At 40.0% G+C, this 576,716-nt stretch overlaps 3 protein-coding genes across 3 annotated transcripts; 1 reads left to right on the top strand and 2 right to left on the bottom strand.

Moving 5' to 3' along the window:
* The first annotated feature begins 17,753 nt into the window (after window positions 1–17,753).
* Window positions 17,754–18,476, top strand: LOC136861588 (uncharacterized). The gene has a single exon (XM_067138832.2). It carries the CDS (start codon window positions 17,754–17,756, stop codon window positions 18,474–18,476), a length of 723 nt encoding a protein of 240 aa, XP_066994933.2.
* An 85,590-nt stretch (window positions 18,477–104,066) lies between these two features.
* LOC136879804 (uncharacterized) lies at window positions 104,067–215,460 on the bottom strand. Its single transcript, XM_067153258.2, has 5 exons — window positions 215,166–215,460; window positions 172,961–173,060; window positions 154,468–154,546; window positions 147,883–148,069; window positions 104,067–105,473 (listed from the first exon to the last, which is right to left on the bottom strand). Exons 1-5 carry the CDS (start codon window positions 215,193–215,195, stop codon window positions 104,817–104,819), a joined length of 1,053 nt encoding a protein of 350 aa, XP_067009359.2. The 5' UTR covers window positions 215,196–215,460; the 3' UTR covers window positions 104,067–104,816.
* A 34,363-nt stretch (window positions 215,461–249,823) lies between these two features.
* Window positions 249,824–523,148, bottom strand: Cad89D (cadherin-89D). Its single transcript, XM_068226160.1, has 24 exons — window positions 523,137–523,148; window positions 515,494–515,588; window positions 504,311–504,423; window positions 384,436–384,566; window positions 370,878–371,033; window positions 365,784–365,892; window positions 362,884–363,086; window positions 355,516–355,644; window positions 332,223–332,615; window positions 329,072–329,401; window positions 322,157–322,418; window positions 320,689–320,847; window positions 305,856–306,033; window positions 303,923–304,199; window positions 292,114–292,417; window positions 285,187–286,785; window positions 277,603–277,739; window positions 271,447–271,665; window positions 268,234–268,322; window positions 262,721–262,804; window positions 262,552–262,620; window positions 261,252–261,467; window positions 260,580–260,582; window positions 249,824–250,265 (listed from the first exon to the last, which is right to left on the bottom strand). Exons 1-24 carry the CDS (start codon window positions 523,146–523,148, stop codon window positions 249,824–249,826), a joined length of 5,709 nt encoding a protein of 1,902 aa, XP_068082261.1.
* Between the last annotated feature and the right edge of the window lie 53,568 nt (window positions 523,149–576,716).

Raw genomic sequence — 576,716 nt, 5'->3', positions numbered from 1 at the left:
TAAAAAAATATTTAAAATCCCAAAGACAGGTGTTATACAAAAAGTGAAGGTACATACTGTATCTCCCCTAGAGTTCTGTCACTGTCAATGCATGTGCTTCAAATGAGGCTTGCAGCGGTGCTTGAATTGTGCACTAGCCACCAGCATCGTAGAGAAGTGTGGAAAACCAAATTATAAGCCCAGTGCCACACTGGAGCGAAAAGCACGTAATTTCGCGGTTTCAAGAAAGCTAAACAGCTTGAATACTAATATAATAAAAATGTTAGCACATTGATACAAGTACGAGTATATTGGAAAGAAATGGCATATGAATTATATATGAATTATTCTTCTTTTCCTACCGCATTTTCCCACACCTGTGGGGTCGCGGGTGCGAACTGCGTCGCACATGGGAATTTGGCCCTGTTTTACGACCGGATGGCCTTCCTGACGCCAACCCTACGTGGAGGGTTATAATCACTATTGCGTGTTTCTGTGGTGGTTGGTAGTGTGGTGTGTTGTATGAAAAAGAAGAGGAGAGCGTTGGAACGGACAAATACACCCAGTCCCCGAGCCAGAATAGTTAATGAGAAGCGATTAAAATCCCCGACCCGGCCAGAAATTGAACCCGGAACCCTCTGAACCGAAAGCCAATGCGCTGAACATTCAGCCAACGAGACAGACATGGATGATATATGCATTCTTTCATGTAAAGAATGAAATAATAATTTAAAGAACAATTATTGATTATTAACAATCGAAAAACCGACCATGATTGGAACTGAATATTCATAATTTATAAGTAGAACAGGGTTTTTATGCAATAATAGGTTACATACCTTGCTGGCAGGACCTAGTGTTTGCAGTGCACTATGTCTTCTGGTATAGGCTAGAGCAATTTTGTTACTTTCATTGATCTGTCTCTGTCTCGTCCTTGGCTTTGACAATATGAAAGTGACTGAGGTATGAGCGATGCTAGTAATGCCATTCCTCACGCAGCCAGTCCCTGCCATGAATGGTGTGAAAATGTTGCTCATAGGGTCAGACGGTGCATGCATTTCAGTGGGCTTGGCAGACTGATCTGTAATAGCAACTCTGGCTCGGTGAGGAAAGCAACGGGAATTTACCTCACTCCTCATTTCCCTAGTACGCCTCTTCAGTGATGCCTAGGCCATATATGACAGCTGATGGCAGAGCTGTTGAGGATCCAACCAGCCTTAGGGCTGAGGACTCAACATACATACATACCTTTCTTTCTTTCTTTCTTTCTTTCTTTCTTTCTTTCTTTCTTTTATAATCTGCTTATTCCCCAAGGTTGGTTTTTCCCTCGGAGTCAGTGACGGATCCCAACTCTTCCGCTTCAAGGGCAGTGTCCTGGGGCGTGAGACATTGGGTCGCGGGATACAACTGGGGAGGATGAACAGTACCTCGCCCAGGAAGCCTCACCTGCTATGCTGAACAGAGCCTAGGTGGGGGATGGGAAGATTGGAAGCGATAGACAAGGAATAGTGAATGAAACGGCTGTGGCCTTAAGTTAGGAACCATCCCGGAATTATTTGCCTGGAGGAGAAGTGGGAAACCACGGAAAACCACTTCCAGGATGGCTGAGGTGTGAATCGAATCCACCTCTACTTAGATGACCTCCCGAGGCTGAGTTGACCCCGTTCCAGCCCTCGTACCACTTTTTAAATGTCGTATCAGAGCCGGAAATCGAACCCGGGCACCCGGGTGTGGCAGCTAATCACATTAACCACTACATCACAGAGGCGGACTACATACCTTATTTATCTAATTTTAAGTATTCTCTTTCGCATACAATAACGAGAGTCGCATACATAGTAGGACTTCTCGAATTCCATATTTACGATAGTTAAGGTGATTTATTCACACAGGCTAGAGGATATTTAGGCCTCGATTAACAAGATTGTAATACAACCTACCAATGAATATAAATAAGAGCTTTATGCACACAATGAGACACAAACCAGTTCCACTCCGAGAAGCTACTCATCTTTGGCATAGACAGAGTGAATGTCAGGGTCATGAACCCTTCTAGAAGTGGACTTCTGGATTCTGAATATTTCGCCTTCCTGAATTTCCGGTTAACCGAACACACCTTTGCCATACATTTAGGTAGCGACTGACAAACAAAATGAGCAGTAAGTAACCATTACTTCTACATTTCTACCGATTCTTCTGACTATAATATATTGTATCAGTACTACCAGTACAACATTTATTTTGCATTAAATATATTGAAGTATTTCTACAGCTTGAGGATACATCGTCTTCTTAACGTCCAACGTACAACTAACGAAGTATGTCACTTTACTTCCGGCCGCAGCAAGTTACACGTCATGCAGGTCCAGGTAATATTGCGATTCATTTAATATCTCCACTAGTTATTACGATACAGAAGAACGGACAACGGCAAAGTGTGTGTCTTAAAAATGCCTAAAGAAGCTCACTAGAATTTACGGATTTCGTAACAATACTGTGGAATTCATTAAAGATTTAAGAAATCTTATGCAATAAGTAACTTAAGTTTTGGTTCTCCGATCCCGCTTCTCTACTATATAAGCTCAGCGATAACTACATCAGATCGTCGGTGGTTGCAGACGGGTCTCGGCCCACAAGTGACCACGGCTGATCCGTGCTCCGACAGCTCTGCACTCCGACCGGCCAACGGAGCAGAGAAGGCGTGGCCACGGCTCTACCGTGGCCCTACGCCTCTGTATTCAGCAGACGTAGTGGGGATGGTCCTCACCGTCGGCTATCCTGAGAATGGTTTTCCGTGGCTTTTCCATTCTCCTGTCTCCTGCCGGGACAGTTGCCAGTATAGGCTACGGCCGCGAATCCCACCTTCTCCGCACATCTCCTTCTTCGATTCAAATCTCCTGGTCTGAGAGACGGCGTCACCGTCAAGGAGGCCCGCTTCCGACTCAGGGGAGGAATGAAAACATTTAGTAGTAGTGCACCAGATATTCAGTCAACGATTCACAGCCATGCTTATCTAATAAGCACCCTGTTGGACTAGGTCAGGCATACATTGCTAAGTCGCGTCAAGTATTGTGCGCAGACTTAAAATTCCTACAGTTGCAAATTACGAATCAACACTTGTGATATTTCACTTCGTGAATACTTCATGTCAAGAACTTAATTAATTTCTACACTCAGCTTATAATTGTTTTGGAAATGTTTAAATTAAAGTAGTCACTTCGTGTGTAAAATCAAACCAAGTAGTGAAATCTTAGGATAAATCTTTTCTTCGTTATTCCGGACAGAATTTGTAATTTTTAGTGATAATTATTTCTTCGACTTGGTGTTAGGGTGAGTGTTAAATATTTCTTCGTATTTCGAGACAGCGCTCGAGAACTTTATGAATATACTTCAGTATTAGTCAATCCTTCGTGCTTCGAGATAGTGATCGAGAACTTAGGTATTTAAACGGTGTAAATAATTTTCAAGTGTCTTCTTTTCTTTTTTTCATTGTACAGATTACGTTTAGGAACTAGTGAACATTTTCTCTTCGTACGACTTCTACCAACATATTTATTTATTCATTTAATGTATTTATTTATTTATTTATTTATTTATTTATTTATTTATTTATTTATTTATTTATTTATTTATTTATTTATTTATTTATTTTAACTTTTTGCTTGAACGGTGTTTCTAACGACGAATGGTCTTCGAGTTATTCCAATATAATATTGAAATATCATTTATTTCCACGTCTCATATAAAAAGACTTGTATTTGTTTTCAACGTCCACGAACGTGTAGTTTCTTCCTCTGAGATCTTAGCACCGGGCGAGTTGGCCGTGCGGTTAGAGCCACGCAGCTGTGAGCTTGCATCCGGGAGATAGTGGGTTCGAACCCTACTATCGGCAACCCTGAACATGGTATTCCATCGTTTCCCATTTTCACACCAGGCAAATGCTGGGGCTGTACCTTAATTAAGGCCACGACCGCTTCCTCCCCACTCCTAGGCCTTTCCTCTCCCATCGTACCATAAGACCTGTCTGTGTCGGTGCGACGTAAAGCAAATTGTAAAAAAGAAAAAGAAAAAATTAGCTCTTAGTAATGAATTACAGTAACTTTGAAATTCGCCAAGTTTAAATAAAACTCATCATAACTTGTGTTTATTTCGAGACGTACTCTGCGTAACTTCTACATAACCTTCACACTTGTAAACCCTGACTATGAGATGTGTCATAAGTCTTTGAGAACGTCCGGCGAGGGACCCTCATCACTGGATACCTGCTTCTATGGTGATGGAATTTGGATACGTGGTAGCACGGTTTACGAAGGCATCACAAACGGATTCTAGGCGTAAGCATCATTGCAGGAAACTACAAGTCTATTGTAAAGGTGATGTGAACACTGTTGAAATTAACTAGAACTTAACAAGATTTATACACATTTTTGGGGAGAAACCTCTCTCTGTACCCACTCCAATTGTGTACCACCCACGCTCTGAAACTAACTACTCATCCTCCTAAAGCTATCCTAGTATGTTATAAACAGATATAAGATGTACAAGGGATTGAAAACTGATTGTGTCAATATAAAGTAAAATAAGTTTTAGTCGAATTAACAGAAAATGATATAGTACCAAAATAAAACCTAAACTAAGGAATGAAAAGCGAAATTGGCCATTAGAACTCTGCATCGGTCATAAATTAGTCTTCGTTTACATTAAGATAAGGACATATATGAGATAACTTACTCGTATATTTAAAAATGATCAGCCAGCATTTGGATTAAACATCTGCCCAGGAGGAGGCGTGGCCTGTGATCACATCTAGGTGGACATGAAATGCAGAGTAAATTATGAGTAAAAAGTGGAAAATAATGAGATGGCTTGTGACTAAAACGCAAGAAAATTATTAGGGATAAATTTCAGGAAATTTGTTGCACAACTCTTAACTGGAGAGAGCTGAAAGGACACAATGGATGTAGAGTGGACAATGCTAAGGAATGAAATTTGTGGAGAAATGGATGAAAATACAGGGAGAAAGGCAACCCGAAGTAGAAATCAATGGATAATTCGTAAGATACTAGAGTTTGAATGATGACCGACGAAAATAAAATAACACGAGAAATATAAAGATCAAGAATGAGTACATATGAGTAAAGTGTTTATACATAAATAATAAGAGTAATAGCTGACAGATTTATGTTACAATGTATAAGATTGCACGGTTGAAAGAAAGGTGTACGTATTATGGTAAAATACTTATGGCAAAAAGAAAGATAAATGCATGAATATTAGAAAACTAGGTAGTAAAACTGTGCAAGAAAAAGAAGACCAGGAAGAAAGATGGCAGAAACACACTGAGTAATTGCATCAAGGAAAGCGTGAGAAATTGAAATAATTCGGATGCTTAATTAATTAAAATACTATTTGTTCGGGACGTCGACCTATAAAGATCTTTTGCCCCTACTTGCACCATGTGATATGAACCTGTGTGTAATTGGAATGGAGGAAGTATAGAGTGTTAAATGTGAGGAACGAATGTTAAGGACGACACAAACACCCAGTCCCCAGGCCAGGGATATTAATCATTTACAATCAAAAATCTCTAATCCAGCCGGGAATCGAACCGGAGGCCGTCGGTTGCCAGGCGGACACGTCACTCCCTACGCCGCGGATGCTATTGAGATGATACGTAATTTCTAGGGTGGAATTTGAGAGAGAATCGAGAGATCTCAGTAGGAAAGAAAGTAGAAAAATTGATTATATACTGGCTTTCTACATGGAAAGCATCTACAAAGTTCCTTCATATGATGTATGATATACGAAGCAACAGATGTGACATTCGGTTTTAGAAAGATTTGCGACCAGAGCTCCAAAGTCCTTACGATTTTTTATACTATCGTCAGTAGGGTTTATTTCTTGTAAATCCTTCTTAATTTCTTCCAACCAGTTCTCTGAATTTCTCTTTCCTTCTTAATCTGTTTACCCTCCAGGTTTGGTTTTTCCCTCGGACTCAGCGAGGGATCCCACCTCTACCACCTCAAGGGCAGTGTCCTGGAGCGTGAGACGTTGGGTCGGGGATACCACTGGAGAGAATGACCAGTACCACGCCCAGGCGGCCTCACCTGCTATGCTTGGTGGGGGATGGGAAGATTGGAACGGATAGACAAGGAAGAGGGAAGGAAGTGGCCGTGGCCTTAAGTTAGGAACCATCCCAGCATTTGCCTGGAGGAGAAGTGAGAAACCACGGTAAACCACTTCCAGGATGGCTGAGGTGTGAATCGAATCTACCTCTACTCAGTTGACCTCCCGACGCTGAGTGGACCCCATTCCAGCCCTCGTACCACTTTTCAAATTCCGTGGCAGAGCCGGGAATCAAACCCGGACCTCCGGGGGTGGCAGCTAATCACACTAATCACTACACCACAGAGGCAGACTTCTCGGAATTTATTATAGTAAATCGTTTTTAGAAAATCCTACAGACGTGAACATTGAATTTTAAACGTCTCCTAGGTATGGTATCAGTAAACTTATCTGTTGCTGTGTACAGGTCTGCAGTTTTTCTTTTCTTTTAACCCACATCCCATTTACATTTTCCAAAGAAGTGTACGTTCTTGCCTTCCGATTTATTATTATTATTAATTTAAAAGTATGACTTGTAAACTCACTATCTAACACCTTCCTCCACTATTTATCACAGCACATGACTTTTCACACACATTTTGCTACTATTCATAAAACATGTTTGCTCACACAACATTCAACATATGTTAAACATTTCTTCCTTGAGTATTTAAGAAATAATAACTGGATTTATTACTTTAGCGCATTAGTGGGATATATGACAGCCTTAGCGAAAGCGGCATATTATAAGGAATTGCTCCAGGGGTCATATATCTGCTTGTAATCCCGGAGCAGAAACGAGGTGCTCGGGCCAGCGGAAAGGACGGAAGCAAGGTGACATCTGGCGGTGAGATATGGCAGCTGGCGGGCACACAGGAGTTCAGGTGTGTCACCTACCGTCCTCAAACCCAACTAACGAACGAATGTTGATTATTAGTGTAATGGGATCACACCCAATCGCTGAGTGGATTACCTAATTGGAAATCAACTTCATAGCAACTAAATCCATCAGCTCCGTATAACAATTTTGTACTAAAGAGGGGATAAAGCGAGATGTCAATTTTACAGTCAATTATTAGTCTACAGACATTCCACATAAATTATTTCTATTAAGGTTATCTGCCAGTAACACCACCAAAGGTTGTACGGTTATAAGGAAGCTGCAAAACCGATGACGGGGTCAAAATAAGGCGTACTAGGCAAGGTGTGGAATGAGGTAGTTTGCCATTGCTTTCCTCACTGGATCAGAAAGTGCTATTGCAGCACGACTGACCCTATGAGCAAAACCTTTCATAACACTCAGACGCACTGATCGTGCTCCGAATGTCACTACTCAGCACTTCCCATACTTCAACAGCTTCCGTATTGTTATAGCCATGGATGAAGCTGGGACTACGGTGGAAGCTACATTTTGCTCTGGCCTGTGCCAAGAAACACATGCAAAATTAATCAAGAAACGGCTGTAGACACCAAGGTTACCTACATTTTTTTTTTTTTTTTCAATTTCATCACACCGACACAGATAAGTCTTACGGCGACGATTGGAGAGGAAAGAACTAAGAGTGAGAAGGAAGCGCTCGTAGCCCTAATTAGGGCCCAGCATTTGCCTTCTGTGAAAATGGGAAACTACGGAAAACCATTTTCTGGGCTGCCGACAGTGGGGTTCGAATCCACCATCTCCTGAATGCAAGCTGATAGCTACTTGGCCTAAACCATGCGGCTTGGTACACGTTATTATTATTATTATTATTATTATTATTATTATTATTATTATTATTATTATTATTATTATTATTATTATTATTATTATTATTATTACAGGCTTGCCCCACGGTGTAGAGGTAACGTGCCTGCCTCTTACCCTGAGGCCCCGGGCTCGATTCCCGGCCAGGTCAGCGATTTTTACCTGCATCTGAGGGCTAGTTCGAGGTCCACTCAGCCTACGTGATTACAATTGAGGAGCTATCTGACAGTGAGATGGCGGCCCCGGTCTAGAAAGCCAAGAATAACGGTCGAGGGGATCCGTCGTGCTGACCACACGACATCTCGTATTCTCCAGGCCTTCGGGCTGAGCAGCGGTCGCTTGGTAGGCCATGGCCCTTCGGCGGCTGTTGCAACATTTATTTATTTATTTATTGACTTGTTTTATATGGCGTGGCTCAGGCTATGAAGCCTGCTATTATGCCAAACCATCTCATATGTACTACATTGTAAAACTACAGAGTATTAAGATTTCTAATTACATATAATTAATTATAAAATTAAACTTAAATAATAGTTAGAAACAAAAGGTAAATTTCTGAGAGTCACCATTTAAAAAAAACATTAAATACTAATTTCTTTTTTTTTTTTTTTTTGCTAGGGGCTTTACGTCGCACCGACACAGATAGGTCTTATGGCGACGATGGGATAGGAAAGGCCTAGGAGTTGGAAGGAAGCGGCCGTGGCCTTAATTAAGGTACAGCCCCAGCATTTGCCTGGTGTGAAAATGGGAAACCACGGAAAACCATCTTCAGGGCTGCCGATAGTGGGATACGAACCTACTATCTCCCGGATGCAAGCTCACAGTCGCGCGCCTCTACACGCACGGCCAACTCGCCCGGTACTAATTTCTTAAGTCTATGTACCATTTATAACATATTTTTTTAAATACATTTCTACTATGTATGTCTCTAATTACAGCCGGAAGGGAATTCCAAGAGCGTATGGTTGCAGGTATGAAACGGGTTTCTATCCCGACGCCCAGTCCACCTCATTTCTCATCCTATTTTGGGCACGACCATATTTTACATCAACGGTGTCTGGGACAGAGGTCTTTAAAATAAGCCACCGCCACCGTTGTCCAACTGAAGAAGTTTTGCAAAGAAGTGGTCTTTGTAACCTGCACAATATCCTTGCTGAAAGAAGACTGCGATTTAAGGGAGCAAGTTTTGCGGATCGGTGATGAAAAATTTCTGAAGTCGACCATGGTGTGGCTATCACAGGACGGATGTAGAGGAGAACGGCGACTCGATACTTGGCACCGAACTTTCCAAAAGATAATGAATTAATTAGTGAATTTGACTGGAGCTGAGTCGCAGGTCTGGCAGAGGAGAGGACTCACAGGACAACCTCACTGCCCGATATGCTCCTAGGTATGGGGCGGAACTCATTATTATTATTATTATTATTATTATTATTATTATTATTATTATTATTATTATTATTATTATTATTATTATTATTATTATTAATATTATTATTAGTATTATTATAATTATTAATGAACTATTCAAAAATTGTAAGAATAATTATTTGCTGTGCAGAAGTTTTATATATTGCAATTTTAGTTCATTTAAAATGTAATAATTATGTAGTTATCTGATCTCGGAACGAAACATCTATTCATCTTTTTGTGTCCAATTTATATAATTATAAAATAGTCTTTCTATCTGTATTCAGGTAGATGGCCAGGATCTCAGTAAAGTGTTTTGGTCAATGCCAAATGTGCCACTGTTACAGACTCCCGAGCATGAGTAAATAAAGCCTCAATGAAGTGGCGGTAAACTAGAGGGCTTCTCTGCGATCGTCGGATACCAATCCATCTGAAGTCCAAGGTTTACAGGACTGTTGCTCGCCCGGTTGCTCAGTATGGCTCTGACTGCTGGCCAACAACTGTCAAGCATGAGCAAAGCACTTCATGTCATGGAGATGCGCATGCTTCGCTGATCACTTGGCCTGACTCAGCTACATCATGTCACCAACATAGACATCCGGAAAAATATGGGAGTTGCCACGCTTGTGGACAAGATGCGTGAGACCCGACTTCGATGGCACGATCACGTAATGTGAAGAGAAAGTGCATCAATTCTAAAGACAGCATTTCACAACGCACCACCTGGAAATCGGCCTAAAAAACACAGGCTCGATCTCCTTCAAGAAGACATGCCACTGATCTCTATACATGGATGGCTGGTGGCTTGGGTAGCAGTTAGCCGAATAGAAGATGACTGGCGTAGTAAGATGGCAGCAAGCGCACCGTGCAGTAGACCCATTGCATAGACCACGAGGAGCGCGCTTGCTTTGTTTATGCTTAGTTCAGTGACGCCATCCCCCTTGATTGTAGTTCCACGGGTGTTCTGTGCTGTGTTATTTCAAAAGAAATAGTAGTGTATTTTATGAATTTAGGTTTGTTGCCTTGTAGTATGCTTGTAAATTCGTTCGTTCCTAATCTGTTTATCCTCCAGGGTTGGTTTTCCCCTCGGACTCAGCGAGGGATCCCACCTCTACCGCCTCAAGGGCAGTGTCCCGGAGATTCAGACTTTCGGTCGGGGATACAACTGGGGAGTATGGCCAGTACCTCGCACAGGCGGCTTCACCTGCTATGCTGAACAGGGGCTTTGTTGGGGGATGGGAAGTTTGGAAGGGATAGAGACAAGGAAGAGGGAAGGAAGCGGCCTTGGCCTTAAGTTAGGTACCATCCCGTCATTTGCCTGGAGGAGAAGTGCGAAACCACGGAAAACCACTTCCAGGATGGCTGAGGAGGTAATCGAACCCCCCTCTACTCCGTTGACCTCCCGAGGCTGAGCGGACCCCGTTCTAGCCCTCATACCACTTTTCAAATTTCGTGGCAGAGCCAGGAATCGAACCCGGGCCTCTGGGGTTGGCAGCTAATCACACTAACCACTACACCACAGAGGCGGACACTGCTTGTAAATTACAAAATTAAATTTAAATATGCATGTATTTATGTGAAATCCGAATGAAGAAGCACCCTACCGGGTATTAACATACCGCAGTATTCAGCTTATGGATGTACAAACAGAAACGATCAGCAGAAGGAGAAATCATTTCATCGGTGAGTTTTATACCGTACATAATAATCTTCCTAGGGTAGTGTTTTGAGTTTTAGGTTTATTGTATCTTATTTCGTATATTCTGGGAGCAAAATGGCAATTTTTCTAGGTTTCCTTTCTCGAAACCCGAACATCTAAGATCATGGATTAGGAGTATCAGATGGGAGACTTGGGAGCCTTCTTAAACAGCTGTTCTCTGCTCCCATCACGTTGAGGAAGACTATTTAGATAAAAATGGACAAACTGCACGCCTTAGAAGTGATGTATAGCCAACTGTATTCAATTTTACTGAACATTAACTGCAAGTAAAGATTTACTTATATTTTTATTTATTGTCATAATTAAACTGACGGTTTTGATGAAATAATTGACGTGACCTTATAACAATCTTAGAAAATGAAGTCTGGAGGAATTCTAGACCTTATTTACATCAGTAATAATTATGGGTTTCCGACACTGGAGTGGTGGGAGAAGGCAAAGTGTGGTGGGTGTTTTAGGTTATCCCATTATACTAGTGGTATTTGGGTCTCATTTAACGGGTGTTACATATTTCTGATGATGACCATCAATATTGCTTTGGTAGCTGAATTTAATTAAAGAAGTCTGTAATAGTAAATTAAGCTGCAGGTAATGTGATATATTGACAAGTTTTGAATATTTGCTAGTTTTATGAATGTGTACATTTGCTTCAATGATATTTTAATTTGATAAACTGCGCGTTACTTCATAGAAACAGGAAACAGGAATTCATTATGAAGCACCGATTATGGTATGTCGAATCTAGGCCTGTATAGTGAGCTACGTTTATAGGTATATCATTTTAAGAATGCATAATTTCGTGACATACATGTACACAATTTACAGAAATGTTTCCAGAAACTGATTTTCACTCGTATTGTGTTACCGATCGCTAATTGCATGTATTCAGCACCTAAGTTAATATTAGTCGGCCGTTATTATACACTCATTTTTATTGCTATCCCGGAGATTTACTGACCTCGGAACGACGTGTCAGTGATCCCAATGTCCTTATCCTTTGAGTGAACATGTCCCTATATTTTTAATTATTCCAACGCGCCATTAATTGCGATTTAAAATTGACTATATTATCATAGCTTCCCCATAAAGGAGAGCTCTAGGTTGGGTACGCCAACATGGCGAACCGCGCGCTCAACTTGGCGTACTTTCTCCTGCAGCGGAGAGCTGCCATCAGCGATCCATGTATAGAGATCAGTGAGACATGCGCTACGCTCATCATGTTTCATGACGAACCGCGCGCTCAACTTGGCGTACTTTCTCCTGCAGCGGAGAGCTGCCATCAGCGATCCATGTATAGAGATCAGTGAGACATGCGCTACGCTCATCATGTTTCAAACGATGCACGTAAGAGAACGAAGTGGAGATTGGCTTGCAAAACAGCGGACCCAGCTGCATTGTGGGACAAACGCTAAGAAGGTGATGAGTCTTTCTATTCCTACATTTGGACTTGTCAGATAATACTTCGTTTTTACCTTGGATGAGGCCAAACCTGTAGTCCATTTCATTTTTGTCTCTTCGTTTATGCAAGTATGACACCAAATCTATTGGGATGCACGTATTTTCGCAACACATAATTTTCCGGAAAATGTGCCCATGACAAATTCATTTTGAACATTTCTTTCGGCTAATTTTCTGGTAGGACAAGTCATCATTGACGTGTCTGCATAAAACTCCCTCCTATTTTTTACATTGATTATATTATAGATGAGAGCCTCCGTGGCTCAGACGGCAGCGCGTCGGCCTCTCACCGCTGGATACCGTGGTTCAAATCCCGATCACTCCCTGTGAGATTTGTGCTGGACAAAGCGGAGACGGGACAGGTTTTTCTCCGGGTACTCCGGTTTTCCCTGTCATCTTTCATTCCAGCAACACTCTCCATTCTCATTTCATTGCATCTATCAGTCATTAATAAATCACTTTGGGAGTGGCGACCCCATCGTACTAACAGCCTATATCTGCTTCATTCATTACATCCCTGACCTGGTCAATGACTGGAAAACAGGTTGTAGGTTTTCATATTATAGATGATAATAGTGTTGTTATAGGGGATGTGGTTTCCTTCGAACATATTCCACTCTCTTCCTGAAAATAATGGGACAGTAGCATTCTTCAAGTACAGCTGTCACAATATAATCGGTTATCAGACACGTTTCGAAACAACGAAATACATGAAGGCCATAACTTACTATGCTAGGCCCCCGAAACTAATCAACAAATGCATTAAACAGACTGACAAGTGTTATTTGAGACAACAAAGGAAATGTACCACTACAATTTCTAACATAGTTGAAAATAAATAAACCGAATATATGAATATGAAAATCGTTGTTGTTGTTGTTGTTGTTGTTGTTGTTGTTGTTGTTGTTGTTGTTGTTGTTGTTGTTGTTGTTGTTGTTGTTGTTGTTGTTGTTGTTGTTGTTGTTGTTGTTGTTGTTGTTGTTGTTGTTGTTGTTGTGTGTGGGTCATCAATCCATAGACTGGTCTAAAGCAGTTCTCCATGCCACTCCACCACATGTTACTCTTTCCATTTATACGTAACTACCAGGGCCGGATTAACGGGGGGGTTAAAGGGGCTGCAGCCCCGGGCCCCGCGTGCCAAGGAGCCCCGGCCCTTGGTCGAACCTGAAATTGTATAAAAAGGCCTGCTGCTCCACCTCCGTGGATGTATATGAATATTTACGCTCGCAAAATATCGAACACGCACTCTTCCTTCCTTCTTATCAGCTGTCGGCGTTAATATTTCATCACTGCTAGAATCAGTTACCGTCCGGAGACATGAATCCTCGCTACTTACGCACTGTAATTATTGTAAAGGTTATTGTTGACGAAAAATTACATCTGGCAACTTGCGAGTACGGGCAGAGGGGGAATGAGGAAGACGTCAAGGAAGTGAGCGGGAGGGAACAGGGGAAGCACGGTGGAATGCGCATGCTATACTATATCTTTGCATCAGGAAGAGAACTTCCACTTCATCTCTGATTATTGAACCATTCGTAAGTTACAACTGTAATGTTCTTGTAAAATGGATAGAAAATATCCTAGTGGTGCCAAAAACGTAAGTTCTGTTTTGTAGGTCGATTTGATAGTGATGATGAGACAAATGTAAAATATGTTTTGGCATTATGAAATATTAACATGAAAAATAGAGAAAAATTGTAGTCTATTTCAACACTTCCCTATTCATCAATTTAAGTGGAAGTAGTTCTATAACGACTTCAGTATGCTAGTCTTACGTGATGTTACGAAGAAGGTGCCCCACATTTTTAAATAGCCCAGGGCCCCCAAACACCTTAATCCGGCACTGGTAACTACTACACCAACTATAATCTGTTTGTCATATTCATGCCTTAGTCTACCCCCACCGTTCTTACCACCTACACTTCCATAAAAAACGAACTGAATCACTCCTGGATGTATTAAGGTGTGTCCCATCGTTTTCTCTCTCCTTCTGGTCGAATTTAGTGAAATCGTTCTCATCTTATCAATTCAGCTCAGTATCATTTCATTCGTGACACGATCTATCCACCTCACCATCAGCATTCTATTGTAACACCACATTTCAAAAGCTTCTATTCTCTTTCTTTATGAGCTATTTATTGTCAATGTTTCACTTCCCTACAATGCCACGCTCTAAACGAAAGTCTTCAATAACATATTTCTAATTCCTATGTCAATATTCGAACTGAGCAAATTTATTTTCTTAAGAAAGGCCTCCCTTGTTTGCGCTAGTCTACATTTTATATCCTGCTAACTTCTGCCATACTTAGTCATTCCACTATCATTTATTTCCTTTAAGACTTCATTTGCTAATCTAACATTTGCTGCAGAGCTTGACTTCATTCATCTGCACTCCTTTACTTTTGTTTTTTTATTTTTTTTATTTTCATCTTGTATTCCTTCTCCAAGAATGCGTCCATGCCATTCAGCAAGATCTCTAAATCTTCCACAGACTAGGATAAAATAACAATATCATCGCCAGATCTCATAGTATTGATTTCCTCCCCTTGGATTGAGATTCCGTTTCCAAATTCCTCTTTGATTTCTTTAATCGCTTGTTCTATATAAATATTGAAAAGCAGAGAGGACAAATTGCAGCATTGCCTCACTCTTTTATGCTTCTATTTCAAAGCCGTCGATTCTTAACACTGCTGACTGATTTTCGTACAGATTGCAATGAATCCTTCTTTCTCGGTAATTGGTCCCGATCACATTCAGAATCTTAATCAGAATGCCATGCACGTTCGCTTGTTCTTCTTAATTTTATCCTCTAAGACGTAAAGTCAGGATTGCTTCATGTGTTCCAGCATTTCTTCTGAAGCCAACCTGATCTTCTCCCAACTCAACTTCAACTGGAATTCGTCAAAATAATGAACAGCATTTTGCACTAGCACACATTGTTTCATGTTACTACCCGCCGTCTCATTGAATTCCTGGTGCGCTGATGTATCCCTGCGATGTATTAATGCTAACAAAGGGTATTCTGAACATTTCATGTCAGGAAGAGTTTCGGGTGGTATGTCCTATTCCTTTTGTGTGTTCCCCATTATTCATGTACTATGTAGAGTTGTAGAAAATGAGTTATGAAATGGAAAAACAAGCGTTTAAATGCACATGTCCGTTTAACATATCGTCGCTGAGCCTAGAAGAACCGCTATGCGATCATCTTTCAGCTCAGAACTCTGACCAGAAAGTCTCTGTCACCTTCTTCTACATGTTTTCTGAAAATTTGGCTGTACCCTATTAACACACCCTGTATTTACTTGACTAACGGTACGATATACCTAACTTTCAATAATCATTCTCAAATACAATTAATTAGTTGAAGAAAATAGGCGAGGCCTCTATCGAACAAGTCCCCAAGTACGAAGAAGTTTGGATAAATATTTAGAAGAACATTGAATGTATCACATACTGTCCTTCCATATAAATATTAGAAATTCTGGTTGAACTACGTGTAATGACAAATTACTGTCATAAACATCACTCATAACTGTCCTATATGAATGTGAAGTTAATGGGTCAAAGTTTTATGGTACAACTTTCTTTGTTTTGATGTAAATGTTTGGTTCATTCTAATTAAATAGTCATCAGAGAAGAAACAATGTAACTTACGTTCGTTTAGGCTTTGTATCTGCACGTGTAATACATACGGTACGTAATTATACACCTTCTACCGCGTACTTCAACAAACGAGTTTCGTATCATACCGTGAACACAATAATCAAACAATTTATTTCAACGCTCGTCTCACTGTACTCCGAAAAGTTTTATATAGAATATGCGTCACATAACTTTTCATGAGATACGTACTTAGCCAGAGGATTAAACTAGAAATTCTTATACGGTAGACTAATGTGTAGAGAGTATTCACCAGCATACTGTTCCGTACAGTAAATTAAGAGGTTAAACAGCCAGTACCAGCTAGTGTTTCGAAATAATCCAAGTGCACTAAATATGAAAATCATCTGTATGGTATTCTTCAGTATTTTAAACTATGGCGGATGTGTATCGTTAGCAGGTATTTTGAAGTGTATTGAAACAATAATACAGGTATACTTCAAGCGTTTGCTAGTCGTTTCGCTCGTAGTAAACAATACTATATCGAAGACTGATACGTGTCTGGATGGGATCAAAGGCAGGATTCTGTTGCCAGCAATCGAATCAATATCCTGCCAGAGTGCAGAAATACTCTTTACTCCTCTCCTAACTAACTTGCACTCCCTCAAGAGGTTGGCTTTACTGAGTGATCAGTATGGCCAAAATAATATAACTCAAAGTACACCATTGAGAACTGAATATGACTTCATCATCATTACTGAAAACATTGGCGAAGGAGATTTTCTAATTGATAGATTTAGATTTATGAAAACTCAGCCTTATTGGGATTCAAGAGCTCGTTTCCTTGTCGTCATCGTTGGTTCGTACACTGAATTACGAGCAAATAAGTCAGTGAAACGTGTTTTGGAACATTTGGCACAGTTCATGGTTTTAAATTCCATAGTTCTCACCATCGTGAGAGAAGATACATTGAAAATATTCTCATGGTTTCCATACAGTTATAGTGAGTGCTGTGGATCGAAATTAACAAAACCTACACTTATAGACTCTTGGATAGGAGGTGAAGAAGGTAAATTCGAATCTCAACAAAATTTGTTTCCGGAGAAAGTCCCCCGAGATGTTCATCAATGTCCAATTTTTGCCTCTACATTTAGCATTGAACCCTTTATTCTTCCAGATGAAAGCAATCATGATATTAATAAACCTAGGTACAAGGATGGAATTGAAATTGAAATGGTCTCCACAATTGCAGAGCACATGAACCTGAATCTGAAATATTTGCCCGAGCCTGTTAGCTTCAACCGATGGGGAGTTAAAAGGAACGGGAAGTGGGATGGAGTCCTCGGAAATGTCGCTCATAATAACGCAGATATTGCATTTGGAGCAATTCCAATGTCTCCAGAGAAATTAGAATACTTTGATACTACTACGGTATACTTACTAGAAGGGACTGGGTGGATTGCACCAAAGGCCAAACCTTTACCTCAATGGAAGGCTCTCTTCCTCATCTTCAGTTTTTTAATTTGGATTTGTTTACTCGCACTGTTTCTTATAGTTTCCATTTTGTTTACTGCGATATCTAATCGTAACGATAATACAAGGCTTATGGAGTCTAGGTTTTATGGAGACATCACGATTAACTTTCTGAATAACCTATCCATTATCCTCGGACTATCATTATGTAGTCAACCGAAAACTTGGTTTTTAAGAACATTCTTCTTTATATGGGTGTTCACTATGTTTGAAATAAATGTGGCATATCAATCCCTACTCACTAGTTTTCTCGCCACACCAGGATACGAACATCAGATCGCAAATGAGGATGACATTTTAAATTCTGGTATTCCATATGGACTCCTTCCTAATATACGAGAATATTTCGATCGAAATGACGAAAGAGACGCACGAATTATCGACGGATGTACAATAGTGAGAAATGTAACAACTGGGATCCGACGAGTCGTCTATAAGCAAGACTTTGTGTTCTTAGCTGGGAAGTTAGCAATGACATATGCACTATCTAAATGGTATCATGACGAAAACGGCGATCCTCTAATTGTTCCATTCAAAGATAATATCGCAACTCACAACGTTGGAATATTTCTGAAAAAGGGGCATCCTTTTCTGACCATAATTAGTTCACTGATAGAAAGAATAGTTCAGGGAGGTCTGATACCAAAGTGGTTGAAGGATATTCTCTACATTACAAAGTTGAAGTCCAGTAAATTTATCAAATTTGAAGCAAACGCAAAGGGACAGCCATACGTCATGACTGTAGGGCATTTACAAGGGGCATTCATCGTCCTTTTGGTAGGTCTAGCAATATCTATCTTCGTAATCCTAGCTGAGTTTATACATAGAACTTTGAGGACTACACCAGATATTACAATGAAGCAGAAGAAAATAGCACTTGGCATTAGGTTCAACCATAGAGTTCGAATGCGAAGCGTTAGGAAATAGATCACCATTGAATATGTGAAGAAAACTTTTAAATGTTAGTCAGTCTCAAACTATACATATTGAAAAATGAACAAATGTTAATATACGTTAGTAGTAACATTCATCATCAAACATCGTATATATTATTTCAGTAGTATAGATTCCTTTTTGTGGCGCTCACAAGTAACCGATTGTAAGAAATGAGCATTCAAAAGAAAGAGAATAGAAATTAGCAGTGACGAATTGCACCCTCATTTCATAAATGTCAGTTTCTTTAAAATTAGTTTAGAAAAATTGTACGAAGTGTGCGATTTGCAAATACTATTGCTGTAGGAAAATATGCGCCATCATTGCTGCTCACATCACATTTTGGCCGCTGGGACGCCCATTTTATGTCATTATAATATGCTGTAATTATCAGTAGAAGTCCGGCTCCATAGCTAAATGGTTAGCGTGCTGTCCTTTGGTCCCAGGGTTCGATTCCCGGCAGGGTTGGGAATTTTAACCATCATTGCTTAATTTTGCTGGCACGGAGGCTGGGTGTATGTATTGTCTTCATCATCATTTCATCCTAATCACGATGCGCAGGTCGCCTACGGGAGTCAAATCAAAAGACCTATACCTGGTGAGCCGAACATGTCCTCGGACACTCCCGGCACTAAAAGCCATACGCCATCAGGTAAGGAAAGAATGTTAGTTAAACCAAAAATTACTTCCGGAACATTCGTCAGTATAATAATGCACTTGCGTTTAATCCGTTCAAGTGGATACCATAAATGTTAAAAAATCAATACATTAAATGGCAATTAAGACTGTAAATATATCAAATTTAAAGTGAAGATCATAATTCTTAAAATATTAAAACAATTTCTTCAGACTTTTTATCAAAATACAATGACCGTAATATTTTAATAAAACTTCATGAGTTATAATTTTATGTAGATTATCAATTGTTGGAAAGGTGTTTATATATACTCCCTTCTATCATGTTTTAAATGGTCAGGATTTTCTCCATTAATATCTGTTAATTTTTGGGTCCATCCACTTGCCTTTATGGCCTCTTGACTTAGCCCAATAATATCCTTTCTACCTTGCCTCTAGTCTATTGCCATCCCTCTTTTTTTAATTTTCAGATCTGGTCAACCACACTTCTCGGATTTTTGCTAAAAGGCCTGCTCATCTCAGCCAAGATGTTTTCTTCTTCTCATTTACAGTATTATTTTCAATATGGAACCATTATATCATATCCTGAAGTTTTATTCTGTCTGTCTTCTTCTTCCAGAATGTGCTTTTAAGTATGTTATTTCCTGCCACTAATATTTCCATTTTCTCGGCTTCTGACACGCCTATATTTTTTCCAGTTCATGTACTGGACTAGCTGTAACATACGTGAGTTTCATAAATAGACCTTTGGCGTAACAGCATACCGGAGATTCATTTAGCAGCCATGTGCTGCTTATTACCCTCCTTATCCCCTTCGTCCTTAGTTCCGCCAGTACTAGGTTCTCTTCCAGAACTAAAATTGTTAACTTATTTGAGATAGGTTTCCCTTTCTTGTAACCACACATTCTGTCTTAACAGCCAGTTGCTTAACTGTTTCTCTAAAACTCGTGGACTTAATTATGTTACAGTCTCAGCGTTTTCCTGGTGTGAAAGTAGGAAATCACGGACAACTATATTAATGGCTGCTGACAGTAGAGTTCGAATCCACTATCTGCCGAATGCAAATTAACAGCTAAACACCGAAACAGCGTCTTAAAGACTAGTGGACGTGTTTCAAGTTTCAATCATCCTGGGCATTATAGTATAAATACTCTTGTTTTCACTTTTTACATCAAATGATTAAGTAGGCTACATGAGCAACATACAAGAAAACATATTCACTAATGGCACTGAAATTCAATAGAAGTGTATCATGTAGAAGTGTTACAACTAGAATTTATCACATTTATAACTCATTGTCAGGTATATTTAAAAAAATGTGTCACTAATGTTGTTAGAGTGAAAAATAAATCTGTGTAACTTTATCTACGTCAAATAAGTAACGTTCTCGTAAAGTTGTGTGAGATAATCAAATACAGGTTGACCCAAAAGTCTGTTAACATTATTTTGTACAATTGGCTTTACGTCGCACCGACACAGGTAGGTCTTATGGTGACGATGGGATAGGAAAGGCCTAGAAAAGGGAAGGAAGCGGTCGTGGCCTTAATTAAGGTACAGCCCCAGCATTTGCCTGGTGTGAAAATGAGAAACTACTGAAAACCACCTTCAGGGCTGCCAACAGTGAGGCTTGGACCCACTATCTCCCGGATACAAGCTCACAGCTGAGCGCCGCTAAGCGCACGGCCAACTCGCCCGATCTGTTAACATTTGATGAGGCAATACTTCGCGGAATATTGGAGGTAGAGAGGTAATAATTGACACACATGATTGGCATGAGATGACGTTTAATTGACACCAAAATAAAGTACTAAAGCTTCACTAATAATGCCTTTTCTGGTGACGTCAACATGCCGCAATTGCAGCCGCATCTGACGCCCTCACTACAGATTCTTTTATGCCGTACACGGGTCTCGTGCGGCTTCACTGACGTGTTGCCATCCAACGCCATCTTTTGGCCTGTTTGTGCATTCGTTGTTGGTGTCAATAAAACCTCGTGCCGTGTCTCGAATGAATGGCCATTTGTACCTGATGTATTACTGTGCAGCACCATCTGTTGGTCACTTTATTTTGGTTTCAATAAAACCTCATGTCATGTCAGTCCAATATTGTCTGAAGTATTGCCTCCTCAAATGTTAACAGAGTTTTGGGCCAACCTGTACGTTATACACGGTCCTTGGTGGAGCTCATGGTCTTTGAGTTAAGTGAAATAATTAAATAAATAATACATGAATGTGAGTTAAGCCTAATTTTACGGTCAAATACCCTTCCTAACGCCACTCCAACACAGAGGTATGCTCAACTAGTTCTACCATTTTCAGGTACGTTGTAACTTAATTTAAATTTAATCTTGATGGAATTTAATTCCGAAAACTGGTTATAAGAAAGAAACATGATTTGTGCTGATACATACTATATTTATACTCTTTTACTGTATTAGATTAAGTAAAATAAAAATGTAAGGACTGATTAAGTGTAAGAGAGGGAATATATCTCTACCTTTGCCAGGATGAACAAAACATATCACCTTATCTTATCTTAAATAGATCCCTTTTATCAATAATGGTGTTACCCGGAGCTCAAAGCAAACCCTATCAGTCAGTCAAACTTTGTGACAGGGCTGGTGATCTAACCCAGGACCACCAAGAAATCTATTCTGAGATGATAATATTAGGTTACGGAGACAGATTTTTTGATTGGTGATCGGATACAAGGTCTCAGCGAGCTTCCGCGAAAATCTCCAAAATATATTATCAATATCTGTTAGCCATTCATTTGCATAATAATGTAATCCTAATAAATTATGAGTACAATATTCACGACACAAGGGAATGAAGACCTGGTATGAAAAGCTATTACAGTTTGGAGTATCAACGAAGCTTATCTCTAACGTCGTTAACAATTACATTAAGTAACATACAGTCGCATTACAAATTCTATGATCCTTCTAAATCCCCACAAAATTGTTTCCAGACCCAAGGAAAATTGAATGCATAGCCAAAGCACACTCTCTACTGAGCGCCTGGGAAACGATTTGCTCATAGAATCTGATAACACATATCCATATAGACAATTTATATCGCTACGTTTTACGTTCGAGTCGCAGCGTGTGAAGTTTTGGGTACTGGTCTTGATATTGAACGGTCTAGAAGAGGTCTGGTTGGCCAGATTATTTTATTCATCAAAAATCTATATAAAAAATTAGTCAAAAAATCATTAACACGGGTTTTATCTGAGCCTTTGTTGACTGATATTAATTACATCAATAAGATGGTCTGTTCAATGTCGCTATGAAAGATTTCGATCCCAAAATATCACAACCATTATGATACGACCGTAACGTATCATAGTGAAATCTTAGGCAGTCTCAATTGATATAATATAACTAGCAATTGTACCCGTGCTTCTCTACGGTATTCCAGATTGTATACGGATATCGAAGTAAATTACTGTACATGAAGTTAATAATAATTTTTAAATTGCATGCAAATTGGCGTTATCCGAGAAAAAGCATAGGGAGGTCCGCAGACGATGTTTCGAATGTAAAGTGCGAGTTGTGGAGTTGTGATGATAACGACAGGTGCACTTGTCCACCACAATTCATTATGTTTTAGAAACGTTGAATAGGGTGACATTTGTGTAAGGTTTTCACACAGTGCATTACTTTTCAGATATGCGACAGCTTCAAACATAGAATTTGGCTCTCATATGGCTAGTGGGTGGGCCAATATTCGTGTAGAATTTGGTGATCCAATCTTTCCTATAAGTGAATCAAACCATCAATTGTACGTGTACAAAGTGCAAAATTTAGGTAAATCCAGAAATAGAGAAAAAGTTAATGTATAAGGGATAGAGATACGACAAAAGGTCATAGGACCGAAGAGGTAGATCACTCCAAATCGAACGGATATTTTGCCATCCGTTTTGTGATACGACTTACCGTTTAGCCACGAAATACATTGAAAGGAAGGACTGCACCGTCATTAAAATTGCCTCCATATTTCGATATTTTTCGGGGGTACAAAATAAAAATTTTAAACATCTCGTAAATTTTCGTCGGTTACATGCTGAAAGCTATAATTTTGTAAAATTTCAATTTTCTAACTTGTCTGGGAGATTGTGCTGCGATCTTGATATGGGGGAGTGGGTTAAAAATCAGGACTTTAAGGAAACTTTTAAGGCCATAAAACCTGTAGGTTCTGGATAAATATCACCGATTGTGTTCTTATGCAGGTATGAAACTCCCAGCATGTACCCCTCAGAGAATTATGAGAATTTGAGATTTTTCTAGGGATCTTGAAGTCATCAGGTTGTCTGGTACCAAGTTTTAAATTTCTAAGATGCCTTTCTAGAATGGTCTCACTGATTTACGTCTGTTTTCATTTTTATGCCTTAATTTATACATGTATATAGTACAGTATATATAGATCGCGCCAAACAGACTTCCATTTATTAGTGTGGATAGTATTTTACCCGTTTCCGTAGTGGTTCTAGGGGCGTCTTACTCCCACAGTACGTTTTTCAGGTAGTAAGTCATACTTGAAAGTCATACTGGAACATACACACGTCCATTATCTCGGTCATTTCTGACAATTTATTTTTCCACCCTTTCTCAACCCCTATGCCAATGGGGGATGAAGTTAGACTTTAAACATCCGGAATGTTACTATTCACCTCAGCGACCCGGAAAACTATGGATTCGGCAGTATATTCGATTACTATTATATCTCACTCCCCCTTCCCCCACCCTAAACGGGGCTAAACTTCGAGTTTAAAAAAATCGGAATGTTACTATTCATCTCAGCGACCCCGAAAAGTATGGATTCGACACTATTTTCGATGATTTGTATATCTCAGTCCCCTTGCCCCTCCCCCCCCGCTGCCGCTAAGGGTTCCTGGGGTGTTTTACCCCCATGTGGTTTGTCTGGTGATACTAAAAATTCGGAGTGTCACTATTCACATCAGCGACTATGTATTCGACACTATTATTTCTATATATCATTATTGTTTCTATATATCACTCTCCCATCGCCCCCCGCCACGAAGGGGACTGAACTTGGACTTTAAAAAATTCCGGAGTGTCACTGCTCATTTCAGCGACCCCGAAAAGTATGGATTCGACACAATTTTCGATGATTTTTATATCTCAGCCCCCTCGCCCCCCCCTGCCCCTAAGGGTTCCTGGGCTGTCTTACCCCCACGTGATTTGTCTCCTGATACTAAAAATCCGGAGTGTACGATTCACCTCGGCGACCCCGAAGACTATGTATTCGATACTAATTTCGTATAATTTTATATATCACTCCCCCTCGCCCCCACCCCAATGGGGGTTGAACTTGAACTTTTAAAAAATCCGGAGTGTCACTATTCATCTCAGCGACCCCAAAAAGTATGGATTAGACAGTATTTTCGTTAATTTGTTTATCTGACCCCCTCGCCCCCCCCCCGCCCTTAAGGGTTCCTGGGCTGTCTTACCCCCACTTTTTTTGTCTCCTGATACTAAAAATCCAGACTATACAATTCACTTCGGCGACCCCCGAAAACTATGTATTCGACATTATTTTCGATTATTTTTATACCTTGCCTCCCTGACCCCCGCCCCTAAGGGAGCTACGGATGGCTTACCCCCACAGTGCTCGTCTCCAGATAATAAGTCATAAGTGTACCAAGTTTGGATGAAATTGATCCAGTGGTTTAGGAGGAGATGTGTCATTTACACACACACATACATGCATACATCCATTTTTATATATAGTAAGATGAAGAAGATTATGCTTGCTTTATTATTACATAGAGAAATTTTATTTTGAACACTGCAGAGATCTAAACTTAAACTGTATATCCGAAGAAATTATTCGAATCCGAGGAATGAATATTACTTCGCTCGCGGCATGTCCAATCATGAGAATGGCTTCAATAATATTAGTCATCAGTTTCAGAGTCGTGTTCATTGCAGAGGGCAGGATTCTTATTCTTAAGAAGGATAATTGGTGCCACAATCGTCCGCTCTAAGATGTTCGAGGGTACTCCAGGTGACTCCAAGTCTTTCGAAGCTCTGCCGTGTAGTCGATAGACTTGTAACTGTGCAGAACATCGGGTAATTCTTGTAAAAGTTGCTTGTTGAAAGAAATGAATGACATGATATATGATTACAAGAATGAAGAGGATGAAACCCGGCGCCGGCACATATGTCACTCCTCTCGAATAGCTCAAGACTTAACGTCCCGATCCGACGGACGAATCATCATCAACACCATCATATGCCCTCACACCATATAAGACCAAAAACAGCTTCCTACGTCCTGGACGTAAAATGGCTCCTTGAATATTGTGTTCTCTACCTATCTTATGTACGTTCTCTCTGAGTCCATTTGGCCAGGAGATCAACGTCTGCTGATAGTTTGGCTGCCGATTTGTTGTTGCTCGCTTAGCAACACCCGGGGAACACGTGCAGGGCAATGTGGAGGCAAATCCTGCGGAGTGGCCAAGCCTCTTTAATCCAAACCACGCCCCAGCTGGTTTCAGTTTGCCAAGAAGAACGTGGGCATCACTAAACAGGTTTCGCACTAATTGTGGAAGATCTGCATTCTCCCTTTACCAGTGGGGCTTCGGGGACTCTCCAGCGTGTGAATGTGGTGCTTTAGTCCAGACCATGCATCATATAATGGACGAATACCCTCTGTGTGCTTATGGTGGAGACCGGAAAGACTTTGCTGATGTCTCAGAATCCCTAGTGCAGTGGATAAACAATTTAGATATCCATGTGTAATTGTTCCCTACTTACCATGTATTCTTTGCAGGTTTTTCTTATGTATAATATTTTATATACTTGTCCATTCTGTAAATTCCATACGCTTAATATTGTATTGTATTTATTAGTGAACAAAACAGGCGTTCAGCCCCGAATACATGTTCACAATAATAATAATAAATAACAAATAAGATTAATAAGAATAGTCCAACCTGAGCCACCCCTCTCCACTATATACTAAATAACATAAAATGAAATAAACAATACCGTCCCGGTTTTATACCAGAACCAACTCCATCTACATCAATTCACAACAGCCTGGTCAATGTTTACATTCTACTGCTGGTGTTACAACTCCATGCTTGTTATCACTCTCACGTACGCAACCTTCTTACTTCAGCATTTTCATCACCTCTATTGTTCCCTGACCTACTCCAGCATAAGCTGCAACCGCAGCATTACCAGGTTGCATTCCAAACCAGCCATTACATGATTGCATACCAAACCGGCCATCTTATTCCGTCATTACGTTCCAATCAACCATACCGCAACTTTTACCAATCTGCGTTAACATTGCTTCATTTCATTTCATTCCGTCATAACACTCCATAATAAAATTACCTCTCATCTCCAGAAATTTCGGCAATGAATAACAAATACCAATCACGCCTCCAAAAATTTTGGCCAGCAATACTCCAACACCACATTCCAGCAATACCACACCAACCCTACCTCATATACCACCTCTACTTCTACTACAAATACACTCACCTTCTGCCATCCACCATCTTATACCACCACTTCTCCAACACCACATTTCAACCCTATAACATATCATAATTTAATACTTCCAACACCACCCTTCAGCATACCCGCTCTACTCCTTCCACAAATACACTCACCTTCTGCCATCCACCATCTTATACCACCACTTCTCCCACACCACATTTCCACCCTATATCATATCATAACTTGCATTTACCATACACTCATACTCATCCTACCCGTCATAATTACCTACTGAAGACTCCATCTTCTACCAAACCAAAATTTACAAATAGCCGAGTTACATTACTACATTTCCATACCTTTCCAACACCACATTTCAACATATACCACCTCTACTTCCAACACCACATTTCAGCCCTAACACGCACTCGTCTGCCATCACTCAGCATTTATACCAGTCACCAATACAATACAAAATGATAATAAACTCACCTGTTTCCAGCTCCAAAAATTAAATAGCCATCAACACCACATTTCAACCCTATAACATATCATAACTTGAATACTAAGCCTTCAATACTTCCAACACCACACTTCAGCATACCAGCTCTACTCCTTCCACAAATACACTTACCTTCTGCCATCCACCATCTTATACCACCACTTCTCCCACACCACATTTCAACCCTATAACATATCATAACTACATCTCCATACCTTTCCAACACCACATTTCAACATATACCACCTCTACTTCCAACACCACAATTCAGCCCTAACACACCCTCATCTGCCATCACTCAGCATTTATACCAGACACCAATACAATCTCAGTACCACCACCTCTACTTCTTCTACAAATACACTCACCTTCTGCCCTCCACCATCTTATACCACCACTTCTCCAACACCACATTTCAACCCTATAACATATCATAATTTGCTCAATTTGCCATACACTCATACTCATCCTAATACCCATCATAATTACCTACCGAAAACTCCAACTTCCCCCAAACCAAAATTTACAAATAGTCAAATTACAACACTTATCCAACACCACATTTACCATCACTCCTCCAGCTCCAAATATCAACAAACTGCCATCCACCATCTTATACCACCACTTCTCCAACACCACATTTCAACCCTATAACATATCATAACTTATATACCACTTCTCCTTCACAACATTTCAGCCTCCACGCCCTTAATTACTTACTTACTCGCTATATTATTGTTTTTTACTTCTTGTAACAAAACCCTCACTACTTTTCATTGCTCTCATCATGTCCGTATATCTTCTATCTCTCCCTGCGCTCAAACTCAAATTCTGTGCGAGGTACTCACGGGTTAACACTGGCCTTACTTTTATACCCTGATCTTGTCTAACTACACCACTACACTCAGCTCTCTCAGCTTCTTGTTGCTCACTCTCCTTTCCCCCATCACCCCTTTGATCTTCAGCCTCTCTCCTGCATTGCCCGTCCACTGCTCTTTCCTTTCCGTTGTTCATACTTCCACTTAGCACCTCGCTCTGTCTCTCTTGACACTTTTCAGTACTACTTCCTATAATTACACTTCTACCCTCGTTATCTTTCACTTGCCTATTATCTTCCACTCGTTTGTCATCCCCGTTATTCACTACACTTCTCTTAGCCTCCTCATCTTGTTTCATCCTCCGTTCTAGGTCCATCAGTCTATTCACCGACCATACTCTCCTTCATCTGTTGCCTGTCACCACTAATTCCTGCCCTCTGATGACTGCATTCAACCCTTGCTGCCTAGCTCGTATCATGTGTTTTTTAAGAGTTTTTTCATTCCTCCACTCTTCAGCTCCTATGTCCCTCCTTATCCATATTTTTTCTCCTTGCACGTTACCTGCATTACGCACCACTGTATCAGCCATCAGTGTAGAAAATAATTGCACTTTGATAGGCCTATTACCTCTAAATCTTCCCACTCTTGTCACATCATCAATGTCCACTTCACTGAAATTTATTTTCATTTTACCCTGAATTATGTCCACTACTTTATAAACTATACTCGTCTTATCTTCCTTCTTACCCTCTTGCACTCCATATATAAATAAGCATTTATTTCTGCGACTTCGGGTGTTAACAACTACGTCGGCTTTCAGTTTCGATATCTCCTCTTCCAATCTCCCTATCTCCTCTCTTAATGCTGAAACTTCTTCACCATTTCTTCTCACCTGTGAAGCTGTGTCTTCTATCTTTTCCTGAAACCACCCCTTCATTTTTTCAAACTCCCTCGTTTGTTCCTTGATCATGTTCTTGATTTGTTCGAAGGGACATGTCTCTGATACCACCTCTTTTACGATTTTTCTGATTGTTTCCATGTCCTCCCAGCTCATATTTCCTCTGGAAGTCGGACCTGGGAGTAGTATAATTGGATGGTTCGGCCGCCTCCTCCTCCTCCGGCTCTCGGAAGGGGCCTCCTCCTCAGCCAGTGGCCTCCTCCTCCTCAGCCAGTGGCCTCCCAGTGGCCACCTCCTCCTCCTCCTCAGCCAGTGGCCTCCCAGTGGCCTCCTCCACCTCAGCCAGAGGCCTCTTCCAGTGCTGCCAACTTAACCTAACTAGCGCGAGATAAACAAAGCCACGTGCTTTTTGACAGACAACAACGCACCGCTAACCTCAGTACTGCCATCTTGACGGGCCTAAACCTCAGTAGTGCCAACTTAACCTCACAAGCGCGAGGTAAACAAAGCCACGTGCTTTTTGACAGCCACGTGCTTTTTGACAGATTTGTAAACAAAGCCACGTGCTTTTTGACAGCTGTCATCGACAACAACGCATCGCAAACCTCAGTACTACCATCTTGACGGGCCTAAACCCCAGTAGTGCTAACTTAACCTAACTAGCATGAGGTAAACAAAGCCACGTGTTTTTTGACAGCCACGTGCTTTTTGACCGATTTGTAAACAAAGCCACGTGCTTTTTGACAGACAACAACGCATCGCAAACCTCAGTACTGCCATCTTGACGGGAATAAACCTTAGTGGTACCAACTTAACCTAACTAGCGAGAGGTAAACAAAGCCACGTGCTTTTTGGACAGCTGTCATCCGCCATCTTTAAACCACAAAGCACTGTGCTGCCCTCTTTATCGCAGTAGCTGCAAAATTCGTCACCTGTCATCCGCAGTGCTGCCATCTTGACGGGTCTAAACCTTAGTGCTACCAACTTAACCTAACTAGCGTGAGGTAAACAAAGCCACGTGTATTTTGACAGCTGTCATCCGCCATCTTTAATCTATAGAGCACAGTGCTGCCCTCTTTAGCTACTTACCTTTGAAATGTGGTGGCGGATAATTTGAAAAATGCTTTTTGACAGCAGCCATATTTGTACACCGTGCTGCCCTCTTTAGCTAGATACCTGTGGTGGCAGACAATTTCACGTGACAGCAGCCATCTTTAATCAAGAGAGCACCGTGCTGCCCTCTATGTGGTGGCGGCAATTTGAAAAATTCTACATTCTCTTGTTTGGAAACAAACCCATGCGCTTTTTTTTTGACAGCTGTCATCCGCCATCTTTAATCCAGAGAGCACCGTGCTGCCCTCTTTAGATACTTACCTTTGAAATGTGGTGGCGGCAAATTCTACGTGCTCTTGTTTGGAAACAAAGCCATGTGCTTTCTTGACAGCTGACATCCGCCATCTTTAATCTATAGAGCACAGTGCTGCCCTCTTTATCGTAGTAGATGTAAATTCGTCACAGCTGTCATCCGCAGTGCTGCCATCTTAACGGGCCTAAACCTTAGTGCTACCAACTTAACCTCACTAGCGTGAGATAAACAAATCTACGTGCTTTTTTTGACAGCTGTCATCCACCATCTTTAATCTATAGAGCACAGTGCTGCCCTCTTTAGCTACTTACCTTTGAAATGTGGTGACGGATAATTTGGAAAATGCTTTTTGATAGCAGCCATCTTTGAGCACCGTGCTGCCATCTTTAGCTAGATACCTGTGGTGGCAGGCAATTCCACGTGACAGCAGCCATCTTTAATCATGAGAGCACCGTGCTGCCCTCTACGTAGTGGCGGCAATTTGAAAAATTCTACATGCTCTTGTTTGGAAACAAACTCACGTGCTTTTTTCTGACAGCTGTCATCCGCCATCTTGCATCACAAACCTCTGTGCTGCGCTCTTTAGCTAGATACCTTTGAAATGTGGTGGCGGCAATTTGAAAAAATCTATGTGCTCTTGTTTAGTAAACAAAGCCACGTGCTTTTTTTTGACAGCTGTCATCCACCATCTTTAATCAATAGAGCACTGTGCTGCTATCATGCGGGTAATTTCATCACCTGTCATCCACCATCTTTAATCTACAGAGCACCGTGCTGCTCTCTGTAGTAGCGGGCAATTTGAAAAGTTCTGTTAGCTGTCATCCGCCATCTTTGAGCACCGTGCTGCCATCTATGTGGTGGCGGTAAATTCCACGTGCTCTTGTTTAGTAAACAAACTCACGCGCTTTTTTGTCAGCTGTCATCCGCCATCTTACATCGCAAACCTCAGTGCTACACTCTTTAGTTGAAATATGGTGGCGGATAATTTAAAAAGAAAAATTCTACAGCAGCCATTTCTCGGCGCTAATTGCACAAGATGGTGGCTATACATGACTCCTTAAAGGTGCTTATGCAAGATGGCCGCTATACATAGACTCCCTTGGGATGCTTGCGCAAGATGGCGGTTATACATGGCTCCTTTTGAAATATGGTGGCGGATAATTTAAAAAGAAAAATTCTACATCAGCTATCTCTCGACGCTAATTGCACAAGATGGTGGCTATACATGACTCCTTAAAGGTGCTTATGCAAGATAACCGCTATACATAGACTCCCTTGGGATGCTTGCGCAAGATGGCGGTTATACATGGCTCCTTATGAGACGCCCTAGAGATGCTTGCGCAAGATGGCGGTTGCTCTTATGAGGTGGCTTAAGGGTCCTTGCACAAGATGACTAGAGACGCCCTAAGGATGCTTGCGCAAGATGGCGGACGCAAGATGGCGGCTATACACAACTCCTTATGAGACACTTTAAGGGTGCTTGCGCAAGATGGCTGCTGCTCTTAGCTTAGAGGCTAACGTGTCGTGCTAGTTCGATTCATTAAATTTGGAGGCTTAAATGCAAAATGTTAAAATTCTCGAAAACGATGCATCGTAGAGCAAAACGGACAAAATTTTTCTGACCAATGATTTAACAGCTGCTGTTATGCATGCGGTGGAGGGCAATTTGAAATTCTATGTGCTTAATCAACAGAGCGCCCTGCTGCCCTCTTTAGCTGAAATGTGGTGGTGGATAATTTGAAAAATTCTTTTGACAGCTATCATCCTTAAACAATGGCGACTATACATAGGCTGTTAAGGCCTTATCATGCTCCTCCTCCTCCTCCTCCCCCTCCTCCTCCTCCTTCTCTACCTCCTCCTCCGCCTCTTATGTCAAGGCATAGCTTTATATCGAACAAGTTTAAACCTGCATCGCGAAGGCAAGCGCGTGCAGCGATAACATTATTGTGCATGTTTAGACTTTCGAAACATAAGAAGAGTAGAATCAAACGCTGTACTCGATACGACATGTGATCAGAACATTGATTGATGCGTTCAGAAAACAAAATAAGTGATCAAGACTAGAATCGAACACTGTACTCAATACATCATGTGTTTAGAATATGTCAGGGGATACGCTTGTTCTAAGAAGATCAGATTGAAACATAACAAGACTAGAACAGAACACTGTAATCGATGTTGTTAACTTCAACATGTGATCAGAACATTGATTGATGTGTTCAGAACACAAAATAAGTGATCATGACTAGAATCGAACACTGTACTCGATACAACATGTGATCAGAACATTGATCGATGTGTTCAGAACACGAAATAAGTGATCAAGACTAGAATCGAACACTGTACTCAATACAACATGTATTTAGAACATGTTAGGGGGGTACCCTTGTTCTAAGAAGATCAGAATGAAACATAACAAGACTAGAATCGAACACTGTAATCGATGTTGTTAACCTCAAGATATGATCAGAACATTGTTTGATGTGTTCAGAGCAAAAGTACAATTTTGATGATTTGCGCAGCTAACTCGCTCGGTAAACGATGTGGCCAAAGTATAACTTCAAATTATTTACCTTCCATCATTCGTCTTGTGTGTAAAAATCAGTCGAACAAGTTATCGCATAAACATAGCTGAAAAAAAATCGTGATAGGGTATGGAACCCAGGGGTTACATCTTGTCAGAAGAGCAAAAAGGATGAAAGGACTCTTCCTCCTCCTTACCGCACATTCCTTGGCTAAAGGGCTAATGGGCTAAAGGGCTAATGGGCTAAAGGGCTAAAGGTGCAACAACCTCATCGATCGCTATCAGCAAGAACGCTTGTACTTTGTAGAAAATTAATCTTTATTTGTAAATGGTTTTATGTTCAGAACAAGGAATGGAACCTAGGGGTTACGTCTTACGTAATAAAATCCCCGAGGTGCGATGAGTTACGTTTTTCGAACTAGTGTTTGGAACACTGAACTTTTCAAGATGATAGCAGAGAGTTTAGCAATGTTCTGTTGTTGGATTTTAAATTCCGCGCTACAACATGCATAAGGTGGCAGCCTTGAGGTTTACCGCCGTAAAGATGGCAAGAGTGAGGTTAACAATGTTCTGTTGTTGAATTTTAAATTCCGCGCTATAACATGCATAAGGTGGCAGCCTTGAGGTTTACCGCCGTAAAGATGGCAGCAGTGAGGTTAGCGACGCTCTATTGTCCTTCAAAGTGAGGTTAGGGTTCGTCAAGAAGACAGCTGTCAAAAAAGCACGTGGCTATGTTTACCAAACAAGAGCACGTGGCTGTGACGTCACGGTCACGTAGTATGCCGCCTCAGCATGCAAAGTTTAATGTCTACAACTACGTAGTAAACATTCTGCTATGTTCACAAGATTTTTTACACATAACTATTCTTTATGCTTTAAGTTCATTCACATAGGCTATGCTAAGATAGCAGCACAAACACATGCGAACTTTGTACATTCTAATGGAATAAGTTTAGTACTATGTGCATCATGGATACATGATGTGTGCACGCATTTAAACTTGACTATACGTAATGCTGCTGCTTTGTTTACAAGATTTTTATACATTGCTATTCTTTATGCTTTAAGTTCGTGCACACACAAGCGATAGTCGTACGCTCTGGCAGGAGAAGTTTAGTACGACAGTCGATGCATACATTATCGGTAGGTGATGTGTACACGCTTTAGAACATAGCTCATCTTTATGCTTTAAGTTCGTGCACATGGGTTTGGGATACACAAAAGCGATTGCTACATGCTCTAGCGGAAGAAGTCTAGTACGATAGTCGATGCATGTAAAATCGATAGGTTATGCTAAGATAGCAGCACACTTACATGATTTTAGCACAATCTAGTGGAAAAAGTTTAGTATGATAGTCGTTTCGTGCAAAATCATTAGGTAATGTGTAAACGCTTTGAAACAAGGCTATTCTTTGTACTTTAAGTTCATGCGTACAGGTTATGCTAAGATAGCAGCACAATCTAGCGCAAGAAGTTTAGTACGAGACATGCAAAATCGATAGGTGACGTGTACACGCTTTGAAGCATGGCTATTCTTCGTACTTTAAGTTCATGGGTATAAGTTATGCTAAAATACCAGCACAATCTAGCGGAAGAAGTTTAGTACGAGATTCGATGCATGCAAAATCGATAGGTGATGTGTACACACTTTGAAACATAGCTATTCTTTGTACTTTAAGTTCATGTGTATGAGTTATGCTAAGATAGCAGCACAACCTAGCGGAAGAAGTTTTGTACGAGAGTCGATACATGTAAAGTCGATAGGTAATGTGTACACGCTTTGAAACATGGCTATTCTTTGTACCTTAAAGTCATGCGTATAGGTTATGCTAAGATAGCAGCACAATCTAGCGGAAGAAGTTTAGTATGATATTCGATACATACATTATCGATAGGTAATGTGTACACGCTTTGAAACAAGGCTATTCTTTGTACTTTAAGTTCATGCGTCTTAGTTATGCTCGCGATAGTCGATGCATGTAAAATCGATAGGTTATGCTAAGATAGCAGCACACTTACACGATTTTAGCACAATCTCGTGGAAGAAGTTTAGTACGAGAGTCGATGCTTGCAAAATCATTAGGTAATGTGTACACGCTTTGAAACAAGGCTATTCTTTGTACTTTAAGTTCATGCGTCTTAGTTATGCTAAGATGGCAGCACAATCTATCTGAAGAAGTTTTGCACGAGAGTCGATACATGCAAAATCGATAGTTGATGATTACACGCTTTGAAACATGACTATTCATTGTACTTTAAGTTCATGGGTATAGGTTATGCTAAGATAGTAGCACAATCTTGCGGAAGAAATTTAGTACAAGATTCGATGAATGCAAAATCAATAAGTAATGTGTACACGCTTTGAAACATGGCTATTCTTTATACTTTAAGTTCATGTGTATAAGTTATGCTAAGATAGCGGCACAACCTAGCGGAAGAAGTTTAGTACGATATTTGTTGCATGCAAAGTCGATAGGTAATGTGTACACGCTTTGAAACATGGCTATTCTTTGTACCTTAAGGTCATGCGTATAGGTTACGCTAAGATAGCAGCACAATCTAGCGGAAGAAGTTTAGTACGAGAGTCGATGCTTGCAAAATCGATAGGTAATGTGTACGCGTTTTGAGACATAGCTATTCTTTGTTCTTTAAGTTCATGCGTCTTAGTTATGCTGAGATAGCAGCACAATCTACCTGCAGAAGTTTAGTACGAGAGTCGATACATGCAAATTCGATAGTTGATGTGTACACGCTTTGAAACATGACTATTCATTGTACTTTAAGTTCATGGGTATAGGTTATGCTAAGATAGCAGCACAATCTAGCGGAAGAAATTTAGTACGATATTTGATGCATGCAAAATCAATAAGTAATGTGTACCCGCTTTGAAACATGGCTATTCTTTGTACTTTAAGTTCATGTGTATAAGTTACGCTAAGATAGCAGCACAACCTAGCGGAAGAAGTTTAGTACGATATTTGTTGCATGCAAAGTCGATAGGTAATGTGTACACGCTTTGAAACATGGCTATTCTTTGTACCTTAAGGTCACGCGTATAGGTTATGCTAAGATAGCAGCACAATCTAGCGGAAGAAGTTTAGTACAAGAGTCAATGTGTGCAAAATCGATAGGTGATGTGTACACGCTTTGAAACATGGCTATTCATTGTACTTTAATTTTATGGGTATAGGTTATGCTAAGATAGCAGCACGATCTAGCGGGTGAAGTTTAGTTCGATGGTCGATGCATGTAAAATCGATAGGTCATGTGTACACGCTTTGAAACATAGCAATTCATACTGCTGCTCTGTTCCCAAGACTTTTAAGCATAGCTAACCCTAATACTGCTCTTAACGACGTCGAGCTAAGGATTGATTACGTGACCGTGACGTCACGACCACGTGCTCTTGTTTGGTAAACATAGCCACGTGCTTTTTTGACAGCTGTCTTCTTGACGAACCCTAACCTCACTTTGAAGGACAATAGAGCGTCGCTAACCTCACTGCTGCCATCTTTACGGCGGTAAACCTCAAGGCTGCCACCTTATGCATGTTATAGCGCGGAATTTAAAATTCAACAACAGAACATTGTTAACCTCACTCTTGCCATCTTTACGGCGGTAAACCTCAAGGCTGCCACCTTATGCATGTTGTAGCGCGGAATTTAAAATCCAACAACAGAACATTGCTAAACTCTCTGCTATCATCTTGAAAAGTTCAGTGTTCCAAACACTAGTTCGAAAAACGTAACTCATCGCACCTCGGGGATTTTATTACGTAAGACGTAACCCCTAGGTTCCATTCCTTGTTCTGAACATAAAACCATTTACAAATAAAGATTAATTTTCTACAAAGTACAAGCGTTCTTGCTGATAGCGATCGATGAGGTTGTTGCACCTTTAGCCCTTTAGCCCATTAGCCCTTTAGCCCATTAGCCCTTTAGCCAAGGAATGTGCGGTAAGGAGGAGGAAGAGTCCTTTCATCCTTTTTGCTCTTCTGACAAGATGTAACCCCTGGGTTCCATACCCTATCACGATTTTTTTTCAGCTATGTTTATGCGATAACTTGTTCGACTGATTTTTACACACAAGACGAATGATGGAAGGTAAATAATTTGAAGTTATACTTTGGCCACATCGTTTACCGAGCGAGTTAGCTGCGCAAATCATCAAAATTGTACTTTTGCTCTGAACACATCAAACAATGTTCTGATCATATCTTGAGGTTAACAACATCGATTACAGTGTTCGATTCTAGTCTTGTTATGTTTCATTCTGATCTTCTTAGAACAAGGGTACCCCCCTAACATGTTCTAAATACATGTTGTATTGAGTACAGTGTTCGATTCTAGTCTTGATCACTTATTTCGTGTTCTGAACACATCGATCAATGTTCTGATCACATGTTGTATCGAGTACAGTGTTCGATTCTAGTCATGATCACTTATTTTGTGTTCTGAACACATCAATCAATGTTCTGATCACATGTTGAAGTTAACAACATCGATTACAGTGTTCTGTTCTAGTCTTGTTATGTTTCAATCTGATCTTCTTAGAACAAGCGTATCCCCTGACATATTCTAAACACATGATGTATTGAGTACAGTGTTCGATTCTAGTCTTGATCACTTATTTTGTTTTCTGAACGCATCAATCAATGTTCTGATCACATGTCGTATCGAGTACAGCGTTTGATTCTACTCTTCTTATGTTTCGAAAGTCTAAACATGCACAATAATGTTATCGCTGCACGCGCTTGCCTTCGCGATGCAGGTTTAAACTTGTTCGATATAAAGCTATGCCTTGACATAAGAGGCGGAGGAGGAGGTAGAGAAGGAGGAGGAGGAGGGGGAGGAGGAGGAGGAGGAGCATGATAAGGCCTTAACAGCCTATGTATAGTCGCCATTGTTTAAGGATGATAGCTGTCAAAAGAATTTTTCAAATTATCCACCACCACATTTCAGCTAAAGAGGGCAGCAGGGCGCTCTGTTGATTAAGCACATAGAATTTCAAATTGCCCTCCACCGCATGCATAACAGCAGCTGTTAAATCATTGGTCAGAAAAATTTTGTCCGTTTTGCTCTACGATGCATCGTTTTCGAGAATTTTAACATTTTGCATTTAAGCCTATAAATTTAATGAATCGAACTAGCACGACACGTTAGCCTCTAAGCTAAGAGCAGCAGCCATCTTGCGCAAGCACCCTTAAAGTGTCTCATAAGGAGTTGTGTATAGCCGCCATCTTGCGTCCGCCATCTTGCGCAAGCATCCTTAGGGCGTCTCTAGTCATCTTGTGCAAGGACCCTTAAGCCACCTCATAAGAGCAACCGCCATCTTGCGCAAGCATCTCTAGGGCGTCTCATAAGGAGCCATGTATAACCGCCATCTTGCGCAAGCATCCCAAGGGAGTCTATGTATAGCGGTTATCTTGCATAAGCACCTTTAAGGAGTCATGTATAGCCACCATCTTGTGCAATTAGCGTCGAGAGATAGCTGATGTAGAATTTTTCTTTTTAAATTATCCGCCACCATATTTCAAAAGGAGCCATGTATAACCGCCATCTTGCGCAAGCATCCCAAGGGAGTCTATGTATAGCGGCCATCTTGCATAAGCACCTTTAAGGAGTCATGTATAGCCACCATCTTGTGCAATTAGCGCCGAGAAATGGCTGCTGTAGAATTTTTCTTTTTAAATTATCCGCCACCATATTTCAACTAAAGAGTGTAGCACTGAGGTTTGCGATGTAAGATGGCGGATGACAGCTGACAAAAAAGCGCGTGAGTTTGTTTACTAAACAAGAGCACGTGGAATTTACCGCCACCACATAGATGGCAGCACGGTGCTCAAAGATGGCGGATGACAGCTAACAGAACTTTTCAAATTGCCCGCTACTACAGAGAGCAGCACGGTGCTCTGTAGATTAAAGATGGTGGATGACAGGTGATGAAATTACCCGCATGATAGCAGCACAGTGCTCTATTGATTAAAGATGGTGGATGACAGCTGTCAAAAAAAAGCACGTGGCTTTGTTTACTAAACAAGAGCACATAGATTTTTTCAAATTGCCGCCACCACATTTCAAAGGTATCTAGCTAAAGAGCGCAGCACAGAGGTTTGTGATGCAAGATGGCGGATGACAGCTGTCAGAAAAAAGCACGTGAGTTTGTTTCCAAACAAGAGCATGTAGAATTTTTCAAATTGCCGCCACTACGTAGAGAGCAGCACGGTGCTCTCATGATTAAAGATGGCTGCTGTCACGTGGAATTGCCTGCCACCACAGGTATCTAGCTAAGGCAGCACGGTGCTCAAAGATGGCGGATGACAGCTAACAGAACTTTTCAAATTGCCCGCTACTACAGAGAGCAGCACGGTGCTCTGTAGATTAAAGATGGTGGATGACAGGTGATGAAATTACCCGCATGATAGCAGCACAGTGCTCTATTGATTAAAGATGGTGGATGACAGCTGTCAAAAAAAAGCACGTGGCTTTGTTTACTAAACAAGAGCACATAGATTTTTTCAAATTGCCGCCACCACATTTCAAAGGTATCTAGCTAAAGAGCGCAGCACAGAGGTTTGTGATGCAAGATGGCGGATGACAGCTGTCAGAAAAAAGCACGTGAGTTTGTTTCCAAACAAGAGCATGTAGAATTTTTCAAATTGCCGCCACTACGTAGAGGGCAGCACGGTGCTCTCATGATTAAAGATATCCGCTGTCACGTGGAATTGCCTGCCACCACAGGTATCTAGCTAAAGAGGGCAGCACGGTGCTCAAAGATGGCTGCTATCAAAAAGCATTTTCCAAATTATCCGTCACCACATTTCAAAGGTAAGTAGCTAAAGAGGGCAGCACTGTGCTCTATAGATTAAAGATGGTGGATGACAGCTGTCAAAAAAAGCACGTAGATTTGTTTATCTCACGCTAGTGAGGTTAAGTTGGTAGCACTAAGGTTTAGGCCCGTTAAGATGGCAGCACTGCGGATGACAGCTGTGACGAATTTACATCTACTACGATAAAGAGGGCAGCACTGTGCTCTATAGATTAAAGATGGCGGATGTCAGCTGTCAAGAAAGCACATGGCTTTGTTTCCAAACAAGAGCACGTAGAATTTGCCGCCACCACATTTCAAAGGTAAGTATCTAAAGAGGGCAGCACGGTGCTCTCTGGATTAAAGATGGCGGATGACAGCTGTCAAAAAAAAAAGCGCATGGGTTTGTTTCCAAACAAGAGAATGTAGAATTTTTCAAATTGCCGCCACCACATAGAGGGCAGCACGGTGCTCTCTTGATTAAAGATGGCTGCTGTCACGTGAAATTGTCTGCCACCACAGGTATCTAGCTAAAGAGGGCAGCACGGTGTACAAATATGGCTGCTGTCAAAAAGCATTTTTCAAATTATCCGCCACCACATTTCAAAGGTAAGTAGCTAAAGAGGGCAGCACTGTGCTCTATAGATTAAAGATGGCGGATGACAGCTGTCAAAATACACGTGGCTTTGTTTACCTCACGCTAGTTAGGTTAAGTTGGTAGCACTAAGGTTTAGACCCGTCAAGATGGCAGCACTGCGGATGACAGGTGACGAATTTTGCAGCTACTGCGATAAAGAGGGCAGCACAGTGCTTTGTGGTTTAAAGATGGCGGATGACAGCTGTCCAAAAAGCACGTGGCTTTGTTTACCTCTCGCTAGTTAGGTTAAGTTGGTACCACTAAGGTTTATTCCCGTCAAGATGGCAGTACTGAGGTTTGCGATGCGTTGTTGTCTGTCAAAAAGCACGTGGCTTTGTTTACAAATCGGTCAAAAAGCACGTGGCTGTCAAAAAACACGTGGCTTTGTTTACCTCATGCTAGTTAGGTTAAGTTAGCACTACTGGGGTTTAGGCCCGTCAAGATGGTAGTACTGAGGTTTGCGATGCGTTGTTGTCGATGACAGCTGTCAAAAAGCACGTGGCTTTGTTTACAAATCTGTCAAAAAGCACGTGGCTGTCAAAAAGCACGTGGCTTTGTTTACCTCGCGCTTGTGAGGTTAAGTTGGCACTACTGAGGTTTAGGCCCGTCAAGATGGCAGTACTGAGGTTAGCGGTGCGTTGTTGTCTGTCAAAAAGCACGTGGCTTTGTTTATCTCGCGCTAGTTAGGTTAAGTTGGCAGCACTGGAAGAGGCCTCTGGCTGAGGTGGAGGAGGCCACTGGGAGGCCACTGGCTGAGGAGGAGGAGGAGGTGGCCACTGGGAGGCCACTGGCTGAGGAGGAGGAGGCCACTGGCTGAGGAGGAGGCCTCTTCCGAGAGCCGGAGGAGGAGGAGGCGGCCGAACCATCCAATTATACTACTCCTGGGTTCAGTTCTACTCCCCCAATCCAAAGCAATATCAAAATCACCGCTGCAGAAAGTATAAAGTATCCTATTTTATCCAGTTCTATTCTGCATCTTCTTGTCTTCACTTCTTCCTTCTTCTTCCTTCCCTCCCAACCATCTATGCTCGCCCTGTACTGCTCTGTACCAATCATTGCCTGTAAGCACCTCGCTGACTTCCAACACTCCGCACTTACACTACCTTCTCCCACTCCAGGGACCCTCCACTCCGTACGTCTGCACTCGCCGGTGGCTCTAGGTGAACTGTGCCATACGCTTAATAATTATGTACGTTGCCTAGCGACAGCGACTCTATGCATTTAATCTTGGTGACAGCACGTTGGATTGTCATATCCCAATGCACGTTTTCCGATGGTTTTTCGTTCATAACTCACCAACGAAAGCGAAAATGAAAATTCTGGCGTCGAGGTGCATTCGGACCCCTTTCTATCTACCTATGTTCAAAATTTCAGAACTCTACGTGCCGTAGATTTTGCTGGGCATCGCGCACAGACACACAGACACATAGACAGACAGACAAACACTTCCTTTTATAATATTATAGATTCTGTCTTCTCATCATGCGCCTTAGAAGAAGAAAGGTAAGATATTTGTCACTATTTAGGTTGCCTCTGCGTCAACTTTGCCGTTCCGTTTTACTCTACCAGTTACCCGTTGGTGATCTACGGCTGAGTTTTATTCATTTTATTGGGAAAGCATCAAATGTGTCACCAGAGAATTTTTATATGCCAACATCCTACAGCATGGAGTAGAGAATGGCCTTTTTATCTGATCTTCAAAAATACGACGTCTTGCGATCAGGGGATCCGGATGCCGACACTCGTAATACTATCCAAAGAGGGACCTAAATGGGAAATGAAATTAGCAGGCTGCACAGTGTGAAAGGTACTCACTCAGCCGCGAAAAGTGCATGTAGAAGCATCTTGAGTACGACGCTGGAGTATACTGTATCATTGTTTCTTGGACTTGGAGTAAAATTCCAGGCTTATGCTGTGCGATCATCCTTGGTTCAAACAGTAGAACGTGGCTTCGGTTCACTGTCAGGACATCGAGGAATGTAGAGATTAGAATACAATTTCATTAACAGCATATGTCCCTGGGTATTCACTCACCCTATCACAAAAGTGAATACCGGATTTTTTTCAAGTACGAGCTGAGGAAAGGTTGATCATAGTGCTATACATTCCATCCCTATGACGACAAGTTTACGAACACTGAGTGTTTACCTAGAGTTTTACGAGAAGGTTGTCACTATCATTGCATTTTTGTGTACAGTCCCTAAAATGTGTAAGCGTATTTAGCTGCTGCATTTACTGCGTTACGATTGTTAAGGGTTATTATTCGAGCCAGGGTGAGTAAAATACTACGGTATGTAACTATAACTGTACCTTGAAATAGAGAGTGGAGAAATTCAGATAAACTCAGGATGACTGACACTAGTGGTAAGATTCAAACTTCAGATCCAATCCTACAAGAGGATGTGGCAATGCATAAATAGTAATAACTTAACAATAATAAATAGTGTGACGATGATGGCCGGGTACGAGGCGGCCAGCAATAATTGCAACGAGAGGTGATAATCGCGGCGCAGCGCAGCGGCGACAGTGTGGAAGGGGGCTAGCATCGAACAAAACAATAGCGCCTGTGAACTGTTCAGGCTCGCGATAAGGAAGCCCCTACAATCATCTGGAATTTGATTAATATTGGACTAGATGTCAGAAATAATCTGGAAGTGGAAACTACTGCAATCTTCTGTGGGTGTAACTAAAGAACACGACTGGTACAGGCCAGTCAGTCTCGAGCGAGTCAGTCTTGAGTGCGTCAGTCACGAGTGAAGGTAACGTACGGTCGCAGGTCCGTGACGAGTCATTCATTGGGAGTGAGTCTGTCAGTCGGCTACACGGATTTCTACGAACCTTGATAGATATGATCTGTCCTGAAAGAGTACTGCACCCTGCTAGTGTTGCTGTATGTGTTCAAGTGTTTGCTGGTGTGTTCTACGACTGTGAATGAAAACTATGTTGAGTGCCCTCCAACACTTGAACTTGTGATCAACTGTAAACAGTAGTTCAATAAATGTAATGTGTAGCAAAACACGCCACCTCTCTCTGAAGTAATTTTAGTTTTAAGGACCTGACAACCACAGTAAGAAGAAGAATAAGAATGGTACGTGGTGCTTGTTACTACAGTCAGGTCCTAGTTCGTTAACTATGGAGTAGGCTGAGTGGCCTCGCAATTGGTCCTGAGAGTCGGGATACATGGTATACGAGTAGGTATCTCAGCCATATTCGGAGTCGTGGTCCTACTTGTACTTTGGCGGCTAGGAATACAAATTCGCCGTAGGTCTGTTAATCGTTAGAGGAAAATTCTCACTGTGTTAATAGGATAGCATTCCACATTACAGAAATTCACCGAGTTCAGTATGATCTAAGCTAGCCTCGAACTTATGGCAGTGAAGGAGTCCCACTTCCATTTGACAGATGAACCTTGGAAACCTGACGAACGAAATGGAATTCAATGGGAGCTATCAATATCTTCACGAGGTTTAAGGAAGGAAGAAAGTAGAACTGACTGAGTTAGCAAAGAGGATGTGTCTGCACGTGTCAGAAGTTAATAAAACGCGTATTTGGGTAAGGGGAGATAACGTCGAAGGAGATTTTAAGTTGTGCTTAACGGGTGTGAAAAGAGGAAGGGCAGAATGTGGGGTAGAGCTGTTCATCAGAATAACCATAGCACTCAACAAAATTCCTCCTAAGCACGTAAATCAGTGAATGGTGTGGGTATATTTAGTGGTTAGAGGAATCAGGACGAGACTTGCCTCAGTGCTTTCACAATGTAAGGATACAGATGAAGATGAAGTTTACCAAATTTTATGAGGCACTGAGTAACGAATAGTGCAATGTGAGAACTGGAACAAGGAATGTGGAACCCGTAGCAGGGAAAGTGAACCAAGGACGATAGTAGTACATCATGACCTTGTTCTTAACGAGATCCACTGAAGGAAATCCATGAGACTAAATCATTTGGTCTTTCTGGTTAACAGTTACTAGGATAATTGGCAATAAAATTTAAATACAACGAATAACTTATTTTCAATATTAACATGCGGTTGTCTTGATGTTATTATTATTATTATTATTATTAGTAGTAGTAGTAGTAGTAGTGTGTCATTTCATTAGAAATATTATTCAAAATCAATGAGTTATATTCTTTTATAGCAGTCTAATCAATCAATCCTATCAACTTCCCATCGGGCAAAAAACCAGATTTGCAACACATGTACGCGACCTGAGATAAAAGTTTACTACCTATTTTATTATTAATATAATTATTTTTAAAAGGTTATGGAATATTTAGTGACATCTGGTCCCATTTACTTGCATTATGAATCTTCATGTGTAGTACATAAAGTAGAACCTAATTTTAAAATTCAATGCCTAACTGATGGGCTAACGCAATAATATAATTGAATGAACATACATTTGATCTGTTATGAATTAATACTAGGCCCAGGATAGATAAAGTGTACTCTGTTTGCAGGGAAATAAGGGTATAAAATCTTCAGGACGAGAAAATCAGACAGAAGTAAATAGATAAGATTAGTGAAAAGTTCCAAAGTTAGCCTACGTAGCACCGACACAGGTCTTATGGCGACTATAGAATAGGAAAGGGCAAGGAGTAGGAAATAAGCAGCCGTGACATTAATTAAGGTTACAACCCCAGCATTTTCCTGATGTGAAAATGGGAAACCACGGAAAACCATCTTCAGAGCTGCAGACAGTGGGGTTCGAAAGCACTATACCCTGAATGAAAGCTCACAGCTGCGCACGGCCAATTCTCTCACTAAAAGGAAATAAGATAAAGTACCAACGTGACGCTTTCTCATAATTATATTAATTTTTACTTCATACTATGAAGAATTGCACTTTGTTCCACGGAAAATGATTTTTCGCTTCAGAAGCTTCAAGTTACCTGCAGAGTATTGCTCCATGTTTACTGTTTGGCCACTTCACGTTTATCATTTCATCCATTGCGTGGTCTCGGCTGCCTAAATCATTATGCCTTGGGTGACGACGTGTCCAAATTATTTATAATAAAATATTTAGTTTAAAATACGAGGGCCGTAAATAAAGTAGTAGCAATATTTATGGAACGCAATATTAATGAACTAAAAAGTACAATTGCATCACATTCCTTCAATACAGTCACCTGGGGGACCGTTAGCAAGGTGTTCTCAGTTGACGACAGCGACGGAGTACCCTACTGCGCGGAATACAGATGCCATTTCTGGAAGTCGGCGGCTTCAGAGGGGTTCCTTCAACTTCAGAAAGAGGTCGAAGTCACACGCCATTCATTCGATTGACGCTTTCATTCAGGCTCGTAGACTCGTGCCCACGTCTCATCAATGGTGACAATACGCTGCAGAATTGTGTTTCCATCGTTGTGGTATCTGTCCAGGTGGATGCAAGCCAGTGCCATTCCTGTACGCCGGTGAGCTGATGTGGAACCCAGTGGTACGCAATTTTCCTCATGTTTAGACATTTCGTCAGTACGTGCCACACCGTTTGATGACTGAAACCAAACTCTACGGATAATTCGTGGACAGTACATCGATGGTCTACGAAAGTGAGACCACTCACGATGCCAATCTGATCTTGAGGAATGGACGGCTGACATGTGCGGTGCAAATCCGCAGGTCATTCCGACCCACACAAAACGCCTTGACCCATCGTTCAACCGTCCTCTACGGTAATGTATTCTCGCCACAGCCTTCACGTAATCCTCGATAACACTCTGATACAATTTTTCCAATGGCAACCTCGATTTTATTCCACGAACGCTGATCACCTTTTGAAAACATGATTTAGAGCGGTGAAATTGACACTCTTCACTCCAACGCTACACACCAACAACACTCCGAACAGGATGCCCGTCAAATGCACACTAAACATGGACGCCAGCACCACTTTACCGCTCCCGTACGCTGCTTGAGCATGCCCGATCTCCTGCGAGTGCCTGAACTTCCTTGCCACTACTCCATCTACAGCCCGCGTAAGTAAATTCGCCATAGTACAGCATGAAATACTGTAATTAATAGCCAAGAAAAGTGTTGAGTTACTTTGCAAGTGGGAACTTTCAGAATTTCGAAACGAGTACAGTAAACTCATCACTTTAGTGGCTACGCCGTAAATTACTAATTATTTTAAACGTTAACTGGACGATGTAAATTTGTACGCAAATCTAGAGTAGACATGTAGTAAAACGTAGCCATCGTTTTAGCTTCTCTACACATGACAACTCAAGAAATCTCACGCAGATTGCTAAAGAACTCAGTTCATTATATCTTACACTGACAAATGTAGCGAAAAGAAGAAGACGACTTCAGTGTTGTATGGCAGTCATAAATCGTGGAATGGGTTAACTGGCATTGAACCTCGATCCACAGATGCAGTCTTTATATGAATCTATTTTGTTTTTCTTGTGATCGAAGTAGAACTCGGAAAACAGCAGATGTGCTGGGGTTGTGATGTACAGTCCATACCAAAAGTCCCTCACCTCACTTCATAATATTATGCAACATCTTTGAACTCACCTGCTCAGATATTTTACCTCCAACTACCACAGTTAGGAAGGTTAGTGCAGCATATCGGAAGAATTTGAACGCTTACAATGGCAAATGTGAACGTGATATTGTGATATTATTTTTTTCGCTTAACTGCACTAACCAAAAATCTAGACTTTTAACCTAACCAAATTATTTCCGCTTCTGTTCTCAAAATTTCACTCGCCTTCTGCTCGTTAATGATTTAGTCGTCAGTCCTGTATCATTCCATTATACACTAACCTGTGTTAACTTCTTCATATTTATGATTAGAAAATCCTGTATCTAATCCCTCTCTTTGTCATATCCCTGCTATCGACCACCCACAACCATTCCTATCCTTTGTACTTCCTTAAGAAACCTACTGAAATAGTCTTGGATGTTCGAAGAAAATTTCTATCAATATAGCTCTTCTTCTGGTCAAGTTTGGCCAAATATTCTACTCTCACTAATTTGACTCGGTATCTCTTCCTTCCATCACGTCATTAACATTCTTCTGTAACACCACATTTCAGCCATGTACATTCTTCCTCCCTCTCTCTCTCTCTCTTTCTTTCTTGCCCGCCTGTTGGCCATGATTGTTAAGGCGTCAAGTCTATGTCTGCCACCGTGGTTAGTTGGTTTGAGTTCCGCTGGTGGAAAAAAATATTTCACCATCAGACTGTTGGCTGGTACGGTAGGATTTGAAGCGGTTTACAAGTTTAGTCACTATGTTTCGTACCAAAAGCCTGGATTCAGTTCAAAATTTCTCCACAATTTTCAAATGGAGTGAGGGTATATGATGCTGTTGATGATGATTCGTCTGTAGGATGGCGATCTTAAGCCTCGCGCAGAACCCTTAGTGCTATTCGACAGGAGGAGGCTATGTACCGGCCCCGAGACTTCGTCCTACTATCGTATATTACGTTATTCCTTTATAACCCTAGCTCAACTGATGAGGTGATATCAGAAAGGGCATCGAGTCATAAAAACTCTCTACGAAGATTCATCTCACTTCATACCCGGTCCCGCAGAGAAACGGGGCGAGGGTTGGACATACATACATATTCTCTCTCCCTTTATCTTTCTCTCTCTCTATCTGTGCTAGGCATTTGTCCATGTTTCATTTCTATACTATGTTCGGCTTCATACAAATGTATTCATGAACACACTTGAAGTTTACATGACAATGTTTCAGGTTTCCTTAAAATTAATTTTCCTTGCTTAGCGTTATCTGTATTTTATGTCCGACATTTCCCTACCCACATGTTTATCATATTACTTTAATATTTAATTTCATAATCTAATACTTCTCAAGTAATTTTACTTCATTCCACTGTGTTCTGTTATTTTACACTTAGATTTACCGTAAAGTTATCCGTAATATTGAGCACTTTCTTCATATCACCTGAAGACAAAGATAAGATAAATATCAGATTTCTGATTTCCCCTCATTAATGTACGATTTGTCTTCCAAATTTATCTCTTTATTTCTCTTTACTACCTGTTCAGGGTGCCTATATGTAAAAACGGAGAGGGGAAAACGGAAATCCTGCTTCATGCCTGATTATTTTCTCCCCTTTCCTATCCTTCGATTATTTCCTACATTCGTAATTGAACACATCTTCACTATGGGCTCTATTTCCTGATGCAAGCCTTCGTATAGTGTTTATGCACCTCTATTCAAATTCCCTATTGTCAACTACTGTAGCAAAGTGGCCACTTTCCTTTGGGTGCCTTACCTCGATATCATAAAAATCATAAACACCGTTTAAGAACGTCACCTTCTGACTTTCTGTTTTGCCACCTTGAAGCTTACAAATAAAGTGTTTTAAGTCATGTTTCACTACTTAATATCAGAATCAGCCTAAACAAATGTAGTCTACAGTCCCCAATCCTTCTCAGAAAAATATCGTTAATCCCTGCTATGAACAGGTGGTATTATCTATGCTACACCTGCATCCAAATTCTCTGATTGTACAACCATTCTGGGAGGATAGTCGCAACAATCCCTATCTCGATATAAGTACTCGTACTATTGCATGTAAAAATAGGATCTATATATAGTATATTTTGAAAACAATTGCGTATCTATTAGACCAACAATTATGTCACCACTCACTGCCTGGCGATGGAGCAGAAACTCTGAAACGTGGTTTGGAGTAAATAATTTAATTAAACTTGCCACTGGTAACAATCTTTACTATTTAATTAAGAATTAATTGCATTAAAACCTGGTTAACTTACGTTTTTATCACTACAATTGCTCAGTGTTTTCTACACCTAGATGCAGGGCACCGATACCTACATTTCACACATCATGGGCCAAGTTGGAATGTATATTTACAGTCTTCACGATGTTTTCTAGGATATAGGCCCATCGTTGTTTGGGTCGTCAATTTGGGTCTCTATCAGACGGCTTCCAGATTGTAGTCAATCTGAGCAGGTCGTATTGTTTTCTGCTCGTAGTTCATGTCCACGATCTGTTGTACTGAATATGCACTCTTCCTGCAGTGGTTTTATCTATTAAACATTTTCAAATTTAGCACAATTTTTCATATTTCAAGTGAACTGGTCACTAAGTTAAATAACTTATGGTTACCAATGGTAGCTGGCGTGATTTATTTCTACAAGACAAAAGTAAGGATGACACATGCAACACTCCAGAACCAAGGAGTCGTGAGATACGCCTATACTGATTTTTCTACATTCCGGCAATCTCGATTTTTCACAAAAACAAAACACAAAATGTGACGTCTCCATCACTCCCTATGACATCGCCGATCATTGAAACTAATTTCAAAATATATTCATCGTTCATCTTTTTAAACGAAGACATATATTTGCCATTTAATCATCATATATGTGGACACTCCCAGGCTTCGAACCAACGATCCTACTATTCAAAATGCCCCACGTTGGGGGCTAACTTTATATGTACCATACCCTGTCCCAATTTAGGCCTAGCTGAGGGCTAAAAGCGCGTGGTAAGTCAGGGTAGGGTCAATAATGAATGTATAACACCAAAGTATATGGGCAGGATATACGCACATATAAATATTGTGAATGAGAACTCGGGTAATCGGGTAAAAATGTATTTCTAAAACAAAAAATTAAAAATAAAATCATTCTAAATTAAATCAAATTAATAACCGACCACTGGTTGTGTCAATCATTAAAATTAATTACATTAATTATCATTGTTAAACAAAACGTTTACAAACAAAGCGGGTAACGAACCCAATATATCAAAAAGAGTTTCTTGTTGCTCGGAATATTTTGAGTTTATATTTTACTTAGCTGCTTGCTTTGTCAAATCCCTAGTTCTTCGCCCGAGGGTTCTACTTCTAAACCGTTCATAATATGCGATAGTAATATCCAATCCACTAGTAATGGCCTAAATTACGTATATATTCCAATCATACGGATAAAAAGATATAACACACTTTTTCGGGACTGCATCTGAATTCACCCTTCCAAAATGGTCACAATGATCCTTCCCAAAGATATCCCTCGTACTATGTCTCCCCATTATCAAACAAATGACATCACAACAAAGAAATAATACACTGGACTCAACAATGCAAATCACAGAATGAAATAATAAAAAACTGTAAACAAAGCACACAAAATATACACACTGAAGTTGATAGTACTTTCGGGTCAAGAACTCAACATATCAGGGCACTGGACATAACATATCTCATGTAGATACAGCATAGCAGAAGCATTTTTCACGGCAGGGAAATCAGCTGGCTGGCAATATAAACATCAACTGACTAGGCAATTCATGAGCATAACGGGACTATTTGTACAAACTTCCACTATTCTGTTCTGCCCAAGCGTACTGCTGAGTCAAGTGGCGACTACCTGCGGCAAGAACAATTCGCACAGCGTCCCTCGACAACATTCCCAGTGCTGCAGATAAACTCGCAATTCTGACCGGCCAAAATATGTCTCACGGCATAATATAATCTCATACATAACAGGCCGGCTCATTAACTCAGCATCATCGTAGTTCCAAATATAACATCATTGTTTTCATATTCTATCTCTTGTCATCTCAGCATCGTAAATATCCACAGCCAATTCTCTAGCCTCACATATAAATAATCCTCGGTTCCACGACCAGTACATGTTCATGAATTTGCCTGTCACCACACATAAAAAAGGTATTCTACTTTCGACGTTGAAAGATATCCCATTGCGTCTTCTCACAGTTGAAATTCATGCTTCATGCAATAAAACATCCTAGGATATCCTGTTTCTAGTCTGATCCTCTTTAACGGTTCAACACTATTGGCGTACAGACCATTAGATTTTCACGAAGACTCTACCTGTACAACACTATCTTAACTCAATACAAACTGGAATAAAATGCAAATAGTAATAACACACACCTGTATCTAACCTACTATTGCCCATCTAAAAATTTACAACACATAGCTCGGGGACTTGAATGCATCCAGCCCTGGACGTATTTAAATTTACTGAAATGAGCAATACAACTGCCAATCTGGATTACATTCAAAGTTTAATTTACTTATTTAAAATGGCCCTAAATTTGTGCATCTAGCTATCACTTCACATGCTTATAGAACAAAAGGTCTTACTTTGGGGCAGCCTCTCTATCAGCCGCGAATCACATTCCGCCGTGTCATGCGTGCTTAGCCCTTGACTACGATACACAGCACAGGGATGAAGGACCTCTTGTCGACTCCTTGATAGTTCATGGTTGCTGTCTCCTTGATTTCGGCTGTATCTGGAACTGTTGAATTAAATTAGAACCATCTACTTCTCCACTTAGTGTGCTCGATTGTACGATCGCGACCTTCGTACTGGCTAATAATTGACTATAGCCTCCACTTAGATTTTAGTCCGATCTACGCGGCACTAAATTAAGGGAACTAGGCTCGGTTGCAATCTGTCCTTGTCAGCGGTTGTATGGATATTAACGACTCTCACACGTTAATTCACACTTCACGTACGCGCCGGATATTACTTATAAGTGCAGACCGTTATCAGCTCTTGTGAGCTAAATCACAACGATTCTATTTCAAGTCTAACAGAAATTTCACAAAGTTATTGTCTTGTCGGCTCGCGATTACCGCACATCACACTCGGCGTTCAAAAAGCAATAGGAGGAGTCTTCCCTTCTCTGCTCGGCCTTTATAGTCTCACAAGGTCTCTGGCTCCAAGGGGAAGTACTAGCAAAAAGACCCTCTTGCTTTGTGACAGCTTGCCAGATGCTAACAGCTGCTCACGTTAATACGCATATATCTCAGTTTAGCACAAATAAATAGTTTTATAAGCTCCAGTTACTCTATAATTATCATCTTAATTATAAGTGGTTTAAGGTCTGTAGAATTTAGCTTAGTATCGGATTAATTGATTAAAATTCAGGTGATTCCAGCCGCGGAAAAGAGAATTTTGTCAACCTGTGACAAATATTCGGTGCATCCCCTCGTTCAAATCTCACCCCCTCCAGAGTTTGCTGTTCGCGTGGATACGCGCCTATTCGGACCTACATAATCGAGATCACGGCTTGCAGCTCAGGTCTTACTGGAGAAATTCGTACCTACCGGAGCGCTACGGAGTTCTCACAGCCTATGGTACGGCCATACGGGGTTCCTTCTTTCATTCCTTCCTCAATTCATTGAACGCTTGAAATACATTATGCCACAGTGTTGTAATAAATAAATTGAAGCATATATTATATGATTCAGTATGGCACGGTGCCGACAGAAAAGACGTTAGCCGTACTGAGGGATATGGTGTTAAAGGGCAGATTATTAAAAGCAACGAAACGCGTTTATATTAGCAACTGGGATACAGGGAGAATTAGTGCTAGAAAAGTTCTTGGTTCAAGGTAATAACAGGGATTTGACAAGGCTGTAATCTTCCGCCTTCATTCTTCATCGATCTCGTCTCGAAAGGTACAAAATAGCAGGGAGGGATTCAATTAGGTGGATATGTGGTAAGCAATCTGGCCTATGCTAATGACTTGATCTTAATAGCAGTCTGTATTGAAAGCCTTCAGTCTAGTATCTTGGAAAATGATAATAGGTGTAATGAGCATGATATGAAAAATAACATTTCGAAGACTAAAGTGATGTCAAGAGGGAAGAAACCTAAGTGAAGTGAATGTTCGGTTAGGAATACAAAACTGGAACAGGTAGATCATTTCAAGTATTTAGGATGTGTATTCTCCCCGGATGGTAGTATAGTAAACGATATTGAACTAAGATGTAGCAAAGCTATTGCAGGCAGCTCGCAGTTGCGATCAACAGTATTCTGTAAGAAAGAAATCGGGTCCCGGACGAAACTATCTTTACTCCATTCTGTTTTCACACCAGGTTTTCAGTATGGGAGTTAAAGTTGTATGGACTCAGGAAATCATATTCGTAAGTTACAAGCAACAGTCCCTAAAGTAACGAGAATGATCGCGTGTACAAACAGGTGGGGAAAATAACAAAAGTGTGCTCGGAATGAGGAGATAAAGGCAAAGTTAGGAATGAACTCGAGGGATGAACCGGTACGCGTAAAGAGGATACGATGGTGGGATCATGTGAGACGAATGGAGGGGGATAGGAAGCCTGGGGGATAATGGACTCGGTCATGGAGGGTAAGATAAGTAGAGGGAGACCAAAATGACCATTGTTAAACTCAGTGTTTATTAAAGATAAGAGATATAGAACTAAACGAGGCCTCAGAGCTAGTTATAAATAGAGGATTGTGGAGTTTAGTTTATTCACAGAGGCTTGCAGACTGAATGCTGAAAGGCATAACACCTCATAGTGAAGATGTATGTATGTATGTATGTATGTATGTATGTATGTATGTATGTATGTATGTAAAATGTAGATTATGTAAAAAAATTCAAAATTCATATTTTTGTTACGCTCACCACCCTGGTACACCTCCAAAAATACAGACGTCAAAAATGAAAGACTCCCTACATCTAGGAAATCCTACTATTGTCGACGTCGGAGGATAACAGCTGTTGGTCAAGGGAGTCACAAAAGTAAAATGAAAGAGAAGATCGTAGCACAGCTCAGAAGTTGCAATGTCAGACTCAGCTGAGACGCATGGTGTCCCACCGTGTCTCAATAGTTGTGAACTCCTTGGGCATTAATAAACAATTGGTCATCGACCCCGTTTATTGAAATATAGAGAAATTATCTGGTAACTTGTGTGATTGTGTATTTTTAGCAGCCTTATACAGTACTAGCAAGATACCCGTGCTTCGCTACGGTATTTTACTGAAATTTATAATTGAATGCTTATCGTTTTATATATAGGGTGTTAGGTGTATACCTGCAGATATTTCTCCTAGCAATAGAGAACGATGTGAGGAACCACTATATATCAAACTTTTAGTAATCCCCGACAGTTATTTTCGAGAGCAAACAGATACGATGTTTTTAGAATAGGTAGTATTCCTTGTTCTTGTGAATGAATAGCTTACCTTTGAGAACAAGCGAGTCACGCGCCATTCGTGCCAAACTGGTTTCTGTTTATGTTTACGTGCAAATGTACTACTGTAACAGCAGAACGCTACCTATGCAATGCACGTTACGTATGTTACGTAACATACTTGTCAAACTGGTTTTATGTTTAAGAGCAACTGAGTTACGATAACAGCTGAGGTGGATACTACAGTGGTGTATGCCATATTACGTTACATTCTCGCCAGACTGGTTTCGTTGTTGTCAGTATTTAGTTTCCGTCCTAGGGGCTTCAGACAACCCTGGTCATCGGTTTCGGACATTGTAGATGTACCGAATTCTCAGCGTTAATACTGGTTCATTTGCTGTTATGTACTTTAGGGGATTGGGACATCTGTGGCCATCAGCCCCGTGGTCTAGTGAGTATGGAAATGACCTGAAAACCTGTATCGGTGCGGAACCTGTACGAGCGTGTGATATAATTATTGGTTGGGATAGGCGCGCCGGGACGTGAAATTCGGTACGATCCCCGTTGTGCATATCGTAAAGGTAGAAGAAAGATGGCAGTTCCTTACGCCAAAGAAAGCAGTCATGGGATGCCCAAATGAGTAGCATCGGAATTGAATTATCGAAACATATCGAACGTTTATTTTCGAAGGAAAAATGGACATGTTATACAACTAAATAAATTCAACGTACCTACATTTCATGCCTCTTTCCGGGCTGAGTGGCTCAGAGGGTTGAGGTGCAGGCCTTTTGGCTCCAACTTCAGCAGTTCGAACCTGCCCCAGTCCGGTGGTATTTGAAGGTGCTCAAATACTGTACGTCAGCCTCGTGTCGGCAGATTTGCTGGTACATAAAAAGAACTCGTGCGGGACAAAATTCTGGCATCTTAGCGTCTCAGAAAACCGTAGAAGAAGTTAGTGGGACGTAAAGCACTTAACGTTATTATTATTATAATTATTATTATTATCAGGTCATTAAAAGCTGAAATACGTGAAAGAAAATAGTAAAATATGCGTGGTTTAAGAGGAAAAAAGATTAAATATATGTCACGTGAGTTAGCATCGGTCGCAGTAGTTACCGACAGAGTACTATGAGTACTATGAGTTAGTATCGGTCGCAGTAGTTACCTACAGAGTACTATGCGTAAGGCTAGAACCAGGTCAAGCTCGTGGGGATGAGTCAGCTGTAATCTCGTATTGTGTATGAACATCAAACATACACATCAACAAATCTTCTGCTAGTTGCTTTACGTCGCACCGACACAGATAGGTCTTATGACGACGATGGGACAGGGAAGGGCTAGGAGTGAGAAGGAAGCGGCCGTGGCCTTAATTAAGGTACAGCCCCAGCATTTGCCTGGTGTGAAAATGGGAAACCACGGAAAACCATTTTCAGGGCTGCCGACAGTGGGGTTCGAACCTACTATCTCCCGAATCAACAAATCTAAGAAACATAAACAAGGTTACACGTTAGAGACATGTAGCTATTAAGCTGAACGCCAGGCCGACGGTCGCTTTCATGAGTATAGATGAGTTACCAAATTATACACAATACACATATATCGAACGTATCCAAGAACATTCCGCCACAACTACATTACATTTTACTATAATGGTGCTAATAACAAATCGCAGCAGCTATTGGCTTTACGTCGCACCTACACAGATAGGCCTTATGGCGACGATGGGACTGGAAAGGGATGGGACAGTGAAGGAAGCGGCCGTGGCCTTAATTAAGGTACAGCCCCAGCATTTTCCTGGTGTGAAAATGGGAAACCACGGAAAACCATCTTCTGGGCTGCCGAGAGTGGGGTTCGAACCCACTATCTCCCGAATAATGGATACTGGCTACACTGAAATGAAATGTCGTATGGCTTTTAGTGCCGGGAGTGTCCGAGGAGAAGTTCGTAGGCGACCTGCGTGTCGTAATGAGGATGAAATGATGATGAAGACAACACACACAACCAGCCCCCGTGCCGGCAAAATTAATCTATGGTGGTTAAAATTCGCGACCCTGCTGTGTATCGAACCCGGGACCCCTGTTATCAAGGACCAGCACGTTAACCATTTAGCTATGGAGCCGGCCTGAAAGCCGGTGATGTTGTGGTACATAAGCACCTGTATCCACGACCTGCGCGTCGTGATGGGGATGAAATAATGATTAAGATGGCACATAACACCCAGTTCCCGTGCCAGCAAAATTAACCAATTAAGGTTAAATTCCCGACCCCGCCGGAAATCGAACCCGGGACCCCTGTGACCAAAGGCCAGCATGCTAACCATTTAGCCATGGAGCCGGACTTCAGTGACTGCAGCTATCGAGCTCGGTAAATCGCAGCAGATTACGCTACTGCGTGTAAAGGTGTTGTCGGTAGAATACAGTATACCTGTTAAGACATAAGGCTGCAGTAGAGGAAGAGGAAGAAGAAGGTAACGAGAGCCACGTAGTTAAGCAGTACAGAGCCGAACAAAGCGCACATTAGTGACACAGGCATAAGAGTGGCGTGGTCGTAGAAACTACAGTCTCATTAGTAACACTCTGTTGTAGAAAAATAATTAACTAACCTACAGTACGGGCTCCGTAATTCCAGGTGGACGGTAACAAGACTATCTCGAATAGAAAAGTACGGATTTACGAACGTACACGAAAACGCCTGTGAACAAAAAATGTACCTATGTTAAACATTACAATACAACAGTTTAGAAAACAAAAACATACAGATTGCCTTACACTAAAAGAAATTTTAAACTTTCTTTTGTAAATTAACAAAACACTCTAGGCAACCTTTGTGACTTCCCCTCTCGGAGAACAATCATCGAACGAGAAATGCAACCATGCAAGCTAAGGGCGCCAATCTTTAAGTTGAGGACTTAAAGATAAAAATTTATAATCAAGCTTGGACGGACTCTTATCACAGGGGTGGGGTGATAGTGCACTAATCATTAAGCAGGAGAATTAGAAATCAAAAGGCTAATTAAGGCAGATTGATTAAAGTGAACTAGAAAAATACTATTTATTATATTTAATATAAATGACGACGGTTTAACGAGAACTGAATTTAAAATAGAAAATGAATTTAACAAAAAATTGAATGACTCTACTTCGCGAAAACTTGCAATATCTTTAACTCGCTTGCTCACCATTTAGTCTTGTTCTGCTGGTCCTTGGAAAGCTTCCATCCTTGTAGCTGGAACATCACCGGTCGTCTTTGAGATCTCTTCATCTGCAGCTAAGTACCATTCCTGCCTTGCAAATTGCACCTCCCACTAATTGGAAGATGGCTTCAAAACTAACACTCCCTATTATGCTCTATCCCATATATTGGAGATAAGCCCTAAGTCATAGTTAGAAGAACCACCTTGGGTTTTATGGAGAGGATACTCAATTAAGAATCCTTCCAACTTTACTGAAAATGTGCTCTGAAGTTTCATTTCTATCTAGATTAATACTACCTATTGACTTAGACTGGTTCAAACCGGTCTTGTAGCCAAGCTGTACGTACTTCCTGATGAGAGTGGCTATACACCCCTCATTCAGAAATTCCTAAGTATCGAGACGAAGAATCAAGTAGAGAATCAGGTAGAAGATCACGTAGAAGATCCAGTAGAAGATTGTAGAGTAATATCGATCAGAATGACGCCAAGAGCTCCAACACGCCCTTTTATAACCTTCTCTTGCACTCTAATTACAGGTCGCTACACGTGGTCCAATCAGATGACACGTCTCTCCCCACTCCAGATATTAGAGTTGACGGGTCTTAACCATGATATTAACTGTTCTTCTATTAGTCCTTTCACTCAGTATCCATGGCAACATGACGCTCCTTTGAAAATATAGGCGGTGATCAGTTTGAATAATTCTGGTCGAAATACGGTAGCTTACGTTACAACGCTTGAACACGTGCTCGCTTTTCCCAGAACTTGATGTCTAAATTTGTCCTTCCTTCTTCCTCGGTGATGTGGCAAGATAGAGGAAATCTACTGCAAGTTAATTTTAAACGAATGTCGCAAGAATCTAAGTGAATATTAGGATATTCAGCCCTCGTTTACAAGTCGTAGTTACAAAGTAATGAAATGATAGTGAGCAAATGATTAAACATGAATTATAATACAATTACATACCAAAATAAATATCATGACGTTAAATTCCTGAATTAATTACACATAATAAAATTAACATAATTACACTGTAACGTCTGGAACGTTACATACGCCCCCATGAGTTCTTAACAAATATCACATGAGTTGAGAACTCACACACTTACTCCCACATTAACTTGAAATACCTCTATTACCTGTCCATAACGAGCGACATTATTTTCATACAATTAATTATATCTCACTGTTTCCATATCTCTCTTAGACTGCTTACCATTGCGAATGTCTGTTATTTCAGTTCATCTTGAGGTTTAGATACTAAATTATGCCCAACACAAGCAACTTTCCATTTTTGTAAAAAACAAGATTATCCTAGAGAATATAACATAATATATATACAATTCAGATTACAGACTCTGCCGAGTGTCTATTTGTCCTTTTACTCCCCATCTCTCCGACATTCTTTGCTAGATAGCAGTAACACGTTCTCTTCCAATCTTTTACATTAGAACCATGGAAAACAAATGATACAAACAATTTACACTTTTATCACTCTTTCGAATGTTTCAACCTTATCTTGAAGCAGGATGCAATACATTTCACACGAATACACACGTGATTTAAGCTCACGGTAAAATTATTGCAAGTTAGAAATGCACATACGGGAAAATTAATTATTTGCCGTCGTCAGCTTTAATTAGCCTTCGGTAACATCTCAGAAAACAAATAATATATAAAATTTCATGGCCTCACAAACAGAAAACAGATGATCTATTGTCAATGAACGAGCGTAACTCTACCGCCACACAAACACCTCCCTTGTTTACAAACACAACTAGGAAATACCACCACAATTGAGACGTAAACTCATTCCGCTCGTAGTCTGACATAACAAGTAGCAACTTCCCCGAGTTACTGACCTATATCTCACAATCCGGTTCAGCCTCCTCACACGACAGGTATCTCCTTAAACTACTAATGTTATATGAACCATTCATTATGCTCTCGCCATCCGCTAACTTGTAAGCACAGGGTCCTAGTTTTCTATGTACTTTATAAGGGCCTTGATATAAAAGAAAAAAGTTCTTTGTTACCTTATCCTCACTATTTGACAACATGGGAACTCTCACCAAAACCATATCACCTACCTCAAAGTTATCCAGTACCTTACGTTTCTGCTGCCTTTTACGTTTATCTCCAGATTTAATCAGGTTCTCCCGTGCCAGTCGGACGTAAAATTCAGCATTACGAGGTGGTTCCTCAGGCAAACCTAACACTCTCACTAGTTCATTCTGAGGCTTACAACCAAAATGAACTTGTGACGGCGTCAATCTAGTGCTTTCATGTTGAACTGCATTGATCCATGTCTCTATGCGGGATAAATGAGCCACCCAGGCTGTATGCTTATCGAACACTAAGCATCTAAACATGCGAGATAACTCTTTCATAACGCGCTCACACATATTGCCCTGAGGGTATCTAATGGATAAATGAACCTGTGTAATACCTAGCTCTCTAATTATGGACTTCCATTTTCTCGAAATAAACTGCGGTCCACTGTCTGATAATATTCTAAGAGGAGTACCTAATTCAGGGATATACTTCTCTTGGATTATACGACTACAAGATTTTCCAGTGGCTTTTCTCATACCGTATAATCTGACCAATTTCGAGAAGGCATCAATAATGACTAAAATATATTGGAAGCCGAACTGTCCCTTTACCACAGGTCCAAATAAATCAGTACACACCAAGTCACCAGGTCTTTATGAGATTACTGCCTGACGAGGTCCTTCTAAATAGCGGTTAGGAACTTTGCTACGCTGACACAGATCGCAAGTGGAAAGAATTTTTCTTATATCTCTTCCCATCTTGTCCCATATAAAATTCTGTCGGATCTCATACAGAACTTTATTAGCTCCATAATGTCCTAATTCCTTGTGGATAAACCAAATCAATTCCACACGTAGCGCTTTGGGTACACAAATCCCCCAGAGATCCTCGCCACATTTCCTGGCTAGAAACCCGTTAACCAGTTTGTACGTGTGCCTACCATGCGACACAGTGAGCTGCTCTCCTCCCTGAAGTACAGACAAAGGTTCCCGACATTCTTCGTCTACCGACTGTTCAACCAATAGGTTACGTAGTCTATTTAGAGCAGTTTCATTTTCCTTAGACAGACATGTACATATAATAATGCCCTCACGTGGCTCTAGAAGGCTACCTTCTTCGCACAACTTCGGATCACGTGACAATACATCAGCAAGGACATTATTCTTTCCCTTAATGTGAGTTACCTTAAAATCATACTCTTGTAGGGCGAGTATCCATCTACTAACTCTGTTAGATGATAATTTACACTTGGATACAAAAGAAAGAGCATTATGATCCGTCCTAATTTCAAATTCGGTACCTAAAACATACATCCTAAATTTACTGAGGGAGTATACGATAGCTAGGAATTCAAGTTCCGTTATAGTATAACGCTTTTCAGCAGCACTTAAACCTCTGGAAGCTAAAGACACAATCCCTAAATTACCATCATCATCTACTTGACATAGTGCACCAGCGATACCACAGTGAGATGCGTCCGTCAGCAACACATACTTCCTATCGGGCATGGGGTATCTCAAAACAACCGCCTGCCTGAATCCTTCTTTTAATTTTAGGAAAGCTCTATCATGATCTTGTGTCCATTCCCACTTACTGCCAGCTTTCAATAGTTCTCTAAATGGCTCTAGTAAGTTACCAAATCTCACTACAAATCGTCTGAAAAAATTACATACACCTATATACGATCTGAGCTCCTTAATATTTCTAGGTGTCGTAGTATTCAATATTTTTTCAATTCTTGTGCTCTCAGGCGTCACTCCCATTGCCGATACACGGTGCCCCAAAAAAGTCACCTCTCGTCTACTGAAAACACATTTGTCAAGTTTCAGAGTAAAACCAGCATACTCTAATTTAGAAAAAACCCTCTCCAAGTGGTCCAAGTGCTCTTCAAAGGTACTAGATCCTATAACCAAATCATCGATATAAATAGTAGCATAATCTCCAGTATCATCTCCCAAGGCAATACTTAGTGCGCGAATTAGAGCTGCCGAACTCGTACGGGTCCCAAAAGGAACACGCCTAAATTGGTACAAACTATGCTTATAGCTGAAAGCAGTAAAAGGCCTGTCTTCTGATCTCAAAGGTATCTGCCAAAAACTACTCCTAAGATCTAACGTAGAAAACCAACTCTTACCCTGAAAATTCTGTATCAACTCTTCAATGGTTTGTGATCTCAACTGATCAGCACCAATATGTCTGTTCATCTCCCTGCCATCAATACACAAACGTATTGATCCATCAGACTTAGGCACGACAATTAAGGGATTAACGTATTGACTGTTTGATAATTCAATCACATCGTCTGCTAACATAGCTTGAATTTGATCCTCTACGTCTTTGGCATATTTGTGTGGTATCGGATACCGCGGTCCGCTGAATGGAGTCTTATCCAGCACAGAAAAAGAATGTTCATACAGATGGGTAACACCAGGTTTCTCGGAGAAAATCTCCACGTGTTCACATAACACTTCATATAACTTGTCCTTCTGGATTTCATTCAACTGATTTCTACTTACGGCTTCTTTCAAGCCACAGATTTTATCCTCATTAATCCACAACTGGCACAACTTCAGGCCCTCACTAGCCTCTTCATTAACTTTAGAAACCTCTCTCATTCTCCACACTGTACTAACTTCCGTTTTCCTCTGAATTTCCTCCTCAAACTTGACCTTGATATCCTCATTATTCCACCTCAAATTTAGCACTAGATCATTGTAATTTAACTGAGCCAATTTTAACGTTAACCAGTCAGATCCCAAGATAAGATCAAATATCAAATGCGGAATTACCAAACATATCTGAACGCTAAGAAAATTATTAATACAGATCGGGACAGCTACTTGTTTACAAATTTGCTTAGACCTCTTTCCAACAGCCGTAATGATGAAAGTAGACTTAACAGGCATTTCCTCCAACTGAATACCCTGTTTCACTAATGACTCATACCACTGAGAACTAATACATGATATTTGGCTACCAGAATCAATCAAAACTTTAACCCACGCCCCCCAGACTTTCAATTTAACAACGGGATTGACTACTTTATTACTTGAATCTCCATTATCCTGCTCGGGTTCATACAACAAATCGTCTCTAACATCTAGGTCATATGGTAACACTTTCATGACAAGACACTTCGCTACCTTCGTACTAGGCTGTAATTCTGACCTAACATTACAGCCTCTAGTTAGTTTAAAGGTTCCCTTTGTGTATTGACGTTGGACTCATTAGTACATTGCTCTGGCCTCCGTTGGGAATTTCCTGTCCTATATTCAGGTGCTCCGCTCCTGCTGTTCTGCTGAGGTCTGAACTGATTGCGAGCTTCGTGATTCTGTATTCTACCGTTATGTCTCATTCCGTTGTGATGACTAAAGTTCTGAATATTCTCCGTTCTACTCCTAAGGTTACCTAAAGCATCAAAACTGCCTAGTAGGTTCTCCATCTCCTGAATAGTACCAACTTTTTGCATGCAGGCCGCTTCTCTCACCCTGTCCGGAAAATGTCTCAAAAGTAGTCTTACTACATCAGACCCCTCGGTTATACCATCTAAGTTCTGACAAATCATGACATGTGCCAGGAAGTACTCGGTCATAGTAACTCCTTCATGCTGTTTGTACCTCCCAAATACCACCCTTTCTCTCTCCCGAGCTTGTTGCTTCATTCCAGAATTTCTCTCTAAACTTATTTCTGAATTCTTTCAGGTTCGTCATCGTTTGCCTATATACCATGAACCAAGACCGAGTTTCTCCTACAAAAGCATGGTCAATATTTTCCATAACGTCTTCCCAGTCCATAGACCCTTCCTCTAGACGCTTTTCAAACCGTTTTTCTATCATCTTAAGGAAATCTAGCGGGTTCGTTTGTTTCCCATTAAATTTAGGTAGTTCAATTTCCCTAATGTAGCTATTTCCTAGACATTGCCTTCCCGTGAAAACCTGTTTATCCTTTGCCACCTGTTTTAACTGATTTTCTGCTTTCTCTATCCGGCATTCTACCTCTTTGTCTCTCCTATCAGTTTCGCTCTCCAAATTAACCTGCTTCTCTTTCAATGTCCTAATTTCAATCTTATTCTCTTCAGCTATCGCAAACCTTTCTTCACTTGCCCGGGTCTCATCTTCTATTCTAAGCTTTACTGTGTCAATTTCTTGTTGGACGTGGTCTTTAAATATCCGTATTTCCCCTCTTTGAGTCTCAACTCTCTTATCAATACTAGTGACCTGCCTCATTACTTCCTCCCTAGTAGAGTTGTTTTCCTTCCCCATTAATTCCAGGAATTCACTTCTCTGCTCCGCAAACTTTTCTTCTACCTCTTTCCCTTGCCGTACATATTCCCTTTCCTGGTCCTCTAATCGCTTATTAAAATGTTCATTTTTTATCACCAGATCGCGTAACTGCCTACGGTGTTCGTCCATTCTCCGATTCGCTTCCTCCTTATTTTCCCTCATCTCCCTACTTAATTCAGCTTTAGTTTGCTCTAACTGTTCTTTAAGTTCATATTTAATACTCTCAATTTTAGTGTTATTTTGTTCTACATCTGTTTTAATTTGTTCCAATTCACTTTTAAGCTCAGATTTAGTTTGTTCTACATCTGTTTTAATTTGTTCCAATTCATTTTTTATTTCAGCTTTACTGTCCTCTATCTTACTTAACATTAACTGCATCATTCCCATTAACTGATCATTACTATTACTTTCATTGTTAGTGTTTACTTCCGCTTCGCCCCCCATCCTACTATCATCTGACTCCATACTGACTTCTTTCTGCTTGCCTTCACTCTCCATACTACTTACACTTCTATCTTCAATTTCCTCTACTAGACTACACAACTCTTCCTCTGAACTCAATACGTTATTGCCTTTTATCGCCCGTCCACTGCGCAACATCCTCTCCTCTTTCGTTTGATCAGCCATGACCCTTCCCACAATCAAACACTCCTAATGAAACGTGGATATCCAAATTTTGCCCATAATACTAATTCTGATATCGTTACTGTCATTAACTACTCCGTACTTAATGATTTTCTCGCCACACGTTGGAGCGGCATTTATGTGGTTTCCCCTCTCGGAGAACAATCATCGAACGAGAAATGCAACCATGCAAGCTAAGGGCGCCAATCTTTAAGTTGAGGACTTAAAGATAAAAATTTATAATCAAGCTTGGACGGACTCTTATCACAGGGGTGGGGTGATAGTGCACTAATCATTAAGCAGGAGAATTAGAAATCAAAAGGCTAATTAAGGCAGATTGATTAAAGTGAACTAGAAAAATACTATTTATTATATTTAATATAAATGACGACGGTTTAACGAGAACTGAATTTAAAATAGAAAATGAATTTAACAAAAAATTGAATGACTCTACTTCGCGAAAACTTGCAATATCTTTAACTCGCTTGCTCACCATTTAGTCTTGTTCTGCTGGTCCTTGGAAAGCTTCCATCCTTGTAGCTGGAACATCACCGGTCGTCTTTGAGATCTCTTCATCTGCAGCTAAGTACCATTCCTGCCTTGCAAATTGCACCTCCCACTAATTGGAAGATGGCTTCAAAACTAACACTCCCTATTATGCTCTATCCCATATATTGGAGATAAGCCCTAAGTCATAGTTAGAAGAACCACCTTGGGTTTTATGGAGAGGATACTCAATTAAGAATCCTTCCAACTTTACTGAAAATGTGCTCTGAAGTTTCATTTCTATCTAGATTAATACTACCTATTGACTTAGACTGGTTCAAACCGGTCTTGTAGCCAAGCTGTACGTACTTCCTGATGAGAGTGGCTATACACCCCTCATTCAGAAATTCCTAAGTATCGAGACGAAGAATCAAGTAGAGAATCAGGTAGAAGATCACGTAGAAGATCCAGTAGAAGATTGTAGAGTAATATCGATCAGAATGACGCCAAGAGCTCCAACACGCCCTTTTATAACCTTCTCTTGCACTCTAATTACAGGTCGCTACACGTGGTCCAATCAGATGACACGTCTCTCCCCACTCCAGATATTAGAGTTGACGGGTCTTAACCATGATATTAACTGTTCTTCTATTAGTTCTTTCACTCAGTATCCATGGCAACATAACGCTCCTTTGAAAATATAGGCGGTGATCAGTTTGAATAATTCTGGTCGAAATACGGTAGCTTACGTTACAACGCTTGAACACGTGCTCGCTTTTCCCAGAACTTGATGTCTAAATTTGTCCTTCCTTCTTCCTCGGTGATGTGGCAAGATAGAGGAAATCTACTGCAAGTTAATTTTAAACGAATGTCGCAAGAATCTAAGTGAATATTAGGATATTCAGCCCTCGTTTACAGGTCGTAGTTACAAAGTAATGAAATGATAGTGAGCAAATGATTAAACATGAATTATAATACAATTACATACCAAAATAAATATCATGACGTTAAATTCCTGAATTAATTACACATAATAAAATTAACATAATTACACTGTAACGTCTGGAACGTTACACCTTCTTAAGTTAAATGTTAACTTATAGTTCCTATTTCAATAAAATGAATATAAAATAATTATTTTATTGAATATTTATACGTTATGATGATGATGATGATGATGATGATGATGATGATGATGATGATTGCTGTCTTAATGTCATCGGCCCAAACGCAAAGTGTCATCTGTTTTAACTCGTAGTGAATAAGAAACAAAATATAAATTGCTCGAAGCCTTTCCCGAGAGATTCATGAAGGGCGACCCGTGTTCTGTTCTGCCACACGATACACTAGCTGCATATCATGGTATTCGTGGTATTCATACACTGGCATTATTCAAATACTACCACTGATGCTACTACTACAAAGTAACTCGCGTACTAGTACGGACGATAATTCGCACCTCTGACAGCTGTTATTCAGGTCAAGGTCAGACAGACCGGTTTCATGTAGGGGCGGGGAACCCGTCCAGCCACATCCCCGTCGCTAGGTACAGCAGACAGCCGAACCAGCACGTGGCAAATCTAGTGCTTTTGTCGAGCTGCTTACGTGGAATTTTCTCCCACAGTGCGATTTCAATATCATGGTCTTTTGGGAGTCCAACTCGCCGTATGCAGAAACATCCCGTGTTGACGTGTACGTAAACAAAGTTTATTACGTCAACGAAAGAATGCATGGGATAGGTTTTCCAAGTGAGTAGTATCGGAATTGAAATGTCAAAACACATCGAACGTTTTACTTCATACTAGTAAGGGACATGTTATGAAAATAAATTAATTAAACGTACCTTCCTTTCGTGCTTCCAACCGAAGAGAACATGTTTAAATGTAAATTAAAGCCTTCTAGCTTACTGCTGATTTTGCAGTGCCTATTAAACGTATCAGGCTGAGTGGCTCAGACGGTTCAAGCACTGGTTTCATGAACTTAGCAGACTCGATCCTGGCTCAGTCCGCTGGTATGTGAAGGTGCTCAAATACGTCCGCTTCTGATCGGTAGATTTAGAGGCACGTTAAAGGATGCCTGTGGGCAAAATTCCGACACCGCGCGTCTCTATTGGCATGTAAAGATTTATTATTATTATTATTATTATTATTATTATTATTATTATTATTGGGTGAGTTGGCCGTGCGATTAGGAGCGCGCAGCTGTCAGCTTGCATCCGTCGAAAAGCCACTAACAATATTATAAAAACTGTGTTAGTCTATTATTACTAACTATTATGAAAATAAAAGTTAATCGCCCCACTCAAACTTCGTAGCTCGTAATCTGTCAGAAAACACTAAAGAAAATAGTGAACTTTTAACAGGTCCGAATTATTATTAATATTATAATTGCAGACATGTCTCCGAAATTACCGAAACATGTAATTACAAATTGTTTTACCTCGCACCGTCACAAATAGGTCTTACGGCGACGATGGGAGAGAAAAGGGATACACATGGGAAGGAAGCGTTCGAAGTCTAATAAAGGTCCAGTACCAGCATTTCCCTGATGTGAAATTGGGAAACTACGGAAAACCATCTTCCCGCCTGCCGACAGTGGAGTTCGAACCCACTATCACCAGAATACAAGCTCACAGCTGTGCGCTCCTAACCGCACGATCAACTTACTCTAAGCTCCAATGCCGGTCTAAGTAGCTCGGACGATAGGGCGCTGGTCTTCTGATCCCACCTTGGCAGGTTCGATGGCGGCTCAGTTCGGTGGTATTTGAAGATGCTGAAATACGCCAGTCTCGTGTCTGTAGATTTACTAGCATTTAAAAAATTACTGCGGTACAAAATTCTGGCACTTCAGCGTCTCCGAAAACCGTGAAAATTAGTTAGTGGAACGTAAAGATATTAGTAGTAGTAGTAGTAGTAGTAGTAGTAGTAACATTATTATTACGGAAGTTTTAATTAAACGGGTCCGTTACATTACCAATCGGCACTTACTGTCCAGTAATTAGCCTTCTGTCCACTTCTGTGGTATAGTGGTTAGTGTGATTAGCTGCCACCCCCGAAGGCCCGTATTCCATTCTCAGCTCCGCCACGAAATTTGTAGAGTGGTACGAGGGCTGGAACGGGGTCCACTAAGCCTCGGGAGGTCAAATGAGTAGAGGTGGTTCGATTCCCACCTCAGCCATCCTGAATGTGGTTTCCCGTAGTTTCCCACTTCTCCAGGCAAATGCCGGGATGGTACGTAACTTAATGCAACGGACGCTTCCTTCCCTCTTCCTTGTCTATTCCTTCCAATCTCCCCATTCCCCCACAAGACCCCCGCAAGACCCCTGTTCAGCATAGAAGGTGAGGCTGCCTGGGCGAGGTACTGGTCATTCTCCACAGTTGTATCCCCCAACCCAATGTCTCGCGCTCCAAGACACTGCCCTTGAGGCGGTAGAGGTGGGATCCCTCGCTGAGTCCGAGAGAAAACCAACACTGGGGGGTAAACAGATTAGGAAAAAGAAGAATAAGCCTTCTATTAGAAATGCCCGGCGGCAATTCCACAGTAGACCGAGCTCGATAGCTGCAGTCGCTTAAGTGCGGCCAGTATCCAGTATTCGGGAGATAGCAGGTTCGAACCCCACTGTCGGCGGCCCTGAAGATGGTTTTCCTTGGTTTCCCATTTTCACACCAAGCAAATGGTGGGGCTGTACTTTAATTAAGGCCACGGCCGCTTACTTCCCACTCCTAGCCCTTTCCTGTCCCATCGTCGCCATAAGACCTACCTGTGTCGGTGCGACGTAAAGCTACTAGCAAAAAAACAGTAGCTATTTTTCCTTCGAGCAATGTTCGCGCATGGTTCCAACTACGGTTTTTGAAATCTGTCCCATTAATAAAAAAATGTTCACTGAATACTTACAGCCGTTTCTTTCATTGTCCACCGTCCTTTCATTGACCTGAAAAGTTTATAAATAAGCATAGACAACTCGCATTGTCTATTGTCAGAAATTCATCGTAGACTGTCGCAATAACAGCACATGAAGGTTGCGCCCATTTTTCATTTACTTATTAACTATTTCCTTTCATTTTGTCAGCTTGGATCATTGAGTAATGCCATTGACGTCTTATAAATCACACACAACTACACAATACTTGATTCGCACGTATGTGTTGGTACGGATCTTCGAGGTCACTGTAAGGATTCTGTGTACTTTTCACACAGACTACCCTAGACCGGTTTTCGAGTACAGCAAGTGGCCTGGCACGTGAGTCATCCTCTTCTACTTGCCAAGCCTTTAGGGGAAGTGCACAACAACATGTGTTGGCCTGCGATAAGAAACAGGTTCAACAAGCCCTATACTCTGCTACTGTACTTCCACTACGCGTGGACAGAATGACGTAACCGGCATATCCTGCTATGGCCGTTCAAAACACATTCGGTCCTGAAATATTTGGCTCAGTTATGGGCAAATTAATAGGACAGGGTAAAAAGTACATAGCTTATATTATGAGATGTATTTTTCTTTGCCGACTAGCTTAATATCTGCACGTATACCTCTAACACTCTGTATAACCCGTCGATATTCGCGATCTGACTCGTTTTCTGAGAGATTCCTCCATAATTCGCGATCTGACTCCTTTTCTGAGAGATTACGGCAACGTTCCTCTCATTTTTCAATCTTTTTTCCAGCAATCGATTTCGTACTTCCCGGGCTAGGTCCGGGTATTCCACCCGGTCGGTTGGATCCCTAAATCTTAGACATGTTTTCCTATAAGCATTTTTAATGTGGATCAAATCCTTAAGGAGATTCGGCGTGGTGTCGTCTTGGGTGCCTTGGCGGTACTGAACAGGCGGCCGGACTGCAATCGTAGTCATTACCCGTCCAGGACCCGTTCCCAGCACGTTCCGCACATTTTGACGACGGTCCAGGACATTGTTATTATTTTTTTACATAGTTATGCCCTACTCAGGAGCGCGGTTGAACTCGCTTAGCTGATGTGTTGGTCTTCTTTTCCTCCCAAAATCTCTTCATCCTCTCGCTGAGCTTCTTCCTTCGTTCTTCTGTCCAAGTTATAGTAGCTCTGGTGTTGGGTTTGTCTTCAAAGTGGTTATTATTATTATTATTATTATTATTATTATTATTATTATTATTATTATTATTATTCATACACTTCTCCACAGGAAATATGGGTAGTAATGGGGCACGATAAGCACCAAGTGCCTTACATAATTAAAGTATTTACACATTAAAATACAAACATTAAAATACAAACATTAAAATACAAATACAAACAGGTATATACAAAACTGTAGATCACGGGATCTTCATTCTTGCAAGAGGAACGATTGCACAATGTTGCATGTTGACAGGAAGACAGAATGTTGCATAATTTTGTAGATGTTTGGTGGAAGACCCAGTTCTCGCAGACTCTTGTGAAGTGTGTGTGGAATGAGGCCGTTGACTGACAGAATCACAGGAACTATTCGTACCAAATTCATCTTCCAGATCCTCTTTATCTCTTCTGCAAGTTCTTTGTACTTGGAGATTTTTTCACAGTACTTCCTGTCAATGTTGGTGTCATTGGGGATAGCGATGTCAATAATGAAAGTCGTCCCAGTTTTGTTGTTTACCAGTATGAAGTCTGGCCTGTTATGGTTGACTGTTTTGTCTGTCACTACAGCAGTGTCCCAATTTATTATTATTATTATTATTATTATTATTATTATTATTATTATTATTATTATTATTATTATTATTATTATTAATGTTTGGGACCCCACAGCAAGTGGAAGACCTCTACCTGGTGGTAAATAACATCTGCTGCCATTGTCGTTGATGACAGTATGTCCAGCACCATTGTCGCCCGTAGGCAAGTGCGCAGGACTTCTGGCGATACGAATTACATACTTAAGTGTATTATTGACCTTATTATAGAAGTGAGCAATTGCACGGTCAATCTTATACCTATCGTTTATTTCAAATGTGTTTAAATTTTTATTTATATGCCAGAAGAATCTACAGTAATTTAAGAAGGTTCTCCAAAGGAAAAGATGGCTCTTGAAAACGAACCCAGGAAAGATTAAAAATGATCGGTTTATGATCAGAATAAGTACATCGAATCAATATAGCCTGTTTCCAGTCATTCAACCGGGTCAGGAATGGAATGAATAAGCCCCCAGCTAGCGATGAGGATAGGAATTTTGCCGGCTGCCGAAGCCTGTCGCACTACTCTGGGGCAATGATTAATGAATGGCAAATGAAATGAAATGATATTGGAGAGTGTTGCTCGAATGAATGATGACGGAGAAAATGGGAGTACCAGGAACAAAATCTGTCCCGCCTCCGCTTCGTCCAGCACAAATCTCGCATGAAGTGACCGGGATTTGAACCACGAAACCCAGCGGCAAGAGGCCATCGCGTTGCCGCCTGAGCCACGGAGGCTCCTTATAAGTACATTAGGAACATTAAAACCAATTGGTCTCACCTCCGTTTTCACCCTAGCGCGTTTAAGTTGATTTACCTCCCCCTCCCCAAAAAAAGAAGGCATGTTTCTTTATGTTTAAAGGAGATTCCAAATACCAATGTTCACGTGTGTTACCTTCAGTTTTGTGATATAAGTATTTCTATAAAAATAATTCACTTTTTTTTCCACTTGCTTTCACAATCCCTCCCCCCTTTAAGTGAATTTTCCGGCAAAAATATTTGTTGCTTTAATAGTAAAGGATCTTCTAAATACCGATTATCTTCAGTTTTTGAGATATGTGTCCTCATGGAACGAATTCAACTCCTTTTCACACACACCCCCAAAGATGATTCCCTCCCCCCAAAAAAACGCGTCGTTTTATTTTTAAAGAAGATCTAAATACCAATTTTCACGTCTGTAACAATTTTAGGTTTTATTAGATGTAAGTATCCTCATACAATTCAATTAATTTTTCAATTTTTCACCACCCCCACCCCCTTCATTGGATTTTCCGAAAATACCTGTTTATTTACTTTAAAAGGAGATTCCAAATACCAGTTTTTACGTCTGTAACACTTTACGTTTCTGAGGTATACTGTAGGAATAGATTTTCCAAAAATTCACCCCAATTTGTCACTCCTGTTTAACCCCCATTAGTTAGATTTTCCAAAAACAAAAAATAAATGTTTCTGTATTTTAAAGTAGATTCCATATCCTAACTGTCTGGTCTGTAATATCTTCAGTTTTTAAGATATAAGTCTCCTCATAAAAGGTGTTTTACACATCCCCCCCCCCCTTTTCACCCCTTTCATGGGATTTTCCGAAAACAAAAAATACGTGTTTCTTTATTTTGAAAGTAGATTCTAAGTACCAATTTTTACATCTGTAAACTTTTAAAGTTTTGAGATATAGATACACTCATTTTAAAAATTCACACCCCCCCTTTCAACCCTCCACTATTTCGATTTTCCAAAAACAAAAAGTACTTCTTTGTTTTTAAAGGAGATCCCAAATACCGATTTTCAGGTCTGTAACATCTTCAGTTTCTGAGATATAAGGATCCGTAATAAAGGCATTCAACCATTTTTCACCCCTTTTCACCTCCTCCTATTGGGATTTTCCGAAAACAAAAAATACGTGTTCCTTTATTTTGAAAGTAGATTCTAAGTATCAATTTTTACATCTGTAAACTTTTAAAGTTTTGAGATATAGATACACTCATTTTAAAAATTCACCCACCCGCCCTTTCAACCCTCCACTATTTGGAATTATCAAAAACAAAAAGTACATTTTTCTTTATTTTTAAAGGAGATCCCAAATACCTTTTTTCAGGTCTGTAATATCTTCCGTTCCTGAGATATAAGTATCCTCATTAAAGGCATTCAACCCATTTTTCACTACTTTCCACACTTCCTATTGGGATTTCCCGAAAACAAAAAATACGTGGGTTTTTTTGAAAGGAGATTCTAAATACCAATTTCTACGTCTGAAAACGTTTACAGTTTCTAGATATAGATACACTTTTTAAAAATTCACCCCTCCCCTTTTCCCCCATCATTATTTGGATTTTCCAAAAACAAAAATACGTGTTTCTTGATTTTTAAAGGAGGTTCCAAATTTAAATTTTTATGACTATAACATCTTTAGTTTTTGAGATATGTCTCCTCATAAAAGGTGTTCAACCCCTTTTCCCACTTTTCACCCCCCTTTATGGGAATTTCTGAAAACAAAAAGTACGTGTTTCTTTATTTTTAAAGGAGATTCCAAATGCCAATTTTTATTACTCTAAACCTTTAAGTTTTTGAGATATAGATATTCTCATTTTAAAAATTAACCCCCCTTTTCACCCCCTTAGCGAAGGAATATCCAAAAATCCTCCCTTAGCGAGCACCTACATGTTAATTTGAATACATGCCCAAAATTTCATTTCGCTATGTTCAGTAGTTTCGACTCGGCGATGATGAATCAGTCAGTCAGTCAGTCAGTCAGTCAGTCAGTCAGTCAGTCAGTCAGTCAGTCAGTCAGTCAGTCAGTCAGTCAGTCAGTCAGTCAGTCAGTCAGTCAGTCAGTCAGTCAGGACAAGTTATTTTATATATATAGAATAGATGTGTTTAATTGCTAAAGGCTGGGGTGTATAACATAAATGTGATCCCAGTATCGAGTGTGTAGGTATGTGGTGCGGATTGTTTAACCGTACATTCCGGAGAATGTCGATTCGAACCTCGTTGTCGTCAGCCCTGAAGATAGATTTCCGTGGTTTCCATTTTAACGTCACTCAAACACTCAGTTTGTAGGGTACCCTCATTGAGACCATGGCTACTGTTTCCCCTCTCCTATTCCAACATCACCTAGAGCTTACTCGTTAACCTTTGCGTTAACTGCATGATGCAAGTGCTAATACCTGCCAAATTATACTGTAATATCGGACCAATCGCAAACTTCACCATTACAACAAAATAATTATAAAACATTTCTCTGGGTAGTGTATGAATATATTTATCCTTCCGGTAGAAGTTTGGTAACCTGAAATGGTTATTTATCAGCGATCTCCTAGACTCTGACTATTGCTGTTATTTTAGACCACCATTCTTTCTGCTCTTGTGCGAACATCAGTACAGATTTTACAATACCCCCACGGAGCAACTAGATGTTATCGTTATCTCTCGGTTACTTACTTACTTACTTACTTACTTACTTACTTACTTACTTACTTACTTACTTACTCTACGGCCCTCTGAGAGTCTTAGGCTCCTTTAAGACGATCGCTCATTCTTTTGTGTCTGCCACTGTCATTTTCCAATTTCGCACTTTCAACTCTCCCAGTCTTCGACTTCTCTCCTTATACCTCCAACGTTCCATGTCGTCTTAAGTTAATGGTTCTTGCCAGGTCGTCCTCATATGTCCAGTTATCATCAATTGGCTTCTCAACGGTGGGTTTTTCTACGAGGTGAGAGTGCTAGCCACACACTCAACCCCCTAATCTGGAGGATCAGGGACTCTCCTGTTAGGGTTACCATTTGTTATCTAAGGTGACCCTGTTTTAAGGCGCCGGGAACTCATACTTGGCCTTCCGCATTCACGGATAGGAATGGCTGGAAGCACTAGCAGAAATACCGCCAGCTTGGAATTTCTTGAGTTTAACTAGAGGCGCATACTTGGCCTCCGTGAATCCCTCAAGACCAGAATACCAGTCAGTTAAACTCTCCATTTATCTGGGCTTGGGACCGGCGTTTGTAGGGTTCAATTACCCCCCGGGTGGCTGAGTTTACTTTTCTGTTATTAGCTCCAATAAATTGGACAAATTTCTGTGAAAATAATGTCTAATTCCCCGAGACTGGTAAGGAAAAGGGGCGGAACTGTATACAGTAAATGAGAGGAACAGAATGTATACCTTATATTATCGTAAAGATGATATTTCACTCGCTGTTAGCCGTATAAACGTTCCTTTGTGAGAACATGTGTTCACTCTAGAGGCAACTTACATCCTTCAAAACGCACAGAATTGCCCATTATATGTTAACAGTGTGAGCAGACGACATAGCACCGATGTTATCGTTCGGCGCCTTTCAGCAGACGATGCCGTAACTACGGCATCATATATCGCAGAGTCTGGGGAGATAAATCATCTCGTTCTTCAACCCTGAACTTGCTGGTGAAGGAAAATAATAATATAACTTTAGTGGGACTTCTATGCTTGCTCAAAAGACAGTCTCGCGATGTGCAAGCTCCCGTTCTCCGATGAGGGATAAACCAGTATTCATAAATAGGCTTTGATGGTAGGACCATGTGAGGCTAATGGAGGGGGATAGGTAACCTAGGGGAATAGTGAACTCGGTCGTGGAGGGTAAGATAAGTAGAGGGAGACCAAAACGACCATTGTTATACTCAGTTTTTATGTATTTATTCAAGATAAGAGGTATAGAACTAAACGAGGCCTCAGAGCTAGTTACAAATTCAAATTATGTTACAAATGTCATATTTACAATTTTCATGTGACATTAAATATTTGCACTTGTAAGATACTTCTATTTTTAACCTGGGCTTTTATACAAAGGATGTCCGACTCGTTGGCTGAACGGTCAGCGTACTGGCCTTCGGTTCAGAGGGTCCCGGGTTCGATTCCCGGCCGGGTCGGGGATTTTAACCTTAATTGGTTAATTCCAATGGCACGGGGGATGGGTGTGTGTGTTCTCTTCATCATCATTTCATCCTCATCACGACGCGCAGGTCGCCTACGGGAGTCAACTCGAAAGACCTGCACCTGGCGAGCCGAACATGTCTTCGGACACTCCCGGCACTAAAAGCCATACGCCATTTCATACAAAGGATCAATAATAAAGTTTCTTTCAATATTTATAAACTTAGTGCATAACATTTACCATACGTCATGATCTACATAGTTAAACTCAATACGACAAGGTTAAATGTTTATAATTCTTACAGGTGTTTGTTATGAATAAAATTTGAACTTACTTGGCTTTCAACATTCAACTGCTATTTCAAGCCACAGTTTCGTAATGTAGTCTATGCTACTGTGTTTTATATCCTTAGCATTAAAAATTGCCTGTTTTTCGTGTACCCTGACAATTAACATTTCAACATCCATTGTTAAGATGTTGAAAATAACCTTTTAAAAAGATTAAAGCACTTCGCAACGTCAATCTACTTGCAGTACGCTTGCACCCACTAGCATGCGCGCGCATCTCACGTGAGCACAGTGTAACCACGCGCCAGAGAGATTCCACTTGTTTACGTCTTGATCAGATTTTTATTTTCTTGGTGCAAGCTTGCACAAGCGTGCATCCATTGTAAACGAGCCTTGAGACAGAAAGTGATGCACCACTCGTTGTGATGTCGAGGACAGACTGCGAGACTCACACCTTGTTAGTAAACACCCATACCTCACCCTTATCTCGAGCGGGCCCGGAGGAACAACGCATGATGTGCAGCATTTCGGAGTTACAAATAGTTTTACTGTAGATATGAAGCTTGCCGGACCCGTGGTGTAGGGGTAGCGTGCCTGCCTCTCACCCGGAGGCCCCGGGTTCGATTCCCGGTCAGGTCAGGGGTTTTTACCTGGACCTGAGGGCTGGTTCGAGGTCCACTCAGCCTACGTGATTAGAATTGAGGAGCTATCTGACGGTGAGATAGCGGCCCCGGTCTAGAAAGCCAAGAATAACGGCCGAGAGGATTCGTCGTGCTGACCACACGACACCTCGTAATCTGCAGGCCTTCGGGCTGAGCAGCGGTCGCTTGGTAGGCCACGGCCCTTCAAGGGCTGTAGTGCCATGGGGTTTGGTTTGGTATATGAAGCTTCCATGGTGTGTTGAGTTATTTACCAAAATGTTGGCATTCACTGTAAAGTGAACATCAGTCAATATGTACTATAGATTTATGCCCACCCTATCAACCTTATTCAGTGATCAACATAGTTTCCTCGTCATATTAAATTAATATTTTCTTCTCCTTCCTGACTTTTACCCAGTTACTTGGGGTTGACACTTTGGGTGGATTTAGCTTACTTTTACGGTTGGTTTCCTTTCCAGACGCCAATCATATGTGGGAGCAGTGGCGGTGGGCTCTCAGGAGCACAGGAGCACGTGAACACCCAGTTTTAATACAACTTTATGCATTCATGGATAATTTAAAACTTTCCTTTCTTTCAACCTGATTTCAACAATCGATCGAAAGCATTCGACTTATATCGAAGCTCCGTTACACCGGCAGTTGTTCGTTTTGACTGACAGTGCAGCGAGCACACTGGATAATGCGCTATTGTGCTGAAGACTATACGCATGCGCAAAGCAGATGACGTCAGGGTTTTCTGCACTGATATTCCCATTAGCGAAGAGCACGGCAAGGTACGTGCATTGTCGTCTAGAGCCACCCTCAACCTAGTGGCAGTATTACAGTTGACCACAAGGGTCCGCCATCTCCCCTATTACGGTTAGCCACTGCCTCCCAGGAACTACTATTGCATTACATTACCGGCAGATTTCGCTAGTACCCTAATTCTGAATAGGCATTTTCTAGCTCGTTGTGAACAGGTGTTTGTAATCGCGGGAAGAAGTTTGCTTTACCTTGTGACTGGAAAATCTTTTCAAGTGAAATTAATTTAAGTGTTCTGTTCTGCTTCTGTGTTTGTATGGTTTGTGACCATGGTTTTCTTTGTGTAAGAGGAAATGAATTCAGCTCAGGTAATTTTAACCAGTGAAATATTAACCTATCAGGATAAGTTAGAATTTGAAAGGCTTGGACCGAACAGACCAGATTTGATTATCGAAAAATTTACAAAAACTGACAAACGCGAGTATAGGCGTAAGTTTAAGAGAGAAGTGTACGAAACACGCAAGTGGCTCTGTGGATATAGATCTAGGAACGCGCTTTTTGTTTGCCCTGTTTATTGTTCAACAAAGAAAGAAGTGAATGGAATTCAGCTGGGTGCACAGACCTTGCTCATTTGAGTGCAAAAATAAATAAACATGAAAATTCTCATGCACACAAAAACGCGAGTATTGAATTCCCTACGGTAGTATTGTCTATAATTTCCAAGACGAGAATAATTAACATATGACACAGTAGAACTCTGCGGGCCCCGTGGTGTAGGGGTAGCGTGCCTGCCTCTTAACGGGTGGCCTCGGGTTCGATTCCCGGCCAGGTCAGGGATTTTAACCTGGATCTGAGGGCTGGTTAGAGGTCCACTACAATTGAGGAGCTATCTGACGGTGAGATGGCGGTCAAAAAGCCAAGAATAACGGCCGAGGGGATTGTCGTGCTAACCGCACGACACCTCGTAATCTGCAGACCACCGGGCTGAGCAGCACTCGCTTGGTAGGCCATGGGGTTTTGTTTGGTTCTACACTAACACCCAGGTGAAGTTCGTGCTATTTAAAAACAAAGAATAGTGCTCGCATCCTTCAATATTCGCAGTGTAATAAAGTTATTGTGCATTTTACTTTAGTTCTACACTAACAAATTAGTCTCGTATAAAATTTATCCACGGTTACAGGGGTTCTACCAAATTATTTGTGAAGAAGGAACCGTACAAGGAACTCTTAGGGAAATTATTTTTGTACCTATGTTACTTTTTTGCTGATTTGAGACATGAACAAAAATGTTGTTGTGAACACCCTAAAAATTTTGTCACGAGCCGCCACTGTGTGGGAGGGGCGTATTCATTATTGCGTGTGGTCGTATGTAATGTTGTATTTAAATGAAGATTAAGACGAACAAAAATACTTAATCCCCGAGCTAGAGGTATTAACCATATGCAGGTAAAATCCATCGTTGGGTCAATTTGACCCCACTACTGTTTAGAGCCAGCGGTTAAAAACGGAAACGATGGAGTAGCACATAGGGATAATTAATAGGCTGCATTCAATAAAATTAGAGATATGCCCATGTCCTCCTGTCATGTCAGAATGAAGTAAAATAAAAAAATATCTAGGTTTATAAACTCCGGCACATGTATTTTATAAAATGGAGCTAGAGAATATGTCACACCTGGTTTGTATATGGATATTTCCCCTGCATTTTGTCTTGTGATTTACAGAAATCCTTACTTGATATTTAATTTTATTTCGTACTTGCTAGTGACCGTCCGCCTCTGTGGTGTAGTGGTTAGCGTGATTAGCTGCCACCCCCGGAGGTCCGGGTTCGATTCCCGGCTCTGCCACGAAAATTTGAAAAGTGGTACGAGGGCTAGAACGGGGTCCACTCAGCCTCGGGAGGTCAACTGAGTAGAGGTGGGTTCGATTCCCACCTCAGCCATCCTGGAAGTGGTTTTCCGTGGTTTCCCACTTCTCCTCCAGGCGAATGCCGGGATGGTACCTAACTTAAGGCCACGGCCGCTTCCTTTCCTCTTCCTTGTCTATCCCTTCCAATCTTCCCATCCCTCCACAAGGCCCCTGTTCAGCATAGCAGGTGAGGCCGCCTGGGCGAGGTACTGGTCATTCTCCCCATTTGTATCCCCGACCAAGAGTCTGAAGCTCCAGGACACTGCCCTTGAGGCGGTAGAGGTGGGATCCCTCGCTGAGTCCGAGGGAAAAGCCGAACCCGGAGGGTAAACAGATGATGATGATGATGATGATGATGATGATGATGACTTGCTAGTGACCGCTGGATACCGTGGTTCAAATCCCGGTCACTCCATGTGAGATTTGTGCTGGACAACGCGGAGCTGGGACAGGTTTTTCTCCGCGTACTCCGGTTTTCCCTGTCATCTTTCACTCCAGCAACACTCTCCATTCTCATTTCATAGCATCTATCAGTCATTAATAAATCACTTTGGGAGTGGCGACCCCCATCGTGCTTTATTCACTCCATCCCTGACCCGGTCAATGACTGGAAAACCGGTTGTAGGTTTTCACTTGCTAGTGAATCCAGTGATGATTTATGTGTTTCTAAAATGTACAGGATATATTTCGCCATAAACAAAACGAAAGGAATTTTGCATCACGTTAAACACTAATTATCGAACAAACACATTATGCTTTATTCCATCACTGTTCTTTAACCGTAAGGCCTGGCAATAAACTCTTCCTTCATTATAAATTTCCATACCACTCTCTTTTAAAGATCATATGAATAGTTTTTGGCATCAATTATAAACTTTAAATTCATCATAACTAGGACTCATCCTCACCACATGGTCCTTTTCTCTTTTTCTTTTCGTTTTTCATTTGCGTTCCCTTTGATGCTGGTTAAAATTAGACAAACTTCCTTTGAAACTCACTTAACGACGTAGCTATGTAAATTGTGTATAGCCAGGCTGAGTGGCTCAGACGGAAGGAAGCGTCCGTGGCCTAATTTAAGGTACAGCCCCAGCATTTGCCTGGTGTGAAAATGGGTAACCACGGAAAATCATCTTCAGGGCTGCCGACAGTGGGGTTCGAACCCACTGTCTCCCGATTACTGGATACTGGCCTCACTTAAGCTACTGCAACTATCGAGGTCGGTACATTATTGTTAAATTATGTACATGTACCATCCACATTTTCCTCTCCTGTATGCTTTGTCCATGTCTGGGCACTGCGTTTTCTCTACTGTAGGGGTCATTACGACACACAATCATCGAAAACTGCTGACATCGCACAAGTGTGACACACTCATCACCGTTGAATATCAGGTATATATTTCAGCACTCAGGTGCTCATGCATAACACCTTGTTATAGTAATAATATTATTGATTTTATGTCACCGAGCTCGATAGCTGCAGTCGCTTAATTGCGGCCAGTATCCAGTATTCGGGAGATAGTAGGTTCGAACCCCACTATCGGCAGCCCTGAAAATGGTTTTCCGTGGTTTCCCATTTTCACACCAGGCAAATGCTGGGGCTGTACCTTAATTAAGGCCACGGCCGATTCCTTCCCACTCCTAGCCCTATCCTGTCCCATCGTCGCCATAAGACCTATCTGAGTCGGTGCGACGTAAAGCAACTAGCAAAAAAAAAAAAAAAAAAAAAGAGATTTTATGTCCCACTAACTATTCACACGGTTTTCAGAGATGTCGAAGGTGTCAGAATATTTTTCCCTCCAGGAGTTTATGTACATGCCAGTAAGTCTACCGACAAGAGGATACTGTATTTGAGCATCTGCAAATGCCACCACACTGATCCGAGGATCGAATCCGCCAATTTCGGCTAAGAAGACCAGCACCTCTACCACTTGAGCCACTCAGTTCGGCATAACCTCATTACGATGATGGTGATTATGATTATTATTATTATTATTATTATTATTATTATTATTATTATTATTATTATTATTATTAATGTGCCGTTTCACAGTTCTTTATGCGAGCTGGTGGGAACAAATATGGAGTCCCGGGGATTAAGATATTAATGTGAATGCATTTAACGTCAATACGGACGGAAATGTAGTTATTTTCATCGGTTGGTTTCGGAAAGAACCATGTCTAGAAGGCGCAGGAAAAGAATGACAAATGGACATTATTTAAAACTATTATTATAAAAAAAATTCTCTCATCATTCATTACACAATCAGACCTTGAAGCAGCAAGAAGCCATCGAACTAGATTGAAAGAATCTACTTATCTGAAGCAAACAGCGTAATTTAGAAGAAAATATAATTCGCGGCTACACGCATAACATCTATTAACAAGATCTAATCGCTGCGCGAAATTTAAAATACAATAAAAAGGAGACTACCCAGATTATAATAGAGATACGTCACGAATTGACGCAGAGCATATATAAATTTATCGGATACCGCTCAATAGTAAAAAGCATACGTACTGATCAGCTGTCGAGTGCACTTGCACTAACAAAAACATAGAGGAGCGAACTTCATTTTCCAAACAGAATAAACACTTAGCAATTATCCTAGCCGATTTGAAGCTGTCATATTGAACTAAACTGTACCATAAGAGAACCTACACAATTTAAGCTTCCCAAGAGACATATTAACTGAAGAATGACTGCAATGAATCACACATTTTGTTGTTGCTCTGTTCCATACATACGAGACTCCACTATGAACCTGTAAAGAAGCATGGCAACTCTACTTGGACCTTGATGAGGCGATACGATGTTGATCAGCCCAGATGACCAGTAATCAGCTGTGAGGAGCTACGATGAACCCGATCACTCGTGAAGGAACCAGATGACGAGATCCTAATCTCAGATGACCGGAGATGAGAAGACATCGAGACCACCTTAAGACAAGCTAAGTCCATTATCTGAGTCGTTTTCGTAAGTAAGAGAACATTAACTTTTTATAATTAAATGTTGATATGTGTACTTCCGTGCGAAGACACTGCGTAGACAAACGTCTAGGTGAGGTTGTAGGAAGTAGGTACTCATCTATGTGTAACGTCATATCCATTATTAGGCGTGGTCACCAAGTGATATTCCGATCGTAATGTTTCCAGTGATATGTGAGAGTAAATGATTAGTGTTGTTATTATTATCAGTGAAGAGTAAAGTGTGAAGTTGGTATTAATACGAGTGTTTACTAATATAATTAAGGTCACATGGTACGAGATCGTATATAGGAAGTGTTTATGATGGAATAAGGCATTGTACTGCTCAGAGTTATGATGTTAAATTTGACACTATGACAGTAGGAAATAAGGTGATATTTTAAGAATGTCGTGGCACATTTTGCATGCAGTTTAATGAATTGATATGCATATAATATAGTGAGAGATTTATTATACGTGAAGTAAGAGTGATAATTGACATATTATAGAAATGGTATAAGGATGATAGTGACTTATGATGGTCATATTTATTTATTTTTCTTCGAGTGAATAGTCATAGTTGTCACAGGTGAGATGAAGTGATTTTCAAGTGATGTTTTCTGAGATTGTCATTGAATCCTTGCCAATTCCAAACGGTAGTTCTTAATCTTATGCAGAATCATGTAGTTTAGGATACGATCTAGACGCTGATGGGCAGCGCGATTATCCATGTTGAGATCATCTGAATAATCATGCAGGTAGACATGGTTGTACTTAGGCCTTCACTGAATTATTTCGGATAATTTTGACAACTCTCACAGTTTATAACCTCATTTCGGATAATATTCAAGCTACTAGACAGATCACTGGTGACATATATATTCACACAAGGATTTTTAGTCGAAGATAGTGTCTTCCAACCAACTAGATTTTCCACTGGTAGTATGTTTGATAATAACTTAGCAGGATATGTGTGATGACGTTTCTTACAACCAAATACGCACTTAAATTAATATTTTTCCCTGAATTAAGGTCATATTATCTTAAGTTTATAATTTAAATCTTACAATAACATTATTTTGAGGGTGATTACGACTTCCAGTGGACATAGCTTAACTTACGGTGAATAACACAAGGAAATATGAGTGACTAAGAGGCAATTGAGCATATGAATATGAATATTTGAACGGCAAAGCATATGAGAGTGTACTAGTCAATCCAGGTCATGAGAAGTATTATGATGATTTTCATTGAGAATTTTAACCTGTATGGATACAAACATTTAGTGTAACTTAAATAACATGTATCATTTTGATGAGTAGGGAGTAGGTATTAATGAACTGAATTTCACATTTATTCGAAGAATAACCGATATCAAGGTAACATAGACTCCAATCCTTATCTGAATACTTACTTGTCGATTCCAAATGCGTTCTTTATTTTTCTCAATAAAGTTTAATCGGAGACATTGTAAATAGTAACTGATATAATTCTTTATTTCTTATTTTAATGGATGCTTCCAACACTTTTAAAGTTATTGATTTTAATGTTCATTTCTTGTCAATACCATTCACTCGAATGTTTTAATTTCATTTATATTAATTTAATTCAATATTACCAAACTTATTAGGTGAATTGCATATGAATGAAACCATTAATTTTATAAATAATTCCCTAATGTTGTACAATACTTTGCTTCTAATATTCTACGTTTTTGAGGGACCAAAGGACTTATAAAATGGAGTGATGGAGCCCTAGAATGCGTTTAAATTACGGTAACTTCGTAGGTTCAACCATTCTTACCTTTGATATAACGAGGTCACGACACTGTACTGTGAATTAATGATTCAGTAGAGGTCAGATGGCATGACTTTTTGGAACATTGGTGATGAACACAGACTTTAAGAATAATACAGAGTTATTTACTTCAAGAAATATTCATTCGATTGAATTTAAGATGAATTTTTCTTTATTGTCTGACTTAATAATTTAATAAATGTGGGATATTAGAACCTCATTACTCTTTCTATGTCTTCGTAGAATAAGTGTTAGATGTAAGAGCGTACTATCTTAAGTCTACAACGATTTCTCTAATGACTAATATGGATATGGTATCTAACTGGTAACGGGTAAGAGACGTCTTCCAACGTTGGTTAGAATCTGCCATTAACAGACCAGAGAGTTTTTCTCTTACGGAACTCATAACCCATAGATCTTAGCCATTGAATCAATGTTGTACTTAGAGCTAGTCTGGATCTCTTGCGTCCATGCCTGGACGCGGGAACGGCGCATTATTATTATTATTATTATTATTATTATTATTATTATTATTATTATTATTATTATTATTATTATTACTATTATACAAGGTTATCGTTATGGTTCATGCTTGTGGGTTACTGTAGTCACGTCCTAGTTCGTGAACCATGGGGAACGGCTGAGTGGCCTAGTAAGTGGTCCTGAGAGTCGGGATACCAGTTGCTATGGAATGGGAGTGGGCACCTCGGACATATTCTGAGTCCTGGCCCTCCTTGTGCTCAGGCGGCTACGACTATACAATTCACCGGTGGTCCATAACCAATTAGAGGAGAGATCTTCACTTGGACTATGTGCAAGTAGGGTAGCATCCTGCTTCATGAATTGACCGAGCTCAGAACATTTTAAGCAAGCCTCGGACCTGTGGGAGTAACGAAGTCCCACTCCCATTTGACAGGCGAGGGACTCCTTGGAAACAACTTGACGAACGAAATGGAATTCGATGGGGAGCTATCAATATTAATGGGGCTTATGGAAGAAAGAAAGTAGAACTGGCTGAATCAGCAAAGAGGATGCATCTGGATGTGCTAGGAGAAAGTGATATTCGGGTAAGGGGAGATAATGAGGAAGAGATAGGAGATTATAAAGTGAACTTGACGGGTGTTAGAAAGGGAAGGACAGAGTCTGGGGTAGGGCTGTTTATCAGGAATACCATTGCACGCAACATAGTTTCTGTTGGGCACGTAAGTGAGCGAATGATGTGGGTAGATTTGTCAGTTGGAGGAATTAGGACTAGAATTGTGTCCGTCTATTCTGGTATGGCGCAGAGACGTGGACCATCCTCAAACGTGATCGTGAACGGATAGAAAGCTTTGAAATGTGGTGCTGGACGAAAATGTTAAGGATTCCTTGGACAGCTCATCGCACGAACACATCAATCCTGAACCAACTTCAGATAAAAGTTCGTCTATCGTGTAAGGTCTCTCAACGAATTGTACGCTACTTTGGACATATAATGCGCCGAGATGGTAGTCTACAAAAGCTGATTGTTGAGGGTAAAGTCCAGGGAACCAGACAACGAGGACGAATACCAACGCGATGGATTGACATGGTGAACGGCCCCCTACAGTGTTCTCTCAGAGTAACCACATCGAAAGCTTTAGATAGGGAAGAATGGCGGAGTATGGTTCATCGGCTAGAGGGCTGAATATTATGATAGTCACGACGCCTCAGTCATGAGGCAAAACGAAGAAGGAGAAGAAGAAGAAGATTCACCATGTGAGGGTGCAGATGAGGATGAAGTTGACAAGTTTTATGAAGCATTGAGTGACATCGTGGTCAGGGTCAACAGCAAGGATAGAATAGTGCTAATGGGTGATTTCAATGCGAGAGTTGGGAATAGAACTGAAGGATACGAAAGGGTAATTGGTAAATGTGGGGAAGAGATGTAAGCTAATGGGAATGGGAAGTGTTTGCTGGACTTCTGTGCTAGTATGGGTTTAGCTGTTACGAATACATTCTTCAAGCATAAGGCTATTCACGGCTACACGTGGGAGGCTAGAGGTACCAGATCCATAATAGACTATATCTTAACAGACTTTGAATTCAGGAAATCTGTTAGGAATGTACGAGTTTTCCGGGGATTTTTCGATTATACAGACCACTATCTGATCTGTAGTGAACTAAGTATCTCTAGGCCTAGGGTAGAGAAAGTGAAATCTGTCTGCAAACGAATAAGGGTAGAAAATCTCCAGGACGAGGAAATTAGACAGAAGTACATGGATATGATTAGTGAGAAGTTTCGAACAGTAGACAGTAAGCAGGTTCAGGATATAGAAAGTGAATGGGTGGCATACAGGGATGCTGTAGTAGAAACAGCAAGGGAATGCCTAGGAACAACCGTGTGTAAAGATGGGAAAAGGCGAACAGCTTGGTGGAATGATGAAGTGAGAGCAGCTTGTAAATGTAAAAAGAAGGTTTATCAGAAATGGCTCCAAACAAGGGCCGAGGCAGGCAGGGATTTGTATGTAGATGAAAGAGAGCAAAACAAATAGTTGTTGAATCCAAAAAGAAGTCATGGGAATATTTTGGTAACAATCTGGAAAGGCTAGGTCAAGCAGCAGGGAAACCTTTCTGGACAGTAATAAAGAATCTTAGGAAGGGAGGGAAAAAGGAAATGAACAGTGTTTTGAGTAATTCAGGTGAACTCATAATAGATCCCAGTGAATCACTGGAGAGGTGGTGGGAATATTTTGAACATCTTCTCAATGTAAAAGGAAATCATCCTGGTGGTGTTGCAAACAGCCAAGCTCATGGGGAGGAGGAAAATGATGTTGGTGAAATTATGCTTGAGGAAGTGGAAAGGATGGTAAATAAATTATATTGTCATAAGGCAGCAGGAATAGATGATATTAGACCTGAAATGGTTAAGTATAGTGGGAAGGCAGGGATGAAATGGCCTCATAGGGTAGTAAAATTAGCATGGAGTGTAAATTAGCATGGAGTGTTGGTAAGGTACCTTCGGATTGGGCAAAAGCAGTAATTGCACCTATCTATAAGCAAGGGAACAGGAAGGATTGCAACAACTATCGAGGTATCTCATTGATTAGTATACCAGGCAAAGTATTCACTGGCATCTTGGAAGGGAGGGTGCGATCAGCCGTTGAGAGGAAGTTGGATGAAAACCAGTGTGGTTTCAGACCACAGAGAGGCTGTCAGGATCAGATTTTCAGTATGCGCCAGGTAATTGAAAAAATGCTACAAGGGGAATAGGCAGTTGTGTTTATGTTTCGTAGATCTAGAGAAAGCATATGACAGGGTACTGATGGAAAAGATGTTCACTATACTGGGGAACTATGGAATTAAAGGTAGATTATTAAAAGCAATCAAAGGCATTTATGTTGACAATTTGGTTTCAGTGAGAATTGATGGTAGAATGAGTTCTTGGTTCAGGGTACTTACAGGGGTTAGACAAGGTTGTAATCTTTCACCTTTGCTGTTCGTAGTTTACATGGATCATCTGCTGAATGATATAAAATGGCAAGGAGGGATTCAGTTAGGTGGAGATGTAGTAAGCAGTTTGGCCTATGCTGACGACTTGGTCTTAATGGCAAATTGCGCCGAAAGCCTGCAGTCTAATATTTTGGTACTTGAAAATAGGTGCAATGAGTATGGTATGAAAATTAGCCTCTCGAAGACTAAATTGATGTCAGTAGGTAAGAAATTCAACAGAATGGAATATCAGATTGATGATACAAAGCTGAACAGGTCGATAATTTCAAGTATTTAGACGTGTTCTCCCAGGATGGTAATATAGTAAGTGAGATTGAATCAAGGTGTCGTAAAGCTAATGCAGTGAGCTCGCAGTTGCGATCAACAGTATTCTGTAAGAAGGAAGTCAGCTCCCAGACGAAACTATCTTTACATCGGTCTGTTTTCAGACCAACTTTGCTTTACGGGAGCGAAAGCTGGGTGGACTCAGGATATCTTATTCATAAGTTAGAAGTAACAGACATGAAAGTAGCAAGAATGATTGCTGGTACAAACAGGTGGGAACAATGGCAGGAGGGTACTCGGAATGATGAGATAAAGGCTGATTTAGGAATGAACTCGATCGATGAAGCTGTACGCATAAACCGGCTTCGGTGGTGGGGTCATGTGAGGCGAATGGAGGAGGATAGGTTACCTAGGAGAATAATGGACTCTGCTATGGAGGCTATGAGAGGCAGACCAAGACGACGATGGTTAGAGTCGGTTTATAACGATTTAAAGATAAGAGGTATAGAACTAAATGTGGCCACAACACTAGTTGCAAATCGAGGATTGTGGCGACGTTTAGTAAATTAACAGAGGCTTGCAGACTGAACGCTGAAAGGCACAACAGTCTATAATGATAATGTATGTATGCATGTAAGGTTATCGTTTTTTGGTACCATCAAGTGCTATTGAATTTTAAGGTAGCCTGGAGTGTCAAAATTATATCCTGCAGGAGTTCTTTAACATGTGGGAAGTTAGTGACTTTGATCTGTCGCGTTTAAGAACTCTCAAATTACATCACCGATATCATCCAGGATCGAACCTGGTACTTTATCAGAAGGACAATAAGTAACAAAATGTACCACTATTAGCGGCTAGTAGTATTCTTTCTTTATTCTTTATTATTTTTCTCCAGATCACAGTAACCAAATACCCTCGATCCATTGAATGAGAAAAATAACAATGTTCATCCTAAGCCACCAAACTCCACACACAATAAATTGACAAAACAAACTACTAATAAAATAAAATAATAATACCCTAAAAAATACTAGTGTTAATCCCAAACGTACTTCTTGGGCACGCCATGAAGCTCGTCGGATACTCCGGAACCGTGACCCTGAAGGATAGGGTCACCACGGCAGTCATCCTCAGTACCTTCATGCCACGTCCACCGTCACCCTTAAATTTTTCTATTCCCACTCCCGTACATGCTATTAAAATAAAATATAGTTATAAGATATCCTACTGCTACTGTCCGGCCGTGTCATCACCCCTGGTGAGAAGAAGGGGCTAGTAGTAGTAGATTAAGAAACGACATTACAGAATGTCCATCTCGTTACTATTTTGAAGAACCTCTCCGCCAAAGCCATTCTTCCACCCAAAATATTGTTCCCTAAATACTACACTCTTGATGTACTATCCTGTAGCAATATCAAACACTTCATATCCCTACCGCTGAGGTTCATCATTGATAACACGTCAGCTATCTCTCGCTGCTACCAATTCAACTTCAGTGAACACCACAGCAAATAAACAAACCGCTGAAACTTGTTGGACAAATGGCACGTGATCCTTGTAAACCAATTCGACCAGTGATAGCAAACCAAGTCCATGGCACGTTACCTGCACACAAAGTACGAAACATGTTATGTCAATGACTCAAATTTGAAATCTCCTTTATTCGCACTTGGGAGCTTTCTCATATCATCCAATGGTCGAATATTGAACTGAAATAACTGGAAATATAAATAAGATACTTAAATTATGGATTTACTAAAAAAAACGCAATATAAATAACATAATAGAGAATAACTTTTGTGCTGTCGTCATAACAGGCCGAGACCTTTAATCGACTGTACGTTTGGTTTATATTATTTTACATTATTTTTTAATTATTTTGCATCATTTGCATGATATCTGAGTGACACTTCACTCGCTTCTCTCTAATGCGGACTTGGTTCGAATTCCATCCAACGTTCGAAAAGGAATGTATGTGGAACGACTGTAAGAAGAAGCAAAATATGATGTAATCAAGACCAAGGAAGTGAGAGTGAATTAAAAAAAACCGACGAAAAGCTTATGCCGGCAGGAGAAGAGATTGAACATGAGAAATCCTTTAACAACCTGAGGAATGTAGAGACCAAAGTCGGAGGAGTAAATGAAGATGTGACACGTAGAACGAAGAAAGAATTTCGAAAGGAAACGGTTTATTCATCTAACTGTACTCAGTGTCCGCCTTCGTAGCGTAACGGTTAATGTTATTAGCTGCCGTCCTCGAGGGCCGGGTTCGATTACCGGTACTGCCAGGAATTTAAAACTGACAGGAGGGCTGGTATGTGGTTGGAATGGTACCTGCAGCTCACCTCCATTGGGGGTGTGCCTGAAAAGAGCTGCATCACCTCAGGATGAGGACACGAGTTTACTTTTTTTACTGTATTCAGTGCGAATGAACAAGAATATGTAAAGGAAAACAATTCACTGATTTAACAGAAACGCTTAATCAGTTATTTTATATGTATCTGAAACATCGACCAGTTCTCAGATTTTTTGCTATTTGCTTTACGTCGCACCGACACAGATAGGTCTTATGGCGACGATGGGACAGGAACGGCCTAGGAATGGGAAGGAAGCGTCCGTGGCCTTAATTAAGGCATAGCCCCAGCATTTGCCTGGTGTGAAAATGGGAAACCATTTTCATGGCTGCCGACATTGGGATTCGAACACACTATCTCCCGGATGCGAGCTCACAGCAGCGCGCTCCTAACCGCACGGCCAATTTCTCAGATTATCATTCACATCACTACAAATATTTATAAACCATTGTCTCCGACGCATCATTAATATCGGATAGCCCGAAACTATATCCACGGAAGAACTTTGGAAAACTATCTATAAATTCCAGATTCAATCGAGGTTAAAAGAAGAAAATCGAAGAACAAAACACGGACGTTCCATCAATGTCTTACATTGCATTGGGACACACAGTATTTAAGTATAAATAATTTCTTGTGGCCATTACTATCCGGGTGCAGACCTTGAAAGGCAGACACTCCGGCGAGGGTGGGCGCCATCTACCGTGTATGAGAACTGCGTGTTATCTGGGTAGTGTCCTGGAGCGCGAGACTTTTGGTCAGGGATACAACTGGGGAGAATGACCAGTACCTCGCCCAGGCAGCCTCACCTGCTATGTTGGACAGGGGCCTTATGGGGCGATGGAAATATTGGAAGGGATATAGAAGGAAGAGGGAAGGAAGCGGCCGTGGTCTTAAGTTAGGTACCATCCCGCCATTCGCCTAGAGGAGAAGTGGGAAACCACGGAAAACCACTTCCAGGATGGCTGAGGTGGGAATCGAACCTTCCTCTACTCAGTTGACCTCGCGAGGCTGAGTGGACCATGTTCCAACCTCGTACCACTTTTCAAATTTCGTGGCAGAGCCGGGAATCGAACCCGGGCCTCTGTGGGTGACAGCTAATCACACTAACTACTACACCACAGAGGCGGACCAGTGTATTCTTGGAAGGAATAAATCAGAGAGATCTGTATCGGAGGTAGTTAGCATGAAAATCGGTTACGATAGGACGAGAAAATTAGACCATTGCTGTATGAACGTACAAGAATCAAGAAGTAACAAGAGAAGAGAAGAAAAGTCAAAAGTTAACTCTGAATCTGCGGTGAGATTAATAGAGCGAAATTGTTTACTGTTGTTATATACTAATAATAAATAACAAATTATATTATTTACAGTGCATTGCCATTGAGCGTCCAATTAAGTAACAATTATTGTAGTTATATCAGATAGTTACTTTGTAGTACGGGTATTTTAAGGTTTCCTCCTTTAATTTGTTATTACAAAGATTGCACATTAAAACGTGATTATAAGTGACATATACACACGCATATGCACACTGCAGGCATTGGAAATGTGGATGTTGATATTGAAGATTAGACCACGTCACCAGCGAGTGGTCTGAACCCTCGGAAAACTCAAGGAAGCAGCCTCTTTCGGTTACATCCCATGAAGTGACAAATACTTCCAGATATAACTGATCATCTTAGGCGTCCAGCTCCTTGGCTGAATGGTCAGCGTAATGCTCTTCGGTTCTGAGGGGCCCGGGTTCGATTCCCGGCCGGGTCGGAGGTTTTAACCTTAAATTGTTAATTCCCTTGGCTCACGGACTGGGTGTTTGTGCTGTTCCCAACATCCCTGAAACTCACACACCACACATAAAACCATCCTCCAACACAATAACACGCATTTACCTACACATGGCAGATGCCACCCACTCTTATCGGAGGGTCTGCCTTACACGGACTGCACCCGGCTAGAAATAGCCACACGAAATTATATTATACTAGCAGTTACCCGTGGCTTCGCTCGCGTGGACTTCGCCATCTGATAAAATTAATCATTCCTTGGTACTGTACTAAGATATTATCTGAAAATCCATAAAGTATAAAAACTCACCGAAGAATTGATTTTCATTCACCCCAGAAAGTCTTTTTACACCACGTTTGTTCTATTGCCTTTTGGGGCTAAGATGAGACTTAGAACTGTAGGTGTGAGAAATAGTATTCTTTCAAGTCCATAAAAAGTTTAATTTTAAAGGAGATTTCAAATACTTATTTCCACGTCAGCAAAAAATTCAGTTTTTGAGATATAAGTATCCCCATAAAAATAATTCAACCCCTTTATCAGTCCTACTCCCCACCCCCAATCCACCTAAGTAGATTTTACGAAAATAAAAAATTCATCTATATTTTTAAAGGAGATTCCAAATACCAATTTTTACGTTTATAACATCTTCAGTTTTTGAGATGCAAGTATCCTCGGAAAAAGTAATTCAACTAATGTCTCAATTATTCCCCCCTATGTGGATTTTCAGAAAACAAAAGAATATTGTTTCTTTATTTTTAAAGGAGATTCTAATGCCAATTTTCACGTCTGCAACACCTTTAATTTTTGAAATATAAGTATCCTCATACAAAGAATTCAACTAATTTTTCAATTCTTTCACCCCCTTAAGTGGATTTTCCGAAAACCAAAAATACATATTTCTTTAGTTTTAAAGGAGACTGCAAATACCAATTTTCACGTCTGTAAAATCAATTTTTGAGAGAATTCCACTCCCTTTTCAGTCCTTTTTACCCCCTCTCTTAAGTGCTTTTTCCGGAAACAAAAAATATGTGATTATTTTTAAAAGAGGTTAAAAATACCAATTTTTACTTCTGTTACATGTTAAGTGTTGAGACGTGCTATCGAAAGCTCGTTTTAAACATTCATCCCCTTTTTCAGTTCACCTTAAGCGGATTTTCCGAAAAAAATTACCTGTGTTTCTTTACTTTCAGAGGACATCCCAAATACTAATATTCACCTGCGTAAAATGTTACCTTTCTGAGAAATACTGTAGATATATATAGTCTTTTAAAAACCTCAACCCCTTTGTCAATGCCGTAGACCCCTATTATACTGTATTTTCCAAAAATTAAAAAATGTGTTTATTTTTAAAAAATATTCCAAATACCTATTTTAACGTCTGTAACATCTTCAGTTTTTAATATATAAGCATGCTCGTAAAAAGTATTCAACCTCTTTTTAACCTCTTTTCACTGCACCCACCTTAAAAGGATTTTCCGGAAATAATCCAAAATTTCATTCCTTTACGTCCAGTAGTTTTGGCTCGGCGATGATGAATCAGTCAGTCAGTCAGTCAGTCAGTCATGACAGTCATTTTATATACTCTACGATCCCGCCCGTATGTGTGTCTTACCCTACAATTTTCTTCCCCAAACAGTAAGTCATAATATGTTTACCATACCGACTGGGAACGAACTTAAACGGCATTCAGAGTGTCACAGTTCATCTCAGATACCCCAAAGACTGTGAATTCGTCACTAATATAGTCATTTTCGGATTTTTAAGTTTCATCCCCTTCCTTCAGGGGTACTAGGGGTTTCTGGCCCGTACAGTAAATTTTCTAGATAGTAAGTTATATGAGTATCAAATTTGGATGAGAGCTATGCTGGAACATACACACATTCACCATAATCTCTGTAATTTGCGATATTTTCTCACCTTCTCACCCCCTGTGTCAGGGGGACAGAACTTGGACTTTTCATTTTTATATGATTATATAGAAGATAAAATTAGGAATAAGTTTTAAGAAACACATCATAATCTTCACATACTGTTGGGTAGGCAACCCGCTGATCGGACTTGTCTTGCGGTTTGCTCATCTTCCCCTATTTTATTTTTCACCCCTTAGTGCCGAACTACCAATCTGATTTCGTTCAAACCATTTCATAATCCCTCTCAGATGTAATAAGAACAAACTGTGAAAATTTCAGCGAAATCGGTCCAGTAGTTTTTGAGTCTATTAGCTTCAAATATACCAACATCCAATTATATGTATAGATTAGGTGAGACAGAAGGGGAACGTTGACGAAGGCGGCAAAAATTATCCTGGATGCGGAACTCTGACAGTGGTTTGAAGTACACGATACGGCAATTCTAGTTCGGGAAACATAAAATAGGAAAGAATACTCCATGGGAGTCACCAACCCTTTGAGAAGAGACGGTACAAGAATGGCCTGCACTCATGAACGGCAATGAAGACTTCTCTTGTAATATTACAACATGTACCAAACCAAACCAATCCAAATCAAACCCCATGGTGCAACAATCTACCAAGCGACCGTTGCTCAGCCCGAAGGCCTGCAGATTATGACCAATCCTCTCGGCCGTTATTCTTGGCTTTCTAGACTGGTTTTTACAAGTTGCATTACGTCGCACCGACACAGATAGGTCTTATGGCGACGATGGGACAGGGAAGGGCTGGGAGTAGGAAGGAAGCGGCCGTGGCCTTAATTAAGGTACAGCCCCAGCATTTGCCTGGTGTGAAAATGGGAAACCACGAATAATGGATACTTGCCGCACTTAAGCGACTGCAGCTATCGAGTTCGTTTATAGACCGGAATATTACAACACATATTATTCTAAAAATGTAGAATGCAAGCAAGCATGGTAAATAGTTAACAGTACAAAATATGCTGCACGGTTATGATTCAATTATTTCATCTGTTACATCAAATTCGTAGTAATTTCTTCTGAAAGTGAGTTTTGTCGCCAGTTTATTTGATTTTCTCCTCAAAATTTGTTCTCTGCCTTAAAAGAAAAATGAATTTCTCATTAGTTATCGTAAATCGTATTTAATTGTTCTCTAAAATTCCTTGCTGACTTGTCTCAATGTCCTGATCTATCAGTTCTTCGTTTCTAATTGCCCCATACAATTAAAGCAATGCTTCTTAGATAAATAACAGAAACAATATTTTACTTCGCAAAGTTCCTGTCGTGGCCTGGACTCATTAACGGCAATGAAGACTTCGGCAGCGTGGTTCGTGTTGCTGCATTGAGAGAGGAAATAATTTCCTGCCTCCTTCTTCTACCCCGGCGTCGTAAGAGGTGAATCTGTTCAATTTACTCCCTCTCTCTTGGAATATAAGGGAAGCAATCAATTCTCTCCTTTTGCCATTGTTAACTGGTTTCGCCACCATCAGTGTAATTAGACTGGTAAAGGTAAGGGTGAAACAATGGCGAAACAGAGAATTCTGAGGCAATGATTACAGGATACGCTAATAAGGTACCAATAGGCAACGATTTTTCTTTTTTGTGAGCATTTAGTTACTATATTTTGAGGCGTGTTTTTTGTACGGAAATTAGGTAGAATTTTCTGATAATACTTTTGTAATTTTACATTTTCAGTAGCTTTCCAAAGTCAATTGTTAATACTTCGCATTCTCAAAATGCATTACCTCGGTCTGTTTTCGGACTCACTTTGTTGTAGAGAGTGAAAGCTGGGCGGACACAAGATAGTATCTTATTCATGAGCTGGAAGTAACATACATGAAAGTTAAAAGAATGATTGCTGGTAGAAACATGTAGCGATAATGGCAGGAGGGCTCTCCGAAAGAGGCGATAAACGCTTAACAATGTACTGGGATCATGTGAAGTGAATGGAAGAGGAAAGGTTACCTAGGAGAATAATTGGACTCGGCTATGGATAGTAAGAGAAGCAGACTGAGTGAAGGCGATCATTTTGATAGTCAAGAGGTGTGAAACCACACAAGGCAAATAGAGGTTTGTGAAAGAGTTTACTTCATTAAAAGTGGCCGGCAGTCTGTAATGGTCACATACGTATAATACATAACAAACATTTTTTTATTTTAAAATCATACAGAAGTAAAAAAAAAATACTCTCATGCTTGACACATCTAACTCACATTTCTTTCTTCATGGAAGGTTTAAGCAACGCCAGAAGACCATAGATACTTTTACTTACTGATTAAAAAGGGTCAAATGTAGTGTTATTAATGCAAAAGTATTGATAACTGTAAAAGCAAAATCCCGGTCACAAAAGCAAATATTTTTAAAATCTCTGGCGTTTTTTTCCATTGTCTTTAGGCTGAAGAAACACTGTACATATAGTCATTAAGTTGGCGCTAAAATAATGCAAATATCTTTCTTAAGGGAAATGTAGGTGCCGTCAACAATTTATTTCGCTCAATGCTTAGGTTTTCACTTTCTAAGTTCAGTAGATGGCTTCTACTGCATAGTACCTAGCTTATCTCGGCCAATTGTATTTTTCTTTCTTTCTTTCTTTCTTAGTCTGTTTACCGTCCAGGCTTGGTTCTTTCCTTCGGACCCAGTGAGGGATCCCACCTCTACCGCCTAAAGTCCAGTCGGGGATACAACTGAGGAGGATGACCGAGCTAGTTTGCCGTGCGGTCAGGGGCACGCGGCTGTGAACTTACATCCGGGTGGTAGCGGGTTTGAATCCCCACCGTCGGCAGCCCCGAATATGGTTTTCTGTGGTTTCCCATTTTCACAGCAGGCAAATGCTAGGGTTGTACCTTAATTAAGACCACGGCCGGTTCCTTCCAACTCCTAGGCCTTTCCTACCCCACAGTCGCCATAAGACCTATCTCTGTCGGTGGGACGTAAAGCAAATAGTCATAATATCTCGCATAAATAACAGATATTGTTAATCATTTCATTACGGTAAATCTCTAAATGAGTGTCGGTCCAGGAAGATCAATAGTTCCACTCCTAACTTGGACGTATCATATTATTATATTTTCACGTATTCAAGTATTCTCTGTCGACTCTATACCACCTCGTTTTGTACTCATACACTCTACAGCGGATCATCGTTTCGTTGGTGTAAGATACTAAAATGTCAGGTGTAATATTTCCCGTCGATCTGCTTCCATGTACGTCATTTCTCATCTGTTGCTAATGGTATGGTTAAAGGAAGGTGCCTTTCCATCATGAAAAAGTAACATCTGTCTTTTTTCTTAATCTGCTTACCCTCCAGGTTTGGCTTTACCCTCGGACTCAGCGAGGGATCACACCTCTACCGCCTCAAGGGCAGTGCGCTGGAGCGTGAGACATTGGGTCGGGGTATACAACTGAGGAGGATGACCAGAACCTCGCCCAGGCGGCCTCACCTGCTATGCTGAACAAGGGCCTTGGTGGAGGTTGGGATTATTATTATTATTAAGCGTATGGAATTTACAGAATGGACAAGTATATACAATATTATACAAAAGAAAAAACCTGCAAAGAATACAAGGTAAGTAGGGAACAATTACACATGAATATCTCAATTGTTTATCCACTGCACTAGGGATACTGAGACATCAGCAAAGTCTTTTCGGTCTCCACCATAAGCACGCAGAGGGCATTCGTCCATTATATGATGCATGGTCTGGACTAAGGTACCACAAACACACGCTGGAGAGTCCCTGAAGCCCCACTGGTGAAGGGAGAATGCAGATCTTCCACAATTTGTGCGGAACCTGTTTAGTGATGCCCACGTTCTTCTTGGCAAGCTGAAACCAGCTGGGGTGTGGTTTGGATTAAAGAGGCTTGGCCACTCCGAAGCTGTACGAATCCATTGCTCTTCCCATTCCTCTTTTAAATTGAAACCAGCATCCATTAGATTCTTAGCTGTTTTCATCTGTGGCTTACGGGATTTCAGCCTTTGTCTCCAGAGATCTGCAACATCTCTATGGATAGGTAGAGTTGGATTGGACATGATCTTATTATATTCTTGAACAAGGGCTCTTGAACGTCGCAGGCTTGGTGGAGCAATGTGGGACAGGACTGGCAGCCAGTGCGTTGCAGTAGGCTTCAGAGTACCAGAGATGATACGCATGGTGGTGTTAAGTTGTACATCGACTTTCTTCACGTGACAACTGTTAAGCCATACTGAAGAGCAGTATTCAGCTGCAGAATACACGAGGCCAAGCGCAGTACGTCGTAATGTGTCCGCTGAAGCACCCCATGAAGTTCCACACAATTTAAACAGAATATTATTACGTGATCTCAACTTAGATCCGAGGTTTTCAAGATGCTTTCTATAAGATAGGGTTCGGTCAAGCGTTACCCCGAGGTACTTTGGATTACGATTGTGCTTTAGCACTGAGCCATTGAAACGTACTTGGAGTTTTGTATTAGCCAACTTGTTGTGGAGATGGAAGCAAGCAGATTCTGTCTTATTCATACTGGGTTTTAGTCTCCAGTTTCGGAAGTAAGAGCTAAGTGTATCCAGGTCAGACGTCAGGATGGCATGGGCATGGCTGAGATCTTGATGTTGAATGGCAATGGCTAGGTCGTCTGCATAAGAGAATTTTACTGATTTTGTCTCAGGAAAATCTGATATGTAGAGATTGAATAGAAGAGGTGCCAATACTGATCCCTGGGGAAGGCCATTTTTTAGTTTCCTAAGAAGACTAATGTCATCATACATGACAACACGGAAGAGCCTTTCGGTTAGCATATTGTTGATCAGTGTGGTTACAGTTTTGCAAGGGATAACTCGTTGCAGCTTCAACATCAACCCTTGCCTCCACACAGTATCATATGCAGCCTTTAGAGCTACAAAGACTGCAGATGTTTTAGAGCCCCTTTGAAAACCAGCCTCAATGTGAGTTGTTAGTGCTAGCACCTGGTCAACAAAGCTTCGGTTCTGCCTGAATCCAGCTTGCTCTACTGGGATCACTTCATTAATGGCCGAACTAATTCTGTTGTACACAAGTCTCTCAAGGAGTTTATAGCAAACACTCAGCAATGCTATTGGTCGGTAGCTATCGACTTGGTCTTCCGGTTTACCGGGTTTCAGAATTGCAATGATCTTGCTTACCCGGAATTCATTTGGCAGATGCCCAGACGATAAGATATTAGAGTAGAATTTAGCCAACCAGAGCCTTGTGTTTGGACCACTATGTATCAGAAACTCAGGAAATATCCCATCAAAGCCAGCAGCTTTACCAGGTTTGAGGCTTTTAATAGCAGTCTCTACTTCCAGATGTGAAAATGGTTCCGAGTATATGGAGTTGTCCTGCAAGTTGCTTTTCTGTTGTCTGAGCAACTTCTTTACTTGGACGGTATGTTTCTTATCAGAGGGCGCTCGTGACATTTTAACAATATGTTCAGCTACTAGGTTGGGGGTGATGCAACCATTTCTCTTGTGGCAGCTTCTGCTTCCGGTAAGTTTCCTGAGAAGACTCCAGGCTTTTCTGCTGGACTGTTTGAAGTCCATAGTCTCAACCGTATTGTTCCACTTCTGCTGTCGAGATTCATCTAAACTCTGTAACAGAGCACTTGCTATTTCAGGATCTCCACCCTGTAAATACTCCTCATAGAGTGTCTCACAAGTTTCATTCCATCCAGGGATATACTCTTGCTGCAGCCCTCTTGGAATATATTTCTTGGCAATTGAGATAATAAGTCCAGCAAAACGTTCGTAGTTAGACTGAATAGGCGGTATGATGGAAGGGATAGACAAGGAAGAGGGAAGGAAGCGGCCGTGGCCTTAAGTTAGGTACCACCACAGCATTTGCCCGGAGGAGAAGTGGTAAACCACGGAAAACAACTTCCAGGATGGCTGAGGTGGGAATCGAACCTACCTCTACTCAGTTGATATCCCGAGGCTAAGTGGACCCCGTTTCAGCCCTCGTACCACTTTTCAAATTTCGTGGCAGAGCCGGGAATCGAACCCGGGCCTCCGGGGGTGGCAGCTAATCACACTAACCACTACACCGCAGAGGTGGACACAGTAATTATTAATAAATTATATATTGAAAATCATGTTCGATATAAAATTGGGATTTTTTATTCATTATTAGGAGGCTCGCAGTTACTGAGAGGATGGCCGCGCGTGTTAATGCGCCACGGCTGTGGAGCGAATCTATGCATTCGGCAGACGCGTGGATTCAAGTCCCACCGTCGGCTGTTCTGGGAATTGCTTTCTGTGGTTTTTCATTTTCACTTCCAGGCAAATGCCGGGACAGTTCCTGCTCATAAAACACAGCCGATTCCATCAACCTTCTTACGTAATTTAATTCACTATCTTAATCTTTATTAGCTCATCAAATGAGTTGGTATCAGTTAGGACATCTGTCCGTAAAATTATACCATATAAATTAATTTCATCTCAGTCCCATATCAAGAAATAGGAGTAAAGGAGTGGATATACTGTACATACATTAAGAAGCTCGCAGTTGCCATCAAAACTATTCTGAAACAAGAAAGGAAGCTCTCGGACGAAATTACCTTTACATCGGTCTGTTTTTAGACTGTCTGTGCTATATGGGAGTGAAAGCTGGGTGAACTCAGGATATTTTACTCATAAGCTGGAATTAACAGACATGAAACTAGTGCGATTTATTTCTGGTACAAACAGGTGATAACAAAATGTATGGTTTTGACGCCCCACTAACTACTTCTACGGTTTTCATAAACGCCGAGGTACCGGAATTTTGTCCCACGGGAGTTGTTTACATGCCGATATATCTACCGACACAGGGCTGGCATATTAGAGTATCTTGAAATACCACTGGACGGTGTCAGAATCGAACCTGCCAACTTGGGCTCCGAAAGCCAGAGTCTTACCCGTCCGAGCCACTCAACCCGGCTGGCCGAAATGAAACATTTATGCTTTGTTTATTGGCTTATTGTTTAGAATACGTGAACTTACAGGAAGTAAAGATTGTTATATGGATGACAACTACTTAAACATAGTCGCTTTACAGTATGTGTTCAAGCAAGTGTCCTAGCAGCCCACCTGATGACGGATACCCCGAGTGAACAACGTCCGTGGTGGCGGCGGAACCATTCTTCAACGGCGTGTCGGATTCACCCTTTGCTGGCGAACTGGCATCCCTTGATTGCCTCTCATTTTCTTCATTTTCTCACCAGGTTGTCCACTGTGCCTGACCTCGTTTTGTCACGTTGATGTTGTTCTTAGAGTAGCATCTTTTGAGAGTATACCTTGTTTTGATAACGTCTCGCAGTCAATTGGGAAGTCCGTCATTAGCAAGCTTGTGCCTCGGGCCTTCAATGAAGAATATATATACGTAAGTATTTTCGGATGTAAGACAGTTTAGAGTCATCTACAGGCAACAACCGTGTAAGCACATTAAGGTCATCTAACCAGTACATTATAAGGGAATGGTTATTATTTGAGCTTTTAACTTTCTTCATTTAAATCATAATGACGAATAACATATTCAATGCATTGGCGGTAAGATTTGTAAAGGAAGAGGATGCTGTACATCTTTCAAATCGGCCCTATTGTATTTTTATTTCAGGTGGACAATCACGGCATTTTTATTCGTCATTCGATGATTTGCATGCGTAAATGTTATCATTCCTTTCCAGCTCTAACCATGACATTGGAGTCGGCCCGAATCTCACGGCATTTTTTTGTGTTTTGTTGTCATTTCAAGCTTTCAACGTTGCTGATCTTGATTTTTGCGGATGTTTGATCCTCTCAGGCTACCAGTTATCACTTTGAATTTTAATATGGTTCGTTTAACTTGTTTGCCCTTAAACGGAGGGATAATTAAAATACGAAGGGATGTAATTGCGACCACTTACAGAGAACCTCGTGTAATCAAGCCAATGGAATAGCAAGACCAAATATTAAAAAATGCAAGGCAGAATAAACCAAATTTGAATCGAACACCATACTAATGTTCATCTGTGCCTCACAGTAAATTTTAACTTCATCTTGTGCTTTTCTGGATATTACTAAACTGTGATATAACTGGGATTGTTTAATCTGGTATTCGAGTATTGTTTGGATTAAAGTTTATATTTTAAACGAAGGAAAGTGTTTTTCAACAGTCTACTTTATCAAGGTTAGGCGTCATTTTTGACGTGGTATGTGAAACGCGATTGTCGATTGTTGTTGAAAGACAATGATGCTCAATCCTCCTATAGTTTAATAAACTCCTCTTATTTTCAACAAATGATTAAATGTAAATAGTCCACCCATGCTGTATAATATTTCTAACTTAATTGCTTCAAACTGATTAAATGTGGAAAGTCATTCCAAATATTTCGTATACCTGTTTAATCATTCAGGTAGTTCGTTCCTACCCATCCTTATACATGTTTATTATTCAATCGACGATAGTATATTTAGGTATCTATTTCAAGAACATAGAAGAAGAGGATCTTCGAAGTCTACCTGGTACCCATACGATCTCACTACCACGTGAGAGATGAGTATCAGGATTCTACGACTTGAGCAACCGCCGGAACAGACGAACTAAGAACGGGTAGAATTTTCAAACTTTAACAAAATGCTCCATACACAAATTCTCATATTTATTCAAGTAGGAGATGTTTTGGGTAGCTTGTGCAGATATCGTCGCTCCTATGCCTAAACCACGAATGTGACAATGTTCTTCCTGTCGATCATTTCCCTTAACACTGGTCACGCCTCCCAGCCACATATTGATATGCAGTCCATCGGAACAAATTTCGTTGAATTCACTTTTCTATGCTAATGTGTAAAGGAAAATAAACCTTCCTGTACCGTACCATAGGAATGTATGTTTGCATGACATATTTCCCCACTCCTAGAGTATGATGTATTTAAGGTTCATTTTCCTTTACACGCGCACATAGGAAAATGAACTCGAGAAAAATTGTTCTGATGGACTGCATAGCAATATGTGGCTGGGAGGCGTGACCAATCTTAAGGGAAATAATGGATAGGAAGAGCATTGTCACATTCGCGGTTTTGGTCTAGGAGCGACGACATATGGGAACTAAATCCTTAGACTGCTAAACGAAAGTGGGTATATAATTCAAGGACGATTTTAAGTATTTAAAGAAATTGTATGATATATCACGATATCTGCATTACATTTTAAGAAGTTATTTTACTTCAGTAGGGGCCGATGACCTTAGATGTTAGGCCCCTTTAAACAACAAGCATCATCATCATCATCATCATCATCATCATCATCATCATCATCATCATCATCGTTGTTATTATTATCATCTTTTACTTCAAATTGGTGCTATATGTTATAATACAGTTAAAGGTCATATCTATAATTATATGTAAGACGAAACCAGCCCAACTACGAGGACACACACTATAATTTATCACAGTTAAGTTCAATTTAAAATGTTGTTTTATATTATGAGTTGTTAGATTTTTTCATTAGAACTGATTCGTTATCATTTGAAAAGTTTGGTTTCGTTTAGAATGACCAAGTTATAAATATGATTCTGCATAGAATTGGAACTTTCCATTTTTCAATCTGTCAACGCATGTCAGCGATCGAAATTAACTCATTTGGACAGAAAGAAAATCTGGACGTCAGCGCAAAGGATTATCCTGGACACGGAATCTCCGACAATGGTTATTTTTTTATTTTTTTATTGTTTTGCAAGTTCTTTACGTCGCACCGACACAAATAGGTCTTATGGCGACGGTGGGGCAGGAAAGGGCTAGGAGTAGGAAGGAATCGGCCGTGGCCTTAATAAGGTGTGAAAATTGGCGTGAAAATGGGAAACCACGGAAAACCATCTTCAGGGCTGCCGACAGTGGACTTCTAACCCACTCTCTCCCGAATACTGGATACATAAGCGACTGCAGCTATCGAGCTCGGTCGACAATGGTTCGACATCCACAGTACGACAACTCTGATACGGGAAGCACAAAATAGCAGTACTTACTCCCTGATGATCGACATCCTCTGCAGAGATGGCACAGGAGGAGGAGAAGTAGAACACGATGGGAAAACTTACAAAGAAAGCAACGTGAAACCATTCGCTAGATAGAAATGAAACATATACATAATAAAACTAAGCCAGCCCCGTGGTATAGGGGTAGCGCGCTTGCCTCTTACCTGGCGATCCAGCATACGATTCCTGGACAAGTCAGGGATTTATAACTGGACCTGCGGAATTGTATGAAGTCCACCCAGCCTATGTGATTACAATTGAGAAGTATCTGACAGTGAGATTGCGGCTCCCTTCTAGAAAGACAAGAGTAACGGCTAAGACGATACGTTACGCTGACTACGCGTCGTCTCACAATCTGCAGGTATTCGGGCTGAACAGACGTCGCCTGGTACGCCAAAGGCCAGTTGGGGCCGATAGAGCCAGGGGAACAAGAAGAAGAAGAAGGATTTTTTTTCCAAGAAATAAAAATCACAATAACAGTAACAAAGAATATAAAATAATATAGAAAACATAAAAAATGACAAACACTTTAATGAGAATGACCTATGTCGGAGAATTCCACAAACATGTTAAAACGCTTGAAAGAGAAAAACGTTTGTTGGTGAAACTCTTATAAAAATGTAAACTAAAAGAGAAAAGTTTACAAAAATGATACACCGGGTTGAGAATGGCGTTTATTGGAGACAGTCTTACAAAAGAGGCGAACAATAATTGGAAGACAAAGACGTATGTTAGAGACAATCTTACGCTGTTTATAATTTTTTGTGTTCACACTCTGTTTCTTCATCAATTATTTAAACAATCACCACTATACATGCCATATTACATTTCTATAGACTATAATGAGTGTTTTAAATTTCTTAAGTTATTCACTCGCCGAAATTAATTTGGAACTGTGTTGCGCTGTCTAAGTTAAAGTCCAAACATATTGTTTCAAAACTACTCTTAAATGACATTGATCACAATTTATAATCCGAAATGAACAGTTTTACCTGCCCTTTATTGAATCTCTTCCCGAGAGCATTGCTTTGTTTCAGGGAAGAACAGTATTCCGAAAAGAACAGCCAGAACATTTAAAACAAATAACAAACCAAATGTCCCAGTAAGTCCAATAGCGTTGATAAAACCGTAGAATGCTCTTGATGCTAGGAATACCATCAGCCAGTTAACTGAAGATGCCAGTCCTGTAGACCACCTCTTCGACTCCGGCGGAAGATATTCTGCCATTAGTAGCCACGGCAATGGTCCGAGACCTACACTAAACAGAACTAGATACGCTATGAACAAGACAAGACACACCCAGGACCAACCAGTCACATCATAGCCATTATCACGCAAGTAAAAGTATTGTGCGAACAGTACTTGACATACAGTAGTCCCTCCAAGAGAACACAGTACCAGTAATCAACGTCCAAACCGATCCACTAAGTACAGAGTCACCAAAGTGGACAAAAACATTGAAGCACTAACAATCGTACTTGTCGCCCCTATTGAGAGTCCTGCAGGTTCAAAGAAAGTTTCGCGATATGATATCAGTGCAAAAGCCCCACATATAGGGCGGAAAAGCATCAATATGCAAACTATTAAAATATTACTTCCCTTCCGAGTGCCACAGCATAACATATTTCCTGACTCTTCTACGTAATATTTTGACATTTTCTTAAATCTTGTGTTTTCTAAAAAGGTTTCTATGGTATGAATCTCGGCACCTATATCATAAAGGGGGTGAGATTTGCTAGTGCGTAGCCACTGTAGTGATTGCTGAGCTTTCTTATGTTTTCCTCTAGCTACGAGGAACACTGGTGATTCCGGCATCCACAGGAACGTCATGAAGAATAGGACTGGGAGAAGGAAATGAAGGACGGGAACATTAAAATTTGGAAAGATGACCTGCATTAAGCAGGACAACAGAACACCACCGCAGAAATTCATCCCGTACATCACACCAATTCTTCCCCTCACATTTGTTTCAGCAATTTCTTCGTTGTAGAGAGGTATGATGACCGATGCGCAGCCTGTGGCGAATCCAGCAAGGAAATGTGACATGTACACTAACCATGCCTGCAAAAATTGTAAACAAATTAGGCAACAGAATCACATGTTAAGCAATTGGGATTAATAATATTTACAACAATCGCATGTCAGAGCCAAGGTAACATAAATATTAAGTCGTGAATTTTCAGGCATTGAAGGAGTGTAGCTAGGACAAGGAGAGTAATCACTATACAATGATCACATGTATACTTTCTGTTGTAAATCAAAGTGAACGGTGAAGAAGTGACTCATAAGCCAAGAAGAACAATTGGCCAATTGGTATGACGCAACTGGGTTCTTCTACACACTTCCAACCCTTTAAACAGCCCACAGTAAAGACTTCATCCCTTTAGCTGCGTGGTCAGTGGGGTTGGTCCAGCCATTACGGACGCGCCATCATCCATAAAATGAACGCTGACGGATTGCCTGCACGAAAGGCGTTCCGGGTCAGAACTCCTCGGGGCAAATCTTCATGGTCCGGCTACTCCTCCCGACCACTGAAGACATGGACCGTACTTTTTCGCCACCATTATCGTGTGGAGCCTTCAAATGCTCCTCCACCCTAACCACTGCTATGCGAACGCTGCCTGCAACTCAACAAGTACAGCTGTTCAGAACGACCTAATTGTGAACATTGCAGCTAAGCATATTCAACACCCCGCTGCCCTAATATTCAGACGCCATTACACTGTCGTACTTGTGCTCAGGCTCACGTCACCTTATCAAGAATATACAAAGCTCGTCCCGCACCACCTGCGGCAGAATAACCTGGTCTAGTTGCTCCATTAAGGGCCCATTAAGGGCAATTAATACCCAGACGCCTCCAACAGACTCCATCTATCCACCCACCACCACTGAAGATATCATCAGGTTTACTATTATTTCGCTTAACGAACATTTTTCCTTATCACCACCCACTTAGTTTAAGTCTCCTTCAAGCAGCAGCTTTCACATCCAGACAACGTGCACAACCTTGAGTATCCAATGTCTCTTCCATCGTCTCGAAATCTTAGTGTAATCCATAGTCCATAATCGTACGCACCCTACCATCCCCCTTCCGTTTCTTTTCATTCATCCCAAATATCTTTATCTCCACCCCAAACTAGAAGCACCACGGGAGGATCAAAATGGAATTTACAATATAAATCAACTATCCAAGAATTCATACTTTCATCTAGCTGATTCATACCCCTATTCATTCGCTCATTCATTAATTTATTCATTCCTTCATGGACTCATATATTCAATTTAACATACCTCCATATCCACTCTTAATCTTTTATCAATGAAATAATTCATCCAGTCTTTAATGACTATTCATTCATCCATTCATACAATCTCTCATCCATCCATCATAATATATATAAGACTACCTGTACCATTCCGTTTTGACAAGTTCATCAGAACGAAGGTACAGTTTAACTAAGTGGAATATTCGAAAGGGAGATTGTTCTGTGTTCCTACTGTGGAGGCGAAATGCAACATGGTTTCCACCCATTAGTTTTTGCAATTTCCTCTCCGGAACAATGTAACATAAGAAACTGCTACATAAAACGGATAAGTATCTTCTTCATTGAAGAAATACTGAATTTTAGGCTCTTACATATGAAGCCAATTCTATGTTAGAGATACATGAAGCCCGTCATTTAATCACATGTTTTTCTATTCACTACATTCGTCGTTCTGCTACCTCGAACATAAACCAAGAGTGATTTACTGGTACAAACACGGGAGTACGCAACATACAGTGCAGTTAGGCAAGTGAGAAGCAGTTCGACCTGAGGTCATGTCCTGCAACTCTCAAACTTGTTGATAGTCATAGCGAAGCGCGGAATGATGGGGAACTTCAAACGGAAACTGGGAGGCAACATTTGCCGTATGTGTGGAAGTGTGTCCTGCTATAAATACCTGATTGTAGGTCTACGATAGGTGCTTTGGCACAGGGAATGAGGTACTACCCAAGCATTTCTCTGGACTATAGGGAAAACCACGTGGAATTATCACACTAACAACGGTCGGTGTAGGTGTCCCTATTCGAACTCCAGACTTCCGAATTGTACGGTGAATAAAGGCATTAAACAAATAAGTAAAGAAAGTGTCCAGTAGTTTTCCAGTTATAACAAATCAGCACTAAGCACACCCGCTGCTGGGCAATACTGTAAAACATTTCCTTAATAATACATCCTTTATTAGCCCCCTGGGGCCGATGATCTAGATGTTAGAATCCTTTAAACAACAAACATCATCATCATCATCATCGTCGTCATCATTAGCCCCTTATCGAAAAAGTGTACTGGAGAAAATATTTTTGGAATGGATTTCCATTGATGGTGGTAGACTTCCATTAAGATTGGTCATGGATATTTTGTGTGAGAGTAAATTCACTGCTTCGGTTCTCCTATGAACTCCAGTTCATTCAAAGATTATTAAGTTGTATGGACCCTCAATCCTACTTTTTAATGGGCGGATTCTAGGTATGAAATTGGTTGTTTCCCAGTTATAGGAATTCAGTTCTACGCACATTCACTTTAGGGCTATGTATGCTAGGATTTACAATATAAAAATGGCATTAATAATATTCCCCTACCGAGCTCGATAGCTGCAGTCGCTTAAGTGCGGCCAGTATCCAGTATTCGGGAGATAGTAGGTTCGAACCCCACTGTCGGCAGCCCTGAAAATGGTTTTCCGTGGTTTCCCCATTTTTCACACCAGGCAAATGCTGGGACTGTATCTTAATTAAGGCCACGGCCGCTTCCTTCCCACTCCTAGCCCTTCCCTGTCCCATCGTCGCCATAAGACCTATCTGTGTCGGTGCGACGTAAAGCAACTAGCAAAGAAAATAATAATATTCCCCTTATTAGCGAAAAAGTTATCATCAGAAAAGGGTTTAGAAATGGATTTTCATTAAGGTTGGTTGATTTTCATTGAAATTGATCTTGGATATTTTATGGGAGAGTAAACTCATTGTTTCTATATTCCTATAAACTCCAATCTGTTCAGGGATAAATCATATAAAACCTAAAGTCTAACCTTGTCTGACTCGTTGGCTGAACGGTCAGCGTCCTGACCTTCGGTTCAGAGACCTCCGGGTTCGATTCCCGGCCGGGTCGGGGATTTTAACCTTAATTGGTTAATTCCAATGGCACGGGGGCTGGAGGTATGTGTTGTCTTCATGATCATTTCATTCTCATCACGACGCGCAGGTCGCCTACAGGCGTCAAATAGAAAGACCTGCACCTGGCAAGCCGAACCCGTCCTGGGATATCCCGGCGCTAAACGCCATACGACATTTCATTTCATTTACCCTTGAATAGGTGGATTATAAATATGAAGTTTGGTTGAAATATATCCTGCTATTTTCCGGTAATAAGACATCATCCCTACGCTCACCCGCTGCTGCGCTACGCTCTAAATCATTCCGTTAAGAATAGTTCCCTTATTAAGCAGCCTAACGAAATATTGTACAGTACATGACAAAGAAAGTTTTAGAAATATATCTCCATTAAGGCTGTTAGATTTTCAATAAGGTTGGGGATGGATATTTTGAGGAAGGGTACAACCACAGTTTCTGTATTTCTATAAACACTCAGTCCATTCGGAGATTTTTAAATTATACTCGTATGTAGCGTAAAATCCACCACAAAATAGCTGGATTTTAAATATGACATTTGGTCGAAATATGTCCAGTAATTTTTTATTTATTTATAAGAACTCAACAAACAAACTGACAGACACCAAATCTAAAATATGTAGATGGCCATTATTACACCTGAAACGGATAACTGTAAGAAAATTTCGCAAAATAATCAATCTACAGACACACGGTCTTTACGATTTTAATTACATAGATTAAATTAACAAGAAACACTCCCAAGAAAAGTACGTACAGTACATGGCAACGATACGCCAGTACCATAATAACAACTTCAGCCAAGAGGCCGACCCATTCTCCTACCGCCTGCTACAGTCATATCCACTTAACCCTCTCTTTTAACCCTTCACACTACCTACACCCGACCCAAATTTCTTGGCTAGAGAGAGGGCGTAATCCTTTAGGTGACCCAAGTTATCCCTTCTGGATGAGAAATGAAAACTTGACAGTAGTAGTAGCAGTATAGCCACTCGCCTCATAACCAAAACTTTTCCCCTTGCGACAGCACACCTTTGATCTGCTGAAGAAAGCCCTGAAGAATAAGCGTTTCACGACAGATCAAACGTTTCCGTGTGCTGTAGAAAAGTTGTTCAATCAGCCCCTCACGTCTTCGCTTCCCTTGAACCACGAGCTTCTCCATGTGTGGGCTGCGAGCGATTCTTCTTCTTTTTTCCCCCACACCTGTGGGGTAGCGGATGCGAACTGCGTTGCACATGGTGTTTTGGCCCTGTTTTACGGCCGTATACCCTTCCTGACGCCAACATTATATGGAGGGCTGTAAACACTATTGCGTGTTTCTGTGGTGGTTGGTAATGTAGTGTGTTGTCTGAATATGATGAGGAGAGTTTTGGGACGTACACACACATCCAGTCCCGGAGCCAGGAGAATTAATCATAAGCGATCAAAATCCCCGACCCGGCCGGGAATCGAAGCCGGGACCCTCTGAACCTAAGGCAGTACGCTGACCAGCCAACGAGTCGGACTGGGGGCTGCGAGTGATACGCCCAACGAATACAGTATATAGTATAATATCATTAATCTGGATCCGGGGATGTCCTTACTGTATGGATCAATCATGTCAGAATTAATTAAAATAACCTAGGCACATGGTATAAGATTCATTGAAATCATTTAGTTACAAAATTATGTATACTGGCAATTTAAAGTAATACAAATGTTAAGCAAATCTAGAGAAACAATGATTGTACGTCAAATAATTCTAAAATTCCATGGATTTCATTTATCTCTGTATTTAAAATGTCATGTAGGCAAGATACTCTTGCGTGCGGAAACACTGGTCCATGCCCGTAGATCTTAATAGAGCATTTTTCTTCTGCATTTACCTAACTAGCACCCGATTACGCCTAGCCGTTCCTGCCTTGCTCTATGACAGGCTAAAAGTAAATTCGGGAAAACAAACATGAAAAAATTAACAATATTACACTTGATGTAACACGAAGAGTTGGTCAGAGCCTCCCTTGACGAAATTTGTTATGGTTGGAGAAAATAAGCAATATAATATGATGTGTGAAGCGCTCATCCTTTGGATGAAAGTAAGTAACTTGTCCGTCATGTTACTAGAAATATGCATATAGGGAAATGAGGTTGATACTGAAGAAGACAGGAGTGTTAGACATTCTACTATCAATCTAAATCGTCGTTTCCCTATGGGTCAGACTTTTGCTCGCATTCTTAGAATGTTGAATATTTTTCTTAAAATTGCGATTTGTTCATGAAGCGAGCTGCATACCGCCAATCCTCAACGAAACTGGAAACAACTGATCCTCTCACGAAGTTGATAAATTGAGGAGTATAATCATAGGTTACAAGTAACAGACATGAAAGTAGCGAGAATGATTGCAGGTACAAACGGGTGGGAACAAGGGCAGGAGGGTATTCGGAATGGGGAGATAAAGGCTGAGTTAGGAATTAACTCGATGGATGAAGCTGTACGCATAAACCGGCTTCGGTGGTGGATCATGTGTGGCAAATGGAGGAGTATAGGTTACCTAGGAGAATAATGGACTCTGTTATGGAGGGTAAGAGAAGTAGAGGTAGACCAAGACGACGATGGTTAGACTCGGTTTCGAACGATTTAAAGATAAGAGTTATAGAACTTAATGAGGCCACAGCACTAGTTGCAAATAGAGGATTGTGGCGAGGTTTAGTAAATTCAAAGAGGCTCGCAGACTGAACGCTGAAAGGCATAACGGTCTATAATGATAATGTGTGTATGTATGTATGTATGTATGTATGTATGTATGTATGTATGTATGTATGTATGTATGTATGTATGTATTTATGTATGTATGTATGTATGTATGTATGTATGTATGTATGTATGTATGTATGTATGTATGTATGTATGTATGTATGTATGTATGTATGTATGTATGTATGTATGTATGTATGAATGTATTCGCAACTGTTGCTCTAAAGAGCATGCAATGGATAACTAACCTAAAATATTTCGTTCCCACTTTAAACTCACTTCCAGTTCCCTACAGCTATGGAGCACCAGTGGGCATGTTCCAGTTTGTGTAATCTTCGAGTGAAAACGTTCATCCCACGTTGAGTGAATTAAATGAATCGAAATTGTTATAAAATCCATTATTCAGTGTTATATCATTGTTTGGTTCAAATATAAAATCTCATAAATAATTCTTAATATGATCAACTTTTTTGTTTCTATAAATTTCCAGAATTAATAACGCTGTATCAACACGATCAATAGTTAAATTGGATGTAGTTATTAACGTTCACACTTTTTACTGTCAATCAGAGTAAATCAATATTATTTATTTTCATAGCAATGTATAAAACTAATACAATTGTATATCATTCATGTATCTTTGTCCATTCTTGCGGTACTATTTCGTGTGCAGATACACATACCTAACAGTTCACGTCTATACCTCCATACTACCTGTTCTACCTGTTTTTAAGATCGGCCCCCACATTTTATTTCTTTTCAGTCTTATCTCAGGTGCGCCTCCCCCTCATCATTAACTGTTCAACAATGCAAATCAGAGGCCGGCACGATTCTCCTGGTACTGTTTACACTTCTAGTATACAATTTGCAAGACAAATCAGTGATGGGGATCGTGGATGGAATCAGCATGCGCACCGTGTATACCCGCGAGACAGTTTGCTAGTAACTCATGAATAATGAGACATTCATTTACCTGTTATCTGTAGAAGTTTAGTCTAGAGAGAGAGGCCGGTAAGAGAAGGAACGGTCGTTTCAGCCCGAGATTGCGAGAGTTTTTTCACCTGTGATGTCAATTAACGACAGAGTTTGATACTGAATTACAAGTTTACATAACCTCTTTACAGCATCTTCATCAGATAATTTGACTGTTTAATTGTTAATTCCGTCGTGTTTTCATAATTTAAACAAGAACCTACCTTTTCCTCAGTTGTTTGGGCTTTTTTAAGCTAAGAGAATATCGCATCTGACTTCATCTAAAAAATGCTTCAAATATTGTTCCTGTCAAAAAGGATTTTGGTGTAAATAATCTTCATGTTTCAAATACATCCAAAACTATAGTAGTAATGTGGCTTAAATAGTGAAGCGATATCTGAGTAAGTTTAGCTCAAATTTCATTGCAGTAATGGTACTGCAAAATTCGTCTTACCCTTGTCGTGTATCACATTTCATTGCGGAGTCCGCTGCTTTGCACTTCACTCTCCTCATCACCCAATTGTTGGCGTTGTTTCGAGTTACGTTAACGAAGAACATCTCCTCCTTTAGAGCATCGAGCCAAAGTTTTTTTGTTCACCGTCGTGTTCGACGGCCGTCAGGGTTCAATTATAATGCTGTTTTGGCAACTGAAGTGCCATTGCGGCAGAGAGCATGACCATACCATGTCAGCCAATCCTCTCGAATATTCTCGGGGATTGGAGCTATACTAAATGCTGGCCTCACATCCTGGTTTCCGACGTTCTACAGTTTAGTGACCCCACTGACATTTGAAGCATCTTCGTTTCCGTAACATATAGGTGTTATTCATGTTTCTTTGTGATTAGCCATTAATTCACCCCGTATGCCATTCCTTAAATTTCCGATTTCATGAGCAGTGGCATCGAACAGAGTTTTCGTAACCTGGCGCCATTTCATGCAAACAGCGTTAACTTAGTTCTCTGCATCTTGGAGTGTACTAAAATCCGAACAGATGACCTATCCGAAATTCTTGGTTCGGTTTTAGGAAGTCCATATTCATGAACGTTAATTAGCCCATCATTCTGCACTCCATGCTCCAAGTACACAATCTATCTCAGAATAAGTCTCAAGCCAAATTCATCGCGCCGAGCCAGCGTTAGATTAAATGTTGTAAGTCTAGCAGAGTTTCGCTGACAATCATATAATCATATATATTTTCCAGGAGTGTGAGGACGAACAGAAGAGGAGAAAAATACGATTCCTGATGAATACCGACAGGGTCCTGCGGTGTATTGGGCATATGTTGGTAACATTTCTATAAGAAACCTGGTTCTGGTACTCCATATATCATAAACATGCCAGATAAGTGTTTTCTGTTTCCATTTGTATCGTTCCATCAGTAGGTGTAGGGCGTATATGACATCGATTGACTCCTTGCCTTTTACAAAACCGCATCTTTTATGTCAACTATCCATGAAGACGAGAATCCAGAACAAGTTCAGAGATCTTCATTTTGTGACAATGTAAGCGAATTGTTGGTAGTTCGAACAGCCCATAACATCATTTCTACCATTCAATGTTCGAAGTATAATGGTAGCAAGCCAGATCTGTGAAGCTTCGTTTTCACGGATTTTGTTGAATACATCTGCAAGAAACAGAACCGCCTCATGTCCACACAGCTTCCATGTCTCAGCTGGAAGATTATCTGGTCTAGCCGCTTTTCCATTCTTCAATTTTTGATAGCGGCATCTACTTCAGCAGCAGTGATACCTGGTACAGGAATAAACATTGGTTCTGCGTTTGGTACTGGAGGATGAGGGAATTTCTCATTGCAGATTATCTCAAAATTCCTCTTTCAACGGCTGGGAATCTCATCTGATCTTCGTAGTAGTTCCTGATTTTCATCCTTTATGGTTATAACGTGAACGATGTCCTGCGTGGAGCGGTGGCGATTCCTTGTTAGCTGGTAGATCATTCTAGCACCCTCTGGAGTGTCCAGCAGGTATACTTGTCAAAAGGCTGGAGTTCAGAAATACACAAGATTTCCCGTCACAATGGAATGCTTCCTCGTTGGTGATGTGCTCTTCTCATAGGATCTTCAAAATTCAGCGATGTTTGAAAGGCCTTCAGTCGAATCATACACGGACCATTTAGTGTCTATCCCTCGACACTGTAAAGCAGCGCCGATGACACAGAACACTTCACGACAAGGCAAAGAGTCTCGAATAGGCGGTTACGGCTTTAATTTCGGAAACATACTTCTCGCGATGCCGATTCTAGGTCTGATTTCCACATTCGGATTCAATTCTTGTGTTGTCCAATCTCCTAGGTACTTGAAATGTTTTCCCGTCCATTTCCCGTCCAGGTTGATAAGAGCTTTGGTGAGAGGATAGTAACTTGTCTCACTCTTCGTTTGTCGTCTAATCTCTTCAGTCCAATGTTGAAGTTAATTTTGTTGGTGCCAATTATGTTTCCTAATTTATTTATTGGTCTCTTTGAAAGCACACACCAGCAGGCCCAATAAAGTACCTTCCTAACACACGAATACATATAATATAATTAAAAATGAGAAAATAAATACATGTAAGAAGAATAAAACGAAGGATACAGACATACATAGAAAATAACAATCTCATATACATCACGGAATTCTCCAAACTATGAAATTACAGAAATTACCGGCAAAACAAAGACCTAACTAAAGTAATAGGTCTAACTGATAAAAAGACCACATTAATAACTACCTTAAGGTGCACGTATTATTATAAACTTATGAGTTAGAAACACATGAAAAAAGAGTGAAACATATGAATTTAAAAACTAGGAACACAGCCCTTTAAATGTTTACTAATGACAGCGTGTGATTCTGAAAATAAATCAATTCATGCAGCAAATGTGTTGTAAAATATAGCATTTTTATAAAATGTGAATTCAGTGATGAGAAGTTCTCTATCATTGAAAACGAAACTCTCTGTTCTTACCAGGTCTAACTTGTGGAATATAAAAAGATAAGGATATAAAATTTAGAATTTACAGTTTTTTGTAATATAAAAATTTTCCAGTCTGACAAACAAACAACCTTTTCAATATAAATTATAACACTATAAACATACATGTAAAAATACACATTACTATACAAAAAATGACATGTTTCGTTCCACAGGAACATCTCCAGATTCTAAAAAATCACTTAAAACATGCGTATACTTGTACAGTATTCTTTACGTTACGTAAACTTGACAATGGTAGATAGTTTAGTGATAAGATGAATAAGTATTGACAAGTAAAGAATTTACGTAAAGGAAAACTTCTGTACTTAACTAGACTGCCGATGCTAAGTCCATTGTCACCTAACATTATTTCAGGACTGTCGTCATGAAGAGGCAAATGTAAAGTTTGGGCATAGTACGCTGCTAGAGGAGAGGGGAGGGGAAGCATGGGAAAATGTGTGGAACGTTGTGGATCCTTCCTGTTGGATGTTATAATCTAGTATACTCTACTGTGGATAGGTGAGGGGGAGAAGGGGTGGAGCGAGTGGAGCGCTGTGGAACATCCTTTCAACACTGCAATATATGTATGAATGTAAGTTACTGACTTTAGGTAAATAAAGTATGGAATTGAAATAGAGAATATCTATTAGATATTATTATTATTATGATCAATTATAATATATAGAGTAAGTGTTGCCCAGATGTTACGTGCGTAGAGCGAAGAGGAGGGAATTTTTTAATGGTGCATGGTCACTTAGGTTGGATATGTTAGCTTTTTTGCGTTGTAAATTTCGATTGCTTCGTTCATATTCTGATGTTTTTGAAATGGTGTGATCTGTCGTATATGTGCTCCCGGAATGCTGAATGCCGATTATATCTAATCACGATTTTGTGTTCTTTGTATCTTGTGTGGAAGTTAATTTTTGATTTGGCCTATTTATACATTGTGATTCAGCAGTCCCATCCAATATCGTTTGCTGAAGCCCAACTAACGTGCACATGGTTATAGGGGTGCTATTCCCCTGCAGGCGTACTGTACGGTACTAATGTTCAGTGAGCACATTTTGCACACTAACTCAAGCGAAATGTTATATCATCCAGTCTCAAAACATGACGCCTTGAAATCATGTAGCAACATCCTTTTACCATGTAACTATGTTAATGTGCCTTCCTCGTGACCGGTTGTAACGAAGAGGAGAATCAATGCATAGAACTAGGTAACAGTGCAGTAATTAATGCCTTAAACTCCGAACTGGATGGCGTATGTACTCTGCTCTCGTCGTACTACCAGCATGTTTTCAGCAGTGTATCGTAGCGGATGTGGTTAGGTGCTCGCCTAGCAATCGACGGAATGTGCCGGCGGCGGTTCGAATCCTGCATCGGTATGATGCGTGAGTACTTAAACACAGGCCCACGTTTGCCACATTCAAATAGTAGAACGACGCTGTTATTCATCTTGTGCCCTGCGCATACTCCACTGGTTAGGGCCTGAATGTACTGTAACCTCTGCTGTCATTCGTCATGTTTCTCACAGAGGAATACGTTGACATTCTCCTCATTTATGGGGAAGCAAGGGAAAACGCGCGAGTGTAGATTTCCATAAGGTTCAGTATGAAAATCAGGACACCAACATCAACAAGTTCCAAACATAGACACCGACTCCATGGGAGCATTTGCCTGCATGCTTGTAGTGGTACAGGGATGCAGTCGTGTTTTTGTTCCCGTAAAAATATTTGATATATTCATCCTTGCCTCCGTGCTCAACGTTAGCACCTATGGTTCCAACAAGTGTTTTGGGATAATTCCATGTGAACTATCCTAGCCATTACCAAAAGAAACACTTGTTATATGATTTTAATGTTAAAAATCAAACAGAGAAAGAATAAGAAATCATACTTGAAGTAAAATACTTACTTTACAGACCACTAAAATATTATATAATATTCAGTGTTATTTGCATAGATTTTTAAGTAACAGATAAGACATTCCCTTTCAAAACCATTTGAGCAAAATTTCAAATAATTTGCTCTGATTTTTAAAATTCAGAACATTTGGGGATTTTAAAAAAATTCAGTCAGGACGTCGGGACACATGCTCAAATTCAGGACAATCCTGCTTTTTCAGGACGTATGACAACCCTACGTACGAGGCACTACGTCTGTACCAGGAACGTTATCCCGACAGGCGACACCCGGCTGTTACGACATTCCGCCGTGTTGAAAAATGCCTAAGGACAATAGGTGTGATTTCCAACCAGCCACCAGTCCGCGATAGGCCCGTTACATCGGGTGAAACAGAGGCCGTACTGCAGGCTGCACATCAGTACATGGGCGACTGCACGGCAGGTGAGCATCAGCCAGCCGCCCGTCTGGCGAATACTGCATGAACCTTGTTTTAGTAACGAAGTGAAATTATGTGCCGCTTGGATTATTAAGGTTTGAAGAACTGATGTCCATATTAGATTATTTTATTAGATCTTAATTAGTGAGATATTACGGCTCAAGTTTACGTTATTTGAGGAAGAATCTGCGTATGTAAACACTGAGGTGAAGTGCTACCAAATACAGTAGAGACAATACGCGACACTTCCGGATTTAGCCTTGTTAAAATGGGAGACAGTTCGCAAGTGGCGCTCCGAGTGGCGTGACCTGGAAATTCGCGCAAAATTCAAATATCAATGGAAAAGCATATACGGAAATTGATATACAAATTACGTCTGCAAAGAAAGTGTTATTAAGGTATTAACTTCAAAGTTGGTAAAGCAATTCTGGATAAACGAATGAATTATTTAACAGGTTATTATTTAGAGACTGAAATTAGACATATAATCAACATGTGAAATAGACTACTGTGAAAGGGCTTGGTCTTTCATTTATGCATTACTTGTTTTAGCATTCCTGCCTGAACATTTACGGCTAGATTTGTATTTTCCCTCATTTAAAAACCATTGTATCATCACATTAAGACACTCTCAATAAAAATATTGGCACATTCCTTACACACATGATTCAACAAATTAACATTTAAGGGTTCGACAACTTTCCTCTTAACTGGAAGCCTACTAACAGAAAGAAAGTCTGTAAATTTAGCCTCAAAAACATTCAAAATTTCCCTATAAGCAGTATAGTCCGCGCACCTTTTAGCGATATTTCTTTGTACGGCAATGAAGGGTAAGGAGGGAACTCTCCTGGTTCCGCTAATACAGCCAGCTGAATAGAAATGAAATCTGAATTGAGTCGATAATATGATCGATCGATATGAATTTTCTAAACCTTTAGTATCTTAAGCCAACAACTGTATCGTACACACATTATATAACATTTATCGATGCGAATCTTGTTCCTAACATGAATTCTACATTTTGGCTTTGCTGTGTAATCAACAACAGTACTAGTACGTAAAGTGTACGCCAGATGTCGCACAGCGATGCATAAGCCATTCATAGTTTTTTTTTTCTTCTTTCAAAGGTTTCCAGTACGAATCTCGAAGATAACCGAAGTCGACGGATTCGGCACTAGGGTGTCCATGTATCACTAAAAAGTGTGCGTACTATGCTTGTCATTACATTGGGTTAATGCAAATTTGCATCATCGTTTTGATTCAATAAAATATGGACATTTCTTAAGTCACCCATATTTTATTCAGTGCTTGACAACGCACAACGGCATTCCAAATGGGGTAACTTGGAACACAAGCAGTCACACACATATTCATATACATTTTCCTGAATTAAATCAAAACTCGCAGATCACACCTACAACACCACGTCCAAACTGAAGGTTAACTGCTGCACTATACAATAAAATAAGCTTATTATATTTTAAGCCAGTTGAAATATGAGTCGCGCAGGTCTGAAGGTTAGGAAGTACTATAATAATCTCATGTCACTTGAAGAATATGTATGCAAACACAATATTTACTTACATTTTCTTGTCACGAAGGAAACGGAAGACCGCGAATCCTTCTGCACTTCATAGTTCTTGCAGCCAAACACAGCACATATCTTTCCACTCATGTTGAGAGGAGATATCAAGGAATAATATACGCTACTATTTATTTACGTCAACTTACTGCAAACGCATAAATATCGCCAAAAACTTCACAAACAAATACACGTGCTCTTATCACAGAGTTCATTAACTCCAGATCACGCCGCTAGACAGAGCTCTAATCGCTGTCCCTCGATATCTCTCACAGTGTCGCGTATTGTATCTACTGTATTTGGTGCTACCAACTTCAACATATTTCCAAAGTGTAGTGAAGTGCAGTTACCGTCAGCCTACACAATCGATCTTTATATCGATCATGATACCATTCTTCGCCACCATGAGCTTTTGTGTATCATGACATAAAGATGTTTCTAGGCAATATATAAATTCTAAGATTCAGCGTAGTAATTGTCAAGGTTAGTACCATTGCAAATGTGTTAATATAAGAGACGTTGAATTAAATTTCTTAAAATCTGAAAATCAGGTTTTGGAGGTGTCCTCGTTGTGAAAAGGAAAGTCGAAATAGCGTTCATGGTTTGTAACTGGCAACAACACCATCTACTGGGGACATCTATCATCTCTTACTTGAGGTGAAGAAAGAAATTGCAGAGGTTAAGAAATCAACTGCAGAGGCTGAGCGAAAGTTAGGTAAAAGTTTGTATTTAGCTTACATTAAGTTGGATAGGAATGCAAAATGTATTAAAAACAGTCGGAAGTAATGGAGAAAATGGAGAAATTGAGAGGAGAAAATGTAAATCTTAAGAAGCAATTAAAAGACACACAAATACAGTTAGATGAACTTGATCAGTATGGTCGTCGTAACACTGTTGAAATTTTAGGCATACCTGAACGAGTTAATGAGGATGTTTCTGAAATTTTTTACCACGTAGGTCGAGTATGAAATGTGGAGGTCAATAATGAATGGATTGATGCATGTCATAAGTTGAAGAGGCAATTGCATCAGAATACGTTATTCGGTTGATTACGGAAACATGGTTACAACCTCATGTTGCTAACAGCGAACTGTTTAGTAGGGACTTTAATGTGTATAGAAAGGATCATAGAGGTACAAAGGAAGGAGGAGGGGGCATTAATAACTGTTATAGGTTCCATAGTATAAATTCAAATAACGCTAGATTTTGGTGATACCGAAACAGTTTGTGTAAAAATTATATGGAATGGTCACAATTATGTAATAATGTCAGTGTATTTTCCACTTGCAACTAACCTGGAGGCATATTTAGAATTCTATATATTTTTTGAAGTTAATAAGGTCCTTTTAAACTTAGATTTTATTTTAGCTGGTGGCTTTAATTTCCCATTAATTACTGGTGAGCAAAAATAATCTTGTTAATTTTGGACCAGCATATAGATCATTAGCTGAGTTTATGTCACTATCAGTTGCACTTCGTCAATAATATTCTTAATGCAAATGGAAATACGCTTGATGTTATTATTACGAATGTTAACACATTTACAGTACATAGAGATGAGTGCCCCTAGTTAAGGAGGAGAATTCTCATCCTGCAATTGCAATCACACTACTACTAAACACTACTTGGCCATGTATCACAATCACCTAAATAATATAAGCAGTTATTTGACTTTGGAAGGGCTAATTTCTTCCAAATGTATAAAATGTTTGAGCGAATGGATTGTCCTGGGATTGTTGAATGTAGAGGCGCTGACCAGGCTTTTAAGCATTTTTATGCCCAAGTACACTCCGTATTTTTTGAAGCTGTACCAAGGAAGGATTTTCACACACAAAAATATCCTCCTTGATTTTCTAAAGAAATAACTTGAAACTGAAGGAAATCCATAGAAAATGAGGGAAGAATTCAGAGTGTAGTAGGGCAATATTTAGCCATTTAAGGAGAGTAACGAAATATATGATCATCAAAGCGTATAAAAATTATATTTATGAACTGGAAGAGAATATCAAAAGTGATGTCAATCAGTTCTGGAACTATACGAAATTCAAAAGAAATACCAAGGAGGGTCTGCCACAGGGCATGAAATTTAACAATATCTCACTTAATAATAACAGAAGTATAACTGATGGCTTTCAAACATTTTTTTTGGATCGGTATATTCGAAACCTCTTACAACCTATGATAATCTTGATTCATCTGATTTATATGTTAATTATCCGTTATCTTTAGAATTAGTGGATGAAAATGAACATATGTAAACCATTAAAAAATTCAAACCTAGAAGGTCATGTGGTGTTGATGAAATGCCGCCGTACCCACTGAAAGCATGTTCGAATGTGTTGGAGCCTTGTGCTACGAGCGTTATATAACATTGTGGTAAAGAAGGTGTGTCCAGTTTTTAAGTGTGAGGACAGTAAAAACATTGAAAACTATCGCCCGGTTTGTATTTTATGTGCACCGGCTAAAGTATTGGAATACATAATGTGCACGCGTATATTTAATCATGTGAGGGTCCGTACACGTATTAATCAGTATGGGTTTATGCCAGGTAGATCAACTGCGACTAATCTATTAAAATTCATAAAATATGCTTATGCCGTTTTGAATAATCAAGGACAGGTCGACATAGTATACACAGATTTTCTAAAGCCTTCTAAAAATTAGATCCAGGATTTTAAAAGAGAATATTGTCATGATTTTGTCTGAACCCTCCTTGGTTAAAACAGCTTGCAAGTTATCTTAATGCACGGAAACAATTTGTTATCACAAACATGAGTCTTAAGCATACAATGTTATTTCTGGTGTACCACAAGGATCAAACCTTGGCACTTTATTCTTTATTTTATATATTTACGATAATCATAATGGCGTATGGCCTCCGGAGAGGCCTGGTGCAGGTCATTTTCTAGTAGACGGCCTATTAGGCGACCTGCATGTCTGCGAAGATGAGGGCCCTACCTAGGATGATTTCTAATGCTGAACACGCCACACACACCCAGCCTCCGAGCCATTGGAATTAACCAATTAAGGTTAAAATCCCCGACCCGGCCGGGAATCGAATCCGGGACCCTCTGAACCGAAGACCAGTACGCTGACCATTCACACAATGAGTCGGACATATTGACGATTTGCACACTAGAATAGATTTTCTCAGTGTTTATTATATGCTGATGATATCAAACTTTATAAAGAGATTAAAATTTTAGATGATATGTTGAAATTACAATATGACATGCAGTATTGAAAACTGTTTGCAACTTAATACAAATAAATGCAATTTCCTTTAGATTCCAAATAAGAAAAAATTGACTTATAAATTTAGAATTAACAATGAAGAACTCAAAGCTTTTTTAATGACTTAGGGGTAATTGTTGCAAGAAATTTATCTTTCAAGGAGAATATTAATGCAATGGTTAATGATTTTTGTACCGGGCGGTACACCTCCACGCCGCTAATTTAAAAGGTGCGCCAGTTGAAACTCCTCTGCTGGAGGAAGTCTGAACCTTATGGTCGGTATAAATTTTCAAGTTTCTCAGAAGATGTCACTACCTGGAAATTTTGGAGTTTTTGAACTGTGTCATTTTCGACGTATTTTGTTTTGCTTGTAGTAAGAAGTGTGAACTTTCTCTTCTAGAGGACACTACTGAAGATCAACAATAGTGCACCCTAGTGCGGAGTGAAAGAACTATTTTTTGGAGAAGTTCTTATTTCAAAAGTTTGTTTCTTGTTAAATTTCTTTCTGTTATTGTTTAAGTTGGCTGTATACCCCTCTTTTTCCCCTTGTTTTAGATTTATCCAATCCCGAATTTCTTTTAGTAATTTCTGACCAATAGGATGTATCTTCCCCCAACTTGAATATGTTGCTGTATCCTACCCAATAAAGAGTTTGTGGGAGGGTGTTTTCATTCCCCTAACGCCTCGAACCTTCCGCGAGAGAATATAAACTGCTGATTTTAGGGTCTCCGGGCCACTTCTGTTCCATCTTTCTGTGTGTAAAGTACATAGCAGGGGGCGGGAAGCGCCTCTTTCTCCGGCAGCGGTCAACTACCAGGTAATGGCCGATTAATTACTTCTTTTCTTGCTTGCTCAGCAGTTTAACTCTCGGGGCGGGTCAGAAGTTTTTCCATCATGTAACCTTCCTTAAAATGTATCTATTCTATCTTTAAAAGGCATATCGGGATAGAGAGTGCTTAACCCTCTCGAGCTCCCAATCATATTGTTTTGAGGTGAACTTACTTCTCACAACCGATTCTTCCTTAACGTAATGTAAATTTGTTTCTTTCTTAAGTCACCTCTTTAGTATGGGATTAGCCCTTGCATTTGCGGCCTAGAGCCAAATTAGGTTTTAAAAACAAAGCGTATTAGGAGCGCAAGTTCGCCTCCTCTCAAATTGTTATTTTAGAGGTCAAGTAATTACCCTTTATCATTTAATAGACCTCAGTAGGTTGGGTATTTTACCCCTGTGTCTATGTCCAGAGGGGACAACTTGAAGGTGGAGTTTGGTGTGGCCTTTGAGAGGCTTAAAGTTGAGAGCGAGTGGCTCTTTTCGAAAATTGAGTGTTGTATGCCTCGAGGAGGCTTTTCTGTGTAATTTGGAGCAAGTGCTCTGGGACATGAATGGGGTTTTCGGCCCCTCTGGTAAAACTTATTTTGGAGTAAGGTTGGGCTAATTGCCCTAGAAATGTGAATTCGGGGCTCGAAGCCCAAATCTTGTAAATATTGTAACTACCTTTTGACTTGCTACTCTGTACCTGCCATGCTTGTTATTTCTTTATTTTGAAAGAAAAACATAACCTTGTTAAATTTTAAATTAATTTTACTTTCGTAGCTTGAGACCTATTCACCACCCCGCACCTTCTTTCACGCATAACTACCGCAAAACTCCGTAACAAGTGGTAGCAGAGCGTGGTTGAATGGGTCTCATTTTTAGCCCCTTTTGGCGGCTAAACATTGTTGCGATCCGAACTCTAACCATTTTCTCAGTTGCTGGAATTTTTTGAGTTTTTCAAAATTGTTCTGCCATCATGCCCGGCCCTCGCGATGTTCTCCATCTTAACTACTTGCGCAAGGAGGAGTTGATCTATGAATTGACTATTAGAAATGTGCAATCTGGAGGCACGGTTGCGGTAGACACAAATAAGCTTAGAGAGTCCCTTTATTTGCCCATTTCCATCCCCACCTTGGGAGAGAAAGAAATTGACGACTCTCTTTCCACGATCGTCGAGAATATTACTGGACTAGCATCTGTAGTTAGTTTTTTGATGAAAATGATCATTCTCCTAATCAAATTAAGCGTGTGCAAGCCAGGCTATATCATTTCTCAAATAGAGTTAACGATCTGTTGTCTCTAAAGCGGAATGATGTTCAGAATAAGGAAGCTAGTACGCTGCTTGAAAATATTTCTGAATTATCTAGCAAGGTCACTCAATTGTTAACTGGGGAAGTTCCTCCCAAAAGCGATCTACCCACCACAGTGAATGTAGGTAGCGAGGAAGAGCCTCCTAAGGGAGAAGTAAATAGGAAAACCATCGCTGCTCAAACAACCTCTGCCCCATTGGACGAGTCTGAACGCCGTGCATCGTTGAATAATATACGTTCGGAATTAACTTCCTTGCCATTGAAACCTTTACCTACTATGTCACCTGGGTTTAGCAGCTTGCCTCATCCATTGGCAATGTTGCTCAGAGGTATCTCTAAGTTTTCCGTTAATACCACCAGTGACGTAATTTCATTTTTAAGATTTTTAGTCGAATTTCAGGATCATGCCCTTGTTTTTTCTCTTTCCCCATGTCAGATTTTGCAAATCATCTATCCCTATGCAATTGGTATTCTCTCCGACAAAATAGTAAGAGCCATAGCTGAACAGTCATCTATTGAAGATTTTCACGCACACTTGCTTGCAAATTTTATTCCTGCTCGCGCGAGGTCATCTCTGACTCAGAAGTACTATTATCGTGTACAGCGTTTGGATGAAAACTTGGCAGACTTTATCCAAGATATTAAATTCTATACTAGGGTGTTTGCTCTTCATTTTCCTGAAGACCAGATTGTACAGGCTATTGTAGAAGGAATTTCACCACCCTATAGGTCATATTTGTGTTTCGCGGCGTGCCCGCAAACTTTCTCTGAACTTGAAGCGTTGGCCGTCTCAGCGGAAGGAGTGAGATACGCCGATTCCTTGCGTGTCGCGAAAGAACCCCCGCCTTCTTTTAGTAATACTCGGCCTCCACCTCGTAAATGTTATGCTTGCGGGTCGCCTGACCATCTTCGCAATAAGTGTCCACTGACCAAGTCTAGTAGGGCAAATAATGGAGCTGGTTCATCACAAGGCTGTTTTAAATGTGGGGCCTTCTCACATATCGCCAAGAATTGCCCAAACTCAAATAGCACCCCCTCCTGCTCAACTTCTGGTGCAAATTCCACCAATGCCAATAATAAAATGTGACTAGCGGCTTCGGCTGAGTCGACTAATCCCTCCTCCCGAGGCTCAGCCCCTGGTAAACAGGTCGAAAATTCAGGGAATGTTCTATCTTCAAATTCATCTTTCGAATGCCCCAAAGAATGTCTTAGGATTGCGGCGGATACCCCCGCACCTGTTCCTTTTCCTAAGATTGAGTTAAATAATGAACCTGTAACAGCTCTCTTAGATTCAGGCAGTGTTTGTTCGATTATTTCGTCTGAATGGTATTCTAAATTGAAATCTGTTTGTAAACTACCTGACTATGTCTCATCTCCTGTTCAATATGGTTCGGCTAATTCATCTCCATTAGAAATTCTAGGTTCTTTACATGTCAAAATTCGTATTTTTAAATTTACATGGAAAATTAAATTGTTTGTGGCCAAGCACTTGTCTTGCCCCATTATATTGGGAGCTGACTTCATTTCCTACACTGGTCTTGTGCTCGATCTCCAGAGCAGGTCGTGCACATTCAAATTTGCGTCCAATTGTAAAATTCCCTTGTTAAAGTGTAATTCTGTATCATGTTCATCTATTTCGCCTACCCAGGATGAGATGTTGTTAGACCTTAGACATCTACCTGAGGAGCAGGCTGATAGTATTCGTAAGTTGTGTCAGTCGTTTCCAGAGGTGTTCTCTGATACACTTGGTGTTACTGACCTTATTGAATACAAAATTGAGGTCACGGATTCGATTCCTGTCCGTTTTCCACCTTATAGGCTATCTCCACCTAAAATGAAGGCTCTGAAAGAAATCATCGATCAGATGTTGAAGGATGGTATTATTAGGCCCTCTAAGTCGGCGTATTCGTCGCCTATTTTTCTAGTCCCGAAACCCCAGGGGGGCTTCAGGCCTGTCATTGATTATAGGGCTCTCAATCGGAAGGTGGTGTTGCAATCCGTTTCCCTTCCTGACCTTCATTCTTGTTTTTCATGGTTTCGTAAGGCCAAGTTCTTTACTATCTTGGACTTGAATCAGGCCTATAATCAAATTCCCCTTGCCGAAGAGTCTAAACATCTTACAGCGTTTGCCACGGACTGGAACTTATACGAATACAACCGCGTGCCTTTCGGGCTCCCCACGGGAGCAGCTGTACTCACTAGGCTACTAGATAGGGTCTTCTCCGACATCAAATTTGAGTACTTATATCACTACTTGGATGATGTCGTCGTATTTTCAGAGACTTTTGAAGAACATCTAGATCATCTGCGAGAAGTTCTCGATCGCCTTCGTAAGGCTGGGTTAACTGTCAAGTTGTCCAAGGTTGCCTTTGCTAAGCCCTCTATGTCATTCCTAGGGCATATTGTGTCACCTGATGGTGTAGCAGTCGATCATTCTAGAACACAGGCCATCCGTGATTTTAAACCTCCCAAGGATATTAAAGGTATCGCCAGGTTCGTTGGTATGGTGAATTTCTTCAGGAAGTTTATTCCTAACTTCGCTAATAGAGCGGCGCCCTTAAACCTTCTTCGTAGGAAAGGCATCAAATTCGAGTGGGGACCTTCTCAACAAGCCGCTTTTGAAGATCTTAAATTAGCTCTATGTAATGCCCCTGTACTTGCTATGCCTGATTTCTCGAAGAAATTCATCGTTCAAACCGACGCGTCGTCGTCAGCAGTAGCTGCAGTCCTTCTTCAAGAGACTGAACTAGGGAGGCGACCCATCGCCTATGCATCTAGGACTCTATCGGCTCAAGAAGCCAAGTATTCTATCTATGAGCTCGAAGGGTTGGCAGTCTTATTTGCCTTAGAGAAGTTCCGTCTCTATCTGGAACATGTCAAATTCGACCTGGAGACAGATAATCAAGCCTTAAGCTGGGTCTTAGGTAGGCCGCGTCGTACTGGTCGTATAGCCCGTTGGGCCATCCGTATTTCTGCCTTCCAATTCGATGTCCGGCATATCAGAGGTACCGAAAATGTTGTCGCTGATGGACTCAGCCGTATGTTTTCCAACGACGTCGAGACCCACGAACCGGCCGACAGTTCATCACCTCCCGAGTCCATACTATATGGTGTTAATGCCATCTTAACTGATGCTCCCATGCTCTTTAGGGATATCGAGAAATACCAACGTGAAGATCCGACGCTGGCTCCGATAATGGAAACACTTTCTTCTGGGGAACATGTTGTCCCTTATGTTCTGAGGAATGGTGTTCTATGTTGCCCTTCGAGGCATGATAAGATGATGAAGGTTGTCGTTCCAGCTGTTCTTGTGCCTATGATCTTCAAATACTATCATGAGACCCCATTAGGAGGGCATCTTGGAATCTTTAAAACTCGTGAAAAGATTCGTGAAAGATTCATCTGGAAAGGTATGGACGGTGAAATCCGTGAACTAGTGAAGGCTTGCAAATCCTGTTTGCTTAGTAAACCAACCATGTCCACCAAGGTAGGCCTTTTGTCTTCTCATCAAGCGTCGCGCCCCATGGAACGCCTGTATATTGATTATGTAGGACCCTTCCCCCAGTCAAAGGGAAATGCTAACAAGTTCATCTTTGTATGCGTAGATGGCTTTACTAGATTTTCCTGGTTATTTCCGACTAAGCTGGCTACCGCTCAGTCCACCATTACTTGCCTAAATTCTATTTTTGCTTCTTTTGGTCCGTGCCAATATATTGTATCTGATAATGCTAAGGCTTTTACATCTAATTTATTTCATAAATTCTGCTTTGACCTGTCCATCTCTCACGTGACAACTTCTGCTTATTACCCTCAACCATCTCTGGCTGAACGAGTTAATCGTAATCTCAGGTCCGCGCTTATTGCCTATCATCATGAAGATCATTCCAGGTGGGACACGTCCCTGCATTGGTTAGCTTTTGCTTTGAATTCGGCGGTTCATGAATCTCACAAGTTTACTCCAGCTTCTTTGATGTTCAAGTTCGTTCCCAACACGCTGCTCTCTAACCTCTGGTCTCTGAGTGACATTCTACCCGAGACAATAGATCCGGATAATATTAAAGATCTTTGGAAGAAGGCTAAAGCCAATCTTAAAGTGTCTCATGAAAAGGTTAGGGAAAGGTATGATCGTGGACGGAGACCCACCCCTTTGAAGGTAGGTGACCAAGTTATGGTCAAGAACTTTGTTCCCGCGGGCAAGCTTGCCCCCAGATTTCATGGGCCTTGTATCATTCTCGATTTTCTTACGCCGGTTACGTTGTTATTAAGTAATCCAGCCACCGAGAGGATATTTAGGGTTCACCTGTCACAGGTGAAACCAGTGTGAATTTTGTGTTAACTTGCTTCATATAATTTGAAAGGAATATGAAGGTTATATTTTTTTTTGAGTTTCCACTCTTAAGGCATTCTGCTCCTCCTATAATATTTTGTTTTATATGTAAGCATTTTTGTAAACCCCCCCCCCGCACCGTTAAACTGCCATTCTGTCCTTACCACGGCCATTACCACGCTCCCGTCTCCTGCTATACACATTGTGGCTTGCTTATATTAAATGCCATGGATATCTGCACGCCGCTGGCTCCTCAACCTCTCCACAAAGCCTGTGCCCTCAAAAAAGATGATGGTCCAACAATTCTGCCGCCTAGCCTTAATGTTTCAGTGCCCCCGCAGCCGCGCGGCGCCGTGCTGCGACTGGGTCAGAGGAAGGGCCCCCTCTTCCCCAGCGGGGACCACATGGGCACGGCGAGCCGGAGCTCTCCTCCCGGCTAAGGCTGATGTGCGGCGCACAACTTGCTACTGGACCGCAGCCTGTATATGTTCACCGCGGGCGCGGCGTGCTTCAACACCACTGCTCCCCTCATAGTGCGGGCGAGCGGTATCTCAGGGTACTTGAGGGGTCCGAGCGGCCTCCTCTGGACGCAAGCTGCAACGGCCGGTCTGGCCATCCAACTTAATCAACATTAACTACATGAACTATTACTATCAGCAATTACTGCACTTGGGAATTCAACAGCAATATTTGGTGGACCTTGCAAAATTTTTCTTCACTTTCAAGTATTAAAAGTTTATCTTCTGAATTCAACTTCTACAACCATAAAAACTTCACGTCTCCTGTTACAACAAAAATTTTGAAACTGAATCAAACCACATTAAGAAAATCTTATAAATTCTTCGGCAATTAATCTCCATATCTACATCAAAACTTGGACCTTGTTTGCAAACAAATTTCATGTGTCACCCCTGGAGGAACTTTGGGGGGGGGGAGGTCTGTACCGGGCGGTACACCTCCACGCCGCTAATTTAAAAGGTGCGCCAGTTGAAACTCCTCTGCTGGAGGAAGTCTGAACCTTATGGTCGGTATAAATTTTCAAGTTTCTCAGAAGATGTCACTACCTGGAAATTTTGGAGTTTTTGAACTGTGTCATTTTCGACGTATTTTGTTTTGCTTGTAGTAAGAAGTGTGAACTTTCTCTTCTAGAGGACACTACTGAAGATCAACAATAGTGCACCCTAGTGCGGAGTGAAAGAACTATTTTTTTGGAGAAGTTCTTATTTCAAAAGTTTGTTTCTTGTTAAATTTCTTTCTGTTATTGTTTAAGTTGGCTGTATACCCCTCTTTTTCCCCTTGTTTTAGATTTATCCAATCCCGAATTTCTTTTAGTAATTTCTGACCAATAGGATGTATCTTCCCCCAACTTGAATATGTTGCTGTATCCTACCCAATAAAGAGTTTGTGGGAGGGTGTTTTCATTCCCCTAACGCCTCGAACCTTCCGCGAGAGAATATAAACTGCTGATTTTAGGGTCTCCGGGCCACTTCTGTTCCATCTTTCTGTGTGTAAAGTACATAGCAGGGGGCGGGAAGCGCCTCTTTCTCCGGCAGCGGTCAACTACCAGGTAATGGCCGATTAATTACTTCTTTTCTTGCTTGCTCAGCAGTTTAACTCTCGGGGCGGGTCAGAAGTTTTTCCATCATGTAACCTTCCTTAAAATGTATCTATTCTATCTTTAAAAGGCATATCGGGATAGAGAGTGCTTAACCCTCTCGAGCTCCCAATCATATTGTTTTGAGGTGAACTTACTTCTCACAACCGATTCTTCCTTAACGTAATGTAAATTTGTTTCTTTCTTAAGTCACCTCTTTAGTATGGGATTAGCCCTTGCATTTGCGGCCTAGAGCCAAATTAGGTTTTAAAAACAAAGCGTATTAGGAGCGCAAGTTCGCCTCCTCTCAAATTGTTATTTTAGAGGTCAAGTAATTACCCTTTATCATTTAATAGACCTCAGTAGGTTGGGTATTTTACCCCTGTGTCTATGTCCAGAGGGGACAACTTGAAGGTGGAGTTTGGTGTGGCCTTTGAGAGGCTTAAAGTTGAGAGCGAGTGGCTCTTTTCGAAAATTGAGTGTTGTATGCCTCGAGGAGGCTTTTCTGTGTAATTTGGAGCAAGTGCTCTGGGACATGAATGGGGTTTTCGGCCCCTCTGGTAAAACTTATTTTGGAGTAAGGTTGGGCTAATTGCCCTAGAAATGTGAATTCGGGGCTCGAAGCCCAAATCTTGTAAATATTGTAACTACCTTTTGACTTGCTACTCTGTACCTGCCATGCTTGTTATTTCTTTATTTTGAAAGAAAAACATAACCTTGTTAAATTTTAAATTAATTTTACTTTCGTAGCTTGAGACCTATTCACCACCCCGCACCTTCTTTCACGCATAACTACCGCAAAACTCCGTAACAATTTTTATAAAAATTGGGTTTTTAATTAGAAATTCAAGAGATTTCACTAACACGCAACCACTCACCTTATTGTTCAATAGTATTGTCGGATCAAAGCTTGAGTATTCATGTATAATTTGGTGTCTATGTTATAAATCTTATCGAAATCAAATTGAAAGAGTGCAGAAACGCTTTTTAAGATATCTTTATTATAAAAAATATAAGATATTCCCTTTTATAAATTATGTTTCATATGAATTCTTGTTGAATGAATTTTTGTATCGCTAGCCAGTAGGCTCGTAATAGCTCAATAAATGTATCTCTATAAGATTGTTAATGCATCAATTGGTAATAGTTTTTTCACGAGTTATGCTTTAATGTTAGAAAAGGAAATTTATTTCAGCAATTATTTATAACTCCAATCTCCAAAACTATATCTTTTAAGAAATCTCCGTTCATCAATATGTGTGGCATACAATAAATTAATAAATATCATATAGATCTTGACTTTGCTTATGAATATGTCATAGATGTAAATACAATAAAAGAAATGTACTCGTAGAAGTGATTTGTTTATATGTATAATATTTACATGATTCGTTTACAATTTGGTAAAAATATAGTAACAGACTTCTTTATATGAAATACTGCTTCATATATTTCATACAGAGCATTATCATCTCATTTACACAGCATTTTCATATTTTCTCCTTTCTGGTATTTCTGTGTTATTTGAGTCAAAACATGTGTAAAAGCCACCTAAAATTGGGGTATGTCTCTGTTGGTGGCACATTTAATAAATTAATTAATTAATTAATTAATATACATTTCACTTATACCATATTGAGTTACACCAAGAGCTCCATGGGCGGAATTTCGAAGCTCGAATGGAGTTCTGTCGGTGGCTATTAGGCAGGCTGGACAATGATGCAGATTTTGTATCGCATATCTTGTTCTCGGATGAATTACGCTTCCACAATATCGGGAACGTCAATCGCCATAACATTCACTTCTTAACAGGCCAGCATTCAAAACGATTCTTTCACTGGAGCACATAAGTGTATGACATTATATGCATATATGATAATGACATCACTAATGCACACCAGTTATTAAACACACTAAATTCTATACACAAGTCCATCATGGAGCCAGAAAGTAACAAGAAAATAAACTATTTAGACATCACAATCAACAGGAATAATGACAACCTATCTTACAAAGTATACAGAAAGCCCACTCAAATGTCGTACACTACTGACAACGAGTCGAACCACCCATTCACACACAAAATAGCAGGACAAAATACAAGGATACACAGAGCTATTTCCATACCAATGAGCACAGCGGATTTCAGTAAAGAGATACAAATAATTAAACAAATCGCGAAAGAAAACATCCACCCTCTAGACACAGTAGATAAACTATTAAATAAACATAAGAAAAATTCCCGGGAAACCACCACACATGACAAAGAAAAATACTTGGTTCTCAACTACGTTAACAAGAACACGTACGAAGTGGCTAATATTTTCAATAAACAAGGTTTAAATGTAGCCTTTAGAACGAACAACACACTGCAGAGACACATCAGCAAGTGCAACCTAAGCGAAAAAGACCCTTTCTCAAATTCAGGAGTCTATGAACTCAGGTGCGAAGAACATAACTGCAATGCCACATATATAGGCCAAATCAAAACCTAATTTCCACACAAGATCAGAGGACACAAAATCGCTATCAGATGTAATCGGCATTCAGCCTTCGAAGATCACACATACGACATATCACACCAATTCACAGACATCAACACAGATCTAAAAATTTTACAAATCAAAAATAAAAGTAAATACTTAATACTGTATAAAGGAAGCATTCGAAATTTACATCCCAACAAAATCTAACGTAACCAACCTAAATGACTATACACACTTAAAAAATTCCCCACTCTTCGCTCTACTCATATAACATCTAACAACACTTACTCTTTGAATTAGAATTGATCATTATAATAACATCTAATAGATATTCTCTATTTAATTTCCATACTTTATTTACTTAAAATAATTAACATGCATTCATCCATATTACATAAAAGTGCATTGTAACGTGCAGAAGTTTAGTAACCCTTTCTCCCCTCTGCAGTGTAGAAAGAAGGTTCCACAGCACTCCACTCGCCCCGCCCCTTCTCCTCCTCACATATCCACAGTACAGTATATTAGATTATAACATCCAAGAGGAAAGATGAGGATGAAATTGACAAGTTGTATGAAGCATTGAGTGACATCGTAGTCATGATCAACAGCAAGTGATCAACAGCAAGGATAGGATAGTGCTAATGGACGAAATCAATGTGAAAGTTGGAAATAGAACTGAAGGACACGAAAAGGAGATTGGTAGATGTGGGAAAGATATGAAAGGTAATAGGAATGCGAAGCGTCTTCTGGACGTCTGTGCTAAAATGTGTTTAGCAGTTACGAATAAATTCTTCAAGTATAAGGCTATTCAGCACTCCACATGGGAGGATAGGGGTACTAGATCCATAACAGACTATATCTTAACCGAATTCAAATTCAGGAAATCGGTTAGAAATGTACAGATTTTTCGAGGAATTTTCGATTAAACAGACGGCTATCTGATCTGTAATGAACTAAGTATCTCTGGGCCTAGGATAAAGTGAAATCTGTCTTCAAACCAATAAAGGTACAAAATCTCCCGGACGAGGAAATTAGACAGAAGTACATCAATATCATTAGTGAGAAATTCCGAACAGTGGACAGAAAGCAGGTTAAAGATATATAAAGAGAATGGGTGGCATATCGGGATGCTGTAGTAGCAACAGCAAGGGAATGCCTAGGAACAACTGCGTGTAAAGATGGGAAAAAGCAAACAAATTGGTGGAATGGTATAGTGAGAGCAGCTTGTAAACGTAAAATGAAGGCTTATCAAAAATGGCTCCAAACAAAGGCTGATGTAGACAGAAAAGTGTACATAGATGAAAGAAACAGAGCGAAACAAATAGTTGCTGAATCCAAAAAGAAATCATGAGAAGATTTTGGTAATAACCTGGGAAGACTAGGTCAAGCAGAAGAGAAACAGTAATATAGAATCTTAGGAAGGGAGAGAAAAAGAAATAAACAGTGTTTTCGGTAATTCAGGTGAATTCATAATAGATCCCATGGAATCACTGGACAGGTGGAGGGAATATTTTGAAAATCTAAATGTAAAATGAAATCTTCAAGGTGGTGTCGCGAACAACTGAGCTCATGGGGAAGAGGAAAATGACCTTGGTGAAATTACGCTTGAGGAAGTGGAAAGATGGTAAATGAACTCTATTGTTATAAAACAGCAGGAAGAGACTAAATTATACCTGAAATGGTGAAGTATAGTGGAAAGGCAGGGATGAAATAGCTTCATAGAATGAAAATATTAGCATGGAGTGTTGGTAAGGTACCTTCAGATTGGACAAAAACAGTAATTACACCTATCTATAAGCAATGGAACAGGAACGATTACAACAGCTATCGAGGTATCTTATTGATTGGTATGCCAGGCAAAGTACTGACTGGCATCTTGGAAGGGAGGGTGCGATACCAGTGTGGTTTCAGACCACAAAGGGGCTGTCAGAATCCGATTTTCATTATACGCCAGGTAATATTGAAAAAAGCTACGAGAGGAATAGACAATTGTGTTTATGTTTCGTAGATCTAGAAAAAGCATATGACAGGGTACCGAGGGAAACGATTTGCAACATACTAGGGTACTATAGGATAATGGGTAGATTATTATGTTGGCAATTGGGCTGCAGTGAGAATTGATAGTAGAATGAGTTCCTGGTTCAGGGTACTTACAGTGGTTAGACAAGGTTGTAATCTTTCACCTTTGCTGTTCGTAGTTTACATGGATCATCTGCTGAAAGTATAAAGTGGCAGGGAGGGATTCAGTTAGGTGGAAATGTAGTAAGCAGTTTGGCCTATGCTGACGACTTGATCTTAATGGCAGATTGTGCCGAAAGCCTGCAGTCTAATATCTTGGAACTTGAAAATAGATGCAATGAGTATGGTATGAAAATTAACCTTTCAAAGACAAAATTGATGTCAGAAGGTAAGAAATTCAGCAGAAATGAATGTCAGATTAGTGATAAAAGTTATAACAGGTAGATAATTTGAAGTTTTTAGGATGTATGTTCTCCCAGGACAGTAATATAGTAACTGAGAATGAATCAAGGTGCAGTAAAGCTAATGCAGTGAGCTCGCAGTTGTGATCAATATTCTGTAAGAAGGAAGTCAGCTCCCGGAAGAAACTATCTTTATATCGGTCTGTTTACAGATATCGCCCTCTAGTATACATCAGCCTCCCCACTTTAGGAATACATGCGAACATCAAGAAGTACTCACTTTCTCCACCGGAGCGCTGCGCTGATGATTTTCCTGTTGATCGGCTTACTGTTTACGTATTTCACCCTCTCAAAACGTTCAGTCACTTCATCTCCAATGTTTTTTTAAGAAACTCGGGATAAGAGTTTTGCAGAATTACCTGACCTAACTTCTCAGCATGATTAGACCTGCCATTTGAGACGCACTTTAAAACCTCCGAACTCTTCAAAACAGGTAGAACTACGGTAGTTAAAGTCGTACAAGCTCCTGTATCAACAAAGTTTGCAGCTCCACACACGAAATCATCAACAATGTTTATAATCCACACCAACCGTTCTGATGGATAGAAGAGACATTACACCGATCTTGCTTAAAAATTGCTTTAGTGGAGAACAGCATTTTTCTTGTTGAATTAGGCTACGGCATGATTCACAAGTTACTTCTTTTCTTATTTCCTTCACAGCGAAACCACTGAGGAAAGCAAGCGATGCAAGTTTAATAGACACTGCCTCCAGACCTGTAAAAATAAACAAGGGTATTAAGTTTACTGCATAATAACAGTATGGTTATTATTTTGAATACTGTTATCTAATAACCAACAGTAAATACATTTTGTAAAAGTGAGTATACGTACAATGCGGCTTGTGAAGATTTTTCCGGATTTCTGCCACTGTTCGTGTAATATTAGGGATCACTTCCGATGGGACTGATTGAGATGACTTGATACAGCTAATAACATTCATCTCACGAGTATGTTGATTTCGCCGTTTCAAAGGAATTCCTATGTTCAAAATTTTGTTGAGGGCAAGTACTACAGCCCTTGAATTCAGCATGTCATTGTTGCCTGAAGCTCTCCTCAAAATGCTAAAGAACATTTCTAGGGAATCGCCGTTAAATACTCTAGTTAGCACAAAATGAAAGCCAGACGACAATAAGAGAACTGTAGAACACATAGTTAGCCGAATAGCCTCGTAAGTTTCATTACTGAGAAAACTCGCTCCTTGCTCATGGAATGCTTCCTTCACATCCTCAAGATATACCAGAAACTCACTCTCCAGCCAGTGAAGCCTGTCATCATCTGTGTTGAAAAATATTGACCTTGTCAGGGAAAAACTTACCGTTGTTGTGACTGCTAACATCATGGATATTGAACCATTTTTGTATCATTTTCATGAAGTATATAGTCGCTGTGCAGTCTTGGAACAGGTGGGCTTTTGGATGTCCAGAAGTTTTTTTGGAGATATTCCAGAGCTGTTATTACTGGTGTAGAAAATATGCCCTTCGCTCGTTTCACATTCATTTTTTCTATGTTGTTTGGGCTTTCATGCTTTCGAGTCAGAAAGCGAACAGGTTTTACCACTTGACTTGCTTGCAATTCATATAAATTCTTCGCGTGAGAGTCACTTATTGTGTCTTCTCCGTCAAACATGTGTTTCTTACGTTCTTTAAAATGTGGCATTGGTCAAATGCAAGAAATAAGGGTCGGTTCGGGTCATTAGGGTGGGTAATTTGTGGTTTCAAAATCTTGCTATTGGAAAGTCGTCTCATCATATTAACATTGGTCTTATGATTATCGTATTACTTGAACGTATTACAAGAAATCCACAAGCCTCAATCTCTCTGATAACAGACAGTGCCAAATTATGCAGTCCCTTGCCTGAGATTCGTTTGGTAAAGTAGTACGCGGCTGGAAGTCTGTACTTAGTGCATAACTCCGCTATCATAAAACAAAGCAAATTATTGGCGAGAATTTCAGATTCCCTCACATTCTTGACGTTCTTAATTTCGGATGTGGTTTTGTGACCAAAGAAAGTATCTAGCTTTTTGTCATATTGCAATTGTTGTTTTATTGCCATTTCATCCACCATCAAGGAACATACTCTTTCAGCCTCATTCAAACGTTCAGATTCTAAGGTTAATCTCTCTTTCGTTGCATGAAGTATCACCCAAATACCTGGACAATGTGCTCTTAGAAGGCAACTTTAGTATATTTTTCCTAGCACACCTTTGGGCGATATGCATTCCCAAACTATACTGTGTTTCACCGTGGATTCTGTCCATCTCGGAGAGCATTTCTCAAAATTCGCTATTTGCTCAAGAAGGAATGAAGACTTGGCATTTGAGGGATCATGCTCGGCTGTTTTAATTATTCGTGACAAGGCTTTATGTAAATTATTGTTATAAATCTCCAACTCCTGATTAATTTTATTCAGTTCGTTTTCAAGACGTGAAAGTTTAGACCGCGCTCTCCACAGTTTTAGTCACAATTCATTTGTTTCTATTTTGAGTAGCTTCTCGTCTACAATGCCGCACTGGACATCAACAGAACGATGAAAGTCATGATCTGCGGGACATTCGTGCAGAGAAACACCTGAAGTATTACTTTCGTCACAGCTTGACTCAGTTGATTCATATTTCCGTTTCTTACCTTTGGCAATGACTGAATGTTTTATAATAGGTCTACGTTCTGCTTTGATCTGGTGGACTTTGTAAGATGGATAAGAAGGGAACAGCAGCACCCTGCATCAATCCAGGTCAATAGTCAGACTCACGAAAATGAAGGCTACATACCACGGAAGATCTAGAATTTAAATTGAGCCTGAAGTCTGCTCTTGATATATCTTTAAGCCATTTTTCTCTGAGAGATCAGTTCGGTTGAGAAATTCGTGAAATGATACTCCTTTCACTTTACTTCTCCGGCTTGTGCAGCAAGGCACGCAGCAATACACCGTTGCTATTGATAGATAGAAACCTGCAATAGGGTATAAATATGCCAAGTTAATGTAGCCTATGGCAAGATCGTAAGCAATAACTAATTAAAGCAAATATGTTACGATAGCCTTCAGTGAAGTAAGAAATTATATTTAAAGGGTATGAGAAACTCGAACGGTGCGCGAGATTTAAGCATGCCTTGTAATTACGTCTTTTAATAAATTACTACCATTACATACCTTCTTATGATGAAATAAATAGTCTGTACTTCTACTAATATCACAACTCAACACAATTTCAGTAAACTACATAAAGAAACGACACTCGACCCATTGTTTACTCCCTCTTTCTTGTTGTTCCTAACGTGCCTTCAACGCGGGTCTCGTTCACGCTTCTAGCGCCACAGCGGCCAAATTAATCTCTACGTGATGTTCCCAAAGAAGCACGCAAGCCGAGCGAAGTGAGAAGGCTGAGAGGTATACTAGAGGACGATGTTACAGACCGACATTGCTTTACGGAAGCGAAAGCTGGGTGGATTCAGGATGTCTTATTCGTAAGTGAAGTAACATATTTGAAAGTAGCGAGAATGATTTCTGGTACAAACAGGTGGGAACAATGACGGAGGGTACTCGGAATGAGTAGACAAACGCTAAGTTAGGAATGAATTCGATGGATGAAGCTAAACGCACAAACCGGCTTCAGTGGTGGGATCGTGTGAGGCGAATGGAAGAGGATAGGTTACTAGGAGAATAATGCACTCTGTTAAGGAGGGTAAGTGGTGGTGGTGGTGATTATTGTTTTAAGAGGAAGTACAACTGGGCAACCATCCTCTATATAACACTAATCAGAGAGAAAAAAGGGAAGGGATCCGACACTTCGAAAAATGAAGGTATCGGCCAAAGAAAGGCAAGGCCCACGAAGGGCGTGAAAATGAAAGACTCCCTAGCCCTCGCAAACCTAATAGCGTCGGGGCCGGAAAAGAACGAGAGTTGACCAAGGGAGGTCGGATAGGATAGATGAAAGTGAGGAGCCTGGCACAAGTAAGTGGAAGTAATACCAGGACTCAGCTAAGGGCTCCGTGTTCACCAACCCACTCTCTCAAGTTCAGAGCCTCTGGGGCCTCTTAGTCGCCTGTTATGACAGGCAGGGGATACCATTGGTGTTATTCTACCGCCTCCACCCACAAGGGTTAAGGAGGGTAAGAGAAGTAGAGGAAGAACAAGACGACGATGGTTAGACTCAGTTTCTGACGATTTAAAGATATGAGGTATAGAACTAAATGAGGCCACAGCACTAGTTGCAAATAGAGGATTGAGGCGACATTTAATAAATTCACAGAGGCTTGCAGACTGAACGCAGAAAACATAACGGTCTACAATGATGTATGTATGTTGATGGTGTTATGATTTATTTTGAAATTGTTGTGTATTTGATAGACTGGAAAGATTTTGTTACATTTAACTAAGTCGACACTGGAAAGTATGGCTTCATTCTTAACAATGTACAGTTACTTTTTTAACGTTTTTAACGAAATTACTAATATTCTGTCACGCAGCGATGTGAGGTTTAAATTACCATGCCGTGTTGATAATGACTACACCTCTACTGTCAAGCCCAACATGTTTCAGCTGGTGTATATTGTTTTCATGTTTAACACTAGCAAAAATGTATTCATAATCAATGAATCGAGCAAAGTCAGTTTGTTGTTGGTCAAAACATTTTTGAACTAAAACCAGGCCACCAGGGCATCGCTAATACCGAGATCGTAGCTAAACCCAATTGAGTTTCTCCGACTTTCCATCTTTTTCTCCATAATCGAGAATGTGAAACTCTTGAAAGCGACCTCATAGCGTGACTCGGTAAACTTATCAGCTTGTAATCACTACAGAATTCGATTTCTTTAGCAGACTGACGAAGGCTGATTTTACCAAGTCCGTAGGGATGTTTGCATTGCTGAAGAAGTTATCGAACCTCTTCCAAAAGAACTCACTTATGGTATAAGACAGAATCAAACGGCTCTGAAATTGTTGCTCATCTGCTCTGCCCACGTTTCCCTAGCAACGTTTTATCTGTTGTTAAAAATGTTAATTCGACATATTGTGAATTCAGTGTTGTGTTGATGTCTGCACATATGGTCGTCCTCATAACAGAGCAGAAAGTATTTATTGTGGAACATTATTTCCGGTTATATGCACTGGGGCGTCACATTAGGACAAGTTTGCTTCAGGGAAAGAACAATACGACGAACGATTTAATAAGAAGGCACCAAATAACACAACAATACCAGCTGTCGTTTGACAAGTTTCGTCATATGGCATCAGTCTCATGTCAGCGATAGCGGGCAAAAGATATGCCCAAGAACAGTCACCACAAACAAGAATAATATATGAGTTCTCCAAGAGGATTTACAATCCCCAAAGCGTATTCTACGACGAACATCACTTAAACTGGGCTTGAGGGACAGATCTATTCAGCTGAAGTTTCAAGAGCGTGGTGGATTTCCATATCAGAGTCAAGTTGCCTAACAGAAAGGGATGAGCAGCCAGAATACGGTATTGTAGCGGAGTGTTATCCATGACGTATGAGAATCCAGATTTCTTCTGCAGCGCATGGTTTTCAGATGAATGTCATATTCACCTTGAAGGAAGTGACCTTGGCCTTGATTAAGGTACAGCCACAACAGTTTCCTGGTGTGAAAATGGGAACCCACAGAAAACCATCTTCAGGGCAGCCAACAGTGGGTTTCGAACCCACTATCACACGAATGCAGGCTCACAGCTCCGCGCCCCTGACCGCACGGCCAGCTCGCTCGATAGTTTCATTATTAATAACAATAATAATAATTTTGAACAATTCCGTTACCTTGACCCTTTAAGGAGCAATCACCATTACAACTATCGCCAGATATATCGCTACTAATACACAAATCTCAACATAAATAAATATCGGAAATCTAAAGTATTATAAAATCCTACGTTTCTTTATCTCTAGTGTGTCCCATAATCTCTTCCAGGACAGAACATGTCAAGCTATATCTGGCGTTCAGTCAACAATCAACCACATAGGTATACTGTATAGTGTCATGTTACTGTTATGTCATGATCATAGCCACGGAATTCTATTCATACGAGTGATCTGAGCAACTGACTCGTAATATTTCACCCCAAAATCTCAAACATATTGAATATGATTTGAACTGCAACATCCTTGGCGAAAGGTAAGAATAACAGTCACTAACCCCGGTCAGAGAAAACATTCAACAAACATATCACAATGTTGGTTCATCATGGTCGATAGCTGTAGTTCTTTTCCCAATATGATGGCAAATGTCAAATATAAACTAGGGGGCGAAACCATTTATTGTTGAAGAACGAGCCACGTCGAAGACATAATTACTGTTTTATAATTCCAATGAATTGTGCCCTAGTGAAGTCAGTGCATGACTTGCTTAGTGATTACCTTGCAGACAAATATTCAAAACTTGAACATATATTTTGTGTTTCCCTCACACGTGAACCAACGACAGATAGGAGGACTCGACTTCTAGTCTCGAAGTTAGTCAAAGTTTCAACTCCTTTCAAAGATAAACTTATCCTCTAAAGAGATTTTTAAAGAGAAAAACTGGCTGCGGTAGAGTAACATACGTCTATATGTGCAAAATAACTCTGTTTGTAATAGCTTTAGCCTTCCTAAAAGATGTGTACGTGCCTTTAATCTATCCTGGACTGCAATTGAATCACGTAGCACGACTGTCAAGGAACGTTCTACTTGCATAGCTAATCTGAAATGCATTTCAGACTGTAAAAGGCCGTTATTGAAATAGCTTGCCTTGCAGTCGCCAAGGCAGTAAATTATCTTGCAGGAACACCGCAGTTCAATCTTAGCTCTACTTTACGAGGCACTTAAAATGCTCTAACTATATCGACAAGAACATTAAACATAAATTCCTCTTGATGGGAGATTTGGTCGGCACGGCAGTGACTGCAGCGCCCCTTTTCTTTGGTATGACCCAAGTTAGTACCAACATGTTCTACACGATACATTCTAGAATGTAAGAGAATATATTTTATAGTGTTGAGAAACGAAGTGATAGTTTGCTATTTTGTAAAGCAATATAATGAAAAGAGAAAAGAAATATAATCTCTTTTTTTTATTTTGCTATTTTGCTTAACGTCGAACCGACACAGATATGTCTTATGGCGACTATGGGATAGGAAAGGTCTAGGAAGTGGAAGAAAGCGGCCGTGGCCTTAATTAAGCTACAGCCCCGGGATTTGCCTGGTGTGAAAATGGGAAACAACGGAAAACCATCTTCAGGGCTGCCGACAGTGGGGCTCGAACTCACTATCTCCCGATTATTGGATACTGGCCGCACTTAAGCGACTGCAGTTATCGAGCTCGGTGAAATATAATCTAGAAATAGTGAAGAAAATGCAGTGAATTCACAGTGAGTTGTAAGGTATATTAACTCTCAGACGAATTTTTACACCAACTTCATATACGGGAGTAAAGACAAGCTGGGCTCAGGATATCACGTTCATAAACTCGACGGGGAACTAGCGAGATGGGAACATTGGCAGGGGGATATACGAAATGAAGAGACCATTTTAGGAGTATACTTAATGGATAAAACTGACCTGCGGTCATGTCAGGCAAATTTAGAAGGATGAGTGACGGAGAATATAATGAACTTTAATTTCGGTAAAAAGAAAAAAACACAATGTTTTAGGTGATTACGCTAGGATTCTACTTATTTTAAGAGAAGAGGTGTAAGAGGCTCCACTTCAAAAAACCATTTCACACAAGTTTGCTGTGTAAATATGCATAACTGTTGATATAGAGAAAAGAGTGCAGGTGTGATAGGTGCGGAACTCACCCTTGATTTCAGCGCAAATCTAACCGGATTAAATGACAGATAATTTACATAGACAATTAAATAAAATTGTATTTACAAGTTCCTGATGATAACTATTGGGCAATTGTATCGTTGAAAAATAAATTTAAATAATTAAATTAATAATAATAATAATAATAATAATAATAATAATAATAATAATCAATTAACTTTACGGCTGTTAACTTATTAGTACAGCCCGAATTTTTGTGTAAAATTAATAGAGAACATAAATGTAGAAAATATCAGTGAAATATGTAAATATGTAATATTCACAAAACGTGTAGTTCAATATGCCGTATTCATAAAATATGTAAAAAGCAAAGTCACCTCCGTACAGGCCATGAAGGCCCTTGGAGGAGTGGGAGGTAAAGGCTTTCACCATTGTTAACCTCGGCACGTGATGGGGTAGAGTGGTTAGATCTACGCCTGGCCGCCTTTGCCCCCAGAAATTAACCTGGTACGCCTTTTTGGTGTAGGCTGAGTGAACCTCAGGGCCAAATGCACCTCCGGAATTGGAAATCTCGTTTCTTAAATTTTACGACTTCCTGACGGGGTCATAAAATATGTAGTAGTACTTTTCGAATATTCTTTTTCATTATACTCACGGTTATAACATGATAAAGTAACTATGTTTTAAATAACTCCATATTTTACGACAAACTTACCGTTGTTGATATATAAAATGCAATTAGTCTCCTGTTTTCTAAAGTTGACAGTAAGTATAGTTACATATTAAATATCAAATTAAAGTCATATTCAAAATACTTCAAATATGCAAAAAGAATGTTATGTACGGTAAATCGCGAGGTATATTACACAGGCTTTTGTTGTTGCTAATTTTCCCTTGCCCTCATGCCGTAAAAATGAAAAAAATGAAGAAGAACATTACTTTTTTTTTTTTTTTTTGCTATTGGCTGTATGTCGCACCGACACAAATAGGTCTTATTGCGACGATGGGACAGGAAAGCGCTAGGACTGGGGAAGGAAGCGGCCGTGGCTTTAAGTAAGGTACAGCCCCAGCATTTGCCTGGTGCGAAAATGGGAAACCACGGAAATACATCTTCAGGGCTGTCGATAGTGGGATTCGAACCCACTATCTCACGAATACTGGATACTTGCCGCACTTAAGCGACTGCAGCTATCAAGCTCGGTCTAAATAAAATTAATAGAGAATCTGTCACTAAACCCCTGTTAAGTAAGACTGGCACGCTTTTTTAAAATCGTGATGCACAGTGTGTAACCAAGTACTTCTGCGCATTTTCCATTGTGATGTTTTGGCGCTGATACGAGAAAATTCGCTTGTAGGCTGAGAAGGAGCTTTCACCATCGCAAGTAAGAGATAAAACTTGCTGGTCGAAATATCTTCCGAGGATTCTTCTCGTTCTCCACGATTGATCTTGCAAACAGATAGAAAATTTGAATAACATGGATTTCGTTTTCAGATTACAAGGAGTTTGTTAGAAACTCGGATATATTTGTGTCCTGCCATGCTACTACTGAGTTTCAACTTAGCATTCTCCATAATTGTCATAGATTCTTCTAGTGAAAGGCCAATATCCTCTAGTTTTGTAATGCTCTCTGCAACCCAAGTAAAACTGCTATGAATATTATGCAGTATTGCTTACTACACTCTGTTCACTGATTGCACGACTCTGAGAATCGCGAACTCAGAAGTAAATGAATCTATAATTGCTGTAACGGCTTCAAAATGTTCATTGTAGAAAACAATAGCTTGAAGCCAAGTGCTCCATCGTGTTAAGATAAGTTCAGGTGCAAGGCAACGTGCGGTGGATGTCCATAATATTGAACTCTCATTGGGGATTTCATAAGTACTATTTTTTTAATTATTTCCTGCCTGGTTATCATTTTAAAAAATGGTGAATGGGTTTCTAGGAAACAAAAAATTAAATAGTGATGCACTTATCAATTATATTTTAAATAATACAGGATGTCATTACAAATTCATTTTCTACATAAATACTTAGACCTTTTTTCTGAGAATTTGGGGGTAGTTAGTGATGAGCAAGAGAAACGTTTACATCAAGATATACTACAAATGTAAAGTAGATATCAAGGTACATGGAATCCCTCCACGATGAGCGACTGCTTCTGCTTTCTTTACAGAAAGATCCACCTTCATATAAAAGAGAATCGCATAGAAATAGCCTCGAAACTAGCCCATGACCTAGAGTTTAAAGGTAGTATTAACTATTGTGTATTTTTGTATAATAGATCAATAATAACTTTAAACCTCCGAGTTATAGTCAGGGGTGTCAACCAAATCCGTGAAGTATTACAATAATTTTTATATCACAAGATGCCATATCTATAAAAGTGTGGGAGGTGGGAGAAAATTGCTGCCAGATTCGAAATCGTCATGGCCTAATTACTAAAAATCGGGTACTTTCATGTCAGTTCCTTGAGTTTCCTAAACATGTATAGATTTGTGTTATCAAACTTAACTTCGATAAGCTAGCCAGGTCGCCCACATTCGTAACATGCCTTCCAAACAGGATTACGAAGTTCTTTCTGAAGAAATCGGGACTTACTTATAAACGAAACTGATATTTCGAAACCTAGATAATATTTGTATTGTCCGCCTCTGTGGTGTAGTGGTTAGTGTGATTAGCTGCCACCTCCCCGGAGGCCCGGGTTCGATTTCCGCCTCTTCCACGAAATTTGAAAAGTGGTACGAGAGCTGGAACGGGGTCCACTCAGCCTCGGGAGGTCAACTGAGTAGAGGTGGGTTCGATTCCCACCTCAGCTATCCTGGAAGTGCTTTCCGGGGTTTCCCACTTCTCCTCGGGCAAATGCCGGGTAACACACATATTTCAGTCACAACTGATAAACGATCTTAAAATAAAATTAATCACTACATTTAAGCTCGTTTTCAGACGTAACTCTAGGCATATTAATGAGTAGTGCATCAATAGGTTCCAATTTTAACATTGAAAATTAGTTTCCCTCAGCTTGTCAGGCGTTACTGGACTGTTTCCTTGCAATAATTGGCAGAGAACCGATATCCTAGACTATCGGTACTGCCTGGAGTAATGTGGAGTAAACACTACCGCAGAACTCAAGGAGTACATTATTGCAAGTACTGTTTTCATATCATCGTTAGTTATGTTACTTTTACTATTTAAATTAAAAGCTCACTTTCTTCTAATGGACAGTTAAAAATATATACTAAATTATTTGAAATATTGTCTACTTGGGGTAATCGAGAATTTCACCAATCCCGATCGATTTTAATCCGGTGTCGGGGTTTTCACCAAGGAACTCGGGATACCTGATAACTCTTCTTATAAAACAGGTGAAGTATTCTCAATTGAATAATAGACGACGTAATTCGGGCGGACAGCGAAAACGATACTGGTACATTATGAAGTCTGACACGAAGAGATGCCAAATTGACACAGGCAACCGGAGTGACTCAGTGTCTGATTAGACAATATAGTGATATATTTTCCGTGTAGACCCACAGAACATCAAACAGCAGCGAACAAACAAGAGTCCGATGAAAGAGAACGTAGAATAAAATGAGAAAGTCAAAGAAGAATTGACCGCCAGGTTCTACAACAGCAAGGGGCTTGGTAGATTTGATGTTCTAGCATTGCGGCAGAGCTTGTGGTCCTAGACCTGATCTCTTCAGCCAACTGTAAGAAGCCATAATCAGCAACATTGAAGCAGTCGGAAGAAAATATTGTTGTAACCCCCAGCGACTGAATGGCTCTGATGGTGAGCTTTGATAGACCTTGTCTATAGATTTCTGCGAAACGCTACAGACCTTCTGTTCACAAGACAGTGGATTATATCCCAGCTGAGATCAACATTATTTGATGGTGCTAAAATGTGACAACTTGTCGTTAGCTTCCAGTAAGTTAAATCTGATACCTGGGCATTTCTTAAAACCTATAGCTATTGAAGGCATATTAAATGAGTAACTTTAATGTAGCACTTGCCTTCAGCAAAATTACAAGGTTACATTTTAAGGCCATTTCAATTGGTACAGATTTTAAGAGATGCACACAAGTACACGGGAATAACGGATTATGGTTCAAGTTCGAATCGATAACAATAAACAAGTTTTCTACGGATTTTGACTCGGTTTGTTCTAAGCTTTTATTCGGAAGATGAAGTGTTTGAATCTAACAGCTAACAGCCCTGAATAGAGTGGTTTCATTTTCACACCAAGGAAATGCCGAAGGCCACGGCGACTACTTTCCTAATCATAAACTTTTTTTTATTCTTTCGTCCCTTATATCCTCTCTATGAGTTAGTGCGACGTTACACCACAAGAAAAGAGCCGTGACCTATTGCCAGACATCTGATGAAGTCCTAATCACCGTCAGCCAGCGAGATCTATCGCAGACCTCTCGGGCAATTACAAACTAATGATTATGGAATTAACGTAATTAAAATGATGGGGAAAATCAACATTCCTGTAAGAAACGACGTTGTCCAGCACAAATTATACGTGAAATATAGACATTAAACTCGGAAAGTACAATAGCTGGGAAAAGTTTAACTGTCTGGGATACGTGATAACTTTCTCATGAAGTACTAAAGATTAAATTCAGCTCCGATCACTGTTTTGTTCATTGTTCCCTGGCATAGAATTAAATAAGAAATGGAAATGAAGTAAGAGAGACGTACCGCGCGGGAAGCTATGATGAGCAGGACGCCGCTTATCCAGAACAATCCTGCCACCAAGAGCAGCAGTACCTTCCTTCCCACGATGTCAGCCAGAAAGCTTGCCGGAAATGCGCCATGTATAGCCCCAAGCGTCAGCATTGACATCACCAGAACGGCGCTCTCGTTGGCGGAACCTGCTTCGGGGACTCTGAATAAAGGTACAATGTGATCGTTATTATTATATTCATTGGATTCCGAGGGAAAAGTATAAATAATGCAATAGTATAACAATGTAATCGTTTATTTATAGTGTACCAATACCCTGCGTCTTATTACATTTCATGATATTTCAAGTTAATTTTTCGTTATTGTTGTCCAATTATGATTATTTCGAAAAGAATAAAAATATAACCGTAGTCCATTGTAAATGATGTATAGATTACGTTTACTTAGTGTTAATCTTCAAGAAGTCATATGTGGGTATTATGGCCCATAAATTATTGCATATTGTTACAAATATAGAAGACCATATGACCGCACTTAGTATTAGCTGTATAGATGCATGATGAGAATTATTTTCAATAAATAAATAAATAATTAAATCAATCAATTAATCAGTCAATCTATAAAAATCAATTAATCACCACTAATGTGGATTTAAGGCTTGAACCCACGTGGTAAATTTCCTATCCTTTTATTAAATGATATCAAAAAATACTGGAATTTATTAAACATGTCTCTTGATAAATTATTCCAGTCAATAATTCCTCTTCCTATAAACGAGTACTTTACCTAATATGCCCTCTTGTACTCCAAATTTATCTCCACATTACGTTAATTCCTACTTTCAGAAACTCCACTAAAGCTTATTTGTCTATTAATTCCTTTTCAAGCAATCTCTCCACCGACAGTTTAGTCGAGCTTTTCGTCTCTTTACCCTCAGGTATTCCCAGCCTAAAGTTTCCAACATTTTCGCAACACTACCCATTTGTCGGAAATCATCCACAACAAATCTTGCTGCTTTCCTTTGTATCTTTCCCATCTCTTGAATCAAGTAATCCTTGTGAGGGGTCCCTTACACTAGAACCATACTGTAACTGGGGTCTTGCAAGTGACATATACGCCCTATCCTATACATTTTACAACAACTAAATATTCTCATAACCATAAGGAGATATCTATAACCTTTAGTTACTATCCCGTGATTGCCCCAATTTTCCTTATATTAGCACCTAAGAATTTATAGTGATCCCCACGAGTTACTGTCACGCAATCAACACATTAATTAAAACTGAGAGGACTTTTCTTTATGGTGAAACAATCTGACTTTTCAGCCCTTTTACCATCATACCATTGCCTGCTGTCCATCTCACAACATTGTCAATGTCTGTTTGTAGTCACTCACAATCGTGTAACTTATTTATTCGCGAAAAGCCTTGTCTGTGGTTCCATTTCTTTGCTCATATACTCATATAAGTTAACTAGCTGATATACCCGTGCTTCGCTACGGAATTCTACATTGTATACAGAATTCTAGGCTAGGTAGTGTACACGTTGTGAGCAAGATTGTATTAAATTGCATAGCTCTTAACGTTGCCCTAGAAACGGGGAAGTCACCAAACGTCTTTTCTCATATGAAGACTGTGTTAGGGAAGTTTCATTGTAATGATAGGCCCGCTTGCCTACTATCAGTCACCACCAGGTTGGGGAGTTTTCATTATAATGGCAGACACTCACTCTCCACCAGCCATTTTACATCCTCAGAAAGACTGTCTTAGTGGTTTTTCCAACTGAAATGAACATAGGTCATTGCAATGACGTCAGTAGGAATGGCGCGATAAAAGCAATACGTTCATATGAAATACTCCATCAAATGGAAGACCACACGCTTTCTCACTTTTAACGAACAGTACTATGCTGGAATTCCAGAGCTGGAATGACCAATTCCCAGACATTTCTGATCCGTGAACACTCTTCGTCTTTTTTCTGCGGTGCGGGGGGGAGTTGGGGGGAAGGCGAATAGTGGAGAGTCCCAGGGCAAAAACTATGCCTTTTTACTAATCTGTTTGCGAGGAGTACCCGATGAGCCGGAAAATCTCAATTCACTACAATGGCAACGGAAAAACCAATGTTTTCCTCCAAGCCAGAGGAGAAGCCCCCTCTTCACTGCTAATTTGGAATTAAATGAATGTAGAATTTAATCAAAGTGAAGAGGAAGAAGCTTTTCTTAAGAAACTGCTCTTTTCAGGGTTGACTTTTGAGTTATTTAGTGAATTGTGGTGCTATAATTTGAAATAGGCTTAAATAGTAATTCTAGACCAGGTCATACTACTGCTATAATTTGAAATGGGCTTAAATAGTAATTCTAGACCAGGTCATACTACTACTACTACTACTACTACTACTACTACTAAGTGAGCCTCTGCCGTAAGTGTGCATACAGCTCATTCAAAACAGCGCCTCAGAGTAGGGATCGAATAACTGGAATACTATGATGAACCAGTGTGTTACATACCTGCAGTATCAGAAAATGCATGAACCAGAGGAAAATGAAAATGAAAACCTACAACCTGTTTTCCAGTCATTGGCCGGGTCAGGGATGTAATAAATGAAACATATATATATATAGGCTGTTATACGATGGGGTCACCACTCCCAGTGATACATTAATGACTGATAGATGCTATGAAATGATATTGGAGAGTGTTGCTGGAATGAAAGATGACAGGGAAAACCGGAGTACCCGCTTTGTCCAGCACAAATCTCACATGGAGTGACCGGGATTTGAACCATGGTTACCAGCGGTGAGAGGCCGATGCGCTGCCGTCTGAGCCACGGAGGCTACATGAACTAGAGGAATGGCATGCTAAAGAAGAAAGTTTTTCCAACTCCCCAGCTATTTCCCGCCAATGTTCAGTCGGGCTGTTATACTCGGTACGCAGTAGTAATCCCATCTATCGGAGTTGAGCGGGACCATAAGAAACGAAGAACATCACAACAAACAATGGTCAATGTAAAGTTATTGTTGATCAGTAACAAACAATGGTCAATGTAAAGTTATTGTTGGTCAGTGTTATGCTCTTTCGATATTGTAGGCCTTCTGAAATACCACTCTTATCATAGTCGGTACAGTAAAACTGAATGAAACATAAATGATCGGAAATTGTATTGTCTAACTTTTGTTATGTAGTACTTTTCGATAGCACCACTAACATAGGTACCGGTATTTAAAAATTAAATTTTAGGCGCATTCCCCTAAACTACCATTTCAACTCGGGCGAATAAAATTATTTACAGACTGTAGTTTCTTATTCCCCGACTCTATATAGCGGTTTTCATTAAATTCTGTTAACCCATTTTCTCGTGGTTAGGCGTTGATATGGACTTAGCAACAAAACTACAAATTCATTAATATCTGTGTTATCAGAGCCGGTACGGTAAAAATGTATAAGACATAATTGATTGGAAATTTTCTTGTTACTATGGACATGACCGATACAGAAATACCATTCTTTTCAAATTCTAATTCTGAGCAATGTACAGACAAAACTCTTATTTGTTATGTATGCGAACAGAGGTCCCCGGGATAATCTCCGAGGTCTGTGAAGTGAAAGTGTGTAACATTAAAACAGAGTGCATTACCTTTATGAGCTTACTCAAAATTTCCTTGAAATGTGTATCTCTCGCTTAATTTGTTCAATTTGTTTATAATCGTCTTTTCTTTTCATTGTTAGACCGTTAGATGGGACCGTACCACAATATTCCAACATAAGATGGTGGATTAGTGTCATAAAAGTGTCATAAATTTAGAATAAATTTCAGTTTTTGAAAGAAATTGAAGTGTTGCGTTTTTCGTGCCGCTCAGTGTAGATATATAAGAAAAACTCAAAGGTCCAATGATACTGTTCTGCGGGACCCCTTCTCATTCATTACTGGATCAGATAATGCTTCACCTACTCTAATTTTCTAAATTCTGTTTTCTAGAAATTTAGCCACCCATTGAACCACTATTTAACTCTATTTACATCAATAGTCTCCCATGATCTACCCATCAAAAATCTTGAATAGGTGAATAGTGATACCATCTGAATCTCAAATATCTGCTACATTTTACCTGTTATGCTTGCCATTATGTTATCCTTAGCCGACTTCTTCGCAAAATTTAATTTTCTGTGAAGTTCCTTCATTTTTTCCTTACTTACACAACCTTTCTTTAGTCTATTTCTTTCCAACCTGCACTTCTTTCTTAATTTCCTTATTTCTCTGTTATAGTGTATCTTTTCCATCCCTTACCACGTTTAAGCATACATACGTTTTCATACCCCTCAACAATTGCCTTAAATCCACCTCATACGCTGTTTATATTCCTATTTACCATTTTCCACCTAAAAAATTAACGTTCTTTAAATCCCTCATGACTGCTTTATCAGCCATGTGGTGTTGCCTAATATTCCTACCTTTATAACCTTCCTTTCTATCACTTTTATTTTTAACTACTATAAAAAACAGCGTCGTGATCACATGCACCATCTATCATTTGTTTCTCTAAGGAGCTCATCTAGTTTTACCAGCACTACGTCTAGAATATTCTTCCCTCTAATTGGTCCCATCACTTTCTGATTCAGATGTTCTTCCCAGATTAATGTATTAACCATTTATTGGTCATGTTTCCTGCCATTCGCATTTCTGTCACAGTTAACCTCTGGTAAATTGAGATCACTTATTACAATTACATTCCTTTCGGTGTCGTTTCCCACAAAGTTGATTATCTTATCAGACAATCCTGTGTCAGCGTCTCCCTCTTCAGGTCCGTATACCACAAAAATATCAAGTTACATATTATCTTTAGAGACGAGCCTTACTTCTAGAATTTCATGTTTGTCGTCCTTAACTTTTCATAATATGCCTTCACTAGTATGAATACTACCCTCTCATTTCGTATCTGTCCTGCCTCTACACTCATGTCAGTGAGCAAATTATCAAGATAAATTAATTCATTTTTACACTTTGAGAGGGTATTTCGTGATCCATTACATGTTTTTCATGTGTTACACGATTTTCATAGAATATATCATTGACACTGAATAGAATATCACTCTATTTAAGCAATTGACAAAGTTGATCACACAGTAAAATAATTTAAACTTTTGTATGCTTGTAAATGAATTGATTTTTCAAAGTGAACCAACACTAGGAGCTAGTCCTAATGTCTACAAATTTACTGAAGTGTCTTGGAGTTATTAAACGTAGGCTACTGTCAACTTTCTTATTTACATTTTGGATAATGTCAGGAACGGAGAGAAATAGTGGTACAAGAATGAAAATAATTCTCTTAGCGAATGGACGGAAGTCGAATAATCTGGCATTGAAAGTGCAAAGCCAGAAGAATGGAGAATGACACTCATAGAGGAGAAAAGCAAGATAATGATGACAATAAGGGCAGGTGGAAAAGATATAGGAGCAACAGAGGTAGTCACCATCATAATGTGTTCTGTCCATAGACAGGTTTTCACACGGCAGCTTCCCTTGCTCCCCTGTCTTCTGCCATCCTCTTCAGATCCTTATAAGTTCCTCCTTCTTTGATGCCATTTATCATCTGTACCTTCTACTTCCTCCGCAAACTACTCATTCCAGTGCTTCCGTTAGCAAACACTCCCGTCTCAACAAGTGTCTCATCCAATTCTTCTTCCTTTCTTATAACTTGCAACAATCTTATCCTTTCACCAAACCTTCCCAATACTTTTCCATTTCTCACTCGTTCTATTCAGCTTATTCTCTCCATTCCCCTCCACATCCACATCTCAAACGCTTCTAGTCTTTTCTCATCTTCTCTTCTCAATATTTACGTCTCTGTATTGTCACACTCCAAACAAAGCACTTACCAAGGCGTTTTCTCAAACATTTTGTCTAATCTGCCGCATAATAATGTCTTCTTCATATTGAACGATTCCTTCATTATAAAATACGAGTTTTCACCTTCTGATGGCATCTCAAGTCTTCGTTTGTTGTACTTTCCATATATTTCAAAGCTCTTACATGGCCGAATATAGGTAGTGGTGGTCATTATTGTTTTAAGAGGAATTACAGCTGTGTAACCATCTTCTAAACATGGATCAGTAATCGAATGGAAAACCGGAGATCCGACACTTCGCAAAACCTTACGTTCTGCAGCAAATAGGTGACTACAAACCGCGACGTGCATATTTACAAACAGTTATGTGATAGTAGTGATTCTAGAATTGATTTTTCATCTCAACGGAAATATACACATTTTTTGATGCCCGAGGGGACACAAAAACAAAGGATTATGCCAAATTTTCAGACAGGAAAGTGAAGGATGGTTGAATGGGAACGTCGATTTTCTGTGGAGGGTGTCCACGGAGCTGAACAACTGCGTCAGAAAGTACCAGACGAAGAAAAAATATGACCACAAGTACTGTTGACTGATTGATAGTATACAGTTATTTACAGATTTACTTTCGAAGTATTCATCGTGAAAAAATAATTTTCGAGTATTTTGCCTATCTTTGCCCTATTTTAAATTGAGTCTTCAGGTGATGTGAGTGGATTCAAAAGTGTTAATCAGAAGATGTTGTAGTATGATACCTGTAGGAAGTGAAGTCGGAGTCGTACTGCATCAAGGGCCAGCCCATGATGGCTCCACTGCATAGCGCACCGCCGGCAGCTGCAAATAGTAAACAGTCTCGTTTTTAGTATCTTCCTTTAGTGAAATAAAAACATAGTTTTCGGTATCAGAACACGTTGTGACACGTTTTGATCTTGATGGTCGTTATTTCCGAGATTTCAGAAATCATCGATTAGGTTTAAGCTAAGGGTGTATTCTGCCCGAAGAGAGGTCCGAACCTGCGCAGAAGTGTGCCTGAGCCGGAGTTTACGCACGTTAGCGTGGCCAGTTCCTTTCCACTCTTCCATTCCCTTAACCCCCACCAACAGCGTGTGGCAAACCATCCAAATCTTGACCACGCCCAATGTTGCTTAACTTCGGAGATCTCACGGGATTTCAACTCCGGTGTTTCAACAGGGCTAGGTTTATATCACAAAAATATCGATGTGATTGACTTCGATGCGTACATTTTTACAACTGCTCTCTGAGTCTCTGCTTGATATTCTGAGTTCGTAGATCTTGTTTTCGTCATCTTACAACGAATAACAATAATAAATACACGAGTGTCCGCCTCTGTGGTGTAGTGGTTAGTATGATTAGCTGCCGCCCCCGGAGGCCCGGCTTCGATTCCCGGCTCTGCCACAAAATTTGAAAAGTGGTACGAGGGCTGGAACGGGGTCCACTCAGCCTCGGTAGGTCGAGTAGAGGTGAGTTCTATTCCCACCTCACCCATCCTGGAAGTGGTTTTCCGTGGTTTCCCCACTTCTCTTCCAGGCAAATGCCGGGATGGTACCAAACTTAAGGCCACGGCCACTTCCTTCCCTCTTCCTCGTCTACCCCTTCCAATCTTCCCATCCCCCCTCAAGACCCCTGTTCAGCATAGCAGGTGAGGCCGCCTGGGCGAGGTACTGGTCATCCTCCCCAGTTGTATCCCCCGACCCAATGTATCACGCTCCAGGACACTGCCCTTGAGGCGGTAGAGATGGGATCCCTCGCTGAGTCCGAGGGAAAAGCCAACCCTGGATGGTAAAGAAAGAAAGAAAGAAAGAAGGAAATACACGAGTGAAGTTCAATAAATAATGTAACATAGGACCTATTATTGCGTAAATACAGACAACTCCTCCCAACACTTATAAAACATCGTATCGGAGTTGGTACGTACGATTCTTACACAGTGTCGTTCGTTTATAGTTTATCTTCGTATAATACTTGTTTTGCGGTATAACAGGACATCCACCTGGGAATGAAATAAATTTGGGTTAAATGTCTGATGTCAGGATACGACGACTTGGAGGTCATCACTGTCAGGTCCTGGAACTCTAATAGTCCAATAGGACGGATATTAGTCGATGTCATATCTGCAAAGACTGGTTCATCACCACCTCTCCAATGGCGGCACCGTAACAAGTCGTTTGTGCAGTCGACAGAGTGTAGCCTACCGCGGCCGCGGACCTATACGATAACTTTTCACAACAACTCAGGTCATTTTCAACGATGTTTTGAGGTGCTCATGTGACCTTTAGATAGAAAATAGGATCGTGTTGCGCATCTCAACGCTTGCCCAACATCTAACAACTGATGTATGGACGATGTAACTGTGCGGTCTTATGGTCGTGAAAGGAAAGAGTGATACCCGTGTTCTATTTTGGTCTATAATGTCAATTTAATAGAAAACAATTCACTTGTTAATGTATGTCTTACTTCAATTATTGAACCATTTACGTAGTTTAGCTTTAAGTCCAACTAACTACTTTTAAATAAAGCTAAGAGGCTGGGGTGCCGTAATTTTTTTCTCTTAGTACTTGTATTACATGCCAGTTACATGCCAGTATATCTATTGACACAATTCTGACAGATTTGAATACCTTCAAATACCACTGGCCTGAGCCGGGGTCAAGCCCACCAACTTGACCTCTGAGCTCTGAGCAGCTCAACCTCATAGATCTGAAATTATAATCCGTCTAATCAAACACAGACCGTGAGAATGAGGTACAACAAAGCGTTGAAAATGGTGAGGGAACCCTCCAACCTCGTTGGGAGAATGAATAATTTCCTGAGCTAGATCTCATAATGGATGTATCGAACGCATTCATTCCAACCACAGGGAGAGTTCTATCTCCAGTTTGAAACACACCGGAAAGCAAAAGTGTTCCCTTTAATTTCCTCTTTGGCCGCGCGGTTAGGGGTGCGTAGCTGTGAGCTTTCATCCGGGTGATAGAAGGTTCGAGCCCCACTGTCGGCAGCTCTGAAGATGGTTTTCCGTGGTTTCCCTGTAGTACCTTAATTAAGGCCACGGCCACTTCCTTCCCATTCCTAGGCCTTTCCTATCCCATCGTCGCCATAAGACCTATCTGTGTCGGTGCGACGTAAAGCAAATAACAAAAAAATATTCTCATTTTTGGTCCTTAACACTTTATACCCAACAAGAAAGAGCTTGCGGGAACATTGAGATATCAGTTTACTACCATGCAAGGGAACTTTAGGAATCGGAACACCGAGCTGGAGCAGTCGCTTAAGTGCGGCCAGTATCCAGTATTCGGGAGATAGTGGTTTCGAACCCCACTGTCGGCAGCCCTGAAGATGGTTTTCCGTGGTTTCCCATTTTCACACCAGGCAAATGCTGGGGCTGTACCTTAATTAACCCTAGCATTACCAAGGTAAAATCTGTCACTTGGATATCTAGGGGGGGGGGCAAAATTTACCCCCCTATTATTTTCATCTCTAATGAAGTTTTTAATATACAATTCCTGTAATATTACAGTATTGAAATAAGTTAACAATGACTGCACTCACAAACAGCAACAAAAACAACAACAAAGATAATAATGAAATTTGCACAGTGTATAGCAACAGTTAAGTCGTAAATCATAGGACATTATGAATGTTCTTTCATTCACTTTCACTTTCACAGTTGGTACATATAATAGTTTTCATAGAATGAGTCTTGCAGACGTTAACAAACCATTGTCACTTTGGTCATCTTGTCTTGTCCTTCTTAGTGTGAATGGATGGAATGGAATGTCGTATGGCTTTTAGTGCCGGGATATCCCACGACGGGTTCGGCTCGCCAGGTGCAGGTCTTTCTATTTGACGCCCGTAGGCGATCTGCGCGTCGTGATGAGGATGAAATGATGATGAAGAGAACACATATACCCAGCAACCGTGCCATTGGGATTAACCAATTAAGGTTAAAATCCCCGACCCGGCCGGGATCGAACCCGGGACCCTCTGTACCGAAGGCCAGTGTGAATGGATTTCAAACACTGATGATATCTTCCTCTTGTGTATGATGGAGCAGAAGCAGTTGTTGAAGTAGCACTGGGTAATGACCTTCCAAGGACACTTTCCATAGCTGAAATGATAGGTTTCTTCAAACCAAGCATGTTCTTTGCCCTGTCTTCTGCAAGTGGTCTTAAAAGCTGTTGCCCCAACTCTAACATATACAGCCTCCTGAGATTCAGTTTCTTTTTATTCCAGTCAGGGTTATTTTTATTAATATGGTGCAGGCGAACGTCAACAATAGTTAACAATAGTCCTCATTAGTGCCAACATTCAAAGTGCAAATGTGTGAATCCGACCATTCGACATTATTAAGACATTTTGTCAGATAGGAAATCTGTTACATGCATGTCTAAGGGGGGGAGGGCAAAAATTGCCCCCTCAACAAAAGTATATTATAGGAACTTTTAAAAAACACACATTGGAATAATGACTATGTGACATCTTTAGTAGACATCTTATGTGACAACTATTTAAAATATTGCTTTTCTGTCTTACAAATTGCGCATTTTATTCATAAAATGAGATAACGCGGGCAATTTTTGACCCCCGTTGGTAGTTCTAGGGTTAAGGCCACGGACGCTTCCTTCATATTCCTAACCCTTTCCTGTCCCATCGTCGCCATAAGACCTATCTGTGTCGGTGCGACGTAAAGCAACTTGCAAAAAAAAAAAAAGAAATCGGAACGTCAACTACAGCAGTTGTGGCCAGTTCATATCGTCCTACACCTTCTGCACGGCTTTCTTGCTTCCTGTTTTAATAGTCTCCTCTGTCCAGGAACATTACGTCGTATTCTAATTACAAATTGAACGGGGTGATTTAATCATACGAGGTTGGTAAATAAAATAACAACAATACAGACTTTTATCTCGTATTATTTCAATAACATTACAATTCAACATAGTGCCCTTCAAAGCTGCCTTGAGAAGCAACACAGGGCTGCTGGAGACGGTTCTTCCACTCCTCATAGCTGTGTTGGAATTAGGATACTGGAATAGCTTTCAGCTGGTCGGTTACAGCCATTTGAATGTTCAGTGCCCCAAAACGACGTCCCTTGCGGTGTTTCTTCAGTCTCTAGAAGAGGAAAAGTCACAAGGACTCAAGTCAGGTGAATAAGGAGGCTGAGGAGCCTTGTTATTGAACAGCCAGTTCTTTTTTGATGTACTGTGTCACGTCCGTTACTCTTTTCTAAAGTCTTTCAAGAAGATCTCGGTGGTAGTGGTGGTGGTGACGGTGGTGGTGGTGGTAGTGGTGGTGGTGATTACTGTGTTGAGAGAAAGTAAAATTAGGAAACCATCCTATATTAACACTAATCAGAGGGAAAAAGTTCAGAGGGTCTGACACTTCCACAAATGTTTTTCAGCAAAAGAAAGGCAAGGGCCACGAAGTGCGTGAAGATGATTAACTCCGTAGGCCTCGATTGCCTTAATATCGTCGGGGATGGAAAAGAATAGGATCTGACCAAGGGATGTTGGATAGGATAGATGAAAGCGAAGAGCCGGGCACAAGTTAGATGAAGCAATGCCAGGTCATAGCTATGGGCCCTGCAGTCGCAACTCATGCTCCCAGTTATCAACTCCTGGGGCCCCTTTTAGTCGCATCTCACGGCAAACAGGGGATACCCTTGGTGTTATTCCTCCACCCCCACCCACAGGGGGGAAGCTCTTGGTAAAAGTGTTGATTAACCCCTTGGTCTGGAGGCACAATCTCTTTGTGAACGATTCCCTGGCTATCAAAAAAGCAAACCAACATGTTGTTATCTCTGACTTGCTCATTCTTGCTTTTTTTATGTTGGCCTTGGAGAGTTTGGAGTGACTCGTTCCATACTCTGGTGCTTGGTTTCAGGGTCGTACTCAAACACCCAAGTCTCGTCACCCGTAATGACACGTTCCAGAAAATGGGGATCGTTTTACAAAAATTCAGCGCACTTGTCCCTCCTCATGACCTGCTGGTCTTGTCTCAGGTTTCCCAGAACTATTTCTGGGTAGATTTTTCTCATACCTTACTCATTGGTCAAAATTTTATTTTATTTTATGACTCATTTCAACTCTGCCCCGATCATTCTGATTGTTAACCTATGATCTGAATGCACAAGATACCGGACTCTGTCGACAATTGCAACGGTCCTTGATACTAAGGGCCTTCCGCTGCGAGGTTCATCTTCAATTGACTCTCCTCCTTTCGCAAATGCTTCAAACCACCGAAACATGTGGGCCCTTGACAAGACACTGTCTCCATAGGCGTACCGAAGTTTCGCAAAAGTTTCTGTTGCACTGTGTCCAAGTCTCAAGCAAACCCTGATCGCACACCGTTGTTCGAAATTCTTGTCACTCACTGTCAAAACGCATAAGCAAAACATGCTTCACTAAAACAATCGCTACGGGCAACAAAGTGATTCTAGCGAGTTCCAAATCGCAATGACGGCATATCGTATGCTCACCTACCAGACTCATTACTTGTTTTACACTTCTCGTACACTGAAACATTAATTTTCTTAGAAGTTGTCTTACTTCTATAACATTCTATAACTGTCAATGTATTTTCAGGAGGTATATATGAATCAGAGGTAGAACGTATAAATCTTGCGTAGAAGACAGTCAAGACTTTATTTTTTACAGGTATCAATCAGAACTATAACCAATGTATCCGGTGAAGATACTGGATTACAGAGTGTGTGAATGTCGGGATGAACTACTGTCAGATCGCAGAACAAGTAACCAAGCTTCAATATCGTTACAAAAATCGTTAGATTATGAGGTCGGGACCCGAATGGTGGATTTGAACTAGGCTATTGTTTTTATTTGGTTGATCAGTATCTACCAGTATTTACGTTAATGCTGGGATTTAAAATATCCTTTCGCAACTTCCAGTTTGATGGAAGATAGCAGCTGAAGGTCATCGAGACCCAGTATCGGGTCGCTTAATTTCAGTTTCCTGATCGTCTCACCTTACGTTAGGTAGTAATAAAATTTTTACTAATAACGATAATAATAGTTATTACACTACTTTTATTATAGTCTTTTTGCATTTATTGATTAGTATGTAAGCTATCCTGCTTCACATACGTGTATCTTCTAGGACTTCTACTCCAACTGCGCTTCAAATTTCCTAGATCTGACTCTGCTTTAGCAATGCTTCAGACCTCATAGATCTGCCTCTGTTTCTCCCCGGCTGCAACTTCCCAGTTCTACTTCTGCTTTCCCCATGCTGCAAATGTCCTATATCTTTCTCGCATGCTGGAAATTTTCTATATCTACCTTTGCTTCACCCATGCTACAAATTCCATAGATCTACCTCTGCTTAGCCCATGTTGCAGATTTCTTATATCTACTTCTGATTCTCTTTGCTGCAAACTTCCTAGTTCTGATTTTCCCATGCTGAAAACTCATTAGTTCTACCACAGCATCTCCCATTCTGAAAACTTCATAGATTTACCTCTGCTCCTCCTATGCTACAAACTTCATAGATTCACTTCAGCTTCTTCCAGTCTCCAGTCTGCATCCCCTAAATCTGTTTCACCTATGCTGCAAATTTTGTTACTTCTACATCTGCTTCTCGAATGCTCCAAGCTTCATAGATATTATTCAGCATCTTCCAATCTCCAAACCTATACATATCCCATGCTCCAAACCTCCGATATCTACCTTTCTTTCTGCCAAACTCCAAGCCTCCAAGGTCTGACTCTGCTTGTCTTACTCCCCATGGCCGAATCCAATATTGTCCTACGTGCAGGCCTGGTGCATGTCGTTCTATTTGACGAGCATAAGCGACTTGAGCGCCTGTGATGATGGTGTCCTACCTAGGTTGAAATATCATGTTGAAAAAGACGCTAACACTAGTTAGCTATGGATCCACGCATGGCGAGTAAGAGAATCAGCGACAGACCGTGGAGGCTTAGAGAAAGAGAGGTAGATGTCGGAAGTTTGAAGTATGGGGGAAGCAGAGATTTGGAGACTTGAAAAAAAAATGATGTAGATCTAGTAAGCCACCCTTATCCAATCTTCCTCATATGAGCCCGCCACAGAATTCGGTCCATACACATAGTCTTTCCGGCGTGCTTAGTCCCACTTTTTGTCATATCTCACCATTACCAATGCTCTGCAACCATTGTTCCCATCTGTCATACCCAGGTTATGTTAAGATATATGAATTCCATTCACCTCATATTCCCGTAAATAAAAGGCGGGTAAAACAGAGCGATGTAAAGATCATTTTAGCAGCACACTCAGTTAATTAGCTAAGTTAAAATTTGATTTGACTTTCCTCACTGTACAATAATAATAAGAAGAAGGATTATATGCTCCGAACATTTTTTGTAGACAGAGCCAAGCAGGCCAACTAGTACGGAGAGAACACACTATATTGCTAAATATTTTAGGCATCAGGTGTGTTGGCCGGGTGAGACTGAGATCGGAAGAAGCATTACACAGAAGGATAGAACCGATATAAAATCGTTAATAAAACATAAAATATTGCTGTTCTACGGGAAAATGTTCCGTATGATTAATGCCAGACAGACTAAGAAGATCTAGACAATAAAGTTGAAATGATCCGAAGATTGTGGGAAATACCAGAGACAGTTCGTCTCAGAAAATAAATGCAATGACGGGATGAATTTAGTCGTATAATCGAAAGCTATCTGAAGCCATGTACAGAAGACGGAGGAACTTATGTCTGAAGACTTAAAGAAGGCACTGATCGATGGACTGACAGGAGGGCAAAGCCGGCCAACGACCAATATCTAGATACTAAAAAAAAAGTCAAATTTCCCTATGGGAAAATCAAATGATCAGAAATGTGTCTTATATTAACGCTGGTTAATAGAGCAAACGCCTGAAAAGCCTTACATCTGATATGTTTTTGACATACTCTATTGGTGAAAAATATCTCATTCCCTCCACGGGAATTTAGAATTTTCCATTCGGAATTGCTAGGCGGGCAATAATTCCATTGTGGAGATTTATCTCCCGTACGCAGTTATCAGACTGTGCCTCTTATATAGGCTTCTGATAAGCTCACCTGCATCATCACTCACATACACATCTCGTGCTACGCCTGTCCACGTATTTTTTCGGTTGGGTGGCGCTCACCTCTTCGCCTTCTCAACCGGCCCACAACAAGCACAATTGGGCAGACGCCTTGTTGGCTGTCGCCTCCCCACTATGGCTTCTTCCTGTCTCGTCAAGAACGTGTACACCGCATATTCTCCTGAAGCAATTCGTCAATGACTTTGTAACTCCGGGAAATGAAATGGCGTATGGCTTTTAGTGCCGGGAGTGTCCGAAGACAAGTTCGGTTCGCCAGGTGCAGGTCTTTCTATTCGACACACGTAGGTGACCTGCGCGTCGTGATGAGGATGAAATGATGATGAAGATAGCACATACACCCAGCCCCCGTGCCATTGGAATTAACCAATCCCCGACCCGGCCGGGAATCGAACCCGGGACCCTCTGAACCGAAGGCCAGTACGCTGACCGTTCAGCCAATGTGTAACTCCGGGGTCGATGTTCGAGTGGTTCTACGTCTTCAGGATGCTTCCTCTGGCCAGCCATCACCGGATGTTGTGGTCTTTTATCGCGACCCGCAACTGGCATATTATGCCGTCCTTCGTGGTGACCTCCTGCTCTTTCATCGCGGGTATCAAGCTCTTCCTACTCCTGACCATATTTTGCGACAACTGGCCTCCGATCCTGACTTCCCTCTCGATGTCACGGCTCCCCCCACTCCTCCTTCCGTCCCTCCTTTCTCACCTCCTCTTTCTACTACCTCCACCACTACCATTGTCACTACTTCTGTTCATCTCTCCCCGTCTTCTTCCACTGCCACTCTCACCTTCAGTCATCCTTCTCCAATCATGTCTACCCCCCCCCCCTCCTCCCTCTCTACGACCGTTCACAGTCCCACCCTGCCCCCTACGGAGCTCATGGATACCGCCACAACTGCTCAGCCGGTCTCTCCACCTGAGTCTGGCGATCCCGCGGCTGCTCAACAACCTACATCATTCAGTTGTGTTCTTCGTGGCGTTGACCCTGCTATTGCTGAACACGACCTTTTGAACGATCTTCACCTGGCAGGCGTTCCGGCACGGCGAGTTTTTCGCATCCTCAACGCTCAAGGCCCGACGTATATGGTTCGCCTTCAGCTTCCTTCCCATGAAGACGTCCACCGCCTGCTTACTGATGGCGTTCATGTTCACCGGCGAACCTATCGTATGGACCCTTCTCGTTCCCCTCCCCGCACCGTCCGCTCTCCACCCCACCCCACCCTTTCTCGCTCTCTCCCTCCACCGCCACCCACCCAACCGCCGCCTCCTTCCAGCCTCCCGCCTCTCTCTATCCTGGAAATTCTCCGTCTCCTTGCCACTTCCATCACTAACATCACCACTAACCTCTATTATCTCCTTCTCCTATCCTACCCGTGTCCTTCTCCCTATACCTTCCCCCCCACCACCCTACCAGTCCCTCCACACTCTATGTAAATACTATTGTACATATTCACTGTAATAATCTCTTTCTCTAATGCGTGCCCGAGATACGTTACTCTTAATAAAATTCTCCTCTCCTTTCCCTCTTGTGTTCGCGGGGGTTTGCCTGCGCGGGATTCTTTGGGGGGCTTCGCCCTGGGTCCCGGCTTGTTGTGATGGTGCCCTTGCGCCGGATTCCTTAACTCTTCTCCTTTTCCGGTGTGTACGACACACACCCCCTAGTTTTAAGTTTCTCACTCTTAAATTTTCCCTCTACGGCCTAAGAGCTCCTTAGTAGAGCTGATGGCCCGCCCCTCCTTGCTTGAGGAGAGGAATGAAATAACTTGTTTAAGTTAAGTTAAGCTCACCTGCATACACCCAGCGTCAGTGGGTAGGATCTGACACATCTCACTTTGACGAGTCTAGTGTCAGACCTAAGACGAAACGCTGGTTAATAGAGCAAACGCCTGAAAAGCCTTACATCTGATATGTTTTTGACATGCCCTATTGGTGAAAAATATCTAATTCCCTCCATGGGAATTTAGAATTTTCCATTCGGAATTGCTAGGCGGGCAATAATTCCATTGTGGAGATATATCTCCCGTACGCAGTTATCAGACTGTGCCTCTTATATAGCCTAGGCTTCTGATAAGCTCACCACTCCTTATCTTGAATGCAGCGAGGACAGACGTGTTGATGCTGGGCTCCCTTATCTCTCTGTGTGCATTGTTGTGAAATTTGCATTGTTGTGAGTGAGCGGGATCCTTCCATCCTGGTAGTGGGTTTTGCTATCCTTTCCCGGTGTGCGGCGATAGTGCCCTTAGTGTTGTTGTGATCGGTGCTGTTTAGTGCATGCTTGTTGTTTTTTGTTGGTTTTTTGTCTTGTGTCTGGGTGAAATCCTGTCTTAGTGCTTGTGTGTGATGGCAATGGCTTGCGCCCCGCCGGGAGGCGGGGACACCCCTGAATGCGCAATTGAAACCCCTCAGTGTTCTTCTGGGCCTTGTTCGAATGCTAGTTCTATTACTGTGCTTCCAAATATCAACGAAATAGACCCAAATTTAATTTCCGAGCTAGTTAACACTGGTAATGTTACCAAACTGGCTTCGATCCCGGCATGGAATACTCTAATTAGAAATAGAAGGAAAACTGCCCCTAGAATGCGCCTCCGAAAGGCGGCTAGAGTAGCGCTAAATCCGGTTACCACGGAAAACCGTTTTAGCGCACTAGCATCCCTCCCTTCTAGTGGCGAGTTTCCCCCCCTCCCTCCTCCATCTCAACCGCTGTTTATGCCAGCTACCCAGGTTGCTCAGTCGCAGTCTACAATCAGTAACACGACTGCGACTCAGTCCCAAGATGTGGCCCCACCTCCGTCCCCAGAGGCGCAACCTGGAACCAGCTCTGCGTCCCCTGGTGTTGCGGACGTCGAGATGGAGAGCGCCCCAAGAAAGAAAATTGCAATCCCCCCCATCGTGGTGGCTGATAAGAGCGATTATCAGCGCCATTACAAATTCCTAAAATCTAAGTGCACTGGCGACATCAGGGTAATCAACACGCGTGATGCCCTGAAATATCATGCTCAAAATGTAGAGGATTATAACCTCATAAAACAGTATTTTGAGGAGTCAAACGCCAGCTTTTACACCCACCAGCTCCCCGGCAATAGGCTCCTCAAAGTGATTATTAGAAATATTATTTCTACAGTAGGAGTAGACTGGGCTCGGGAGGAGCTCATGGGGATGGGGTACGAACCCCAAGACCTCCATCAGTACACCCGTCGTGACGCCACGACCAAAAAAGAAATCCCCCTCAATGTAATGAGCCTTACCCTTCCCAACACCGAGTACTCCAAGACCATCTACTCCGTGCAATACCTGTGCGGGTCGAAGGTCAAAATTGAGGCATTCAGGGGCCGTGAGGGCCCATCTCAGTGCTATAAATGCCAGAGGTGGGGCCACACGGCCAACTATTGCAAAATGATGCTGAGATGCGTCAAGTGCGGCGAAAACCACATGGCTGCGGCGTGTCCTCTTCAGGACAATGCCCCAGCCAGGTGCGTTAATTGTGGAGGAAGCCACCCAGCCTCCTTCAGAGGCTGTTCTGTTTATGTCTCCATTATGGAGCAAAAAGCGGCCAGGGAGGTCTCAAAAACTAAGAAAATCAGGACCCTCCCTCCCTCAAGAGTAGTTGACCCCAGCTTCTCTTTCGCTCAAGCGTCAGGAGGCGCCGCCCCCACCCCCGCCCCCACCCCCGCCCCCGCCGCACTTGGCGCGCCGACAGCGAACCCTGCCCCTCAAGCGGCGGCATCCCTCACGTCCGACCTCTCCGGACTGAAGGATATCGTGGACCTCTGTAGGCAGGTAAATTTCCCCAAGCTGATACCGATAATAAAAGACACTGCGACCAAAATAAGATCATGTCCGACAACAATGGACAAAATTATGGTACTGATAAATGCTGCTATGCAGTATTTCTCAGAGCCCTAATTTTAAGGCTCATTCTGTTCTGACATGGACTTAACAATCTGTGCTTGGAACTGTCAGAGTGTTGTTGGTGAGAAATATGAGCTTGAAGCTTTTATTTCTGACCACAATATTGATATAATGCTGTTAGGGGAGACTTGGCTAAAACCTAATATGCCCTTCAAAATTAAAAACTTTACTGTCTATCGTAAAGACAGACTTCACGATGAGCACGGGGGCGTGGCGGTGCTGGTTAAGTCTAAACTTACACACAACCTGTTAGACCCCCTTCCTCATGGTGCTATTGAGTCTCTCGGTATCGAGATTAGACATGGAAATTATCACTATCGTATTTTTGCGGCCTATTCTCCTCCCAAGACTCCGCTACATACAGCGGAACTAGATTTATTATTAAACAACCCGTCCAGAGTCTCCTCTTTCATCATTGGTGACTTAAATGCCAAGCATCCAGATTGGAACTCACGAGTGACTAATCCTAAGGGAAGAACGCTACATAAATATATGAGGGAAAATGACATCGGAGTTTTTGCCCCTACGGAACCTACTATTTATCCCAGCAATGGTTCGCGTCCTGATGTCATAGACGTGGCAGTGACAAAATTTTATAATCAACCAATAAATTTTACAGTACCTAGGGAATTAAATTCAGACCATGACCCCATTCTTTTTCATCTTTCTTGGGTTAGGTTATCTGAGCCATCTTTTCCATTGTTAAACTCATCTTTGGACTATAACAAGTTCACTTGGCATGTTAATAAAAATCTTCAACCTTTTGAAATTAACAGCCGGGATGATATTGACCGGGCCGTGGAGCACCTTACTAATAAGATGCAAAACGCCCGTAAATACATCCTGAAAGCTGCTCGAAATTCAACTAATAGCGATAGGGGCAACAATGACAATCGTGCGCCCACACAACATGGCGGGCGTACGATACGTCATTCCTCCCATATTAATAATAATAATAATGTTAATATGGGAAGCCGCATAGCCTGCCAAGATGACTCCACTCCTGAAATTATTAAGGATTTAATCAAAATTAAAAATGCGTATCGTAAAAGATGGCAAAGATTTCGGGACCCAGCGGACAGAGCGGAATACCGCGAACTCGCTCAAGAAGTCCGAAAACGATTACTGGAAAGAAAGGTGGAAAGATGGGAGGAATTCTGCCGTACCCTCACCGAAAACGAATCAGATCACGAGTTCTGGCGGGTTACTCGTTCTCTGAATCGCCCCTCCCCCCCCAGGCGAGCAATTCATGGCCGCAACGGATTAGCGTTCTCCCCTTACGATAAAGCTGAGGCCTTCGCTGACACAATTGAAAGTCAAAGTGTACCTCACGATCTTTCTGACGATGACGACGACGAAAACGAACTACGGACCCGAGAGGTACACAGAAAGGTCTCATCTTTTTTACAACAATGGACGCCTGACAATGACATATCTGACGTAACGCCTGCAGAGGTCCGCAGGGTTATAAAAGACTTAAATGAGAAAAAGTCTCCCGGGGATGATAGGGTTAGCAATAAAGAAATTAAATCTCTGCCTTACAGAGCAGTAATCTTTTTGGCAACCATTTTTTCGGCATGTTTTAAACAGGGATACTTCCCTAAGGTTTGGAAGACGGGCCGAGTGGTCGTCCTTCCTAAACCGGGGAAGGACAGATTGTTCCCTCAAAATTACAGACCTATAACCCTATTATCCCACATCTCTAAGATACTAGAGAGACTTATTCTCAACCGCCTCAATGCGTGCCTGAACGCCCACAATATACTGCGACCGGAGCAATTTGGGTTCCGGTCGAAGCGCAGCGCCCCTCTAGCGGCGCTGCGCCTCGTGCAGTATATTTGTAGATCATTTAATATACGGCGTAGCGTGCCAGCGGTATTTTTCGACGTAGAGAAGGCTTTTGACACCGTCTGGCACGAAAATTTAATAGCCAAACTTTTGGACCTTCATGTTATTCCAAATTACATTGTCAAAATTATAACGTCCTATTTAACACATAGGAAATTTTATGTCACTGTAGACGGAGAAAAATCCACCCCTCGGAGGCTACGAGCTGGAGTCCCTCAGGGTGGAAAAATCTCCCCCATACTCTACGCCCTATACGTGAATGATCTACCACAGTGGCAGGGAGTAGAAATCCAGCAGTATGCGGATGATATAGCTGTTTACGCCTCTAAAAGGAGAAACAGAGATACCATCACCATATTGCAATCTTGGATCTCTCTGTTCGAGAAGTGGTGCCTTCGGAACAGAATTAAAATAAATGCTGGCAAGACGCAAGCAATTATTTTTTCTCGACGAAGGCCTAGCCTTGGTCATCTTATTTTACACGATACCCCCCTGTCCTGGTCTAATAAAATTAAGTATCTCGGCCTAACAATGGACAGAAGTCTTATCTGGAGAGGGAACATAGAACAGGCCCTGCAACGAGCATGGGCTCGTGTGGCAAACCTGGCGCCTCTGCTTTATAATAGATACATCTCTATATCCATAAAGAGAAAGCTCTATTTAGCATGTGTCAGGCCCATACTGCTCTATGGTTGCGAGGCCTGGGGCTATGTTCCCAAGACTCCTCTTTCTAAATTACAAGTTTTCCAAAATAAAATATTAAGAAAGATGACAAAAGCGCCCCTCCTGAGATCTAATAGGAAGATACGCACAGAAGTCCGTATTCCGACTATTAGAACTCAGATTAACAAGCTAACTAGGATGACCAAGGTTAGAATTCTCCAAGCCCAGTCTACTGATCAGGGCATCACGTTATTAAAACAGGTCATCCGGACCAAGAAGCCGAATACTCGTTATAAGTATCGCGGCCCTTGGCTCCTGTATGACAGGTCTTAAGTAACCATTTCGGCCTTTTCCAAATTGAACACAATCCTCTCATTAAATACCTAGAAATTACACCCTGAAAAGCCCCGTTTTTTAAAGAATGCTACTTCTTCTTCTCAGTTTACCCTGCAAATTTAACTAGCTGAAAACAATGACTCAGCGAAGAGGGGGTTTTCTCCTCTGACTTGCAGGCACAGCCTGCAAGACAGATCGCTTTCTCCCCCGCCAGTGCACGATTGCGATTTTCCGACTCATCGGCTATTCCTAGGAAACAGATGAGTAAAAGGGCATAGTTTTCGCCCTGGGACTCTCCAGTTCGATGCCCACAACAACAAAAAAAAAAAAAAAAATAAGCTCACCTGCATACACCCAGCGTCAGTGGGTAGGGTCTGACACATCCCACTTTGACGAGTCTAGTGTCAGACCTAAGACGAAACACTGGTTAATAGAAGAAATGCCTGAAAAGCCTTACATCTGATATGTTTTTGACATGCCCTATTGGTGAAAAATATCTAATTCCCTCCATGGGAATTTAGAATTTTCCATTCGGAATTGCTAGGCGGGCAATAATTCCATTGTGGCGATTTATCTCCCGTACGCAGTTATCAGACTGCGCCTCTTATATAGGCTTCTGATAAGCTCACCTGCATACTCCAGCACTACATCACGCCCTACTATTTTTGCGGCTGGGTGGCCCTCTTCTCGACGCTGTCTCAGCCGGCCCAAGAATAATCAAATTGGCAGACGCCTCGTTGGCTGTCGCCTTTCCCAAAATGCATACCTGTCTCATCAAGGGCGTGGATACTTCCTACTCTCCCACTGCCATTCGCGACGAAATCCGCAGTCAAGGATCCTTCGTCGATGCGGTTCTTCGTCTTCAAGATGGCTTCTCCGGTCAACCGTCTCCGGATGTGGTGGCCTTCTTCCGTTGTCCCGGCCCACCGGCTGGCATTATTGCCAACGGTGTCACTCTCGGCGGTGTCACGCACGTGGCGGTGCCTACCCCGGACCATCTTTTGCACCAAATGGCCTCCCTCCCTGATTTTCCTCTTGGCTCTCATTTTGCTCCACCCCGCACACACCTTCCTACCTCCTGTACGACTACTTCTACAGTTACTACTCCTACCACTACGGTCAATACCTCCTTGACCTCCCTCCCACTCACTTCCACAGCTAGTCACTCCTCCCCTCTCATGTCAACGACCTCCTCCACTTTCATCACCCCCGTTCCCTGTTCCCAGACGTCTTCTTCTTCCTTCCAGACTGCCACTGACACGCCTCGTGAAGACCAGACTGCCGCCGCCTCTCCGGCCCAACGTCCTCTTCTCTCGCCGAGTTGTGTCGTCAGAGGTGTTGATCCTGCCATTCCTGAAGACGACATCCTGCAAGATCTTCACCTGGCGGGCGTTCCTGCTCGCCGAGTGTATCGTATCTACAATGATCGTGGTCCAACGTTCATGGTGCGTCTCCACCTGCCCTGTGATGCGGATGTCCATCACCTGGTTTCCTCCGGTGTTCGGCTTCGTCGTCGCCACCATCGTGTTGAGCACTCTCACTCCCCGCCTCGCTTGGTCCACCCCCCTTCTACCGAGGCTTCGCCTCGTCCGCCCCTTGCTCCGCCACCCACCCCCCTTCCGCAGGCTGCCTATCCATCCGTTCCTACACACTCGTTCCCTCTTTCGCCGCTCCCAATATTGGATCTTTTACGTCTTCTCTCCACCTCTATCATTAATGTTTCTACCACCCTTTACTACCTGTTGTCCCAACACTATACTCCTTTCCCTCCATTTCCTCCGACCCCATACCCTCCCACTGCTCACTATCTGTAACAATTTTCTTGTCTAATGTACTCTGCTTTATCATGTATCTTGTAATTTTTCTGCTATTGCGCGCCCGAGATATACCGCCTCCTCTCTCAATAAAGCTGTATCCAGTTGGGGTCCGCCCCGGTGTGTGTGATGTGGATCCGCCCTGTGGGCCCCCTTTGCGGTTCACGGCCCCCTGCGCCACAGCTATCACCTGCTCTTTTACGTATGTACGATACATACTCTCTTAATTCTGTCTTTCAGTCACATTTCCTTCCTTCTCATGGCCGAAGAGCTGCTTTGTTCAGCTGATGGCCCGCCTCCCTTTGGGAGGAATGAAATGACCTCATGGACGACGACGACGACGCTCACCTGCATACACCCAGCGTCAGTGGGTAGGGTCTGACACATCCCACTCTGATGAGTCTAGTGTCAGACCTAAGACGAAACGCTGGTTAATAGAGCAAACGCCTGAAAAGCCTTACATCTGATATGTTGTATGTGCCTCAGTCATGGTCGTCCGTCCATCACAGCCTGCATTTCGTACATATGTTGCAGTCCCGTATGTATGACGGAATGTTGCACCTACTTCATAACCTGGTATTTTACCTCTAGTATGCAATAGATTTTCATTGGTTACGTGAGTTTCCTGTAAGGCAATTACATCAATATTGTTTTCCAGAGAAAGTTTTTTTTCTCCTAGTTGTTTTACGTCGCACCGACACAAATAGGTCTTGTGACGATGATGGGACAGGAAAGGGCTAGGAGTGGGAAGGAAGCGGCCGTGGCCTTAATTAAGGTACAGCCCCAGCATTTGCCTGGTGTGAAAATGGGGAAACCACGGTAAACCAATTTCAGGGCTGCCGACAGTAGGGTTCAAACCTACTATCTCCAGAATACTGGATACTGGCCGCACTTAAGCGACTGCAGCTATCGAGCTCGGTCCCAGAGAAAGTCTTGATAAAAATTGACACTTTGATCTGCTTAGTGCTTCTATGATGATCTGCATTATTTCAAAATTTCAACCTAGGTTCCTATATTGTCGGTCCTTATAAGTACGGTTTCCCTGAGGTCTTGGCATTGTGATATGTCGTAAGCCAGGAGATCCCAAGGATTGTCTGGCTGCCAATGTTGTTGCTTTCTTAGCACCACCCAGGGGTCACGTGTAGGGCACTTTGAGGTTAATTCGGCAGTTGTGGTGCTGTGAAGCAAACAGTTCGGCACTTTGTGGAGCAGTGTGCTCTCACTGCCTACCAAGAAAACCCTCGAGAATTTTTTCTGCTCTCATCTTTGTGTGTTGACTATGTAAATAACTTGAACCTGTAAATACTTCAAACTGTAAATATTATGTATTACTACTGTGTTTATATCCAGTGTGATGTATTACCCATATGGTAAATAAATAATCACAGCCTGCACGGTTGATAGGTTACAATTCCGTCACACTTTTTTTTTTACAAAAAGTTTCGGATGACCCCCAGTTGTAAGACTTTTTATTCCAAAATTAAGTTGCTTGTTAACACACAGTTCGTAGAAGCTCACCTTTAATAATAATAATAATAATAATAATAATAATAATAATAATAATAATAATAATGTACTTACCGAATAATCCTGTCAAGTACTGAGGCCATTTAACTCCGCTTTGAGAGCTGGCTACATAAGAAAGGTCTTTCTTCATGGTGGAACCAGGATCTGCCTGTATCTAGACATGAACAAAACAAGTCATTATTTCTTCATCAAAATGAATTACAGTTTGTAGCGTCGAACACAGAAAGAACATATTTATACCGTTGATAGATTGATAAAGCTTCTTTTAGACATAATAGTAATACACTGACTGACAGAGCAAATGCAACACCAAGAAGGAGTGGTCAGAACTTTATGCCAATTGCAGGGTAGACTGACGTCACTGAGGTATGCTCATGGTGTGAAATGCGCCGCTGTGCTGCGCACGTAGCGAGCGATAAATGGGACACGGCGTTGGCGAATGGCCCACTTCGTACCGTGATTTCTCAGCCGACAGTCATTGTAGAACGTGTTGTCGTGTGCCACAGGACACGTGTATAGCTAAGAATGCCAGGCCGCCGTCAACGGAGGCATTTCCAGCAGACAGACGACTTTACGAGGGGTATGGTGATCGGACTGAGAAGGGCAGGCTGGTCGCTTCGTCAAATCGCAGCCGATACCCATAGGGATGTGTCCACGGTGCAGCGCCTGTGGCGAAGATGGTTGGCGCAGGGACATGTGGCACGTGCGAGGGGTCCAGGCGCAGCCCGAGTGACGTCAGCACGCGAGGATCGGCGCATCCGCCGCCAAGCGGTGGCAGCCCCGCACGCCACGTCAACCGCCATTCTTCAGCATGTGCAAGACACCCTGGCTGTTCCAATATCGACCAGAACAATTTCCCGTTGATTGGTTGAAGGAGGCCTGCACTCCCGGCGCCCGCTCAGAAGACTACCATTGACTCCACAGCATAGACGTGCACGCCTGGCATGGTGCCGGGCTAGAGCGATTTGGATGAGGGAATGGCGGAACGTCGTGTTCTCCGATGAGTCACGCTTCTGTTCTGTCAGTGATAGTCACCGCAGACGAGTGTGGCGTCGGCGTGGAGAAAGGTCAAATCCGGCAGTAACTGTGGAGCGCCCTACCGCTAGACAACGTGGCATCATGGTTTGGGGCGCTATTGCGTATGATTCCACGTCACCTCTAGTGCGTATTCAAGGCACGTTAAATGCCCACCGCTACGTGCAGCATGTGCTGCGGCCGGTGGCACTCCCGTACCTTCAGGGGCTGCCCAATGCTCTGTTTCAGCAGGATAATGCCCGCCCACACACTGCTCGCATCTCCCAACAGGCTCTACGAGGTGTACAGATGCTTCCGTGGCCAGCGTACTCTCCGGATCTCTCACCAATCGAACACGTGTGGGATCTCATTGGACGCCGTTTGCAAACTCTGCCCCAGCCTCGTACGGACGACCAACTGTGGCAAATGGTTGACAGAGAACGGAGAACCATCCCTCAGGACACCATCCGCACTCTTATTGACTCTGTACCTCGACGTGTTTCTGCGTGCATCGCCGCTCGCGGTGGTCCTACATCCTACAGAGTCGATGCCGTGCGCATTGTGTAACCTGCATATCGGTTTGAAATAAACATCAATTATTCGTCCGTGGCGTCTCTGTTTTTTCCCCAACTTTCATCCCTTTCGAACCACTCCTCCTTGGTGTTGCATTTGCTCTGTCAGTCAGTGTATGTTACACTCATCGGTACCGGTACAAAACAAATATCTCAATTGAAGACATCATTAAGAATGCCATTTCATAAAGTACAAAAATAAGGAAATAATTCAATACGTCATAAATCTATTTGTACTGCTGTAGCAATCATAGTTGCAGTAATTTGTATACATAACGGTGATACCATTGTAGATGTCAGAGTAGTGTGGCCGTAGCGCTTTATTCCATACAAAGATCCCACAAAGATCTATCATTCGCCGTTGGTAACCTAACAATTGCTCCAACTAAGCCGAGAGACCACTGATCAGGTATCCTAAGTCAGGGTTTATTTGTGGTAGGGTGACCAGTTCCTTTCTTCCTCTTTTCCTGCGGACAGCGTGCTGCCTATGCCTTTTTCTAACTTCAGACCGAATTACTACAGTGAAAACTGCTCCGAGATTTCTGTAACGCCTTGTATCTTCTCTTAAACAGAGAGTTGAGTTACACAAGTAGCTCACCATACTTCCACAATTTTTACCCTCTGCAAAAGTCAGAGTTGCAAAAATTTTCTTAAGACGTCTGAATCACTTTTATTTGCTAATGATGCAGACATTATAAAAGAGTTCATCATTCGATTCTCTGAATCTATAAGATGACTTATATCATCTGGAAAAATATTGTTTATAACATGGCTTAAATATCATGGTAAGTATAAAATAATATTTTTAAGGAACTGAGGGGAAATATTTCTGTATAGATTTGGTTATAACAATATTCTACCTCGTACAAGTTAATGACTTGTGTATTAGTGTTAAAATCAATCATTTAATGAACATATTGGACACATTTGTAAGAAATCATTACAAAGACTGGATTATATTACTAGATATTCTAGAGAATTTTCCAAATTGGCTACTCATCGTGTGTTGTATGTGTCCTTGGTACGTCCTTTACTACAGTATTTTACGTCCGTGTGGAACCCTTCTTATCACACCTCTATCTGTAGACTAGATTCAGTACAACATAAATTTCTTCGTTATAATTTGTTAAGAGCAGGTCCCCCCCATGATAATATTGATTACGTAGCCTTATAACACCTAGAAATGTAAGCTTCTATATTCCAGACAAATGCACAAGATTCAATTATAGCCTTCCCAGTAATTGACATAGAACTGAAAATTCTATGGCCCAACGGAAATAACAGCAAGGTCCTTAAATAAAGTGAATACTGTTGTTCTTAATTGTTCATTCTCCAGGTTGAGAAATCACTTACAATCTCTATTAGCGATACCTCCTTTCCTGTACTTGTACTAAAATCCTTATAACTTTTGTAATCATTTCTTATCTTCCTTTTGATTATCTCCTGTGCTTTTGCCTTGTGTTTTGTAATGTAGAAAATGGTATTACCCAGTAACGAAGGGTGATTTTGAAACGTAGGTAATCTCGCTATCTCATTTTCCTCCCTTTTCCATACAGTCCAATCTGTTAAAAAAATTTGTTACCCTCATCTTTTTCTTCATGAAGTCCATTTACCTTGTGTGACTGTAAAACGTGTCGGCTACCGCACCGTAAACTAGGTCACCTGGTCGTTTCTTTGTTTCTCCAATAACTCCTTTTCAGTAGATATCAGCACAAACCAGTTCAATGAACGTTCAGCTGTTGGGGTTGTTCCTGGATTTGTGAGGAAACAATATAAATTAATTTATTCAATATAAATTCATCGCTAAGGATAACTGTTTTCTGTTCGTGTGTTTGTTAATAATTAAAAGCTTGTCCAAAAGCTCACTTACGTAGCAGCCTCACTCCATGAAGATTTAAAGCTCCAAAAACACTATTTTAAACTTCAACAAGCTCACACAATGTTGGCAATCCTCGTAGGTAGCTTTCCCCTTAAGCTGGAATCTTTCTTGACTGAAATGGTACACCTGCCTAACGAAAGTGTGATGTACTGTACGAGGTGTGAGTGGAGTCGTTGTGGAGCAGGTCCACTACTTATACGTAAGCACCAGGCGAGATGGGACTGCACAGTTTGGCAGGTTGAAAACTTTCAGGCGCTAGCGAAGCGAACTAAAGCGAACGGCGTTTCGAGATTCCAAAAAAACAGACATATTAAATTGTCACATATAATGAAATATCACATTGTCACCCACAAGAGGCGGTCTGTCATTTATTTCCTACATTCCATGGAGTACACATCCCTGATATTACAGTTAATAAAGTATTATTGCTGCATTTGTCTTATTTTGAAATCGTGAGCTGATGCGGCTGGTTTTGTTTGTTCTGTTGATGAATACATGCCTAGTTACTGCATTTTGAGAATTTTCATTGATGTTATAATTGCTGATAATATTATGGCTTGGAAATTTCTTTTCCACGTGAGTGATATTATTTTTGACCTGATGTCTAGATAAGCCGGCCCCGTGGTGTAGGGGTAGCGTGCCTGCCTCTTACCCGGAGGCCCCGGATTCGATTTTCGGCCAGGTCAGGGATTTTTACCTGGACCTGAGGGCTGGTTCGAGGTCCACTCAGCCTACGTGATTAGAATCGAGGAGCTATCTGACGGTGAGATAGCGGCCCCGGTCTAGAAAGCCAAGAATAACAGCCGAGAGGATTCGTCCTGCTGACCACACGACACCTCGTAACCTGCAGGTCTTCGGGCTGAGCAGCGGTCGCTTGGTAGGCCAAGGCCCTTCAAGGGCTGTAGTGCCATGTAGTTCGGTTTGGTTTGATGTCTAGATAGTATTCATATTATTATTAAAAAACATTGCAATAAAATTGTAAGTTATTAGACAGTGTGTGTGTGTGTGTGTGTGTGTGTGTGTGTGTGTGTGTGTGTGTGTGTGTGTGTGTGTGTGTGTGTGTGTGTGTGTGTGTGTGTGTGTGTGTGTGTGTGTGTAAGAGAGAGAGAGACTGAGCAGAGAGTCTACCACTGCTAGGCAAAACAAAGATCACTACAACCGGAGATGGGTCTGGGCTATACAGCGTGTTTAATATTTGGAACAAGGGTTCATGTTGCAGTCATCCACGCAGAGTTGCGCAGGTTAAAGTCCGTTAAACCTCACGTTGCCAGGACTTGGTCAGTTTCAAAATTTATAAAGTGTTAAAAAACACTCACATACTCACATACTCGCATTTTCGGCCGGAAATACTGCCTCTGAGAAAGCATTTTGTCCTTGGTTTAGATGGTTTTACCTGTTCTACCATTTACACACCAGAAAAATATGTAATTAGGCCTTAATTAATACTAGGGCCTCTATCTTCCCATTCCTATTATTTCAAGCTTAATGTGATGGGAAACATAAATACATCGAAGTAGGTCTTGAGCACTTAGAAATCTCGAAAATAGACGACTGCAAAGTGACTATACCACTGTCGTGCGGCGAAATTGCCAACTTTCTCTTCATTCTCTACCCCAACTTCACGCCATTTAACTGAGAACGTAAGCAGTGAGGTTAGGGACATGGAGTTGTGATCTTGCATTCGGAAGATGGTGGATTCGAATCTCACTGTAGGCACCCCTGGAAATGGTTTTCTGTGGTCTTACCATTTTCACACCAGAAAATGCTTGATTAGGCATAAATTAATATTAGGATCGCTATCTTCCATTCCTATCCCCTTCCTTCCATCGCCGAAAATTCTACATGTGTTAAACAACTAGCAAAAAGAAATCAAGCAATCTAAGCGTTCGGCGCACTGGGCAGCAGCGCTGTTACGCCTGGCCATATCAGCACAATCCAAAGTGCTTAAACATTCCCATCTAATTTGGCCCTATTTCAGCAGTTATTCAAAATATAATTTTATGTATACTATTTTCCATGCGTTTTTACTGAAGGAGTAATAATAATGAATATCTTAGAGATTATTAGTTTTTCCTAAACTTCTCAATATCTCCGGAAATACCTGTTCTATCTAAAACGTGTACATATAAATTACTAGCTGATGTACCCGTGCTTCGCTACGGGATTCTCAGAAAGACTGTCTTTGTGGTTTTCCTAACGACAGTTAACTTAAGCCATTATTAAAACGTCAGTAAGAATGTAGCAATTAAATGCAATGTTATCATATAAAATACTCGCTCAAATGAAAAACCGCACATTTTCTTATTTTTAACGAACAGTACTACGATGCCGATCTAACAGTCCAAAGTTCCAGTGCTGGAGCAGACAGCCGTGAACACTCCTCTGCCATTGTTTCGCTAAATATACACACTGCTCATTCCAATCAGTGCCTAAGAGTATGGCTTGATTAGCTCGAATGCTATGATGAACCAATTTGTTACGTACCAGTAGTATCAGAACATTTATGAACCAGAGGAATGGCATGCTTAAGAAGAAAGCTATCTGACTCCTCAGGTACTTCCCGCCCATATTCAGGCAGACTGTTATACTCGGTACGACCGGGCAGGTTGGCCGTGCGGTTAGGGGCGCGCAGCTATGCGTTTGCATCCAGGAGGTGGTGGGTTCGAAAACCACTGACGACAGCCCTGAAGATGGTTTTCCGTCGTCTCCCATTTTCACACCAGGCAAATGCTGGGGCTGTACCGAAATTAACGCCAAGGCCGCTTCCTTTCCACTCCTAACCTTTTCCTATCCCATCGTCGCAATAATACCTATCTGTGTCGGTACGACGTGAAGCAAATTTTTAAAAAATACTCGGTATATAGCAGTAATACCATCTATCGGATATGACTGGAAACAGAAGACACAAAGCACATCGCAACAAACAATGGTCAATGAAATGTTATTGTTGTTCGAAGTTATGAGCTTTCTGTATTGTAGGCCTTCACATTTAGTTTTCTTTCGACTCTGTGATATTAGGGCGTCTTACGAAATTATTTATAGCATAGACTGTAGTTTCTTTTTCCCCGACTTTACGTAGCGATTTTCAAGAAATTCAGGCAGACAGACAGACAAGACAGAAATTACGGAAAATTAAAAAGTGTATTTCCTTGTTACTATGGGCACGACCGATACAGAAATACCATCCTTTTTATATTCTGAGCAATGTACATAAAAAACTCTTATTCTATATATAGATTATTGTTATTATTATTATTATTATTATTATTATTATTATTATTATTATTATTATTATTATTATTATTTCTCAATTTTCTCGTGACTTGGCACTGATGTGGACTTAGCAACAAAAATCAGTTTCATGAATATCTCTTTATCATAGGCGGTACGGTAAAAATGTATAAGACATAAATGATACATAACTATGCAGTATTTATCGATAGGACCACTAATAACACAAATATTTGAGAATTAAATTTTAGGCCTTCCCCTAAACTACCAGTCAGCTCAGAGTGAATTATTTATAGCTTAGATTGTAGCGACTTATTTTTCGACTTTGCATACCGATTTTCATTAAGATAGGACCACTAACAACAAAAATTTGAGAATTGAAATTTAGGCCTTCCCCTAAACTACCATTTCCTTCAGAGTGAATAAGATTATTTATAGCCTAGATTATAGCGACTTATTTCCCGACTTTGGATACCGATTTCCATTAAGATAAGACCGCTAATAACAGAAATATTTGAGAATTAAATTTTAGGCCTTCCCGTAAAGTACCATTTCTATCAGGGTGAATAAGATTATTTATGGCCTAGATTATAGCGACTTATTTCCGGACAATACATACCGATTTCCATTAAATTCTCTTCAGCCGTTCTCTCGTGATGCGTGTACATACATACAGACAGATAGATAGACAGACAGACAGAAATTACGGAAAATTAAAAAGTGCATTTCCTTGTTACTATGGACACGACCGATACAGAAATACCATCCTTTTTAAATTCTGAGCAATGTACAGACAAAACTCTTATTTTATATATATAGATATAAAACGTAGTTTTCAATTTTTAATACATGTTTATCTTACGAGCTAAGACCGCGGAGGTATTTATGAATTTAGATTATTATTTCAAATAGTTAATTCGCTGACAGAAATGTGGTTCAATCGTCAGAGTAACCAGTTAACTGGTGATTGTCATTATGATTGTTTTGATAAGGTGCAAATTCATGCGGTCAACGGATCCGATTGACCAGGATTTAAATCCTATGGTTTTAATTTATTCATTCAGCGACGGTTACTACGGCTCGTGTCCGTCTCCATGGCTAAATGGTTAGCGTGCTGGCCTTTGGTCACAGGGGTCCCGGCTTCGCTTTCCGGCAGGGTCGGGAATTTTAACCATCATTGGTTAATGTCGTTGGCACGGGGGCTGAGTGTATGTGTCGTCTTCATCACCATTTCATCCTCATCATGACGTGTAGGTCGCCGACGGGAGTCAAATCAAAAGACTGCACCTGGCGAGCCGAACATGTCCTCGGACACTCCCGGCATTAAAAGTCATACGCCATTTCATTTCATTTCAGTACGGCTCGTTATGTATATGATTGCAATTTTGAGTTCAATAAGGTAGAAAAAAACTGTTCGACTAAGTGGCATGTTCACAATTAAAGTATGGTTTCAGTGCATGGGACTCTTACTAGGATTACTTAACTCGAGAACTGGAAAAGATCCTAAAGGAAGCAGCACGATTTCTTCTGAGTGATTTTCAACAAAAGAGTAGTGTTACAGAAACTGTTGTGAACTTTGGGCTGGGAAGACTTTGAAGTAAGAAGGCGAGCTGCCCGACTAAGCGGTATGTTCAAAGCTGTCAGTGTATAGATGACTTGGAATCACATTAGTAGAGGAATACGCGTGAATGAAGCTTTTAAAATCAAAATATGAAGATTAGGTTGAAATTCAAGAGGACAATTGAGGCAAATATTCTTCTATATGAAGAGGAATTAGGAACTGGAATAATTTACCAACCAAGCAAGAGGCTGTGCAGTTTTGTTCATGTAGCTATCAGCTTGCATTCGGGAGATAGTGAGTTCGAAATACACTGTCGGCAGCCCTGAAGATGGTTTCCTGTTGTTTCCCATTTTCGCACTAAGCAAATGCTGGGGCTGTACCTTAATTATGGCCACGGGGCTTCCTTCCCACTTCTAGTCCTTTCCTATCCCCTTGTCGCCATGCAATCTCTGTGTCGGTGCGACGTTAAGCAAGTTGTGAATGATGATAATAATAATAATAATAATAATAATAATCTATAATGATACAAGAAAGTGTTTGTCTGTGTGTGCGTAATGCCCAGCCAAATCTACGGTACGCTGAGATCTGAAATATATTTCCTTAAAGAATTATTAAGATCGTTCTTCATCACAACCGTTTGACAATATCCGTGTATGTTCTGAATACTGTAACCTGCGAGTATTGCTGAATATGAAATATATTAAGACTGTGTTGCTTGATAAGTGAATATCTCAGCGCTCTAGGCAGGTTAAAACTAAATTCGATCCGAACATCTCCCCGTAAAAATAATAGTTATTTATTCTAGTGGGTAATTCATTTCAAAAAATCCAAATAACAAACCAGATCAGACAAACAGCATAAACAATCTATGTCTGCACAATCCACGAAGCTCATCACTAATTGGGATAGAGCTCTTGGTCACCTTTACCTAGAGGAATTAATCTGGTACTCATTTCAAGGAAGGCGCACAGAAACACAAGCATCTACAGTTTTGCAGATGATATGGCTCTCGCCTCAGAAAACATAGAATAACTTCAGAAAGCGATGGACCTCGTCACAGACTGGGCAGCATAGAATGACTGGGTAGTAATCAAAAGAAATACAGAACATTTGGCTTTTAGAAAAGAAGGTAGACCACACAGAAGAGAAGCTATAACATGCAAAGGACAAGTGTTGACTCCAAGGAATCACTTTAAGTACCCAGGTATCACCATCCAAGTGACCGCATCAGCCTTTACAATTCATGTAAGGGAAAGACTAACTGCTGCTACAAAAAGCATAAGCGACATCAGACATATATTGACAATGTCAGTAAAACCACGGCAATGAAATTATTTGAGGTGAAAGTGATTCCTGTGCTTACTTATGGACTTGAAGTGTTATGGGAACACCTACCGAAGAAGCAATTAAGGGAGGTTGAAAACCTAAAAGCGAGATACTTAAAAATGGTCCTAGGGCTCTAAAAATACACGCGGTCTCGATACACTTATGTACTGGTGAGAGAAACATTTCTAGTAAAGGATCTGATATACAGCTGCATACACGGAGCTCCTATAAGAGTTGCAAATGAAACGGAATAACATAGACGAAGAATTCTACACCACCACGGGTATGCAAACCAAAGACTGGATGGAAGCAGAATATAAGCTGAGGCACTTTTGTGACACACGCATGGTTTCCACCATCAAATTTGCAGACCGAAGTTTTTCCACGAGGTAAAGGACAAGTGCATTTGCAGATTGTGCGGAAAAGTGTGAAAAACATCACGTCAGGAAATGTGCCAACAGAACAGCATCACCGACACAATTGTTTAAAATAATTTGTAATGTACTCTTATGCCCATTGGACGGACCTTCCTTATTGTTATTGTTTCTGGTGTACGATCTCCAGAAATGGAAATGTGTTTCCACTTGTTTCTACGTCCTTGTGTGGAATCGAAACCAGATCCTGGTAAACTGAGAAGTTTTTATCGCTTAAAGGCACGCCTCATGTAATCCACGTAGGGGTTTTCTAGTACCTTGATTAACCCAGTTCACATTTGATATTTTATTAATACAGTACCTATGATATTTCGGCATCATTGACTTTGACAGTGACCAAAAATTACAGTACCTTTTCTGTCGATAGTTGAAATTTACTAAATGTGAATTTTGAAATGTAAGTATACGCCACGAAAAATACTTAATGCTGCTGCTTAGTCTATTAACATTATTTAACGATCCACATATCTCAGGTATATACATTGGCGGAAAATAAAATCCCAACGCCAACAAGATGTTGTGCTAGATAAATGAAATTCGGGAGGCGTGTTAGCACACCTATTCAAATTTGCGCTCTAGTCGACGAAGAGTGCTGCTAGTAGCGCAACTATGACTTTGCAAAACAAGCTTGCTTTAAATACGCGCTGTACACTTCGTGTTGACGTTGTGAGGTAGATGTGAGTCTAACATGCCATTAGGGAGGCGAAGAAGGCAGTATCAGCACCTTACTGAATTTGAACGAGGGTGTGTAATAGGGCTACGACAAGGTGGATGTTCTTTGCGTGGTATTGCAGAAAGGCTTGGAAGGGATGTATCTACAGTTCATGGGTGTTGGCAACAATGCTCACGGTAGGCACTGCTTCAAGAAGACCAGGGTCCGGCCACAGACGGGCCACTACGGAGAGGGAAGACCGCCGTATTCGCCGCATGGCTGTCGTGGATCGAACTACTTCTGTAGGAGCCATTGGAAATTCAGAGTGACACAGCGAACTTTTAGAATCAGATTACTTGAAGGACAGCTTCGAGCCAGACGTCCTATTAATGTTCATGCCACTAATTCCCAATCACTGCCACCTGTGACTTCAGCGGTGTAAAACTAGAACTCATTGGAGGGCGGAGTAGAGATCCATTGTGTTCTCAGATGAGAGCCGTTTCTGTCTTGGTGCCTGTGATGGCCGTAGTTTGGTAAGAAGGAGGCTAAGTAAGTGCTTGGCAGCAAGCTATCTGCAGAATCAACAAACAAGACCTACAATATGAGTTATGGTCTGCTTTGACAGCAGATGCATTCTCGTCGTTTTCCTAAGAACCTTGATAGCGGATTTCTACGTCTGGTTAGTGACTGAACCGTTGTTCTGCCATTCATTTGCATAGGATGTACGAAAATGTACAATACTCTACCGCAATGTGGACACATGGAATGGAAAGAAAATCTTCGTCAAGTCACCACAGATGCTCGATCTATTCAGGAACAAAAAATCAGAACTCCCATTACCACCAACCCCCACAGTCACTCAATAGGGCATGCTTGCCGCCGTCGTGCACTGTGTATATAATTTAGAAAGTTTTATAGTTTTATATAGATTATAAATGAACAGGATGAAGAAGATGTTTCCTGAACAACAATTCTTCAAAATGTATTGAAGGACAGCACTTTGATAAACGAACTGTCCTACAGTATTGCTAACTTGAATTTCTTGTGCACCTTCATGAAACTACTAGAAGCAACAATAGACCTCTTGACGAATACTATTAAAGGGCTGGATAATAATGAAAAGAATCAATTCGCTCATGGGGTGGAAACATTAAAAGAAAAATTCAAATTCGTTTGTGAAAAATCGTGGGGCTTAAAACAATACGTCAAGTTTCCTCAGTCTTAGAAGGTGAACTGGAAGACATTGAGAATGTTAATGGTACTTATATACCACTTGTGAAGCATGCCAAACCAACTTCGTTTGGCGTAGAACGGTAATTTTCGCAATTCCGGGCTCTATTCTGGGACACGCTACGGAGGTTTCAATGAAGAACATAAAAATGGCGTTCTTTGTGTACTGCAATGCCCAGATATGTTTACACGTGAGGAGGTGTGATTGATCCGTACTTGAAACTCATTTCACCCATAGAACAGCACTATTGAAATGGTATTTGAAAGAAAATGTTTTGAATATTTTAGAAAATAGTTTTCATTTTAGCACGTAAAATATACATATTTTTCACTTTTCCTCCAAAATAGAAGTATCAACCATGCCCTTGCCCACTCAACAGTTATGTAGGAAGAGCTGCATAAATGTAGGGGTTTGTTACATGTCGAACACCAAACAACTTGCATAATTCTCATTATCAAAACTGTCAAATGGGCATGAGGGTACTTGATAATCTCTCGCATTCTATTATATTACTGTACGAAATTATTGACCCTACCTGTGATGCACCTACTGACTGTATCAAAGATCTCGAGATTCAACATAAACACAGCCTAACCAAGAGCGCAATGCTCTCCTGCCTGACTTCTGCCGAAACACTCGTCACCATATCCTTCAGTGCATTGCACAACGCTAAACTACACTTTACAAAATAACTCTGAACAAATAAACGTTTAAAAAATACCATTGAACACTAGTTTTACTTAAATTGCTTTAAAATTCATATACACAAATAGATCAGCCATAAATAGATCACGAGTAAAGGTTGTGTGCACGGAACTCTATTTGCGCAAGGACTCTCCTGTCCCATTTTTGTAATTCGCAGTTTCTCTAAAGAACATTTTCGTGAGCACGAATGTGTTTGAATAAATATAATATGACCGTTATTTAAAAAAACAGAATATACTTTGTTCTCTCTATTATCGATCAGTACCAGGTAGTTCCAAATCAAATCAATCTGTATATTTACTGACTTAAGGGAGCATGTGTTTCAGCCGCTCTTTTCCTTAGTCTCACATTTTCACCATGTTTCAAGCTCTCTGGGTTTCAGTATAGTCTCCCTCTCTATACCCCACGGCACTTACGCCCTTGAAAGGGCTTTGGGCTGTTCAGCGACCACTGCTCAGCCCGAAGGCCTGAAGATTATGAGGGGCCACGTGGTCAGCACGACGCATCCTCTCGGTCGTTATTCTGGGCTTTCGAGACCGGGGTCGCTATCTCACCGTCAGATAGCTCCTCAATTCTAATCACGTTGGCTGAGTGGACCTCGAACCAGCCCTCAGGTCGAGAGAAAAATCCCTGTCCTGGCCGGGAATCGAACCCGGGGCCTCCGGGCGAGAGTCAGGCACGCTACCCCTACACCACGGGTCCGGTCCTCCCTCTCTATACCACAACTTAAATAAAATGACGTATGGCTTTTAGTGCCGGGAGTGTCCGAGGACTTGTTCGCCTCACCAGGTGCAAGTCTTTCGATTTGACACCCTTAGGCGACCTGCGCATCGTGATGAGGATTAAATGTTGATGAAGACAACACATACATCCAGCCCCCGTGCCAGAAAAATTAACCAATGATGCTTAAAATTCCCGACCCTTTCGGAATCGAACCCGGGATCCCTGTGACCAAGGGCCAGCACGCTAACCATTTGGTCATGGAGCCGAACATACTATAACTGTACACCTATTAATAGCTAAGAACTACAACTATTTGAGAGGAAAATTATAAGTACAGTCCAGTAGACTCTCATTCCGTCGCCCAAGGACTGTAGTTCGCAACCAAGACCAGTATATCCGATGACCTCATTTCAAGTAGAAAACCTAGTAATACAAAGTCCATGTCATGTTCCAAGCGCATATGTCAAGTGGACTTCCTACAGTTTGTAAGGACTAAGCTGCAATCTAAACCGATAACTATAATTATGAGTAAGTTACTAAAGTGCACCCCGGGAGCTGAACCATATCCTACAAACATATGGGCAGGAAATACGAATAATATGATTTGGAAGTCATCCTTAGCATCATCTTCTGTATGTTTTACGTGATCGATTATTTAGTCAGTTAAAAACAAATAATTGTGTATATCAATACTGAAGAAAGTTTCATATTGAACTTTTCTTTTATCGAGTTCCATGTTGTGCCTGGCTCTCTTCCGGAGGCCCTTCTGATCGATAGTCAGGATTTTAATCTCTAACTGAAGCTTGGAACTGGTTTAATTCAGCATCTTGAGACTAACTATGGAACTGAATGTTATGAGAGGCAACATGGTTGAAGATATCATCAGGCAGCAATAGTCTTGGCATACGGAGCCCCGCAGTGGCTATATGTGACACAGGTTTCTTTTGTTAATTGCTCCTACTCTCCAAAATACACTCATTTGCAAAATAATGTGCACCAAGAAGTAACTATCACAAAGGCGCATAAGTAGGTACAGGCAAAGTAGTAAAAGGAAACTATCAAAATAGTGTACGATACAGTATTTATGGCAGGGTAACAAACACGTATAGTCACGCCTTCAGAATTCCTTCATTCATCACCAGTGGGGAGCAGGAATCGTACGAAATGGCGCCCCACTCATTGACATAGCGATCTCGTTGGAGTGGTGTCACAGCCGTGGTTTACTGCTCTAGTCAAGACGTCCCCAGACTCAACTTCGGCGATCGTCTGCACTCCAATAGAAACGTGATTCATCGCTGAACAGCAATATTTATAACACTATTCGTTATGCAGACAGTCCCTATTATGTCCGGCTGCAAGGCTAAATGGCTAGAGGGCTGGGTGTTGGTCCAAGGGGCCTCGGGTTCGATTCATGGACTGTTCAGAGATTTTAACCTTCATTGTTTAATACTGATAGCTCGGGGGCTTGAAAAATGTGCCGTCTTCAACATGGACATTCTCTCAGACGCTCATGACTCCTATCGGCGTGAGCTCGAGAGAATTGCACTAGGCCTCTCCGGGGGCCACACGCTATTATTGATATTATTATTATTATTATTATTATTATTATTATTATTATTATTATTATTATTATTATTATTATTATTATTATTATTATTCCCCGTTATGGTGTGAAGGTACGGTCAGTTGGTGCATGAATTTCAGCAGGCTTTACAGACTGATAAACATTCTGGTTTCATTAGAAAACGAATGGGAAACTACCTCGCTGCTCATATCACCATCAGCCTCTTCAGTGATGTCAAGGGTGTCTAGGAAAGTTGACGATGGAGCTGTTGAGGTTGCAACTAGCCTTGGTGCTGAAGACTTACTAAACAACCGACAACATACATACATACATACATACATACATACATACATACATACATACATACATACATACATACATACATACATACATACATCAGCCAATACCAGCATGCGACGTAGGAGGCTTAAGTTCTATGGACACCTACAACGAATGGACAGCAACAGGCTTACCAAGAAGATCTTTTCTTTGGTTAAAAGCTACAAGACTGGAAGTTTGTGGCTTAATGAAGTACAGAAGGACTTGGATTCGGCTGGGATTTCAGATATTGATATAGAAGATCGTTCCAAATTTTGTGCTATGGTACAGTCTTGGACCCCACCACCTAGAGTTCCTAGAAGTCGGAAGCCCCTTTCACAGGAGAGAAAGGAGAAATTATCAGCAGGGCTCAAGAGATATTGGGAACAAAGAAGAGCATCGAGGAAGAACTAGTCACCAGCGCTGCTTAGTGGTCTTAAATCAATAATAATAATAATACATACATACATACATACATACATACATACATACATACATACATACATACATACATACATACTGTGGCCGTAATTAGGTCACAGCTGACTGTACAGGTGTTGGTGTGTGGCTTGTGTTCGCTAGTCGGCGAGAGGGAGTGTGCGTGACCTTGGATCGAGGACGAGAACAAGTTTTTTGACGTGAAGAGGGTGGCTGGTCGACTAACAAAATAAAATAAAAATAAAATAAAAAATGAAGGTTGGCGAGAGAAAAAAAGTTGCTAGCGCGTGTCACTTGTAATTACATGGAACGATATGAATGAAATATTTATAATATATTTGGTGGCGTGACATGCATAATTACGGAATGCTCATGGATTAAATTAAAATAAACTGGATGAATAATAGCACGTTTAGATGATATAAATTAAAAGCTAAAATTTTTGAACTAATTTACACGACCTTTTGGCTGAAATGGTGATAAAATTATATATTCATACGGTAGAAGAATTCAGTACCTAAATTGACTTTACTTCCGTGCATGAGCACCAGACACGATATTTAAGTCATGTGATAAGAGTACTCACTCTCATATACTGACGTGTTCCCGAGCTATCATCTTCAGTCGCTCAGAGTCCTTGCCAGCAAGATTTTCAACGTAGAACATCGTGAATACTGTCGTCAGGAATAGTGGCTTCGCTCCTGTGCTCTACACTTCTGATAATTGTCTACAACGTGGAACAGTGCTGTGATCAGACGTCGAATGTGCAGATATTAATCCCTTAAGTACGTGTCATTTCCAAAATACAGTTACGTGTGTGTTTGGAGTTTATTCTAAAGCACTTTGTGTAAGTTTCAGCTTTCTCACGAGTGAACGTGGAGGACCTGGACGTGATCGTCTCCAGAAGAGGACGGAACTTCGTGTTATGGATTACCTGTGCTTCACCATGAAGTTTTAAACCATCGACCACCGTCGGCAACGTCGGGATGCAGATTCTTTCATCCTAGAATGGCTGTTTGAGAATCCAGACTTCCAGACGTGAAGACATCTCCTTAAGTCTCATTTATATCTGTTCTATGTAGTTTTGTTCTATTCTTCCTTTCTTCTTAGTAATTTATTTTGACACATTTTTATGGTTGTATCTTTCGCTCGGATATGTCGTAAAATTAGCACATGTGATTGCTTAATGACCATGTGGCCATGAATTTGACAGCGAGGGTACTGATAGAGTTATCCATGTGTTATCGAAACCATCCTTGCTTATTGAGTGAATTTCGTTACGAATATGAGTTGATTTATGTCCGATGGATTTTATGAAGGGATATTTTGTCAATATTTTCAATATTTTCCTTGAATTAGAACTTCTACTTGTACCTCGTGTTTGAGATAACGTGTCATCGGGATATTAAGTCTGAATTCTATGTATGAATTTAATTGGAATACGTGCATTGTAGCATGTGATAATTAATTGTATTAATTAATCATCGAGACGCAATTAAGTGGATATTATGTATTTGTAGGACGATGATAGGTCCTTATATTTCGTGGCTACATGTATCTGATATTAGAATGCGACAAGTTAGAGTCGTCATTGTGGTACACTGTACGTGTAAAGTATGTGGAATAATTGCGCATGATATGAATCTTCGTGAAACTGAGTTTTTCACATGTTAATGTTGTAATACTATTAAGCCTGATGTTGATTAGGAGGTAATGTGAATATGGATTATTCGAGACGTAGGCAGTGTAGTCAAATATTAGTGTCTTCAGATGAAGAAAATGAAAATCCATGTTAATCGATGCACTTCTTAATTCGTGAGAATATCCCAATTTTGCTCAGGTAGTTTAATAATTTCAAGTTGAAGGTACAGGTGAATGTTCGTGAAGGCCTTAGGTCTGAAGAACAGATCTTCGATGAAATATCTCAGTAATATTTAGTTCGTGACTAGGCAAACTCATTCGTTAATGCAATATTTCGCTCTCATGAGGTAACTCGATCTTGTTGGAACGTAATAAATCTGTTAACAGGAGAGTGATATAGTTGATCGACACCCGTCGACATGTAAATATTGTAGATATTTTCTTCTTGATAATCACAGTCTTCTTGATAATTTCATTAGTTAGCAGTAGATGTAATAATTTGCTAGTAGTTAGAGAATTATTTTCTATGTGTTTTGTTCTGATAATGTGTAACACTTTGACATTATTGATGGATAGTGGATAGGAGTTCCACATGGATGATTTTTTCTCCATTTATGAATGTTCGTAAGCTCAAAGGGCGTTTCATTTTGTTCAATTATTGATCAGATGCTTATAAGTTCAGTATTAATTCTCACGAAAAGAGGTGTGAGACGACGTGAACAGATATATCCGACGTCTCGGATTAACTTAGAGAAAACAAAGGCAAATTTAACTTTTCATTTTTATAACTACAAAATTGTTAATATAACGAATGTAAATTTTATTTTGTTATAACAGTCAAAATAATGAATCTTGGATATTTCTTCATTATACTCGTTCTTACAGTTACTGCATTTTTTCTAGATTGTTCGAGGAAGGATTGGCCCAGACCTCATTTTTTAATAACAATTTTTGATTCAACTTTAAATAAATAATTTAATGACTTTAAAGACGATAAAGAAAATTAACAATGTAAAATACTCTGTTAGAATAGTAGGGAAAACAACTGCCGTGTACCATCCCATTTGTTTGCATTTGAGTTTGTTACATCAAGAGCCATATTAAATTACCTAAAGTAGTGATCATAGTCATAATCACAGACTTCAGGATGGCTAATATTTCATTTAATTCAATAAAAGTGTCATATTTGTTCTATACCTTGAACATGCTTATTTGATGAATCCATGTTAATCCTGCCACATTCATGGGGTGTCTCGTGTTCGCTGACTGACTACGTCGGGGACAATACATACATACATACATTATTATTATTATTATTATTATTATTATTATTATTATTGTTGTTATTATTATTATTTCTTTCTCCGTTAGAGTCTTCTAGGGACCACGTATATATTTCAATACTTCCTTCTCCTTCCTCCAATACTCTTTCATCTGCTCAATATGCCTCCTTTTCCTCTCCCCGGATCTTTTTGAGCCTATTTTCTTTCCCCCGATCTTGCAATCCTTCCATTTTAGGCAGCTTCTTTCTGAAAATCTCCCTCTCTCACTTTCCCTCTCTCTGTGTGTGTGTGATTCTTCTTCTTCCCTAATGTTGTTTCTTTCCAAATCTTCCTTGGCTTCGTGAATCCGGGTTGCTGTTGACTTCTTATTCCAAAGATATTTGAAGACCTATTTGGTTAACCTGTTGTCATCCATTCTGTATAAATGTCCAAAAATTATCAACCGCCTCTTCCACATTGTACCGGTTATATTTTCTATGTTCAGGTACATATCACCACTAGCAAGATACCCATGCTTCGCTACGGTATTATACTGAAATTTATAATTGAATGCTTAACATTTTATATATAATCCGCCAAAATACGTGATCTGACGGCGTAGTTCCTCCCAATCTTCAGTCTTCATTTCCAGCAATCAATTTCGTACTTACTGGGCTAGCTCCAGGTATTCCGCTCGGTCAGTTGGGTCCCTAAATCTTTGCCACCTTTTCCTATAAGCATTTTTAATGTGGACAAATCCTTGAGGAGATCCGGCGTGGTGTCGTCTTGGGTGCCATGTAGGTACTGAAGCCGCGGTCGGACTGCCTTCGTAGTCACTACTCGGTCAGGAACCCTTCCGACCACGGTCCGCACATTTTGATGACGATCCAGAAAATTATTGTTATTATTAGGGTGGGTGATAGTTGAATTTAGGTTATTATTATTATTATTATTATTATTATTATTATTATTATTATTATTTTCTGTACGCCGCAGCAAGATGCAAGACCGCTACAGGGCGGTAAATTACATCGGCTGCCATTGTCATTGCTGACAATGTGACCAGCACCATTGTCGTGCGTAGGCAAGTGCGCGGGATTTCTGGCGATACGAATGATATACTTCCGTACATTATTGACCTTATTACAGACGTGAACAATTGCACGGTCAATGTCATTCCTATCGTTTATTTCAAATGTGTTTAAATTTTTATTTATGAACTTTAAGTTCTTCAAAGGAAAAGATGGCTCTTGAAAACGAACCAAGGAAAGATTAAAAATTATCTGTTTATGATCAGATTCAAGTACATTATGAACAGTAAAATCAATTGTCTCAACTCCTTCTCCACCCCACCGCCGTTAGGTTGATTCCCCCCCCCCCCTATTTCCCAAAGAAAGAAGACTTGTTTCTTTATTCTTAGGGAGATTCCAAATACCAATGTTCACGTCTGTTACCTTCAGTTTTGAGATAAGTTACCCCATAAAAAGAATTCACTTTTTCACTTCCTTCCTCACTCACCCCCCCCCCCCCCATTAAGTGAATTTTCCGGGGGGAAATACGTGTTTCTTTATTAATAAAGGATCTTCTAAAAACCAATTATCACGTCTGTAACATCTTCAGTTTTGAGATATGTGCCCTCATAAAAGGAATTCAACTCTTTTTCACCCCCCGCCCCCCAAGATGACTTTCCCCCAAAAATGCGTTTTCCTTTGTTTTTAAAGGAGACCCAAATGCCAATTTTCACATGTGTAACAACTTTAGTTTTTACTAGCAAATGTACCCGTGCTATGATACGGTATTCTACCTTGTATACGAATATGAAAGTAAATTACTGTGCATGCAGTGAATGAGATTTTTTAAATTGCGTGGCGTGCCCCTTAGGGTTATCCAGAAACAGCTCAGGGAGGTTCTCATACGTTGATTCCAGTGTAAAGTTCGAGTTGCGGAGTTGTGATTATAACAGCAGGCTCACTTGCTTACCGCCGTTCACATTAGAGTAAGAAAGTTTTCATTATAATGAGAGGCCCCATTACTTACTGAGTGGTCACAGTCGATTTGGGGAGGCGCTTTTTCCTACTTCCAGACAGATTATAGTTGAGAAGTTTTAATTATAAAATCAGGCACTTTCCCTACTGCTAGTCAAAATTCAGTTATGCTGTTATCATTTTAATAACAGTCGACCTTTCTTAATGACAGTCACACCGAGTTGGTGAGTTTCCATTTTAATAGCAAGAACACTATGCCTAATGCCAGTCACACATTAGAGGGGTAAATTTGTTTATAATGGCGAGCACACCTGCCTACTCCCAAACATAATCGGTTAGGGAGTTTTGAATAAAACTGCATGCTCCCTTGACTTCTGGCAGTCAAATCGAGAATGGAATTATTACTTACAATGGTACTTCCTTGTTACTAATGCTAGATACAATGCTAGATACAAAGGAGTTGGAAAATGATCCCATTCCTACTGCCAGTCAAAGTCCATCTGGAGAGTAATGATTACAATAGCAGACGCCCTCCTGCTGAGAGTCACTATCGATGTAAAATATTAATTATAATGGCAAGGCACCCTTTCTACAATGCTACAAATCGACTTCAATGAACGTATATAGATCGACATACGAAGTATATGCATGTTTACAATATTACAAACCTTAATTTACAGATTAATTGCTGCTAAACGATACATCATATCGGCAAACGGATTCTACAATAAGATGCCACATTTAGCGGTCTAAATTCCTGGTCTTAAGATATTTTCTCCTGTCTCATCTATTTGTGGGTGAAATTGAGTTAGAAAAGTTGAAGTGGGTGAAATTTGGGTAAGGTTTTCTCACAGTGCATTACTTTTGGGTACTAATATGACAGCTACAAACAAAGAATTTGGCTCACATATGGATACTAGATGGGCCATTCTCATGTATAATCAGTTGATTCTATCTTTGGTATAAGTGATTCGAACTATGAATTACACGTGTACAAGGTGCAAAATGTAGGCATAATTGAGAAATAGAGACAAATTTAACATATAAGGAATAGAGATACGACGAAACGTCGTAGGACCAACGTTGTAGATCACTCCAAATTGAATTGAGATTGTGCCATCCGTTTTGTGATACGACCTACCGTTTAGCTATGAAATACCTCGAAACGAATGTCTGCACCATCATTAAAATTGCCTCAATATCCCGATATATTTCGGGGCTAAAAAATTAATTTTTTAAAGATCTAGAAATGTTTCCGTCAATTACAGGCTTAGACATATAACTTTGCCAAATTTCTATTTTTCTAGCTCGTCTGGCAGATTGTACCTGGATCGTGCATTTTTTGAGGGGGGGGGCGGTTAAAAATGAGGGCTATCAGGAAACTAAAGCTAACAAATATGCAGATGGTCGTTATTACACTTGAAACGGATAACTGTACGAAAATTTAGCCAAAAAGGTCAATGTAGACATACATGGTCGTTACAAAGTTATTTATACAGATAATCTGCTATACTTAAAACATACTTTTGGCCATGTCCACTGGACTTAGCCTGCAAAACAGACCGTTCATGATATCCCGATTATTAATCCTCCTACCGAAAAAATGTACATGAGGAAAACGTTTTAGGAATGGATTTCCATTAAGTTTGGTCGATTTCCAGTCGGATTGGTCTTGTATATATTGTGGCAGAGGAAAATCACTGTTTCGGTTCCCTTTAAACCCCCAGTCCATTCCTAGAACTTGACATGATATGGACCAAAACGCGTTCATTTCGACAGGTGGATGCTAAATATGATGTCTGGTTGAAATATCTTCAGTAGTTTTAGTACTTTTCAAGTTAAAAGAAATACGCTTTAAACGCACCCGCTCTTGAGTTAATTCCGTTGGGACTTGTACCAAAAACCGGTCTGTTAATGATATATCCCTCATTAATCCTCGTATTGAAATGATGCACATGTGAAAAAATGTTTAGAAACTGACTTCCATTTAGGCAGGTAGATTTTTATTAAATTTGGTTGTGTATAATTTTGTGGGAGTGCAAAATCACAATTTCTGTTTCGTATAAACCCCCAGTCATTTCAGGGATTTATAAACAATATTTGCCTTAAAACCTACTCAACGATAGGTGGATTCTAAATATGAAATTTGGTAGAAATATATCCAGTAGTTTACGAGTTATAGACAGACAAACAAAGAGACAAACAGACACAAAAACTAAAAAAATATGCATATGATCATTATTACACCTGAAACGGATAGCTGTACGGAAATTTCGCCGAAATAGTCAATGTACAGACACACGGCAGTTGCGATTTATATACAGTAGATGGAAGACAAATATTGTCGGAGCGTAAAATCACCATTTCGGTTCCCTTTAAAACCCCAGTCCATTCCGGGAATTTGAAATGGTATTGACCTTAAAACCTACCCTTGGACAGGTGGATGCTAAATATCAAGTTTGGTACAAATATCTTCAGTAGTTTTCAAGTTGTAAGAAATACGCTTTACACTCACCCGTCCTTGCGTTAATTCCGATGGGACTTGTACCGAAAATCGGTCGGGTAATGATATCTCCCTTAGTAAACCTAGTATCAAAATGATGCACATGACAAAAAAGGTTTAGAAATTAATTTCCATTAAGTTTCGTTGTGTTTATTTTGAGGGAGTGCAAAATCACGCATTCAATTTCGTATAAACCACCAGTCATTTCAGGGATTTAGAAACAATATTTGCCCTAAAACCTACCCAAGGACAGATGGATTTAAAAAATGAAGTTTGGTGGAAATATATTCAGTAGTTTTCAAGTTATAGAAGGACAGACAGACAAACAAACAAACAAACAAACAAACAAACAAACAAACAAACAAACACCAAAGATAAAACGTATGCAGATTATTATTATTACACCTGAAACGGATAACTGTACGGAAGTTTCGCCAAAATAGTCAATGTACAGACACGCGGTCGTTACGATTTTATTTATATAGAATATTAGATGTAAGTATCCTCATACAATTAATTCATTTTTCAAATCCTTCACCCCCCCCCCTTTCATTGGATTTTCCGAAATCAAAGTAATACGTGTTTCTTTACTTTTAAGGTAAACTCCAAATACCAATTTTCACGTCTACAACATCTTTCGTTTCTGAGAAAATAGTATCTTCATACAAATAATTCAAATAATTTTTCAATTCTACCCCCATCCCCGTTTAAGTGGATTTCCGAAAACAAAAAATACGTATTTATTTTAAAGGAGATTCCAAATACCAAATTTCACTTCTGCAACATATTAAGATTTTGAGAGATGCTGTAGACATGCTAATTTTAAATTTACCCCCTTTTTAGTTCCCCTTAAGTGGAGTTTCCGAAAACAAATCACCTATGTTTCTTTACTTTTACAGGAGATTCCAAATACCAATTTTTACGTCTGTAACATTTTACGTTTCTGAGATATACTGTAGATATAGTCTTTCAAAAATTCACCCCATTTGTCACTCCTGTTTAACCCCCATTAATTGGATTTTCCGAAAACGAAAAGTACGTGTTTATTTTTAGAAGAGATTCCAAATACCAATTTTCAGGTCTGTAGTATCTTCAGTTTCTGAGATATAAGTATCCTCATTAAAGGAATTCAACCGCTTTTTCACCCTTTTTCACCCCTTCTAGTGGGATTTTCCGAAAACAAAAAGAAATATTTCTTCATTTTTAAAGGAAATTCTAATTACCAATTGTTACATCTGTAAACTTGTGAAGTTTTAAGGTATAGATACAATAATTTTAAAAATTCACACCCCTTTTTACCCCCTTAGCGGCGGTATACCAAAATATCCTCCGTTAGTGAGCTCCTACATTGTAATATAAATGTGCCCTCAAAATTTAATTTCGTTATGTCCAGTAGTTTTGGCTCGGCGATGATGAGTCAGTCAGTCAGTCAAGACATGTTCTTTTATATATGTAGATTGCTTCTTGATTTCCAGAGCTCTGTAGTTGTTAGCGGACTGAGTATTGTCCGTATAATTTTTCTTTCCAGTACTTCTAGTTTATGCCCTTGCTAGCGAGATGTAGTGTTTACAGTGCACTACGTCTTCTGGGATGGGCTAAAGCAATTTGTTACTTTCATTGACCTGTCTCTGTCTTAACATTGGCTTTGTCAATATGAAAGTGACTGGGGTATGAGGTTATTGTGTGAAAATATCATTCATAGGGGCGGTTGTTGCATGCATTTTAGTGGGCTTGGCAGACTGATATGCGATAGAAACTTCTGGCTCGATGAGGAAAGCAACGGAAAACCACCTCACTCCTCATTTCCCTAGTATGCCTCTTCAGTGACACCTGGGCTATCTATGACAGCTTTTGGTGGAGCTGTGGAGGATCAAACCAACCCTCGGACTGAATACCCAACATACATACTTCTAATTTATCACACGCGTATAGGCATTCTGGTTTGACTTCTGTTTTGTAGATATTCCTAGTTATACCGTATGCTCTTTCCATCTTATGTATCCTTTCATCTACAGCGGATTTCTCCAAACCATTTTCTTGAATTGTTTCTCCTTAATATTTGAATAGCTTTACCTTCCGTATTCGACCAATTTCTGTTATTAGAAATTCTAGAGCATTTTTCATATTTGTCATAAATTTGTTTTTTCTACATCATCATCAACATCATCTGTTTACCCTCCAGGTTCGGTTTTTCCCTCGGACTCAGCGAGGGATCCCACCTCTACCGCCTCAAGGGCAGTGTCCTGGAGCTTCAGACTCTTGGTCGGGGATACAACTGGGGAGTATGACCAGTACCTCGCCCAGGCGGCCTCACTTGCTATGGTGAACAGGGGCCTTGTAGGGGGATGGGAAGATTGGAAGGGATAGGCAAGGATGAGGGAAGGAAGCGGCCGTGGCCTTAAGTTAGGTACCATCCCGGCATTCGCCTGGAGGTGAAGTGGGAAACCACGGAAAACCACTTCGAGGATGGCTGAGGTGGGAATCCAACCCACCTCTACTCAGTTGACCTCCCGAGGCTGAGTGGACCCCGTTCCAGCCCTCGTACCACTTTTCAAATTTCGTGGCAGAGCCGGGAATCGAACCCGGACCTCCGGGGGTGGCAGCTAATCACGCTAACCACTACACCACAGAGGCGGCTGTTTTTTCTACAAAAATTCTTAAACCTTCCAAGAGATTGACTTATATTGTTGCATTTTTTTAGGTTTTTGAAAGTATGGCAAAAAATCTTCAAATGTTCGACAGTTTATTTCAACACTCTGTTCTTTCTTCCCAGTATTATTATTATTATTATTATTATTATTATTATTATTATTATTATTATTATTATTATTATTATTATTATTATTATTATTATTATTATTATTATTATTATTATTATTATTATTATTATTGATGTCCGCCTCCGTAGCGTAACGGTTAGTGTTATTAGCTGCCGTCCTCGGGGGCCCGGGTTCGATTCCCGGTACTGCCAGAAATTTAAGAGTGGCAGAAGGGCTGGTATGTGGTTGAAATGGTACATGCAGCTCACCTCCAATGGGGGTGTTACTGAAAAGAGCTGCACCACCTCGGGATGAGGACACGAGTTTACTTTTACTATTATTTATTATGATACTGTCCCGGGTCTTGTTCTTCAAAACTTCAGATGATAAATCAATAGACTGCACCATGCCGTGTTTTCTTATCCTGCAGTTAACAAAGGTGGGTACTACTTATAAGCTAGAACTGAAGGAAATGCAATTACCTAATATCGCAATCAAGTCCTTGACTGAACAATACTTGGCATATCATTCACTGTCAAGGTTAGGCAGCAGTGCCAGTTCTGAAGGTCTCCACTGGTTACTTATTTCTCTTGGAAGTAATACTAAGTGTAATGTTAAGACTTATTTACAATTTACACTACGGCACTTTTTTGGATTGTAAAATTAAATAAACAAAACGTATCATCGGCAACAGTATTTTACATCTTAGATTTATATTTACCAAATTCATCGTATCCTTATTCCTAGATATAAACATTTAAACCTGGTTTTGTAGGATGTTTTTTTTTTACCTATATCTGAATAGGTCGTTCCTAATATTCTGTGCCTGTTTCTTTATCAACTTTCTCTCGTATCTTCGAGAACAGGTTATCCTATATAATGAATAGCAACGTGTTTGTGGCATACACCAGTATAGATAAATATAACTTAAGTAAGCAATGCTCTATCACTAGGGTTTAATTCGTTAAGGTAATTTGCAATATTAGGATTAATATCGAGAGATACTAATATCGATCTCATGGCACTCAAAGAAATCTCTTGCACAACGCCAAAATTCGGTACTGAATAACTGTTATATTCATGTCTACCGCGCAACGACTTCTAAATGAAAGAAACTCTATTTCATACTGTTGTTACTGTTTGATCACTACGTGATAGATTGTTGAAATGCTCTAAAATTATGAAACATCCATAGTCTTATCTGTAGGGCATTAGTATAATCTGATCTTATTAGATTTCTCTTGAAAAATATTATTTTAAAAATGAAATTTACCGATATACCAACGAACACAGTTACACGTTGATTTATCCTACTTGTTGCATATGTACAACTTCTCCAACTTGGTAGTTCACTGCGTTAGATACAAAATTCAATCAAGAAAATAAGCCTAACAATATTCTCGTATTTTCATAGACATGTTCGTATCATATACCCACATTTGGAATTTATATTATTCCCGGCTCCGTTGAAGAGTGGTCAGCGTCTTGGCCTTTGGTCCTGGGGGCATCGTGTCAGATTCCTGGCCGGGTCGGATGATTCCCTATTCCTTTGGCTGTGGGACTGTATGTTTGTGTTTTCCTCAGCATTCGTGTAGCTCATAAATCACACACAACACTATATTCCACCACAACAGCACGCCGTTTCCTACACATTATATGGTTTAGGCCAAATGAATAAGTCCCGCATATCTCAAGATCTGACCTGTCATTCTCTCTCTTCTTCCAGTTTAAATTACGCCAAGTTCTTCTCCCCTATTCAACCAGTTGCAGTAGGTGTCTCTTCATTTGGGACCCGATTAATCCACTTCAACATTCTTCTGTAATACCTACTACACTTAAACGTTTCTATTGTCGTTTTCCTCGCAGACTTTATACTCCATGTTTCATCGTGCTCCACAAAAATGTCTTAAGGAGCATCTAATACCTGTGTTTTACAGTTTCCTTACTTCTGCCATCATTGGCTTTTCAACTACAGTAGTCACAATATTCATCATTTCGTTTAAGACCATTTCATAAGCTGATATTCGTTATCCAACATAAAATTGAATTATTGCTGATGTGAACAGGTACGAACCATGGCTGGAGAAAATCAGTAATGAATAGTTAAAGACAATCGTAGGTAATAATATACTGTAAATGAAAATATACATAGGAAACGATCACAAAAGTAAATCATGGTGACGTGAATATATTAGGCTAGGTTATCTCGGAGACGGGATTCTGATGTGGGCGATAACAGATAGAAAAGCTGGTTTACTTTATTACCCATACATACTTTCGTAATTTCAGACCATATAACTGTATCTGTTTACTGAGAAGAAATCCTACTACACGTATTAATAAATTTGATTGAGAACATATTTATGGCGAATTAAATGAGCAAGTTTTGTTGCATGTCACAAAAATTATTTCCAAAAGTATACTAATTATATTTAGAAATATAATTCATAAGACATTGAAACATATATAAACTTTATTGCGCACAAGTTGTGCAATATTAGGATACATTAATCAATACAGAGGTCTATGATTGATTTCACACGATTTTTACACGACAGTACGTGATATCGGTCACAATGTTTACCACAGTGTTCATATATGCACATCGAGTCCGGGTCGTGGTATGTCTTCGACCTACAGATTTTGTGATGGTAGCCATGGACTGCCATGGAATTTACAAAATGTCTCAGCTCCTGGTTTATGCCGGTCCATGCTCTGTTCATCATGGCCTCTGAAGAATAGAACTCTGGCCATATCTCCTTCTTTTTCTTCTCCCTCTCTAACCGCAGTTTCTTCCAGTTGTCTGTACAGGGCAGATTGAATTTCCATCTCAGGTCCTCTATTAGAAATGTTTCTCTCGCGAGTTCGTACGCTAGTCTTGACTTGGTGTATATTGAAATATAACCTTACGTATATATCTAAATACAAGTCGACTTCATGAAACCAAATTGTGTAAACTAAGTTTTGCAATTTTATTTTGCTTTATCTAATGTTTGTAACGCTTATATTAGCTGGCTAGAAATTTTAGTCTTAAGATTTTCTCCCCTGAAAAACGGTACTGTTCAACCACATGAAGTAATTGCAGTATAATTCAATGTTTATCTTTTTTCATTTTGTTTAGTTTCTATCTGGGCTGCCCGGCCGAGGCGGTAAAGGCATGCTCGGTTCGTCCGGAAGGACGTGGGTTCGAATCACCGTCAGGAAGTCTTAACAATTAAGAAACGAGATTTCCACTTCCGGAGGAGCATATAATCCTCAGGTTCACTCAGCCTACACCAAAAATTAGTACCAGGGTAATTCCTGGGGCCAAAGGCGGCCGGGCGTAGAGCTAACCAGCCTACCCCATCACGTGCCGAGGTTAACAATGGTGGAAGCCTTTATCTTCCACTCCTCCAAGGGCCTTCATGGCCTGTACGGAGGTGACTTTGCTTTGCTTTGCTTTGCTTTGCTTTGCTTTAGTTTCTATCTAAAATTAGGCCTAAGTGACGAGTCCCACGTAGGCTCGGTATTAAATTACATTTAAACTTACCATCGCATTTCTTCTTTTAGTGGTTGTTCCTAATAAGCTGTCATTTATCCATTCAGCATGACACTTAACTAGTTTCAGTTATTTTTCTTTCCTAGTGGGATCTACTCGTATGTTCTCTTAGTTAGCTTATTATCTACCCTTGACTTTTCAAGTGTTTACGTATATTTATTTATTTATTTATTTATTTATTTATTTATTTATTTATTTATTTATTTATTTATTTATTTATTTATTTATTTATTTATTTATTTATTTATCGTATGACATATATATAGAAACAGGAAAGCGAGTACATTATATTTTAATATCCAAAGTTGTTATCCATTCTAGAGCCTCTACAAAATCAAACCAATCTCCAGGGTAGGCTCTTCTGCTACACTCCTTTACAATGTGTTCGATGGTTTGAAAAGGAGCACCACAGTCACACTTGGGGGATTGTATCTTTCCCCCATTTATACAGGGACGCAGCACAGACTCCATGACCGCATCGAATCCTATTGAGGATGGTACAAGTTCTTCTTGGGAGATCAAACCTCGAATTATGTGGGAAGAAAGGCCAGAGATGTTCGCCTGTTTTTGAGATCCATTCTTCCTTCCATTGGGCATAGGGGTTGAAATTGTCTTCTCTGAGCTTCTAAGCGAACTTAACTGGCGTATGTCTAGATTTCAACCGGTTCCTCTGAAGGTCTGGAATATTGGAGTGGATGGGCAAGTCAGGGTTCTCGTTTATCTTGGAGTACTCTTTCAACAGTGCTTGTGCTCTACGGAATGAAGAAGGCATGATATTGCTCAAGACAGGAAGCCAGTGGGTAGGAGTTGATCTTATTACGCCTGAAATAATCCTCATTGTGTTGTCGAGCTGAGTGCCCACAAGTTTCACATACAGTAGCAGCTGTTGATCCACACAGGAGCACAATATTCTGCCGCAAAGAAAACTAAACCAAGGGCAGAATATCTTAAGGCAGTTGCAGAAGCACCCCAGGTTGTACCACACAACTTCGGCAGAATGTTGTATCTTGACCAGGAGAGAAATATGTCTGGTCGCCTGTTCGCTGTTGCTCGCTTAGCACCACCCGGGGATCACGTGTAGGGTACTTTAAGGTTAAACCTAGGGACGTGAGCAACAATAGATTATGTGGTACAACTTGGGGTTCAACAGCAACTTTACTCCGATGCACCGCTTTGGGACTTGTGTTCTCGGCTGCTGAGTACTGCGCTCCTGTTTGGCTGAAAAGCCCTCACACCAACCTCATAGATACGCAGCTCAACACGATGCGCCTTGTCACTGGCACAATAAGATCTATACCCACATATTATCTACCTATTCTCAGCCATATCTCCCCACCAGATCTTCGACGTAAAAACGCTCTCCTCAGAAAATTTAAGAAAATAAATAATCCCCAATTACCAATACATGACGACATCGCCGATGTTCATCTGAATCGTCTAAGGTCCCGAAATCCACCAATAAGAACTGCAATAGAACTGAAGAATACCAACTTCAATATTAATAAGGAATGGCAGGGAATACAAGATACTAGGCCTGAGTCAACTTTGCCACACACAGGATCGTCACACTCACCTGGATTTGAGCTTCCTCGGAAAACCTGGCCTACTCTTAACAGAATACGATCGGGCCATGGTAACTGCGCAGATTTCCACTACAAGTGGAAAAGAATTCCTACGCCTAACTGCGACTATGGTGCCTCTAAGCAGGCCATCCTGCACATTATCAGCGAATGACCAAAAAGAAAGTACAGTGGCGATATCAGTGACTTTGCTCATGCGCTTCCAGAGACAGTTAGCTATATAAATAACCTGGATATAAATATATAGTTTGTTCTTCAAAATCATTGTGTGTTGTATCTGTAAAGCCATACGCTAAATATGATGATGATGATTCTTGTTGTTTTAAGGGGCCTAACATCGAAGGTCATCGGCCCATACGCTAAATAAATAATGCAGAATGTTATTACGACTCCTAATCTTTGATGCTGTATTTACTAGATGTTGCCTGAAGGAGAGTGTCCGATCTAATGTTATACCTAAATACTTTGGGTAGTTATTGTGTCTGAGGACCTTACCATTAAAAGACACTCGGAGAGTACAGCTTGCCATTTTGTTATTTGGATGAAAGCAGGACACCTCAGTTTTGCTGGTGTTTGGTTGGAGTCTCCATTTCCTAAAATAGTCACTAAGAATGGAAAGGTCATCCGTTAAAATGTTCTCCGTTTCTTTCAGGCTACTGTGAGTTGTAGCTAAAGATATATCATCAGCATAGCAAAATTTTCTGGATTTTGGTGGCAAATCTGATATATACAGATTGAACAGGAAAGTAGCCAAGACTGATCCTTGAGGGAGACCATTATTCAGTCTTTTCAGCTTGCTAGTCGTATTCCCTAGAACAACCTGAAAGAGTCAATTATTAAGCATGTTTCCAATTAATTGTACCGTAGTTTTGAATGGTAATACCTGAAGAAGAGTACACAGCAGCCCTTCTCTCCAAACCGTGTAGTAAGCAGCAGAAAGATCCAAAAAATATAAGAGGTTTCCAACTTTTGCTGAAATCCTGCTTCAATGCATGTTGTGAGTGCAAGGACTTGATCACAACAGCTACGATTCTGCCTAAAACCAGTTTGGTCAATAGGAATGTGTTGATTAATTACAATGCTAATTCTGTTGTATAGTAGTCTTTCAAGGAGTTTATAGAAACAGCTGAGGAGAGCGATTGGTCTGTAGCTTTGTGGTATATCTTTTGGTTTGCCAGGTTTCACTATGGCAATGATTTTAGTCTTCTTGAACTCCTTCGGAAGAATACCTTCTGAAGTATGTGGGTAAAGAAGCATGTCAACCACCTTCGCGCATTCCGTCCCATATTTAAGATAAATTCAAGATGTATTCCATCAAAACCTGGTGCCTTACCAACTTTCATGTCCTTTAATGCTGTATCAACCTCATCAATCGTGAAGGCTTCAGAGTACTCGGAAGAAGTTGGAGAGGTACGTTTAAGCATTCTTAGGTTCTTTTTCACCGTTTTTGTATGTTTTTTATCTTTAGTAACCCTTGAAGTTAAAATGTCGGAGGCTATTTTGTTTGTTGAGATAGTTGACTTCTCTCTAACTCCGGTTGAGCTTCCTCCAAGTTTTCTTAGTAGGCTCCAGACTTCTCTAACGGAATGAGAGATATCCAAGTTACTAGCTGTGTCTGTCCATTTCTGTCTACGATTTTCATTCAGACACCGTAATAGCTCCTCACCAGTCGTATGGGCACCTGTTTCAAGAAAATCTTTGTATAGGGCATCGCTCTGTTCACTCCATCCAGGAACGTATTCTTTCCTGAAGCCTCTTGGGATGTGCTTTTCGGCTTCAGATTTCACAAGCCCTACAAATCTCTGATAATTATCGCTGATTGCAGGAATCTGTCTGATGCATTTGTCCAGCTCTTCGGAGAATTTCCTCCAGTTTGCTTTTTTAAAGTTCCAGCGTGGGCGGGAAATATGTAATTAAGGGAACAGAGATGCCCATCTCAAGGAAGATTGGTCTGTGTTGAATATTTGGGAAGTCCCCAATAACTTCTCTCATCATGGGTAGAGGGTTGCCTATAGAGTCACATGTGATGAAACAGAAGTCTGAGTTCGTCTCTCGCTTCCAAGCAGCAGATCTAAACATGCCTTTGTCTTTGGCATCAAATATAAGATGTACATGTTGGTCTTCTGACCATTCTACTAAAGCTTTGCCGGAATCATCGTTTCTTGGAAATAAAGTTTCATGATGGCTGTTGAAGTCGCCACCATAGATAGTTGGATGACTTGCATCCGGAAGAGCTGGGGTTGACCAGGAGATGGCTGGAGGTTTGTAGATATTTACGATGGTTATATCTTGCAGTTTTATTGTTTCATTATGAATGTTATTAATTGTACTAGATTAGATGAACTCAGCCTGCTCCAAGTTGTTACGGGCATATGTACCAATTCCATATACATTGTCAAAGGTAGCACCAATAATAATATAACCATAAATCTTCCCTCCCTTGCTTAGCTCGTCTTCTGTAGCAAATATGTTTCTTGAATGAGTACCAGATCAACGTCATTATTACGGAGCAATTTTGAGAAAACGTCGCACTTAGATCTACTGATACCTTCAATATTCAGTTGACAAATGGTAATACCATGTCCAAGCTTTCGAGTCATTTGGCTCTTAAAAGAGCCGTTGAGTGAATTACTTCGTACAGTTTGCATATTTGCTGGGAGATCTTTAGAAGATAGGTCCAGCAGCCAATGTTGTTGCTTCCTTAGCACCACCCAGGGGTCACGTGTAGGGCTTTTTAAGGTTTAACCTACGGACGTGAAGCAATAGTATACGTATAGTTCTAGTTCCTTGTGCGTTCAAATAAACCATTATCATCAGAAACGAATACCGTTGTATTACGTTAGACCATGTCCTCTCAGGGTGCATGCGCTTGGTGCATACACTGTGCACGGTACAAAAGACGACTTCGCTTGGATGACCAGAGTGCAGACCCCCCACTCCTCGATTTGGAGCAATAGCGCTGTCTCTCTCTTTCCCCGCGCCGGTCTCGCTCGCTCCCCCTGTCACCCTCTTCCTCACTTGCTGCGTAGCGCTCCAAATCCGAGCCGAATTGAGCCGAGTTGAGTCGAGCTTAGCCGAGCAGCCCAGAGACGAAGCGTTGGTCCGAGCCGTGCCGAGCGGGAGCGATGCACAGTGCACGGAGCTCTTGCGCCTCGATTTGCACGCGTGAGATTTTGGGTGTTTGAGAGGCCCTGCGTTAGACAAACAATTAATTTCATCTCATTTAGGCTTGGCGCCATTGAGCAGACGACTGCATGGCCATGATTAAGCTGCGACAGGTAAGGACAGCGTTAGGTTTATCTTTCCTGAGTGGAGGAAGTGGGAGAAGGAAAAGACTGTGCAGTTCATCTAGAACTCAAGAGAAAGAATTCCCTAGTGTACCCTATTATTACAAGCTTGCAGTACCACTTCTTTGAGCCAAGAAAGTATATATAGCAGCTTAGGAGAAAGTGTAATGAATCATTATTTAACTCTACGCGTCCTCCAAGTCAATTACATAAAATGCAACCTGAAAGCTGGTCAGATCCCAAATAATTCGACTGTCAGCTGTAATAAAATATTCAGGAATCATACTAGGAAATGTGCAGTGATGTTTCCGTTGCTTTCCTTTCCTCACCAGGTCAGAAAGTGATATTATGTACTTTATATGTATTTATTTATTTATTTATTTATTTATTTATTTATTTATTTATTTATTTATTTATTTATTTATTTATTTATTTATTTATTTATTTATTTATTTATTTATTAAATGCCCTATTTTACATGGCGAGACTCACGCTAATGAAGCTGCTTTTCTGTCTGACCATACATTCACCTGCATTTGAAATATGACAACTTATTTTACTTACAATTAAACTTATAGCCAGGTATGTGCAACTACAGTGGTATTGTGAGTAATATATTTTAACTTAGTACATAACGAAGGTTGAATAATTAATGGTATTTGTGTTACGTCCTACTAACTACTTTTACGGTTTTCGGAGATGCCGAGGTGCCTGAATTCTTTTACATACCAGTAAATCGACCGACACGAGCCAGATCGAACCTGCCAAGCTGGGGTCCGAAGGCCAGCGCCTCAACCGTCTGAGCCATTCAGCCCTGCTAGAAAGGTGTTAAGACGATTTTATACTAATTTACTGCTTAGCTGTTTCGTATATATTCCGGCGCAAGCTTTGTACCTTTGTAAATCCATTTCCTGAATTGCTTCTTAAAGTGCACAAGGTCGACGGATGCAGAATGGGTCTCAGCCCACAAGCGGCCACGGCTGGTCCGTGGTCCGACAGCTCTGCACTCCGACCGGCCAACCGAACAGAGGAGGAGTGGCCACAGCTCTAACGTGGCTCTACGCCTCTGTATTCGGGAGAAGGGCAGGGGCTCGTCCTCACCGTCGGCTGTCCTGAGAATGGTTTTACATGGTTTTACATGGTTTTACATGGTTCTCCATTCTGCTGCACTAAGGAGAATCCCCGGACAGTTCCTAGTGTAGGCCATGGCCGCCAAATCTCTCACCTTCTCCGCACATCTCCTTCCCCGATATAAATCTCCTAGCTGAGAGACGGCATCGTCGTCTAGGACCAGCCTCTCCCTTCAAGGGAGGAATGAAAACGTTTAGTAGTAGTCAAAGCGGAATACATTTGGCATTCTTCTAATTTCAGCATGTAGGGCATAAAGATACTACATCATTGAGGCAGGAATGTGGCTTGCGGAGACAAGGACGTGATCGATGAATGGATATACTTACCACAGATCTCAGCGAGATCTCGTTTGCAGGCTTGTTTAAACAGATGGGTAATGAAACTGAGAGTCGAAATATGCTAGGGTGTTTAGAGTAAATATGTGACGTAAGGTATTCACAGAGTGAAGATTCCTTTGCTCTTTCAAACGTAATCCTTCGCTTTGGGAGAACGTGGGGGAGATATAGTCGAACAGTGGTACATCGTGGATAATGTAACGCATGCATTATGGGCTCCTTGAAGTTTGTTGGAAAGTGATGTGCTAAGATCAAAGTGATCAAAGGCATTATAAGACTTTGTACTAGTAGTTTCCTTTCTTTTAACGGCAATAATTATCTGAGGTCCATTCTTTCATAGATTGTAAAGAGTAAAGCTCTCTCTGACATATATTTACTCATGCCAACTGAATTGTTTGTCCGTAAGAAGTCCTAGGTATCTGACTTTGTCTGTAAATTGCAATGAAGTTCTAGAGTTCTATTGGTTGAATAGGAATTCCATTAAGCAGTGCGTGATCTTTCTGGGTACCTATCAAAAATACATATTACATATCAGTTTTTTAATTCCATTGAACTACGGAGAGCTGGCGTTCAAAAAACTACATGTCCACAAAACTTCAAAAATGAGATAGCAGATGGCACGGATGTTTCATTTACTTCTTTGTCTAATCCAGTCATCCAAACCGACAAAACAAATATATGCTTTCATTCAAAACGCATCATGTTTCACGGCTTATTTCATTCAGAATGTTACATGCCCGTGTCAGACAACAATAATGGTACAAGAGCTTCCAGAATTCTTGAAGTAAACATGGAGTAGGAAGTGGAAGATGATTGTGTTTTAAGCCAAAACTTCGCTTATACAACATATCATTTTTAGACACGTCATTTTTTAGAAATGAATGATAGTGGCGATGACAGTGATCAACTAAAACTGTGCACAAAAGGACGTTGTATTGTAGTCTCATTTTTCATTACATTTTGTTCTTAATTTCCAAAATTGATCATTTTTCATAGAAACATTGTACAGGGGAACCCCTCTAAGTTGGACATCAATGGTTCGTTAAAAATGTGTCCAATGTAGTGGGGTGTCCAATCTACAGGGTTCATGTACAGTATTTCAAAAGTACACTAACAGTGCAGGAAAGGAAAATCTCTGACCTAGTGTATATCTATATAAATAAAGTTGAAGGGGACCCGCTGTCTGTAATTTCGTTTTTATTGCCAATTTTCAGATATTTATCTATTTCAGGTCAACTCAAGACCGTACCATTGGTTTTTATTTTTTGTATCTGTTTGTTTGTTCCACCATCATGGCGAAACGGCTGGATTGATCTCGACCAAACTTCTTATTTAGAGTATACTCATCCTAGGGAATGTTTTGGTAAATGCATATGATTTAATGATCTCTGAACAGACGGGGGGTTTATAGGAAAACCAGAACAGTTTTCTTCCACTTGCTCTTATACTATTGTTTTCCAGTAATATCTGTGGGCTATATATGAAATGTCCCTTTATTATAAACAACATTTGTTATGTACATGTCTTCAAATGACGGGAGAAATTACTGTTTTCTGCGGGTCTCACGCTCTGTACTGAGTGGAGTGACCAACAGATCGACAACCTAAAGGTTGCTATGGCACATGTTTCTAACTGTTTGCCAGCAGGAAAGTAACCTATTGCCATTTTCGTGATCACTCCTGTAAACTCGTGGTTGTTCCTTGGGTAGAAAACAAGAAAGACGTCAATCGGTCATTCTGTATGCGAGTGCTAATCCCGAAATCTGGACACTCTTTTCTTTGAGAAAAAATTCCAAACTGTTCAAATGTATAAATTTGACCCCGTCATTTGTCGCATTATAATGAAGGTGCAGACCTTTGTTTCTGTGTAGTTGGTGGCTAAACGGTAAGACGTTTTACAAAACAGCACAATCGCCGTTCGATTTGGAGAGATCTACAACTTTGGTCTTATGACTTATTTTCATGTCCCGATTGTTGATATGTTAGGTAGCGCTGCATTTCTCGATTATAATCAAATCTCTCCAGCTCGATTGTGACTTGCATTAGGAAAAATAGCCTGTCTTTTTAATGAAAACACTCCTCCATCTCTACTGTGAATGGCAGTTGCCAAGTGACCCTGCCGTCATAGTAGAAACTCCCGAACTCAATTGTGATTGGGAGTAGGAAATGTGGCCTGCCATTATCAACAAAACTTCCCCAGTGCCTACCTTACATCGGAAACAACGTATGGTGTCCTCCCTGTTTTATTTATCGGATAGCGCTAAGAGACATGCAATTTAATATAATCTTACTCACCGCCTTTACAGTAATTTACGGAGAAATCTGTATACAACGTAGAATACTGTCGCGAAGCACGGGTACATTTGCTAGTACATAATAAAAACAGCGGTTCTTTGAATGTATATAGAGTACAGTGCATTTAATTTCACGCCTACTGAAACTGTAAGAAAGCACTAAAGTATTGCCCTACGTTTTATTGAACATATTGTACCGTACAGTACTCACCATGAAATGTTTAGTAAAAAATCAGTCACAAGACTTTGATATTTTTTTTTTTATTTTTTTTTAGAACGTGCCCATTCTGACTCAATTTTCCGACGTAATCCAAGCAGAGTTTCAATCATTTCAGGTTGGTTATACACAAACCATAATTTTCCAACTCATTAATACACTGCACGGCTTTATGAGGAGTAGGTGGCTCCTTGGGGACCCCAACTGTTTCTTTATTTTAATTTTTCCTCCTTCTGAAGAAACAACTTTTTGTAACATTCCGTCATTTGTTCCAGCTGCCTGTGTGGATCCGTGGTAGAGTGTCGGCCTCCGGATCCCAAGATAGCGGGTTCAAACCCGGCAGACGTAGTCGGATTTTTAAAGGGCGGAGAAAAGTCCATTCGATACTCCACGTCGTACGATGTCGGCATGTAAAAGATCTCTGGTGACACATTTGGTATTTACCCGACAAAATTCATTAAATCTCAGCCATAGACGCCCAACAGAGATCCGGTTTACTCGGTCTGCCATCTAGTGGGCCTAGATTAAAACGGAACGTCGAAATTTACGAGCAGACAGCCAGATGGCGTCAAATCGAAATGTCTGCACACGGTAGCTGAGGCCATACGATTATTATTATTATTATTATTATTATTATTATTATTATTATTATTATTATTATTATTATTATTATTTGTTCCAGAAGCATCATCGTGGATCTCCAACACATTATCTAAATCACTAAAAACACCAACGTGTGATAATTCTCTGCGAAAGACTTTAGGAAGGCATCTCAATTCCTTAGCTAAGGAGATGATATCTATGTGAGATGGTTCTTCCTCTTCAGTTGATTGGAAAATGCAAGAAGACTGTCTGTCTTAACATAGTCTACCGTTTTTAAATGCTCTTGGATGGGGTGCATTTCCATTGACAATGTTAAAATTGTTTGCACTAAGCAATAACATCAAAGCAAAATGAAAGTTTGAACCTGTTCAAACTGTCATTTAAGGGCTGCCCATTGTTCATAGTTGAGGGGTGTTCAATGTACAGAGGATGTGTAACATGTAAAAGTATAGGGAATTAAACAGTGTCTTCAGTATATGTCCAATCAAAAGGGGTGTCCAAGCTATAGGGGTGTCCAAAGTGAGGGGTTTCACTGTAACTATTTAATAGCATGCATTGATAATCATTCCGTATGAAGTGAACGTTCAGTCATATTGTAAATTGCCTATCAAATTCATTCAAAATGTAACATGTTCACGTTACAAAGGTAAAAAAAGAAAATAGATAAATGTGTCATCACTAGCTGGATTTTGATTTAATTTCTCAGAGAAAACAACAAATGTGTCACCAGGGACCAACTTTTTTACATGCCGGCTTCGTACGGCATGGAGTGTCGAATGAACCTGGAGTGTCTGCCAGGTTTGAACCCACTATGTTGGGATCCGGAAGGCCACCGATATACCACTTATCCATAAAAGGAGTTACATAGTTAATTGAAAATAATATAATGGCTCTGTATATAAATTCTCAGCTTATGGTGTGACTGTACCGAGCCATGTTTGTGTGTGACATAGATAACGTTTACATAACTGTCGTTTATTTGCATTCATGCCTTGTGGCATTCGCGTACTTCACCTGTATAAACTTCCAGCAGACGAGAATGTTATTTAGTCCCATATCTACTGCACGTCTTAATATGGAAATTAGTTTCTAGAATGACTAGCACATTGGTAAAAATGTCATATGCTCGTCAGGTTGAAAACAATATATTGTTAAGGATTATTAGAAAATGTTAATATTATCCAAAGTTGCTTGCTTACAACGTGTTCTGCGGTTACCTCACTATCATCACCCCTATGAAACCGAACGTTCATATAAGAATGTAGAGTTGAAATACTACATCAGCACGAATGATGATAAACGTTCGACTCCTACCTCTACAATTATACTGTCTAAATTAGAAACCACTGGAATTCTATACTAATAAATATAGTTATCCTAATTACGCTTTAGGAATGGTACAGAGACACAAAATGATTTCTTAAACGAATTTTGTTTTTATCGATATCTGGATGGCATAAACGTCGAAGATTATCGAGTTGTCTATAACTTTAGCTCATGGCTCCGATGACTAATCCGATATAAGAATGTCAGAAACTTCAACAAGTAACAGCTGTCCATCGCCACATAATTATCGTTTTAACATTATCACCTTTGTATTATCGCACCCTTTCATTAGAAATAAGGTTATATCTTTTTTCGCTGTAATATCGTGTTTCTGTTGTCTTATGTAATACATTGACCTAATTATGTTGTGATTAAGACTGTGGTACAAAGAGTTTAAATGCAAAAATAAAACAGTATATTTCCGTGCTGAAAGTTTTGTTCTCTGTATAGCTTATTAATACCTTTATAATGGATCTGTTTTATATTTATGAACTTGTATTATTATTATTATTATTATTATTATTATTATTATTATTATTATTATTATTATATTTCGTAGTTATTTGCTAAATATTCAAAATAAATATAATATTCTTATAGTACTAAAGACAGTTATTCCCTTATCCGTCATTCTTGATGCGAACAGTTTGTTCCGGAGTAGTATGTATCGGAAGACTGTCTCGAAACTTCACTAGAATGCCAGAGCTTTTCAACACACGCACATATCCAGAAGTCTGACCAGTATTAATACTATGTAACAGTTATGCGCCGTAACTGTTAGTTTCCAGATGAATCACGTCGGAAAATTCAGTGATTTCTGCTGTATAAAGCTGATCTAACGTAAGTCATCAAACAGATTACTAACATAGGCTACCTTCAAAGCATATCTGCTTTACATAAATTTGAGCCGTGTGGTCGAATGAAATAAACTTGGCAAATGACTATACCAATAACCCCCGTAAGACTATTCTAAGAAAAGCTTCTTGATGAGACGATCCTCCGTGGCCTTGACAGCTACCATTAAGTGCGAATTAAAGTTTTCATCACACTCACTGAAAGAAAATGTTCGTCCCCTTTATCAATACATATCTCATTCCAAGTTCTGAAAAATTACACCTGTCGTAATACTATAGATATTACAAAAATGCGTGATTCTAAACAGGTTTAGGCATAAAAGTACAAGTAGATTATAAAAACAATATTAGTGTTTTTACGTCCCACTAACTACTTTTACGGTTTTCGGAGACGCCGAGGTGCCGGAATTTAGTCCAACAGGAGTTATTTTACGTGCCGGTAAATCTACCCACACGAGGCTGACGTGTTTGAGCACCTTCAAATACCACCGGACTGAGCCAGGATCAAACCTGCCAAGTTAGGATCAGAAGGCCAGCGCCTCAGCCGTCTGAACCACTCAGTCCAGCAGTCCTTGGATTATAAAATCATCAACAGAAACTCCTTCTCACTTGAAAATTAAGAATCCATTTTTTCAAGGAGAGAATTAATCACTGGAGTATAATGAAAAACATGTTTTAAATCCATTTCAGAATCGAATTCCAATTTAGAACGAAATTAAATTGCTTCGTATCGGAGAGATTTAAGTTCACTCAACGGAAGAGCCGGGAAGATGTACTGTTCAATGACAGAGCCTCAAAAGCCGTCGCTGATATCAGCTATGCTCAGTGAGAATTTCCGTAAGATTTTTCCACACTTTTTTTTTTTTTTGAGCAAACCCCTTGTATGAATTCTTGAGCCACCTATCCCACCCTCAATCCTTAACTAAATCATTGCAATTAAGCATACTTCCACCGACCCTATACTTTTATGCGATTTATAATGAAGTTCAACTCTCAAAAGTAAACAGAGATGATGACCAATAGGTGACCCAAAATCCTAATATGGTCAGGAACGATCAACAAGAAGGAAAACTAATAAAATATTTACACAAATCGCCTGGATAAGAACTGCGAGCTTAAATAGGAAAAAAAACCGTGAAACATCAGTTACAGGCATTTCAGTGTAAATATATATAGGTTTATAAATTAAAAGCTGATCCGTAACCTAAACTCGGCGGAATTATTGACAGTATTGGGGTTATGTTGAACAGAAATTCAGTAAAATATGTCTTTGTTATTTGTGCAGATTACAACTCACCATTTTCCAAGTTGACAGTTTCAATATCATGCAGTCTGACTGACTCCAACTGCCCGTATCGCATGCACGACCCTGCTATGGAACTCCTGAGTCACGTGTAGGTTACACGATACACCTAGTCGTAATTCCTTGGTTCTGTTCGTGCGATAGCGCGCTCATTTCCAAGGAACTGATAGTGCTGTAATAGCACGGCTGCTAAAATAACGTTTAACATTAGTCAAGTATTTTTACTTATTCCTAATATCCAGCTGGGGATGTCACGAAACGTTTCTAAGGTAACCCATTTCTTCCACAATACTGCGATCTGAATATATATCTACTTGCCTGATTACAGCTTACTATCGAGTACGGCAAGAATTTTCAACATAGGGCACGCGTACCACCGGTGGTACGTGGAAGTTCGGTAGGTGGAATGCCAGAAAATTCAAAGAAGATACGATAAAATGTGGTCTGATTTCAAAAGCGCACCGAATCTGCAAATTAATTAAGCTCTAAATGTTAATAAATGTTAATAAGTAATATGAACTAGTAAGAGCCGAATACTTTGTGATTTTGTAATATGCCTTATTGAATCACATGTAGAGATAAATAGAATATCTTTTCATCACCCCTCCTTCTTTACTCGGACCTCTTGTACTGAATACTGCACACCTGTTTTCACTGTTGTGGACAGATTCTTATCTCATTGAAGTGATCTGGATTCACAAGCAGTAGGAGTACCTAAACGATAGATGAGAAATCAGTGGATCTTCCTCAGCCCTCTACAACAACTTATTTGTGTGAAAGTGAGTTCGCATCACTTCTGTATTTGAAGTATAAGTATAGAAACAGCCTGACCTCACTTTGATTTTTTCAGCCACCCGTCCACATGTTAGGAGTCTCACATCAAACAGACACAATCATCTCACTAGTTCTAAAATATTTGAACATAGAAACAATTTGTAAGAAAAGTGAAACGATTTAATTTGGTTCATTTTAATATGTTGATGTTATGTAAATGTATACCTGTGAGAGAAATAATATCATATTATATTGATTTTTTGTTCTTGTTTAATACTATTGTTCACTTTCAAATCTTTTACCATACTAATATGTTTAAAACGAGTTTAATTCGATGTTTATATTTCAAGTATATACTAGCTGTAGTACCCGGCGTTGCCCGGATGGTTTTTGGACGTTTACTTTTAAGATTTGTATTATTAGTGAAGTGAATATTTATAGAATTCATTTTCGGGTTATTGATTTTTACCATCTATTATGTAGTTTTAAGTTATTTAGATTTGTATGATTTCAAGTTTTAGGTTATTTAATTTTCGAGTAAAACTTTGTCCTTGTGGAAGCTCGTATTGACTGGGAAGTATTTGATCCTTTCGAAAAATAAGTGATATGTATTTCCCTGTTGCGCTATAGATATGATCTACACGATTTCAACTGTCATTGAGACTGTCAACAATCATCCTTGCGACCCCAAAAGCAGTGGATTCAACACTAATCTCTGTCATTTTAGACTATTTACTATTAAGCCCCTCTCAACCTCCGATCTCAGTGGAGGTTGAACGTGGACTTAAACGGTATTCAGGGCGTCACAATTATTCTCAGCGACACATAAACAATGGATTCGACATTAATAGCAATTATTTTCCATTAATTTTACATGTCACCCGCTCCCATTCCCCACCCCTCTGCGGGGTTGGGATGTTTCATCTCCATAGTATTCTTTTTTTTCCAGATGGTAAGTCATATATGTACCAAGTTTTGTTGAGAGCTATTCTGGAACATGCCCACATTTATCCATAATCACTGATATTTTTACACTCATGTTCACCCCTTCTCAACATCCATACTGATTGCGGAGACGTATGAATTAACCACCCAACTCAGCGACCTCGTAAACGATTTATTCGAAATTAATGTCAGCCGTTTTCGTTATTTTTGTATTTCACGACCTCTGCTAGGAGAGCTAGGGGTGTTTTACCCAATAGTATATTTTCAGGTTGTGAGTCACGTGTGTACCAATTTTGTATGAGGGCTATGCTGGAATAAAACACACATACAATCGTAATTTCGGTCATTTCGGACCATTTCTTTTCCACCCCTTCTCATCTCCACGCCGATGGGGGTTGAACATGCACTTCAACGACGTCCGGAGGGTCAATATTTATTTCAGCGATCGCGAAAAATATGGATTCGACACTATTTTCGATTATTTTTATATCACACTCCGTCCAAACACTACCTCCAGTGGTGCTAAGGTTGTCCTACCCCTACGTGCTTTATCTCTTTACAGTAAGTCATAAGTGTACCAAGTGCGGTTAAAATCGCCCCAGCAGTCCTGAAAACTATGAATTCGATACTATTATTGGTTGCTTTTATTTATATTTGAATTTCACCCGTACCCCTAAGTTTTTAGGGGCGTCTTGTCCCCACAGCATTTCTCATATATAATAAGTAATATCTGCACCAAATTTAGTTGACAGGCATCCAGGAAAATACACACATACATCCATAATCTCGGCCATTTTTGTTATTTAGTTTTTCACCTTTTCTCAGTCCTATGTCAAAGGGAGCTGAACTTGGACTTCAGAAAGTCCGCAGTGTCACCGTTCATCTCAGTGATACCTAAAACCTTGTATTCGACGCTATTTTCGTTTATTTTATGTCTCACTCTAATCTAACACCCCCCCACCACCACCACCACCACCACCACCACAAAGGGAGCTGAACTTGAACTTATAAAAATCCGGAGTGTCACTATTCATCTCAACGACCCCGAAAACTACAAATTCGACACTACTTTCGATTACTTTTTGTTTCAAACCCCCCACCCCCACGTCCCCTGCTCCAATGAGTGCTGAACATGGACTTAAAAAATATCCGGAGTATCACTTTACATCTCAGCGACCCCGAAAACTATGGATTCGACGCTATTTCCGATTATTTTTATATTTCACTCCCCCCCTAACGTCCCACCCCAAAGGGTAATGTACTTCTACTTTTAAAAATTCCGAAGCGTAACTACTCATCTCAGTGGCCCCGAAAAGTAAGAAATCGACTCTATTATTATTATTATTATTATTATTATTATTATTATTATTATTATTATATCTCACTCCCCCCTCATCCCCACCCCAAAGAGGGCTGAAATTGGACTAAAAATCTGGAGTCATTTTTTTTAATTTTTTTTATTTATTTTTTTTTTTTTTTTTGCACCTTTCCAGTCTTATGTCAAAGGGGGCTGGACTTGGACTTCAAAAAGTCCGGGGTGTCACTGTTCTTCTCAGTGATCCCTAAAACTTTGCATTCGACAATTCCTTCGTTTATTTTATATTTCATTCTCTCCTAACCCCCGTTTTCTCAGTCCTATGTCAAAGGGGGCTAAATTTGGACTTCAAAAAGTCCGGAGTGTCACTGTTCGTCTAAGTGATCCCTAAAACTTTGTATTCGACACTATTTTCGTCTATTTGATATCTCACTCCCTCCTAACTCCCTTCCACCAGAAAGGGAGCTGAACTTGGACTCATAAAAAATCCGGAGTGTCACTATTCACCTCAACAACCCCGAAAACTATAGATTCAACACTACTTTCGATTAGTTTTTATGCTTCACCCCCCCCCCCCCCGAAAGCCCCGCCCGAAAGAGTGCTGAACATGAACTTAAAAAAATCCGGAATATCCCTCTACATCTCAGCAGTAGATAAAGTCAGGGATTCTGCCGCCTCCTCCTCCTCCGGCTCTCAGGGGCCCGCTCCTCCTCCCGCGGTAAATTTGAATTTGTAAACAAAGCCACGTGCTTTTTGACAGCTGTCATCGACAACAACGCATCGCTAACCTCACTGCTGCCATTTTGACGGGCCTAAACATCAGTGCTGCCAACTAAACCTTACTAGCGCGAGATTTGAATGGATAAACAAAGCTACGTGCTTTTTCACAGCCACGTGCTTTTTGACAGCTGTCATCGACAACAACGCATCGCTAATCTCACTGCTGCCATCTTGATGTGGCTAAACCTCAGTGCTGCCAATTAAACCTTACTAGCGCGAAATTTCAATAGGTAATCAAAGCCACGTGCTTTTCTGACAGCTACGTGCTTTTTGACAGCTATCGTCGACAACAACGCATCGCTAACCTCAGTGCTACAATCTTGACGGGCCTAAACGTTAGTGCTACCAACTAAACCTTACTTGCGCGTGATTTGAATTGGTAAACAAATCCACATGCTTTTTTGACAGCTGTCATCCGCCATCTTGCATCGCTAACCTTAGCGCCGCCCTTTTTACGGCACTGCTGGTAATTTTAAAAATTCCGTCAGCTGTCATCCACCATCTTGCATCGCAAACCTCAGTGCTGCACTCTTTAGCTACTTACCTTTGAAATGTGGTGGAGGGCAATTTGAAAAATTATATTTGACAGCAGCCATCTTTAATCAACAGAGCACCATGCTGCCCTCTTTAGCTACATGCCTTTGAAATGTGGTGGTGGGTAATTTAAATTCCATGTGCTTTTTTGACAGATGTCATCCGCCATCTCGCATCGCAAACCTTAGTGCTGCACTCTTTACGACACTGCTGGTAATTTAAAAAATTGTGTCAGCTGTCATCCACCATCTTGTATCGCAAACCTCAGTGCTGCACTCTTTAGCTACTTACCTTTGAAAAGTGGTGGCGTTAATTTCAACGTGCTTTCCAAACCCACGTGCTTTTTTTGACAGTAGCCATCTTTAATCAAGAGAGCATCGTGCTGCCCTCCTTAGCTCTCTTGTTTGGAAACAAACCCACGTGCTTTTTTGACAAGCAGTCATCTTTAGTCAACAGAGCATCGTGCTGCCCTCTTTATCAACTTACCTTTGAGGAGGGCAATTTAAAAAAATTCTATTTGACAAGCTACCATCTTTAATCAACAGAGCACCGTGCTGCTATCTTTATCGTAGTAGTGGGTAATTTCTACGTAACAGCTGTCATCCGCCATCTTGCATCGCTAACCTTAGTGCTGCCCTCTTCAGCTACTTACCTTTGAGGCGGCAATTTGAAAAATGCCACGTGCTCTTGTTTGGAAACAAACCTACGTGTTTTTTGACAGCTGTCATCAGCCATCTTTAATCAACAGAGCACCGTGCTGCTATCTTTATCGTAGTAGCGGGCAATTCCGTCAGCTGTTATCCGCCATCTTGCATCGCTTACCTCAGTGCTGCTATCTTTACGGTACTAAACCTTATCGTGGTGGTGGTGGTGGTGGTGGTGGTGGTGGGAAATTTAAAATCTATATGCTTTTTTGACAGCTGTCATCCGCCATCTTTAATCATGAGAGCACCGTGCTGCTATCTTGCGGGTAATTCCGTCCGCTGTCATCCGCCATCTTTAACAAATACAGTAGAGATTAATACGCGACACTGAGCGAGACATCGAGGGACACCTACTGGAGCTCACTCTAGCGGATAGACCTGAACAGTACTGATTCTCTCATAAGAGCACGTGTATTTTTGTGTGAAGTTTTTGGTGTTATTTATGCGTTTTCAGTGAGTTGACATAAATAAATAGTAGTGTGTGTCATTCCTTGATATCTCCTCTCAACATGAGGGGAAAGGTAGTGCTGTGTTTGGCTGCCGTAATTACGAAGTAGAGAAAAATGCGCGGTCGTTCTTCAGGTTCCCTCGTGACAAGAACATGTAAGTAATATTGTGTTTGCATATATATTCTTCCAGTGACAAAGATTTTTATAGTACTTCATAATCTTCTGACCTGCTCAAACCATATTTTAACTGGCATAAAATGTAATACGCATATTTTATTCTCTAGTGCAGCAGTTAACCTTCAATACCGATGTGTTGTTGTAGGTGTGAACTGTGGGTTTTGAAATGTCACAGAAGTGATTTGGATAAGGTGTACAAGAAAGAAGGGACGTTACGCTTATATAAGAATTATAAGATCTGTTCAGATCATTTCCAGGCCAGCGACTTTAAAAATCCTCGACTATACAGCCAAGGGTATGTTACATTTTTACTCTAATTGTTCATAAATATTCCTCAAAGCATCACTATCGACAACATTTTCATACTTTTCTTTCTTTTATCCCTCTTCTCAGATTAAAGTCGAGATTTTATAGAGTTTCTTTCTTTTAGTAGGCTTCATGTTAAGAGGAAAATTGTCCAGCTATTAAATGTTAATTCATTGCATCATATGTGTTAGGAGTGTGTCGATATTTTTATTGACAAATGGCTTAATGTGATGATACAATGTTTTTTAAATGAGGAAAAAAGACAAATCCAACCGTAAGAGTTCAGGCAGGAATGCTAAAGCTAAAAAAGTAATGCATAAATGAAAGATCAAGCCATTTCACAGCAGTCCATTTCACACCTTGTTTATATATCTAATTTCAGTCTTTGAATAATAACCTTTTAAATAATTCTTCATTCATTTATCCAGAATTGCTTTAGCAACTTCGAAGTTAATATCTCAATGACACTTTCTTTCTAGACGTAATTTATTTATCCATTTCCGTATATACATTTCCATTGATATTTGAATTTAGCGCGATTTGTTCAGGTCAAGTCACTAGGAGCGCCACCGTCCAATTTTCTTCCATTTTAGCAAAGCTAAATCCGTAAGTGTCGCGTATATCTCTACTGTATTTGTCTTTAATCAACAAAGCATCGTGCTGCTATCTTTAGCTACATACATTTAACATGTGGTGGCGTATAATTTGAAAAAACTTCCGTTAGCTATCATCCGCCATCTTTAATCAACAAAGCATCGTGCTGCTATCTTTAGCTACATACATTTAACATGTGGCGGCGGAAATTTGAAATTCTATTCAGATGCCATCTTTAATCAAAAGAGCACCGTGCTGCTCTCTTTAGCTACTAACTTTGAATTGGGGTGGTGGATAATTTGAAATTCCGTTAGCTATCATCAACTTTAATGCATTTGCGAACCTAACCTCTCATCTACCACCTTGAAAGAGACCATACAACAGGATGGCCCTTCCGACGCTAATTAGTACTTAGAGGTTACTACACAAGATGGCGGTGGCTGTTATGGCTACCGCCTCTACTACCTCCTCCGTCACCTCCTCCTCTGTCAAGACATGGCTTTATCGAACACGCATCGCGAAGGTAAGAGTGTGCAGCGATAACATTATTGTGCATGTTTAGACTTGCGGATTACAAAAGAAACATAAGACTAAAATCGATGTTGTTAACTTCTACATGTGATTAGAACATTGATTGATGTGTTCAGATCACTAACTAGAACCGAACACGGTACAACATGTGTTTAGAACATGTCAGGGGATAGCTTTGTTCAAAGAAGATCAGATTGAAACATAACAAGACTAGAATCGATCGATGTTGTTAACTTCAACATGTGATTAGAACATTGATTGATGTGTTCAGATCACTAAACAAGTGATCAAGACTAGAACCGAACACTGTGCAACATGTGTTTAGAACATGTCGGGGGATACCTTTGTTCTAAGAAGATCAGATTGAAACATAACAAGACTAGAATCGATGCTGTTAACTTTAACATGTGATCAGAATATTGACTGATGTGTTCAGATCACTAAAGAAGTGATCAAGACTAGATTCGAACACGGTACTCGATACAACATGTGTTTAGAACATGTCAGGGGATACCTTTGTTCTAAGAAGATTGGATTGAAACATAACAAGACTAGAATCGATGCTATTAACTTTAACATGTGATCAGAACATTGATTGATGTGTTCAGATCACTAAATAAGTGATCAAGACTAGAGTCGAACACGGTACTCGATACAACATGTGTTTAGAACATATCAGGGGATACCTTTGTTCTAAGAAAATCAGATTAAAACATAACAAGACTAGAATCGATGCCGTTAACTTCAACATGTGATTAGAACATTGATGTATTCAAAACACCAAATAAGTGATCAAGACTAGAATCGAACACGATACTCGATACAACATGTGTTTAGAACATGCCAGGGGATACCTTTGTTCTAAGAAAATCAGATTGAAACATAAGACTAGAATCGATGTTGTTAACTTCAACATGTGATTAGAACATTAAATCAAATTGAAACATAACAAGACTAGAATCGAACACTGCACTCGATGTTGTTAACCTCAACATGTCATCAGAACATTAATTGATGTGTTCAAAACACTAAATAAGTGATCAAGACTAGAATCGAACACTGTACAACATGTGTTTAGAGCATGTCAGGGGATACCTTTGTTCTAAGAAGATCAGATTACAAAAGAAGTGATTAAGAATAGAATCGAACACTTTTCTCGATACAACATATGATTAGAACACCGACTGATGTGTTTACAACATGTCTAGGGTATACCTTCGTTCTAAGAGAAAAAAATAAGACAAGAATTCTGAACAGCTTGCATAAGATAGTGATTGTTATAACCTCCTTTTCCTCTTCCTGCTCTGTCAAGGCATAGCTTTATCGAACATACAACGCGATCTTATGCATATTACGTAGCTAACTCGCTCAGTAAACGGTATAGCAACACTTCAAATGATTTGCCTAGTGTAAAAATAAAAAAAAAACACTATGCATATACTGTGTAGCTAACTCGCTCAGTAAATGATATAGCAACACTTCAATGATTTGCCTAGTACAAAAATCTATGACTGGATGTCCTTCCTGACGCCAACCTCATCAAAGGAGTTAATGAGTTGAAATGAATGATGTGATATATGATAGTACACCGGTCTGTGGTGTAGGGGTAGCGTGCCTGTCTCTTACGCAGAGACCCTGGGTTCGATTCCCAGCCAGGCCAGGGATTTTTACCTGGATTGAGGGCTGGTTTGAGGTCCACTCAGCCTACGTGGTTAGAATTGAGGAGCTGTCTGATGGTGAAATAGTGACCCCGGTCTAGAAAGCCAAGAATAACAGCTGAGATGATTTGTTGTGCTGACCACGCAACACCTCATAATCTGCAGACCTTCGGGCTGAACAGCGGTTGCTTGGTAGTGCCAAGGCCCTTCAGGGCTGTAATTCCATGGGTTTAGTTATATATGATATTAGAAAGGAAGTGGGTGAAACTCAGTGCCGGCACATAGCCTACTCCTGTCGAATAGCACCAAGGGGTCTGACCAGGGCTTAATGTCCCCAATTAATCACCATCAACAGCGTCATATTCCCTCACTCCATATGAGCACTGTGGAGAGGTTTGGAATTTAATCCAGGCTTTTGGTACGCAATCTAGTGATTATAAATTGTATACCACCACCTCCCCTACCCTGCTACGCAACATTATGATAGTGAACATTTTTTCAACCAATAGGTCTCGAACCAGCTAACTATGGAGCCAGACCATTTAGAGTTCAATGCCTTGATGATCATCGCCACCAGAGGGGTTCAAAAAAACTGAATGTATTCAGGCTTATTTAATCATGAAATAACCAGCATTTTGCCTGAGTGTGGTTGTGAGCTCATCAGTTGGAATGTCACACCACAGTGTTAATGTTTGAACTATGGGTTTGCGGAAGATTAAAAGTGTCATATTTTCTTCAGTGTTAACATCTGTTATGTATTTACAACTAGATGCAATACTCATCACTGATGGGTTCTAAATGATCAAGATACAATATTGTAAAACTGAATAATACATTCAAACATAACTTACACAAATGACCCCAACATTTCCTGGTAGGTAAAGGGTAATGAGGGCCAAGGGTTCTCATTAGGGAGTGAGTTCAGGAGAGGTATCGGTGAGGAATTGGTATGAATCACTGAAGGCAGAACAGCAGAGGAAGGATGGGGAAGAAGGAAGTGTTGAAGAGTAGGCATAAGGATGGGAAGAGGGAGGTGGAATAGGGTTATGAATGGGAGAGAAGGGACAAGTAAGTAGGCCAATCAATCAATCAATCAATCAATCAATCAATCAATCAATCAATCAATCAATCAATCAATCAATCAATCCATCAACAGGTCAACAGACATCAGGGAAGTTAAGGGAGACCAGCAGAGGAGGGGATCAAATGAGGTGTGGAGGTTGTGGCACTGGTCATGGGCAACTCTATTGTTAGACATGTGGAGGAAGTGTGTGGAGAGAAGGGAACCAGGGTAGAGTGTTATCCAGAAATTAGATTAAGGCAGATGTTGAAGAAAGTAGAGGGCAAGAAAAAGGTAGTAATTTTTCACACTGGTACTAACAATGAAAGGCAACCAGGTACATGCACTAACATACTCGGGTATGTTTGGGATCTGGCACGGCAGCACAGGAGAAGTTTAAAAGAGTGGAGATTGTTATCAGTGGAATGCTGTGTAAGAAGGATACTGACTGGGGATTTAAATGAGACTATTGAGTGGTTATGTAGAAAATTGCCAGTGAAATTTCTGGATAATAATGAGTGGGTAGGAGATAGGAATCTACTCCCAGATGACCTTCACTTGAACTGCAACGGTAGGTAAAAATTAGGGAGTTTGTTTTGGACAGTTATAGGGAGGTTCATTCAGGGAAAAAGGGTGGACTAGGTAGCAGTGATGAGAGTATAGAGAGCTGTATGTCAAGTATGGGTGACACAAAGTTGTTAGTGTTAAGCTGTAAAAGTATAGTAAAGAAAGGAATAGAATTATGTAATTTAATACAGTACATATATGTTTACCAGATACTGTAATATGATATTAATCCTAGCTGAGAAGTAATATTACGGATGCAGAAATTTTCTCATGGAACTGCAGTGCCTATTGCAGAGACAGGATAGAAGAGTTAGGAGGGAAACTATTCATACTGATGAAAGAATGTAAACTACAAAAATATTAAGGATGAGGAACATGAAATTCTAGGTGTAAGGTTCATCTCTAAAGACAACAGGCAACTTACTGTTCTTGGGGTGTGCAGACCTGGAATGGGTGACGCTGGTGCTCATGAGGAATTACTTGATAAGTTAACCAGATATGTGGGAAACGACACAGAAAGGAACGTTGCTGTAGTGGGTGATCTCAATTTACCATGGGAAGGTAATGCAAATGACAGAAAACATCACCTGCTAATGGTAAATGAATTCATCTGACAAGGACAGCATAATCAGAAGGTAATGGAACCAACTAGAGGGAAGAATACTACAGACGTTGTTCTGATAAAACCAGATTAGCTCTATAGGGAAACTGAAGTGACGATAAATGGTCACAAAGCTGCTCTTAACGTAGTTAAAAATAAATGTGATATAAAGGAAGGTTGTAAAATTAGATGTAGTTGGTATAAGTGAAGTACATTGGCAGGAAGAACAAGATTTTTGGTCAGGCGACTACCGAATTATCAACACAAAATCAAACAGGGGAAATGCAGGAGTTGGTTTAATAATGAATAAGAAAATAGGGCAGCGGGTAAGCTACTACGACCAGCATAGTGAAAGAATTGTTGTCGTCAAGATAGACACTAAACCAATGCCCACCACAATAGTGCAGGTCTATATGCCAACTAGTTCAGCGGATGATGAAGAAATCGAAAGAATATATGAGGAGATAGAAGATTTAATACAATATGTAAAAGGTGACGAGAATCTAATTGTGATAGGAGATTGGAATGCAGTGGTAGGCCAAGGAGAGAAGGTAGTACAGTAGGAGAATTTGGATTGGGACAAACGAACGAAAGAGGAAGTCGGCTGGTTGAATTCTGCACTGATCATAATTTAGTCCTTGCCAATACTTGGTTCAAACACCACAAACGATGGCTGTATACGTGGACGAGACCTGGAGACACTGGAAGGTATCAAATAGACTTCATTATGATTAGGCAGAGATTCAGAAACCAGGTGTTGGATTGCAAAACTTTCCCAGGAGCAGACGTGGACTCTGACCACAACTAGTTGGTCACGAAATGCCATTTGAAGTTGAAGAAATTGAAGAAAGAAAGAATGCAAAACGATGGGATCTAGACAAGTTGAAAGAAAAGAGTGTGAGGGATTGTTTCAAGGAACATGTTGCAAAAGGACTAAATGAAAAGGCTGAAAGAAACACTATAGAGGAAGAGTGGAGAGTCATGAAAAATGAAATCAGTAGGGCTGCTGAAGAAATGTTAGGAAGGAAGAAAAGATCAACTAAGAATCAGTGGATAACTCAGGAGATACTAGACATGATTGATGAACGTCGAAAATACAAGAATGCTAGAAATGAAGAGGGCAGAAAAGAGTACAGGCGATTAAAGAATCAAGTGGATAGAAAGTGCAAGGTAGCTAAGGAAGAATGGCTGAAGGAGAAGTGCAAGGATGTCGAAGGCTGTATGGTCCTGCGAAAGGCAGATGCTCCATACAGGAAAATCAAGGAAACCTTTGGAGAAAGGAATTCTAGGTGTATGAATATTAAGAGCTCAGATGGAAAGCCACTTCTAGGGAAAGAAGACAAAGCAGAAAGATGGCAGGAGCATATCCAACAGTTGTATCAAGGTAAAGATGTAGATAATTTGGTTCTGGAACATGAAGAGGCTGTTGATGCTGATGAAATGGGAGACCCAATTTTGAGGTCAGAGTTTGACAGAGCTGTGAGTGACCTAAATAGGAACAAGGCACCTGGAATTGATGACATTCCCTCTCAATTACTGACTGTCTTAGGAGAAACCAGCATGGCAAGGTTATTTCATTTAGTGTGCAAGATGTATGAAACAGGAGAAGTCCCATCCGATTTTCGGCAGAATGTTGTTATACCTATTCCCAAGAAAGCCGGTGCTGACAGGTGTGAAAATCACCACACCATTAGTTTAGTACCTCATGCCTGTAAAATTTTAACACTTATTATTTACAGAAGAAGCCTCTGTGGCTCAGACGGCACCGCGTCGGCCTCTCACCGCTGGATACCGTTGTTCAAATCCCAGTCACTCCATGTGAGATTTGTGCTGGACTAAGTGGAGGCGGGACAGGTTTTTCTCCGGGTACTCCGGTTTTCCCTGTCATCTTTCATTCCAGCAACTCTCTCCATTATCATTGCATAGCATTTATCACCCATTAATAAATCACCTTGGGAGTGGCGACCCCATTGTAATAACAGCCTATATAAGTTTCATTCATTACATCCCTGATCTGGTCAATGACTGGAAAAACAGGTTGTAGGTTTTCATTTTCACTTAGAGAAGAATGGAAAAACAAGTTGACGCTGAGTTGGGAGAAGATCAATTTGGCTTCAGAAGAAATGCAGGAACATGTGAAGCAATCCTGACTTTACGTCTGATCTTAGAGGATCGAATCAAGAAGGACAAGCCCACGTACATGGCATTCATAGATCTAGAAAAGGCATTCGATAATGTTGATTGGACCAAGCTATTTATGATTCTGAAGATGATAGGGATCAGATACCAAGAACAAAGAATTATCTACAATCTGTATAAAAATCAGTCTGCAGTGATAAGAATCGAGGGCTTTGAAAAAGAAGCAGCAATCCAGAAAGGAGTGAGGCAAGGCTGCAGTTTGTCCCCTCTCCTTTTCAATGTTTACATAGAATAGGTAGTAAATGAAATCAAAGAGAAATATGGAAAGGGAATCACAGTCCAAGGAGAGGAAATCAAAACCTTGAGATTTGCCGATGATATTGTTATTTTATCTGAGACTGCAGAAGATCTCGAGAAGTTGCTGAATGGTATGGATGAAGTCTTGGGTAAGGAGTACAAGATGAAAATTAATAAGTCCAAAACAAAAGTAATGAAGTGCAGTCGAAGGAAGGCAGGTGATGTAGGAAATATTAGTTTGGGAAATGAAGTCTTAAAGGAAGTAGATGAATATTGTTACTTGGGTAGTAAAATAACTAACGATGGCAGAAGTAAGGAGGACATAAAATGCAGACTAGCACAAGCCAGGAAGAGCTTTCTTAAGAAAAGAACTTTGCTCACTTCAAGCATTAATATCGGAATTAGAAAGATGTTTTTGAAGACTTTCGTGTGGAGCGTGGCATTGTATGGAAGTGAAACATGGACGATAACTAGCTCAGAAAGAAAGAGAATAGAAGCTTTTGAAATGTGGTGTTACAGAAGAATGCTGAAGGTGAGTTGGATAGATCGAATCGCGAATGAAGAGATACTGAATCGAATTTGTGAGAGGAGATCAATTTGGTTAAATTTGACGAGAAGAAGAGATAGAATGATAGGACACATCTTAAGACACCCAGGACTTGTTCAGTTGGTTTTGGAAGGAAGTGTAGGTGGTAAAAACGGTAGAGGTAGAGCAGATTAGAGCAGATGTAGGATGCAATAGTTACGTAGAAATGAAAAGATTAGCACAGGATAGAGTGGCATGGAGGGCTGCATCAAACCAGTCTATGGACTGATGACTCAAACAACAACAACAGGTAATACCATATCATTGATCAGAGGTATGGGAGGATTTTTAAAAAGTAATTATGATCACTAGAAAATGGTAATCAAAAATGTAAACAATCTTTGAAATAGGTTGACAGCAATTGTTGAAAAGTGTGAAAACAGGTATCCCATTTAAAGGTGGTAAGGATAGGGTAAGGCCCATTATATTATAATAAAGAGATGAAGGTGGAGGTGCAGAAAGAAACAGGGATGATCATGAAAGTAAGGAAAGATTGAAAAAAACTTCTTAGAAAAATTGAATTTAGCAAAAAGAAAAAAACCGGGTAACATGATAGTAAACATAACTGACATTCATTAGGTTACGGAATGAAAACGTTTAGTAGTAGTCAGTGCTTTGAAACTCATCCGCCTTGCCTGTTCAGCAGAATATGCTCTATTCCTTCATCTCTAACTGTGAAAAAACAAATCCTCACGTAGGCTAATCTCATATTCCAGCTGATTTCCAAATCATCTGGTACCAATTTTATGCAGGTGGTAATACTGAAACTGTACTTTCTGTTTAGAAACAACAATGACAGGTAACTACAGAGAAACTCAGCATTCAAAACAAAGAATTGACTGCACATCATAACAAAATAAATCACTAGGCTACACCAGTAACCATGTGAGTGTCCAAGGGTTAAATCTCAGCCTACAAGGCTAGTGCATCCAGATACTGAACTAACTTACTCAGTGTAAATAAAGGCATTTTCAATGAACCATCTGAACTATTTAATACAATACCATCATTGGGAGGTATTGTTTTGAACTTTTTTTTTTATATAAATTTGTTTTTGATCATGTATTTTCAACTCAACGCACTTATGAAGTTTTGGTCCAAGAAAATATAAGAGATGTTCTTCAATGCCCTTAATCTACAGGTGAATGGCTCTGTAATACATTGATAAGGATTCATAAGGACATTATAATGAAGGAAATAAAGGTGAATAATATAAAAACTATGCATATATTTATCAATGTTAAAAATACATATATATTACAAACATTGGGCCCATGTTGGACATTTAAGGAATATTTACAAATAGTAACATGTAACATATTGCACATGGCGGCCCATACATTACAGCTTATCACTATATACGGAACACTCTGAGCCCAAACTATAGTGGTAACTTGCATACTTGTACATGGAGGACAAATATATATATATATATTGTAACAGCTTCTACAATATATAATACTGTTTGTTTTCTATATATTTTTACACTGGTTATATGTGACATCCCTTATGGTCCTCAGACTGGAATACATTTTAAGCCATCTCTGTGTTTTCAAGACAGCATATTCTGACTTATACATAGGCTAATAATCCGTAATTAGCAGAACAATCACAAATGTGGAATGACTTTGCAAATTCAAAAACTGCATTTACTTAGTAAAAGCAAAAGTCCACGCCATTGCACTGTATAGTAAAGATTGCCTTATATAGTTCTGTTTTCATTGGGAATCATTTTCAATGAACCATCTAAACTATTTAATGTAATAGCATCATTAAGGTATGAAGACTAATCTGAAGTTTTGAACTAAATATACATAGCTCATTTTATGCGAATATTATTTACTATATCTTTAGAACATTCCAAACTGTTTACCATCATTTGAGTCAATTAGTATTCTAGATAAAAAATATATCCCGCATTTTTTATTTTAAAGAAATGAGTGCTGTCATATTTTGTTTAAAATAAACTTCATACTAAATTTGTCACAGATCTTTTGGAAACAGCTTTAGTTTCAGGTAAGTTTTGACATATTTGATGAAGTAAAGAAGAGATAACTCATTACCAGCATAATTTCATCTTTTCATGTTAAGTAAATAAGACCTTATGCAAAAAAGTAACCAGGACTGTAGTCTGTTCAGATTCAGAATGTTTGGATTATCCAGAAAAGAACATATATCGGTAATACTGTATACCTATAGAGTACACTATGCAGTTACTGCTGCAATATTAACTGCCACACGTTAGTATAGCTCCTTCTGCTGAAGGAAGACTATCAATGTTTGTAATTAAGAGCTAGTTACTGTGTTTTCATACAAATTTTAAAATCGTAGCCTATGTATACGACATGGCCACAAGTTTCAGGCATGACCAAGACTATGTGGCGAGTCTAGTGAAGTGGAACGCATGTACTGAATGTAACAAATTTATTTGTAAGTCACAGAATCAATAGAATAATACATTAATTTTGTCGGTCTCGCTACATTACCACAGCAGCACTGAACAAGCGACATGTCACAAAATGGTGGTGCAGACTTACTATGATCATCCTTTTAAGGTACCGAGCTCGATAGCTGCAGTCGCTTAAGTGCGGCCAGTATCCAGTATTCGGGAGATAGTAGGTTCGAACCCCACTGTCGGCAGCCTTGAAAATAGTTTTCCGTGGTTTCCCATTTTCACACCAGGCAAATGCTGGGGCTGTACCTTAATTAAGGCCACGGCCGCTTCCTTCCCACTCCTAGCCCCTTCCTGTCCCATCGTCGCCATAAGACCTATCTGTGTCGGTGCGACATAAAACAACTAGCAAAAAAAAAATCCTTTTAAGGTGCATATCTTTTAAGCAAATGGAGATATTTCTATGATACTTTCACCAAAATTTTCAGTGATATATTATATACAATAAGAATGGAGACACAGATCTCGATGGTCAATTTTACCCTCAAGATTCAATACAGTTCTGTTAAACAGTGCATTACAAAATAAATTAATTATATTTTTATACAACAAAAATGTACAGTATAGAATACAATATAAAATTGCTTACAGCACCATTTATCATTTCTGTTTTATACCTTTACTTCTATTAGAGATAAAATATACTAGTATTTTATTAACAATATACTGTATTTGGATTCTGTTCCACTAAATGCTAGCTTAAATAATCATTTTTAAGTGCAATGATCATATCCTTTCTTTAGATCACAAGTGAGATTTTCATTTTGTTCAAGGATTCTGTTTGGATTATCCAAAATTTTGGATCTGGAAGATAAAGGTAAAGATTACCAGGGTTCTACTGTATCACCATTTAAGAATGCCTAAAATACTACTTACTGCATATATCCTGAAACTAACAAACAGCAATCCAAGTTACTAACAATTTTCTTATCATTTTTACTTTACAGCAGATAGGAGTTTTTTACAGAATTAATTGGTCTTATCGTATTACCTTAATAAACCATCATATCACAAATATGAACCCTGTCAAGTTGTGTTGTGTTTAGTTATTTAAATGAATATGATTGAAAGTAAGAAACTAGATTCTATCTTCAAAGGGAAAAAGTATTTTCTTTTACATAAACAGGAGTTCAGCCTCAATTTTTCTAAGTCATTGCTTTTGTTCTGTAGGAGAGAGATTAAGTTTCTTTTGAAATGAAGCCATTCATTACACATCTTCAATGCCAGGTCATGACCTACATCCTTACATTATCATGCATTTCAGAGTTGAGTCACGGCTACATCAGAACAAGACTGATGAGTTTACAATGGAGCAGACAATTGTGGTCATGTGGAATACTGCAAACTATTAAATATTCCCTGCCATCTTAATAAGGAAAATCTCTTACATTTATTTTCATATTCTGTATTAGAGAGTGGGACAGGTCTTTGCATGCATATATGTGGGACAAAAAAGAACACAGCACCACACATGCAGACACAGATCAATTGCTTCATGTATAGTATTGTACTTTAAAGAAAGAGAGAAATACAATACAGTGAAACCACTCTTCTACACTTTTCAAGTGACTTAATAGGAAAAGTGTTAATTCCAGAAAGCTTTAAATGGTGGAAAATTATTTTTTGATATACTGGTACACTGTCAGCCCAGAAATCTGTAACACTCTAAGAAAATCTTGTTATTAATGTATAGATTACTGAAATATATTTTATACTAATTTTTTTAACTTGCTGAGAGTGTTAAGCATCAGACTACAGCTCAGTGTCAAGTAATAAAAAAAGACTTTAAAAAAAAATGCTATTTGTTCGGGGCGTCGACCCATGTGGATCTTTTGCCCCCACTGGACCATATTGTATGAACCTACATGTAATTGGAATGGCGGTAGTGTGGAATGTTGTGTGTGAGGAAAGGAAGAGCAAGGATGTCACAAACACCCAGTCCCCAGGCCAGGGATATTAATCATTACAATTAAAAACCCCTGACCCAGCCGTGAATCGAACCCGGGGCCGCCGGAGGAAACAACTTAATAAGTATTAAAATAAATAATTTCAGAATTAACATAGACATAATTGTTATGTCACATTTGTCCGGTATGTACTGTTCAATTTGTAAAACTCTGGAAGCCATTTATTTACTAAAACATTACTCACTTTCATTAGGAATGGGAAAACAGTTTGCTTGGCAATGCAGCATAAAACATTTCAGTAGAATGCAAGAGCGACAATACAGCAAAGATGAAAACAACAGATGAACTGAAGCTGAGCAATTACTGGCTATCATATGGCATGCAACTTGGTCCCATACCTGCCTTTCGTACAGTTCAGATCTGCTTTTGAGATGATCACTTGCTTGGCACAGCCCCATGGGCGCGCATATGAGAGTTTCTAGAGGGGGGCCCAGACCTGGGGGTACGTAGTAATTTTAATATTTTGGAAGATACATAGCGATTTCTATTCTGTGGTAGAATAACCCACGGTATCCCCTGCCTGTTGGTGGGGGACGGTACAACCGCTTTTACGTAATACTGACTTTTAAGTCATTTTCTTGAAAGGAAAACACGTGACTACACTAGATTTTTACCTTGGCCCCGGGTATGGGCGCCATTGGCACAGCCTGCAAGAATTAAGGCCACCACAAGGGCATTTAGTTTGTTCCGTATTCCAAGTTTTCTCTTTCTTTCATTTTCCTTTCTTTTTTTTTTTCCCCTTCTTAATCGCCATCTTCCCTTTGTATTCACTGGTCTACAAGGTGTACACGGCAGGAAATTCAAACTGTTATTAACGCAAAAGTGAAGATTGCATTGTGAACATAGCAAAACTGAAAGGACAGGAAAAATGTAAATTCTGCAAACGTAACACTGACAGGTAATATATGCTGCCCATCTCTTCCCTCATCATATTTTATACATTCCTGTACATACAATAATTAGAAAGAAGTTCAAAAAGTATCACATCTGCCTCTCTGACTTAAAGTGTCTAAATATGACACTGTTGTATTGATTGCATCAATTACCTTGATAAGCTGGGGTAAAATTGTGACTAGTAGGATGAAATTGTGACAGGAAAGAAATCCCAAAACCTTCTATGGTAAAGGAATTGAATAATATTCAGCCAAAACATAGCTGAAATGCTCTGTTACAAAGCACTCTACTGTTTTTATTTTATTTTATAAATCAACTATTTTTCTTTAATAGTCAAAGAAATCTTAAATGTTGTCACAATTTCACCCCAAATTATTGGTATTAGTTTGCATTCTTTAGGAGAATTTTGAACAATTTCAAAAATATCACATAACATAATATGAGTTCTGTCATGTAAATTTCAAAAATAAGATGAATGTAGATGTTACTGTATGTAAATTTTAAAAATATGATTGATGTAGTAACTTTATGCTCTGTAAATATAACATGTGATGTAACATACCAAAGCACAAGTTTTTGTGGTATATTCAATTCTGTATACACTATAGGACTGGAAATAAAGTTTATTTTGAATATAAATATAACTTAACATATACTGTGTAGCCAAAAGTCTGTGGAATCTGCTGCTCATTTCAAAGATGCTACCTGTTCAACAAATAGTGTGTAGGGCCTCCTTTTCTTTCTACAGTGTTTAATCTTCACAGAAGGCTTTCCACTATATTCTGATATAATGAACATGGAATTTGTCTTCCTGAAGCATGGTGAACAGCTGTTGCTGGGTTGTTCGGCGAATTGATCTAGGACACAACCGACACTCTAGTTCATCCCAAAGATGTTCCATGGGGTTCAGATCAGAACTTTGAGCAGGCCATTCCAGCACATACACATGATTTTCTTTGAAACACGATGCATTGGTCCTTCCTTAGTGGACATGAGCTGATACAGGAAAGATCTGATTCCAAACTGTTGCCACAGTGTGGAGAGCATGCTATTGTCTAAAATATTTTTATAAACACCTGGGTTCATTTTGTCCAAACCAGAGTCCAAACCAGAAAGAACAGCACCGGACCATCACATCACCTCCACTGAATTTCACTGTCATTTCAACACACCCAGGTAAATACCATTCACCAGGTACACACATGCCCATCTGAGTCCCACAGCATATAACATGACTCATCACTCCATAAAACTTTCTTCCACTGCTCCATAGACCAATGACAGCTTTCTTCACACCATTCTAAGCAATCTCGCACATTCATTCGTGTCATCAGGGGCTTCTGGGCAAAAGCATGACCCAGGAAACTGAGTCTTTTAGCTTCTCAGTGGATAATTCCATTATTGATCCCTGTCCCTCATCTGCAACAGAAGTCCTCTGCAATAGTTAACAAAGATGTCTGACAATTGGTTTGAACAGTACACTTCAGGGTTCAGCAGGCCATATGAGTTAATTTCTTTGTTCTACCAGAGCGAACAGTGAACCTGAGCACATGTAACACCCATAACATCTCTCTGATGGGATACCCCATCTGAACTCGCTCCATTCTCTATGATGATTCATTGCGACAGAAAACATTTCTATGATGCTGACAAATTGTATACTGTTGGATGCATAGCCAGACATCACACACAGTGTGTTCAGTGGGATGCCCAGAGACTTCTGTCTACATAGCGTATTATTTTATATTTTTATGATTTATCATTTTAATGCAAAATTTTATTCCACTTCAGTGGCAAATGGAAATATACAAATATGTAGATATATATCCAATATATCCAACAAAATTGTGAAGTAGGAAATATGAGATATCCCCAATATTTATTTTGTTCAACACAAAGAGTGAAGCAAAATTATCACTGTCTGAAATATTAGGTACCATTTTCATCAATTTCACTCTATCTCTCTCTCTCTCTCTCTCTCTCTTCATATTTAGATATTGGACCATAGTGAGCAGAAAATGGATTTCCAATAAGATCAGCTCTTTGATACAGCATTACTCAATATGCTGTATACTATCACAACCTATATTATATTTTACATGTCTTATCTTATGTAAATACACTTACCTAACAGCTCAATTCCCAAGCCAAGTGTCCTGGCTTTGAATACCAGCAACTTTGATCAGGATTTTTTTTAGGACCAGCTCATGGTAACAGGAATGGCATCTAGTCATAAAAACCCTCAGCCAAGTACTCAATTGAGCATGGATGCTCCACCGATCACATATCAATGTGAGAAGGTGGCAGTGAAGACAAAAATTCTCACTTACATTAAGAACTATGGTCTTCTGATTTACAAATATATTTACAAATCATCATCTTAGAATATTCAGTTGGTTAGTCAAACCTTCATAACCACATTTATCACAACTGCCTCTCATATAACTACTCCTCTTGGAGCATATATTAATTAAAATGACATGCATTCCTAAGATAACTGAAGGCAAATTTAAGGAATTTAAGAGGTTAAAGGGAACCTACAATTAAATTCCATAATTTAAGTACTGCTTTAGCATTTCATATAACTATATACAATTAAGATTGCCTAGTCAAAGGAATATGCAGATATCATATACCTGAAGGAAATAACTGGAACAAGCTGGAAAATTGACAATACACAAACTATATGGTATTTTGCACCTAGGTAACTGGTGTATGGTATACACAGATTAAAATATAATTTGAAGCCTATATCCTTACTCCTATTATTACATTTTTGTATTTTCAATCAGTGTGTCATTCACTTTTTACACCCATACAGCTGTCTTCTCATACCATACCATACCATACCATACCATACCATACTATACCATAGGCATGTGCAAATTATTTCATTTGAGGGGGCTTCTAAGCAATTAAAATCATGCTGCTCATGGTCGATTGTAATGCAAGACTGGCTCTGAGTTTATTAACTCCCAGAAGTCAATCAATCAATCAATCAATCAATCAATCAATCAATCAATCAATCAATCAATCAATCAATCAATCAATTTGTTCTCACTATTTTTTTAAATTTATGCTTACAGATTAAAAATACAATCATTTACTAACTATATTTAAAATATTGAAGATATTCATCCAATGACTGAAACATCCAACATAAAGGAAAATAAAAGCTCTGTTTATTAAGTAATTTACTGCAATATATATGGCTTCAATAAGACTCTGCAGAAATGAATTTCAAACACAAAGAATTTATAATTTAATACCAGTAGGCTACCTACTGTTACATTTTGCTGGTAGGTTGTTAATTGAAAATGGAGGGATTTTCAATATTTATCCACTTGAACATAGAAGAATGAGTGTTTTTATAAACTATGCAAAACATTTACTAAATCAAACTGGGATCCTCTCTCTTCTCATAGTATATACACTTCCAGTAACGTTTATGATACCGTATATTACTCAATGGCCCAACACTTTACTCAAATGAAACACCTGAGTACCACTAGCACCCTTTCACACATGCCTATGATTCTTCAATTGGCTTCCATTAATGTATATTTTTTTCACGCTTTCTATAACTGTCAAACAGAATACAGGATAACAGTCTGCTGTAAATTAGAGCATAATATGAGTTCTCTATGAGCTTGTCCTTCCTCATTAAAATGAGGAAGAATATGAACTGCCCAAGTGTATATGTTTTATACAGCAAATGCTATCAAGTATGAAGTCTGTTTAAATATGTCACGTTTTAACTGTAGTATGTACTAGTCCTTTCATGAACAATGCCTTTCTTTCATTGAAAAGTTCCGGACTTAAAATTTGTAGTTTATAATTTGTCCTCATCATTGATACAATCTGGCAAACACCTGACAGGTTTTCCAGCATAGTTCCTGTTAAAGTTTGAAAGAGTAGTCTGTTTATTCCATAAAGAATAATGTATTCTTTTCCTGTGGCTTCTAATGTGTGAAGCCCAATGTTTCATTATGAAGTACATTTATACATTGAAACACTAAATTTAAAACACTGGAACCATTTAATGACTTTCATGCTTGTAATGATTCTGGCAAGTTTTAGTTTTTTGGTAACTTTAAAAAGAAGTGGATCTAGATAGTTTAGCACCTCATTTGTAACTAAATGGCTTCAAAGGTGCAGTTCTTCACTGCAATAGATCCACAGAGACTTGAGGTGTGACAACATAGTCCTAACTTGGACAGACGATCATACGGTCACTTTGACGGCGAGCTAGACTTGATCCAGGTACTGGGCTTGGTTGGTTTGAAGACAAAAGCTCTCCACTTACTGAATTGTGCCTCTGGCGTCTGCGTGATTGGGCTACGCTACTACGTCGTGCCATTGAATTTCCTCGGTGATTATTACTGCCCCCAGTACTATTCTGGCGATTTATAGACTTCAGAGAATCTTCATAACTGAAACATTGTGAAAATATATTGCATTAATATTACAAAATTGACACTATTTTAAAATATAGTTTGCTTTTGAAAAGCACAACAGAAGTTTATTTGGAAACACACCAACTAACAAATATCGATACATAGAGTATCCAGTACATACATACAAACAAACAGTACATACTAGGATAAGTCAACAAGTGTATTTCCCTATAGTTTCTATGTGAATATAAAGGAAACAGTTTTATTTTGGCATCACTTCCTTATTTCTTGACATATTTACTGAAGTTATTCATGCATTTTTTGTGCAGTAAAATGATTATCTTCTTTCCTTGACAACAGAAATGGTTTTCTACATCAGCTCCTGATGGTACCAATTATATAGGCTACAGACTTATCCTTTCCAATTCTACTTCCCATTAAGAACAAATACTCCTGTTAATACAGACACTCAAACAATATAAGCTGTCTAACAGACTTTAAAATGTTGGGAATATACAGGATTGTTGATCATGGTATCCCAAGGCCCTCACATGATATAAGAACTACCGTACCTTGTTGAAAAAGAAAACTACCATGGCACAACAGCCCTGGAAGGACCGTGGTCTACCAAGAGACCACTGCTCAACCCGAAGGCCTGCAGATTATGAGGTGCCGTGTGGTCAGCACGAGGAATCCTCTCGGCTGTTAATCTTGGCTCTCGAGACCGGGGCCGCTATCCCACTGTCAGATAGCTCCTCAATTGTAATCACTAGGGCCCGGATTCATATGCATTAAAAACTCCAAAAATATGCACGCACATATGCACTAAAAATGTTGAAAATATGCACTAAAAATAAAACAAAATACACTTACCAAACGCATTATTTAATTTTAACTCAGAGTTAAACTGACAAACATCTTTCATGCCTTGAAATATGATGCATGGCAGTAGGTTATCAACAGTTTTTCAATGTTCTTAGGGGTCACTGACTTTCTGTTGTTGGACAAAATTAATTTATACGCTGAAAATGATCGTTCTATGTTGACGGACGTAACTGAGCAATACTGACACTGACTACTCAGAACATTCTTCTGGCAAAGACTGCCTGATCCCACTTATATGGTTGCTTATGGATTAAATCTTCTTCAGCCCAGGGTTTGAGTCCAACACCGCACTGAGTTTCCTTTCAACTTTTTCTCCAGTGTCACCATGGACACCATTTAAAGAATTAATGGTGTTTTGAATTAACTGGAGGGATTTATGTAGGAGTGCACCAGGAGTTTCTAGGCCCTTAATCGCTTCGAAATTGATGAATAATTCACATGGATGAAACCAATATCTTTATATACAGTTTCAGATTCAAATGTGCACTTTGCTTCTTGAACACACGCAGTATGACTATCATCAAGACTTGTAACTACATCTTTCACTTGATTAAAGTTCTCCTTGGAGAACGAGACTGCAGATAACCAAGTACCCCTTCTTGTGAGAACAGGTTCCGGCGGAAGAGAAACATGAGACAGGTGAGTGTTGTACAACTGTACATGAGCTGGTGCTCTTAGGAACAGTTGTTTCACACTTGAAATTACTTTGTTAACTCATGGAAAGAGGGTACGTATTTCTCTGCAATACAATGCAATCCATGTGCCAAACATGTGACATGTATGAAATTTGAAATGAAAAAAAAACTTGAAGAGACTGATCAGCTTTCAACATATACGAAGCTGCGCCTGTGACTAAAAGACGCACTTTGTAACAATCACTCTCCAATTCACTAAGCTACAGAAGTCGCAGGGAATCATTAACAAAACTTGCAACTGCAGTGTGGTTGGTTTTTCCCTAACACTTTGCACAAAAGTATATGAGGTTTGCCGGGTTCTTCCGGACACAATTTATCCACCGTGAAGTTTGCAATGTATCGACCACACGAATTGGTTGTTTCATCTACCGATGACAGAAGCGTGCAGTGAAAGTAAAAAATAGTTCTTCCTAACGGTAGGTTCACCTGGTACCGGTATGCTTTGATTAGCACAATTCTTTTCAAGGAATGATCACAGATGTGGATTATTCAATTTATGTAGTGGAATGTTGCAGCATACAAAAGCTTTACAAATATCAGGGGAAAATGTACTAACTTCACACCGTGTTTTCATGCTGGTTAAAAGTAGCCGTTATGTATTTTTACTCTGTTCTTTTAACCTGAGATGTGAAGTTGTTTTCGAATGCTGTTCAATTTAAAAAAATTTATTGCTTTTTTCACTCTTGTTGCACACTTGACAGTACACTTGATGTCCACTGTTTAATTAAAAAAGACCTAGAGCTCTTATCTTAAGGCAATCTTACAGTTTAATCTAGTGAAACACTACAATAGACGAACAGCAAGTTAACAGATGAACGCACTTGTTTAAGCAAACCTTGGAAGGCTACTCTAAGGAGAAATGAATGTCAGAAAGAAGGAAATAGCTGTTGTGTAATGGGTCATTATCCAGCTACCTGCTTGTATTATGACTCTGAAAGCCCTTTCTTTGATGAAGGAAGGCTTCTCGTGTTGCCAAGGAATGTTCAACATACGTAGTTCATTAGATTTTTCATTTCATTCAGAAATATTAGGTAATCAATCATATGTAAGACAAAAATATGTCTGTATAAGCACTAATGTTCAAAATATGCATTTGCATGTGCATTTTTAAAATATCCAGGCCCTAGCAATCACGTAGGCTGAGTGGACCTCGAACTAGCCCTCAGATACAGGTAAAAAACCTTGGCCTGGCCAGCAATTGAACCCAGGGCCTCCAGGTAAGAGGCAGGCATGCTACCCCTACACCACGGGGCAAGTACTGTACCTTATAACATACTGAAATGCCATTGAAAGCTATTACTTCATCAATCTAAATTGTAAGTATAGCTAGATTCTTAAAAAGAGGTCTTGGTTAGCGAGACTTGTCATACATGCAGAAGGATCAGTGACAAACTCAATTTTGTTCATCTGTTTAATTGTTGTAGAGAAGCCAGGGTATCGATCGATCAATTGATCGATCAATCAATCAATCAATCGATCAATTAATCTTTATCCGAAATAATATTTGACACAGGCACCTGAAATTCACTATTTGGCATTAATTTCTTGACAACGTACTTACCTAATAAACTTGAAGGTAAAGCTCACTGCAGCAAAAAGGGAAAAGAAAATGTTGTATGGATTAATAGAACAACTGTTGTAACTGCAGAATGTGGATTCACAGTACAAAGGAAACACAAGTTTTTAAAAAATGGTATAGGATGATACCACACTATTATTCACAGAAAATAAGTAAATGTGCACAGAATTCATCGACTAAAATGAGCTGAAAATGCAATAGACAATTTCTCAGCTTGGTAAATCATACAGTATACAATACGAAATAATTCAGCCTTCACATAATGTGAGGTATTTAAAGGAAGCTTTTATTTCAGACCTGGTAATGAAAGCCAAGTAATATAGCTGAGCATGTGATCACACTGACTATATGATTCTCCAATATCTGCAGGTCATGTGGCTAGGCAACAGTTGTCTTTGCAGGCCCAATATACGTAGGCCGTCTGGCTAAACAACAGTTGTCTTGGCCATTAAAGGGCTGTATACGCCACAGGTTTCTTTGTGTTTTATTTCAGAACTAGTTTTAACTAACCTGTAGAATTTCTAACTGTATTATGTAATTTTGAGTCAGGTAAAGGAAGAAAATATCTTGGTACTCAAAACTTCTAAAATGTTTGCCACTCTATAATACATCAGAAGGTCATGTCCTTAACCTTGTTGATTGTAAGGGATGTATATATGCATGCTAGAGTGGGTAGAGATAATTGGCTATGGGGTAATGTCATGGGCAATCAAGGCCTAGGAAACTTCAATTCAAATGGATTAATTCTTCTTGGCCCCTGTGCTGAGCATGAACCCTTTATCACCAACACACTATTCCATTTACCATCCAGATACAAGGCTACGTGGATGCACCCACATTCAAAACACTGGCACATCATTGATTACGGCATAACCCGACAACGCGACAAGAAAGATGTTCTCATCACAAAGACAGCTAGAAACATTAATGACTGTTGGACGGATCATAGACTTCTTATCAGCCAACTCAGAATTTTGGTGCACCAGAAACCACATACTTGTTTCACAAACCCTTCAAGGAAGAAATTCAATACCTCCAAACATCTAAATGAAACTGTTGCTAAAGAATTCCAAAATGCCATAACAGAGCAGCTGACTTCCAGTCCAATCAATACCAAGATGTGGAGCTGGAATGGGCCATACTTCAAATTATCACCAAAGATTCGGCAGAAAAAACAATTGGCTACGATTAAAGGAAGAGAAATGACTGGTTTGATGATCATTGTAATGTGAATAAGTGAAACACTATTTATTGGAACATATTTGACTTGTGTACTGGGGTATCATTTCCATTTTGTTGTTCATTGTTTAGTGCACCTGTTTAATTGGTGCGTTCTACCGTTCTAATTCTTTAAATGTGTGATATGTAATTATTGCGTCGTGGCTGAGTTGAACGCTATTCGTTCCCTGTAAAATCAATACTGGCGCGCATGCACTGAACTCATCTTCTTCATTGAGTGCTTGTTGCTCCCAGCATTCCTTCTCTGTCTCGGGTCCAAGATGGAAGTATGCTCGCTTGTGACCAAGAGGACACCTTTGCTAGTCAGCGGAATGGACTGTGATACTCCAGTTAAGTTAACTAAAAATTACGGCTATGCCTTAATCATTATATATATTTCAACCATCTTTTATTTATTTATTTTCATCATTTTCTTCAGAGTGGATACTTATGATGTGAATTAAAATTTACTGGCTGTGTGCCCATCCTCAAGCGAGCGCTATGTGAAGGTCTGGATTACCTTTTTTTTAATATGCAGCAGTACTGATGTAAGTAATCCTAAATTTTGAAACTTTTGGTGGAATTATACTATCCGTTGGTTTATTCAAGAAGATATTACCGTAAGTAGACTCAACAAGGAAAACCATTATGGAATCTAAGTTTTTTATGTCACCATAGGACATTGTTAATATGTACCTACCAAAAGAGACTTTTCAACTACAATTTCCTGCACTTGATTTTCTTGGAATATTCTTCACCGACCAAAAAATTGCTTAATATTGATTAATTAATTGTTCAAAAAAAATTCTAAAACCATGTTATGTGAAAGTAATTATATTAATAATGGGATAACTGAGGTAATCTGGAATTGCGGTATATGGGCCAATGAATGTGAAAGTCATCCTATAAGTTTTATTTATTTGGGATTCTTGTTTGTGTTTAATTTTTACTCATAATTTTGGGGGGTATTTCTTCTTCTTATTGTTATTATTATCATTGGTGTATTTTATTCTATCAATATTTTCCTATGCATCTATTTGTACCGTTATCTTATTGTGAGTTGCCCGGTTTGCTGATTTCTCGTAAGGGGATTGTCCTACCTTCGGGCATTGGGTCTTTAAATTCTATCTCACATTTGCATTATGCTGCTTCCAAGGTCACCTCACATAAAATTCAATAACAACGATTTTGCCCTCTGTTAAGTTTTATGTTCATGTGCAATGAAAATTTAAATCATACAATCTAATGCAATTATTATTTTTTTATCTATATCACTGCAGTCAGTAGAGAGTTGAAATTTGATTCTCCTAATTCTTAAATTTTCTTATCTTAAACACTCGCCTGAATTATCCACATCCGTGTTTTCTTTTATTCTTTTGATTAATACTTGCGTAATTTCTCGTTTGTTACACTTTAATTATGCAGGTCTTGCCTTTTTTCTAATGGTAGCCTGCTTGAGAAGCTGCATTTCAGTTCGTGTTTAATTTGTTCTGTAGTTTTGGTGGAACATTAAGATTTTTCCTTAAAATTTGGTAATTATAACAGGGAATTTTTATTACAGTTTTATATTTAATAATTTAATTTGATGATTTAATTTGTTTGATATTAATTTTAATTCTGGTCACATTTTGAGTTGCTGAAGTAATGTGATGGTTTTACCATGATTTTTGTTTAAGCATATCATTGTGTGGGGTCAATGAGGTTGAAACAAATTTCAGCTATATTTAAGTAGATTTATTGTATGAATTATAGTATTAATTATCAAAAGAAAACTATCGTTACTAGCCATTATTTTAGATTTGTTTAAGAATTGTTTCAATTACCCATCAATTATTATTTTCTTTAATATTTGGTAAAAGGTATCAGTTTTTCAATTTTCTTCCAGTTTTAATTTTTTTGTAAGTTAAATTTATTTATTAATTAAACACTTTGTTTCCACCTTAAGGTTTGTCTTATCATTTGGTATACTTAGTACCATTAGTGATTTGTCAAGTATAAATTTTGGTTTTCGATCCTGGTTTCTTTACCTCTAATTAACTTTGGGAACCATCCACATTTTATTTATGTAGCTTACTGCACTCAAGGTAAGTAGCATGTTTTCCTTGTTCTTCTATTTGGTTGTCTGGACTGTGTTCATTTTGGGTGTCCTTGGGCTGTTGCAATAAGAATGAAAACATTCTGAAACTAATTACTAAAAAAAGGGGAAGCCTACTTAACCCTTACACAAGACTCTTCCTCTGTAGTGAAGAAAGCATGTTTCCAAGAGCTTAAGATGTAATGTCAGGCTGATATAAGACAGATGAAGAATGATTGGTGGCCGCAGAAACCAAGGAACTCCAGACTTTGTCTGATACCAGAGACCTTCGTAATTTCTACGAAAACTAAGGGAAATTTTTTGGCCCTCTCGCTCTTCATCAGGTGCGCTGAAAGCCACTGACAATAATACCATTCTTACACACAGTCAAGACATATTAAGATGCTGGAAAGAACACTTCAGCCTACTTTTGAATTGAAGCTCAACTGCTGCCGAAGACTTCCTCCAACATGTGCCACAACATCCGCTGCAACTGTGAATGGCAGTCCAACCAACCTTCCATGAATTCACCGATGCCCTCAAAGGTATGAAACCAAGGATCATATAAGAGAAATAGATCCATCACTCCTGTATAATAAAGTTGGCTGAGAAAACAGTTCATGTAAGCTACAATGGACACTTTCTCTCTGCCAACATAAGGAAATAAATCCCACGATAGTACCTCGTAGTAAACACGATGATGATAGTTGTTACTTTGTTAAAATTTTAATTGTGATAGAGATAATGATGTATTTCGGTAGGAAAGTTGTATCTAAAGCTTCTCTCGTGTCTTTTACGTGAAAAGTAAATTGCAATTACCGTATTTGTATGTTGGCAATACTGTTATAATGCTAGCTTGTATCGTTGTTTCACCGTTCGCATTTTAATGTAAATTTACATCTATTAAGTGATAAATGCAACATTGATTACTGAAAATGTTAATGCAATTCATATAAAACCCCAAAACGTCCATACTTGCCTAAATCACGATCTAACATAACCTCATTCTTTCGTTCATTCGTTGAACCCCTCCCACGACTTTTATGTATGGGAATGGAAAACACGAGAAGGAAAGGATGAAAGTAAAATACAGCATAATGCACACAGTTTATATTTTGAATTTATTTATTCCAAACAGCAGGTAAGAAGCACAATCACACAGACGTTTACGCGCAATAGCTAGGTAGTTCAATGTGAAGTACGTTCATGATCATAATACTATTTCTTAACACTAAGAACGTGCATAATTATAATTTCACACCATACTCTCAAAAAACTGGATCAAAAATCTCGTTCAATGCGAAAGAATCTCAACAAATTTTCGTCTAACAAGCACTATTACATACCGTACGACAAGGTCCCTTCGCACGCAACGATAACGGTGTTGTGTTTTGAATTTGCTGTACCACGCAACTGAATGTGTAATGCCAACCTCTGCCTTCTAAATTAACCCTCTAAAAGAGAATTTTAGTTTTCATTAGTTGGCGGAGATAGATTGGCCCATCTCAGAACTGCTTCGGACGCTCCCTATGAAGTGTCACCCCCCTGGTATGAAACCAAGAAAATCTCCCAGACCAGATAACATCCTACTAAAACTTATTGAATGTGGAGGACTATCTTTGAAGATCAGGATTTTCTCCCTAATTCTAGTAATTTTGGAAACATAGAAGGTGTCTGCCAACATGAAAAATGCCACCATAGTAACCATTTTCAAGAAAGGTGATCGAGGTATCTGTGGCAATTATCGTGACATTTCCCTACTATCCATAGCAGGAGAAGTTCTGGCAATGATTTTGTTGAACCGTCTTCAGACTGTCTCTGAAATGGTACTCCCTGAGTCTCAATCTGGGTTTCGGGCCTCAAGAGGTACCATTGACGTGATCTTTTGTACTAGACAAATCCAAGAGAAATGCAGAGAACAACAAATCCTGCTTCTTTTGGTATTTTACAATCTGGAAAAGACCTTTGATTATGTTCCTTGAGAAGCTATGTAGATGGTTACGGCGCTTTGGCTGTCCTGACTGTTTTGTAGGCTTATCCAGGTTCTTCATGATGGAATGGTTGGACGAGTTCTTCACCAGAATGAGCTATCAGAAGAATTCCCTATCACAAATGGGCTTAAGCAAGGCTACGTGCTTGCCCCCACCCTTTTCACCCTGTATTTGGTAGCTATGCTTCACGAGACTTCTCCTATCCACCATGTAGGTGTCAAAATTAAGTTTCGGTATGATGGCGGACTGTTCAACCATACCAGGCTCCGTTCTCAGAGATTGACTCATAATACTTGGATAATGGAGCTTCAATATGCTGATGACAGTGCAACACCTGCCTATACACCTGAGGAGCTTCAAACATCCATCAAGAGTTTTAAGAAAGCTTATGAATGGTTTAGTCTGACCATCAACACCCATAAGACTAAAGTACTTGCGCAGCCGAGACCAGGTGGTACTGTCCCTGAATTAATGTCACCATAGCAGGAACTCCTCTTGAACAAGTAGACCAATTCACCTATCTTGTTAGCATTCTAACTACACACTGCAGCTCAGAAAAGGATGTGGAAAATAAAATGCAGCTTACGGCCGCCCCTCCCACAGAGTTTCCTTGCATAAGGATCTCAAAATACAGTATATACCAAACTGATGATGTACCAAGCTGTAGTCAGAATAACATTACTATATGGATGTGAAACCTGGACACTTTATCGTCATGACATAAAGAAACTGGAATGCTTCCAACATCAAATGGGATGACTAAGCAATGCAACAGTTCTTGACAAGACGCATATGAACAGCATAGAAGCCTTCATCATCACTCATCGGCTTAGATCGGTTGGTCACATCCAGCGTATGAATGAGAGCAGACTGCCTAAACAACTTCTCTATGGTGAGACTGATCATGGCAAAAGGCCTCAAGATGCTCCTTTGAAATGTTATAAAGACCAGCTTCAGAAGACTATGAATAGCAACAACATAAATGCTAACACCTGGGCAACAACTGCACAAGACAGTGTTCTCTGGCGCAAAGCTACTGCAGAAGGTGTCTCACTGTTTGAGCAGGCATGTCGCAGACAAGAAATTGAAACACATGAAAAGCGGAAACTACGTCAGATCCAACTATGTCCTCCGCCCACCTTCAGATGTGACTTGTGTAGCCGCATGTTTCATGTAAAGTTTGGCTTGATCAGTCATCAACAACATCTCCACAGAGCCAACAGACTTTAAGAGGAACTGTAGGAGAAAAAACGTATTCTCGGAAAAGAGTAGCAGCCGACAATGGCGATGACAATTTCAGAAATATTAGGGCCTTCTGTCCATAGAAGAGGCAACTATTTCTGTTACATTACATGGTATTCAAGACATAATACCCCACTTGTGGATGAACAAGCAAGATTGAACTTGGTAGTGGCTCATGCTGAAATACAACTCTGTTCTAAAAATTGGTGCTGCAAGTCTGGTAGCATAACATGTGATTTGTTTTGCTATTTGCTTGCTATCTGCTTTATGTCGCACCAATACAGATAGGTCTTATGGCAATGATGGGAGAGGAAAGGCTTAGGAATGGGAAGGAAGCAGCTGTGGCCTTAATTAAGGTACAGCCCCAGCATTTGCCTGGTGTGAAAATGGAAAACCACAGAAAACCATTTTAAGGGCTGCCAATAGTGGGGTTCGAACCCACTTTCTCCTGGATGAAGCTCACAGGATACAGGAACTGTCATCATCTTAAAATTGCTATAATCATGTATGTGTAACCAAATTTTCTAACATAACTTCACGCCTGAGCAAAATTTGTGATTAAGTTTTTAATACTTCATCAGTTACTAACTGAAATGACTTTAATTCTCATGCAGAAACCATTTTAAACTAAGAGTGATTATTAATTATTACCTATAAAAACTAAAACTTCTTGTATTACCAGTATATTAGTCACACCTTGTGGTGTGCTTGTCACCAAACTGAGTTTAGTATTAGGCCTACTATAAAATTCTAAATTTCTAAAAGAAAACTTTCTATAATAGACCTTAATTAATTTTTGGGATAGAGTTTTGAACCAGGTTATAACAGACTATGTTTGTACTAAATTGCACATTATTTCACAGGGTAGTCTTCCAATGCTCTGTAAAGAAGAAATTACCTGGATAGTATTATTTTAAGGCTATATTGTGAAATAATGCTATTGAGGTACAGTACCGGTATTTATAATAGTGGCTTATTCAATCATTTTAAATTCAAGTATCATTTAAAGGTCATCACTTATTAAGTTGTTATTGAAGAGTATTCTCAAACAATACTGTATGGCTCATTTTTCACAGTTATGAATTAAAATTCAATATAGTAGGTACAAAACTGGTCAAAGTACCGTATATCATTTGAACAGTCTTGGCATATACAAGTAGATACATGTTCTCTGAAAGAAAACCTTTTCTTGCAGTCCTCAAATTTCCAGTTATAAAGACAACAGAAAACTCAATAGGAACTTACTTGCTGCTCTCGCCAGATGAGTGACTGGTGGAATGACCACAAATACATCGTCCAGTGTCCACATGCCTCATTCCATCTGCGATCCCCGAGTCCTTGCCGCTAGAATGAAGTGAAGTGATGGATGCTTCCATCAAGTTGCTTGGAGAACGTACCAGGTTTAACTTCGAACTGCTGCGACGGCGATTGTGGTGATGACGGGAGCAATTGATATCATGTTGATGCCGTGAGTGGTAGTTATGGCGTGGGACATGATGCTGGTTGTAGTTGAGAGACTTATCAGAGTGCATATCCACATACGTGTCCGTTGTATCTCCGCAGCCCAAACCTTCTAGATATGTAGTAGGAAATAACTGAGTTTTTGATCCCATACCTAATGTTGTCTGTGGATTTGTGATGGTGAAACCAACCTGAGATTGGAATGCCTTGCACTTCTGCTGCCTGAAAAAAATTAATAAACGGTAATGCTAATTATTCATGTATAGAAAGCAGTGAGGGGTGGGTGGGCCAATACCCATTTAAAATCAATAGATAACCCTTTTTATACTTTATTATTTGTTCTTCTTCTCTAAACAAATGAATCACAAAGAGAGCTTCTAAATCTGGTTATATAAATGGCATTAAAAGACACCCTCGACATAATTAAATTAATTTTTCTGAGAAAGGTATGGCTAAACAAATAAACACATAAAAAGTCTACATCAAATGTGAATTCCTCCATTGTGATGAACCATTCAAGAAAATCATATTTGTATAGTCTGGTGATTCACTATATGTTCTTCAAGAGTGGTTACAAATCTAATCACCCTCACTGGTTATTAGACCAAAGTAATGAACTTTTGTAATCAATACTGTACAGTAGCAGCAATTGGGAAGTAGAAGTAGGAGGGCAAAAAATGTACAGACAACAAAGTATCAAGGTTTGTGGGATACAGTGGGAGGGGGGAGGATATATACATCAAAATTTAAAAAATAAAATAAAGCTACATAAGCTACAACGTACCAACTTAACTGTGGTGTTAATAGATTTTTTGAGATTTTGATTCAATACTACAATAAAGATTTCACCTAAGGAACATTAATTACATGTGTATTACAATTAAATAGAAGTACAGCATAATTATACAATTAAAAATCACACTAAGAAACTAACAAAAATGAACAGACACAAAAGAGACTGCCAGATTGACGAATGCACGCGGCAAGCGGGTGAATTATACCGTAGTGTCCATGACCTTGGTCAAAAAAATATACCCCTGCTGCCTTTCCTCACATCACATCCAAAGTATCCACTATTTGCTGTGGTGCTATACAGTTCGATTAGCCGTAACAAACTAAGTTTTTTGCATATTTCCACTAATAATTTAATTAAAAATTAAACTTTTGGAAATTTTTATAATTCCACCTTTACAATACTGTAATTGTCTTTATTAAAAAGACTACATTAAATTATACTCGTGAAACATGTTTCGTCCTCTTATGGGACATCTTCAGTCACAAATACAAAACATTAAAAATAAGGTGAGGACACGTTGAAATAAGTAAATAAAAAGTCTTTGTATCCTGTGACTTGGCGTGATGGCGTCTTGTCAATCTCCAATGTTAAAATGGTGCAGCGTGAACATGATATGAAGCATGAAGTCCAATTAAAATCATAGGTTAAAACTGTTGTTCAAAACAATGAATTGTCAATTATAAAACAACGTAAGTGGCTGTGCGAATAAAATTATGTGCATATTGTACATAAAACAGTGTTGTGGTAATGCCACATTAAAATAGCTTTCTTGATTAGGAGGTGCAGTTATACTGATGATGCAAGTTGAACTTGATTGTGTATTGACAATACAGGCCTAAAAGAAAGAAAAAAATGAACGAACTGAAGAATAAATTCAATTAAAATGTGAACTAAGTGCCCATCCAGTCACTCACCTCCTTGCCTGTCCTACGTCGACCATTCCACCTCAAGTGCTAAAGCTAAATGAGTTACGTCCTCGAAGGTCGTTAAGGACTGACTGTGAGGGGAGGTTGAGGGGAGTTTGATGTAAGGGGGGAGGCGTGAGGTAAAGTATTACTCACGCGCCTTCGTGAAAGGATTTTATTGATTAACTCCTCGAAAAGTATATTGACATCCTCCAATATCTCATTAAGATTATAAATTGGGTTGCATTTTTGATCAATATTTATAAAAATGTTTTCTAAAATATTCAATAGATTTCCTTTCTTACATAAATGGAGTATTTGAAGGTCTTGTTGTATGCCCGTGAATGTATGATTGGTATCATCCATACGAGAACCGAATGCTGAGAATCTGGCGTACTTTGATGCATTAACATGTTCATTATACCTTATGTTAAAATTGTGGCCTGTCTGTCCAATATAACTGGCAGAACACTGCTGGCACTTTAATTTGTAAACACCTGGTTTCTGAAATTTGCTACTGCCGTTATTGATAGTGTGCTGATTGAAGGAAAGATGAGCGTTGTTATTGGTTGTTTTAAAAGAAACTTTCATATTAAGTTTCTTGAAAACATTTGTGATTTTGTATATTTTACTGTGACTATAGGTAAAAAGGGCGTAACTATCTTCTTTCTTTTTTGTGTCCTTGGTTAATGTGGAAAATGATTTCTTCTCAATTTTGCTAATAATTTTATCCACAAATTGCCTGTTGAACCTGTTTCTTTTTGCTATAAAATAAATAGTATCCAACTCATTTTTACAATCTGCTTCTGACATGGGTATATTATAAGCTCTGTAAATCATACTGTAAAAGGAGGCCCTCTTATGTGCTGCCGAGCATACGGAATTTTGTCGAATTACGTTTGCCGTTTGAGTGGGTTTCCTGAATATTTTAAACCTGAGTTTATTAGAGTCAGTAATAATTGTAATGTCAAGAAAATTTAATGCTTTATTATTTTCACTTTTGAAAGCAAATTTAAGCTGTAAATCCATATTGTTTAATTGTTCTAATACCTCCTGTCCATTAGTAATGCTATGGTCAATTATTGTAAACGTATCATCTACGTATCTCAACCAGCTTATTATTCCTTTAATGTTGTTGATTTTGCTATTTTCAAGAAAATCCATATAAATTTCCGCCATAATTCCCGAAGCTGGGGAATATATTCGGCCGTTGAAAGTAAAGTAATTATTAGCGACGACAAACTCCAAAATATTAATAAAATCGGCCATCCCTTGCCTACTTAAATTAATGTATTTAAGTAGATTATTCTTTACAAGATTTATCATTTTTGATACTGGAATATTCGAGAACATATTTTTGACGTCAAATGAATACATCTTATGGTTTGATTACATGTTTAAATCTTTAATACGATCGCAAAATTATTTGGAATTCTTAATAGACCTATTACCCTCAAATCTATAATGTTTATTTTAAAAATTGTGTATAATCTAGACGTCTTATATATAGGGCTATTTCTGAAATTAATGATGGGTGTTGTAGGTATATTCTCTTTATGCACCTTCAGTAGTGCCCTAGCCATCAGAATACCCGGGTTCATATTAATAAGTTTTTGGGACTCCCTTTCATTAAGGATGAAAGAAGATCGTTTAAGAAGTTGCTTTCTCTGGATAATATTCGTCGGGTATTTTTTTATAATTTTGAATGAATTCTCTGCGAAAAAGGTTTCGCTTTTCTGTATGTCTGATTCTTTATTCATAATGACCGTCACATTCCCCTTGTCCGCCTTAGTCACAATCAAACCATTCTCCTTAATTTTCTGTTTCAATGAAGCTATTGTTTGGTTATGATGTGTAGAAACTCTATCTTCGTTATTATTTAATAAATTAGAAAGTCTTTTCTTAATATTATATCTCGTCTCTGTTTGGTTCTCTATCGGTAACTTTTGTATTGCATTGCAGCTTCCGCCATGATCGTGATCGTGTCTTTAAGTTTAAACTGAACGGGCCAATTGAATTTGGGACTTTTCTCCATAACATTTATTTCGGACTTATCAAAACAAGTCTCTGAAAGATTAATAACAGATCTTGAAATACAGGAATGGTTGAATGAGTCTGATTGTTATGATTCTTAGACGAGGGAGAATCAGTCTCAGTTCTCTTACTACTGCGCCTAAGTGTATTAGTTTTGTTGACTAACTTGTTCTGTTTATCTACAAATAGGTATGCGATCTTATCATTTACGTAATTTTGAAACAAACTCCATTCTAATGGGGCAATGGAGGCAGACGCGATGAGATGGGCCTCGTATAACTGAGTATTAAGTAATGCTTTTTTCCTATAAAGAAATTTAATTTCGTTCCTGATCCATAGAATGTTGGATTTATCCACGTCACAGGATACAAAGACTTTTTATTTACTTATTTCAACCTGTCCTTGCCTTATTTTTAATGTTTTGTATTTGTGACTGAAGATGTCCCATAAGAGGACGATACATGTTTCACGAGTATAATTTAATGTAGTCTTTTTAATAAAGACAATTACAGTATTGTAAAGGTGGAATTATAAAATTCAAATTTTCAAAAGTTGATACTTTGACAATACGGGCTCTAATATGAAGTTTATAACGTGCAATTAAAAATTAAAGAAAATAATGGAAATAATTAGCTGATACAGTAAGACAACAGGGCTTGTACAAATTGCTTGTTTAAATACTTCCTATAATTCCTTTTTTCAGCCAGCTAAAATGGAATACAAATGTAATGTTTTCTCCACAATCGCCGATACCGATACTGTAGCTCTTCATTTGCTACTCATGGTGCAAGTTCAGGGTTTGTGAATTCTGACAATGATCAGTCTGTGAAATGTAACTCCTATCTCTTAGATTATATAATATTACTATTTTACAGATAAATTATTTTTTGTACCACCCAAATATAAATTTTTAATTGTTTGGAATATTATCTCTCTTTTGCTGTTCTAACGAATTTATTAATCCAATTTCTGTAAAGCTTGTATTTGTTAATAATGTCTGTATCAGGAGTTTGATTGTGGACAGTTTGTTGTTTTGTGAGATGCTGATGTAACTTATCTCTTGTGCACTTGGATGTGAGGATTTCCCTCATTATCCACACAGTGAGTGTATATTTCGACTGAACTCTGATTTGTTTAATAACTGTGCTTTCATGGATATAATAAGTTAAAGTTTGTAGGTTTGTATAAATGTTTACATCTGATTTCTGAACTACTGCATCCCAATTTTTTTTTCATATACCGGTACTGTTCACCAGTCCATCAGTCAGCCTCCATACTGCAATGGTTAGTGTTGTTAGCTGCCACCCTACGAGGCCCAGCTTCGATTCCCAGTACTATCAGAAATTTAAGAATGGCAAGAGGGCATGTATGTGGTTCAAATGGCACATGCAACTCACCTCCCTCAGAGGTGTGCCTGAATAGAGCTGCCCTACATCAGAACGAGGACACATATTTACTTTATTAGTCCATCATACTGGACAGTTGTTACACAAGTATATTTTAGATTAGGATTTTAGTCCTTTGTCAAACTTCCTTAAAGAAATATTGGGTTGTGGTCACTAATATGTGTTCTCAGCACCACTGAAGAGAATGACAATCAATTCAAAAGCAGTTCAGCAACAACAACAACAACAACAACAACAACAACAACAATAACAACAATAATTGTTACGGAGATACCCGTGGACCAGCAGAGGTGAAAGAAGGTGTCGGGGTGAATGGGGCTAACTACAATGTCACAAATTGATTTAAAACTTTAACAAAGGTTATATTTCTTTAGAATTACAAAAATCAACAAATAACAATGTAACAGGTACCAGTAGCAATAAACAATTCTAGGAAAGACCAGATCGGTGGTATAAACAGATCTTGGGCTTCAAGCCCTTACTTTACAGTTCCCGAGATCCCAGCTCAAATTTACAAAAGATACAAATTTACACAAGGGCAGAAATTCCTCAATACCTGGAGCGCTTGCTCCCAAAAGGCATTCAGTAATCTTACTTTGAAAAAGAGCTAACAGGCTCTCAGTTTTCAAGCCTACTCAATGCAACACCAAAAATATCTTACATCTTTTGACCTTCCATGGCCCAGTTTACAAATTGAAACAGGGGTATCTCGTACCCAACCTATAGGGCCTTCGTGTAAAAAGAAATAGCAGTTATGGCCCGAACACAAAATGAAAGGAGGCGAATGATTGCACTCCTAGATATGAATTCTTAAAACCTAAAGGGCACTAGGTCGATGAAACTGGGGCTATTCCCAAACTATGGAGGTGACTCGTATAAGAAAAAATTTAAGACATTACAGAAAGGAAGAAAATCAGTTACAAAACGTAGTCACTTCAAACTAATATGAAGGGGAGCTCAAGAGGGTACATCACACTCTATCCCCAATTTAGAGTGAAAAGATTTTATGAAGTTATTACATAAGCCGGCAGAAGTTACACTTTCAGAAAAGTAGGTTACATAGTTAAAGTTTCGGACCTCTCCCTCCGGTTAAACTGCAGAGCTAGCAAGAAATAAAGATGTTAATTGGCCATTACCTTGTTGCTGTACTGCTGCCTGATGAAAGAGGTGCCTCCCGCCTCCTTCTTGACACACACACTAGTTCAGATGACGATCAATTGGCCAAGAGACGTGAAAATCCGCAGTTTATAAACCCTCAGGGAAAGTCCGAGACCTTTCATGAATAAACCAGCCACACCCTCTCACTTTATTGGTGAATTTAAAAGTTGCACTTAAAATCGATCGGCAGAAAATTAATTACAGAAATTCGTGATTGGCTAAATTCAAAACTGGTGGAAAGAAAAGATAAATATTGCCAACCCAAAAATAAGGAACATTAATTAGTTAAAAAACTTCTTTAAATCAAAATTCATCCACTTCGCACCAGGGTGCATGATCATAGTTTTTGTAGTGACATCTGTTGAAGAAAGTCCAAACTTCTTGATGAAGGGCAAACAAAACAAGTAGAAATTCACACAGTACTGGAAACTTCACAATAACAAAATTACATCAAATTACTGTAGTGACATCTTCTGAGTAAAGGTTTAAGTAGGTCTAGCTTCAAGTTCACTGTTTCTCCTGTAGAGGAGTTCTTTTAGGCGCAAGATTTAAATGTGTGGCATTGGGATGTACCTCCTGGTACAATAATAATAATAAATAATAATAATAATAATAATAATAATAATAATAATAATAATAATAATAATAATAATAATAATAATAATAATAATAATAATAATAATAATAATAATAAACCTGGTGCCACTCATGACCCAATATGGCAGCGTCACACAAGTAAAACAGTTTAAGTACTTAGGTGAAGTTATCAGGAGCACTGGTAATGAAAGAGAAGCTGACAAAAACTGCACTGAAAAATTACATCAAGCCTATACAATCACCTGGAACATTTAAACAAGAAATCACTTTCCATCAAGGACAAACTCCGACACTACAATACTGTTGTTCTCCCAGAGGCACTCTATGCAATTGAAACATCAACATCAGAGATTTTGAGAAAATGGAATGACAGATAATGAGGAAAATATTCGGACCCAAGTTTGAAGATGGCATTTTGACGCGAAAATGCTTGGAGAAACTCTATTCATTAACTAAACGATTCACTTCCCTTCCAGGCAAATGACGTATGAATTCTACGGACATTTAGCATGAATGGATGACTCACGATTGACCCAGAAAATCATTTTCGTTATCAATGGAACATGACAAACCAAAGTGCGCTTGCTAGACACCCAAAAATATCTTGCAGAAGTTGACATTGACCCACTGGAAACCACAAGGACTTCATATAAACAAAAGATCAACACCCATAATTTTGCATCCAAGAAACTGACGGCAAGGAATTTGAAAATAAAAAATGTGTGAACACAAGAAAGACGACAGGCCCATAGCGAAAGGATGAGGAAGTTTTAGGAAGATAAGAAGAACAAGAAGCTCAAGCATACCAATGCTAAATAATAGTTCTAAATGCTCCTTAGAGGGCCAAATGCATGTATATTATTATTATTATTATTATTATTATTATTATTATTATTATTATTATTATTATTATTATTATTATTATTATTATTATTTGGACAGAAGTAAGCTCTGCTTTAAGTGCGGAGAAGCTGGTCACAAGGCAGTAGGATGCAAAACGAATCCACGATGCATAATTTGCACAGATATGGGCGTTGAAGAGCCAAAACGACATCATGCTCTTGGCTCAGGCAAGTGTATTGTGTTTCGTGAAGCACTAGAAAAGGCCAAAAAGCAGTGGTGAATGGTACAGATCCTTCAAGCCAATATACACAGGAGTCTAACTGCCAATGATCTATTGACGCAGATAATCTATGAGATAGGAGCAGACATCTTGATTCTCAGCGAACAATATCAAGACAGAGAACAACCAGGCTGGTTTTCAGACAATCTAGGGACAGCTGCGATATGGGTACCAGACCTTGGAAAATACTCAGTTACAAATCAAGGATGCGGAGATGGGTTCGTCTGGGTCCAAGTTGAGAAGGTAATTTTTGTCAGCTGTTATTTTACCCCGAACGAGGCTATTTCTGACTTCCAGACAAAACTAGATGGGCTTGAAGATACTCTGCAAGGGATGAACACTAACCTAGTTGTTGCTGGTGATTTTAATGCTCAAGCAGTTGAATGGAACATGCCTCAAACAGATTCTAGAGGGCGGCGTACAATGGAGATGGTCGCGAGATTGGGATTAATGGTTATCAACGTTGGTAATGTGACAACCTTTCGGCGACCAGGGTGTCAGGGAACCATACCAGATGTAACCTTTGCTTCTGAAGACATTGCGTCTAGGATAACTGAATGGCGAGTAATTGAAGAATATACTGGAAGCGATCATCAGTATATCACTTTTCGTGTACTTCAAGAGACTCCGAATCTAAGGATTACCACGCCCAAGTCAGAAAGATGGAACATAGCCACTATGGACAGAGAAAAATTTCATGAAGTAATACAGAATGGAATGGATTGTATGACGGATACATGTCACGGAGGTAAGAGAAGCATTATTGCTAATAAATGCGTGGAACACACCATGAGACTCCTTCAGCAAGCATGCGACGCATCAATGACCAGAATCAAACAACGGAGAGGCAAGCGTCCAGCATATTGGTGGAATGAAGAAATTGCTGAGTTGAGGAAACAATGCCTGCGACTCAGACGAAGGACACAAAGAGCACGACATAACGACGCAGCTCTCTCAGTAGAGTATAAGACTATGAAGAAAAGACTGCGAAATACAATTAAAAAGAGTAAAGCCGACAAGTGGTGGGAAATGTCCAAGGAAGTGGATGAAAATCCATGGGGATTAGGGTATAAAATTGTCATGAAGAAATTCGGGATGCTACCAAGCCCTATCATGGATCCACGCACCATGGAAGAAATAGTACACACACTATTCCCTGATCATGCAGAGAGGATTGATGATGAGGCCGAGAAAGAACTGGACAATGTACCACCTTTTACAATTGAAGAATTGATAACAGCAATTAATTCCCTTAGAAATAAGAAAGCCCCTGGTCCAGATGGTATTCCAGCAGAAGTACTAAAGGTGGCAGCCGAATTATGTCCTCAACTGCTGTTGAGAATGTATAATCATTGTTTGAAAGCGGGAATTTTTAGCTTTCGTTGGAAGATAGCTAGATTGGTTCTGATCAGTAAAGGGAAAACTGGGGGTTACAGACCTCTATGTATGCTGGACACTGCCGGGAAAGGTTTAGAGAAGCTTCTACAACCGAGAATACTAGCAGCAGTCCGATTAGCTGGCGACCTATCCGACCAACAACATGGATTTCGCAGAGGTCACTCAACGCTAGATGCTGTGAAGGAAGTGGTGAAGACAGCAGAACGAGCTCAAACGGGTAATCATTATTCTAGGAAACTGACGCTTCTTGTGACTCTAGATGTTAAAAATGCCTTCAACTCGGCAAGATGGAGTGATATTTTGGAAGCTCTAGAAGAAACTTTCAAGCTACCAGAATATCTCATGTATATACTGCGAGACTATTTGAAAGACCGTACATTGTTATACGACACGGAAGACGGTCAGAGAAGAAAGGATTAATACTGTTGTACCGATGCAGATCGGACAGATAGCCATCGAAACAACTAGGAGCACAAAATATCTTGGTGTAACGCTTGATACTAAGCTTACATATTGGGACCACATCCAACGGGTAACAGATAAGGCAGCGAAAACCATGACTGCACTGAGCAGACTCATGGGAAATATCAAGGGACCGATATCTAGTAAAAGGCGGCTTCTCATGTCAATTGTTCAATCGATACTGCTATACGGTTCGGAAATTTGGGCTGAATCGTTAAAAATTGTGAAATATCGGAGAAGAATTGCGGCTGTACAACGGAGAGCAGCTTTACGAATTGCTTGCGCATATCGCACAGTATCAGAACCCGCGATTCTAGTAGTAGCAGCAGTAGCTCCCATTGACTTGTTGGCTTTCGAAAGACAAGAAATTTGGCTCACACAAGAAGAGCTAGGAAGGAAAAGGGCAAAGGCTTTGGCTCATAGTCGCAGAATGCAACGATGGCAAACAAGATGGGAAGATGATTCTAGAGGGAAATGGACGAAAAGACTGATACCTTCTCTGGGCGTATGGGTTGCCCGAAATCATGGTGAAGTGAACTACTATCTCACACAGTTCCTGACAGGTCATGGATACTTCCGAAAATTTCTTCATAGGCTAGGGCTAGCAACTAGTCCGGTGTGCATATACTGCGGCGATATCGATGACGTATCACATACTTTCTTTGTGTGTGTTCATTGGCTGCCACAAAGAAGATGCTTAGAAGTTATGCACGGAGAATTGACGCCAGAAGGGATCGTGTCAGTAATGCTACGAAGTCGAGAATCTTGGGACCAGGTAGCAGTCTACGTAGAAAATATTCTGCGTCAGAAGAAGAAGGACCTGGACGATTACGACAGATAGTAAAGCAGAAGAAGGAAGATGAAGCACAAGATGCATTAAGCACGACATCCGCCCTGAAGTAATGCGAGAGCGGTTCCGGGGCGGAGATAAACGTCGTGGGAAAAGGGAGTGTGGTTTTTAGTGGGTAAGAATCTCCACACACTTGTTGAGTGCGGACCCTCACAAGCGTCTTATGAAAGATTTTCCACACTCCCTCGCAAAAAAAAAAAAAAAAAAAAAAAAAAAAAAAAAAAAAAAATATTATTATTATTATTATTATTATTATTATTATTATTATTATTATTATTATTATTATTATTATTATTATTATTATTATTATTATTATTATTATTATTATTATTATTATTATTATTATTATTATTATTATTATTATTAATTTCTCTAAACACAAGAAATGAATTAGAGAGGTTATATACTTTTTAAAATATGTTTTGAATTTGCTGTTCAGTTTCAGGTGAGAGAAAAGTATTTTGAATGTCAGAAATTACCTCTGTTTCCCTCTTCGCACACATCCAACACAGATGGCTGCAGCAAGAGCACCAATAAAGACAACACATCCAAGCACCACCACTCCTACTTCTAGAGAGGAAAGGAGATGGCGCTGACTTCGGGTCTTACTTAAGCCAGAAGTTGCACTTGTAATCTCCAACACTCTATACCTCTCCAATTGTTGCTTGATGTCACTCTGTTTAGTACTCAGGACACTGAAAAGAAGATAATAACCATTAATCCAAGAATCAAGTATTATTCATAAGACCTTGCTATCTGTTTTATGTCACACTGACACAGAGAGGTGGTGTTGATGGGATAGAACAGGGCTAGGAACAGGAAGGAAGCAGCCGTGGCTTTAATTGAGGTACAGCCCCCTAATGTCTTCTTCGTGTGAAAATGGGAAACTACAGAAAACCATCTTTAGGCCTGCCATCAGTGCACTTTGAACCTACTACTAGCTTCTAAATGCAAGCTCACTACTCAAACCGCACACCTAACTCACTTGGTATGTATGTATGTATGTATGTATGTATGTATGTATGTATGTATGTATGTATGTATGTATGTATGTATGTATGTATGTATGTATGTATGTATGTATGTATGACGGACGGATGGACTATTGAAATGCAATAAACTGGCCTATGAGATGGGTTAAAATTGTTAAACCTGTACAATCACGTAATACAGTATTAATATAATAAACAAACAAGAACTTAAACCAGAGGCATATACTCTCCAGTAAGGGGCTTGGACTTTCGAGAAAATTCCCATCCAGTTAAATGACCTGTAGATATTGCAGATAAGCCATATGGATTTGTTTGGTTTTCATGACTGAGTCATGTGCAGATGGGATCAGTATAAAAGGTGGGTAGTTCTTGAATAGGAATTTACAGGCATTGTTGTTGTGTGGAAATGAATTTTTAAATTTTTTTTTTTTTTTTTTTTTACATTTTGCTTTACTTCGCACTGACATAGACAGATCCTACTCTCACTATGGGATAGGAAAGGGTTAGGAGTGGAAAAAAAAGCAGCCGTGGCCTTCATGAAAGTGCAGGCCCAGCATTTTCCTAGTGAAAAAATAGGAAACCATGGAAAACCATCCTCAGGGCTGTTGACAGTGGGGTTCGAACCCACTATGTCCCAAATACAAGCTGACATCTACATATCCCAAACTCTGCAGCCACTCGCTTGGTGTGTGGTAGTGATACTCATTCAATGGGTATCACAGCTCACAACAGAGAAGTCATGAGAATGAAGAAAAGAAAAATGAAGTAAAACTTTGTGGGTACTTACTGTTGCAAGGTGTCAGTGTCAATGATGGCATTCATTTGAGGATCTACTGCATACAGGTACATATCAGTTCTGAAAATATTAATAAGATATAAAAATACAATTTTATTTCATTTCCAGATGTGTACATATAGTCAAATGAATGTTTCCAATTGAAATAATATCTACTCACGCAGCTCCATCATCAAGATCTCGGTCAATATGTGGTTCTAATTTCCTTACTCTGACATCAAGGCCAGTTGCATTGTAGAGAGCTCTGGAAAGAGAGACAGAATCTATGAGATTTCCTCCAGCTACTAGGAAAAGATATTGACTGATATAAAATATGTATCAGATTTAAAATGAGTGTTGGTCACATGGTGAGTTCTATTAACCAATTGTTTCTTCTTACTCCTACTGAATTGTTGTCATGTACAACTTACAAAAGTTCATTATATGACAGATAGTTTTTCTACTGAATACTTATCAGGGGAATTCTGTGAATTATAGTCATAAAGAAATGTACCCCATTTCTATACTGAAATACCACATCCATATTTAAAGAAAGAAAAAGAAGGAAAGAAAGAAAGAAAGAAAGAAAGAAAGAAAGAAAGAAAGAAAGAAAGAAAAAATAATAATTTTATGTATGTCTATCTGTTAATCCTGTTTCCTGATGTGGGATTGGGGATGTGGCGGGATGAAGCTGTATGGCTTGTTTTTATGACCAGGTGCCATTCATGTCACCAACCTCAACTGAGAAAATAATGGAGATGAAATGAATAACAGTCGATGAAATTGGGTAAGGATGTGGAAGGTATCAGCTGTGACCTATGAACAGGAACTGTCCCAACATTTTCCTGGAAGTGAAAATTGGAAAAGCACAGAAAACCATTCTCAGGACAGCTGATGGTGGGGTTTGAAACCACTCATCTCCCGAATGCAGAGCTTGGCTCTATAGCAAGAACACGTTAACATGGGTGGTTACTCCGTTCAGAAAAATAATGATTGTATGATTTTCCAAATTGGAAGCTCAGTTTAAAAAAGCCATAAACCTTCTGACAGTGCTAAATATCACCAAACCAGGAGATGTATTAGATGTTTTATTTTCTACCTTGTAAACAAGCCATAAAAGGTCAATAAAGCACCAAAATAAAAGCAAATAACACATTTTGAGGAATTGGGATATCAATGTACAGATAATGCTGAATGTGAAGGTCTAGGCTATGCATGTCCAATGTGACACCTGCAGGCACCAAAGCATCCATGATATACATTTTTATCTCCCTCCAAATGCAGATTTAATTTTACCAACTTTAACTATAGCTAAAAGTTTAGGATTATTTTTAATATATAATTAATTGTTACACTTTTCCCTAGCATTCACACAATTATGATTCACCTCTTTCTTTTAGTTTTAGCAGTACTCATTCCACAGACCACACTGACTTATATTTCAGAATATTTTCTCAGGTGTTCTGTGCTTTTGAAGTACACTGTGTATTGTGACGGTTCTGTACATTTTAATCCCTGCTTACTGTTGAGTGCCAGGCATAGTACAGAAAGGCTGGGGGATAAAGTGAGTATGTTGACACTTTGTATTCCAAAGCTAGAACACCTTCCAGGAAACAAACACATTGTGAGTGTTTCATGAATCTATCCTTTTCAATATTTTTACATTCCTGCAAAGCATCTGCTGTTCATAGTTGTTGAACAGGTAATTTTACAGAGAATTCAGTGGAATTTAGATTGTATTGTGACAAGAAGCAGCGTGTTAATCATCAATAAGTGCATTTTATTTGCTCTTCTCTTTTACTTACAGTTTTAACCTTAATTTATTTTCATTTAAGAATTGAATTTTCACATCCTCAATTTTTATATATCTTGACTGCCAAAAGTATACATTACTTATTAATTCAAAATATCATTTCATTCAGTGATTCTAATCATGACCAAATGGCTACAAACATTCAGTTTTAATAGTGAACGAGAATGAAAGGCAAATTGGTGTATTTACGCTGTAATGTATTCCCCCAAAAGAAGTAATGTGGAGCAACATTTTTTAACTAAACGTAAGAACTTCAATAGCAAATTCCCAATCAGTTAAGAAGTAAGGAAACACAGACTGAAGAATCTTAAATCCAAACTAACATTGCAACAATCTGTCTTTACAAAAGCCTTTTCATCATCTCAAGTAATATGATGATAGTTTCTTATAAAATCTTTCAGTGATGGTGAAGTACGGTATTTAAAGAAGCAATGATCAGCACCACCGAATCTCTGTTTGAATGTGGCAAAGACATATCTGAACTTGTTTCATCCATCAGAAATATTCAGTTGTCCCCCCAAACTGTTGTTAGATGGTTTGAGTATATTTCTGATGATCTGGATTCTCAGTTATATTGTGATGTACAGTTGTGCAAGTAGTTTTCACTTCAGTTTGATGAAAGTATGGTCATGTGTGATGTTGTGTACTTGTCATATTTATTAGAATGGTATTTGCTTGATTTTACAGTAAAGAAAGAGTTTCTTAAACTCCTTCCCCTTCATGAACGTATTAGGTGAGAAGACCACTTTTATTCATTCCAAAAATTTCTGAAGTTTAGTGACTTACATTTTTCAAAACTTGTTGGTATAACAGCTGGTGAACTAACTGCAATGACTGGTTAAAGCAATGGGTTTCTTGCTCATTGTGATAAAGATGAATTGTTTCCACAATTTCCTTCATAACTTTACATTATTCAGCAGGAAGTTTTAATGCTTTAAGGTGCTGAAGTTCAAGCATGTTATGAAAGTGTTTACATGTGTTGTAAACTTGAAGAAGCTTTTCAATATGTCAGATGCCAAACTGATGATGTAATTCATGTTATAGAAGTAAGGTGGCTTAGCAGAGGAAAATGTATAGAAACAGTCTTCCAGATGAGGTTAGAACTTCTTAAATCATCTCATGGATAGTTTTCTGAGGAACTTGATAAGATGGTATGGCTCTTAGATTTAGCTTTCTTAGCAAATAACAGTCCCAGATTAAATGAGTTGAATCTCAAATTTGCAAGGGAATAATTGTGATTTCTGATTACGTAAATGCTTTTTGAAAAAAATGAATGATAGATTGCACTTTTAAACGGGAATTATCTTTCATACTTTCTATGCTTGCAATCATTGGTTGAAACTATCAGTGGTGCGCATGTGATCTGTTTCCATTCATCCAGTATCTTTAAAACCTTGTGATGGCATTTAGTAATGGATTTAACCAATTTTCAAATCTTGAACCAATGGTAACATTTTCATCAAAAATCTCTTATACTTCAAATAGCAATTCCTGAGTTTCACTGGAAGTTGCTTCTATATTTTTTTTATTACCTACTGTAAACATCAAAAGGTGACCCATTACATGAAAAGATTGGACAGCCCCGTTCTAGACAATATAAGAATTTGAATAGTAGAGAAACAAGTTAGAATGAGTGTGGTAGAGTTGAGGAAAAATCTTTTTATTGCAAAACAATGTATATAAAGATACAAATTAACAAAGAAATCAGAATTCTCAACAATATTGATAAGTAGACAAAGAGCCATCATTTTAAACCAGACTAGACACATACACTCTCATTCATGCAGTGATAGACCTCACAAGGCAGCTGTTACTGTATAAGAATGATTGACTTTCTATCCAACAAACTGAAAGACATTTCTATATACACTAGAAAATGTTGCAGGTATGTTCACACATTGGCTGTTACCCAATTTTGAGTTCTTTTGGGGAATCTTCTTCTTCTTCTTGTTCATCTTCTACTACTGATGGAAGAGAAGGACTGAAGGCCTTAATCTTGCCAGGTAAAATAAAACATTACTACTACTACTTTCCCACACCTGTGGGGTCGCGGGTGCAAACTGTGTCGCACATGTGGATTTGGCCCTGTTTTACGGCCGGATGCCCTTCCTGACGCCAACCTTGCAACTACTATTGCATGTACCAGGCAAGATGGCCATGCAGTTAGGAGTGCGCAGCTGTGAGCTCGCATCCGGGAGATAATGGGTTCGAAACCCACTATTGGCAGCCCTGAAGATGCTTTTCCCTGGTTTCCCATTTTCACACCAGGCAAATGCTGGGGCTGTACCTTAATTAAGGCCATGGCCGCTTCTTTCCCATTCCTAGACCTTTCCTGTCCCATCGTCGCCATAAGACCTATCTGTGTCGATGCGACGTAAAGCAACTAGCAAGAAAAAGCTATTGTATGTTTCTGTGGTGGTTGGTAGTGTAGTTTGTTGTCTGAATACAAACAGGAAAGTGTTGGAACAAACACAAACACCCAGTCCCCGAGCCAGAAGAATTAATTAAACACGATTAAAATCTCCAACCCGGCCGGGAATCGAACCCAGGACCCTCTGAACTGAAGGCCTCAACGCTGACCATTCAGCCAATGAGTTGGACTGAGTTCTTTTGGGGAATATTAAAGATGATTTCATTTTGACACACCTCCTGAAGGTTTATCACAATTTTTTTCTGTAGGGTTTGTAAAATATGTAATCAATATATTCCCTTGTGTAGGTGTACTGGCAATACATACTGTTTGTCACTTGACTCGTCACTGTCAATCTCGCTAAATTTCTAATCTGAGATGGCAAGAGTCACAACGTATTGTCTTCAGTACTGTCCGTGTGTTTCTCAATCTTTTGGAGATTATTTCCTTTAGTATGAAGTTCCAAGCAGCCATAATCCTCTCACATATTTGCAACAGCAAAAGTTTCTTCATTCATCCAATAGGCGTCATTTCTGTGGGGTTTTACCTTCAGTCATCGCAGAAATACTGCCGATGAGCCATTCTCTTGTGCATAACTCACCTCTTGAAAATTCAAATTCAAATTGTACTCGTTCTTATGTGCCCCATATCCCACTGAGAGTAACAAGTTAACTCAAATACTGATGAAGAAGAGGATGTTAAACCATTCTTCAAACCCTTTGTTAACTGCAGTATGATTGGGTGTTTTTTTAATATATAATTTTATTAAACACATTGTGTACAAGGTATTAATTAATTAGACGAAATTAGCATCATTTGCATAGTGTGACAAAGTCAATGTCCTGTCTTTGCACTCAATTATATGATACGTGTTGCATGGTCCTCCACATATGGTGCACTGACATCTGTCGGTGGGGCTGTGGTATCCCTTAGTTGAACATATTCGGTGATGTAGTCCGTGGGCTGCCACTCTCGTGTATAAATGGCGCAGTTGGTAGTTGGCCTTTTTCCATTCGTTGCTTGTCATCGCTGGGGTGGTGAGGAGTCCGGGATTGATGTCCCTCGCTTTCTGTCGCCTGTGTTTTGGGTGTTTTGGTCTCGGCTACAGTGCAAGCTTATGCCATTGGCATGTCTGTTGATACTTCTGTTCCTGCTGTCTATGTTACGTGAAATTTGAAATTCTAGGAAAAATAATCTTTCCCAAATTTGTCATCTTAAAAATAGGATGCAGCCAATACATACACACAGCCTATACATGCGTAAATATGGTCATAAAGTAAACAGGATGACAGGTCAGAATAGGAACAGGGAGCAACTAAAAACATGAAAACCCAAGACAAGGACTATTTCTGCATCTTCATAAAATTATTATTATTATTATTATTATTATTATTATTATTATTATTATTATTATTATTATTATTATTATTATTATTATTATTATTCATAAGTTAAAGTATACAGTACTCACATGGTAATGTTTCGCATGTTTCTTTCGATTGTAGTTGGTTTGGAGCCTACCACCATTACAAGCTGCTTGTCTTCATCCAGTACATAAACCTGAAAAATACATTCCCTATTAATAAATGCACTTTTCATGACTGTAAAACATATTTTATAAGCCAGGCTGAGTGGCTCAGACGGTTGAAACGCTGGCATTCTGACCCAAACATGGCAGGTTCAATCCTCTCTCAGTGTGGTGGTGTTTGAAGGTGCTCAAATACCTCAGCCTCAAGTTGGTAGATTACTGGCACATAAAAGAACTCCTGCGGGACTAAATTCTGTTACTTCAGAGTCTTCAAAAAACCATAAAAGTAGTTAGTGGGATGTAAAACCAATAACATTATTATAACATATTTCATAACAGGGAAATCAGGCAACAACAGATGTCAGATAGCAGAATTTCTCACAACTTAGACTTCTGTTTTGAACACCTAAATAACTTTGAAAAATTCTGTGTTTAAATCTCTTCTGGGTGGAACTTCAAATTAATTATTTTCAAATAAGCCAAGATATTCTGTTAAGTCAGATCGTAAGTTCAAGCCCAACAATGAATTGATTGATATGAAAGAACTAACAGAGAAATTATATATAGTATTCTAGTTATAAAACCCTGTCTTGATCATGTGATTCATATAGTCCAACTAATATGTCACGTTTGCACCAACAGCTATCTACATGCAAAATAAGTTTAAAAAAAAATATTATGCATGGAACAAATAATAGCATTAGGAAATAATCTTTATACAGGGACACTGGTTTGTCTATTCAGAGAATTGCCACTCACCCAGTCACCTGCGCTGCGAGCTTGTCTCCTCCCAAGCACTTTGCCGTAATGCGGCCAGCGCTCACCTGGCACTGAGTCATAGTGTGTTTTTGCACAAGATTTTCTCAACTTTATGAAGGTATTTTGTACATACACAAGCTAACGTAATGAAAATACCATTGGAACAACACACTAAGCACTAAACACGTAAACACTTGACTAAACTGAACCATACGCTAATAAAGCTCTCAGCAGACTGCAAAGGAGGGGAACTTGTGGTGCCGGGAAGCATATCATGGCAAAGTGCTTGGCTGGAGACAGGTGACAATCCCCTGAATAGATAAAAAAATGTCCCTATATATTTTTATGACTCAATATGTGCAAAATTGTTATAAAGTGAGAATTATACTTTGCTTTAAGAGATAGTGTTTGTGATAGTGTTGGATGCTTTAGGCTTCTGTGATTATATTTGTAATTTAGGTGACGAATCGGATAGCCTCATGGAGCCTGTTGCTGGTCCAAAGCCCAGATGAAGGAGGCAGGTTGGTGTCAGGCAGGGCATCTAGCCATAAAAATTGACAAAACTATGGTGAGTTATTTAGGTGTGGCCTTAGAAATTGTGAGAATTTTCTCCAGAAATGATGCACAAGTATCTCGCCCACTTCTTGCGAAAACATTTCAAGGACTACTGAGTCAGGGACAGGCACAGCTGAGGAAATTAGTTGGTGGAATACCCTCAAGAGAAGAGGGTGATCTTGGGCAGCAACCTGAAAGACCACATCAGCAAGGAAAGGAATGTTGATGTGGGACAAGTGAATTTTTCCTTAGAATATTAACTTCAGAAAGTGCAGTGTCCTCCCCCAGAAATTTTCATCAGCCGGGTGGCAGGAATGAGTAGCCAGGCGGGAAATACTACATAAAAGTGAATATTATAAAATTTAAATTTATTCCCCTCAGGGCATTAACAGTAATATCAGACAGGTTAGCGTTATGACCACAAATAAGACATAACAGAGTATTTTGAACTTTTAGTATTCTATTGCTCTATCATACTCATGTTCACCAGGGCTTACCACTTGGTTGCTGTGGAGTGTCACACAGATTTGCGATGTCATGCGGAATCAATTGCTTGCTTGCGATTCCACACTAATTGAGTCACCGTTTGCGCACGACACTATGTGATGGTCAAGCTAAACATTTTGATGTAACAGATGCAGTTATGCTGACTATAACTAAGATTTATCATTTAAATAAATGACAGTATTTATATTTTAATTTGGAGCACCCAACGACTCAAATATGTATTAATATTATTTAAGCAGAACATATCTAAATAGGTTATGTTAATTGGGCAGCCTGAAAAAACTGTAGGGTGGTGCACCCATTAAAAATGTCCTAGGGAGAACACTGAGGTGGTACTTGCTCCCTCTCATAATATGCCCAAAATACTCTATGTTGTGCCACTTAATCAAAGACAAAAATTCATGTTCTGCTCATTTAAAAACTTGTTTATTTAGCTGCAGAAAAGATTACAACATTATACTTCTCTCAAATTACCTGATTTGGAAGATTACTATAAATTCAGCTTTGTTTATCAGGAGCCTAATTTATTCCAGTGAATGAACGAGAGATTGTCATTTCAAATAGATCTGTGACTAATAGAATACCTACATTAACAAATCACAGAATGTAGGAATAATTTTGCAGAAAACATAGAAGTGTTCAAATTTTTATAGAGAAGTACCACACACAGAAATCTGTTTTGTGGGAAAATGTAATAAAATCATTCAAAATGTAAGTTTGTATTCTATGTTCTTCCTGGCCTTTTCTCAATTACTTACAGTCAGTGGTATGTATGGATTTAGCCCAGTTTTATGGCCGGATGACTTTCCTATTGCCAACCGTATGTGGATGAATGTGTTTCCTACAGTGTATTTGTGTAATGGTTCCTAGTGTAATGTGTTGAATGTCAATAAAGATATTAAGATGAACACATACACCCATCCCCTGAGCATGAGGAATTGACCAAACAAAGTTAAAATCCCCAGTCCAGTCAGGAATCAAACCCAGGTCCATCTGAACTGAAGGCCATTACACTGATCATTCAGCCAAGGAGCCAGGACAAGTTTGCTCTTCTATGATTGTTACATTATGATGATTATCCAACCACTGTTATACTTGTACACTTAACTTCCATGATCCTAAAAATTAATATATATAGTAATACAAATGAACACATTTAAGTCAAGGAAATTACTTAGAGCTATTAAAAATCTATAAATGAGGCTTTGTGCATCACAGGTTTAAATGTACCATGTTCATTACTTACCTTGATATGTTCCCATAGTAAAACATTACACGAATTATAACTTTTCTACTAGGCTTTTTGTAAAAGTTCTAAAAGATTAAATTACTTACAAAAACATTTGCAATGGATGATTTTCCATCATCAGCTCCACGCTTATCTGTAGCCTTAACATCAAAGCCATAAACTCGTCCGGCATCTCTAGCAAAACTGACAATAGAACGGACTTGTCCAGTAATAGGATCAATTGCAAACTTGTGAGATTCATCATCTACTCTTCCCAGAATCTGATATCTTATCTCAGCATTTAAACCTTCATCTTTGTCAAATGCCTTAAAAGAAAAGAACAGGTAATATTAGACAGTAACCTATGCATAATCATATAATATATACCGTACTTTGCAAAATTAGCTCCAAATAGCAGGGAAGAATGGTTGGGGAGTAAGGAGAAACTGAAGCCGCTTACTAGGATATTGAATGTAGCAAAAAAGTCAGCTAAGAATAACATAATGGCAAACATAAATGGCAACCATACAGATTGTAGGGAGCAATGAAAGTATATGTATAGGTACTTCAAGGCAGAAAAAGGTTCCAGAAAGGACATTCCAGGGATCATTAATGAACGAGGGGAGTGTATAATTGGAGGGTTACAGAAGGCAGAAGTATTCAGTCAGCAATATGTAAAGGTAATTGAATATAAGGATAATGTCAGGATAGAGGAATACTGACAAATTACCTAAAATTTACCTATGATAATAAAGACATTTTTGATCCGGTAACAGGTAGGGACCCTCTTAGAGGCAGCCCTGCCCAGGAAGTGGCACCCCTTCTTATGTGAGTCCCAGAGCACACTGACCTGGTGTGTAACATCTGGTAAAGGGTCCCAGCTCAGGAAACAACGAGTGAAGACCTCAATGACAGCAAAGGCGGAAAATATGATTTGGTATGGTGAAGCTGGCGGAAGAGGCAACCCATTCCTCTAGAGGTAGTACAGATGGAACACCCTGCCTTGTGGGATGAGGAGGGATCCTTAAAACCTAAGGGAGTAAACCCCAAAGGAAAATCCTGAATTACGTCAGACCTAGTAAGCCAGTAAAAGACCTCATTTATAGTTGCTTTCGAAGCGCATAAGAGCCTCGGAACACATTTATCAAGTAAATTAAGATGCCAGCATGAACAGGCTCATGTCAGGGATGATGGTTTATGGCCTGATGATAGACAGGCTCTTGCAGAAATGCAAAAAATCCTGGAGAAGACTAACATGGATTGGGACCATCAACTTACTCAGTCTCACAGGAAAATGTGAAGAACTAGTGGACTGGGGAAAGAAGGAAATTAATGATACTGGGGCTGAGTGAAACCAAATGGACAGGGAAAGGAATTAAGAAATTAAGAAAACAGTATACACTACACTGTATTGGCATGAAAATGACAAAGAGATGAGGAATGGTGTTGGTTTCATCATGAGTAAGATCTAGGAGGAGTCACTGACATTCAGTATGACTGTGCATTTAGGGAAAGAAAAATTAACTTTGGTACAGGTGTTTGTACCTCAAACTGGATGTTGTTAAGAGGATAAGAACCAGTTTCTTGATAATTTGGAAAAAGTTATTAGTAAAGAGAGTAATCATTATAGGAGATCTGAATACACAGATTGGGACAGATAGAACAGGATATGAGAACGTAATGGAACCTTAGGGACATGGTGGAAGAAATACAGAAGGTGAACATCTCCTTGACTTCTGTATGAGGAACAAGTTGGTGGTGAAAAACAGTTGGTTCAAGAAGGGACAGAGTCATAAGATAACACAATACAGTTGGGATGGACTACAAAAGACTGTAATTGATTATGTCACCTCAGAGGAAGAAAGGAGCAGAATGCTAACAGATATCATAGTAATACCCAGCAAGAGCCTTGATGCTGACCACTGTCTGTTAGTAGTGGACCTGAGAAAATGCCAAAAGTACGGAACAGAAAAATGCCAAAAATCAAAGTATGGGAACTGCAGAAAACAGATAAGAGAACAGAGTATCAGAACCAGATAAAAACTTTGTTACCAAGAGATGAAAGGAAAAGTGGAGAGGCAGAATGGACCAGACTAAGGGACACATTGGTTAAGGAAGCGACTGAAGTTTGTGGAAAGACAAATATGAAAACAAGGGAGAAGGAAACACCTTGGTGGAATGAAAGAGTGAGAGCAGAAATCAGGGAAAGAAATCTCTTGCGGAAAGAAAGGGATAGGGAGAAAAATAAACCAGATCTTACTAGAGATGAGGCAAAGATTATAAACCTTGAACAAATGTACCAAAACAAGAAACTGGACATTAAAAAAACCAGTTACAGAAAAAAAGACCAAGGCATGGAAGATATTCACTCAGAAGCTGGAGGAGGACAGCAGAGGTAATAAGAAACTAATGTATGGTGTTATAAGAGGTAAAAGGAAGCCAATGAACACCATAAAGGCACTTGAAGATGAAAATAGAAATGTGGTTAGGACAGAAAGTGACATGAGAGAAGCCCTGAAGAACCATTTTGACCACCTACTGAATAGACCAGTTCAAGAACAAAATACAGAACCGTAAATCCAAACCTACAATGAGGAACCTCCCATCACCTGGGCAGAAACTGAGACAGCCTTAAAATCTATGCCTAAAGGAAAATCTTCAGGTGCAAATGAAGTGAATGAAGACATGATAAAGGCAGCATGCATCCAGGGCATACAATGGCTGAACAGAATACTAAATGCCATATGGACAGACAACAAAATACTTATAGATTGGAGCAAGGGCATTATAATTCCCCTGTTTAAGAAAGGCAGCAGACAGAAACCAACCATCTATAGAGGAATAACCCTGCTGTCTCATAGACTAAAAATTCTAGGGAAGATCATAGAAAAGAGATTGAGAACCATCATTGAACCACAGTTAGAAGAGGAGCAATATGGATTCGGAAGTAACAGATCAACAATAGATATAATTTTTAGCACCCTCATGCTGATGGAAAAGTAGTGGGAGAAAGGCAAGAACCTGTCGTTGTATTCCTGGATATAGAAAAGGCCTATGATAGTGTTATAAGAGATAAGATCTGGGAGTGCGTGAGGAAAATAAATGTGCCTGAAAGCCTGGTAAGGAAAACTCAGATGTTGTACAAAGACTGTACTAGCTGTGTACAAACTGAGGAAGGTCGATCATCATGGTCTGAGACCAAGAGTGGAGTTCAGCAAGGAAGTGCACAGTCCCCACTACTGTTCATCACTGTTATGGACAATATAATGAAGAATATCAAGGAAAAGTTAGGTGAAATGAATGCAGTGGACTTTGCTGATGATATCAGGGGTGAAACAGAAGAGGAAGTACAGACCAGACTCCCCAGTTCCAGGAATACAACCTCAACATCAGCGAGAGCAAGACAGTGGTAATGGCAGTCAACAGAGATGGGTTTCCAGCAAGTATAAAACTAGAAGACCACCAGCTAGAGTGTGTGGATAGATTTCCTTAACTTGGAGTGTAATCTCCAGTGATAATTTGATCAGAAAGGAAACTACAAACAGAGTGCAAAAGGGATGAGAATTCTACCAACAAGTAAGAACACTTTTATGGGATGACATGATTCCAAAACTGGCCAAACTAATTATGTTTAACAGCTGTTTCATACCAATATTGACCTATGGTATTGAAGCGTTCACCCTCACAAAAAGAGATTCATCAAAACTTCAAGCATCTGAGATGAAATTTCTTAGATCCACCATCCAGAAGACCAAGATGGACAAGTTAAGAAATGAGGAGGTGAGGAAAGAAACCAGAATAAAGACATCCCTATTAGACCGAATCAGCACATCCAGACTACGGTGGTACGAGAATCTGATGAGGATGGAGCCTACAAGAACAGCCAGAATAAATTTGGAAAGACAGGTGGAGGGGAAAAGACCTGCAGGAAGACCTAAAACCCAATGAATGGGCATGGTCAAGGTTGATCTAGTTACCAGAGGATGGACAGTGGATGATGTCTCCATGACAAGTTGTTTATGGACAGAAAGAAGTGAAAGAGGCTCATTAACAGTACCTGGGAAACTGGAACTGTACAATGATATTGATGATGTTGATGATGAATGGAGAAATTTATGAGAAAAGATACAAAACTTGAAAAATAAAAAAGCAGCTGGGATTGATAAGATTTCTGGGGATATATTAAAGGCAATGGGTTGGGATATAGTGCCATATCTGAAATACGTATTTGAAACTGTTTGCATTAAGGAATGATACTCAATAAATGAAGAGTTACAATAGTAGCCTCAGTGTACAAAGGAAAGGGTTAGAAACACAAAGCGGATAATTACAGGCCAGTCAGCTTGACATGTGTTCTTTGTAAGGTCTGGGAAAACATTCTCTCTGATTATATTAGACATGTTTGCAAAAGTAATAACTGGTTTAATAGAAGACAGTTTGGGTTTTGGAAAGGTTATCCAGTGAGGCTCAACTTATAGATTCCAGCAAGATATAGCAGATATTTTAGATTCAGGAGGTCAATTAGAATGTATTTCTATTGATCTCTCTAAGGCTTTTGATAGGGTAGATCATGGGAGATCACTGATGTAAATGAGGGCTACTGTACTAGGCAAAAGAATGGTAGAATGGGTGACTAAATATCTATAAAATAGAACTCAGAGAATTAGAGTAGGTAAAGTGATCTGATCCTGTAATGATTAAAAGGGGGATGCCACAGGGCAGTATTATTGGACCTTAATGTTTCCTTTACATATAAATGATATGAATAAAGAACTGTAATAACAGATAAGACTATTTATGGATAATGTTGTACTGTATAGAGTAGTAAATAAGTTACAGGATTGTGAGTGACTACAGTAAGACCTAGACAATGTTGTGAGATGGTCAGCGGACAATGGTGTAATGGTAACTGGGATGAAAAGTCAGATTGTAAGTTTCACCGAGAGGAAAAATCCTCTGAATTTTAATTACTCTGTTGATGAAGGTGATAGTATGCTGTGGGAATCATTTAAGTACCTAGGTGTTAATATAAGGAATAAGGGACAATCACATTAATGAGGCCATAAAGAAAGGTTACAGATATCTTCACATGGTTAATGAGGGTATTTAGGAGATGTAGTAAGGATGTAAAGGAGAAGGCAAATAAGTCTCTGGTAAGACCCCAATGAGAGTATGTTCCAATGTATGGGACCCACACTAGGACTACTTGATATGAGAACTGGAAAATATTCAAAGGAAAGCAGCACAATTTGTTCTGGGTGATTTCTGACAAAGGAGTAGTGTAACATAAATTGATAAATCAACAACAATTTGTTCCACCTAATTGGAACAATATATTTAGCCTTAAGAAAATTCATAAATCAGTAGCACATGTTTTGTTTAATCTTTTAACATCATCAGCTACAAATACAGTATGTTTAGGTGAAAATCTTAAAAAAAAAAGTATAAAGACATAGTCTTCATGTATGGTCTTAAAACATTCTCTTGTACTTAAAACATCAAATGTATGACAAAAGGGGAGAACTGTTTGAATAGGTGATGTAAATTATGAAAGAAGAATTGCAGAGTGGATTGAAGAAGATATGAATTATGTGGAAGATATTGATACCAAGGATACCGAGAGACATAAGTGGAACATTCTCAAGGAACATCCCTGCGAAAGGCAAAAGAAATGAAAAGAAGCTGGAGAAACATAAAACTTGTCACAGCAGCTAAGAAGAGGAGACATCATACTTGTGTAACAGATGTGAGAGACCAGTGTATTTGAAATGCACGGAAAATCTGATATGAATCTTTTCTTATCCTCCACAGAACATGGCTTAGAAATCAGTATTCTTTCAGCAACAATTTTACAATAGCCTAGGAAGAGATTCACTCAGTCTTGGTAATAGAGAAAAGGGATTCAAGTTCCACTCTTAGACATTCTGGAAGTGGGTTTCTATGGTTTTGTCATGTCAGTTGTAGACAAATGCTGGGGTAGTACTAAACATATACACTGCAGCCTTTTCCTACCCAAACCTAGCCCCAGTAAATGCTGTAAATTCACAAAACAGTATACACTCTATAGTTACAGATGATATTAGATAATTTTCACAAAAACTTAGTACATGGAACTGTTGAATACTATAACTGAAAAACTTTCCATGAGTTAGTAAAAATAATAATAGTTTTTATGAAGTGATTTATACATGTAACTTATCCAATATCTTATCTTAGAGAATATCAAATATTATAAATAATAAGCACTAAAAATTAGTTCTTACCTGTAAGCGAACTATTTGGTAACCGTAATTTGCTGTTGTAGGTATAGCTGCTACAATTGGCCGCCCATTGGTGGTGAATTTTGGAGGGTTGTCATTTACATCCTTCACACGAACAATGATTTTAACTTCATTTGAAGCTAAAATAAAATTAATAGCATATAATTTATATGAAAAGAACACTGGTATATTTTCTGAAATGTTCTATAAAAATAGATTACCTAATAGAAAAAAGAAATAGCAATAAATAAGAAATTATACTAGCAGGTGTACATTCTTGTGGAATTGTTGCTTATTCTTTATCTGGCAGAAAGGTTTAATTACAACAAAGATGCAACATCTAAACTGATCTAATTAATTCATCAAACCATCCATCATCAAACCATCTACCAGCTCTTTTGTTTCTTATTGCTCTGAAGTAGGTGGCTCTTTCTAATATCTCTATCTTGGCAATATCTATGATTTATTTGAATGATAGAGTGTTTGACTGGACAGAGTATCCATTCCAGTGCTTACAGTGCCAGACAAAAATACTGAGCAAATCATGATTGTTCTAAAACATTTTAAAATAGAATCATTTTGCAGTTCTTATAGCTGATATACACTGAATCAATTTTTTCAGGCTGACACAGAGTATATCACCAGTTGTCTTTGACTTTCAATAGAAACTCAATTATTTGGACAGTCATTCAGATCCTTGATTATCCAGACATTAAGAGCCCCCTCCTCTGTTTTTTGATTACATTGAGACATTATATAAGCTTTGAGGGTTCAAAATTGGTCATAAAATTGTACTGTAATTTTATTGAATTACTCTCATGTAAATCTATCTTAAATTTTTAAATTTTGGAATCATAATTGTTCATAAATATTTCATTTACAGTTCTGTACATAACTTCATTGTTTCATAGTTTGTATGTTTCTTTTATTAGATTGAAATTTTGAATTTCATTATCCAGTTGCTTTTCCATACAACCCGTAATACCAATTAGTCCAGATAATTGAGTTCCTGCAATACTAACAATTATGATGTGAGAGGGAAGGCTTTTGCCTACTGGAACACCTCAAAAAATTTGCTACCTCAGATGGGATCGAACTAAGGAACTTGGTTTCAGGACATAATGAGAGTAAGACATGTGGAATTTGTTGAGGAACATTACAGAGCTATCCACACAAACATTCAGGTACCTCAGAAGGAAAACACTGCTTCAACTTCCAATAAAAGTAGACATGTTATGAGTAGAGCCAGAAATTTCATGCAATAATAGGTTAAAATACAAATGAGTATTAATTATCTCTTGACTGCCCAAAAGACCTGCTGGTAAGGTCTGCATGAATATTTGGGGTATGACCTTTTTATAACCCCTATTATTTATGCAACTCTCCTTACAAAACAGTATGGTTAGAGTCTACTCTTGCTTTCTAAACTATTAGTTATGAGGGTAGGAAGAAATTGATGATCATAGTGAGCTATACACGTCTTTAGAGTGTCCTTGGTTATATTATATTTTGTAAGTATGTAAGTGAGTAGTGTTTCATATTTGGTATATAAGACCCACTTTTATTAAGTTGCTGAGGCTGCTTGCCCTGAAATAGGGTCAGCCAGCTAGAGGGTTATACCCACTTTCTGGACAGATGTGGGGATCCTGGACATGTGGTTGATATATGAGATGGGCGATATTCCACAAGAATCCATAAAAGCTCCTAAAGATTATGCCTTTGCAGTACAGCAAAGTATTTGGCTGTACAAAATGTAATTGCTGTTGTGAAATAAGTTTTCAATGGTGTGTTTATTAATTCTTCCTGTGTTAAGGAAAGGGAAAGAAATTCTGTGTCTTATTTTTGAAGTACTGGTATCTGTAAATGGTCATACTAATCCTCAGATTAAGCATACAAATTGAACCTCCATTATTAGATTTTATCCTCTAAGAATAAATTAATTACTTTTCAAAGAACCAACATTTTCCTCTCAAACATTAATGCAAACTCACTTTTTTATTCATTAAATATATTCTGCCTTTGTTTGAAACATATAAAATACTGGTATGTTGTATATAGCTAAATCATTGTTATTTAATAATATCAGAACTATTAACTTATCAGAAGAAAAAAATTAGCACAATTGTACTTTGTATGTATACAGAAATGATTCAGAAAATAAGTAGGCCTACTGTCTACCCTACATAACTGGCAGTAAAAAATGAAATGGCGTATGGGTTTTAGTGCCGGGAGTGTCCGAGGACAAGTTCGGCTTGCCAGATGTAGGTCTTTTGAGTTGACACCCATAGGCGACCTGCGCGTCGAGATGAGGATGAAGTGATGAAGACGACACATACACCCAGCCCCAGTGTCACTGGAATTAACCAATTATGGTTAAAATTCCCGACCCTGCCAGGAATCGAACCCGGAACCCCTGTGACCAAAGGCCAGCACGCTAACAATTTAGCCATGGAGCCGGACATAACTGGCAGTCCACCAACACCTTATAATTCATAAAGATATGCAACCCATCTAACACCAATAGTCCTTTAAGGTCTATATTGCTCTGCTTCTTATCAATATGTCAATAATGCAGAACTTAAGACTTGCACAGGAAAAAAGGACTATCTTTGAACTAATAAGACAAACCTGCTGTTTATTGCATGCCTTTATAGTACATATACTGCTAATAGGAACTGTTTAATAGGTTGTGCAAAATGATCTCTTGTGGCAGAATGCAAAATGAATGCTGTGAAACATGGATCAGAGATATAAAAGATATATTGTTTTGTGGGGTGACTGACTATGCACTCCAAGTAAGTCTTCAAAGAGTCACGTGCTGTATGACAAGCATAGCTGAACTATCAGGGTGCCAGGTACCTGTCAGCACTGGTAGTGGATAGGCAGTTCAAATCCAGGTGCATGCAGATGTTTTTGTAAGTGTTCACAGACTTGTAGTACACAGAAGAACAGCAAGAAATGTTAGTGTCAATATTAATTCAATAGTTGAGACTCTAATTAACTCTTAAAATGATCATGGATGCCAATAACATGTTACCAAAGGAAGTGTCCATTAAGACTGAACAGATACTGAACAGGCTGTGAATTGCCAAGGTTTGCAATAGCTCTGTTGTAAATAGCACAATCCATCATGATTTAAGAAGCTGGAATATAATGGAAAAATGGCAGGTTTGAATCGTGATCTTGTACACTTAATTTTTTTTTTTTATCACCTGTTACATAGTGTACCAGAGGTACACCTTCTCTGTGCATTTGAACTGAGCGCCTTTTAGAAGGCCATCTGAAATGTAAACCCCGAAATGTGTATTGGAAGAAGTTTTGTACTTCAGATGTCTCTACTGTCGACTATCTATGGACAATTAATTTTCAAAGGAATGTTGCATTTTCGATGTTTGTTAACCTAAAGTGTTTGTAAATTGTTTTATGTGCTGAAGTTGTCAGCACTACATAGCCTCCTCCTTCTTGAAAGTATTAAAAACCAAACCAAACCCCATGGCACTACAGCCCTTGATGGGCCTTGGCCTACCATGCGACCGTTGCTCAGCCCGACGGCCTTCAGATTACGAGGTGTCATGTTGTCAGCACGACGAATCCTCTCGGCCGTTATTCTTGGCTTTCTAGACTGGGGCAGCTATCTCACCGTCAGATAGCTCCTCAATTCTAATCACGTAGGCTGAGTGGACCTCGAACCAGCCCTCAGGTCCAGGTAAAAATCCCTGACTTGGCCAGGAATCGAATCCGGGGCCTTCGGGTAAGAGGCAGGCACGCTACCCCTACACCATGGGGCCGGCTTGAAAGTATTAGCCAATAAGAAATTTTATACATATATTTGATAACCAATCAAAATTGTGGGTTTGTACAGGCCATCGCCCTAGAGAGTTCTGGAACTCTCCCCTCTGCTGTAAAAGCTGGGAGTTTTTAGGCCATGTTGTCTTTTCAGTATCATCAATATCATCAATACTGATCTGCATTTAGGGCAGTCGCCCAAGTGGCAGATTCCCTATCTGTTGTTTTCCTAGCCTTTTCCTAAATGATTTCAAAGAAATGGGAAATTTATTGAACATCTCCCCTGGTAAGTTATTCCAATCCCTAACTCCCCTTCCTATAAACGAATATTTGCCCCAGTTTGTCCTCTTGAATTCCAACTTTATCTTCATATTGTGATCTTTCCTACGTTTATAAATGCCACTCAAACTTATTCGTCTACTAATGTCATTCCACGCCATCTCTCCGCTGACAGCTCGGAATATACCACTTAGTCGAGTAGCTCTTCTTCTTTCTCTCAGTTCTTCCCAACCCAAACTTTGCAACATTTTTGTAACGCTACTCTTTTGTTGGAAATCACCCAGAACAAATCGAGCTGCTTTTCTTTGGATTTTTTCCAATTCTTGAATCAGGTAATCCTGGTGAGGGTCCCATACACTGGAACCATACTCTAGTTGGGGTCTTACCAGAGACTTACATGCCCTCTCCTTTATATCCTTACTACGACCCCTAAATACTCTCATAACCATGTGCAGAGATCTGTACCCTTTATTTACAATCCCATTTATGTGATTACCCCAATGAAGGTCTTTCGTTATATTAACACCTAGATACTTACAATGATCCCCAACAGGAACTTTCACCCCATCAGCGCAGTTCCAGTCTAGAGTGCATATGTTAGTGAAGGCCCACAAGCTCAAGGTAATGGCAGACATCTTTTAAATATGTGATAGCTCCAGAAAGCTGACTTCAGGGGAAGGTTTCAAAATTCTGAATAATGAAAATTTCTAAATTTTAACATCACCATATAAATGTAATTTTCAGGCAAGTCTAAGGACTCTATTCGAATCCCTGCTGGGAATGATGTAACTTAGGGAATGAAGAGTATATTGGGAAGACTACCATTTTCTAAACTTTAAATTTTTACTATTTTTGGAACTTAATATTTGTCACCATCTAGTCATCCTCTGTAGTATAGGCTTAGCCACTGTAAATTCGGGCCATAAGCCTATATAGGCTTTAAGTGTTTTCAAATGTACCGTATTTCAAAAGGAGTGCAAGGGTTTCATCTCCTAGCATTTTGTTTATGGTCAGCTTCTTAAACCTTTTCTTTCTGACCACTAAGGCCATTTGGAATGGGCACTCATTGCCTCTGTTTAAAGTGTTATTAATTATAGACAATTACCGGGCGAGTTGGCCGTGCGGTTAGGGGCGCTCAGCTGAGCTTGCATCTCAGAGATAGTGGGTTGAAGCCCCACTGTCGACAGCCCTGAAGATGGTTTTCCATGTTTTTCCATTTTCACCTTAATTAAGGTCATGGCCGTTTCCTTTCCACTCTTAGGCCTTTCCTATCCCATCATTGCCATAAGACCTATCTGTGTCAGTGTGATGTAAAACCAACAGCAAAAAAAGAATTGTGGACAATTATGAATCAGACTGTTGAGCAGAAAAGACAGTAAGAACTGTTTCTCATGTAATCTAATGTAAAATTTGGATTAGAAAATTGTCTTTTGATAGGCTGGAATGTTGTAAATTTTGGAGCTCAGTCTGCTAGAGTGTAATTGAGAGGAGCAAAAGTGCTCTTTGATATAGTGCAACTTTTGAGCTACAAAACTCACCCCTTTGAATTTATTGTGTTAACAACTTTCTTTATGATACTTGCTTGTTTACTGTTTATTCATGATTTATCATGTTTAAAGTCAGAAAAAAAAGAAAGGAAAGGAGTAAAATTTCCAATTTTAGTGTTTTAATTTATGCTCTCATCTTTTCTCTGTCCACCCATTCAAGCCAGTACCTTCTTACACTTCTGTGTTGCACAGAAAAACCGTAACACATAGGATGTGGCAAGGTCTTATGCTACTTGTTGTCAAACAATGATTTGTTTATTTGGCCTTCAAAAGTGCGATTTATATTGCACTTTATTTAGTTGGATTGGTCTATGGCGTAATATCCTTTTCACATCTCTGTAGTATTCTGCCACAACAGATCACTTCACACAACCTTTTAACACCTTTACTCCCATAGAGGAGTAGACCTATGGTCATTTAAGCACACCATCTCCTTTGGCCCATAGAGGAGTAAAGTCATTTAGTGCTTGTTCAGTGTAATGCTTTGATATGCTTGTGTTTTTGGAGACCAGAAGAGTTCTACCTAGAAGTTTCATTTTCTTCCAGTAGATGACTTGAGTGTCCTCATATTTTGACACTGTACTGTATAACCCTGCCTTTGTATTCTTTACTCATTGTTTACACGCCAGTTTTGGTGCTTCTCAAACTGATTGAAATTGCAAGTGAAGGTGGTTGTGTACTAGACAAAGCTTCAAACAAGTAAAGTTTGCAGTGATTCCGGAAGAAGAGATGTGTTATATTTTGAACAATAACGATAGCTGATGATCTGATAGCTTCAGATAGTGAAAGTGAAAGTGAAAGTGAGTGTGATTATGTGTGTAGTTAAAGCACTGGAAGGGTGAATAGCGATCTGGACAGGAACAATGACCAAGTTTCCTTTCTATCAGCCATCAGCTCCAATATTTGACATACGTATGGATGCAAATAAAATCAGTAACGAAAATAATGTTATGTCTTTTGCAAATATTGTTTTCAATAATGATTTCTTTAATATGCACTAATGTAGAACAGTCAAGTAGGTGGCTTTTTAAAAATGGTTGGGCCCCAGCCATGGAAGCTGCTCAGGCAGCTGGTAGTGAAAGTGTTAACTACCGGTAGTTTATAGGCTGTTTGTGGAGTGGACCTTTTATCTTAGTCTCAAGGTACCATAGTCCTATTCCACGTGAAAGTCTGCCTCGTTTAATGTTGCTGACATACTAGTAGCATGCAGAGTGATATCAACTTTAAGGACTATCAGTGTTAGATTGGTTGCATATCTTCATAAATTATAAATGGTTGAATGGACCACTTATACACACAAAAATATCTAGAATGTAAATATATATATATATATTTATGTTGTTGACATATACAGTAGATTTCTAATCATTTTGAAATAATTGAATACCAGTACATGAACTATAATACAGGTTGATAATATATCCTACATTTTATATCGTATAAGAGTAATAATATTCAGCTTTTCTCTGGTCAAGTAATATGAGTAACAATGAAGTATTGGCAAAGAACCAGGTTAAAGATAAAGGGCTGGTATAGTAGTTCAGTGTTTCACTACAGCCAGTCATTACTTACAAAGGAGATCTGTAAAAGGAAAAAAACATCTGGTATTCATCTGAATAGTTAGCTGAGTTCATTTTTATCTAACAAGATTTGGTAAAGAAATGAAATCAATTGCAATTAAAATTGAAGACAGGTGGAAACTGGAAGTTATATAGAAATAAATGATTGAATTAAACCAATTGCAGTCTGAAGATGAAGGTAGAAATTGTAAGCTATTAAGATGGAAATGCCTGAAAGAAATTCACTGCAATAATGAATACTGTATCTAGGAAGATGTGGAAGAAGAACTTTGAAAGGAAGCAAAATCTTATAGAGAAGTGGAGATATTGAGGAAGTTAAAGAAAGACTACACTAAGCTGTGAGCTGCAAAAAAACAACAATAAATCAAATTGATGATAATACAAATTAATCTTACCTAAATCAGACAGCCTCTCTGGTGTCACAGGGTAGATCATAATAGGAATTCCCCTGCCTCGCTTGAGAGTTTCAGCCTGAATTTTTACTTCTAGTCTTGCTTGCTTCTCTCGATCAGGACTTTTCACAAGGTACAACGTTCCATTTGTAGAGTCTATTTTGAACTTACTACTGTCATTAGATGGAACAATGCTGAAGTTGTGATTTAAGCCTCTGTATGGCTCAGTTACATTCAGTGCTAATAATGCAACAGGAACTATGCAGTTTTCTTCTACTTCTACTTCATAGTAGCGATGGGCAAACATTGGTCGAGCAATGACTTCTGTTTCATCAGCAATATCAACAATATCCACAGTCAAAATAGCAGTTGAACTTAAGCTGGGATTTCCTAAATCTGATGCAACAATTGTCACATTATGAGACTGCTTTGTTTCAAAATCCAATTTCCCTATCGTTGTGATGATACCTTCCTTGGAATCAATAGCAAAAAGATCAGCATTTTCAGGGTTTAACTTACGAGGAATATCAAAGAGCAGCAATCCATTTCCATTACCAGTAAAATCTGAATCATTAGCAAGAATTTTTGAGACAAATGTTCCTACAGGGCTATTTTCTACAACAATGGAATGATAAACTGGTATGGAAGACGATTCTGCACCATTACTCATTTCTGAATCATGAGATTCTTGAGAAATCTGAAGAATCTCTTCATGTCCGTAGAACATTGGTGCATTGTCATTAACATCCAATATGTGTATTTCTACATCCACTGTAGCTTTCTGACGGTGATTTATTGGTCCATGATCTTGTGCCAACACCTTAAAAACATAAGAATCCTGCTTTTCTCGATCGATCTCACCAGACACAGTGAGTAAACCATCGTGCTCTGATACACTAAAAGGTAATGGAGTTAGATCGTTCCCATTCTGCATTATAGCATAAGTTACTTTTCCATTATCACCATAATCTTCATCAATGGCTTCAATCTTGCCTAAGGCATGACTAGAATAATGACCTTCAGACAGATCAAAGTTGTACCATGATTTTTTGAATGTTGGAGCATGGTCATTCGTGTCTTTAACAAAGATTCTTATTATAATAGAATCTGATAAGTCACCTCCATCTGTTGCTGTAATATTTAATCTGAATTCTACTTCAGGAGGCAAAGATCTTGCTACAGACACTTCTCCAGTAAGAGGATGGATATTAAAGTAATGTTTATGCATTGCAATGCTGTTAGGAGTTTTTATAGCACTAGGAATGTATGCCTCAGATATTAATGCATAATTTATAGCAGAATTGATGCCAATATCTTTATCGTCAGCAATAAGCATGAGGACTGATGTGCCAACGGGTGTATTCTCAGGGATCATTACGATAGGAGGCATCTGTCGTTTATTGTTGTTATCAACAAGATTAGTTGTAATGTTATAGACATCAGACTCTGTAACATTCCTAAGATGGAGCATTGAACTGACTTGGTCTGGTTCAGCTATTTCAACATCTTTATCATGAAGAACCACCATTTGTACAAAATGTGGTGCATTGTCATTGATATCCTCTATGTGAATTGTTAGATTTGCTTCTGAGGTTAGATTTCCTGAAAAATGAAGATAATAGGGTATCAGTTTTAGACATCTTGTACAAAGCAATTGTAAACTATCAAAGAGTAATACACTTATTCTGAATTGATTTCCAGAAAACAATTTTAGAAAATAAGATACTTGTAACGGTACACACATTGCATTTTTTTGAGTGATGCACGTAAGCCAATATATTTACCAACACATTAAAGAACTTTGTAGATTCAAGTTTCTAGTTACTAATAGTTTTCTGTTTACTGGTATTTGTTTATAAGAAATGCCATGTGTTGTTATCTACCCCATATGTCTGGAGTTAACTTCTGGGCTTGTGTAATAATTTCTGGTACCTATGAAATTATCATTACTTATTCAAGTAAGTCAATACCAGTATTTACAATGTAAGTTCACACAGGATGCTGTACATAGGAGTTATAACAGTAAAAAATCTGCTGCAGTAGCTCAGATGGTAGAGAGAGATCAGATTTGTGAAAGAGAACTGTTAAGATAATTTCCTACCCTTGCTCCAGGAATATGCTGGAAGTTTTGGGGCATTTATCCCTTCATAGATTGAAATAATTACAGATATACACTCTATCTGAGCCACCAAAATTTTATAGACTGACACATAGATTTTACTTAATTACTTGGGACTTGCAACCAAGATGTCCCTTAACCTTAAATGAATGAACAGCACCATAAGAAGGAGATATTCACAGACTAAGCAGATGTACAGTACGGTACCCGGTATATGAATTGCAGAGAAAAATGAAGGATTTAAGGAGTATTTTCTTGCAGAGATTTTTCAAAAATTTTGGGAGAGAATTTGGCTACTAATTATTTCACCTCCAGACACCAAGGGATTAGCAGAAATAATAATAATAATAATAATAATAATAATAATAATAATAATAATAATAATAATAATAATAATAATAATAATAATAATATTATATTATATTATATTATATTATATTATATTATATTATATTATATTATATTATATTATATTATATTATATTATATTATATTATATTATTATTCTCTTCTTTTATGACCACATAGGATCACTTTAGTCAGTCCGTCGTTCAGATCTCTTTGAAGGGATTGTTCAGGCTTTGCGGTCCTCCCAGTACTTCTTCAGATGCTCCGATCTTCGTGCCCTTTCCTCAGCTGAAAACATACATGTTATTTGTTTGTTTTGTGTAAGGGCAAAGTAGAGGTTTGTATTCTTGAGTTTTGTATTCAATTTTATCTTATTTGTGGTGTCTTCTGTTGTAAGGCCTATTTCCTTCAGATCCTCTCTTACTTCTCTCATCCATTTACATCCTATTGTGGTATTTTTTGAGACGAGATTGTGTTGTACTAGTTGTTTCAGAAGTCTCAAATCCTGCATCCTCATGATATGTCCAAAGAATCCCAGTCTCCTCTTACGCATAGTATCTGTAATGGGTTCTAGCTCTTTATACACGACTTTGTTAGGTATTAACCGCCACTGTCCATCTTTCTGGTATTTTTTGTTGATGCAGGTTCTTCCAATCCTCCTTTCAATATTCTGAAGTCTGTCAGTCTTTGATTGTTTATTCAGGTAAAAGAGTGTTTCTACTGCATATGTAGCTTCTGGTTTTATAACTGTGTTGTAGTGTTTTATTTTTGTATTTATTGATAGACATTTCTTTTTGTAGATATCCCATGTTAATTTTTGTGCTTTAGCTAATCTATTTGTTCTTATTTGGATTGAGATTTTTCATTTAGGTTATGTGTTATTACTTCTCCAAGATACAGGGTTATTCTAAATGACTGTCGGGGTTTCGTGATTTTTTTCTTTTGAAAACGTGGAAAACGTACCATTTTTATTGTTGCATTAATGGTCAGACAAACTCTCAAAATTTTGTTTTGCATCAACTGTAGTACATAAGTTACCACCAGATGGGAGTAATAGCAGTGTTTAACAAAATGGCGGTTAGCGATAAGGAGAAAGCTTTTTATACTCTTGAATTTCATCAACACCGATCCGTTACCAGAGTCCAGCGCCATTTTTGGACCAAATAAGGGAAGGAGCCTCTTTCCGGCAACTCTATTCAGAGATGGTATACACAATTTGTGGATACAGGTTGTTTGTGCAAAGGGAAAAACAGTGGGTGTCCCGCTGTGCCAGAAGCGGATGTGAATCGAATTAGGGGCGTTTATCTCCGTAGTCCTAAGAAATCAATGAGGAGATGTAGCAGGGAACTGCAAGTTCCTCAAACCACAGTATGGCATGTGTTATGAATGCGCCTAAAGGTAAAACCATATCGCCTACAATTGAGTCAAGAACTCCCACAACGATGGATGGGACGGAAGGTGATCTGATGCTCTTATCCTTTCCACCACGTTCACCAGATCTTACACCATGCGATTTCTTCCTGTGGGGACATGTTAAAGATCAGGTATTTGTTCCTCCTCTACCGGTGGATATTCAGGAAGTGAAGCAGCGCATCCAAGCTACCTTCGAAAGCATCACCGCTGCTATGTTGACTCGTGTGTGGGAAGAGATGGACTATCAAGTAGATGTGTGTAGAGTGACACAAGGTGCACATATCGAGCATTTGTATTGTATGTCAAAATAACATTATGAGTTACAGTACACAATAAAACAAGATTCATATTCCTGCGTCAATTGCACTGTGAGTTATGAATTTTTGTAACCCCGACAATCATTTAGAATAACCCTGTATTTAAATTGAGTTACTATTTTGATTTTATTACCATTTATGGTAACTTCTTTTAGCTGTGTTGGTTTTTGGGGCATAATTTCTGTTTTTCTAATGATATTTTGAGGCCAATTTTATTTCCAATGTTTTGAAGTTCTGATATCTGGGTTTTTGCTTCTTTTATGTCCACTGCTAGTAATGCTAAATCGTCAGCAAAACCCAGGCAATTTGTTTTGATTTTTCGGCGAATCTTTATTTTGGGGGGACATTTCCTAAACCATTCCATCATTACCATTTCTAGAGCACAGTATAATAATAGTGGTGAGAGCCCATCTTCCTGCCGTAGTCCAGTTTTGATTTCAAATGTCTCTGATGTTCCACCCCTAAACTTCACTTTTGATTTGGTGTTGGTGAGAGTCAATTTGATCATGTTTATTAATTTGGGGTGTAGTCCAAGGTGTCTTAAAATTTTAAACAGAGATTCTCTATGGATGCAATCATAAGCTTTCTTGAAATCTACAAATGTTATCACCATATCTCTGTTTCTTCTCCTGTTATAGTCCATTATCAACTTAAGACTCATGATCTGATCAGGACAGCTCCTCCACTGTCTGAAACCTCCTTGATATTCTCCTAGTTCTTTCTCAAGTTGTAAACTTATCCTATTAAGGATGATTATTGAAAATATTTTGTATGTTATGTCTAGGAGTGAGATTCCCCTGTAGTTATTAGGGGCGGTTTTGTCTCCTTTTTTGTGCAGTGGATGAATGAGGGCTGTTGTCCAGTGTTCTGGTAGTTCTTCTTTAATCCAGATAGAGACAATTTGTTGATGGAGGGCAACTTTTGCTGGTGTTCTTGCATATTTCCAGATTTCCGCAAAGGTCTGATATTCTCCTGGCGCTTTATATTCTTCTTCTTCTTCTTCTTCTTCTTCTTCTTCTTATTATTATTATTATTATTATTATTATTATTATTATTATTATTATTATTATTATTATTACAAATAATAAGACATTTCAGACTTCACCCAGAGCTAATTAAATTGATTGAACTTACTCTAACTAATACAATTTCTAAAATTAAGTTCAGAGGAGAACTTTCTGAACCATTCTTGGTAACAACTGGTTTAAGACAGGGTGACAGATTGTCACCTCTTTCTGTTAACTGTGCACTAGAGTACGTTATGAGGGAATGGTACAAGAACAACTAGAAACATATAAAAATTGGAACCCAGAAATATAACATACATTTGAACTGTCTAGGATTAGCTGATGATCTAGCTCTTCTGGCCAATGATATTCAGGAAACAAAACGACAATTAAATCTTTACAGGAGATGGCTCGAAATATTGGTTTGAAAATTTCATTTGAAGAAAACAGGAATTATGCTAACTCAACTTCTGCTTGCAAACAAAATTAAGCTGGGAGACCAAGAAATAAAAAATGTAGAAAAATTTAAATATTTAGGTGAAGTAATCACATACTACCTGAACAAGAAACCAGCATGGCAAAATAGAATAGATAAACTGGTTACAGCACAGTATGTTACCAAGAATACATATATTAAAAAGTGTCTCTCAATAGCAACCAAATTGAAATACTACAAAACAGTCACCCAGCCATAAATTACATATGCATGTGAAACATTATTCAAAACAACAAATACAGTTGCAATAGATAGAGTACTCAAGTTAGAAAGGAGAATAGTGAGAACCTGTTTAAATAAAAATTATCAAGTAAACGGAGTCTGAAGAATAGCTTCGAATGAGACAGTTTATAAGGAAATAGAACCTGTGACTAGCAGAATGAAAAAGAAACAAACTTCATTCTTAGGGCATCTAACATGGTCACCAGAAAATAGAATCAGGAGAAAAATAGTAGAAAAATTATGGAAGAGTAAAAGTAAGAATAATATTAGATGGATCACAGAATTTAAAGAAGACATGAGTGAGTTGCATATTACAATAGAAGATTTAAAATACAAAACAAATACACTCACCATATTGAGAGATAAACACACTAAACTACAGACAAAAATCAACACGCAGAGAATAGGAAGAGCGATTCCAGAAGCAGAAAGAAAATTACGTTCAGAAAGGATGAAACAGTATTGGGCTGATGAAAAGAAGAAAAAAAAATAAATAGCTGCATGAGCAGTGACTGTTTTGGTCATATCCTGATATATTTACATACTGCAGAGCATAACAATAGTTAAAAATAGGAAAAACACATTTTACTTCCCAAATGTGAATCAAATTAATAAATGAGGACTGTCTGTTCAAAAGGTGTTATTTCCACTTCACAAAAATGTTTAGTATTTCATCCATATGCATTGCAGTAGTTGAATACTATTGAATGTAATGAGCACTCCAGACCAATCCTTTAAAGTATCATACGCGATCATGGGTATGTTCATGTCTTTTATTGTATGATTCCTTGCATTTTTTCATAACTTTCTTAGGGTGGAAATGGTGCCTTTTGAACAGACATTCCTCAAATGTTGTGGAAGATAAATATAAAACACCACAGGATGGTTCAAGAGAATACAAAGAATCAGTGGTATAAGAGAAGAACATTCAGCTGGTAAGTGGGAGTTAAAAAAAGAGACAGTTTATTGTAGATCACAAATTATTTACATGTCTTGTAATTGACTTACCATTATCCTGGGCAATGATTTTCAATGCATACACTGACTTGTCTTCTCGATCTAGTGAATGTCCAAGTCGATTCTTGACTAGCACCTTCCCAGTCTTTTGATCAATTCCAAACATATCACTGTCTTCACCATCCAGTGTAAAATTAAACTCAGCATTTTCTCCTATATCAGCATCAGATGCCTGAATTAAATGACTTAAGGTAACTTCTGTTCCCACTGAAGAGTTTTCTGGCACTTGTCCCTCATAGGATGAAAACTCAAATACTGGTGGATTATCATTCACATCTTCCACCACAATATTAACCTAGTAACAGAAACAGTAATATTAACTGAAGGACATCCACAGTGAACTATATGTCTAACTATTTCAGTTGAAATCTGGGGGAGAAAAAATTCTCAAAATACTCCTATTTTAATTTAAATAAAGGGGAAAAATCTCTGAAAATATTCCTAAATTTAAATCTAATTTCAGAATTATTTTTAATGATCATTAGATAACAATCTTTAGCTACCAGAAACTACTAAATATAGTAACATGTCACTTGTCCGGCCCCGCGATGTAGGGAGCAACGCATCTGCCTGTCACCCGGCGGCCCCGGGTTCGATTCCCAGCTGGGTCTGGGTTTTTTTATTGTAAATGATTAATATCCCTGGCCAGGGGACTGGATGTTTGTGTCATGCTTAACGTTCCTTTCCTCACATTCAACACTCTACAATTCCTCCATCCAATTACACGCAGGTTCATATCACATGGTGCAAGTAGGGGCAAAAGATCTCTATAGGTTGACGCCCCGAACAAATAGCATTTAATTTTTTATTTTTTTATTTTTAAGCGTGTCAGATCCTTTAATGTAAATGTCAACTACAAAATATCTAGATGGTAATAAAAGTTTCTTTATATGTAGTAGTAACCATAGCAATAATAACAGTACCGGTACTAAATAAAGTCCATGCGACACTACTTCCTACCGCAGAATTTCTCTATCACTTTGGTACCAAATCCTTCTATGCGTGCTTATTTTCAATAGACAGTAATACAAGTGCAGTAAGGCTTTTCTGGGACATGGTGCTCCATAAGAAAGTTTTTATTTTTGCCAGTAATGAAAAACATCTTCTAGGTTCTGTGGATGTCAACAGAGTTGTAATAAAAATTTTGAGTCTTCAAGAAAACTTATCCTATTGATAGTGTGATAATATACAGCGTGATTCAGCCACCCATTCCAATGTAGTTTTATGCAACCCACAATATTCATTCTGTCCTGGAAACATCTGCCCTGCTGGTATGCTCAGACAACACAAACGGATATCTTGGTATTTACCGCCTCACCATGATAGGACGTTGTAATATTATACTCGTATTAAACACTGGAAGACATGCATGTGCTGTCTAGATCATATGAACCTGACATGCTGGCGAAACATTAAATTGATATTGTAACTGCAGTAAACCTAATACTTGCTATAAGCTGCCCTGCATGCCGTACGGAACCGTAAAGGCATGGCGGAGCGGGCTTGCTTGTCAGGTGGGGGAGGGTCGAGTCTGGGGCGAAGATTACAAATTTTTGAAATGTTTGTTTAATACGTACTGCATGCAATGTAAGTTCAATACCCGCTTTCATGCAAATTGTGTGTGAATGAATGTGTTTGTGGCCCAAAGAAGGGCTGATTAGTTAGCAGGCCGGACATATACAGACCCGGAAATAATAGGAACACAACTGCCCTGACAATGTTTTATCACAGCAAATGCTCGATGCGATGACCAGTTCGGTTTATGCACATTCAGACAACACAACCGGATATCTTGTTATTTACCGTCTCATCATGATAGGAAGTCATAATGTTATACACATATTAAACACTGGAAGACATGCATGTGCTGTCTAGATCATATGAACCTGACATGCTGGCGAAACACTAAATTGTCCAATAGATCGTCTTGTGCCCTGAAGCATTCCACGTGTAATTGCTCGACAGGCATCTGTGATGAGTTGCTGGAGCTGGTCGGGGTTTTCCAGCGTTTGAGTGTAAGTGATGTTCTTCAAATGTCCCCACAAGGAGAAGGCTAAAGCGTTAAATCCGGTAATCTAGCGGGCTAAGAAACATGGCCTCCTCGTCCTATCCATTTTCCTGGCAGTTCCTCGTTCAAATGGTTATGAATGGACAAAGTTGAATGTGGTGGAGCTCAATCGTGTTGCAACCACACTGTCAAACAATCATACAAGGGCACATACCTCCAGCAGCAGTGGGAGTTCCTGGCACAGAAAATGCAGGTAGCGTGGGCCCGTCCAATGGCCCTCAAAGAAATAAGGTCCAATCAGGTGATCCTCCAAGATTCCACACTAAACATTCACTCCCCATCATACTTGATGGGCCGCCTGTTGCACCCAGTGAGAATTGTCCGGACTCAAATAGTGCATGTTGTGGCAATTGACGTTCCCATTATTGTGGAAGCGCGATTCGTCCGAGAACGAGATATGCGATACGAGTGCTGCATCATTGTCCAGTCTGCCTAATAGCCACCGACAGAACTTCATTCGAGCTTTGAAGTCCCGCCCATGGAGCTCTTGGTGTAGCTCAAGATGGTATGGGTGAAATTTATGTTCATGCAGTATTCGCCAGACGGACGGCTGGCTGGTGTTCACCTGTCGTGCAGCCCTTGTACTGATGTGTGGATTATTATGAGCTGCCTCCAGGATGGCCTCTTTTGTTTCAGCCGGTGTAACAGGCCTATCGCTGACGGGTGGCTGGTTGGAAATCATGGCTGTTGCCCTTAGGTTTCTTTCAACACGGCGGAATGTCGTAGCAGCCAGGTGTCACCCGTCAGAATACCGTTCCTGGTACAGATGTAGTGCCTCACGCACGTTTTGTCTTACTTCCCCATAAACAAGGAGCATGTCAACGTATTCCTCTGTGGAAAACATGCCAAATGACAGCAGAGTTTACAGGTCCTAACCAGTGCAAAATGCGCAGGGCACAAGATGAATAATAGCATCATTCTACTATTTGAATGTGGCAAACATGGGCCTGTATTTATGTATTCAAACAACATACTAATGCAAAAATATTTGAATGATTCAGGATTTGAACCAACGCTGGCACATTCCGTCAATTGCTAGGCGAACGCATAACCACATCCGCAAAGCTACACTGCTGGAAACATGCTGTTAGTACGATGAGAGCAGAGTACATACTGAACCCGACAGGGGCATGATCCAAGGACCTTGGGTTGATATCGATCTCAGTAATTACGCACGCAATGCTATTAAAGGGAAAGAACGCTGAAAATGTTTAATATTCATATCATTAATAGAGGTCATACCGAAACTAATTAATATTCATACCATTGAGATAGATAAATTGTGTATTTTAAAATTATTTTATGAGATTTCTTTGTCTGCGACTTACTGCGCAGTATTATCCTTTGTGTAGCGGGGGCCCCGCAGATGAAGCCAAGCCAACTTAGACCCGGGAGGGGTTATGAATGGGGATTCCCTATGACATCACTCGAGAGAAGACATCCCTCCTCAAGGCTCACAGAATGAGGGGAAACTAACTTTTTCGAAACGGAATATAGGAGCCATCTTGGAATCGGACTGGCCAACTTAATTACCGACAAGGTAGAAAATTAATAAAACTCGAATTAGGGGCTCATCTCCCGATTTAAAAGGGATGAATGCTACTGGGACATTTATTTAGAGTGTTTAATGTCCTCTTCCGTGATAACTTTCAGCAGGAGAAAGAATACTGTGTTGTTTCTGCGTGGAAAAGTACTGGGGCCATCTGGTTAGTGTCATGACAGCTCCTCGAGACCGGGACTTCACCCCGTGTGGTGGGGGAAGCAGAACATATTTTAATTAATTTAAAGAGATTCACCGAAGGATAATTGAGTGGTTATGTCTCAATCGCACCAACTAGATACTGGTCACCGACCATCCGCACTATTTTACCTCGAGTACGCCGGGAATAGGCGCTACACAAATTAGTGGAAGGGGTATCGCTCCCTAGTAAAAACTACTGCAGAAAGGGAGAAGAGTCAGTCGGGATTTGTGGCTTACGGACGGCGAAGCTACGTGTCGTCGAGCTTCCAGTGATCTTTTGTTTGAGTGAATTTCAATTTAATTTACAAGTGAAATCGCGTACTGTGCGTAAATATTGCAGAGATTGGATAGACGTGATGCTAGGGTCTAAACTTTAAAGATCAGAGACGTGTCGCGAACATTAAATATAATTTGTAATAATATTATTATTATTATTACTACGGCGCTACTGTGTCGAGTAGTGACAAAGGTACGCGGAATCCGATACTGAATCGCGGATTGCGGAGTGAGGTCCGATATCGTGGCTGGACGTTCACACCGAATGTAACTAAATAAATCTTGGAATAAATAGTGACGTGTTGTGTGCCTCAGGAATATTGCCAGCGGTTTCGTCAACCTAGAACAATGGACTCCCAGTTGGAAAGAAGAATGGTGCCTCCAGTAACTGCTGTGGTGCTTATGGGTCAGCACTAAACCAACAATGGACTCCCTGAGCTGACAACGGGTCATCGAGATGGAGATGAGTATAAATCATAATTAATATGACGTAATCAGATTGGGCGGGGAACAGTTATCATTACCTGACGCTATAATGTTAAAGATTGTAACTTCAGTAATGTAGATGTGCTACCATGATACACGTAGCTTCTATTTACTTTATTTAATTAGTAACACGTCTGAGCAATCAATTGTAAATAAAGGGGTAATACGATAAGTTTGCATGCAGTAATAGATTGACTTAATCATTTTATTTGGGAAACTTGTAATTATTGATGCGTCAGGAGACTAATTTTTAGTAATTCAGAGTAATTCAAGTTAGGTTGTAGTTAGTCCAGCGAGGATATTGCATGGCTGGTAAATAGTGTAATTTTATTCCGTGAGCACCCAGAGCTACGAGATATGACTTCGGAACTGACATCCAAGGCCTCCACTGACATATATTTAGATAGGAAGTGTACGATTTTAATTGGCAGGCTTATCACAATTTAAGTGCAAATTGAGGAATATTTAATTCATAATTGTATTACCGTGTGACGATTTTATGAGAAATCACAATTTAGATATGGATTAATTACACCGTCATTACGAGGAAGTTAATTATGATCACGCAGTATGGTCTAATTTCCAGGTAAGTCGTGTAGGGAGATGGTGTAATGATGAACCCAATAATAATAATAATAATAATAATAATAATAATAATAATAATAATAATAATAATAATAATAATAATAATAAGTTGTAGTTATGGTAATCAAGCAAGTATTGGTATCATAGAAACCGGTGTCGCGTCGCGGGATCATGATATTGTAAACGAATATGTGTGTTGAATTGAAGTGAAGTATTGAGAGCCGATGTAATTTTGTTTAAGGAACAATGAGGCTCAGTTTATTAGTGAACGATCCCCGAGATGGGGTGTTTTGTTAAGAAAGGGCGTTATGCCTGTGAAGGCCGAGGCCAATGACCACCCGCCGTGTGGGGGCTGGGGGCAGTTGACCTACTGAGGAGAAGTGTCGGTTTTTTGTGTATTCTCGTCCGCTCGTGTAAGAGGGAGCCTTGAGTTGAAGAGAATGAGGGCGAAAGAATCGCTTAATAATGAAATATTCAACACGCCAGACTGATGTAGTCGCTAATAAATGACACGGCGATTGTTACCAGTACTTGTTAGTTTACTGCCATTACACACTTGAGTATAACATAGCTTAGGGTTTTCAGAGTCCCACTTCCATCCCAACGGATGTCAGTTCAGTTCCCGACAGCGGCATTGGTACCCCAATGCTCAACCGAAGGCTGGATGTCTCACGTGTTTACTGTATATAATTTGTGTTCTTTAAGGGTTTATGTATCTTGTTGTGATTATAATTGAGTTACCGATGGTGTTGACCATCGGGGTGGTGAATTTTTTACAAGTGAGGGTCGGTTCAAACCCGGGCGTTGGTTCCACATTTTTATGAGTTCCTTCGTGGTACTTCGTTGGGGAATAGCTGTGTGTTTAGTATAGGGATTGCTCAGATTCGTTGCATGCATGTTAATCCTATTGGTCAATGATATCACATAGCCTCAGGGCCTATGATAAGTGTTTTCCCGTTCGAATCTCGTCATAATGGATCGCTCTGCGATAGATAATACTCGGATCCATCACAAACGACTGAAAATCGATAACAAACAACAACAATTGATAATAATCCATGTAATTCATTTGTATATAAATGCGTCATTACCATCATCATCATTAAGGCCTAATAAACCACGTGTATTAATCTAAACTTTAACCCGAATGTGTTCTCATTGTAATTAGGTATGACCCGTCTCCTACCCTGTATGCCCTTAAGCTTAGTCGAGTTAAGCGCCCATTTGTTTTATTCCAACCCGTTAACGCCCTGTAGACATCATGCCGGAGCCATTAGGTGTAGGGACGGGCACAATACGCCATCCGGTTCGGTGTTTAAAACATTAATTACTGCACTGTTACCTAGTTTTATGCATTGATTGCCCTCTTTGTTACACCTGGTCTCGAGGCACGACACATTAACATAGTTACATTGTAAAAGGACATTGCAACATGATTTCAAGGTGTCATCTTTTGCAAATGGATGATATACTGTAACATTTCGCTAGGGTTCAGAATCATGTGAACATTAGCAACATACAGTATGCTTGCAGGAGAATGGTACCCCTGTAACCATGTGCACGTCAGTTGGGCTGCAACAAACGATGTTGGAAGGGCTGCTAAATTACACTGTATACCATAGCAATGGAACAGCCTGTTCTTTCCTGCCTCTCATATACAGTAAAATGTATAGTTCAGCCTATTCTTATCCAGGGTTGAATAATATTGAACAGTTGCTTCAAGTTCCATTTCTGAAAAGTTTTCAGATTAGTCACAGGAGTTGATAGAGTTCAATAAATTAGCTCCATCATATAATGAACTAAAGCAATGGTGAGCCTCTCGTGTAATTCTGTCACACACTTCTTTGGCATCAATGTGCCTGCCTTCCATTTTCCTTCTTTTAATAACCAATAAAGATTCAGTTTCAGCATGACTGATCTGTACCATCTCTGATCTGCCTCACAATCACTAAACGAGACAAATTATTCTTGTTCTTGATTTCATGTTTTAACAAGTTGCAGGACAGCTTGGAATTCAACAAGTCACCACAGACTGCAATACTAGCAGGCGTATTGGTGATCTTGAAAGCTATGCGGGGAAGACCGACAAATCAAGGAAAAACAAGGAAAAATAAGGAAAAACAACCTCATAAATTGGCTTTAAGTTCAATTGATGATTATAGCAATGCTTGAAGTGTGCACTAGGATAATGAACTTTTGTTTTTTTTCTTGAACTACCCTTTTTGCACCACTGATCAGGGAATAGCCATCAAATGTCTGTGCAATTATTTTGTGAGGTTTATCTTCAAAAAGAGGATTTACTTCATTAAAAATGTGTTCCAAAACTGCACCTGCAGTTTGACTGTCCAATTTAAGAAATGTCCAAAACCTTTCAAATGGCTTAACGATATTCTCGTAATGAAAAATCAGTACCAACTGTGAGTGTTGGAAGACATCAGTTGTTTCATCTGCCATAAGGGGACCAATGACTGATATTTTCAACTTCTAAAATTTTATAGATATAAACATGAAATTTTGTGAGTGCATTCATGAAGTAAATTTAACCTATTATACCAAGCTTCAAAGCAGTGGGTTAATTTAATCTTCTTCAGTTATTATTTTTTGATATTCAGTTATGAGTTACTGAAAAAAGTTCCCTGAGACACAATTTGGTTTCTATGACTTCAAAATTTGATAATGGTGTTTACAGGCATATATAAACATAACTTACTTAAAAAATGTATTTCTTCCCAAATATCTATCCGACTAGAAATTTTTGAATTTCTGGTTTGTTAATTTCTATAGAAAAATAATATACTCTCGTAATCAAATGCACATAACATTGCTTCCAATAAACAAATATTTTTTTTGTAAGTATGTTTTGTTAGTTAGAGATATTACTATACCACCAGAAAGTTTCATATCAATCAGGAAGCAAAGCACTGAAAAAATGTAAAGTGAGAAAAATGCATCTGAAGTTTTGAATCCATCTATTATTTTTTTAAAGATTATGAGGTAAACAGTGGAACATTATTAAACGCTGACACTATACCACTGTCATTTGTCAAAGCCTGGAGCCAAATTCAAACGGAAATGGCAAAATACTGCCAAGATTTGCGATAAAGTGCCATTGGGGTGTGGCAGACACACGAACACAGCAGCAACTTAAAATGTCTGTATGGCCTTTAAAAATGGCAGAACTTGAAATATTCTACCATTTTCTGATAATAGGAGAATTGGTGTTATTTTTTAACAATGATTCCTAAAATCATGAAATTTCAATCATCAGCCTCTTAAGATTGCTTCCTTTATCTTTTTGCATTATTCTTTCATCGCAAACTTCCAATAGTTCATTTTGAGTAGTTTTAAAAGGTCCCTTTGAATATTTGATTCGATTCCATGTGTTCCTGTACAGCATTATCTATACTTGCTACAAAATCTACTAGTCTTAAGAAGACACCAGGAGTTTTCAGAATTGTTGGTTTTGTTATAACTTCTCAATGCAAGCCCAAAAGACCCACAAAGTTTGATAAAATCAATGATTTTGGAAATATATATATTTTTTTTTTTTCCACTTGTTGATTGTGTTTAAATTTTTCTTCATTATATGCACACCATAGCTGTGTTGCTACATTTATGCTGCAGAGAGAACAGATTCAACATGTTATGTGTTTTGTTTAGTTTTGTTTTATGAATTTGTTCAGATGGCCTAAATCAGTCACTTCCGTTGTACTCCGTAAATGAGAATCACTATTACCAAAGAGGAGACAAGGGAAACAGCAAACAGTGCTCTTTATCTCACAAATTTTCTATTGTACCTACAACTGTATGAACCTTTTGTTTCTGATTCATAATCAAATCAGGTGTTGGTCTCCCTAAATGTTTTACCTTAATTTTTTCTTTTATTCCTCTACTAGAGAATAGTGGTCTAAAGCAGAGACTATCTAAGGCTATTTTCACCCTCAGTGAGGATTAGTACTGTCAGCTTTAGCATACCCTATGCTATGAATTTGGCCAACTTACATAATCTAAAGACTGAGCCGATTCGTAGCACACAGTTACTATACCTGTACGCAAGCTAATGTTATTGAAAAAAAGAGAAAACTGTGCTGATACATAATGTTTCACAAAATATTAGTCTGTGATTACATCATTTATAATTATCATTTTATTGTTATTGTAATTATTTATAATTGTTTCAAGAAAATTATGAGTGTGCGATGGTGCAGTAGCACATTAGGACAGGCCACCGCTCATTAATAGTATGATAAGAATTATATGATCTCAGTTACCACATGCATACATTTTGATTTACAACCATTTAGGCTGCCTACCTTACAAAACAAGCTACCTCTCAGGTTGTGTTCTACTGTATCAGTTGGCAGAGAAATCAGAACTTTACTGGCTGTCCTATTGTTGATATTTTAATTAGTTTCATTCAGTAATCATCAGTGTGTCACTAACTGACTCTGTGGATCAGTGGTAGAGTGTAGCCTCCGGTTCAAACCCGGCAGAGGTAGTCGGATTTTTGAAGGGTCGAAATAAGTCCATTCAGCACTCCATATTGTACGATGTCGGCATGTGAATGATTTCTAGTGACACATTTGGTGTTTATGAAACAAAATTAATTTAAACTCTGCCATAGACGCCTAAGAGAGATTTGGTTTTACTCTGCCATCTAGTAGGTCTAGAGTAGGAATGTTGAGGTTGACAAACAGACAGCCAGATGACATAGAATCAGAATGTCAGCACATGGGTACCTGGATACCTGAGGCATTATTATTATTATTATTATTATTATTATTATTATTATTATTATTATTATTATTATTCTCATGTCGACGGTTCAGTCAGTGCTCCTATATGGCTCTGAAATCTGGGCTGAATCCTTGAGATTCGCTTGGTATCAGAGAAGGATAGCTGCCGTACAACGGAGAGCGGCTTTATGTATTGCATATGCATACCGCACGGTTTCCGAACCTGCAATCATCACGGTGGCAGCAATAGCCCCAATAGACCTACTTGCATTGGAGCGACATGAAATCTGGCGTACCCAAGGAGAGCTGGGAAAGAAATGTGCAAAGAAGCGTGCCTTCAGTCAACGGATGAGGCGATGGCAACTCAGATGGGAAAGTGACCCTCGAGGCAAATGGACCAAGCGACTGATACCACGCTTGGATATCTGGGTTGAAAGGGCCCATGGTGAAGTAAATTACTACCTCACGCAGCTTCTAACAGGGCATGGATATTTCCAGAAATTCCTGCATAAATTGGGCAGAGCGAATGACGCAGCATGCATATACTGTGATGACATTGACGACGTATTTCACATCTTATTGTATGCAGCCATTGGACAATTTAGAGAAGATGTGTGGAAACTGAACTAGGAGAACTGACAGCAGATAATATTATTTCGGTGATGCTGCGAAACCAGGAATCCTGGGATCGCGTGGCAGTGTACGTGGAGAACGTCCTTCGTCAGAAGAAGAAGGATTTGGAAGCATACGAACGTTCGTAAAGGAGAAATGAAGAAAGAAGACGTCTGAAAGACAAAGCAAGATATCACTCTGAAGTAATGCGAGAGCAGTTCCGGGGTGATGATACACATCGTGGGAAAAGGGTGTGTGGTTTTTAGTGGGTAAGAATCCCAAACACTTGTGGAGTGCGGACCCTTCACAAGTGTCTTTTGAAGATTCTCCACAATCCCTCGCAAAAAATTATTATTATTATTATTATTATTATTATTATTATTATTATTATTATTATTATTATTATTATTATTATTATTATTATTATTATTGTGTCACTTGAGACCTTTTACATGCCAAGATTGTACAACATAGAGTGCCAAACAGACTTTTTCTACTTCAGTTTTTGGAAAATTGGACCACTTTTGCTAGGTTCGAACCCATGGTCTTGGGTTTCAGGGATCAACCTCCATCACTAATCCATAGGAGGAGGTTGTTTAGGGTGGTAGTTGAAACTAACTACCAGTACAGCTAACTAACTTGTGGTAACTCAAGAAAGAGTGACATCACATTGATATGTAGGTTCAAATGTAACAAGGTAGAACATCATCAGTATGAGTGGAAAGATAACTAATTTATTGTAATCTTCAGAAAAAGATTTTAATGGAAAAAGTAGAAAATTATAGTCCTAAATGTTTATTTATTGGAAGTAATTTCTCAAATGAAAGAACCATTCATCCAAGAACTATCAAGGGTTTTTGCATTGTGGTCAGTCATTATCGTGTGCACAGTGACCAAACTTAAATTCACAAATCTCATGTAAGCATCAAAACTACAGGTGGAAATTTATTTTCAGAGCTGTTCACGTTTAACTGTGATAACTGTATAGGCCTATGTAGACCTAAGCTTGTAAGAGCTCTTTCACAGAGTTCCCCTACTTTTCATATAGAATCGATGAAACTCTGATTATTAATACCCTGAACTACATAGCCTATATGAAGTGTACTGAAGATCTTCTTACATTAAATTTCCTCCCCCTTCTCTTCTATCACACATAACCTCGAAACAGGATTTTTGGCTTGTACTCCTTGAGCATGGAATTGTTAATTATGTAACTTATTCAACTCTTAATAGCAAATATCATATTTCTAGTGTGTTCTTTATTTTATCAATGGAATTATTTTAATTTTTGCTCACCTGAAACAGACCATTTCCTCTGATAACACCTCGACTGTTCTCAGCAATGACAGTAATACGATAGGAGTCCCTCTCTTCTCGGTCCAGGCCACGCTGGGTATAAATTGTTCCATCCTGAGATACAGCAAATTTATCCATGACATCCTGCTGGTTAGCTATAATGAAGTGCAAAGATTTCCATCGATTTTGATCTGTTGTGTTATTAGTCTGGTTGAGTAAGTGACCCACAAGCGCACCAGACAAATTTTCATGTACTCGAAACTCAATTGGGGAGCCTCTTGACCTAGAAAAGAGATATTATAAAAAAATAATTAATGCACATAAACAGTTAGGGAAGAAAGCATCCTGAAGAAAATGTTTATGGACAAATGTATTAAATGTATTAAAAAGAAGTCTCTCATTTGAAGGTTCATGAAGAAAAGAAAAACATATAGAAACATATTTCTATCTATGATTCTAATATACAGTAAATAAAATATACTGCACCAACAAAATCATACAAAACTGCCATTCTAACTGTGATATTGGTCAGCGTCTTCATCATATTGGTAATGGTAAAGATAGGTTGAAGGCTTCGATGCATGGAAATTAATTTTGTGGCCATTTATGGACTGATGAACACTGGAAACTACATTCAAAATACCGTACCTATATCAGTACCTTCTTAGAATATGGAACATGGTACTATTGATAGAAGGTGAATATCTTCTTAGTATTGATGGAGCATGCTGGTACCTGTTAATGGAAGTTGAATATTTTCAGAAAGAAGAGAGGAAAAGTGAAGAAAAAACATCAACCAATAGAAAATTACTTAAATTGGAAATTTAACACCACAACCAGGAAGAAACTCTAATACTGGTGCCTTCAAATGGTATGCCACGAAAACTGAGGTCACAGAACAACATGTGTGGTGCAAAAATAAGGTGCCAGTACTTTGGATGGCTTTGGATTCCATACAGTATATAGAAGATAAGAAGAAATTAAATACAACCATTATTGTATACAAGAAACCAACGGTGGACCTGGGTGTGGCATCATTCGTTAACTCTTCATTTGCTTCTCTCTGTCTGAGAGGTGGTATTCTCAAGGTTAACAATATTCATTCTCAGCTCCTGCTTAACAGATTGAGAAAAATTCAAGTATGGGTACAGGAAAATTCTCGATGTGTCTAACATGGGGAAATTTCATGAAAAATGGGTTAGCAGTTTTAGTTTTCATTCAATCCAAACCAAATAACAAACAGACAAAACTTCAAAGTAGCAGTACAAGTTCTACCATTTATTTTGGTTCAAGACAAAAGTAAAGTGCTCAGAAGGTGCAGCTTATTACCATGTTCAACCCTTCTTTTACTACGATAAATTCTAAATAAGACATGTGCATTGGTTATATGATTCAGTTTTTTAATTATTATTTGTATTTCAAAATACAAAATAATAAAATCTAGTCACCCAATACTCAAAATATAAAACATACAAAATCAAGAATACACAAAACATTTTTACCAATATGGCTCATGGCTACAGGCAAAAGTAAACTGCATCTATTTTCTCTTTGTCCAGTGACTCTACATTATGTTCTCTCATCCAGATTTTCTGCGATTACTTCCTTCCAAACCCAACGACCTCATTATTTTAGGCACAAAGACATTACTTTTCACATTTCTCACATTCATAGCCAACATACATGCTCAAACCCCCTAAATGTTGACAATAAATGACTTAAAATTATAGAAATACGTTAGGCTAGTATTGTTCTATATGCACACTTCAAGTCTATACCAAAGAAAATTTTCTGAGAGAGCCCTTTTATAGGTTAAATTAAACTATGTCAAAATGAAATAAAACTTCTGAATAATGGGAAAATCAACAGCTGCTCATGATTATCACTGAGACAAGAACATTTTGATTCATTATTTAAGTTAGTAAATACTTACTTCATATTAGAATCCTTATCATCATCAAAATCAACAACATGTATTGTTATATTAGTGACAAGAGTGAGCTCTTGTCCATTTGTTACCACAGCTTCAAAATCATATAGAGTGCGCTCAAATTTAGCCACCTCCTCCACTACAGTAATTGTTCCAGAGCGCTCTTCAACAGCAAATGGAACTGAAAGAGAAAACAACAGAAAACCTTAAAATTTAACAATGACAATAATAAGTTTCAGACTGATATAATTATCAGCTTCTGATAAAGTTTTAAGGTGATTTTTATATTGATGCTTGTTGTTTAAAGGGACCTAACTTCTAGATCATCGGCCCTGATTTTTATATTAACTTCTAGTTTCTAAATACTTGTCTTCTTCATGATATCCAGACCTGACAATCTCTTATTAGTAGGGGGCAGATTTCTATGACAAGTCATATTTTTCCCCTTAACATTATATCTTATAGTCTTGTATTTTGAACATGTTTCCAAGCATGATAATCGGAATTAAACAGGTTTTATTGGGCATATAAATGCATATTTAGACTTGCTTAAGTTTTATGGCATATTTTGAACAAAATATCATTATAACAGCATATTTTGGTAATTTTCATTTGAATTTTGTTTTATAAAAATCAGAATAAGCTCTAGAAATTATTTTTCGGGATAGACTGGAATATATTATTGAAGAACCATTCTAAAGTAATGTATGGAATGTTTCTAACAGGTAGGAGCTATTGTTTGCTAGCTGGGTCAATTCCTGAAGACCAGGGTATTGTTTACACGGAAGCAGAGGTAATTCAGCAGTTATTTGTCATTGTTCTTATCTCTCTCCTTCGCCCTTCCCTCTTCCGCCTTCAACAGACTGAATGACCTTGGTCATTAGGGAGCTTCAGTCATTCAGCTCCTTTCAATATGCCTAAAACGAAAGTCTCAATTTGTGGGAAGTTGCGAAGTTTTGCTCGTGAGTTTGGTGAAAACATATTCAGTACGGATAGAGTGATATTATTCTGTAAATTGTGAGAGGTAAAAGTTATTGCCGAAAAATGCTTCTCTGTGCAACAACACTGTAATACTCTAAAACATAAGAATTGTGTAACTAGATATTCTGCACTCGAAAATAGGCAACGTCTGCTATTCGAAACCCCAAAATCAAGTTCACAGTGGTCACAATTTTCACAAGATCTCTGCAAGATGATGGTTTCATTTAATATTCCTTTAAAGAAACTTAACAGCTGAAGCATCAGACAGTTTCTTGAGAAATATACAAAGCATCCTGTTCCCAATGAATCTACTCTCAGGAAGGACTATCTGACCCCTTGTTATGAAGAGATGTTGGATATAATAAGGCGTGGCATGGGAGACAGTAAGATATGGGTTTCAGTAGATGAAACCACAGATGTGGATGGAAGATATGTAGCAAATGTGATCATTGGCACGCTGAAGGAAGACCGGCCTGGAGATACGTTCCTCCTGACATGTAAAATGCTAGAGAAGACAAACCATTCCACCATTGCAGTTCTCTTCGACAATTCAATGAATCTGTTGTGGCCAAACAGGGCAAAGAGAGAGCACATTTTTCTATTTGTAACCGACACTGCTCCGTATATTGTGAAGGCAGCCAAGGGACTTAAAATGCTATACCTAAAAATGATACATGTGACATGTCTTGCACATGCCTTGTATAGGGCAGCTGAAGAAGTTAGAAGTACCTACCCCGAAGCTGATAAGTTAATATCGAACTGTAAGAAAGTGTTTGTCAAAGCTCCACTTCGCATTCAGAAATTTCAAGGAGAAGAACCTTCACTACCCCTACCTCCCCATGATGGGGGACTTGGTTTGATACCGCAGTGTACTATTGCAACAACTTAGATGTCGTGGAGAAGATCGTGAAATCTTTTGATCCTGCAGAATTGTCCCCCGTAAAAACCACTCAAGATTTATTTTCAAGCACTACATTAAAAGTGGACCTGGCTTACATAAAGTCCAATTTTAATTCTTTATCTGGAGCAATCACGCAACTGGAAGTTTCAGGTGCAGAACTAAGCGATGCACTGGATGTTGTAAAGTGCATTGAACAGGAATTAAAGCATATGAAAGGAACAATAGCATCTAGGGTGTGTAGAAAATGAGAAAATGTACTGGAAAAAAATAGTGGACTTGTGTACCTGCGTGGAATAAGTGATATTCTTTGTGGAAACCCTTCATCTGCAGATTTCCAAGAATTTTCTCTAAGTGATTTAACTCTATTCAAGTACGTTCCCGTTACATCATGTGATGTTGAAAGAAGTTTTTCTCGCTACAAGATGATACTGAGAGACAACAGGAGGGGACTATCATTCAACAATCTTAAGTTGCATGTGGTCATAAATTGCAACAATTCTGATAAGGGAGACTAGATCAGGTATGAAAGTTTCATTCAAATAACATATGTTTTGTGTATAAATTAAAACTAATTGAATATTGAACAGTGAAAGTAACTGTAGCATGTATGTCTTCCACAGAGTCTGTATGTATAGCAATGCAATCTATACTTCTATAGTAATCTTATAAAGAGGAAAATTTTGTATACTGTATATGTTTGTAATGGATAGACTCAAAAACTACTGAACCGATTTTAAAAATTACTTCACCTATAGAAAGCTACATTGCCAGTGAGTAACATGGGCTGTACTTTATTTTCAAAACAATTCGAGGGGGGGGCGATGGGGGGAGATATAAAAAAATTAAAATAATAGGCTAATATAGGTGAAATCGAATTTGTCGTACAAGGATGAGACAAAGCTCATTTTAAGCCCCTTGACGCAAAGAACAAATCTCGGTAAACCCTTCAGGCCAGAAAACCTTTTTTTAAGGCCCTAAAACCAACCATTATGGAGATATTGGAACCACACTACCCATGCTCTAGGAATCGGATAAAGAAACGAACGGCCGTAACCATGGCAACATCAGCTCCAGGATTCTACAGCAGCTAGATTATGCATGTACGTTTGGGCATAGCTGCCAACCAAAATCGATGCACATATGACTTACTATCTGGAAAAAATAAACTGTTGTGTAAGACGCTCATAGCACTCCTTTGCGTGGGGATGGAAATGGAGTGAAGTATAAAAATAATAGCCCCGGAGATCTCTGTAGTACAGCGACCAGCGATTGCCCACGGGCCTCCGTTTTTACGTACTGGCTTAGGTTTCAGCATTTTGCGGAGTCTGTTACCTATGTTTAAAGTATTCTCTATCAAATCATGGAGTAGTAGGATCACTGATGTTATTATTGCTGATATTTTGGTCCACTTTTACGATCATTATAACCATGAAAACAACCTATATACTGTACACAATTGTCAAGATGGTGCACCTATGACTTGAAAAAATTCTCAGTATTTATACTCAGATTCATTATATGATGTGCGACATGAGTGACAGCTCTGAGAATTATAATTCTCGATAATTATAGTAGTTTCTTTTATGCATCGCGTATTTCCTTGATCATTTGTAATAGTTACAAAATGTTGGATCAAACAAATACATTCAGTAATATTTATATTTGTGGTACTATCTAGCGGAAGTATACTTACACTAAACCTGAAGCTTTGTGAAGGGAGCATATATATTTAAGTGGGAATGAAAGAAAAACATGGTAGCAAAAGATCTTAGAGGTTGACTCTAATAAGGAACTAATATTTAGAGGCCCCCATGAAGAAAAGAAGAAGAAGGTACACTATAATTCCAAACATGACAAATAATTTCTGCGTACTTAAGTAAATACACCAGTGATATAAATATCTAATGAAGTCAGTCACACCTATAGTATGAGTAACTAAAGCCAGTTTCCGATAACCTGTACGAAGAACGGGTACTTCTGCTAGTATTTCATACATTTTTAGGTCATAGAAATCTGCCCCCTACTTATTAGATATAGAAACAGTGATGGGAAGAGTACAAAACAAAAGTAATTTGGCTGATTACAGTTACACAGGAAATATTTTACTTAATTACAGTTACCATACTAATTACTTTTCCAACAAGTGAAAATGAAAATCCACAGCCTGTTTAAAGTCATTTCACCAGGTCAGGAAGGGAATGAATGAAGCCCCATCTAGCAGAAAGGATAGAAATTGTGTTTGCTGCCAAAGCCACGTTTTCAACAAGTAATGAGTAAAATTACAGTCTGACTTGTTGGCCGAATGGTCAGCATACTGCCCTTTGGTTCAGAGGGTCCCGGGTTCGATTCCCGGCCAGGTCGGGGATTTTAATTCCTTCTGATTTAATCTTCTGGCTTGGGGACTGGGTGTTTGTGTCTGTCCCAACAACACTTTCCTCTTCATATTCAGAAAAACATGTCACACTACCAACCACCACAGAAACATGCAACAGTGATTACATCCCTCCATATAGGGTTGGCGTTCAGAAGGGCATAGCAAAGCAAAGTCACCTCCATGAAGGCCCTTGGAGGAGTGGAAGGTAAAGGCTTCCAGCATTGTTAACTTCGGTGCGTGATGGGGTAGAGTGGTTAGCTCTACGCTCGGCCGCCTTTGCCCCCAGGAATTAACCTGGTACTCATTTTTGGTGCAGGCTGAGTGAACCTCAGGGCTATATTGAACCCATGACCTTTGTGCCCGAAGAACATTATGCATAAATTAACAATTAAACAATTAAAAAATTAGTCCATCGTGTGCGCTCAGCAAACAAGTGAAGGGTATTTTCTTTTTTTTAATGCTTTATTCCAGGAAACCTGAAGAAACATAATGCTATGTACAGCCATGAATGTAAAAATGGCTAAATAAAATGCCAGGGTCGCAGGTGAGCCCTATGACGAACAATGGTGGGACTACATGAGGTAGGTGACTTTCCATCTTACTACCTCTTATATCTTGTCTCATGATCTCTAAAAGTGTATTTGAATGGGGATATACGACGCAGTGGTCACCCCTACTAAGTTTTGTAAATGTGAGAATACGACTAAAAGAGTCATTTGTTTTATTTCCCACTTGGATAAATTTTTGAAGTCTTGCGAGTGCCGTATAATGTTGTAAAAGTTATTGAATAGGGTTTCGAAGTGATATCACGTCCAATGTAGATCGTCATCCGTGTGAGTGTACTGCCTATATTTTGTGATGTCAAATTAAGATGTTCATTCGACGTAAATTTTTCCTGTCTGCAATTTGACGTTAATAATAATAATCCATGGTTACTCACTTTCAATCAAGTGGAAGCGCGCTGTCGGGTGAGAACCTAGGGTGATGAATTTGGTCAGGGAGAGAAACGTTTTTCTAGGCCCATTTTAAACTGTGTCTGACTGACAATAAAAGATCTAGTAGAATGTTTCAGTCATTTTCTCGTAAAAATCAAGTTATTAAATACGATATCCTTTATGCAAAGTTATTCATGATTAATGCATTGTGCGATATTAGACGTCGAGATTTCTAGTGTGGATTTTATTCCAGTTCTTTGTCGATGATAATTGTGGAGCTGGGAAACAGAGGTTAGTTTTGTTGATATGAGATTTGTGAATCAGGTTGGACCTGTCATTGAAGCCGGGACATGGAGGCCCGAGGAATGTTTTATATGAGTTGAGATGAGATGTGCGAATCAGGTTAGAGTCCTGTCATTGAAGCCGGGACACGATAGCCCGAGGTATATTTTATAATGTTGGGAATGGAAAGAAATTCATAGAAATCCATAGCGGTATTAATTGGCGACGCGTATAATTAGTGTGGGCATCTTGAAGCATAATCTGTGCATTTTGTTGGTTAGAATATCGTATTTGTTTAATTATGTCGGCGGAGTTTAAAAGGGAGCATTTTGAGAAGTCAGTCAGGTAGAATGAACCGGGTGTTTCACATCACTGACAAGCGAACATGGGGGTGAGAGGCCTCAGCTGATAAGGGGAAAACAGCGGGGATATAACGGGACACGCGTGGAATTGAGATTGTATTTCTCGGCCAGGGAGAACGTTAAAATGCTGGATTTAGTTGAAATTCATAGCCGGTAATGATCTGAGTATTGTGAAATACTGTAAAATTTGTTTAATTGGGGACGTAATGAACATTTGAAACCATGAACTTCGAGTATAAGGAACAGAGTAACCAAATTCAGGGTTGTCCAAAATATAGAGGGATGGTTGTGATGATCGGTTTGTCTGTGAGGGGTGTGCAAAATTCATAAATGGTATGACGAGATATGACATCGTAATTATGTGGCGAGTTGTTTGGTTTGTACGTAGATTCATAGGATATCCAAGTGTTAATAACGGTTAGGACTAGATTAGATTTTAAAGTGTGAAATCATGAGACAAGATATATAACTGGACATGAATTATGTAACAATTCTTTTCCAGCCAGATAAATATCACTAGATTGAATTCACATCACAGCTGCGTAGGAATTTGTGAAGAAACCAGTGTCTGCGGAGATAAAATTTACGGTTCTTTAACAATTCGTTAAATCATTTAAATTTATTTAATTATTAAATTCAGTGAAACCGCATTTTGAAATAACTTTAATCAAGCGAATAACTTGGAGATGCATTCTGGAAATTTTAGTTTGTTTTCTGGGGAATATTAAAAAAGTAAAGTAACGATTAAGGGGACATATCCGAAGGAAATGGATTTTACTGCCACAAAGTTTGTGAGCATTGCTATTGTTGTAATTATTGAACTTTGATTGATTGAGCAGTGAATGTGCTGGGGATAGTAAAGTGGAACTTTGGTCATCAACCGATGTAACTTAATTGTGTTTAGCCTTCAGCCTAGAAACTGGATGGTCAGGGGTTCATCAACCTCAGTGACTTAGATTAGGGCCATATGCCATTGTAGCATCATTTTCCTTGCGGTCATCATCCACAATGATTTTAAACTAACTTAGAAGTTTAGATGTCGGTCTATGACATAGACGCAGGTCACATCGATTCAAATAAGGGTCCATGCCGTAGAACCACTGTGTGGCACACACCAATTGGACTGCCTTAATTATACCCAGAGTCCAGAGTTCGTGTTACGAGGGCTAGATCATAAAGAATCACTATGATGGTACATGTGGTCTTACATGGAAGCCGAATTTAAGGATTTCCAGACTTTCCTTTCTTAAATGATTAATAACTGAGACAATGGTTTCTAGTAAGAATGCCCATCAGGCAGTTACGTTAAAGTCTCACACCAGTGTTCTGACCATTATGTTAAAATGATTGTGGTGTCCAGTGGACACAGTTGACTTCTATGATACCGTTGACATATCAGATTGCTTCAGAATTTTCCTGAATAAATAGGAATCTTTTAAATAGACCTTTCATTCCAGTAGATAGATTAGAATTACTGAACCCTACCTTTACCTCAGCAAGTGACGAAGAACCCGATACGACTCAAGAGACAGATCTCATGAACTTTGCTGATAGGTAAGAAAGGTAGGTATCCCTCAATATGGACCAAAGGGTTCAGTAAAGTGGCGCCCAACGTGGGGCTTAAGTCAACCAAACATTGGGTCATAAGCCACAATAACAATGAGGGAACCTAAGTCACGATAACGATAAGGATATTTTGGAAAAATCGTGTGCTAGAGGAAAAGAGAAATAATGTTGAGGCTATGCCACATTATGGATGATAAAATCGTGCGCCAGGGTTGAGAGTGAACTTGAAGAAATAGATAAACGCCCGATGAGTAAGGCTAGGAGATACCACTATGAGAATATTTTATCTACTGAATGAAAGGTATAATTTAATTGTGTTAGAGTAATTTCCCAAATTTTTGAATACTGGTTTGAGTGTTTTGGCTGATCACTTTGATCAAGTGAACATTGAATTTCACATTTTATGAAATAAAATTTTAGAGAATGTTGCATTAACAGTGTGATGTGTTAGATTTTTGCTAGTTACTTTACGTCGCACCGACACAGATAGGTCTTATGGCGACGATGGGACAGGGAAGGACTAGGAGTGGGAAGGAAGCGTCCATGGCCTTAATTAAGGTACAGCCCCAGCATTTGCCTGGTGTGAAAATGGGAAACCACGGAAAACCATTTTCGGGGCTGCCGACAGTGGGATTCGAACCTACTATCTCCCGAATACTGGATACTGGCCGCAGTTAAGCGACTGCAGCTATCGAGCTCGGTGATGTGTTAGATAGGAGGATGTTGTGATGTTTATCGTTGTAGTCCTATTATACGCTGTTGAAGTCTCGGGCTCACCGATGTCCTATCGTTTTCTGTTAAATACAGTAGGTTTATGCAGGAGGGAGAATTGGCCCAAGGGCGGGTGGTCCAAATGATCAAGTACTTAATGGAGAGGATGGAAGCCAATAGGAAGGACTTAAGTGAGAATATTAAATCTATGGGTGTAAGTTTGGATAATAAGCTAGAGACAGTGGACAATAAATTAGATAGTGCGGATGTAGAATTAAAAGGTATGAAGGAAGTCGTAGGAACCATGGACAATAAATTAGATAGTGCAGATGTAGAATTAAAAGGTATGAAGGAAGTTGTTCAAAATGTTGACATTAAAGTGCAGGACTCTCAGGATAGTTGTAAGGAAGCTAGCGTTGATATTAGGAAGGACATTGGTGACTTTTAACATGAAATAAATCAGCAGTTTATAGAAACTCGCGAGCTACATCGTGTTCTCGGTGAAAATCAGGACATAATTAGAGGAGACCTCGATAGGCACGTCAACGAAAGTAGGGAACTACATAAGCAGTTGATGTCAGATCAAGCTGAGCTTAGGGCCGATCTGAAGACAGAGGTAGAGAAGTTCAACATCATGCGTGAAGACGATAAGTCAAAGGTCTTCACAGCGATGAATGAACATAAGGAAATGTTGTGTAAAGAGATAGCCGTCGTAAATGACAAAGTAGACCAGGTAGCCGAAGACGTCAAGACAACTGTAGACCAGCGTATTGAGGCCATTGACTTGAAATTAATCCAGATGAATAAAGAGGATATGAGAAAATTAGGTGCAACTCAGGAAGAAACGGCTAGGAGTATTGAGGAGGTACAGGCAGATATTGAGGAACTAGGAAAAGATCTAGGCGATACAAGGGTAGACTTATCGAAACAACTTAAAGACACCCAAGATAAGGTCATAACACTGAGCGACGAGTTGACATCTGTTCATGAGGCTCTTAAGGGGGAAGTTAGTGCCCAGAAATTAGAACTGGATGGGTTAGTGAGCAATATCGTAGGAGTCCAGGCCAAGATAGAGGAAGTGGTTAGTAAATCTCGCCGCACCTCAGATATGTCGTTCAGTTGCCCTAGCAACACTAGTAGTCCCATACATCCTACAGGGAATGGACACTTTGACAATTCTACCCATTCTCAGGGGCAAAACGTCACGAACGTCATAAACATGATTCGACTTAAGGAAGATCAGTATAAGAAATTCGATGGCAGTGGTACCCAGACGCCAAAGGGTTTTCTTAGAGAACTTAGAGAGTATATTCACGATAATAGGATACCTGAAGAGAGGCAACTAAGGACTGTGGAACGGTACCTAGACGGAGTTGCGTCGCTGTGGTTCAAAGGTTTCCGATATAGCTTTGACACGTTCGAGGAATTTCAGACTGCATTTTTGGGCAAATTTTGGAATTCTGAGATTCAGCAGAACCTAAGGCTAGAGTTATATAGTCGCCGGTATAACACCGCAGGACCGCCAAAATTTTCGTTATACTTTACCGAACAATTAGTTAAGTTCAAGGAACTGGAATAAGCCCCAAGTCAGCAAGAACTGGTTCAGGCTATCCAGAAACAGTTCCCACCAGATATCCAGAGGATATTAATTGCTGCGAAGGTCGAAACCCCGATGCAGGCGGAATTGGTACTGCGACAGCTGGACCAGACTCATTCGCATCAATCAGCCCCGCGAATAGTCAGGCATTCAGAGCACCAGGTGAATGTCGTAAATCACAGCCAGGAGAGCGCGCCAGATAGGGAAGTTTCACGAGCACCGAGATATGAGAATGAGGGGCGGCGGTTCGACACCAGGCCAATCCAGGATAGTAAGAACTCGGAACAGCTTAGCTACCTGTACAGAAAGTGTAATAGACGCCGTGATCCATGTAGGAGGAACCAGGGTCGATGTCAGGCAAATTCTTACCAAAGACGCAGACGCCATCGTGGAAATGAAGCTGATAGAAGGTGGAATAATTACAAATCCAGACGTTCAGATCTATGGCATGGGTCTGAAGAAGAAAAAGCAAAACCTAAACGATTTGGTGCCAATAAGAAGAAGAGGCCTAAGAAAAGTAGAAGTGATGAACGTTCAGACGAGGATGCCAGTGATGACGATTATAGTCCGTAAAGAAAGGCTCAAGCAAATGCGAAGAAGTGTAAGCCTGCTGCTAAAATGAAGATGAGGATGATGAAGAAGATGTGTAAACCAGCTGCTAAAATGAAGGAGATGAGAAGGATGATGAAGAAGAAGAGTAAGCCAGCTGCTAAAAATGAAGATGAGGATGATGATGAAGAAGAAGGGTCAGCCAGCTGCAAAAATGAAGAAGATGAGGAGAATGATGAAGAAGAAGAACGGTAAACCACCTGCAAAAATGAAGAAAGGCAGTGACTACGACAGTAATGAGGACAGGGATTTGAACCCAGAAACTTCGCATTTCGATGTGAATGCAAGTTCGTCGAGAAGTTGGAAGGACAAACCACCTAACATCCAATAAGTCAACTACAATTCACTGGAGATCTACTCCGCAACCCCGAACTCTCCAAGCAACCAAGAACTACCAGGAAGCTGAAGGCATCAACCAGTATCCGTACACCAGGAGATGAGCAATTGCATAAGAGAGAAGAAAGGAATTTATGTTCAAAGGTCATGTTTCATCAGATGTCGAAATTAGAAATTTCACCATCTGGAGTAATTTAAAGGAAATTCCTTGTCACTGTGCGAAAGGAATTCGTGTCTTGGGGGAAATATGAACCCATGACCTTTGTGCCCTAAGAACATTATGCATAAATTAACAATTAAACTAAAAGTTGGATTCTTGATAGCATGGATTTGACACGTGACGAGGGGGTGATTACCTTCAGTCCCACGCTCTGGGGTACGTGACGTCAGCCACACGTGTCAACGGCGGAAGAATCTCAAGTCATTTTTATTAACTATTTCAAAGCGCGTGTACATGGCGCGATCCAAGCCAAGTCAAAAAAATATAGTGCCTATCAAAGGAGGTCAATCATCTCACAAATCGAACCCGTAAAAATTTTAAATGTCCATGAACACTACCACCAGAAATGTAGCAAGAATGTAGTCACTTTCAAAACTCTTGGAATTACAGTTTAGTTAAGTCAGAAAATTTATAGAAATTTTCTTGGCAGCAAAGGGAGATATCCGAAGACAGGGGGTAACTGCTATAAATATGAAGGGACGCCATGACGAAGTCTCCTTCTCTGGCATTTGTGATACAAAGCGGACGAAAAATTGTTGAGCTGCTCTGCAAAATCAAACAACAAAAGTAGACGGAGTTCAACTGCAGATTTTAGCCATTGTGGCTAGGTCTTGTCTCCATGAGGAGATAGTTTTCTTGAGTGAAATAATTGTACCAGATAGGACGGTCAAAGTACTGAATAAATTCTAATGTGATTAAGTAATTCGTGTGCGGAAATAATTACAGTCCATCGTGTGCGCTCAGCAAACAAGTGAAGGGTATTTTCTTTTTTTTAATGCTTTATTCCAGGAAACCTGAAGAAACATAATGCTATGTACAGCCATGAATATAAAAATGGCTAAATAAAATGCCAGGGTCGCAGGTGAGCCCTATGACGAACAATGGTGGGACTACATGAGGTAGGTGACTTTCCATCTTACTACCTCTTATATCTTGTCTCATGATCTCTAAAAGTGTATTTGAATGGGGATATACGACGCAGTGGTCACCCCTACTAAGTTTTGTAAATGTGAGAATATGACTAAAAGAGTCATTTGTTTTATTTCCCACTTGGATAAATTTTTGAAGTCTTGCGAGTGCCGTATAATGTTGTAAAAGTTATTGAATAGGGTTTCGAAGTGATATCACGTCCAATGTAGATCGTCATCCGTGTGAGTGTACTGCCTATATTTTGTGATGTCAAATTAAGATGTTCATTCGACGTAAATTTTTCCTGTCTGCAATTTGACGTTAATAATAATAATCCATGGTTACTCACTTTCAATCAAGTGGAAGCGCGCTGTCGGGTGAGAACCTAGGGTGATGAATTTGGTCATGGAGAGAAACGTTTTTCTAGGCCCATTTTAAACTGTGTCTGACTGACAATAAAAGATCTAGTAGAATGTTTCAGTCATTTTCTCGTAAAAATCAAGTTATTAAATACGATATCCTTTATGCAAAGTTATTCATGATTAATGCATTGTGCGATATTAGACGTCGAGATTTCTAGTGTGGATTTTATTCCAGTTCTTTGTCGATGATAATTGTGGAGCTGGGAAACAGAGGTTAGTTTTGTTGATATGAGATTTGTGAATAAGGTTGGACCTGTCATTGAAGCCGGGACATGGAGGCCCGAGGAATGTTTTATATGAGTTGAGATGAGGTGTGCGAATCAGGTTAGAGTCCTGTCATTGAAGCCGGGACACGATAGCCCGAGGTATATTTTATAATGTTGGGAATGGAAAGAAATTCATAGAAATCCATAGCGGTATTAATTGGCGACGCGTATAATTAGTGTGGGCATCTTGAAGCATAATCTGTGCATTTTGTTGGTTAGAATATCGTATTTGTTTAATTATGTCGGCGGAGTTTAAAAGGGAGCATTTTGAGAAGTCAGTCAGGTAGAATGAACCGGGTGTTTCACATCACTGACAAGCGAACATGGGGGTGAGAGGCCTCAGCTGATAAGGGGAAAACAGCGGGGATATAACGGGACACGCGTGGAATTGAGATTGTATTTCTCGGCCAGGGAGAACGTTAAAATGCTGGATTTAGTTGAAATTCATAGCCGGTAATGATCTGAGTATTGTGAAATACTGTAAAATTTGTTTAATTGGGGACGTAATGAACATTTGAAACCATGAACTTCGAGTATAAGGAACAGAGTAACCAAATTCAGGGTTGTCCAAAATATAGAGGGATGGTTGTGATGATCGGTTTGTCTGTGAGGGGTGTGCAAAATTCATAAATGGTATGACGAGATATGACATCGTAATTATGTGGCGAGTTGTTTGGTTTGTACGTAGATTCATAGGATATCCAAGTGTTAATAACGGTTAGGACTAGATTAGATTTTAAAGTGTGAAATCATGAGACAAGATATATAACTGGACATGAATTATGTAACAATTCTTTTCCAGCCAGATAAATATCACTAGATTGAATTCACATCACAGCTGCGTAGGAATCTGTGAAGAAACCAGTGTCTGCGGAGATAAAATTTACGGTTCTTTAACAATTCGTTAAATCATTTAAATTTATTTAATTATTAAATTCAGTGAAACCGCATTTTGAAATAACTTTAATCAAGCGAATAACTTGGAGATGCATTCTGGAAATTTTAGTTTGTTTTCTGGGGAATATTAAAAAAGTAAAGTAACGATTAAGGGGACATATCCGAAGGAAATGGATTTTACTGCCACAAAGTTTGTGAGCATTGCTATTGTTGTAATTATTGAACTTTGATTGATTGAGCAGTGAATGTGCTGGGGATAGTAAAGTGGAACTTTGGTCATCAACCGATGTAACTTAATTGTGTTTAGCCTTCAGCCTAGAAACTGGATGGTCAGGGGGTCATCAACCTCAGTGACTTAGATTAGGGCCATATGCCATTGTAGCATCATTTTCCTTGCGGTCATCATCCACAATGACTTTAAACTAACTTAGAAGTTTAGATGTCGGTCTATGACATAGACGCAGGTCACATCGATTCAATTAAGGGTCCATGCCGTAGAACCACTGTGTGGCACACACCAATTGGACTGCCTTAATTATACCCAGAGTCCAGAGTTCGTGTTACGAGGGCTAGATCATAAAGAATCACTATGATGGTACATGTGATCTTACATGGAAGCCGAATTTAAGGATTTCCAGACTTTCCTTTCTTAAATGATTAATAATTGAGACAATGGTTTCTAGTAAGAATGCCCATCAGGCAGTTACATTAAAGTCTCACACCAGTGTTCTGACCATTATGTTAAAATGATTGTGGTGTCCAGTGGACACAGTTGACTTCTATGATACCATTGACATATCAGATTGCTTCAGAATTTTCCTGAATAAATAGGAATCTTTTAAATAGACTTTTCATTCCAGTAGATGGATTAGAATTACTGAACCCTACCTTCACCTCAGCAAGTGACGAAGAACCCGATACGACCCAAGAGACAGATCTCATGAACTTAGCTGATAGGTAAGAAAGGTAGGTATCCCTCAATATGGACCAAAGGGTTCAATATGCACCTCCGGAAGTGGAAATAGCTTCACTGGAATAATCACTTTGATGGAACTGTATCTGCACACAGTTATGAGGGTATTTGGGGGTTGGAGTAAGGATGTAACGGAGAGGGCATATAAGTCTTTGGTAAGACCCCAACTAGAGTATCATTCCAGTGTATGGGACCCTCACCAGGATTACTTGATTTGAGGAATGGAAAAAATCCAAAGAAAAGCAGCATGATTTGAGCTTGGTGATTTCTGACAAATGAGTAGTTTTACAAAAGTTTTACAAACTTTGAGCTGGAAAGACTTGGGAGTAAGGAGATGAGTAGCTTGACTAAGCAGTATGTTCTGAGCAGTCAGCCTTCTTAAATTATATATTAAATCTTAAATGATGTATGACAGGAATCCAATAACTGATCATTTATTTTCCATCTTGTTGAATACTAAGAGAAGATCATTCTTTAAATATTGTACATACTTACCTCCTTCATGATAGCTATGAAGCATATCATATATTATATGATTTTTGTCAACGACGTCTGTCACACGAATTTGTCCAACACTAGTACCAACTCCAACATTAGCTCCAACCCAGAACTCGTAAGGTGCTCCAATGAAGTCTGGTTCTTGATGACCATGACCTGTAAAATATATTGGTGTCTCATTAGATAAGTTAACAAAAGGCTGGTTAGTGTCAAGGAAGTTACTGAGAAGGAACTATGAACAATGGTACAGGTATCATGGTTGTTCAATTAGTGAACTTGAGTATCATATGAGGTAGCCTGTAGTCTCAGAAATAATAATGGTATGTATGAGAATGTATCAAATAGAAGCCAAGTAGTAATGTAAAGATGACCGCTATAGAGTTCTTTTATAAGATCTCACACATATATTTCAAAATAGTAGCCCTGCTACCAAACATCACTCATTCTTTTGATTTCTTTTCAGGGCAGCTGTTGTACAATTCATTCATCAATTGGAATCACAAAAAAAATTATAACATTTGCAGCACTTCATATTGTATCGAGATGCAACTTTATCAGGAGTGAAATGAACCACATTGGTGGAGAATTCATGAAGAAATGCAAGAAAGCAATGACGTTTTTAACCTTTTCACACCAGTGGACTGCTATAGCAGTCGAGAGAGCCTTGCTGGATAGCTGGTAGATCACTGTAGGAGTCATACAGAAGCGATGCCACATGGCCAGCAGACTGCTGTAGTAGTCATGTGTTGTTCTTCTTTTCTGTACTTCGCCATCGCAGACTGCTGTAGAAGTTCAACCTTCATGATATCTAGCAGTTGTCTTCAAAGTCTGTAGTTACGTTGTAGAGTTCCCAGATGTGAGGAAGAGGAATTAGTTAGGAGGTAAGGTTTGAGTGACCTTGCATTTGTCATGTGACATATATTTGCTATTCAAGTATTAGTGCTTCTATAGGTAGCTTCAACATATTATGGTACCGTATTTCATAATGCATGAGTAATTGCATACCATGGTTGAAGCTCTTATCCTGATATTGGATAATGACTTTGAAGAAAATGAAGACAGGAAAGATGTAACTCTGCTATAGCTATGTCCAAATCCAAAGATCTAAAAGAAGGATGTAAAGCTTTTCATGAATGAAAATAAAATATATGCAGAGGTATTACTGAACAGAGATATAAGATTGAACTATATATATTTAAGAAAAAATAGTCAAACTGCCATGTCTTAACAAAGCAAAAAATGTGAGAGAGAAAGTGGAGAGCAAAAAGGATTCCATAGAGCGGGCACAGCCAGCCACCATAGGCACCTGTCCCCCAAGCCATGCGTCCACTCTTGCTTTGCCGGGGTGAAAAGGTTAAGATGTTCTTAAAATATTCCCTATTTTTATACAAATTTAATTTAAATGTTTCACTCATCATTTAAATAGTAAATTTCTTTCAAGTATGTGCTGTGTTTTAACATTTACCTCCACTTCCTGGCCTGAGTACTTGTACTGTTACAACTGCTAATGAGAACCTCCTTTCACTGGGATTGGCGGGCTGATCTGAAGCTTCAATGAAGAGAGCATGGCGTCCCTCAGTTAGAGGGGAATCAATGACCACTATCTGCCCTGTCTGGGGATCGACTGCAAATGGCAATGGTGATACACCAGTTGAAAGGTTGCTTGTACGTTGTAAGTCATAAAGTAACATCCCATTGCGGCCAAGATCAGGATCTGATGCAGTAACCTGAAATTATATAGCAAAACATCAGCAATTTATCTCCTTAACTTGCAAAAAGTATTGAATATATTTAAGGGATTTAATTTTAGCAATATTGACATTTTTATATAGCTAAACTATTTAAAAAACTCACTGCAGGTAAAATTAAACAGATTTGGAGAAATTAATTTCACAACTAAAATTAACCCTTTCACTCCGGGGTAGTGGATGTGAGCAACGAGTGGCTCACTGAGCCCGCTGTACAGGATACTTGCCTCGCTCAGTTCTCCCATCCACATACAGAGAGAGGAGAGAACAGGAAGAGCTTAAATGTATTTTATTTTTAATCTGGAACTCCACCTGCAGTCACCTTCTGAGAAAAGTATCTATTAGTCTCCTTGCACAGAAGAGTTATATTAAAAAACAGCTGAAAGAAACTTAACATGCTAGCATTGTCCACTAAACTTTTCAGTCCGGAATTAGCTGCGTGAAAATTATGTTTCTTCGGATTCAGGTTCTTCTTTTTCCAATTTAGTTTTCTGCTAGGTGGTTCAGGCACCTGGTCTTCATCCTCACTGTCTTTAACTTCAGTCGAATCATCGGAGTAGACCAAACGTTTAGACGATGAAGCGGTAACTGAAGAAGAAAACATGCCTGAGGTAGAAGGTGTGATTGGAGTCTTTCTGTCAGCAGAATCAGATGACAAATCACTATCTTCTTCAAAGTCACTACCCAATATGAGGGCAAGAGCTTCCTCCACATTATATCTTTCCTTCATCATCAGACCTTTCACAATTTTAAAGTGATTGAAAGCTAAATCGAGAATTACGTCAGCACAAGGGAGCAACTAGATGTGAAGTGAGTAGCATACCAGACACACTGCTTTCGTCTCCCAACTGGTTACTCCTGTCATCTGGTGATCATAGCCGTAAACATAGTTTCCCAAGTCAGCCACGAGAGACCTCCAAAGCCAAACTTCTCCACCAGTCTATCGTAGTGAAACAGAAAACAGCCGGAAGACACACGACTTCTACAGCAGTCGACCGGCTATGAGGCGCAGAACCAGCACGACTGCTACAGCAGTCCACCGGGTGCGCAGCACAGCTCCCCCCTGACTGCTAAAGCCATCGACCGGAGTGAAAGGGTTAATAAAAATTATGATTTGAAATCTTCTAAGGCTATGGGAAAACTCAGCCTAATGACATTGCAATCTATTTTCACACAAGAGCAATGAATAAACTAATCAAAATGAGTTCCTTTTCTGAAAACAAATAGTATTCTAAAATGGACATTCAAATACCTTCACATTACTGTACAGCCAAACCTCAATAGAACAATATTCAGGGGACCTTGAAAATAATGTTGTTATAGAAGGGTTATTATTATAATGAGGTTTGTTAATAGTGCCTACTACAGTACTGTACCTACTGTAAAGTGTAGTATATAAGAGCTTTTCTGATTTAAAAAAAATAGCAATAAAAGACAATTAATGAAACACATTTTGTTTACAGAATTTATTAGTAGAGTATTGTACTTTTGTGTACAGAGGAATTCACTTATTTTCCTTTATTTATTTTTCTTAATGATTCTCTTGTAAATTTTGTCTTTATCTCCTTTAATGTAATCAATATTGTTCCACTGAAACACTGGGGACTGAAGATGCTATTTGCTGGATAATTTCCAACTGACAAATTGGTTCCATAAAAGGAGGAGGATTCACACTTAGCACATCACTGTCATCATCAGAATCTTCAACAGGTAAATCTCCCTTTAACTCTTCGATGATAGATTCATCGGTGTGTGCTACCAACATAAACGCCTCATCATCCACTGATACGTCTATGGTTTGCCATTTACTGCTGAATACTCCTCAAGATCACTTTGAACAACACCATACATTTTTTCCATCGCAACATTCCCACCAACATCTTCACTTTCAGAAATCCTTGTTTTTTGCCAGCAGTTGTTCTACACTGTTCCAGGAACTAGCAATCATGTCATAAGCCTGCGTTACATCAAAACTGTAGGGGCTGTCCACCTATGTTTCAGTGTTAGTGATCACATATTAAACTAGACGAGAACAACATTTTGTTTTGAAGATTTCAGTTATCTCCATATCTTGTGGCTGAAGGATCAAAGTACAGTTTGGGGGAAGTAGCACAGTTCCACATTCTTTAATGCTGGCATGTTGTTAAGCATACTACAATTATCCGCCAGCAATGCAAGTTACTTCTTATCCTTGCCATATCTTTATCAAGCAAAAGCAGTCACTCACTGAAGAGAGCAGATATCATCCATGCTTTCTGATTTGCCTTTTAAATGATTGCAATAAAAATCACATTTAGAATAATGAAAAAAATAGAAATTAATCTGGTAGAATGCAGTAATGTATGTATTCTTCATGCATAATCATAAAGTTACTACAGTGGGTGTTAAAGAAAGGTAAAATAAAATTTATGCACTCTTACCTAGTAAAATTTTAAAAAACATTTTAAGCATCAGGCATTTGCTAATCATTTTATCACTAGTGGTGTCCACCTACAGTACATGTCCCTGTTGTGTTGCTGCAGAGAAGAACCATTAGGTGTAATTTAGATTTCTCTCCTTTACATTTTCCTCCTCTAAAGATGACATCAGCTGGTAAAATAATCCCATCTCATCAGCATTATACTTGTTTTCAGGACTGTAGTTTTCTAACAGTTTACACACAGTGTTTTTTCACCAAAATTCTGCATCACCTAAAGGTGCCAACTTTTCTTTGCCTGAAATCACTTTAAAAATGATCCCATGCCTCTTCATAAATCTCTGCAGCCATCTGTTACTTGTCTTAAAATAGAATATTCAAGCAACTTAGCAAAATATAAGGCTTTTTGATATACCAAGGAGTCATTAATTCGTATGTTCTGCACATGCATCTCAGTAAACCACATCATCAGCAACAGCTGCCTTCATTCTTTTCCTTGACGGGTTAAACTTGCCGCCTAGAATTTTTCATTTTTTAAGGAACGTAGCTAACATCAACGGTGCAGGTCCATACTTCCTTGCCTTGTCTACCTGTTTCATTGCATTATCAATGCCTTTGAAAACAACTTCAAATTTTGTCTCTAATCTGATCTCCTTCTGAATTCCAGCCATTGTCCAAATCTTATTAGCCAAGATCAAAGCGTATTTATCAATCTAAAAATATTCACAGACTGTGCATATCTTCTTCTTCTACTGTTCTTCCCGCTCCTGTGCGAACTGTGTCGCACATGTAGATTTGGCCCTGTTTTACGGCCGGATGCCCTTCCTGATGCCAACCTTATATGGTAGGATGTAATCACTACTGAGTGTTTCTGTGGTGGTTGGTAGTGTAGTGTGTTGTCTGAATATGAAGAGGAAAGTGTTGGAACAAGCACAAACACCCAGTTCCCAGCCAGAAGAATTAATCAAACACAATTAAAATCCCCAACCCGGCCGGGAATCGAACCCGGGACCCTCTGAACCAAAGGCCTCAATGCTGACTATTCAGCCAATGAGTACAGATAGCACAAATCATGGAAATAAATTTTGTGTGAGCCCAACACAACACTCCTGACTACAACTCAAGCTCAACAATGTACAGATTAAAACAGTTAACACTGGTTTAAACACAGGAGCTCTATGACTCTTTCTACTTGCTGCTCAGCACAGCTTGCCCATGGCTATTTGCAATTCTCTACCTGCTTAGAGTATGTAGCACAGCTTCTGAGAATACAGTGCTGAAAGTTGAGATGTTTAACAAATAATACACATCATTATGGTCAGATTCTTGGAAGCAGAAAGTAGTAAGATCCCTGAAACTTTGTCTTCATTACAACAGGGCATTACTAAAATGATGTCATTGTTCTTATGAGGGGTAATTAACATAGTAAATATAGGAAATCTGGTGGGGCTATATAAAATTATCACTGTAGCCTACACGGGTATCGGTAATTGTTGTACGGAAATTTGACTGTATAATAAATTGGTAAATTAGATTAAAAGGACTGCAAAATCAAGTAAAATGTTTTCTCACCAAATGGAAAAGTGTTTCTGGTGAGAGGTAAAAAGCTAATGTGCTTTATCTTTAAAGCAAAGTTTTTATTTCTAATGAAGTAATTGTAGACATGAAGATATATAAAGTCACTATCCAGTCTTTCCTGCTATGCTTTTCCCTAGGAAATATTTAGAATATTATTATGTTGGGCCCTGTATATGGGAGGCCAGGCTCTGGCTGTCACAAGCCAGGACCAAGGATGAATGATAGAGGAATGACACCTCTTTAAAAAACATTGATCCTGCTGGCACGGCTGGTAGCACGTTGCCAGAGTTACAGTTAAGTCCTTAGCAGCAGCTTTGAGGGAAAAAGAGACCTTCGGAATGGTGCTGTTGGTGGATGAGGCATTCCACTAGAGATAGGAAGATTCTGAATGAAGGACTCATTGTACTGACCAAATGAATCATGATTCAGTGTACAAAATGAATTGACTCATATGTGAATCAAAAGCTGAATCAGAACATGGCAATTGCCACTCGCTCTTTATTCCTCCTTCTTTGACTCTTTCTGATTCATACTGAGTATCTGGACCACAATTCAAGTACTCCTGACCTAACCTTACAGGAGAAACATATTCTTTTAGTAAGAAATTATCATATTGCTTCAAGCCACATACAACACAAAACTGTAATATACGCTTATACTCAACTTCCAGTTCATTATAAAATGTTAGATTAAGTTTACTTCAAGGTTCCCATTCCTGTTCTCATTCTTGGGCTCATGAGAACTTGTGAATTGTGAACATGGAAGCTTTCGCATTCATGTTCTCAGCCTATATAATAGTAAAAATTGCTATAAGTGTTTTTATATCCTGTCATGAAGTGTGTATGCAAGGGGAAGTGAAGTATCAAAACATGATTTCTTTGCAGCACATAGGTGTATAATGCCCATTAAGATATATTATTCATGGGTTTCACTACATCTTGAGAATGAAGGGAGTGTATAAAGCGAGACTTAAGTCCTCCGAGTGATACATTCTTGTGTACCATAAGTGAAATGTACACCAGTTAGTTTCTATTTGATAAATAACCTCATTTTGTATGGTAGAGTTTCTTGAACATTTTCGTAAATTGTTTCTATGCTTCCCCATTTGGTTTTTGCTTTTCTAGTTCCTAAGGTTATTGTAAGGAGAAGCAACATATTAAAATCACCTCTGGAATGATGATAAAATATAGAACTATAAATTTCAAGTTCCCTTGTACGGTATTAATTCGAACAGCAGTATTGAAGAATGTACCGGTACATTACTTTCTCATAATCACAATTAAATGTCAGGAGTTACCAACCAACTTAAGTTTGGAAAGAATTAGTTGGATAGCAGTCTAGGAATTTGTGACTGTAACCTCTAGAAAGGATGAAACTCATTTAATAATGCTAACAATTACATTGAATAGTTATTATAACTAGTTATTATAACTTGTAAAGCACTACCAGTTATAAAGTACATGATGGACTGGTTCATCTGATTCCATGGTTTTGCTTTCAGCTCTAAATCCTCTGGTAATGGTACTTGAATGAACAAATCAAATGAATGAATCAAATGAATGAATCATTTTGGTAAATCATTTCAATGGATCAATTCTTTTAACTGAATTGGTTTCCCTACCTCTATATTGTATTATATCTTTATCATGAAAGCAATGGGAACAAAGGTGCTAATGAGATGTGTTCCTTTCTAAAACACAATGTAACACACTGTGTTTTATAGAATGTGAAACATCTTATTTTCAGACAGGTGCCCTGTCAAAAACACGAACCACACCATAGTCAGAATGTGTATGGGTTTGACTGGCATTGGCAGATTTCAGTCAATCACTCACAGGCTTCCTGAACATGGACATTCATATTTATCTTGCAATGAAACATTTTTGTGTGTTCAAGAAGAAAATTAAAACTGTTGAGAGATTATATACCACTAAAGACTATGTAGAGACTAGCCTATAGCCAATAGTAGAAGAATGTAGAAGTTAATGTTGTAGAATTTGATGAGGTACCAGTAATAAATTTTGATTAATGGTGGGCATCCCTGTTCAAGAAGACTGTCATAAATGAAGAAAGCAAAATCTCCCTAGAAGTCAGAATCAGCCATTTGTATCCATGACATTCAAACAATGTCCTTTCTGACATCAGCCTCATCAGATAAGTTCATGAAATTAAATTAATGGAATAATATATAATAGTTGGAAGAAAAAGGATGAAATGTAATGCTGGCATATAGCCTACTCCTGTCAAATATAACCAAGGGGTCTGCTCAAAGCTCTCCATCCAATGAATGTATCACCATCAACAGCATCACATGCCCTCAATCCATATGAGCACTGTAGAGAGATTTGAAACAGTATCCATGCTCTTGGCACACATCTAGTGATTAAAAATTGTATATCACCACCTCTCCTACTCTGTTGGCCAACAATCTGATGGAAAAATTCTTTCCACCAATTGTACTTGAACCAGCTAACCATGGTGTCAGACCATATAGACTAGATGCCACCAGACAAAACTACAACAGTATAATGGGAAATATCTCCTTTTAGCAACAGGATCATTGAAACAAGTTCTTGCTTTCATGCAGTTAAGGAGGCTATTCACTGTTTCAGTCTTCTTGCAGGATTTAAATTCTTACCTGTCCAACAATGTCTCCAATCTTTGCATCGCTTTCCACTGTGAACTCATAAACATTACTGGGGATGAAAGTGGGATTATTATCATTTGCATCGAGAAGTGTGACTTCGACAGTGACTGATGAAGCTTCAAGACCAGCCTCACTGTTGTTGATAGATGTATGCACCACACTTGGAACCTTCTCCTTTGCATATACAGTCATCGTAAGTGAGGCCTGCTTCTCCCTGTCCAGCATGCCTTGGTCCCGGACTGTTAACCATCCAGTTCTAGGGTCAATGATAAATGCTTGACTAGGATCATCAAGTTGATAGATGAATTCACCATTGTCACCCTAGAACAAACAAACAAAGTCATATATAGGAAGATAGGATCACAAAAAGGAACATAGGACAGGCATAATGAAAAGCCAGCATGGGAAGGGGGAGCAACGGAAAGATGAAAAAAGGACAAATACATGTGCTTGTTTCTGTTTGCCAACTTTGTTGGCAGGGCAAGTTTTAACACTCAACGAAGGGCCATCTTGACATATTTCAGCCTTGTGAAGTACAGGGTAAGGACAGGAAAAGGATAAAGTTGAACACAGATGGTAAATGACTAGAAACATAAGACAAGCTCAGGAGAAAATTTACTCATTGGAAAAGAAGAAACAAGTGACAAATCAAGTCAAACCTGAAACAAACAAAAAACAAATAAACAAACAAAAACCAAGAGAGGATCATAAGAAGAAACAAAGGATAAACAATAACAGGTCAGTGTGGGAAAAGCCCCATGGGCTCTTGACTAGGGAGCACAGGGCCATTAACTGAGTCTTGGCATTGCTTCCACTTACTTGTGCCAGGCTCCTCACTTTTATCTATCTTATCTGCCCTCCCTTGTTCAACTCTTGTTCTTTTCTGATTCTGACCCTGATGGTATTTAGAGCATTCAAAGCCTAGGACACCCTTCGTGGCAGCCCTTTTCTTTCTTTGGCCAATACCTTTATTTTTTGGAGAGGATGGTTGCCTAGTTGTTCTTCCTACAATAATCACCACCTCCACAACCACCACCATCACCTCAGCATGGGAAGAGGGAACGACAGATAGAGGAGAAAATGACCAATATGAAAACATAAAAGGACAAGGAAAAAAAGACATTTGCACAATAAAGAAACACAACGACATCTTCCATATACTGTGTTAATTAAACTAATTCATAAGTTCTACTACACAATTAATATATGCTGCTAATTAAATTAACTTTACCATTTCCATCAATATACCGTATAATTATATAGAAAGGGAACAAATGAGTGAACAAATATAAGTCAATGACAGAAGTCAATGGCGACATTTCAATGTTTCACCTTTATTGGACTTCAGTACAAACATAACAAAGTTAACATGTAATAAATTTACTTCATCTAGATGCTGACATAATTTTACACATGCATGCTCAATATTTGCACACTCATTTCCTGTTTACAATTGCACTGAGCATCTTGAGGGAAAACAATTAGCAAAGGTCACGTTGAACTCCTAGCGTCCTAATTCTATGGTAGTCCATGTGAAATATATCTGTTGTGTATAGGAAAAATTGGCTTTAGACTGTTACAGGTTTGTCTATACTTGTGTGAATAAACAGAACTAAGAAGTTTTTCAAAATATGATGTATAGAGGCAGCAGTGGCGCTAAGAAGCTTGCCCCCCTCCCCCTCGCAATAATTGAAAATGGGGTCCCTTGGTTCATGGGAAGGAATGTTACAAGTTTACTTCATATTACAAGCTTGTATATTATTACAATGAACAGCAACGCCATCAATAATAATAAAAAAATTTACACAATTTAGTTTTCACATCTGAAGCAATTAAAATAATAACTTATGTGGTACGAACACACACAGACGTACACACAAGAAATGCATATTCCAATTATAGTAACCAAAACATGCTGACCATAACAATATTAAGAAGTAATCTCATTTCAAGGACCAAACAATTTACAACTGAACTATCCATTGTGGGCCTACTTAGCTACACTGACTGCTGAGAGTTATAAACAGGCTCATAACTTCAGTATTTAACATTTGGGTAAGGAGGATGTCTTTGTTATCGCATCTTCACTCACAACTGGGTTCTCAGAATGGGCAGCAAGGGATGGTTATTATTGGAACAGGCTGTGAAGCCCACATTCTTTCAGAAATAACTACTGTACTTTTATTGACAAAAGAAGCTCTGAACTACTATGGTCAAAGTTAGGAATAACCCCCTGTAATACAAATAATACTGTGCTCTGTGCTGTAGCTTTATCAATTTGTAAAATCACTCTTCAGCTAGTGATGTAAGAAATAGTCATGGGCCCCTCACAAGCCATTGGCCCTCATGCCTCGCAGGGTCTGCGGCGTCCTTATCGCCGCCGCTGTATAGAGGTCCACTTCAAATGCTGGTAAGTTATTATGAGGAAATTTTTGTTTTCACAGAGTATTTTCCTTTATCCTCTTGTGGAGATGGACATGAATTTCTCATACAGAAATAAGGAATTTTTATTTGATTCTTTCTTTAATATCTTATTTTATTATTTGATTATCTCTTTGGTATGGAGAAGAGACAGATATTTACCACAGTTTGTTGGTGTGCAAGGATTCAAGCGCAGCTATTACTCTCATATAGTTGGTACCTCTGAAGGTGTCTTGCCGTTAAGAATGACTGGGAAAATACACTCCTGATACAAGTTTGTTAAAAACTGACAAGGCTGGATCAACGTAGTATATGTCTACCCCATAGTCCCGTTTCCTGATACAGGGTCAGGGATAAGGTGAGATGAAATTATATGGCATGTTTTAACAGTTGGATCTCCTTCCTTACACCAACCTCATGTTGAGTAGCTGATGGAGATGAAATGAATAATGGTGAATGAAACTGGGTAAGGAGATGGAAGGAATCAACTTTTGCCTTGATTAGGACCTCTCCTGGCATTTGCCTCAAAGTTAAAATGGAAACCACAAAAATCTGTTTTCAGGACAGCTGACGGTGGGGTTTGAATCCACACATCTCCCAAATGCAGAGCTTGGCTCCATAGCAATAGCATGTTAACACGCTCGGCCAGTCCGCTTGGTTAGGTCAACCTAGTAGGAAGGTTGAAATAAATAACCAATTATTCATGAAATACTACACTTACCTGATCTCTGTCCGTGGCTATTACTTGAAGAACACTAAACCCATTTGGAAGATTTTCAACAATACTGATGTTGTAGAGGTCTACTTCGAATTCTGGTAAGTTATCATTCAGATCTAAAACTTCAACTTCTACTCTTGCCACCCCTGTTTTGAGAGGGTTATCAATCTGAGAGGCCTGAATTTGTAGCACAAATGTATTGCCAGGTAGATTTCTTTCTCTGTCCAGATCAATCTCTTTCTCAAGAAACAGTGACCCATTCTGAGCATCCAATATGAAGAGCCTTCTGTCATTCCCAGCAATTATGTCATAGCGAACTGGGGTGTCAATGGCCAAGTCTTGATCAAATGCCATGATAGGAGGTGAGAAAAGCAGCTCTTCATGTATCCTCTCACCCTGAAAAAGAAAGAACACAATATTTGAACTCAAGTATCGAATTGGAAAATATCCATTTGTTTGTTTGTTATTTGCTGTATAATTTCATTAATGTGCAATCAAAAGGGATGGAATCATTAAATAAATTAACCTTGATTTACATGTGGATTCTTTCTTTCATTTTTTAAAATTACCAGTATTGTGACAATTTGGTAGTGAAACTGTTCTACACAATGGTACTATTAGGGTGGACAGAAATGATTGTACCCAAATGTGTATAGGTCTGTCTAAAGATGTCAGCCGCAAAACCACAATTAAATATAACCTCACGAAGTGATACTCAAAAGATATATTAATTGTGTTAGACTGTATACGGTATAAGGGAACTACAGTAGATCACAACTTGTCCAACATAAACTCCAATAATTAATTTAATTAAAATGCTGATACTATAACTTTATAATTAAGCCAGCTTTATTGATATTGGTGTAATAGTTTGGTCTTCCTCAGTAAATCCAGATTGTTACCGATGTGATGGAAGTCTGCAACATAACTGAAAAACTTCTACAGCGTATCATTCCCAGTCACATCCTCAGTCTCCAAGTTTCCAGGCACAGAGAAACAAAAGAGATTATCATGCACTTGGAATCAATAACTTGTGCTTTAACAGTAGTTAAGGAAATCACAGATCAAGTGAGTGTTGGATTGATAAGAGAATTACATGAAGTGCAGTGTTTAACCTGCACTGATAATGAATCTCTGTGTTGAATTTTAGGCCACCTTTCCAACACTGTTCAATAATCATAAACAGAATGAGGGGCTGCCTGGCCGAGGTGGTAAAGGCGTGCTTGGTTCGCCCGGAAGGATGTGGGTTTGAATCCCCATCAGAAAGTTGTAAAATTTAATAAATGAGATTTCCACTTCCGGAGGTGCACATGGCCCTGAGGTTCACTCAGCCTACACTAAAAATGAGTACCAGGCAGCCGAGCATAGAGCTAATCACTCTACCTCACCAAGTGCCGAGGTTACAGATAGTGGACGCCTTTATCTTCCACCCCTCCAAGAGCATTCATGGCTTGTATGGAGATGACTTTGCCTTTGCTTTTACTCATAAACAGAATGCACTTATGTATTTACTGTTTTTTCCCTATGAGGGACCTCCTCAGTTGTAAGAAGATTGAGTACAAGATGTCCAAAAAAAAGTTAAAAATACACAATAATAGTTGACGCTGATGAGGAATTCTTTTACAAGATAATCAGCTATGTGGGAAACAGCACTGAAAGGAAGATGATTGTAGCAGGCAGTCTCAGTTTACCGAATGCCAATTGGGAAGGATAGTTGAATCAGAAAGTGATGGAACTAACTAGAGAGAAGAATATTCTGGATGTGGTACTTGTAAAATAAGATGAGGTGTATGGAGGAACTGAAGTGATAGATGGTAGGTCTATGAGGGACTCCATTGTTAGATGATCACAAAGCAGTTTTCTTTGTAATTAAAGTAAATGCAATGGCAGGGAAGGTTGTAAAGGTTGAATTATTAGGCAGTTCATATGGTTGAAAAGACAGACATGAGGGGGTTTTAAAAAGTAAGTATGATTGATGGGAAATGGTAGATAAGAAAGTAAACAGTCTAAGGGATGGGTTTAAGGCAATTATTTGGGAATGTGAAAACAGGTATATATGATACCATTAAAGGTGGTAAGGACTCTTAAAGACCCACTATACTATAAAAGAGAAATAATGATAATATGAAAGAGGTGTAGGCTGGAAAGAAATAGAATTATTAGTAGTTGTGGAAATAAAGAGAAACTGAAGAATTTACTAGGAAATTGAATCTAGTGAAGAAATCAAGCTAAGACGATGGCAAGCATAAGTGACAGTCATACCAATGGCATAATGTTAGGGCCTGCAATGCAGGTGTGCCCTGGCATAGGAGGCCCCAGACTTCCCCAGAAAAAATAAATAAATGAATATATAATTTTTATCGAATGCCACTCTGCATGGGAAAGGTGGCATCCTGATGTTATTTAGAATGGGTCGAATGAGATTGCTTTTACAATTCGTAAGTATTGCCAAGTGGTTGCATCTGGCTGCAATTGTGTTGAGTCTAGCACAGCCGTCTCTCATAACAAGAAGGCTACGCTCTCTCAAAAAGACCTGCGGCAAGTTATAATAAGAAAAGCCAACAAAAACTGGCACCAAAATACAGTATAATATCTTTTACCTAGTTGTTTCTGTTTCTTCTGCAAGCGATCATTTTCAAAACTGAAAGAATTACTGTACTTGCGAAATGGTATGACCGCAGACACTCTCAGTGAACGAATGTGATATCCACTGATGTCATTGAAATCATTCCCAGAAAATACACCGCATTGTCCAGTTTCTTTGTATTCTAATGTGAGTACAAGAACGTTTTCAGCATTTAAAGACAGAATCATATATTTATTTATTTATTTTATTTTATTTTTATATTATTTATTATTTTATTTTTATTTATTATTATATTTTATTTTATTTTTATATTATTTTTATTTATTGTTATATTGTTTATTTTTTATATTTTATTTTTTATTTATTTTATTTATTTTTATTTATTTAATTTTCAAAATTAAATATATTAATACATTACTTAGCTTTGTAACCTTTATATATATCAAAGGGATATAGAGTGCATTAAAGTTATGCTTGTATCTGCTGTAATTAATTTATTATATATGAGTTACAGTCATTCATACCCTCACTCATACCCCTGTATAATTCATCCATATTCAATATTGTACTTGCACACATCAATCTTGAAATTCAAATTTGTACAAGTTATATACATCAAAAATGGGTTTCTATTAACATATAAACTTTCTTTACTGCATTAAGGAAGCAAGGGAGAGGAAGCAGTTTTACTTCAGATAGTAGAAGGTTCCACAGACGAGCAGACTGTGAGTAAAATCCGTTTAGCCAGGCTGAGTGGCTCAGATGGTTAAGGCGCTGTCCTTCTAACCCCAACTTGGCAGGTTCGATCCTGGCTCAGTCTGGTGGTATTTGGAGGTGCTCAAATACGACAGCCTCATGTCGGTAGATTTACTGATTTACTGGCACGTAAAAGAACTCCTGCGGGACTAAATTCCGGCACGTCGGCGTCTCCGAAGACCGTAAAAGTACTTAGTGGGACGTAAAGCAAATAACATTATTATTATTATTATTATTATTATTATTATTATTATTATTATTATTATTATTATTATTATTTACTTTTTTTGCTATTGGCTTTACGTCGCCTTATGGCGACGATGGAACAGGAAAGATCCAGGACAGGGAAGGAAGCGGCCGTGGCCTTAATTAAGGTACAGCCCCAGCATTTGCCTGGTGTGAAAATGGGAAACCACGGAAAACCATTTTCAGGGCTGCCGACAGTGGGGTTCGAACCCACTATCTCCCGAATACTGGATACTGGCCGCACTTAAGCGACTGCTGCTATCGAGCTCGGTATTATTATTATTATTATTATTATTATTATTATTATTATTATTATTAAAATCCGTTTAAATACAAGGATGTTCTGGCGAGTAGTGGTGGGGGGGACAAGATATATATGTCACTGGTAAGAACTACAATTGAAGTTTATTTCATATTTCATATTTCCAGTGTATGGGACCCTCTCCAGGACTACTCGATTCGAGAATTGGAGGAACTAAAGGAAAACACCATGATTTTTTCTGGGTAGTTTCTGAAAAAAAAAAAAAAAAAGAGTAGTGTTACGAAAATGTTGCGAAGTTTGGGCTGGGAAGACTTGGGAGAAAGGAGACGAGCTGCTCGACTAAGCAGTATGTTCCGAGCTGTCAGTACAGAAATAGCATGGAATGACATAAGGTGCCTAAGGTTGAGCGGTGTTTTTGAAAGCAAGAAAGATCATTATATGAAGATAAATTTGCAATTCAAGGGGACAAATTTGGGCTTATATTCGTTTATAGGAAAAGGATTTAGGGATTGGAATAATTTTCCAAGGGAGATATTCGATAAATTTCCAACTTCTTTTAAATTATTTAATAAAAGACTAGATAAACAACTGATAGGGAATCTGCTACCTGGGCGACTGCCCTAAACGCAGATCCGTGGTGATTGAGAAACACCCTGTTCACCTTGGTCGATTAACTATTCTCACAATTAGCTACCTTTCTCGGAGGTTGGGATTTGTTTCCCGGTCCCGTCAGAGATTTCAGTTTGGCAGAGGATACGTACGTGATCGAAAAGGTACGGGGCTATCTCCTTTCAAGGTGAACATTAAAAGAGCTGAACCACTTTACATAGTCATGTTCGTGGTTGCTGTTATAAGTAGCCAAATAATGAAACTATCAGTCCCTAAGTTATGTAGCTGCGAGAGCACGACTTTCCTTATATCAGCTAGAGATAATACAACTTGGCCACGTTGTAGTATCGAAATAGCGCTATACAGTATATATATTTGTCCAGTATGGTGGAGGGGTCCACTCTCCTGGCCCTTCGTCACCATTTAGCGCGACATTGTCGAGGTCAGTTATCCTCAGGCCATTGCGCGCGGTGTCAGACCAATGCTGCCTTGATTATCCTCCTCCCGGTTTTTGCACCTCTGCCTCCCATCATCTTTTCGAAGGACATATCTCCTAACTTCCCGAGAATTGGTGTCTCTCCTCATTAGCTACTGATATCTTAGTTGGTGTCGCGATCTTTCAGCATCAAACCTGAGATTCAACGAAGCTTCTTCCACCAGCAGAGATATTCCAGTCGAAGTACTTGAAATAATTTTCTATGGGAGGTCAATACAATCGATGTTAATGGTCGACAGAATTTCTGACCTGTTGTCATATATTCTGTCTCCTTAACGTTGAGACGCAGATACAGTGTACATTTCTGATCAGTTAGAGATTTTTCGCGTCCTTAGAGATTTTTCGCGTATGGACGCACTGAGAAGAATAGATTCAAGTCTTACAAAATAAGGAAATAAGTAAATAAATAAATAAATAAATAAATAAATAAATAAACGACAAGATCAACAGGCTGGTGCAAGCAACCTTGCACAATACCACAGCCAGAGTAAAGTTTAGAGGACAACTCTCGGAAAGTTTCGCCATTAAAACAGGGGTGAGACAAGGAGATGGCATCTCATGTATATTATTTAACTGCGTTCTGGAAAAGATAATTAGAGAGTGGATGAGATTCCTTCCAGAGAACACTGGATTACGGATGGGGATTAAAGCAGACAACCTGAGGATACCATGCCTAGCCTTTGCAGACGATCTGACTTTATTGGCAAATGACATACAGGAGGCTACTACTCAGCTCCAAACACTGCACTCAATAGCGGCTAAAACGGGTCTTTTGATCAACATAGGAAAGACCGAGTTTGTTACTAACATCAAAGATGCCCCTGGAAAGATGAGAGTCAGTGATAATATCTACATCAAGAGAGTCAAAAGTGTAAAGTACCTTGGGGAATGGTTCTCAGAGGACCTCAGTGAAACAATGGCTCTTGAACACAGGAGACTCAAACTAGATAAGGCTTACCATGCCTGTAGAAAGCTGTATGCTTCAAAAAATCTGTCGATGAATGTCAAACTAAGACACTACAATGCAGTAATCAGACCGTCAGTCCTCTATGCAGCAGAGTGTCTATATTTAACTAAGAAGACCCCACTAAGAGCCCTCGAGGTACAAGAAAGAAAGTTCCTGAGACGGATAGTGGGACCAAGAATTTTACCAGATGGAAGCCGATGGTATCAACCAAATCGTGAGCTATATAAACACCAAGAAAATCTCATAGATGCCATCAGAAGAAGGCGACTGGCTTTTTACGGACACCTATCCAGAATGGACTCAAATAGATTATCTCATAGGATCTTCAAGGCTGCTAACAAGGGCAAAGCTACTGGGTTCGTGTGGATGAAGCAAGTGGAGAAGGACCTTTCGGAACTCCACATAAATCAAAACGACATAGCTGATCGGAGTAACTATCATACAACTCTTAAAACTAAATCCTTTGTAACATCCCTCACAGAAGTTACCCACAGACCAAAAGACGAGACCAGGAAATGGTCTGAGGAACGTAAGATTGAATTTAGCCGGAAAATGAAGGACTACTGGGCCATCAGGAAAGCTCGAGGTACCAACAAGAAAACAGCTGCCAAACCAGCCGCTAAGAACACCAATTGTGGCAAACAACGACGATGACTTCAAGAAACAGCTAAAACACAAGCACCGTGGTCCATAGATGGCCCTAACGAATTAAAAAAAATAAATAAAGACAGACATTCTGCGCTCATCCTCAAAATAGTTTAAGTTTTCAATTTCTATTGGGCAATTTTAGATACTAAATCTACACGAAATTCCCTTGTTTTGCGTTCCTTAATGTGCACATCAAACTTCAGGGTGTATTCAAAACTTGTCAAATTTATAATTACTTAGATTAGTAAAATTACGGACTTGGGAACAACTGTCACCATGTCTACTCTGAAGTAACTCTAGTAAATGTAGGAAATTCATATCTGAATTAGTATTTGAATTACAAACATGTAAAGTCAGGTAAGCTGTCACAGAAGCCAATCTATTACGCATATCACTTTGCTTATCTCTTACCACTTGTTACATCATTTCCATTACGCTAATTATATAAATACCATGCACTTGTATTGATTCGAAAGCTGTGCTCACTTGATGGTAAACTATTAAGCATTGCTCAAAGTTAGTTTAACCTGATACCCTCGCGATTACACCACTCAAATACGAGAACCATTCTAGTTGCAACACTTAGCATAGTGTTAATCTGGTGAATGAATCGAGAGTTACACTTCGTTACCAATTCTAGCGAGCGTTACTCAGTCGTGGTAATACTAGTAGTAACATTATATTTCAGCCTCATTAACTGATGAAATGTCGTCATCACATGCCACGAATAGTGTTGCAGAGTGAAACTCAAGTAACTACGTTATGGGAAGGGAGGTCGATATGTCCCATTGTAAACCGCCGAAACAAGATAAACAGTATCTTTATTCATATTACACTAAACTGTATGCAATATTGGTTCACTACTCTGACTACTCTGTTTGGATCGTGTAGCAATAAACTTGCATTCGGTAAGTGTTGAGTTCAAACCCCACCATCGGCAGAACTGAAGATGTCTTTCGTTGTTTCTCATTTACATAGCAGTGCAAATACCGAGGTTGTACCTTAATTAAGACCACAGCCAGTATATTTCCATTCCAGCCTTTTCCTATCTCGACGTTACTGAAAATAATTTTCTTTCAATTTGTTTTGCGTCGCACCGACACAGACAGGTCTTATGGCGATGATGGGATAGGAAAGGCCTAGGAGTGGGAAGGAAGCCTGGTCTGAACATGGGAAACCACGGAAAACCATCTTCAGGGCTGCCAACAGTGGGGTTCAAACTACGGAAAATCTATCCGTGTTAGTATGGGGATAAACTTTTAGAACGAAAGAATCGGATGGTTTGTAATACGTAGTCGGGAAACTAAAAATAGTTCGTATATATTCAAATTTGGGAGAACTGAGGCAAAATACTCGTATATTAATAGAACCTCCTTAAGCTGAATGAAGTTCACCTCCTTTGGGTGGAATCTAACAATACTTGCATGGTATCCCCTGCCCGTCCTAAGAGACAACTAAATCGTGTGAATCCCTAGGGGTTCTCTAATTGGGAGATAAATTTGATGACCTCAGGGTCCCTACCTGTGTCTGACATTGCTTCCACTTATCTGTGCCTGGCTTCTCACTTTCATCTTTCCTGTTCGGCCTTTGCTGGTTGACATCTTCTCTACTGACCCCGACAGTATTATGTTTGTGAGCACAAGGCTTTCAATGTTCCACCCACCTTAACTCTTTCATTTCTATAACCGATATCTTCATTCTTCGAAGGATCGGGCTTCTTCCTTTTTCTCTTCTAATTAGCGTCACTTGTACACCTCTTTAAGTCCGGCCCCGCGGTGTAGGGGCAACGCGTCCGCTTGTCACCCAGCGGCCACGGGCTCGATTCCCAGCCGGTTCAGGGCTTTTTCATTGTAAGAATTAATATCCCTGGCCTGGGGACTGGGTGTTTGTGACGTCCTTAATCTTCCTTTCCTCACACACAACATTCCACACTACCGCCATTCCAATTACATGCAGGTTCATACAATATGGTGTCAGTAGGGCCAAGAGATCCACAAGGGTCGACGCCCCGAACAATAGCATTTACAAAAAAAATCTCTTTAAACTAAACTCTGTAAACTTTTCTCACTACCATCGCCTGCGTTAGTTTCAAATACTAGTTCATAGCATACAACGTTAATGGTGAACATTTCAGTGAATTCCTAGTAGCACTGACTACAAGAAAACATATGGTGGCAGTGGCGAAGACTTGAACTACGCCGTTTTATTGAATAAATATGTAAAAGTCATTGTATGTTTTTTTTTTGCTAGGGGCTTTACGTCGCACCGACACAGATAGGTCTTACGGCGACGATGGGACAGGAAAGGCCTAGGAGTTGGAAGGAAGCGGCCGTGGCCTTAATTAAGGTACAGCCCCAGCATTTTCCTGGTGTGAAAATGGGAAACCACGGAAAACTATCTTCAGGGCTGCCGACAGTGGGATTCGAACCCCCTATCTCCCGGATGCGAGCTCACAGTCGCCCGCCTCTACGCGCACGGCCAACTCGCCCGGTGTTATTGTATGTATGTATGTATGTATGTATGTATGTATGTATGTATGTATGTATGTATGTATATATGTATGTACACTACATCTCCTCTTAAACCACTGCACTGGACCGATTTCAACAAAACTTGGCACACATATTACTCACCACCAGGAGAAAAATACTGTGGGGGTAAGACGCGCCCTTGGGGAGGGAGGGGTGGTAAGGAGTGACATGTAAAAACAATCTAAAAGAGTGTCCAATACCCAGTCTTTGAGACGCTGAAATGAACTGCAATACTCCGGACGCCGTTTAAGTCCAAGTTCAGTCCCATCGGTATGGGAGTGAGATGGGCTGAAAAAGAAAATGCCCAAAGTGATCGATATTATGGATGTATGTGTGTATATCCCAGCGCAGTTCTCAACCAAACTTGGTACACATACGACTTACCATCTGGAAAATGTACTGTGGGGATATGACACGTCTAACACCCCTAGGGATTAGGTTGGAGAGGGGTGGCATCTGAAACTAATTCAAAACGATCAATTTTAATGTGGAATCCATAGATTTCGAGGTGGCTGAGATTAATCATGACACTCAAGATGCCATTTGAGTCCAAAGGGTTGAAAGAGAAATTGTCCAAAATGACCGAGATATGGATGTATACGTGTATATTCCAGCGTAGCTCTCAACCTAACTTGGCGGACATATGACTTACTATCTGGAAAATACATTGTGGGGGAAGGGAGGGCTGGCATGTAAAAATAATCAAAAGGAGTGTCGAATCCATAGTTTTCGGGGTCGCTGAGATCAACTGTGACATTGCGCATGCCGATTAAGAATAAACTGTCAAAAATAACCGAGATTAAGGATATATGCGTGTAAGTTTCAGAAAAGCTCCCAATCATACGCGGTACACACATGACTTACTATCTGAAAAAAAAAAAATACTGTGGGCTAAGATCCTCTAGCACCCTCAGGGAGGGGATGACACATACAAATATTTGAAAACAAACCAGTATGAGTATCGAATCTACAGTCTACGGGGTTTCTCAGATGAATAGTAACACTCCCATTAACATGGGTTAAGGTGTGAAAAAGAGAATGCCCAAAATGTCCGAGATTATGGATGTGTGCGCGTTGCAGAACGGCTCTCAGTCAAATTTGGTGTATAATTATATAATTTACTAGATGGTCCCTATCACCACTATGGGAGGGATGACATAAGAACATAACCGAAAACGATAATATTAGTGTCGAATCTATTGATTTCGGGGTCGCTGAGTTAAATTGTGACACTTCGGATGTCGTTTAAGTACCGTACAAGTTATTTTTTTGCTATTTCCTTTAGGTCGCACCGACACAGATAGATCTTATGGCGACGATGGGATAGGAAAGGCCTAGGAATGGAAAGGAAGCGGCCGTGGCCTTAAGGTACAGTCCCAGCATTTGCCTGGTGTGAAAATGGGAAACCACGGAGAACCATCTTCAAGGCTACCGACAGTGGGATTTGAACCCACTATCTCCCGGGTGCAAGCTCACAGCTGAGCGCTCCTAACCGCACGTCCAACTCGCCCGGTCCGTACAAGTTCATCGGCATGGGGGTGAGGAGTGGTGAAGATGAAAATGTCTAAACTGACCGAGATTAGTGTTGAATCCAAAGTTTTCAGGATTCCTAGGCTGATTGGTTACAGTCCCATTGACAGTTGGAACTGTGTACATAATATCTATGATGCACCTCGTAAATACATACAGTCATCACTTATTTTTATTATTTATTTGAAAGCATCAAATACTTCCCAGACAATCCGGGCTGTCACTACGCCAAAAATTATTTAACGTGAAACAAAATAGTCTAAACTGAAAATTAAACACATGACAACAACTCTTAAGTTACAACTAAGAAACTACAACATATTTCGTAAAGTGAGTATATGCATCACCATAAAGAAACATATAAAAATCCATTCACACATAACTAACAGGTTATAGAAATCCTAAAAGTAAACAGTCAGTGAAGTATCCGGGCAGCGCCGTGTAATACAGCTAGTATGTTATTAAAAAATCGTTGAAATGTGTTGTCAAATAAAAATTGAGCATACGGACAAAATCAGACGCCTTTAACCATTCCTTCACATTATTGAAGTGATTTAAATACATACATTGAAAAGAAAAGAAGAGCTCAAGGCTGAACTCTGAACAAACCGCAATGCTCATTCTTTGGAATTTTAAACTTAACACTGAGTGAGCTGGCTTAGCATGTATGGTGAGTCCGAATCCCATTTTCATCTGCTCTGAAGAGGGTTTTTCGTGTTTTCCCACTTTCAGTTCAGGAACAGTCCGACACGTTGGCTGAATGGTCAGCGTTCTGGTCTTCGGTTCAGAGGGTCCCGGGTTCGATTCCCGGCCGGGTCGGGGTTTTTAACCTTGATTGGTTAATATCAATGGCCCGGGGCCTGGGTGTTTGTGCTGTCCCCAACATCCCTGCAACTCACACACCACACATAACACTATCCTCCACCACAATAACAGGCAGTTACCTACAAATGGCAGATGCCGCCCACCCTCATCGGAGGGTCTGCCTTGCAAGGGCTGCACTCGGCTAGAAATAGCCACAGGAAATGATATTATTATACCTCAGGAACATGTCGGGGATTTACCTTAAACGAAACCTTCCCTGTTCTATATTTGCTATTTCTTATCCTAACGTTACCGAAAACAGTGCAATGTGCGACGTTAAACAGCAACAAAAAGAAAAAAAATGAAATACACGTGGCAGTCGAATGAACCAGTAAGTAAGTAAGTATTATTTCAGATTTTAGATGTGCAGTCCATGATTATTCACCTTCTTGTCCAGCTCCATGGCTAACTGGTCAACATGCTGGCTTTTGGTGTAAGGGTTCTCAGTTTTGATTCCCAGCCGGGTGGGGAATTTTAATCTTCCTTGGCTAATTTCTCTGGCTCGGAGAGTGGGTGTGTGTGCTGTCACAATATTAGTTTTCATCCTAGGGAGGTCTCTATCCTCGCCGAGGCGCAGGTCGTCCATGGACGTAAACTTGAAAGACTTGTACCAGACCTCTCCGGAGGCTCGCCAATATTATTATTATTATTATTATTATTATTATTATTATTATTATTATTATTATTATTATCCGACTCATTACTGAATGGTCAGCGTTGAGGCCTCCGGTTCAGAGGGTTCCGGGTTCGAATTCCGGCCGGGTCGGGAATTTTAATTACGTCTGATTAATTCTTCTGATCCGGGGACTGGGAATTTGTGTTTGTACCAACACTTTCCTCTTCATACACTACCAAGTACCACAGGAACACGCAATAGTGATTACATCCCTCCATATAGGGTTAGCGTCAGGGAGAGCATCCGGCCGCAAAACAGGGCCAAATCCACATGCGCGACACAGTTCGCACCCGCAAACCCACAGATTTGGGAAAAACGGTAGAAAAAAGAACGGAAATTATTATTATTATTATTATTATTATTATTATTATTATTATTATTATTATTATTATTATTGAAGCCTCCGTGGCTCAGGCGGCAGTGCACCGGCCTCTCACCGCTGGGTTCCGCGGTTCAAATCCCGGTCACTCCATGTGAGATTTGTGCTAGACAAAGCGGAGGCGGGACAGGTTTTTCTCCGGTTTTCCCTGTCATTTTTCATTCCAGCAACACTCTCCAGTAACATTTCATTTCATCTGTCAGTCATTTATCACTGCTCCAGATGAGTGCGATAGACTTCGGCAACCGGCACATTTTCTATCATCGCCGCTAGATGGGGGCTTCATTAATTCCATTCTTGACCCGATCGAATGACTGGAAACATGCTGTGGATTTTTATTATTATTAAATTACTTGTTTGGAACGATGTAATGACATTCTGAAAGATACAACCATTTCTGTGACGTGATTATGAATTAAGCCCACAATTTTACTTTCAGCTGAAGAAAGTAAACGTGAATGGCTGAGAATGACAATGCAAGAGGAGTATTTACTAGAGAGATTTTTAGTTGTTTGTTTTGTCTGCAGCGAGAGTGACCTAGAACTACTTCTGCTATGTCACGTTGCTGTACGGGACAACCAGACACACACACATACCATCTGCTACTTTCTTCAGCTCAATAAGGAATGCAAGGTATTTGCTCACAATTTATTTCACGGCATTCCTCGACGGAACTTTGAGAACAATAAACTGCTTTTGTGATTATCAAGCTGACGCCCAAATAATATTTTATTTAACATCTGCCATATTTACCATTTACCAACTTAGAGAAATGAAAGGATTACCAAAAGGAAACATTAACCGGGCATTTTATATCACATTTTCAAAGAAAGAGAGTAAAGTAAGTAAATAAGAAAGAAAGAAAGAAAGAAAATAGCTTGCAAAATAGGCATCTTGGAGCCAAATAAATGGCTTATTTCAGAAATAATTTCATGTGGATTTAATTTATAGTTTCACTTTTGACTAATAAAGGGATTACTAGCTTGGATCCTTGGATGAATGGTCAGCATTGAGATCTTCGGATTAGAGGTCCGTGAGTTCGGTTCCCCGTCGGGTTAGATATTTTAATCACGTCCGTTCAATTTCCTTGATTCGGGGACTGGGTCATTATGTTCGGCCCAATACACTCCTTCAACCACAGCAGAAACTCGCAATAGGGAATACTTCCCTGCACAGGGCTGAGGTCAGGAAAGGCATCCGGCCGTAAAACAGGGTAAAATCCCCATATGTGTGACACAGTTCGCACCAGCAATCCCACAAGGATACGAGAAAGGAGGTGAAGGAAGAATAAGATTAAAAGGACTCCTACTTTCAAAATTATTTTATATTTCTCCTGACTGGCATATGATTTAGTGTCAGGGACATTCACGTCGATAAGGATAAAATTAAGATGGCTTGCGATTCATTAAGAAAAGAGTACAGCCATGAAGGTGGGGCATCGGAATTTCGAGAGCCATCAGACTGAGTGTCACAGGCGGTAGAGGGTTAGCTTTCTGAGCCGGGTTCGGTCTCGGCTCAATACTGTGTTATTTGAAGTTGTTCAAACGCGCCAGCCTCGTGCCGGTAAATTTACCAGCATATAAAAATACTCATATGGAACAAGATTTCCAATACCTCGGCATTCTCGAAATATCCTGCAAGTATTTTTATCTTTTTACAATTTAACTTTACGTCGCACCAACACAGATAGGTTTTACGGCGATGATGGGATAGGAAAGGGATGGGTGTGGGAAGGAAGTGGCCGTGGCCTTAATTAAGGTACATCCCCAGCATTTTCATGGTGTGAAAATAGGAAACCACGGAAAACCATATTCAGGGCTGCCGACAATGGGGTTCGAACCCACTTTCTCCCAAATGCAGGCTCACAACTGCGCGACCCTAACTGCACGGCCACTTGCTCGGTACCCTGTAAGTAGTTAGTGAAACATTACGCAAATAATTATATTATTACCACGACAAATTAACACCGCCAGAGAACGATGGCAATAAATGAAGTTGGAGAAAGTAGAAGAAAAGTAGAAGCAATGACAAACTCATCTGGAGGTCCGTGATCACTACAGGCGTTTGACAAGTTGTTTAACCCCGGAGAATATATTGAATTAGTTCTTCTTGCAATTTCCTGTCAATTCGTTCTACTTGTCTCGTATATTTTGAAGCTTCCTTCATTATAGCCCTAAAATCGCATAGGTCTACGTAGGTATTCAGGAAAGAATATCACGCCACGTTCTCATAAACTTCAAACATTGAACATTTATCAGCTGTAGGTTTGATTTGTTCAGGTCAGACTGCTTGTCTGCGAAATGGCATTCGGTCCATAGAGCTCCGGGTTCAATTTCCGACCGGATCGGGGATTTTAATCACATCTGATTAATTCTGCTTGCTCGAGGAATGGATGTTTGATATCGTCTTAATACACGTCTTCATTTATATTCAACACATCACACTACCAATTACCGCACAAACACGCAGTAGTGAACACATCCTTCCATATACTACCTGCACTTGACGAGAAGTCGCGTCAGCTTGTAGGTACGACACGAGTAACAGATACTATCTGCATTTGACGAGAAGTCGCGCCAGCTTGTAGGTACGGCACTGCACGAGTAACAGATACTATCTGCATCTGACGAGAAGTCGCGCCAGCTTGTAGGTACGGCACTGCACGAGTAACAGATACTATCTGCGTCTGACGAGAAGTCGCGCCAGCTTGTAGGTACGGCACTGCACGAGTAACAGATACTATCTGCGTCTGACGAGAAGTCACGCCAGCTTGTAGGTACGGCATAAGTAACAGATACTATCTGCGTCTGACGAGAAGTCGCGCCAGCTTGTAGGTACGGCACTGCACGAGTAACAGGTACTATCTGCGACTGACGAGAAGTCGCGCCAGCTTGTAGGTACGGCATAAGTAACAGATACTATCTGCGACTGACGAGAAGTCGCGACAGCTTGTAGGTACGGCACTGCACGAGTAACAGATACTATCTGCGACTGACGAGAAGTCGCGCCAGCTTGTAGGTACGGCACTGCACGAGTAACAGATACTATCTACGTCTGACGAGAAGTCGCGGCAGCTTGTAGGTACGGCACTGCACGAGTAACAGATACTATCTACGTCTGACGAGAAGTCGCGGCAGCTTGTAGGTACGGCACTGCACGAGTAACAGATACTATCTGCGTCTGACGAGAAGTCGTGCCAGCTTGTAGGTACGGGACTGCACGAGTAACAGATACTATCTGCGACTGACGAGAAGTCGCGCCAGCTTGTAGGTACGGCACTGCACGAGTAACAGATACTATCTACGTCTGACGAGAAGTCGCACCAGCTTGTAGGTACGGCACTGCACGAGTAACAGATCCTGTCTGCGTCTGACGAAAAGTCGCGCCAGCTTGCAGGTACGGCACTGTACGAGTAACAGATACTATCTGCGTCTGACGAGAAGCCGCGCCAGCTTGTAGGTACGGCACGAGTAACAGATACTATCGGCGTCTGACGAGAAGTCGCGCCAGCTTGTAGGTACGGCACTGCACGAGTAACAGATCCTGTCTGCGTCTGACGAAAAGTCGCGCCAGCTTGCAGGTACGGCACGAGTAACAGATACTATCTGCGTCTGACGAGAAGCCGCGCCAGCTTGTAGGTACGGCACGAGTAACAGATACTATCTGCGTCTGACGAGAAGCCGCGCCAGCTTGTAGGTACGGGACTGCACGATTAACAGATACTATCTGCGTCTGACGAGAAGCCGCGCCAGCTTGTAGGTACGGCACGAGTAACAGATACTATCGGCGTCTGACGAGAAGTCGCGCCAGCTTGTAGGTACGGCACGAGTAACAGATACTATCTGCGTCTGACGAGAAGTCGCGCCAGCTTGTAGGTACGGCACGAGTAACAGATACTATCTGCGTCTGACGAGAAGTCGCGCCAGCTTGTAGGTACGGGACTGCACGAGTAACAGATACTATCTGCGTCTGACGAGAAGTCGCGCCAGCTTGTAGGTACGGCACTGCACGAGTAACAGATACTATCTGCGTGTGACGAGAATCCATACCAGCTTGTAGGTACGGCACTGCACGAGTAACAGATACTATTTGCGTCTGACGAGAAGTCGCGCCAGCATGTAGGTACGGCACTGCACGAGTAACAGATACTATCTGCGTCTGACGAGAAGCCGCGCCAGCTTGTAGGTACGGCACGAGTAACAGATACTATCTGCGTCTGACGAGAAGCCGCGCCAGCTTGTAGGTACGGGACTGCACGATTAACAGATACTATCTGCGTCTGACGAGAAGCCGCGCCAGCTTGTAGGTACGGCACGAGTAACAGATACTATCGGCGTCTGACGAGAAGTCGCGCCAGCTTGTAGGTACGGCACTGCACGAGTAACAGATACTATCTGCGTCTGACGAGAAGTCGCGCCAGCTTGTAGGTACGGCACGAGTAACAGATACTATCTGCGTCTGACGAGAAGTCGCGCCAGCTTGTAGGTACGGCACTGCACGAGTAACAGATACTATCTGCGTCTGACGAGAAGTCGCGCCAGCTTGTAGGTACGGGACTGCACGAGTAACAGATACTATCTGCGTCTGACGAGAAGTCGCGCCAGCTTGTAGGTACGGCACTGCACGAGTAACAGATACTATCTGCGTGTGACGAGAATCCATACCAGCTTGTAGGTACGGCACTGCACGAGTAACAGATACTATTTGCGTCTGACGAGAAGTCGCGCCAGCATGTAGGTACGGCACTGCACGAGTAACAGATACTATCTGCGTCTGACGAGAAGTCGCGCCAGCTTGTAGGTACGGCACTGTACGAGTAACAGATACTATCTGCGTCTGACGAGAAGTCGCGCCAGCTTGTAGGTACGGCACTGCACGAGTAACAGATACTATCTGCGTCTGACGAGAAGTCGCACCAGCTTGTGGGTACGGCACGAGTAACAGATACTATACTAAGCTGCAAACATTAATCGTGATAAATAGTACAAGCTGTCTTAAACAGGCGTATGTTCATTATTAATTAATCATTCAATCAATCAGTCAATACTGATCTGCATTTAGGGCAGTCGCCCAGGTGGCAGATTCCCTATCTGTTGTTTTCCAAGACTTTTCTTGAATGATTCCAAAGAAATTCGAAATTTATTGAACATCTCCCTTGGTAAGTTATTCCAATCCCTAACTCCCCTTCATATAAAGGAATATTTGTCCCAATTTTTCCTCTTAAATTCCAACTTTATCTTCATATTTTGATACTTCCTACTTTTAAAGACACTACTCAAACATTCGTCTACTAATGTCAATCCACGCCATCTCTCCGCTAACAGCTCGGAACATAGCACTTATTCAAGCAGCTCGTCTCTTTTCTCCCAAGTCTTCCCAGCCCAAACTTTGCAAAATTTTTGTAACACGTTGGAAATCATCCAGAACAAATCGAGCTGCTTTTCTTTGGATTTTTTCCAGTTCCAGAATCAAGTAATCTTGGCAAGTGTCCCATACACTGGAACCATACTCTAGTTGAGGTCTTACCAGAGACTGTTCGTTATGCAGTACAGTAAATGCGTAACTAAAGCACAATTTCCCTAACACTTAGAAACATCGCATCAGGACCAGAATTCGAAAGAGTCTCCGTTGACGGAACAGATGTTTATTGGCAGGCTTTGAGACTTGAGATTGGAATATGTGCAGCAGCCATGTTTACCTCTTGTACCCTTTACACCGCATACATGCGACTTTTCATCTGACGGCCAATAGTAGTGTTGACGTCAGGAAGGATATCTGGCCATAAAAAAATGGGTTTAATTCAAAACAGTGCTGATCTCAGATAATCGTGAAGAAATCCAGGAAGAATAAGAGAAAATTATGACTTTTCAGAACTGTAAGCTGATTTTACTGGGTTGAAATTTAGAATAAGCGTTCGAGAGGAGAAATGAGTAGTAATGATAATAATAATAATAATAATAATAATAATAATAATAATAATAATAATAATAATAATAATAATAATAATAATAATAAGAAGAAGAAGAAGAAGAAGAAGAAGAAGAAGAATACCAGTAATAGTAATAATAAATAATTTACAGAACCCACGGTATCCCCTGCCTGTCATAAGAGGTGACTATAAGGGGGAACAGGGGCTCTCAATTTGGGAGCGTAAGTTGACAGGCACGGCTCCTCTAGATGAGTCCGGCATTGTTTCCACTTACTTGTACCAGTATCCTTGCTTTCATCCTTCCTATCGGACCTCCCTTGGTCGACCCCTACGGTTTCAGGTTTGCGAGATCTAGGGGATTTTTCAATCTGAAGCCCTTCGTGGCCCTTTCCTTTCTTTTGCCAATACCTTTATTTTTCGAAGAGTCGGACTTCTTCCTTTTCTCCCCTGAATAAGTCTTGAGAGAGGATGGTTGCTGGTTGCACAGTTGTACTTCCCCTTAAAACAAACACCACCGAGCTCAATAGCTGCAGTCGCTTAAGTGCGGCCAGTATCCAGTAATCGGGAGATAGTGGGTTCGAGCCCCACTGTCGACAGCCCTGAAGATGGTTTTCCGTGGTTTCCCATTTTCACACCAGGCAAATGCCGGGACTGTACCTTAATTAAGGCCACGGCCACTTCCTTTCACTTCCTAGGCCTTTCCTATCCCATCGTTGCCATAAGACTTATCTGTGTCGGTGCGACGTAAAGCAAATAGCAGAAAAAACATCACCACCATCTTTACAGTTTCCAGAGACGCCGAGGTGTCGGGATTTTGGCGCATAGCTGTTTTACGTGCCGTCGAATCTACCGACACGAGGCTGACGTATTTGAACACCATGAAGTACCACCGACTGAGCCAGGATTGAACGCGGAAAATTAGGCTCAGAAAGCCAGCCAACACTCTACAGTCTGAGCCACTCAGTTGAGCGGAAGATCAAGACGAGAAAGAAATCCGATGAAGGCCGTAGATAGAAGGGGTGATAGACTAGTTCATATTTTAACAGGAAAACATCTAACAAACATTCAAGGACAATGCATCTGTAAACTGCTGTCACGAAAGGAGTGGGGTTCTGGTAATAGAGTGGATGAGTTAATAAAATGCGCTTTCTCTGCTCAAGTCAAGCACTTCAAGCAGAAGACAGAACCACTTCCGGAGGCTGCTACTTGTCTTCACCTTAATTAGTCGTTGAGCCGCTCATTCGCCCATCCTTAAAAGGTCAAGAGGGCTTACTTTTCTCTTTCTCTATACATGCACTGGCTGAATAAAAAGTGGGTTGCTAATTCATCACTTCTTTACTTACAGTAAACGTATTCGATATTCGATATAGGCCTAATGTTAATCAGCGATATCTCATGGATCACTTCCAGATTTACGTTTAATGTCTTTCTTAACCCTTTCCCTCTCCTTCCCACTACCGCTGTTCCTTCCTTCACTGCGTGGCCAACGTTTGCCTTCAGATGTGTCCTATACCTCATTTTAATTCCCACTCTACTCCACTTGCTACCCGATCAGTACAATTCGGGACCGCGACAGGATAACACGTACTATAAGATGTTGTTTGTTTCACCTACATGATTTCTATCCCTATGTGTATTAATATTTCTGAGAAAAAATGATCAGCGAGTGAAAAATTATGAAGTAATCGTGAACTTTGTAAACATTTATGCAATGTCTAAAGCACTTAATTTAAAAAAGTTTCAAGGCTCAATCCTCTTGTTTAACACTCACACAACATTCACGCGATTCATTCTGCATCCAAAAGACTTTTGGGCGTGATTCGAACACAGGGCCCCGCGCGATATATCTCTTACAAGTTCAGAGCTCTTCTGCTTTACTTAAATTTGCAGGTGCGATTTTGATTTGACATTCAATTTCAATAACTTGTTTTTATTTTTTTGCTAGTGATTTAACGTTGCATTAATTATGACAGGCTTTCGACATTGAAGGGGTAGAAAAAGGTTAATGCAGTGTAGAAAGTTGCCGTGGCCTCAATTAAGTACAGCCTCAGCCAGCATTTGCCTCGTATGACAATTGGAAACCACGGAAAACCATCTTGAAGACTGCCGATGGTGAGGTTCTGATACACCATCTCCCGAATCCAACTAACAATTACGCGGCTCGTACCACGCAACCGACTCTCTGGGTTTTCCTTTCATTGTTCATCCCGTACTTTTACTTCAACAACGTGGCAATGTCGTTTATGAAATCTATTAAATTGTCTAAAAAGGAGTGTAAAGTACGATGTCGCTAATAGTCTAAATATAAGGGTAAGATTTTTTTGACTGAGTATTTGTAGTGGTGGTTAATTTCATTTACAGTTGTTCACTGCGTAGACCGAAAACATGGGCTTGATCTGTAACTTTCTGGATATACACTATACTTACTTTTGAAAATACCCAACCGCAACTGTAAGAAGGGAAGTGAGTTTTTGTTACAAAGAGTAAAACTCTTCCTTTCCCAGTAGGCTACTTAATTTCAGAATTTTAATTTATTCTAATTAACATTATGAAGGTATTGTCTGAGCCGAAACATGACACAGCCTAAATATGGTCTTTAATTACACCAATTACCAACGTCTCTAAAACTGAAGTGGTTCACACTTAGCACAGCCTACATCTATCGTAACTTTAATAAGCAGGTGTGTTTAAGATTACTATTATTTTCAGTGGAGGTACAACTACATCATCTTATTATTATTCTACCGCTTTTCCCACACATTTGGGGTCGCGGATGCGAACTGTGTCGCACATGTGAATTTGGCTCTGTTTTACGGCCGGATGCCATCCCTGACGCCAACCTTATATGGAAGGATGTAATCACTATTGCGTGTTTCTGTGGTGGTTGGTAGTGTAGTGTGTTGTATGAATATGAAGAGCCAGAAGAATTAATCAAACACGATTAAAATCCCCGACCCGGCCTGGAATCGAACCCGGGACCCTCTTAACCGAAAGCCTCAACGCTGACCATTCAGCCAATCAGTCGAGTATATTCCCGAAGTGACTGTCTCCAGCATCGAGGAATCAAGTTTAATATATAATAATACTGGCACTTACTACTCAATTGGTAGTTCAAATTTTGACCGTAAAATATTCAACAAAGAATATCAAAATTGCCTCACAAATAAAAATGAATTAAATTAAAGACTGGATGACAGAAGTAGGAACTTAATCGGCAATCCCACGGAAGTCTTATTGTAAGAAGAAACATACAAATAGAGAGAAATGATATTGATGACAAAACTACTTCTACATATAGAGACTATGATGGCTAACATTTCTTCAGATCTCTAACAAGTTTTAACGTCCATAATGTTACTCGTTCACACGAATGTTATGCAAGAAGTGTTACATGACTATTACTTTGTTCGTTGTAAGGCCCAAAGGCATGTCAGTAATACTGACTGCTAGACAGGCGGATATGCTCGAGTTCCTCTTTAAATTAATAACGTCCAGCTGTCTTGGAAAAGTTCTATAGAACCACCGTCATTTCAACAGCGAGTACATTTACAGAACACGTAGTTATATCATGTGTTACAGAATGCGAATAAACCAGCAGTCACAGATGCTGAAAGTAGAAGTCTACGTATTCTGTGCGAAAATATATTGCCGCTCAGACGATAACAGCTGATTCGTCAGGATGCTATATAGTAAATCCAAGAGTACTGTTTTTGGAGAGTGACTTACATTTACGAACAGATTTACGTGACTACAGTACCACACATCAAGTCCAGACTTCATCAAAATCTTCCACCTAAGTCCTCCAGAACATTGTTGTGACACCTATGTAAATTGTCATGGTAGGTAATCATATACATGAATATTAACCCAACAATTCCCAGAGTATGATTAATGGTACATTAGAAAATAATTTAATTAATATTTTCTTATTAAATTTGGAATAAAGAAGAGAAAATATGAATTATAATGAACTCGCATCTCTTTGGGTATATCTCAGAAATGCATAATTACATTTGTTGAGTTATAGTAGTCTGCTATATCTCAGAGATTTAGGTTCTAGTGCAGTCGATGCATGAACATAGTTGTAGTGGCATCTGGAAATCAGTTTGCACAGAAGAACACTTGTTTGCTTGAAATACTTGGGTCTATTTCCTTCTAGCTGTTTACATCGGTTTAGACGATGAATTGCTGTCTGTGTTTCTTATTCACATGAACATGTAGGTGATTTGGCTTCACTAATTTTGTGAAAGTACTGAAAGTATTTCTGATCATTGGATAGGAATTGTATTAGGATGATTTAGGGTAGTATGTTGGTGAGTTTTTAGGCAAATAGTCATCTAAAAATAATAATTTTGTGGATGAGGCTTTGGGTGGGATGTGTATAGTCTATTCCTTGTAGTTACGCTATGTCTCCTGTGTATGTTTAATTGCTTTCTTATAAATACTAGGAAAACCGTTATGAAGGTTATGAGGAGTTAGTGAGATGTAAAACCAAACGATATTATTAAAACTCCGAGGTTGTAAAGATTTCATATGTTTAAATTTTATGTAAAATATACATTGTATATACATGAAGTGGTTAAATGTAAGAAAGGGCCGAGAGCCCTAACTTCGCCACAATAAAGACGCTTTAATAATAATAATAATAATAATAATAATAATAATAATAATAATAATAATAATAATAATAATAATAATAATAATAATAATAATAACTTGCTTGATTTGTGGCAAATATTGTATAAGCTGATGATTTCATACTATTTAAAGACAGTGATTCAATCCAAAATATATGGAATTAAATGTTTCTACTTACTGTAACGGGGTAGAACTCAGTTACTTGAGTCTTATAGATCTCCCGAGTGAACTTGGGACTAAGATCGTCGTTGTCAAGGACCGTAACTTCTATGGTTGTTGTCGAGTTCCTGGGAGGAGATCCTCGATCCTAAGAACAACAAACGAGAATTACTAACTTAATGTTACTAAAGCACATCATTACTACTGATACAACAACAACAACAACTACTACAGGTTCTGAAAAGATTTATGTTAAGGCCCTTTCATTCAAATGTATTTATTATTTCCATCAACTGACATTATCTTAAAATATAAAAACATTAATGAATAATAAGAAATAAAAATAAAAGTACATGATAACTTCCACTTGAACTATGTTTGAGTAGCTCCGCAGTTGAAGGACAAACATTTTAACCTGCTTGATGCAAGGAATTTGCATCCCTCTGACTTCATTCCACCCATATGTACAAAGATCTGCATTTGAATATTTCTAAATGTATTTATCAATTCTTTTTTGATCTAACATCTGTCAACATTTGTAAGGAGAAACGATTTACACATAGACTCATTCGTGAGGCGATATAGATTGTTGAACACCCGGATAATTTTAACAAAGAGAACGGCTACATACTGAATACGAGTTCAATTCCGACTTTTGCGTAATATCTAAGCTGACATCCCCGTTTCCCTGTAGCCAAGAAAATTATGACTTTTTTTCACGTACTCCATACAAATTACAACATATTTTACTTCCCTGTGGACACAAAAAATGCCAGTATAAATACTTGAAATATTCATCAACTGACCAGAAATCACCATAACGAAAAGACAGAAAGTAGATTGGCATACTTATTGGCACCTAGAAAGAGAAAGATATTATTCAGTAACAGCTATCGAATTAATTTGTGAAGTAAGGATGTAGAATAGAAATGTAATACTTTGCTTTTACCAGTTTGGGTCTCAATTTTCATTACCGTATAACAGAACAGAACGTAGTTTGAAAACGGAACACGCGTCATAGTTGCAGACAAGAGAGGCTTAGAGTAGAGTTTCATGTACAAACTCCCTCGTAAGTTAAGTCGGGGAAGTTAAATGAACAATAAACATACTACGCCCTCTGTGAACTAGTTCATTTGTTTGTTCCTACGAGAGAATGATAACCTATGAATTCAATTGCTAAAGGCGACAATTTAGACTCCTCAAAATGCAGTGTGACTTCACTTGAAAGCATGTTGAAAGAGATGAGTTGAATTTGCGTTTAAAAAGACCTTGTTTTAAAATTGTATAATTATAAAGACATTATATTTGAAACCAGCTAGTGTACTGGGCCATAATACCTATTAAATATTTATGAATAAATTTACCAAATCATTTTTGATGCAACATTTGTAAACATTTGTAAAGAGAAACTATTTACACCGAAAATCATCGTGAGGCTATAGAAATTGCTAAACACACGAATCATTTTAACAAAGGAGATGGCTATACCTTACTTAGTAGATCATGGCTACCCTCCATACTTCAATCTTTAACATCTTTCTCCTCGACTATGGAAGCCCTGGAATGAACTACATTCATACCAGGGTCGTTCTATCTTGAATCTACTTACTATAGAGTGACAATTGCCACTTACAGTTTTTATTCATCGTTGTTATTGCTCTGAAGACGATCCTGGTTGCAGGTTCTCTTTTCCTTCTTTCTTTTTTTACAATTTTGATTTGTGTCAAACCGACGCAGGACTTGCGGCGACGATAGGATAGGAGGGAGAAGGAAGCGACCGTGAGCTTAATTAAGATACAGCCGCAGAATTTGCCTGGTATAAAATGGGAAACCACGGAAAACAATCTTCAGGGCTGCCGACAGAGGGGTTCGGACCCACTATCCCCCGAAGGTAAGCTCACAGCTGGTTGCAGGTTTGAAACGCGGCACCGTATAATAATAATTATTACACTATTTAACATCCCCAAAATAATATTTTGAAGTTTATTTCACTTATAGGTTGCAGTGATGTCTTCTTACTTTTATTATGGATAAATATTGAAATGAATACGTATATAGAATATATTAAGGTACCTAAAATGTAAATTATTGTTTTCAAACTAATTTTCCTTTCGGCTTCATGATTATGATTTGAACCAGCATTCTTCCAAGTGTCGTGCATGCCCACTTTAAAGTTAGGCAGAGACATGCGTTGCTTCCCGTATTTTCTCGTTCAGCTTTGCTTGTAAGCGGCTAGTAACCTTAAACTGTCTTCTTGGTTTGTGACACAAGGCAAGTACCTTCAATCCGAGATATTATCTCTAAAATATGATTCTCGCACCGGCTACTCAAAATTAAAATAAAATGTTAAGAAATCTTGTAAGTTATTTTAAAGAATTTTAATGAGAACATTATCATTAGAAAATAGGAGGCCTAATAATTATATATTTATTGTAGTTAATATGAATCATCCTCGTTCCGAGTTGGTAAGATATTCAACTAATTAAATGTTGTCAGTTATAATTGAAGGTACGGATAATAAAGTTGAATTGAAGCGCATGTCCACCTCTGTAACGTGAGCTCTAAGCAACATGTCTCTAAAGCGAAGTTGCAGACCTTCATTGAGATGTGTTAACACAGCCTCCTTATTCTTAAAATGATTAACGGGCTTTTTTTTTTTTTTGCTAGTGGCTTTACAACCATTTAGCCAAGGATAATAATAATAATGTTATTTGTAAATCTACCGACACGAGGCTGACGTATTTGAGCACCTTCAAATACCAGCGGACTGAACCAGGATCGAACCTGACGAGTTGGGGTCAGAAGGCCAGCGCCTCAACCGTCTGAGCCACTCAGCCTAGCCTTTGGCCATGGAGCCGGACCTTGTACCTACTGAAGAAGTGGGATGGTAACCGTATAACTTAAGGGAAAGCTTCGGCAACTTTACCACCACAGCCGTGTGACGGGCATGCACTCAACTCAGGGGAATAGTCGCGTACTTCACGTAATGCCCCAAACCAGCATTAATTCTACCATAGTTGAGTATATCGGGGAAAAATCACTAACATTCGGCTCACACGATTCCATTTCTCTGTAAAATAAGCGTTGTAATGAATCTCTACACACATTTCTTATTAATCATATATGTTTAATATCTTTTATTAACAGAATCGATATAAATAAAATCGTAACGACCGTCTGCCTGTGCATTAATTATTTTGGCAAAATTTCTCTACAGTTATCCGTTTCAGGTGTATTAATGTCCATCTGCATATTTTCTAGCTTTGGTGTCTGTCTGTTTGTCTGAGTTCTTATAACTTGAAAACTAGTGGATACATTTCTACCAAACTTGATATTTAAAATCTACTTGTCCTTGGGTAGGTCTTAGGGTCAATATTATTTCTGAATACCTACATACCGAGCTCGATAGCTGCAGTCGCTTAAGTGCGGCCAGTATCCAGTAATCGGGAGATCGTGGGTTCGAGCCCCACTGTCGGCAGCCCTGAAGATGGTTTTCCGTGGTTTCCCATTTTCACACCAGGCAAATGCCGGGGCTGTACCTTAATTAAGGCCACGGCCGCTTCCTTCCACTTCCTATACCTTTCCCATCCCATCGTCGCCATAAGACCTATCCGTGTCGGTGCGACGTAAAGCAAATAGCAAAAAAAATGAATACCTACATTTACTGGGGGTTTATCCTAAAACGAAACCATTATTTTGCACTCTCGCAAAATATGCACATCCTAAATTAATGGAAATCTACCATCCTTAATGAAAATCAATTTCTAAAAGTTTTTTCTCATGTGCATCATTTTGATAGGAGGATTAATAAGGGAGATATCATGACCGGTCGGTTTTGCATAGCCCAAAAGGTGTTGTACGTGGAGCAGATTCCTTATTTATCTATATAAATAAAATCGTAACGACCGTATGTCTGTACATTGACTATTTGGGCGAAATTTTCGTACAGCTATCCTTTTAAGGTGTAATATTGACCACCTGAAATTTTTTGTTTTAGTTTCCTAAAAGTCCTAATTTTTACCCCTCTCCCCCAAAATCAAGATTGCAGCACAATCTGTCAGACGAGCTAGAAGATTGAAATTTCGCAAAAGTATACGTTTTAGCCTGTAGCCGACGGAAAACTTCGAAGATCTTTAAATTTTAAACTTTTTATCCCCGAAGAATATCGAAATAGGGAGACAATTTTGATGACGGTACAGACCTTCGTTTCGAGGTATTTCGTGGCTTGTCGGTAAGTCCTGTCACAAAACGGATGGCACAATCTCCGTTCAAATTGAAGTGATCTACAACTTTGATCCCATGACTTTCTGTCGTATATCTATCTCTTATATGTTAGAGTTGTCTCTATTTTTCGAATTTAAGTAAATGTTGCAATTTTTACACGCATGATTCATACCTTAAATCACTTATAGGAAAAAGAGAATCATCAAATTCTACACGATCATTGGCCCACAAAGTGGCCATATGTGAGACAAATGCTGTGTTTGTAGCTGTCACATAATTATCCGAAATGTAATGCACTGTGAGACAATCTTACCTAAATTTCACTCTACTCAACGTTTGTAACTCAATCTAATCCATGAATAGCTATTTGCTTTACGTCGCACCGACACAAATATGTCTTATGGTGACGATGGGACAAGTAAGGCCTAGGAATGGGAAGGAAGCGGCCGTGGCCTTAATTAAGGTACAGCCCCAGCATTTGCCTGGTGTGAAAATGTGAAACCACGGAAAACCATCTTCAGGGCTGCTGACAGTGGAATTCGAACCCACTATCTCCCGGATGCGAGCTCACAGCTGCGCGCCGCTGCCCGCATTGCCAACTCGCCCGGTGACCCATGAATATATGAGATACGATAACATATAATAGAACCAGCCATTTAGACTGTTAAATACGGCATCTTATGGTACTATCCGTTTGTTGATATAACGTGCCGTTTAGCAGCAGTTAATCTGTAAATGAAGGTTTGCAATATTTTAAACATGCATATACCTTTGTATGTCGATCTATATATATTTATTGATGTCGATTTGTAGCGATCAAGAAAGGGCGTGTCTGCTATTGTAATCAGTACTCCCCACATCGACTTTGACTGGCAATAGGAATGGAGTTCTTCTCCAACACCTGTATAAGTGGCATCAGTAAAGAGGGCTCACCAATGTAATAATTCCCTTCTCGATTTCACTTGCAGAAGGCAAGGGAACATGCAATTTTGTTCCAAACTCCCCTTCGCGATTATATTTGGCTGTAGGCGTCGATGGTACAATAGAAGGATAGGTTTTTAAAAAGGTACCAAGCGAGTTGGTTTTGCGATCAGGGTCATAACTGTGAGCTTGAATTCGTGAATTCGGGAGATGGAGGCTTTGAATCCCACCGTCGGCAGCCCTGAAGATGGTTTTCGGTGGTTTCAAATTTTCACAGCAGTCAAATGCTGGGGCTGTACCTTAATTAACGCCAGGGCAGCTACCTTCCTAATCTTAGCCGTTCGTCGTCCTTGTGTCACTGAAAACGTGCGATGTATTAGTGCAACGTTAAGACAAAGCAAAAATAAGTTCAGGCCCAGAATTTGTCTTGTGTGAAAATGGGAATCCCGGAAAACCATCTTCATGGTCATCGGTGGTGGGTTTCGAATCCACCTTCCGAATTAAATACGAACGTCATACCACGCAGCCAACTCGCTCGGTGATAACATTAATTATAAAATACGAGTTAAGAAATTTTTTAAAGTTAGAAATGCGTGAATTAAATTTTTGAGAGAGGAAAACACGTAACTAAACTAGATTAAACTTAGCTGTTAGACAAATAAATGGTACAAGGTATGTACAGTACACTATTTTTGAAGAAAGTCTCTGTAATGTATTACCGATCTACATGATTTGTCGATGAAAACATCAGAATCAAAAATAGAAGATTATTTCCACATAGGTTATTATCAGTGAAAGACCTTTAAATTGTGATTTAGATTTCCCATATCTACATAGAGGCGAGTACTTGAATTCATTGTAAATAAGAATTTAAATTATGTCATTATCAAATAACGGTTTTCTGGTCTTTATGGTGACATGATTTGTATTACCGCCATTTATTACGATAAATATGTTCCGTACGTTTCTGTTAATAGGGAAACATGTAAACTTTAATATTTATCTGTTATTCTTAAAAAGTTCTGCCATATAAGTTCTAGTACATTGATTGATAATTGTTATATGAATAATAAAACTGAAATCTGATAGATTCGCCACTTGAATTTCAAAAGTATACTTTTCAAATAAACAAGACAGTAGTACTGGTAGTGGTGGTAGTAGAGGTTATCGTTCGAAAGGAAAATAAAAGGTCATCATGCCCTTTTACGAAGATTTTAACAGACTCCCTTCGTGTTAACAACATTGAGTTCAACAAAATAATAATGAAATAGTTGAAGTAGTCCCAAATTACCAGACCCGAGCGAAATTGAAACGATGTTTCAAGACGTTTACAAACATTATTATGAACAACAGAATAATCTTATAGGGCCGATGACCTTCGATGTTAGGCCCCTTAAAACAACAAGCAATAATCTTATAACAGTTCGTGAATTCAGACCTGTCTGCTTTTATGTCAGCAAACAAAGTACTGTACAAAAGTCTGTTAAGAGGGAAGCCATATTTTCCCGTGTTTTGTTAATGTAACTGAAAAGCTTTTCAGTCTTTCGAACACACTAGTTAAAAATATAATATATAACACTATAATATATCTGTAAAAAATACACGCTATTTTACAGCTATGTTATAGTGTTATATATTGTATCTTTTTCTAGTGTGAAATTTTTTTTTACAAGTTGCTTTACGTCGCACCGACATATGTAGGTCTTATGGCGACGATGGGATAGGAAAGGGTTAGGAGTGGGAAGGAAGCAGCCGTGGCCTTAATTTAGGTACTAGCCGCAGAATTTGCCTGGTGTATAAATGGGAAACCACAGAAAACCATTTTCAGGACTGCCGACAGTGGGGTTCGAACCCACTATCTTTCGAATACTGGATACTGGCCGCACTTAAAGCGACTGCAGTTATCGAGCTCGGTAGAAAATTTTTAAAGCTACAATGTACAAAAGGTATGGGTAAAGCATAAAAGGCTATGAACGGTCAGCGTCTTTGATGGTGTTGATTGTGATTATTGTATTAAGAAATAGGCTTACAATACTAGGATTTCGAACGAGCTTTGAGTGATTGGGAAGCCGTATCAGGTGTGGTTTCTCATCTGGAGTTCAGTTTCCTGAGTTTATGTACTTTTTATTTGCAAAGAAAGATACGTTTCTAAAGCGAAGACATTAGTAATACAAGGCATTTTACTGCAACTCCTTATCATAAAAGAAAGAATGAGAGCTCTGCATAAATTCAATCCACTTACGGATGCCATGATAGTGAGTTCGAACTGACGATCGCCTGCATCAAAGTCTAGTGGCCGGCGCACTACAAGAGCCGCCCTATGACTGCTTTCCAGACCAAATTTGCCGTCGTCATTTCCGTCAACTATTGAGTACTGGACATCAGAGTTAGGAGTATTCGGCTTATCCTGGTCCACAGCGTGGATACCACGGAAGATGGTCAGACCTGCAATGACATTCATTCAAAATTAGCATGTTCTTGTATTCACAGGTACGGTATTAATTAGTACTTGGAGTCTTATTATCTTACCACTGAAACATGACAACATTATTCAGATTACAGTGTTAATAACACAAAAGAAGACTATTGCTGTAAGAAAATATACAGTTCTGTCTAGTATGTGTCACTCTTCAGTCCCTCAAAGCAGTCTTATGCTCGTGATAAAGCCGGGAATCAAACCCAGAGCAGAGGGATGGCAGATACCGAACTACTCTCTATCTCATCAGCAGGTGATCTATATTTTAACACAAGTTTTTAACACAATATTTTAACAATTCCTGGTTGGGTTGTGCTCTGCTGGTCTAGAAATAAGTGTTCCCAATTTTAACAAGCAGACTTGTCTTCACAATATAATTTTCTACCTCTACCGTTGACATGATATTAATGAAACTGTGTCTCTGAGAACTCGTGTCCTCAATGCGTGGTGATGGTGCGTAATAATCGTAATGTGTGCGTTTGAGCGAAACACGAAGCAAAACAAATGACAATTAACTTTCCTGGTGAAAGTATACCGTTTGGTTGCTACCGTTGTTTCACGTGAAGGACTAGGAACATAGTGATAACTATCCTCGTGTACTTAATGTGCTGAAGTCCGTCTAATAACCTGTGCAACAGTGGTGTTATCAATTGAGTGTGTGTGTGTCTATTTGCAATTACTGTTGAGTGTGGCATGCTAATAATAATAATAATAATAATAATAATAATAATAATAATAATAATAATAATAATAATAATAATAATAATAATAATATCGCATGGCCTTATTGTGAAATATAATTTTTTGAAGTTAAACAGCACTTCGTAAACCCGCCTCCGAAATCGCTCATTAACTCTGCTCTGATTGCTATTCAAACGTTCCTTTTGGACGGTACTTCCCCATTTTCTCAAATGAATGCTCTCGCAAGCGGAAAACACTATCTGTCTTCATTCAATAACAATTTCAATACGATTACAGCAACCAATCTTTCGACTGGAGTCAAATGTATACGGTTTTATTTCTTTACTGCTTTTCCCACATCTTGGTGAATTGGTGGGTGCAATCTATGTCGCATATATGGACTTGGCACACTTTTATAGGCAGGTACGCTTCCAGACGCCAACCCTGTGTGGAGGGATGTATTAGAATATTACGCGTTCGGGTGGTATATTGCGTTTAGATTAAGATGAAAACAAACACCCAGTCCATGGCCCAGAAGAATAAACCAGACATGGCTAAACCCTTCGGCCTGGCATAGACTTGAACCGGGCTGACAGTTCAGCCAATGAGACGGACTCAAATGTATATCAAATGGTAAACAGGGAAGTTAACTTCCTCCCTAGTAATTGATAACATATACTAAGGAAATAAGGTACATACTTTATCAGCTGTATATCAGTCATTTTCACCCCAAATTAACATATTTTTGAACTATTACACAGAAGAACAGAGGAAAAGAAGAGAAGAGAGTATATCTCTCAAGAGAAAGATATTTAAAACGAATGATTGATGGAAGGAAATTAGTCTGGAAGCTTGGCTAAATAGTCTGAGTAGTAGGGTTCGATTCAGAGGGCTCAAGGTTCGATTTGTGGTTGGGTCGGGGACTTCAACTCTGTCTGGTTAATAACACTGGATCGGGTACTGGATGCTTGCGTTCGTCCTATCTTCACTTACATACAACATATCACACTACAAACCACAACAGAAACACGCAATAGTAAACAAATCCCTCCATCTAGGATTGTCGTCAGGAAAGGCATCCGGCCGTAAAAATGTGCTAAATCCATACAAAGTGCCGACCCCGCGTAATAGAGAAAAGGAGAGTAATAATAATAATAATAATAATAATAATAATAATAATAATAATAATAATAATAATAATAATAATGTGTATGTTGGGTATTCAGCCCGAAGGCTGGCTTGATCCTCTGCAGCTCCTCCAACAGCTGTCATAAATAGCCTAGGCATCACTGAAGAGGCGTACTAGGGAAATGAGGAGTGAGGTAATTTCACGTTGCTTTCCTCACCGAGCCAGCCGTTGCTATTACATATCAGTCTGCCAAGCCCACTGAAATGCATGCACCAACCGACCCTATGAGCGACATTTTCACACCATTCATAACAGGGACTGGCTGCATAAGCAACGGTATTATTAGCATCACTCATACCTCAGTCACTTTCATATTGTCAAAGCCAAGGTTGAGACTGAGACAGGTCAATGAAAGTAACAAATTTGATATAGTGAAAGCCAGAAGACATAGCGCACTGTAAACACTATATCTCACCAGCAAAGGAATAATAATAATAATAATAATAATAATAATTGTGATGTATAGAAACTAAAAAATGTACAGTATTTGAAAGAAGTTTACTTCTGTATCTTTGTACCTTGCATACAAAGTTTTACTTTTCCGACGGACTTGAAAATTACACTTTGCAGGTGGTTACAACATACTGAAGTGCAGTTACATACCAAACATTCACACCCGTCAAAATTCCTTACTGTACAATTTCAAGGCCATCTGGTATATGTGTAGGGGCATGTATTTTCTTCAGAAACCTAGATAGATCAACTATACCGTGTTCTCGAATTTTCCATAATATTTGTGAAAGAGCAGAATAAACTTGCTCGGCTCATCTGCAGAATAGTAAGTAGGATAACTGACCTGTAGGCGTGAGTTCATCCACTGTCACGTGGTAAGGAGCTCCAAGGAATTCAGGTGCATGATCGTTGACGTCTTCCACGTACACCGTCACAGACAAGTATGACGATATCTGAAAGATAACCATGTATATCATTAATAGTGACGGTCACAGATCAACAAGCCCACTGAAATGCACGACGCGATTACGAATCTACTGTATCTGAAAAGCAGCGTAGTTATAAAAGAAACTTTCTGTAATTGATGATACTAGATGGGACTGTTTGTGAGATAAAGGAAGGTTCCAGATCACTGGTCTCAATGCTCATATTACGAATGGTGTATTCCTGATATAGGAGCTGCCTGACCGAGGCGGTAATGGCGTGCTCGATTCGCCCGGAAGGACGTGGGTTCGAATCTCCGTCAGGAAGTCGTAAAATTTAAGAAACGAAATTTCCACTTCCGGAGGTGCATATGGCCCTGAGGTTCACTCAGCCTACACCAAAAATGAGTACCAGGTTAATTCCTGGGGGCAAATGCGGCCGGGCGTAGAGCTAACCACTCTACCCCATCACGTGCCGAGGTTAACAATGGTGGAAGCCTTTACCTTCAACTCCTCCAAGGGCGTTCATGGCCTGTACGGAGGTGACTTTGCTTTGTATTCCTGATATGAAAATATTTGCCTCGCGTGAATCTAGCCGAAATGGAAAGTTATAATAAGTGCAAGTTACTCTATTATTTTCCTTTATGATTGATGGTTTTATAGATTATACGAGTTTTAAGTGTGAGATGAACGGGAAGTAATTGTTTCAACATGGAACTGTTCTATAGGGGTGACCATAAGTGGTAGGGAGCACAACGAAAGTCAGGATTGCAATCTTACGTCAAGGAAGAAGGTGAACTGGGTGTGGATGTTTAACTAAAAATTCTGTACCTTTTATCAAAAGAGTAGCTGTAGTTCATAAAACTCTTGATTTAATGCCATGTTAAACAAATGTTCAGCTCAAATACCACGGAGTGTACCGAGTGTTTCATACAGATAATTAGTTCAATGCAGGGGCTTCCATAGTGAAGCACGAAACGGGTAACCTGGAACAACGTAATTGTCGCGGGTAGCTGTTTCATGCATCACAACAGAAGCCTCTACAGCAGACCATATAGGCCACCCATTCCACTTTGAAATAAAACCAAACGAAGCCCCATGGCGCAACAGCACTGAAGGGCCATGGTCTACCAAGCGACTGCTGCTCAGCCTGAAGGCCTGAAAATTATGAGATGTCGTGTGGTCAGCACGACGAACCCTCTCGGCCGTTATTCTTGGATTTCTAGACCGGACTCTGAAATATGTACCTTTATAAAACTATGCCAGCTCTCATCTGGAATTGAAATCCATAGATTGGTCAGAAGTCGAACCCAGGATCTCCGAGTAAGACACAGGCACGCTATCCCAGCAATAATAATAATAATAATAATAATAATAATAATAATAATAATAATAATAATAATAATAATGACAAAGCTGGAAGACTCAGACCTTGGAAAATCTTTGGTCCAGAAGAGTCGCTAATTGACCTACATAATTTTTGGTTGAGATCGAACCAGAAACTCTGTAAAAACCGTAGAAAAAATTACGAGGACGATGAGGAAAAGGAGACAGACCTTTCATGAATACATTAGAAGGATGAATCAAGAGAGGTGGGACAAAATAATGCTCCTTCTCCAAGAAAAGTGGAAAACATAGTCTGGATGACTTACATTGGTGCACAAGAAACTAGCAGAAGTACAGTAGATGTCAAAGAAAAAAGAGATGTAGGACAGAAAAAAATAGGAAAAAGTTTGCGGGATTGAGGCATGTACCCGAAAGTCACTGGTGAAGCCACAGAACATCTCGGCGAAAAGGAAAGAAAGAAAGGAAAGACTTAAAGATCCTTGGCGAAAGGTCAAATAGAAGGGCACTCGTCTGTGTGACAGAAAGGCAAGTAGATTGTGTAAACGTGGCCCACAGATGGCCAAATCAATGAATAATAATAAAAAATAAAATAATAATAGCAATAATAATAAATAATAACTTTCCTCTAAGGTGCGTAGCGAGTTTGTATGAATTCATGGGGGAATGTGAGAATGAATGATATAGTATTTCCGTTAATAATATAAGTGTAATGCAACTCACCAAGTCATGCAGACCATCAGACTGCTACGTATGGTACACGTTATACGTTACTTGTCTCTATTACAGTTAGTATCAGCATTATTACCCTCAGTAATCTAGTTACGTACAGAACTACGATTTAGCCCATCTACATTAATGTTAAAACCTTTTCTCCACTATCATCACAATCATAATCATCACCTTATTTATTTAATCCAACCTGTTTTAAAGAATGTGGTTAAGTGTAAGAGAGGGCGGAATACCTTAAATTCGCTACTTAAATAAATAAATAAATAAATAAATAAATAAATAAATAGACATATAGATAGATAAATAAATCATTATAATAAAATAATTCACATACCTTACCCGCCATCGAATTAATGACCTTTCACACAGGGGTAAGTTTACTACTCACCTGGTCAATACATCGACACAGTTAAAGTGTATTCCTGTGTACGACCTTACGTTGTACAGCGTACAGCAATTTTCTATACATCAAATCAAATTTGACATTGTTTTCCCGTCTGCAACATCCCGAAGCTTCCTCCAATTTGTGTGCGTCCTGTACCGAGGCACTATTATACTCTTTACTTAACAGACTATTGACATGATATAAGTCACCTCCTAGGTATCACTTTCAGGAGTAGGAGTGACAAGTAATTCTAGTGTGATGAAGCCGTGAATTAACCTCGGCTAATTGTAACGAACTACCGAAAGATTAATTTGTTGCGAACCAACTTCTGTTTGTGTATGTAACTTACAAGACAGCCAGATACCAGAGAATGTTTAAGCATCTAATCTTAGTCTTATTATGGAAACATCCACTGGTTTGAGGTAATGCGAGTTTTATTATTTCAGGATCAAAATCTCATTACCCTACCTTGTTTCGCAAATTGTTTTCTAATACGCACTGATATTACCTGTTCGCTAAAGAATAGCTTTTAAGTAAATTCATCGTACACTTCTCTACGTAGAGAGGTACAACTGGTTGAACCAACGAAGGCATGAAAGTTTCTCAGACAAACGGATTTGTTGTACACATTTATTTGCCTGCTGAAGTAAGCACTTTGGTCATTTAGCTTGGGCAATAGCATGTTCTTCTGACAATCAATCAAAGGAAGCAGACTGAATAGACTCATCTTCTTCTCTTAAATACTCGTAGAATGCACTGTATTTTAACTTGTGGACTCGTTTCTTGGTCTGCAGGGCAACTTTTGCATGTTCTGATGTGCAATTTTTTAGTTCCTCGTCTAGTTGTGAGCAAGTTGAGCAAACATCAGTCTTCGGACTTCCGAAACCAATATTATAGTTACGATTCAAGATATTCCTAAAGAAGGCGTGCTTTGCCTGCAATTCAGGTTCAACAGTGGTATTGTATTGTCTCCACATTTCTTTGATATTTAGTTCACATGGCAGGTACATACGTGCCGCTGACTTGGTACGGCAGTAGTGCGGCTCTTTAGCACGAAACGATTCAATAAATTTACAGATGGCCTCACGTTTTGGTTTACTGGCATAGCTTCTTCTGTCTCCCCCTCTTCTCTCCACAGGCATTCCCCCAGATTCAAAATGACGCTTTAGTACCCCTTGAATTCTGTCCTTCTTCAATAGGAGAGCTCCCATAAATGCTTCTCGGCAAACTGGTACCATCGTTCCATCCCGTTTCCGAATAGTGTACTTGAATGTGTGAGCTTTTCCGGATCTGATATTGTTACCCGGCCTGCGTCTCGTCACTGGTATGCAAGAAACATGCTTAATAATGAAACTATCCTGCTGCAGTTTTGATGCTGTAGAGTAGAATACCGAATGAAACTTCTTCACATCCAACAAAGAAATATCTCCGCACTGGTAGGCCTTGGATTTGTGGCCGCACATTGGTGTGACAGGAGGTCCAGCCGACGAGTACCTGTGTAATAAACACCCTTTTCACTTACGAGAATGTGTATGTTTACTAAAATATCATAGGTATTTACGCATGGCCTGCATCGAAAAAGAAAGGGAAGTTTGCTTCTCAATGTGACCATAGAAGGTAATATCAGAAGCTGCACAAAGCCACAATGGTACGGGCTTTCGGGAATCGAACGTGCACTGGCCGAGATTCGAACTGCGGCCATTTTGTGAGAGGAGAACGACCGATCCGGCACAACACCGCGCGCCGACTTCATGCAGCAATACATGTTTTCTAAAGCTTATTCTAAAAGTGCAATTTCTGATACAGTTCTACAATTATGCTCACAAGAGAGGAACGTAATAACATAATGTTACTATAAGAAAACATACCTTGATATTTTTGCTTCCTTGCATTTCCACTGCTGTTCGTTACGTAATTTCTTTCTACCCTTGCCAGGGCTACACTTCTCAATACATTTATGAGGTGAATCCATTAGTAATAGACAATACACGACACTGTGTCAACACAAATGCTTCCTCACTGTCGCGCCAAGAGCTCCTCGCGCCCCTAACACATGGTTACGTATTGCCTTCCTATTGGCCGGCGGAGATGGCGGGTTATGTTATCTATCGCCGAGCGCAAGGCGTTGGAGATGGCGGAATATGAAAATAACCCCGTACTTTGACATTGAATTTCGAACTGTTAGAGCGGGATTTGATGCGTACTAATAGTATACAGCGGTGGACATGCCCACAGCAAAATCAAATCAATCTTTATCTCCATTTTCGTGAAAATTGGAGATAGGGGGTTTTGAAACTACACGATTCCTATAATGTACCTGGAAATGTGATGGTTTAGAAGTCTGATGTTAGTTTTCAGCTGCTCAGTATCATGAGGCACCTGTTCTTTTAAAATACCCACAAAATATGCATCTGGTGGTGTAAGGTCGGAAGAATTTGCCGGAAATATGTAATCGGTTCCTAGGCAGATGATGCGGATTTGGAAATATTCACACTGTACTCGCAATGTATGAATTCAACTCGTTATAATGGTGTGACAAAAGCGATGTACTCACCGTGTCTTCGCCGTCATCGTAGTCACAGACGAGGCGAAACTTGAGAACGTTGTGAGGGTTCTCGCTGTCCACCAGGTCCTCCAGGGACTTGGCCAATGTCACCGACACTACCTCGCTGTTGATCTCCTGGTGCGAGAAGTACTGAGCGTCGTCAGCCTGCAGGACACAGATCAAAACTCTTTTTAGAAAACCACAAAGATACATCATAGGTAACAGATTAAAAGAAACAGTTTTATATACATAAATTCGATGTTTAATTCCGCGTTAGACAACGTTTACAAGCTGCAGACCGTTTGAGGACCAGTGCGTGAATATAATATTTTATTCTGTCTGCTTGAACACTTATGACGGAAAACTACAGGAAGCATTTCAGTTAAACTATATATTAGAAAGCAGGGCCTCTCAGGGTGCATGCGCTTGGTGCATGCACTGTGCGCGGTGCAAAAGACGACTTCGCTTGGTTGCCCAGAGTGCAGACCCCCACTCCTCGATTTGGAGCAATAGCGCTGTCTATCTCTTTCCCCACGCCTGTCTCGCTCGCTTCATCACTTGCTGCGCAGCGCTCCAAATCCGAGCCGAATTGAACAGAGTTGAGCTGAGCTTAGCTGAGTAGCCCAGAGACGAAGCGTTGGTCCGAGCCGTGTCGAGCGGGAGCATGCACAGTGCACGGAGCTCTTGCGCCTCGATTTGCACGCGTGAGATTTTGGGCGTTTGAGAGGCCTTGAACTAAAGGATACATTTGTAAGTTCACATTATGTCAAAATCCCTGAATATATTGGTTTTTTTCAGAAAACATGACAGAAGAATTTCCAAATATTTCCCTTAATATTAGGTTTATGGAGAAACGTTCTTTCTTTCTTAATGCGTTTACCCTCCAGGGTTGGTGTTCCCTCAGACTAAGCGAGGGATTCCACCTCTACCGCCTTAAGGGCAGTGTTCCTGGAGCGTGAGACGTTGGGTTGGGGGATACAACTACGGAGGAGGACCAGTACCTCACCTAGGTGGCCGTCCCTGCTATGCTGAAGACGGGCCTTGTTAGGGGATGGGAAGATTGGAAGGGATGTACAAGGAAGAGAAACCATCCCAGCATTTGCCTGGAGGGGAAGTGGGAAACCACGGAAAACCTCTTCGAGGATGGCTGAGGAGGGAATGGAACCACCCCCTCTACTCAGTTGACCTCCTGACGCTGAGTGGACCCCGTTCCAGTCCTCGTACAACATTTCAAATTGCTTGGCAGAGCCGGGAATCGAACCCGAGGCTCCGGGGGGTGGCAACTAATCACACTAGCCACTACACCACAGAGACGCACTATGGAGAAGCATTACAGAATAAAAATGTTATAACTTTGGTTGAGTGCAAGATTTCGTTCGAGACGACGAAAGCTTGTTTGTACCAAGTCTATTGCTGTAGCTTAGATTATTGTCTGTACAAGATAAATGCCAACATAATAATCCAGAATTAGCTGATTTTTAATTGTTGGTTCTTGGTTCCTAGGTGAATTCTCAGTACTATATGAGGAGAAGCTAAGATCATTCTAAACACTAAATAATACTGCATATCGTTATCAAACACGATATTTTCTAAGACGTAAGACAATTACATCGTAAACATCAGGCCATCAACGACGGGGACTTTCTATTAGTTTACATTAGGCCCTATAGGAATGAAGTATCTATCTAGTTATTGCAGAAAACATGTAAAACTAATGTCTTGGTACTTGAAAGCAATGCAGTGAGTCTTCTTTATTTTATTCTTCTTCTACAGTACTTCTAATTCTTCTTCCCGACCTTTTCCCACTAACTAGTCGGCACTTTGTATGGATTAAGCTCATTTTTTCGGTCGGACGCCAACCCTCTATGGAGTGTTGTATTCACTATAGCGTGTTTTGTAGCGTGATGTGCTGCATGTAAACGAAGATGTGTATTAAGACAAACATACACACTCAGCGCCTGAGATAGAGGAATTAGCCAAAGTTAAAATCACCAACCCGGTCGGGAATCGAACCCGGGACCATCTGTACGGAAGGCCAGTACGCTCCCCATTCAGCCAAGAACCTGGATGAAAGGATGTAGTAAGCATAATATTACAATTATTTTCAAGACGAAGGTGATGCATCTTGGGAAGAAACCTAAGAGATGCAATGTCAAAGGGTATTTTCGAGTACATATGACGTGCTTTCGCCCAGAATGATAGTGTACTTATGACATTGAATCAAAGTGTATCGCGGCTAATTCAGTGAACTCCAGTTCTGTAAGAAAGAAGTGAGCCCCTAGACAAAAGTATACATTGCGTAAATGCCTAATTAGGCAGGAGGACCATTGCAAGTGCGGTACCGTACTGCGTGCACATTTCCACGGGGCTTTCTTCCCGCCGGAACGGTCCGGAACGCGCTCCAGTGAACGTGTAGAATTAAAACGGTTGCTAACACATCTTTCTTTCTTTCTTAACCTGTTTACCCTCCAGGGTTGGTTTTTCCCTCGGACTCAGCGAGGGATCGCACCTCTACCGCCTCAAGGACAGTGTCCTGGAGCGTGAGACATTGGGTCGGGGATACAACTGGGGAGAATGACCAGTACATCGCCCAGGCGGCCTTACCTGCTATGCTGAACAGGGGCCTTGTGGAGGGATGGGAAGATTGGAGGGGATAGACAAGAGGGAAGGAAGCGGCTGTGGCCTTAAGTTAGGTACCATCCCGGCATTTGCCTGGAGGAGAAGTGGGAAACCACGGAAAACCAATTCCAGGATGGCTGAGGTGGGAATTGAACCCACCTCTACTCAGTTGACCTCTCGAGGCTGAGTGGACCCCGTTCCAGCCCTCGTACCACTTTTCAAATTTCGTGGCAGAGCCGGGAATCGAACCAGGGCCATCGGGGGTGGCAGCTAATCACACTAACCACTACACCACAGAGGTGGACTGCTAAACATATACCTTATATAAATATAGTATTTCATAACTAGATCTGTTCTAATTTTTTCTTAGTTATGTTCGTATACAACAGAAATCAAGGATCAATCAAAAGGGAAATCTCATAGTTTGACTCGATAATTTTTTTAAAATAGCTTTTCATTTCAGTTCCAATAAGGTCTGTTACATTGATACAATCATTCAACAAATTCAATACCATTCATTTCTTGGAGGTCAGTTTCTGATTAGGTATCATTAAAAACGTATTTTCATTGCAACTTTATATGCTGTTCCGAAACAAAACTCCCGAGTATTATTTCATGCAAGACGGAGTAGGTCTACTATTCTATAGTATCTCATTAAATATCAGCTTTCTCGGCCCAGTTGACCAGAACTCACACCTCCCCCTTTCCGTGATTTCGGTCTGAATTTAAATCCTGTAGAATTTTTTTTCAATTTGTTTTACTTTGCACCGAAACAGATAGATCTTATAGCGACGATGGCATAGAAAAGGGCTAGAAGTGGGAAGGATGCGGCCGTGGCCTTAATTGAGTGTTGCCGACAGTGAGGTTCGAACCCACTGTCTCCCGAATGCAAGATCACAGCTGCGCGACCCTAACCGCACGCCAATCTTGTAGAGTACCTTGTCAGAAGTCTACTTGAGAAGGTGCTCAAATACGTCAGCCTCCTGTCGGTAGATTTAATGGCACGTAAAAAAAACTCCTGCGGGACAAACTTTCGACACCTCGGCGTCTTCGAAAACCCTTTAAGTAGTTACTGGGACATAAAAAAATAATAACATTATTATTTGTATTTGATATCTTATTCAGAAGTTGAAAGTAACGGACATGAAGGTGGCGAGAATGATTGCTGGTACAAACAGGTGGGAATAATGTCAGCAGGGTACAGTGAGGAGATAAAGGCTAAGGCAGGAATGAACTCGATGGGTAAAGCTGTACCATATAAACTAGTTTCGCTATAGGAATAATGTGAGGTGAATAGAGGAGAATATTGAATTGGGTTTTCGAGGGTAAGAGAAGTAGAGGGAGACCAAGGCGATGATGGATAGACTTGGTTTTTAACGATTAAAAATGTGTAACTAAACGAGGCCGCTGAGTCAGTTATAAACAGAGGATTATGGAGGCGTTTATTTAATTCACAGAGGCTTGCAGACTGAACACTGAAAGGCACAATATTCTATAATGAAGGTGTATGTATATAGAAAGAAAAACGCTGAAAATATTGAAGGTAAACCGAGGGAGAGATAGTGGGTTCGTATCCCACTGTCGGCAGCCCTGAAAATCGTTTAGTATGGTTTCCCAGGCTGTCCCTTAATTGAGCCCAAGGCTGCTTCCTTCCCACTCCTAGCCTTTTCTTTGATGTTGTCACCATAAGACCTATCTATGTCGGTGCGACGCAATAAAAATACGGTAACGAATATTTTAAACGTGCGATGCTTCGCCCCACTAGAAATTACGTAACGTGGTGAAAGTTCCCGCCCAGCGAATCGCCATCATTTCGACCACTTGGTTCATGATTCATATTTCAATATTACATCAGTCCCTAACTGATTTACGTCATGTACGTTCATAAACTAATGAAAGAGATGGAATTTACTGTGTTCGCCTGTACGGTACTGTGTTGTGTTACCAGCTGGTTAATAAAATGTACATTTTCTGAGAAACTGAGGCAGATGTATCCTTGTTTTAAAGTTGCATGCAGTGAATGTGTACAAGATGTGTAATATGACATTGTTTTGTTGCAGTTGGATATGAAGGTGCTGATGATCCTGAAAGATCAACATCGGGAAACGAAAAAGAAACAAAAGCAGCTAGGCCCAGAGCTGTATCACATGACATTGAATCATTCTTTGCCCATAAAGATTCTTACAGAGACAAGAAAGTTCAGACAAGAGAGGCAACATTAGTAATTTATACAGCGTGTATTTATCAATCTTGCAGTTTCATGAACTCTGCACCTGAATTAAATATTATCAATAGTTAAAAAATCACATAACTTATTCTGAAAGAATCTCCTAAATTAGGAAATTTTGGCGTGATAACCTACTTCCAACACCAAAAATTGAAATTATTTAATCCTAATTTGAGTTCATAGGAGGAAAGGGAAACGCATTCAAGACACGAAGTGCACATTCCAAGATAATGTGTACAAAATATTAAGTGTTTATCTCGGGTATGGATGAGCACATGATATAATCAACAATTTAAACAAGCTTGTCAGTTATGTAGGCTTGTCACTTGCATGCCCAAACCCCAAAATCATCTTACAATTTATTCAATTAATCATTTGGTAATTTTGTCCATGACTAATATTAGATACGACATGTAAGTCGAGGTAGTGGTCAATTCAATTTAGTCAGTGAATTATACCGAGTGACCTGTCTACGCGGATTGGGCCACGTAGCTGTGAGCTTGCATTCGGGAGATAGTGTGCTCGAACCCTATTGTCTGTACCTCTGAAGATGATATTCCGTGGTTTCACATTTTCATTTCAGGCAAATGCGCGGCAGTACTTAAATTAAGGCCATGGTAGCTTTCTTCCTTATCCTAGTCCTGTCCTATCCCATCGTATTCATAAGAGCTGTCTGTATCAGAACGACGTAAAACGAATAGAAATAATAGTGAATGAATTAAACGAATGAAATATGAGCACTCACAAATGGTAGATTATTCAGAGGATAAATGAAACTGGATGCCAATTCAAGAAAGTATTGAGTAGTCGGTGAATCAATAGCTATTTTCACTACATATTCATTATAATAAAATCGCTTTTGATTAACGGATGTCAATCAGATGTTATCTCTCGCCTAATTGTAGTAATTAGAAACACACAAAAGTCAATACAACTCTACTGACGCTTTAATGGGAACGAGATAAAAGCTCTTTTTCGTAACACTAGAGGAGCGAGAAGTCGTTATGGCACAGATTGCTTCAATTTGTCAATTACATGTTTTGTAACGACGATCGCGTTAAACGTTCAAAAGACTTTCTCGGATGGAAATGGGCTCATCTTACTTCTAATCTTCGGGGGTAATTACAAAGAAATTCAAGATGAAATTGCTCTTACTAACAACAGAACCAGCTTAAAATTGCTTTCATCCAATAGGGAACAAATTTCTTTCACGTTTCATCACAAGTAAGAGTGGTTGACAGAGACTGCATTAGCTTTTAAGAAACATTGCTTCATTGCTAAGTTTTTATGAATACCTACACGATTTTTGTTAAGGACATTAACAGGGCACTTACTGAGTTTTATTACTTCACCACTGAAATGAAATGGCGTATGGCTTTTAGTGCCGGGAGTGTCCGAGGACAAGTTCGGTTCGCCAGGTGCAGGTCTTTTGATTTGACACCCGTAGACGACCTGCGCGTCGTGATGAGGGTGAAATGATGATTAAGACGACACATACACCCATCCCCCGTGCCAGCGAAACTAACCAATTATGGTTAAAATTCCCGACCCTGCCGGGAATCGAACCCGGGACTCCTGTGACCAAAGGCCAGCACGCTAATCATTTAACTGTGGAGCCGGACACTTTACCACTAAATGATGACAACAAATGGTGTTATTTTCTATGAATTTCTGATATACTGACTTAGATTTAAAATAGTCATTTTGGCCCAGTGTAATTGTAAAAAAACGAATAAATAAACAAATAAATACATAAATAATACATAATACACAAACAAGTAAATAATTAAGCTTATGGTTGTAGCGGTAATTAAATAAGTACAGTGCATAATTGAAGAGATGGAAATATCGACAAAACTGTGGAACTGTGGAGCTCTTTAGACCAAACCAAGCAAGTTTGTATTTTGATAATAATGTTATTGGCTTTACGTCCCACTAACTACTAGTTTACGGTGTTCGTAGAAGCTGAGGGGCTGGAATTTAGTCCCGCAGGAGTTCTTTTACATGCTAGTAAATCTACCGACATGAGGCTGACGTATTTGAGCACCTCTAAATACCGCCAGAGTGAGTCAGAATCGAACCGGTCAAGTCCTGCCAACTTTGTTTTTTAAATGATTTTTTATAGCGTGATCATTGGCACGGGAATTGATATTTTACGTGGGCTGGGCTGAGTGGCTCAGATGGTAGTGAGCTGGCTTTCTGAGCCCAAGGTGGTGGGCCCGATCAAGACTCAGTCCAGTCTATTTGAAGTGCTCAATACGTCATTTTTGTGAGGAAACTCGTGTGTGACTGTATTTTCGGCACTTCAGCGTCTTTGAAAGCAGAAAAAATTAATTAACAGAATGTAAAACCAACATTATTTGTTAATTTCATTTTAAAATGATTTTTATTATTAGAATCGCGAACGAGACTTTTCATTAAGAAAATATCACATTCCGCTGGCCTTCTGTAGAAATTTGTCATAAATATTATAAGTGGTTTCTCAACTATACGTAAGGCTATAGGAGCTTTATACCTGTGATAACAAATGCTACACAGATACCATTGTAAATAATTTTATAGTAACTTATAATTGAAAATGTGCATTTATTATAAATTATTAAATTTCCGTACGCTAGGTTTGGAATGAAGGTGTATCATGTCAGAATTTTACCCAGTGAACATGGATTCGATTTGCAGCTCTTCCAAACATTTTAATCCTGAACTGAGAGCTGGAACGGATTAAATCGGCCTCTGAGCTGTTTGGTATGAGAGGCAGTGCACCCGATCAAGGGAGCCAATGAGACTAGGGACGCCAATTCGTTATAAAACAACCGCCGTCTGCAATCACATAGGTCTAAAATTAAGACACTGTGAGGAAGTCGTCAGGTTGAATGTGTGATACTCGAATTTTTATAGGTTATCTGAATGGAGAGCAGTCGTCTTGATAAGGCAAGACTCTTAATAACTTGAACGTGCCACTAGTTTAGTTTATCAGAACCGGTTTTGATTAAGTTTCGCGCGTCCCACAGTCATTATAATTCCCACAGCTAAGGCGCAGATATTGTCTTATGGAAACTGCTTTTAAAGGTGAATATAGGTCCTATATAACACGCAGAGAATAATAAAAGCGTGAAAACTGCACATTTATGATGTCCTCGCAGCGTACAGATACAAAAGATTTGAAAGCAACATAAATGGTTTACGTCGCGAAGAAATATTCTCCTTTGTAGAAGTTCTCAGATTTATTCCCCCCTCAGCTTTCATCGCCAGCTTTCACCTTGAAGTCTTAATGTATAAAGTTGAATTAGCCTCCCGAAAACTTGAGAAACTTTCATAATTAGCAAGTTTAATTTCAAATTACGACATTTCTCGTAATGCGTAGAGGTGGTGACGTGATGGACAATTAACGGTTCTCCTGCGACATCAAGAGAGAAAAATGAATCGTTAGGGTTTGTTTGTATCTGTGAGTACAATAAATTCAAAGAGATGAGTTCTAAACTTTTCACTTTGTATGAACGGGTTTGTCAGTAAAAGCCCAATAGAAAACCCCCCAGAAATATATTTAATTTATATCTTCTTCTTTTTCTTCTTTTTCTACTGCTTTGTCTCACACCTGTGGGTCAGAAATATATTTAATATATTAATTTATATATTCTGCTTTTATTTCTTTTTCTACTGCTTTGTCCCATATCTATGGGTTCGTGGGTGCGAACTGCGCCGCAAATGTGGATTTGACCCTGTTTTATGGTCGGATGCCCTTCCCGACGCCAAACCTATATGAAGGGATGCAATCATTATTGCGTGTTTCTGTGGAGGTTTTTAGTATGATATGTTGTCTGAATATGATGAGGAGAGTGTTGGGACGGGCACATGTACCCAGCCCCCTAGCCAGGAGAATTAATCAGAAACGATTAAAATCCCCAACCCGGCCTGGAATCGAACCCGAGACCCTCTGAACCAAAGGCCAGTACGCTGGCCATTCAGCCAACGAGTCGGACAATGTATTAATTTATATGTACCTCCACAATTTTTGCATTCTAACCTCTATCAAGACATCACTTTTCTTCTACTGGTTTAACGTCACACTGACACACCGACGCAAGGATGAGTGAGAAGTAAGATTAGGAGGTAGTGGCTGTTGCCTTAATTAGGGTACAGCTCCAGCATTTGCCTCGTGTGAAAAAAGCCAGCAACGGAAAACCGTCTTCAGTGCTCCCGACGGTAGGATTCGTACCCACCATCTCCCGAATGCAAGCTCACAGCTTCTTCTTCTTCTTCTTCTTCTTCACGTGCCATGTCCTCGCAGAACGTTGGCGATCAGTAGCATGATCTGTTGTTTGTTCATAGCTGTTCTGAACAGAGTAAGCTTTGTCACCCCAAACCACTGCCTCAAGTTGCCGAGCCATGATGTCCTACTTCTCCCCGGACCACGTTTTCCATTAATTTTCCCGTGGAGTATTACTTGCAGAAGGTGGTATTTAGAGTTCCGCATCGTATGACCTAAGTATTCTAGTTTCCTTCTCTTGATGGTAGTGAACATTTCTGGTTCTTTGTTCATACGGTGCAAAACGTCTATATTGGTCATTTTAGCTGTCCAAGGTTTCTTCAGCATCCTTCGGTACGTCCACATTTCAAATGCTTGCAATCTCTTGCACATGGTCTCAGTTAGTGTCCATGCCTCAACGCCGTATAACAGAATACTGAAAACGCAGCACCAGAGTAGTCGTGTCCGTAGTGAAATGGAAAGGTCACGGCTTGTTAAAAGTTTCCTAAGTCTCTGAAAAGAAGTTCTGGCCTGCTCAATTCTGCATCGGATCTCGTGAGTAAGGTCCCAGTCATCATTGATGTGACATCCCAGGTATTTAAATGTTGCCACTCTCGCGATCTGTTCCTTCGCTGTTGTGAGATTACCTCGAATGCCATCTTCTTTCCTACTTATAACCATCCACATGGTCTTCTTTACATTAAGCTTTAAGCCCATTGCGCTGCTGGCTGCAGTGACAGCATTAAGTAGTTCCTGTAGATCCTGGAGATTGGTTGCAAGTAGCACAGTGTCATCGGCGTACCTGATGTTATTTATGATGAAACCATTAATCACAATTCCTTGAGTCTTTCCGTAAAGAGCATCTCGAAAAATCTTTTCTGAATAGATGTTGAAAAGCATGGGGGAAAGGATACAGCCTTGGCGAACTCCTTTCATAATTGAGACTTCTTCCGAGACACGACCATCAACTCTCACAGCTACGCGACCTTAACCGCACGGCCAACTCGCTCGGTACATCTATTTTTGTTTCATACAATAGTGATACTGAGATCATCTGCTCCGTGTGCTTACTGACGAGGAAACTGTTTCGGTTGGACCGGACAGATTTAATTAAAAATTGGGTAAATGATTAATTGAAAAATCCTAAATGTAGCGGTAAAAATCCTTTTGTTATAAAATCAACAGTAATATTATAATAAATTGCTGAGAAACAGCTGCGCGGCTCAGAACAGTTAAATGCTGCTGCTGATGATGATGTTGATGACGACGACGATGTAGAATGAACTTGCAATGTGCATTGTAGAATATCAATAGTTCTACTTTAAGGCTGTACAAATCATTTTATACCGAAAATGATATTTTGACAACTAGAACAGACTTTGAGGCTCTACAAACCTATTTTACTAACAAGTGTAGTTTATGAATATGTCAGTATATTCTGTATCGTGTCCGGCTCCATGGCTTAATGGTTTGCGTGCTGGTCTTTGACTCAAGGGGCCCCGGGTTCGATTCTCGGCTGGGTCGGGGATTTTAACTTTAATGGGTTATTTCCAATGGCTCGGGGACTGGGTGTGTGTTTCGTCCTTAAACAGCAAATAAAAAGGAAAAACAAAGAATATATCAGTTCAAAGTCTAAAAAGTATTTAAAAATGGTTAGCATGCTGGCCTTTAGTCCAAAGGGTGCCGGATTCGATTCCCGGCCGGGTCGGTGATTTTAACCTTCATTGGTTAATTCCAATGGCTCGGGGGCTGGATGTTTGTGCTGTCCCCAACATCTCTGCAACTCACACATGACACATAGCACTATCCTCCACCACAATTACATGCTGTTACCTACACACGGCAGAAACCGCCCACCCTCACCGGAGGGTCTGCCTTACAAGGGCTGCACTGGGCTAGAAATAGCCACACGAAATTCTGCATAGTTTATTTTGTTTGTCAAATCTTCACCTTGAAGGATGGTTGGTTCCTAAAGCACTACCGCAGGTTCTGAGGTAGTTTCCCATTGCTTTCCTCACTGGACGTGAAAATGCTATTGCAGTACTTCTGACTCTCTGAGTTGTTTGTCAAATCTTCACCTTGAAGGATGGTTGGTTCCTAAAGCACTACCGCAGGTTCTGAGGTAGTTTTCCATTGCTTTCCTCACTGGACGTGAAAATGCTATTGCAGTACTTCTGACAATCTGAGTAGCACCAGTCGTAACACCCAGATGCACTAGTCATGCTCTAGACACATACATTGGAAGCTGGTTACCTCTTTTCTGTTTAAAGAGCTCGTTTTGCCTCTCGATGCTACTGAGTAAAGCTGGTGACGTGCGTATAGTGCAAGCGGGAAACCTACCAGCAGACAAACAGGTCGAACTGAAATGAGCTCCAGAGATTATGAACTGTTTCTCATGGTCCCTGTTGGCTGGGATTTTTATGTAAATACCTATTTGTTTTCACAATAGCTACAGTTAAAATGCTGTCATACGTATGTTTACAAATGATGACGGAAAAACATTTTAATAAATTTTCCATTTACGTAATTTTACATCGTATTTTAAATATTTTCCATATTAAAAAGTTATTCTTTTCAGAAAAATTTAAAATTTATTTTACAAGCATCAACATTTCAAAGTTGGATTCTGATATTTCTATGAAATATGGAAAACAAACTCAGCTCTATGCACATTCTTTCTTGCTGGCTTTGGCCTTGTTACATAACATAACAACAGGGTGAATCAATCTGTATTAACAGCGTAAAAATGTCGTAATTATACTCATATCGGAAAGGTTAGACTATCCTGTGGCTTCCACGTCCACACAATAAATCATTATCTCTATCATTATTTGATACATTACAGATATTCTTTACACTATTTTACAAAATATTTATAAGAGTTTTAGTTCACATTTTATGGTTTCCCTTCGATTTTTTAGCCGATATATATGTACATATTTAACAACTTTTATTACATAGAAATCCTAGCCCTGGTTAACACAAAGGTTTTGGTGCAGACAATAGTGGGTGCTCATGAAATAAATAAGAGGAGGTGTCAATATAGCGAGTATCACCACTTATTCGAAGAACTGAAGGCCAGTCTTCTGATCAAACTGAATATTTCCCAGCGGCTGGGAACTAACGTGCGGGAACACCGTAAACAGTCTTGCTAAAAGCACAGGTTAAATCCTGCTCGCAGGGTGCCGCTTGTATGTGCCGGTAGCCAGCAAGCAGGTAACCAGCACCCACTATGCAGGTACCCTTACTACCGAGTTCGATAGCTGCAGTCGCTTAAGTGCGGCCAGTATTCAGTATTCAGGAGATAGTTGGTTCGAACCCCCACTGTAGGCAGCCCTGAAGATGGTATTCAGTGGTTTCCCATTTCCATACCAGGCAAATGCCGGGGCAGTACCTTAATTAAGGCCACGGACGCTTCCTTCTCACTCCTAGCCCTTTACTGTTCCATTGTCGCCGTAAGACCTATCTGTGTCGGTGCGACGTAAAGCAACTTAAAAAAAGTACCCTTACTCAGCAGGACGTCTACCTCAGCTTCTGTACTGTAATAAACATAAATCTTCGATGGAAGCTACATTTTGCTCTGGTCTGTACCAAGAGACCGCTGCAAAAGTACTGTAACACGTTAGAATCGTTTATAATGGATATTAGAGTATTATGAAATTTCTGAAATGTTGGTCATCTATTAATGTGAATGCTATTAATATAAACTGGGTAAGCTGACTGCACGGTTAGATTTTCGTAGCTGTGGGCATGCATTCGGGAGATGTTGAGATCGAATCCCACCGTCGGCAGCCTTGGAGATGGTTTTCCGTGGTTTCCCCTATTACAACACCAGGCAATTGCCACGCTCCTTCCAAATCCTAGCGCTTTCCCATCCTTGTGTCACCGAACACCTTCGATGTGTTAGTGCGACGTTAAACCACTAGCAAAGAAAAATGTATTAATATAAACTTTTATTAGCATAGACGAGGCAAACTGCCAGATTTCTGTTCAGAATCACTCAGTTTGTTATGCCTATGCAACAGCAGCAGGTAAGCAGCGATGTTCTGATGTTCAATTTATCACCCCACCAAGTTCCATTGCAATAGGTCTTATCCAAACCAACTTTTTCTCCTGTTAGATACATGAATTTTTTTGCACTTTCTCTGTGTTTGAACTCATATAAGATAGTTCTGAATCTAAAAACACGCAATATATCATCAGGTAAGTACTGATCCACACACAAAAACTCTTTGTCTCTAATTCAGTCACGCTGTGTCAAAACACTACAAGCTCTACAAACTAAATAAAGTCGACTAAGGTGTTACCATAACTCCCTTCACCAGGGAACCTCAGGTGACTAAAGCAACTATAATGGTATTATTATTATTTAGTTGTAGCGTGGTATAGTTATGCATGCCGTAATGACATGGACGTTAGTATGAAACTCAAACGCTTCAATATTAATTATCTTGTATTGAACAAGCGTCACTCACCTTGTCGACAGGCTGAAGGCTGAGGTTACGCCGCGGGTGAACCTCCACTTGGAGCACTTCACCACCCACTGGAACATTTTCGGGAACTCGCACAAACCTCAGGTACTCTCCAGTCGGATAGAACTGGCAACCTGACAAAGAAAGAAAAGTTTAAGAAACACAGGTTAACAGATACATTTCTCATGCACTAAGTACTTTCGAATATTTTTCGTTTATTAAATAGGCCTAATAATAATAATTTCTTGTGGCTATTGCCAACCAGGTGCAGCCCTTGTAAGGCAGCCCTTCCGTGGGAGGCATCTGCCGTGTATGGGAAGATGCGTGTTATTGGAGTGGAGGATAGTGTTGTGTGATGTGTGAGTTGCAGGGATATTGGGAACATTACAAAAACCCAATCCCCGAGCTAGGGGAATTAACCATTTGAATTTAAAATCTCCTACCTGACTGGGAATCAAACCCGAGGCCCCCTGAACCGAAGGAAACTACGATAGCCATTCAGCCAAGGAGCCGGACATAATAATAATAATAATAATAATAATAATAATAATAATAATAATAATAATAATAATAGTAGTAATAATAATAATAATAATAATACGTTGTACTTTGAACAACTTTTATTACGCTTTCCCCATAATTGTCGGCCCCGCGGTGTAGGGATACCGTGCTTGCCTCTTCCACGGAGACCCCGGGTTCAATTCCCGGTCAGATCAGGAAATTTTACCTTGATCTGAGGGCCCAGTTTTACAGAGGATTCCCTTTCTGACGCCACCCTAAAATCTACGTCAATTGAATGGACGTTTAATATTCTTTGTTTCTTTCTCTCTTACACACCAATTTCGAGCGTCAAATAGCTTATCCTTTCCGCTTATACCGCATGAAATTTTCCTCCGCGCTCTTCAATTAAAATTTTATTTAGGAGAATCATGGCGTCAGGAAGGGCATCCGGCCTTAACCCCCCGGCCAAAACCTAAATGAGCCTGGGTGCTACAGCGACCCAAGAAAACTGGGATAATCTGAAGAAAGTTTATTGCTGTGTAATCATCCTGAAGACTATCTATCCTATACTCTAGGTGTTTGTTTCACTTCACACAGCATAAACCCAAAATATTTATTACATATTTTAATGAACTACTATATTCAAATTTTCCTTTACTGTGAGATGTATTCACCTTGTGAGTGGTGGCGGTAGAATATATCCACGATAGTCCTGATTTTCGTAAGAGTTGTCTGAAAGGGTAAACCTACATGGTTTCCGGTTTTTTGGGCCCCGAGCTCATTTTAACAGTGCTTCCCCTTACCTATTTTAAGTTCCTTACTTTCACCTTTCCTATCCAGCCTTTCCTCGTCAACTTTTGATCCCTTCCGATTCTGGTGGTGTTACGTTTGCAAGGCCTATGTAGTAGGGAGACCTAGTTTTCGCGGGCGAGGGAGTCGCGAAACCAGGTTACATTGTACATAAAGCAAGTATATTACGTTTCAAGCCTTCTTAGGTGGAAACGTCGTCATTTCACGCTCGCAAATTAATGCGAAATACGAAATTTACATTTTAGTGGGAAATATTGAATTTTTCTAAAAAAGAGTTATGTTCTTTCTGGGGAAGATTCAAGTAGAGATGGAAACTAATTGAAATAGTGAACATTTGATAATATTTGTGGTGCGAAGAAGTGCGAAAGAATTCTATATTTCGTGAAATGTCCCGACGTGCGGAATATGAATGGTTTCAAAATGATGGAAGTCTTATTCGAAACATAGAGAGCCTTTTCAGAATTCCAAAATCCAAAATCTAAAATCATCAATATCGAGCGTCAAATAGCTTATCGAGAGTATCTCAAAGTTGGGCTGAGATTCCGATACAGTCCCTTTCGAAAATGGTTCAACTTATGAAGAGAGATGACCTTTATAATGTGAAATAACGCCACATTTATGTTTTTATATGCAATAAAACCACAATCAATCCCATAATTTATTTTTATTCACCATAAAATAGGCCCCCTGTTATTGAATCATTTTTACACACTTCGCGGTCCAATACCCTCATGCTTCCAAGAGTCAGACCTCTTCCATTTGTTTCTCTGATTGGTGTTAGATGACGGCTAAATAGTTGTGCTTCTTCTTAAAATAACGATTATAGCTGCCACCACTAACGACACAATATTTGTTGGGACAGTTCAGACGTTTACCATTCTAAGATTTATATTGCAGATAGGCCTTTTATATTAATTTATATTTATATTTATATTAATTTGTACCTTCCTGTGGAATAAAACCAAACCAAACTTCATGGCACTATAGCCTTTCTGGGCCTTGGCATACCAGCCCGAAGGACTGCAGATTACGAGATGATGCGTGGATTATTCTCAGTTATTATTCTTGGCTTTATAGACCGAGGCCGCCATTTCACAGTCAGATAGCCCCTAAATTGTTCTCACACAGGCTGAGTGTACCTCGCTTCCTTGGCCGCCACATTAGCACATTTAGGTACAAGACAAATTTATCACAGTACACTAGTACACACCACCACCTTATCACCTCACCAGGTTGACCCAAGTTTGGACTCTGGAGGACTGCTTAGAGAAGAACTGTATTCTTCGATATTCTGTGGTTTTCCGTAGTGTACCCCACTTCAAATCAATGCGAATGTCCGAACAGCCATCGTCGAATACTGTGCTACCTCCTTCCCCACCACCTCCAAACACATACATACATACTGAGCAAATTGACTACTGCTGTGCTTGCCTTCGGAAGATAGTGGTTTCGAATCTTACCAACGGCAGTCTTGATGATTATTTTCCAATTTCACACCAGGGTGAAGCTGGGGCTGTAACTACCTCTATCGAGATCTGGTACCTTCACAATCATATATCACTTTGCCGTCCTAGTATCGCCGAAAGGCAGCATATCATCGTTGCCGGGATAAAACCTCCGTTGTGATAATATTTTGGAGATATACTGACCCGCAGCACATACAGTACATTATGAAGAGCGCGAGAATGCCTTGACAATATTCACACAATACTGCATCTTAGATGACAGAACCTTACCGGCCAAAGTTCTAAGCTAAAATATTTCACATAGGAGGTTTTATCCTGGCAGCGACGATATGATACTGTGACGTCAGACTACTGATAATCCTTCTGTTAATAATAATGGCGTATGGCCTCCGGAGAGGCCTGGTGCAGGTCTTTTTCTAGTATACGGCCTATTAGGCGATCTGCATGTCTGTGAAGGTGAGGGCCCTACCTAGGATGATTTCTAATGTTGAATACGCCACACACACCCATCCCCTGAGCCACTGGAATTAACCAATTAAGGTTAAAATCCCCGACCATTCAGCCAACGAGTCGGACAATCCTTCTGTTCAAATATTAGAAAGAGAACCATTACCAACCTTCCTGAAGATTTACAGGCACGTAAAAAAATCCTCCGGGAGAAAATTCTGGCCCCTTGGCGTCTTCAAAAACCGTCAAAAAAGTAGTTAGTGGGACGTTAAAATAATAACTATTATTATTATTATTATTGTTATTATTACAATAGGTACAATAAATATGTATTATATCAGATAGATCACTCACTCACAGTAAGACGATTTGTTTAGCATGGTGCACCAAGTCCATAAAGTGAACCACTACCGACAAATAAGTACACTCATGGTAACACTGAACAATGTCGCAATTTCTACTCCGTAACCAGTGGTAAAGTGCAAGCGGACACATTCACATGAAAACTCTCGTGTACCGAGCGAATTGGCCGTGCGGTTAGGGAAGCGCAGCTGTAGGCTTGCAATCGGGAGATTGTGGGCTCGAAGCGCACTGTCGGCAGCCCTGAAGATGGTTGGTTTTCTGAGGTTTCCAACTTTCACACCAGGCAAATAATGGGGATGTACCTTAATTAAGACCAATTCTTCCTTCCCACTCCTAGCCCCTTTCCTACCCCATCGTCACCATAAGACCCATATGTGTTGGCGCGATGTAAAGCAGATTGTAAAAAAAAGTATCCTGTGTTATGTCATTTCAAGTATTTTTCATTCTGAGAGGTATTTTAGTTTGGCTAACTCTCTGTCCATCCACATATACCCATGTTTCTCTCCCGTAATGGAAAGTCAAATTTCGAAATAGGTTGGCTTCTTGACGAATAGAGCTCACTATCTTACAGGTGAGCAGGACATGCCTTTTCTATCACCACTAAATAACATCTCCCACTCCCAGTGCAATTACACATGACAACAAAATCACTTTGAAATAGAGGTTCATAGTGACTATAATGCAAAACTGAAAATATGACACAAACTGCAGTAAAGTTAGACTCCAAGTAATTACAGGAACTTACTCCTTCAACGCTATGAACACTACAAAATGTGGGTCGCAGATACCAAGTAATATTATGTCATTTAGTTAAGCAGCCAATCTCACCGCGTGCCAGTAATGGCTCATAAGGTTCACCGCTACTCCACCACTATGGAGCCTGCTTTTGGCTTCACTCCAGGCGCAAGTAAACATCGTCTTTACCTTTTTATTTCACTTCATTTTCACTAACCGAAAGAATACAGAATGAAAAATGTTATGGATATACCGTTTACTAAGAACTTATTATTACGACCTCAGGTAATGTAGCATAATCTTGTTCGAGTGAATCTGCATTCGTTTCTTGGCTCTGTCTAAGATATCTCTGCCACGAACTCAGGAATGAGCTTGGTCCATGATGAAATAAATAGAAGTCTAAGTGTAGTGATGTACAAAAGGTAAATATAACTATACATATGAATTAATGAGAATCTTCCAGGCATCCTAAGAACTTAAAGTGTGGTGCCTGAAAACCTGATATCCCAAAAATTCACCAGAAAAATGGAAAATTCCAAAGGGTGCGAGCTGGGTGGGTTCAAAGTTGGGGCTCAGAAGTGTTGTTCACAAGCACTAGCAGTTTTTCACTCCGTGGATGTTTTTCCAAATGTGTAAGGTACATTAAACCCATGTGGTTGGGAAAGAGACTTAATGTACCAAACTATACGAAATAAATAATGTATTCATTGAAAGCTTTTTGGCCGGAAGAGTTGGTCTTGCGGTTAGGGGCGCGCGGCTGTGAGCTTGCATCCGGGAGATAGTAGGTTCGAATCCCACTGTCAGCAGCCCTGAAGATGGTTTTCCGCGGTTTCACATTTACACACCAGGCAATTGCTGGGGATGTACCTTAATTAAGGCCACGGCCGCTTCCTTCCAACTCCTAGCCCTTTCCTATCCCATCATCGCCATAAGACCTATCTGTGTTGGTGCAACGTAAAGCCACTAGCTCCACTTCAAAGCCTTTTGACCCTTTATTTCGGAAAACACCACAGACATATTTTGACTCTTTATTGTCCGGCTTCGTGCTGGTTTGTTAACACCATGGCCAAGGAGTCCCGGGTTGGATTCATGGCCATTGTAATTTCCTCTGGTTCTTCCTAGGTAGGGCCCCATCATCACAGGAGCGTAGGTCGCCTATGGGCGTCAACACGATTGACCTGCACCAGGTCTTTCCGGAGGTCACACGCCATATACTGTTTACGTTCGTATCCCTGGTTGAATGGTCAGTGTAACGGCCTTCCGTACAGAGGCCTCTGGGTTCGATTCCCGACCAGGTGAGGGTTTCTGATTCCCTTGGCTATAGGACTGGATTTTTGTGCTGTTCCAAACATCTTTGCAACACATATACCATATACCACACATAATGTTAACATTCACTACAATAATAATAATGTTTCCCACACACGGTAGACGCCTTACAAGGGCTGCACCATTATTATTATTATTATTATTATTATTATTATTATTATTATTATTATTATTATTATTATTAATAATATATGCTACTGATATTATTATGCTACACAGTCTATTACGCTGACAATATGCATTTATAGTTCAAATTTTCACTTAAAACTGAATGCGATTTTTACATGCAGCGAAGCGCACAATTGCAGCTGATACCTGATAAAGAAGGAATGGCGTTGTAAAGAACTCATTATAATGACCCATGTTATCCTGTAATGTAATGTCTTAGGAACAACAGCCTTCAGTCAGCAGGCTCTGACTGATCTTCTTCCTTTTTACGTTGGCAGAATTACCTGATGTTCCGTTGTTTCCTAAAGGATACCTGAATCTTAGCTAACAATCATCACCAGTGACATTAGTAATATAAGATAAAAATAGTTTTGGGGTTGATGACCACGCAATTCAGTGGCTTCAAAAGGAAGCGTCAATAAAATCGTCAATTAATACTTCCATTCTGTTAAGAATTTCGAAGCTGGTAAAAGCATGTTAAAATTAAGTTGTAGTATGATTGCTAATACGCGGATGACTGGAAGAACGCACTTTCATTTTGTTAATAGAATCCTCACAATGAGATGTTAACGATTTCTTATAGATGAACAATTGTTAGAAGTAAAATATGCATACACATTACCACAGTCTAAACAATATGATCGCCGGGCTGAGTGGCTCAGACGGTTAAGGCGCTGGCCTTCTAACCCCAACTTGGCAGGTTCGATCCTGGCTCAGTCCGGTGGTATTTGAAGGTGCTCAAATACGACAGCCTCGTGTCGGTAGATTTACTGGCACATAAAAGAACTCCTGCGGGACTAAATTCCGGCACCTCGGCGTCTCCGAAGACCGTAAAAGTAGTCAGTGGGACGTAAAGCAAATAACATTATTATTATTATTATTATTATTATTATTATTATTATTATTAACAATATGATCAGTTGGAGAGTTCTGTGGTAAATGATATGCGATGAAATTTGGTAGAGTCCGATGACATTTAAAAGTACCTACTGGAATATGATAAACTCGCTATTAGACTTACTATTTTTTTAAAGAAATTTCTGAGCAGTACACAGGATTTCCGACGCCTCTTAACATGTTCCATTACTGACCCTTCGCCCTCCCCCCCGTCCACACACACACACACACACACACACACACACACACACACACACACACACACACACACACACACACACACACACACACACACACGCGCGCGCGCGCGCGCGCAGTCTCTACTACACTAATTCTTGGATTTGCAAATGAAACGCCCCACTTTGATTTTGCTTACTTTTAGGAGTATAAAATCATTGTCCTGAAAGAATAAAGGCCAGAACAAACGATAGTCAGAAGTTGTAACAACATTTTGACTGCCTATGTGACAGTCTATGTGTTGTATATTGATTAATGTAGTTAAGATTTTTCTTAACCACAGACCAGTGTAAATTTGAATATCTGTGGTCTTTATTCTCCCTAAACACGATCGACATCAAAATAGAACTCAACGTCGACCGTGCGATCTTGTAAGACCAGGTCGTCATGAAAAAAACCGTTAAAAGTCCACCAAAGGAAGAAAATTGTCCTGCAGGTGTTCTCTTGCGTACTGGTACATCTAATGACATGAGGGTGATGTACTTGATTACCTTCATATACGACCGGACATTGCCAGGACCGAACCTGTTTATTAACCATAATATCTTTCGTACATTATTAACGATATTCTATTCAGAATTTACGATCTGCATAATTTTAATGACACATTTCTTGTGAATTCTGCATCGATTTAACCCAATATATTTTAGTATGAATTATAATAGTTCTCGAGGTAGACACGCCTATATCTGGGAACTTCAGCGGCGATTTCCATTATAGGAAATGTTAGAATAGGGTAATAATAATCACATTACACAAATTATTTGTGATTCATTAGGAATTTAACCAACTTGGAATAATAAAAATAAATTCCATGAAACTACCACGTCTTCATAAATGTTCAGTAACTTGCTACTACAACAGTAAACAAGAGAGACCGTTGTTAATTTATTAATGTAATAATTATTGCCCTATTCTAAAATTTCCTGTTACACAAATCGTCGTCAAAATTTCCTAACGTAAGGCTTCTTTCTTCAGGTCGTTTTCCCAATTATTGGCGTAGGAATTGTATTCGGCCAGTGTTACGGCCAGATGCCCTTCTTGATACCAACTTAATGTGGAGGAGGTATTCACCATTACAAGTGCCTGTGGTGGGTTGTCTGTGGATGATAAGTGATTAGGACGAATACAAACACCCAGTCTCCGAACCAAAAGACTTATCCATACGTAGTTAAATATCTTGACTCAGCCATGATCGAACCCGGACATTCTGAATCGAAGGCCAGTATGCTGACCATTCAGCCAAAGATGCGGAAAACTTTAGGTTCGTCTACCTCGTAAATTAATAAAATATATACTAAGATATGTTGGGTTAAATCAATGTAGAATTCAACAAGGAATAAGTCCTTAAAAGATGCATACTGACCAAGTCAGGAATTTTCACCCGAATCTGAAGGCTCGTTAGAGGTCTACTCAGCCGACGAGAGAACAATTGAGGATCAGTCTGACAATGAGATAGCGACCCCGGTTTTCAAAGACGAGAACAACGGCCGAGAGGATTCGACGCCCTAGCCACGCATCTCCTCGTAATCTGTAGGCCTTCGGGACGAGCAGCGGTGGCAGCTTGGTAAGCCAAGGGCCATTACGGCTGTAGCACCCTGGAGTTTGTTTTGTATACGAAAATGGATATAATTTACATTCGACTTGAAATAACCTTCAAAATAGTGCCAACAACAAATACCACGAAATATATCGACAAACTAATAGCATATTTATAAGAAGGTACTGTACCTTTCATCCAGTAAGACCTAGTAATGAGTGAACGAATAACATTAACTTGAAGCCAGACGTAATCGGAATAGCTACAGAAGGATGGAGTATTGAAATTTTAATGACGTGCTGGAAGGAGCTTTATCCTTTCAGACGATAATCCTTCTTGTCGGAAAGACAGAAACCTGTTATTTGTCAGCCGTCTACTTCCTTTTGCTGTCTAATAATGCACGCTCTGAATGAAAACGTGCAAATCCTTAAAAATTAACCCAAAAACAGCTCAGTAGGGAACTAGTTATTTCCTACGACCAGAAATCCAGATGCTTTTTCTAGCACGTTCAACTCTTACACTACGCGTGTTTTGATCGAAAGTTACCGTTGCTGCATTCAAGGAATTTGGGATGCTTTTTTTTAATCTATTGGGGTCATGAAAAGCGGTTCACTGACGCAGTGTTCTGGTGGTTTCACACACTGTAGTACTCTTAAATGTCAACAGACAAAGTCGAATTGGTAAGGTTTACATTGATTATCATAATCACTGAGAGCTTGCACCCTTAACCTCCCTTTCCACACTATAATTTTTTTTGCCTGGTGTGAAAATGGAAACCACAGAAAACCTAGGAGTTGGAAGGAAGCGGCCGTGGCCTTAATTAAGGTACAGCCCCAGCATTTGCCTGGTGTGAAAATGGGAAACCACGGAAAACCATTTTCAGGGCTGCCGATAGTGGGGTTCGAACCTACTATCTCCCGGATGCAAGCTCACAGCCGCGCGTCTCTACGCCAACTCGCCCGGTACTATAATATTTAGGTAAAGCTCAGTCTTCTCAGTGTCGGGCGAGTTGGCCGTACGCTTAGGGGCACGCAGCTGTGAGCTTGCACGTGGGAGATAGCGGGTTCGAACCCCACTGTCACAGTCCGGAAGGTAGCTTTCTGTGGTTTAATTAAGGCCACGGCTGTTTCCTTCCCACTCCTAGGCCTTTCCAATCCCATCGTCGTCATAAAACCTATCTGTGTTGGTGCGACGTAAAGCAAATTGCAAACAGAAAAATACTCTCAATAATATTAAGCTAAAAGGTTATGTTTTTACTTGTTTTCTATGTTTACAAAATTATCTTTCTGTCTACCTGTGCTTCAATCTGATACTAGGTTCTTACGCCGGATAAGACAAACAATAGCATATGTCGGGTTCAGTCCAATTTTTGTCTGTCTGTCTGTCTGTCTGTCTGTGTCTGTCTGCCTGTTAAGATACCTCAAGGATTTTCATTAAGCTTGGTATTAAGTAGATGAAGGAAAGTAGAATCTACTTCCTTTTCTGTCTAACAATGCATGCTTTGAATGAAAACGTGCAATCCTTAAAAAATTAACTCAAAAAGAGCTAAGTAGAGAAGTAATTATTTCCAGCGACCATAAATCAAAATAATTCAGCAGGAAGGGGCTTCGGAGGGAGCCTAACCCATTAGACTCGATGAATTTTTCTTACGGTTGGTTTTACAGAAAAACTGCTCATGACGAAATTGATTTATAATCTTCTTTACAAACTCTTTTGTACCGCGCGAGTTGGCCGTGCGGTTAGGTGCGCGCAGCTGTGAGTTTGCATCCGGGAGATAGTGGGTTCGAACCCCACTGTCGGCAGCCCTGAAGATGGTTTTCTGTGGTTTCCATTTTCACACCAGGCAAATGCTGGGGCTGTAGCTTAATTAAGGGCACGGCCGATTCCTTCCGACTCCTACCCCTTTTCTATACTATCGTCGCCATAAGGCCTATCTGTGTCGGTGCGACGTAAAACAAATTCTAAAAAAACCTTGTTTGTTTTATACATTTTTCGATACGATATAAAATAAGAGAATTATTGGGAAGAGGCTTAAGTGGTGTACTAAACATAGAACTCGATGTACCTCTCTTACAGTTGGTTCCACAGAAAAATTGCTCATAACACAATTCATTTAGGTAGAATATTATTTAAACATTTTTGTCTACAGTACAGGTTTGAAGTGCAACGAAAACTAAAGGAAATATCAGTGGAGATCGCATGAAAATTTAAGTCCAAGGACCGATAACTAGCTGTATGGAGAGTTGCTATGGAGCTCATCCCGACAATATTTTAAAGGTTTCGTACACCTGTCTGCACTGTTTAAATATTAACCTGATGCATAGCTTTTATGCTGGAATTTTGTGATCCGTATGAAGGGGTATGAAAGCAATGATGATGGTCTGAACACCAAGAATACCAAATGCGCTAATATCTCCGTTTATATCACTAAATTATTGTTGTGTTGAATCGCCAAAAAATTGAACAAATGCACATTTATGAAAGACGATTAATACTTAAAAGGGATTTAATGCCAAGAAGGGACCTGTGTTCATCAGGTGGAAATATTAGTAGGCATTTGGAAAACATCACGAGCTAATTACAGCAACATCATAAATACGAGAGGAGTGTAAGTCTAACCTCATACTCCTCTTTCTTGATAAGGGGTCAGGATTGGAGTAAGATGAATTTATTTGGCATGTTTGTAAGGCTGAATGCCCTTCCTGTCGTTAACTTTAGTTTAAGAAGAAATGGAGGCGAATTTAATTATGGTAACTGAAATGGATAAGGAGGTGGAATTAATCGGCCGAGACCTATGAACAGAAACTCTCCCGGCATTTGCCTGGAAATGAAAATGGGGAACTTCTTGAAACCATTTCCTGGACTGCCGACGGTGGGGTTCGAATCCATGCGTCTCTCGCATGCAGAGATCCGCTCCATAGCCGTAGCGTTTACACGTGCGGTCACTCCGCTCGATCATAAATACTAGAGAAGTGTCATAATATAATTAGATGCGTATCATCTAAACAATTTTTGTTGTTATCTGATTTAACTCTGTTCTGTGTAGAATGCTCAGTAAATGATCGACAAAACTGCAACGTGTACAATAGTTAGTGTCTTCTAAATATAATATACCGTCGTTGCGCCTCGAAGTACCGCTGTCTGACAATTTTGATGGGAGAAATACTGGCCCGCAGAACATGTATCACTTGGAAAGAAATTCGTTTATACAGTTCATGCAATACTGAACCTTAGATGACAGAACCTTTCTAGTCAGAGTTCAAGGCTGAAATATTATCGCACAGAGGTTTTTCTAGGCGCAATGACGATGTAATATATAAGTTATCAACCCATAAAAATTAGTAACAACAGGGATCTGAAACATCATTGGTAATCTTTTACTGTAGGTTACCAATAGTTTTAAAATTCTTACTCATCAGAAATATTTTACTACATAAATTTAAAATACTTTAAGACAGAACTTAACCATTCTGTGAGGAAAATCTCTTGGGGTCGTTACTTAATTACAGGCTAACGAATGGAAAAATTAGACTTATTTTAAACTAAGAGAAAATAGCAAGGAGTTACAATTCTTTATTTTTTTGCTAGATGCTTTATATCGCACCGACACAGATAGGTCTTATGGCGACGATGGGACTGGATAGGCCTAGGAATGGGAAGGAAGCGGCCGTGGCCTTATTTAAGGTACAGCCCCAGCATTTGCCTGGTGTGAAGATGGGAAACCACGGAAAACAATCTTCAGGGCTGCCGACAGTGGGGATCGAACCCACTATCTCACGGATGCGGGCTCACAGCTGCGCGCTCCTAACCGCACGGCCAACTCGTCCGGTGAGTTACAATTCTACTTTAGAATGTATCTGTAGTGAGTGCATGGGAGTTAAAACATTCAAGACAGTCTTTGAAAGTCATGGTTGTACGGAATCGATCAACTCAACTTTGACATCCTAGTTTTCCAGTGATGAATCAAATCTAAAGAAAATCATAGCTCAGCTTGATAGGGCCAATTGCGACAAGGTATCGTGTTCCCTTCTGAAAGTAGCAATACCTTAGTAAGCTGGGAAAGTGTATGAGGGTTGAGGTCATGCAGTGGCCAATAGCAGAGTAGTTTGAGGGGGACGTGCAGTAAAGCTAGCCGCAAGCGACAGGGTCCAGCGTAAATGCTCTTTGTCGTCAGCCTTGCTTTAATGACTTGGTTTCAGTTTCCTAATCAGCTCTGTAATGAAATCAATGTGTCCTGTACCTACTACCTGCGGAAATGCCCTACAGTGTTCATTCGTGACAGAAAGGATAGTCTTTGAAATTAGAGTTTTGTCGATATTGGAACACGAGAATTACGGTCTTTGATTAGAAAGGGTAATTATTGAAAATATTGCGTAGAGTTTCAAAACAAACAGGACTACACTAGTAGTTCCATTTTCACTTCTTTACATCCAGTCCTAATGTAAGCCAATTATAAGGGCGACTCAAATGAAAGTAACCGAAGTCGGTATTTATTAAGGGAATGCACGTAAGCATATACGTCAGAAAAATTAATATACAGATATATAAGGTAACACATTCACTATTTAGACATTTGATCCACTGCGTAACGAGCCTAGTATTTTTCCCAAATTCCTTGATAACTTTGTGAGAATATCAGTACCAATCTACTTTACATCCACATCTGGTGAATATCTGCGCTCTTCCAGCTTCCTCCTGAGTATATCAAACACGTTAAGGTTACATGGCGAAAGTTTCCGATTGTGTGTAGGATGCTGCAGGGTTTCTTATATGAACTTCGCTAGAGTTTCCACAGCCATGGGGCCTTGCACTGAATTACAACAGAATTACTTGCGAATGCACTCCGGAGCTTAATCTTGATTGCTAGGGGCATTCGTTGTAGCATTACCATTACGTCAAAGTAGAACAACGCAGACATCGTTTCCGCAGTATTAAGATTCGTAATGGTAGAAACAATGCTATACAGAAACATAGAAACTCATCGTGAACTGAGCATATAGTAGGTCACCGTAAATACTGCATTGATAGTCTTACTGGATTCGCTCAACAACCCGTGCAATTGTGTCTAGTTTGATCAAGTTTTGGGTCACTTTTGAAAACTGGAAGGTTTACAGAATCGTTTCACATTGGTCAGTGCCATGCAAGAACCCACGAAGATTCCAGATATTCGACGTTGCATATAATCTCATTACAAACTTTCAGCGGTCAATGATTCTAACTATACCACACTATTCCTCTTTAAGACAGCAACACCGAGCTCGCTAGCTGCAGTCGCTTAAGTGCGGCCAGTATCCAGTAATCGAGAGACAGTGGGTTCGAGTCCCACTGTCGGCAGCCTTGAAGATGGTTTTCCGTGGTTTCCCATTTTCACACCAGGCAAATGCCGGGGCTGTACCATAATTAAGACCACGGCCGCTTCCTTCCAACTCCTACGCCTTTCCTTTCCCATCGTCGCCATAAGACCTATCTGTGTCAGTGCGACGTAAAGCAAAAAGAAAAAAAACAACAGCCACTAGTTTCAGATCGGTATTTGTAACCCACTAACTGGGACCGCACGACCATGCCCATAATACTGGTGCAAGGGTTACTGCATCATTTACATGGGTTGGCACGTTACTAGGTTGAAGCCATTCGATCTTGGGCAAGGCTTTCATTTGCTTCACATTGAATTCGAAGGCAATGAAACCTAAGCAAACAAAATCCGTGACCCTTATCATTTATTAAGATCCTTTATTAAGGCCTACCGAGTTGACTGCTGCCCAGCCAGGTACCCTACAAAAAGTGTGGTATCACCTAGTTAATGTGACTACATTTACAGCCGCCTAGCTTTCTCTCGCATCAGACAGCGTCTCATGAGGTTGCATGATACCTGCTCTGATGTCCTGGTAAGAGGCAGAAACACTACCTCTACAACTCTGAGGTATAGTAACCTGATAAACATTGCATGTAGATGTTAAATTAGCATCTACTTTCCTTAAATTTTACCTTTTATTTCAATCATGCTATTTTGTAAAATTTGTAAATTATGCTCACAAAAGACGTATATTTTCTCTTACGGGCTTAACGAGCGTGAAAATCAGGATATCAGACAATGCGCTTCCTAATCATTATTTTCCTTAAACCACGTACGGATATGCAGTCCATCAGAACAATTGTATTTGTGTTTATTTTCATATGCTCTTGTGTACAGGAAAATTAACCTTACATACATTGTACTGCAGACCTGCTGCAGGTATGTATTGCATGACGTATTCACTCACTCCTACAGATTAACGTATACTAAGGAAATGAGGAGTAAGGTAGTTTCCCCTCGTTTTCCTCACCGAGCTAGAAATTACTATTACACGTCAGTTTGCCAAACCCACCGAAATTCACGCACCAACAGACCCAATGAACGACATTTCCACACCATTCATAACAGAGACTGGCTGCATAAAGAATACTGTTACCTCATACTAACGTCGGTCATACCTCAGCCACTTTCATATCGTCAAAGCCAATAATCAGACTGAGACAGGCCAATGAATGTAGCACTTTTATTTAGCCCATACAAGATGACCTAGTGATTAGAGTAATTAATGTACGCGTGTGATACGCATTTTAATTGTAAATGGTTAATTCCCTTTGTTCGGGGACTGGGTTTATATTTTGTCCCATCACACACCATACACAACAATATCCTGCATTATAACAACACTGCATGTTCTCATACACGGCAGGCGTCGCCCACCCTCATTAGAGTGTTAGTCTGTCTTACAAGGGCAGTATCTGACTGCGATAAACACACGAAATTATATTATTATTATTGCTAGGGGCTTTTACGTCGCACCGACACAGATAGGTCTTATGGCGACGATGGGATAGGAAAGGCCTAGGAGTTGGAAGGAAGCGGCCGTGGCCTTAATTAAGGTACAGCCCCAGCATTTGCCTGGTGTGAAAATGGGAAACCACGGAAAACCATCTTCAGGGCTGCCGATAGTGGGATTCGAACCTACTATCTCCCGGATGCAAGCTCACAGCCGCGCGCCTCTACGCGCACGGCCAACTCGCCCGGTATTATTATTATTATTATTATTATTATTATTATCTCCACAATGATTATCTACTGGGAGACTTAGCCACTGTACAGGAAGTTACACAATGGGAGCTTTAGTGAGGATAGGAGCATGAACATACCGTTTCTGAACAAACAATACCGCCCACCTGACAATGCTAACAATGATTTTCCTTAAGACTGGTCACGCCTCCCAGCCCCGTATGGATATGCAGTCCATCAGAACAATTTTCATTCTCTTCATTTCCGTATGCTTGAGTATAAAGAAAAATGTAGGAATGCGTAAATACGTCATGCAAACATACATTCCTACAGTAAAGTTCATTTTCCTTTATACGTCATCCTAACCATAGGAAAATGAATAGGAAATGAATATCTGGCTGAGAGGCATCTTAAGGAATATAATGGATAGGAAGGCAGGTGGTATAGCTTGTTAAACGACGATACGTAGGTTACGAGGTTTGAAAATAAGGTCAGTGCACATCTTTGACAGACTGGACGATAAGTACTGGTGGTTAACCTCCAGCGACCACCACAACAATAGCACTTCTTCGCTCTGATTGTGTCATCGGCCGCCTTAAAACTGGTCACTAACCGTGAACACACATGCGTTATCGTAATCTCCGCTGTCTACGCACACGATCAGTACAAATTACGCACAAAGAGAGAATACAAAACAAGTTTGAATTCCTGTCATGAATGGTAATAATAATAATAATACCGGGAGAATTGGTCATGCGGTTAGAGGCGCGCGGCTGTGAGCTTGCATCCGGGAGATAGTAGATTCGAATACCACTGTCGGCAGCCCTGAAGATGGTTTTCCGTGGTTTCCCATTTTCACACCAGGCAAATGCTGGGGCTGTACAAAATTAAGGCCACGGCCGCTTCCTTCCCGCTCCTAGCCCTTTCCTATCCCATCGTCGCCATAAGACCTATCTGTGTCGGTGCGACGTAAAGCCATTAGCAAATAATAATAATACACTGACAGAGCAAATGCAACACCAAGGAGGAGTGGTTCGAAAGGGATGAAAGTTGGGGAAAAAACAGAGACGGCACGGACGAATAATTGATGTTTATTTCAAACCGATATGCAGGTTACACAATGCGCACGGCATCGACTCAGTAGTATGTAGGACCACCGCGAGCGGCAATGCACGCAGAAACACGTCGAGGTACAGAGTCAATAAGAGTGCGGATGGTGTCCTGAGGGATGGTTCTCCATTCTCTGTCAACCATTTGCCACAGTTGGTCGTCCGTACGAGGCTGGGGCAGAGTTTGCAAACGGCGTCCAATGAGATCCCACACGTGTTCGATTGGTGAGAGATCCGGAGATTACGCTGGCCACGGAAGCATCTGTACACCTCGTAGAGCCTGTTGGGAGATGCGAGCAGTGTGTGGTCGGGCATTATCCTGCTGAAACAGAGCATTGGGCAACCCCTGAAGGTACGGGAGTGCCACCGGCCGCAGCACATGCTGCACGTAGCGGTGGGCATTTAACGTGCCTTGAATACGCACTAGAGGTGACGTGGAATCATACGCAATAGCGCCCCAAACCATGAAGCCGCGTTGTCTAGCGGTAGGGCGCTCCACAGTTACGGCCGGATTTGACCTTTCTCCACGCCGACGCCACACGCGTCTGCGGTGACTATCACTGACAGAACAGAAGCGTGACTCATCGGAGAACACGACGTTCCGCCATTCCCTCATCCAAGTCGCTCTAACCCGGCACCATGCCAGGCGTGCACGTCTATGCTGTGGAGTCAATGGTAGTCTTCTGAGCGGACGCCGGGAGTGCAGGCCTCCTTCAACCAATCGACGGGAAATTGTTCTGGTCGATATTGGAACAGCCAGGGTGTCTTGCACATGCTGAAGAATGGCGGTTGACGTGGCGTGCGGGGCTGCCACCGCTTGGCGGCGGATGCGCCGATCCTCGCGTGCTGACGTCACTCGGTTGCGCCTGGACCCCTCGCACGTGCCACATGTCCCTGCGCCAACCATCTTCGCCACAGGCGCTGCACCGTGGACACATCCCTATGGGTATCGGCTGCGATTTGACGAAGCGACCAACCTGCCCTTCTCAGCCCGATCACCATACCCCTCGTAAAGTCGTCTGTCTGCTGGAAATGCCTCCGTTGACGGCGGCCTGGCATTCTTAGCTATACACGTGTCCTGTGGCACACGACAACACGTTCTACAATGACTGTCGGCTGAGAAATCACGGTACGAAGTGGGCCATTCGCCAACGCCGTGTCCCATTTATCGTTCGCTACGTGCGCAGCACAGCGGCGCATTTCACATCATGAGCATACCTCAGTGACGTCAGTCTACCCTGCAATTGGCATAAAGTTCTGACCACTCCTTCTTGGTGTTGCATTTGCTCTGTCAGTCAGTGTAATAACAATAATAATAGTAATAATAATAATAATAATAATAATAATAATAATAATAATAATAATAATAATAATAATAATAATAATAATAATAATAATAATAATGTAATTCGTTTTATGAACTACTAACTACCTTTACAGTTTTCGGACACGCCGAGGCGGCAGTAGTTTGTTTCGTAGGAATTCTTTTATGTGTCACTAAATCTATCGGCACGAGGCAAATGTATTGGAGCACCTACAAATGTCACTGGACTGAACTGAGATCGAGCGTGTCAACTTGCGCCAGCGTTCTACTATCTGATCCACTACATGTTAATTCGCGGACCGGTAAAGTGAAGTAATCTCCATAGCCGGCGACAAGTAGTTAAGTCGGTAGCAGAGGAAAGAATTAAACCTGTTACAAGGGAAACAATACTATGATCCTCTTACGTACTTCCCTATTTGACGTAGCTCTACTGACAAAGTGCTCTGAAAATAAATTGGATAACGTGAAGTTCTCATGAGCAGTTCATCTAATTGTCTTAGTCGATTGTAAACATAGTTGGTTCGGCATTAACCATTTTGTGCTGAAGATTGTGGTTCGAATCCCGGTAAAATAGAGTTTAAATAATGAACACTTGTTTCAGAACATTTACGAATACTTTAAAGGACCTTTAAGGACACACTGACGGTACCCTAACCTTTCTTGATAATGACAGTAGTTGACTGGCATTCTGAACCCAATTTGGTTTGGTGGGTTCGTTCCCGGCTTATTTAATTTTTATTTTATGGTGCCCAACTGCATCAGCTTCGTGTCCGTAGATTTATCATCACGTAAAGGAAATCCTATGGGACAAAATTTAAAGCACCTCGGCATCTTCGAAAAACCGTAGAAGTAGTCATTGGGACATAATACATTATTATTATTATTATTATTATTATTATTATTATTATTATTATTATTATTATTGAAGAAGTGCTTAAGCCACACCATCCCCATCTAGTCACGTTGGTCACTTTTATAGCCCAGTACTGCACATTATAGTGTGTCAGTCCAAGAAACTTTAAATATATTGTTGTTGTTGTTGTTGTTGTTGTTTCACTATTAAGCCTTGCTATACCACAGTTAACAGACCTTCGTACTTATTGTGAATCAGTTTTGACTGGAAAGCAAAGTTAATGGTTTTTCTTGTTATTTGTTTTACGTCGCACCGACACAGATAGGTCTTATGACGACGATGGGATAGGAAAGGTCCAGGAATGGGAAGGAAGCGGCCGTGGCCTTAATTAAGGAACATCCCGAGGATTTTCCTGGTGTGAAAATGAGAAACCACGGAAAAACATCTTCAGGGCTGCCGACAGTGAGGTTCGAACCCACTATCTCCCGCACGGCCAACTCGCCCGGTCGAAATTAATGTGACACGTGATCAAGTGAGTTTTTATCAGCCTTGTTAATACGGTCATTAGATTCAAGCAATAATATTATATTACCTGTTCGTTGTATACAATTATTTGATGGATGCTGGGTTATCGTAGATTTTATATAGATAACGGAAAATCACTGGAAAGCTATTAATTATTATATCACAGCATGTTCAACGAATGCTGGCCGAAATCGCTGATACCTGTAGCCCTGGCTTGCAGTCTACTCAGTCACTCTGAATCTGGCAATCTACAATAACATATTTCAGAATGGAGACTGCGAAAAAGACGATATCTCCGTAAGTATACATGAAAATAACATTCTGTAAATTAATAAATAATAATGTTATTTGCTTTACGTCCCATTAACTACATTTTCGGTCTTCGGAGACGCCGAGGTGCCGGAATTTAGTTCCGCGGGAGTTCTTTTACGCGCCAGTAAATCTACCGACACGAGGCTGACGTATTTGAGCACCTTCAAATACCACCGAATTGAGCCAGGATCGAACCTGCCACGTTGGGGTCAGAAGGCCAGCGCCTTAACCGTATGAGCCACTCAGCCCGGCATTCTGTAAATTACAAATATACATTAGTTATTTGAGGGGAATAAACAATTTATTTTGACAAGAATTAACTAATTACTTTTAAAAGTTGTTTTTAAATTTGACGTTTTCTTTACCAAAGACTGTAACATAAAAACATTTATTATAGTGTGTTATGTGTTAAAGGCAGGTGTATACTGTCCCGGACTTCTTTTGAAGAAATTATTCTGAACAATTCTTATCCTCATAGTATAGGCGTATCCTTAATGGCTTAGCCAGGGTAAGCTAAAGAGGAGCATAGGCGACAGTTTTTCCTCGGCTTGCCTCATTTCAAATTGTTACTGTAACATGAAAACACTTATAGTGAGCTATGTCCGGACTAGAACTTCTTATACTCAATAATGTTTACCCCATAATATAGATATATCTTTAACGGTTTAGCCAGCGTAAGCTAAAAATGCGCACGAAAGGGCGTTTATTTCTTCGACTTGCTTCACTTAAATCGTTACTGCTCGGCTTCCTTTGGTCATAGATGAATGTTTCTCAAGAAATGCTTAGTAAATTGGTGAAAAGTGAACCAAAATCCATCTAATGGTTCTTGAGATTAGCCCTCACAGACAGACAGACAGACAGACAGACAGACAGACAGACAGACAGACAGACAGACAGACAGACAGAATCGAGGACTTTATTTTGTACTGAGTAGAGTTTAGTCTACAAGTAGACTAGAGTACAGTACATAATTATAAGTATGTTAAGTGTAACGTATATAAGAACTTGCTCATTCAAACAGAATGATAATCGTGTAACAGTACAATGATTTTAATAAACTCTTTTTCTGCTTTCTCGCACGTCTTCAGGTCGTTAGTTTTACAGGTGTTAAATGCATTATTGTGTTAATTTTACTTTCAATTATCTACGACACTAATAACAAATTTCTCATTAAAAGCAGGAAATTTGAAGAGGGGTCAGTGACAGCAAAGCCATCAAAAGTGAGAATGTAAGCATCGTGAAATGGAAACAAGAGACTTCTATCAGTTAAATAGATAGCCTAGTACGTAAGCCATCAAATGCCCTATAAAATAAATGTTTAGGCACTGGAATATTCTCTTATTCTTTAAAAATAAATATTACGCGAAATTATTTTAATTGTACTAGCAATATCACAAAGTTTCGGAAGCTCCGCGGCACACTAAGTAACTACTGCTCTAAAAAGTAATAATTAAATAATTAATAATAATAATAATAATAATAATAATAATAATAATAATAATAATAATAATAATAATATATTTCATAGAAGTTTCGTTTCGAGGTTGAGTTAATTTCCGCAGACTATCATTCAAATGTTCCATCAGTGACAAGTAAAAATATCCCTTTCACTTTGTTATTACTCTCCTGACCTGGAAACAACTACTCATCCAGCTCCAGACAGTTGATATCGGACGGACTCACGTAGACTTCAACAGAATAACCACAACAATGGTGGTTACGTATGCACTAACACACATACTTCTTGCAGCTTACTTCATTGTGTGACTGAATGACTGATGATGTCCATCAGGGTTGAGGACACACTGCAGTAAATACAAGCCGGAAGAACGTAATATTGCAGCGTGGGTAAAATGAAATGCATTCAGTCAAGTTACCTGATGAAATGTGTCAACAGGCTCTTTATTGAACATCCATTTTCCTCATGCCAGTGGCCAGAGGACTGACATTAATGGAAAACAAATATGGAGACCACTACGAAATATTGTATACTTGCGTAACATAAACGCGAGGGACCCATTAAGCAGCCGGAGCGGTCGCCGCCTTTGTACTGCGTATCCATACGTGCAGCGTGAAATTGGAGTTAATGGGCTCCCATATAGGTGGCTCGTTTTCCGAGGGAAACAGAAGAGAAAAGCTCCATTTTAATATGGTCTCACCAGCCTGGGAGATGAAAGTGATGTGGTCAGGATCAAGTTCCAGAGAGACCTTTCTTCTGTTAGACATTTATCTTCCAAAATTCGTTTGCAAACGGCTGCGCTGAGCTGGTCTCCCGCTCCTCTCACTCGTTCGCGCTTCAAACCCGGCTGACGCTGGCAGATTTTTACTGCCCGATAAAATTCCACCCGCAGTCTACTGCTTTTGAGAGAAACGCCAGCCACCTTGTGACAGCCGAAAGAGTTGGATAAGACACTCAGAGCTTAGCATTGAGGAACTGAAAATTTCTTTGATGTTCGAAATTGATAATGCGAAAAATTCTCTACCACAGAATTTATTACAACGTTTCTATTGTGATACAATGCACTTCCATTTAGAATGACCAGCATTTCGCTCTTTACTGTGTACGAAATTTTCAAGGTAAATGCACAATGTAGAATGGAGGGGGCATGATTGGTTCACTTGCTGACCTGCTAGCTTCTCACCCAGAATGCTAAGGTTCGAATCCTGGCCGATCCTAGGTTGTTTAAGTTTTGCTACTGTTCGTTATTTAAGAGGGTGAATAAGCCTTGGCTTAAAATAAAATAAAATAAAATAAAATAAAGACCACTCACATTGTCATAGTCATCATCATCATCGTCATTATAATATTCATCATCATTTCTACTGATAATAATATAGCCAGCCTCGCGGTACAGGGGTAGCGAGCTTGTCTCTTACCCAGAAGTCCCTGGTTTGATTCCCAACCAGGTCATAAGTATTACCTGGATCTGAGGGTTGGTTCAAGGTCTACTCAACTTGCGTGAGCACAATGGAAGAACTATCTAACGCTGAGTTAGCAGCCCTGTTCTAGAAAGCCAAGAATAAAGGCTCGTAATCTGCAGGTCTCCAGGATGAGCAGCAGTCAGCTGATAGGCCAAGGCCCTTCTATGCTATAGTGTCATGGGAGAGCGGGTATTAACAGTACTATTATCAGAATAATTAATAGTATTCAACAGCTAAACATGGAACTACCTTTTATACTCGAACCTAATTCTCCCGCTCTTCTGACGGGTTCCTTACCGATTTCGCTAGGTTCTTTTTTATACGAAAGAAATATTTGCATTTCCAGTTATAAAGAATTGTCTTTCTGAGAGATGAACTGTTGCACCGTCAATCAAACTAGTGTAATCGCGCATCATCCAGGTAATGGGAATTCGGGATCAAGTTCTTTGAATGATCGATCGTTATTATTATTATTATTATTATTATTATTATTATTATTATTATTATTATTATTATTATTATTGAAAATGAAGATCTACAGCATGTTTTCAGTCATTTGACCGGGTTAGGAATGGAATGAATGAAGCTCCCTTCTAGCGGCGAGGATAGGGAATTGTGCCAGCTGCCGAGGCCTGTCGCACTCCTCTGGGGCAATGATTAATGAATGATTAATGAAAGGAAATGAGATTGGAGAGTGTTGCTGGAATGAAAGATGACAGGGACAACCGGAGTGCCCGGAGAAAAACCTGTCCCGCCTCCGCTTTGTCCAGCTTAAATTTCACATGGAGTGACCGGGATTTGAACCACGAAACCCAGCGATGCAAGCCCGGCGCGCTGCTGCCTGAGCCACGGAGGCTATTATTATTATTATTATTATTATTATTATTATTATTATTATTATTATTATTACTATTATTATTATTATTATTATTATTATTATTATTATTATTATTACCGGGCGAGTTGGCCGTGCGCGTAGAGGCGCGCGGCTGTGAGCTTGCATCCGGGAGATAGTAGGTTCGAATCCCACTATCGGCAGCCCTGAAAATGGTTTTCCGTGGTTTCCCATTTTCGCACCAGGCAAATGCTGGGGCTGTACCTTAATTAAGGCCACGGCCGCTTCCTTCCAACTCCTAGGCCTTTCCTATCCCATCGTCGCCATAAGACCTATCTGTGTCGGTGCGACGTAAAGCCCCTAGCAAAAAAAAATATTATTATTATTATTATTATTATTATTATTATTATTATTATTATCCGACTCCTTGGTGGAATAATCAGTGTCGAAGCCTTTGGTTCAGAGGATCACGGGTTCTGTTCCCAGTCGGATTGGGAATTTCAATTACGTTTTATTACTTCTAATTCAGGGTCTGGGTGTTTGTATTTGTCCTAACACACACTTCTTCACATAAACATTATAGACCTCACTACCAACCAATACAGAAACATGCAATAGTGAATACATCCCTCGACTTATGATTGTTGCCAGGAAGGGCATCAAGCCGTAAAACAGGCACAGTTTGTACCACACCAATATGTGGGAAAAGTGTTAGAAGAAGGAAGCGAAGAAATACGATTGCATTTATTTATGTATTTCTTTATTTGTTAGAACCGAGTACTACTAATGCAATACAGTAAATCTTGTAAAATGGCCGAGAGGATGAACTAATACAGTATTTGTTCCTTTCGACCGAGTGAGTTGGACGTGTGGTAATAATAATAATAATAATAATAATAATAATAATAATAAATAATAATGGCGTATGGCCTCCGGAGAGGCCTGGTGCGGGTATTTTTCTAGTAGACGGCCTATTAGGCGACCTGCATGTCTGTGAGGATGGGCTCTACCCAGCCCCCAAGCCATTGGAATTAACCAATTAAGGTTAAAATCCCCGACCCTGCCGGGAATCGAACCCGGGAGGACGTGTGGTTAGGGGCGTGCAACAGTGAGCTTGCGTTCAGGAGACAGTAGGCTCACACCCCACAGTCGGCAGTCCTGAAGGTGGTTCTCCGTGGTTAAAATAGGATTTATCTATTTTAAACTAGAACTAGTCTATACGGACCAGAAGATTATTTTCATCACATGTAATTTTCGTGGTTTCCCAATTTCACACGAGGCAAATACTGGGGATGTACCTTAATTAAGTCACGGCCGCTTCCTTCCCACTCCCAGCCTTTTCCTATCCCATCGTCGCCATAAGACCTATCTGTGTCGGTGAGACGTAAAGCCAATTTAAAAAAATGTTCCTTCCGAGTCTTCATCATCTATAATTTCTCTGTACAACTTACGTTAGTTCGATTGGTCCACACGATCTGGCAGAGGGTAGATTTCTTCCGACAAGAAAATCAATATGCATACACTAGATAACAATTGAATCGGCCTGGAAGTCATAGACTTCCTTCTCACTAAGGGGCAAACAAATGGAATTAGAATTAATTGTGATTTGCTGGATTCGGTGAAGCATGACAAGATATAATAACAAAAGAGCTGTCTCTGTACTGATTGAAGATATGAATTCAGACTCAAATGGCCATGAAGTAAGAAAGAGAACTGTCAATATGGCACGCGAGCTGGAGACCCGATGTGGATGACATGCAATATGACTACAATCTCACAACTCCGGAGACGCAGCGCGGGATCACTCCCTCGTAGGCTTTTCAGACGAGGAAGATAAGAGAAACACGCGATTCTTTCGTTTTTTCCAAAAGTATTGAAAAGATCAAGTTTCCATTTGGAGCACATTGCTTCTGCGTTATAACTTGTAGACCATACTTTCAAATCTAAGTTACACTGTGTCATTGACAAGCTGGGCTGTAAAGTGTTTTGTATTTTGAGTCTGGATAGCAATACTTTTATTTAAAACATACAGTAATACTGGTAAAATTTAACTTCCTAAACCTAAAATATTATTTTTATCTGAAATCTAATTCAAGTAGTTATGACATTAATAACCCTTCTGAGGATTATTAACGGAATGATGAGTTGTGATACTTACAGGCTTCATCTCCTCCGACTTCAACATCATTAAGAATATCTTATTTCCCCCCTCACTCGCGATATTAGTGCATAATAATTCCTTAAACTGATCGTTCAACATTATCATCGTCACCATCGATGGATATTTCCCAGGATTTTAGTCATTCTTATAAACGGTGCGAGGAACATTTTTATTCCTCGAACAAAGACATGATCAAAATTATATCATCTGCATTATTTATTTGGGACTGTTTGTACTTTATGGGACAATCTCACTGGCTCACTCAGCTAGTCGTTGTCCTTCTGTTCCCCTAATAGTGGGTTCGATCTCGGCCGAAGTCGATAGCGACTGAGGGTGTTTAAATGTGGATAGCTCCGTGTCATCGCCTTTCATACAATATTCCGACACTCTAGCATCAGTTAAGACCTTTGTAGTTGGATAAGTTTATAAACATATTATTATTATTATTATTATTATTATTATTATTATTATTATTATTATTATTATTATTATTATTATTATTAAGTAGGACTCAGACGTTGTAGGAACTAACTGACAAGTACGAAATGGTGAAGGGAGCTTTGAGTAGAACACCGGCGCACAGCTGGTAGTCTAGCTGTCAGCAATCCCACCACTGAACAGTCTTGGCGGTGCAATTACCCCTATGTAAGAGGCTGCATTCATTCTGGCTTTCAGATCAGCAATGGACTTCCTGAATCAAGAAACTCTTCACCGAGCAGACGTATTACGGCAAGTTCTCATTGACTGTGATTTGTGGAAAATTCGTAGTTGAATCGAACATTTGGGCCAAACGGATTAGTTAATGGATAATGAAAATGAACTCTTCAATGATTCAGTTTTCATTTATATGGCAGTAGATTCCCTTTAGGAGAAAGTAGTGAAGGGGAGTAACTTCAAGATTGGGGCCGATGACCTTCGATGTTAGGTCCCTTTAAACAACAAGTATCATCATCATCATCATCATCATCATCATCATCATCATAATCATCATAATCATCATAACTTCAAGATTTCAACATTATTTGCTTTCCTTAGTAGTATTATATGTGAGTAATATTCTTTTGGTTTTCAAGATATAAAATTTGATGTTGATATTCCTAACTTCGGGACACAGTAGGTTCGAATCACACTGTCGGCAGCCCTGAAGATGGTTTTCCGTGGTTTCCCATTTTCACACCAGGCAAATGCTGGGGCTGTACCTTTATTAAGGCCACGCCCGCTTCCTTCCCAGTCCTAGCTCTTTCCTGTCCCATCGTCGCCATAAGACATATCTGTGTTGGTGCGACGTAAAGCCAATAGAAAAATATATTCCTAACAGCACACTGAGTAGCGTACAGATTAATAATCGTTAGCTTACCTCTGTGCTTGGTTTAATGCAGATGCACCAGCTAAAACACAAGTGTCCAGAGAGCCAGCTACAATTGAAGCGTCACTCAGTAATCTAAATTTTGGCCTCCTTCGTAAAAAAAAATATATTTTTTGAGCTCAAAATAATGAACAAATAGCGAAAGGATTATGTTATTTTGCATATAGTGTTGCAAGATAGTGAGGAAGCCGCAAGATTGAATAAGGATGGAGACGATTGGCAAATATAAATATTATACAATTGCAATCAATGCTGTGCGATGTCTTCAAAAGTCAAAATACAATAAGTCACAATGGTGATTTTTAGCAATTTGAATTTTTAGAAATTTGAATTTTAGAAATAGGAATGTTACGATCAATCCTCATTGCTTGTCAGTACAGAGTACAGCCCGGTATGAATCACCTCACCTATACTTACAGTATATGACGAGAATGTCCAGGGGCTAATCAAAATAACGAACGCTATTGTGCAGATGACGGTGCGCTGCCAACCAGAATTAGTGTTGATTAATGTAGCGTGGAGAATTTCTACCTTGTGGGTTACTGGTTCAATGTGACAGCTGGCGAACTAACTGTATTTGCAAAACCTGGCAGCCCTTCGGAACGCTAAGCCTTTGTTAATACGAACATGCCAAGGTCATCGTTTTAAGATACACGGTAGATGATCGTGAATTACATTTGAGTCCTTATTCTCTTTCAAGTTAATTATGTAAGTTAATAATAATAATAATAATAATAATAATAATAATAATAATAATAATAATAATAATAATAATGGCGTGTGGCCTTCGGAGAGTACTGGTGCAGGTCTTTCGAGTTGACGCCTGCGCATCTGTGAGGATGGGGCCCTACCTAAGATGAAATCTATTGCTGAAGACGTCACAAACACCCAGCCCCCCGAGCCATAGGAACTAAAGTTAAAATCCCCGACCCGACCGAGAATTGAACCCGGGACCCATTGAACCAAAGGCCAACATGCTAACCATTTAGCCGTGGAGCCGGACATTATGTAAGTGATGTAATTTAATTGAACATACGCATCCAGACATTTCATACAGCCGTGCGGGAAGTTTCATGTAGTTGTCATGGAGATATAATGGTAATGGTAGTGGCGGTAACCATTTTAAGGAGAAATATAACGAGGTTTCCAGTTTCAAATTTCCAGTCTTTAATCAGTATATTTTAAAACGTACTCCGGTTTTATTTTCTCGATTTTAGGAATTCGAATTCTTCAAGTTACTTCGGGATGTACATTTTTCCCAAGAGTATTTACAGAGCAATATTTTGAGGTGGGATCTGGCCAGTTTGTCTTCATTTACTAGTTAAAATGAAACACCTTTGCATGTTGAACCATCTTTAAACGTGGAATTTGATAGCTATTTCTGTTAAACTGCTAGGAGTGAATGGTATGCACATTTCTATTCCGTAAATATACCAGGTGTATGTATAAGACTTTTCCGGTTTCAGTAAGAGATGGCACCAGCGAACAGTACTCAGCGTGTGAATTTGACACATACGTCAGTTTGTTCGTCTGACATTACCCTAATAACACACACAAGTTGAGTCCGCCAAACACTAGCGTCCATGTTGTATCGTTCAGTGATCATGTCGACGATTATGCCTGAGAGGTAACATTTGTGGTACGCATTAATTTTCTTATTTAATCAAAAGAAAAAGGCTGTGGAAAGTCATCGTTTGCTGGTAGAAACATATGGTGAACACGCCCCATCGATTAAAACATGTGAGACATGGTTTCGGCAATTTAAACGTAGTGATTTCAATGTGAAAGACAGTGAGCACTCTGGTAGACTACAAAAGTGCGAAGACGAATAAAACCGGCGAAACCGTTAATGCACAAGGCTATTGCTAACAAATGATTAATTTAAATCACGCATTGATCAAAAGACGACCGGAACGGGCTAGAAGACATGGCAAAGTGATTTTCTTACACGACAATGTGCCGTCTCACAGAGGAAAACCAGTGAAAGACACACTGAAATCGCTTGGATGGGACATCCTTCCGCATCCGCCGTACTTTCCCGACCTGGCACCATCTATCCGCATTAATGGGACACGCGCTCGCAGGGCAGCACTTCAGCAATTTCGAGGAAGTTGGAAAATGGCTCGACGAATGGCTTGCCGCAAAAGGCAAGCAGTTTTTCTAGCATGGTATTCATAACTTACCTGAAAGATGGGTGAAGTGTGTAGAAGCCGATGGCAATGGTTTGAATAAACAAAAAATGAATTTCCCTCGAAAATTACGTGTTTTTTTTTTAAAAAGGCAGAAACTAATGCATACACCTGGTATCTGAACCAATCCTTCTTCATACGTTTGCAGGGCCGACATCGTCACTACTTAATACTGCTCGCAGTATGGACCACTATTATTTCTTACTAGTATTCACAGTGTCAGGTTTCATTACAGTACGATGTCGGAGGATGGATACCAAATGCTTTATCAATGAACCGACTTCAAGCCTTTTTAATCAAGATCAGGATACAATAGGTAGACCATGTCACTAACGAGTAGATGCTCCATCTTGCCGGGAAATCCTGTGAAGTCCTAATCCTCGCAAAACCCAGGAAAGTAGCCTATTACGGTCACATCTTCTGAAATGAAAAATACAACCAGATACAGCTGATCATAGAAGGTGAGATAGAAGGGAAACATGGACATGGATGGAGAAGATTATATTGGACGCGGAACCTCTCACAATGGTTCGACATATTCTTCTTCTTCCTATATTTTTTTCCACACGTGCGGGGTCGCGAGTATGAACTGAGTCGCACATGTGGACTTGACTCTCTTTTACGGCCGGATGCCCTTCTAGACTCCAACCCTATTTCGAGGGATGTATCTACTATTGCATGTTTTTGTGGTGGTTGGTAGTTGTTGTATGTCCGGCGCTCCCTTTCTCGCTCCGTCAGCCAGCTGCACGCGCGCCTGTGTATCATTCTGCTAGCTTCGACGCGCAGCCCTCAGTGCGCGTGCCTGACCATCGAGTGTACTATAAATAGGAGCTCCCTGCCTGCTCAATTGCCCACTTGCCCGGTGTCCAGCTCCAGAATACACCCTACGTCGAGCACGGAGGCTACTCCTCTTGAAAATGTGCTTCGACCAGGTGGACTGAATTTCTGGCAGTACGAGGTTTCACCTCTGGTCACCGCTCCCTTACCTGTTTCCACTGCCTATGTTCCGTAATTCTTTTACAAGCCATTGTCATTCCCTAATTTATGCCAGCTCCCTTAGTTTCGCTAGGTGGAATTTCTTCAATCAATTGAACTTGCTTTTTAGGAATTCAGGCACTTCAACAAACAAGGACTCTCAAAGACATTTATGTTAGTGTGCCAGATAGTTCTCGACTATCAACGTGTCAATTCACAAAGACTATCTTTTCAAGATAGGAGTGTATATAAAGACTGTAAACCTGTACATATGGTATCAAGACAGACTTTTCTCAAGATTCAATATTACTTTTTGCTTCAAAATAAATTTCAGTTATTTGTGTAAATATCATAAAGTGAAGCAATAAAAGTTGTGTTTTGTAAACTTCAACCTTGGTTACAACAGTAGTGTGCTGTTTGAATATGAATAGGAGAGTGTTGGGACAAATACAAACAGCCAATCCCCGAGACAAAAGAATGAATTAAATCGGCGATCAAACCAGGGACCCTCTGAACTGAAGGCTTCAACGCTGACGATTCAGCCAAGGAATCGGGCAATGGTTCAACATCTTCAATACCAATAAAAATTACCCTTCGACATCGTGTATGTGTTCCAATCCTTGCCCCATAGTTAACTCAGGCACTACAACAAATAATAAATGTCGATGCAGTGTCATTCCACGTAAACATATAGGCTATATACAGGAAGTTTGGAAGAGAAGTAGCCTAAAAAGTAACCTTATGGAAACTAGGGGTGAATGTCCGCAGTTTATAAAATGTTTTTTTTTTAACATAGCATACCAGCGACCGTACAGATGTGGGAAAAGCGATAGAAGAAAAATAAGAATGTTTTTTTTTTTACGAGGGAGGAGCTTGAAGACTTCTATTTTTGTTTTTTACAATTTGCTTTATGTCGCACCCCTAACCGCACGGCCAACTCACTCTGTGCAGCTTGAAGTAAGTGCGATGTTTGTGAGATAAGTATTACCTTCCTTTGTCCCTCCGTTTACACCACCTGCCGTACCACTCTTCAGGCAGTATACATGCGTAATGTGTAAGAAGCAGTTTTAAGTACAGTATATCACTGCACTGCAGCTTCAGGTAGTAGGCATGTGTAAGTTGTATGGAAACGTTCTAAGTACAAGAAGTGAACGTTTTCATACTGGAAAAATATTGTAATGTGTGTCAGCAAAGCCGTAAGTCGTTCATCATTAAATACTACCTGAGCTACAAATATGAAATGTTCAACTTTAAAGAAAATGAAACTGGGCATTATTGTGACGTTATATCCTCGTTTGTTCAGGAACCTACAAATAACAAGCAGAAAAATATTTGTAGTTCTCTACGAAACACTCTGTACATTATACTCAAGGATTAGGCAATCGATCTGATGATCACGATGTCCTAGTGTCCTAAGCTCCTCTCATATTATCAATTTCAGTAGCAAACCACTGCCGTCATACTTTATATTAAACGTTCCTTTTATAAACTCCAGCCGAGTCTGGCACATACTAATGCAAGGCTGGTCATTTTCACCTTCCCTATTCGATTTATTTTGGTCAGCACTTGTTCTCTCCTGACTCCTATGTTATTAGATTTTTGAGTCCAAGAAAGTCTTCAACTTCATTCCCCTTCCCTCTCCTTTATCATTACCCTAATTATTCTATGTTTTCCATCGATTACTGTTAAGAGTCGATGGTTATCATACGACATTTCTCTTTAAAACAATAATTACCACCGCCATATCGTTATGGAGTTCTGAGTTTCCCCAACAGGACCGCAGAGTACAAGTAACTACAAAGGCACAAGTGCCATATTATTGAAAAATAGAAATTGGCACTCAAGTATTCCAGGTAAAAGGATGTAAAAGATTTGTATTTCGACTATCAAAGTAGCCGCAAACCATCAACCATACAGCATATTTCACTTTACAAGACGACTATTTACCATTTAGTTGGCATGCAGATACTAGAGTGTCAATAGGTCAGCGTGCCGATTTCGTTCAGCCATACTGCTAGGCTTCTGTTGCCTCTCATATCGAGAGCTCTTCCGCAAGGGAGCAGGGTGAACACATTCCAGCCCTCAACGTGGGATTATGATGGTTTGAATGAGCCGGGGATCGAACTCAGGACCTCTGGGGAAGAAGGCGGTATACTATCTCTACAGCAAGTGAGTGGCCAACAAACTTGTACGATATTATTTATTATTATTATTATTATTATTATTATTATTATTATTATTATTATTATTATTATTATTTGGTGCATTTTGTTATTTGCATGGGTCACTTTCCCCCCTTCCATATTTACCTTTCATTCTTTCCTTCTTTCTTCCTTCGTTCCTCTGATCAGGTCCAAGGAATGCTAGGATGGTACCGAACAGGCTACGGTCACTTCCCTTTCAGTCCTCATCGCAATGTTTTTGAAAAATAGACACCAAGCTTAAAAGCCAACTTAGTACACAAAGGAAACTCTAACGACGATATCCAAATATTTTACACGAAGCAACAACTATATTAACGATTTTTTTTGGGGGGGGGGGGAATTATATTTGTTCGGGGCGTCGACCTATAGAGTTCTTTTGCCCCTACTTGCAGCATGTGATATAAACCTGCATGTAATTGGAATGGAGGAAGTGTAAAGTGTTGAATGTGAGGAAATGAACGTTAAGGATTACACAAACACCCAGTCCCCTGGCCAGAGATATTAATCATTTGCAATTAAAAACTCTGACCCAGCCAGGAATCGAACCAGGGGCCGCCGGGTGACAGGCGGACGCGGGCCCCCTACACCGCAGACTATTTACAAGAATACTAGTGCCTTATTTCACATAAATTACACATCCTTCTAGTCGCCCCAGGAGTCTTTTGGGAAAAGAAGTCGTTAAACTGCATAAAGCGTGCACACAAATATCACAGAAGAAATCTTATTGAAGTTGTCAAGTACGTCATGTATGTGACAGCTCGACTGTACAAGTGATATTTCCACCAGTGAGAATGCTGGTTTCAGGCCAGGGAAAGAGTGAAGACAATGCTGGATGTTACAGTGATGGGAGAGTCAATTAAGGTAGTGCTAAAAGTTGAAGTTCACTCTGGGGATTATCGTACGTAAACTCTCGTTAACGTGAACTCGAAAGACCTTGAAGTTAGATGTTTGTGCTAGAAGAAACAAATCATTTACTAATCAAGTCATTTCTGCTCCAACTATCATTAGAGCCTTTACTAACTCCAATACTCCGACTCCAATAATCTTCAAATTGAACTTCTGGCAGGTGCAGGAATGATGTAATTTTGAGATGATGGTGATGGCTTTTGTTTTAAGTGATTTAACTTCATAGTAATCAGTCTTCTTAAGTTCCCTGTGTGGATCCTAGGATCACGTATTTAAACACAATAGATAAAGTTAGATTTTTGATGCGCGAAAACATTTCATTCGGCACTCCATATCACACGAAAGCTATCTGTGACACATTTAGTGTTTACCGGAGGCAATTAATTATTAAAACTAGCCATAGATCACTTAACAAAGGTCAGATTCTCTGTCATCTGGTACAGTAAAACGTTGACTCACTGGCAACTTAAATGGCGTCATATCAAAATATTTTCACACCTTACCTGGGAACTTACGATGATTAATTTTATTACTCCTCCTTATATTTCTCTTCCTGATTAAATCTTGATATGTGTATGTTGGGTATTCAGCCCAAAGGCTGATTTGATTCTCCATAGCTCCGCCAACAGCTGTCATAGATAACCTCGGTCTCACTGAAGAGGCATACTAGCGAAATGAGGAGTGAGGTAGTTTACCGTTGCTTTCTTCACTTAAAATTTCCTATATTACATATCAGTCTGACAACCCACGGAAATGCATGCACCAACCGACCCCATGAGCGATATTTTCACACCATTCATAACAGGGACTGGCTTCATAACGAATGATATTACTGGCATCGCTCCTACCTTGGCCACTTTCATGTTGTCAAAGCCAAGGGTGAGACTTGAGACAGGTTAGTGAAAGTAACAAATTTATTCCAGCCTATACCAAAAAACATAGTGCACTGTAAACACTACATATTGTCAGCATAGGCACAAATATTTATATATGGATACAGACACTATAGTTCATTTTCTAGAAGCTAAAACCTGATGTGAGCAAGTACAAGTGTTAAGGTCGTATTTTTACTGGCAGCCGTTTCTGCAGTGTAAATCAACCAATATTTCCTGTTTTATTAAATAATAAACATTTTAAAAACTTAAATTACAGAATATTACATTTTGTGTACTTAATTTCTGAATGAACCTCCTGACTTAAACCCTTCTGACTGTGACTTGAGTCCTAAATGAAGAAACTACTTCATGGTATTCGATTGGCAACGATTCAATATTTAAGTAACAGACCACTCTATTCAAGCGACCAACCCGAAGAGGCATTGAGGACGAAATGCTACATAGCTAGAGACAGGTATCACTCAATACTGGTTACTCCATCGAAAGGCAGTAAAAGAGGTACCTATATCTTCTGTATCCGTTGTAACTGAACGGTTGCTATAATTAAAATTCCGACTCACATACGAGTTCATTTGAAATAGCATTGTATTTGAAGAAACACCAGCGTGCTCTCTCGATCATGTCAGACACTGATTGAGTCTTTTAGAAATTTAGGAGGGAGGATACCTTATATTAAATATGCCGGTTACTAAGTGCTGGGACTCCTATCATATTTCATTATTTTAGTGGAAGGCAATGTCACTAGACAATAAAGGTTTTCGGAGCAAAATTTCCTAGTGCAATTCATGAAACTCAATGCAAGTTTCCAGAATAATATTCTCATCTAATTCAGCCAACATTACACATTTTCTGGATGCATAGGTTGACCTATGTATGTATGTATGTATGTATGTATGTATGTATGTATGTATGTATGTATGTTCAGTCTTCAGCCCTAAGGCTGGTTGAATCCTCAACAGTTCCGCCATCGGCTGACATAGATGGCCTAGGCATCACTGAAGAGGCGTACTAGGGAAATGAGGAGTGAGGTAGTTTCCCGTTGCTTTTCTCAGGATGACCCAAAAGTCCGTTAACATTTGACGAGGCAATACTTCACACGGAATATTGGAGACAGAGAGGTAATAATTCACACACATGATTAGCATGACATGGGGTTTCATTGACACCAAAATAAAGTATACAATATGACCAACAGATGGCGATGGACAGCAGCATGTCAGGTACAAGTGGCCACACATGCTTGAAATGACATGGGGTTTTATTGTCACCAACAACGAGTGCATAAACAGGCCAACAGATGGCGCTGGACAAAAACACACCAGTGATGCCGTATGAGACCTGTGTACGGTATAAAAGGAGCTGTCGTGAAAAAAGGGTGTCAGATGCGCCTGCAATCACGGCATATTGACGTTACCAGAAAAGGCACTGGCAGTGAAGCTTTACTGTACTTTATTTTGGTGTCAATAAAACCCCATGTCATGCCAATAATGTGTGTGAATTATTACCGCATCTGACGCCCTCTCTCACGACAGCTCCTTTGTACCGTACACAGGTCTCATGCGGCATTACTGATGTGTTGCTGTCCAGCGCCATCTATTGGCATGTTTATTATTCTAACGACTTACCGTTTTAACCCAGATTCGACACTGTTGCCATAGCCAGTAGAAATCAACAAAGAGAAAAATAATGGATACAATCCGATATCACCCTACTGTTTTAATAGATATCACCCCCAAAAAACGTGAAATTGCAGAACTTATGGTAAGAATCAGAGGCACGTTACATCTGCAACAGACTCGGAATCAGCGAAAATGCCGTCCATATCGTTGGCCCTTAAAGCAACTATCCCATGTTAACCCACTCAAACCGCAGCGAAACACAAATCTTTCTTTTTTTATATTTATTATTTACATAATTAACGTAGACTATTAGTTCATAAACTTGTTGTACCGTAGTGTTCTTGATCCTTGCTTTCAACCTTCACACAAAGTAATCTATATACATAAAATAAGAGTTCTGTCTGTACATTGCTCAGAATTTAAAAATATAATTGTATTTCTGAATAGGTCGTGTCAACAGTAAGAAGGAAATGCACTTTTTAATTTTCCGTAATAGCTGTCTGTACGCGCATCATGAGAAAACGGCTGAAGAGAATTTAATGAAAATCGGTATCTATAGTCGGGAAATTAGTCGCTACAATCTAGGCCGTGGATAATATTATTCACGCTGAGTGAAATGGTAGTTTAGAGGAAGGCCTAAAATGTAATTCTCAAATGAGTATGTTATTAGTGCTCCTATCGATAAATACTACGTAACTAAAGTTATCACCGGGCGAGTTGGCCGTGCGCGTAGAGGCGCGCGGCTGTGAGCTTGCATCCGGGAGATCGTAGGTTCGAATCCCACTATCGGCAGCCCTGAAGATGGTTTTCCGTGGTTTCCCATTTTCACACCAGGCAAATGCTGGGGCTGTACCTTAATTAAGGCCACGGCCGCTTCCTTCCAACTCCTAGGCCTTTCCTATCCCATCGTCGCCATAAGACCTATCTGTGTCGGTGCGACGTAAAGCCCCTAGCAAAAAAAAACTAAAGTTATCTAGTATTAAATTTTCTATCATTTATGTTTTATACATTTTTACAGAGATGTTCATGAATTTGGATTTTTGTTGCTAAGTCCATATCAGCGTCCAGTCACGAGATAATGGGTGAGCAGATTTTAATGAAAATCGGTTTGTAAAGTCGGGGAATAAGGAACTACAGAGTACGCTATAAATGATTTTATAAGATGTCCTGATAACACAGAGTCGGAAGAAAACTAAATGTGAAGGCATACAATATAGGAAGCTCATAAAATTGACCAACATTAACATTGCATTGACCAGATGTGTTGTTGAGATGTGTTTTATATCTTCTGCTGCCGCTCAGCTTCGATAGATGGGATTACCACTGCGTACCGAGTATAACAGCCTGCCTGATTAGCTGCCACCCCTGGAGGCTCGGATTCGATTCCCCTCTCTGCCACGAAATTTGAAAAGTGGTACGAGGGCTGGAACGGCGAACATTCAGAATCGGGAGGACAAGGGGGGGGGGGGGGGGGAAGGGGGTGTTCGATTCCCACCTCAGCCATCCTCGAAGTGATTTTCCGTGGTTTCACACTTCACCTCCAGACAAATGCCAGGATGGCGGAAGTAGCTGGGGAGTTAGATCTATCTTCTTTAGTCTGCCATTCCTTTCCTCTGGTTCATAAATTTTCTCATACTACTGGTACATAACACACTGGTTCATCCCTACTCTGAGGCACTGATTAGAATGAACAGTGTGCACATTTAACGCAATAATGATAGCTTCCTGGTCATTCCAGCACTGGAACTTTGAACTGTTAGATCGGCAGCGTAGTACTATACTGTACGTTAAAAGTGAAAAAAATATGCGGTTTCTCATTTGATCCAGTATTTTATATGATAACATAGCTTTTAATCGCACATTCCTACTGACGTCCTTGTAATGATCTACAGTATATTGACTTCAGTTGGAAAAACCACAAAGACAGTCTTTCTGATAATTCCGTAGCGAAGCACGTGTGCATCAGCTAGTTAATGAATAAAGTGCACCCACGGTCAACAATACTGAGGTTTCTAATGGAGCGAATTATCCACACCACATCGAAAATTAGTGAATAATAATAATAATAATAATAATAATAATAATAATAATAATAATAATAATAATAATAATAATAATAATAATAATAATGCCCGCCTCTGTGGTGTAGTGGTGAGTGTGATAAGCTGCCACCCCCGGTGACTCGAGTTCGATTCCTGGCTCTGCCACGAAATTAGCAAAGTGGTACCAGAGCTGGAACTTGGTACACTCAGAATCGGGATGTCAACTGAGTAGAGGGGGCGTTCGATTCCCACCTCAGCCATCCTCGAAGTGGTTTTCCGTGGTTTCCCCACTTCTCTTCCAGGCAAACGCTTGTATGGTACCTAACTGAAGGCCACGGCCACTTAATTCCCTCTTCCCTCTTCCTTGTCTATCCCTTACGATTTTCCCATCCCCCCCACAAGACCTCTGTTCAGCATAATAGGTTAGGCCACCTAGGCGAGGTACTGGTCCTCCTCCCCAGTTTCATCCCCATGATCCAAAGTCTCACGTTCCAAGACACTGCCCCTGAGGTGGTAGAGTTGGGGCCCTCGCTGAGTCCGACAGAAAAAGCAACTCTGGAGGGTAAACGAATTAAGAAAGAAAAAAAGAATAATGTTAACGTTCTTTGTAAATGGTTAATCGTCTTAACCGACACAAGGATGTCAGAATGTTCTCTCTCTAGAGTTGTTTAATATGCCGGCCAACGACACGGTTTTGACAAATACCCTTAAATGCCACTAATTTCAGCGGAGATTGAGCCCATTTTCCTAGAGAAGAGAAGGCCGAAGATACAAGATTTTCACCCTGTTGTACTTCCTTTCAAAACAGTCACCTTGAGCTCGCATCCGGGAGATAGTGGGTTCGAATCCCACTGTCGGCAGCCCTGAAGATGGTTTCCCGTGGTTTCCCATTTTCACACCAGGCAAATGCTGTGGCTGTACCCTAATTAAGGCCACGGCCGCTTCCTTCCCATTCCTAGGTCATTCCTGTCCCATCGTCGCCATAAGACGTATCTGTGTCGGTGCGACGTAAAGCAAATAGAAAAAATCAGTGTGTGGGAAAATTGCAGGGAGAAAATTATCATCAATATAGTCTCTGTCAATAGTGAGATTCAATCCTCGGATCCCCGATCACTAATCACCGATTTCTTTAATCCAAGTTTTATCACATAAACACCTATAGGAAAGGCACGCAGAAATTACATAACATTTAACGGATGGAGTGTACAACGGGATCAGTGGTGGAGTGTCCAAATCATGATCCTATGTTGATGGGTTCGATCCCTACCAAAAAATCCGCTGTCACCCTACTGAATTAAATTAACTCAGCCATATGAATCTTCCAGTAGAATTCCACTTTATTTCCCAGATAACAGGTCAATCATAAGGTCGTAATAAGTTGACAAGTTACGTATATGCCACCACTTCAGAAGCTCAGTAACCTGGTAGCTGAGGCCATGCACTTATTATTATTATTATTATTATTATTATTATTATTATTATTATTATTATTATTATTATTATTTCTTAATTCGTTTTTCCTCCTGGAGCGTGAGACTTTGGATCTGGGTTGATACAACGGAGGAGGAGGACCAGTATCTCACCCAGGCTGCCTCACCTGCTATGCTGAACAGGGGGCTTGTTGGGGGATGGGAATATTGGAAGGGATAGATAAGGAAGAGGGAAGGGCGCAGCCGTGGCCTTAAGTCAGGTACCATCCCGGCATTTACCTGGAGGAGAACTGGGAAATCACGGAAAACCACTTCAAGGATGGCTGAGGAGGGAATCGAACCCCCTTTACTCAGTTGACCTCCTGAGGCTGAGTGGACTCCATTCCAGCCCTCGTTCCATTTTTCAAAATAATAATAATAATAATAATAATAATAATAATAATAATAATAATAATAATAATAATAATAATAATAATAATAATAATAATAATAATAATGCATTTTTATACGACGCGGCTGGGATTTGATTCCGCAAACATTAGCATGAAAGGTGAGCACCTATCCAACTACGCTGTGCCACCGGTCTGTGTCGGTAGATTAACTTGTGCATATTAGAACTCTATCTAAAAGCTGTCTTCCAAATACTTGCATATAAAAACAATAGCTGTTATTATTTCTTTGATTCATTTTACAGGCATTAAACAAGGATCAATTAGCTCATCACTACTAATACAATGGTATGGAGATGGCTTTAAGTTTTCTCGGAATTATCAAGTCTGTATGTTTTGACGCATTTTTTTTTTTTTTTTTTTTTTGCCGAAAAACAAAAAAATGAGCACACTGTTAGTCTCGCCAGAAAATAAGTTCACGATTTAGAAATAAATTTGATATGAAGATGTTAGACTGTCCATGCATTCTACAGACGTATTCTATCCAGCATGTTTGAAATATTCTTCTTTAAAAATTGGTCAAGTTTGTTCGTGTGGCGAAGCCACATATAAAAGCTAGTGTTTAATAAGCGCGTGTCAAATTTGTCCCATAGACTGAGGTGTGGTTATCCATTTATAACGGGCTAGGACTGGAAAGAAAGCGGCCCTGGTCTTAGTTGCCGGATGCGATCAAGGAGATTTGGGTCACCGGACATTTGCTGTCACTTGTGTCCACTTATAGAAATTCCCCAGCAATCAGAGGAGATTTGCAGTCACTGCAGCAGGGGTCACTGCCTGGGCTCCTGCTCACTCGTTTCGAGAACAACATTATTTTCTCGCGCGCATATTTAGAGAAATAATATCTTAAATTTGACACATCACTGACCCACTTTAAAAAACGGGCAGTTCTTGCGTTCTACCGGCGGTAAAAAGTATTAAAATATAAATTACACATTCCAAACCTACATGACCTAACGTGAAATAAAACGAAGACAATAATGGTGTTATTGAATTTTCTGTAAGCCTATTGCTTATTTCATAAACCACCTCCTACTCGACTATACATAATATTTTGGTCAACTGCAGTGATGACTGCACCTCGGCCGACACAATCTGGGCACAAACAAATCTCAGTGACCGTAAATGTCCATCATTTGTGGTGAAATGAAATGGCGAGAGAGTGTCCGAGGACATGTTCGGCTCACCAGGTGCAGGTCTTTCGATTTTACGCCCGTAGCCGACCTTCGCGTCGTGATGAAATGACGATGAAGACAACACATACACTCAGCCCCGTGCCCGCGAAATTAACCAATGATGGTTAAATTTCCCTACCCTGCCGGGAATCGAACCCGGGACCCCTGTGACCAAAGGCCAGCACGCTAACCATTTAGCCATGGAGCCGGACATCATTTGTGGTAACCGCAAACCTCTCGCGCTGCGACCGATCCAACCAGGGTACAAACAAAATCTCGTCGACCGCAAATGTACGTGATTTTGAGCTGACCGCAAATGTCGGACACCGTGGCCTTTACGTTAAGTACCGTTCCGATATTCAACATAAAGTTGGTGAATCGCGGAGAACCACTTGCTGTTTCACACTTTAGATCTTCCGTCATTTGTCCGAGGTACTAGAAGTTGTTCACTTGTTGGATTTGTTATCCATTTGTGGTAAACCGGGCGAGTTGGCCGTGCGCGTAGAGGCGTGTGGCTGTGAGCTTGCATCCGGGAGATAGTAGGCTCGAATCCCACTATCGGCAGCCCTGAAGATGGTTTTCCGTGGTTTCCCATTTTCACACCAGGCAAATGCTGGGGCTGTACCTTAATTAAGGCCACGGCCACTTCCTTCCAACTCCTAGGCCATTCCTATCCCATCGTCGCCATAAGACCTATCTGTGTCGGTGCGACGTAAATCCCCTAGCATTTATGGTAACATGCAATACTTGAGTATATGTTTATCATCATAGTTCTTGTATTTTGTCAATAATATTGTTAGAATGTTCGAATTTCCTACCAGGAAGGCCACATAATAATTGGGAAATTGAATATATTCGGAATAATTCTTCCTACAACTTTCACACCCATATCGCAGATAGAGACGTAAATGTGGAAACAATGGCGGAGTAGCACATTCCACTTCCTCTTAAACAGAGAGAATAAGTAAGTGTATGTTGAAATACCCAAGAGAAACGTTGTTTGCATAGAAAGCCCTGACCGTGAATGCACCAGGTATATTGGCATGCTACACCTGTTTGTATATTTCCTAGTTAGGGCGGAAAAACGAGGAATACAAATAATAAGACAGTCAAGTTCACGGTGGAACAGGTTTTTGATCATTGAGATGCAGAACTGGTTCAGTCAGCTGACCCATCACACCTGTTACGGGCAGCGTTTATCAGTATAACAGATCGCACATGCGACAGCCATTCCCCGGAGTTCTCCCAAACATGATGCACTCGTCAGCCCATTGTTCCTATGTCACGAATTAACACCTGTCAGTTGCACAGCAGAACTTCCCGTTGGGCATCAAAGAGGATTTCATTAACATGGCAGCACTTGGATGTGATACATATTTAAATACTGAAAGAAACCAGGACAAAATATATATAACATTGACTTTTATTTTTACACATGTAAGGGTGTATTCTACCCGAAGGCAGGTCCGAACCTAGGCAGAGGTGTGCCTGAGCCGAAGTTTATGTACGGTAGGGTGGCCAGTTCCTTTCCACTCCTCCATTCCCTCTTAAACCCCCAACAACAGCGCGTGGCAACCCATCCAAATCTTGACCACGCCCAATGTTGCTTAACACAGAGATCTCACGTGATCCGGTGTTTCAACACAGCTACGGCCGTTGGCTTTATTTCTGCAGATTGTTAGTAATTATGCCATGACTTTTAAAACAAATTCGAGTGGCTGGAAAGGGGTATATTCAGTTTTCGTGTATACATGAGGGGATGATGATGATGATGATGACGATGATAATAATAACAATGTTTTTTATTTTACCTTCCACTAACTAATTCTACAGTTTTCGGAGATGTCATGATGTCGGAATTTTTACCCGCGGGAGTTCCTCCACGTGCCAGTAAAGCTGTCGACACGAGGCAGGCACATTTGAGCACCTTCAGATACCGCTGAACTGAGGTGGGACCGAACCCGCCAACTTAGGTTCAGAGAGGCATTGCCACAGCCTGGCTGTTTTAAATTAATTTGATCAAGTACAATCCGAATTGGTCATAAGGGATTTTTACATAAATGTTTACGTATGGTGTTGAACGGAGCCATTATGCTATTTTTAAATTCGAAGACGTTTGCCGGATTTAAAACCGCGATCAGACAAGTGCGTTAAATTCACACTTTTTGGGGATCTAAAGTGTTTTTCCATTGTTTTCTACATAAACTGCTGGTGAAAGTCACAACGGCACCTGACGTAGTTTACGGTTACCCCCTTCCCCGTTGTAGCTAACCTTAATTCTAAATATTCGCACCTGCAGAGATAGATACCATTTACCATAAGTTATCAGAGAGATTTGACGAGCATGCGTTAGCCGGAATTCTATCCTCGACTGCCATGACAGAATCACTGAGCTGTCACCACACTTCCCCGTTTGTTTGCCTGTGGATCGGTGCCATATACCTACATTTCTAGTCTGGGTGTTTGTATTGTCATTAGTTCCACTTTCAATGGATGCAATAGCTGAGTCTTCTCGCCAAGGCTGTTGCGATTTGAATCCCAACCGATTGATGTGGGATTTTAAAATTAAAATTAATGTCTAGTTGTACTTCCTCTTAAAACAATAATCACCACCACCATCATCTGTGGTCCGTTATCCTCGTAAAACTGTAGGACCTGTGGCTGTGTTAACGATACGTAAAATAGCAGGCTTGCTCCTTTTAGTTGTAAGTTCATAATATCATTGCGCTCTGTTCGTCGTCAGTGTTTCACGTCGTAAGTACCGGTACAACACTAGCTGTATGATCGACCGAGACCAAGGGGCAAAATAAATTTTAATATACCGCTAAAGAACTCCTCTTCGGTGAGCTAGAAAATAATAGGCTACAGCATGAAGGTCTGGAAGAAGCTGCTCTTCGAAGATCTTTCTTTCATAATAATGCTTAATCGAGGTTCCGAGGGAGAAAGAATGGACGCGCCAGAAGTGCCCTGGTGAGGATATGATTTCGTTTCTGTCTCATATGCGTTGCAAACACAGCTGTTTCGATCACGAACTAGGAAACTGGCACGGTGCCCGTTCTAGGAAATTGATATCACGCTTGTCTATAAAACTAAGAGAACTGAGATTTCAATTCTGAATGCTCCTATAGTTTCAATTCATCCTTGCCAACAAACGAATGGTTTATTACCAAAAAGAAGAGAACATAGTACAATTAAAAATGCAATAGGCCTACTGATAATAGTTCATACAAATTATGAATTTCCGATAATAAAAATAAAAATAGTATTTTAAAGAATGGGTCCAGTTTCTTCGATTTAGAGGACCGCGGCTTGGACTCCCGGTCGGCCGGAGATGTATGGTTATTCCTCTAGCTGGGTGACTGTGTTTGTGTTCATCTCAATACACATCTCTTTATGTAGTCTACGCATAACGCACTACACTACCAACCACCATAGGAACACAGAATACCTCCCTCCACGTAATGTTGGCTTCAGTAAGGGGATGGTAATATTATTATTATTATTATTATTATTATTATTATTATTATTATTATTATTATATGACCCCATTCATTTTCGAGTTGTTTCTCTGTAAACAGTAGTCAGTTCAGTGTGCTGGTGTATTTATAGTAGTGCAGTCCTTGCCCGGTAAATGTCTCCGAAGACGCCAGACGTTCATTAAAAAAGCTGGATTTTGTTCTCCCGTATGCCGATCATCCTAAGTAAATAGTTAAATGCGTTGTCCGATAAGGGAGGGGTCAATGGATGGTAGTTAAGAAATAGTACATCTCACATTCTCATTAATGTTTTAGAACCTGGAAGAATACCTTCCAAAAGGACCCACTGCTGGCTGTATCTGCCACTGCTTCCACTTACTTGTGCCTGGCTCCTATCCGATCTCCGCTTTTATTTTCTCCCCATGCCGATGTTATAAGATTTTAGAGGTCTAGAGAGTCTCGTAATTTCACGACGTTCATGGGCCTGCCCAGTTTAATTTTGCCTTTATCTTCAATCTTCGAAGGGCTAGACCTCTTGATGTTTAACAAATGTTTAGAGTTATGAGGAGATGATTATCTCATTGTAATTCTTCTTGAACTATAATCACCACTATCACATCACAAGAAAACATGTTAACTAACTAGCCATGTATACCGTTAGAGCCTTATCCAAACCGGGACGTTAGCGACGTAGTCAGTGATTTCAGCTAGTCCAGGGTTCACTAAAGAGGCATCCTGAGCCAGAAGTTACTTCCGGTTGCCACTTCTCTAACCAACAGCATATGGGCTATCGATCAAAGTAGTTACCACGTCCAATGATTCTTAATTTCACTGGATGCGATACTTCAACATGGCTAGCCATTAGCCCATGCACGATCACATTTATTTAACAGAAAGCAAAGCCACCACCATCAAAGTATGAAGGCGCTTGGGATCAGAGGGATCCCGAGTTCGATTCTCGGACGGTCCGGAATTTTATTCCGTGTGGTTAATTTATCTGGTTCGGGGACTAGGTGCTTTAGTTTGTTCCAACACTTTACTATTCGTACACACACAAACACATCACACTACCAACCACCACAGAAACCCGTAATAGTGGATACATTCCTCCACATAGGGTTGGCGTCAGAAAGGGTATCCGCCCATAAAACAGAGACAAGTCCGGATGTGGTACCACACCTCGCACCCGCATTCCCATTAGGGTGTGGTAGAAGAAAAATAATCAGAAGAAGAAGAAGGAAAACTTCGATCTTGATGGTCGACTTACATATAGGCCTACCTCGTGTTTAGGCTTTTCTAAACTTTGCCCGGTAATTCCGCATATAAAAGAAAAATGAAAAGAGTATATAAAAACGTCAGCTGTGGATTAGCCACCGTATAGGGTTTTGGTGGCAATCATGAGTTGTGCGATAAGTTGAGGATACACTTTGTATCTCAGACAGGACAACAAAGACACTTGGAGGTTCTCATGAGTGCGGGGAAGACAGGAACAGTTGTCTTGAGGTCTCCCAAGTACGCTTACATCGATCGAGCTGTGGTAATTCTGTAATCTCGAGAGAATTGTTGGTTACCCTGAGGTCCTCAGAGCATGTCTGTGAACTACAATTGAACTGAGAGCTTGGGAATGCTCAAAATTATCAAGGGAAATTAACTGCACCTGAGGCACTAGCGGACAATACTCAGGTTTATTCACAACTTAAATGGGAATTATGTATCTTTATTATGAGCCTCCTATAATTTATTTAGACATTTCAGCAGAAGGAAAATTGATAAGCGTAATATATGTTGAATCAAAATAAATGAAAGAAAATAAGGAAAAGAAAGTGTAGCTAGTTGAGGCCTTTAAAATTTGCGGGAATAAATCTCACAGTTAGAATGCTTAAATGCCGGAGCCCATTCAGTAAATATTCTGACACGTCAAAGAACTTAGTTTCGTTTTCTGCAACTACGGTATTTATTATAATCTATAGGCTAGCAACTGGAGAGGCTTTTTGCATTATTATTATTATTATTATTATTATTATTATTATTATTATTATTATTATTATTATTATTATTATCAGCACCATAGTCTGCAAGTTTCATACTCAGAGGCTCCAAGTTCTATTCCTGGCCAGTCCAGGACTAGACTGAGGGCTGGAGCGAGGTTCACAGACTGAGAAGTTGTGTGATAAGAGAGGTAGGGAGCTCGGTCACGAAAACCAAGCAATACGACTAGTGATGTCTTCACTTTGATCATGTGATGCTTCGATATCTGGAGACCATCTGACCGGGCAGCACTGGTTTTGGCAAAACGAAGTTCCTAATGGACCGTGTGCCCAACGGATTTTATTATTATTATTATTATTATTATTATTATTATTATTATTATTGTTATTGTTATTGTTATTGTTATTATTATTATTATTATTATTATTATTATTATTATTATTATTATTATTATTATTATTATTATTATTATTATTATTGTTATTACACACAGCCTGAGACCATGGAATAGAAACAATGTTTTGTTATAGAAATTGAGATGAACAGGTGAGGCTTACAGACGCTTTTCTCGGAGGAATAACTGGTAAACTCTAAATGCCATAAGAAATTGACAACAAATAGTAGATCTAACGGGAAGTCAACCTCAAGTGGCTGTGTAGAGAGTTCATTTGCCGTAGTCTGGGAAGATTGTAGTGTCACATTCTCAAGCCACGAACAATCGTTTATAGGGAATTTGTTCTGTTCTATTTTCTATTCAACAGCTTGCTCGCTATCGTGGAAGCCCTCAATTGCTGTACTCCACAAATGACATGCATGATCTTGTTAGCAGGTTTTTAAGATTTGAGAAAAGTTGCAGTCTGAAGGTTACAGAGAACTAGATCAGTTATTTGCGCTATATCGTATATTATAACGACTCTACAATGGCTTGGGTGACATGTTTACCTCACAAATGATTATAAGTTATAAGAAGCCAATGTCTTGGATAAATGAAATTTTCCAGCAATAATATTATATGTTTTTCGCTCTACAATCTGCTTTTACGGTTTTGGGGAACACTGAGGTAACAAAATTTCGTCCCGCAGGATTTCTTTCAGTAAATCTACCGATAAAAGGTTCAAATATCAACGAACTGAGCAGAGATCGAACCGGCCAACTTGAGTTCAGATGGCCAGCTACTCAGTCCAGCATGCATGTTTCTCCTACTATCAAGTGAGACTATTTTATCACAAAATTGTAAATAATGTCTACTAGAAATGACGTCACTTACTGGTGATTTCTTCATATCATCCGACATTTGCTAAGGAATACGTGAGGTATTAATTCGGAATATTTTACATACATACATACATATATACAGACAGACATGCATACATACACAGTACATAAACCCAAATCCCATAGCACTACAGGCCTTGACAAGCGACCGCTGCTCAGCCCGAAGGCCTGCAGATTACGAGGTGTCGTGTGGTCAGCACGACGAATCCTCTCGGCCGTTATTCTTGGCTTTCGAGACCGGGGCCGCTATCTCACCGTCAGATAGCTCCTCAATTCTAATCACGTAGGCTGAGTGGACCTCAAACCAGCCCTCAGGTCGAGGTAAAAATCCCTGACCTGGGCGGGAATCGAACCCGGGACCTCCGGGTAAGAGGCAGGCACGCTACCCCTACACCGCGGGGCCGGCATACAGTACATACAAACATGTATATCTTCATTATAGACTGCAGTGCCTTCCAGCGTTCGTTTACCGAGTGAGCTGGCTGCACGGTTCGAGTCATGCAGCTGATAGCTTGCAGTCGGGAGATAGTGGGTTCAAGTAAAACTATCGGAGCCCTGAAGATGTTTTTCCGTGATTTCCTATTTTTCAGACGAGGCGAAAGCTGGTTCTGTATCTTCGTTAAGGTTACGCTCGCTTCCTTCCCCGCCCTACTCCTGCCCTATACCATCGTCACCATAAAGCCTGGCTGTGTCGTTGGGAACCAACTGAACAAGAAATAAAATACCTCGTGCAAGCATTTTCATTTGACATCATTTAGCTTGCCTGTGTATCACTTTTAACGTTCCATTTTGCTCTATCAGATGGCAGAGAAACCGAAACAGCTGTCAGATAAACACAACTGGGTCACCAGATATCATTTTCATGCCTACATCGTACGTCATTGAGCGTCGAAAGGAATCTTTTTTTGCCGTTCAAAAATCCGACTACATCAATCGCGTTTGAACCTGTGACCTAGGATATATTATACCGCTGATCCACAGAGGGTGCTTATAATAATAATAATAATAATAATAATAATAATAATAATAATAATAATAATAATAATAATAATAATAATAATAATAATAATAATACAAGGTATCAGTAGCCTGCTTCTTACAAATAAATTACACGCAACTGATGACTACGGTGTCCTAAACTTCCCCTTTCTACCTGAACAACAAAAGATTAACCAAAAATATTTTTATGAGTATATAAACGCATCAGTCCCCATTTTACATTTTACCGATTAAATGAATAATGGAATTAGTATCTTCCTTTGGGTCATTACTTATCAATATTCAGACCAATAGGTGATTAGTGGAACATTTTAATTCCAGTTATTTCATTATATAAACCGTGCAACGTCATATTTCTCTAGTAAACTTAATTTCAAACCACGAGGGTCCATTTTAAAGCGTGGCTAATGTTGTGTAATGCAGTACGTGTTCTCATTATTTCTCGACGTTTATTAACCAAATATAATTTATTGAGCCTATTTGTAACAAATGTTTTTATCTGAATGGGAATGCAACGCAAACGTGGCCGAAGAGCAAAATGACTTACAAGTCACTTATTGAAGACGTTAATAATAAATAAATGCACCTACATTTTCATGCCAACGGTGTAGCGGTGTTCAAACACCGGCACTAGTGAGGTGTCCAACACTGAATGTTGTTACCACTTGGATAGACTGCTCGGGCTTTTGGTCAGAAGAGTAGGAAAATGAAATTTGTTACCCTACCACAGTTAAATTCCGACTGAGTGTGCTCGATCAGTTGTTCTCTGACCTAGCTGAGAGCACTGACTAACTAGGCCACCAACACTTAGGTTTGGAAATGGCACTAGCTTTGAGTTTTAAATATACATTTTCATTATAGATTACCAGGAATTTCTGGAATGATACCTATTTTATGGGACACGGCCAGTTCCTTCTCAAATCTCAACATAATTACTAATACGCTAGTTTAGGCAATGTCCGGCTCCTTAGCTCAATGGTCGGAGTACTAGTCTTCGGTTCAGAGAGTTATGGTTTCGATTCACGGCTGGATCGAAGATTTTAACTGCGTGTGAATAATACCTCTAGCACGGGGGCCTGGACTTTTTTTTTTTTTGCTTCTTGCTTTACGTCGCACCGACAGAAATAGGTCTTATGGCGACGATGGCACTGGAAAGGCCTAAGAATTGGAAGGAAGCGGCCATAGCCTTAATTAAGGTACAGCTCCAGCATTTGCCTGGTGTGAAAATGGGAAACCACGGAAGACCATCTTCAGGGCTGCCGACAGTGGGGTTCGAACCCACTATCTCCCGGATGCGAGCCCACAGCTGCGCGCTCCTAACCGCACGGCCAACTCGCCCGGTTACTGTACGTTTGTGCTCGCCTTAATATACTTCCCTTCATGTACATAAGGTACACCACACTACCAATTAGCACATAAAGACACCAGTGTCAATACATCCCTCAACATGTGGTTGAGTCAGGAAGGGCATCTGGTCGTAAAACTGGACCAAATTCATAACACAAGCCAACCTCAATTAAAAGCCAGGAAGAAGGCCCTAGTTTGTTTATTGGTAGTGTTTGAACGTCGCACTAACACATTGAGAGTTTTCGGTGACGTAAGGATAGGATTGGAAAGATAGTGGCCCTAATTAAGGTACAGCCACAGCACTTGCCTGGTGTAAAAATGAGAAACCATGGAGTACCATCTTCAGGGATACCGGCGGTGGGATTCAAACCCGCCATTTCCCGGATATAAGCTCACCACTACGCGACCCTAACCGCGCAGCCAAATCTTTTGGCGATACTAGTAGGTATCCTACATCTACCTTGGTTATCAGACAGGCATACCATATCATATATTTGTACCGAATACTTCTTCCAGCATGAATATGAGATTACGGAGGTCTTAGTTCCTTTTGTCAGCCTAACTTATAAATCGAATAACATTAATTAATTTTTTAGGTCAGCAATAACGAATGCTACCTAAACTAGATTCTGCATGTGTAACCTACGTTAATTACCATACATATTGATATTTAAGGTTTTAAAATGACTAGTAATTACCTTGAAACTGTATGGGACACTAATTTCTTGCATTTAAATGCGGTCTGTATTATGGCTAACTGGATATTTCTGTTATCTGTTAGCTTATCAGCCCGAACACTGGTTGGATCCTCAAATAGTAGACTGCCAACAAAGGTCATGCGGTTATAAGGAAACCACAAAAATCCGCGGCGGCGCCAAACTGAGGCGTACGAGGCAGGATGAAGAGCGAAGTAGTTTGCCATTGCTTTCCTCACTGGGCGATAAAGTGCTAAAGCATGACTGACCCTATGAGAAGCATCACTGAGATGCTCTAGTTGTGCTCCGAACGTCATTTCTCAGTACAACCCATACCAGTTTCCATACAGTCACAGCCGTAAATGGAACTGGGACTTCGGTGGAAGGTACATTTTACTCTGACCTGTGCCAAGAGACAGATGTAAATAATACTACATATATTCATTAAGAAGTCCGCCTCTGTGGTGTAGTGGTTAGCGTGATTAGCTGCCACCCCCGGAGGTCCGGGTTCGATTCCCGGCTCTGCCACGAAATTTGAAAAGTGGTACGAGGGCTGGAACGGGGTCCACTCAGCCTCGGGAGGTCAACTGAGTAGAGGTGGGTTCGATTCCCACCTCAGCCATCCTGGAAGTGGTTTTCCGTGGTTTCCCACTTCTCCTCCAGGCGAATGCCGGGATGGTACCTAACTTAAGGCCACGGCCGCTTCCTTCCCTCTTCCTTGCCTATCCCTTCCAATCTTCCCATCCCTCCACAAGGCCCCTGTTCAGCATAGCAGGTGAGGCCGCCTGGACGAGGTACTGGTCATTCTCCCCAGTTGTACCCCCCGACCAAGAGTCTGAAGCTCCAGGACACTGCCCTTGAGGCGGTAGAGGTGGGATCCCTCGCTGAGTCCGAGGGAAAAACCGAACCTGGAGGGTAAACAGATGATGATGATGATGATGATATTCATTAAGAAATATCAACAAGCAGAACTGAATATTTACATGACTACTACTACTTACATCAAAAAGATACCTGTAATTTGTCTTCTTCTCTTCCTTCTGCCTGAACTTTTTCTCCATTTATTGGGGGTAGCAGTTGGCATGGACATAATCCAATTTTATGACCGGATGGTTTTCCTGTATTGTGTGTTTTTGCGGTTGGTGGTAGTGTAGTGTGTTGTATGTGGATGGACAGAAGTGTATTAAGAAGAACACAGACACCCAGTTTCCGAGATAGTCAAAATTCACGGCCCAGCCGGGAATCGAATCCGAGGTCCTGTGATCCGAAAGCCAGTACGCTGACCATTCAGCCAATGAGTCAGACAGAATCTTTAAGATATCCCTTCAGAAAATATTTTTAACATTAATCATAACGTTTCAAATCGATTTTCATAATTTTTGGGTTACTAATTATTTTAATAATCTTTAATTAATTGTGTTAAAGGAAAAGGCCTAAAGCACGTTGCTTACGTAAATAAATTACACTAGTATGAAAAAATCATGCAATATCTTTAACAGGTTCTTGGAATTATGATGAATAAAAAGCAAGGCAATCTCCGTACAGGCCATGAAGGCCCTTGGAGGGGTGGAAGGTAAACTATCCGTAACCTCGGAACTTGATGGAACAGAGGGGGTAGCTATGCGCCTGTTAGTCTTTGTCCCGAATTATTAAAATGGTACTCACTGTTGATGAAGGCTGAGTGAACCTCAGGGGCATGTGCACCTCGGGAAGTGGAAATCTAAATAATTTTCGACTTGCTGAAGGGGAATCGTACCCACGTCCTTACGGGTGAACCCAGGACGCCTTTACCCTCTCGGTTAGGCATCCCGTAATTCTGATGAATACCATGTGCAAAATGGTTATTGTGGAAAATTAGCAACAAACATAAAAGGGAGGGACATAGCGAGTGGCACATATTAACATTTGCAAACATATCTTTTGAAGTAGTTGAGGTAATTTAAAAAAAAATTCACCAAATTAAAGAGGAAAGTATGTTCTATAAAGAAAAACCATAAGGAGTTGAAAACACACTACTACTACTACTACTAATAGTAATAATAATAATCGTATGATCTCAGCTACCGTGTGCAGACATTTCAATTGAATAAGACAAATTATTCATTAGGATTGTAGAGTTTCGTGGTGATATTTTGTAAAGATTTCATATAATGCGATCTATTATATTTAATGCTGATGGTACTCCTACGTGTTAGTTATGTCCATAATTTGACGGCTGTATTCAATATTGATGATTGATACATGTTACCGACAGTAAGTTCTTTTGTCCAGTTTGCATTCCATAATAACAATGTTTTATTTTTTTCAGTACAACACATTTCATATTTTGTTCAAATCTGACTGTTAATACCTTTCGTGTGATGCATCATTTGTTAGGACAACGTAAATTTCAGCCATAAAATTGTTACGGTAATTAGTATTTAATAGAGCTTCTTTGATGCCTTGTAATAAACGACATAAATTACACACGTGAACAACTACCGACAGTTATACTGAATGACTACACTCTATACGCACAGCTCATTCTAAACAGAAAATTAATATCACTAGAAATGAGTTGCGTTTTATATTTTCATGAATAATGCGTACCTGGAGTGGGAAATGATGGAGAGCATGTAACAAATAGCCATGCGGTTTGTTAAATTTATGGACCTTCATCCACTAAGCATTGTAAGTACTACTGGCATAAAGAATTATGTAGTGTAAACAGTGCGCAGCATTGATAGAAAAAGTACACAAAAAATCCCAACGTACGACCAACAAAGATACGAACAGCATAGCTGCAAATTTTTACAAAATGAATAAGAGATTTCGTTCTTAACAGCTATATTGTAACTAAGCCACAGATTTGTACATTAACTTTCGAGCACCACAGAAAGTGGTTTTGCGAAGAAAGAAATGTCAGAAATAAAACGAAGGAAGCAGTTTGGTTTATTTTCATATTTTCTTAATTAAAAGTTTGCTCATTAAGAATGCTCCGCAAGAGGTCCTTTTGTTTGACTCCAGAATAATTGGAACCACTTCGTTGTGTGTGTTATTTATGCATGCAATTTCTAGAATATCTTCTATAGTAGCGAGGGGGAATTATGAAGAAATTCGCGCACTTGACAGGAGAATTTAAAGACCGAACGTTGCAAGTCCTGTTAAGTCCTGTCCTTTCCACACTTGGACTAGAAACGCAGAGAATTACATAACAGTTTATTTCAATGCGTGACAGGAGGATTCTGTTAAGACTCACTATTACGCCACTTGGTTCATTAAATAGCAGTTAGCTACACAAAAGAAGCAGAAAGTAAAGAAAGATTAAAGACGATCTGCACGTATTTTAAATCTCAACTCTTTGATCAGTTCATATCTCCAATTCAATTGATTTTAACGTACATGCTTACAGAATATTGTACGCTGCTTAGAGGTAATTATTTCCTTTTGTGAACAGAAGAGATTCGATCAGAATTTGAAATACATAGATGTGAAATCGAATTGTGAGTATAAAAGATTTTGTCAATTGCAATAGCTAAATTTTACTGAAAGGGTTACCCAAGTTTATATCTGGATCACTTCACGATTTCTTACACGATGTATGTAAGCATTGCATGTCGCTCTCTGGTAGCCAGAGTATCAACGTAAAACCACGTATGGAGAATGCATATTGATCGCTATGATTGGTCTACGACACCGAAAGAATTTGCTTTTGATTTAGACGGAGTGAACTTTGGTTATTTCCTAAGATACTGTTAATAATATAGAAATGGGTTCTAATCGTCTTGAGATCTCTGAAGATGACAACTTTATGAAGTGTAATTACAGTCTTCTGTAGGCTTTTCATATCACTCACTGGTAAATTTCCCGTCGTTCTCTGGACAAAGTTTTCCATTATTAGCTAATACTCGGACGTTGTGTGGGACATCTTACGATATCAACAATATTTTGCTTACCATAACTGGAAGTGGGTAGAGTTCCTCATCTTCGTTGATTGTTATTGTTTATTACGGTATGTGCCAACACAGACAGTACTTAAATTCTCGCCAAGATTCTAACTAGGACGTTTAACAAAACTTGTTGTTCTACTGTTGAGTCATAAAGTAGCGAAGAGTTGCTAAATTGGTCCTCCTTACGCAGAGAAAAGTGCATTTATTTCTGAGTAGTCTACTAATCCTGTTCATACGGGTTATGACGTGCAAATAATCTGAAGTTGAAACACATTCCAGGCGAGTTTTGTGTTAAATTTCACAAAGTATTACCGAGTTACACGCTTTTGTTACAAGTTTTTGAAGTTTCGCTGTATAGAAAGCGTCCTTTCTCAACGAAAGGTCAGCGCAGGTGTACCAGGCCCATATTTTGTGGAAGACGATGGTGGACGTCCACTGACAGTTAATTAGGCTTGGTATAGAATCCATTTTTTGAACGGTTTGCGAAGATCTTGTCGTGCACGAAATATCGCAAATTATGCTCATTGGTGGATCCACCTACTCTACTGTCAGAAGCTCACTGAATTTTCTTCGGAGATATTTTGGTGAACGTATTATTTCCCGTGGAACGGATTTTCCTTATCCATCATATTCACCTGACATTACATCACTCGAAATGTTAAATGAGTCCAGTTCTCTTGAGAGAACCCAGCGACAAAAACTGTGGGGTTGCAAGGAAATATCTTAACATTTTCTTGCATCTTGCATCTTGCATTATGTTGAGCACTGCAGAGCAGCACAAAACTCGCGTAAGGGGTGAATTACATCATAACTTCCCTTCAAAGTATTCTAAAGGACATTTGGAAAAGTAATCAACGCCAAACGCTGGGCAAAACTTATAGAATATTTCTCTGCAAATTAGCTGTCCGTTATTTTAACTTATCCTCAGCTTTGACTGCCTTAAATTCCTTCTTTGAGGATATCTCAAAAATTCTGTCTACATCAGAAAAACAGTAACTATTAAGGAGTTCAAGCATAATATTCAAGTCCAGCGTTGCAGCTAAATATCTCTGGACAGAGTTATGAGAAATGCTCCAGAAAGAACCCGGCTTTGAGAGGAAATGAATGGTGGCTACTTGAACAGTATATTCTCAAGAAGTGTGCGCACATATTCATATCAATTACGTCATGTACATATCTGATATACTGGCATTTCTTTCAGAACAGATTTATGGATGTTACAAACCCATGCGTGACTTCAGCGCTACCTTTTATGCATCTATAACGCTATGTCACAGGTTGCACATTGTGGTTTAAGAGTACTTAAATGCAAGAAAATAGTGCCAAAAACCCTTTCTTGGGTCAAATTTCCGCACCGCAACGTCTCTTTTCTCTTTGTTGTTGTTGTTGTTGTTGTTGTTGTTGACAGTTTAACGTCACATTAATACACATTTTCAGCGACGATGGGATGGGAAGGATTGAGAAGGAAGTGAGAGTGACCTTAATTATGCTACAACCCCAGTAATGGCCTGATGTGAAAAGAGAGAACTATGGAAACCCATGTGTCGATGATGCAGTTCGAACCCACAACCTTACGAATTCAAACTTCCAGCTATACGGCCCACAACGCGCAGCCATATCACTCGGTATCTCTTGAAATCTAAAGCAACTCAAGGCACGTATGTTTATATTACTCCGGTAGTGGGCCTATCCCCACTATCCTTATTACAGTTTATTCTTTTGCTAATCGCCAGGCTCCATCCAGCAGTTATCACTGCAGGAAGCTTCCTCGCGATTCCCTGGCAATCGCCGAATATTAGGTTATCAACAGGCCCCACCGGGCAGTGATCACTGCGTGAGGGCCCACTGTACATATTGCAGCTTGTTTAGTTCTTATAACTGTATTTTAGAATTGATCTGTACAATACTAACAAAACAGGATCCAAGTTGGAGGATAGTTCTGTATAGACTCCTTGGAATAAATAAATAAATAAATAAATAAATAAATAAATAAATAAATAAATAAATAAATAAATAAATAAATAGTAGTTCGGATTTAAAAAAGTGGACCTATCGCATTATTGTTAAGAAGTACAATTTTATGTTCTTATTGTAGCTTTCTATCCTGTATTCTGTGCAATTTTGAGTATTGAACTTTCTGATAAATTTATGTTACATTAGTGAACGAGGTAATGTGTGTGTGTGTGTGTGTAATCTGATATATGCTATGTCAAGTCTTAGAATTATTGGTTCTTTCCTCCCAGCTATTCATAATATTGATGTTTTGTCAGTCGAAACAACGATCATCACTATCTGCTCGAGATCTCCTGCGGAAGCTGTATTAATCCCACAAATGATGCTTATATTTACTAGATAGGGAGGCCCTTTTCCTTCTCAAGTTTCTTAGACTGTTACTAATTTAGTAAACTTGATGTTGGAGACTAGTTCGGACTCAGTGCATCCCGTCGAAGGGAAAACATGAACCCTTGCACGCACCTGACCGGCTCTAAAATATAAACCAATAATTTTGGAATTTATCGGCGAAGTATCTTGGCCAGGTCATCGATTATTCCATATCAAAGTAGTCTACGGTATTCCCCTCGTGTATAGTCCCCAGAGCACTGCTAGTAATCCCTGGCGAAGACGGCCAATGAACTAGCGGACTGTATATTTGATGTAGTAGCCTAAAGCAAAGTCCATCTAGTGGCCAAAGTCACTGATCGGTGTTCACGTAAATATATAAGGGTTTATGTGAAGAATAAAGAATACAAACAAATGCGTCAATAAAGTATATTACAGGTTCTAAAATAAATTTCATTTTATCGACACAATAGTTGGCTTGTGACATTAGTTTGGCACATTGTGAAATGTGGGATAAATATAGAAAAATAATGAACATAATTATGTTGAGGACTCACCCCGAAGGTTCTTTGGATCCTCTTACAAATTGTTCTTGATTGGTACACCTTGGTCAACAACACTGCTGTGAGAGTGAAGTCTGCCAAAAAAAAACCGGTGTGAATGTGATGTCTGTACTCGTGTAGGGTATTTCTAGTCAACTAGGGTTAGAATGCACGAGTCCTTGGCTAAATGATCAGCGTACTGGCCTTCGGTTCAGAAGTCCCGGGTTCGATTCCCGGCCGGGTCGGGGATTTTAACATTCATTGGTTAATTCCAGTGGCCCGGGGGCTGGGTGTTAGTGCTGTCCCCAACATCCCTGTAACTCACACACCATACGTAGCACTATCCTCTACCACAATAACACGCAGTTACTTACATATGGCAGATGCCGCCCACCCTCATCGGAGGGTCTGCCTTACAAGGGTTGCACTCGGCTAGAGATAGCCACACGAAATTATTATTAGGGTTAGAATAGGGAATGGAGATGCAAGGCCTAGTCCGGATTGGAGCTACCACATTCACTGTACCTGTAGCAACCAGGGCGCGTCAAGTCGGGAAGAGCAGAGGTTAGAGTAACACATCTGCCAGGGTTTCAGATGAACATGTCAGAGTATATATTCTTTGAAAGTAATTTTATGGAACGTATAAACGTTTTGCAGTTAATTTAATATTTAAATAACTGTTTTCTGAAATTATCTAAAGACGTATTGTATATCAACAATGTACTATAGAAACTTAAAGATTAACAAGCATAATTATTTATATAGAATTTGTTTTCCACCAGATTAAATAGGAAAGTCTATCCTACCAGCTCTTGAAGCCGTCATTGACGGGTTAGTTTATGTACAATTGCAACAGTAATGCCCTATAGCCTGCAGAGTGGCAACCGAAGATAAAGTGTAATGTCATTGTTGATCAGTTTTATATGCTTAGGATATTTTTGGCCGCCACATTCAATTTTCTTCCAGATTGGCGGTATTTTCCTTCTCGTCTCGATTATCATTTTCATTATCTTCATGATCAATGTAGGATTATGACCCCCTAGGATTGTGCCTTATGAGAGCAGGACAAAAACACCATCGCCGATTAATTGGTTGCCCTGACAATTGAACAATATTTTCATGTTTGTGATGCTCGGCATTGATGGGCCTAAAATAAGAATCTAAATTTGTGAATATCTCTGTTAGTCTGCCTCTGTGGAGTAGTGGTTAGTGTGATTAGCTGCCACCCCCGGAGGCTCGTGTTCGATTCCCGGCTCTGCCACTCAGACTCGGGAGGTCAAATGAGTAGAGGTGGGTTCGAGTCCCACCTCAGCCATCCTCGAGGTGGTTTTCCGTGGTTTCCCACTTTTCCTCCAGGCAAATGCCGGGATGGTACCTAACTTAAGGCCACGGCCGCTTCCTTTCCTCTTCCTTATCTATCCCTTCCAATCTTCCCATTCCCCCACAGGGCCCCTGTTCAGCATAGCAGGTAAGGCCATCTGGGCGAGTTACTGGTCATTCTCCCCAGTTGTATCCCGCGACCCAATGTCTCACGCTCCAGAACACTGCCCTTGAGGCGGTAGAGGTTGGATCCCTCATTGAGTCCGAGGGAAATACCAACCCCTGAGGGTAAACAGATTAAGAAGAAGAAGAAGAAGAAGAAGAAGAAGAAGAAGAAGAAGAAGAAGAAGAAGATCTCTGTTATCACAGGCCGTACGGTAAAATGTATGAGATGTAAATTATTGGAAATTGTAGTTCTATAACATTTGTTACGTACAGATAGAGCTAATATTTTAGGAGATAATATTTGGAAGTACAGTAGAATATCGATCATCCGAGGAAATACAGTATGAAGCGAGGCCATCTCGGATAATTGAAAGCTCAGATAATACGGACGGCCACCTAACATAAAAATAAATAATTAAAAATGTATCGATTAGTATTACTGAACTTCTCTTAATATCTTAGTGAATATAAAATAACTTAAAGCAGAAAAAAAAATTCACGTTTATTTTTGCTGTAGTAGGATTATGCAGGCAATTCAAATAATTATTTTGAGTTTGGATGTATCACACGGTCCCTGATGTACCTATTGCCTCCATAGATAATAGAAGTGTAGTAAGTGTAAATGTAAAACCTATACCATTTATGTGCAAAAACATACTATATGGCTATATTTTCAGACTTGTAATTGTATTTTATAGTACTCAGCCTACCTAAATAGCAGGCAATACGCTTCATCGTCAAAACTTCTTTTTGTAACAGAAGGTTAGAGCCGGCCCCAGGGTGTAGGGTTAGCATGCCTACCTCTTACCCAAAGGCACCGGGTTCGATTCCAGGACAGGTCAGGTACTTTTACCTGGATCTAAGGGCTGGTTCGAGGTCTACTCAGCGTACGTGATTACAATTGAGTAACTATTTGACGGTACCCCTGTCTAGGAAGCCAAGAACAACGGCCGAAAAGATTCATCGTGCTGACCATACGACACCTCATAATCTGCAGGCCTTCGGGCTGAGCAGCGGTCGTTTGGTAGCCCATGGTCCTTCGGGGTTGTTGCACCAAGGGGTTTTGTTTTTAACAGAAGGTTGGGCGTACTTTCTTCCATATATTTCATAGAATTTTGTTTTCCTGCTGACAAACATTAGACACAAGAATACAGAGCGTCGAAAATATTTACAGAGTTGTTACGTAGATCATACGCAGAGCAAAAAAGAGTGAAAGGCGTAACTGATGAAGGGAAATTGATCTTGAAGTCGCATACTTTATTTACAGTGGAAAGTTCACAGTCGATCATCACCCAGATCAACTATGTGACATTATTGCTCTCTAATGAAGTTCGAATAAACCACTTGGCTATAATATGAATTACTGAAATTTTGATAGGTTTTTAATATAGGAAATAAAAATTGGGACTCTAGCCATCCTTCCAGGATAGTAATTGAGGCCCTTAAAGCTGAGGCAGTCAAAACATGGATATGAAACCATTCCGGTTACTATGGGGAAAAGTATGGGAACTAGTAAATAAAATATATCTGTGGATTGAATATTAATTTATTATAATTATACTGCACAGAATTATGTCAGAAACCTTCCGCGGTGAGAGGGAAAATCATGGATGATATATTACTATACTGTACTTCCCGCGTCGATAATTAACTGACTAATGAATATAGACTCCAACATAATATCGAATAAATCAACAGGTTTAGCATTTTAATTAATGAATTGCTACAGCATAAACAATTTGCAGTGCACCGCTTACTGGACTAGTCCTCTGGCGAGTTAGGAAGTCCACAACAATTCTGCTTCTTTTGGGAAAAGTTTTCTGGTTGCAGTAAGAAGAATAGCGCATTATTGATTATTTCATATTCTCCTTCGTATGACGAAATTAATGCTCATGAGAAGTTGAAAGGAAAATGGGGATCATAATAATAAAAACCCGTTGCACATACAGGTCATTAAAGGAACTGAGCTGCCAAGAGGACTGCTACACAGCTAAATGTCCAGCAAATACTGACAACTTGCTTGGCTACTTCTCATACCAATTTGACAGCTCCTTTTTGGTCTCACCAGGCTGAGTGAAACACGTTCCAGCCTTCAACCCAGGATTGAAATCCTTGGATGACCCCGGAATCAAACTTAGGGTGTCTGTGTGAGAGGCAAGCACATTGCTCCCCTACACCAATGCCCTAGCCGAATAACTATAACAAGAATTTTCAACACTTTCTCACGTTTATATGAGACTCAACGTCCAACCTCAGTTTGGAACTTCGTTAGAGGAGGATGGTCTTCCAAACGCATCGCATTGGTCCTGTTGGAAATTCCATCCGTTGTCTCTACCACATGGCAGAGAAACCAATAATAATAATAATAATAATAATAATAATAATAATAATAATAATAATAATAATAATAATAATAATAATAATAATAATAATAATTTCGTGTCGGTATTTCTAGCCGAGTGCAGCCCTTGTAAGGCAGACCCTCCGATGAGGGTGGGCGGCATCTGCCATGGGTACGTAACTGCGTGTTATTGTGGTGGAGGATAGAGTTATGTGTGGTGTGTGACTTGCAGGGATGTTGGGGACAGCACAAACACCCAGCCCCCGGGCCATTGGAATTAACCAATGAAGGTTAAAATCTCCCCGACCCGGCCGGGAATCGAACCCGGGACCCCCTGTACCGAAGGCCAGTACGCTGACCATTCAGCCAACGAGTCGGACATAACAATAATAATAATAATAATAATAATAATAATAATAATAATAATAATAATAATAATAATAATAATCCCCATGGCACAACAGCCCCGAAGGGCACTGGCCTACCAAGTGACCGCTGTTCAGCCCGAAGGCCTACAGATTACGACGAATCCTCTCGGCAATTATTCTTGGCGTTTTAGACCGGGGCCGCTATCTCAATTGTAACCACGTAGGCTGAGTGGATCTCGAACCAGCCCTCAGAACCAGGTAAAAATCCCTGTCCTGGCCGGGAATCGAACCCTGGGCCTCTGGGTAAGAGGCCGGTTTAATAATAATAATAATAATAATAATAATAATAATAATGTTGCCTCGAATATCATGTGCAGGCATTTCGATTTGACGCGATTTTGGCTGCCTGTGAGTCAATTTTGACGTTCCGTTTTACTCTAACAGATGGCAGAATAAAGCGGATCTCTGTTGGATAACCTATGGTTGAGTTTTTAGTAATTTTGTCGGTAAACTCCAAGTATGGCATCAGGGATCTTTTACATTCCGATTTCGTACGATAGAAAAATTCGTGTGGCTATTTCTAGCCGAGTGCAGCCCTTGTAGGCAGACCCTCCGATGAGGGTGGGCGGCATCTGCCATGTGTAGGTAACTGCGTGTTATTGTGGTGTAGGATAGTGTAATGTGTGGTGTGTGAGTTGCAGGGATGTTGGGGACAGCACAAACACCCAGGCCCCGGGCCATTGGAATTAACCAATGAAGGTTAAAATCCCTGACCCGACCGGGAAGCGAACCCGGGACCCTCTGAACCGAAGGCTAGTACGCTGACCATTCAGCCAACGAGTCGGACATTTCGTACGATATGGTGTGCCAAGTCGACTCTTTTCTGCCCTTCACAAATCCGACTACCTCTGCTTGGTTTCAATTAGCGACTTTTGGATGCAGAGGTCGACACGTTATCACTGATCTACGAAGGGAGTTGCAAGGCGACAAAGACAGGTCAAAATATGGTGCTGACCAACGTTCTTTCATTCCCTGTACTGGAGGTCTAGAAAACATGTAATCTTAACTTTCACATCCCACAATACCCCCAAGATACTTTATCTTTACCTGGAATGCTTAATCAAAGGCAAACATTTGCTTTTCATTTCTATACTGTCGAAGGTGTAATTACATCTAGATAATATTTCATCTTATAATCCATAATTTTGTATAGAAGCTCCCTTAATTGAAGAACAGCTTCGCGCGATTACTTCGCCGCGAAAATAATTGGCACTTGAATCTTTATAGTGATAGCTCAGGGAGAGCATAAAATAATTTGGCTTAATTACAGACACATGGTAGCATATATATAGTAAGGTAAAAACACTTGCAAATTTTACGTTAATTGTATAAACTTGGTTTGATGTGGATAGTGGATCAAATAACTTGAAAGTACAGTATGTAGCAAAAGAATAAGTACTGAAATTACAAACAGAAGATACGTCATTACAGCAAGGTGACAACGGTAATAACACGCATCTAACTTCATCGGTACAGCATGTGTTACAATTGTGCATCATCACGTCTGACGCATTGCTCATAACGTTCCTTTAGTTTTTCAAGTGACGTACTTTTGAGCAAATGAGGAGGTTATGTCTACCTCACTTAAGCAAAAATGACTACTTCACATGAGCAAAAATATTTACTTCACTTGAGCAAAAATTAGTCAATAGTCATGTCATATATTCCAACGGTTCGGCAACTCCACGTTCAACTATTCAAGCTAGTGGTGGGCTAGAGGTCATAAAATGTTTTATTTCAGATATTGGAGCCATTGGGCTACAACAGCGCTTCTATACGGTGACTTTAACCAACAATAATATTGTCATCCCGGCCAGCAAGATCCAGGTTTCAGACAGCAACGCGGTGTGCCAGGTCAGTTACCCGTATGGACTTCATCAGACTAATCGTGATGCAGTAATCTTTACAAATTTCAACAAGATACAGACAGGAGTTAAATCGAAGAGATGTGCGGTGAATAAGTAACTGTTGTGCAAAAATCGAAAAAGATTGTGAGGTTACTGAAATCTTACATGAAGTGGACAAACATATACATATGTCGTTACATGTCAGGAATGGAAGTGCATATAGCTCGTAATAAGTGTAAAAGAAAAGCATGTGGTTAATTAACATTGCCGGCCAATAAAATTATTTGTCAGTCATTGTCAAATGGTACTAATGCTAGTATTTCACCTCTACAAACGCAGTAGATGACTTAAGAATATTCGTTTAACAGCACCGAGCTACAGTAGAGAGAAACATATTATACCAATAACTCTACTGTCAGCACAAGGGACATTAGAGCAGTTACATAATGTCAATACAAACAAACGAATGCGAACAATTTTGTCAAGTAGACTTCAATTCAGGAATCTGTCTTTCTACAGAAAGCCAAGAATAACGGCCGGACCGGGCGAGTTGGCCGTGCGTGTAGAGGCGCGCGGCTGTGAGCTTGCATCCGGGAGATAGTAGGTTCGAATCCCACTATCGGCAGCCCTGAAGATGGTTTTCCGTGGTTTCCCATTTTCACACCAGGCAAATGCTGGGGCTGTACCTTAATTAAGGCCACGGCCGCTTCCTTCCAACTCCTAGGCCTTTCCTATCCCATCGTCGCCATAAGACCTATCTGTGTCGGTGCGACGTAAAGCCCCTAGCAAAAAAAAAAATAACGGCCGTGATTCGCCCTGCTTACCATAAGACACCTCGTAATGTGCAAGCCTTCGTGCTGAGCAGCGGTCGCTTGGTAGGCCATGGCCCTTCGGGGCTGTTGCGCCATGCGATTCGTGTTTATTCTGAGGTGGATTATTTTCAAGTTGTTTACTGTTTACTTCAGAGCAAGTGTTCCGAAACTACGTGGAGATACTTTGCACATTATGCAACGGGCCCTTTAATCCGTCAATAATAATTGTAGACTTTGAAATAGCAACAAACACAGCTATTAAAAAATTAACATTTGGAAAAGGAAAGAAAAGAGTATGATGATAATTTGATAAATATTCATTAACCGACCATGCGAATTTAGCAGTTTTTTGTTCATTACTAAATAGTTTTGATTCTAAATAAATACTGAGCACCACTAAGGACAGCTGTTAGCAGGTGTCATCCCTTACTTTAGTTCAACTCGTTGGCTGAATGGTCAGCGTACTGGGTCGGGGTCACAACTCACACACCACACCTAACACTATCCTCCACCACAATAACACGCAGTTACCTTCACATGGCAGATGCTGTCCACCCTCATCGGAGGGTCTGACATACAAGGGCTGCAGTCGGCTAGAAAGAGTCACACGAAATTATTATTATTATTATCCCTTACTTTTTCGTTGGGCGTACGGCTCCGTGGATGACAGGTCAGTGACTAGGCCTTTTGGTATCAGGGTCCTGGGTTCGACTCCCGGTAGGGTCAAGGAATTTTAATTGTAAACGGTTAATTAGCTTGATTCTAGGATTGGGTATTTGTGATGTCCCTAAAATTCCTACAAATCGCACATCACATACAACATTATCCCCCAACAGAAACACACGCAGTTTTGCCGTACACGACAGGCGGTTGCTATCCTCATCGAAGGCTCTGCTTTACAAGGGCACCCAGGCTATAACACCCACACGAAATTATTATTCCTATTATTATTATTTTTTTGCTAGGGGCTTTACGTCGCACCGACACAGATAGGTCTTATGGCGACGATGGGATAGGAAAGGCCTAGGAGTTGGAAGGAAGCGGCCGTGGCCTTAATTAAGGTACAGCCCCAGCATTTGCCTGGTGTGAAAATGGGAAACCACGGAAAACCATCTTCAGGGCTGCCGATAGTGGGATTCGAACCTACTATCTCCCGGATGCAAGCTCACAGCCGCGCGCCCTATTATTATTACTCGTACTATTATTATACCCCATAGGGAATTGTATCCATTCCTAGTCTCATAAATAAACACTATTTATATACAATTCTTCAAAAGTACTATAATTCATCTTCTTATGGTTTGTGCATATTTATATTAAGGATAGGACATAAACAATATTTAATTGGATAACAATCAGTTATATAGAGAAGAAGACAGAATCTGACTCTGGGAAGGAGACTAATTGAGAGGTCAGTGTACGAGAGAATTCATGACCTCTTCTGAAGTGAACAACAGAGAATCTATGGCAATGCTCCAGACAAGAAAGACTTGAACGCTGCGATAAATTGAGGGGTGGAGAAGGCACCCAGTTTTACGACACAATATGTCAATATAGAAGCATTGCTCCTTCAAAAGATATTCTTCCTACAGACTCGCTTAAGATGGACTTCGTGAAAAATAGATTTTTCAAGCAAATCGTAAATATGTAGGATGTTGTATACCCATTTATAATTATGGAAACACAGTAAGATACCAGATATTCATGCTAATGAAGGGGAGAATATGCATGCAAAAGCATGGACATGCATGAAAAACACGGATAATTCAGTTCAATGAAAACTCATGGAATTCATGCTACAAATCGTACTGGAGAAGATTTCTCCGCACTTCTCATTTTTGGTTGAACCAGTGTAGAAGTGCGATATCCAATTCTTTTTATGTAGACTATTTAAAGCTACTATCACCACTATAAACGTTCCTTGCAAATAACTCCAGAAATAATTGCAGAAGGTTTGTACACGTTTCCCATAATCTTCTATCAACTCGGCAGCGGATTCTCTCTTTTATTCTCCACACTTAATACTCTTGTATTAAAATAGGTTTGTACAACATTTTTCTGCAATGATGAGATAAAAATATAGCTCATACAGACTGATTATTGTTGTTGTTGTTGTTTGAGTCATCAGTCCATAGATTGGTTTGATGCAGCTCTCCATGCTGGCCTATCTTGTGCTAACCTTTTCATTTCTACGCAACTACTGCATCCAACATTTGCTCTGATCTGCTTGTCATATTCATGCCTTGGTCTACCCCTACCGTTCTTACCGCCTACACTTCCTTCTAACATACCACAACAATTCAAACTTCTAACATTCCACGCTCCGACTCGCAGAATATCAGTGTCCATCTTCTTGACGATCACCCGTAAATTTTCAGTTTACACCGAGACGCTGGACCGATAACAATGGATAAGATAGGCCTACTCTATTGTCACGCGGCGCGGGGTTAATCTTTGTCATTACCATTAACTCAACTTAGAGAATACCTAGTTCAGAATCAGGAAAAATATGTATACTACAGTACACGTACTGAATCTTTTATACTTTTAATTTTTAATTCTTTTTTTTAAGGTTGCACAAATAACCCGTATACGAATAATTAGGAATGTACTGTAAGTAAGTAATTTCAGCTAAAAATAAAAAGTGAAACTTCTATCTCGCTGTAATACTTTTTAATTCTCCACTCACATTCCAGATAAAGATCGTAAAAACCTGGCGAGTTGGCCGTGCGCGTAGAGGCGCGTGGCTGTGAGCTTGCATCCGGGAGATGGTAGGTTCGAATCCCACTATCGGCAGCTCTGAAGATGGTTTTCCGTGGTTTCCCATTTTCACACCAGGCAAATGCTGGGGCTGTACCTTAATTAAGGCCACGGCCGCTTCCTTCCAACTCCTAGGCCTTTCCTATCCCATCGTCGCCATAAGACCTATCTGTGTCGGTGCGACGTAAAGCCCCTAGCAAAAAAAAAAGATCGTAAAATGAAAAGTGAAATTTTCTAAACAGTCTTTCATAATTTAATTTTAGAAGTTTAGGTCTGACAAATTTTCAACTAGTATAACCGGGTCATCTGGAAAGCACCTGGTGCTTATTTTCTTCCCGTTGGTCATGATAAAGTCACATAAAGATGCAAAACCTTCAGGAAAATACAGATAAAGATTTATTTAGCTTATTGGGTAGAAAGACAGATAAGGGTAATTGATCAGTTCGGTTCAAATGGTATTATTTCTGTTTTATGTTACCGTTTTTAATATGTTAGAATGATTTGTCCATAGCAATAGTTCTGTTGCATTATGTGCTGCAGATTTGATATTCCCTACTGTATGCGAAAACACGTAACTTTAAAAAAAATATCTTGAAAAATTTTGCAACTCGCACTAACTTTTTACTTTCTGAGGACGATTTATTGTCTTTATTCTGCCCTGTTCGATCGTTTGTCAACAGGTATAATATATATATATATTTTCGAGCCTTTGAGAATGTAGCATATATCTGAATTTCAGTAAATTGGAGTTCTCTCAGTGAGTGAGCAATCCTCTCTTCCATCATTACTGGAGAACACGGAGCACATGCTGTACACGAGAGGTAATCAATGTGTAAGGTACGAGATGTACTGACACGAACATTTGTACTGCGCTCTCTCTTCCGATTTAGAACAAGGTAGTACATTAATCTCGCTTATCCACACCCTTTACAGTTATACAATCCACATAACCTGTGACCTCCCTTGCACTACTTTTACCACTGTGTGCCTCAAGAAACAGCGTTCAGCTTTTACCGAGCGCGCGATGAATTGACTATAGTTAACATGCTGGAGATTAGGATCTGACTGTGGGTGTGTAATGAGGAAACGTAATCAAGATCAATAAACTTTAGATGTCAATTCTCACGTCATTAACCCGACCCTTACTTAAGAGTCGTGTCTCATTCGTCCTTCACTCAAGGGGGATACCTAGATGTTGTATATTAACGTGAAATCAAGCATCGGTATATTTCTTAACGACAGCCTGCTTTGCCTTCAACCATTCAGTTCAGAAGTCTTTATGAATGAACTACGAGTTCCCACGATTCCAGTTTCCATTTCAGTCCCGTTATTTTGAGAGAGTAAAATGATTCTACACGGCTTTGAAGTTCCTGTCTACTGGCATAGTTATAAGGTGGTGGTGGTGATTATTGTTTTAAGAGGAAGTAGAACCGTTGGAATTACCACCATAATCAGTCTGCTCAAGAGAAAGTTCAAGAGTTTTATCACATTCTTTTTTAATCACCTTCTTCATCAGCCATTTCAGAGAAGGATATTTTATATATATTTCCCATAATTCTGTTAGTCTGTGCTGTAATTTGCCACCTAGCGAGTGGCTGTGCGGCCTGGGGCACGCAGCTGTCAGCTTGCATTCGGGAGGTAGTGGGTTTGAACCCCCTTGTCGGCAGGCCTGAAGGCTTTGCGTGGTTTACCTTAATCAAGGCCACGGCCACTTCTTTTTCGCTCCTAGCCCTTTCCCATCCCATCATCGCCAAAATACCTATCTGTGGCGGTGCGACGTAAAGCAAAATCGCAAAATTGTACTTTGCCAATACTAACTCGTTGGCAAAATCCGGAGTGAAGTAAGTATCGAGTTCATGTTGTTAATTTTAATATGTGCCAAACATGACTTAAATCTGTGGTATCTTGATTTCACTAAGAGTGTATATAATCTGGACCTAGTGGTCATATCCGAGCTTCAAACTTTGTTGCTAGAAGAATCGCAATATTAGTCTAGAATGGGAAAATATAGGGATAAATGCAGAGAAATTCTGCTTTCAACTCTTTCTCAAGGCGTATAAATACTGAACTTACGTAACTTGTTAGTCGTGAGAAGTATCACGAAGCTGCCGAAGTTTCTCATGGTCACAGAATCAACCGTCGAAATATATGGTCTTGAATGTCTATTTGTACGGTATTTTCAGTAATTCATGAGTAGCCAATGGGAGTTGTTCTGCACCTGAACACAAACGAAGGTGTCCTAGGCAAATACTTTTATGATATACACCGAGAGGGATATTATAAGAATGTAAAAATATGCTACAATATCAAGAATATAATATTTCACGCTTTGTCAATTTTATTGTTTATTCAAAAACCTTTTCATTTGGAAATATTCCTTTTCAATTAAAATTACTTTCTTAAATACATCATCTCCCGCCTAAATACTCTCTCGCACACACAATACTCTGTCGAGCGAGATAGCTGCGGGGTTCGCGCCGTGTAGCTGTTGGCTTGCATTCAGGCGGTAGTGAGTTCGAAACACACTGTCAGTAGCCTTGAAGATCGTTTACCGTGGTTTCCTATTTTCGTACCTGGCAAATGTTGGAGCTGTAGTTTAATTAAGACCACGGTTGCTCCCTTCTAAGTCCTTGCCCCATCGCCAAAACCTGCCTGTGTTTGTGCGACGTCAAAACTCTTTGTTCCGCTCGACTTAAAGAATCCTCCAAGAAATACTCACTTACATAATAGTTGTACATGACTTTTCTTAAATTTCTGGAACTGCAGTTACTAAAAAGTCATCATCATCATCATCATCATCATCATCATCTGTTTACCCTCCAGGTTCGGTTTTTCCCTCGGACTCAGCGAGGGATACCACCTCTACCGCCTCAAGGGCAGTGTCCTGGAGCTTCAGACTCTTGGTCGGGGGATACAACTGGGGAGAATGACCAGTACCTCGCCCAGGCGGCCTCACCTGCTATGCTGAACAGGGGCCTTGCGGGGGATGGGGAAGATTGGAACGGATAGACAAGGAAGTGGGAAGGAAGTGGCCGTGGCCTTAAGTTAGGTACCATCCCGGCATTTGCCTGGAGGAGAAGTGGGAAACCACGGAAAACCACTTCCAGGATGGCTGAGGTGGGAATCGAACCCACCTCTACTCATTTGACCTCCCGAGGCTGAGTGGACCCCGTTCCAGCCCTCGTACCACGTTTCAAATTTCGTGGCAGAGCCGGGAATCGAACCCGGGCCTCCGGGGGTGGCAGTTAATCACGCTAACCACTACACCACAGAGGCGGTACTAAAAAGTCACAAATCAAAAATGCGAGAAAACTTTATAATTTATACAACTGCTGTTAGCAACGCAAGAAATCTTGTATGAGAAAGTTAAAATAAATATTCACAACACATTGTTCGACATACATATCCAAAGGGTTATTTCTTTCTCTATTCGAAGCAATACATGACTATTATTACGTCAACGTTGATCACTGCAAACATAAACCGAAGCTAATTGTTGTGCAACTTAAAGCATTCTAATTTTATTATACCAATCGTTAAGGTAGTACCAGCTACGAAGAGTTCATGGCTCAATTAATTGCTCACTCACTGCAATCAAGTAGAGTAGTCTCTAAACCTCAACAGGACACGGGAACAGCACTCTGATAGAAAGCGAGTTAAATATATTTAGCGCCAGAACATGGAGCCATGGGTCTGGAACTAACAGGAGATGTTACGCGACAACTGGCCTATGACGTCGTCGAAAGGGACACTGCACTACTTCTGCTAATCGGTGATGATTCATGCTGAACGCTTTGTACATCATGGGTCATCAGCCCCACACATTGGCACGTTACAATCTCAACATTTACGTGGAGACTGTATAGTTTAAGAAGAGGGAGCAACCGAAAGAAAATAACACATTCAAGAGGTTTGTTGTCGGCATCGGAATTCGGATAACGGATCTTTGACCAATTCATCTTCCCAGATCAGGGCTACTGCTTAGTGGCTCGGACGGTGGAGCGTTGGCTCGCTGTGCCTAAGTTGCCGGGTTCGATCGCTGCTCAGTCCAGTGGTATTTGAAGATGCTCACATATGTCAGCCTCGTGTCGGTAGATTTGTCGGCACATAAAAAACTTCTATCGGACAAAATTCCGGCACATAGGTGATTGTGGTTTCTGTCACCAAATCGATAATACTCCACAATTAGGGGACACTTGATCCGCATTGGAAACAACTCCAGCACTTATGTACCTACTTCAATAAACTATATCAAGACATTTCCAGTGCATAGTTAACGTGCTGTTTCTTTAATCAAATACAGTAAGTCATGTGTTATGACGTACTTTTCAATTGTATGATTCTGTGCAAATTATTTTCAACCACAAGCCAGGATTGTAAAAACTATATTTTCTGTTTCTAGAACAGAACTTTTATTTAACTTCTCAAATCGACGATTTATAATAAACAAAAATGTTAATTTTATTTTTTACTACAGAACTCATGGTTCTCATGACCTCAATGGAGGTCGAAAGTTGTACAATAATGTTTTAGGAATTTACACTATTAATTTATTCAATTATTATTATGAATAGGCGAAACCCTTTATTTTCTCTATTTGAATTGTTAAAGTTTCAAGAAGTCGAAAGCTAGTATTTTAGATGGTCTGACAACAGTTTCATACAGTATTGACCTTAGATTTTATGATATTTAGTGTTCATAACCGCGAAGACCCCATTCAAAATATTCAAATACCAGCTGGTGTGGTAACAGCATGGACACAGTCACTTGTTAACTCTTTGAATTAACTGGTTGGATTACCACAGGACAAGACATAAATCAAGTGGCAAAGTGAGGAAGTGAGTCAGGGTTAGAGAGAGGAACGAGCTCGAACACGTGACTTCTGCTGTCAGGACGTGTTCCGTCACAAGGACACATGTATGAATATTCCTGGTGTTCAGGATGTGCCTCTCACCCAGTTCACACGCATGCCACTTCACTCTAACAAATAAACTAGTTGTTACGTATTGAACTGCTTCATTAGCAATGCAAATAGTGTACATTCATAGCGTACCGTCTCGGGACTCGAGCGGCGAACACACACACAACACTTCTCAACTATTTTGATGTTGCAACAAATTACTGGTGGGTATTATAGTAGTCTAGGTGAAGGGTGGTGAAAAGTTGGAACACCGGGCGAGTTGGCCATGCGGTTAGGGTCGCGTAGCTGTAAGCTTGCATTCGGGAGATAGTGGGTTCGAACCCCACTGTCGGCAGCCCTGACGATGGTTTTCCGTGGCTTTCCATTTTCACACCAGGCAAATGCTGGGGCTGTACCTCAATTAAGGCCACGGCCGCTCCCTTCCCACTCCCAGGCATTTCCTGTCCCATCGTCACCATAAGACCTATCTGTGTCGGTGCGACGTAATGCAAATAAATAAATAAATAAATAAATAAATAAAAAGGTTGGAACACTCACTCACAGTACCTACGGCATTACTTCCGTGTGATGAGTACTTGGTATTACAGGAAGTTTACCTCACTAGGCTTAGCATAACCACTGTCCCATTCCAATATGTGTACACTAAATAGTTTAAAATTAAAATACATAAATAACATTAAAAGTTTATTCCCACTCAAGGACATAATTTATCCTTTAAATGTGCAATTTATTATTTCTTTCAAATACTGTAATGCACAATCATCAGAAAAATATTTTTAAACATATTTGCCTATTCAAAGTCAAAATATGGTGAGTATTGAAAGTCTTACGTATATGCAAAGCTATAGACTACAATTTGCTGACCCCGCGGTGAAGGAGTAGTGTGCCTGTCTCTTATCTGGAGGCCCTGGGTTCATTTCCCGGCCAAGTCAGGGATTTTTACCTGAATCTGAGGGCTGATTCGAGGTCAAATCAGCCTACACGATTACAATTGAGGAGCTATCTGATGGTGAGATAGCGGCCACGGTCTAAAAAGCCTCGTAATCTGCAGGCCTTCGGGCAGTCGCTTGGTAGACCAGGGCCCTTCGGAGTTGTTGAGCCATGGGAAAGCGGGGGGAAGAGTAGGCCGCAATTAGCTATAAAGTCAACTGCCACAGTCGTAGGAAATGTCATGCTCTGAGATAAACAACATTTTGGCGGCGATTTTACCGTCACCCCAGCTAACTAGCATGAAATAACTTAAACCTTTTTCTCTGTTCAGACAAAGGTTAATATTTCTTGCACGCGATAATATATAATAGAAACTCGCATGTTGTGCGTTTGTCATTCGACGATGCCCATTGGTCGCTTGAATTCTTCCCTACATAGTCGAAGGGATTGATGAAGCTCAAAACTTTGTTACACTTTCCTCAATGATGTTGAGATCTCCGAAGTTAAGCAACATTGGGCGTGGTCAGGAGTTGGATGGGTTGCCACGCGCTGTTGGTGGGGGGTAAGGGAATGGAGGAGCGGAAAGGAACTGGCCACCCTACCGCATGTAAACTCCGGCTCAGGAACACCTCTGCGGAGGTTCGGACCTGCCTTCGGGCAGAATAACCCTTACCTCAATGATGTCCGAACTTGGTCTCTCTCGCTTGGAATTCCGCCTTCCAATCTGACACAGGGTTTATGCAAGAGCAATGCGACATTCCTTTCTGGTTGGAAGTCTTCTCATTTGCTTGCTTAGAGTCATTTACTTTTCTATACAAAATCCAAGTATTTTTCATTGCTTATACCAAACATGTGGTAAAACAACTGAAAATACAATTTTCTGGACTTCATTTCGTTGTAACAATGCTCCACTGTCCCAATTCTTGTTGTAAAAATCAAACCAAACCCATTGGTACAACTACCCCGAAGGGTCATGGCCTACCAAGCGACCGCTGCTCAACCCGAAGACACATTACGAGGTGCCGTATGTTCAGCACGATGAATCTTCTCAGCCGTTATTCTAGGTTTTCTAGACCAGTGCCACCATCTCACCGTCGGATAACTCATCAATTATAATTACGCAGGCTGAGTGGACCTCGAACTCAGCCCTCAGAGCCGGGTGAAAATCCCTGACCTGGCCGGTAATCGAATTCGGGGCCTCCATGCTGGCATGCAACCCCTACACCGCGAGGCCGCCTTAAATGCTTGTTGTATAGTCACTCAAAAAGAGAATGAGCCCATCGTATTGTATGTTCATCGCATTTAATATTTCATAACAGTTCATTTTTATTATAAAGAGAACCCATGATACTACTGCCTTCATGGGCTTCGACCTACCAAGCGACTGCTGCCCAGCCTGAAGTCCTGCATTACGAAGTGGCGCATGGTCAGTGCGACGAATCCTGTCAGCGTTTGGCTTTCTAGACTTGAGTCGCTATCTCACCTCCAGATAGCTTCACATTTGTAATCGCGTAGGCTGAGTGGACCTCGAATGCTCTCACATCTAGGTAAAAAATCCCTCATCTGGCTGGAAATCGAACCCGAATTTATGTGAATTTGCGAAACATCTGAAACATCCACAACTGAACTGGGATGGAAAGCCGTGATTCTAACCTACTTCCACCCAGCAATCTGTTCCAGGAGGGGTTCGACAGTACAACCATCGTCAAGAGGTAACTTACCGATCTGCATTTTAAAAGTATTCACAGTTTCATTTTCACCTACTAGTACTTAACATGGTGATTGGGTATCATCGCCGTGGCTCCAGAGAGCCCCAATATACGCAGGTGTAAATCCCAGAGATCCCTAAAGCACCATCTTAACGGGCTACCTTGCCTGAAGCACATTCCATTTTAATCCTCCGTGGATTGTTCGCTCTGATATCGAAGCATTGATTTTCTCGGTGGTGCTAATGCTGTCTCTATCGCTCTAATGGCCCATACGAGGAATAGCTAAGAGCTGAGTTTTGTAAAATGTATGAACACCCACGGACAAAGGCGTTCATAATTCACGCGAAACTGATGGAAGGAATTCGGGAAGATATAATTGCCATGAAGGGAAAAATTTTAATGGCAATCAAACGCTGCTAATGACGGTGCTCGCGGAAGGTTATTTAAGCGATCCAATGAGAGTCCTATTATCCCAGGTCGTCAGATAATTATATTTGCTAAGTCTTGATGGAGCTCAGAAACCATTCCAGTAATCGGGGATGCAGGCAATGCTGGAAAAATTATTGTCACACATACAGTAGGTCCTTAAAGGAACTACCTTTAAAACAAAAATGATTCATCTTTTGAAAGCAGCCGAGGGAATTGTCATTTAAACAAAATATCGGGGAATGGACCAGTCCCGTTAGTGTAGGAGCAGCAAAACTACCTGTTAGGCTCCGGGTTTGATTTGCGGCCAGTATAGGGATTTTAATTCTTTTTATTTTTTTGCTAGGGGCTTTACGTCGCACCGACATACATAGGTCTTATGGCGACGATGGGATAGGAAAGGCCTAGGAGTTGGAAGGAAGCGGCCGTGGCCCCAGCATTTGCCTGGTGTGGAAATGGGAAACCACGGAAAACCATTTTCAAGGCTGCCGATAGTGGGATTCGAACCTACTATCTCCCGGATGCAAAGGATTTTAATTCAAGACAGGTCTGCGACGGAGATCATTCGCGTCGTAAGACCAACTGAGGAGCTGTCTGATACGATAGACAGCGGGCCGGGTTATGGAAACCAAGCGGTACGACTGAGAATTTCTTCACACTGATAACGCGGCACTCCATTATCTGGTCATCTGACTGGGAAACATCCTCAATGGCCTATATGCACCATGGGTGTGTTGCCATTGTGGAACAAATTACTGCCATCCTAATGAACATTTAAGCCTATATTTATTTATTTATTTATTTATTTATTTATTCACGAAGCATAAGATACAGCTACACTGAGCAAATTTCACTTGCACTGTCAACAGACTATTTAACAAGCTTAAACTTTCATAATAAAATATAACAAACATAACAAAATATAACAGGATCAGGTACACATCCTACTAATAACTGTCCAAATCGAAAACCATGAGAATGTCCATGTTCATAGCCAAGTCGTCGTGGGTCAAGATGGCGGTATAATCCCTTCACATCAACTTATCTTTAAGATACTATTTACACACCTCTCGAATACACTTTTATTTGATGATATATCAAGCTCTTGTCTCCTATTAATATTGTTAAAGAGTGTTGGGAGGCGGATTAGGAAAGATCGTTGAAGTATTGAGTGCTGAGTGTGGGGAATGTGGAGAAGGTCTTTGGTTCTGGTGGAGCGGGAAGGAACGCGGAGAGAGAAGAGAGAAGCAAGATGTTCCGAGCGGTAATGTCCATTTAAGATCTCGTGGCGGAAACTCAGGTCAGCTACCTGTCGCCTGATGTGCAGCGGTGACACATTAATTGCCATTAATATCTGCTGCGTAGACAGATTTCTGGCTTGGGGTTTCTGTTCCTTACAATTGCAGCAAAGGACACTGCTATGTCTAACTGCTTGGTATTGGAGGGGGCGGCTGTTGTCCAAATCGGAGAGCAGTAGTTTAAGAGAGGTTGAACGATCGTGAGGAAGAAGTGGCGAAGAGCAACGGGGTCAGAAATTTCTGTGAAGCGATAGAGAATGCCTAGTAATTTCATAGCCTTGTTTGTATATATTAATTATTTTGTTAGAGAGTGTATTACAAACTGTATAATAATTATATTATTACTGTAAGATCAAAAACTATGTCAAATTACAGTTTCATATATAATGGTCATTTTAGTTAAAATATTGTTCAATGTACTTTACAATGTTATTCCAATGATTGGCATAAATATGTGGTACGGTTGGAGAGGGGGAGGGGGGGATCTGAAAATTTGCGTCAGGAAATTAGCGGTACATGTGAGGCGCGATGTTACCTAGCAACCGTGCAATCTGTGATGTGAAGTATTGATAGATGGCCATGACTGAGAGACCTATATAAGGCTTTTTCTTATCAAAGAGGCCTCATTTCATCACATTCTAAAGAACTGAATATTTCATTCGTGTCTGAGTCAGTTTCCCCCTTTCAATGCACAGAATTCTACACTAGTTGTCGACTCCAGATTCTACACAGATGTCTCTCAAATACAATTTATTAGATGCAAATAAACTAGCCTAATCGTTATCAATTCGAATTTCATTAAAAGATAACTTTTATAACCATTTGATTGTGCCAAATGGAAATGTGACACCTCTTTTTATTTCGTGTAAGCAGTGTAGAATTACTCTTGATTATTACACATGCAACATGTTATAGGCTAATATTTTTCCTTAACTCGTTGGCTGAATGGTCAGCGTACTGGCCTTCGGTTCAGGGGGTACCGTGTTCGATTCCCGGCCGGGTCGGGGATTTTAATAACTTCTGATTAATTCTTCTGGCCCGGAAACTAGGTGTTGTGTCTGTCCCAGCACTCTCCTCTTCATATTCAGACAACATACCACACTACCAATCACCACAGAAACACGCAATAGTGATTACATCCCTCCATACAGGGTTGGCGTCAGGAAGGGCATCCGGCCGTAAAACAGGACCAAAGCCACATGTGCGACGCAGTTCACATCCGCGACCCCACACGTGTGGGGAAAAGCGGTAGGAAAAGAAGAAGAAGATTTTTCCTTAACGTCATACAGGATATGATGGAGATTTTGTTTAGTTTTGTTTGAGAGTGGCTTTTAAGAGGAAGTACAACTTGGCAACCATCCTCTTTTAACATTAATCAGAAGGGAATAGAGAAGAGGTCCGTCCTTTTGTAGAATGAAAATATCGGCAAAAGAAATAAAAGGGCCTTGAAGGGAGGTCGAATGTAAAAGATGAAAATGAGGAGCGTGACACAAGTGAGTGCGAACAACGACAGACTCAGCTGAGGGTCCCGTGGTCACCAACCTCCTGTTCCAAGCTGAGAGTCCCTGGGGTCCCGTATCAGTCACTTCTTAAGACAGGTGGTGGTGGTGATTGTTGTTTTAAGAGGAAGTACAACTAGGTAACCACCTGTGTGAACAAATTAAGTGGAAAAAATAAAACTATGTATTAAACGGAGTAATTTGAAAATGAATTAAAAATAAAAGAAATTATAATAAGTCAAAAAGGACACCGAAAAACTGAAATTTAGAAGCCCCTTTATTAATCTACTTTTGTAAATAAACCGAATGACGAGATCAGTCTTATTCCCGTCATCGGCTAGTGTGAGTTCGTGTGTCTCTTGCAGGCCGAGGTTCCGTGATAGGCCAGAGAGATCGGTGCACTCTGTGAGGATTTGGGACACGGTGAATTTCGCACCACAAGAACGCACTGCGTGGTAGTGATATCATGGATGTATTATATCAGCCCCATTCAGATTGTGATAACAAGAAGGAAAGGAACTCGAAGTAAGATAACCTTGTCGAACGACCGTACTTGCGTCATCTAATTTGACTGTTCATAAGTAGAAAGGTGTAATAGCACGGTAAATCCTAAGGAATCTGAACAATTCGTAGGTATATAATGGCTCTGTTAAAACGTTACCGCCTTCACACTAGACGCTTAACCTCGAGGGAGGAGTATCTTGGTACTCCCTTGCCTGCGGCACTGCAGCTCACAGGACGGCAAAGATTGTTGCTGGACAGACAATGCAGCCATTTACAAAAGGGCAAAGTAGGAATGTTACAAAAAACACATTGTCTTGCTGGTTTACAACCACTGAAAAGGAAGATTTTACAAACAGCAACGTACATTAGTACCTTATGAGAACCTCATGATGCATTTGAATCACAGAACTTCAGTAATTCGTGGAGGTGGTAAGTCATTTTAATATAAACACCTCAAGAATTTAATCGTGATATTAGAGTTTATTCCCCCAAACCACGTTATAGTTTGCTGTCGAGCTAGTTGGCTACACAATACGAGTCATGTAGTGGTAATCTTGCCTTTGAGAACTGATACTGCTGACGGCCCTTGGGATAATTTTCCGTCGCTTCCTATTTTCACACCAAGCAAATACCGGAGCTGTAAGGCTATGACCGACAACTTCTCTGCCCTATTCCAGCGTCACTGAAAACCTGTTTATGTTAATGGAGTATTAATCAGCTAGAAATTAGGGACATGCAATGAGTGAGTGTGAGCTCATTCCACCCATATTTTCTCTTTCCACTTCTACTAGTCTGCTAGTTCGGTCAGAGAACGAGCCTGTTGCTAGAATGAACAGGGAGACTCATAAATGAACGAGTCTGGACGGACTCATTGCTGCTCAGTCAAAGTGTGTGATATTTGAACAGTGATCTGTGTATATCAACCTAAACTCGAAACTCGGTAACAGGCTCGGGATACCAGTCCACTTCAGTTCTTCAGTCACTCAGTGAGTTATCAAACTGCGAGTAGTTGTCTGGTTTCTGCCTCGTGTGAACGTTACGAGTGTTACATGCAGTAATGACGCCGGCCCCGCGGTGTAGGGGTAGCGTGCCTGCCTCTTACCTGGAGGCCCCGGGTTCGATTCCCGGCCAGGTCAGGGATTTTTACCTGCATCTGAGGGCTGGTTCGAGGGCCACTCAGCCTACGTGATTACAACTGAGGAGCTATCTGACGGTGAGATGGCGGCCCCGGTCTTGAAAGCCAAGAATAACGGCCGAGAGGATCCGTCGTGCTGACCACACGACACCTCGTAATCTGCAGGCCTTCGGGCTGAGCAGCGGTCGCTTGGTAAGCCATGGCCCTTCGGGGCTGTTGCGCCATGGGGTTTGGTTTTTGCAGTAATGACGCAAAGAAGAAGGCTGTATGATATAATTTCATGTGACAAACGGTGTACCAGTGAATAATAATAATAAAAATAATAATAATTTACAGTTCACCGTATCTTCTGGTGTGGGCTAGAACAAATTTGTTACTTTCATTGACCTGTTTCAGTCTTATCCTTGGCTTTGGCAATATGAAATTGACCAAGGTATGAGCGATGCTAGTACAAAGGGTAATGCCATTCCTAATGCAGCCAGTCCCTGGTATGAATGGTGTGAAAATGTAGATCATAGGGTCGGTTGGTGCGAGAGTTTCAATGGGCTTGGTAGACTGAGATGTAACAGCAACTTCTGACTCAGTGAGGGTAGCAACGGTAAACTACCTTACTCTTCATTTCCCTAGTACGCCTCTTCAGTGACGCCTGAGCCACCTATATAAATAATAATAATAATAATAATAATAATAATAATAATAATAATAATAATAATTTGGTCTCGGCTACATGTGCAATCATTTTAATTTGACGCCGTTTGGTACTTGAACTCCCAAGTTTCCGAACTACTCGACTCTCCCCAGACTCGATCTACCCATTGTGATCAGGCAGCATAGAGGGTTCAGTAGACCAATTTTTCAGTGAAGTCGAGCGTCCTTTCGAGTTTGGTTCTTTCAAACGCTTATGGACCAGAATACTGGAGCAGGAAGCTTTGAACGAGCCTAGACCTAGAAATATTGAGTGAGAATGATCTCTTATAAATGAGCTTGAACAAGTCTACACTTTGTATTTCTCATCTCTAGTAGAAATATTTTATTACTAGGTAGACTGAAATATTATGGCCTGAAAATCCCCATAACACCTCCAATGTAAGATTTGTAAAGGCCGTTCCTTTCGTTCCATTTCTCTAAATCAGATAATTACCCTAAGATTCATTTTAAAATGGGATTGGAAGGCTACATCATTCGCAAATCCAGGTGGATATTTTCAAGATTCGCGTTCAGATTCTCGCGTTTCTGTAAGCGACTGAGATTCTCTTTCGGCAGAATGACGGTCCTTTCCTTAACCTTCCGAACGGGTTTTTCTCTCCAAGTATGTGTGTGTTTAATTATATAGGGGTAAATTTTGACAGTGTGTTTGTGCTTTATGGAACAAGTGCTGATACCTTGTGTTCATATAGCGTGTCTCTAAAAAAAAGGATAGATTAAGGAAACGAGACTGTGCGGGAAGTAGGGAAAATCAAAATCAAACGTTTTGGTCATATAGAACGTAAATTGAAATACAAACTCTTTTAGCTCATCGCTGAAGGCAAACTCCAGGACAGATGGTGACTTGAAAAAGGCACAGTTTAGGGCTGAAGATACATATGACAATGGCCTGGTGACATTAGCTGAGCTATTCAGCTCAAGTACATGCAAAGCGCTGTGGAACAAGATGACCACTAAAGGCAGGGGCCATATGAAGAAGAGCGAGAAGAGAGCACAACTGTTACCCACTCCATTATATCTCAGAACATAATAATAATGTTACTTGCTTTACGTCCAACTAACTATTTTTACGGTTTTTGGAGACGTCAGGTGCCGGAATTTTGTCCCGCAGGAGTTATTTTACGTGCCAATATATCTACCGACACGAAGCTGACGTATCTGAACACCTTCAGATACCATCGTACTGAGTCAGGGTCGAACCTGCCAAGTTGCGGTCGGAAGGCCAGCGCCTCAACCGTTCGGCCCACTCAGTCCGGCTGTCTCAGAACGCTCCCCTGCTGAATATAATGATCAACCTTACTTGAGAGAAATGCACTTTCAAGGAAGTACAGGGAACATATATCATTATTTCATTCTTGAATTCTGAAAGGGAAAGAAGAAACAGAATCCAGGCTAGGTGCTTGCCCTTTGACCACCCAGAAACAATGAATCCTTTTAGAGAAATAATTACATCATGAACAAACACACACACAATGCCGACTCTGTTGGTATACTATGACTGTGATCTCACAGCTGCAGTGAAAGGTTTCTCCATGAACTCCCATTCTACATTGTCATCACATCATCATCCGACACCTTCCTTTCCCTTGATTGCTCCTCAGTAATCAAATCCTGCGGCTGTAGATATAATCACAGAGATTGCAGCACGATGCTATGTAATGAAGAGCTGGTCGACCACTTACCGGCCGTAGAAATGTTCTCCACACTAGACCACGGAAAGTAATAATCTGCCCAAGTTACAGTGGCTCACCGTCTGAGGTCGAGTTGTACGGTCCTGGCAAAGAAGCTACAGCACAATGTTCCAGATTTCTTGTTTATATTGGCCAGTAGGTGCCCCTCTCCTCGCCTTCTTCACAACATAGGCTTGACTAAGCTAGACTGGACAGAAAGTCAACAATCCGAGGTTTGATACCGTTCGCTATCATGACGTCATGTGTGCGGTTTAGTGATAGGTATCCTCAAAATCTCTATTCTTGCGATTCCTACGATAAGATATTTTTATTCCTGTCTTATACAACTATATGATCGAGACTTTTGCCAACAAATTTAGATATTTAAAGAAAATACTCCAATACCCTGCATTTTTTGTAAATTTCTATGTGATAGTGTCGTATTTATATTATTATTATTATTATTATTATTATTATTATTATTATTATTATTATTATTATTTTGCAAGTTGTTTTACGTCGCACCGACACAGGCAAGTCTTGTGGCGACGATGGGACAGGAAGGAGCTAGGAGTGGAAGGAAGCGGCCGTGGCCTTAATTAAGGTGTGAAAATGGGAAACCACAGAAAACCATCTTCAGGGCTGCCGACAGTGGGTTTCGAACCCACTATCTCCCGAATACTGGATACTGGTCGAAATTAAGCGACTGCAGCTATCGAGCTCGGTGTGTTATTTATTAAATTACCGGTAATTATGTCTTCATAAAGCGGTGAAATTTGGGATCTAGGCCATCTTACACCTAACAACTAAAATATTTGAGGTATGAATTTTAAATTCCATGGTTATCATTTATAGTTAACGAATTGAACAGTGTAAGTTAAATGGGGAGTAAACAAGTACCTACAGTTAATTAGAACTTATGGACAGCATAACATAGCTAGAAGTAAGTCATTGTGGCACTCAATATATATAAAATAAGAGTTTTGTTTGTACACTGCTCAGAATTTGAAAATAATGGTATTTCTGAATCGGTAATGTCCACAGTAACAAGAAAATGCACTTTTCCGTAATTTCTGTATGTATGTATGTATGTATGTATGTATGTATGTATGTATGTATGTATGTATGTATGTATGTATGTATGTACTGTATGTATGTATGTATTTATTTATGTATGTACACGCATCACTAGAAAACGGCTAAAGAGAACTTAATGAAAATAAGTACGCAAAGTCGGGGAATAAGTCGCTACAATCTAGGCTATAAATGATTTTATTCACGCTGATTGAAATGGTAGTTTAGGGGAAGGCCTACAATGTAATTTTCAAATATTTATGTTATTAGTGGTCCTATCCTGATAAAAACTGGCATACAAAGTCGGGAAATAAGTCGCTATAATCTAGGCTATAAATAATTTTATTCGCGCTAAGTGAAATGGTAGTTTAGTGGAAGGCCAAAAACTTAATTCTTAAATATTGCATTATCAGTGGTCCTATCTCATTGAAAATTGGTATGCAAAGTCGGAGAATGAACCACTACAATATATGCTATACATCATTTAATTAACGCTGAGTGAAATGGTAGTTTAGTGGGAGGCCTAAAATTTAATTCTCAAATATTCATATTGTTAGCGGTCGTATCGATAAATACTACATAACAAAAGTTATATAAAATTAAATTTTCGGCCATTTATGTCTTATACATTTTTACCGTACTGGCTATGATAACACAGATATTCATGAATTTGTATTGTTGTTGCTAAGTCCATACCAACGCCGAGCCACGAGAAAATAGGCGAACAGAATTTAATAAAAATCGGTATATAGAATCGGGGAATAAGAAACTATACTCCAAACTATAAACAATTGTATTCACCCTCGATGAAATTGTAGTTTAGGGGAAGGCGCCTAAAATGTAATTTTTAAATAGCTATGTCATTGGTCCTATCGAAAAGTACTACATCACAGAAGTTATAGAGAATACAATTTCCGGTCATTTATGTTTTATTCAATTTTAACGTACCGACTATGATAAGAGTGGTATTTCAGAGTCGGAAGAAAACTGAATGTGAAGGCCTACAATATCGAAAGCGCATAACATTGATCAACAATAACATTACATTGACCATTGTTTGTTGTGATGTTCTTTGTCTCTTATGCTGCCTCTCAACTCCGATAGATGGGATTACTGCTGCGTACCGAGTATAACAGCCTGACTGAATATTGGCGGGAAATAGCCAGGGAGTTAGAAAACTTTGTTCTTTAGCATGCCATTCCTCTGGTTCATACATTTTCTGACACAGCTGGTACGTAACACACAGTGGTACATCATAGTATTCTAGCTATTCGATCCCTACTCTGACGCGCTGTTTTGGTGGAGCAGTGGGCATACTTAAGGCAGAGGCTGACTTAGTAGAGTAGTAGTAGTAGCAGCAGCAGCAGTAGTAGTATGGTCTAGAATAAACAATTAGGGCTATTCCACATTATAGCAGCACAATTCACTAAATAACTCAAAATTCAACCCTGAAAAGAGCCGTTTCTTAAGAAAAGCTTCTTCCTCTTCATTTTTATTAAATTCTACATTCATTTTATTCCAAATTAGCAGTAAAGAGGCGGTTTCTTCTCTGGTTTGGAGGAAAAATTTGCCTCCAAGTCAGATAGATTTTTCCGCCGCCAGTGTTGTGAATCGATACTTTCCGACTCATCGGTACTCCTAGGAAACAGATTAGTAAAAGGGCATAGTTTTTGCCCTGGGAGTCGCCACTATTCGACCCCCTCCATGCAGAAAAGGGACGAATAGTGTTCACGGCTCACGGCAGCCTGCGGCCTGGTCATTCCAGCTTTGGAACTTTGGACTGTTAGATCGGCAGCTTAGTCCTGTTCGTTAGAAGTGAGAAAATGTGTGGTTTTCCATTTGATCGAGTATTTCATATGAAAGCATTGCTTTTTATCGCGCCATTCCTACTGACGTCATTGTAATGTATGTTCATTCCAGTTGGGAAAACCACTAAGACACCCTTTCTGAGGATGTAAAGAGGCAGGTGGAGACTGAGTGTCTACCATTACAATGAAAGCTCCCCAACCTGATTGTGACTGATGGTAAGCAAGCGGGTCTACCATTACAGTGAAAATTCCCTAACTCAGTCTTCATATGAGAAAACATGTTTGGTGACTTCCCCGTCGCGTTTCTAGGGTAACGCTAAGAGCTATGCAATTTCATACAATCTTGCTCACAATGTGTACAGTACGTAACCTAGAATTCTGTATACAATGTAGAATTCCGTAGCGAAGCACCGGCACATCTGCTAGTCTACTATAAATCTAGTGAAAGTATCGGCGAATTTGTATGCAATTATTATTCAATACTATTCATAGTGGTACATTTTATAATTCGATTGAACGTTTGAATGACTGCGTTGTAATGAGCTATATTGCCTTCTAAAAGCAAACCAAACCCCATAACGCAACATCCCCGAGGGGCTAGGGCCTACCGAGCGAGTGCTCTCAGCCTAAAGGCCTGCAGATTTCGAGGTGTCATGTGGTCCGCACGAGAAATCCTCTCAGCTGTTTTTCTTGGCTTTCTAGACCGGGGCCGCTATCTCACCGCACATAGACTGAGTGGACATCAAAACGAGCTCTCAGATCAAGGTAAAAATCCCTGACCTGGCCCAGTTTTTAGTGATGTGTAGGTAAGAGATATAGAAATATACTAGGGGGTCCCTGGTGGCTTCCAGACTGAACCCTAATAACCATAATATCTGTAATGAAGATTTCTGTATGTTGTTATTATTGACAGCGTTGAGGTTTTCTGAAATTATGGTCGAGCAGCGAAATGACATGATGAACGGGAATTCAGGTGCCTGCGTACAGAATGTGTTAAAAGAGCTTTGATTTATGACTTACAGTATCACGATCATGAGCGTCATTTATAACCACACTTCACGGGTCTCTAACGCGCCGAAGATGAGAACTGAAGCGCAGCATGTGACAAAGACGTGTGCTAAATGATGTGGTTTTAAAGCACAATCTTCTTGTACTGGAACGGTGCACCTGGGAGATTATCAATCAGCGGAGAATAATTAGTGAAGACCTTACTCTGAAATCAAGATAGCGGTATAACATAGGGCGATATTTTACAAGAATGAGTAAAATAAATTAAGGATCAACATATTGGAAGGAACACACAAATTTCAAACGAGATTTCACATGACAAGAAATGTTAATAATAATAATAATAATAATAATAATAATAATAATAATAATAAGTCTTAGCGGTTTTACGTCCGGCTAAGTACTTTTAAGGTTTTAAGAGACCTCGAGGTGTCGGATTTTTTTCTGTAATTAAATCTACCCGCACGAGGCGGACGTATTTCAGGACCTTCATATACCACCGGACCGAGTCAGGGTCGAATCCACCAATCTGAACTCAGAAAGCCAGGGTACAACTGAGTCACTCATCCTGGCATTGACAATAAGTGAAAGAGCGTTAATAGCAGTTTTATGTGAACGTAAATATTGCGAATATAGTCACAAGACTTCCATTTTCCGTTCTGGACTGGCCGGGAATCGAACCGAGGTACTTCGGGTAAGAGGCAAATGCGCTAGCTACCCATACACTATTGTCCTAGCAAAAATCAAGAATTCCAGTAAAGTTTAGCGGATCGGTAAATAAACACACAATCGGTAGAATTTTCTTTAAGATTTATTGACCGACTAATAATTGTTTACACAAGTACACAGGCACAATCCCACCAGATAGAGCTCTCTTTCTCTGCTCTCGCTAATTCAGTCATAGTATTTATTCACTGTATCATTTACAAATTACCGCTCTACAAAGTTCACATTCACACTCGCTGTACACTATCGCGACCGTACAGTTCCCAATTTGTGCGTGCGCAAAACAGTCTTTCAATTCTGTATTTGGTACACAGTCCATAACTGACGGTGGTCTTCGTTCACTGTCCCACGTCGCTCCGCTGCTTTGTCGCAGACTCATCAGTACACGCACTGCACTAACAGCACTCAGTTTACGCTCTTCACTTGACTGATCCAGTGATACACAACCACACACAACTGAACCGTCTCAACAGTTAGTGGAACTGAATCCAAACTGAACCAATGAAGCTCGTCCAGCCTGCCTTAAATGGGGAAGCCGGCCTTTTAATATACTTCACGAAAAGGGAAGCCTCCAGTGCCCTCTGGAATCTGAAAGCTCTGGATCACCAACTAGTTCCTTCTCGCACCATCAGGAAGATATGCGGTGAAATAATGGAGTGTTGGCCGGGGGGGGGGGGCGAGTCTGTGCGCCTGATTCGTTTCTGACTAGTAGCCGCAGCCGCAAGCAGACAGGCCCTAATTCGGTGGGTCTCTCGCGGCTGGAGCCGCTCTTCCAAAGGCCTTACAATAAAATGGTGGTTACCGTCACAATATTATTTCTGTTGACGAAACATGGGAAGTTAAGAGGGAAGGTCCATATTGCACACAAGGTGAAGATAAATAAAAGATTGGTAAGAAGGGACGGTAATATTGCGCTCGAGTGAGGTTTTATTACTTGCGGCCACAGGCAATAGCACCTGCGTTTAGTGCAATAAATAAAAGCAAATTTTCTTCAATACATTTTAAGCCTAGTCCTCGCCAGAAAATTACTACATTTATACAAAATGTTACGTCTTCGAGGCATTTGGTTACATCAGTGTGCACTGTAGTGGTAAGAAGACAGACTTATTTGTCACAATAGGAATTTTATTGATCGCAGCATGCACTTCATTTCCTTTTTCTGCTTTTTTGTTTTTGTAATGAGCGAAGGACGCTTCCCATTGCTATACACACTGCACGGAAGTTGCCGCCTGTTGTCAGTTTTCTAGAAATTTCATCACGACTATTAACAATTTCACTTCTTACCTGATTTGACGGTCTTGCAGAGATAGCATATATGGCCTTGCCTTCAACATTATTTGTTAAAAGCGTCTTGGCAAGTTCTCTCTATTTTTATGATTATGTTCCCCTACTTATTGTAAAAAATTTTCATGATCGTCAATTAACAATGGTGTACTACAGTCCTTTACAGTACACTTCCACTGTTTTTCTCTCCCAACCTGATTATCTCTCTTACCTGACAAAATGTTTATAAAGTCGAATGACACCACACACCACTTCTGCTTATAAACGACTATGAAACATGGGTATGTCAGAGTCCAGTGTGACTGGAATACCACAATGTCTGGTGTCAATGATAAGAATTATTGAAATTGACCATTTGGCTATGTGACTATGCGCGCGCGATATTTAAAATGACAGTGTGTGCTGTGTGACCATTTGAAAGGGAAATCTCTTAACATAATGCGCAGTGCAACTGAGTAAGATGTTCATTAGCTCGTCATGAAGGCGAAATAGGTTTAAATCCTCTTTATTTTTTACATATTTGCTAGTGGTTTAACGTTATACTACCTCAAATAGGTTTCCTGCGACGATGAGATGGAAAAAAACGAGGGCTGGGAAGGAAGCCACAGTGTCCTTATTAAGGCATTGGCCTAGAAACCATGGATAAACATATTCAGGGCTGCTAATGATGGGGTTCGAAACCTCCACCTTCTAAATGTAAGCTTGTACCTCCATAGCCCGTACCACGCAGCAAGTCCCTCGGTGGAGTGAATTCTGGTTAATACAAATGAAAGATTCCCGTCCAGTCTTTTCCCGATTCCTTATGAAATAGAGTATCTCATGGGTTATGGTGCTTGATTAACAGTTGCAATACTCTCTCTACTGTCATACATCATCATCATCATCATCATCATCATCATCATCATCTGTTTACCCTCCAGGTTCGGTTTTTCCCTCGGACTCAGCGAGGGATCCCACCTCTACCAACTCAAGGGCAGTGTCCTGGAGCTTCAGACTCTTGGTCGGGGGATACAACTGGGAAGAATGACCAGTACCTCGCCCAGGCGGCCTCACCTGCTATGCTGAACAGGGGCCTTGTGGAGGGATGGGAAGATTGGAAGGGATAGGCAAGGAAGAGGGAAGGAAGCGGCCGTGGCCTTAGGTACCATCCCGGCATTCGCCTGGAGGAGAAGTGGGAAACCACGGAAAACCACCTCCAGGATGGCTGAGGTGGAAATCGAACCCACCTCTACTCAGTTGACCTCCCGAGGCTGAGTGGACCCGTTCCAGCCCTCGTACCACTTTTCAAATTTCGTGGCAGAGCCGGGAATCGAACCCGGGCCTCCGGGGGTGGCAGCTAATCACGCTAACCACTACACCACAGAGGCGGCACACTGTTATACATTCTGTCTGAAACCAGATCAACAGGTTATAAACTGAGAATAACTTACAATTTACTGTACATTTCTGTACTGAAACATGACGTAGCTCAGCTGGGCAATGCTGGTTTTGATGACTTGAAATTGTGGTGTTCAGTCTCCACGCTGGCCATTTCCGTGATGAACAGTTAAATCTTTGTGTAAGCAAACACGGGAAGTTCATTAATACATAGTCTCAACTGTTTTCAATAGGCTTATTGTAATTTGCATACATCCATTTTGTAAACAACCAGCGTGCTGGTGCAAACAAAGTGTTCGGTTAAATATTCATCACTGTCATGTTACTTTTAGCGATTGTTTAACGTCCTATATTTGTGCAATTAGCAAGAGCGGAAGTATGAAGAGAAGAACAGCAGGTTGTATGCATGTTGTAATAGTCTGGTTTGATCGTCAGCATTCTGGATACAGTATAAACAGTTCATTCCCAGGGGTTCACATCTTATTAGACGCGTGCAGCGATCATGGTGCCTTCGCACATTTTTCACCATCCTATTCTGTGATGATGACGATAATAATAATAATAATAATAATAATAATAATAATAATAATAATAATAATAATAATAATAATAATAATTCAAAACAGGATTACGAAAATGGAACAAGCCTATCAGTTAACTAAAGATATTTACAACAAAGGAATCAATGTCATTGAAGCAGAGCATAATTTTTACACTGTCCGAAAATCTGTATGCAACCGAAAATCTGGTCTTGAACAAAAAGGGGTAACATGAAGGATTGTCAAAAGAAGGAAAGTACAAAGAAAAAATCCTGGTTCAAAGAAAAGGGAAAATGAATAGAGGAAAAGGAGCAATAAAACACTTTATTTGAAAAATGAAAGCTCTCAGACAGTATCAGAAAAAGGAGGTGTACTTTTCGTGGCTATTTTTGTTTGGGAGAATCCAGAGAGGTTAATAAATGAAATATTTGATCATTTCGACAAAAATCCCAAAACACAAATCCGATGGTTCATCGAAGTTAAAACGTCTGAGCTAGGTATCACAAGAAACGAGGTATTAGAAGAAGAACTGAGGATTTGGGAGGCGTGCCAGGAAAAATAGAAGGAACAAAGGAAATCTGTCACGATGGACGATAGAACGAACATAATGAAGAATGATGAAATACTGGAAAGACAGGAAGACAAGGAGAGGAAAGAAACCTTGAAGTAACTTCGCGTAGTCCACAACTGGCTAAGTTCGAAGATTGAATAATAATAATAATAATAATAATAATAATAATAATAATAATAATAATAATAATAATAATAGTAATAGTAATAACAATATTAATAATTACATTGGTTTAGTTAACTTATTTAGCTAACTTCTTTAGCTAACTTCTTTGAAGGTTTTTAGAGACGTTCAAGAACCAGGATTTTGTCCCTCAGAAGTTCTTAAGTGCCAGTGAATCTATCGACACGATCCCAGCTTAATTTAGCACTAAATTTTACAATATTTAAAATTCTTCCACCGTTTTGATACTTTTTTTCCTTTTGGCAAATTTATTTGTCAACAGTACATGTTTCGTTCCTTATTTGGGAACATCCTCAGCTGTTATTGTAGCTTAGGTGAATTGCTAAGATTTTAAACACGTTAATTTGCAGGTTCATTGATTCACTTAAAAACTACTAAAAATACTAATTAAATTAAATGATATTAAAAACAATGTAGGGGTTAGTGTGTTAATGATATAAGAACGGATGATTACATAGTTGGTCAGCTTAAAAACTATGTCTATTCATTTGAATAGTTGTTAAAAATCTCATTTTGTTACATTAAAATGTCTGTTTGCAGTTAAAAGTTTTAAAAATATTTGACTTCGTAATACTGTTCAAATTATTGAATGTTTTATCTTCTGTTCCTTCCAGGTAAGTTGTTATATATTATGAGTTTGCTTATGGTGCCTTTGATTGAGTCTAATGTGGAACTTTGAAGCTGATTGCTGATCAATTTTTTGAAGGGAGCTTCGTTTCAATTTCTTGCTATTGTTAGACTCCAATTCTACTGTGACCCTGGAGGGTTGTTGCTGCTTTGCGTCTTGTATAGTAATGGTGTGTGCGTTCCGGTCTATGCATACAGCAACAAACGTCCCTCCAGGGTCACAGTAGAATTGGAGTCTAACAATAGCAAGAAATTGAAACGAAGCTCCCTTCAAAAAATTGATCAGCAATCAGCTTCAAAGTTCCACATTAGACTCAATCAAAGGCACCATAAGCAAACTCATAATATATAACAACTTACCTGGAAGGAACAGAAGATAAAACATTCTATAATTTGAACAGTATTACGAAGTCAAACATTTTTAAAACTTTTAACTGCAAACAAACATTTTAATGTAACAAAATGAGATTTTTAACAACTATTCAAATGAATAGACATAGTTTTTAAGCTGACCAACTATGTTATCATCCGTTCTCATATCACTAACACACTAACCCCTACATTGTTTTTAATATCATTTAATTTAATTAGTATTTTTAGTAGTTTTTAAGTGAATCAATGTACCTGCAAATTAACGTGTTTAAAATCTTAGCAATTCACCTAAGCTACAATAACAGCTGAGGATGTTCCCAAATAAGGAACGAAACATGTACTGTTGACAAATAAATTTGCCAAAAGGCAAAAAAAGTATCAAAACGGTGGAAGAGTTTTAAATATTGTAAAATTTAGTGATTAAATTTTGATACGGAATATGAAGTTGATTTATTGCAATTAATTTAGCACTTCCAAACACCAGTAGATATGGGCTCAGAAGGCCAACAAACTACCGTCTGAGCTTATCAGCCAGGCTACTCTATATGACCTCCCTTGGTTGATTTTTATTCTTTTTCAACCTCCATATTGCAAGGTAGTCAAGGACTAAAGTAGCGGTTTGCAAAAGTCTGTCGAAATCTATAATTTATACAGTAGGCAACCAACAATAGAGTTCAAAGCGAGAGGGATGGTAAAGTGGAGTTGGTTTAGCAAGGACTATCTGCGGGAAAGTTTGCTAAATGTTGTGTGTACATTGACAGTGATTTCCTCTCACATTTTACAGAAGTTTAAGTCACTGACATCCAGTTTTACGTGGAATCCGAACCAAAGGGACGTGACTTTTCGTTTCAAAACTCCCGGCTGCACTGTCCGGGGTTTGAATCTCGGACGTTTCAGTAAGAAGAGAGTGGCGATGCCACTCGTTTATGAAACCCGTTGTAGAAATTTAGTGTAAGAGAGGCGGTGCCGTAGGTGAAAGTGTGGACCACTCCAACTCAAGCGTGCTTTATTGGCAAAAGACAGGTGTAATCAGAGTCAATGTGTGCCAACCACTGGACTATGGTCTTTCATATTTCTTCCCACTCTACTATTTTTCTTGCCTCCCTATACCTATCGCCTTGCTGGCGAGACCTAGTGTTTACAGTGCACTATGTCCCCTGGTATGGGCTAGAACAAGTTTGTCACTTTGGTTGCCCTGTGTTTGTCTCATCCTTGGCTTTGACAGTAAGAAATTGATTGCGGTATGAGTGATGCTAGTAATGCTATTCCTTATGGAGCCAGTCCCTGTGATGAATGGTGTGAAAACATCACTCAGAGCATCAGTTGGTATACGAATTTCAGTGGGCTTGGGAGACATATGAAATAGAAACTTCTGGCTCGGTGAGGAAAGCAATAGGAAAATACCTTAATTCTCATTTCTCTCGCATGCCTCTTCGTGACGCCAACAGCTGATGGCAAACCTTTTGAGGATCAAACCAGCCTTCGGGCTGAACAGCTTGACGAGCCGGGATCTCCTCTTATTCATCTTCATTATGAAGCTGATGACCTCGATATCAAGATCTTTTAAAGTCAGACTTTTAAAGCCAAAGATCATACTTTGAAATATCCAGTAGGTATGTAAATTTCCTGTAATTCATTCACCTTTTCTCTAAGTGCTCTCTACTTCTTTCGTAATTGTAGTTATTAATATCTTTGAGGTCGTTTGTGTGTTTGTTTAGATTCTTCTTCTTTACCTATAAATATAGGATGGAATTTCTGCGGTATATAAGAACTATAAAGGTAACATCATGAGTAGAACAGAAATTGCTGGTTGAGACAATGACAACCAATGAACATGATACGGACAATCTATTGTCTGCTACACTCAATTAAAAGGCAGTATTTCAATGAGTTTTGGGGTGTAATTTTGAAAATATAGACTTTAATTGTTTGGTCAATATGAAGAAATGGAGATCACTTGTTCCTCTGTCCCTTGCAACTGCTAAGGATAAAACTTTAAAAACTCAGTGACTTTTCAGTCCGGTATCCATTGACTATTAGAGCAAATGCCATCATGACTGGACTATGTTAGGAACTTACTTGTTAATAATTAAATGGCATATTCCCTGTTCCCTGTACTTCGATAGTTTTGACAGTATTTACCTAGGGAGACAATATATTAGGTCGGTGACATTTATTTTTATTTATATTTTTTTATTTTTCCCTTCTCACCACTCCCTTCTGCCAATCGGTGTCCATTATGTGTAATAATAGTAAATCACCGACCCGGTCCGGAACCCTCTGAACGAAAGGACTCGACAATGACTATTTAGCTATGAGGAATAATAATAATAATAATAATAATAATAATAATAATAATAATAATACAATGTTCTTTCAATCGACATGCCTGGTTTTTAAGGCATACTAGTTATCAGAACTTGGTTTCACTAGATATGAGATGAAATGAAATGAAATGAAATGGCTTATGGCTTTTAGTGCCGGGAGTATCCGAGGACATGTTCGGCTCGCCAGGTACAGGTCTTTCGATTTCACACCCGTAGGGGACCTGCGCGTCGTGATGAGGATGAAATGATGATGAAGACGACACACACACCCAGTCCCCGCGCCAGATAAATTAACCAATTAAGGTTAAAATTCCTGACCCTGCCGGGAATCGAACCAGGGACCCTTGTGACCAAAGGCCAGCACGCTAACCATTTAGCCATGGAGCCGGACACTGGATCTGAAAGACAACGACATGGAGTTGTTGCATTTTAACATCGACGATATATCTTCGGTTCTTGTCGTGTGAAAGAGGCGAACTGCAGGGTATCGTTATATTCACGAAGGCATTGCTCGACGTCCTAACGGGTGTGTTTGCTACCCTAAGAGAGCGGTAGATAAGACTGGTACGGGAGCATCGACTACTAGAAGCACAATTTTAGACTACCTAAAGATATCATTTTAGAGGGCCTTAGTTAAAATCTGCTTGTAAAATTTGGATTAAATAATGATATTTAAATTACAGGAAGAATCGTAGTCACCTCACCGAGCTCGATAGCTGCAGTCTCATAAGTACGGCCAGTATCCAGTATTCGGGAGATAGTGGGTTCGGAACCCCACTGTCGGCAGCCCTGAAGATGGTTTTCCGTGGTTTCCCATTTTCACACCAGGCAAATGCTGGGGCTGTACCTTAATTAAGGCCACGGCCGATTCCTTCCCATTCCTTGGCCTTTCCTATCCCATCGTCGCCATAAGACCTATCTGTGCCGGTGCGACGTAAAACAAATAGCAAAAGTAGTCACCTCATTCCAATTTTCTCAGTTTTGCAATGCGAGTGAACGCTTTAGACTTTTTCAAAATAATTTCCACCATACTCAATACACTTCTCCATACGCCGAAACCAGTCACTGAACCATCTCTGTCACTTTTCTTTGGTTACATTTTCACACTCTTGATCCCATGCTGCCAGAAGCTCCTCGTCGGATGCAAAACGCCGCCCTTTCAGCTTCATCTTCACTTCTGGGAAGAGTGCGAAGTCACATGGGACAAGATCAGGACTGTATGGAGGGTGATCAAGCACAGTCAACCCTGATCTGGCAAGAAAATCCATTGTTACATTAGCACGATGTGCTGGAGCATTGTCGTGATGCAAGAGCCAAGTGTTGATCCGTGAGCTTGGACGGAGCTGCTTGAGAGCCTGGATGACCTGAGGTAAACAAGTCTCACTGTATCACTTCGCAATAACTGTCCTTTGTGTTTCTAGCATAACCCGAGTCAGGATGCCCTGTTTAGTGAAGAATACTGCAATCATCCTTTTCTTAAATGATCTTGACTTTCGCACAGTCACAGGAATACCCTTATCTTCAAACAGCCACACCTTGTTCTGGGATTTTGTTGGGACATCGTAATAATAAAGCCAAGTTTTGTCACCTGTAACAATGCTATTGATGTTACGCGAAGTCCCATTTTCAAACTGATTTAGCATTTTTCGGCACCATTTCACTCGATGTAGCCTTTGTTCCTCTGAAAGTGAATGGGGCACCCAAAGGGAACAAACTTTTCTAACATGGAGATGGTCGTGTAGAAATGAATGAAGAGCTGGTGCAGGGATGTGTAGGGTATCTTCTTACCTGCCGGTATGTCAACCACCTCTCTTGCTGCAACATTTTCCTCACAGCTTCACTGTTTTACTCAGTCACTGATTCAGACGGTCGCCCAGAACGAGGATCGTCTTCAACACCAAAATTTCCCCTCTGGAACTCCTTGTACCAGCGGAAAATTGTTGTCTGACGTGGACAGTCTTTCCCCAGCACAGGAGTCATTTCCTCCAGGCACTGGTCAACAGTTAATCCACGAGCAAATTTGTAGCGGATAATTGCGCGATATTCACCTTTAGACTACACTGACATCTTTACTTGCTTTCAGTCCCACTGCTTGGTAACGACTGGTGTGAAGGTCGCGCCTTGCTGTCTTCTAGACAGATTTTCACCCTTCTTTTCATCTCTCACCATAACAGGGTGTCCAGCCAACCGTTTTTGCGTATTGCAAAACATTCCTAGTGCCCTTTGTATTCCTCCATTCTAAGAGGTAGTCATTAAGTTAGTGTGAAATAATCCGTAAAACTCGGCCATGCAAATGAAGGCGAAGACACTTACTTTTAGAGTGAGAAATAAGGTCGGCATGATCATTTATTTTCGCTTGTTATAACATGTATGAATGAGTTATAGTTTGCTCAACCAAGCACAGAATAAGTGTCTTGCTTCCTCCCACATTACTTTGAGATACTCAATGATAACAGAGCAAAGAGACTTCGGAACGTGACTTAATAGTGAAAAGTGAGAGGCAATTGAACATATTCACAATCATTATACGTCTGTTAACTTTCGTGAACATCGTATGCAGACATGCTACAGTACTGATTGTTAAGAAATACTTGCACTGCGTACAGGCATCTGTCGTGCAGGTGTATGTGCAAAGAGACTTATGTAAAACTAGCACTAGATTAATTCAATAAACGTGAGGTAATTTAGAAAGAAGTCGTCCTCCCGAGATTCGCGCAATAGTGCTATCAAGGTTGAGATAGTGAGAAAAGCAATGAGATGTTAAGATGGAGTGAAGTATTTAGTATTCGAATGAGTATCACTTATTTATAATCATTTCAACTTGAACATTACATTCATTTACCACATTTAAATTGCTTCAAAGAACTTCGAATCTCCCTTGATATTCCAGTCCCTAATTTCTCTTACATTAAATGAATATTTACTCAAAATTTGCCCTCCTGATTTCTAACTTTATCTTCATATTACTTCATACTTTTAAGATGAATCTACTAACAGTAGGGACGTTAAGAAAGCCTTTCTAATACAGAATTCAGGCACTTCAGCAAAGTTACATATCGTCGTTGCCGGGACAAAACCTCCTATGTGATCATACTTTTGGAGATATACTGACCCGCAGCACATACACTACGAAGAGCGAGAATGCCTTGACAATATTGCACCTTAGATGACAGAACCTTACCGGCCAAAGTTCTAAGCTAGAATATTTCACATAGGATGTTTTTTCCACGCAGCGACAATATACTGCATAATACATTTAAAGGGAGGAGATACAACTTTCCCTAGCTTAAATTTAAAATTTTCCATTTTATAAATTAAAAACTACTGTGCTAATTAATGACAAATTGCATGTCAAATATACATTAATTATAACCTGTGGCATTCAGATCTTTATAAAATTCTAGCAATTACAATACCTGTAAATTTTTAAAATCAAACTTACTCATAACTATTTTGCAGCTAAACAGAGTTTGCACATATTTCAATTCATAGAATCATTCCATGTGTGATTCTTTTGTTGAAGAATTACATAAGTACAATACCCAAGAATTCATATGATACTCCTTCAGAATTTTTCTTTTAGTCGTTACATTTCAAATCAGGTTTTCTAACTTTTGAAGTACTGACCATTGTTTAAAAAAACAAATTACTTCTGTAAAAAGAAAGAGCTTAAAGCATAATTATTTATATAAATTAAATACAGTACCATTCAATATTTCTTGTTAAAATCTTGAATCGATTTTGAATTATTATGAAATTCAAGCATAAAAATGAAAGTTAAAGGGAATGAACAACAAACCTATGGTATAGTGGGACGTAGAAAATGACATAAATGGACTTTTATGAACATATTTGAAGAATTGGGGATTATTAATTTTCTTTACAAGTTTAAATAGGAAACTATCTGTGAAGACGAAAATAAACATCAGATGCAATATTTGACACGTAAAGGTATATCTAACATCCCCTCTTAAATAATGACTAATACCGATTATAAAAAGCGTTTAATTCATTTTGGTTATATCTTGATTAAGATGCAGAACAAAGTAGTGTTTTGTAGTTATTGCAAACCTTGGATACCGAGAAGGATTTAATTATTCCAAAAAAATAAGCCTACCTCTACGGCGTTATGCCCTTAATGGGCCTAGGCCTACGAAGCGATAACTGCTCAGCCAAAATTCCTGCAGATTACGAGGGGATGCGTGCTCGTTTCTCTTGGCTTTCTAGATCAGGGTCGTTGTATCACCATCAGCCAGCTTCTCCACTGTTCTGGTCATCAGGTCCAGGTACAAAATACCTAATCTGGCTTGGAATCGAACCCAGGGCCTCTCGGTAAGACAGAGGCTCGCTAACACCATTTCCTTATCCTACATAACTTTATGATAGTTTTTAGTAGATATACACTGTCCAACTCGTTGGCTGAATGGTCAGCGTACTGGCCTTCGGTTCAAAGGGCCCCGGGTTCGATTCCCGGCCAGGTCGGGGATTTTCATCACTTCTGATCAATTCTTCTGGCTCGGGGACTCGGTGTATGTTCCATCCCAACACTCTCCTCATCATATTCAGAGAACATATCACACTACTAACCACCACAGAAGCACGCAATAGTGATTACATTCCTCCATAGAGGATTGGCGTCAGAGGGTCATCCGGCCGTAAAAACAGGGCCAAATTTATATGTGCGAAGCAGGAGGGATATTTCTAGATATAGTAACTGCCAATGTGTAGCTGTTCAACCATTGACACACTTTCTGACGTAGTAGAAAGGAGCGGTACATCAAAAAGACCAGGCGTTATTTCACGCTAAAATTTCTCTTAACATGTACAAGTAGGTGCGTAAAATTATTTTACTGATACGCTGGTATGGTGTCTGCGACTTAAATTAATTTTTAATATTATTTCTCACTTTTTCCCTGAATCCTGATTCGATTAAATGTGAGTTTTTAATAGAGGCGTAATGAATTCACGATTTTCAATTTCGTTGCTCTCCTCCAGCGTGGCCAAGTCGAGGCGTTTAAGACTAACTGTACAGACACAGCTAATTACTTTGCAAACCCGCAGGGATCTGTTTTAAATTTTGTTCTTAAAAGTGGACGCACATCAATCCACATTTCATTTTTCCTTTATGCACGTTAATGAAGTTAAGCGACAAACCATAAAGCAGTGAAAAAATTGTATCCATTTAAAGCTCTAGAAGGTTTCGTTCTGAAATGCTCAAGCAAAGTAAAACGCTAGTATTGAATGTTAAAAGCTACATGGATGTTTCATACAGACGTATAAAACGCTCCTTTACCACTATTTCGTCGAAACGATTTAAAGGTACTGTATTCTTTATCATCTGCTATAAATTGTGTGGAAATTCACACCACCGATTGCATTTCAGTTTGATGACATGCCGCTAACATGGAATAGATACATTTAAAAATTATTTTACGCCAATAATAATAATAATAATAATAATCATCATCGCATGGCCTAGGGGTGCCAAGTTCTGAAACAATGGCGTATAGGTTGTCTGCCTTACAACTTCCGACATTCTGGTTGCCCTGTTATCTAGCAGCGAATATGAAATTCTTTAGGACAGTGATTGGTGGAAAATGAGCGTGCAATTACATACTGTACACATGCCGACGATAATAATATAAAGTGCCGTGGAACGGGTACATGGGACGTGACAGAACCCCCTAACTTAAGTTCAGAAAGCCGATACTTTATAATTTGAGCCACTCACCCCGGAAAACTACTGGTTAAATTCATACAAGAATATCTCATTCATCACTAGCACTAGTACTCCTTCTGCTTAGCTTATACCTGATTCATAAAGTGACTCTATTGCCTTCATAAATGTGCGTTTTAGCTTGAATATTACGAGGTGAGATGTGAAACAAGGTTGAATGTTAGGATAGTAGTCCACAATTATTTCCTGTATGTTTTGGATGGAGCATGGTGAATTCTTCGAAATTTTTTGGCCATATTTATACATCAAACGTCAACAATTGTTACTAAATTTTTAGTGAATTCTTAGAAGGGAATCTGTCTGAAGCTATGAAATAGTTCCTACCAGATTTGTTCACATCCATCAAAGATCGTAAAAAAAGGGAATCCATAAATTCCATGCCGCTTACTGGTATAGAACAGAAAATGTATAAAATAAATACAATTGTGAAGGAATAAATATCTCAATATAAAGAAGTCCAAAGTATGCGCCGGTATTATGAGTGCAATGAAGTATGCACATAATGTTACTCCTCTCCTGAAAAGTATAGGAATTGTGAGTTACGACTCTTTACCTCTGGCGGACTTGTAGCTAGGTGCAGCCCTTGTACGGCAGACCCTCCGGTGAATGTGGGTGATTCTACCGTGTGTGAGAAACTTTGCGTTACTGTGTCTGTGTGTTTATGCTGCAGAGATGTTGGGTCCTCGAGCGAAGGGAATAAAATACTTAAGATTAATACCTGTGACCCGAACGGGAATCGAACCCGGAGTCCTCTGAACCGAAGACCAGTACTCTGACCATTCAGTCAACGAGTCTGACTTTTAAACAGATTAAATGAATCTTTATTGCAATTCTGAACGCAATTTCCATCGGTTCTCTGTAACTACTTATAATCACCGTAAATCATATTGACGTAGTTTAAGTATACTCATTTAATCATATACACAATATGATCAAGTTGATTACGAATTAATATAATTTTTAGAGAACACGTGCACAGAAGTGGTTAAACAGCATACTTGAAAGGGAACCTCGTATGTTTATCCACGCGTTAATGGGTAATGCTGTACTTGGAAGGGAATGTGCTCTGACAAGAGAACAAGTTGGAGTAGGAAGCGCAAGTGAAGTACGAGGCGAGACAGAGCGGAAAGCGGAACTGAAACACGCGCATCAACAATTATACACGCCGGGTCACCGTCCGCAATGAGCTTCCCGCTCCTCAGGACTAGGACCACCATATCACCATCTTCCTATACAGTCTCATCGTGTAGTGAATTTTTCAGCAGAAGCATGTATGACTGACTTTTTTATCTTCTGATACATGGGAGTAATTCAGACGGTAGAGCGGATTCGATCACAGAGCAATTCATTTATGTTAGAAGGTGTCAAAACATGGCAATCTCGCGTCGGCAGATTTAACAAAATTCCGACACCTCGAGGTCTTCCTTCTCAGATCATCATACTTTGTAGGGAGAGGAATTATGGAAATAATTTACCAAAGGAGATGTTTGATGAATTTCCATTCCGTGGTTGGTTTCCCATTTTCACACCTGGCAAATGCTGGGGATGTATTTTAATTAAGGCAATGGCCGCTTCCTTCCCACTCCTAGTCCTTTTACTATCCCATTGTCCTCATCTGTTTCGATGCAACGTGAGGCAAATTGTTGGTGGTTGAATGATATTCCAACTTCTTTGAAATCATTTGAGAAAAGACTAGGTAAACAACCGAGAGGAAATCTGCCACTAAGGTGACAGCCCTAAGTGCAGATCAGTGGTGACTGACAGATTGATTCATTCATTGATTGATACAATATTTTTTTTTGCTAGTGGCTTTACGTCGCACCGACACAGATAGGTCTTATGGCGACAATGGGATAGGAAAGGCCTAGGAGTTGGAAGGTAGCGGCCGTGGCCTTAATTACGGTACAGCTCCAGCATTTGCCTGGTGCGAAAATGGGAAATCACGGAAAACCATCTTCAGGGCTGCCGACAGTGGGATTCGAATTCACTATCTCCCGGATGCAAGCTCACATCCGCGCGCCCCAAAACGCACGGCCAACTCGCCCGGTGAGATACAATATTATGAACACCACTGAGATACTTACGGTGTAAGATATGAAAATATATGAAATTTGAAACTGAATGTCACGCCTTCTAGTTGTGCCTGAACCTCCTGACAGGATGGTTCATATGTGAAGAAACCATACTTCTTAAACAATGATTTCCCACGAAGTGTTCTACTGCGTTCTATTAATGGTTACTTCCGGAGAAGCTATCCTATAAATTCAATATATTGTTTATTTCATTCACCAATACAGTTCACCAATCCACTGGTATAAGCTGTCAGGGCACGTTGATGTACTGGATCCCTAACCATATGCCAAACAAACAAACAAACAAACAAACAAACAAACAAACAAACAAACAAACAAACAAACAAACAAACAAACAAACAAACAAACAAACAAACAAACAAACAAACAAACAAACAAACAAACAAACAAACAAACAAACAAACAAACAAACAAACAAACAAACAAACAAACAAACAAACAAACAAACAAACAAACAAACAAACAAACAAACAAACAAACAAACAAACAAACAAACAAACAAACAAACAAACAAACAAACAAACAAACAAACAAACAAACAAACAAACAAACAAACAAACAAACAAACAAACAAACAAACAAACAAACAAACAAACAAACAAACAAACAAACAAACAAACAAACAAACAAACAAACAAACAAACAAACAAACAAACAAACAAACAAACAAACAAACAAACAAACAAACAAACAAACAAACAAACAAACAAACAAACAAACAAACAAACAAACAAACAAACAAACAAACAAACAAACAAACAAACAAACAAACAAACAAACAAACAAACAAACAAACAAACAAACAAACAAACAAACAAACAAACAAACAAACAAACAAACAAACAAACAAACAAACAAACAAACAAACAAACAAACAAACAAACAAACAAACAAAGAAACAAACAAACAAACAAACAAACAAACAAACAAACAAACAAACAAACAAACAAACAAACAAACAAACAAACAAACAAACAAACAAACAAACAAACAAACAAACAAACAAACAAACAAACAAACAAACAAACAAACAAACAAACAAACAAACAAACAAACAAACAAACAAACAAACAAACAAACAAACAAACAAACAAACAAACAAACAAACAAACAAACAAACAAACAAACAAACAAACAAACAAACAATAATACTTGAAGAGTTCACTGGTAAGCCTCGTAAAAGTTATAATTTTGTGTTAAATGTATGAACGCGTCAGAAGTTGAACACGTTTTCATTTGGAATTATTATCCGAGGGTCACAAGAGTTTAGTGAAAATATACATGGGAAATGTACAAAATTGTACAGAAAATGTTCACAGCTCTCTTGTAAAACTGTTCGTAACTTACTGTCCTTGCATATGTAGTTAATTGTATGAACTATAATTGTTGAATATTTGTTTGCAAGTTTTTGAAAAATTCCTCCGTTGCTCAGGCGGCAGCACGCCGGCCTCTCACCTTTGGGTCCCGTGGTTCAAATTCCGGTTACTCTATTGTGATATTTGTGATGGACAAAGCGGAGGCGGGACAGGTTTTTCTCCGGGTATTCCGGTTTTCCCTGTCATCTTTCATTCCAGCAACACTCTCCAATATAATTTCATTTCATCTCTCAGTCATTAATCATTGCTCCAGAGGAGTGCGACAGGCTTCGGCAGCCGGCACAGTTCCTATGCTTGCCGCTAGATGGGGGATTCATCCATTCATTCATTTATTTCCATTCCTGACCCGTTCGAATGACTGGAAACAGGGTGTGGATTTTTATTTTCTCAAGAATATGAAATCGGTTCAATTACACTTTAGCCAACCACATATGAGGGCTGATTCAGCAGTCATAGGAACTACTTTTGTTTCTCTCGAAATGGATCCAACATGGAAAATGTACTAATTACATTTGAAAACATATAAGGTATTTTTAAAGGTGACATAACATACTATGGTAAGGGTGCAGAAATCTCTGGTCAAATTTTGAGATAATTGTTTTGTTTGTTTTATTATAAAAAACTGCATACAATAATTTCAAAGTATCCTACAAGATGTTTAACATCCTAGGTTGCCTATGGTGCTTTTACATCGATGAGGAAGACGGAAAATACCATGAGATGCATGAGATTAGTCAATGTGTGCTACCTCACGTCGAAATGTTTATACAATGTCTAGTTTATTGACAAAGCGTTTGCCACGCAATATATTATTCACTTCAGGAATAAGATCTAAGTCACACGGATTAAGATATACGGACGCTGTTTGACTTTGGTACCTTCCATTATGCACCACTGTAATCGGGCAACGGACCTAGACCGTGGGGTCGACTCAAGTTAAATTAGGAAACTCGAAGTACAGTAGTATCATCAGCTGGATGAGTGGGCGTCTATTTGACTGCTACAATTTTTTTAAACGACATATTTTACCACACAGGCAGTGGATATGTCCTATCAAACAAGAAACACGGGCTGAAGTTACTGATAAAATTAATATGGACGATCATGGTACATTTCCCACAACATAGTGTATCATTTCTTTTGCGTTGCAAAGTGAACAGCATGTAGTAAACAAGCAGCTTTCGCATATCTCGTCATAGCGAATTCTCATTTCGAGTAACCGTTCATAATTTATAGGTGCTATAAAGGCAAGTGAAGCACAGCTCTTGGTGAGGTGGGACCGTTATTTGTACAAACATGCGCAACCGCAGCGAAAATTGATGCAGGTATTTAACGGCCTTCGCAACTATGCTGTTGCCTTACTTTGTTATTTTACATCATTATAGGTACTTATTTCGAATGACCCTCCAGAATTTCTCGCAGAGAGGTCAATGACTGCGTTTAAATATGGGAACGGGAAACAATACAGCAGAACCTTACACTCCAGCAGCCTAATTACAGGCTGGGTATGAAGTAATATCGAGGCGTAGTTCTTCAATCTAACCTATTTTCCTGTGTGTGTTTCAATGGAACCAGTCCCATGGGGTACGAATGGTGAGCTCGATTCTTACTTGGAGGTCTTGGGATCTCTTTCCGAGTTGTCCAATAATTTTAATCTTGAACCAAGGGCTGGAATATGGTTGAATAAAACCAACTGTAGAGCTGTCTGATATGAGGGGGAGCGGAATCAGCTAAGATAGTTACGATATATGCGGTTGATCAACACGTCGCTCTTATCACGTGATACTTCAATATCTGCAAGCCATGTGACTGGGTAATAGCCACAGTGTTTGGTTTGTTTTTATTTCAATAATTCTGTACGCTCTTAAAGCAACCGTGTTGAAGTAACGAAACATTTTCTGTCTTGAAGAAAGGTAAGGTAAGGGCTGTTTTATCTTTGTATCATAAGACCTCCGCAATCATCCATCACCAACATATAAACACTAGAAGATATAGATAATGATTGTTATCAAAGCTTTTTGTCGTTTGGTATAACTTCAATTTTCTTTTGCGTGTATATAGCAAGTGCAGTCAACGTAATAGGATAGAACAGTAGCTTCTCACCAGTGTAGCCTTTGTTAGATTCTCAAAAATTAAACTGTTCGTACCGTGATCACACCCAAGCTAATTTCAGATTTAAGTGGACCAGAACCACAGGGCAGTGAATTTTCATTTTATAAATCCCATGTTTTTTGAACGGGATTCGAACAGCAACTATCTGAAGTCGGTGATGAGATTATTGCATTGGGCTATCACATCCTTAATTCAATGGCCGGCTTTGCCTCACATTTAAAATTAGTGCTAGAACAGAGTGCATTATAACACGAAGGAGCAGAGAAGCAAAGCAAAAAAAGCAAAAGTCACCTTCGTACAGGCCATGAAGGCTCTTGGAGGAGTGGAAGGTAAAGGCTTCACGTGTTGGGGTAGAGTGGTTAGCTCTACGCTCGGCCGCCTTTGCCCCCAGGAATTAACCAGGTACTCATTTTTGGTGTAGGCTGAGTGAACCTCAGGACCATATGCACCTCCGGAAGTGGAAATCTCGTTTCTTAAATTTTACGACTTTCTGACGGGGATTCGAACCCACGTCCTTCCGGGCGAACCGAGCACGCCTTTACCGCCTCGGCCAGGCAGCCCCTAAGGAGTAGAGAAACTGGTTAAAATTCCACTCTCGGATACCTGATAAATCACTTTCCGAGGTCCCACCCTCCTCCTTCCTCCTCGTCCACAAAATACGTGACAATTGAACTACACAACACAGATTCAAGCAATAGTTTGGCCTTTAGCCGACCTCAGTGGTACAGTCTGCTATTCATTGCCATCTTGTCTCAAGATTATTGGTTTAATAATGATAATAACCTCACTGGCTTTATGTCCCACTAACTAGGCGCTGGCCTTCTGACCACAACTTGTCAGGTTCGATCCTGCGTCAGTCCGGTGGTATTTGAAGGTGCTGAAATACGTCAGCCTCGTACCGGCAGATTTACTGGCACGTAAAAGAACTCCTGCGGGACAAAATTCCGGCACCTCCGTGTCTCCGGGAACCGTAACAGTAGTTAGTAGGACGTAAAGTAATTATTATTATATTTCATTATATATAATTCACAATTTTACAATTGGGTTTATGAACTTCTTCGGTACAATGGACATGGAAGAAGTACTATTTGGTACATACGCACATATGCTTCATACATATTGGTATATACTTAACATTGTTGACAAATAGACTTGTCAGATATTTATGAGATATTTACTAGATATATACGGCCAAAATTATTAGTGGACGATTTTCATTACTCCTCTGTGTATGGTGGATGGTTCATGCCGATAAACGTTCTTACTATATGGCAAGTGGCCAGGATTGCTGCTTTTTGTAATTCTCTGTAAGTGAGAGGGTGGAGATTAAGGGCTTCAATGCTCCTGTGTAGTGTCTTTGGTATAATACCATTACATCCAATCACTACTGGAATTATGATAACATTGTTGAGTTTCCACATGGTTTTTATTATTATTATTATTATTATTATTATTATTATTATTATTATTATTATTATTATTCACTTAAGTTATTTTATTCTACATTCTTTGTACAACGATATAACACTAAAACCTAAGACTAATTTCAAAGAGCATGAGTCGAAAGATCTTCCGGCACCCAACATTGAAACATATTACTAGACTGGGAACTAGTGTAGTAGTCCACGGCTAAATGAGTAGTTCCTGTTCGGAAGTAAAATAACATCCGTAGTTTTGTAGGCTGGGACAAGAAAAGGAGGACAAAGCTTTCTTGCAAATTCATAGCAAATTTCATCTGATATTTCACTGAAATAAATCACTAGATTATATGGTAAAGTAAACCATTATTTGAATTCAACTTTCGAATAGCCCTACAACGATTAATAGGAAAGAAAAGCATGGCTTTATCTATAGTCCATCTCAAATGGGCAACTGCTTCCGTAGTGGTCGTTTTAAACGTAAAATTACTTTGGCCTGGTGCAAGTGATGTTTATTGCAGTGAAATTCTCTGCGGAGTACAACGATTTGAGCGGGTGGAACACCGCGATTATATATCAGCCGCTTCATGGACACATCTGAGTAAACTCTTAAGGCCATACATCTTCCCATTTGTCACGGACTATAGATGGTACAACTTTGGTATGATATTTATCTGATTCCTTCCACTGCACTCAGTGTTATGATGTTAATACCCTGTGCTAAAAATTTGAAAGAAGAGAGATTAAAAAAATAGTAAATGGAAGATGTCATCTTGTTTTAAATAATCACCGTTATCCGTAATGTAATTATATCAGACTGTAATCACAGAATCATTAGTGGACTAACGCATTATAGAGGCTCAAAGAAACAGCCCAGCTGATGAAAGAAAATGTCGACGGAACTTAAATAGCAGTTAGTAAGCACGCGAAGAGGAACCTCAACACGCTACGGATTATATCCTGTAAGCATAAAACGTTGTGTTTGAAGATATTACAGAAATAGACAATATTTCAAAATACGATAACTTTCTGCCGAACATATACGTCACCTGATCAGCTCTGAATCAACCGAGGAGTAAACTTTATAAACTTTCTGAAGGCGAAATACAACATTGTTTATATCTGTGAAGATATCAAGCCAGAAGCTGGTTGGATCTGCAAATAGGCAAATAGCACCAGCGAAGGTTATGTAGTTATATGGAAATCACGAAAACTGTTAGCAAGATGAGAAGTGAGGTAATTTTCCATTGGTTTCCTCACTGAGCCATAAAGTATTATTGCAGCACGACTCTACAATAACACCTTTCAAATCACACCATCCACGCGCACTACTCGTGCTTTGAATATCGCTTACTCAGCACCACCCATACCTTAGTAGCTTCCATATTGCCAAAACCATATATGACATTTCAGAGGATGCAACATTTTGTTATAGTATATGCCAAGAGGCACATTAAAATACTGTTTCTGTCAAGAAATAGTCTAAAGCAGGCATTAGTTGTTATCAACAAAATATTTTTCACCTATTTCCAAATCGCCTGATTGTGAGATTGGAATTTTCAGGTTTTTTTGAGAAGTCCTTGGTTAATTATGGAGCATTTTCGGGTTTCTGTGGGCATATCAAGAACTAATCGTATGAAGTATCCAGGTCGCCTTATGACGTGTGCGACCCAACATACCCTTTTTAGAGCTGGGCATGTTTATCAACAGTTACGACGTAAGTACAGCTGTTTACCAGGTGGTATAGTAAAAAAAAATTGTCCAAGATGTATTTTGGCGTTCTCTTTTCATTAATTTATACCAGGTTGTGACCAAGACATCGATATTGTATTCTTCCCAAATATTGAGAAAACTATCCTTTTTCGCAGGAAGTGAGTAAGGAGATATTGTGTTTGAGAGGGCCATTTAAATTATATGATTATTTTATATTATATCGACTAAATATCGCCAGTTGGTCCTTTTAACAAGTGCTGCTGTCGTCAATCGGTGTTTTTTTTAAGTAAAACTGGGCATTAGAGATTTATATTAATTTTCTTTTCAGAAATGGCCTTTACCTTGAAATCCCCCCTAATGTACTCATCATCACATCTATACAATTACATATCATCATTTTAATTTCTATCATCTAGAATTTCTTTATTTACGTTATGGTTTAACGTCGCACTAATACATAGAAAGTTTTGGTAACGAAAAGAGGGAAAGCGCCAGACTTGTGAAGGTAGCAGCTATGGTCTTAGAAAAGGTACAACCTGATATTTTGTCTCGCGTGAAAACCGGAAACGACGGAAAAGCATCTTCAGGGCAACCGGCAGTGGGGTTCGAACCGACCTCTCCCCAATGCAAGAACATAGCTACGTGACCCGAATCGAGCAACCAACACGATTAGTGCATTGATTTTCTTCACCAATTGATTCTCAGAGGGTATATATTTCAAGACTATAGGCACTTCCTTCCTAGACCATTCAGTAAGGATGTACTCCCTACTCATACACAACTTAAAAAGACAATTTGTGACAAAATTCAAACAAATTGTAAGCCCACAGGGTTAATGACCACGATGTCACGAACCCAAGCCTCGCCTAGTATGCTCAAGTTTACCTAATAGAATGCCATCGCCATCGGTTGCCATTTACGAACCGTCGTACTCGATTTACTGGCACATTTCAGAACCCGATTTTGGGACAATTTTCCAGCACTTTCGTGTCTCTTAAAATGAATAGCACTTGCAGAGTTGATAAAATATTTTATTATTATTATTATTATTATTATTATTATTATTATTATTATCATATACCTTCCTAGGAACACTGATGTTATATTTTTACCCTTCATCCCAACCGCTAGCATAAGTGTAAGATTATTGTACTATCTTAACTATACGGGTGGTAGACTATACACTCTTGCCAACGTGCTGAGTCACACACACTCCGACGCTATCGTCACTTTACAACCACCGGGCTACGCGTCACAGTAAACAGTACTTAAAAGCTACAAGCTAAAGTACATATTTACATAACTAGCAAGGCAAACAATAGAAGTGAACACAGCTCCTATATCCTACAACGGTAATGGATGCTAAAAATTATAATCGTCCGATTGCGGACATTTTGACAGTGCGTATCGCAGGTTTTAAATTCCTGATTCAGTAAATATAATATAATCTGAATTCTCTCACAAAAATGGATTTACAGTAGATTTAAACATAGTACCTGGTCGAAGTGGTAAAGGCGTGTTCTGTTCGCTCGGAAGGACGTGGGTTCGAATCCCCGTCAGGACGTCATTTCCACTTCCTGAGACGCACATGGCCCAGAGGCTCACTCAGCCTATACCAAAAATGAGTACCAGGTTAATTTCTGGGGGTAAAGGTGGCCGGGCGTAGAGCCAGCCACCCTAAACCATCAAGTGCCGAGGTTACGGGTAGTGGAAGCCTTTACCATCCACCTCTCCAAGGGCCTTCATGGCTTGTACGGAGATGACTTCACTTTTCCTTTTTTACCATTTTGATAAAGATTCCGTCGAGAATAGGAAAATAAAGGACACTTGTAGTGAATTCACCAGTTTTACATGGATTGCGAATCTCTAGGGTTTGACTTTACATTTTTTAAATTTGACATGCATTGGCCGGGATTCAAATCACGTCTGCCGCTGTGAGGGGTCAATGACTATGCCACTCGGCTATTGTATTCCTCTGTATAAAGGTAAATTTCGGATAAAATTGTCAAACTTCTTTTTTAGAATTGGATTTATGTCGCACCGACACAGATGGATCTTATAGCGACGTCGGGATAGGAAAGAGCTAGGAGTGGGAAGGAAGCGGTCATCGCCTTAATGAAGATACAGTCCCAACATTTACCTGGTGTGAAAATCGGAAACCATGGAAAACCATCTTCAGGGCTGCCGACGGTGGGGTTCTAACTCATTATCTCCCGAATGCAAGCTCACAGCTGCGCGCCCCCAACCGCACGGTCAACTCACTCGGTAAAGAAACGTTTAATTCAATATTAGAGGTGTATTAATCGTCGCCATAGTTTCCTGTCCAGTTGACCAGGCTTCGAGGAAATGTTCGACGATGGAGGATTTAACCCTGTGTCCCCGGATAACGGACATGTTCCACCACAATGATCTACAACCCGTAATCGTACGTTGGAACTTTTTCTACGTATGTTTGCTGTAAGAATTGTGTGTTGACAGCACCGTTTAATCTTTCTGCATTTCTTGGGTAATAGCACGATTGTCAAGTTACAGTCGATGATCTTTGGAATGAATTTTTCCATTCAAGACGAAGAGTTACTAGACGGAACTCACAAAATAACAAGCGACGTGCTTAGAGCAGACCTAATAACAGACACAACATGACGAAGAAAAATCCACCTCTTTTACAACCTTATTTTATTAAACTAGGCCTTCATCGAGTTGTTTGCTTTGGAACGTGCTATACACAGTAAAAGTAAACAAGAAAAGCATGACGAGGTCAACAACGTTTTCTCAGCATTGATGTGGGAGGAGTTCCTCGTTAGTAGCTGGGGTCCAAAGCTCCTTACATGGAGCAACAACAACAACAACCAATATACAGCACGTACGGAACGAAACAAATCACTAATAAATAATGTTATTTGTTTTACGTCCCACTAACTACATTTTCACGGTTTTCGGAGACATCGAGGTGCCTGAATTTAGTCCATCAGGAGTTCTTTTACGTGCCAGTAAATCTATAGACACGAGGCTGACGTATTTGAGCATCTTCAAATACCATTGGACTGAGCCAAGATCGAAACTGCCACGTTGCGGTTAGCAGGCCAGCGCCTCAACCGTCTGAGCCACTCAGCCTAGCAAGTAAATTACTCGTTTGTCAACTGAAGGTTACTTAACAGTTAACTTATTTACAGGCAGGAGTTGTTTGCTCATTGACATAATGATATCGTGTACGTCCAGTGCACGAGGTTCCAGCAGCTGTAGCGTGAGAAGTTGCCACATACATAATGAATATACTTGGCAGGTTCGATCCTGGCTCAGTACGGTGTTATTTGAAGATGCTTAAATACGTCAGTCTCGTGTCGGTAGATTTACTGGCATGTAAAATAACTTCCGCGGAAAAAAAAATCCGGCACCTCGGAGTTTCCGAAAACCGCCAAGAAAGTAGTTAGTGGGACGTAACAAAAAATAATTTTTTTTTTGCTCGTTGCTTTACGTCGCACCGACACAGATAGGTCTTTTAATTAAGGTACAGCCCCAGCATTTGCCTGGTGTGAAAATGGGAAACTACGGAAAACCATTTTCAAGGCTGCCGACAGTTGGGTTCGAACCTACTATCTCCAGAATACTGGATACTGGCCGGATTTAAGCGATGCAGCTATCGAGCTCGGTACAAATAAAATTATTGTTACTCTAAGATAGAGAAGATCATGGGCACAATGCGTAAAGGCAGAGTTCGCTTCTACGGTCATACACGACGGATGATCGACTCTCGATGGACGAGACGTTATCTTCAGTATATTTGACTCAAAACCTAAAACGGCAATGCCATGGTACGTTAATGTCAAGAAAGATCTTAAAGAACTGGGCATAACAAGCAAAAACTACACAAGACCGAAATCTTTTCAGAGCAGCCATCAAGACTTTTGGGACTTTCTGGGATGGAAAACGGGCAACTGGTGCGAAATGGACGGAATGACGTCGTGCTAAACACAGTGAGCTAATGAAAACGATGTGGATCAAGGGAAAAATGAACAAATGCCAGAATGTAAAGTGAGGCTTATCGTGGTCCCTAGTTGGCCGATTAGCGAAGTTGAATGAATGAAGTCCGCCTCTGTGGTGTAGTGGTTAGCGTGATTAGCTGCCACCCCCGGAGGTCCGGGTTCGATTCCCGGCTCTGCCACGAAAATTTGAAAAGTGGTACGAGGGCTGGAACGGGGTCCACTCAGCCTCGGGTGGTCAACTGCGTAGAGGTGGGTTCGATTCCCACCTCAGCCATCCTCGAAGTGGTTTTCCGTCGTTTCCCACTTCTCCTCCAGGCGAATGCCGGGATGGTACCTAACTTAAGGCCACGGCCGCTTCCTTCCCTCTCCCTTGTCTATCCCTTCCAATCTTCCCATCCCTCCACAAGGCCCCTGTTCAGCATAGCAGGTGAGGCCGCCTGGGCGAGGTACTGGTCATTCTCCCCAGTTGTATCCCCCGACCAAGAGTCTGAAGCTCCAGGACACTGCCCTTGAGGCGGTAGAGGTGGGATCCCTCGCTGAGTCCGAGGGAAAAACCGAACCTGGAGGGTAAACAGATGATGATGATGATGATGAATGAATGAATGAATGAATGAATGAATTATTGTTATTATTATAATACATTTACTTGTGTGTATTATTGCGTAATGGTTTCTCTTCGGTCCAACAAATAATAGCAGATTTCAAGAAGGGAGCTGAATTATTCACACAAGGCAAACACCGAATAATACTGTTATATAAATGCGTATTTCAAAATAGGTAAGGTAAGGGTTATTCTGCCCGAAGGCAGGTCCGAACCTCCACAGAGGTGTTCCTGAGCCGGAGTTTGCGTGCGGTAGGGTGGCCAGTTCCTTTCCGCTCCTCCATTCTCTTACCCCCCACCAACAGCGCATGGCAACCCCTCCAACTCCTGACCACGCCCAATGTTGCTTAACTTCGGAGATCTCACGTGATCCGATGTTTCAACACGGCTACGGCCGTTGGCTATATCAAAGTAAAGGCAGAAATATATAACATTAAATTGAGTGAGGGAGGGAGAGAATGCGTGTGTATTTTCTTAATTCCTCATTAAACCTAAAAACCGATTTAAGTACGCAATCATTTATTATCACATTTGCTTGGGTAAGGGATGCTGCATTATTGATACTTACATTGAGGTTAGTTTGTTGATGATTATGTTTTGTGATTTCAATTTGTACCTAGTTAAGTTGGCAGTAGTGATGAGCCATTAAAAACAGGAGAATAGGAGAGGATATTTGCTTTTTAGTATATAGCCTTACGTGAGGATTAGTATAATATCTGTGAATAAGACAAATATAGTTTAGAGTATAAATCACACCTGTGTAGAAGCTTACAGTAGAAATTATCCTGTGTTGTTCATCAGTCCGATAACACATATTTACATGCGTCGTAGTCTGCGATATGCGGAATATGCATGCTATGGTCCAATGCGTGCTGTTTTAATTTCATATAATTTGCAAAAGTAGATAATATATTTCAGTAATTTGTTACCATTATCCCATGACGTCCATCCATACACATTTGCATGGCCTGGCCAACACACTCACACACAAAAAAAAAAGAAAAATCACGCTTTTACAGATTAGCGTTACCATAGAAACAATACTACGCATTAGCATGATAATTCCCAAAGCTGACTGGCACACCATTCAGCTATCGGAATACGGCTAGATGTTTGAAAGCAAATGACTCTTTCTGAAATCAACAGGTTCTAAACAGCTTTGCACACAACGGTCACCAGAACAGATCCTCTTTCCCCACATTTTTGTTTGTTTACAATATGCTGTACGTCGCACCGACACAGGTAGATGATATGGCGACGATGGGATAGGCAAGGGTTAACAGTGAAAAGGAAGCGGCCGTCGCCTTCATTAACCGTAGCACTTGCATGCTGTGAAAATGGGACACTACGGAAAACCTTCTTCAGGACTGCCGACAATGGGGTTCGAACCTACTAGTTCCCGAATACAAGATGATAGCTACGTGACCCACTTGCTCGGTAGTCGGTTTGAGTCCCGTTGATGAAAAAAAAACTTGCCATCAGAATAGGAGTGGTGATGGTATATAACTTCTAATCACTAGATTGCATACCAAAAGCCTCGATTCAATTCCACACCTCTCCACAATGTTCTAATTTTCACAAATACTATTGCTGTGGTATAGTGGTTAGTGTGATTAGCTGCTACCCCTGGAGATCCGGATTCGATTTCCGGCTCTGTCACGAAATTTTAAAAGTGATACGAGGGCTGGAACGGGGTCCACTCAGCCTCGGAAGGTCAACTGAGTAGAGAGGGCTTCCAGCCCTTCCTCAGCCATCCTCGAAGTGGCTTTACGTGGTTTCCCATTTCTCCTCCAAGCAAATACAGGGATGGTACATACCTTACGGTCACGGCCGCTTCCTTATCTCTTCCTTGTCTATCCTTTCCGATCTTCCCATCCCCCTCCCCATAAAGCCCCTGTTCAGCATAGCAGGCACGGGCGCCTCGTCGAGGTACTGTTCCTCCTTCCCAGTTGTATCCCCCGACCCAAAGTATCATGCTCCAGTACACTGCCTTTAAGGCAGTAGAGGTGGGATCCCTCGTTGAGTCCGAGGGAAAAACAACCCTGGAGGGTAAACGGATTAAGAAAGAAAGAAAGAAAGAAAGAAAGAAAGAAAGAAAGAAAGAAATACAAAGGAACGTGAGAAAGTGGTTTAATTATTCTGAAATGATGATACTTAATATAAAACTGAAACACAAAGAGTTTTGGCTGGCACCGCAAATTACTGCGTGAAAATTCCTACACCCATGACGTTTGGTTTTTCTTTAGGTATATGAATAGGTATCTGTGGTTTTAGTTGTCATGTAAGCATCAATCATGGTTTATATGCTAATTGGATTTATTTCAAGTTACATGTGATACCGTATGTAATAACTAAGTTCATTCAAACCGTTTCATTGAACTATATTGCCATGGTGCTAACCTATCATCAGTCAACCAATCAACTCAACGTAGACCAAGTCTCTGCTCCTTTGTCTAAAAGTGGTAATATGAACGTGTAGGTTGGTATGGGCAACAATCACTGAAGAGATTTTACCATTGTTTACCTCAACGCTCGAAGCAAATTGCTTACGTGTTGAGAGCAGGACACACCATCATCATCTACCAAATTCAACATTCACTGGCGCCACTTCATCAACCTGTGGCAACAAACGTGAGGAAAGACAAACAACAATTTCCTCCCCTCCTCTCGGGATGTGAAAAGCTTACGGAAAGCATCATGCTGAAACGACCGGTCGACGCCAGACGTATTCGGAGAGTCTGGAATTGTAAAGAAGGTGGAGACCTCGCTATCCTTTGAGAGGGCGTATAGAGACAATGTTGAGCTTCAGTTCATTATCATATTACACACATCTGTTACATTAAAACGCACCAACATCATAATGTACTTCCCTGTGACATTAAATTATCTCGTTAGAGAACTTCATTCCTTATCATTCAATATCCCGTCAGATAATGTCATTCGTTAACATTTAATAGCCCCGTTAAAGAAACTCATTCATTACTTGTTAGAAAAGTCAATTCGTTAACATTTGAGAGTCCTTTTAGTGAAAATCATTTGTTACCATTCAATATCGGTCGTCCTGTTAGAGTACTTCTTTAGCACCGTGTGAGAATTTTGTTTGTTACTACTACTGAAGTGTATCGTTAGCAACGCTTATTCATTTTAATTGAATGCTTCGTTAGAAAATTTCTCACCTTACTCTCTTAAGGGAGTTAATTAATTCTCTCATTAAAATGCCACGTAGTAAATTTCCATTCGTTGCTGTATTATCACATTATGAAATTCATTATTTTCTATTAGTCAACTTACTTTATTACTTCTATGGACGAATATAACAGGGGTTATACATGATGCGGCTATCATACACCCGGTTTTGCCTATAACTATTCTAAATCAATTCTCGTATAAGGTTGGGGTAGTAAATGACACACAGTCCTGGACTGTCTAAGCCTTAAAAATGCTGTTTCATGCACTTTTACAGAATCTACAAAACAAGAGTTACCCATAAAGAGAGATTGGCACGAGAGATATAAAGCTAATATCCTCTTTCTCCTAAAAATATTAATGGTATCAATAATTCTCAGGTAGTGACCATCTGAGTCGGAACAACGGAACAACTGGTTGCACGAATAAAATGTAAAATATTTACATCAAAAACTGCGGTTCCATACTTTCCTAATTTCCAAACTACGAAATATAGTATGAAAACCCTCTTCAGGAGCTGTTAGTTAACCAGTATAGGTACTGTAACGACAAAGTTATGAGATAGATTTCATATATTGCGGCAAGTACAACGGGGAAGTAACAGAAGCCCTATTATTTGAATTTCTAGCCCTCTTGAACGTTGAGAAGAACGTTCATTCTCCAGCTAAAGAACATAGCATATATGGCCCATACAGCTTAATGAAAGTCTTGGCCTGCGGGAGTGTCACGTGATCAGCGACACGACTCTTCAGACGTATTGCTTGGCTCTCATGACAGGACTGACTGTCTCCTCAGTTGACTCCACACACAATCACCAATCCAGTCCATAGACCTGGTTCTTTTACACCTTAGAGTATTCGAGAATCGAACCAGGGGACTCGGAGTAATAGGTAGGCACTTCTTTCGGACTGTCTTAGAAAACATAACTTGCGTCTTAGTTAATATCACTGTTCTAAGGAATGAACTAAGGCAGGGCCTCTCAGGGTGCATGCGCGTGGTGCATGCACTGTGCACGGTGCAAAAGACAACTTGGCTTGGTTGACCAGAGTGCAGACACCCCACTCCTCGATTTGGAGCAATAGCGCTTACTCTCTCTTTCCTCACACCTGTCTCGCTCGCTCTGCCTGTCTCCCTCTGCCCCACTTGCGCCGTAGCGCTCCAAATCCGGGCTGACTTGAGCCGAGTGTAGGCGAGTTGAGCCGAGCTTAGCCGAGTAGCCCAGAGACGAAGCGTTGATCCGAGACATGCCGAGCGGCAGCGATGCACAGTGCACGGAGCTGTTGCGCCTCTGTCTGCACGCGTGAGATTTTGGGCGTTTGAGAGGCCCTGAACTAAGGCCTCACTTTAATGCTGTTGTTGGGACAGATTTTAGTTTTAAATCCGCCGGGCTGAGTGGCTGAGACGGTTGAGGCGCTAGCCTGTGACCAGTGGTATTTGAAGGTGCTCAAATACGTCAGCCTCGTATTGGTAGATTTACTGGCACGTAAAAGAACTCCTGCGGGTCTAAATTCCGGCACGTCGGCGTCTCCGAAAATCGTAAAAGTAGTTAGTGGGACGTAAAGCAAATAGCATTATTATTTATTAGTTTCAAATCCTGGATTTGGTTCTAACCCGCATTCAGCTCTATTGTGGTGTCCTTACAGCAGCGCCTCTCGGCTGTTCATTACTGTCTGCGAGCCTCAACTTCAGTCCTGGGGTCAAAGTCGTGGTGCTCCCCATGTGCAGTTGCGGCTGACCCGTACAATTATAGTTAATACCCTCTGGTAACGTAATTGCAGTCTATTTCACTTCCACTCTCGTGTGCCATCTGGGATACTTCGACGTTAGGCAATATAATGATCACAAATAGTGAGGTGAAATGTACGGGAATATATTCGCTGTGATCATTTTCTTCAGAGAGGCAAGGAAGGTCAAAACGAAACAGGAACACTGACGAAAAATTGTGATGAAGTAACATGATATTTGATTATAGAAGCTGGTAAACATTGCTACCAAAAGTAGCATTTTTATGGAGTAGAAAGAAAGCGACAGTAACCCCAAGTACAGTCATACCAATACAAGACACCCTATCAGATGTCCATCTGAAGACATGAACGTGGGAACTTACGAAATGTCTCGTCTATGTAATTTGATTTCCATACTGCAAATCCCACGATTAATGATCATAAGTGTTATAAAAGCGCATATTTATTTTTGTTCAGTTATGAACATAGGCTGCCTGGTATCATTTCTTGATGGATAAAGTACTTTTGCATCCATCTCTTGGCACAGGCCAGAGTAAAGTGTAGCTTCCACCGAAGTCCCAGTCAACATCCATGGCTGTGACAATATGGAAGTTGCTGGGGTATGGGTAGTGCTGAGTAATGACATTCAGAGCATGACTAGTGCATCTGAGTGTTATGAAAGGTGCTGCTCATAGGGTTAGTCGTGCTGCAATAGTACTTTCTGACCCAGTGAGGAAAGCAATGGCAAACTACCTCACTCCTCATCTTGCCTAGTACGCCTCATTTTGGTGCTGCCATTGGTTTGGGGGTTTCCTTATAACCGCATAACCTTTGGTGGTGCTATTTGAGGATCCAACCAGCCTCTGGGCTGATGACCTAACAGACAGACAGACAGACAGACAGACAGACAGACAGACAGACAGACAGACAGACAGATGAACATAGGCTAATAATGTTATTGGTTTTACGTCTCATCAGATTAGAGTACAGTGCGTTCGGTGCAATTCTGATAGGTCCTTCTTAAATGAAAAACTACTTACGGTTTTTGGAGACTCCGAGCTACCGGAATTATGACCTGCAGGAATTATTTTACGTATGAGTAAATGTACTGAGGATAGGCTGACGTATTTGTGCACCATCAAATAGCACCGAACTGAGCTGGAACAAAACTATCTCGAGCTCAGAAGGCCAACGCTGAGATACTCAGTGAGGTTACTATGAGGACACCAAAGGAAAGCAAACTATCTTTCAGTTTTCGGTACCGTAAAATAGACTAATAAAAACCCTGACTCCTACATATTGTGCCCGGCTCCATGGCTTTCTGTTTAGCATAATGATCTTCGACCAAGAGGTCCTGGCTTCGATTCCCGGCCAGGTCGGGACTTTCGACTCTCATTTATGAATCCCTCTGGTAAAGGGACTAAGTTTTTGTGTCTTCCTCAACATTAGATTTCATTTAAGTATGGCTCCAATGTCGCAGACGCGCAGGTCACTCTCACAGGCGTCAGCTCGAAAGACCTACATCAGGTCTCTCCGGAGGCCATACGCCATTATTATACTTAAGGATTTATGATCAGGAGCGTTCACGTTTCATCTGAAAAATTACTGGGATTAAAACCAACAGGACTATGGGGAAACTTATTCTGAATATTTATATGATGTTCTCCAGAGTACATCCTGAAGTTAAAACCGCCTGATTTTGATAAGATAGTTGTTGGTGCACATTATAACTGGTTATACTTCTTCTGAAGCCAATATTGCAGCTTAATACATTTTGTTGGTGTTCTGAAAAAGAACGATAAGTTGTGGCGTGGACATGTATTGGCAGTTGTGTTTCTTTTATTAAATCTGAGGAATCTCCACTATCTAGCGAGTGACATGCCGAGAAATTCTTTTCAATGAACTGGAGCTAGCAGTATTGTTATAAATTTATAAATAACATGCACTATAAGTTCATATTCATTATACTGGGTGTTTTTGGAGAAACCTTCAATCATCAATAGTTTCCATTTAGGGCTGCCGCCCAGGTGGAAGATTCCCTATCAATTGCTTACCTAGCTTTGTCTTAAATATTGTCATCGAACTTGGAAATTTACTGAACATTTTTCTTGATAATTTATTCCTATCTCATACTCCTCGTCGTGTAAATAAATACTTGCCCCAATCTGTGCTCTTGAATTCCAACTTTATATTCATATTACGATCTTTCCTACTTTTCAAAGCTCCACTCATGTTTATACTTCTACTTGTATCATTCCACGCCAACTCATCACTGACAGTAGAAACACACAACACAGACGAGCATCTCATCTCCTTACTCCCAGCCCAAGGTTTGCGACATTTTCATAACACTTCTCCTTTGTCGTAAATCACCCAGAAAAGATCGTACTGCTTTCGTTTGAATATTTTCCAGTTCTCGTATCAAGTAGTCCTGGCGAGGGTCCCATACTCTAACTGCGGTCATACGCACTTTCCTTTACACCCTCACTACAACCCTTAAATACTCTTATGTGAAGAGATCTGCAGTCTTTCTTAACAACCTCGTTAATATGATTACCCCAATGAAGATTGTTGGAATGGCGAACTGAATACTATAGCGCACATATTGTAATACTAAACAGGGATGATTACTCTGGTAGTGGACTGTAGTTTGTTTATGAAAGTGATAAGATCGTAGGGCCGAGTTATTCACCAATATTACACCTAATAAAACTTTTATGTAAATTATTTATGATTAACAAAATGCACAAACACCATTTACACCTTAAAGAATAAAACGCCTGGATGGCTCTCGATTAAGTTTGAGGCCACGTGGCCGCGAATGCGTGTCTAGACGACATGTTGTCACTTATCAAGTCTGTCTTGTAGTTGCCGGAAACCAGATGCATTCTGGTCACTCAAACGAGCCGCAGACAAAAGCGCGCTCTGTATACATTTTCTCTGAGGGGATCTAACACCTAGGCACTTACAATGTTCCCGATGAGGTACATTATGGAAGGTAGGAATGAATGTCCGTAGTTCATAATGTGTTTTTTTTAATTTAGCGAATGCTTTGTCTGAGGGAGGAGCTTGAATTACTGTATTAGTGTGATTTTTGTGAGGTAGGTAGTAGCCTCCTCTGATCTTCGACATTCACCACCTACCATTCCATGCTTCAAATAGTATGCATGCAAAATGTGTAAGAATCAATTCTAAGTCCATTACTGTACTACAGGTGTACACTTCATTTCACTGCGGCTTCAGGACGTATTCTGCATACGTAATGTGCAAGAGGAAATTCTGAGTACATCACTTCACTGTGGTTTCACGTAATTTACATGCGTACGTTGTATGAAAACATTTCTACGTGCAAGAAGCGAATGTTTTCACGCTGTAAAAATATTGTAATGTATGTCAGGAAAGCATTAAGTTGTTCATCATTAAATACTACCTGAGCTACAATCATCAAATTCTCAACTTCACTTTTTTGGAAATATGATATTATTTTCAGTATGAACAACGAACAACCGGAGAAAAATATTTGAAGTTATCTCCCAAACTCTCAGTATACGATTATGCCATTCAGCGTTCTGTGTACGAACCTTCGTGTCGTCTCCACAACACTCTACTTGCAACTAGCAGTGTGACTTCGTTTAGATTCATATTTCTTATATTTCGATGATTATAACTCAGTCTGACCATAGTCTTCTGCTTTTGTCTATTATTTTCCTTGGAAACCTATTCTCCTTGATTTGTCTCACATTTCCCCACCACGGAAACTGGTTCGAGCGTACAGCTTCATCCATACAATTTATTCCTAATTTAGCCTTTACTTCTATACTACGAGTACCGCCGCGCCATTATAGATACTACTACTACTACTACTACTACTACTACTACTACTACTATAGTAGTAGTAGTAGTAGTACTGCTGAAAATTTACAGCCTGTATCCAGCCATTCGACCGGGTCAGGAATGGAATGAATGAAGCCCTCATCTAGCGGCAAGGATAGGCATTGTGCAGGCAGCCAAAGACTGTCGCACTCCTCTGGGGCAATGATTAATGACCGACATATGAGATGAAGTGATATTGGAGAGTGTTTCTGGAATAAAAGATGACAGGGGAAACCGGACTACCCGGAAAAAACCTGTACCGCCTCCGCTTTGTCCAGTACAAATTTCACATGGAGTGACCAGGATTTGAACCACGTCACCCAGCGGTGGGTGGCCGGCGGATTGCCGCTTGAGTCACGGAAGCTCTACTACTGCTACTAATAACAATAATAATATTCTTAGATGTCGGGCCTTTTAACCATTTGCTATACGCAGTCCTATTCTGTGTCAGTTGACTGATTTCAGTCTGTTGTTTTCGTAGGTACCTTGCAATTTCAAAAATAGCTGTTCCCCTTCCAATCACGGACGTCGAATTCTTTTTGCACCTTCTAGCCCCATCTCTAATACTTGTTTCAGTTTCCGGTATTTACCCATACGCAGGAAGTGGTTAAACCGCTATTACTGATCATATCTACGGCTGGTCTCACCCCTAGTTCCTTTCTTGTGTCTATGTTCAGAGCTTTATTTCTCCTGGATTTATTCACTACTCGGCATAGATATATCATTTCCAAGGATGGCATATTTCTTTGACCTTTTATAGCTAATAATAATAATAATAATAATAACAATAATAATAATAATAATAAAGTCCTGTTCTCCGATACAGTGGATACAGTGAGATGAAATTTTGTGGCATACTGTATTTTACGGCCGGATGCCATTCCTGTCACCTACTTAAGTTGAGGAGCTAATGAAGATGAAACGAATGACATTGTATGAAATTAGGTAAGGAGCTGAAAGGAATCGGCTGTGGCCGTTGCATAAGAACTGTCCTTGCATTTGCCTGGAAGTAAAAATAAGAAACCACAGAAAATCCATTCTCAAGTCAGCCGCTCTGAAAACACTTTCTCCAGCGTATCCCAGTTATTTATGGGGTCATAGGAGCCGTCCAGGCCAATAAGATTTCGGTCAAAATTGATTTTTAAAATTAAAATCTCAACCCAGGATTGACCGAGACTCGAACCTTAGACTTCTAACTGTTAAGCTACTGAGCTAATCAAGCCCCAGGACTTCAAGGACGTTCCTGTGTTGGTGGTAAGTTATACAGGACGTAACATTTCTAATTTACGGTCCCGCGAACACCAGAACAAACAGGAATCACGAAAAGAATATTAGCCGAAGCAGAGCAAGGACGTGGACCTCAGGCTATAAAGTTGAATGTTTCCAGCAGGCAACCTCTGACCTACATGAGGTGTTATGGCTTCATGGGGCGTTGACTGCAGGCTAATGCACCATTATACACATCACATTAAACATACCATTCACTCAGTCTTTTAAGGATACAATTAGCAGTTGAAATTTTGTGTCGTACGCTAGTGAATATTCGAATGGTCTGATATGACTTGTATTGCTATGTGGTCTCTGATAGCGTGCAACTTTAACTCGTTTGGCGTAAAATTGGAAAATTAGTTTCAGACCTAAATGTGAGGTAGGCCTATGTCTACTAAGTCATCAGCCAGGAGGCTGGTTGGTTCCTCAGATATCACCACAAAACGTTATAGGGGTTTAGCGAAACCGTAAAACCCGATGATGATATTATTACGAGACGTTCAACACATCGAGAGGAGTGAGGTAATTCACCACTGTTGTTGTCGTTGGGCAAGAAAGTACTATTGGAGCATGGCTGTCCTTATTATTAACACCTTCCATAACATCCAGACGCAATGGTCGTGCGCTGAATAATACTACTCAGCACAACCCAAACCTGTACTGTAAGTGTAAGTGGAGAGAGACAATTCGGAAAGGACAGTTTCCTTTGCATAAGAGTTACAGTGAATGTAGAGCCTCATAATTAGTTTTTCAGTCCGGCTCGTTGACTGAATGGTCAGCGTACTGGCCTTCGGTTCAGAGGGTCCCGGGTTCAATTCCCGGCCGGGTCGGGGAATTTTACCTTCATTGGTTACTTCCAATGGCCCGGGAGCTGGGTGTTTGTGCTGTTCCCAACATCCCTGAAACTAACACACCACACATAACACTATCCTCCACCACCATAACACGCAGTTACCTACACATGGAAGATGCCGCCCACCCTCATCGGTGGGTCTGCCTTTCAAAGGCTGCACTCGGCTAGAAATAGCCACACGAAATTATTATTATTATTATTATTATTATTATTATTATTATTATTATTATTATTAGTTTTTCAAAAAATATTTCAGTAATAATATGAAATAAAGTTTCTATTTTTTATGGATTTAGTATTGTTCAAGATTTCCATTAAAACGCAGGTATCCTCAAACGGAAACATTTATTTCGCTTGTCGTATCATACAAATGGTAACTTAACATTTGGAGTGTGCCTCTGAGAATATTAGTGGCAATTTCTTTTAGTTCCAACACAGTAGTTCTACTAATTTCTAAACTCCGAAATAAGTTCACGCACAATTTAGATACCACTCCTCGAGCATCAAACAGCATCCCAATCACCACCCAATTTTGAAACGGGATGTTGTGTTTCTTCTCTAGACGTTTAAAGCCCGGTTGGTAACGCCTCTTCTTTTGAGCATCAACGTTTTCTGCTTGTGTGTTTCCTCCCTGACTGGCCCTTTCCAAGAGACAGTCTAAAAGATACTACATCCATCAAGAAGTATAGTAACAGGCTAAAGAAAAGTTACTAATTATTTTCCTTTAGTGAGTATGGAAATTCCTGCGCTAAAACCATGGTCAGAACAGGCACTCTCGGTGTTAGGATTTGGACCTCGAATCTCCAAAATGTGCATATTTCTAACGAACTTTCCGAGCGTAAGCCAGCAGAAGTAACATAGGTTTGAAATGTTATGAAGTACGGAAAATATCAAGAACCACACTCTCCAAAGGTATATTCGATGCGAGATGGAGCAGTAAACGCGAGCTTGGTTCGCTCGTAAGAACGAGGTACGATTCCCAGTCAGTAATTTGAAAAAAGTTAAGAACGAAATATCCACTTTCGGAGAAGTTTACTCATTATTCACCCGAAATGACTACTAGGTTAATTACTAGGATGATTGGTGGACATAAAGACAATCTGTATTACTTAACGGTGAGGTTGATAGCTAGTGAGATTCATTAAATTCCACTCCTCCGCGGGCCTTCAAAGCCTGCACGAAGATCTATTGACATCCGTATTTGTTATTATTGAGGCATTATTTCCGTATTATCCAAGAGCACAGATTCATCTCAGTTACATTTACGACTGATATATTATCGTGGCCGCTTATATACAGTATATGTTGTGTAAAACCTTTCCGTAACTGAACATGCTGTGAAAAGTTTTACTGCAAACACAATTTATAGTTCAACGAGGAGAATCACGTCAAAGTAATTCCTTTTTCTTTTCTTTCCTTGCCTCCTCAATATAGGATGCTAGTGTATATTTACTGATATATTTTTGTCTTCCAAGGCCCATCCTCTTTTTTGTCACTGAAATTATTTACTGTACACGTTTGTGTCTTTAATTTTAGTTACTTGGCAGTTATTTTTAGGAAAATTTGGTAAATATACGTCTTAGTTTCATTAGGCTTATACAGTTTATTTTGTATTTCTGTCCTTTTTGAACGTTTTATATTTCCCATTTTATATTAATTGTTTTAATTACCGGTATTGTATATAAGGAATGTATTACAGATCTTTGTAATTCGGCGCTGTTATATTTCTGATTCTGGATGAATAAATAAATGCATAAATAAATAAATATAAATGTTAGTAGTTTTGTTTCTTAGTCAATGTATTGCCATTGTTCAAATATATCAGCCAAACACAGTTAATTTGTAAAATATTGTACGAATCAAATAAAAAGCACAATTTTTATATTAAACAGTTTCTAGGTTACCCGATTGCCATGTTGCCCTAGTTTTTGGTTTCCCTTTAATCAAATATGTTGTACTATTTTTCAATTACCCTGTAGGCTGTACAAATTGCCACTGAGAGAGTTGAGATGTGCCAGTAATGATTCACATTTTCCCCAAACTTTATCCGTATGGACGAAATGAACTGCTGTGTCTTGGAAAGAGAAAGGAGATAGTAGCAATGCTCGCGAGCTGAGTAATTGTGCATGTGGTCGGCCTTACATTCTTGTAACAAGTAACAAGCATTTGATGGGAGTTATAATTGAGAGATTACTGTTGTCATCTTTGCTGTTACCTTTCATTAAGCTTACAGACATTGTAATTATCAGCCTTGTGTTCTAGCGTGTACAACACCCGTCTTACAACCTGTACTTTCATATTTAACGTGGTAAAATATGAACATGAGTTGTCGTATTTCTAAAGGTAGTGCAGCTATTTAAAAATACACCCCCATTGGATGTCAGCTGCATGCACCTTTCTAACCACATACCACATGTTGTAAAGATGTTGCTCTTTGACCTTCTTGTTTTCTAAAGGTACAGAGCTGGCATCATGGTCTTACGGACCAAATGTCAAAATGTAAATAATAAAAAACGCATACCACCTTCTGGCAATTTTAAATCTCTAGCAGTACCAGGAATAGAGCCCGATACTCCGAGGACTGCAGCTAATAGTACTAAGTGTTACAATGGAGGTGGCTTTATCCCTGGTAGTCAGCTATCATCATTTGGCTCTTGGTGGCTGGGAATGTTAAATTACGAAAAATAAACGAATGCCTCGAAATATCGACTTTCAAGGTAGCCGTACACACAATATACTGCGGCCCGAAATCGAATCAGTCAACTTGAATTTCCTGCCCTCTCGCAAAGTGCTCAACCTGAGCTAAGAAAATAGGTATTGAAATTCCTCATTACAGTTATTCATCTTTCGTTCAATGATGGCATGCGAAAGATCTCTGCCGGGCGAGTTGCCCGTGCTGTTGGGGGCGCGCAGCTGTGAGCCTGCATCCGGGAGATAGTGGGTTCGAACCCCACTGTCGGCAACCCTGAAGGTGGTTTTCCGTGGTTTCCTATTTTCACACGAGGCAAATAATTTAGGCCACGGCCGCTTCCTTTCCACTCCTAGGCCATTCCACTCCCATCGTCGACATAAGATCTATCTGTGTCGGTGAGACTTAAAACAAATTGTAAGAAATGAAAGATATCTGGTGACACATTTGGTAATCTACGCAACAAAATTAAAACAGCCATAGATCGCCTAAGAGAGGTCCGGTTTGCTCTAGCACCTCATAGAGTAAAACGGAACGTAGAAATTGATGCTTAGGCGGGGAAGATGGCCTAAAATCAATACTAGCTTCAATAAGCTGAAGTAGGAGACACTTGTTTGTAATTTATTTTGATGTAACATTGGAGGTGAAATATTTTAAGACACTGTGTACAAATTATTGAGAATAAGTTAGTTCCTTGTTCGTAGGCTTGGGAAGGAGGCCTAGCACGCCACCCACCATCACACATATCACATTCTATTGGTAACATTATGAACTGCTAACATTTTAGTAGAGTGTTTTAGATGGGGCTATTTGGATTATCTTTGGCACGCTATTTGAATCAATATAATACAACGGGGTATGTGTATTCCGTATGGAAATAATGGTTTCTTTTACTTTTGTCTTTAATACTAAGAAACACTAACACGACTATTTACCGCATAACATGTTCTTAACTGAGCGTAAATTCATGCATCTGTAAGTGTTCATCAGGAAAAGTATTGGAAAAACAGTAATTATGCTTGTTACGCATCACTTATGTTTAGATACTTTGTTTTTTTGCTAGTTGCTTTACGTCGCGTCGACACAGATAGGTCTTATGGCGACGATGGGACAGGAGAGGGCTGGAAGTGGGAAGGAAGCGGCGTGGCCTTATTTAAGGTGCAGCCCCAGCATTTGCCTGGTGCGAAAATGGGAAACCACGGAAAACCATCTTCAGGGCTGCCGACAGTGGGGCTCGAACCCACTATCTTCCGAATACTGGATACTGTCCGCACTTAAGCGACTGCAGTTATCGAGCTCGGTGATACTATTCTTTAACACCAACCGTATGAAGAGTACAATGTATTAATTATTAGTACCTCTTATTATTTCTCACATGGTGAGGAAATCATGATCTCAATGAGCTATCCAGGACCGCCAACCTCTCTTACTGATGAAGCCAGTACATCTACAATCAAAAATGCCCCCGTTGCACGGCCCTCCGATGCACTGTACCCTGACAACGAGAAAGGGGTTCAGATAGTATTAGGTCGAAGCCATTATTAACATTCAGCGTGTGGGTTCTGTATGACACTGTACTGGGAATCAGAATCTTTCAAGATAGGCGATTGGATGTGATGTGAGAAATGTGAAACTAAGTACCATGAGGTTGGTGTTGGAGCAGGTGAATGAAAGCAGTCTGCTTGCGGTAAATGTGTTTCCTGATCTGGGAATGGGAGGAAAACGCTTATGTGTACAAACTTATTTTCAGCGTGTTTATGTTACTAGATGTACGCGCCTGAAGTGCTAGAAACTGCGTGATCCAAGTAGCCCCTTCTGTGATCCGATTTACCCCACACTTTTGTAAAAGTGATCTTTTGCAATAGGTGTAATTTTTATACTTTTGTTTGTAAATAAATCGATCTTTCGCGCTAATTATTGCATCAAACGTTGCCCGGAACTACAGAGTACTAGACTGTATTTTTCCTTCACAGAAAATTTGTTCTTACATGCACTTCCGTTCACTTAACCCTGAAATGATTCAAATAGCCCCACCCTACTCTACCTTCCGAAATAAAAGAATATAGCCTGATACAGCTGACCATAGAATGTAAGATAGAAGGGAAAGGAGAACGTGTGTGGAGATTGTGGAACTTTCGACGATGGTTCGCCAAACACGATACGACAACGGAAGAAACCAAATAGGAAAACTTACTCATGATGTCCACCATCCTAATGCGAGGAGATGGCGCAAGAAGAAATAGAACTGGTCTTCAGTTCTAATTGTTCATATTTTCAATTAATGAATATCAGCATAAATCTTGTTTTCTTGTTCAAATGTGGACATTGGCTGATTGCTCCTGACAATGTAGAGTGTACACATTTAATGCAAGATAAATTGAAGTAATTTATGAAGTACAAATATGAGTGAAAAGTTCAAGCAATGCTAAACGATATGATGTGTCTGAAGACGAAAGATAAAACAAAGTATACGGATAATTTTATTCAATGTTTTAAACAAATAACCGTTCTTTAGTTAAAGGGTTAAAAAATTTAAATTCCAGTGTTATCCAGTTAAATTTAGTGTTATAATTCGGGATTTTAATTTTGTTAACACATAACACAGTTTCGGTTTCGGTGGGTGATTAATATACAATGACGGTTTAGCTTGTAGTCGCAGTCACTAATCAGGTATAAGAATATCAGGAACTTCAACCAATCAACAGCTGTCTATGACCACAGTTGTTTCTTGAGTTATCACTTACATTTTATCACGTGCACTTGGTTTTTATGTACTTTCATCTACAGTAACATACTTGAGCATGGGCCGCACAATCAACGACCGACATATTGGGAAACTGCGGTTCACATTTTAAATGCAAAAGTAAAACAGTATATTTCCGTGATGAAGGTTTTATTTGTTTTATAATTATGCCTATGCACTTTTATTGTCGTTATTTAATTGTATAGTTACTCGGTAAATACAATAATCAAAACAAATGCAGCATGAGCTCTAGATTATCTATAGATAAATTCTGGGGCTCTCATCATAATTCCACAGAGACAATTGCTTTATAATAGAAGCATTTAACATTCTTTTGTCACCCAATCTTAACATGAGCTTACGATGTGTATAATCTAATATACGTTTTCATCTTCCATATATTTGTAATGTTTGAGTCATTACCTCTCACATCTTATTATTCCTTTCATTTTGGCCTCCTTACACAAATGTTTGATGGTATTAATGTTATGTTTTATTTATATGCTTGACATTAAATAAAGGAATGAACGAATCTAAAAATATATCACATGTTGAAGAAATCAAGAGCCAATGTTATTATACATTCTGCCTTTGTTAACATACTAGAATAAAAACAAATTTATACAGTCCTTGGGGAAGTTGAAGGTAAAGGTTTCGATGAACGATAATTTATCTCTTAAGCGAGATAGACAGGTTAGCCATATGCCCAGCGTCTTTCCCCCTCTTACGTACCTCCATTTTATGTCGCGTGAACCCCAGAGCCTTTGAACTCTCCAGAAGTATCAGACTTGTTCCTTCATCCATATACTTCATAACGGGGAATTGTTATATTCATTTGGAGCTGGTTTGATAATCAATACAAACTCTATTAGAATTCAAAAGCATTTTTACAGGATTCATTTTGGTAATTTCCTTATTATCCTAGAATACGTTATCAGGACGAAGCGTTGTTTTATTTTGCATGTATCGTATTTAATCGGGAGAAAAGCCTACGAAATTTCCTTTTGACCATTTTCGTGTAAAATATGACGATTTAAGATTTTGTTGTGCCTGTGGCATTGTTTACATAACAGTATGTAAAAATAATGCCTTTGCTGGCGAGATATAGTGTTTTCAGTGTACTATGTCTTTCGGCATGGGCTAGAATAAATTTGTTACATTCATTGACCTGCCTCAGTTTCGTCCTTGGCTTTGACAATACGAAAGTAACCGAGGTATGAGCGATGCTAGTAATACCGTTCCTTATGCAGCTAGGCCCTGTAATGAATGGTGTGAAAATATTGCCCATAGAGTCAGTTGGTGCATGCATTTCAGTGAACTTGGCAGATTGATATGCAATAGCAACTTCTGGCTCGGTGAGGAAAGCAACGGGAAACTACCTCACTCCTCATTTCCCTAGTATGCCTCTCCAGTGACACCTAGGCTATCTATAACAGCTGTTTGTGGAGGTGTGGAGGATCAAACCAGCCTTCGGGCTGAATACCCAACATGCATACATATAAAAATAATGTACTGTAAAATTCGAATGTTTCTATAAATAATTATAATTATATTAATGGAAATGAGCAAGATATTTCTTGCTTTTGTAATAACTACGATTAGTTTTAATGATGATCGAAAATTACTTTGAAATTCATTCAGACATATTTAATTCCTTATACACAGGCAATAGTACTCAGCTAATTCTAGTATTACGGCCACAAATGTGTTTTAAATCCGATAAAAATAATTTTACTGTTTTACATTCCACTAACTACATTTTAATGGTTTTTGGAGACTAAATCCGATAATTTCCCAAGAACTGCCCTTTACTTTATTTGAATATACCATTTATATATCAGTAGCATATGCATGTAACCCTAATATTAATAGATTCTGTACATCTCTGTATCAACACTGGAGTGTCTGTACTCACCTGCCGCCACAGCGAACAGTGCCCCTGCCACGAGACACACGCAACCCACACAATTCATTGTAGTTCTCTACTGTGCCGTTATGGGGACATTCCAGCTGAAACAAAAGAAAACGATTTCATTTGATAAACTTTGGTATCAAGAAGAACTAAAGACAATTAATATTGAAGGACCTTAAGTCTGTATTCTTCGATTTTGTAACTAGACTGAAAATAAATATAAGGATTTGTTAGAAGACTAGAATAGGAAGGTCAGCAGAAAGAATATAAAGGGGTTGTGTTGGGGTCACGGTCGTAATAGTTAACATAGAATATGTACCATGCGATATATATTTTCGAAATAAAATATCTAGTCAGTTAGAATGCCATTGTTGCCATTTTATTCCTTTATTCTAAATTAATTTATGCATGTTCAAGACAATGTTTCACAGTACGCCCATCCACGATTTCCTCGTCTTCCACCGCTGAGGCAGTAGATGTGCTCAGCTGGGGCTCCAGTAGCCCAGACCTCGTCTCTGAACGTTCGGCCGACTTACTGTCGAGACAATCTTGAAACGCCTTTTGACGCTCGGCATTGGAATTCTGGAATTCTGAAAATCCACTCAATCCTCTTGAATGCATTTTCAATAATTCTGAAGCCATGTATTAACTACATGTTACGATCATTTGTGAACGAGAATTTTTTCACAATTCTTTGCAACAGAAATTGTTCAAATGTTCACTATTTTATTTGTTATCACCGTATAGTTGTAGAAAACTCACTAAGACGGATCACGACACCTCTCACAATGTGACCATTCCAATCCGTGCAAGGAAGACAATAATAATAATAATAATAATAATAATAATAATAATAATAATGAAATGTGAAATGTCGTATGGCTTTTAGTGCCGGGATATCCCAGGATGGGTTCGGCTCGCCAGATGCAGGTCTTTATATTTGACTCCCGTAGGCGACCTGCGCGTCGTGATGAAGATGAAATGATGATGAAGACACCACATACACCCAGCCCTCGTGCTATTGGAATTAACCAATTAAGGTTAAAATCCCCGACCCGGCCGGGAATCGAACCCGGGACCCTCTGAACCGAAGGCCAGTACGCTGACCGTTCAGCCAACGAGTCGGAAATAATAATAATAATAATAATAATAATAATAATAATAATAATAATAATAATAATAATAATAATAATAATAATAATAATAATAATAATAATATCAAGTAAATAAGTGCCCTTCTATGTACAGTAGTGTCAATATCAGTTGCTGTGGACAGGCCGCTGATAACACAAAGGGGCGAATACTTCTAAATAGAAGCAAAATGATGTACCTTTACCTTTCGATGAAGTACCGCGATAAGTTCTACAATTTCAGCTTATCTTCGTTAGGTGCCCATTAAAAGTTTTTTACTATAATTTTCAAAACTCATCTATTAAAATCAACGTGAAGTCCGTTTGGAGAGTTCTACAGATTTTCTGAATACCTCCTCTTGTGGTCGACAGCCCAACACAGATATAATCTCAAAGATGGACCAGTCTGTTCCTCTGTTTAGATTTAATTATTGAAAATGTTGATTCGTAGAAGTATGACGTTGGAACTTCTTTGGCCCTCTTTGCGACTGCAGGGTACTGACATCACAAGGCGTCCGGAGTGAAATAAATGGATGAATCTATTCGTATAAACTGGCTTTTGTGGGCCTTTGATTAATTTTAAAAATACTAAATCCCACCTTACGTAAAAATTAGGCCTTTTTCCCATACATGATGTGCATTTGGGCCCAATTTTAAAGCCAGATGCTCTTCCTTACGCCAATGCTATGTGTAGGGATGTGTTCACTATTGCGTGCTTCTGTGGAAATTGGCAATGTAAGGTGCTGTCTCAGGTGTGTTAAGACAAACACAAGCATCCTGCCTCAGAGCCATAGAAAAAAATCATGCGCCGCTAAAATCATAGGCCTGACTGGGAATCGAATCCGGGGCCCTCTGATCCAAAGACCATTCATTACGTAGACCACTCAGCCAAGGATCCGGACCCATTCGTTAGATAGATATAAATAATGAAATTGCTATGGAGGACAAAAAATGATGTGAATGATTAAATAACACATAATAGATAAGCACCTGGAAGAGACAGGCATGCATTACATGATGTAGCCTCTAGTCACACGTAAAGAAGAAGAGAAGGGGGATGCATGAAACTTGTCAGAGAAGGAACTGTTCAATTTAGGAAAAGCAAGGAAGGTCCTTCGTTCTCCCTTCAACGTACAATTACAGTGTATATCATTTAAAAGTTGTATATTTGTGCAGGTGCTTATCAATTTTGTGTCATTTAAATTCTCATATCTTTCTATATCTTTCATTTCGTTTTAAAATTATCCCTCTTTTAAATGTTTGCTTTTACATAAAGCATAATGTGAAACACCCATTTCATCTGGCAATTTATATGGCTGAAAAATTAAGTTTATTACTAATTCTGACGAATGCCATAACTAGGAAACTTGCCTACTTCAAAACTCACTGAATTACATACGAGTATGGCCGTATGTTCAAAGATAAAAGATCTTAGAAAGTTTATCACGATTTACTATCCAGAAAGTTACGAATATTTGTCTCCAAAAACCGCCAACAGCAGTTAGTGGAACGTAAAATCAATTTATAAATCAATATTTTCTCTGTAATCAGGTTCAGACCTCAATAAATTATAGCCAACAATTAGTCCAGAACTAAACAGGTGATAGTCTCCTTTAATATTCCGGATAGGGACTGGTATAAATTAAGTAGGACAATTCATTTCTACTTATCGCTACGTCATAAACCATATCATATTCTTCCAATGCTTTTTAACTCTCTGTAGTTTCTCATACTATAGAAAGGTGAAATCAATGCGCGTTAATGTGATTACTCGTTATGCTCTTAATCAGTTTTATACTGTATAAGAAGCAAGGTATGAAATTGAGTTGTTAGGCGAGAATAGAACACAAGTAAGCGTTAATGTAATAGGCACTACGCATAAATAATATGGCATTATGCGTGCAATACGCAGTACCGAATTAGTGACAGAGGTTTAGAACATCATTAGAATAAGGTAGTTCATTACTCCTAATGGAATTAAATACTAGGATGTTTTCACTTCTTCATGGCTATTCCCCTTTCATTTCCAAATAATATCAACGCTAGTATAACCAGCAAACATCATAATTGCACTTTTAAATATGCTTTTCTTCAACCTTTCTTCAAACTTATGAAAATTATTTGTAGCTCGAAATATTATACTAATATTCGCAATATCATTGTGCCGATTTTTAATTAATTGATAATGAATGACATTTACTTTATGTCCCACTTTTGCGGTTTTCGGAGACGCCGAGGTGCCGGAATTTGGTCCCGCAAGAATTCTTTTACGTGCCAGTAAATCTACCGACACGAGGCTGACGTGTTTGAGCACCTTCATATACCACCGGACTGAGCCAGGATGGAACCTGCCAAGTTGGGGTCAGAAGTCCAGCGCCTCAAGCGTCTGAGCCACTCAGCCCGGCCAGCTGATTTCTTTAATTTTCTCCAGAAATTCTTTTCAACATTAAAAAGGAAAAATAAAGAAAACCATTAATGGAGAAGTGTTAAAACCGAGCTAGTTGGCCATGCGGTTAGGGTTGCGCAGCTGTGAGCTTGCATTCGGGAGGTATTGGGTTCGAATCCCACCGTCGGTAGCCCTGAAGTTGGTTTTCCGTGGTTTCCGATTTTACACCAGGCAACCAATCCTAGGCCTTTACCCTCCCTTCGACGAAAACTTTAGATGTGTTAGTGCGACGTTGTAAAGGAACAAAAAGAAAAAAGAAAAGGTGTGTTAAAATGAATGATGTTATCATGATTTGAAGTTGCTAGATACTTTTCCATAAAGGAACTACTACTACTACTACTACTACTACTATTACATTCGTGACTCATTCCAATATATTTAATATATTCATCCTGAGAATCTGTGAGAAGTAATAAGTTTGCAAGCTGGAGATATGCTGGCTAGTTGTCAGGGAATAGATGACAATTTGATTCTAGTTACGTCACTTTAAATATCCGGACTATATTCAGTGTTACTCCTGCATTCAATAAATGCGTTGCCAGTGCCTCTCGTTCATGTCACATACATAGAGGCCTGCGCGGATACACAAAATAATATCCGCATCCGCACTTTCTTCATCCGCACTCGCATCCGCATCCGAGAATGGTTATCCGCATCCACAAAATGGTTATCCGCTGATATTGTAAATTTTTAACTACAGTATATTACATCCAAGGGATTAGAACGGATAGATCTGTTAACGTAATACAATAGGCCTGACAGCTGGCACCAGACCGCCACAGTCACAGCTTTATGAGGAATTTCCTCTTGCGACAACTAGCGACGTATTGACCTTTGTTCATTCCTTCCAATAATTGTGAGAAGCAGCCAGGTAGGCCTAGGTCAGTTTTACGGCTTTTTGGTCTCAAGGCTCTCTATATATCACCATTCTCCCATACCACTGTCAAGGGTCGCCTAACCATAAACAAAAACAAGAGTATACCTGAGTGAAAATAAATAAACGTCATAATTTAGAAATTATCCGCACTGCCATACAGTTTGTATCCGCCAAGACACTAACTTCTCGGATATCTGCGGATAAATCCGCGGATATCCGCATCCTGCAGGGCTCTACACATACATAGTCTCTTTCTTTTTAAAGGAAGGAAGCATGATTTTTCTGCGTGACTACTGATAATGTGATCGTAGCTACGGAACCTCCAGTTTACGTAGTATTCGAATCAAAAAGATGTAAATTTTCATTAAAAAATACTTCGTGCATTGGTCAAGTATCAAACTGCAACCGACTTGGTGGAAAACTAGTAATGATTACTTCCTTCTCCAATTCGCTATCTAAATGACGCACCCGTCCAAGTAAAATTGGGTAAGAATCACTTGCCAATGGTATGAGTTACAACCAGCGGCCTGTTATATTCCCACTTATGCCACTGGGACGGAATGTACCCGATTTTAGCTGATAAACTGAATTGAGAAGTCGCCATAAGTATCACACTAGACCTCCTTAATGTGGCTAACCAATAGAATGCCCGGAAGGTGCCTAACATAGGCCCATTGCACCTCTAAAATTAAATTTGTAGCTACGACACATCAATTTTTATGTGAAATCCAGGCCACAATTTGTATTGATCGAGATTCGAACCGTAGCCACCTTGATGAGAAGCTGGTGGCGATACCATTTGGTTATATCGCGCCATTGGCGAGATAATCACTAACGCACAAACGAAAGCACATTGACACTTGTAATGAGACACGCACACTGAGCACACCGAGTTGACAATCACGTCCCCTATATGAGAATAGTCCTAGAGAAAATCTTCCAATACTTTTGAGTGTCGCACTTACGAACATATTTCAATAAAACTGTTTGGAAACTGCTTAAGACAAGGAAAGTCAACTGGCACGAAGATAGCTGTACCGTATAAGTGAATCTTACGCTGCTATGTCCAGGTGGCCGTCGTGGTCCAGAAGACGAGATCACGCGCTGCTCCAGTGGTGATCGCTCAACTCGAGTGTGCAATTAAAACTGCGGCGGCAGAGGTAAGGACAAGGAAGGGTATGCCCCTCCCTCCTTCCCGATTCCCTTTCCCTTTCGCTCTTCCGCCTCGCGACATCCTTCATCTCTGTTGTTGAGCGCGGGACTGCTCGTCGCCTTCAGTACTTACCGTACCAGCGCACACAACACATTCACTATCACCACGATATTTGTGGGAAAGTAAACAGATAAAAGTTATAAAATTACTGTTATAACAGTGGGGCAATAAAATACTGAGGTGATTTTCATGCTGTTAGAGTCTGATGATCAAAGTTTGTTATGGAAAGTAGAGTAATTTATCACAACTGCTTTATGATTAGTTTTACTTTTGACTTCAAACTGTTTATTTTATGGCTAGTTCGGCCATCTAATGTCCACTGAAAACTTTCATTACATTTTAACGACAAATGTTTCTTGCTAAATGGAGTCGATTCGTGAATGTCACTTGTTAGTGATTATTTCCCCGCAATGAATATGCATTTGCCACAAAACATGATAAATATAATTCCATTGTATTCATTTTACTATTTGTGCAATAACGAGTTATGGTCTTCGTAGAATGCCAAGTCAACTTTCTGCACAAGGGAGATGGGGGTCTGAACCATGAAATATCTTCTAGAATGACCGAACCAATCGTACAGCCTTCTCCCAAATGCCGATATTGCATTATTTATTCTGTGTATCATATGATTACAAAACGAACACATTACTTATATGAATACGTATGTTCATATTTCATGGCTTACGTGAACAAATAATCGTTTTCACACACACACACAGAGAGAGAGAGAGAGAGAGAGAGAAAGAAAGACCATTATTTCACGAATGTTATCAGGGTTTAGGTACACAATATTACATTTAAATTAATAACAAATACTGTTCATAATAACATATATGGCTTTGCTGGAGAGACCTAGTGCTTACAGCGCACTACGTTTTCTAGTATGGGCTAGATCAAATTTGATATTTTTCATTCATCTCTCAGTCTCATCAGGGGCTCGCCCGGAACGACGTGGGTTCGAATCCCCGTCAGGAAGTCGTAAAATTTAAGAAACGAGATTTCCACTTCCGGAGGTGCATATGGCCCTAAGGTTCACTCAGCCTGGGGGCAAAGGCAGCGGGGCGTAGAGCTAACCACTCTACCCCATCACGTGCCGAGGTTAACAATGGTGGAAGCCTTTACCTTCCACTCCTCCAAGGCCCTTCATGGCCTGTACAGAGAGGACTTTGCTTTGCTTTGCTTTGACTGAGGTATGAGGGATGCTAGTAATGTCATTACTTATTCAGTGGGCTTGGCAGACGTATGCAGTAGCGACTTCCGAGTCGACGAGGAAAGCAACGGAAAACTACATCACTCCTAATTTCTCTAGTGCCTTTCTTCAGTGTCGTCAAGGCCATCTGCTACAGCTGATGGTGGAGCTCTTCAGGATCAAACCAGCCTAAATACTAAATACCCAGAAATAATAAAAATAACACGAATAATAATAAAAACGAATTTAATGGCTCATTCAGTCATTGAGGTTTTGGAGCTGATAAGACGACCATTGCCTAGCTAGGGAAACTGCAGATATTAAAGTGTCGTGTAGTCAACATAACGTTTTCTTCAGACGTTTCAGTATACTCCGTGGTGTTGGAGCATTGTGTCCCGTAGATCTAAGGTTCGACTTCCGACTCCTCAAATACCCTAGTCTTGGTCTGAAGTTTAGAATAGGTTTCTCTCAATCTATTGAGGTCAACTGAGAAGCTGTCTGGTAGAAGGAGCAGTGAATGTGGACAATACTATTAAGATCACAGTGTCCTTGACCACGTGACACTCCACTACCTGGATCTGGCTGAGAAACAGACGTCTTGACAGGCCAAGGGCCTTTTTAAGCAGTGTGAACCATACATTTAAGTTCTGTTAAATAACACAATAGCTTCTTTACATTCCTTCAGTATCATTTTACATCAGTTCCTGTCAAGATAAAGTTTACACAATGTGTTATATCGTATGTGTACTCACATTACAAAATTGACATCAATGACATAGATTTCATACCTGACTCGTCATGCTGTCAAAAATTGGGCGCCGTAGTTCGGAATTCTTTCAAAGCTATTAAGAAAGGAAACACCTGAGCAACACCCTATTCCGCCTAATATCATTTACCTAGGTACAACCTCAAACATTCCTTTAAAATGTACAAGATACTATACTGCCTATGGGAGTGACATCAGAATGGATACAGTACTGTTGTGGGAGGTTGGGAATGTATTATTATTATTTTTCTATAATATATTGAACATTTATAAGTAACAGAGAAATGCTTCTGTAAGAATGCGGTTTAATATACTTACATTGTTTATTGTTTATGTAGGCCTACCGAGCTCGATAACGGCAGTCCCTTAAGTGTGGCCAGTATCCAGTATTCGGGAGATAGTGGGTTCGAATCCCACCATCGGCCACTTCCTTCGGACACCTAGCCCTTTCATGTTCCATCGCCGCCATAAGACCTATCTGTGTAGGTGCGACGTAAAACAACTTATATTGCTAATGTACCGGTATCATGATTAGCATTAAATTCAAAATATTTCAAAAAATTGATACCAGTGTTATAAACAAAGAATGTTTGTGAGTTTGCTTGTACTGTACACGATGAGTTGGTTTCTACTCTGACGATTGCAGCAATTATTTCAGCTAAATCATTCCATATTAATAGAGCTTATATACATTATGCCAGCTTATAACGGCAACAAGCATTTTAAATATAAAATGAAGCATGTCAATAAATTTGCGTATCCGGAACCATTGCAAGTAAATACGCTGCTTAAACTCGTAGATATATCAAAATTACAGGATAATATGTGTAGCTCTTGATGAAACATGCAGCATCATCTACAGTATATGTTTCTTTTCAATAGATAATTCGTAATAAGCTGTCTGATGGTTCACTGAATAGCGAAGTGTTTGGACCAATACCGTAAAAACATCAAGATATTACAAAAATTAACGAAAAAATGAGACAATTCAGTAACGAAATAAATGTTTTAGATTAGAAGTGTCCGTTAAGCAAAGTTTAAGAATTTAATATACTACACGCACTCCGTTTCCTACGTTCGTACCAGAAAGCTTTACAACATTTACATAGAGCCAGGGGTGAGCTAAAATTGTTTAAAAATCATAATATCCTCCTGGATCTCACTTTCTGGTTAACGACTGCAGAGATTGTGTCAGCATGTTCCATAGTTTCTCAAAAATACTGAACAAATTTTTACATAAATTCAGTGGTCATCAATTCAGTAAACACAAGGACAAGTTCCAAATAGGCCTAGGGTATTTGGGAGGAAAGTACAAATTTTTTTTCTGCTAGTTAATGGTAAAACCATGAATTGATATGACGTCAAAATGTTCCATTTCAGAAATAAAATAAAATTTAAAATGTTATATTTGTAGCTCAGGTAGTATATAGTGATGAACGTTTTCGGGCTTTGTTGGCATAAATTAAAATATTTTCCAGTGTGAATTAACTTCTTGTACGTAGAACGTTTTGGTACAACTTACCCACGTAGGTGGAGTGCAGAGATGTACGTGGAATTGTTTCTTGCACATTACGCATGCAGAATATGTCCTGAAGTCGCAGTGTCAAGATGTGTACAGCCGCAGTGCAATGATATACTGTACAATAATTAGAATGGCTTCTTACACATTACGTATTCATCCCGCATGAAACATGGTACGGCGGGTGGTACAAGCCGAGGGGCAAACGAAACTGCTACCTAGCTCACAAACATCGCACTACTTCAAGATCATCCCTCGGGAAAACCATTCGCTAAATATGAAAAAATCCTATTTACGAAATGCGAACATTCATTCCTACCTTCCGTAAGGTTTTCTGTACTTATCTCATAAATTCTCTGTATATATTAACGATTAACAAGCGGTAGATTTTCCATAATTGTTATCCTATGCACAGAAATGAATGAGAATATCTGAAGGTTTTTGTTTTCATAATAAAAAAGGACCGTGCAATAACGGTGATGTCAAAGATGACATAACACCACTGACTTCTTCAATCCATGTGTGTGCCCTTACTTTCTTAATTCTCAACACGAAAGCCTTTCTAATACATAATTTGAATGTCACAGTTAAACAGATGCTTATATTTAACGGGTTTTCCATTCACTGTTTCTTAACCAGTATTTTCGTCGTGTGATAGTCTTTCTTCCTGATTGACCGGGCGAGTTGGCGGTGCGCGTAGAGGCGCGCGGCTGTGAGCTTGCATCCGGGAGATAGTAGGTTCGAATCCCACTATCGGCAGCCCTGAAAATGGTTTTCCGTGGTTTCCCATATTCACACCAGGCAAATGCTGGGGCTGTACCTTAATTAAGGCCACGGCCGCTTCCTTCCAACTCCTAGGCCTTTCCTATCCCATCGTCGCCATAAGACCTATCTGTGTCGGTGCGACGTAAAGCCCATAGCAAAAAAAATCTTCCTGATTGATGAGCAAACTAATGTGTAACTAATCGGAGTTTGACATCGGAAACACCTAATTGCTAAGAGCCGCACATCATCTCATGGGAACTTTAACATTAGCTGTCTGGAAGTGATTGGTACCTTGTTAAAAGAATCTTCAAGTTCATCGAAAACCATTTCTTCTCTTAGTAATTCTGTAGTTGACTGACCCATTTTTATAGGTTTCATTGATACTGAAAGAATATACTGTAGTTTTAATAAACATATAACGGGATGCCCACTTGAGTTGGTCACTTGGGGTAACAAATATTGCAGCTGCATGGGGTATGATTTATAAGCAATGTGCAGATTTATTTGACATGCAATATATGGAAGTAATCTGATCAACTTTTTTGTTGCACTGCTCTCACGAGTAAGCTAGAGGATCTGATCAACTTTTTTGTTGCACTGCTCTCACGAGTAAGCTAGAGGCAGATGGACAATCTCTAACGTAGCAATGAAATATAATAGATTTCCTTACAAAACGAAAGGTCCTTCGTAAGAGTTCAGTAGGGTGATCATATAACAATCAGCACGTTACGTAATGCAGGTACAAACGTATTCATCTTCATAGTCATCTTCAGTGTTAATTAAAGTTAAGTCCAGACATCTAGTTTAGTATTAATTATCCATGTAAAACGTTAATATCAAAACCAAAGTTAGAATCAGGGAATTAATATTGATGGTATGACAACTGTTTTCATTCGCCTTTAACATTCTCATGGCCAACATCCGTAGCCGTGTTGAAACACCGGATCCTGTGAGATCTCCTAAGTTAGGCAACATTGGGCGTGGTCAAGATTTGGATGGATTGCCACGCGCTGTTGGTGGGGGGTAAGGGAATGGAGGAGCGGAAAGGAAATGCCCACCCTACCGTATGTAAACTCCGGCTCAGGCACACCTCTGCGGAGGTTCGGACCTGCCTCCGGGCAGAATAGACCCTTACCCTTACCTTAACATTCTCATGATTGATACATTTTAATTACTAATTATATGTTAATAAAAATCCGTCGAGCTTCAGTCTGGCAAGACAACTATTGCCCAGCCATATGGCTTGCAGATACTGAAGTGTGAATTGGTCAGCCTAACGATATAGTCAGTCTATTACTTGCCTTTATTCACCGGGTCCCCTGCCTGTCGTATCAGATTGTTTCTCAATTGGACTCAGGAGTCCCAAATTAGGATTCCTGTAATGGCCTGGATTCAAACCCTGGCAGGAACGTTACGCCAAAAGTACGAGACATTTTAATTAAACCAAGGCTGTGAGATGCGTTTATTCTCTACTTGATTACATTTTCTTCCTTTCCCGTTCAGATGGAGGTATTCCTGCCTGTCTATTATAGTTTTAATGAACAAATTCAATAGCAACAAATTTAGCTCATCTAGTATAATAGAAATTAGGAAAGGCCTATATTGATAAAGTAGTAGGAAAGTCACTTCCACAAGTATGTTACATACTATTTTTTTCTACGCTAGTGACTTAATTTAATAGATCAAACAACTTTCATACAGGTTTGAACGAATGTTTCTGTTTGGGACACCACCTTCTGGAAAGGTGTGCATGAGAAGGCGGCGATCTCTAAGTCAGGAAGCACTCGGGAAATCCACATTCATTGCGGGAAAACACAGATTCATTCGTCGTCTTCTTGATGGAAACACTGTCTTCCCGCACTTTCGTATGAAAATGAATTTATGTCATTTATACTATTGTTGTATGTATGTATGTATAGTACTCAGCCTGAACGCCGGCTGGATATCCTCAACAACTCTGCCTTCAGCTATCACTGACGGCCTAGGCATCGTTCAATAGGCTTAGGCCTATAAGGGAAACGAGGCGGGGAGTGAGATAGTTTCCAACTGCTATCCTTAGCAAGCCAGAACTGTTATTACATATCAATCTGCCAAGCCTACTGATATGCACACACCAACCAGCCCTACAAGCGACATTTTCACACAATTCATCACAGAGACTGGCTGCATAAGAAGTGGTATTACCAGCATCACTCATACCTCGGTATCTTTCATATTTTCAAAGCCAAAATGGTGAGTGAGAAAGTAACAAATTTGTTCTAGACCATACTAGGTGACACAGGGCACTGTAAACACTAGGTATCGCCAGCAAAGGCAGATACATAATTTATATCCTAGAAGGTACTTCTCCTGATAAATGTACCATGAAATAAAAATAAGATTACCAGAATATTTTCGATTAATAACCTTAGCGTAAAATGAGCACAATATTGGTGTTAAGATTCTAAAGAGTTCACTGTAAAATAGACAAGTTGCTTTTACGATACAGATAGGTCTTATGGCGACGATGGGGAAGGAAAGGGCTAGGAGTGGAAAGCAATCAGCCGTGGCCTTAATTAAGGTACATCCCCAGCATTTTCCTGGTGTGAAAATGGGAAATAACGGAAAACCATCTTCAGCACTGCAGCTATCGAGCTCGGTGTAAAATATACAGTGACTGTGAGTCTCAGTAGTTTTTCAAATGGGAAACCAGTGACATATATGCAGTACAAGATTGCTGGCTGGTTCCACTCGCTCGCATTTAACGTTTTTCGCGCAGAAAAAAAGGAACAATCAAATTGTCACTCTGCAGTAGATATGCAACATTCATACACAGTTTTTATCGATGAGAGAAGGATATACGCGGTACCATTCCTCATGAACACACCCTAAAATAAAAATAAAATTTGTAGATTTGTATCGAATAAAATGTAATGTAACAAACCCGGCAATGAATGAGATACTAATTCGTGTCTATACTACATAGTGAAAACCAAGGATATAGTATGTTATTTGTGCATACGTATTCACTGATTTATATCTAACCTGAAAGAAATTAAGTTTAGCTAATATTAACTGACAGTACTTCGGCCTAACGAGAGTGATGGATCCACACAGAATTGTGCGCTGAATACGGTAACAAGCATTGTTGACGTTGCTTTGGACTGGGTAATGCATGTACGGATAAATTGTTTTCGATCTGAAGACTTCTTTGGAGAATATTCAGTATACGAAGAAGCATACATTGAGTTTAACGGTGGAAAGTACGTTTTTTAGAATGTTCGCATATGAATGGGAAGAAGAACAGTGGATAAATGTTAAACAGCAATATTATGTAAGGAAGAAATCGCTGAAAGGAATTTTAAATAATTTCTCTTTAGGACATCATGATAACATCAACGTGGTGTGGTTTGATTGCCTCGACGAAAAATTATAAGTTCGTTTTGCACGACTGTTAATGTCATAATTATAGCCACATAAGACCGGCCCCATGGATAAATGATTAGCGTGCTGACCTTTGGTCCAGGGGGTCCTGGGTTCGATTCCCAACCGCGTCGGGGATTAGTTAATTCCGATGGCTTGAGGGCTGGGTGTCTGTGTACATTCTTCATCATTAGAATTCATTAGAAGTAAGGCCTCATCCTCATTGACGCGCACGTCGCCTTTACGGCGTCAACTCGAAATACCTGCACCAGGCCTCTTCGGAGGCCACACGCCATTATTATTATTATTATTATTATTATTATTATTATTATTATTATTATTATTATTATTGTATAGATACAGAAGATTTCCCGGTAATACCAACCACATGATAGCATGTTTCAAAGAGAATCCTATGTGGAAAAGCAGCGATTCGAACTACGGTCGCCTTGGTCAGAAACCAGTTACAATGTCACTCGACTATCACGTCCTCCAATACTCCAAGATTAAGAGTGCTGTGTTATGAGGAGCATAACACGTGTACATGAAACCCAGGCATGCAGATTTCTCTTTGTTCTAGATCTCGAAATCACCAGCCTCTACCTTATCGCACATATACAAATTACGAATGGACCATTTCTTTTTATGTGAACCACCTTTTATGGATACATATTTCATGCAGTGCTTTGTGTTCGGACTGTTATAATTTCTGATCATACTTGAGATTGCTCTCCAGCTGACTGCTCAGTAATGAGCAAACTAGGCACATACGATTTAGACTGGAGTTAGTTTGTGAGAGTATCGTATCTATGGCCGTGTTAAAACCAATTTCAATTGGAAAAAATACGTTTTAAAAATAGTGTTGTAATGCCCAATATTACTAATAGAAACCGCGTAAGATTATTTTAGAGTCGATAATGCTACAAAGGAAAACGTTACAGTATTCATGAACAAAAATACTTCTAAATTCTGAATTTCGCTGGCCTCAGTCAGTTAGTGGTTATCTCTGTTTTTAAGATATCTGATTCGATTCAGACTGAGGTCGGTGGTATTACAGAATGCTTAAATGCACCAACTCTGTGCCACTGATTTCTAACTTATTAAACAACTGCTGTGGAGTGACATTACTGTTACTACAGTCCGGATCCATGGGTAAATGGTTAGCGCGGTGGTGTTTGTTCACAGGGATCCCGGGTTCGACTCCCGGCAGGGTCGAGAATTTTAACCATAATTGATTAATTTCGCTGGCAATTGGGCTGGGTGTATGTGTCATCTTAATCATCATTTCACCCTCATTACGACGCGCAGGTCGCCTACGGGAGTCAAATCGAAAGATCTGCACCATGTCCTCGGACACTCCCGGCACTAAAAGCCATACGCCATTTCATTTCATTACAACAGTGTCTCTTAAGGAAACTAAACCAAACCCCATAGCGCAACAGTCCCGAACAGTCTTGGCGTACCGAGCGACAGAAAGGCTGCAGATTACGAGATATCGTGTGGTCGGCCGTAATTCTTGGCTTTCTACGCAGGGGCCGCTATCTCACCGTCAGATACCTACTCAATTGTAATGACATAGGCCGAGCGGACCTCGAACCAGCCCCCAGAAACAGGTAAACTCCCTGACCTGACCTGGTGTATAACCCGGCGCCTCCGACAGTGTCTCTTAAAAGCTATGACAAATGAAAGGACGTTAAATAAATAGTATTAACATCGTCTTTCATTCGGACCACTACTGAACAAGAAATGAAAAATGTAACTTACCTTGTGAATGTTTTGTAATATTTAATAGGTATTCACAAAATCCAAGTAGAAGCAAACATGCAAGCTTGTAGTTTTACGCCACTGTTAATACAGTGATCCTAGACACGGACCCCAAATTTTTAATTGGTACCCGAATCTCATGGATACTCTTCATTTCATGCATTGGCCGAGATTCGAATCGCGGCCGTCTTGGCGAAAAGCCAATGACAGTGCTATACGTATACCACGCCCTGTAATTACTACTTTCGAAGTAAGTAAAACTCATCTCTGTCTTTGTGTGATATAAGAAAGTAAATTCTGGCGAAGAGGGCGAGAGATAAAACGCTTAAATTCCTCATAATATTCCCATAACAGAACAGCATACGGCATTCATATTATCAAGTTACCGATCATCTGTAATCTTCCTCTGATATTTACGTCGAACGAATAACATGGTACAGAAACAAAATTAAAAGTTCTTCATAAGGAAAGAATGCATTTACCATGACTATATAAAATAGTATATGACAATACATTTAAAAAATTAATATTATATGACTATACATTTTAAGGGGCTGCCTGGCCGAGGCGGTAAAGGCGTGCTCGGTTCGCTCGGAAGGACGTGGGTTCAAATCCCTGTCAGGAAGTCGTAAAATTTAAGAAACGAGATTTCTACTTCCGGAGGTGCATATGGCCCTGAGGTTCACTCAGCATACATCAAAAATGAGTACCAGGTTAATTCCTGGGGGCAAAGGCGGCCGGGCGTAGAGCTAATCGCTCTATCCCATCACTTGCCGAGGTTAACAATGGTGGAAGCCTTTACCTTCGACTCCTCCAAGGGCCTTCATGGCCTGTACGGAGGTGACTTTGCTATACATTTAAAATGAATGAATATGCTTAAGTTAGGAAACTATATCCACGTTCTACTTATTTAAGGAATGATTTTTGTTAGACATTCACAATTTCCGCTAGCGATTGTATAAGTATTAATCATACGTCTATACAGATGTACAGTAACATACATTTTGATAGTCGTATATTATGTCTGCTCCTATAATTTCTTTTAATTTTAATTTTTGCAGTTTGACTAAATAAATGAAAATAATTGCTCTGTTATACACTCTGTTTAACAAGCCTTTTACTGTGAGATCTTCATACTCTCTAATGACTGTGTAACATTTGTGTCGTTATCCCTGTGAAGAAATATTATTCACAGAATAACACCCAAACTGAAATGGCTATGGGGGAAGCTAAATTACAGTGGAAAGGAAGAGAGAGAGAGAGAGATAGAGAGAGAGAGAGAGAGAGAGAGAGAGAGAGAGAGAGAGAGAGAGAGAGAGTGAAAGAAAGAAAATAAACTTATATAGCTTATAGTTATACAGTTTCACCAGACGAAATGAAGACTTGGCGTATAATAGAATGGTGGTAAACATCAGAACGCCAGTTCATGCATTTTGACTGGCAAAACTACAGGATATAGTGATTTAAATCCGGAGACTAGAACATCTACATAAAGGAGATGGTGCTGTGAACTTCTTTGCATGCAGACATTGAGAAAACATTACATTCTCAAGAAAGAGACGGATATTGCAGAATTTAAAGTAGAATGCCGTGGTCTTCAAGAACGAATGAGCGAACATGAAGAGCAAGTACCAAGTTTAGTTTCTGTCGGTAGGTTGGTCTTACGAGACAGTTATGTAACTCAAAGATAAGTTTAAAGCTGGGCTGAGTGGCTCCGCCGGTTGAGGCGCTGGCCTTCTCACCCCAACTTAATAGGTTCGATCCTGGCTCAGTCTGGTGGTATTTGAAGGTGCTCAGATACCTCAGCCTCTTGTCGGTAGATTTACTGGCACGTAAAAGAACTACTGCGGGACTAAATTCCGGCACCTTGGCGTCTCCGAAAACCGCAAAAGTAGTTAGCGGAACGTAAAGGAAATAATATTCCTATTATTGATAACATTCTTTTTATTGATAAGTTTAAATTTTAAAGGGAGGTTTGAACATGTTTTACTTTAATCCTCCTGTTACCATCAAGTGTGATACTTCTGATTATGATTTAGTGTTCCAATCGCAAGTGTTTCTGAGTCTATAGGACTTGCTAGTGGAGTAAAGTGTGATAATGTGATACTTTCGAAATAGAAACGTTTCATCTCTACAGCAGCGCAATTTTTTTAATCTACTTACATTTAGTGCTAATGAATTTTCTGTTCCACGAGAAGCAGCCATTTTCTAAATTCAAAATGATGAAGGTCAAATTAAGTTTGTGTGCCCATTGAACATTATTATCCGGGGGCAATATTTTTTCCATTCTGTGAAATATAGCGCTTTCACTACTTTCTTTCCTTCATCTTTGGTTTTAAGGTTCACATAAAATGAAATCAAATATTAAAAAAACAGCCTTACACTAGCCTGACCGGGCGAGTTTCCCGTGCGGTTAGTGTCGCGTGGCTGTGAGCTTGTATCTGGGAGATTGTGGTTTCGAATCCCACTGTCGGCAGCCCTGAAGATGGTTTGCTGTGGTTTTTCATTTTTACACCAGGCAAATGCTGGGGCTGCACCTTAATTAAGGACACGGCCGCTTCCTTCCAACTCCTAGGCCTTTCCTATTCCATCGTCGCCATAAGAACTATCTGTGTCGGTGCGAAGTAAAGCCACTAGTAAAAAAAAAAAGGACTAGCCTGATGTTTATGATCAATAAGAATCATCAGTTTTAAAGAGACACACGTAAAACTATGTCAATCAGTTGTATTTATGCATTGCAAACAAAAAGGACATTGCTTTACGATATACAATTGAGTTCAGAAGTGAGACTGAAAGTTTAGCCTGTGAAAATAATAAGAAAATTAGCGTTATTAATGTTTTAACTAAATATACACTATGTGATCAAAAGTATCCGGTCACCTGGCTCAATATGACATACAAGTTCGTGGCGCCTTCCATCGGTAATGCTGGAATTCAAGATGGTGTTGGTCCACCCTTAGCCTTGATGACGGCTTCCACTCTCGCAGGCATACGTTAAATCAGGTGCTGAAAATTTGCTTCGGGAATGGCAGCCCATTCTTCACGGGGTGATGCACTGAGGAGAGGTAGCGATGTCGGTCGGTGTGGCCTGGCACGAAGTCTGCGTTTCAAAACATCCCAAAGGTGTTCTATAGGATTCAGGTCGGGACTCTGTGCAGGCCAGTCCATGACAGGGATGTTATTGTCGTGTAACCACTCAGCTACAGGCCGTGCATTATGAACAGGTGCTCGATCGTGTTGAAAGATGCAATCGCCATCCCCGAAGTGCTCTTCAACAGTGGGAAGCAAGAAGGTGCCTAAAACATCAATGTAGGCCTGTGCTGTGATAGTGCCACGCAAAACAACAAGGGGTGCAGGACCCCTCCATGAAAAGCATAACCACACCATAGCACCACAGCCTCCGAATTTTACTGTTGGCACTACACACGCTGGCAGATGACATTCACCGGGCATTCGCCATACCCACACCTTGCCATCGGATCGCCACATTGTGTACCGTGATTCGTCACTTCACACAACGTTTTTTCGCTGTTCAGTCGTCCAATGTTTGCGCTCCTTTCACCAAGAGAGGCGTCGTTCGGCATTTATCTGCGTGATGTGTGGCTTATGGGCAGCCGCTCGAACATGAAATCCAAGTTTTCTCACCACCCGCCGAACTGTCATAGTACTTGGAGTGGATCCTGATGCAGTTTGGAATTCCTCTGTGATGGTCTGGATAGATGCCTGCCTATTCCACTTTACGAGCCTCTTCAACTGTCGGTGGTCTCTGTTAGTGAACAGACGAGGTCGGCCTGTAAACTTTCATGCTGTTGTGTCCCTTCACGTTTCCACTTTACTATCATATCAGAAACAGTGGACCTAGGGATGTTTAGAAGTGTGGAAATCTCGCGTACAGACTGCCGACACAAGTGACACCCAATCACCTGACCACGTTCGAAGTCCGTGAGTTCCACGGAGCACCCCATTCTGCTCTCTCACGATGTCTAATGACTACCGAGGTCGCTGCTATGTAGTACCTGGCAGTAGGTGGCAGCACAATGCACCTAAGGTGAAAAACGCATGTTTTTGGGGGTGTCCGGATACTTTTGATCGCATAGTGTATGTGGTGTAAATAAGTATCACCACTGAATATCTGTTTGGTTACTAAGACCGCGTCAGAGATGTTGAAGAGTGTCTACGTTTAACTTATGACTTGGTGCATCTACCTCAAAGGGTGCAAATCGTGGTTGTCTAATAACACATGTTGCCTCGAAAACGTATAACTTTTCGATGAAGATATCTAGACACGATGACATTTTTGTAGCATATGGTTAGCATACCTGACTGTTACCTGGAGACCCGCCGTTCGATTCCTGTCCAATAGAGAGATATTTAACTCTAGACTGAGAGCTGGAACGAGGTTCACTCAGCTTTGTGAGACCAAGCTGTCCCAAAAGAGAGGCGACGTTCGCGAAATGATCTAGCTCGGGGACAAGGTGTTTCTGTTAGCATTAACACACGCAACACATCACGCTGCCAATCTCCACAGAGGTACACAATAGTAAATGCATCACTTCCCATAAGTTTGGTGTGAGGAAGGATACTCGATCATAAAAGTGGGACAAATATACATATAGTGCTTACCACAAGTACTTCGGAAATGGACCAAGAAGAAGATTACGAGATCTTCGAAATATTGTACTTTTGGTTTTACAAGGGTTGTTATAATAGACTTTATTCTGGTTGGCAAGGCAGCCAGTTGTACAATGGTCAATCCTTCAGAGTTGTTCAACAGCATATAGTAGATCTTACAGGATCAAGTCTTTCAACATGGCTGGATTATTAACCTGTCATACTGTAATATCCCCTCTGACTGAATTACTGTTGTGAAACCAGTACACTCCACTTCTGAGTGCAGTCTATGCAGCCCACTGACCTCTAGATACACTACAAATCGTAAGATTTGACTGCTTACATAAACCTGGTAAAAGTTTATAGACCTAGTTATGTGGTCATTACTGACAATGGCAGAGTAAAAGTGATGGCGATGGACCGAGGTTTCTCTTCCAACCCCTTTCTGTACTTCACATTCTTAAGTACCAAGACCTTCGTGAGCGAAGTGGTCTTGGAGGGACAATAATTTGTACCAGGTACTACCTTCACTTGTCTCAAACACAATTCACAAATGATAGAATTATTGAACTCCCGTAACTTTCGTTATAGGTAATAGAACAGAGCAGTGAGAGGACAGGTTGTGTCATTACAATTATCCAAACAGACACACTATTGATCCGCAGCGAATGTTTGAGGAATGCGTCTCGCTTTCACACTTAGTCATGGAAGTGGCCATCGACCGGAAGACTTCCTTCTTTCCTTCACCTTGAGGAAAGGCACGCCATGCCATATCGAATTATCATTTAGTACACTTTCCCGTAACCGCAGGATGAGTGGTTAGCTCATAACGAGGAAGCTAAACCTTGCACGGAGAATTAACTACAAGCTCACTATTACTTGGCAATATTACGAATACAGAGCAATCTCTTATTACATGGTACCAGCCCAACACCTGTGATCTTGTGGCAAACACCTCCACTCGACTTTTACAACGTAATGTTTCTTTAAAAAAAAATACTTGTTCAGTTATAATATCATCAGTGCTTCAAGCCGAGTTGTTAACGATCTAAAATCGCATGTTTTCCTCAGTTAATACAGTAGCTTTGAGGCATTTTATTCGCTCAATATGTATTATGAATCAGACGAGTGGTCAATTTTACAATGTAAAAGCACATGCTAAGTAGAAGTAAAACAGAAGTATGAAATAAATTGTTTAGAATTCTAATGTGAAGCTGAAATGAAAGATAGCAACTATTCTTAGCTTTGCTACTAATGGAAATGTAATCTAGCGACAAATCGAGACCTCATAATGTGGGTGTTTTTCATTCATGTTATCAACTCAAAAGACGAGTATTCAGCAGCAGAGGAAATATAATTTTATATGGATTCTTGATAGAGTGTATTCATTATGTTGTAAAAACTAATGGCAGTTATTTCAGGGTCGTTATCTACGACTCCGGATAAATTTTTAGAGAAATGGAAACACTGACACCAGAACATTTACCCTCCTGACTTCCCAATATTATAATTATTTCAACGGTGAGTGAGGTAACATCGTGTTATATCCAAACATGGTCAAATTACTTCTAGATTTTCCTTTCAGAGAGATAGATTATAATGAGCTAACAGTTTCGTTACGCGCGTAAAGTAGGATTCTCTTTCTAGATATTTATTACTGTGCAGTTATAATTTTAATGATACCAAGGCTATTTTAATACTTGGTCGAAGGATGTGTTTAGTACTGATACAGTAAAATATATATCAGCTTACCTTTGTAGCACAGTCGCTTAAGCGTTGTTATTTTTCATGTGAAGTGTGGCTATTAGTTTTAGAACTGTACATGGACCGATAAACTGGTAAACATTTGAGTAAAGTGCGGTGCCAATAGTGCGAAACAATTATTTCTTTATTTTATTATATATATGTTTAGCCCACTATAGACAAGTTGACGCGACATATGGACTATGAATGGCTTCAAGATGATCCGAAACACATTGGAGAGGATAGAGCGGCTTGTCGGATTTCTACCGAGTTCAAAATGACCAATGCCAAACGTTTACCGGGAGCGTATCGAAGTTAAGGCGGCCGTGAGTCTTGAAGCGAACCGCATGCAACTGGAGCCCCAGGCGAGCAAATCTACTGCCCCAGTGGTGGAATTTTATACCCATACCAATTAGATACTTTATTTCGTGAACACCCAACACGTGGTAATTTGCTTCCAGAACATTGTTTTGAGCATTGCTTCTGCTTAGGCTTTTGTTTAAATTTACAGGTTGTTTTAAGTCGCACCGACACAGATAGATCTTATGGCGACGATGGGACACGAGTGGGAAGAAAGCGGCCGTGGCCTTAATTAAGGTAGAGCCGCAGCATTTGCCTGGTGTGAAAATGAGAAATCACGGAAAACGATCTTCAGGGCTGCCGACAGCGGGGTTCGAACCCACTATCTTCCGACTAGTTGATACTGGCCACACTTAAGCGACTGCAGCTATCGAGCTTGGTACTTACGCTTGTCCCTCCTCTCTTTAGCATTAGTCCTTTTTACCGACATCTCTTGGTCAACTCAGATTCTCTTCTTATTCCAATGATATTAGATTTGCAAGACCCTCTTCCTTTCTTATTTTGAAGGGTCCAACTGCTTCCTTCCATTTATATTACGCACGGCTTATAATCTCGTTATTTCACCAACGGTGAGATCCGCGGCACATTCGCCTTGGCTTGACAACACGACTGCTGCCCAGCCAGATGGCCTGCATATATTGAAGTACCGCATGATCAGCGCGATGGCATTCTCCAGCCGTACTGCTTGGCTTTCGAGACGGAATTCTCTCACACCCAACAGGTCTGAAGGGGCTGAATGAACCCTTTTCCAGGGCTCAGTCCAGAACTAAAAACTTGGATGGCCGGAAATCGAACCCAAGATTTCTGGTAAGATGCAAGCACGCTATCCCTAAATCACGGCGCTGGCTTTTTCGAGCACTACCGTCCATGATTCCGCCCCCCAGGGCCTTTCATAGATCAGGCTCTTCTCTGCTACCTCTGTTCGACTTCTCTTGATCAATTATTTTCCTCTTCCGATATCACCAATTTTCAGACCTAGGCTGTGTTGCATATCCACGCCTCACATGCACCTGTACACTCTCCGTTCGATGGATCAGATCCCTTCTACAATTTTATTATATATATGTTTAGCCCACTAAGGAGCACGTGGAACCATTAAATAGCACTGGAATTCTTCATCTTCTTATCTTCCCAAAACTTCCTTATCGTTTCACTATGGGCCTGCGTCTTTCTTGTGTCCATGAGTTCTTGAGTTTCAAGCTTTTCTCAGGTGGATTATTGGGTGAAAATTTATGGGTGTTGATCTTTTGTCTGTATGTAGTCCTTGTGGTTGCCATTGGATCAACGTGGACTTCTGCGAGGTCCTTTTGTGTATCCACTAACCAGCGAACTCTGGTTTGTCGGTTTACATTGCTAGTAAGAAATTTTATAATAATAATAATAATAATAATAATAATAATAATAATAATAATAATAATAATAATAATAATAACCCGTGTGGGGATTTACCGGTTACCTCCATCGGGCACGTCCCATTGGAATTGGGGAAGCTCGCTGGCTCTGCCGCCAGCAGAGTCAGAGAGTAGGGAAATAAAATACACGTGAAAAAAACTGTCCCTTACCAGGGTTACGGCGAAGACTGGTAAATGACCAGAAGCCAGAAAACATCTTGAGGCAACCTCTGGGGCTAACAACCCTAGTTGTAAAAGGTTGGGTACCCGTCCAAAGCAAAGTCAAGTCGAAAAGCATGATGCCACAACATTTCAAGAAACTTACCCCAGGGGGTAAATCTTCGGATAAATCCCTCGTCGTGAACGCCACAGCGCACAAGTCTCGTTCGGATTCTGGGGGAGACTCGACATCATGCAAGAGACGAGTCGGAGCGTCTCGGTGTACCCCGAAGAGTCAAAAACTCAGGCCAAAATCTAAAACCTTTCTAGCAACTTTCAACATAAATTCATTTACACAAACTGGCAAGCTGAAAACCCTCACCAAAGCTCTTCACGAAAATCAGATATCCATAATGGCCCTACAGGAAACAAGGTACCCAGATGAAGAGATTTTTGAATCCGAAAGCTACCGATTTTTCAAGAGCAAAGCGCAAAGAGGAATCCTCAATGGAGCTGTGCTGCTTGGAACCGCGTTTACTGTTAGAACCAAGATCCTTAAATCGGTTGCAAATTTCGAACCTGTGAATGACAGATTGTCTATACTCACAATTAAATGTACGAACAAAACCTACACCCTAGTTAACGCACATGCTCCTACAAACGATAAGAACAAGTCTGATCCAGACGAAGTTGATAATTTCTGGGACCTACTGGAGAAAAATTAAACAAAATCCCCAAACACCATGTCAAGCTTCTTTTGGGTGACTTCAATGCCCAACTAGGTCGTGAACAGAAGTACAAGAGAGTTATAGGAAATTACCCTGCTCACAAAAGAACCAATCCCAACGGCAAAAGACTGGTGTCTATTTGCGAAAATCACAACCTGCAGGTCATGTCGATCCACTTTCGCCATCTACCAAGAAAGAAAATGACTTGGCGTTCTCCCGTCCAAGCTCTCGGAGAGTTCCAAATTGAACATGTTGCAATCTCCAGGAGAAACAGCCCTGAGATTATGAATGTCAAGGTAAAGAAAGGCATCAATGTGGCCTCAGATCATTATATGTCTCTTATCAAATTCAAACCAATTCCCGCAAATACAAGGAAGACAACCAAACAGATCACACGCTTCGACAATGATAAACTTCGGCAAAGGGTTGAGGAGTTCCAGAAGAAGGCTAGACGAAATGACACTGACCTTAACAACGCCAAAAGTCTCCTTGTTGAGGCCGCCAAAGACGTTGCAGAAATCAAGAGAGGCAAAAAGCATGCCTGGTGGAATGGTACCTGCGAATTAGTCCTCCAAGAAAGACTCAATGCGTGGAAACAGTACTACTCTACGAAATCAGAAAATGATTGGGAAACCTACAAAACCCAACGTGCCCAAGCAGCTAGGGTGTTCAGAACTGAGAAACGTAAATACGAAAAATCTCTCATTGAAAAGATAGAACAAAACTTTAGGAAGAATGAAAGCAGAGAGTACTACAGAGCCTTCAAACGCAAACTCACTGGCTTTAAACCACCATCTCTATGCTTTGAGCGAAAGGACGGCACACTGGCGACATCAAATGAAGAAAATTGCAGCATTCTGGCAGACTACTTCAAGAATTTACTTAATTGCTCTAAACCGCAAAGCCCCATTGAGACCAAGGAACCCTTACTCAGGTACCCAGATTCCAGACCACCTGACAGAGATGAAATCAAGCGCCACATTGCCCGTCTCAAAAATAACAAAGCGCCGGGGGAAGACTCAGTAGTAGCAGAACTATGGAAATATGCCCCAGAGGAAACACTTGATATCTTGCAAAAGCAAATAAAAGAAATTTGGAAGAAGGAGACCCTACCCGAAGATTGGAAAATAGCTTTGATCCATCCATTACACAAAAAAGGCAGCAATCAACAACTACAGAGGAATATCTTTGCTACCCGTGACTTACAAAATTCTATCACTTGCCATCCTGGAGCGTTTGGAAGCACAAGTCGAACATCAAATAGGTGAATACCAAGGAGGGTTCAGAAAAGGTCGTTCAACAGCTGAACAGATCCAAAATCTCAAAACGATCATCAGATATTGTACGCTAAGGTCCAAGCAGTATGTGTCTGTCTTTGTGGACTTTAAGAAAGCGTACGACTCCATTGACCGGGTAGTTCTGCTAAACATCTTAAATGAATTTGGAGTTGATTTGAAACTGCTGGCATTAATTAGAGCCACCCTGACCGATACAAATTCCAAGGTGAAGTTCCACGGATGTCTCCGCATTCCTTTGACATCAAAACAGGAGTCCGACAAGGTGATGGGCTATCCCGATACACTTCAACTGTGTTCTTGAAAAGATCATCAGAACCTGGCGGGTGAGATTACAGGAAACCAACTACAGTCCATTGGGAATAGAAACCAAATCCAAGGGGATCGCAACAGACTGCTTATCATTTGCCGATGATATTGCTGTTCTCTCCAACGACATAGAAACCGCTAGAGCTCTAGTTGAAGTTTTAAAGGAAATTGCCGAACAAACTGGTTTGCAGATATCGTTTGAGAAAACAGAAGTAATGACTAACATGAAAGAGGCTCCACCAAAACTCCATACAAAATACGGGGACATCACCCGAGTAGACAAATTCAAATACCTGGGTGAGATCATCATGAAAAATGGACTGGAGAAAGAAGCACTTCAGGAGCGAGTACGCAAACTGGAAATAGCCTACCAAACATCCCGCACAATCTACAACAAAAAATGCCTTTCCCAAAACACCAAGATACGTCACTATGAAACAGTTCTGAAGCCAGTAGTTCTATATGCAGCCGAAACCCTGTCTCTAAATGCCAACAAAGGACTCCTTGAAGAACTGGAGAAAAGAGAACGCAAAATTGTGAGAGGAATCTTGGGATCAAAGTACAGAAATGGAATCCATCAAAAGAGATCCAACAAGGAAGTCTACAGCAAAATAGAGAAAATTACCGACACAATCAGAAAAAGACGGGCACGATTTTACGGTCATCTGAAAAGAATGGACGGAAGAAACTTAACTAAAGAAATCTTTCACTTTTTTGATTCAAACCCCAAAACCACAATTCCCTGGTTTAGAAATATCAAAGAAGACCTGCAAATGCTACATATCTCAGCTGAAGACGCCCTTAACTGAGATGTCTTCCGCAAGAAAATATTGACGAACGGGCTAAACCGAGACGAGCAGCCGAAGAGAAGACAGGTGCCCCTTGGACAGAGGAGCGTAAGCAGGCCCACTCACAAAGAATGAGGGAAATTTGGGCTCTAGAGAAGGCCAAGTTCAGTGTCAAATGCAAGAAGACTTAACGTGGTCCTTGATGGCCCCAGCGAATTATAATAATAATAATAATAATAATAATAATAATAATAATAATAATAATAATAATAATAATAATAATAATAATAATAATAATAATAATAATAGAGACTTGATGCAAGGTAGTCTTTCTAGTTGACACACATGTGCGGCCGGCGCGTCACGGTGTGATGATGATGAGGATGATGATGTAGGGAGAGGATGAGACTTTTGGCATACAAAATAGTGATTAGATATTGTTTACTACCGCTTATTCTGCCCTGGCGGCCAATATTCTGATGATGAAACCAGCTACCGATGGTGTTAGACCGTATGGACATGACGTATTAATGATCACAGCCAACAGGCGGGAATAATAATAATAATAATAATAATAATGAAATCGCATGGAACATATACAACAAAAGATGTATACCAGAAAATGCAAATACAGTCATCAAACCAGAGGCACTTTATGCATCTGAAACACTGATCATTGGCGGCAGGTCACAAATGGAAAGCATTGAGAAACAAGAGAGGAAAATTCTCAGAAAAATCCTAGGAACAAAGTTCGAAAATGGAATTCGGATGAAAAAAGAAACCACAGGAAATTTTTCAATTCACAGAAAAAAATCACGGATACCATCAGAAAGAGACGACTAAAATTCTACGGACACCTACACAGAATGGATAACAAGAGGCTGACAAAGAAAATTCTAAATCTAGCTCTAACCCTGAAAATCCGCAACAATTATTTAGGAGAAATTCAACTTGGCAGGTTCGATCCTGGCTCAGTCCGGTGGTATTTGAAGGTGCTCAAATACGTCAGCCCCGTGTCGGTAGATTTACTGGCACGTAAAAGAACTCCTGCGGGACTAAATTCCGGCACCTCGGCGTCTCCGAAAACCTTAAAAGAGTAGTTAGTGGGACGTAAAACAAATAACATTAAAATTATTATTAGGAGAAATTCATGAAGATCTACAAGAAATGGATATTGAGGACGAAACCATTCAAGATAGAATGAAATTTAGAAGCTTAGTAAACAAACATAAATTTGCAGAGAAACCAACAAGAAAAAATACAGGCTGGACAGAAACACGCAGAAAGGAACACAGTGAAAAAATGAAGAGATATTGGGAAGAAAAGAAGAAGAAATATTGTGCAAAATAAGTTTAAACGCGCTCCACAATTGGACACAACGAATCAATAATAATAATAATAATAATAATAATAATAATAATAATAATAATAATAATAATACTTATACTTTAATCTCGTACTAACCACTCCTGCGGTTTTCGGAGAGGCTGAGGTGGTGGAATTCGGTCCCGTAGAAGTACCTTTTACATGAGCGTAAATCTACCGAGTCGATGGCTGACGTATTGGAGTACTTTCAAATACCATCGGACTGAGACGGGATCGAACCCGCCAACCTGTGCTCAGAAGTTCAGTGCACTACCATCTGAGTCATTCAGTCCGACCTTTTCAATTCCACCTTCGAGTAATACTGGTCACAATATCACCCTCAAAGCCATCGAATAGATTTCTCCCGAACTATTTGCGTTATTACAGCCTTCTAGGAGGATGTGGTATACAAAATTCACTAGTTCATGGCTTGTAATGAGTTATATCCAACAAACTTGTAACGTGACTCTCTTAACACATCAGTGGTAAGCTCATAAACTCATCAAGGCATGCAATTTAACCGACACTACCTCGTATAATTGGTAGTCTAGTTTGATTTAAATACGGGTTACACAATGTACTTTTTGTTGGTTTTGCAACTTGATATAACGCAGTCACGGACCGTTGCTCACCTTTCTCGATTCTCTCCCACCGACTTGTCCCATCTGTCATACAAATTCAGCCCGTATCTGACGTCACCAAGGTATGACATAGTGTATGGGCACAGAGTGAGAGAAAAACGAATCACGTATGCCTTTTTCATTAGATTGAAAAGGGTGACACTTTACATGTCAAGCTCAACATTTATTCTGCATTTTTTTCTAAATGAAGTAACACGTTCCATACATTTATATTCTATAAAACCTCGGATTTATAGCTTGATATTACAGTTCTTTAATCATTAATAGAGCTATTTCAAGATCTTCAACATATAGGCATTATAAAGAGTAAAGGAACTAGCCTAATAATAATAATAATAATAATAATAATAATAATAATAATAATAATAATAATAATAATGAAATTTACAAGGTCAATTGGCTACACAGTGTGGATTTTGTAACTGTTAGCTTCTCACGAGGTGTTCAGTGCAGTGGCGGTGGTAGCTCGAATCCCGGCGAATCCCAGATTGTAAATTTCACTCACACATTCACGGAGGTTTGGGAAGGGCCACCTAAATTCAAACCAAGACAGGGCGACCTCCGGGGTTCTGGTAGACTGAGATAAACTGAAGTCGTTCAGCAGTTAGCATGCATTCAGGAGATGATATATACGTGCCACACAAATGACAATCGTGAAGTTGGTTTTCCGATTTCTACACCAGGAAAATGTCGAGGCTTAATTAACTTCAAGGATTTTACCTTGCCAGCCCTAAATCTTTCTCACCTCTCCGTCGCTAGTCTGCGTTTGTGTGACAATGACTATTCGACGGAGATATCAAACCCACACGGTCATTATTCAAGGATTAGGCGATAGCGAAAGGAAATAATATGAAAGAGGTAGAAATATGAAATGAACACACCATATCGACCACTGAAGAAGTTGAGGAACTCGTATCATCATTAAAACTGCCTTAAATGTTTGAAATACGGGGATGGTAGTAATAATATTACAAATTCTTATTTATTCCAATTTACCTTCAAATCCAAGTATATTTTCTTACACTATTATTAATTTTCTGTTACAAGTTGCTTTTCAGACGCATCGGCACAGATAGGTGCAGTGGCGAGGATGGGATAGGAAAGGGCTAGATGTGGGAAAAAAGAGGCCGTGATCTTAATTAAGGTACAGCCTCAGCATTTGCTTGGTGTGAGAATGGGAAAACACGGAAAACCACATTCAGGACTGCCGACGTGGGGCACGAACCTGCTATCTCCCAAATGCAAGCTCACAGTTGCGCGCCCCTAACCGCACGGCCAACTCGCTCGATATATCTTACACTTCACGAGAACACTGAAAATTTAAATTCTTCACAGATCCAAAATTTGAAATCCATTGATGGTTCAGAAAACAGTACAAATGAGTTATCTGCTGGTTGAATTAGTTGTGGAGACGGAAAATATGGATTTATTAAATAAATCATTCAAATGAAATATTCTTCGTTTCATTGGAGCTTGGATTTTAATTTAATTTACACCGAGCTCGATAGCTGCAGTCGCTTAAGTGCGGCCAGTATCCAGTATTCGGGAGATAGTAGGTTCGAACCCCACTGTCGGCAGCCCTGAAAATGGTTTTCCGTGGTTTCCCATTTTCACACCAGGCAAATGCTGGGGCTGTACTTTAATTAAGGCCACGGCCGCTTCCTTCCCACTCCCAGCCCTTCCTTGTCCCATCGTCGCCATAAGACCTATCTGTGTCGGCGCGACGTAAAGCAACTAGCAAAAAAAATAATTAATTTACAGTAATGTACGGCCTATTATCTAGGCATCCACAATGTAATATTAGCCATGTTCTAAATAAATAAAATACGGTTTTGACAACTTTGCAGTCGAAGGATGAGAGAGATCGCCTGCTTCCAGATCCCAAGATCGGGGGTTCAAGTCCGGCAGAGTTAATCGGACTCTTGAAGGGCGGAAAAATATCGTACGAAGTCGGCATTTAAAATATCGCCGGGCTGAGTAGTTCAGACGGCTGAGACGCTCGCCTTCTGGTCCCAATTAGGCAGGTTTGATCCTGGCTCAGTCCGGTGGTATTTGAAGGTGATCAAATACGTCAGCCTCGTGTCACTAGATTTACTGGCACGTAAAAGAACTCCTGCGGAAAAACATTCGGCACATCGGCGTCTCCGAAAACCGTACAAAACTAAAACTCTGTCATAGGCATCCAAAATATATTCGGTTTACTTTGCCATCTAGTTAGGTCTAGGGCAAAACGAAACGTGGAAACTGACGAGCAGACAGTCAGATGGCATCAAATTGAAATGTCTGCATTCGGTAGCCGTACGATTATTGTTATTATCATCATTATTGAGAACTGGCAATTATTATCTAACCAAATGCAGAATTTATGTCTGTAGAACTGCTGAGGTCATTGAGAACACCTTAGAATTATATTTGTTCTGTTTAACGATTTCCTATAAATGGCAACATATAAGGCTGGTTTCAGTTAGTGGACAATGATATTCTCGTCACCTACTTCTGTGTGATTTAATGTGGAATGATTACCAATCCTATTATAGTGTCTGTAGTGGCATGTAGAGATGAGCTGAGATAGTTTTCTTCAAGGACTGGAATGAGTTCATGGGCACTGAAATAAGACGCTATCTCCCTCAATACTTGGTTAAAATGACAGTGCAGAAGAACTGGATGAAACCACATTCAGTATAATCGAAATACCGCGTCGTGGCCTTCATCGTAACATATCATACACATAGAGTATATGAAGGAAGGAAAAATAAATAAATAAATAAATTAGAAAGAACAAAGGAATAAAGAAAGAGTAGACTAGATCACAACGTTATCTTCATCAGACGTTATTTCATTATATCAGTAAGATACAATCAAGTAAAGTAAGAAAGGACAGAGAAGAGGGAAAGGCTCGTTAAGACACCCAGCATAGTCTCACCTTTCTCCTAGATACCGTCTCTTGTCAACTACTGCGAAGTTTCCATTGGCGTTAACTTATTTATGACCACATCACCGACCTGATCTTATTAGATTGTGCTTGGTATCTGGCAGTAGGGGTGAATGACTCTCGGGTGGATATTCTATATGATAAATCGAAGTCTGTAGACATAGTAAATACCAACTTCTTCTTGTGCCAGCTTTTCCTGATAAGCTTCCTCACGTAGTCTCCAATCTCCAGAGATTTCCTCCATCTTTTTCTGGGTCTCCCGCTCTTTCTATTAGCATTACTCCCACATAAACCTCCTGTCTTCTCTTTTTATGTCCAAACCATCGCAATCGTGCCTCTCGTCTTTTTTCGTGTAACATTCCCTGTCCTTCTGATGTGTTTCGTGTCGCACAAGGTCCAATCTGGTTACTCAACTACACATTCCTACCACTCTAATTCTGTTGATTTTCCTTCATTCAGAGGAAATATTTCGATGCCATACGTCATTGCTGGCCCCACCACTGTCTTGAACAATTCTCCTTTAAATCTGGCTGGCACTCTTCTATCACAGAGTATTCCTGTTGTAGCCTTCCAGTTCTTCCAGCCTGCTTGTATTCTCCCAGTGAGTTTGAATTTTACATTTCCACTTTCTTCCAATACTGACTCAAGGAATATGAAGTGGCTCACTCTCTAGATGCCTTCACCATTCAGTTCAAGGATTTCTCCGTCATGTTTTTCTCCGAGATGAAGACGCAGATATTCTCTTTTCTTCTTGCTGATCTTTAACCTTCTCTCTTTCAGTACAAAGGCCCACTGCTTCAGTTTCCTAAGAAGTCCTTCCTCAGTCTCTGAACACATTACCACGGCATATGCATACATCACACACCATCTGAAGCTTCCCTCAACTTTCTGTCATCAAATCCATTATTATATTAAGCAGGAATACGCTCAAAGGAGATCCCTGGTGCAACCCGCCTGTTTCTCCAACACTACTGCGATATTCTCTCTTGCATGTCTGTTACATCTTTTGGAGCACTGTAACGCATTTATAAGAGGCATTCCTTTGATTTTTTCCATGCATCTATAAGCATAAGGTGAATATCTCTTTGTTTTTCCTGAAACCTTTCCATAGTTTTCTTCAATCTAAAGGTTTGGTCTATTGTGCTCCTGCCAGATATGAAGCCAAATATTCCTTTGATCTAATTTATTTGAGGGTTACCCAATTACTACACGCAATTACATTCAATCATGAATGACCACACTCCACTAATTGCTGACTATTTTCAACTCTCTAACAGCATGACTCTAGCTGGCCACTCTTTACCTGGAGCGGGCTAGAATCCTTCTTGCCAAGCCTATCACTTCGCTCCGCACGCACAGTCACTTCAACGGCAGCTGTATGCAGGCAGATACGAACGCACAGTCTGTTAACAGTCACGACACACGACGACTGTTCCCTGGTTCGACTTCAGAAGAGTCCGGTAACTCACACAGCCAACTCAGTCAATTCACGGGGCTGCTCGACGCAGTGAACTAGTACGATACTCCTCACAACAACGGCAGAGGTAGTCGGATTTTTGAAGGGCGGAAAAAAGTCCATTCGACACTCCATGTCGTACGATGTCGGCATGTAAAAGATCTCTGGTGACACATTTGGTGTTTACCCGACAAAATTCATTAAATCTCAGCCATAGACGCCCAAGAGAGTTTCGGTTTACTTGGTCTGCCATCTAGTGGGCCTAGAGTAAAACGGAACGTCGAAATTGACGAGCAGACAGCCAGATGGCGTCAAATTGAAATGTCTGCACACGGTAGCTGAGGCCATACGATTATTATTTATTAACTGTTCCACACTCTGATTCCACGTCGGTGATCATACAGTACTCCACTTAGCACTCCAAGGCAATACTAACATAGTACTCCGCTCAGTACTCCAAGGCAGTACATACATAATACTCCACTCATGGAGTACTAGAATTTTGGTTGCTTGGCTAGAGCGAGAAGGCACTCAGAGAAACCAGACGAAAGCACAATTGAAGGGCGGCCGCATCATTTTCTCGGGCCGGTTGGGAGGTCTCCGGTATAGCTTCATTATTCCTTCCAGGAAATACCAAAGGGGGCTACGACAGGGCGACACGTAATATTACGATAACTTCTTCTCTGTCTTTTATCTATCATCCTTTCAAATACCTTCACAGCGTGAGATATCAGTTTAATGTACCTGTAATTTGGGCATCACCTTTGCCTTTACGAATCCGTAAAACTGTGCTCTTCCTCCATTCCGTTAGCATTTCATATCGCTGGTAATTTTTTCTCATCAGGTCCCACAATAGTTCAACTACCTCTTCTCCTAGTGTCTTCCATGCTTCAACCAGGATCCTGTCAGGAACAATTCCTATTCCATCCACCATTTTTTTTAAATGTCAATAACAACGAAACTCGTATTGCAGTTAGTTGAAAACTTGAACGATGATCCTGAAAATGATTCGCAAGACGTGGTACGTAAGTAGAATCTTCATGGAGTTATAATTTTATTTATTTTAGTGTCTCTAACGTAGTGAATCAATGAATCGATGAATAGTGATGATTTACTGCCTTCTAGATCATCAATGTCATAAGAGGAAATGAAAGATACCCGAGTATCTGGAACAAGGTTACTGGAGCCCACAGGACGACGGATTATGTTAAAGTTGGAAATGAAAACATCCTAAGGTTCGACAGCACAAGCGTTGATCTTTGTTCAACAGAAGTGGATGCAATACCAAATGATTCTGAAATTACACACCCGTCTCATAAACTGTGAAACAAAGGAAAGGCAAGCCATCTCCGTGCAGGCCATGGAGGGCCTTGTAGGAGTGGAATGTAAAGTTTTCCACAAGTGGGATAGAGTGTTCATCTCTATTCCTGGCCGGTTTCGTCCCATTAAATTTAACCTGGTACTCATTTTTGGTGTATGTTTCACGAAAGTCAATGCTATATGCCCTCCAGAAGCGGAGATTAAATTTATACATTTTTCGACTTCCAAACGGGGCATCAGCACGCCGGCCTCTCATCGCTAGATACCGTGGTTGAAATCCCGGTCACTCCATGCGAGATTTGTGCTGGACAAAGCGGAGGCGGGACAGGTTTTTGTCCGGGTACTCCGGTTTTCCATGTTATCTTTCATTCCAGCAACACTCTCCATTAACACTTCATTTCATCTATCAGTCATTTATCCTTGCCCCACAGAAGTACGACAGACTTCGGCAGCCGGCACATTTCCTATACTCGCCGCTCCATTCATGACCCGGTCAAATGACTGGAAACAGGCTGTGGATTTTCATTTTCATTAATAGTGATAGTAATAAGAGTAATAATCATTTAATACTACTCACGATATATTTTATATTATTAACGCATTGACCTGTTATTAAGAATGATTATAGTATCATTCATTTCCGGATCCGAATCAAATAACATTTTGCCACTTATGGCGTTAGTATTTACGGCCATATTAAGATCTTCTTTTCAATGTTTGCCCTTCATCAAAGGGCAGACCAGTATATTATCTGGCACTTGTAAGGTAGCGCAGTCGCAAAGCTCATCATTGTTGGTGAGATCTTTTCAATTTCTTCAGGTTGGTTTTGCAGAACGAAACTTAGATCCTCAGCCTCTTTAACGATATCCAAGTTTCATATGGCAACCTGGCGTCATTTCCTCCGAAAGAGGGATGATTGAGTCCTTGACTTCTGCCTTCCATATTTTCACACAGGCAGCTTCTTGTGAACCGTTGAGGACTACTAATCCACTGAAAAGGCTTATTATAGCGATTCTTGCTTGATTTGCAAGCTACGGCGATAATATCCTTGTGTTGTTTCATGAACACTCCCTGCCAGAAAACGTGACCAGTTAGAAACATTCCAGCACTCAGATTACAAACAGGACCGAAATACACAGATGTGTTAATGTCACTTCAAATTGTCCATAACGCTACTTGTCACTTGTCTAAAATAACAGTACTACACAAGATTACTGGCAAAGACAAATGTATATTAAATGATACGGCAAGAAAATATTATAAAATTAAAAACAACAGCAGGAAACGAGGAGAACAATGTTTGATGGTGATTATTTTGTAGGAGAGTCCGCTCGCTGTCTGTGTCAGGAAGCGTACTGGGTGGTAGTGTTTATTGTTTTTGGGTAAAACGGTTGTATTATTAGCTTGTCATAAGAGAGAAAGATGACGAGGTCTAACTTACTCTAGGATCAGGAAAAAATACAAAACAGAAACAACAGAGGCCCAATGGGATTAGAAATAAGATAGTGGAAACAATAACAGAGTCATCTACAGTCCCGTGGTCACCATGGCAATATATCAGATACTGTGTTCCCCTAAGAGAACATATACACTGACTGACAGAGCAAATGCAACACCAAGAAGGAGTGGTTCGAAAGGGATGAAAGTTGGGGAAAAAACGGAGACGGCACGGACGAATAATTGATGTTTATTTCAAACCGATATGCAGGTTACACAATGCGCACGGCATCGACTCAGTAGGATGTAGGACCACCGCGAGCGGCGATGCACGCAGAAACACGTCGAGGTACAGAGTCAATAAGAGTGCGGATGGTGTCCTGAGGGATGGTTCTCCATTCTCTGTCAACCATTTGCCACAGTTGGTCGTCCGTACGAGGCTGGGGCAGAGTTTGCAAACGGCGTCCAATGAGATCCCACACGTGTTCGATTGGTGAGAGATCCGGAGAGTACGCTGGCCACGGAAGCATCTGTACACCTCGTAGAGCCTGTTGGGAGATGCGAGCAGTGTGTGGGCGGGCATTATCCTGCTGAAACAGAGCATTGGGCAGCCCCTGAAGGTACGGGAGTGCCACCGGCCGCAGCACATGCTGCACGTAGCGGTGGGCATTTAACGTGCCTTGAATACGCACTAGAGGTGACGTGGAATCATACGCAATAGCGCCCCAAACCATGATGCCGCGTTGTCTAGCGGTAGGGCGCTCTACAGTTACTGCCGGATTTGACCTTTCTCCACGCCGACGCCTCGTCTCACACTCGTCCGCGGTGACTATCACTGACAGAACAGAAGCGTGACTCATCGGAGAACACGACGTTCCGCCATTCCCTCATCCAAGTCGCTCTAGCCCGGCACCATGCCAGGCGTGCACGTCTATGCTGTGGAGTCAATGGTAGTCTTCTGAGCGGACGCCGGGAGTGCAGGCCTCCTTCAACCAATCGACGGGAAATTGTTCTGGTCGATATTGGAACAGCCAGGGTGTCTTGCACATGCTGAAGAATGGCGGTTGACGTGGCGTGCGGGGCTGCCACCGCTTGGCGGCGGATGCGCCGATCCTCGCGTGCTGACGTCACTCGGGCTGCGCCTGGACCCCTCGCACGTGCCACATGTCCCTGCGCCAACCATCTTCGCCACAGGCGCTGCACCGTGGACACATCCCTATGGGTATCGGCTGCGATTTGACGAAGCGACCAACCTGCCCTTCTCAGCCCGATCACCATACCCCTCGTAAAGTCGTCTGTCTGCTGGAAATGCCTCCGTTGACGGCGGCCTGGCATTCTTAGCTATACACGTGTCCTGTGGCACACGACAACACGTTCTACAATGACTGTCGGCTGAGAAATCACGGTACGAAGTGGGCCATTCGCCAACGCCGTGTCCCATTTATCGTTCGCTACGTGCGCAGCACAGCGGCGCATTTCACATCATGAGCATACCTCAGTGACGTCAGTCTACCCTGCAATTGGCATAAAGTTCTGACCACTCCTTCTTGGTGTTGCATTTGCTCTGTCAGTCAGTGTACGTATGCATATGTGAGCTATTTGCCTGATAAAGAGTGTTATTTTAGTTCTCGTATCACAGAGGTCTAGCAAAGAATTGCGGGCAAGATGTTCCTCCGACGCGAAGTCATCTGCGTATTGCGGTAAATTATCATTACCTGCCCCTGTACTATCCTAGCATTCACATCAATTGTGTGATAAATCCAGTGTAGAGTTGATTATACTCACAATAGCCACCCAAAGCCACTGCAGTCCGATATTGAAACCCGCAATTCCGGTTTAGTAGCTCTCTTAAGGAGCAAGTGGTGAGGGAGGTTTGTAATTTTGAGAATAACAAAGAGATTATCAACTCATCATCATTAATCTAATAAGGGAGAAAATATCCCACCCAGTAAAGGATATATATATGCTATTTCTTTTGTTTTGCGTCGGACGGACATAAACAGGTCTTGTGGCGACGATGGGATAGGACAAGGTTAGGAATGGGAAAGGAATGCTAATGGCACCGACACAGATAGGTCTTATGGCGACGATGGGATAGGAAAGGCCTAGGAATTGGGAGGAAGCAGCCGTGGCCTTAATTAAGATACAGCCTCAGCATTGGCCTGGTGTGAAGACAGGAAACCACGCAAATCCATCTGCAGGCTTGCCAGCAGTGGGGTTCGAATGCAAGCTCACAGCTGCCTGACCCAAACCGTACAGACAATTCGCTCGGTTAGTATTCGTAAAAAATGAAAGTGCTTCCTATGCAGAGGGAAGATCCATAGGAGGTGAACATATAGAAGACTCCATAGGCCTCGTAAGCCTAATGCCATACGGCTCAGAGCAAGGCAGGCTTATAGTTTCAAGTGAATGTCGATTTCATTATTGCAGTCACGGTACTTTCCATTTTATGTGGAAACCGAAACACAGGGACGTGAATTATCCATTATATCCATTATCCATTTCAAAATTCCACGCGCCTTGGGTGGTAATAGAACTACAGCCAGTGACAATGTCACTCACGTATCACTACCCTTCATCTGCTTCGGAAAAGAACAAAGGTTAATCTAGTGTTGTCGAACAGATACGAGATAGGCACAGTAATAACCGAGATACCGTTTGGATCAATGTTGCCCGATTTTTAGGTTATCCATTCTTTTTCAGGTTTTGCTCTCCACAAATCTTACATTGCGTTTTCATTCTTTGGAGGACAATAATATAAACAATTTCAGTATATTTTTTACACGTTCTGCATTGTGACTGCGTTATAACATGTTGTGACAAATTTAACTGATTTTTTCTTGCCTATTTAGTAAAAATAACTATCGTGATTTTATTGAATAAAATGTTAGTAAGCACATTTTTTCCTGCTCATCTGAAGTAGTTATGCTCTCCTCTGAGCCCTATCCATTCGTCAGAAAAAAACCCGTAGCGACCCCAAGATCTGAGAATCGACATTGTTCTACCGAAGCAGGCGAGGCAGACGACCACACGATCCGTGGAAAATCTGACCTTCAGATTTACATTCAATTAAGGCTATCCACTAGTAGACTATCCTCATGGATAATGGAACATCCCCCGAACGGATCCTTAACGAACCAAATTGATTACCAGTTGCTTTGGGTAGGTTGCGAAATATCACTTGAAAGCTTATTACAAGTTAATAGCAATTATCACAGTCAAAAAATAAAATTCCACCCTGTATTGTCATCTCGTGACACCCTGAAGTTACAGAGGAATCCCGGTGCTGAAACATGCATCACCCCAAACAGATGTTCAGAACGAACCAAGAACACCTGATCCGAGGGGATCTTACGTTACGTCGTTCTGAGGGAACAAAACTGCGAAGAGCAGGGAAACATTAATTCATTATACGTTTAGAAGAAACGCCAAACACTGAAGTTAAATCAAAGAGAAAAATCACTTGGAAAACTTTTCTTACTAAACCAACCTTCAGATTAGGAAACAGTTACGTCGTTAAATTCGTTAAAATACAAGTCCACAATATAAAACAAACAAAATGAAATCGTTCCAATTTTAAATCTGTCTACCTACACTTATCCCCTTAAACTAAGTGATCGGTAGATCAACGTCTCACCTAAATAATGTGAATAACGTAAAATGAAAATAAAGTATAATAACAGCTGACGAAGCGAAACCGCATACGTAGTGTAAATCCTACACAATTAACTAAGTGTCAACACACTACACTATCAAAACATACCGTACATCCGAACAATAAATCTTGAAGTAATGAAAAGAAAGAAAGCAACGAAAGTTCATCGAACTTGAACGCACGCGGCTAAGTAGTAGAGATCGGTCTCCATTAGCCAGGTTTCCCCAATAAAAGTTCAAGTATGCCTGTCGATCAGATTTCATCCCACCTTGACGTGATAACTGAGAGCCATCGTCACTGGCTTGTCACTAAGGCAGGCACGGTTCGAATCCTGGCTAATAAATGAGGGACTCTATTGGTTCGGATTTTACGTAAAACTGGGAGTCCCTTGATATCAACAGTCGCGTAAAGCTACACGTTTGCTCGCTCGAGCTCACCTTAGGTACAGCTCTCACAGGCTTGCATATAGCCTACTCGTAAATATAACTATTCTGGTCTGTGATAGAGAATGGGAATTCTAGCACGTACTATTCTATAAAATGGTAAATGGATATATTATTGATTTGAAGACAAAAATTTTAAATATGAGCTTCTCATCGCGGAAGATAACAAAAAATGATGATTTAATCACGAATGCATATAATGATTTGCGCAGTCTTCGCATGTGTGCTGATGCGAACATTACATGGCCGCCGATACCTAATGAGAAAGAAATGCGATTTGGTAGAGTGGACTGGAGTGGAATGAGAGAAGTTCGATATTAGCACTCAGCGGTACCAGTGGCTCTTCAATTACCCGCCCTGGGCTTCATTAACGATCCCCAAATTAGGTGTGAACCAATTTTGTCGCGCGGTTAGCTGGACAAGACTTCTGTGAATGTGCCGACTCATCCAATTCTGTTCCTGTCTGCACATGGATTCATTCACCCGTACAATCAGCCGAATGCAGTGAAAGTAAATAAATGAGATGGTCATGGTGCAAATGGCTGAAGAGAAAGAAGATAAAGGTAAGAGCGCTCTAAAAAGTACCATATCATAAAAGTTCTTAATTAGCATATCCTTCAGGCTGTGAGAACCGAAGGCTATTTTAATGAGATTACGGCACCCCCGTAGTATAGGGGTAATATGCCTGCCTCTTACTCCGTTAGGTTCCCGGGCAATCCAGGGATTTTAATTTTGGACTGAGGCTTGGATCAGGCTTTACTCAGCTCCGTGCGATCAAACGAGAAGTTGTTGATACGAGAGGAGTGGACCCAATCATGGAATCCAAGCAATACGATTTTGAGGGTGTCATCACTCTGATTAAGTGAGACTCATAGATCTGTGAGAAAACAGGCTGGACAGCAGTCGTCTTGTCAGGCCAGGGGCCTTAATGACCTAATGCGCCACCAGTTGTTTATTTTGTAACTAGCAAATGTACCCGTGATTCGCTACGGTATTCTACATTGTATACGGATTTTTCCATAAATTACTGTAAAGACAGTGAGTAAGATTATATTAAGTTGCATGTCTCTTAGCGCTATCAGAAAAACAAAATAGGGAGGACGCCATACATTGTTTCCGATGTAAAGGGGGCATTGAGGAAGTTTTGACAATAATGGCAGGCCACATTCCCTACTGCCATCACAATAGAGCTAGGGAGTTTCTACTATAACGGCAGGCTCACTTCGCAACCGCCATTCGCAGTAGAGATGGAGTTTTCAGTATAAGGACATGCCCCTTTTCCTACTGCCAGTCACAATCGATTTGGAGATATTTGAATATAATCGAGACATGCAGCGCTATCTAACGTGCCAGCAATCGAAACACGACAATAAATCATAGGACCATAGCTGCAGATCTCTCCAAATTGAACTGCAATTGTGCTATCAGCTTTGTAATACGACTTTCTGTTTAGAGAAAGCTACCCCGAAACGAAGGTCTGCACCGTCAATAAAATGCATCCATATTTCAATATTTTCCGGGGCAAATTGTTACACACTCGAACAGCTTAGAATTTTTCCTCAAACAGCAGAGTGTCCGGGTTTTGGGATTAGCAACTGCATACATACGGATAAATTAAGGAAGAACGTAATAGAGTTAAGAAAGTTGAAATTAATAGGAAATGGGATTATAACTGAGGACAGTGGGATAGGAAAAACACGTAAATACCAAGTACATGTATTGGAAAATAAAATACTCCTCAATAAATTTTAATGGTATGAGTTACGGATATAAGAAGGCGACAACAGAGGAGAAATTTAGGCGCGTAGATTCTTAGATAAATAGATAAGAGGATGACTTAAGCCTAAACAGGCAAGGCAGAGGCAAGAAATTAAAGCGGAAAACAGAAGTAGAATATAAATACAATAAAAATTACAGCAAATACCAGAAAACACCTTACGGTGTGAAATAATGGGCTACACTCCGCAGTACTGTTCAAATATTAACAACGCCCATTAGTGCTATCCGAGGACAATTGTAACCTCCAACGGTATCCCGCCAATATCCCGCAAAATGGCCGATTGACGTCTCTCTTGCTTTCTACCCAAAGAACAACCACAAGTTTAGAAGAATGATGTCGAAAATGGCAATACTCTATGGCACTTCCCTGCTGGCAAGCAATCAGAGACGTTGCCATGGTAAGTTGTAGGTTCGTTGTCGGTCTATCGGGCACTCAATGCAGATCGTGAGACCCGATGAAAATAGTATGTTTCTCCGTCATTTGAAGAGTAAGCGAAATTATGTACATAACATTAGTTACGTTTCACATATAGTCCACGGATTTGACAGAAAATCAATAGTGTAAGAGAAAATGGAAGAAAACTGTTCTGGTTTTCCTATAAACACCCCCCCCCCACCGTCTATTCAGATATTTTTAAGTCATATGCATATCAAAACCTTCCTCTGGATGAGTATACTCTAAATATGTTTTTTGAGATCTGTCCAGCCGTTTCGCCGTGATGGTGGAACAGACAGACAAACAGACACGAAAAATAAAAACCACTGATACGGTCTTGAGTTGACCCAAAACGGATAAATATCAGAAAAATTGGCATAACAAATGAAATTATAGACAGCGGACCGCCTACAAATTTATTTATGTAGATAATATAAACAAATTGCTGTGTAAGGAAAATAAGGTTCACTTTGTACCACTACGGGATGTAGAATCATTGCTTTCTTTGTTGAGAAGCTGGGACATCGCAGACAACAGTCTAGTGAGCTTACAATCTGCGAAGTAGGCCTATGTTATTTCTTTCCGATGGTTAATCTTACTGCGGCGATTATTGTTGAATGTTTTAGAGCGTGGGGCTAACATAGAATACAATCAGTGGCTAGGCGTGGTGTATTTGTACTTTAGCTGAATGAAGAAAAAGTTAATTACAGATCAATGACAATTCTGGACTGAAAAAAATGAAATGTATGGCTTTTAGTGCCGGGATATCCCAGGACGGGTTTGGCTCGCCAGGTGCAGGTCTTTCTATTTGACTCCCGTAAGAGACCTGCGCGTCGTGATGAGGATGAAATGATGATGAAGACAACACATACACCCAGCCCCCGTGCCATTGGAATTAACCAATTAAGGTTAAAATCCCCGACCCGGCCGGAAATCGAACCCGGCACCCTCTGAACCGAAGGCCAGTACGCTGACCGTTCAGCCAACGAGTCGGACAATTCTGGACTGACACCCTAGGGTTAACTCAGTCAGAAGATGGTTGTCAGACTGTACTTCCTCTCATAACAACAATCACCAAAACCATCAGCTTAAATTAGTCTGCCCCAGAAATGAATCAGGATAATAACTCGGGGCAAAGGTTTCCCGGCAATAGTCTAATAACTCTCTCACACTAGTAGTGCCGCGGCTGCGATTAGAGGAAACATTTTCTTTCCATTCCTATTTTCTTACGTTTAATAACGCTATATATCTACCCTATAGTCCTGTTTCTTGATACTGGGTCGGGGATGAGGTGAGGTGAATTTATGTGTCAAGTTTTACGGCCGGATGCCCTTCCTGACGTCAACATCAGTTGAAGAGGTAATGAAGATGCAATGAATTATGATGAATGGAACTGGTTAAGGAAGTGTAAGTAATCGGCTGTGGCCTAAGGATAGGGACCTCCCGGCATTTGCTTGGAAGTGAAAATGGGAAACCACCAAAAAAAACCCACATTCTCAGGACAGCCGACGGTAGGGTTCGAACCAACGCGTATCCCAAAACAGACCTTTGGCTCCATAGCCGTAGCGCGTTAACATGCATGGCCACTCCATTCGGCAATAATAATAATAATAATAATAATAATAATAATAATAATAATAATAATAATAATAATAATACAACATACAGGGTGCGTCACCTAACATTTCCGCCGGCAATATTTCTTAAACAACAAGGAATTTTGAAAAAAATGACGTTCACAGACAGGAGAGGGACTCATGCAATTAATGAATTAATTAAAGAATTTAAGGATGTCGTACAGATCAACGAGAATTCTGGACTGACACCCTAGGGTTAACTCAGTCTGAGTTTGTGCTCTGAAAATGAACGCGAATCCATCGATGTTCTTTTGTATACTTCAACGGTAAAGAATAAAGGTTTAGTTGGTAATATACCTGGGGGTATGCAAAAAAAATACGTAACTTTGTGCTGAAAATTATAGTTCGGTATATTTTAATTAATTTCATGAACCCCTCTCCTAATATTGCCGGTGGTAATGTAAGGTCACTCATCCGGTACACTGTCATTGTGGTAGTAGTGGAAAACGCCCACATAACCTGTCAAGCCAAAAAAAAACCTATGAATACGTAGCGTTTCTCAGTAATTAATGTGTGAAGACCAAGGAAGTTAATAATGATGCTAGTGTGCAGCAAGAACGAAAAAAAAAAAAGGAACGAATGAAACAATACGTATGCCACTAACAAGCTCAGCTGTATACATCAAATGCAAGAGACGCAAGTTGGAAATGCGCGTAATGACGAACTCTCTATAAGCGGTACAAGTAGCATCTCATTTATAACCACCAACTAAAGTAAAATATGAAAAGAGAAAACTTTTCAGGAGCACAGATATAAAACATTTTACAAACAGACTGTGCGATGTAAGGTAGATCGATTTAAAGCAGATGAGTGAAGAAGAGAAGTTTGGAAATGAAGGATACGAAGTGAATAATATAAGAATCTATGCTTTTCTATAATATATTACTGACAATGTTCTGACAATCATTTAAGTTTCACTCAGCTAACAGATCGTTCTGTTCGATAGTTTGATGATACTCAAAATTCCGAAACAACTTTTTTTGCTAGTTGCTTTACGTCGCACCGACACAGATAGGTCTTATGGCGACGGTGGGACAGGAAAGGGCTAGTAGTAGGAAGGAAGCGGCCGTGGCCTTAAGGTACAGCCCCAGCATTTGCCTGATGTGAAAATGGGAAACCACGGAAAACCATTTTCAGGGCTGCCGAGAGTGGGGTTCGAACCTACTATCTCCCGAATACTGGATACTTGCCGCACCTAAGCGACTGAAGCTATCGAGCTCCGTCCGAAACAACTAGTATAGTAGAGTGATTACAGTTATTGTAGTATATTATCTAACGATTAATTCATTAATTAATCATTAATATTTACATGGTTGGTTGATAATATCCTATTTAGAACATAGCAAACATTGTGACGTATTATTTTTCTCACAGTTTTGACCATATTCACCATATGTAGTATATACTAGTACTTTAGCCTCCCATCTTCAATGTTCGAGACGGTAAAGGTGTGCTCGGTATATTGGGAAAGAGAAGGGCTCGATTACTCGTCAGCAAGTCGAAAAATTTAGTAACAGTATTCCCACTTCTTGAAAAACACGTGGTCCAAGGGAACACTCGGCCTACACTAGAAATGAGTACCAGGTTAATTTCTGTGGGTGCCCCTCCCCCTCACTTAATGCCGCCTACGGATACCAGTGGAAACCATTACCTTCCACTCCTCTAAGAAACTTAATACCCAGCTCAGAGATGGTTTGGCTTTGTCTGTGCATCTTCCGTAAGTTGGATTCAATGCTCTACCAGTTTGAGTCTACATTCGTTATCACATCACGAACGTTTGAAAATAAACCATACAGTAAGCTTGTGTCATTGTAACCCTCTACCAGCAGCAAGTAATATTGCAGTTTTATATGACTGTTGATGTCGAGTTCACTACTAGGGGCATATTGTTTTTCGTCGAACCCAAACTGCTGGGACCTGACTTCCCGTTTAAAAACCACACATACCGAGCTCGATAGCTGCAGTCGCTTAAGTGCGGCCAGTATCCAGTATTCGGGAGCTAGTGGGTTGGAGCCCCACTGTCGGCAACCCTGAGGATGGTTTTCCGTGGTTTCCCATTTTCACACAAGGCAAATGCTGGGGCTGTACCTTAATTATGGCCACGGCCGCTTCCTTCCCAGTCCTAGCCCCTTCCTGTCCTATCGTCGCTGTAAGACCTATCTGTGTCGGTGCGACGTAAAGCCAATAGCAAAAAAAACAATCACTGGCCGAGATTCGAACTGTGACAGCATTAGTGACGATGGCACTCCACTATCACGCCAGTAGCATAAACAATGCACTCCCTAATATGACATACTACCACTCGAAATTGGTGTTAAACAAATTTACGTGTGAAAGAAGAGTCCTTCACCGTTTAAAGTCACATCATACTCAGCCCACGTGAACGTCCAGATCAGGGCCTCTCAGAGTGCATGCACTGTGCACGGTGCAAAAGACGACTTCGCTTGGTTGACCAGAGTGCAGACGCCCACTCCTCCATTTGGAGCAATAGCGCTGTCTCTCTCTTTCCCCACGCCTGTCTCGCTCGCTCCGCCTGTCTCCCTCTTCCTCACTTGCTCCGTAGCGCTCCAAATCTGAGCCGAGTTGAGCCGAGCTTAGCCGAGTAGCCCAGAGACGAAGCGTTGGTCCGAGCCGAGCCAGCGGGACCGATGCACTGTGCACAGGAATTCTGCGCCTCAATTTGCACGCGTGAGATTTTGGGCGTTTGAGAGGCGCTGGTCTAGATGATACCTATTTTGGTAGCGTTTTAACGTCTCACTAATAATCACACATTTTCAATGTCTGTGTGATGGGAAAGGGAATTGAGAAGCCCTAGTTATGATACAGTTCCAAAATTTTCTCTCTGCGAAATCAGAAAACCACGAAAACCCGCTTTAAAGTATCCGATTATGGTGTTCAAACCCACCATATCCTGATTGTAAGCTGATAACAACAGGGCTCGCACGGCGAAGGCAACTTATTCGGTCTATCTCAGTAGGTCCTCCTTCGACCAGCAGACTGAAAAATTTTCCGAACCTTCCCGTATCTCTCATTCTGAAATGTATCTCTCATCAACCTTTGTATTCGTCCCAAGTTCTTTATTTTGTCTCTCTCTCTCGTGGTTGATGGCCAAATTTCCAAGTCCTCATATCTTCCTAGTATTTCCTAGTATCGTTCTGAACTTTAAATTAATTCAGCAGAAAAATAAAACATACATTTGCTGACACGTATTCATTTAAATAATCTACTTTCAATACCAAACCAAACCAAACCCCATGGCACTACAGCCCTTGAAGAGCCTTGGCCTACCAAGCGACCGCTGCTCAGCCCGAAGGCCTGCAGATTACGAGGTGTCGTGTGGTCAGCACGACGAATCCTCTCGGCCGTTATTCTTGGCTTTCTAGACCGGGGCCGCCATCTCACCGTCAGAGAGCTCCTCAATTCTAATCACGTAGGCTGAGTGGACCTCGAACCAGCCCTCAGGTACAGGTAAAAATCCCTGACCTGGCCGGGAATCGAACCCGGGGCCTCCGGGTAAGAGGCAGTCACGCTACCCCTACACCACGGGGCCGGCCAATCTACTTTCAATATGCCAGAATATTACTCAATACTACTTACATAAATATGTATTATCTTTTTTTTCCTACTTGCTTTACGTCGCACCGACACAGATAGGTCTTATGGCGACGATGGGACAGGAAAGGCCTGGGAGTGGGAAGGAAGCGGCCGTGGCCTTAATTAAGGTACAGCCCCAGCATTTGCCTGGTGTGAAAATGGGAAACCACGGAAAACCATTTTCAGGGCTGCCGACAGTGGGGTTCGAACCTATTATCTCCCGAATACTGGATACTGGTCGCACTTAAGCGACTTCAGCTATCGAGCTCGGTAATATGTATTATCAAATACGAGGCTAAATTTGGACAGTTCGACTTTCTAACAACTTTTATTGAGACTGACTTCATTAGAAAAAGTAGTTATATTTCACGGTATTAAACTAGCTTTACACTGGTGATAGGAACATAAATCATTCGGTTTATGTCAGCGGCGAGTATGAAACTTGATAAGAAAGTAATATTACTCAGCATGGTTGATCAGTATACAGTCTCTATATTACAAACAGTACGCCTATCACCGTAGTAATGAACATGTGTTTACTAACAATATAAAGGAGGGAAGTCTCACAACCTGAACAGAACCACTAAGTCAGAAGAGGGCTTAAAGTAAAACTGATGGTTTTTAACATTCAAATTGTAGTCATATAATAATAATAATAATAATAATAATAATAATAATAATAATAATAATAATAATAATAATAATACAAAATACGGGGACATCACCCGAGTAGACAAATTCAAATACCTGGGTGAGATCATCATGAAAAATGGACTGGACAAAGAAGCACTTCAGGAGCGAGTACGCAAACTGGAAATAGTCTACCAAACATCCCGCACAATCTACAACAAAAAATGCCTTTCCCAAAACACCAAGATACGTCACTATGAAACAGTTCTGAAGCCAGTAGTTCTATATACAGCCGAAACCCTGTCTCAGAATGCCAACAAAGGACTCCTTGAAGAACTGGAGAAAAAAGAACGCAAAATTATGAGAGGAATCTTGGGATCAAAGTATAGAAATGGAATCCATCAAAAGAGATCCAACGAGGAAACCTACAGCAAAATAGAGAAAATTAACGACACAATCAGAAAGAGACGGGCACGATTTTACGGTCATCTGAAAAGAATGGACGGAAGAAAGTTAACTAAAGAAATTTTTCACTTTTTTTATTCAAACCCCAAAACCACAATTCCCTGGTTTAGAAATACCAAAGAAGTCCTGCAAATGATACATATCTCAGCTGAAGACGCCCTTAACAGAGATCTCTTCCGCAAGAAAATATTGACGAACGGGCTAAACCGAGACGAGCAACCGAAGGGAAAACATGGTGCCCCTTGGACAGAGGAGCGTAAGCAGGCCCACTCGCAAAGAATGAGGGAAATTTGGGCTCTAAAGAAGGCCAAGTTCAGTGTCCAATGCAACAGGACTTAACTTGGTCCTTGATGGCCCCAGCGAATTATATATATAATAATAACATTTCACGGAATTAAACTAGCTATACACTAGTATTAGAAACTTAAATCATTCGGTTTTTGTCATCGGCGAATGTGAAAATTGATAAGAAATTAATATTACTATATTATAGATTTTTACAGCGTCTTCGACAACAGATTAAATGAGTACGCACCCAAGAACCTGTGCTTAAGAAAAAAAAAACAACGGAAAATTGGCACTCACAGATGACGAAAACACCAAGGAACTCGCGAGATACTTCAAGTCAATACTCAACTTCCCAGAACCAACAGAAAGCTTTAGGTACACATAAGCCCAATTCGAACCCAAAAGCAGACTTATCCCCACCTACACAAGAGGAAATACACCGACACATACAACGACTTAAAAACAACAAGGCATCCGGAGACGCCGCCATCGTAGCAGAGCTTCTTATTCATCTAGGAAAGAATTCACTCCAAGAACTCACACAAATCATACAAGAAATTTGGACAGCGGAAATCTACCAGAAAATTGGACAAACGCCCTCCTTGTTCCACTTCACAAAAAAGGTGACTGAACAGATGTGAACAATTACAGGGGAGTTTCCCTGGTGCAAGTCGCATACAAAATTCTCTCCGCTGCCCTCCTCCAAAGAACACAGGGACACCTAGAACCACTCATTGGCGAATATCAAACGGTCTTCAGGCCCCACAGAAACTGTGCAGAACAGATACTCAATCTGAAAACCATCTTGAAAGCACAACGCACCAGAAAAAACCCACAATCTCCACCTTCGTGGACTTCCACAAAGTATACGACTCCACTCAGCGGCAATCCCTCTTCCCTCTAGACAACAAGACTCAAAAAATCATCAGACTGACTCTCTCCAACACAACCTCCCAAGTAAAATTCATGGGAAATATATTTGAAACATTTCATATAAAAACCGGTGTCCGACAAGGAGAAGGACTTTCCCCACTACTCTTTAACATAGCCTTGGACAATATCATGACAGACTGTGAACAAGCCCTAAAAGCTCAAGGAAACTGACAACCATTAAGTATATAATAATTTCGAGTGGCTATTTCTAGACGAGTGCATCCCTTGCAAGGCAGACCCTCCAATTAGGGTGGGCGGCGTCTGCCATGTTTAGATAACTGCGTGTTATTGTGGTGGACGATAGTGCAGTGTGTGGTATGTGGGTTGGAGAGATGTTGGGTATAGCACAAACACCCATCCCCAGAGCCATTGGAATTAATCAATTAAGGTGAAAATCTCCAACCCAGCCGGGTATCGAACCCAGGAACCTCTGAATCGAAGGCCAGTACGCCATTACAACAAAACAAGTCTCTCAATCTTCACCAAAATTCGACATTCAGTATGACAAGAGAGCATGTAAAAGACTCCTGTCTCGCTTTCGCAAATGATCTCGCGAACCTCGCAACAAACGAACAACAGGCAATCAGCCAAATCGAAATCCTCAAGAAATGCTCAGAAAAATTCGACCTACAAATCTACTTAAACAAAGGTCATGTGAAACCTCTGCAACCTCCAGGATTTGAACACGAAGTTTGGCACAATCGAAAAAGTAACAGAGCTCCGACATCTCGGAGAAATTGTAACACCAACAGGAAAAGAAGAGAAGGCCCTTGAGACCCGCATCCACAATATGAAGAGAGCCCTCGGCCGATCGCAAAATATTTACAACAAAATAAGTCTCTCAATCATCACCAAAATTCGACATTACAACACCGTGATAAAACCTGAAATACTATACGCGAGTGAAACACTGGATCTCCACAGAAAAACAGTACTCGAAGACATCCTGAAAGGGGAACGTAAAATCATCAGAAAAGTTCTCGGCACAAAACTGACTGACGAAGGATACCGACTGTAATCTCATACAAAAACCGAGGAGCCCTCAAACCTTGCGGCCGACGTCAGGAAAAGACGCCTGAAATTTTACGGACACATCAAACACCTTCCAGAAAACAGACTGACAAGAATCTTACTAGATGCAACAGAAAACAACAAAACAAATATTTGGGCATCGGAAATCCTCCAAGACCTGGAAAAATCAGGAAACAAATTGGCCGACATCGCAGACTGAATATGTTACAGATCGAAAATCAGCAAGTGGGAAGTAGAGTCAGAAAGAAACCACAAAAAGAAGACAGGAGCCAAATGGACAGAAGAACCAAGCCTGCCGATACTTTCAAAACGCAAACTCAGCGATTTTTTTAAAGAATAAAATGTGGTGGTCCTCACCCAAACTTCTTCATAGCTCCCACACTTTCTCGTATCTGCAGATGTACGGTACCCCCTCTTCTTTTGATCACTGTTTGCTGTTTGTATCCAAAGTGTAATGTTGACCTCGCAGCAGTCACATATCAACATATCTGTCCGGTTTTAAACTGGTCAGAGAAGGTCCTAATATCTTATGGAAATGATTGCAGAGGTTGTTTGTGTTAATAAAGATGATCTAAATGCGGTCAGTATTAGGTTCATCTGTAAACTACATTTCATTCACTGGAAGATAAGAAAATGATAGTGTGTTTGAGAGAGGAGCGGCCTATCTGGCAGTTTATCTTCTTCAAACAAAGAATAGCATCTCTTTCATTCACTCGAAGCTTTTGTGCCAGCTTTCTAATGTTTGCTCTTACAAAGGTGACTTGTCTTTCTGTCTTTTCTGGCCGGTAATGAGAGTCTTAATATCACAATCAGACAAATCAGCATCTGTCCCCTCTAGTAGTCTTTTTTCTAAGGATTCCTTTAGGCCATTACAGGAGGTGCCTGCATTCACTGAACAGCTGTGCTGCTTGTTTGTTTTGGTTGTGAAGTTCAAACTCTTTGAACATCATGTTCTTTCGCTTTGGAGAGAGGCGCTATAATATGGACCAGCATGAACAATTCATTCTATAAATACTCGTATTGTGCACCTTCTTGTCGGCTTTGAACAAGCTTACATTTGTCTCCTGAAATTTTAAATTTAAATCACTCAACTCTTGAAGAGTATCACACATGACAAGATGTAATTTACTTCAACAGTCCCTCATAATAAAGACACCACTCTATTTTTCTTCTTGTAGCATCCTTATGTGTTTGTTGGAAATGGAATATACTAGTGCTGGGTATCTTGCGATACTGTATGGACTGTTTGGAAGATTTATGCTACCTATCGTGTACTCAAGAGCCGTCCTATTTTCGAAAGCCGCAAACCTAATGTTGCTGGACACTCCTGCATTTGTCTTGCATTTTTTTGGAGAACCTGGTTAGTTACATATAATTCGTCCGTACAACACTTAAATCTGTATACTAAAGCCCTACTACTTATTGGAAAATTCAAGACGCTGATCAGCACAGTGACACAAAACAACACTCGGAAATAGGTCTTGTAGTGATTTTCTAACACCATTACACGCACCAAACTTCACTGCAGTTCCGCCGCAAGTAACAGACAGAAAGTCATCCTTTAGATGACATTCCAAGGCTTTCAAGTCGACTCATTAATGAACTGAAAATCCATTTGGCAGTTACATCATCAACTTCGATCAAATCAAGGAAAAGGTTCACCGGAGCAGGCAATTCAGGTAATTCAGGTAATTCAGTGGTTGATTCGTCGATAATTAAGAATTTTTTTGTAACTGATAATTTGATTGACTATAGTTTTCCTCACCTCATTGCCAATATGGTCCATATGTGCACCATTAAACTCCTAAAGGTTTATTTCTTATTCAAAGTTGGTTCTTTTTTGCCACTTTATGAACCGCTCGAAACAACTTACAGATAATATTATTGGTTTTACGTCCTACTTATTACTTTTACGGTTTTCGGAGAAGCCGAGGTGCTGGAATTTAATTCCAGGGGAGTTACTTTTCGTGTCTATTGGTAGGTGTATATGTCGTGCGATTTGCTATCTATTTCCTGTTGCCCTGCTTAGTCATAACTTACGATTAACTTTTGGACATAAGTGTAGTTTGTTTGCTGAGGGGTGAGAAAACCAACCCTTTTCTCTTTTGTATTCCAGTAGCCAAAAAATTGAAGGTAAAAATAGAGAAAGCCACGAAAAAACATTTTCAGGCCTAAAAACCACAGGAATTGAATCTTCAGGGCTGCCGACCGTGGAGTTCAAACCTACTATCTCCTGAATTAAAACTGATAGCTACGTAGCGCAAATCGTGTAGCAAGCTCGCTCGCTTTCAGCTGAAACTTTCACACCGATCATCAAATGGGGTGACTGCGTAATGAATTCTATGTCTAATGTTGCTCATATCTTCGCTCCTATCATATTGTTGAAACCAAGGACGAGATCGAGACAGATCGATGAAAGTAGCAAACTAATTAACTATGGTGCACCATACGCGCTATTTCCAACGAAAGATATTAATTAAATTAAGAAACAGAATTTACTGTGAACTCGTGGAAAATCGGTTATGAGGGAATTCAAAGAATTCGCCAAGGTAGAGCCGTTAGTTAATTTACTGGGTATTTAGATCGGTCGTGTCTTTAGCATATCTGCGCGCGATCATATTCTTTCTAACCAGACAGCTGTTACGATGTGTTTTCGGTATCACAAAGCGTCGTTTGAACCTGACAAGAATCCACAAACAAAGCACAACACCGAGTCACGGTTGGACAGACTTAAAAGCGAACATGACATCACCTTTAGCTATGAATGCATTATTTGCTGGACAATCGATGTGATATTTACGTGCTGACTTATTGCTTCAGGGTCACGACGATCAGCCCACCTTCTTTATGTTTGTGAAATTTGATATCTTCGAATTCTATGATGAGCTGCATGAATTCATGTCCAATAGAAGATTATCTTACAAGACATGCGGTGAATGCTCTGCGTGAGTGGCGTGAGATAACGCAGAATTGTACACCTTGTATTATATTGTCTGTACGAGGACAAGTCGAGATGTAAGTTTCTACTCTTACTTTCAAGGAAATGAGGTCTCGCACGACAGAAGGAAACATATTGAATCCATTCCCGTAACAAAATTATTTATTTAATGTCCTTCGATAGGACAAAGAAGTCGTAGTTTTGGAAAATCTAAGGTTACAATGCTGCTAACTTCGCCAGCGCCTGTGATTTTCTACCCAATCGCTTCATGGGAATGCTAAGAGATATTTCATTTCGCGTTTCTAGGACCAGCTGCGTTGCACAGTTCATTAGGTGCTCGATTCCAATACTCAAGGTGGTATACCCGAATCTGGCACAGTCAATTGGTGAAATGAAGTGGGGTATGGATTTTAGTACGGGGAGTGTCCGAAGACATGTTCGGCTCACCACGTGCAGGTCTTTTGATTTGACACCCGTAGGTGACCTACGCGTCGTGATGAGGATGAAATGATGATGAAGACGACAAATACACCCAGCCCCCGTGCCACCGAAATTAACCAATGATGGTCAAAATTCCCGACCCTGCCGGGAATCGAACCAGGGACCCCCGTGACCAAAGGCCAGCACCCTAACCATTTAGCCATGGAGACGGACAGTCAATTGGTATTTAGGTGTGTTTAAATCTGAGCACATGGGCCAATAGATTATCTCGAAGTTCATGTCTAAGATCACGATATCAGCAGCCATCTAAAACAACAAGCTTGCTTGCAGTAAGCACCCAGGTTCGATGGCTGCAATGTCCCAATTCTATAAACGAAATACATACATGGATTGCTATTCCTTTCAGTGTTCAGTCTGGGAGCCTCGGTAAGGGAACTAGTCTCCTATTTGCAGCTAGCCCTTACAACTAAACTTGGCTTGTTTACCACATCTCTACGCATTAAATGATTATATTCCGAGTCTAAGCATCGTCCTCTTGTTCTCCCATTGCTTCTCCTACATTCAAGGTCTGCTTTCGCCTCACATGATCCCACAACCGAAGCTGGTTTATACCGAAAGTTATTGCCATCGCTTTCAGTTCTCCTCTAGCCCTTTATCTTTCACTTTGAGTGCGCTCCCGTCATTTTTCCCATTCTGTCTGTTACATCCGGCTTGTTGTTGTTGTTGTTGTTGTTCATAGACTGGTTTGATGCAGCTCTCTATGCTACACAGAAAGGGCTGCATGTCCTCGGAACTTAGTTATGGCTGTAGTTTCCCGTTGCTTTCAGCCATGTAGCAGTATCAGCACAGCTAAGCCACGCTGAGTATAATTACAAGGCCATACCAGTCAATCATCTAGACCGCCACCCTTGCAACTTTCGAAAGGCTGCTACCCCACTTTCGATGAATAAGAATTCACTCAGATTCCATTGCCATACAGAGCGATATAAAGATAGTTTTGTCAGAGAGCTCACATCCTTGTTATAGAATACCGTTGATCGTAAATGTGAGCTCACCGCATTTGCTTTACTGCACCTTGATTTGGATTCAATTACTACACCATCATCCTAGGAAAAAAATATCCTATTAGGGTGCTTAGCAGCTCGATTGATTATGATACTCGATTCAACACTTTTCAAGCTCCAAAATATTAGATTACACGCCTTCAGCACAATATACTTTTTCAAGACGATGTCGTCGCTTAGGCGAAATTGCGTAGGTACTACGTTTCTACTTGACTGAATCCCTTCATGCGAAGTTACGCATTTCACTAAATAAAATAAGAACATTAGTGACAATATTATAAATTAGTTGAATAAACCCGTACCTTAATTTGGTATTTAATACATCGTGAATACCTGAGGTTAAGTATTTATTTTTCCTACTAGCAAATGTACCCGTGCTTCGCTAAGGTATTCGACCACGTATGCGGATTTCTACGTAAATTACTGCACGCGCAGTGAGCATGTCCCTTGGGGATATCGGAGAAACAAAACAGGTAGGACGCCATACGTTGTTTCCGAAGTAAGATGGGCATTGGGGGAGTTTTGATGATAATGGAAGGCCACATTAACCTACGGCCATTCACAATCGAGTTCGAGAGTTCCTACTATATCTGCAGGCCGACATACCAACTGTCATTCACAATAAAGATGGGGAGTTCTCATTATAAATAAAGGCCCTTTGCCTAATGACAATCACTATCGAGATGGAGATATTTGAAAATAATCGAGAAATGCAGCGCTAACTAAAGTATAAAGAATCGAGATACGACAAAACGTCAACAGGCCCAAAGTTGAAGTTATAAGAAGTCAGACAAACAAACAGACAAACAGACACCAAAGCTAAAAATATGCAGATGGCTATTATTACACTTGAAACGGATAACTGAATGAAAATTCCGTGGAAAATAGTCAACGTACAGACACACGGTTGTTGCGATTTTATTTATATAGATGAAAATACATAGCGGAACAAGCTACCCATAACACTGACAATTTTCCATGTTATCACAGTGATTCCGATGATACTGATACACATTTGTTAACAAAATTCTTTATTCTTACTTTCATATTGATTTTCTGAATATACATGTTCAGCAGCTATTCACAGTCTATTGCCCTTGAATCATTGAATCATTTATCGAACATTTATGAATACATAGCTATAAAGTATGAAGTCGCTAAGATTATCAGATCACACAACATTTTGAAAGTCAGAACATGTTTGCACCCTGCATTGATGGTTTGAAATATGTGAAAGCTAGACATTAATCAATGTTTAAAAAAAAATATTTTGGAACATTTAAGCCCAGATTTCATTAATATTATTCAAATGCGTTAAAATTAAAAATGAGTACCACGAAAATAATTAAGTAGATGTCTTTCAATACATTATGGTAGGGTGACGTGGCCTACAGTGCAAACTCAAATGCGTTTTTCATTTTTCCCCGCGGGTGGATTTGAAGTGTATGACAAGATTCTTCATGTTTTGCTCGCATTCGGTAAGTTGAAGATGATTTTGCACAGTTATATCTGTCATCAAACCGCCGAAATGTGACCGAAATACGACGCTTCTACGAAAATAGCTCAAAATATGACCTTATGACAAAAATAGTCAATATATGCATTTATATGACAAATAAAGATCACTTAGTTTTGACCATATTTGCACGAAAATCCAATCAGGTAATAAAATAGTGACAAAGAAAAAATATTACATTTTCTAAACATCCGAGCCCTATTTATTATTTTATTTATTATAATGTTCTTTACATCGCACCGGAACAGATTGGTATTACGGCGCCGAAACTGACATTTGCATGTCTATTTCCACATGGAGTGAGCGTTGTAATATATTAGTGTCACTGAGGATCTGAAGTCGGTGTTCACAACAACTGTTCCTTGTCCGTCGTGTTACAACGCTGTATAATCGTACAACAGTTAAATTCAATAAGTTGTTGTCTAGGACAAATAAGAACGAGGAACCAATTGCCTTCCAATTAGTTAACTGGTTTTCCGGCTCCTTAGCTGAATGGTCAGTGTCCCGGGTTTGATTCCTGGGCGGGACGGAGATTTTAATCTTAAATGGTTAATTCTCCTGGTTCGGAGACTGGATGTTTGTAGTTGAACACTCACACACCACTCAACAAACTATCCCCCACTACAATAACACTCAGTTTCCTATACATGGCAATAGCCAAACGAAATTATTATTTATAGATTTCTGGTTAACAGCAACACGAGTATATGTATAGGTGTTGCGAACCTAGATTGCTTGACGTGCCGCGTCTTAATAAGGATAGTGCGCAAGTAAAATGCCATGACTCGAATGAACTCTTAATGTACTGTATATACACTCACCTGCTCCACACATACCTTGGAAGTTCCCAAGTAATAAATATCCTATGTTAATTACTCAATCGCCTCTTTTCAACTAGTACCAAGAAGTGCGGCATTGAAAGTGTCAGCAATACAGCAGTGCCTCCAGTGTTCCATAAGTCATACAATCTCTTGATGAGTTTCAATGTTGTCTACATCTTCGTGAACTTTTCAGCAACCTCCTGGTATGCTGCTTAAAAGGAAATGCCTGATGGATGTTGCAATATTTCGAAGTTAATTGTTAAGAGGAGCAACCGAGCTCTTTGCGGTACCATTTTACGACTGCTAGACAATAGAAGAAATCATAATTGTAACTTTCTCTCGTGGAGATTGTAGTACATTGAATAGTTTGTATTTTATATTCTATAGCTGATTACCTGGCTAATCTTAACGCACAATTTAATTCTGTAATGTCTTAGTGAAAGTTTCTGAGATGTAGGCCTACTTACTGGTTTTTGTTCAAGTAATTTCTGAACAAAGGTACTTTGTATGTTTCATCCCGCGAGGTTGTATATGTGAAGAGGATAGACGATAATAACAACAACAACAACAATAATAATACAACTGAGCAGGTGGCCACGCGCCTTAGATCACGTAGCTATCCGTTCGCACTCGGGAGATAGTGGATTCGAACTCCACTGTCGGCAGCCCTGAAGATGGTTTTGCGTGGTTTCCCATTTTCACACCAGGCAAATGCTGGGGTTGTGCCTTAATTATGCCACAGTCGCTTCCTTCCCACTCCTAGGCCTTCCTAACACATCGTCGCCATACGACCTATCTGTGTCGGTATGACGTAAAGCAAATCGCAACAATATTAATAATAATAATAATAATAATACATGATTTCTAACTACAAGACACGGCAGAATAGGAAGGATGAATACATTTAAGTAACTTCGGGAAATAACACAGCCAAACGGCCTAGTTAAAGAAGCAATAGAGCTCAGAAAACGAAATTGGCTTATCAATTAACGAAATGCATTTACAATAAAAAGTCACCCTCAGTTAAAACAAGAATCCAATATTATAATACTGTCATAAAACCGCGATGCCTTTATGCAACATTAGGGCCTTTGTCTTAAACAAAGAAAAAGAATAAACTGAAACATTATAGAGAAGGAAAGTACTAAGTACTAAGTAACATACTTAGACCAAGAAAAGTCGGGAGTATTTGGATTAAAAGCAGTAACAAGGAGATGTATAGCCAAACTGAAGAATTATCAGAACCCTCAGAGAAAGAAGTAATCTTTTTATGGTCACTTGGTCCGAATGAACCCGGAAGACTGACAAAAAAATATATTACCACTTTCGCGAAGTTCCCAGAACACAAATACGTCGGTCCATCGAGATGAAAAATGGTTTGACAGAAAGCAGAAATTCAAGACAGGCTTAATTTCGCAAGGGGATTAAAAAGTTCGGGGATTTTCAGGAAAAAAAAGAGCAGAAAGTTTGTAACTATCTGGACGGGTCAAAGAGGAAAAGAACACAGTGAAAAGATGAAGAAATGTTGGAAAGACCTAAAATCAAGTAAAGAGACAATAACACGAGGAAGTTATTTCACGTGCTCCATAGATGGCCGAAATCGACGAAAGAAGAAGAATTACTTTTTTAACGTCGCTTTAATTGTAACAGATTTTAAGAAACACCAAAAGTGTCAGAAATGGGCTCTACAGTACGGAGTTTTATTTAGAAACCCTTAATGAGCATGGAGTTTGTCCGGGATCGAACAGTGACTAAACGACTGCATTGTGAAGTCAATAAAAATATCTTATCTTCTTTTTCATATTCTACCGCTCCCTGGTGGGGTCACAGGTGCGAACTGGACTATATAACTTATGCGGACTTCACTTTATTTTACAGTCGGCCTTCTTGACTACAACCCTGTGCGTATGGACGTATTCACTACTGCGTGTTTTTGTGGTGGCTGGTAGTGTGTGTTTTATGTAGATGAAGATGAGTGAATTAATATGAACGGACATCCTGTTCTCAAAACACGCGAATTAACCATACGCAGATACAATCCCAACCCGCCAGGTAATCGAAAATGGGGCCTTCTGAACCGAAGGGCAGTACGCCGACCATTCATCCAAGGAGTGAGATAGAAAATGCCTGATTAAGGAAATAAATTACAGGATTTCGGAATAGGGCTGTTCAATATAGGCTTTTTTAAAGAGATGAGTTGCTTCTAGACAATAATCAGATGAATAAACAGTCAATTATTTGGTAACATTTTGCTAGATGTAGAGATAGTTTGATAGGTAAAGATTGGAGACTATCATGATTTTTCACCTGATTTGGAGGAAGTTGTCGAGGTTAAGAAAGATAAGGTATGGTTGATTCGAATCCCACAATCGGTAGCCTTGAATATTGTTTTCCGTGGTTTTCCGTTTTCTCACCAGGTTCAAAAGAACCAAGTGACATAAGGCGACGGCCGCTACCTTTCGAAACCTAGTCCTTTCCCACCCTTGCTGAAAACCTTTCATGCGTTTATTCTAACTCAAACCATTAGCAAATCTATATATATAAAATAACTTGTCCTGACTGACTGACTGACTGACTGACTGACTGATTCATCATCGCCGAGCCAAAACTACTGGACATAAAGAAATGAAATTTTGGGGATACATTCATATTAAGATGTAGGTGCTCGCTAAGAGAGGATTTTTGGATATTCCGTCGATAAGGGGGTGAAAAGGGAGGTGAAATTCTAAAATTAGTGTATCTATATCTCAAAACTTTAAAAGTTTACAGATGTAAAAATTGGTATTTAGAATCTTCTTTAAAAATAAGGAAACACGTATTTTTTTGTTTTCAGAAAATCCCAATAGGAGGGGTGAAAAAGGGTGAAAATGGGGAAAAATGGGTTGAATGCCTTTAATCAGGATACCGGTACTTATATCTCAGAAACTGAAGATATTACAGACCTGAAAATTGGTACTTTTGATCTCCTTCAAAAATAAAGAAACACGTATTTTTTTGTTTTTGGAAAATCCAATTAATGGGATGGTGAAAAGGGGGTGAATTTTTAAAATGAATGAATCTATATTTCCAAACTTTTAAAGTTTGCAGATGTAAAAATTGGTATTTAGAATCTTCATTAAAAATAAAGAAACACGTATTTTTTTGTTTTCGGAAAATCGCAATAGGAGGAGTGAAAAGGGGTGAAGAAGGGGTTGAATGCCTTTAATGAGGCTACTTATATCTCAGAAACTGAAGATATTACAGACCTGAAAATTGGTGTTTGGGATCTCCTTTAAAATAAAGAAACACGAATTTTTTTGTTTGTGGAAAATCCAATTAAGGGGGGTGAAAAGGGGGGTGAAATTTTAAAATTAGTGTATCTATATCTCAAAACTTTAAAAGTTTACAGATGTAAAAATTGGTATTTAGAATCTTCTTTAAAAATAAGGAAACACGTATTTTTTTGTTTTCAGAAAATCCCAATAGGAGGGGTGAAAAAGGGTGAAAATGGGGAAAAATGGGTTGAATGCCTTTAATCAGGATACCGGTACTTATATCTCAGAAACTGAAGATATTACAGACCTGAAAATTGGTACTTTTGATCTCCTTTAAAAATAAAGAAACACGTATGTTTTTGTTTTTGGAAAATCCAATTAATGGGATGGAGAAAAGGGGGTGAATTTTTAAAATGAATGAATCTATATCTCCAAACTTTTAAAGTTTGCAGATGTAAAAATTGGTATTTAGAATCTTCATTAAAAACAAAGAAACACGTATTTTTTTTGTTTTCGGAAAATCGCAATAGGAGGGGTGAAAAAGGGTGAAAATGGGGAAAAATGGGTTGAATGCCTTTAATCAGGATACCGGTACTTATATCTCAGAAACTGAAGATATTACAGACCTGAAAATTGGTACTTTTGATCTCCTTTAAAAATAAAGAAACACGTATATTTTGTTTTCGGAAAA

The sequence above is a fragment of the Anabrus simplex genome, chromosome 1, assembly GCF_040414725.1.
Source record: "Anabrus simplex isolate iqAnaSimp1 chromosome 1, ASM4041472v1, whole genome shotgun sequence".
Classification (NCBI taxonomy): domain Eukaryota; kingdom Metazoa; phylum Arthropoda; class Insecta; order Orthoptera; family Tettigoniidae; genus Anabrus; species Anabrus simplex.
Note: the sequence above shows the minus strand (reverse complement) of the source record. Positions and strands in the feature narration are given on the sequence as shown.

Bases quoted from the DNA above. Each gene is read 5' to 3' on its own strand.
- LOC136879804 (XM_067153258.2), bottom strand. From the start codon at position 215,195: ATGATATTGAAACTGTCAACTTGGAAAATG. The intron at 154,547-172,960 runs GTAAGTACATTA...TACTATTTGCAG, and splicing joins GTACTTGACAGGATTATTCG to CTGCCGGCGGTGCGCTATGC. The intron at 105,474-147,882 runs GTACGTCTCTCT...CAATTTTTGCAG, and splicing joins TCATCATAGCTTCCCGCGCG to GCATGGTTAGTGTACATGTC.
- Cad89D (XM_068226160.1), bottom strand. The intron at 332,616-355,515 runs GTAAGTAGAAAC...TTTCTTTTTCAG, and splicing joins CTGAGTTCTACCCCGTTACA to GGTGAGAGGATACATGAAGA. The intron at 271,666-277,602 runs GTAAGAACTAAT...TTTTCTTTTAAG, and splicing joins ACCAAATAGTTCGCTTACAG to GCATTTGACAAAGATGAAGG.
- LOC136861588 (XM_067138832.2), top strand. From the start codon at position 17,754: ATGTTTGAAATAAATGTGGCATATCAATCCCTACTCACTAGTTTTCTC.